Here is a 511,073-nt window from a genome sequence, read left to right on the forward strand (position 1 = left end):
TACAGCACACCTCTGACTGGTTGTTACTGATTCAGGCCAAAAAGACTCTTTTTTGAGAAAATGATGTTTTTATTAAAAATATTTTTATCAGGGCCAGGGATTTAGCTCAATGGCACCACACCTGCCTTGAAGTGCAAGGTCCTGAGTTTGATCCCCAGTACCAGAAAAAAAAAAATTTATCAGCTGGGTGCAGTGAAGCCTGTATTTCAGCACTCAGGAGGCTGGGGCAGGAGGATTGCAAATTGAAGGCCAGCCTGAACTACAAAGCTAGTTCAAGGCCAACCTGAGCTACATAATGAGCCTCTTGAGAAAAAAAAAAAAAAATGGAGAGGAGGAAGAAGAGGAATCAAGAAAAATATTTTTATCCAAAAAAATTGAAGAAAAGTTTTTAGCAAAAAATAAGTTTGGGCAATCTCTTTCAGAGCCACACATGCCAGTTTTAGGAAAATGAGCCTCTGAGACCCTCCTGGTTTATCGATGTAACAGCTGTTGTCCTCTTGATCATGGTCACTCACAACTGATGTTGCAGAACATGGTTTTTAAAGAAGTCATGTGAAAATATAACAATAAATTAGCTTATTTGTTCTTATTGTGACCTTTGTTCAGTGTTTCTCACTCAGTGTAACAAAACCATCAGCCCCCACAGGGGCCAGGGATTTAGCTCAGTAGTTTCATCGCCTGCTGCACAAGCACAAGGACCCAAGTTCGATCCCCGGTACCCTCCCCCCAAAAACCATCAACCCCTTCAGAAAAGGAGGAAAGAGATAAGTCAAGGTGTCATAGGGCAGCCGCCTGCTACTGTGGTCCCTCCTACCCCTTGCCTGTCCTGGACAGTTAGAAGATATATTATCTACTTACAGAAAGATGCCAAAGAACTTTTTATAAAACAAAAATGAGTTCTTTGGGAACCTTCTTTGAGTCGGAGAGAAATCATATTCCCTGGCACTCCACACTTCACCAGCTGGCTGTGGTGGTGCATACCTGTAGTCCTGGCACTTGGGAGGCTGAGGTAGGAGGATCACTGTGAGTTTGAGGCCAGTCTGGACTACATAGTGAGTTGAAGGACAGCCTGAACTATAGTGAAACCCTGTCTCAAAAAAAAGAAGAAAGAAAGCTTCACTCTATCCAATGAAGCCCCATGAAAGCATAGTACAAGAGAGCTAGGGGGCCCTGGCTGTGCCTGCTTTTCAGTGCAGGTGAACTGAGTGGAGGTAAGGAGAGAGCATGTCATATCCAATGACCATGGGACCCAAGTGTGATGTAGTGTTTTTTGTTTTTGTTTATTTACAGTACTGGGGATTGAACTCAGGGCCCTTGCACTGAACTACATCCCCAGTCCTTTAAAAAAAGTTTTTATTTTGGAACAAGTTCTCATTAAGATCCTCATTCCCACCCCACCCCCCAGAGTGATGGGATTACAGGCATGTACCATGGGATCTGGCTAGTGTAGTCTTAGTTTCAAATACGCACTGCCACTCTTACCAGGAGTAGCTCCTGGGTGGAGACTGTTGCTTTGGGAAATGTGGCCAATGGGTGATCTGCATTCCATGGAGAAATGAGAGCATTTGAGAACCGAGGGACTTTGCAGAAATCAGTCCCTCTTTGTCCTGACAGGGCAGAATCTGTTTCTGTTCTTAGGGTCACCTTGTGAACTTGAGCTCTGAGTGGGTGTTCTAGTTCTATGTGATCCTTCCAAGTCCCTGGGTCTTCACCTCTCACCTCAGGTGCCTGACTTGGCTCTTGTGACTCAAAGGTGAAGAACTTAATCTCTTCTAGATAGCTCTTATGTGCTCTATTACTGACATCCTATCCAGATGGGGACTGGAGATTGGATGATGCATTGACTTAGCCATTTGACCCTGGACATGTGTTTCCATGCAACATAAATAACATACCACTGGCTTTAGCCTATTGCATGGCCCAGGGCATTTTTATCCCACCTGGCAGTATCCTGGGTCTAGAATGGGGGAGGGGGGTCACAGTGGAGCCAGGCAGTTGATTTGTGCCCTATTTCTATCAGTTGCTGTCTCTGTGACCTTGGACAATGGATTCTACCTTCTAACCTTCAGCCAACACATCCTTCAGTGTTGGACCTACTTCACAAGTTTGTCATGAGAACAAATTAAATAATCCTCATAAAACCCTTAGCTCAATTCCTGGTGTATAAACATTCAGTGCTGGGCCAGGGATTTAGCTCAGTGGTTTTGCTGCCTGCTGCACAAGCGCAAGGACTGGAGTTCGATCCCCAGTACCAAAAAAAAATAAATAAATAAACATTCAGTGCTTATGTTCTTATCACCGTCAGTCTTGTGCCCCCTCATCAGCACCCCTCCTGTATTGCCCATCCTAGGTGTAATCATGACTGCGTTGAGGTCTTTGGTTTTCCTTGATAATGAAAACAGTGAGCCTACGTGAACAGCCCATTTGGATGCTAAAGGACTGGGAGACCTTGTCAAATTGAGTCATGGGGACTTGGCTCTGGTCCATCTCACCTTACGGGGAGCGTCATTTGCCCCAGATGATAAGCGTAGCTTATGCCTACTGCCTTAGCAAATAGACCACATGGCACTGAGACATCGCCAGTTCCCAACAGGCGCACAGACATCTTAAGCTGAATCTTTCTTGAGGTCTTGGCAACTAACTGGACAGGCTGCTTTCATCTCAGGCAAACCCTAGTCAGGAGCCCTCTGGGTCTTCCAAGATGCCCACAGTGAGCCTGTAAACAGCAATCAGGGAATAGTACCACTGAGGCCTCAGAAGGCCTGCTAACAGGAGAGTCCCTCGGGCATCACCTCCTCTGGGCCCTGGGGATAGAGTAGGTATGAAGGCTCCAAATTCACAAGGCCAAGAGCTTGCTGCCATTTTTAGCCTGACCTGTGAGTCACCTTGGGTGAGCCTGGCCACCCATCTGAGGGCTTTCTTCAAGGGTGCAGCCAGGCAGCCCTGAGGGCTGACACTTAATGAGGAGCCCGAGCTGCCTGGAGACAGTAAGAGGAGAAGAACTATCTTCCAGAGGAAGCTGCTCAGGCCGATAATCGAGGTGCCATGAACTCCTGGCCAGGTCCCAGCAGGGTCTCCATCTCCCAGGGGCTTCATCCCGTGCCAGGGAATGCAGCCCTCTCCTGGCAAAGGACAAGAATAGAATGTTCTGGAGGTAGCAGGTGTGTGCTCACTGATGTCAGAGGGTCAGGGCTGGCTGGGGACCAGATTCACAGAGGTGAAGGTTGAGTTTGTCAACCTCAACTTCTCTCCCTCCCCTTCATTTCCTGGGATGCTTTTTTTCTTTTCTTTTCTTGAGACAATCTTGTTGTGTTGCCCAGGCTGACCTCAGTCTCACCGTCCTCCTGCCTCAGCGTACTGAGTAGATGGGATTACATTTGCTCCTTCTGCTGTCCCTACTCATCTCGGCCTCTTTCTCTTCAAAACTTTTTCCTTAGGAAAAGGGGCATATTTAGACTATAGTATAAACAACTAACAGTGCTTCAGTGTCCACTTCCTCTGTATCCTCTTAACAATCCTGACATGGCCTTCATCTTGGGCTTCTGAAACTGGGATCACAAATCTCAGGGGTTACTTGGTGATGTGCCGGGGAGCAAACAAAGCCCTAGGATAACACAGTGTACCTCTAGAACATCAATTTTATTAGATGATGAGAAAGAAGTTTTTGTTAAATATAATGATGTCCTTGAGAAGAAATTGCATGAACCTTAAAGTTTTCTCTCTAAATACAACAGTTAAATCTGTTTTCTCACGGCTGGGAGGAGCACAGTTGCCACAGTCTCTCCAGATGACTACTGTAGAAGCATCCTTGAATCATGACAACCACAGAGGTCTTTTTTCCCCCACTACTGGGAATCGAACCCAGGGTCTCTCACAGGCCAAGCAAGTATTCTATCAGTGAGCTACCATCCTATACCCTAGGTAATTTATAATCTTTTTTTTTTGTTTTTTTTGTTTGTTTGTTTGTTTTGGTGCCAGGGATTGAACTCAGGACCTTGGGGTTGCAAAGCAGGTGGCAGAACCACTGAGCTAAATCCCCAGCCGGTAATTTATAATCTTAACTGACAGATAATGGGTTGTTAGTGATTACTGGTATATAAGATGTGCGTATTTTTCCAAGGTTAGGATTTCTATAAGTACTGACCCATATTACCCATTCTGAGCCCAGTGCAGAGCAAAGGGCATTCATAGAAATGCTCTGCATTTCTGAGCATTTGTTTATATAAGGCTTCAGAGTTTTAAGAAGTGCCAACAGGACTGAATGAAGCATAAAAACCTGAGAAATCCCAGGGAAGAAATATTAGGGAGTAGTGCATGCTACATGGAAAATCAAACCTTACAAGACAGACTGAGAATATTAAAGAAAAAGCAGAAATGCTTGGAAATTGGAGAGAGAGACATCAAGTGGGTCAGGCACAAGGGCTGCTGAGAAGTAGAAGCTGTTGTCGGTGCTGTTGGGACCCATGTGGTAACCTGGACACTGCTGATCCTGGCTCCAGTCCTCATCTATACCTCCATTTGCCCCAAACACACCACTTACATTTGAAAGGAGGAAGGTCAGTGATGTCTGACCATCTCAGAGCCAAAGCCACGATGATAAGCTTTAGACAGTCTGCCTAAAACTTACATTTGCTCTCACATGACTCTATATTGCTCTTACAATATCAAATATTATAGTGGGTGTATGTTAGAAGAATGAGATGAATTGCATTTCTAGTGAGATATGTGAAAAATAAAAGATGTGCATGGCTTTTGTTTTGTTTTGTTTTGTTTGGTACAGGGGATTGAACTTGGGACCTTGTGCTTGCAAGGCAGGCGCCAGAACCACTGAGCTAAATCCCCGGCCCAGATGTGCATGTTTTGTGAAGGATGTCTGCCTCTCTCATTGACCATGGGGTCTTCATTCCTGGAGGTGGAACAATGACTTAATCAGGTTCATAGAGTGACCCCCCATCATTCTTTGGAATTCCCCTTCCTCCTCCTCAAGCCTCTGGTGTCCCAGTGTGCCACCCAGAGTGTTCCATGCAGTGTTCTTGTGATGCCAGAAGAGCTTCCTGGATCACTGGCTGCCAGGAGCCTTTGATTTTGGCACGAAGCTTGGTGCCCTTCCTCTGTCCTTTGGCTGCCTCATGCTCTGTCAGTCGTGGTGGGTCACAGATGCCAGAACACAGCAGAGGACTGGAAGACACTAATGGACAAGATCCTCCTCCAACACACACTCCTCTGAAAGGAGCACCAGTATGACCCTCTGGGGTGCATAGTGGGCCAGAATTTGTCACCCTACTGGAGAGAAAAAAGCCAAGACCCAGGAAAGCAGAGAAAACAAAGAAGTAAACAGGAAACAAAAAACAAAAGAAAGACATGTCCACACTGGATTCTTTCTGCACCTATCTGTGCAAAGCATTTTCACCCATCATACCCAGCCCTATGGGGTAGAGCAGCCTCCTGCTTCATATGCATGAGGCTCAGTGAGATTGTGACTTACTACATGCCATTCATTCCTCACCAATCCTATTACATGGGCACAATTATTTCCATTTTATAGATGAGAAACCAAGACGAGGAGACACCCAGTAACTCACTGGTAGTCACAAGCTAATAAGCACTAAAAGCAGGTCTGGAATCTAGAAATTCTGATTCCAGAACCCATGTATTTATCATCCCTTCCTGACTCTCCAGGCTCCAGAGCAATCAGCCACGCTTCTCCACACTGATCTTAGCTAAAGCTGCCAAATGCCCAATGTCAAGGCTAAATGGCCCTTCCATGTAGATGCTCTAAACTGGCAAGGTTGAAAAAGAACCCAGAGATGTAGCTGGCAGCCAATGTGCAGCCCAGCCTCCCAGCCTGGCTCAGTAGCTTTGTACCCAGATAGCAGAGCAGGATGCTGGGGGCCAAACCTCCAGCAGAAAGCATGCACACCAGACAGTAGGCATTGTTAATGTTAGAGGAGATTCCTGAGAGGCCTGTGAGGTGGATGCTGTCTATTCTGGCTCAGGCCCAGAACACACTTCTGAGCCAGGAAAATTGACTGCAGGTTAGACCAAAATATGCTAGGACTACAAAAATAAATCCCTGTTAATTCTAAGCAGCTACAGTATACTACTACTGTAGCAGAATGTGCTGGTTGGTGCCCCAGGATGCATTCTCTCCCTTTTACATAGTACTAAAATTGCTAAGCTCTTAGCCTCACCTCAGCCAGCTGTGGACACATGATGAACTCTGGTTAATGGTGTGTGATAAAAGCAAGTTGTGTGTGAGGTCCAAGTCATATCTTTAAAAGGAAGTAGTGTCCCCTTGCCTTTTCCCTGTGCCCTCTTCCTCTTGGCTGGAAAGGAAACATGGAGCAGCTATGTTGGGTCACAAGATAAAGCATATTTTGAGGATGGCAGAGCAAATAGTTCAGAGGTCCTGGATCCCTGATGGTTATAGAGCTTCCATACTGGCTCTGTGTCCCATTTGGACTTTTATATGACAGAGATGTGAATTTCTGTTTTAAACTGATATTATTTGGGTTTCTCTTACTGTGGGCAAGATGATATCCCACAAATGCATCTCAAAGGTCAGGTGAGCTCCCCAAATACCTTCCCTTTGAGTATGATGGCTTGGCAATCCCCAGTGTGTTTGAAATGACATACCATAGGGGCTCTGCAATGCCAGACCTCATCATCCCAGGATCACAGGGAGTAAATTTTGGGGTGAATTTGTAGGAAAATAGTCATTCAGGGAAGCCTCCTTCCCTGCAAGCCTGTGCCCATTCCCAGACAGGATTTTTTGATCAGTGCTTCTAGAAAAATGAGACCTGATTCTTCCTCATTTAAACTGACGTTCTGTTGGGTAAAAAAAAAAAAATGGTAGGAAAGGAAAAGTCCCATGGGTAGGGAGAAAGATCATCCTGTGTTTCAGACATGGTGGTACTAAGGTGAGGAGAGGCAATTTCTATATAGGCAAAAACAAACAATAGCTGCCCTCCACAGGCCCCTGTCCTGTGATCTGCCACCACAGGAGATTGGGAAAACTCTTTTTTTATTCAAGTCTGTGGCAGATTATATTTTCCAAAGATGATTCGTATTTGATTTGATTTGTAGTTTGCTTTAGAGGTATAAAACAAGCAAGTGAACAAACAAAAAACCCAGACACCTTCCTGCTCCTGATGTAAGAACTTCCCAGCTGGTGTTCCTTCTGTCTCTCGAGTGACAGCTAGGCACAGCCCTAGAAGTGGCCTGCCCATGCTCAGTGTCATAGACAGCCAGGAGACCTCAGCAGTATTCCTTATTCCTCATTTTCCATGATGAGCTTGGCATTCTGGCATCCAGCTTCATCTGGGTTGTGCCATAGTGAGGACAAGTTGGTCTCTTGAGGCCTGACCTCTGCAGGCACAGAAGACCTTGTCCTACTGTCTTCAGGGGCAAGAACAGGGCCAAAGCAGGCCAGCTTCTCTCAGACACTCACCTGTACTTCTGCTGCTTTCCACAAAACTGATCCCCTTACCTTCCGTTTCCTCTGTTACCATCTTTGAGCAAGAGATTCCTTTCCCTAAAATAAATACCTTGTCTCTTCTCCTTTTGTAACTTGTATCTGTATCTCTCCTAGAGAAATTTTTCCTGATGAATTCCTTCTCCAATACTCTTTAGTTACAATGAAATACCAAGAGTGGCATCAGTACAAGGATGAGTAAAGGTCGCTGGGCAGATGTCCTGGTAGATGTACTTTATGTATAGGTTTGTGGTGACCTCATTGCACACTTTGTTTCTGGCAGTCTTTGGTGATTGTTACTATTAGGCAATTAGGCAATCATGTGTAAAAACCCTTCTTTTATAGCCTCCTGGCTTTATTTACTTTTTACTGTTTTTTATTTTAGAGTTTACATAAGTGACTCTATTTTAAATTTAACAACTTTGACATTTCTTTCACCATAACAGCAGGATCCAGCACAGAAACATATTGCATTTAATCATCACATTTCTTTAGCCTCCTTCAATCTAGGAGAATTCTCTGGTCTTTTACTGACTTGCAAAATCTTAATACTTAAGCATTGAAGATTCAGTTGTTTACAGAATGCCCCTCAGTTTGAGTTTTCTGATGTTCCATCACTTGGATGCAGGTTTTGACCTTTTGGGAGGAACATTATGGAAGTGATGCTGGATTCTTATGGCCTCCTATCATCTGGTGTGTGATTTCCAGCCATTCCGTCCCTGTTGTTCCTGCAATCACTTGATTAGGGTAGCATCTGCCAGCCTTCTCCACATGAAGTTATTTTTCCTTTATAATTATTAAGTATTTTGCAGGGAGCAGTTTGAAACTATGGAAATATCCCATTACTCATCAAATAAGTAATTACAGTTAATAATTATAAATATAATTATGACTATAACTATGACTATAATTAAAATATATTTGGCCTCATGTGATTTTCTATTGTACTTAATGTGTTGTAATGGGTTACAATCTATTTATTACCATTATATTGTTTAATTAATTAATTTAGTTATTTTTAGCAATAATTGGGCAGTGAACTCAGGGGCTTCATACTAGCTATATTCCCAGCCCTTTTAAAATTTTTTTATTTTGAGACAAGGTATAGCAAAATGGCTAAGTTTCCCAGGCTAGGCTTGAACTTTTGATCCTCCTGCCTCAGGCTCCCAGAGCGCTGGGATTGCAGGCCTCTGCTTTGAGACAAGGTATGGTTGTATAGCTCTAGGCTCACCTCAAACTTGCCAGTCTCCTGCTTCAGCCTCCTGCCTTCGCTGCTTTAGCTGGAATATAGGTATGTGCCATCCTGCCTGACCTATATTGTTTATTTTATGCTTAAATTATGCCAGCAGCTTTGTTCAATGGGAGCCCCTTCAAGCTGGCTTCTCTGTCCTTTTGACGAGTCTTTTTATAGAGAATGAATGGTATCCAGAAGTCAGTGTCTGGGTACTGTGTGTGCTCCATAGATCCTGGGGTGTTACTGCCCAGGCTCCCAGATGACTGAGCTACTGTACACATGCATCTGTACACATGTACTTGCAGATATACACATTCACATCTGTATTCCTATATCCACCTGTGCAGACTGAAAACCACCAGTTCACATATGAGCCTCTCTAATTCTAACCTGCACAGAAGGGTTCATTCTGGGTTCCTCCTTTCCATTCTTGTAACCCCTTCCAGAGAGAGAGAGAGAGAGAGAGAGAGAGAGAGAGAGAGAGAGAGTTGTCTTTAATACAAGAGATAATCAAAATATACACAGAATGTTTAAAAATATTTTTTTGGTTTTTTTGAGACAGGGTCTCATGTTAATTCAAGCTGGCCTCAAATTCATGGTGATCTTCCTGCCTCAGCCTCTGGTGTGCTGGGATCACAGGCATGTGCCACCACTCCCAGCTAGAATGTTTAAAATTTTTTTTTTTTTTTTTTTGTAACTGGGATCGAACTTGGGACCTTGCGCTTACAAGGCAGGCGGCGGAACCACTGAGCTAAATCCCTGGCCCCAGAATGTTTAAATTTTAAAAAATACATTACAGTAAAAGAGACATTGCCATTAACTCCCTTCAAAATACTCCCCCTGGCTTTGAACACATTTATCCCCTCATTCTTGCCACTTTCTGAAGCAATTTAGAAGTCCTCTTTTGTGAGTGTCTTTACAAGGTGTGATTAAAAGAAATGGTGAATGCTGCTGCTGCCTGCCATCCAATAGAAAGGCAGGCTGGTACAAAAAACATTACAATGTGTCATCATCCACTACATTCACTGCATCAGGCACCTTAAGACTTCCTGTTCTTCCTCAAAATCAAAACAACCATGAAAGGTAAATGTTTTGGGCTGGGGATTTAGCTCAGTGGTTTCGCTGCCTGCTGCGCAAGCACAAGGACCCGCGTTCCATCTCCAGTACCACAAAAAAAAAGGTAAATATTTTGAATTGATTCGGAACATTTAGGCAGCCACAACAGTGCAACTGAAGAGACTCCTAAAAGACGACTTCCACAGCTGCTTCAGAAAGTAGCAAGAATGCTGGGATAAGTGTGCTTGAAGCCACGGGGAGTATTTTGAGGGGGATTAATAGCCATGTGTCTTTTTCTGTAACAATTTTTTTTAATGTAGACAGTCCTCAAATTGTTGATCTCTTACTTGGTCATACTTGCTATGTGACTCTTCCTTCCTGCCCTTTCCTCCATGAGGATGCAGTCTTTGTCTGAGCCTAGGCTCTGAGACCCTGTACCAGGCTGCCTCCCTTACTTCAGGCCCTGGCACCTCCTCCTCACCCCACCCCTTGGGCAGATGGCTGCCTTGCCTGGCCCAGTCTCCTCCTGGCCTGTGGACCACCCTCTTTGGGAGGGAATGGAGACTGAGGAAAGGCCTGTGAGGACTTCCAAGGGCACAGAATGTTCTTGTCAGTGATGCTGGTGACTTTTGAAACTCAGAAACCTAAGATGCAGCCTATATAAATATAGTAACACCTCACTGAAATCATGCCCTCAGGACCCAGGCTTGCTGACTAGGGTCATCTATGACCCTATCTATGCCTCTTAGAGTCCCACACCCACTGACAGCACCCAAGAGAATACTTCTTTCCTCCTGTGACTCTACACTGGCTTCAGGCCACTTGCTGGAGCTGGGATGGGTTAAAATTTACTGTTTCCCCAGCTTTAGGGCTGGCCAGGAAATTTCCTGTACCTTCTCCTGGCTATTCATGCTTCCTGAAAGCAGGCGTGTGCCAGCGCCTTCCGGCCTGAGTCACCCCCAGGGCAGTGACAGCCTGCCCCTCAGGACTGCCCAGGGCGCCACAGCCCAGCATCAGCCTCAACCTCAGCAGGGCGTGACACAGAGGCTGGGCTACTTTTGGATTTCCCTTCAGACCCCCTGTATAGTTTGGCTTTCTGGGATACTGTTGCTCTTTCCCAGAGGGGAGAGAGAGAGAGAAGAAACAGGCTCAGGAAGCCTGGCATGGATAATAGAGTGTCAGCGACAGATAGCCCCAGAGGCCACCTGGGCCAGAGTCCATTTATCTGGAGACTAAAGAAACTCAAATTTCTGGGTTCCTCACTTGCATGGGCCACGTCCAAAGTCTGGGAATTTGGTAGCCACGGTTTTGTAGTCTTTGTCTCAAAGAAAGGTCTCCCAAATTGACTAAGCTGAAGATTCCATGACTTGGGTCTGTCCCTGGACCTAATGACATCTAGCAGGACTCTTGGGCTCAGTGTGTCCCAGAGTAGTGGGAAAGGACTGAGGACTAGAGGCTTGGTGCCATGGTAGACAGTGACTATCTCTGGGTTCAAATTTCAGCTCTGACACTCCCTGGCTTTGGGATTCTAGAGGTGGCCTAACTTCTCTGTGCTTCAGCTTCCTCCAGCTACTTCACAGGGTTGATGTGAGGATTAAATAGATTCATGGATAAATATAGATATTCAGTGAGTCCTCAAAGTGACACTTAGATGTATTCTCCCTCCATTTATGTTTATAAAGTACGAGCATCCTGGAAAGCTCTTGGTCATCTCCTCATTCTCTAAGGCCAAAGATGGTGCCTCTACTTCCTGGCCTTACTTATTTGATGTTTGAAATCCTCATGAAGGTTTCAGGACATTTGGATTTCAGGATCACTGTCCTGGGCTGCTTTGCCAAGCAGTGGTTGGCTGAGACCACCACACACGAGCATGTTTGCACGTCGGCAGCTGGAAGCAGTCTGGAGGCCTGGCCCTGTGCTGCCTCCTGGCCCTGTCCTCCAGGGAAGGAGCCAGCTGTGCTCTGCCCCCACGGAGGAGAAAAGGAGGCTGGGAGGAAGGATACATTTTGGGTGTTCAAGAGGGTTTCCAGGCAGGACAGAGAGTGATGTGAACTGGCCACAGACTGGTAACAGAGGAGAGTTTCACCTGGGAGGCTTCAGGCTGGAGTCCAAGGGATTCCAGGACTCCTAAGGGAGATGGTGAGGTGGGGAATTTTGACCCCTCTTGCCTGCTGGTCCTGCCTTTTCCTTCCCTGTGTCAGAAAGCTGGATGTCAAACACTTGCATTTCATATGATTTTACCCTTCTTTTCTAGCTAGCTTTGTGAAACCAAGAGTGAATAACGGACTCTGCCAGTTCACCAGGGAATACAGGGTCCCTTTGTCCTCCTGGAGAAGGCCTGTCTGCCCAGCCCAGCTCCTCTCTGCACAGTAACTCTCCCCTGGTACCAGCCCATCCTTCCCAGAGCCGTCCCTTCTTGTTCAGCTTCCCCGGATGTGCCGTCGCTTTTCCTTCCTCTTCCTCCACCTGTACCATTCCCTGCTGGCCTCTCTGCTCACCAGCCAACCTTTCCAAACCCACTCCCTCTTCAGCTGAGGTCCTGGACCCAGAAGGCCACAGATCTTCAGCTGTTATAGGGAAGCCATTTAATTTTCATCCCAAATGAGGTACTTCTGGAAATAAAGGGACAGTGGACAATGCCATAAACCAGGACTATCTTGTTCAAGATGGGCTATGTGGTTGAGCTAAGTGTATCCTGACAGCAGGTCATTTCATACGCCATTCACCAGCCAGGTTGCCTGTTGGCTCTACACTGACCTTCCAGTTCTCACCAGAGTAACAAAATATGGCATAGCCTTCATTCAGGCCCAGCAGACGCCTGACTTCCCTCACCTGCCCAGTGGTGGTTGGAGCCTGCTTGTCCTGGCTGGCCAGACTGGCTATGCATTTTCAGGAATTATGCAAGCCCGTTGTTAAATATAGCCTTCAGTTTCAAGTGACAGGATATGAACTTACCATTAAATACTTTTAAGACAAGGTAATAAATCTTCTAAACTCATCACTTCCTAATTACATTACTATTTTCTGTGATCTTGACATAATTTACATCTGTGGTGTCTGCAAAGCAGAAATACCATCATTGGTTTGCCACTGCATATCTCTTCCCAGCCCTGTGTTCAAAATCATCAGTTGGTTAACTGGAAATCGGCCCTCGTGGGAGTGTTTACACCATTGCATTTGTCAAACCCTGTAAATCAAGGGTTGATTTATTGTTTTGTTGAGTTTAGAAAGTGATATGAAAAAGAAAATGTTAGTAAACGCAGATTAAATTTAAAAGTGTGCTGTGAGTCAGGTACAGAAGTACATACCTGTAATCCCAGCACTCTGGACAGCTGAGCCAGGAGGACTGTGAGTTCAAGCTCAGCCTGGGCAACTTAACAATTTAGTGAGAACTTTTCTCAAAAGTAAAAAATAAAGGGCTGGGATTTAACTCAGTGTGAAGAACTTGAGTTCAATCCATAGTATAGTACTGTAAAAAAAAAAGGTATATTGTGCCTGCAGCCTTTACAGTATGAATCACACTGAAAGTTTTGTAGTATTTGAAAAGTATTACCTGAATCACCAAAGAAGTTGCTCATGTCAATGACAAATGACTGAAGTTCCAGTACATACCACTGATGTGAAAGAGATTTTGGCTTAATAATTTGTATCAAGGTGATAAGTGGTCTGCCAGTTGATCAATAAATTTAATAGGAAAAAGCCAATTAAGTTACAAGACCATTTGTCAAATCATGGTTGAATATAGGAGTTGACTAGCCAGGTGTGATGGTGTACACCTGTTATCCCAGCACTCTGTGAGGCAGGAGGCTCACAAGTTTGAGGCTAGCTTGGGCAACTTAGTAACTTAACAAGACCTAGTTTCAATTTTTATTTATTTGAGATATAATCTTGCTATGTAGGGCAGGCTGGCCTTGAACTTGAAGTGATCCTCCTGCCGGAGCCTCCTGAGTGCTGGGATTACAGGTATGTGCCACCATACCCAGCCCTCAAAAATTCTTTTAAAAGTTTGGGGGAGATTAGCTCAGGGTGAAGGATGTGGGTTCAATTCCCAGTACTGAAAAAAATAGTTTGACAAAAATCACTGAACAATTTCTGTGAAAATCAGGTAATTCAATTGGCTCTATGGAATTTATCATGTAGAGTATTGCATATTTAACATTACTTGACAACTGTGTGTTCCTTGCCTTTTATGTCAGTAGAATATAAGAAACACGTGTATGTTTGTATGCATATGTGTGTATATCTCCCATGAGACACACCAAATCCCTCTTCCTTCCCCGTTGCAGAGACACAGGCCCTGTGTCTTAGTCTGCTATTTGCTGCTATAACAAAATACCACTGACTAGGAAATTTATAATCAAGAGAAGTTTATCTGACTCACAATTCTGGAAGCTAGGAAGTCCAAGATCAAGGGGCTGCATCTGATGAGGGACTTCTTGCTGTGTCATAACATGATAGATGGTGTCACATGGCAAGAGAATGTGGAGAGAGGGAAAGAGAGGGCCAAACTTGTTTTTATAACAAACCACTGTCAGGATACTGACATTAATCTACTTATGAGAGCGAAGCCCTATGACCTCAACATTTCTCATTAGGCCCCACCACCCAGTGCTGTCTCATTAGGGATGAAGTTGCCAACACGTGAACCTTGGGGGACTCATTCAGACCGTAGGCTCTTGCTAGTGTAGCTGCCTGAGGGAGAAGGGAAGCCTGACCTACAAAGTGTCTGTAAGTAAATAAACATTTAAATTGTAAGCTACTGAGATGGCAGGGGTCAGTTGTTGTCACAGTGTGGCCCAATCTCTCCTGGCTGGTCCAGTGAAGCACCAAGAGATGGGAGGTGGTTTGGGCCAGCTGCTTGACAGTCAGTGGCAGGACCAGGCTTGGGCTCAACTTCCCTCGGGTGTTTCTCTCTTGGACACCCTTTTCAGAGATGCAGAATACAGTGCGAATACAGTGAGCTATGTTTAAGGCCCATCTCAAGATGATATCTGGCCAGGACTCTTGTCATGGTGACACCTGGTGAGAGGCACACCTACCAAATATCCTCAGTCACAGAGGACCAGCCGGTGTGGCAGGTGTCTGGGACTCAGTCTCCCATTAAGTGTTATTAGCCTGGCCCACAAGCAACCCTCCTGGCCCTGTCATTACCACTTCCCTCTGCTCCTGCTTGGACCAGATCCAGGACTCTCGGAGAACCAGCTTTGGGAATGACACTCTCAGGGCAAAGGCCTCTGGTCCCAAAGGCCAAGCCAGGCAAGCAGGGCTCCCTGTTCTCAGCTGAAGAAGCCTTAGCTCAGTTCCATAAACATTAGGTGTGGATTATGAGTCAGGCATAAGGCTATGTGGTAGTGTAATGTATGTAGTACAACATGTGTCGAGGGGTACACTGTGCATAGTAGAGGACCATACGGATAGTTTTGTACAATAGGTATAGCATAAGCCCGGCAGAGTGGCATACACCTATAATCCCAGCACTAGGTGGGGCTGAGGCAGGAACATCGGTTTGGGACTAGCCTGGACAACTTAGTAAGACCCTGTCTCAAAAAAATTTTTAAAAAGGGGAGGGGGACTAGGGATGTAGCTTAGTATAAAGGTCTTGGGTTCAACACCCCAGTACTGGGGGCGGGGCAAAGATAGTCAAGGTATAATATAATGATTGGTATAGTTTTTTTTTTTCCTTGTTTCTTCCTCTCTTGAAAGCTTGGCCATTTTCCCTTCCTTTGATTGCATGACGGGATATTGAAACATCAAATTGAAGCCACAGAGCCCTGAGTGAGGTGACTTGCAGAATAAGTTGACACATTCCTCACTCCTAATTACCTGGCGATGACACTGGCCTTCCACTTCCTCAGCCCCACCCATTCTGCTCTGGTTAGGAATTCCAACTGTGACTTCTGCTTAACCTCCCTGAAGCACCATTGTTTTCTGTCTTCACTACTAGAATATAAACTCAAGAATAGGGTTTTGCTTTATTTTGGTTTTATTTACTGTGTCCCCAGTTTGTAAAATGGCACCCAAGCATTTGTTGAATGACTGCTAGACTACAAGAAGGCCCATACCTCTTCCTCTGGTGCTCTCCCTACCTCAGTACAGTGTTTTATCCATGACTAGGGAGACTGACAGCCCTCATGCATGTGCCTCTTCCTCCCTGCTTCACCTCCTGACTTGCTCTGCAATCCCACAGGGCTGAGCCCTCATCCTGGACCGTACTCGCCTCTGAGTCCATGAGCTCCTGCTTGTCCCTCAGTTCTCACTGACCTCTGTCCTGTGGCCCCCAAATTTCCCCATATTCCATACCTTTTCAGACTCAGCTCATCTACCTATCTGTCTTGTCACCTAGGCTGCCAGCTTGGAGAGGATGGGACCTAAATGTCCTGCTCACCACTGTGTTCTCAGCTGCCAGGAAAGCACATAATAGGTGCTCCAATGCTGGGTGAACGCGTGAAGGCCAGACCACAGCCAGCACGGAATCGTTCGATCCACTCAAGGGAGACCAGAAGTCACCTACTGGAGATGCAGGAAGTGTGGCCTGGCCTCTGCTTATTGAGGGTCTCCACTGATCATCCCCTTGACAGCATTGCACTCAGGATCAAGAAAATGGCCCCAGTCTACTGTTTCTCTCCTCAACCCCCAAGTCAGACTATCTTGAGTAACAGATAGTAAGAGATCAGAATAATAGTGTTCACAGAACTATTCAATTTGAGAGCTATTTATTGAACATCTACCATGTTGCCAGATGCCATATTAGGTCCTAGAGATGAACATAACGAGGTCCCTACCTCAAGGCTATTGCAGTCCAGCACCCTTGCTGCATCTGAGGGTGCTTCACCTTGCACCTTGGAAGAGGGGTCTGCCTTCTGTCTGCTGGCCCCATGCGTCAGAGTCACACCTGGGTTTGTTAAAACCCAGATCCTGGGTCCCACCTCCAGAGTTTCTGACCCATTAGGTCTGAGGGAGTCTGGTAATTTCCATCACTAACAAATTCCCTGATGATGTTTATTCTGCCCATCAGGGGCTTACACTGTGAGAGCCACTGCCTAGACTCTACTAGTCTGGCAGTTTTCACAAGTGTTAATATCTATGCCGTCTTGTAGTTGTCCCAGTTTCTCCCCTGGCTAAGTGCTCACACCATGAACTCAGGCCTCCCTATTGAACACTGGCCTCTCTCAGAGGTGCCAGATGGCCTGCGAGCAGTTCCCAACACCACCAGAATTCTGGGAAAGCTGTCACAGGTCCAGCTGGAGGAAGCTGTGGAGAATTGAGGGAGATGTTCCTGGGAGGGAAGGTGGCAAGGTTTGTCTTTTGCTTCTAGAAACAAAACAGGCTTGGGGCAGGATGGGCTGAGAAAGTACAACATGGGGGCAGACAAGGAGCAAGTGACACTGTACTAAAAGGGAAGATGCTGCTGTCCCAGGAGGGCCTCTTGGTCTATGGTGGGTGGAATTGGGACTGTCTTGAAGGCTCTGGCTGAAGAGGTCATGCCTCCATGAGGTCAGAGTGGCCTTCATTTAGTCCCAGGCTGTCTCTTCCACCCAGAATGGGCTGTGTATGGTGGATGTCTAAGGGCCAGTGCCTGCTAGCCCAGCACCTCAGACAAGCACTTCCTCCCTGCCCGCCCTGAAGGCCCAGGGACTCTGTCTGGACAATCCCCCAGTGTCCAGGCTGGGCTGGCCTGGAGACAAGACTTGGGAGGGAGGTGCAGGGAGAGGCCACCTCCTGAAGGAGCTGTATCCTCCATGGGCAAGGAAAAGAGACATGGAAGTATGAGCTCACATGGACGGCCTCCTCCGATGCATGTTTCTGAGAAGGAAGCCAGCCCCAGAGAAGGAAAATAAACTCTGGACACATATTTTTAGAAAGTGGACAAACCCTGTTCCTCAGTATGCAGTGGACTTGAACTCTGAAACCAGCTTGTTGTGTCTCGAAGCAGAAGGTCAGTACCCACTGGCTGCATGCAGAAAGGGGACCTCTGTGAGCTGCCAGAGCTCTCTGTCTGGCTGCAGCTGGCCCTCTGCCTGCTTTCCCCAGAGCTGTGTGGGAACACTGGTGACAATGGTGACAATGGTGAAAACCGGGTACATGGTAGGCCCCAACACGTGTGATCTCATTTAGCTCTTAAGTGACCCTGTGAGGTAAACACATTGACCCTATTTTTTTCTTTTCTTTTTTTTTTTTGGTACTGGGATAGAATTCGAGACCTTGTGGTTGTGAGGCAGGTGGCAGAAACATTGAGCTAAATCCCCAGCCCTACATTCACCCTATATTTTCAGATGAAGAGAATGAGAGTGAGTCAGTTCCATAGCAAACAGTCACAGGATGGCAGATTCAAACTCAGGTGGGAGCTGGGTGTGGCGGCAAACATCTGTAATCCCAGTACTCAGGAGCCCCAGGCAGGATTGCCATGAGTTCAAGGCCAGCCTGAATTTCACAGTGAGAACCTGACTCAACACCTCCCCCCGCAAAAATCAACCAAATTGAGGCGGAGATGATGATAAAGCCTATTCTACACAAACTGTGGCAGATCTCAGTATTAGAAGGGTCACACTGGCCATAGGACAATTTCTCACCTATTTTCTCACCTCCATGGGGCAGGGTGCTCTTTCCATTCCAGCCAGTCTATATGCTATACAGTTTTCTGTACTGAGTTGAAATCTAACTTCTTCTTTTTTTTTTTTTTTCATTTCTGGTGATCGAACCCAGCCATGCTCTACCACTGAGCTAGCTACTCTCCTGGACCTTTAGTTTTTAATTTTTTTTTGGTACTGGGGATTGAACTCAGGACCTTGCTCTTGCAAGGCAGGAGGCAGCACCACTGAGCTAAATCCCCAGCCCTAATTTTTTATTTTTGAGACAGGATCTTGCTAAGTTGCCCAGGATAGCCTCAAATTTGTGATTATCTTGTCTCAGCCTCCAGAGTAGCTGGGATTACAGGCATGAGCCACCACATCTGGTTTAATGGTAACCTGGAGTTACCTAGCATGGTAACCCTTTGTGCCTTTCAGAGCCTTTCCATTCTTTTATTTCCAGGTTCAATGTGTCTAGTCATTTCTTTCATCCAGTTCTCTGCTCCTCATAAATAGTGGCAGACTTTCACGGGGAATCTAAAATCTTGTATAACACTAAAATATATCATTTTGAAATCCTGCAGATCTGATTTTTAGGAAGCGCAAATAGTCACTTGGAATCAAGATTGTATGAGGTGGGAGATTTGGACAGGTAACTTTCCTGCTAGCCCACCATGTGCTTTTATCTTTGCTCTCCCTCCTTCTCTCAAGCTCGTTCTGCAGAGCCAGCTTCTCTCCCACTCTTCATTTTTGCTTTCTTGAGTAAACTTGGCCCCTGCTTTTTGGTCATTTCATTCAATTCTTTGTTCCAGATGAAAGGAACCTGGGATTCAGCTCCAGAAGGAGAGGCTAGCAGCCCGGATCCTGGTAATGTTTAGTTGGGAGCCACTTTGAGAAGCAGCTGCCTGGTAACGGGGAGGGATCAGCCAGGAAAGACAGCCTCTTCCAGTCTTTCCCTCACTGTCCATTGCCACACTGTCCCTGCCAGCCTAAACAGAAAGAAACAGTGATTCTGGGCACGAATTCCAGGCCTAGGAATAAGCTAGAATTTCAAGACCCATCAGTCAGATGTGACAACTTTATTCCACACAGGTGTGGGTAAGGCTGAGGCAGGAGAATCTCTTGCTTGAGGCTGGTTGGGCTATGTAGTGAGTACAAGACCAGTCTGGATGACAGAGTGCGATCTTGTCTCAAAATGTGAAGACAGAGGATGCAGTGTGAGTTCTGGGAATCCCAAATGCAGCTTGAAACCTTTGAACCCTGCTGCAGCTGCATTGTTTCTAAATCTTCTGAGCTGCTGGGATGGGAATGAAACTGTTGACACTCCAGTATGCACAGGCAAGCTTGAAAAGAGAGAGATTAGTAACGTAGGAGCAGTTACAGGAAAGGAGCCAGAGGTCTGTGATGAGTGGCTGCAATTGTACTGGGCTGCAACCCTTTTTAATTTGATAAATCTAACTTGCCTGGGCTAGGCTCAAACTTGAAATCATCCTGCTTCAGCCTCCCAGAGTGCTGTATCACGGGCATGCGCCACAACACCCTGCTAAGGAATTGTTCAAGTGTTTCTCCTTGAAGGTGTGATGCTAGAAAGCGATTGCAGAAGCAGCCAGCTGTCCTGCCCACAGTGACACCCGGATAAAGGCCGATTCTGGACCAACACCTCTGGAAGACCGAGACTGCAGAGAGGAGGAGAAATCGTGCAGGAAATGGGGTGTGGGACTCGAGGTAAGCACTTGCCAGCATGCACAAGGCTGGAGCCCTAGCCTGTGCCGCAAAGCAAATGAATACAAGTGGTGGGAATTCAGACACCAGCAGGGGTTTGCAGAAATGTGCTGTCTTGAAAAGTGCCTGCAATTCCTTACCTCTGTACTCAGCACAGCGAGGCAGGCTGTTGGGTACAAAGGTCCAGACGGGACTTCAGCCTGAGCTGGGAGCCTGACGGAGCCTGACTTGGTCTCTCCGAGTGTGTTGTCCTTCCTGCATGATGTGTTTTGGATTAGATTTTTATTTCTGTGATGGTGGTAGTGCTACTTACAAAGTTACCCATTGAGCTACACACCCCTTCCTAGTTTTTGTTTGAGGCAGGGTTAGTCTCCTAGGTTCCATCCTCCTGCCTCAGCCTCCCAAGTGCTCGAACTACATTTTCAAAGTTGGCTTCAGCTCAGTGATTCTCTATCTCACTATGCACAAAACATGACAATGTCTTAATTCTGGTACAAGGTTTGCTTTCAAATGGAATTCACTGACTAATAAATTGAACCAATGACTTTTGTCCCTGATTACAGTGGACCCTCGAGTTACAACTGGCCTGACATACGAACAACTTGGGTTATGACGGATTTTAGTTTTAACTTAAGATCAAAGTCTCAAGTTACTACCTGAATGCCAGCTGCTTGTGCTTCCTGATGGTCTCAGATACAGATTTAGCCCTTAAAGAGTTCTGGAAGGAACATGACAACATCCTTTCCTGTGTGAGGTTAACTGACAAATCCTGGGCCAGTATCACTAAGGACCCTGAGATCTGCCTGTAAACAGGAGAGAGACTTTGAAGGCTGTGTAGAGGAGCCTGAGCTTCAACTCACCAACTTGAGTAACAACCAGCCTTTGGGAATAGATTGAGTTCTTAAGTCAAGGGTTCACTCTATTTTTTTTCTAAAGAAGATAAAGACTATTTTATTATGTTGGAAGTTAAAACCCTGCTTATCAGTGATTTCCAAATAAGACTGACCATCAGAATCAAGTTTTTTCCTATCTTGGCTCTCACACTCTGTCTCATTTATATATAGGCTGTTTTCATTGCCACTGTGGATTTCCTTACTTGCTAGGAATATTGCATTCAGTGGCTCAGTGTGCCTCAAAATCATCAAGAATTCCACGTTATCCATTTTTTTCTGAGTGCTCTTTAGCCCCAGTCATCAGTCCAGGCAGTGACCATGGACTCTGGACCTAAACTTGCTTCAAGAGGTGTGTGAGGAAGGGGTTCTCAGTCCCACGGGTGCTGTTCTGACCCCGTGGCCTCAGATCGAGGGGTCCCCCACAGACTGGAGATGAGAGCCGAGCAGGACGTGGTCCTGAGGCCTAGAAGAAATAAAAGAGGAGGAGCCGGGCGTGGTGGGCCATACCTGTAATCCCAGTCCTTGGGAGGCTGAGGCAGGAGGGTCATGAGTCCAAGGCCAGCCTGGGGTACATAGCCAGACCCTGTCCCAAAAAACCAAAGAAGGAGAATGAGGCAATGAAACAAAGGAAATACAGTTTTCAGTTTTTACACAGATGATGAAAATAAAAACTAAAAAGTAAAATATGTAAAGAAATAGAGATGAAAAGATAGGCCTTGGAATTAATGACTGACAAAATAAAGCATGCTCTATTCACAAAAAAGAAAGAAAGAAAGAAAGAAACTGAAAAAAAAATAGTTTTTTTCCCCCCCTTACTCTGGCCTAATCTGGCATAAAGGTAGATATTTCTAGAAGAAATTTACAAAAAATAATTTAGAAGATAGCATTATTAGATGAAGACAAGGCAAGAAGACACTATTCTTTGGGAGCAGCCATATCTCAACAGAATGAAGTAAAAAGTGTCAGTAATACCATCACAGGAATAGGCAGAATTATAATAATTTATGACAAGATAGGAGACTGACCACAAGGTCGCACTGGATTTCTGTCACAGTGGGGATGGGGCTGGAAACTCACCACGGTGAAATAACCTCCTCCCCTCAGCTTCCTCCTGGGGCCAGGCGGCCCTGTGTGGATGCCCAGGCTGAGGCAGGCTGCTGGTTGGATCCATGTCTCTGGACTTTCTGCTGACGCCTGGTTGCCTTTCCAGTAACAGCCAGGACTTCAAAGGCCTGCCAACGAATGGATGGGCAAGCCCTAAGAACCGAGCTAGCTGCGGTGCGCGGTGTGTTTAGGAGCCCTGACGTGGGGGTGGTGGAAACTGGCAATTCCAGGTTCCAAGACAGAACCAAGTCCTGAGGGGAGGGAGGGAAACAGGGAGCAAAGGACCTGCCTTGAACTAGATGGCCCCAGGCAGAGGTCGAAGGCTCCAGACTCCCCAGGATCTGGCCCCAGCTACTGGCCTGCTCAGGCCTGGCACACTCAGACCTCCCTCACTCAAAGTGGCCACCCCACCCTGCTCTCTGCAGGGCTCTTCACCAGGTCTGTCTTCCAGATGACACAATCTTCTTCTTTTTTCCTTCTTGTCCCTATAGACAAGTCCCTGGTTCCTAGCAGTGGAAAAATAACTACAAATCAGGGATAAGCCCTGGAGAGAACAGAAAGAGAGTCTGTGGGAGGCAAGAAAAGCTCTGTAGAAGAGAAACAAGATGGCAAAGCACGCTTCTCTGGACACCAGTTTAGAGTCCTACAAACTTGGGAGAGAAGGCTGGAAGGCAACAACTGTGGCACAGGTTGGGCAGTATCAGTGAAGGTACTCGAAGCAGAGTCCGTAGTCCAGGCCACTAGAATAGGGAAAATGGTGACCCCCACAAGACCCTGAGGAAGAGAAGCCTATCAGTGAGTGACCATGGTAGGTAGTCACAGGATAGAGAATATTTGGCACCACTCATTGTCTGCCATATAGAAAGGTCACAAGGGTTTGCTGAAAGAATGGACATTGTTGGATTGAGAAAAAAAAGTTTCAAAGCCTGTGATCCCAGCACACTAGGGTGGAAAAGTTTGAGCTCAACCTGGGGAAACTTAGCAATTTAGTCTCAAAATACAAAATGATGAAGACTGGGGTATAGCTCAGGGTGAAAGACCCTGGGTTCATTCCTAAGGAGGGAGAGACAGAGACAGACACACACACACACACAGAGAGAGAGAGAGAGAGAGAGAGAGAGAGAGAGAGAGAGAGAGAGAGAGAGAGAGAGAGAGAGAGATTGCCAGAGAAGATAGTTGAAAGCTGAAGAAATCCTTGTAACTTGCTGTCGAACTAACCTAGAAATGATGTTCATTGTATGAGGACTTATGTCATTTCACAAAGGCCAGAGAAGCCTAAAGCCATCTCTAACAACAAGCGTAGGCCTCTTAATTTGTGTCACGACACTCAAAAGGTAGTACACTCACGTAATAAACAATGGGACGGCCACACAGAATCAGAAGTGCCAAGGTCTGAAATCAGACCAGTCACCTGAAGAGAGTACATGCACGTGTACAAGTATGCACGGAAGCACATGCTTGCGTACACACAGGCGTGCACGCACACACACACACATGGGCACACAAGCCTGCCTGGCACAGGGATTCCTTGTTCATTCTGCCCCACCCCTGGAAGGCATTTCCAGAATTTAGGTTACTAGCCTTGGCAGCTTTGCTTCATACACAAATACTGTGAGGTTAAAGTTTATGAAGTGTGACCTGTTTGTCAGTGACTAAGTTCCATTAGCTTCAGCTCTAAATTTCAGTTTTTACTTCAGTTAGGGTGGGACAGTCACAGCCACTGCCTTGACTGCAGGCAGGGGAATGAAATGGAGGGAATGGAACCCAAGCCAAGAAGTGGCTGGCCCATGCTCAGAGCTCCAGCAACCAGAAGAGAGGCTTGAGGCCTTTCACGAATCCTCCCTGAACCTCACATGGCAAGTTCAGTCAGGAAGCAACTGGCTTCAAGAATGTTAAGGCAACTGTGCCTGCCTCGAAAGCACAAGGTCCTGAGTTCGATCCCCAGTACCATGCAAAAAAAAAAAAAAAAAAATCTTAAAATGGCCTTGGGGTTCAGGAAAACCTGCATTAAACTCAACCAGGGAGGTAGGTAAGGATCTCTCCTAACCTGCCTTGTTCTGTATGCTAGGAACCAAAGTGGAAGGTCCCGGGGCATAGGTACCCAGGGGACTGGGAAGATAGTCAAGCAGTAGCCAGCACCACTGGAGGTAAGGTGCTGCTCCCCCTCAGGGCTCCCCATGGCTCTGCTGCCCTTGGCTGGAGAACACAGACTGGGCAGGCCAGGCCACTGGGCTTCTCAGGCCTTTGCTGGAAATTACCATCTCTGCCCTTTCAGCTAGTTTAGAGGATGAGAAACCAGCCTAAAGGAAATCTTTCCGCTTCTGGCAGTATCATGGCTCCCCACCCCTTCCTGGGACAATAACTAGAGGGACAGTGGAACCTGCTGTGATCAGAGTGATCGACATTTCTGAAGTCTTACGAATTTGGAATGTGCAGGGCAGTTTTGCTGTGTTTTTGTGAAAAATGGGACCTTCTGGAAGGATTTCAGCTGTCACCTACAAAGGCTATTTCCAGGCTGTAAAGTGTGGGATGGCCTTAGACTTCTGCTGAGGCCCAGTTCCCACCCATGGGCTTTCATGCCTCTGAAAGCTGGTCATTCTGGAGGGTGAGTGGAGAGGACCTAGGGGTAGGTGGAAGGCCATGGGGTGAACAAGAGTTCCGGCCATGTCTCTATTTCAAATTCAATTACAAAGAGTTCCAATTTTCCCAGGATGTGGCAGCTTACAGTTCTGTCCTCTTTTCTCAGATATCTGAAAGCAGGGCTTGTCCAACTAGTAGATTAGAAAAGGATATGGGTACTTGTTCCCCATATTTTAAAGCAGAGAAAAAAGCCTTGTTGTGAAGAGAAGACACAAAACCTGTTTGGTAACTTGTCATTTCAGTGAGCACATCAACCTCTCACAGGTGCACATTCCCCTGAACTCCTCCCCTTCCTCCTTCCATCCAGCAGCCATGGCTGGGGACCATGGCACAGGACAAGAAGGAACACAGGAAAACAAGGTTCCTGCTCATCCAGAGAACACCATAACTGGACAGTAAGTTTAAGATCCCAGGAAGCAGTTTAGGGACAAAAAAAATTTATTGGTCTTGCTATGTCATAAGGACAGAATACACCCAAAGAGAAACAATGTTCCCATTATGCATATCATTTGGAAAACATCAGCACACAAGGTACACATTTCTTGATAAAACTGTTGTCATATTTATCTTATTTCTCTCTCTTCATTAATGAACTGATTTTTTCTTTTTGTAGTACTGGAGATTGAACCCAGGGCTTTCACTACAAACAACTACTTTTTATTTTTTGAGATAGGATTTAAGTAGCCCAGGTTGGGCTCAAACTTGCAATCTTCCTGCCTCAGCCTTTTGAGTGTTGCGATTACAGGTGCACACCACCATGCCTGGCTAAGAACTGATTTCTTAGATCACCTATACAAAAAAAAAAAATCACCACTGAATTCTCTGCAAGGTCAAATCCCCAGTTAGAGCTATAGGGGTTAAAAAGTATGAACTATTGATTTCCTCCCCTCCTGGCAAATGAAGCCAGGGACTCATGCATGATGGTTTAGAACTCTACCAGTGAAATACATTCCCAGCCCGATTTTTTTTTAATAAAAAGGTCAGTGCTAAGGGCTCCACAAGTGCTTCATGAAAGCCAGTTCTAAATGGGGGATCCTACTATGGGAGCTACTCACCAGATTTGAGCAAAGAATCCTTCATAATTAAAGTCAGCTTGCCCAGCCCAAGAGGGGGAGAGTACGAACGCAGCTCAGGCACTGAGCCCTGGCCACTGCCTCCTCAGTGGCTCTGCCTCAGGGCAAGATGCACAGAGCAGAGAGCCCTATGTTAAACACTGTGCACAGCAGTGCCCTCAGAATTCCTGCTGGGTGGCATCCTCAAATCTCTCTCTTCCTGTGCCTTCTCAAGCAGCATTATAGAAGAATGTGTACTTCAGGAGGAGGAAATAAAGAAAAGTCCAAAATTGCTGCCAAATTTGTGAAGAAAAGTATGCACACTGGGGACCAAATGTCAAAGGAAGGATGATGGTGGGAGAGAGACCTGGAGCAAATGGTCTCATCTTGGTTCTTGCAAAGTAGTGCTGTTTGCTTGTTAAGACTTGAGTCTGGACATTTGTACACTTCCTTAAAAGCAAAGGAGAATTTTTTCTGATTTTTAAATATTAAGAGTTTCATAAACATAAGAGAAAGATTTACAAGCATCGCTTGAAAAGAAACTGGCATTTCGGATTCATCTTTCCTTTTCATTACAATCTTTTTTTGAAATATAGTCCTTCAAATTACCTTGAACCAGACGGCCTTTACAAATGTAACACCACATAGTTGTGGCAAGGAAACTAATGCCTCTTGGCAAACTAGATTTTTTGTTAATATGTTATGTACACATACAGGTTAGGTCACTAGCAACTGTCCTTTGAAGCTCTTAGAAAACGTAGGGCTTTGATCACAAAGACTGTGGGCATAAGAAATGACTTGAGTAAAGTCAGTATAATTATGAATAAATAGAAGGAAAAGACATAACCACTTAAAAGAAAGTAACAGGATACTGTGCATAATGTCAAAATCAAAGTTGCTTATATGTAAGATAAAACTAAATTTATTTTTCAAAAATGTCATTATAAGAACAAACATACTAATATACAGTCAAGTTCACCTATTCACAATAAAATCATAGGGTAAGATAAAAACAATCCTCATATAAAAGGATATGTAAAATATTAGCTCTACCAAGACCCTCAAACACTGTATATGGCATCTCACTTTGTAAAAAGGAAACTCATGAATCCTTTAAACAAATCCAACATAAACTGGAATAAAAAAAAAATCAAAGCACCTATTTAAGTTAAGATCATCAAGAATCTTTGAGATTATTTCATGAGAACATGAACTGGATGAGACACTAAATACTGTGGTTCTAAGGAAAAAAAAACCATAATCATTTGTTTTATGTAACTTATAAAGCAAGTGGAATACTACAAAAAAAATGCCCTTCACAGTACATTTTAAAGTTTGAATTTCAGTAATACCCAGCAGGAAAGAAACGGGCCCTATTACGGTGCTGGTAGGGATACAGAAACAGAAGGGCATGACTGCCCAGCGCAGCCCCTCCTCATCTATTTTCAGAGGTTGAAGACTCCAGATTTAAAATAGTTTTGATAATAATGCTGTGGCCACAACTCAGCATGTAGGACATAGTCTGGGAGACAAACCAGCTCTTTTCATGCTGTGTAACCTAGTTCACTGTTTTCCCCCTTTTAAATTAATTCTGAGATGTTGCTCATGAAACATAACCAATGAGGGATTTTTTGAGAATCTTTTGTTTCCTAGCTACCTTGGAACACACAAAACTCAAGTGAGGTGATAAACTAAAAAAAGATCAGTTTTTAAAAATGTTTTTCACTGAAAAAGGAAAAATGTGGCTTATTTGGAATCAGGGAATATTATTTTAACTGGGAACAGAAGAATACACCATTGAGGAAAAACTATGTTTGCAAATGTACACATGGCCTAAAAAGACTTCCCTTTTAGGAAGCAATTTCTTATGTCATCCATCACAATGCTGAGGTGGCTGCATCTATCAAGAGAATAGGAAGTGCTCATATCCTGAAGTTATTTAATAGGATTTTCAGGAGTTTTTTATGTATGTAATAACATGCACACCAAACACACAATACCTATGTATATGTTAATACACATTATGTACATATATACACACAGCAAACTCATATACATGGTCTAGGAAAATAGGTTTTGCAGTCTGAGGAGACTTGCCTTCTCAAAATTACCACTTTTTCCCAATTCAACCTTTCTATTTTACTTTCATAACTCAAAATTATAGTAAATGATATTCTAAAGGTTTCATTTTAATTTATCAATTAAAATACTGGGCAAACCAAATTATATCAAGAAACAAAAGCACACCCAGGGGCAAAGTACCATCTTTCAGCCTTCAAAAACAAAAAACCAAAAAAGTATCATGACACTATAAAAACTTAATGGGCATTTCTTTTTTACGTTCATAGAAAACAAGGGGAAAATCCTGAGTAGAAGAGATCTAAAATGGCTTTCATGTTACATACTTGTGATAGAAGTCTAGAGCAAAGACTCAAGAATTGACGAATCAGGTCTCCTCCCTCTTCCTGAATCTAAAAACATATGGCATTAACAAATCATGGAAGCCAACAGGTGTTAAAGGTTATTCTTTCTCTGAGACCTCTGAAAAAAGATGACAAGACATAGCTTAGTTTCTCTTTCACAGAAGAGAATCTGCTCAGCTGTGGGATTCCTGATGCCAAGCACCGGGCTCTTTCCTGCACTGGCACAGCATCTGGGATGAAGGACTGTGCATTTTATACCAACCAGCTCCTGGAGTTACAGTACGAGATAACCATGTATCAACAATAGTGTTTCATTTCACCCTCTTTTTAGGGAGTGGAAAACCAGGTATATTTCAGCCATTCTGCCAGCCTCGGCCAGCCACATGCCTCCTGCAGCTTCCCAAGACACAGTCCTCATCACAAGTTTTCCTTCAGCAGCCCGAGCTTGCGGAGGGCCTCCCGCCGGGCTTCCTCTGTGGAGCCACGGCCGGAGAACTGCACAGTGATGCCCTGGGGTCTGAAGCCCACTGCTCTGGGGAGGGAGCACCCCCGCCTCCTGGTGTCCTGGCTAGAGTCCGGCTGCTGGGGCTCATAGGTGCTCCTGCTGGCATTCTGGCGCGCCAGTTTGCTGGCAAGAGTAGGGTCTGGGCGGAAGGTGATGGTCTTTCCAGTGGACACAAAGGGACTGGGCTCACTCCTGAGGGCCTCGTGGATGCTCTGGAAGCCGTTGGGCAGCAAGGAGGGCTGTTCTGTCTGCACGCCTCTGGACTGCTGACTGCTGGACTGCCCTGCTGCTCGGGGGCCTGTGGCCTCAGTGGCCAGGCCTGGGGTGTCCTGAGCATGTGCTGTCTGATCTAGAGAGACATTCCTTTGCTCTGGAAGGTCACTATTCTGTGACCGGTCTTCTGTGTCTCCTGGATTGTGGAAGGAGACACCATTGATGTTGGCCAGGACCTGGGCTTTCCGCTCCTGCACATTGACAGCCGCCTTTGAGATGGTCTTACTGAATTCCTTCCCTGAGCTGTTGGTCACACTGATATTACTGGGGAAGCGGTGAATCTTGGCTGGGGGCTGTGCCATGTGTCTGTGCCACAGGAGGTGGTCCCCATTCCAAGGGGCTAGAGAAGCCAGTGTCCTCCATTCTCCAGGCCTGTCTTCTTTGGAGGGAGATGTGGGGGAAAGAGCTTCATTTCCTGCCAACTTCTCAGAAATTTTCTGAGCAATCACAAGAGGAGTGGGGACGGAGCGTGGGAGCTTTGGGTGCTCTGCTGGAGGAGGAGGAGGGAGCAGCTCCTTCCTGGGATGGGCTGGAGTTTCAGATGGAGACAAGGGAGGCAGAGGAACAGCCTCTGGAACTGTGGAGCCTGACTGTGGGGACTTCTCAGCTTTGTGCTTCCTGCCTTCAAGGACAAGATCATCCTCTTTCCCAATAGGTCCGGCCCCTAAAGAGAGGAAGATCTCATAAGCTTCTATCTTATATAAAAATAAATGTGTTACATGCCTGTTCATGAAATTTAAGAGAATCTCCAAGAGACATATAACCAACTGTAAGCAAACTGTAAGCTTGTTCCTTGCTCCCTGGACTAGTAAGAGGAAAGGCAGTCTATGACTCTCAGGACCACACACTGAGAACAGAGAGATCCATGACTGTGAAAAACTGAGTTGGAATAGAAATGGCCAATGTGTGGGATGCGGCCCATCAAGGTGTGCTTCTGAGACTCCATCATCTCAAGACATGACAGGAAGCAAACAATTACTACCTTCTCAGGGGACTTTACACAGGGGACACTGAGTGAGAAAGGAAAGCTGTGCAGCACACACCAACAATCCCAACAGTTGTTCCTAGAGGACACAGGGTGGTTCCACTTTCCTCTGTGACACAGGACTGCTTTCTGAAAAGCCCATGTGGCATTCACCAGAGTGCCTTGGAGCCAGCCTTCATTGTCCTCACCCACCCAGCAGATTACTGACACTTCTCTGCACCCACCTCCTGCTATCAAGCTGTAAATACACCGTGTCTTTTTACCTTTGTATCTTGAGATTCTCATGCAATACCCACCACCGAGTAGGTTGCTATGAAAATGGCATATGAGAGAACCAAAGGGCACCTGCGACATATTTTTGAAAAGTGTTCTCTTTGGCACAATTATACGATCTGATATTTTAAAGGATTAGCTGGTTCAAACTACTTTTAAGAAAGACATTTCAGCACTCCCGTTCAATATAGCTCTGGGAACATTAGCCACAGCAATTAGAAAAGAGAAAGAAATAAAAGGCATATAAAGATAGGAAAGGAAGAACATAAACTGTCATTATTTGCTGACGATATGATACTTTACACAGAAGACCCAAAAAACTCTGCCAAAAGACTTCTAGACTTAATTAACAGATTCAGTAGAGTAGATGGATACAAGGTCAACACACAAAAATCAACAGCCTTCTTGTACACAAATAACAGACTCACTGAGAGCGAAATTAGGGAAACAATTCCTTTCACAATAGCATCCCCCAAAATGAAATATCTAGGAATCAATCTAACAAAGGAAGCAAAAGACTTCTACACTGAAAACTACAGTACTCTGAAAAAAGAGACTGAAGAGGATATATGAAAATGGAAAGACATCCTTTGCTCCTGGGTAGGAAGAACCAATATAGTGAAAATGGCCATACTTCCAAAACTGCTGTATAGATTTAATGCAATCCTGATTGAAATCCCAACATTATATTTCACAGAACTAGAGAAAACAATCCAAAAATTCATTCGCGACAAGAGACCTAGAATAGCAAAAGCAATTCTAGGCAACAGAGACATGACAGGGGTATCACAATCCTAGACTTGAAACTATGCTACAAAGCCACAGGATGGTACTGGCAAAGAAACAGACCCGAGGATCAGTGGAATAGATTAGAAGATGCAGAAACAACTCCAGACATACTCAGCTACCTCATCTGTGACAAAGGAGCCAAACACCCTCACTGGAGGAAAGATAGCCTCTTTAATAAATGGTGTTGGAAAAACTGGATTTCAACATGCCAAAGATTAAAACTAGACCAATACCTATCACCATGCACTAAACTAAGATCAAAGTGGATTAAAGATCTAAATATTAAAACACAAACACTAAACTTGCTGGGTAAGTTAGGTAGAACTCTTGAAGACCTTGGGATAGGAAAAGACTTTATGAACAAATCCTCAGTTGCCCATGAACTAGCACAAAGAATCAACAACTGAGCTCTCATCTTATTAAAAAGCTTCTGCACTGCAAGAGAAACCACCAACAGCGTGAAGAGACAACCGACAATGTGGGAAAAAATTTTTACCAGCTGTTCCTCAGAAAAAGGTCTACTATCTAAAATATATAAAGAACTAAAAAAAATCAGACCCCCCAAATATAAAGACCCAATCCAAAAATGGGCATCTGAAATGAACAGACATTTCTCAGATAAAGAAGTAGAAATAGCAAAGAAATACATGAAAAAATGTTCAACATCACTGGTCATTCAAGAGATGCAAATGAAAACAACACTGAGATTCCACCTCACCCCAGAAAGAATGGCTGCTATCAAGAAATCAACCAATAACAAATGCTGGCAGGAGTGTGGGGAGAAAGGAACCCTTCTCCATTGTTGGGTGGGAGTGCAGACTGGTGCAGCCACTGTGGAGATACCTTGAAGAACTACGATTAGAGGTCCCATTTGACCCAGCTATGCCCCTGCTGGGTATCTTCCCAAGAGAATTAAAAGAATCATACCACAGTGATATATGTGCACCCATGTTTAGGGCAGCACAGTTTGTAATAGCTAAAGCTTGGATACAGCCTAATTGCCCATCAACTGGAAACTGGATAAAGATGTGGGGTTTTTTATAAAATTGAGTACTACTCAGCCATAAAGAATGAGAAACTAGAGATATTTATAGCTAAATGGATGCACATTGAGGCCATACTCTTAAGTGAAATAAATAGGACAAACATGTAAATACCAAATATTTTCTCTACTGTGAAAAACTAAAAGTGTAAATAAGGGTCGAAATGTATAATCGATAAATCAAATAGGAAGAAAAGGTCTAAATGAGTAGGGGAAGAGGGAGGGGAAGGGGAAAGGAAAGAAGGGAAAAGAAAAAAACATGAGAAATGGAAACAAAGTCTTTGTGAATAGGGAAGGGTGGAGGGGGTGAAGGGAGGGCGGGGGAATGGGGAAAAAATAAGAACCAAGATGCATCATGTAAAGGTACAAGATCCCAATGATGAATGTAACTGTATTGTATACCTAAACTGTACCAATAAACCTAATTTTAAAAAGCAAAGATATTTCAAAGTAAAAGTGTAATTAAAAAACCAAATTTATACTGCCTCTCCTCTGACTACAAACCAAGCTCTATACTATATGGAACCTATAACTACTGGATGTGAAATTCTGAATACATAGTATTGCTTTAAAACACACACACACACACACACACACACACACACACACATTCTGGAGGTTTATGACAAAAGATGATATTTTACAGTACCGGAGCAGAAGTGTTTCCCTTGAGTTGGGCATGGTGGTACACACCCAAAATCCTATCACTCTGGTAGGCTAAGGCAGGAGAACTGCAAGTGTGAGCCTAGCTTGGAAAACTTAGTAACTTAGTGAGACCCTGTCTCAAAATAAAAAATGAAAAAAGGGATGTAGTTCAGTGCAAAGGTTCTGGGTTCAATCCCTAGTACAGTGGCACCTTGGTTCAGGAACTTATTTGCATGATTCTGGTTACAAAGCAAATCAGTTGCAAACCAAATTTAATTCAATGGTTAGGCTCAATGTTGGCCTTATGGGGAAATTTGATTTGGTTTATGATCAATTCAGTTTGTGACTAGAATTACGGTTTTTTTTTTGTTTGTCTTTTGGTACCAGGGATCGAACTTGGGACCTTGTGCTTTCGAGGCAGGTGCTGGAACCACTGAGCTAAATCCCCGGCCCTGTGACTAGAATTATGAAAAGAATCAAGTTTGCGAACCGAGGTACCACTGTATTGCAAAAAAAGAAGTGTTTACTTATCATTTTTCCTTATCCTTTCATTCCTATGCCCTTGCCCACATGTTTTTTCAGTATCCTTTCCAATCAGGAAAAAAAAAAAATTGGAAGGAATTTCTCTCTGTCCACTTCCCTGGATTGCTATCACAGGATTCGGTAGACAGAAGCTTTTCTATCCTTTGATGCCACTAAGAGCCAAATGAAATGTACAAAGTAGATGCTGACCTGAATTTCTGTTCTGTCTTTTGAACCAGCTGACTTTTAGTTCAAATGCCCCCATGCTGGAAAATAACTGGGGTATAATATTGCACTGAAGTAAAAAATGCCTTGTACGTTTTCTTTGAATAACAGAATTGTTACCTGGAAGTCACTTCTAGTTTTCTTTACACACACACACACACACACACACACACACCCTATTTAGATGGTCTCATTCTTTATCCTAGTCCTTAGAAATCCTCTTGCCAGACAATCAAATGACCAAGAGAATTGTTTTCTCTGTGGAAGCCTAGGAGCTGCTCAACTGGCACAAGAGGACACAGAAGAAAGGCACTCTGTGTCTTGGACACACCAGCAAACCAGGATACAGGTCCAGGACCTGTGCTTCACCCGCACCTGCTATCTGAGATGTGTCTGGAAGGCACTCCGCTTCCCCAGCAGCAGGTCCAGGCTGCACTAAATTGATGACATCTTCAGGCTCAGAGTGACTGGACGGGCTCTCTTCCAAAGACTGTGGAGATTGGCAATGAATGCCACTGTCACACAGGATTGGCTCCTCCAAGTCATCTTCCAGGGAATCCAGAGTCTCTTCAAAGAACAGGATGACGTCTTTTTCCTCATGTGTGAGGTACTTGAGGCTTTCATCATCCTGTAAGACAGGTTTGGGGTTGGGAACTGAGATAAACAGTGCTGTTTCTGAAAAGAAAACATCGTAACAAAGTAGGGGTCAGTACCTAGCCCAGAGCAGAAGTTACTGCACTCTGGGCATTCCCTGCCACCTGCATTACCCCACTGACAAGCTGCACGTATGGTCCTCAACATTTTACTTGTATGGACAAAAATACTGTCAAAAAAGTGTAAAAGATACAGGGTCTTAGGATCCTAATGTGGGCTCTAGCGTGTTCCAAGTGAGTCAACACAATAGAGCAACACTCCTTCAGTAGCTCTTTGGGAAAGCTGTTTTCAACTCACTGCTGTCAGACATACTTCTTTTTCCATATTAAAAAGGTGACACTTCTGAAGAGATCCGACTGAGACAGTAAAGGAAATTATTTATTTTTTTAACAGATATAAATCACAAAGACAAAAGTAAAAGGAAAACAGATGATACCAAAAAAAATAAGGGAAATTGAAGAGCAGAAGGACAGGTAGTAAAGTAAGAAGACCCCAGAAAGGGGAATTTTCAGTTATAGCTAGGAGAGCCAATGACCCACCTGCCGTGCACCGTGTGTCCTTGGAGCTCAGGCACTGATGTGCTGAGCACTTCCTGATCCAAGCCCTTCCAGAAATGTGGTAAAGGTGAGGCAGAAAAGACAAGAGCTGGTTGAAAGTCTCTTTCAGAAGCAGTTAGATTGCTCCAACAGAAAATGAGGTGCTCATTCTTAGAAAAAGTGAAAAAAACCAAACTTTCCAATGTGGGCCATGAGACAGAGTTGATGATGTCAGAAACCACACTGAAAATGGGAAGAGGAAATGAAGTCAAATTGACTCCAGATAGCAGAGGACAGTGAGCCTTTTTTAGGGAATCTGAATGAGCCAAGAGCCCAAAACAGCTGATTCCAGAGACTCCCCAAGGCGACAGCTCAACAATACCACTCTACTGGTGAGTGCCAGTCAAGTCCAGGGTAGAATTTTCATCAGTTTCTTAATGTCCTATTCTTCCATGCAAGATGTATCTAAATAATAAAGATATGTTAAAAAGGAACTTACAGGAAACAAGTGACCAGTAATGAAAATTTCAAAAAGGTTATCATCATCAATGTCCTCAGAGAGATGAGGAGATACTGAATCCATAAACATGATGCTATTTAAAAAAGTTGAAAAACAAAGGCTCTTTGAAATACATGTAACAGTAGAACAATGAAAAATTTAGAGATAATCTTGAGAAATTAGAACTCAACAAAAAAAAAGAAAAAAGAAAATTAGAGGTTAAGTCTGGGAGGGACAACATCTGAATAATGAAGTTCTAAAAAGAGTTCAAAGAAAGAGAGAAGAAATTATCAAAATAAAATAATTTAATAGACACCACTAAAAAAGAAGTTTATGAGTTTCCAAATTTTCTTTTCTTTTTATTAAATTCTTTTATTGGTACATTTTAGGTACACAACACAATTACATTTCTCTTTGGGAATTGTACCTTTACATGATGCATCTTGGTTCTTATTTTTTCCCCATTCCTAGCCCTCCCTTCACGCCCTCCACCCTTCCCTATTTACAAAGACTTTATTTCCATTTTTTCCATTTCTCATCATTTTTCCTTGCCCTTCTTTCCTTTCCCCTGCCCCTTTGGACCTTTTCTTCCTATTCTGCATTATCAATTATTCATTCTAATCATTGGTACATTTTAGATATACAATATAATGACATTCATCATTGGAAATTTGCACCTTTACATAGTCTCTCTTGGTTCTTATTTTTCACCCTTGCCCAGCCCTCCCTTCAACCCCTCCATTCCTCCCTATTTACAAAGATTTTGTTCCTATTTTTCCATTTTCTCATATTAATCCCATTCCCTTCTATCCTTTCCCCTAGCCCTCCCACTTCCTTCCCCTTTGCCCCTTTTCTTCCTATTTCATATTACCTATTATACATTTTAGTCCTTAGTTATACTTTCAGTTTCTCACACTAGAGAAAACTATTCGGTATTTATACATGTGTGTCCTATTTATTTCACTTAAGAGTATACTCTTAAGAGATTCCAAATTTTCTGAAAAAAGGCCAGCCTAATGAATAAGAATAAAATACATTCCTACCAAAGCACATCTTGAGAAATTTCAATATACTGAAAACCAAGAAAAGATCCTGAAAGTAATAAGGCAGGTCCCACACAAGAGACAAAGAGTCAAAATGTGATAACTGTATTGTGGTCATGTAAGAGAGTACCTTTTGTTCTTAGGACGTACAGATTTCAATACTGAGGGGGTCATGAGGTAGCAACTACCTTCAAATGGTTTAGAGAAAACTCATTTTGTGTGTGTGTGTGTGTGTGTGTGTGTGTGTGTGAGAGAGAGAGAGAGAGAGAGAGAGAAGGAACAAAGGAAAGGAACAAAAAGGAACAAAGCAAAGTTAAATATATATTCTAGAAAGATCACAGTGGCTATAATGTAGAAAATATAGATTATAGAAGACAATGTAGAGAAGAGTGAAAGGTTTTAGAGTAGTGGTGATGAGAGGGAAGATGGACTTGAGAGACATTTAAGAAGTAAAATCGATTCCTTAGGTAAAATTCTACTTTTTACTTTAGTTATTCATCATCCATCTTTTCTACCTGAACTGTACACGTGAAAGAGTTATGCCTGATAGATCTTTGAACTTCCACCTAGCTTAGAGGTTGTCTTGCATCCTGTAGGTAAACTACTGTAACCAACATGCCAGTTGCCTTGTCATCACATGTGTATGTCTTGATTCATTTTGTGAAATTTAAAAAATAATATACTGAAGATTGATGGAGTCATCAGAGACATAAAGCATTCCTGCTTCACCTTTTCTCCACACATCTTACTGCTAGACTAAACATCTCCTGCTCTTCAGTCACCCTAAGACATTCACATTTTTCTTCAACCCACACAGAGTGGTTTACCTCAGTAATTCAGCAAGAAATCCTTTAAATCTGAAATCATTAGGGTTTTTAGTATAGCAAAAATTCCCCTAGTGATCAGATATAACTACTATGGATGCTGTTAGGATGACACGACAGTGGTAACAACCATAAAATCTCAGAGGGCATGGTGGCAACAGGCCTGTATTTTCAGCACTCTGGGAGGCTGAGACAAGATGATTCCAAGTTTGAGCCCACCATGGGCAACTTAGTTAACTTAAAAATACCTACCTCAAAATTAAACAAACAAACAAACAAACAATAAATGGCTGAGCATGTAGCTTCAACAGTGGCTTTTTTATTGAAATAAAAAGCCTACGAAAATAAATTAATGTCCTTTCTCTTCTACTGTGGCCTTCCTCATGCAATGCTTCAATAGGGTTATTCATGACTTTTTTAGATAATCTATTTTGGTTAAGTATAATCATTTTCCTTTTGATGTATAGACAGTAGAATTGAATGGGTACTGGCCTGAGCTGAGGTGAAGTTCAGTGGTACTCTACTGTAAGCAAGGGGTGGATCCCCAGCATGGTAACAGGTGAAATACTGTACACGCCAATTCCCTACACTAAGGGAAGGACAAAATAACAACTGTGTAAAGTCCATGTCTTATCCAACCTCAGAACAAGTAGTCCCAACAAGAGGTTTCATCTGGAAAATAAGCTTAGAAGGGGGCCTCCTACCTGCCTATTTGTGCCCTGTGCACTGCTGAGCGGTGCATAGCACACATCAGTCCATCCACCTCCCTTACCTGGGGACGTGAAAACTAGTCTCAGAGATAAGCAATAACTTTCCAAGGGCCACACAACTACTTCACGGAGGGGCCAAAACTAGAAGCAAATTCTAAACTTGACTTTTGTTTTGTTCTTTTTATTTCTCTAACCATGTACTTACTACTAAGTAGCAACAGATCCTGCCTGGATGTCTGCAAAGTCTTATGCATTTTATCCTGGAGTTCCTCAGTGTACAGTTTTACCCCCAAGTTCCTTCCTACTTCTGCTCACTTCTTATTTGCACAATATGAGACACACATCAGTTTCAGGAAGACTGGTCAGAGAGCAGGACCCCAGGCTCCAGGATCCTAGGATTCTTGCCTTCTCAACCTTAGGGCTTTCTCTAGGGTGAGGGTCTGGGAGGGATGACTGGAATGTACATCCAGAGCTTTGTGATCAGCCTGGTCAGGAGCCCTGAACTTGGATGCAAGATCGAAAATGCTGTGGGTTCAGTCTGCTGCCCAATCCCTCAATGTGAACCTGCCTTCTCAATAAACCTGGATTCTGTGTGCACTTGGGAGATGAAAGAAAGCAGAAAGGGAACAAAACCCAAGCCAAGGCTTGGGGCACCAGGTGCTTCAGGGCCAGAAAAGGGGCACAAGGACCTTTATGATTTATATCTAGATGCCCCCCCCCCAATTCTCATGTGCTCCTAGGTGAGGCTTTTGGAAGGTGATTAGATCATGGGGGTATGATAATCATCAGTGGATTAGTCAACTGATGAGTTTATGGCTGACTTGCTGTTAGGAGGTGGGATCTGATCAGAAGAGGTGGGTCACTGGAGATGTGGCCTAGAGGGTTTACCATCCTCCCACACTTCCTGCTGCTATGTCATGAGCTGCTTCTCCTCTAAATGTTACCCTGCCTTGGAACCATCTGACTACAGACTGAAACTTCTACAGGCTGTGAGCCAAAATAAACCTTCCCTTCTTTTAAACTGTAGGTGCTGGGTATTGTGTCTCAGTGACAGGAAAGTGGTAAGACCTGGACCTAGGCCAGAGGAGTTCCTGTCTACTCATCCTGGTTGAGGAGATGGCAGCTGCTGGCTTGGACAGGAAGGGTGCAGAGAAAGACGTGTGGTGGGCAGAGGCTGGAGACGGAGGAGCAGGGAATGATGGCGAATGGGCATGGGAATTTGGGAGGCGGGGATGAAAATGTTCTAAAACCAACTGGTAATGGTTGCACAAATCTGTAAATAAAAAACCATTAAATGTGCACTATTTTATTAACTGATAAAGACAAGAAGAACTATGCATATTTATGGAGTAACATGTCTTCAACTATGTACACAGTGTGTAATGCCAATACATATATAGAGAGAGACAGAGTCTACCAAAAAATGTATACACACTTCAGGCAAATAAAAATAGTATGACGTTTTCTCAACTGATGGTGTTACCCTCATATGGGGGACCCTAGAGGATGTTGTATGTTGCAAAAATTCCACTATGCTGCTGGCCCTTAGAGAAGAAATTGAAAATGCATGTGCAGCAATCTCAATGACCAAGGTTACCCAAGCAGCAGTTCGCCATACTAAGAAGTGTCTAGAAGCTAATGGCCATCACTCTGAGCCCTTCTTGTAATTGTAGATTGTAATTGTAATAGCCATACTTCACCTATTCTATCCAACCATACTCAGTTAAGGTATTGTCTACAAGTCTCTGAGGAAAACACAAATTTAAGAATGTGAGAAACTTATCCCTTCCCTAACACATATATATTATATATATATTTTTAATTTAATTTAATTTTATTTTATTTTTTGTACCTGGGATTGAACTTGGGACCTTGTGCTTGCAGGGCAGCGGCGGAACCACTGTGCTAAATCCCTGGCCCCATATATTACATTTTAAAGAAATAATTTCTAGTGTATTTAAGCCAGAAAATGTAAAAGGCTAACTATGTTAAGGTAATTAGAATATACACTGAACAAGACTCCCATGAAGAGACAAATTCTTGTGGATCTCTATTCTTCCTGCACAAAAGTAACAGAAAAACATCTACATAGCCCAATTCAAGCTGTGAGAGGATGATCCAGATAAAAAGTCAGATGATAATTTTTTTAAAGGAATCCTAACAATACTTGCAAGTGTAAGCAATCCCAGACAGATCTATGCTGGAACAGATCTGAGACAGGAGGTATTTTTGGTGGGGAGGAAGGGTAGTATAGAGAAGAAAAAAACAAAAAACAAAAAACAAAAGCCTTTGGTTGAACAAGAAACTCGAGAAGATTTTAAATACATACACTGGAGTAACCCCTACTTCAAGAAAAACTCCTCACTCTTGCTCCCATCATTAAGTTCTTAGGATTTTTCTTTTTGATTTTCTTTTAAGCAAAGACAGTTAGTGTAACTACAGATTGAGACAAAAGTGGAAACTTGTAGTGAGGGATAAAAAAAGGAACCAGGAAAACTTACGTGAATTCTAGCGTCTCCTCAAAATTACGAAAATGAAGATGATTAAAAACATTTCTTGAGATGAACAAAGCCCCAACACTTTTTCTCCCTCCCCCACCTCATCCCTGAGTCCTAGGTCACTGGTCCAGGGTATCTGTTTTGCCAGAGTATGATCAAGATGTTTGTATGTTCTTACAGACACCAAAACGTCTCCCTGACATCTGAGCAATGCTTTACTGCTTTTATAATCTAAGTTGATGAGAGACACCCCCCCACCCCGCAGCAAAGCTGAAATGGAATAAAGCCAGAGAGAAGGAAATACAGCTAAGCCTCTTTTTTACATGGCTCTACAGCCTGGCTTATTTTGGCAACCTCAAAAGAAAGACCATATAAGTGTACATGGAATTTCCCAGTTTCTGAATAAAAACTTAATTATGGTTATTTCTAACTAGACACTTGAAATTTTTCACTATGGCTAACTTAAACCTATACTTCTGGCAGGAAAGGGACATAGACAAACTAGCAAGGAATGAGATATATGTACAGTCTTGATCACAGAACTAAAGAACAATGGCTTCAAAGGATCACACTTGGGCTCCCTGGGTGCCTTAAACTTCTTCAAACTGGCAACACAGATCACTTTTCTCATCTATTTCTTGATCTCTCCATTCCCCTTTCCTCCTTCTGTCCCTCCCCTCCATGGCAAGTGCTCTCCTGCTGAGCTACACCCACCCCTGATCTCTATCTCTTGTAAAGAGATACTGATTAGGACAGAAATACCTTACATGTGTGGCATTACCATCCTCTGAGTCTTCTTATAAGCTGTGTCACTGTCCTAGCTCTACAGGTCTATCTTGCTAAAGTCAAACTGTGAGTTACTAAAAAAGTTTAAACTAGGATTTATTCAGTTCTTGTACAGAGTAGGTATTACTAATGTTTACTGAATTAATGTCTCCCAGAAGCTATTTAGTCATGTCTTAAAATTGTATTTTAACCAGGATTGTTTCTGATTCCATGTGGGTATGAACCCAGCAGTGAATGGAGAGAGAGGTACTTACTGACAAGTTGGCTTCTCCTTTCTTACTCCCCTGTTTTCCTCCTCTTCAAATCACAGGGCCAAGGGCATATCAAATTCCTAGTACAACCCCTGGACTTCAGCCTAACCTAGCCACGAGGAAAGCATTTCCCACTGCCTGTTCTACCTCCTTATTCTAGAACCAGTGGGCTAGGCCAAAGGACACACAGTGTATTGGAGAAGGAGGGGCTGCTAGAGACATGTTACATACCTTCAGGTCTACCTGCATTCATCAGCTTAGGGACAACTAAGGCTGGGGCCTAAACCAACATTAAATCTCAAAAATTCACCCAATGAATTTGGATCGTAGCATTTGCCTAAATTAGAGATAAAAATGAATAGGAAGTATGGTCAGGATGTCCCCAACCTAAACTCAAAGAAGTAAACATAATATTTGAGTTAAGTTCCTTAGAAATTAACTGTAAGTATGAAGAGCTGCTCACTCATTCCAGCCAGCTAGATCTCGTTATTTTCTAGAGGCAGCTCCAGTAAGCCCTTGGGAGAACAGGCTTCAGGAACATAGACAGAGTACGAATCCAATATGCTGGCATAAGACAGTATTCTGCCCCTGGCAGCGGCACCAGGGTGGTTTTTGAAATGACACAGTAATGAGACTTAAGAGGTCAAGCATACTGTACAGGTGGCCTAACATCAAAGCTTCCTGCAGCAGCACTAAAAGGCCATTATCTGTGTTGTGGCTTGTGTCTAGATGTCCCCTACAGCCTCATGCACTCTTTTCTGAAGGTAGCTAAATCTGGAATATGTGACGCTAAGATTAAGGGTGTGTGATTACTAAACCACTATACCTGAGTTACTGGTTTGGCACTGCCCTAATCCTGGTAGTCTGAATAAAATAAAAGGAGCAGGACGACACTGTTAAGATTCCTTGTTACCTTTACTACGCCTGTTTGCTATCCCTGCCTTGGAGCCAGACAATTACAGACTGAAACCTCTATGAACTGTAAGCCAAAAAAGAAACCTTTTCCCCTTTAATTTTTGGTGGCTGGTATTTTGTCTCAGCAACTAGAGAAAAGTTAACTAACACAATCTATGAATTCCTCTAAATTCTTCTCAAACCTTTTGGATTTGCATCACCTCGTAAGGCAGTAACTTCTCGAATCATGCCACTAGTTTTGTAAAGAAATGCACCTTATATTCCTATTAAAGATGCCCTTTTTTGGGCCGGGGATTTAGCTAAGTGGTTCTGGCGCCTGCCCTGCAAGCACAAGGTCCCAAGTTCAATCCCCGGTACCAAAACAAAAACCAAACAAAGATGCCCTTTTCAAATTTCAAAGGTAAAGACATACTCAGATATTCTAAGATTTGGCCAGTTGGTTCCAGTTCCAGTAACTGCTTTTTACAAAATGTTTAGAAGAAGAAATCTTTAAAGAAAAACAAGAAAAATTAAAAACCCACAAATTACTGCCCCCCACACTTATTTTTTTGGTAGTACTTGGAACTGAAGGGCTTTTCACTGAGCTACATTTCAAGTCTTTAAAAAAAATTTTTTTTTTTTTTAATTTTGAGACAAGGTCTTCCTAAGTCACTAAACTTCAGTTCCCTGCCTCAGGCTCCCAGAATGCTGAGATTACAGGTGTACACCACCACACTTGGCTCATAATTACCCTCTTGAGAAATAAGGACCCTGACTTCTCAAAACTGTCTTCTTAAAAGATGGTTAATTGTCTTCTTAAAACAGCTTCAGTCATAATGGTGTCCATAGGAATTACTTCCCTTTTACCATGTTACCTTTAGTGGTCAAAGAAAACTAATGTAGAAGATGACTGATACAAGAAAGAGACTAGAGCGAAGCACATACAGTGGTGGCAGGATGAGGGAGAACTGTGCTCAACCTGGAAGCTCAGGGGACCCTGGGAAAAGGGAAGCTGGAATGAGGCACTGATTTGGGACCAGGTGTTCAGCTTTACAACAGCCCTGGAGGGAGGGTTATCACCCCACCGGCCCCCTTTCTCCCCTAACATGGAAAACAAAGCTGAAAGTGATGGGCTCTTGCAATGGTACACAGATCTGGATAAGAACCTGAGTATGTCATCAACATCTCTGTGATATTTACTACTCTGAACTCATTTCAGGACACTGACTAGTTATCATTTTGGGATACTTACTGGTCAGTAAAGAAGAATGCAACTTTAAAATGTACAAGGACTTGTTTTAGATCTGGTGGAAAGTCCCTCTGATTCCATTTAACTCAGCCCACAGTAAAATCCACGAAGCCTAACACCAAAAGCTCAGAGTAACTCTCCACAACCGGCTAAGAAGCAGATTACTGTTCTCACTTCTGATGGTTATTAATGTAAGACATCTTAAATGTAAGAGATCTTTCTCATCTTCAACCTAATGACATTTCTTATTAAAAAAAAAGTCATGATAAAAAGTCCTAGGCTAAACCATTTCTCTTTGTGACTTTGAAGCTGAAACTTTATGGACCTCCTTTCCAACCAGAATATTAGTCTCTGAAGAGGTATTCCTGCACGATATATCTTGACACTGGACCACATCAGACCTTAATGCTCATTTGCCTGTGCCTAATTCTCTATACACATTCACTTAGAGCCCAAGGCTGCCCGACAAACATTTTCAATTCTATTTCATCACGATATGTACAAAATAGTCTTTTATACTATACTGTGCCTGAATTAGTACCATCTAGTTTTGAAATACCCTTTTATGCCACAGCAGGTGAGCTTTTTAATTATGTTTTGGAGAATCTATGGCTCTAATGACTAGAATATTAATCTATATATTTTCTGCATAGTCTTATAATATGCCTTTTAAAGTTCTTTATATTATTTTTAAAAATTAAAAAGCTGGGTTTTTTTGTTTTTGTGTTTGAGATAGGGTCTTGTTATTTTGCCCCAGCTGGCCTCAAATATGTGATCCTCCTGCCTCAGCTTCCCAAGTAGCTGAGATTTATAGGTGTATGCCCCTGCACCCAGCATAAAAAATTAGTTTTAAACTCTCTATGCTTACGTATTTTTAGTCTGTAAGATATTCAGAGGGTAATGTTGTATTTTTTTATTTTGGTGAACTAATAAAATAACATTTATTACATACTACTATGATGGTTTTTAAAAAAGAAAATATCCAAGCAGGAGTTCCTAGAATTGTTGTTACTGGTGCTCCCACCGGAAGAGGATGGTCTGAGATGTGCCACGGACTGTTTCTAGCGGGGTCTGAGGGTCAGTTCTCTTCTGGACTTCCTTTTATGAATATGTCTCTCTTTCTCCCAAAGATGAGTATCCTAGAGGGAGGGGTTTGCAAAAGATCACCTCTTTACAACTAAAGACTGTAAAATTCCCAAGCTAGTTAATGTTATGTAAGGGTCTAGACCAGTGGTGAACCTATGGCACATGTATGTTTCTCTTTTAAGACAAAAGATGTTCGTGTACGAGTTATTTTTTCTAATCCAAAACCTCGGTATCCAGGTTTAATTGCAGTGTTGGCACTTTGCGATAAATAAGTGGGTTCTGAGTTGCAATTTGGGCACTTGTCTCTAAAAGGTTCGCCATCACTGGTCTAGACTCTGAGAGGGATTTGTAAGGTGGTTAAAAATCTGTTTTCAAGTGAATTGTTTTTATTCTCTGAGATATTTCTCTTCTTTCATCCATCTGAACTCAAAGGCAGCAGGGTTCTTGACTGGGTTTCTTACTGTCTTCAGGTTTGGCTCTTTCCGGCACTAAACTGCCCTATATTATTGTCTATGGCTAGAGATTCACTCCACTGCCATGAGTAATGTTTGTGTTTGTGCAAAATTTAGGATAATTAAAAGTCAAATGCCATTTCACAAGTATTCCAAAACATCAAGCTAGTTATTAACCCAAAAGGATTTTGTAAGATATTCCTTAAAAGAGAGAAGGATTGCAGCAAAATCAACTAACCAAATAATATAAAAGCATTAAAGAAAATCATCACTTACCAAAGTGAAACTTCTGGACCGAGAGCTGCTGCTCCAACTCTCCAAACTCCCTCCTCTGCTCAAGTCACTGAGTCTGCAGCTGGGTGACATGTCCGAGTCCATCTCCAAAGAGTCTGATTTGTGGTGGTTGACAGGCATCCCCACAGAAACCTCAGATGCTGGCTTGCTCACAGGAAGAGGGGCAGGAGCCAGTATCCCATCCTGAGGCAGAAGAGTACTTCTAGAGAAATCAAGCAAACACTGACAATAGTTAGTGAGTCTAGTCAGTACAATGCTGTATTGGTCAGCTTTCTGTCACTGGGACAAAATACCTGACACTCAAAATTTTTAAAAGAGGAGAGGTTGGCCAGGGATTTAGCTCAGTGGTTCTGGTGCTTGCCTCGCAAGCTCAAGGTCCCAAGTTCAATCCTTGGCATCAAAAAAATAAAAGGAGAGGTTTAATTTGGCTCATGGTTTCAGAGGTTTTAGTTCATAATCCACTAGCTCCAAGGCAGAAACACCATGGTAGAAGGGTAAAGCAGAGTAAAGCTGCTCACTTCATGACAGTGGGAAAGCAGAGCACAAGGGAAGAGCCAGAGAAGCAAGGGCTAGGGACTAAATCTAGTCCCCAGGGTCATGCCCTCACGACTTGCTTCCTCCAACATGGCCCCATCTCTTCATAGCCCATTCTGCTATTAACTTGCCAATGGGTTAACCCATGGATGAGGTTAGTGACCTCACAGTCTAATTACCTCCCCTGTAGTCTCTTAATCCAAGTTAACAATCAAGATTAAGCAGCACAGGGCCAGGGATTTAGCTCAGTGGTTTCACCGCCTGCTGCGTAAGCGCTAGGACCCGAGTTCGATCCCCAGCACCAAAAAAAAAAAAAAAAAAAAAGATTAAGCAGCACAAATGCCTTATCCACCAAAAACAGATGGTCAGCATGTGTGGTATTCATCCACATTCACAGACTCAACTATTACAGAAAAGGTAATCAGGACACTGAAAGACAACTTGTTTGGGGATGCTGGTTTGTTTCTCCTTCATACTGTTATCCACTCTGAAGATTTAAGAATAATTTTTAAGGAAAGACAGAGGTACTAAAACTTACTCTGGTGCTAAAATGACTCTTCTAAAATGATGCTTTGGGACCTTTTTTTTGCATGGAGGTTCTACATTCTCAGGCTTGGTCACACTCACACTCAGGCTTTTCCTGTCTTTTTTGCCTCAGGCACCACAAAACTGGCTCTTTTTCTAGCTCACTGAGGCTCAGAGTTAAGGTAAAGTGACAAAAACTAAGACGTTACCAATGGAAGTTTAGCTGACATCTTTAGGCTTGAGGACTCTTCGGAGACCTGATGCTATTGCAACTTCCACATAAAAAGTAAAGTACCCTAAGTTAACAGTTATCAGGAAGTTCATGTCTGTTTTACTTCCAGGATCAAAGACATCAAAAGTGTTCTCTCTAAGCTCCTTGGATTCATACTTTCCTTGGATCCCTTTATAGCAGGAAACACAGCTCATCTCCTGAACAACAACTGAGTTCAACAGAACATTCTAGAAGACCAAAAAAGAAATATTAATCAACAGGAGGTATTCAATAGACACATAGCCATCTGTGGCCTAATCAGTACTAAACACCTTTAGGGGGATCCTATCATTAACTCTTCAAAAATTATTGTGAAAACTTTCTTAAAAGAAATCCTGCAGACATCTAAAAACAGATTTTAAAAACTATTTTTCACTCCATTTCTCTTCACGTTTCAGGTGAATCACTACAGGTCAAATGGCAATTTAAGAGCAAGGTGATGGAACAAGAAGATTCTGAGAATGTACACTTTTTGTAAGTTATCATTATTCCAAATAGTTAAAAAAAAAAAAAAAAAGGAAGACTTAAAATGTTAAATAAATGCCTCAAATGGATCTCGTGTAAACACTCACTGTAGCCATACCAAGTATGCTGGCTGGAGCAATGCCTGGCAAAGGTAAATAGATGTAGTGCAGCTAAATCCTTGGGCCCCAGAAGAGCCAGACTAAGGTGGGACAGGCAATGTGGAGAAGACAGACTAATTCTTAAACTCTTCCAGATTTGCCAAATCCCACCCACTGACTCAGCTTGAACATTGAATCACTTCCCAGGAAAGGAGAGGGCTACTAGACAAAGAGTCTTCCCCTGCCCACATACACACCAGCGAGATGGAACATGGGAAGGGAAGTGCTGATTCACCACACAGCTCAGGAGCTGGGGCCCCAGCAGTTTGTGGGGACCTTCAGAGTTGTGCCAACGCTGAGCGGTGACAACAGCCCCTGGCAGCCCTCAGAGTGTGGCCAGATGGTGTCAACCTTTTGAAAGTACACCTTTTTCCTGTTTGTTATAACTTTAAAAGCTGTAAAACTATAATATTTAGACTGCTGAATGCAATTCTCTTGAAATAATATGAGGAAGCTAACCAGGATCTTCCCAAAGGTAGGGGTGGTCAGAATGTGAATCTTTGATCTCTCAAAGGATGGGGATTTTTGTGGTTTCCTAGAAACTGCAAATACGGAGTTGCATAGGAGGTCCACTGTCCAGCAGTTTTCTGAAGGGTAGGGCAAGAAAGCAAGCTTCTTCTCTTGTCTGTCCTGGAAAGGGACACCCTGGGACCAGGACACACGAGACACAGAGCAAACAGGCTTGGCGGTACTGACCACAGCTATGTCTATGAAGGTCATTACTACTTTAAAATATTCACTTTCCTCATCTAATCAAGGGTTCACTCTGGGTTTTCAAAAAGTGCACACTATGAAAAGTGAGACCAAGGTCAGGCCACATCAGCCTCATGGATCAAGAAGCTGACTGCTACCCAGGAGGAGAGTATGATTCACTAAGAAATCACAAGTTCACACGGGAAAAGCAGGAATATGAGGCTTGTGTGCTAATTTTCTTTTATTCTAATCCAGTTCCTGTGTTTATTTCACATTATTTCCTAGAAACAGCCTTCTTTTGGTAAAGTCTAGTTTACTGCTTGAACAAGAGAACAAAGTCACAGATGTCCCCATCTTAGTGAACCTGCATCTGCCCAGCATGTCTGGTCAGAAGGAAAGCAGCCACAGTAGAGGAAAGCCCCAGAAGACTTGCTAGGCTGTGGCAGTGAAGCAAATGGACCTTCTGAGGAAAGATGAACACCCAGGACCACTTACAAAATACTATGCTTTGTCCACCCTGGAGTGAGTGGATGGGACGCAGAAGAGAAAGGCAGCTCCTTTCACCTTCCCCTGGACATTCCAGAAAGAACCTAGAATGACCCACAAGGTATGCATAAAGCCCTCCTTCTGTCATCACTAACTCCATCCCAAACCACCACAGTCAGGTGTACAGCACAACCCAAGTAACTACTCTACGTATTCCCATTGTTTACCTGAGATCTCTGGGTTATTGAATCCCAGAGCCAATCTTCGCTAGTCCAAGGCCCTCAATAGGCCTAGGGACTTGTGGCCTCATCACACAAAGCTTTGGAGGCTGCTTTCAAGGACTCCTCCCTTCTTCTACCACTCATTCACACAGCTGCCCTTTACAAGGTCAGTTGTATCCACTTCCTTGCTGGCCCCACTCCCCAGGACAGGACCATGGCTCCCACCTGCACTGCTGCCACAACCATCGAACTATTCTCCCAGCTTCTTATTGTCTATACTCTCACTGTATTATTCTGCTGAGTTAACCTCAAAATACCACTTTCCTAAAAGCAATCATCTTTAATCCACTCACAGCAAGCTGCAGAATTGAAGTTTTATCATGCTTGCTCAATCTGAACTTTCCTCTTCCTTTCTAGCCTAAGCACGGTGTTTACCATTTTCCTACTTCACACTGAGCAGAGTCTCCTACTAGAGACAGACACCAATCCACTGGAGCACTCTATGCACTGCTTCTTCATCCAGGTGCTCTGTCAGAAGCTCTTTGGGACACAGACCCACACCTACTGAATACATTTATGGGTCAAAGCCTGCGTGTATGTATTTAGAAAGCTGATGCCGTATCTCATTGACTCTAATGGAAAACAGACATGTAACTAAGTTCAGTGCCACTGCAGGAAAAATGGAAGAGCAGAGGAGGGAGAGCTAACACTTTCACAGCAAATGAGGAAACCTAAGGCACGCCCTGAGAGAGAGTTACGATTTAAGGAGACTGCTGGTTAAATTCTGCTGCAAATTCCAAACAGAGAAAAGCAAATAAGCAAAGATATATACATGGCCTATTTGAACAATGGTGAATGAGAGGGTAAAGCACTGGCATTAGCTAAGGCACAAGGTACAAAATGAGTGGAAACAGATAGAGAGAAGTTCCAATGGAGGGATGTGGTAAACTGGACCAGAAGACTGAATCTTGAACTTCACCAATAGGTGACAGGGAGCCAAGGAGGGTTTATACCCAAGGAATGACACGATCATACATATAGTTTAGAAATCTGAAAATATTTAGGACAAGTGATAATAGAAATGCTACATATGAAAACGTATGGGATGCAACTAATGCATATAAATGCTGATATTTAGTGAACGAAGCATCTAACTTAAGTTATAAAAAAAATTAAGTGGAATAGACATAACAAGAAAACAAAGAACCTAAATTAAGTAAACAGAATAACATCTGCAGAGTGGGGCAGGGTCAAGGTGCGAACCTATAGATGAGGGCAGAACTGATGCTCCACTTAGGTGCTACTCTTGATCATCATTCCTCCAGCTTCCACTCCCAGAAATTTTGTGAAGATCGGTTCCAAAATCTAGAAAAAATGATCTTAGCAAAGAAATTACCTTTAAAGCTACACCCTGAAAAATTACAATATAATAATCTAACAGCCAAACATATTTAAGAAAATATGTTTTTCTTGACCTTCAAGAACATCAAAAATGAAAGAGCCCTGCCGTGGAAACTGTTTCTGAATCACCACAGCTCATTATCCTGAGTGGGCTTTTTCATATGGTTAAATAGTGGGTGAAAATAAAGATCAGTGAACACAAAACAGCCATTGTGGGTCTGCCTGCTGGTGGCTCTTGACAACAATTTGTTCATATGAACATGCAATGAGTGTTTTCTAAGTGACTTTTTCTAAGCACTTTGCTCTGGTTTGCTCAAAGGTAGGAGTCCTACTTTTACAGTTTCAAACTATTCTGTGGTGATTCCTGTTTGTATCTAAATACGTGTGTTAACAAAATTGAAAAAAAGTATTTTTCAGTGCTGAGTCTTGAACCCAGAGCCTTGCAAGTGGTCTACCACTTACCCCCTGCCCCCCAAAATGAGTTTTATAATAAGAAGTTTATTAGGAAATAAAGCTATGAAAAATGCCAAGACGTACAGTTTTGTCAATTCATAAGTTAAAAGAAAACTGAGTACCAATATTCTTTTCTCTTAATTTAATTATGGTTTTAAAAACATTCCGAGACTAAATTAACCATTTCCTCTTCTGAAAGGAACTTACAGACTACTTCCATAAAAAACAGGATTTTATGCTAGTTATCACAATGCATCTGGACAGCACTGGGCACAACTTTCTGCTTGTCTTGTTTCACACCTGAAACATTCCAATGTCTGTACCCTTCTGTCCCACACTGCACGCACTAAAGTTGTACATGCAGACAAGGAGCCTATAAAAAGCTGACCTAACAGAAAGGTAAAAGAAGTTGGGGGTCCTATAATTTTCTTTCTTCTAAGTATTCTCCCAAAACTTTTAAAAAAATAAAACAAATACTAGTACAACATTTAAGTAGTAAACTGCCAGACATTTAAATTGCCTTCCTAAAATCCTAGACTGCTTTTGGTAACATAGTTGGCAGTTTTTCTCTTGTCTTTATTGCCAAGGAACTTGCCCGTAGGAACACAGGCTTTAACCTGTCTCTCTAGAGTATGGCCTCATCTCACCTCTTCCACTTCACTTTCCATAAAACGAACCCTTTTACCCAGCCCAAGCCTCCTTAATGTGCCCCTCAACTGTGAGTGCCCATCTCTGCCTCGCCTCTGCCCACCTCCCAGCCGTCCCAGCCTAGCTCAGGGAGACACCGAACCTGCCAAGCCTTTCCTCTAGGGTTCCACCCAGCACTCGGCTCTGTAACTGACTGCTTCTGGACCTGCTGTTTACATCCCACCACTTGGTAACTACAGGATGACATTTTTGTCACCGTGATACAATTGATCACATCAGGTTTCTGCATGTTTTTTCTTCAATTAGATTATAAACTTTTCATAGGCAGAGTTCTTTCTTTAAATAAAGGTACAACATTTTGGATACCATTTGTCACAAAATATAGACTTAATCAATATCCATTACTTAACCAAAATCCCTATTTTAAATTCTAAAGCCACCTTCTTTAAAAAATATTAGAGCATCAAAAAAAAATTGGAGCATCATAAAAACATTTTTGATCTAAAATAAAAGTTTAAAAATACTCTGGAGTACTTTCAAACATGTCAATGTTGTGATAATCGTTCTTTGTTCCTCTATTATTTTGCAGGTCAAATCCTTCAACTGTAGGGGAAATTAATTAATTATAAATTTCAATCAAGGGCAAATGGGACGCATAAAGGAAGTAACTTAACAGAGCATTACAGAATATACTTAGCTTAATAACAATATATTAAAAAGATGGGCCAGGTGCAGTGGTGCATCCCTATAATCCCTGTTACCTGGGAGGCAGAAGCAGGAAGATTGTGAGGTTGAGGGCAGCCCAGGAAACTTAGCAAGACTCTGTCTCAAAATGAAAAATAAACCCAGGGATTTAGCTCAGTGGTTCTGCTGCCTGCCTTGCAAGCGCAAGGTCCCAAGTTCGATCCCTTGATCCCTGGTACCAAAAAAAAAAAAAGGGGCTGGCTATGTAGCTCAGTGGTAGAGTGCCCTGGATTTGATACTTTGTATCATACGCAAAAAAATATGCCATCAATAAATACACTAAACACATTTAACACAATATTAACATGTAATAAATGTCAATATGAATGTGCTGTGTATCAACACATTTGTGACCAAAATTAACCTCAAAAATGGGCCTCCACACAAATGAACAGGTCAATAAGTATGTAGCAACTCTTTAATTTGGGCTGATTCTCAATTTTAAAGAGTCTTGCAAAAAAAAAGAATGTGTCCAAACACATTCACTAAGCAAACCAGAGTACATGCCAGCACTGCAGATCAAAGAATACTCTCCTCAGGTAGAAGCTGGTGGTTGCTAGGAGTGCTCCAGGTGTAGAGTTTTGTACTGGAGTTTGAAAATGCTGATGCAGCCAAGGGTTTAGCATCCTTTCCATGGGGTTTTGCTTTTCCTTGGTTCTGTTTATTTTTGGTATTGGGCATTGAAGCCAGGGCCATGATGGATTCGCTCCACCCTCAGCTCCTTCCTTTTTCTTTGAAGTAGGTATTCCCTTACTTCTGAAATGTAAGAAATTAGGGCCTTAAATTCTAACTGGCACTCAAGGATTTTAAAAATTTAACAGGCTAATAATTTTACCTCTTTGGAAGCACAGACATGTTTTCATTTAGTTTTAAAAGCCCTTTCTGAGTAACCTAGAAAAATAAAGAAGATTTTAAGTGTATGTGAATAGTTTCAACTATTACTAGGAGGCAACAATTTACTTAATGCAGAATTACTGAAGGGAAGTAACTGATTAGCCCACACTTAAGTAAACAAGCTCACCAAGGAGCCTCACCTAGGTAGGCAGGCTTAACAGTCCCTGAGGGACTGAATTAAGACATGAAAATCAGATTTTCCTAAAATAAAATCTCACCTGCAGACACTTTGATTGGATGTCTGATTAGCTCTGAGTAACAATAAAGTACGGAATAGTTCACAAGGAAGCAAGCAGGAAATTATCAGCAAGAGTGAAAACCTACTGAGAAAAGTTCTATCGAATGAAACTTTTGCAATGACAGATATACTGTAAATTTTTTACTTTTAGTTTGTTTTTTAAACACTGATATTTAAATTGAGTGTGGTGGCACATGCCTGTAATTCCAGCACTCTGCAGGCTGACGCAGGAGGATCACTACGTAGCCCTGGCCAGTCCGAACTACACAGCGAGACCCTGTCTCTTAAAAAATAAATTAATTTAAAATACATATATATATTTAATATGGACATTCTATTTCTAGATTCTTGGGTAAATTTTTTAAAAATAGAAGAAAATTCCAGTTTAATTTACTCTCCCTTTGTGAAACAACTCTGTGTACTTTCTCTATTCAGCAAATATTACTAAGTACTCACTACATGCTACACTGGTGCAATCATACATATTTCTTACTTGGAAGTAGTAATTACACCTTATAGTTTTACAGTGCCTCTTTGTCCTGGGAAGCTTAAAATTCTTAGCTGAATTTTTCACCCATCCTCACAATGAAAATAAAGGGGACTTGGTTCATGTTCATTTAGCATTTGGTATTTGTAACACCTGGTTAGACGGAAGCAGTGATCTAATTTACATATCTTATCTCAAGTCCAACAGGTTTAAATGAAAACCAGAGGAAAACAAAGCTCATATAAGACCTCCTGCTGGGTCAATCCATGCACCCAACTTCTTACTAAAAGTTTCACAACCTCTCTGCTGGCTCTACTCAGGTGCTGGGAATGAGGACATTTCACTTGGGGATGTTACATGCTTTTTTGCTTTTCAGGATCTTCCTACACCTTTCTTAGTAACTCAGCAACAAATTTGTCAAGAAACTTCAAATCCAGACCCAGGGGCAGAAATACTGTACATCCCTCAATTTTAATGGGAGGAGGGAGCAGAGGGTTCTTAGTTTTTTCAGACAGGGTCTCACTATTGTAGTTCAGGCTGGCCTTGAACTCATGATGTAGCCCAGGCTGGCATGGAACTCACAGCGATCCTCCTGTTTCAGCCTCCTGAGTGCTGGAATTTATAGTGGACCACAATACCCATCTCTTCTTAGGACTTAAAAAAAAACAAACAGGGTCAACCAAATGTTTGCTTGAAAGAAACTGGATGACTCCAAACAATAGTTCAGATGTTAATATTTTTCAAGTTCAAAAACTGCCTACCAATTTCTCTGGGAAAAAACAGAGCACCTTTAAGTACAAAAGTAGAATTTGATAATTATTCAAATAATAAAAAAGGTCAGTTGGCAGCTTAACATCAGACTTGTAAGCCGACCACATTGGAAAACAAAATAAAAACTAACCTCACCATGAAATGAGACTTAGCTAAGAAATACAAGGTTTAAATATACAGCATTTTTCTGTGAATTTTCAAAGTCACTGATTAAATTCTTAATGTAGTAGTTGAAAAAGGAAGGTCTAACAACCGGCAGCACAACTGGATGGATTCAGACAAACAGTGGAGTGTCAGTTTTCTATGGTTACTCTAGTATTTGTAGAATAGAATTGATAATTTGCATTGTAAAAAGGTGAAGTGTTCCTTGTGATTTTATTTATGTTGACACTAACAAGTTTTTCCACAGAAAATATCTCTAAAGTCAAAATAGTAGTCAACAGGAAAAAAACCATGAACACACAGGATATTTATGTCATAAACACTGAAAGAATCTGATGCAGAAAAGCTGCCTGCATTGCAGGAGCTCAATCAAATAGAGTCACTGGTCACCTACTGTATACACAGGCCAATTTATTTTTATCACACAAGGAAACAGGTACATAGCATCCAAGACTCACAGAGCTGCTTCTGGTCCTTTACCTGAGCAAACACTTTTGAAAACTATTTTTGCACCAAGAACTCTATTTGACATTTGATATTTTCAGGTTGTCTTCCCCTTGTGTTTTTGCTATCTCACTTTTATACCTTCACATCTCCAACCTCCCCTCCTCACTCCTGAACATTCTGCTCAAGTTACTCCCTCATGGTGCAGAAGTCTACTCCACAGCAAAGGCAGAAACCAAGATCTGCTATTACTACTGTACTCCTAAGCCTTCCATGGTTAATGCCCCCAAATTAAGGGCTAAGCTCTTTCAGCATGACAATCAAAGACACAGTCTCAGTGTCATTTTCTTCTTTCCTCCCATAGGCCCAGCTCCAACATTACACTCTGCAGTAGCTACTCGGACATCCCAGAAGGAAGAACCTGTGTCCTCTGACCCCAAAAGACACGTACCTTACCTCCTTTATTAGATCAGAACATCTTAAAGGCAGGCACTACTCCTTATTTACCTCAGTCTTTTCAACTGTGCATAGCATGATAGCAACGTGAATATGCTCTAAACCCTTTAAGCCTTCTGTATACAGGAAATACCAAATGCTCCATTTGGTGAGGCAGCAATGTGCCGTCTATACTTGTTTATAGTCTAGTATAAAAGAGGACTTTTTCCCACACAAAATAATTCCTTCAAATATCACTATATTTATACTTCGGTTCACAAACTTAATTCATTCCACAATTCTGGAAAAGACAGCCACGCATGTGTTTGTGCAGGAAAGACACTGCAGTCTCGCTCATCACCTGATGCAGAGTTTGCAAACAAAAATGAAATTTTGCCAAACGCTTCTGTTCGCAAACCAAATTGTTTATAAACAAAAGTGTTCGTGAACCAAGGTACCACTGTAATTGTGCAAAATAAGCTACTTTCAATACTCTCCGAGAACTGGGTTTTTACGGGAAAGCTGTGCTGAATCAGTAATTTTCAAGGTCTGAGAAAGGCCTGAGGTCATTCACCCCTCAAATTTTACAGCCCAGGAAACCAAGTCCCAGAGGGTAACATAGTCAACCCCAGGGTCACAGCTGTCCAGTCATGAAACCTGAGGCAAATCCCCTCAGTTCCAGTGTAATATGGTTCTTTTCCTCTATGACCCATTACCCCGTCAGTTTAAAAAATAAAATGTAATCTATGCACATCTGTTTCTAGGCCCAATGATTACCTAGGGCTTGGCACTTGGTGGGTGGTCAGACAGTCTACAGATACTGGTGAATGAACCACTGAACACCCCAGGCTTTTGGATCACTAAAACAGGCCTAATATTAAATATTTCAAAGCACCAGACAATTGGCCTCGTAGGAGAAGCAGCCTAAAAGAGAAAGCAGAAAAAACACCACAAGAGAACAAAGAATTGAAAAGGAACATAAAATATATACCAAATCCTATAAAAATAACTACACTATGCAATGCAACATTTTGGTGATAGGAAATCTAGTACAAAAGAGAATCAAGTTCCTAAGAGATAGTTTCCTAAAGAAGATGTATACAGTGATTGCCCACCCACCTACCTGCAGGGGATACTTTGCAAGATTTCCCAGAGGATGCATGGAACTGTACAGTGTTTTCTTCCTAGAGATACATACCATGTTAGTTTAATTTATAAATTGGAAGCAGTAAGAAATCAGCAGCAACTAGTAACAATATATTGTAACAAAGCTGCGTGAAGGTGCTTCTCTCACTTTCACCTTTGATTGCTCATGGCACTCCAGTATTATTCTCAGACCATGCAGGTAAGTGAAACTGAGGAACGCAAAACCGTAGGCAGATGGGGGAAGCCAACTATTCGAGTAAATGGCCAGCAAGCACATGCATGGCGCTAAACAGTATTAGTCATTAGGGAAATACAAGTCAAAACCACAATGAGATACTGCTTTACACTTATTAAGATGGCTACAATTAAAATAAAAACAACAACAAGAAGTGAAAAATAACCAGTGTTGGCAGGGATGTGGGGAAACTAGAACCCTCAGACATTGCTAGTGAGAAGGGAAAATGATTCAGCTGCTGAAGAAAGCACTTTGGCAATTCTTCAACAAGTTAAACAGTTCCCATGTGACCCAGGATTCTACTCAGCTGATAATAGGTGTTCAAACAAAAAATTCAGCATGATTGTTTGGCACTACTATTCTCAACAGCCAAAGGTAGAAACAACTCGCTATCCATCAACAGATGAACGTATAAATACGTAACATATACATACAAAGGAATATTATGCAACCATAAAAGGAATAAAGAACCAATACATGCTACAACATGGATGAGGCTTGAAAACAGTACACTAAATGAAAGAAACCGGAGACAAAAGGCCACATATTCTAAGATTCCATTTATATCAGTGTCCAGAATAAGCCAATGGACAGAGACAGAAAGCTGATTAGTGGTTGCCAGGGTAAAGGGGGAATGCGCAGTGAGTGATTAATGGGTACAGGTTTCCTTCTGGGATGATAAGCTCTGGAACTAGACAAGTATGATAGTTGGGGAACACTGTGAATATACTGTCATTGCTTTGCACACTTTAAAACGGTCAATTTTATGTTATTTTGCTCCAAGAGAAAGTGAAAATCAAGTCCTTATAGTGCTAGGTCTTTAGAAATATCTTTTATGAAGACATACACTGATAGCCTGGCACAAGGTGCATGTCTGCAATACTAGATATTCAGGAGGCTGAGCAGGAGAATCACAAGTTCAAGGCCAGGTTGGGCAAATTAGTGAGACCCTGTCTCAAAATATGGGTATGTAGCTCAGTGGTAGAGCACCTGCCTAGTATGCACAGGGCCCTGGGTGTCAATCCCCAGGACTGCAAAACAAAACAAGCAAACAAAAAACCCCCAAAGATGTGCGTTCCTAAAGAGCTAGCAGATCCCTCCGCAATAAGGCAAGATGGTACGCTTTACGCACTCTATGCACCCTTCCTCACCGCACAATGAAATTAACGTCGCTGGCCTAGAAAGGGATAAGGACATTATGCAGGGATGCAGCTTCACCAGGGTCCTTCCCAGATGTGCGGTTACCAGTGATACCTCTATGGTGACACTACTAGTGCAGAGTGCAGTGCCTGTGTGGCCAGAGGCTGTCCGAGAGTGGCCAGCAGGCTCGCTGCTCCTCGAGAGGGGACTGTCGCAGGCTGTCAGGGCAGAGCTGCCATGCCCGGCCTTCATGGAGAGCACGAGCCACCAGAAAGTACAGTGGAAACTGAAAAAGAACACTGCCCTTCACCAGCAAAGGAAGAGCTCAAGTTCTGGGATGCTCCTAGGATTCCCCTGGCACATCCCAAATGACCTCGATGCCACTGGCAGCTGTCCCACAACACTGCTAAGATGGACTTGAACTTTTTGTTCTGCAGGACTCCCTGTGCTTAGCTTTCTTCCACCCAAGCCTTTCCCTTCTCTCCCTTCAGGTTTCCAGGCTCCACTCTACCTCTGTAGTTATCTGAGCTGATCTTCAGAATCAACACAGGGTGCCAACTACAGGCTCCTTAGGTGCTGAGAACTTTTGAGTCGTTTCAGGAGCTGATAAAGGAAGGCTTACTTGATCTGCTTTTAATCAGTTTGGGCCATATGGCTGTTATCTGGAAGTGTCTGTATGTCCAATAATGAGTCAGGACTCAGCACATTTTAAGTGGTCAGTCTATAAATATTGCTGAACGAATTAATGAACACGCCAGGGCTGCAGGCAAATATCCTCTGCACCGAAGGGAAAGTCAAACATGCTCAACTGTTCTTAAAAGCATCATTACTCCTTTCAAGTTGATTCTCAATTATCACTCTAATTCTGAATTTCTGACGTTTAGTAATGGAGAAAATGCGTTACTTTTAAATGATCCGTATCCAAAATTTTCAAAAAGAAGCTCATTTGAAGTGCTGTTTACCAAGGAATATATCCAATCACTTATAAATGAGTATTACTAGTCTGGCCAAGAAAATATACAAGATTCCTCCACACATACGCTGTCAAGTCTGGCAAGAAAGATTTTAGACAACTTCGTCCTTCCCAACCAATCCCAAGTAAATAGGGCATTTGTTTGTATTTCCACACTGGCTGCATGAACGAAAATACCTCCTCCACCTAAGAAAACAATCTGTAACATTCAGACATGAAACTCTGAGGACTAAATTTTAGTGCATACTAGAGCCCTAAGCATATAGTGCTTAAAAAAATTAAGCAAAAAAATATTTTTAATACAGATTCTCCTGTGAGCATTTTCCTCAAGTTTACACTTACACCTGGTTTGGTGTTTTATACCTTTCAGAAATAAAGTTTTTAAAAAGTTGTTCATTAAAATTGGAAGCAGACAGAATCTCCTTCCTACAGTCTCCAGCAAAAGACATGACCATTTTATCCTTTTTAGGAGTAAAAAGATGCACAAAATCATTTTTCTTTACTCTTCAGGTTTTCTGCTTTGCACCAACTAGGTTCGGGCAAACAATTCGAAGTTTTCTCAGGTTAGTTCTCGCGGTTAAGAAGACAAAAAACCCCAAAAGCTAGATCCTGAATTTGGACTCCGTAAAATAATACTGGGAAATTCCAAAGCTTTGGAGGAATACTGGAGTTTACTTTATTGCCTTTTGTTAAACCGTATCACCTCTGCCACGTTTTCTTCTCATTTTTTTAGTCCCTCGCCCGGGTTCCCTGGACAGGCCGTACACGTTCCTGCGTGATCCAAGTATCTGGCGGGCCGCGGCTGACATACACCTACTGATCCTGTCGCGCAGGACCGCGGCCCCGCAGGTGCCTGGGCCAATCCAGGACCCACGCCCCTCTCCGCAGCGCCGGGGACCGCGGTCCCGGGTGGGAAGTCGGGGGCCGGCGCCCTCGCGGGGAACCGGGGCAAGGCGCTGGGGACAGCTCGGCGCCCGAAGTTCAAAACACGCCACAAGCCCCTACGCCCCACTCCCACAGGAAACCCGAGTCGGAAACAGCGCGCCGTTCCCAGTGCCCGACTCTGAGATCCCGAAGAGGCTGGCGCTTCCCGGCGCGCTCTCGGCGACCTTGGGGCCGCAGGGGCCGCAGGGGCGCAGGGGCGCGGGATCTCCCGACCCGGGACGGGGGCACGTCCGGGCGCCGCCGCACCTCCCTGCCCAGTCCCCTGGACTCGGTGCGACCGGATTGGGGACACCGCGGCGCGCAACCTGCCCGGGGCCCGAGGAGCGCACTCACCTGGCCGGAGCCCCTTCCAGGGACAGCAGGTGCCCACGCGGACCACGACCCGGAGCCCAGCGCCGGAGCCTCCCCGAGTCCGCGCGCCTCGCCAACTGCCGGACCGCCCCGCGTGCTCCCAGCTCCCGGACGCGGGTTCCCGGACGCACGCTGCGCGCGCGCCCGCCCTCCGCACTTAAAGGGCTAGGCCCCGGCGCCCCAGGTGTCCCGGAGGCCGCCTCTCGGAGGTCCTCATACGGTGGTGTGAGGTTTAAATTGGGGGACAATCAGTCCCAATTCCGATCTCGAGTTTCCCTCTCCGATTTGCGTTTGGAGCTCTGAATGAGACAGGACTCCTCCCCCTATCCCATCATTAGCTTTGAGAGGCTATATATTTTACGTAATGATAACAGTAACTACCATTCGTTGAATATTTATGTACAGACATCATTTCATTTAAGTTTTAAAACAATTCTTGGTTTCTTTCCTTTCTTTTTTAACCATACACTTAGTTTTTTAACACACATACAAATTGTACGCATCTGTGGGGTACCATGTGATGTTTAGATATATGCATACATTTATCGTGTCCAAATAAGGATACGCATATCTAGCTCTTCAAACACTTATATCTTGGTGATGAAAACATTCAAAACCTTTTTTCTAGCTTTTAAAAATTCTCTGGTTTAAAGAAAAAAAAAAAAAAAATCCTCATGTTCCCTGGGGAATAAACTGGGGTTCGGAGAGCTGAAGAAGCTTGTCCAAGAGTTTTTGACCCCCTCCTTGTTATTTTCATCTTTATCACTGTGGAAATATCTACTAAGGTTACTAGCTAGCTGTGGGAGGCTTTTGTAAGTGAATGGAAGTTAATGTTACCCATGTTTCAGAAAGGTGGAACAACTTGCCAGGGAAGGAGAAAGCAAGGCATATAGGATTTTATTAGTTGTAGGGTTTGCAATACACTGGAATGGCAAACATTATAACAATCTTTATTCCAAAAATATTTGTGTTGATTTCATTTCACAGAAAACTAAGGAAGCGGCTGGCTGCAGAGAATGATTGAGTCACACACCTTCCAGGGCTAAACCTAATTCCTTAGTCCTTAGATCATTTCTTTGCCCTCCCCAGGAACAGATACCTGATTAAAGGGAAGAAAACATTTTCTCTAATAACACATTGGCCTCACCTAACTCTCTGCATCTTTAATTAATGTTTACAAAGCGCTTTAATCTACTCAACATGCTGGTTAATTAGCCAAGCATTATTATCCCCCTCTTTCTGAACCAAATCCAAGAGAGAATCAATTCTGACAGTTCCTAATCCTTGGTGAATACTAGACCTAAGCTTTCCGATTATGATTTTTCTCTCTTAAACTTTTGTCCCATGGTGTGTTAATTATGGTTGCTTTCATTATGAAGTCCATTAGTAAAAAGTAATAATAGGTAACAGTTGTTTTAAGGAATTCAGATGATAGAGAATGAAAGACGCTTTGATAAGTGTTTTCCAGAATTGTTTTTTCTGTTTTATTACTGTTCTTTTTGCTTGATTAAGCTTTTATGGTGAAGAAACAGTAAGAAGGAAGAAATATTGAAGAACGATGTTATTATAAAGGAAGAAAGGGAAAAGAAAAAGGAAAAAAGGGGGAGAGTGAATAGGGACAAAAATGAGGCTCAGAGGAAAGTTTCAACCCAGAGATATTAGAGGAAATAACACCAAATCTTTGTGGGAATTATAATCAGGTGGTTTTTCCTGTGAGCTGGTGCAAACCTAGCCAGGGATTCATCTTAACTACTGAGCACAGACTGACAAATAATTTTGATGCACACCATGTCAAGGAACTTTTGTAAACACACAACACATAAAAAGGGATTATGTGGGCTGGGGATGTAGCTCAGTGGTGCCACCCAACAAGGTCCCGAGTTCAATACCTGGTACCCCCCCCCCCCCAAAAAGGGATTATGTGGTGAGATAGGACACACAAAATGAGGTAAAAAAAAAAAAAAGAAATGAGTTAAAGGGTGAAGTTAAAAACAGTTATTCACAAAAGTACTCAATGTCTTGGGAGGAAAAATGAAGTCTGTAAGTCTTTGTATATAGTACTGTATTGTTACTGCTTTAAAACTCATGAAATTCACAATATTTCAGTTTAAATTTACCTAGCTTGCTTTTTTTTTTGGCATTGGGAATTTCTGAACCCAGGCCTGACACGTGCTAGATGAGTGCTCTGCCACTGAGCTACACCCCTAGACTCCACTTGATGTTTTACTAAATGCCTTCTGACGGTCGTTTTTGCTAGGAAAATGACGATGATATGTGCTGTAAGTTGACACCTGTAATGTCCCCCAAAAGGCCCATGTATGAAAGGCTTAGTCCCTAGCCTGTGGTGTTATTGGGGGGTGGAACCATTAAGAGGTGGGACCTAGTTGAAGGAGGTTGGGGCGTGTCCTGAGGGGATATTGGGACCCCACCTCTTCCTATCTCTCTGTACTTCCTGGTATCCCTGAGGTGAGCAGATGGTTCTGTCCTGTGCTGTCACCATGACGCCCTGCCCGCCAGGAGACTAGAAGCAACATGGCCGATGTACTACGGCCCAAAACCTCCAAAACAGCCAAAATAAACATTTCCCCTTTAGCGCGTTTATCTCAGTGATAGAAAGGTAACTAACCTACTATGTGAGTCCCAAAGAGTTACTTGCATGAATTTTGACTAAGTTAAAATTTTAGAAGAAAGCTTTAAAAATTAAGCTCAATTAAGCTCAGTGGCTCCGGAGCCTGCCTCGCAAGCGAAAGATCTGAGTTCAATCCCCGGTACCAAAAAAAAAAAAAAAAAAAAATTAAGCTAAATATGTTTTTACTTTATAAGGCAGTGGTCACATGCCACATAACCACATTTCAGTCAACAACAGGACATGTATGACAGTGGTCGCATAAGATTGTATTGCCCCATAAAATTGTAGCTGCCCTAGTTTGTGTAAGTACACGCTATGATGTTCACACAATGACAAAATCACCTAATGACCAACTCTCAGGATATATCTGGTAGTTAATTGGCACTTGTCATTAAATGGCACTTGATTATTACTGAGTACAATTGACTTTGGAAACCGTAATATCTGTGATGGCCGTTAGAGGAGCGCATACTGGAAAGGGAAAGTCATTAGTAAGCAAATTTTATGGTTTTTTTAACTAAAAAATTATAGCACTTTAGGGCTGAAAGAGCAGATATAAAGATAGGATTTTGATGTACGCTTCTTCTGCTTAAATCTGTTGCCTTAAGCTGCTTATCCTTTGTAAGCCTCAGTTCCCCATCTGTATAAGGCTATTATCAGTCTGTGAGGGTAAAACAAAATTATTGTCAGGTTTTTTAGAGCAAGCCGGGCGTGGTGGCACATGCCTATAATCCCAGCACTCTTGGAGGCTGAGGCAGGAGGATCACAAGCCCAGCATGGGCAGCTTAGCCACTGAGCAAGGCCCTGTCTCAAAATAGAAAAAAGGGCTGGGGGTGTAGCTCAATGTGAAGGCCCTGGGTTCAATTCCTGTACTAAAAAAAAAAGTTTGTCAGAACAAATAATACATAAGAAGATTTTTTTTTAATTATGAAAATGAAGATAAATATGGGAAATTGCCCTAGTTATTATTAAAACATACCACATGTTGTAATGATGAAAAAAATAAAAATAGAACAGTATAACCCAGGAAACAGCAGCGTACACAGTAATGTGTGATAATAAAATCATTTCAGGTAAATGAAAAGGGGATTTTCAATAAATGAAGTTGAGAGAACTAGTAAATTGAAAGAATAATTAGGTTAAGCCCTTACTTTTCATCACTTGCTGAAAGAAATTTCAGCTACATTAAACAATTTTAAAACTAGGAGAAAAGTTTAGGCAAATATTTATATGATCTCAAGATGAAGGACGATAAGAATTGGTAAAATCAGGAAGGAAACGACCATTAGACTGTTACATGCCAAGTGTTACTATGGGAAAGGTCTCAGAGAGCCAACCATGACCAGCAGGGGTATATTCTTTTTTTTTCTTCTGGTACTGGAGTTTGAACTCAGGACCTTGTGCTTTTGAGGCAGGTGTGGTGCCACTGAGCTAAATCCCCAGCCCAGCAGAAGTATATTCTTAAGATGAGTATATACAAATTGATAAGAAAACTCTAAGAACGCAATGGGAAATTTTTCTTAATGACAAAATAAGAATGTTCAGTAATTATCTCCCCGTGTGTGTGTGTGTGTGTGTGTGTGTGTGTGTGTGTGTGTGTGTGATTCTAAAATGTTTGGACTACTTAGTAATTTGAAAAATAAAACATTTTAAATGATATACATTATTTTCACCTACAAAGATATTTTGGGCTACAAAAGATATTTTAAAATTCTAATATTCAATACTGACAGAAGTGTAATCAAATGGGCAATGTTATATACTGCTAGTGACAACATAAGTTGATATAACTATGAGAAAGCAATTGTATGAAATATTTCAAGAGCTTAAAATGTTTATATCCATTGAGTGTAAAATTGTCTATCTCCTGTGGAAATAATCATAAAGATTCATGCATAAAAATGTACAGTATCTCCTTTTTTATACTATGTATCAGAAAATTAGAAATAATCAAAGTATCCAAAATGAAGGAAAAGTTTAAATTATTATGCAGCTATTAAGAATAAGGACTTTTGGGCTGGGGATTTAGCTCAGTGGTTTCACAGCCTGCTGTGCAAATGCAAGGACCCAAGTTCCATACCCGGTACCAAAAAAAAGACAGAGAAGAATAAGGACTTTTGGGGCCGGGGATTTAGCTCAGTGGTTTCGCCAACTTTTTGTGCTGGAGATTTAGCTCAGCAGCACTGCACCTGCCTCACAAGCACAAGGTCCTGAGTTTGATCTCCAGTACAAAAAAAAGGGAAAGAATAAGAAATTTTTAATGAAAACAAGAAAACACCTAATGTAAACTTTGCATTCATTTTTCTTGCAAAAAATTATTTGTGATCTGTGTGTTGAGTATTTCTCTAGGTAAGTTCTCAGAGACACAACCATGCACAGCAGAGGTAAGTTCCTGCATGTAGCTCAGTAAGGGTTGGGGGAATATTGACAAGAATCAGTGAGAGTATGCAGTGTTTATCTTTTTGTGCCTGGTTTATTTCATTTAACATGACATCCTTCAGGGCCATTTATATTGCTAAAAATGATATAATTTCATTCTTCTTTATGAATGAATAATACTCCATTTTGTATATTTACCACATTTTCTTTATCCATTCATCTGTTGGTGGACACCTAGGCTATTTCCGTATGTCGGCTATTGTGAATTGTGCTGCAATAAACATGGGTATGCAGGTAGCACTCTAATATGCTGACTTTAATTCTTTTGGATATATACTGTAAGACCCAGGTGAGACTTAGCACAAGTAGCGCCATCTTGTTACAGGCCCTCCATCTTGTCCCTATGGGTTTCGGGGTCACTAAAGGACACAGAGTTCCCAGAATGTACTTGTTTATCTGTTAAAACACCATGGAATGTACCATTGTTTCTGGGTAAAGAACATCCTGTAGATAAGTAAAGAACATCTGCAAACTCCCCTAACCGTCCCCTAACTGCAAAAATTCTGCTTCTGTAGTTCTGCTTGCTAAGCTCCCCTCAGACCCTATAAAACCTTCCAACCCCCTGAGCTTGGGGCCTCTCTAAGCTTGTTGCTTGGAGGGTGCTGTCTGGCCAGACTAATAAAGGTCTGTTTTTTCCATCTCAATCTGTCCGGTGTGTTTCCTCCCGGGTGATCCTCACTGCAGTCAGCTCCTTGGAGCATTTGGTAAGGCCCCCGGTCTTACATTACCAAGGAGTAGTATAGCTGGATCAACTCGTAGCTCTATTTTTAATTTTTTGAAGAAACTCCCTACTGATTTCCATAGTTGCTATACTAATTTAGATTCCCTCCAGCAATGTAGAAAGGTTCCATTTTTCATATATTTATTAGCCATTTGTACCTCTTTTGAGAAGTGTCTATTCATGTGTCCATTTTTAAATTGGGCTTTTTGATTTTTTGGTGTTAAATTTTTTGAGTTCTTTATATATTTTAGATATTAATCCTATGCTGGAAGGGTAGCTAGCAAAGATTTTTACCATTCTGTAGGCTGTCTTTCACTCAGTTGTTTCCCTTGGTGTGCTGAAACCTTTTAATTTATTGCAGTTCCATTTCCTACATTTTGGGTAAGCTCCTGGGCTGGTGTTGTAGAGTCAGGATAGTTGCCTACTATGGTGGGATGAGGCCAACAACTCTGCTACCCCCACACGGCCCCATACACATGACCTGGCTCTCAGGCATTAGGTCTGAATTGTATTTCCAAGAGGCAATATCCCTGGAGGGAGCATATGGGACCTTTATGGACAGTTCCTTGAGATACTTAAACTATTTTATTTCATCCTTTAAATTGAGTAGTATGGTTTAAACAAACATACTTTTCCTACAAAACACAACAGGAAAAGAAAGGGGAAATCACACCAAATGCTTCCATTCACTGTGAACAATAAAACATTAAGGGCAGTTTTCCTGTTATCTTAAAATTGCAACAGAAAACCAAACCTGAGGGCCAATACCTAGTATTTAAGTCTCTTAACATTGCAAGTTAAGAAGTCACCAGGATGGTTGTGGGTGTGGTGAGGCCCTGGGTTTTATCCCTAACATCACAAAAAAGAAAAAGAAAAAAAGGAGGAGGAGGAGAGGAAGGGAAACAGGAAAAGGGAGAAAAGGAGAGGAAGGAGAGGAAGAAGAAAGAGGAGAAGGGAAAAGGGGAGAAGAAGAGGAAGGAGAAGAAAGAAGAGGGGGAGGAGAAGAAGGAAAAAAAACAACAAAAAAAAGAAAGCGAAGTCACCAGGAGCTAGTTAACCAAATCTCCTCAGGGCTTGCTGACAGTCAGCAAACAGTAGTAGCTAGCCCTCCTACACCCTAACCTCACCCTCATTCATGTAGCTTTTTAAGGCTGAGTAATACTCCATTGAATATATAGACCATATTTTGTTTATCCATTCATCTGCTAATGGACATTTGGGTTGGTTCTACTTTATGGCTACTGTGAATAATACTGTTGTAAACATGAGTATCAACTATCTGTTCAAGTCTCGGCTTTCAGTGGCTTTGGGTATTTTCCAGAAGTGGAATTGCTGAATCATATGGTAATTCTATGTTTACCTTTCTGAGGAACCACCATACTGTTTCCTACCATGGTTGCACTACTATACATTGCTACAAACCCTGTAGCAAGGTATGAATGTTCCAACTTCTACACATCCTTGCCAACATTTGTTATTTTCCTTTAAAAAATAATAATTAGGAACCTGGCATGGTAGCACACGCCTGTAATCCCAGCTACTAGAAAGGCAAGTTAGTGAGATTCTGTCTCAAAATAAAAAAATTAAAAGGGCTAGGAGTGTAGCTCAGCATTCCTTGGCTTTAATCCTTAGTAATGCACCCCACCCCCCAAAAGGAAAATTGTGAAATCAGGCCAACCTGATCACTGATGTACCTGTGGGAAATGGGAATTCACAGAAAACAGTTGGGGACAGGTATTGATAGCAATGAAACCATTTTATGTTTATAGCCCCAGTGAGTTGAGTGTTCTGAATAAACAAGTTATAGGAAAAGAATAATAAGTAAAAGGGATTTTACCTTTTCCTTGACTTTTTCTTAAAATACTCACTTTGAAAATGATTCACAAAAGACTGTAGCAGCCCAAATAAATGTCTTCACTATTTCATCTCCCATGTAGTTCCTAAACCTGTTGTCTAGGTTACATTCTGACAACTATTTCTAAAGCTATACTGTATTTTCTTAGTTCTCATCCTAGTTTGCATTTATCTAGCAATGTGGACCATCCATGAAATTGAGTTTTCCCCAAAGTTGGATCTCTAGCACAGAGCTCAGACAGCTCTCCTTGGGCAAAAGCATTCCTCACCCTTGCCTCAGATATTACCTCTGTGATGATGACCTGAGAAATCTCCACTGCTGGGCATTATTTATTTCAGGTAACAAGCTGAGTGCCTATTCCAGTTCTGCTTGGGAAGCTTGTTTTAACTGTCTGCTGAGCATCATATTCATTAAATTCATTCATCTGTCCGTCAACCCTTTTGGATTGTGAAAGGAAAGGTCCTCTCTTTGGAACCCTCAAGACAGGAGAAGTTTAGACAAGGACAAAAACAAAAAACTCAAAGCAAACAAATACAATAACAGATTAAATCATTCTTCATGAGACAGAAGTAGAAAAATCCGCTGGCATCTCAAAAGGGTTATTGAGACCCTGAAGAAGAGGCTGGAAAGGAACAGAAAGGGGAAGGCTGGCTAGAAATGTGACAGGAACCCAGGGTTTATGGAAAGCCATGGATATAGTGTATTCTACATGTGGGAAATGCCCCAGATTTTAAGAGATCAGTGGTGGCTGACATTCATTTTTAAGTGTTGGTAATCATGTATTCATTCCCTCTGCCACTCCCAGGGCTTCAGTTACATTGGCCTGGTGTTAGCAGTTCCTGGGGTGAATGAAGAGGGCCACATCCCCTTATTTCCAGGAAGGCGAGCAGAGGCTAATTTAGAGCTGGAAGTAATGGTCTGGAAGACAGCCAAGAAGCCAGTGTTAGTGTGGATAAGAAAGCAAACCCTTACTCTTGAATATGTTAAAGAAATAGGGGAGAGTGTTTTAGACTATGCTTATTATGACTGCTTAAGTCTTTGTGCGTGTGCACACATGTGCTGACAATCAAACTCAGAGTCTTGTGCATGGTAGGCAAGTATCCTACTATTGAGCTACATCCTCAGCAAGCTATTTTATTTTGCTTTTAAATATAACAGTGACTTAAGAAGTTGGAGGCCATGGAAGTGTTGGAGTCATATAATATACACACAGAGGATGCTGACCTGTGGAATTAGGTGCCTATTTTTCATATACGTTAGAGTATTCCAGGGGAACAGCTTGTATTTAGCGCTACTAAAGGCTTAGCACCCACCTTCTTTTGACCTCATAATCTTCTCAGACTCTCAACTTTCTTTCTTAAACTCTTTAAAAATCCCAGGGGTAGGGGCCGGGGATTTAGCTCAGTGGTTCCGGCGTCTGCCTTGCAAGTGCTAGGTCCCAATTTCGATCCCTGGTACCAAAAAAAAAAGAAAAGAAAGAAAAAAATCCCATGGGTATAAATAATGTAACATTTTACGTCATTTTATAGTCTACAAAAACTCATTCATATGTGTTTAATTTTCATAGAAGTCTAGAAAGGTGTTATGATCCCCATTTTACAGATGAGAAAACTGAAGCTCAAAGAGGTTCAATAACTTGCTCAAACTCACTGGTGTAGCAAGTGGCAGACTGGTCACTCTAAAGCCACCAATGCTCTTTTCATTTTGCTAGAGCTGCCCTTCATGATTCTGTGGTTATCTGTTATAACGGTACCTTTTTCATGCATTTTCTCTCTATAAAGCCAGTTAAGGTATTTGTGCTTATATTGTGAACTATTCTCAGTTATTAAATTAGTACTGACAAAAACAACTTTTATGAGAGTTACAGGAATAGTAATAAACAGTAGAAGTGTGGAAATCTCATTAGAAATGTGGAAACTCACCTTATTAAATATTCATCTGAATAGTCAGCTGATGAGATACCAAGAGGGAGGGCTATGGGGATAATAAAAAATAGAAGCTAAAGGTTGAAAGTTACATAAAAACCTATTCAAATTTTTGAAGAAAGCATCAAAACATTTTTCTCAAGTGTTCAGGAACTAAATGCCAAATATAAACTACTGTTATATACTTACGAAAAGATTTTGTGCTTCTATATATCAAATAAATCTAAAGCAGAGTTCTGCCATGAGTAAAGCTAACGTAGGCAAAGCCTCATCTTTTCCAGGCAGATGAAAGCTCTTCATTCAAGCAAAACCACAGAAGCAGCAAAGAGCTTGGCTCCAGAATTCCTGCTACACAGACGCTGTCCTTTTGCAGCTTAGGGGCAGAGCTGGCCCCAGAGCACAGGCTGCTTCCCTCTCTAACTCTCCTGGCCAGAACCCATGGGCCATCCTTATAAACTGTGTTATGGTTTATAATTATTCTCAGTGGGGTGTTTACATGTTTTCCTATCCTATTTGAGGATAACAATAATACTTTATAATCAAATACAATTCCATAATTGTTTGACTTTTTTTTAATCCTACTTCCCAAGTTTACTAAAAATAGCAAAATTAATTCATTTAATTTTCACTGACTTCCCCTTCTCCCTGTCCTAGAAGTATTTATGAGCTCCAAAGAGGAACATGTCTGGCTAGGTTCATAAGTCAAAGGAATTAAGCAATTAATATCAGACTCTAATTTTAGTATATGTGCTGCCGAAGCAAGCACAATATCAGACTCTAGAGTTCAATAAAATACACTAACAAGGAGTCATCTAATTTAATGAGTGGATGACAGAATAAAGAATAGGTCATTTCTAGCTTATGTTGTGTTAAAATTTTGTTTTAAGAAAATCCAAATGTTTGAGACATCTCTAAGAGAGCAAAAAACTTTTTTATTTCATGAATGCATTCACTAAAAGGTACCTATAAAGCGTGAGATCCTTTGGTTTATTGAGAAAATTCAGATGCTGGGGATGTCACTCAGTAGTGGAGTGATCGTCTAGCATCTACAAGGCCCTGGGTTCCATCCCTAACACACAACTTTGAAAAGATGCATCTTTATGTTTAGATTAGTTACATCTGGCTCTGGACCTAGCAATTTTCATACCTGGGTCTCAAAATATTTTTCAGACTTATTTCATTCACTACACGATGATATATTCAGATGGACCCAAGACAGCCAAGAGAAAGCTGTGGTTCGTGATCCCAGTCTGTGGCTTCCTTCAATAAAAGCCCTTTCCATTCTAGGGACCCTAACTGGCAAGTGGGGTTGGTGGGAAAAGTGTCTTATTAAAACAATACAGGGCCGGGGATTTAGCTCAGTGGTTCCAACACCTGCCTCACAAGCGCCAAGGACCCGAGTTCGATCCCTGATACCAAACCCCCGCTCAAAAAAACCCCCAAAATAAATAAAAATAAACCAACACAGTAATAGAATAATATACTATCATTTTTGTTGTTGTTGTTGTTGTTGTTTGGAACCGGAGATCGAACTCGGGTCCTTGCGCTTGCGCAGCAGGCGGCGAAACCACTGAGCCAAATCCCCGGCCATACTATAATTTTTTTTGCAAAATAATTTTCAGATAATTAAAAAATAAGCCATCCCATTGTATTTGGGGACAAAAAGGATATACAAGCATATTTTAAATACGTAGGTTTTGTCCTCTTGCCCAGTGAAGAGATGCGTAGAGGCTAGCAATAGCTGAATATAAATAAGTGAAAAAGTATCTCCTAACTGAAACAGGAGGATTGGAATGTGCTGAGGCAGTGTGACATTTAAGCGCTCACCTGAGGCTGACCACCCTTTCTGGGGACAGCTATCCCCTGACAGCACTGTTTGCTATCTCGAAGGCCTTCCGTTTCACTTGAGGGTTGCCTTCCAGGATCAGCAAGTACCTGCGTGCTCTAGGGAAGAAACCTTCCTGGCATCCATGTCTAGATTGTTACATGATGACCCAGTTCTCTTACAAGTCACACTAGGATAGAATTGGTGACAGGGATGTAATGGGTGGCCCCAAGCTCCTTCAATACTGCTGGAGCAACTCTTAAATTTTTAGGAGATGGGAGAGAGCCAGAGAAATGACCCACCCCTCACCTCAAGGTTTGTTTCATTTCAGAGAAAAGTAGGCTGTGTCTCATACTTCAAAGAATTTGGGAGATATGTTGCAGTTATACTAATGCCTATCTTTATTAATAAGTAGAAACATTGGAGATAAGGCCAAATTTGTAAGTGTTTCTGCTCTCTGATGAATTCTCATAGCCAAGTCCCATCAAAAATGTTCACTGAGGCCAGAGATTTAGGTCAGTGGTTCCGCAGCCTGCCTCCCAAGCACAAAGTCCCAAGTTCGATGCCTGGTATGTGGGGAACAGGGAAAGGGAATGTTACTAGAACCTCTACAGTAAGTCCTAGTCGCCTTTGAGCCACAGCAGCACAAGACAAATTACAGGAAAGGTAAAAAAATGAGACTTTGAGAAGAAGCTGAGGTTTGGATCTGATCAGTGCTGCTCTGGGAAGCAAAGACGACAGCCCCCAGCTTACCGCACCTTTTACTCAGTACTCAGTACATGGGGAGAAACAAATGTAACAAATGACTTGCACAGAGTTCAGTACATCCTCGTAAACAAGATGTAACAATCCAAGAACAATGAGGAACTGAGTAGATGTTTGTTCCTCCCAAGATGTTTTCAGCTCCCAGGATGTTTCTTGTCCTGGAGAATCACAGCATCACCGGATCATTGAGGTCTCAGTTGTGACCGGAGGCCAAAATGGAATTGTGTCTCGGAATTCCATAGCTGGGCTGTAGGCAGGAGGACTAGGCTAACCAAATGATTTTTCCCTAAAATTATGTAGCATTGTTCCCGACACCGGTACGGAAAAAAAAAAAAAAGTGTTCACTGGTTTACACATATTGGCCCAGCTTCTCCAGGTTTGTGGTCCCTGGCTTTCCTCCAAATTTCTGCTTTACCCTAATCCCTTGCTTCGCCCTTTGCTCAGATGTTTGTGACTATTGTTTTCAGAATTCTTCCTGTTTTTTGGCTGCAGGCTTTTGCTCAAGCTGTTCTCATCCTGCCCTGGTAAAAATTTTGCTGGTCTTTGAAGTTCAGCCTAAACACCACCCCATGTGTGCACATGAAATGCTCTGGTTGGTTGTGTGGTTGTTTCTGTAACTGTCCTAGTCTGGACTCCAAGGAGCCAGAAGCTCTTGAAATGAAACCAGGTCATGCACTCAGTCCCCTCAGGACCTCACTCATAGAATGGACTCACTGGATAACAAACAAAATCGCTATAGATGGAAACCAGATGGAAGGGGGTATAGAAGTGACTAAGGGGTTTAAAACATGTTACCCCAAAATATGGCAAATAGGCATTTTGGAAAACAGCAGAAGGGACGAAGGTCACTCTCTTCTCTTTCTTCTCTGAAGAGGTCATGTAAGCTATCTCTCTCCTTTCGTCCCTAAAGTGACAGGTACCCCCCACCTTGCCAAAAAGGAAAAAATGTCACATAGGAGTGAAAAGATTCTTAATAACTAGGTCTTTATTAAGCTAACAGTTAATTACTGTTCAGTCAGACCTTTTGTCCTCCAATTATAGTTCTGCCTGACTATCCATAAAAACACATAGATTTGGGGCTGGGGGCATAGCTAAGTTAGAACACTTGCTTAACATGCACAAGGACCTGAGTTTGATCCCAAGCAGAGGAAAAAAGAAAAAAGCACAGATTTCCCAGTTTCTTTGAGCCTTCATTTCTGAAGATTCCTGTGTCACATAAAACTTTTATTAAATAAATCAATTATACATTTCTCTTGTTAATCTGTCTTTAGTTATAGGTATCTCAGCCATAAACCTTGCAATGGCTGAAGAAAGAAGTCTTTTCACCCCTCAGGGATCAAGAAAGGAAGGCAGAAAGTTGGTGGTGAATACTCTTAAGTGAAATAAATCAGACACACATGTTTAAATACCACATTGTTTCTCTGGTGTGAGAAACCAAAAGTGGAAATAAGGACTGAGATATATAATGGATGTTGGGAAATGGGAAGAAAGTGTTCAAATGGGAAGAGGAACAAGGGAGGCAGGAAGGAGAAAGGAAGGAAGGGACAAGATGAAACGTGAAAATGGAAGGAAAAACTGGAAACAGCTTTTTTTGTTTGTTTGTTTTTTGGTACCAGGGATCGAACTCGGGTCCTTGCGCTTGTGCAGCAAGCAGCGAAACCACTGAGCTAAATCCCTGGCCTGAAACAAAGCTTTTATACATAGGGAGGGGAGAGAGTTTCAGGGGGAATGGGGTAAAATAAAATAAAATTTATTTTAAAAAAGAAAGCTGGTGGTGAAAGGAAGAAAAAAGAATGATAAGGTGATTGTTAAAGGGATTTCAGAGTTGAGTAAAAATTGTTTTTGGCAAGTATTATAGTTGGGAAAGGAACTCCTCAGGGCAAGGTCACAATGGGAGATTTTGAATAGAGAAATGTTCAATTTTGAGGTATTGATGTATAACAATGCTGCTTCTTAAGAGGGCCCACAAGACTTTGAGGAACACTCCAAATGGACCCAGAGCACTGGTGTCTCAGAAACCTAGCATATGTCTAACTGAAAAAAAAAGCACATGGTCCATGTCTTAGTCTGTTTTCTGTTGCTATAACTGAATACCATAGGCTGGATAATTTATAAAGAGAAGAGGTTTATTTAGTGATTCTGGAGGCTGGGAAGTCCCAAAGCGTGGCACTGGAATTTGCTTAGCATTTGGCGAGGTCTTCCTGCTGCATCATAGCATGGTGGAGGGCATCACATGTCGATATAAAACAAAGATGCTAACTTTGTTCTTTCTTCCCTTTTTTATAGAGATACCAAAGCCATCATGGAAGCCCCACCCTCATGACATCATGCAGTCCTAATTACCTCCCAAAGCCCTACCTCCGGATACCAGTAACGTATTAATTTGAGGATTAAGCTCCCCTGAATGTTTAGAGACACATTCAAATCATAGCAGTCTGTATTCCCAGAACAGCTCAGTCATAATTTTAGTTAGATGCTGAGGAGAGAAAAAGGTTAAGCCGTTCAGCCAGTCATGCCTAGTGTACGTGGTTTGTGGTCAGTTCAGGGGGTCCTTGTTGTGATGACCGTTGCTGCCCACCCCACTCTGCAGGAGAACGATGGGCCAGAGGAGACCTTTCCCTGTAGAGTCTCATATTATTCTGCTCAAATAGATGAATCCCTCACCTATTTTTAAGGATTTTCAGAAATAGAGACCTTTTTTCTTTCTTTCATGGAGAATGAGAGAATACCTAGGTGTATTTCTTTGTTGTAGTTAAGGATGTGTCATGAAATAGGGTAGATGACCAGAACTAGGGCATGGCCCTGATTCTCTGATTCAAGGAGGACATATTGGATGGCTGTCCAGTCCTGGTTCTGCAGGCAGTGAAGGGACACTCCAGTTTGCTGCCATCACCGAGTGGAGGAAATGAAGATGAGTAGAATATACCTTGTACTTTTTGAACTCTAAGAAGAGCCTAGTGTGGAGCAAGGGTAGTAGGTGAAGAAAGGGGAGGGGTGTGATGGGACAAGAAGCCTCCCTTTCCAGCACCCAGTGCTGAACTCTGTGTTTGTCACATAGGTGGGAAAGGAAGGTCTGAAAGGCCTTGTGTTGCTCCTCAGAGTGGGCCCCACGGTGACGCAACTCCATGAATACCTGCACTATGTGGGAGAAAAGAGCCGTAAATAACTCAGCACAGCCCTGACTAAAGGGCATTCTTCATACAGGTAGGCACCCCAGGTGTTGACACCTGACGTGGACCCTGAAGGATTGCCTCAATCAGGGATCCAGCCAGCAGCTGCCAGCTTTGGGTTTCTATAATCCCTAGTATTCAGCCAGGAGGGGAAACAAGGACTTTTGTTTGTATTTTTGTAGTAGTGCCAGTTTTCCCCTTTAATTCTGAGTTACTTTCACGTATAGTCGGTTGTTGGCAACTGCTGATGGAAGGCAGTTCTTCACCAGGCTCTCCAGCTTCTCAGAAAGTCGCAGCATGCCTGTCACTAAAGAGGCCCAATGCAGCCTAAGTTTCTCTGTTCAATGGGCAGTTCAAGGTACCGCATAAGGAACTCAATTCTTTTTTTTCGCCCCTGGTACTAGGGATCAAACTCAGGACCTTGCACTTGCCAGGCAGGCATGGTGCCACTGAGCTACATCCCCGGCAGGAACTCAGCTCTAATGCTGAGGAAACAAATTCATGACTAGCCCAAGAGATTAGCCTCCTAATTTAGTTTCCTGTGTCCTGCCTGATGTTTTCCAGGAGGTCTTCCTTTTGGAGATCCTGCCTCAAGAAACCCTTCTCTGAAAAAGACAAATGAGAAATGGATTTAGGGGCAGGGGTTAGGAAAGGAATAAGGCCCTTAGAGGGGGCTCCTTTAAAGTCAGGTATGTTATCGGCTGAATTGTGTACCCCTAATTCATATGTTGGCATCTTGACCCCCTCAATCTGAGACAGTGATTGTATTTGGAGAGAGGGTCTTTAAAGAGGTACTAAGGTTAAAATGAAGTCATTGGAATGGGTCCTAATCCAGTAGGACTGGAGTCCTTATAAGAAAAGAAAATCAGGGCACAGAGGAAAGCCCACGTGATGACAGAGAGAAGGCGGCCTCTGCACCCCAAAGTGAGAGGCCTTGGAAGAACCAACTAGCTGATACCTTGATCTTGGACTTCCAGCTTTCAGAACTCTGGGAAAATTAACTGGAGTTGTTTAAGCCTCCTAGTCTGTGACACATCGTTATTATGGCAGCCTGAGCAGACTAAGGCAGGTATGGTGTGCTACTTCTGTCAGGGGAGCCGTGGACAGGGAGGAAAGATGTGAGCCTGAAAGAATGTTCTGATACGGCAAGGGTGTAATGGGCTATTCTCCCTTGGGGAAAGGGGGTAGAGAATTAAAAATAATTGGGTGCTGGGCACGGTGGTATATACCTGTAATCCCAGCACTCTGTAGGGTGAAGCAGGAGAAGCTTGAGAATTCAAAACCAGCCTGAGGTACATAATGAGACTCTGTCTCAACAAAATCAGAAAAATAATTGTAAGTAAGGATGGATTAAAGTGCAAGTACTAAGCCAGTCTAACTCCCCTCTCTCCATTTCACTTCTCCTATCCTGTACCCTTGTCTCCTTCTCTTCACGGCTTCCCCGCTTGTTTCTTGCCAATTACACCCTTGATATAGCTCTTGGCAATGTAGAGAACTTACTAGTGTACCCTTGGCAGTGGAGATATACTTTTGTTCTCCCCCAATAATCTCTATTGGTGGAACCTCATGATGGTGGTATAGAAAAAAATCAGGGTAAAGGCCTTTCCTAAGTGGCCTTTGGATTATATCACTTGGGGACTGTCTGTTATTCCTACTCTTAAACTGCCTTGATTGAAGAAGTGAAAGATTTAAAAGTCTGAAAAAAGCAAAACTTGATTTAGAAATTCAACGAAACCTCTCAATATGTACTTAAATGCCAAATGAGTTCCATGTTTGATTTGCTCTTGGGTCCTGATTCCTCTCCTTTTTGTTTTTCAAATCTTACAACAATTAACAGCCCAACGTAATTTAAAAGTGGGATAGTGTTGGAAGTTCTATTGAGTAGAACTAAATGCCCCCTAAGTTATAGCTTAGTTTGTATCTTGATTTCTCCTTGTGCAAAATGGGGAGTTGCGCTACCCACTGCTTCCTGTCTTAAAGTGTTATCAGGAACAATCAAGCTAAAAATGTTCAGGTTCTAAGTAAGTATTGAATAGGTAGCTGGTTCTAACATAAGTGGGAAGTACAATACCCTGAGATTTAAGTCCTCTTAACTTTTGAAGTTAGAAGGAACTACTTCTTGCTTTTTTACGAAAAAATGAACCTCTCATTTTGCTCATTTTAAATTGTTATAATTTTCTTTTAATAGTAGGTCTGTAATAGGTAGAAATTCCCTGAAAACTTGAAAGAATAGCTTCTCATTTCACTATAATTTTGATAATTATAGCAGACAGCAGCTCATTTAGTTGGTATCATTAGACAGAACTGAAACTTTTCTTTTTGATAATGTGGTTGACAACTGCTGTCATGGTTGTAATATTTAATGTTTTGATAGCACTCTCTTCAAAGTCCATTAAATATCTTTTTCTTCCTTTGTAAACATTGTACACTGGATACAGTTTGAAGGATTTAGTCATCAGGTTAATCATAACATGATTCAGTGATGTCATCAATTTTGGTCTTTTTGTCCTTGTGGCTAAATGATCATAGTTTTGGAATCTTGTTTCTGCTTTGTGCCATTGCATTTTTTTTTTTTTTTTTTTTTTTTTTGGTCTGCTCCAAGTGTTGCCCCACTTACTGTGGGCTGGGAGACCAGACATCAAGCTGAATGTGTCTACAACTAGATAAAATAGGCTCTGAATTACAGGGGTCAGGAGCTTTTTGGTAAATAAGGATAGAGTGGATGTTACAAATGAATGTTTGTGTCCCTCTGAAAATCATATGTTGACATTTTAATTCCCATTGTGATGGTTTTGGGAGGTGGGGCCTTTAGGAAGTAGGTCACAAGGGTGGAGCCCTCTGGAATGAGATTGATGCCCTTGTAAGAAGAGATTATGAGAACTTTCTTCCTTTCCTCGCTTTCCATCCTGTGAGGACTCAGCAGGAAGACAGCTGTGTGCAAAGCAGGAAGAGAGATCTCACTAGACACTGGATCTGCTGGTGACCTCATCTTGGACTTGTAGCTTCTGGAAGTTGGAGAAATAAGTGTCTATTGTTTATGCTATGCAGCCTATGATATTCTGTTATAGCAGTGTAAAGTAAGACCATAGACAAACATCTGTGAATGCCTTCCCAGCATTCCTACTCCCCTCTTTGTCCCTGATTTCTATTTGGAGATCGATGTTTTTCTTCTTAGGCTCCAAGGATGGAGCACTGGAGTTCAGCTAATCCAGTACACATTTCCCTAGGTATATGATTGGTCCAGAGGTGAGTAACAGACCCAAGCAGGTCCAGTCTGGGTGCTCTCAGCATTTCTAGCTCAGAATGTTTTGTTAAAGACACATGCTCTTTCTCTGGAAATGGATGATGATGCAAATAGCCCAGATCTATTGGCAATCATCTTTCCACCTTTAGAGAGGCAGCTTTAGGAGAGGCTGATACCAAGGAAGACAGAGTAGGAACTAAGCAGTACCTTGGTGCCATTACCTAACCAATGGATCAACCATTCTCTAAAGGTCCCCTACCTTTTTGTTTTTTGTTGTTTTTCTGAAAAGAGAAAACTTACTAATGATCACACATAGTCTTTGTAGTTAATAGCTCAGAATGCCCTACCCTACCTTTTAAAAGCTCATTTAATTACATATTTGGCCTCCTTTTTTTCATATAATGAAATACTTTCTCATAATGGGGAGTAGGAAAGTAATTTATAAGTGTTATAGTCTGTTTCATGTTGGCTTATTTTATTTCGAACAATGAAAAACACTCACTGAGTTGTGATAAGCCCTGTAGATGGTAATGTGTCTTCTTCAGGATATTTAGAAAGTATTAGTTGTACAGAAAACAATCTTCAACTAATAAAACATTGCAAGTACAAAATAAGCCATCTAAATGTATGTGCCAAATATTTTCCTAGAAAATATTAATACTTCATGGGTGATATGATTGTCTATGGAAAATACAAAAATAAACTATAGGAAATTAGAATATATACGATAGTTAGCAAGTTTTCTGGGTATATGATCAGTGTACAATATCAATTGCATTTCCTTATACAAGCAACAACAGAAAATTCAGCTTTAAAAAGATAAGATTTAAAAAGCAATGACATCTGTAAGTATATATGTATAAGACTTTTATAGAGAAAATTATAAAGCTTCTCTAAAGACATTAGTGAAATCTTGAATAAATAGGAATGGAGCGATTATAAAAAGCACAACAATGTCAAAAAGAGGTTGGTTCTTATCAAACTGAACTATAGATTTAATGTAATTTCTTCTGAAGGTTTAATATGATTTTTTTCCTGTAATTGGACAAGATGAATCTCAAATTTAAATTAGAAGGGAAAGGTGCCAAGAATGATGTAGACCTTTCCTTTCCCAAAAGAGAAGAATCAGGCATGTGGATATGCTTCAGAGAACAAAACTTGTTTAGAGCTGCAGTCAATTAAGACTGTGGAATTGGCACAAAAGTAAATAAAAACACTAGTGCAACAAAATAAAGGGTGCCAGAGCAGACCTACATTTATTTTTTAAAAAGCTGATATATGAAAATGCTGACATATGGAGAAATAAGAAAAAGATAAAATGTTGTCCTCAGGCAATTGATTTTCCATATGGAAAAAATGGATCCCGACTTCACACTAATTCAACCAAAGAATCAATTCCAGATAGATCAATAACATTTTTTAAAGGCAAAACATTACAAATCTTAGAAAAATAAAGTATTTTTATATTTTTAGAGTAAGAAAAGATTTCTTCATGTGTGAGGCCCTGGCTTTGGCTTGATTCTTTATCACTACCACAGAGAGAGACACACACACAGAGAGAGAGAGAGAGAGAGAGAGAGAGAGAGAGAGAGAGAGAGAGAGAGAGAAATGAATTTCATAAACAAGATAAAAAAAACCAAGGAGAAAAAGATTGATCAATTTGACTCAGAGTTAAGAAATTCTGTGTATCAAAACACACTGTAAGATACTAGTATTGAACTTGAAGAAGGTATTTGTGATACATATATATGAAGAACTCCTAAAAACCATACAGAAGTTACAAACAACCCAATAGAAAAAAACCCACAAAAGACATGAACAGTCATTTCACAAAAGAAGAAATATGAATGAAAAATGGGTATGTGATCAGCCTCATCAATAACCAAGGAAATAAATGCAACTTGAAATACAGTGAGATACATTTTCATACTGACTCAATTAGCAAAAATCAAAGAGTCACTTGGTTTGAGATTTAGAGATTCAAATTCTCATATAGTGCTGGAGGGAGATGTGTTAGTGTAGTTGCGCTGCTATAAGAAAGCACCTCAGGGCTGGGGATTTAGCTCAGTGGTTTCACCACCTGCTGCGCAAGCACAAGGACCCAAGTTCGATCCCCGGTACCCGCCCCCTGGAAAAAAAGAAAGAAAGGACCTCAAACTAGATGTCTTTAACAGCAGAAATTTATTGTCCCAGAATCCAGAAGCTAGAAATCAGGGTGGCTTGTAAGTGGCCACCTTCTCCCTTGTCCTCACATGATCTTCCTCCTGCTTGTATACTTTATAAGGACAATGGTCCTATTAGGGCCCACTCTAGCAACTTCATTTTATCCTTCTTTAAAGACCATTTTTCCAAATATAGTCATGCTGAGACTGGAATAGTGTCATGAAGAACAAGAGAATCACAGGGAACATAAAGATGTGCTGTTATTTTTGGATGACTGGGAATGTGTAGGAAGGAACTGGGTATGGAGAGAAGAGAATGTGCAAAGTTCTTGAAGTGACAGCAAGCCTGTGTGCTCGAGTAATAGCATGGAGGCTGGAAGTCAGGGAGTGAAGGAGATGTCAGAGAGGCAGCCATGTACAGGGTCTTAATATGATGTCAAGCACTGTGGATGAAATTGGTAGCCAGAGAATGTTGGGAGGATGTTGAATGGGAGTGTTAGGATCATAGTGTGTACAGAGAATAAGAGTGCAAGGAAAGTCAGCTAGGAGGCTCTTGAGTGATTCCAGGGCAGAGAAAAGGTGGCCTGGGATAGGATATGGCAGTAGAACAGTGAGACATGGGCAGATCCTGAATTTGCTGAAGGTCATGGATCAGACATGGTCTCAGTCAATCATTGAGAAGAATCAAGGATGCTTCCAAGTTTTTCCTTTGGGAACTCTGGATGGAGAAACAAGTTTTAGCTAGGAAATCAAGTTCTGCTTTGGACATCTTAACTGCAGGATGCTTCATTAAACCTTTGTGGAGCTCTAATAGTCAGTTAGCTGCACAAATGTAGAATTTGTGGGAACACAAGACAATGTTTATAGCAGCTTTAGTCAGCCTTACCATGGAGTATCCTATCAGTGACTGTGGAAAAGAAAAACCAAATGAAGAAAATGGATGAAACTTGTATGAATACAAGTGGTGTTTTCTACAATATCCAAAACGTGGTAGCTCTAAAACTTCAGAAGGAGCTGCTTACAGATGACTAAACCCCTGTATTTGATCAGAAATCCATGCCACTGAGGGACAGAAAATAGATGTAATGGAAACTTGGAGAATCTGCCCTTATGTAGCTTATCAAGCCAAGTTTCCAACTGCTGGCTTCTGTACCCTCATCAGCCACACAAAGCACACATCTAAATGAGAACACACTATTTTCTCTCTCTTTCCCAGTGTCCTTCAGCAGAGTAGATTCTGCCCTTTTGCATCCAATGTCAGGCTCCTGCTATGTGACTTGAGAGCCCATAAACACAGGAGTCGTATTGGGAGCAGATAATGACAGTCTTGCCTGTGACTGTGGAATAGAGTCGCTGCCCTGGTTGCTTAGTAATCTTTCCCTTCTGTCCTCCAGCTCTGGGCAGCATAAGCAGCAGTGAGCACAGAACCAAAGGCCACATTGGTCACTAGGCTCTGCTTTGTCTGTTTGTAGCACAAGTGTCTGTCAGACACATATACCTTGGCCCTTGGGCTGCTTCTCTGAAGCTGGTTTAATCTAATTTCAAAATAAACACAAATGTCCTAAGAACTCAAATAAAAGCAGTCACTTATCATAGTTGAATTTCTCCTCCACTTTCAAAAGGCAGAGGGTCAAAGGAAAGGCCATGAAGAGAACCAGTTACCTCCCCAGATGGTCCCTGAAAACTCTTTCTAATGAGGGATTAAGGTTCCATGGAGGCCTTCAGGGAAATGTCCTCCTGTAGTTTTGCATTTACATTAACTAATAAGATAAACCTCCTGGCTCAGTTTCCTGTCTTGGGTTATAATTGCTGTTGCAGCCTTACTAATCATTTCCTGCAATTTTTCCTTCTTTAAGTATGATAAATGTTAATACCTTTAATTTTCCATTCCTCCTTTGGGCCTGGGCTTCTATTAAGAGTGACGTTTACTCATTCTCTTGTCTGCCTTTGTTGATGATAAACAATATTCATTTTCTGTAATGGAGATTCCTAGGTCTGATCGTTATTCAAACCTTCATTTTTCTTTGTGTTGATTGTTCGAAAGCCAGGTGTGGTGGCACATATCCATAATCTCAGCACTTGGGAGGCTGAGGAAGGAGGATTGCCGGGAATTTGAGGCCAGCCTGGGCTACATAGTGAGCTCAAGTCCAGCCTGCACTTCAAAGTGAGACCCTGTCTCCAAAAAAAAAAAAAAAGAATTAGAGATTGTTCTAAGGAAAAGAGACACAAACAATCAGAGCCGAATCGTAGAATTTGGAGCTCCTTGTTTTTCCATTGTTTTTCTCTTGAAAGTCCTCATCCTGAGCGTCACAGGGTTATGTCAGTTCCCTGAGATTATATGTACCATTTTCTTTGGATGGAAGTATATGCCTTTATTTCCTCAGATAAAGTGTCGTAACTTTCTTCGGGTTTTGAAAACATGCTAAAATAAAATTCAAACATTAAGGAACAGTGTTGTCTTTGTAGCTGAGACACAATACCCCACACCCACAACGTGATGAGAAGTTTATTTGGGCCCATGGTTACAGCCCATGGTTGGTTAGCACCAAAGCAGGATGGTATGGCAGAAGGGCATGGCAGAGGAAAAACTGGTCACCTCATGGTGGCCAGGAAGCAGAGAGCAAAGTGAGTAACCACGGAAGGAAATACACCCTTTTAGGTCATGTCCTCAGTGATCAGCCTTTGTCAACCAAGCCTCACCTCTTAGCATCACATTTATCTGTAGCACCCCCATGATTCAGACACCTTTCAAAAGCATGAGCACATGAGGCTTTGGGAAGACATCTAGATTCAAACTATAACAACTGCTTTGCCATTCTGAGGATTAGTTGCTCATACTTTTCACCACGGCTCACTATTTATGATAACATCAAAGCTCATCATATCTTCTAGAGACTTCATGTAGGAAAAAGTTTACTTCTTTCTCTCTATGAACCACAGAGCATTTGAACTAAAAAATATTTTCCACTTTCCTGCCTCTTCCTCATTCTACACATGGAAAAGCTAATTTCTCAAAATGGTAGATGGTTTGCCAAAGCCACCTGGCTGGATAGGTATAGAGCTAGGACTGGAATCTGAGTCTTTTGATTCTTGATTCTGTGTTTTTTGTCAGTATTCAACTTTGACCAACAGCAAGATGATATATAATGCTCCATAACATCCAACACCCCAAATTCCTTTTTTAGGATGCACTAGTTTATTCTAACTGAGCCAATTTTAACTATTTAAGTAAAAGTTCCTAACTAATAGTAGTTGAAAAGAAATCTAAACCATTTAAAGAGCTTGTATGTCATTCACTGGAGAAAGTAATTCTTGTCTTTCCCAGCTCATAGAGAACAGCTTTATGCCTCCACACCAACAGTGCATTGTGAGTTAGTACTTTGTGTTCCTGCTCCTCAATTTTGCCTAGGATTTTAGAGTCCTTGAAGACAAAGACCTTGTCCTCAATGCTTTTCTCATTCAGATTATAGCACAAAGGTCTTTGAATCAGGTAGAGGTTTGTGAAAGAATGAGCACTATTTACAAATTCCATTATACTTTTAAAACAAGTTCTGGGGACTAACCTTGGAGACCAGGGTTCATAAGCTCCAAAACTTTTCAGGTCAAGCAGGTAATTAAATTAGTAAAGCAAGACAGTATAGGACCACAGGGGTGGTGGAAGCTGTGGAAAATGGGAAAATCTATACTTCACATTTAAAAATTCAAGAAACTGGGCTGGGGATTTAGCTCAGTGGTGCTGCACCTGCCTCAAAAGTGCAAGGTCCTGAGTTTGATCCCTGGTACTGAAAAAAAAAAAATTCAAGAAACTCTATATGCCAGACTTCCAGCTATGGTGGCATGAACACATCAAGTCATATCTCCCCAAAACGATTAGAAACCTGAGTTAAAACTATCAAAAACAACCATTTCAGGGCCCTGAAAACCAACCACATGCAGACAACAAACTGAGAAGCATTTAGATGTGAGAAATAGCCAGAATGTTCCTGCAAAAGCAATGGAAATCTGAAGCCTTTTTGTCTGGTCTGGTTCCCTCTCCACCTTCTTTCCCAGTTTTGACCACAGTTTTATTAGCAAGGGGCTCACCAGAAACAAATATCAGTTTTGCTGCCAAAGTGGGTAAATCAGTTATGGGCAGAAGGCAAAATCCCACAGTGTTGACAGTAAACTAAAGAACTCAGAAACAAAAGGGGGAACCCACAATCTGAAAATCTGAATATGTGATCCTTTGGGTGAGCAGAGGGCTAGCCATAAATCTTATGGAAACTCCTGGGATTAGAAAGCCGTAGAAAAGCTGCAATGAGCTCTCCACACAACCCATATGGAGGTAATGTCCAAGATTCCCTGTTTAAAGAAATATATGGAAATTTTCCTCCTTTCCCTTCCCCGCCCCTCCCCTCCTCTTCTGTTTCCCCAGTCTTGGGGATGGAACCTGGGGCCTCACACAGGCTAAGTAAGTGCTCTACCACTGAGCCACACCCTGGGCCTTATCATTTTTTTTTTTTTTTTTTTTTTTTTTGTGCCGGAGACAACTCAGGACCTTGCACCTGCAAGGGAGGTGCGGTGCCACTGAGCTAAATCCCTGGCCCTCTTATCATCTTTTAAAAATAGTGCTGTCATGTTTTTCTCTTTGTTTTCAAAATTGTATTCTGATGGTGGTGGTTGAGTCTGTTAAATAACTTAAATTCCAAATGATCAAACTTGTTCTGAAGTTCAGCTCTTCTGAGTTCACAGACCAATGATAGAAATGTATGTGACCACATCAGCTGAGAACCAAGCTATTTCCCTGAAATGCAACCAAATACCCCCAGTCTCTTTAAATCATGGCCAGATCCCACCTACCTGTTACCATGGAACTTCAGTTTGGTGTGGTCAGTAGTGTAGGGATGCCTGGGTATGTACAGTATGTGTGTGAATGTGGAGGTAGATTGAGTGGGGGCAGAGGAGTTCTCTGCTGAGTTTTATCTGACTAACGAGCAGATGTCTACCTTGTAAGTTCCCTGGTAAGACTGAGCGTTTTATTATCTTCCTAACCTTTGGTCCTGCAGAAACACTTGTAATATACCTGTAGGATGAGCTACATAATCTGTAGGACCCAGTGCAAAAAATAAAATGCAGGACCTCTTTTTTTTAAAAAAAAAAAAAAAGATTAAGCTGAAAGTAGCACAGCAGAGCATTAAACAACCATGAGGCTCTTCTGACTACATAGATCACACTCCATGAAAATGTCTCTCGGAAGTGTCTCTCCCGAGACAAGACTGCAGAGGACCTACGTGAGTTATCACCTTTCTTAGATGACTCCTTTGTCCTCACTTACAAACCTCCTATCATTCATCTCTCCTTATCATGAAGCCTCTTCTCAGCTAGCTTTCTCAGGACACTTTCTCCATGCTATCAGGAAGATCTGCCTCTTGTTAGTTTGCCTGGAGTTAGGGAGGTGCAGGTGAGGTTTGATTAAGTTAACATAATAAACACCCTTCCTGTTAAAGCCTGTCTTGCCTGGCTTCACCTCTTTGAGGCTGACCAACCTGTGACACCCCGCTAGTTATCATAGAACAGTGGTGCATTGACCTCCAGGAAAACACCATGACTGCCAAGAATTCCTGGCATGTGTGCTTTTGATCAGAGTCCCCTTTTGTTTCCTCTCTTGTCAGTCCTTGGTTTAGTGGGCTCTGAAGGGTATGTGGAAGTAACTCAGCTGCTGAGTGGTACTAGGTAACAGCCATTCACTCTTCCTGTTATCTCTGGTTTCTCTTCAGGCAGACCCACTGTCACCATCATCTTAGCTTCTCTCTTCTCCTTTTCATCCTGATTCCTTTGCTTGCTGGTGTTTTGGGGGTTTTTTTTGCTGGTTTTTGATCAACATGAGCAATGGGCATTTGTACCAGTCCTTGGGTGGCTCCCAGGGCCTCTTAGATATTACAGTGTTTCATTTCACCAGACTCAGGTTCCCAGGGGTTGCACCAAAAGGTAAGATAAAGAGTCTAACCTTAACCCTTTTCAGTAACCATCAAGCTATATCCTGATCCTACAGGGTAGCCCTCTTCTTTCTGAGGAATTAGGTAATATAGGAACTGTGAAGTATCAAGGATACATGGGATGAGCACATTGGTAAGTGGCTGCTTCAGTAGGAAATCTTCCATTGCTGTCTCTGAGACTCAGAGATGACCTCGAATTCTGAGAGCCCAAGAGTGTGGTTTAGGCACTGAAGACCCGAGAGCTATAGGGATACCTGAGTTCTGGTCCTGTGTGTTAGGCAGAATAATAATCCCCCCCGCCCAAATGTCTGCATCCTAATTGCTGAAACCTGTGAATATTTAATTGAAGTGGCAAAAGGAACTTTGCCCTCCTGATTAAGTTAAGGGTCATGAGATAGGGAGGCTTTCCTGGATTATTCAAGTGGATCTAATGTAATCCAGTGTAATCACAAAGGTCTTTATTAAGAGGGAGGAGAGGGAGTTAGAATCAGGGAGCAAAAGTTGGAGTGATGCAATTGCTGGCTGGAGTTACAGGTCAAAGAACGTAGGCAGTTTCTAGAACCTAGAAGAGGGAAGGAAATAAGATTTTCCCTAGAGCTTCCAGAAGGAATGCAGTCCTGCTCACATCCTGATTTTAGCACAGTGAAACCCATTTTGGACCAGAACTGTAGGGTAATAAACTTGAGTTGTTAAGCCACTAAGTTTGTGATAATTCTTCATAACAGCAATAGGAGACTGATTTGCTATGGATAGACTATTTGATCCTTGGGAAGGTCATTCCTCTTTCTCCTTCTAAAATACTATACTTTGCTTTAGCAAGCATTATACCCAATGGCTTTCAGACATTTCAAAGAAAATATAAAGTGGCTGGGTACTTTTATTTACTGAAGTCATACGTGTAAGCCCAATGTAAGGTAGATAAAGTGGACCTTCTTTGGTGAGGTTGGGGACCCCAGTGCAGTAGAGAAGGCAGAGGTGGCACAGGCAGTATCAGAGCTGCAGCCTCAAGCTATTGCTACAATTTTCCTTTCTTGGGGAAGGCAGGCACTGTGTGTATTTGATCAGTTGACACGTTGAGTCATGAAAAACTCAATGAAACTGAATAGATTTAAAGGTAAACTATTATATGAAGGTGGGATTCTAGTTATTTTGCTTTGGGCTGTGCAACTCATAAGAATAGTCGTCATCTTCAAGACATTTCTGTTTTTCTTTTTCCTTTTTTTTTTTGTTTTTTTGTACTAGGGATTAAACCCAGGGGAACTCTACCACTGAGCTACATCTCCAAGCCTTTTTTAAATTTTGAGACAAGATCTCTGTAAATTGCCCAGGCTGGCTTCAAATTTGCTATCCTCCTGCTTCGTCCTTCCAAATAGCCAAGATTACAGGAGAAGCCCATGCATCTGGCTTCTATTTCCTCCAAGATTCTTATTTCAGATTCCTTTTTTTCTAGGAGTTTATGAAAGGAGATACATAGTGTCTTTCCCTCTCACATGAGTAGCCATTTCATTGTTATTGAATTGACTTTTGCAACCTTCTAGAGTCCTTGGGAAAAGCTCCCTTCCCAGAAGTTTTCCTTTTGATGTTCTTTAGTTGTTGCCCTTGAAGCCTAGCTCTGCAGATTCCAAACTCAGGGGTCTCTATGCAGCTCTGAGTTGTACATGTCTGAAGTTGAGGACATCCTGAGGCATCAGGATCAAATAACCCAAGGGTAAAGCAAGGTGAGCAGCAGTTGCCCAAATTCTCATGTTGACCCTAACATTCTCTGGGAGGAGGGCAAGGGGAAGATAAACACAGCCTGTGAAAGCAAAGCATCATTTAGAAATAAATAAGTCCAAAGGGCTAGGGTTATTATTCCCTTGTTAAAGCAATGTTAGGTCTAGACAAAACAAACACAAAAGTGTGGGGGAGGATTCTTCAGTGTGAATTTGTGCTGTGAAGAAAGTTTTTTTCTGGTCCCACTTCATCAAAGAATATGTAGAATAAAATAAATTTATATTAATGTATATATTTATTTATATAAGTCTATCTTCCCTTGGTGCTGATACAATAGGAATCCACTGGTGAATATGTTAAGGATGCAAGTTGCTGCATTCCTTTAAATCCAGAGTTTCTGCTTTCTCTAGCATGAGATATTCCAGGTGATTCTAGTATAAATAGCCCTGGGATAGGATAGAAGAAATAAAGACAAGTTAAAAAAAAAAAGAGATAAGGAAAATTATAATTTTTAAATGGTACTTAAAAAACCCCTACAATTTTAGGACACAAAAGTTACCCAAGGTTACAATGCTTTTCTTCACTTCTAGAAAATTCACCCCAAATAAAACTTATAAGGGTCATAAAGACACAGTAAATCATGTAAATAGTTTGCAGTCTAACATAGCCTACGAGATGGGTAAACCTGACAGACCATAGGAATGTTCCTTGTCAATCACTTTCAAAACCATATAAGTTCCCAGTTCCAGGCCACAATGCTCCTCTCTTGGTGGTCTGCACTCTATTTGAGTATGTACAATTTAAATTATGTCTAATAAGCCTCATTATGCCTCTCATTAACGAGTCTTGAAAATTCTTTTCTGTGATGAAAGTTAGTGATATTACAACTTATTCCATGGGTGATTGAGGTTCCCCATCTCCTCTTTGGGGCGCCTCATCAGACCTTGTCCCATGACAGCCCTAGAGGGAAATTTTGGCAAGCACTGAACAGGGTACCTGACTAAACAAAGTAAAGATAGCACCTAGTCCAGCGAGTTAAATTCACTCTTGGAAACTCTTCAACTAGGACATAGAGAACAAGCACACTTGTTTTTGTTTCCTGCAGTGCCTTGCCTGTACTCAGTTTTATTGAGTGAACATATAGTAGTTCTTTAATCAAAACAAAAGCAGGTTGTTAGAGTGTTAGAGTATTAGCCCTAAACATATTTTAATGCAGTTCTATCATCTGACTTTTTTCTGAAATTAATGAGTTTTCAGTTCTTTCTGGCCATTTAAAATTGCTTGAGATATCTCAAGACTACACATCTGTCTGATTGCTTTACCGGATAGTTCCTTCTAAAAGTGGCTCACCAAACAAATGTTACCAGATTTTATGGTAATTGGGTATCCTGGAGTTGAATTCCAGGTTCTTTTGGTCTCAAACGAAAAATCAAACAAGCAAAATACAGTGACAAAGTTTATTTGAAAAAGTAAAAGTGAAGAGTGAGGGAGAAACTGGCCTGGTGAGTGAGTTTGGGCTAGCTAAAAGAGGAAAAACAAGATAAAAGTACACCCTGGAGGACACAGAGTGGGCTATTATGAGGAAAGCCATGATAGCAAGCTCTACTTGGCATCTGTGTCTTTTTATGTCATCTATATTTTGAGGAAACCTGTGAAAACTTATACATATGGGTCCTGAGAGATGGTGCTGGGATCCCATACCTCAGGCTGATGTTAGGTCTGGACCATCCTATTGAAAACCTGCTTGAGTTCTCATAAGAAGTCTACTTGCAGAGCTTTGGGAACTGTTCTTCTGCACATGTGTTGTGGGATTTTGTAATTAATGGGTCATGCCTGCTTCCCCAGCCAGGTTTGCTACACCCTAATCTCCTGGCTCATTTCTCCCTGAGTGACACACATTCCCATAATTCTTTATGGGGTGCTGAGGGAGTGGAGGTCTCTGTCTTCTATAGCTTCTTCAAGCTGGAAGGAGCTGTAGACACTATCTACTGGGGACTAGGTGCTCACTAACTACCTTGGAGTACTGTGGCTCACTGGCTGGGTTGAAGAAAGAAAAAAAACCTGTCAGAAAACAATGAGAAAAGAATTAATGGGACTGGGGATTTAGCTCAGTGGTTCCAGTGCCTGCTTTGCAAGCAAAAGGTCCTGAGTTCTATCCTTGGTACGGAAAAAAACCAAAAAACAAAAAAATAATAAAAGACCATTGAGCTGCCTGTTTGACAGGAGAAAGAAACTTCACTATTGGTCCAAATATGAGGAACAGGTCAGATTTCTAATCTTTTTGTAGAAGCACTAGAGTTTTGCTTTTTGATGAGAAATCTCAAGTCTTCCAGAGGCTCACAGTAGTATTCTCCTTTTGGGCGATCTTGTTCTTCAGTCAGTTCAGGTGGGACTGGCTTTATTCTGGAAAGATGAATCCAATTATCCTTGCCACCTTCAGTAAAGTGGGTGTGGCAGGGATCACTAAAAAGAGCCCCTTCCATTTTGGCCTTAATTGGTTGATGGTTGTCTCCTCTCTCCAAGTTTTTATGAGCACTTTGGTCTCCAAGACAGAGAGTAGGTAGTGCCACAAGCCAGGAGCTGGCAGGATTCTGTTCCCTTACATTTGGATAGCCCATTGTACCTGGCCCAGATTAATGAGATATTATAAAAGCCTCATGGTCTCTGGGTCTGTTATCATATCAGAGAATAGAAATGGCTTCCTGTATTGCTGAATGGGCACGTAGTATCAGAAGGCATTTTTGGAGTCTATATAGATATTTAACCATCTGCCTTTTCTTAATATCAGTGCCCAAGTAAGAGCTATTAGCTCTGCCTTTTGAGCAGAGGTTCTTGGAAGCAGAGGTTAGCTTCAGTGACCTGTTGTGTACTGACAACTATATAACCTGCCTTTCAAAGTCCTTGTTGGACAAAGTTGCTTACATCAATGAACCATACCTCCTCAGGGTCTTGGAGGGACAGGTCACTGATATCTTGCCTACTTGAGTAGTATGGGAAATCACTTGTTCACAAGAGTGGCTAACTTCTGAGCCCGTAGAGCTCAAAGAAGCAGGGTTAATAGCAGTGCAAATTTTTACAATAACCTCAGGGATACCTAAGAGCATGGCATGATACTTAATGAGCCATTCCCCTGTTAACCACAAGGACCCTTTGGTCTCCAGAATAGCTCTGACCTGAAAGGGAGTCAGGACTTCTAGTTTTTGTCCCAAAGTTAATGTTGCACCCTCTTCTGTTAGTCTAGCTGCAAAGAATCTCTGATTACGGGTTCCTTCAGTCCCAACTATGGCTATAGATCCAGAGGAGGATTTTCTAGAGAAGTAAGTCAAAACAGAATGAAGTAATTGAATTGCCTCATCCATGATGTCTAAGATTACCCAGGTTTCCTCAGAGGAAATGGTGATGTCTGTAGACAGTGGCATTTCAGGTTTCCCTGGACCTCTTCAGTCTTCTTACATGTGAAACAGGAATCTTCTCCCCACTTGTCCCTGAGGTTTTCCCTAGATGAGTTTAAAGCATTGCCAATTATGAGAGGTATAATCTTACCCTTTTTCTTTTGTCCCTCCTCTGGGTTCCAGTTGTTGAACACAGAACAAGTTGTGTCCAGCAATTAGACCATAGGTGTTTGTGGCCCCCGTTTGAAATATTTTTGTAGTCTATGCCAAATATCTGGGGCTAACTGACAGTTGAAATCATGTCCCACTAGTTCTTCTCCCTCCCTGGAATATATTAGTATATTTACAAAAGACTCAACATACCTCTGTATCTCCCTAATAAGAGAAGCTAGCATATGAGACATCATTCTTAGTCTATGACTAGTAGTGTAGTCCCAATTTGGTTCTGCTGAAGGGCAAATAACCTCTCCAGAGTGTTTTCCTTCCCTTTTCAAAGGATATTGCTCATCTGTATAGTTTCTAGCCTCTTGTAGAATCTTTGTCTTTCATCTAGGGTACAGCAAGTGGTCAAGATAAATTGGACACCTCACCATGATAAATCAAAAACAAGGGTTAAAGTTTGAAACCCATCTGCAAACTTACTAGGGTCCTCTGACAGTTGGCCTAGTTGTTTCATACACTGCTGGATATCTGCTACTTAAAAAGGAACCTTCCCTCAAGTATTCCCTTCCAATCTGGGTCCTCTCTTAGGAGCAGGATAACTTGTAAATAAGAATAGTAAGAAGCACCACTTCAGCTTCAACTTGTGAGAGTAGGGGACTAAGCCACCTGCTGGCTTTACCTTTGAACTCCTGTAAGAAGTTCAAAGGTGGAACTTTTCCCCAAGCAAATTTCCCTTGGCCATTTAGTTGAACCCCTTGATGGGCCAACTTGCATTTTAAGTCCCTTGATGACTCTACTTGTATTCTGGGCCCCCTGATGGCACAGCTGGTATTTTTTTTTTAACTTTATTGGTACATTTTAGGTATGAAATACAGTTACATTCATCATTGAGATCTTGTACCATTACATGAGTCTCTTGGTTCTTATTTTTTTTCCCCTTCCCTTGCTCTTCCTTCACCCCCTCCACCCTTCCCTATTTGCAAAGACCTTGTTTCCATTTTTTTCCTCTTCTCATATTTTTTTCTTTCCTTTTTTTCCCTTCCCCTACCCCTCCCAATTCCCCTGCTCTTTTAGACCTTTTCTTCCTGTTACACAATATCAGTTATACATTTTTTATATTACAATATTAAGATCTAGGAGACATTACCACAGATTTTTAAGAATTTAAAAGGATATAGAAAGCATATCACAAAAATCTTTTTTGAAATAAATTGGACAACTTCTAAGAAGTAACTTAGAAGACAAATTAATGAAACTAATTCTGGAGGAAATATAAAATTTGAATAGTACCTATTAAAGAAAGTATATTCCTAGCTTGAAAACCTACCTATATGACAACAGCAGGCTCATATATATTTTAACTGATAAATTATATCAAAGAATCAAAGCAGAAAAAAGAAGGAACACTTCTCCCCTCATTTTAGGAACTCAACATTGTGCTAATCCTAAAACTGGATAAAGATAATAGAAGAAAAAAGTATGAACATAGATAGAAATTTATTTAACAAAACAAACTCTTAGAAGTCAGATCTAGCAGGATGTAGAAAGTGGTTTTGTTATAGGGATGGCTGTGTTGGTTCAGCATTGGAAGATCCACCCCTAAAAGTCATCATTTTAACAGAGGAAAGGAAAAAGCCATATGATCCTGTCACTAGTTGGAGAAAAAGTATTGGACTAAATTCCACAGCTGTTCATGGTAAAAGCTATCAGGAGACTAGAAGTAGAAGAGAACCTTCTCAACAGATTAAAGACATGTACTCCATACTTCCAGCGAGAACACCTTATATGAATGGAGAAGATACAATGCTTTCTCCTTAAGGTGGGGAACAAGGGCAGATATGCTTACTCTTTATCTGTCCATTAAACTTTGAAACCTAGGCCCAACTAAAATAGTCTGGCAATAAAATGACACAACTAGGATAGGATTGGCACAGCAGAAGCAAAATCTTTATACGTAGATGAAATGATCATCTACAGAGAAAATACTAAGAAATCTCTAGGAGGCCCTAGAACTTATACTTGAATTTAACAGGATAGGAAAACACAAGGTATATATAAAAATTCAGGTCTGTGTATACTTGCTATAAATGAAGAACTGGATATTGAAATAGTACAAAGGACCCAGAAAAGCCTAAAACAAAAACAAAAACAAAAACAGAAACAGTGTTGGAAGACGTTTAGCACCCAATTTTAAGACTTCTTCTAAAGCTACAGTAATCAAGGCAGTGTTGGTGTAAGGAAAGACACATAGATCACTGGAATAAAACAGAGAATCTAGAAATAGAACCACACATATATGGTCCACTGAGTTTTGAAAGATTATTTAACATTAGCATTTTATAGAATATAAACTCAATTCAAGAGCTGAGGAAGAGACAGTGTCTTCAGCAAATGGCACTAGAATACCTGGTATCCATATATAAAAAATTAACGTCAACCCTTTTTTTCCATACATGAAAATAACTTGAAGGGATCTATGAAGCTAAATAAGAAAGCCTAAAAGTATAAAACTTTAAGAAGAAATTATAAGGGAAAATGTTTATGAATTTAGGGTAGGCAAGAACTACCTAGGACACAAATGATGTATAAAAGAAAAAAACTGATAAATGAGATTCCATCAAAATTTAGAACTTTAAATGACATCATTAAAATGAAAAGTAGTCCTTAAACAGACCATATTTACAATGCATATAACCTATGACCAGAATATATAAAGAATTCTTAGAGCTCATTAATAGACAACCCAATTAAAAAGTAGACATAAGAAGATGATAAATAGCTAGTACAGTACAAGGAAAGGTGTGCAACACTAGAATCAGAAAAATACAAATCAGTACAATAATAAGATTGAATTATACACTCATTAGGGAGATGAAGTTAAAAGTTTTAAAAGCCTTGTCATGACTTTTTCTTTTTGTTGGATTCTCCCCCTTTGCGTTTAATTTGTCACACCCAGTGGATTCATTCTGCTGGGTTTCCTGGGGTTGTGATCCTCATTGTCTTTTCCTAGGGTATTGTCTAAAATTTTTTGGAGTGCTGGTTTGGTATTCATGAAGTTCCTGAGGTGCTCTTTATCATCAAAGTATCTTATTTCTCCATCAGTCTTGAGAGATAGTTTTGCAGGGTACATCAATCTGGGTTGGAGGCTGTTTTCCTTTAGGCCTTGAAATACATCACTCCAAGCTCTTCTTGCCTTGAGGGTTTGCATTGAGAAGTCTGCTGTGATTCTGATGGGCTTTCCTTTGTATGTGATTTGTTTCTTTTCTCTCACTGTTTGTAGAATTTTGTTCTGTTAGATTTCTGGAATCCTAACTATAATATGAGTATGTGTAGATTTTTTTTGATCAAGGCTAGCTGAAGTCCTATATGCCTCACTTATCTGTATGTCAAGTTCTTTTCCCCTCCTTGGGAAGTTTTCTGCCATCACTTCTGTGAACAGTTTTCTTATGTCATCTGCACTCTCTCGTCTTTCTTCATTGACTCCAATGAGTCTTATGTTATTCTTCTTTGCTTCGTCTAGCAGCTGCTGGATTGATTTCTTGTGTTCCCTTACAATTTTAAAGCAATTTTTCTTTTCCTGGTCACTAATTGCAATCTTTGCTTCTATATCTGAAATTCTATCCTCACATTGGTTCATTCTGCTGCCCAGACTTTCGATGGAGTTTTTAATCTCCTGGAAATCTGTTTGCCTCTGTTTTATGGATTCCATTTGTTTCCTATGTTGGGATTCCATCATATTCCTCAGATCCTCTATTTTTTTTATCTGTGTCCTCTCTAGATTTATTAATCATGTCTTGCACCATGAGCAAAATCTTTGCTGTTATCTGAGTAATTATTTCTGATTTCATTTTTCCCAGATCCTCTTTTGTTGCCAGTTCAGAGAGTCCAGGTGGTTGAGTATCAGAGTGTTCCATCTCGTTTCCCTTAGGGGTTGCTGTAGGTGATCCAGAAGTCTGTTTTTGAGGTTTGTTTATGTGTCTTCTCATTTCCACTTGGGGGGATGGGGTGGTGCACTTCTGGTGCCCACGCAGCTCACCTTCTCTGCCCTAGGAGCCTGGGATGGAGGTGGGGAGCTTCCTTCCGGGTGCTGGGACCAGCTGAGCTTCACTGCCCTAGGAGCCTGGGATGGAGACAGCTGGTATTTTGAGACCCTTGATGACTCTACTTTTTTTTTCCCATTATGTTTATTGGTACATTTTAGGTATGAAATACAGTTACATTCATCATTGGGATCTTGTACCATTACATGAGTATCTTAGTTCTTATTTTTTCCCCCTTCCCCTGCCCCCCCTTCACCCCCTCCACCCTTCCCTATTTGCAAAGATCTTGTTTCCATTTTTTTCCTTTTCTCATATTTTTTCTTTTCCCTTTTTTTCTTTCCCTTACCCCTCCCACTTCCCCTGCTCCTTTAGATCTTTCTTCCTATTACACAATATCAATTATACATTTTCAAAATTACAATATCAATATCTAGGAGACATTATGACAGATTTTTAAGAATTTAAAAGGATATAGAAAGCATATCACAAAAATCTTTTTTGAAATAAATTTGACAACTTCTAAGAAGTACCTTGGAAGACAAATTAATGATCTAACTCTGGAGGAAATACAAAATTTGAATAGCACCTATTAAAGAAAGTATATTCCTAGCTTGAAAACCTACCTATATGACAATAGCAGGCTCATATATATTTTAACTGATAAATTATATCAAAGAATCGAAGTAGAAAAAAGAAGGAACACTTCTCCCCTCATTTTAGGAACTCAACATTGTGCTAATCCTAAAACTGGATAAAGATAATAGAAGAAAAAAGTATGAACATAGATAGAAATTTATTTAACAAAACAAACTCTTAGAAGTCAGATCTAGCAGAATGTAGAAAGTGGTTTTGTTATAGGGATGGCTGTGTTGGTTCAGCATTGGAAGATCCACCCCCAAAAGTCATCATTTTAACAGAGGAAAGGAAAAAGCCATATGATCCTGTCACTAGTTGGAGAAAAAGTATTGGACTAAATTCCACAGCTGTTCATGGTAAAAGCTATCAGGAGACTAGAAGTAGAAGAGAACCTTCTCAACAGATTAAAGACATGTACTCCATACTTCCAGTGAGAATGCCTTATATGAATGGAGAAGATACAATGCTTTCTCCTTAAGGTGGGGAACAAGGGCAGATATGCTTACTCTTTATCTGTCCATTAAACTTTGAAACCTAGGCCCAACCAGAATAGTCTGGCAATAAAATGACACAATTAGGATAGGATTGGCAAGGTAGAAGCAAAGTCTTTATATGTAGTTGAAATGATCATCTACAGAGAAAATACTAAGAAATCTCTAGAAGCCCCTAGAACTTGTATTTGAATTTAGCAGGATTAGAAAACACAAGGTGTATATAAAAATTCAGGTCTGTGTATACTTACTATAAATGAAGAATTGGATATTGAAATTTAAAAGTTATGTAGGAGTACAAAGGACCTAGAAAAGTTAAGAAAAAAAAGACAAAAAACAGTGTTGGAAGACATTTAGTACCTAATTTTAAGACTTCTTCTAAAGCTACAGTAATCAAGGCAGTGTTGGTGTAAGGAAAGACATATGGATCATTGGAATAAAACAGAGAATCTAGAAATAGAACCACACATATATGGTCCACTGAGTTTTGAAAGATTATTTAACATTAGCATTTTATAGAATATAAACTCAATTCAAGAGCTGAGGAAGAGACAGTGTTTTCAGCAAATGGCACTAGAACACCTGGTATCCGTGTATAAAAAAATTAATCTCAACCCTTTATTTCCCTACATGAAAAACTTGAAGGGTTCTATGAACCTAAATATGAAAGCCTAAAAGTATAAAACTTTAAGAAGAAATTATAAGGGAAAATGTTTATGAATTCAGGGTAGGCAAGAACTACCTAGGATACAAAAACCATGATGTATAAAAGAAAAAATTGATAAATGAGATTCCATCAACATTTAGAACTTTATTTTATTTTTTTTGCACTTTATTAAATTCTTTTATTGGTACATTGTAGGTATACAACACAATTATACTTCTCATTGGGAATTGTACCTTTACATAATGCATCTTGGTTCTTATTTTTTCCCCATTCCTAGCCCTCCCTTCACCTCCTCCATCCTGATTTCATTTTTCCCAGATCCTCTTTTGTTGCCAGTTCAGAGAGTCCAGGTGGTTGAGTATCAGATTGTTCCATTTTATTTCCCTTTTGGGTTGCTGTAGGTGATCCAGAAGTCTGCTTTTGAGGCTTGTTTACGTGTCTTCTCATTTCCATGGGGTGGGGGTGGGGGTGGGGGGTGCTTCTGGTGCCTGTGCAGCTCAGCTTCTCTGCCCTAGGAGTGTGGTCTGGTGGTGGGGGAGCTTCCTTATGGGTGCTGGAACTGGCCTACCTTCTCTGCCCTAGGAGCATCTTGATGACTCTACTTAACCAGAATGGAGCCAGTTGGGAAAATTGTGTCTTGCATTTACTCCGATAGTAAAAAGGCTAAGAATGGGAATGGGTCTGCTTTTTGTACAGTCAGTCTCTTTAATTAAATTTTAAATTCTGTTTCTTTGTTCTGCTCAGGCTGTCAGGGATAGGTTTTTAAATTTCCTGGAATTAAGAAAGAAATCCAGCCATGAGGCTATAGCCCTAGGTGAGATTTAAGACAGGGAGGAAGCAAGTCAGCTAAAGCTGTCTTGAACAGGCCCTAGCAGCCATTGTCCAACCCTGGCAAAGGCCTTGGGTGTTTTCTTTTAAAATGGACAAATATTTTTCTTCTGTGCAGAAAAGAGCCACTGTACTGGTTAAAATAATTAAAAAAGAAAAGAGGTTCCTCCCTCTTATTCTCCAAAATCAGAGACTTAGCTTGTAAGGCCAGTTAGTAAAGAAAGAAAAAGAAAAAGAAAAAAATGGCAGCAGTTGGTGTAAGCCCACATATAGCTGCATGATTCCATGAAGGTTCTAAACCCACTTACTGGTGCTACCCACATGCAGTGGTGGGGCATCCCTAATCCTAGCATCACCCTTAATCCCAGCATCACATCAAGACACAAACTGAGAAGCCATTTACTAAACTAGGATGAGCAGAGACCAGGTTAATTAAAAAGAAAAAAAGATAACAAACAAATGCATGGATGGCACAGCACACCACAAGAAAGAGAGAAAAAACTCTGTGGTGGCTGGAAGAAACACAGGAGCCATCTCATTTTTCCCTGCATCTCTTTTGGCCAGGAAAGCAGCAAATAGTTCTGTGTGCCATGAGAAGAGTTCCTTGAATTCCTGGCCTAGCGGGGAGAGTGAGGGAAAAAAGAAAAGCCTTAAACCTTTGTGACATTTTAGGAAAAAACAAAAAGCACACCCATCAGGCTACACCAAATAATGTTACTTATTAGCTCCTTCTGAAAGTTGCTCACCAAATAAACTACTGCATTTTGTGGTGCTCACATCTGCTTCTGAAGTTGAATTCCAGTTTCTTTTTGTCTCAAACAAAGAATTGAACAAAATGAGCAAAGAAGTGAAGACAAAGCTTATTTGAGAAAGTAAAAGTGAAGAGTAAGATTTTCTCTCACACTTGGTCTTCCACACTTTTGTTTGTCCTCTGAGCTGGCTGACTGAGAAGAGGCAAGCTTTTAGGTGATGATATGGGAATGTAGCATTTTCCATCAAAACTGGAGAGAACTAGGAAGACATTATCTCCACCCACTTTGAACTTCCTCAGCAGCCTGACTATCCATCATTAGAATACAAGGACAAAAATAGAAGGTTATGGCTAAAAACTTTTGAAGGAGGACCTATAGACACACCCACTGGTGACCAGCTTAGCTCGGGCTGAGAGGTCCCTGGCCTTCTGGAGCCCCACTTGTCCGGCTCACCACACCCACCTGCGACCAGTGAGACAGTGAGGACAGCTAGGTGTGCCTGCAACCCTGCCCCCCCTCTGGCCTCTTGGCTGTGTGGCTACCTGGTTCCACACTACAGAGGCACAGGGGGATGTAAGGGCCATTGTCCTGAGCTGCAGAAGTGAACAACAGGTAGTGGGCCTCTCTCAGGCTCCTTAATGAAAACTGAAGCCCACTGGAAAAATGAAGAGAATCTCTGTAATAAAGGCACACCAGACCACAGTGCTTGGAAAGTTGGAGGGATCATCACCTCAATCAGAACCTGGACTATCTTCAGGGGAAAAGGCAGCTGGAACCTGCAGTACAGCCTTGCAGAGTTCAACCCTGCATGAGGACAGGGAGCACAACTTGGGACTTGCAGCCAGAAATCTGCCTAAATTTCATGGGCCTGAGACTGGCTTGGTGAGACTCATTGACTTATATCTGCACACTGCAGTCCAGATTGTCTATTGTGACAGCAGAGACATACCCGGAAGCAGGCCCCTCATTTTTATTTTTTATTTGTTATTTTCAAAATTATTATTATTTGCTCTTATTTTTAATTTTTATTTTTTTCTTTTTCTACTCTTTTCAAATTTTAATTTTTTGCTTTTTTTCTTCCTTTTTCTTTTTTCTTTTTCTCTCTCCCTCCCTCCCTCACTGTCTCACATTGTTCTTCATCTCCCCTTGGGTTCCTGTTCTGGCACTAATTCATATTTCTTCTTTATTTTTCTTTTCTTCTCTTTTTCCTTCTCTCACCTGTGTCCTCTGGCCTCACTGCCAACCTTCCCCTATCCTTCTACCTACCTATCCCACCCTCCCCAATTCCTTTTAACTCTGCATCCCAAAGGGTACAGTTGCTATATTGAAGAGTTTATTTGCTATAAACGTATGTTGGGTTGGTCCTTGATTTTGATTTAATTCACTCAGTTAAAGGTGACAGATTAATAATTACAACAAATTGTCATTTTCTAAGACGTACTTGATGCTATGGTGTTGCTGATTATATCACTTGGGCTAAGGTGTTGTGATTGATCTAATCAGTTGTCCTTCCTGGTATAATGAAAATGAGATATCCTCAGAGCCATTAGAGACTCAAAACGTAAAGACCAGCTGTCCCAGCCCGCGGGTAAGTCAACGGAGACCCTAGAGGGGGAGTGAGAATGACAAAGGACAGGGGACACGAGAGATGGAGACAAGACAGGTTTCTGATCAAGTCTCATTTATTGCGGAAGCTGCTACAGCATATATACCGCAGGGCTAGAGGGAGGGAGCAAGGGGAGGGTACTGGGGCTACTTCCTTGTTGCAGGGTAGACCTGCAGCAGGCTTAGACATGCCCGTAAAAGGCACTCAAGAGTACTAGCAGGGGGGGGGACAAGGCCCCCCCACAACCAGCTATATCTGGAAGACACCTCTGAGAAACAGTCATTCCATAAGGGTTCTAAATACAAGCAACAAAAATACTTACAATAAGCAACTTTGAAGTATCAACCCAGGAATTAAACCAAGTACCAAAAACAAAAATGGGAAGACATTTAAGCAAGGCACAAACCCAGACTTCTACCCCACAAAAGGCAAATTCTGGGGGAAACAAGGTGGAAAAGTCTGATAATCAACCACCCGGACACCCTGAACTGATAGCACAGAAAGTAACAAAACAGATGAATGAGGCTTTAGAAAAATTTAAAGCAGAAATAATCTCCCAGATAACTACAGAGATGGTTAGCAGAGTGAAAGACATGATTAGAGGCTCTAGAACAGAAACAGATAAAAAAAAGATGAGCTGAGAAACATGCTAGAAGCCATGAATGCCCAGCATAAGAAAGAAATGGAATCCATGAAACAGATTCAAACGGATATCCAGGAGATTAAAAACTCCTTTGAAAGTATGCACAGCAGATTAAGGGAATGTGAAGATAGAATATCAGATATTGAAGGCAGGATTGCGGTTAATGACCATGAAAACAGAGATTTCTTAAAAATAGTAAGGGACCATGAGAAATCAATCAAGCAGCTGCTAGATGATGCAAAGAAGAATAACATAAGACTGATAAGAGTCCAAGAAAAAACAGGAGAAAGTACAATTGACATAAAAAACTGTTCACAGAAGTAATAGTAGAAAACTTCCCAAACAGAGGTAGAGAATTGGACATACAGATAAGTGAGGCATATAGAACTCCAGCTAGCCATGATCAAAAAAAAATCTACACCCAGACATATAAGTCAATATCCCAGAAACCAAACAGAAATAAAAAATCCTACAAGCAATCAGAGAAAAGAAACAAATCACCTACAAAGGAAAGCCCATCAGAATCACAGCAGACTTCTCAACACCAACGCTCAAGTCAAAGAGTGCCTGGAGTGAAGTATTTCAAGCCCTAAAAGAAAATGACTTCCAACCTAGACTGTTGTATCCTGCAAAATTATCTTTCAAAATCGATGGAGAAATTAGATACTTCCACAACAAAGAACACCTAAGAAATTTCATGAACACTAAACCAGCACTCCAAACAATTCTAAACAATATCTTAGAAAAAGACAATGAAGTTCACAACTCTATGAGGCCCAACAGAGGGAGGCCACCAGGCAAGGAGAGAAACTAAAGGGAAATGGGGAAAAATAAGATAAAAGGGCCAACAACAGTAAAACATCATGACAAGGTTGAGTCAATATCTATCAATTATAACCATCAATGTTAATGGCCTCAATTCACCAATCAAAAGAAATAGACTGGCAGAATGGATTAAGAAGCAAAATCCAACAATACACTGTATACAAGAAACACACCTAACTCAAAAATAAATTCATAAACTGAAAGTAAAAGGATGGAAAACAGTTCTCCACATGATAGGAACCCAGAAAAAAGCAGGCGTTGCAATCTTATTTGCAGACAAAGTAGATTTCAAACCAAAAGTAATTAAGAGAGACAAAGATGGTCACTACATCCTTCTGAAGGGAACAATCGAAGAGGAAGAGATGACAACATAAATATATATGCAACAAATACAAATGCCCCCAAATATACAAAACAAATATTAATGGACATGAGAAACCAAGTAAGCTCTAATACAGTTGTAGTGGGGGACTTCAATACTCCGCTATCACAAATAGGCAGATCATCTAGAGAAAAATTAACAACAAAATTCTAGAACTGAACCAGGCGATTGAGCAAATGGACTTAATAGATGTTTACAGAGTGTTCCACCCCACAAAATCAGAATACACATTCTTTTTGGCTGTCATTCTCCAAAATAGACCACATGCTAGCTTGTAGGACATGTCTAAGTAAATGTAAAAGAATTGAAGTTACTCCCTGTATATTATCAGACCATAGTGCAATGAAATTGGAGATCAATAACATAAGAAGTTGCAAAACACCCACAAACACATGGAAATTGAATAACACCCTCCTGAACAACCAATGGGCCACAGAGGAAATTAAAGAAGAAATTAGACAGTTTCTACAAGTAAATGATAATGCCAACACAACATACAGGAATCTATGGGACACAATGAAAGCAGTTCTATGTGGGAAATTCATAGTAGTGAATGCCCATATTGGGAAAACAGAGAGAACTCATATAAATAACCTAACGCAGAACCTCAAGCTACTAGAAAAAGAAGAGCATAACAAACTCAAAGCTCATAAAAGAGAGAAAATATAAAGATCAGAGCAGAAATCAATGCAATGGAGACTAAGAGAATGATACAAAAAATCAATGAATCGAAGAGTTGGTCTTTCAAAAGAATAAATAAAATTGATAAACCTTCAGCCAACGTTTTCAAAAAAAGGCAAGAAGGTAGATGTGCTACGGCTTCCAGCCTGGAGGAAGCTTCCTGGTAGGCATGCCACAGCTTCCAGCCCGGAGGAGACTTCCAGGTCAGCGTGCCACAGCTCCCAGCCAGGAGGCAGCTTCTGGGTAGATGTGCTGCAGCTCCCAGCCCGGAGGAAGCTTCTGGGTAGTCATGCCACAGCTCCCAGCACAGAGGAGGCCTCTGGGTCAGCATGCCATGGCTCCCAGCCCAGAGAAGACTTCCAGGTCAGCGTGCCACAGCTCCCAGCCAAGAGGAGGCTTCCAGGTAGGTGTGCCATGGCTCCCAGCATGCAGGAGGCTTCCGTGTAGATGTGCTGCAGCTCCCAGCCTGGAGGAAGCTTCTTGGTAGGCGTGCCACAGCTCCCAGCACAGAGGAGGCCTCTGGGTCAGCGTGCCACGGCTCCCAGCCCAGAGGAGACTTCCAGGTCAGCATGCCACAGCTCCCAGAGAGGAGGAGGATTCCGGGTAGATATGCCATAGCTCCCAGCCTGGAGGAAGCTTCCAGGTAGGTGTGCCACAGCTCTCAGCACAGAGGAGGCCTCCAGGTTGGTGTGCCACTGCTCCCAGACTGGAGGAGACTTCCAGGTCAGCGTGCCACAGCTCCCAGCCAGGAGGAGGCTTCCGGGTAGGCATGCCACAGCTCCTAGCACAGAGAAGGTGAGCTGTGCAGGTGCCAGGAACACCCCTCCACCCCCCACCCCCAGTCGAAATAAGAAGATGTGTAAACAAGCCTCAGAACCAGACTTCCAGATCACCTACAGAAACCCCAAAGGGAAATGAGATGGAACATTCTGATACTCAACAACTTGGACTCCCTAAACTAGCAACAAAAGAGAATCTGGAAAAAATGAAATCAGAAATAATTTCTCACATAACAGCAAAGATTGTGCCCATGGTGCAAGACATGATTAATAAATCTAGAGAGGATACAGATAGAAAAATAGAGGAGCTGAGGAACATGATGGAATGCCAACATAGGAAGCAAATTGAATCCATAAAACAGATGCAAACAGATTTCCAGATTAAAAACTCCACTGAAAGTCTATGCAGCAGAATGAGCCAATGTGAAGACAGAATTTCAGATATAGAAGATAAGATTGCAATTAGTGACCAGGAAAAGAAAAAATTCTTTAAAATTGTAAGGGAACATGAGAAATCAATCCAGCAGCTGCTACATGATGCAAAGAAAAATAATATAAGACTGATTGGAGTCAATGAAGAAAGAGGAGAGAGTGCGGATGACATAAAAAACTGATCACAGAAGTGATGGCAGAAAACTTCCCAAGCAAGGGAAAAGAATTTGACATACAGATAAGTGAGGCATATAGGACTCCAACTAGTCTTGATCAAAAAAAATCTACACATAGGCATATAATTGTTAAGATTCCAGAAACACAACAGAAGAACAAAATTCTCCAAGCAGTGAGAGAAAAGAAACAAATCACATACAAAGGAAAGCCCATCAGAATCACAGCAGACTTCTCTACAAACCATCAAGGCAAGAAGAGATTGGAATGAAGTATTCCAAGCCCAAAAGGAAAACAGTCTCTAACCCAGATTGATGTACCCTGCAAAACTGTCTTTCAAAATGGATGGTGAAATAAGATACTTTCATGACAAAGAGCACCTTAGGAACTTCATGAACACCAAATCAGCTCTCCAAAAAATTTTAGACAAAATCCTAGGAAAAGATAATGAGGATCACAACCCCATGAAGCCCAGCAGAATGAATCCACCGGGCATGATAAGAAATTAAAAGCAAAGGGGGAGGATCAAACAAAAAGAAAAAGTCATGACAATGATAAGTCAATATGTTTCAGTTATAATCATCAATGTTAATGGTCTCAATTCACCAATCAAAAGAAATGGACTGGCAGAATGGGTCAAGAAGCAAGATCCAACAATATGCTGGATACAAGAAACACACTTAATTCAAAAAGAAACTCATAGAATGAAAGTTAAAGGGTGGAAAACAATACTACATGCAACCGGAACCCGAAAAAGAACTGGAGTAGCTACCCTCTTTGCAGACCAAGTGGATTTCAAATCCACACTGATTAAGAGAGACAAAGAAGGACACTACATCCTTGTAAAGGGAAGAATCCAAGAGGAAGAGATGACAATCATAAATACCTATGCACCAAACACTAGTGCACCCAACTATATAAAGCAAATACTAATGGACAGGAAAAACCATATAAGCACTAATACAATAGTAGTAGGGGACCTCAATACCCCACTGTCACAAATAGATAGATGAACTAAACAAAAAATAAGTAGTGAAATACTAGAACTCAATCAAACTCTGGAACAAATGAACTTAACAGATGTTTACAGAATGTTCAACCCCACAAACTGAGAATACACATTCTTTTCAGCTGCACATGGGTACTTCTCCAAAATAGACCACATACTCACTCATAGAACATATTTAGGTAAGTGCAAAAGAATTGAAGTTATCCCCTGTATATTATCAGACCATAGTGCGATGAAATTGGAGATCAATAGCAAAAGAAACCACAAAAATTTCATAAACACATGGAAATTGAACAACACACTTCTGAATAACCAATGGGTTACAGAGGAAATTAAAGAAGAAATCAGACCATTCCTTCAAATAAGTGACAATGACAACACAACATATTGGAATGTATGGGACACAATGAGAGCAGTCTTACGAGGGAAATTCATAGCAGTGAATCCTCATATTAGGAAAACAGAGTGAGCTCAATTAAATAACCTGATGCTGACCCTCAAGCTTCTAGAAAGAGAAGAGCAGGACAAAACCTAAAGCTCATATAAGGGTGGAAATTATAAAGATCAGGGCAGAAATCGATGCAACAGAGAATAAGAAAACAATACAAAGAATCCATGAAGCCAAGAGTTGGTTCTTTGAAAGAATCAACAAAATTGACAAACCCCTAGCCAATCTTATCAGAAAAAGGAAAGAAAAGGCCCAAATCCATGCAATTAGGAATGAAAAGGGTAAAATTACAGCAGACCCAGCAGAAATGCAGAGGATCATTAATACCTACTTTGAGAACCTATACGCCAATAAGATGGACAACACAGAAGAAATGGACAGATTTCTAAATATGTATGAATTATCAAAGTTGAATGAAGAAGACCTAAAAATTCTAAACAACCCAATATCAATCAATGAAATTGGAAACATAATTAAAAATTTACCAACCAAGAAAAGCCCGGGTTCTGATGGCTTCACTGCTGAATTCCACAAGACATTTAGAGAGGAACTACTGCCACTACTGTTTAAACTCTTCAATGAAATTGAAAGTGAAGCAATATTCCCGAATTCATTCTTGGAAGCAAGCATCACCTTGATCCCCAAAGCAGAGAAAGACCCAACCCAAAAAGAGAACTATAGGCCAATCTCACTAATGAACATAGATGCAAAAATCCTTACTAAGATACTGGCAAATAGAATGCAGAAGATCATCAAGAAGATCATTCACCCTGACCAAGTGGGATTCATCCCAGCGATGCAGGGATGATTCAACATACGCAAATCACTCAATGTAATACACTATATCAACAGAGTCAGGGACAGAAACCATATGATCATCTCAATAGATGCAGAAAAAGCATTTGACAAAATCCAACACACATTTATGATAAAAACCCTGCAAAAAATCAGAATAGACGGTCTCTATCTCAATCTGATAAAAGCCATCTATGAAATACCAACAGCCAATATCATACTAAGTGGTCAAAAACTGAAATCCTTCACACTAAAATGAGGAACAAGACAAGGATATCCATTATCACCACTCTTGTTCAATATAGTTTTGGAAACATTAGTTTTGGGAATTAGACAAGAGAAAGAAATAAAAGGAATAAAGATAGGAAATGAAGAAGTCAAATTGTTATTATTTGCAGATGACATGATACTCTATATCAAAGACCCCAAGAACTCCACCAAAAGTCTTCTAGACTTAATAACCAAATTCAGTAGAGTAGCTGGATACAAGGTCAACACACAAAAATCAATAGCTTTCCTCTACACGAACAACAGACTCACTGAGAGAGAAGTAGGGCAAACAATTCTTTCACAATAGCATCTAAAAAATTGAAATACCTAGGAATCATCCTAACAAAAGAAATCAAAGACCTCTTCTCTGAAAACTGTAGCACTTTGAAAAAAGAGATTGAAGGGGATATCAGAAAATGGAAACACATCCCTTGCTCCTGGGTAGGAAGGCCCAACATAGTGAAAATGGCCATACTTCTAAAGCTGCTATATAGATTCAATGCAATCCCAATTGAAATCCCAGCAGCATACTTCACAGACTGTGAGAAAACAATCCAAAAATTCATTTGGAACAAGAGACCCAGAATAGCAAAAGCAATTCTAGGTAACAGAGACATGGCAGGGGATATTACAACATCGAACTTGAAACTATACTACAAAAGCTACTGTGATAAAAACAGAATATTACTGGCAAAGAAACAGACCTGAGGACCAGTGCAACAAATTAGAAGATGCTGAAACAACTCTAGACACACTCAGCCACCTCATCTTTGACAAAGGAGCCAAACACCCTCCTTGGAGGAAAGATAGCCTCTTTAATAAATGGTGCTGGAAAAATTGGGTTTCAACTTGCCAAAGACTAAAACTAGACCTATATCTCTCACCATGCACTAAACTAAAATCAAAATGGATTAAAGATCTAAGTATGAAAACAAATGCTGAACCAGCTGGAACAGAGGTTAGGTCAAAATCTTGAAGACATTGGGGTAGGAAAAAACTTTATGAACAAAACCTCAGTTGCCCCTGAGCTAGCACAAACAATCAACAAGTGGGATCTCTTCTTATTAAAAAGCTTTTGCACAGCAAGAGAAACAATCCGCAGTGTGAAGAGACAACCGACAATGTGGGAAAAAATTTTCACCAGCGGTCCCTCAGACAAAGGTTTACTATCTCGAATCTATAAAGAACTTAAAAAGATCAGACCTCCCAAATTTAAAGACCCAATCCAAAAATGGACATCTGAAATGAACAGACATTTCTCAGACAAAGAAGTAGAAATGGCAAGTTAACGTATGAAATAATGTTCAACATCACTGGTCATTGGAGAGATGCAAATGAAAATGACACTGAGATTCCACCTCTCTCCAGAAAGAATGGCTGCTATCATGAAATCCACCAATAACAAATGCTGGCAGGGCTGTGGGGAAAGAGGAACCCTGCTCCACTGTTGGTGGGAGTGTAGATTGGTGCAACCACTGTGGAAATCAGTATGGAGCTACCTCAAAGAACTAGGCCTCGAAGTTCCATTTGACCCAGCTATTCCTCTGCTGGGTATCTTCCCCAAAGAATTAAAAGAATCATACCACAGTGATATATGTTCACCCATGTTCATAGAAGCACAGTTTGTAATAGCTAAAACTTGGAAACAGCCCAAATGCCCATCAACTGGAGACTGGATCAATAAAATGTGGTTTTTTAATAAAACAGAGTACTACTCAGCCATAAAAAATGAGAAATTAGAGACATTTATTGCTAAATGGATGCACATTGAGGCGATACTCAAGTGAAATAAATAGGACACATGTAAATACCGAACAGTTTCTCTAGTGTGAGAAACTGAAAGTGTAAATAAGGACTAAAAGGTATAATAGATAATGTGAAATAGGAAGAAAAGGGGCAAAGGGGAAGGGTAAGTGGGAGGGGTAGGGGAAAGGAAAGAAGCGAATGGAATTAATATGAGAAAATGAAAAAATGGAAACAAAGTCTTTGTAAATAGGGAAGGATGGAGGGGTTGAAGGGAGGGCAGGGGAACAGGGAAAAAATAAGAACCAAGAGAATATGTAAAGGTGCATATATCCAATGATGAATGTCATTATATTGTACACCTAAAATGTACCAATAAAAGGATATACAAAAAAAAAAAAAAAAAGGAGGGCCAGGGATTTAGCTCAGTGGTTCTGGTGCCTGCCTTGCAAGTGCAAGGTCCTGAGTTCGATCCCATGTAACAAAAAAAAAAAAAAAAAAAAAAAAAGGAAAGAAAAGGCTTATATCCATGCAATTAAGAACGAAAAAGGTGAAGTCACAACAGACCCAGCAGAAATCCAGAGGATCGTCAGTACCTACTTTGAGAACTTGTACTATAATAAAATGGAAAACACCGAAGAAATGGACAGAGTCCTAGATACATATGAACTGCCAAAGTTAAGTGAAGATATAGAAGTTCTAAACACCCCAATTACAATGAGTGAAATTGAAAATGTAATAAAAAATTTACCAACAAAGAGAAGCCCAGGTCCTAATGGCTTCACTGCTGAATTCTACAAGACATTTAAAGAAGAGCTATCACCATTACTCTTTAAACTCTTCAAGGAAATTGAAGGGGAAGCAATACTTCCAAATTCATTCCTGGAAGCAAGTGTTACTTTGATTCCAAAACCAGGGAAAGACCCAACCCCAAAAGAGAACTATGGGCCAATCTCCCTAATGAACATAGATGCAAAAATCCTCAACAAGATACTGGCAAACAGAATACAGAGGATCATCAAGAAGATCATACACCCTGACCAAGTCAGATTTATCCCAGGGATGCAAGGATGGTTCAACATATGTAAATCAATAAATGTAATACACTATATTAACAGAGTCAAGGACAAAAACCATATGATCATCTCAGTAGATGCAGAAAAAAGCATTTGACAAAATCCAACACCCATTCTTGATAAAAACCCTACAGAAAATTGGAATAGAAGGTCTTTATTTCAACCTGATTAAGGCTATCTATGAAAAACCAACAGCCAACATCATGCTAAATGGTCAAAACTGAAAAATTTCATGCTAAAATCAGAAACAAGACAAGGATGCCCACTATCACCACTCCTTTTCAATATAGTTCTGGAAACATTAGCCACAGCAATTAGAAAAGAGAAAGAAATAGGCCGGGGATTTAGCTCAGTGGTTCTGCTGCCTGCCTTGCAAGTGCAAGGACCCGAGTTCGATCCCTGGTACCAAAAAAAAAAAAAAAAGAGAGAGAGAGAGAGAAAGAAATAAAACGAATAAAGATAGGAAAGGAAGAAGTTAAACTGTCATTATTTGCTGACAATATGATACTTTACATAGAAGACCCAAAAAACTCTGCCAAAAGACTTCTGGACTTAATTGACAGATTCAGTAGAGTAGCTAGATACAAGGTCAACACACAAAAATCAACAACTTTCTTGTACACAAATAACAGAGTCACTGTGAGAGAAATTAGGGAAACAATTCATTTCACAATAGCATCCAAAAAAAATGAAATATCTAGGAATCAATCTAACAAAGGAAGCAAAAGACCTCTACATTGAAAACTACAGCACTCTAAAAAAAGAGACTGAAGAGGATATAAGAAAATGGAAAGACATCCCTTGCTCCTGGGTAGGAAGAACCAATATAGTGAAAATGGCCATACTTCCAAAACTGCTATACAGATTCAATGCAATCCCAATTGAAATCCCATTATATTTCACAGGACTAGAGAAAGCAATCCAAAAATTCATTCAGGACAAGAAGAGACCTAGAATAGCAAAAGCAATTCTAGGCAACAGAGACATGACAGGGAGTATCACAATCCTCAAATTGAAACTATGCTACAAAGCCACAGCACGGTACTGGCAAAGAAACAGGCCCAAGGATCAGTGGAATAGATTCGAAGATGCAGAAACAACTAACATACTCAGCCACCTCATCTTTGACAAAGGAGCCAACCACCCTCATTGGAGGAAAGATAGCCTATTTAATAAATGGTGTCTGAAAAACTTGATTTCAACCTGCCAAAGATTAAAACTAGACCCATATCTATCACCATGCACTAAATTAAGATCGAAGTGGATTAAAGATCTGGAAGATAAGTTAGGTAGAACTCTTGAAGACCTTGGCATAGGAAAAGACTTTATGAACAAATCCTCAGTAGCACGGCAACTAGCACAAAGAATCAACAACTGGGATCTCATCTTATTAAAAAGCTTCTGCACTGCAAGAGAAACCACCATCAGAGCTAAAAGACAACCTACAATGTGGGGAAAGAATTTTAGCAGCTGTACCTCTTCAAAGGACTACTATCTAGAATATATAAAGAACTGAAACAAATCAGACCCCCCAAATTCAAAGACCCAATTCAAAAATGGGCATCTGAAATGAACAGACATTTCTCAGACAAAGAAGTAAAAGCAGAAAATAAATACATGAAAAAATGTTCAACATCACTGGTCATTCAAGAGGTGCAGATGAAAACAATGCTGAGATTCCACTTCACTCCAAAAAGAATGGCTGCTATCAAGAAATCCACCAATAACAAATGCTGGCAGGGCTGTGGGGAAAGAGGAACCCTGCTCCACTGCTGGTGGGAGTGTAGATTGGTGCAACCACTGTGGAAATCAGTATGGAGCTACCTCAAAGAACTAGGGCTAGAGGTCCCATTTGACCCAGCTTTTTCCCCTGCTGGGTGTCTTCCCCAAAGAATTAAAAGAATCATACCACAGTGATATATGTGCACCCATGTGTATAGCGGCATAGTTTGTAATAGCTAAAGCTTGGAAACAGCCCAAGTGCCCATCAACTGGAAACTGGATAAAGAAGATGTGGGTTTTTTTTTTAATGGAGTACTACTCAGCCATAAAGAATGAGAAATTAGAGACATTTATAGCTAAATGGATGCATATTGAGGCCATACTCTTAAGTGATATAAATAGGACACAAGAGTAAATACTGAATAGTTTCTCTAGTGTGAGAAACCGAAAGTGTAAATAAGGATTAAAATGAATGATTAATAATTTGAAATAGGAAGAAAAGGTCCAAAGGGGTAGAGAAAGTGGGAGGGGACAGGGAAAGGAAAGAAGGGAAAGGAAAAATTATGAGAAAAGAAAAAAATGGAAACAAAGTCTATATAAATAGGGAAGAGTACACAGGGAATGGGGGAAAAATAAGAACCAAGATACATCATGTACAGGTACAAGCACCCAATGATAAATGTAAATGTATTGTATACCTAAAATGTACCAATAAAAGAATTTAAGCAAAAAACCCCTGAAGAGTAAGGGAGAAATTGGCTCTGCAGTGCGAATTTAGGCTCAGTAAATAGGAAAAAGCAAGATAAAGGTATATCCTGGAGAACACAGGGCAGGATATCCTGAGGAAAGCCATGATAGTAAATGAGCTCTTCTTGGCATCTGTGTCCTTTTATGTTATCCACATCCCACGGAAACCCACAAGAACTTCTACATACAAGTCCTGAGAGCAGTGCTGGGATCCCACACCTCAGGCTGATGTCAGGTCTAGGCTATTCGATTAAAAACTTGCTCAAATTCCTGCAAGAAGTCTATGTGAAGGCTTTGGATACTGTTCTGCACATGTTCTGGGATCAGTTCACACCTGCTTCCCCAGTCAGCTTTACCACATCCTAATCTCCTGTCTCAGCATGGCAGACAAAAAGAAGAGAACAAGGGAGGAAGGAGGGAAATGTACCTTTCCAGGCCACAACTCAATGAGCATCCTCTCCCAACCAGGCTTCATCTCCTAACAGCAACACAGCTGTAAACTTCCATGATCCAATCACCTTTCATAAGCCCCACAAATAAGTGCATGAAGCTTTGGAAGACATTTTAATCCAAACCATAGTACCGTGCATCCTCATTGCTTCTCTGATTCTTCATTCTCCTTTCCATTCTTCATTAAGAATTCTTTCTCAGGCCGGGGATTTAGCCCAGTGGTTCTGCCACCTGTCTTGCAAGCACAAGGACCCGAGTTTGATCGCTGGTACCAAAAAAAGAAAAAAAGAATTCTTTCTCTTTGGCTTTGACCTTTTTATAGTCCTCTTACTATGAAGAGCTCTCCATGTAAAGAATGAAACTGCTAAACCAAAATAAAAGCCTTCTCCTACTTATAGAGACTATAACTTCACTATTACTTCCTTCCTTCCTTTTTTCCTTCCTTCCTTTCCTCCCACAAATAATTGTTGAGCACCTTCTTTATGCCAGACATGTCCTTGTACATACAGATGAAAAAAACAGATAGGCTCAAGGGTGCAAGGCTGAAAACTTTTGCTTTGAGAAGAGAGCCCCAGGGTGTGAGAGAGTAGACCAGGCAGAGAGGGAGGGAGGAAGTGAAAAGGAAAGGAAAAAAAGAAAAAAAAGAAAAGGAGAAAAGGAAGAAAGCCACAGTTGTACGTGCTATGAAGAGAATTCAAATAGAATGAGTGACCAGATGACTAGATTTGATGACTAGGGGAGGCCTATCTGCAATTAAGTATTTGGGCTCTGAAATAAAAAATTCTAATATCAGAAGTGGGGAGCATTCAGGCAAGAGAAATATGTGCTCGGGAGTATAAATTAGAAATAAAACCAGCCCCAGTTGCGCGGAACACGCCAAATCAGCCCGCTGCAGACAGGCAGGTGTGTGCACGCCCTACCGAGGTCCCAAGTCACGCGGAAGACGCCGAATCACCCCGCTGCAGACAGGCAGCCACCTGGTTCCACACCACAAAGACACGGAGGACACCAGATCACCAGACCACAGTACTGAGTTCCGCTGCTCCTGGCCCAGAGGTAGGGGCTTCTGAGCCACTGTCCCACTGCTCCTGGTCCAGAGGAAGGGGCTTCCCGACCACCATCCCTCCCACTGCTCCCAGCCCACAGGAAAGGGCTTTTGGGCCACCTTCTGTCCCACTGCTCCTGGTCCAGAGGAAGGGGCTTCCGGGCCACCATCCCTCCCACCACTCCCAGCCCAGAGGTAGGGGCTTCTGAGCTGCCATCTCACTGCTCCTGGTCAAGAGGAAGGGGCTTCCCGGCCACCATCCCTCCCGCTTCTCCCAGCCCACAGGAAAGGGCTTTTGGGCCACCATCCTTACTGCTGCTCCCGGCCCCTGTCCCACCTCTCCCAGTTCAGAGGAGGTAATTTGTGCAGGCGCTAACAGACCCCCACCCCAGTCAAAATGAGAAAACATGCAAATAAGTCTCAAAACCAGACTTCCAGAGCACCTACAGCAACCCCAAAGGGAAATGAGATGGAACACACTGATAGTCAACCACCTGGACCCACTGAAATGGCAACAAAAGGGGATCTGGAAAAAATGAAATCAGAAATAATTTCTCAGATAACAGGAGAAATTGTGCCCCTAGTGCAAGACATGATTAATAAATCTAGAGAGGAGCTCAGGAACATGATGGAATCCCAACATAGGAAACAAATGGAATCCATAAAACAGATGCAAATAGATTTCCAGGACATGAAAAACTCCATTGAAAGTCTACACAGCAGAATGAACCAATGTGAGGACAGAATTTCAGATATAGAAGATAAGATTGTAATTAGTGACCAGGAAAAGAAAAATTGCTTCAAAATTATAAGGGAACATGAGAAATCAATCCAGCAGCTGCTAGATGATGCAAAGAAGAATAACATAAGACTGATTGGGCTCAATGAAGAAACAGGAGAGAGTGCAGATGACTTAAAACCTCTTCACAGAAGTAATGGTAGAAAACTTCCCAAGCAGGGGAAAAGAACTTGACATACAGATAAGTGAGGCATATAGGACTCCAACTAGCCTTCATCAAAAAAAAATCTACACATAGGCATATAATTGTTAAGATTCCAGAAACACAACAGAAGAACAAAGTTCTCCAAGCAGTCAGAGAAAAGAAACAGATCACATACAAAGGAAAGCCCATCAGAATCACAGCAGACTTCTCAACACAAACCATCAAGGCAAGAAGAGCTTGGAGTGACATATTCCAAGCCCTAAAAGAAAACAGCCTCCAACCCAGATTGAGGTACCTTGCAAAACTATCTTTCAAAATGGATGGAGAACTAAGATACTTTCATGACAAACAGCACCTTAGGAACTTCGTGAATAGCAAACCAGCACTCCAAAGAATTTTGCACAATATCCTAGGAACAGACATTGAGGATCACAACCCCAGGAAGCAAAGCAGAATGAACCCATCTGGCATGACAAGAAATTAAATGTAAAGGGGAAGAACCCAACAAAAAGAAAAAGTCATGGCAATGACAAGTCAATACGTTTCAGTTATAACCATCAATGTTAATGGTCTCCATCCACCAGTCAAAAGAAATAGACTGGCAGAATGGGTCAAGAAGCAAAATCCAACAATATGCTGCATACAAGAAACACACTTAATTCAAAAGGAAACTCATAGACTGAAAGTTAAAGGGTGGAAAACAATACTCCATGCGAAGGGAACCTGAAAAATAGCAGGAGTAGCTATCCTCTTTGCAGATCAAGTAGATTTCAAACCAACACTGATTAAGAGAGATGAAGAAGGACACTACACCCTTGTAAAGGGAACAATCCAAGAGGAAGAGATGACAATCATAAATATCTATGCACCAAACACTAGTGCACCCAACTCTATAAAACAAATACTAACAGACATGAAAAGTCATATATGCACTAAGACAATTGTAGTGGGGGACCTCAACACCCCACTGTCACAAATAGATAGATCAGCTAGACTAAAAATAAGTAATGAAATACTAGAACTCAATCGAACTCTTGAACAAATGAACTTAACAGATGTTTACAGAGTCTTCCACCCCACAAAATCAGAATACACATTTTTCTCAGCTGCATATGGGTCATTCTCCAAAATAGACCACATACTCACACATAGAACATGTTTAAGTAAGTGCAAAGGAATTGAAGTTATCCCCTGTATATTATCAGACCATAGTGTGATGAAATTGGAGATCCATAGCAAAAGAAACTCGAAAAATTTCATAAACACATAGAAATTGAACAACACACTTCTGAATAACCAATGGGTCACAGAGGAAATTAAAAAAGAAATCAGACAGTTCCTTCAATTAAATGACAATGACAATACAACATATCCGAATCTATGGGACACAATGAAAGCAGTCTTACGAGGGAAATTCACAGCAGTGAATATGCATATTAGGAAAACAGAATGAGCCCAATTAAACAACCTGATGCTGAACCTCAAGCTTCTAGAAAAAGGAGAGCAGGACAACCCCAAAGCTCATACAAGGGAGGAAATTATAAATATCAGAGGAGAAATCAATGGAATGGAGACTAAGAGAATGATACAAAAAATCAATGAAGCCAAGAGTTGGTTCTTTGAAAGAATCAACAAAATTGACAAACCCTTAGCAAACCTTGTCAGAAAAAGGAAAGAAAAGGCCCAAATCCATGCAATGAGGAATGAAAAGGGTGAAATGACAACAGACCCAGCAGAAATCCAGAGGATCATCAATACCTACTTCCAGAACCTATATGCCAATAAGATGGACAACACAGAAGAAATGGACAGATTCCTAGATACATATGAATTACCAAAGTTGAACGAAGAAGACCTAAAAATTCTGAACAACCCAATATCAACCAATGAAGTTGAAAATGTAATTAAAAACTTATCAACTAAGAAAAGCCCGGGCCCTGATGGCTTCAGGGCTGAATTCTACACGACATTTAGAGAGGAACTGCTGCCACTACTGTTTAAACTCTTCAATGAAATTGAAAGGGGAGCAATACTCCCAAATTCATTCCTGGAAGCAAGCATCACCTTGATCCCCAAAGCAGAGAAAGACCCAGTCGAAAAGGAGAACTATAGGCCAATCTCACTAATGAACATAGATGCAAAAATCCTTAATAAGATAATGGCAAACAGAATGCAGAAGATCATCAAGAAGATCATACACCCTGACCAAGTGGGATTCATCCCAGGGATGCAGGGATGGTTCAATATATGAAAATCAACCAATGTAATACACTATATCAATAGAGCCAAGGACAAAAACCATATGATTATCTCCATAGATGCAGAAAAAATCATTTGACAAAATCCAACATGCATTTATGATAAAAGCCCTACAAAAAGTTGGAATAGATGGTCTCTACCTCAAACTGATAGAATCCATCTATGAAAAACCAATAGCCAATATCATACTAAATGGTCAAAAACTGAAATCCTTCACACTCAAATCAGGAACAAGACAAGGATGTCCACTATCACCACTCCTGTTCAATATAGTTCTGGAAACATTAGCCATGCCAATTTCACAAGAGAAAGAAATAAAAGGAATAAAGATAGGAAATGAAGAAGTCAAATTGTCATTATTTTCAGATGACATGATACTCTATATAGAAGACCCCAAGAACTCCACCAAAAGCCTTCTAGACCTAATAACCAAATTCAGTCAAGTAGCTGGTTACAAGGTCAACACACAAAAATCAATAGCTTTCCTCTACACCAATGACAGACTCACTGAGAGAGAAATAGGGCAAATAATTCCTTTCACAATAGCATCCAAAAAACTGAAATACCTAGGAATCACCCTAATGAAAGAAATCAAAGACCTCTTCTCTGAAAACTATAGCACTCTGAAAAGAGAGATTGAAGATGATATCAGAAAATGGACAGACATCCCCTGCTCCTGGGTAGGAAAGATTAATATAGTGAAAATGGCCATACTTCTAAAACTGCTATATAGATTTAATGCAATTCCAATTGAGATCCCAGCAGCATACTTCATAGACCTCGAGAATACAATCAAAAAATTCATTTGGAACCAGAAGAGACCCAGAATAGCAAAAGCAATTAATTCTAGGTAACAGAGACATGGCAGGGGGTATCACAAGCCCCAACCTGCAACTCTACTGCAAAGCTACTGTGATAAAAACAGCATGGTACTGGCAAAGAAACAGACCTGAGGACCAGTGGAACAGATTAGAAACGCAGAAACAACGCCAGACACACTCAGCCATCTCATCTTCGATAAAGGAGCCAAACACCCTCACTGGAGGAAAGATAGGCTCTTTAATAAATCGTGCTAGAAAAATTGGGCTTCAACTTGCCAAAGATTAAAACTAGACCTATATCTCTCACCATACACTCAACTAAAATCGAAATGGATTAAAGATCTAAATATTAAAATAGAAACTCTGAACCAGTTGGAACAGAGGTTAGGTAGAACCCTTGAAAACATCAGTGTAGGAAAAGATTTTATGAACAAAACCTCAGTTGCCCGTGAACTAGCACAAACATCAACAAGTGGGATCTCTTCTTATGAAAAGGCTTCTGCACAGCAAGAGAAACCACCAGCAGTGTGAAGAGACAACCCACAATGTGGGAAAAAAATCTTCACCTGCTCTTCCTCAGACAAAGGTCTACTATCTCGAATCTATAAAGAACTTTAAAAAATCAGACCTCCCAAATTTAAAGACCCAATCCAAAAATGGACATCTGAAATGAACAGACATTTCTCAAAGAAGTAGAAATAGCAAATAAATACATGAAAAAATGTTCAACATCACTGGTCATTCAAGAGATGCAAATGAAAACAACGCTGAGATTCCACTTCACTCCAGAAAGAATGGCTGCTATCATGAAATCAACCAATAACAAATGCTGGTGGGGCTGTGGGGAAAGAGGAAAACTGCTCCACTGCTGGTGGGAGTGTAGACTGGTGCAAGCACTGTGGAAATCAGTATGGAGATACCTCAACGAGCTAGGACTGGAAGTCCCATTTGACCGCATTATTCCACTGCTGGGGATCTTCCCCAAAGAATTAAAAGAATCATACCACAGTGATATATGTGCACCCATGTTCATAGCAGCACAATTTGTAATAGCTAAAACTTGGAAACAGCCCAAATGCCCATCAACTGGAGACTGGATAAAGAAAATGTGGTGTTTTTTTTTTATAAAATGGAGTACTACTCAGCCATCAAAAATGAGAAATTAGAGACATTTATAGCTAAATGGATGCCCATTGAGGCGATACTCTTAAGTGAAATAAATAGGACACACATGTATAAATATCGAATAGTTTCTCTGGTGTGAGAAACTGAAAGTGTAAATAAGGACTAAATGTATAATAGGTCATGTGAAATAGGAAGAAAAGGGGCAAAGGGGAAGGAAGTGGGAGGGCTAGGGGAAAGGATAGAAGGGAATGGGATTAATATGAGAAAATGGAAAAATAGGAGCAAAATCTTTGTAAATAGGGAGGAATGCAGGTGTTCAAGTGAGGACTGGGCAAGGGTGAAAAATAAGAGCCAAGAGAGACTATGTAAAGGTGCAAATTTCCAATGATGAATGTCATTATATTGTATACCTAAAATGTAGCAATGATTAGAATGAATAATAGATAATGCAAAATAGGAAGAAAAGGTCCAAAGGGGTAGGGGTAGTGGGAGGGGCAGGGGAAAGGAAAGAAGGGCAAGGAAAAATGCTGAGAAATGGAAAAACTGGAAATAAAGTCTTTGTAAATAGGGAAGGGTGGAGGGCGTGAAGGGAGGGCTAGGAATGGGGAAAAAATAAGAACCAAGATGCATCATGTAAAGGTACAGTTCCCAATGAGAAATGTAATTGTGTTGTGTGCCTAAAATGTACCAATGAAAGAATTTAATTAAAAAAAACCAAAAGTAAAAGTAGGACAACAAATTTAAAAAAAAGAAATAAAACCAAACAAAATATAATGGCAAATAATTTTGTGCCCCAGCCTAATGTTAAAAAAAACCCCTATTTCTATTCATATTTCCATTAAAATGGACTATTCAAAGTCTGAGTCAGTGGTGGAAAAATACAGCTTAGTGGCAGAGACATCTAAGAAATGTTAAGCTGCTTAATGGAATAGTCACTGCTGATTGAATTTCTTCCCTACACAATTAGTTTGCTGCCCTTGCTACACAGGAGTCTTCCTATTCTCAGGGTGGGAAAGAAGAAGGAAAAAAACCTAGTTCAAACTCCAACCAAGAAACAGAACCAAACTCAAGATATCCACCAACCTCCAACAAAAATAACCTCTATTACTCACCAGTTCCAATAATGAGAGAAGAGACTGTGAATAGGGTAAGGCGTCATTATATTCTGCATTGATTGGAGCCAAAGGGCAGAGAAGAGGTAAGGCTTTAGAAAGAATACACAAAGAACTCCAACTTTCTTCCTTTATTAGTTTTTCAATTAAATACTAAAAATATACCAGCTGTAAATTATTTGACCAATTCACCTGCTATGGATTGAATTCTGTGCCCACACTCCACACTCAAATTCATAAGTTGAATTTCCAACTCACTGTGACTGTATTTGGAAATGAGTCCTTTATGAGGGTGATTAATATTATATGATGTTGTAAGAATAGAGCCCTGATCTGACAGAACTGGTGTTCTTATAGGAAGAAGAAGAGAAATCAGAGATGTAAGGATACAAGGAGAAGGTGGCCATCTGCAAGCCAGGAGCACAGCTGTCACAGAATTCAACCATGCTGGCAACTTAAATGCCTGTTTAAGCCACCCAGTCTGTGGTATTTTGTTAGTCCTTGTTGACTAAGACACTGTCTTACTCTAGCTGGCACAGAGAGTGTGCATTAAAATGAGTGAAGGTGATTGGCTTCCCCACTGTCCCCACCATCAAATGTTGGAAAAGTAGCTAATGAATGGATTGTGGTGACCCAAGAATTTTAGAAAAAGAAACTCCTCTTTTCAGAGGACTGGGGGTGTAGTTCAATGGTAGGGCACTTACCTAGCATGTTGAAGGACCTGGTTTCAACCCACAGACCATCAAAAAAAAGCCTTTTCCATTTGTCATGATTTGGAATTAATGTATTTTTAAACCAAAAAGTTGGCAATATCTTAAATTTTAAAAATCATATCAAGGCCTTTGTAATGTTTATTAAGTGAATCTATGAAAATGAAACCACTGACCCCATAATACATAACGTTGTACTTTAATACTTTTCTTTTATTGAGGTAGCTAACCTGAGATTGAACCCATATCAAGTGGATATCAGACATACTTCTACCAAAAAATGACAGCACAGCACAATCATTAGGCCTGAGGATGACTATAGTGGGCCCTAGGAAACTTTGCTTTAGGGATTCCTTCTTCCATAAAAAATTAAAAGTTATGGTTTTTTTACTATTCATCCATAAAAAGAATGAAATTTTGTCATTTTCTACAACATAGATGGAGCTAGATATCACTACATTAATCATTATGTTGAGCCAAGCACAAAAAGACAAATACCCAATGATCTCATTCATGTAGAATCTAGAAAAGTTGATCTCAGAAGGTGAGAGCAGAATCGTGGTTACCACAGGCAAAGAGGAATGGGGAAAATTGATTGGTGGGAACTAAGTAGCAGACAGGAGCAAGAAGTTCTGGTGGGCTATTATACAGTAGGATGACTATAATAGTGATGTCTGTACATTTCACAAAGCCAGAAGAAAGAATTTTTATTTATTTATTTTTAAATAAATATCCGTTTCATTGGATTTTTTCCAATTACAAATGAAATTTCATTTTCCATCTATAATTAGAAACAACACTTACACTGGGACTGTACAAATTTAGGTCAAAATAAAAATATGTGTATTTTGAGGTTTTGTAAAACATTTACTGACTCTTGAAGAAAGACAAAGTAACAGCAATATATACAAAAGTGATGATTTGATGACTACAAGCAAGACAAAGCAATAGAATTGTGCTTCTTTTGCAGACTGGGTCAATGAAATGTTTAGCTACAATTTGCCATACAAACATGAAACAATATTCATACAGAATACAATCCTTCACAAATAACTGATGAGTGATGAACATACACAAGTTCAACCAAAGCAAAACACAAACTGGACATTGTTGGGGTTATTCATATTTAAAGCTAACATACTTGGTGTATTTAAAAATTCCTGTAGAAGCTCATGATAAATTGCTTTTCTTTCTAGACATTACAGAGAAGGTATATTCCATTATTAACTGCTAAAACAACTCTTACATTTAAAATTATTACACCACATATTAAAATAACTTTAGACAAAATGCCTTCTCCCAGCAATTAGCCGCGTTACCTAGAAATTTTAGAATTACGTGAGAAATAGGGATTTAAGAGCACATTAATCCATTATAACCAATGAAAAATTAAGACATTATTTCCATATTCCTTATAAAGTCTTTCTTTACTGAAACAATTAATTTTAAAAATAAACATGTATTACTAGAGAAAAGTCAGTATGATGATTATTTGCCAATTGCTTCCAATGAAGCAGAATTTAGAACAAGATTATCCATATTAAAAATATTTTATGCTAGCAGCACAGTTTGTAATAGCTAGAACTTGGAAACAGCTCAGTTGCCCATCAATTGGAGACTGGATAAAGAAAATGTGTGTTTTTTTAATAAAATGGAGTACTACTCAACCATAAAGAATGATAAAGTAGAGACATTTATAGCTAAGTAGATGCACATTAAGATGATGCTTTTTTATTTTGTTTTGTTTTGTTTTTTGAGGCAGAGTCTCCCTTTGTAGTTCAGGTTGGTTCTGAACTCACCATGTAGCCCAGGGTGGCCTTTGAACTCGAAGTGATCCTGCTGCCTCAGCCTCCTGAGTCCTGGGATTACAAGCATGTGCCACCACACCCGGTGAGGTGATACTCTTAAGTGAAATAAACAGGACACACATGTGTAAATACTGAATAGTTTCTCTAGTGTGAGAAACTGAAAGTGTAAATAAGGATCAAAAGGTATAATAGATAATGTAAAATAGGAAGAAAAGGGGGGAAAGGGAAATGAGAGGGGTAGAGGAAAGGAAAGAAGGGAATGGAATTAATATGAAAAAATGGAAACAAGTCTTTGTAAATAGGAAAGGGTAGAGGGGTTGAAGGGAGGGCAGGGGAATGGGGGAAAAAATAAGAACCAAGATATGTAAAGGTACAAATTCCCAATGATGAATGTCATTATATTGTATACCTAAAATGTACCAATAAAATTTTTTAAAAATATTCTATGCTGATAACCCACCCTCAATATAGGGTATGGGTATTTGCAAAGGTCAAACCAGTTGGAAGAATTTTTTGGGGGTACTGGGGATCAAACTCTGGACCTTGCACTTGAGAGGCAGGCGGCGGCACCACTGAGGTAAATCCCCAGCCCTAGTTGTGAGAATTTTAACAACCATTTTTGAGTGCATGAAACACAATATTGTCTTTATAGTATTTATAAATATATCATACATTACTGTTTCCTGTTGTGTCATATACCAATATGACATTGAACAACAAGCTTAATGCCTTCAGATTCTTACAAAAGCCAATCATTTAAACAAGTCAGGAAAATAAACAGTAGTACCCACTCTTACGCATACAGATTGTAAAACTGAAGTTTACTTGCCTTTGATTGGTTTTGTGTAGCAACAAAGAAATAAAAAACAGGAATCAAAATGGCTAAATATGCAGAAATCGTTATTCACAGTGACATGGCTACATGGAATTCATTATTCTATGTTTATTCTTTCCATCTGTTGAATTTCAAGATGAAAAGCACTTGTTTTCTATAGGTTCACAAAACAGCATGAAAACAAGAACAATCCAGAAGAATGTACCATAGGCATTAGTTGAGATTAACAAACTATGGCCTAATTCTTCTGTCCATTGCAAAGTATTTCCAAATCCAAACAATGGTTACAGAAACCATTTCACATCAGAAAGGATTTTTAATGTTTTCACCATAAAGACAAGGTAAAGCTTTGAGAAGATAGGTATGTTTAACTTGATTTAAAGTGTATACATGTATTGAAACATCACATAGTACCTTATTGATATATATATATAATTTTGTTATATATCAGTTAAAATTTTAATTTAAACAAAATTTTATTTTTTATGGTGAGGTTCTTCTGGTTTAAAAGAAATGGACATTAAAGCATTTTTGTGAGCCCATAAAAGTATCTTGAGTCCTCAGGACTGTATCTCAGGGCCTAGTGGTAAGTCCTCCTGATAAGGGTCAGCTCTGTTTTCAGAGTCTAGGTCCTATGTCCATCACTTGTCAGTTAGTCGTGAGGATCATTTAGTATCTTCATCTATAAGTGAGATGAATACAACCAAACAAAGTAGAGAAAAATCTTCCATGTTTGATTGGGGGATACTTTGATCAGCTTCTTTTGCTAGAATGTGTTGGAAGAATTAGTTGTCCTGAGCAGTGCGATGTGAGCTGGAACTAAAAATAAGAGATTGCCCTCCACCCTTCCCGAGGCTGGAGACCCCATAAAGGAGTGTGGGGATCAGGAACATAGATGCCCAAAGTGTTAGTGTGGCTTTCCTTTACTGTAACAAATACCTGAGATAATCTGGTCATAAAGAGGAAAGGTTTATTTTTTTGTTTGTTTGTTTTGGTACTGGGGATTGAACTTGGGTCCTTCCGCTTGCGAGGCAGGCGGCGGAACCACTGAGCTAGATCCCCGGCCCGGAAAGGTTTATGTTGATTCATGGTTCTGGAGGCTTCAGTCCATAGCTGGTTGCTTTTGGTTCTGTAGTGAGGCAGTACACCCTTGGGTGGAGCATGCGTTGAGGAAGCTGCTGACTTCATGGCAACCAGGAAGCAAAGAGAGAGAAAGACGGAGCTGGGGATCCCAATATCCCCTGCAAGGGCACATTGCCAGTGACTCGCCTTCCTTCCATTAGGCCCCACCTCTTAAATCTTCCACTGCTTCCTAGTAGCACCACAGACTGGAAGCAAGCCTTATAAACAAGCCTTATTTTAGCATTATAACCATTTTTCTCTAAGGCACTCTGGGCATGGGATTTCCTGTGGGTGAAGCTTCAAGGTACTGAGTTCTGCTCTGAGATGGCCTTTAGTTTACAGTGATATGAGCAGTGATCAGCTCAGTACTTGGAAGGTCTCAATAAGCATTGCTTTTGAATACTGACAGCCCCAGGCAGGATAAAAGCACATTTCTGGTGTCATTTGTACCACTTGTAGAATATTTGCCAAACTTACCAGCGCAGATGATTATGTAGGTCCATAATTCTCTATTGTGGGTGATTTTGCCTCTCTCTCTGAGGGGAGATTTTGATTATCACAGCTTGGGACACAGCATGACTGGCTTAGGTGGGTAGAGTCAGGGATGTTGTTCCACTTCCTATAATGCACAGGACAGCCCCTCCCAACAGAGGATTTCCCTTAATATTCCTAGGGCCAAGGGAGAGAAACCTCACCCTCTCACCTTCCCTCTACTCCTGTCCACCCCAGGAGTGAAAATCAGAGACCAGCATTACAGTATACTGCAAGGTCCGCTGGCTCTATTGTTTAAAATAAAATAAGCAAGCAATTGTGTTTATGAGATTATTCCTCTCCATAGCCTTAGCTGAACTATGTCTAACATTACCATATAAGATGCTAAATTAGTTACTTTTTTTATTCTCAAGATTGAAAAGCAAGTGTGATTTTATCAAAATAGCCAGAGGCGAATTGCACAACTAAGATTTCTATCTAGAAATAAACAACTATTGTCCTCTGCTGGAGAATTTTATGACTGTTTCATTAAGTGTTTTGAGAAGGTAGAAGTGACGCAGGTCAATCTATTTTAACAAATGTCTGGGGCCACTATTTCCTTTGTGGTTTGGGGCCAGACCAGCATCCCCACACTTCACCAGCCATGGATGTGAACTGTACACCTACCTCCAAGTAGCCCCATGCCTGAACCTGAGGGTTGGCAGCTAAAGCAGGGGTGGGCCACATCCTTTCCTGGAAAAGACCTCTGTGGGCCCCTTATTGTAACCAAACACATTCATAATAAAGTGGAGAGGTGTTTAGGATGTGTTTAGAGAAAAGGAAAAAACCCCAAGTCATTATAATCTATTGTATGATAACAGCTAGGCAACACAATTAAAAACTTTTTGTATGTGTGCTAGGAATTGAACCCACCTGGTCCCAAGCATGCACTATACCACTGAGCTACAGCCCCAACCCCAAAGCAATTTAAAAAACATTTTAAAATTGTATTTTCACCAAAAATTAAAGTATTCCAAGATGTTCACATTTTTTTTTCTGAAAATAAGACTGAACATAGTTTTTCTTCTCTTTTCCTTTTCTGTTTTCCAAAATTTGATATAATTTTTAAATAATAAAACCCCTAGTATCTGCTTCTGTTGCTTTTATCATTAAGCTTTTTTTTTTTGCTTAAATTTTTTTATTGGTACATTTTAGGTATACAATACATTTACATTTATCACTGAGTGCTTGTACCTGTACATGATGTATCTTGGTTCTTATTTTTTCCCCATTCCCTGTGCACCCTTCCCTATTTACATAGACTTTGTTTCCATTTTTTTCTTTTCTTATAATTTTTCCTTTCCCTTCTTTCCTTTCCCCTTCCCCTCCCACTTCTCCTACCCCTTTGGGCCTTTTATTCCTATTTCAAATGATCAGTTATTCATTTTAATCATTTTAATCCTTATTTCCACTTTCAGTTTCTCACATCAGAGAAACTATTCGGTATTTATGCATGTGTGTCCTATTTATTTCACTTAAGAGTATGGCCTCAATATGCATCCATTTAGCTATAAATGACTCTAGTTTCTCATTCTTTATGGCTGAGTAGTACTCCATTTTATAAAATCATTAAGCTTTAATATCATTCATAAGTAAATTCTGCATGGATAGAGAAAAGAACAGAAACATTTATTATCAAATAGCATCTAAACTTTTAGGGTACTATGTAAGAAAGAAATTGGTTATGTAAAATCACGTTTTCCACCTTATTATGAGTATTTTTGGATATACTGAGGGACCCACAGATCCCTTTCCAGGGAAGGACTTGGCTAGGTGTTGCCTTTAGCTGTTGCCTCTCAGTGGTCACATTCATGACGAGTAAAGTCAGGAGATGCTGGCCTGGTCACTTCTGCCCAGTGTCGAAGAGCTCTGATTGGTAATTTTGTCCTCACAGCTGGACTTTCTCTTTTCTCCCACAGGTGCTCATTCGGGAGTGCTTGCTGTCTGTATCCTGCACCCTTCTAGCAGTCTGCCTCCTGGAGAACGTGTCTCGTGTGCCCCGACCATGACTTGGAATTCTCTGGAGGTGATACTACGTGTACATGTCATAAAACAAGTGAAAAGTAAGTTTCCTCTCACACTGCACCAGATGCAAGCACCAGTATACATTTTGTGTGTATTGGTCCAGGACTAGGCTGCACATAGATAAACATAGACTGCAATAGTGAACTTCATGTGTCAACTGGACTGGGCCACAGGATGCCCCAGTAGCTGGTTAAACATTACTTCTGAGTGTCATTGTGAGGGTGTTTCTGGAAGAGATTAGCATTTAATCAGCACTCTGAATACACTGAATCACCCTTTGCAATGGGGTGGATATTGTCTAATCTGTTGAGAATTCAAACAGAGCAAAAAGGTAGAAGAAAGGATCTTTCTCTCTCTCCCTCTCCCTCCTTTTCCCTCTTCCTCCCTTACTCTTACCCTCTCCTTTACTACTTGAGTTGGAATATCCATCTTCTCTTGCCTGCATGCTCCTGGTTCTCAGACCTTCAGACCTGAACTAGAATCTACACCATCAGCTCTGGTCCTCAGGATTTTAAACTACACTACTGATGTTCCCAGGTCTTCAGTTCGTAGATGGTGGATCATGAGACTTCTTAGCATCCAAAATCCCACGAGCCAATACCTTATGATAAATCTCCTTATATATACATTTGTCTCTCAGTATGTGTGGGGGATTTGTCCCAGGACCCCCTGTGGATACTGAAATCTATGGATGCTCAACTCTTTTTTTTTTTTTTTGTACCGGCGATCGAACTCAGGTCCTTAGCTTGCAAGGCAGGCGGTGGAACCACTGAGCTAAATCCCCGGCCCGCTCAACTCTTCTATAATGGTGGTGTATTTGCATTTAACCTGTACATGTCCTCTTGTATATTTTAAATTGTCTCTAGATTACACAGAATACCTAATACACTATAAATGTTATATGAACAGTTATTATACTTTATTATTTAGGGAATAATGACAAGAAAATTTCTGTTCATGTTTAGTACAGACAATTTTTTCCTGAGTACATTTGCTCAATGGCTGGTTGAATCCATGGTCGCAGAAGCCATAGATAGAGGGCTGACCATATACAATCCCATTTGTTCTGTTACTCTGCAGAACCCTGAATAACACAGATACATATTGCTTTTTTAAAAAAAGCATTACATTGAAATAATTCTGGATTAACAGGAGAGTTGTACAGATAGTAGAGAGTTCCTCTCTCTCCTTCATCTGACCTCTGGTAATGTCAACATCTTATATCTCCATCTATTGAAACTAAGAAATTAGCAGTAATACAGTACTATGAACAAAACTACTGCAGGTTTAATTCAGATCACACCAGTTTTCCTCTAATGCCCTTTTTTCAGGACAATGCAGGATTGCACTTTGCATTGAGCATGTACCTTTCCATGACTTTGTAACATACATTCCAGTAGATGTGCTAAAATCATCATACTTATGTTGGAATCAAAGCACTTCTGGTTCTTTTTAAATGCAAATATAAATATCACACTGATTCACAGTGTTTATAAAGATTGTTCTCAATTTCTGATTCTTTTTTTTTTTTTGGTACCGAGGATCAAACTCGGGTCCTTCCGCTTGTGAGGCAGGTGGCAAAACCACTGAGCTAAATCCCTGGCCCCGATTTCTGATTCTTTATGCACAGCATAGGGGTGTTTTTAAGAGTGCATATTTATGACTCTAATCTCTCTCCTCCAGAGCTGTGCCTTCACACCAGGAACAATCACTGTGACCTTTTTGCAGCAAGGATGACCTTTGTTTCAACCTAAGTAGGTGTGTGCTGTTCTAGTTCCTTTACTCCAGCCTCTCAGACCACTTTCCATAAGATAAGGTCAGATATGAGTTTCAGTTTATTTCTGGGAGACGTCTCCATCCCCCTGAAGCTTCTATCAGCCTGCTGTTGGAGCTGGAGACTCTCTAGTCTCTTGCTTCATTGCTGCCCTAGGTCTTCCCTTTGTAATTGCTCGTGGAACTCTCTCCTTTCTGGGTTGCTATCTTAGTCTGGGTTCTATCCAGAAAGCAGAGTCTGAGAGCCAGGTTTGCATGCAGGTAGTTTATTCTAGAATGTGAACCCATGGGACCAGAGTAGGGGTGAAACAGGAGGAAAGGTGACCCATGGGTGTGATATTGAGTTGGTCACTGCTCTGTATAGCTGAGGCTCCATCACTTGGTACTAAGAAGCTTCATAAAATGATAAAGCAAGCTCTTATTCATCCACCCCATTCCTTGATGGCTGAAGCTTAACTCGTGGGGTTGTTAGCCCCTGCACTTCTGTGATAAGCATGCATGGGTGGGGTTTCATAGACATCACTCTCCAGGGCCAGCACCTGTGGGGGCTTGATACTGTGATGCTACACATGTGCAAAGTGATGGGGTTGAGTCAAAGGTGGCCTGAGAGGAGAGGTGGTGTGGCAGAAAGAAGTTATCTAGGTTATATGATTTCTGGCTTCTGTGCCTCTTTCTTAGCTTATACCTTTGTATTGGTGGAGCTGGTGGTACAATGGCAAAGGACACAGTGGTGGCAGCCTTTCAAGCTGCCCCACTGCCAGTAGACAGGTTGCTCTTTGTGCCTATTTCATAGTTGTCTTCCTGCTTCTCCCCTCATACCTGTCCTGGATTCCCTTTGTCTCCTGGCTGGGTTGGATACCTTGTTTTCTGACATGCTTTCCCTTTTGGGATTTATTCTGGGGGAACACCCTCCACTAGCTTCCTGAAAAAGACACCTGGGAGATCACTGTCCTTAGAATATGCAAAGCTGGAAATGTTATTTTATTCTCACATCTAATGAGAGGGTTGGAAATCACATCCTTTGCAGTTTTGAAGGCATTACTCCACTATCTTCTTAATTCTAGTGTTGTGAAATCAAAAGTCAAAATTGTGATTTCCAAGCTTTTGATATGAACTAGGTTTATACCTGCTCCCCCCATTTGTCTCTGTGCTCTCTCTATATATATTCTTCCCTCCCTCCCTCTCTTCCTCCCTTCTTCCATTCCTCCCTTCCTCCCTCCACTCTCCTCCCTCTCCAGAAGCTTGAAGTATCTTCTTTTTCCGTTGGTGTTCTGAAATTTTACAATAATGTGACTTTCTGTGGGTCAGTTATTACCCAAGATCTGAGTATTTATAAGCCTTTTAAATCTGGGAATTATTTTTCAGTTCTGGGAAAGTTGCTTGAATTGAAGGCTTCTTCCTCCTTCTTTTTTTCTATTCTTTCTTCTGGGAATTACTATTACTCAATTGTAGGTTCTCTTGATCTGTTCCTTTAAAATATCTTTTTTGTTGTTGTTGTTCTATTTTCTAGGAGATTTTCCTTAATTTTAATTCAGTCTCTGTAGGTAATTTATGCTATAAATAACTCATGCTTGTTCTTTTAGATTTGTTTCATATACATATGAAATTCTTTAAAATACATAATATATTAAACACAGATATTTCTCAAAATATAATGGGGTTACATCCCAATAAATTCTTCATAAGTTTAAAATATCATGAGTCAAAAATGCATATAATATCTGGGGATGTAGCTCAGTGGTAGAGTACTTGCCAGTTTAAAAACACAACTTACTGTTATGGTTTTGTTCCAAAATGTCCCATAAAAGGTTCATATATTCAGAGTGAGGTTTTGGAAAGTGATTAGATCAGAGGGGCCTTACCCTCATCAATGCCATTGATGAATTCATAGCTGACTCTGTTGTTAGGAGACGGGGCCTAGTTAGAGAAGGAAGGTCACTGGGCATGTGGCTTTGAAGGGTGTTTCTTTCCTTTGGCTCTTCATTGCTCTATCTCCTGGCTGCCATGAGGTAAGTGGTTTTGTTTCACCATACCTGCTATGATGTTTCTGTCTTGAAGCCACTTGACCATGACCTCCGAAACTGAGGCAAGATAAATTTTTTCTCCTTTAAGTTGTATGTGTCAGGTATTTTGTACTAGCAACAGAAAGGTGACTAAAACCCATACTGAACATCTTAGCTCAGCAACATGGTATACTGGAGGGCATGGGCTGTTTCCCCTTGTAATTGCAGGGCTGAATGGGAGATGCAGCTGTTTGCTGCTGTTCAACATCCCAGGATAGCATCTTACTGCATATCACTAGCTCAGGGAAAGAAGATCAAAATTCAAAGTATAACTCCTACTGAATTCTTATTGCTTTCACACTATTGTAAAATAAAAAATTGTAAGTCTAACCAATATTAAGTTGAGGACCATCTGCCTATATGACACATATATGTATGTATATACACAGTACTGTGTGTATATTTCAACTTGTTTTTGTTTCATAGATCCAATTTCTTGCCTTACATCTTTGAGAATATTACAGTGATAATTATTTTTTAAATGTTTTCTTTGTGTAGTTTCTGTTTCTTACAAATTAGATTATTTGTTTTGATACCTATATTCTGCATCAAACGCTCCCCAAATGTCTGACCATCTTTGGTTGACTGCTTGTGGTTAAGACTATGCTTTGAATCCTTGGGTTGACTTGACTGATTCTGCGTGCCACCATGGTGATATGGTTGAGCTATTTGTAGGGAATTGGATGATAGTATCTTTATGTCTTTCCTCATGTAGGATTGAGAGTCCTCAAGAGAGTACTTTTGCAGAGCTAGGTGTGGTAATCCCGGGACTCAGGAAGTTGAGGCAGGAGGATATCTGAGAGTTTGAGCCCAGTGGGGGCTACATAGTGAGTTCAAGACCAGCCTAAACTACATAATGAGACCCTGACTCAAACAAAACAAAGCAAAATAAAACAAAACAATAGAGTACTCTTCCAAACTGCATACCATAAGTTATTTATTGGTTTTTGTTGTGTCAAGTGAGCCGGTAAATCACCAAACACTGGGACCAATGACAAAGTTAAACTGAAAGGAGTTTATTTACATGTGTGGACTCTACTCCCTAAGCAAAGTGAAGCCCTGAGTCCAGGAACAGCACAATTTATATAGGGTGTTACAGCAGCATAGCTTTTATAGGTGTTATTTTAAGAAGAGAAGTTCAAGGGGAGGTTAACATGTTTTTGACTAGTTGCAAAAGTAATTTTTTCCAACTCAGCTATCTTGTTGTGTCAGGTTAAGGCATTTTACAGTAAAGGGAGGCACCAGGCACTATCCCCGAGAAGCGATGAAGCAAGTTTACAAAAGCAGAACAAGCAGTTACAAAAATCATCTACTTTATAAGGGGAGGGGTATGAGGGGAGTTTATCTCCAGGCCAAGATGGCATTTCTTGGATTTATCCTGGTCTCACAGTTTTTGGGGTTTTTTTGGTACCAGGGATTGAACTCGGGCCCTTGCACTTGTGGGGCAGAAGGCAGAACCACTGAGCTAAATCCCCGGCTCAGTTATATATTGTTTTATTGTGATTTTTGTAGAGTTTTGGGAGGGAGCAAAAGTAGATGTATATTTCCAATTCACCGCTTAGCTAGACCCATTTCTTTTTCTTTTCTTTTTTTTTTGGTACCGGGAATTGAACTTGAGTTCTTGTGCCTGTGCAGCAGGCGGCAAAACCACTGAGCTAAATCCCTGGCCCCAGACCCATTTCTTTTTCAAGCTTAACTACCCACTTCCAGAATTTCTCTCCTCCTGATGTTAATCTCCTAATCTCTCTCACCCTCTAAGTGGTACTGGGGGTTGAACTCAGGGCCTTGCACATGTTGGGCAAGTACTCCACCCTAGCCTTTTTTATTTTGAGACAACCGTTACTAAGTTGTCCAGCATGGCCTTAAACTTGAAATCCTCTTGCCTCAGTGTTCTGAGTAGCTGGGATTACAGGTGTGAGCCACCATAGCTGGCTTCTGTGTCTCTAGTGTTAAGAAAAATTATCTTTAAGGGTTTTGGTTAAAATAGTAAATGATGTGGAAAATAACAACCATGGGCAAGTAACCAAACTAAATAACTCTTAGTGTTAATTCCCATGAAATAAATTAATACATGAATATGGAATGGTCTTGGTCCATGAATATTTTTAAATTATGTCATAGGAAATTTGCATACTTGCTATTTTGTAATAAGTGATCTCCAATGCTATGAGATTAAATGACCCATCTAAAATTACGAATATTAGGGAGTCCTAAATGGTGGAGCAGTGAGTGCCAAAACTCAGCTTCTCCAGGACAAAGTGTCTAGGGTCTGGGAAACAATAGGTTGGAGAGGAACTGAATAAGTGAAGTTATGCGGGAACTCTGAGGGAACTGACAGAGGAGAAGAAAATAGGATTAAGTGATACAGAAGAAATAGATCACTGCACGGAGGACAGACTGTGCAGTGCTGCCACACCGGCTGGCTAGCCACCATCAGGGACGCAAAGTCAAGCTAACAACTTTTTTGCTCACAGAGAACTGGAGAACTACATTGGTACCAAAAAAATCATTGGCAGTTCGAACCAGCAAGGAAAATGTGGGAAACTGCTTCCAGAGCGGCCTTCCACAGTCAACATTGGTGAGTAACCCGGGTACGAGTGCCCGCAGCCACAGCCGTGGAGCAAGAGCTTGCGGAGACGCCATTGCAGGGAAGGGCTGAGCGTCTGAACCCGGGTTCCAGAGAAGCCACTTGACTGCTTCACACGGCCAAGTTCTCAGAGTGGATGAGGGAAGGGCAGTCAGCGGACACTGCCGGCAGCTGGAGAGCAGACTTGGGGGAGTCCTGCTGAGAGGCAGGGGCTGTTGAACACAGGCTCGGCCTGAGCTACACAGGATCGGAAGCTCACATTGGCTCTGTGTCCTCACTGTGAGCAGATCTCCACTCCCAGCACTGTTCTGGGGGCAGACTGCCACCTTAGACTTCCGGCGTGAACAGAGATATCATGGCCTGAGCTCTGCTCCTTAACCCTAGGCTGAGGAAAGAGTGTGTGTCCAGAACAATAGAAAACTTCCACTTAATTCTTTGATTGTATTATTTTTTCATTTTCTATTTTTGTTTTACTCATTTAAATTTAAAATTTTTTTTAAGTCTTTGCTGTTTTCTTCCTTCTGTACGTTTCTCCCCTACTTTTATTCTGGTACTGGGGATCGAATCCCTTACTTTTATTCTATTATTTTACCTTTTTTCTTCTAGAGTGTGTCCATGTGTGTGTCTCTTCCTTTTGCCCCTTTTCTCCCAATACAGTTCATAGACGGTGAAGGAATTCTCCCTTGTGCCTTTACTTTTTTCCATATCTCTTCACCTGACTTCTTTCTCCTGTGTCTTATTCATTCTCAATTTTTCTTTTCTTTCCTCTCCCCATTTTCATTTGTCTCCCTTTAACTTTTTCTCTAATATTTATGTCAGTCACAGAATCTTTTCCCATCCCCATTTCTCATTACCAATTTTGTACCATTTTCCCTGTTAACCCCTTCTAAATATATAACATATCTTTACCATCATTAGGATCCTTTGTCCCCCTCCCATTTCCTTCTTCCCATCCCACAGAAGAGAGGACTTAAAAATTTTGGGGGGGGGCCGGGGAGTTAGCTCAGTGGTTCTGGCGCCTGCCTCACAAGCGCAAGGTCCCAAGTTCGATCCCTGGTAACAAAATATATATATATTCCTTTTTCTCTTCTCTTTTTTGCTCTGGCATACCCAGTCCCCAATGCTCTGGGCATTAAATAAATGATTCAATAAAATTACTGTTCAATGCTGTTTTTCATGAGAGGAGAAACAGCCATTGGATTTAGTCCACATTAACTGTGGGTCGAGACTTGGGCTGTTGTGATATCTACACTATAACTATAGATTTCTTCTCTAAGCCAACAGGAGACCCAAAACAGAGTCTCATGGTGTGTTATTTTTCAACTAGCCCTGATATATACCACTGTAATGGATTAGCCTATTACTGCTGTAGCTGATTTGATTGCATAGGAATAATCCTGACTCAGTGGATAATTTTGTGCTGGGAACCTGCCAAATCCACCATCATACCCAGGGAGAGGGACAGCAAGAGTTCCTAACCCAATGAACTTAGACTGGACCAGACCGCAAGAATGCCTGCAACCTGGCAGAAAGAAGTCTTGAGTCTGAGTTAGCTTCAGTATTGAGATGGAGGGGTCAGAGGAGTTATTGGGTGCGAACACTCAGACTCTCTGGCAAAGAAGCTACTTGGGAATCATGTATGTGGTGTCTCATTGGAATTATTTAATCTGTGTTCCCATCAAACATCTTGTAGGTTTATGTTTTTGTATGTTTCTTCATTTATTTAGTAATGTGGGGTTATGTTATGTTCCTTTATGGTTTTCTGTGTTTATTAAGTTGTTGCATTTGTGTATTTGCTCTTTAATTGGCTGTGATTTAATAGGTGTCTAGATTTTCTCCCTCATCTTAGCTCCCTATGTAGTTTCTTCACCTCAGAGCACATTCAGCTATTTGATCTTTGACAAAGCAGCCAAAAGCATATGGCGGAGAAAAGACAGCCAACTCAACAAGTGGTGCTGGGAAAGCTGGTTATCTGTGTGCAGAAAATTGAAACTGGGCCCTTATCTCTCACCATATACTAAATTAAAATAAAAATGGATCAAAGATCTAAGCATTAAAACAAACATTAAACCTACTGGAAGATAAAGTGGGGAAAACACTTGAATAAACAGGTGTGGGAAAGGACTTTCTAAACAGAATCTCTGTTACACAAGAAATAACAGAATCAACAAATCAGAATCAACATATGAGATTATATCAGACTAAAAAGCTTCTGTAGAGCAAAAAAAAAAAAATCAATCAATAGAGTGAAGAGACAACCTATGGAATGGGAAAAAATTTGCCAGCTACTCCTCAGACAAAGTACTAATATGTAGAATATACAAAGAATTAAAAAAAATTAAACCACCTAAAATTAAAGATCCAGTCAAAAAATGGACAAGAGAAATGAACAGACACTTCATAGAGGAAGAAATACAAATGGTCAACAAATATATGAAAAAATGTTCAACGTCTCTGGCCATAGAAAAATGCAAATTAAAACAACGCTGAGATTCAGTCTTACTCCAGAAAGAATGGCAATCATTAAGAAATCAAAAATAAAAAATGCTAGTGAGACTGTGGTGAAAAAGGAACACCTCTTCATTGATGGTGGGAATGCAATCTAGTAAAACCATTATGGAAATCATGTAGATTTCTCAAAGAACAGAAATTAGAAATTCATATGACCCAGCAGTCCTCCTGCTGGGTATCTTCCCCACAGACCTTAAGACATCATATTACAGTGATACATGCATACCAATTTTTATAGCAGCACAACTCATAATAGCTAAATCCTGGAAACAGCCCATATACCCATCAACACGTAATTGCATAAAGAAAATGTATTTATATGTAGTGGAATACTACTCTGCTATAAAGAATGACAGATTTGAGATGTTTTTAGGAAAATCGATGCATCTAGAAAATATAATGTTGAGTGAAATCAACCAGACAGACAAGCTTAAATACTAAATTATATCTCTCATTTGAGTGAGGCAAAGTACAAAGAGAATAATAAAGGATGGCTAGAAGGGAACAAGGAGATGGATCTCTTGAAATAGGGAAATAGTCCAAGGGAAAAAGCATGAGGGAGGCGGGTTCCATTGTGTAATGGTTAGCACTCTGGACTCTGAAAAGCATGAGGCGTGAGGAGGAGGGGAAGGGGAAATAACTAAAATAAAGATGTCCCATGTACAGGAACCTAATAACCTCAATTAATGTAAACATTATATGCCATAATGTGAGCTAAGATTAATAATATCAACAAGAATGAAAAATGAGATTGGGGAATTGGAAGAGGAGGGAGGAAGGGGGAGGTAAAGGAAAGGAATGAAAAAAAAGCTGTTGTATGTAACCACTCCCCAAGACGACGGTAAACTGAATGAATTGCAAACATGTACTAATAAAATTAAAAATTTTAAAAATAAAATCACAAATGTTTTGTGCTATCCCTTTAATACTGAAATGAAATTCAGATATAATTATAACTTGTCCTCACACACGCTTTCAAAAACTCAATATAATAATCCAAGCACTAGATGCCATGGTGTTATGCCCAGACCCTCCGATAGTACCAAGATATCCATTTCCCTAACTTCCGGAATATTGTTGTCCAGTGGCTCCCAAACTACTTTCTCTGAGAATAGCCCCCAGCTGAAGGGAATGGCCTTTGTTTAAGGTTGTGCATCACCTCTCCGGGGACAGTCCACATCCAGGTGGGGTGACACAAACAGCTCCAGAGGACCATCTGAGCTCCAGATGCACTGCAGAATTGGCTGGGGCTGTGGTCATGACAGCATCGCAGCTCAACATCTTCCTCGACCCAGTTCTGCTTCCCACAGCCCCTTCATGGTGCTAACCCAAGAGTATCTCTCATTAAAGCTTCAGCACACAAATCTGCAACCTCAAGAGTCTGCTTTCCTGGGAATCTGGCCTCAGAATTCTCTAAAGATACTACAAAAAAGAAATAAAGGAAAGTACCATATAATATGGTATAATGCATAATAAATTTAGAATAAAATAATACATGTTTTATGCATAAATGATTGCACGTGACCTCAGTAGAAGATAAATAAATATTAGCACCTCTGCAGAATCTCTGTGACAACTACAAATGCAAACTGGTTAGATGTTTTAGGTAACTCAGATACTATAAGCAGGATTGTTTTTTTCAGGAGTGTCATTTTCTAAATGCTGAACAACTCTTGGTACCATTCTGAACAGTGACAACCAGAAAAATAATTTTTTAATTTACACAGTTGAATTCCTGGGACATTCTGTGTACAATGCAGGTGTGCAAATATACATTGTATTTATTTCCAAAGTACAGATATTTTTTAGGCTCAGGTTATTTTAAGCAGGTTTCCCTCCTGTCTAAATGTGCAATGCTCTAGCATATGGGACATTTCTTTGCTTTGCAGAACCACCTTATGCTCTGTAGTTATCTTACATTCTTGGCTAAATGTGTGTAGTGCCTCCTATTCTTCTTTTTTACTATTAATTTTATTGGTACATTTTAGGTATACAGTATGATGCCATTCATCATTGGGAATTTGTACCTTTACATAATATATCTTGGTTCTTATTTTTTCCCCCTTCCCCTGCCCTCCCTTCAACCTTTCTACTCTTCCCTCTTTACAAAGACTTTGTTTCCATTTTTCCTTTTTCTCATATTAATGCCATTCCCTTCTTTCCTTTCCCCAACCCCTCCCCTTTGGACCTTTTCTTCCTATTTCACATTATCTATTATGTCTTTTGATTCTTATTTACACTTTCAGTTTCTCACACCAGAGGAACCATTTGGTATTTACACATCTGTCCTATTTATTTCACTTAAGAGTATTGCCCCAGTGTGCATCCATTTAGCTATCAATGTCTCTAATTTCTCATTCCACCTCCTATTTTTTTTTGAACTCAGGACCTTGTGCTTATTAGGCAGGCACAGTGCTACTGAACTAAATCCCCGGCCCATTCTATTCTTTTTGTCCATGAAAAATGTTCCCACAGATGTCCAAAATACTAATGCTTTATTAGTATTTCCCCAGTGAGAACTCCTGGTAGATAATAAGGAAGCCTATATGTCAATACCTTGGATGGCATGTGCAAAGTTCTAATTGTATATTATTGATGTGAATTTTCTTATATATAAAGAGACTTTTGTCTTATATCCTTATGTCTTTTAAGGGCAGGAAACCATGGTTAGATTAGGTCCATAGATAAAGTTCATCACATAGGGCTGAGAAACCAATGTGGATAATTTATGACTATTACTTAACGTTTCTTGAGAAAATACAGTGTCTTTTCCAAAACCTTTCTTTTATCTTAAGGGTCCTGAATCTTTCATCTCTGACTTATAAAATGAAATTTATTTGAGTTACTCTAGTGGGAGTCCTCCAGATCCTTGTCCAAAATTGCTCTCAAAATAATATTAGCCGGGCATGGTGGTACACACCTATAACCCCAGCACTTGGGAGAATGAGGCAGGAAGGCTGCTGTGACTACACAGTGAATTTAAGGCCAGCCTAAACTACATAGTGAGACCCTGTCTCAAAAACAAACAAAAAAACCCCCCAAAACCAGTGGTACTTCGGTTCACAAACTTAATTTGTTCCATACTGCTGAGGAAGATAGTAGTGTTTGTCGCCTGATGCAGAGTTTGAGAATGGAAGGAAATTTTTGCTTAATATTTCTGTTAGCAAAACAAATTGTTTTTGGACAGAAGCATTCTTGAACTGAGGTATTACTGTAATGACATAAATGGACAGTCTCAATGGTCTAAAAAGGTGACCCTTTTAGAGATATTTTACTTATTCTTATTACTTTAGGGATAGGCTCAGACTTATTCTTTTTTTTCTTTAGATTTACTTATTCTTGAGATTTACTTGAGGAATGGCCATGTATGAGTACCATCTTATAAAAGTAATATAGAAGGTCCAGGGATTTAGCTCAGTGGTTCCACTGCCTGCCTCGAAAGCACAGGGTCCTGAGTTTAATCCCTGGTACCAGAAAAAAAAAAGTAAAATAGGATAGAAATGAGGCCTGGGATTTACTTCAAAATACTCTAGGGTGTGAGGTGGAATGGGTGGATTGGGTTGATGAACCAAGACTGGTCATGAATTGTTAAACCAGGATAATGAGTATGTGGTAGTTCATTACACTTTCTCTCAACTTTTCCATATGTTTAAAATTGTTTATAATAAACACTTTTTTGAAAATGTGCCTTCTAGTTTAGGTTCATGAGTCTGCTAGTAGGGAAGGGGGAAGAGGGCATATTAAAGATGATATTGATGCTCAAGAATGACAGAAACTTCAGGAATGGCTTCCAAATGTTTTCCTGTGCCATAATTGTTCAAAGACAGTGTATTTGAGAACTGAAATAAACACCCCATTAAGGAAACTGAACACCTTCTTCCAATACCTGCTAGCTAGACCTTTCCAATGCAGACCACTCACTTGTTTTAAGAATCTACTATCTCTAAGAGTAAGTCCTAGAAATTATTTCACCAGTAAGTTCCCCATAATTTATTTTAAAAAGAAACAGAATCCAACCTGAAATAGGTCTTTAAGGGAATGGAGAGGCCTGATGCTGGCAGATGCACACCTCATTACAGCCAGCTGTTTGTCTAAATTCTCTGTGTGCGACTCTGGCAGCTGTCAGCACAGGGGGAGTGGTGAGGTGGATTAGCTGAGCCTTTGCTGCTGCAAAGATGGATGGCTTCTAAGGGGAGCCTCTTCTCACAGTGACCAGGTATGATATTACGGAAAATAATGGTCAGAACGAACATCACCAGGCCCCTAATGAGAAACTGTTGACGGAAAAATTGTTCTAGCATTCATCAAAAAGCCAATAAATGCCAAGGTAGGGACTGGAAATGAAGCAACTCATAAATTCCTTCTCAAGGGGACTCTAGAGGGGAACTTGGGGATAATACACCTGCTCTGGCTTTTTCTTGAGCATTGCTGAATAGGCTTCCAGAAAGCCTACAACATTTATGGGTGACTTGCCTTGATAGTTTGGGGGCAGTGTTAACATGGGGACTACTCCAGATTTTGCTTAGAGGCTTTTCTTCTGGGGGCCAGTACTGGCTAGGTCTCTATCTTTTTAGTCATTTATACTTCCTCCGTGATGTCACAGTTTGTAAGTTAACAGAACTAAGAGGGGCCGGGGATTTAGCTCAGTGGCACCGTGCCTGCCTTGCAAGTGCAAGGTCCTGAGTTCGATCCTTGGTACTAAAAAAAAAAAAAAAAAAAGAACTAAGATTCTGTCCTGCTTGAAAAGCTAAAGCTTTCATGTATGATGCTATTTTTCTCACTAATGAGTCAAAATGTATTTCTTGATTCTTATAATAATTATTCCTTCTATTATTCATTTAGCAGCCATCCTTTTGCTTCATGAGCACTTCCTGTTGCCAAAGCTAGTTTCTGTGTTTTTTGCTGAGGGAGGGAGATGTCTACTGAGTGTCTAATACAAATCAGCCTCTTGACTTACTTTGATCTTGTCCAGTGACCACACTGGATTGAAGACTTGTGTGAAGGCGATTTCTTTGAAAGTGATCCCTGCAGTACATGTTGAGAGCCTGGGATGAGGACAGAGAAGTCAAGTTCACATTGATGAAGGGGTCTCATGACTAGGCTTAGGTCTGGGGGGCTTGAGAAGAAGTGGGAAGTGACTGACAGTAGGTGCAAGGTTCTTTTGAGGATGATGAAAATTTCTAAAATTGATTAGGGTATCTGATACAACTGTGAATGAAAAATGAACTAAAACTACTGAATTGTCTACCTTCAGTGAGTGCACTGTATGGTAGGCGAATTATATCTCACTAAAGCTATTTTTTAAAAGCAGTAATTCTATCACTCTTGAGTAATCCTATCACCTAAAGTACATATGATAAAAAGTGAAAATCCTGGGGCCGGGGATTTAGCTCAGTGGTTCCATCACCTGCGTCACAAGTGCAAGGTCCCGAGTTCGATCCCCAGAACCAAAAACAAGTGAAAATCCTTTCTCTTACCCACCCCTCTTCTCCAGAAATAATGTCAACACAATGCAATAAATCTTAGCTCACAAAAAACCCAAAACAAATAAATTTATCTGTGGGCTGGGCAATTAATAAAGGAAATTATTTTGAATTTTCTTAGTTGTGATAGGAGTACAACAGCTATGTAAGAGGCTGTCATAAATTTAAGGAAATGCATATTGAAGCACTTAGGATTAAATATGATGCCTGCAACTTATTTGTGAATAGTTTGGCAAAAAAATCACACAAATAAATGCAAATACATGAATGTATTAATTGACTCTAGATTGCGATTGTGGTACATGTTGCACTATTTTAATTTTTTAAGTGTCTTAATTATTTACAGTACTTATTATTTGCAGTACTGTTGATTAAACCCAGGGCCTTAGCACTTAGCTACAATCCCCAGCCTCTTTTATTTTTAGAACAGGTCTCACTAAGTGGCTGAGTTGCTCAGGCTGGGCTTGAACTTGTAATTCTCCTGCCTTAGCCTTCCTGAGTGCTAGGGTTATAGGCATATTCTAATGTCTAATGTTTTTCATAATAAAAATCTGGAAAGAAATAGATTGGCTGGATTAGGGCCAGCTTCTGCTGGAGTACATGGCCACCCAGCCCCAGAACAAACTTGGGATTATTTGTGAGAAAGAATGCGTGAAGTCAGTGTGCATGTTCATGTGGACGTGTGAGGTGGGAATGGCCCCTGGGTAGACAAACCAACAGTGTCTGCCAAAAGGAACCAAGAGTCATTGCAGGAACAAACCCTTTATTATTTCCTAGTCCTCAGCTCAAAGGCCAGCAGTACAAACTGTGTGATACAAGTTACAGTACTTCTTCAGTTTCCTTTTCTGTAAAAGGAGAATGGTATTGATTAAATAAAAACAATGTATGAAAGCTCTAGGTGAGTCTTAGTCATTATGATGGCAGGGTCTGAATCTTACAGAACTTGTCATTGGCAGCGTTTGCCTGCAGTAGGTGCTAATCAGTGTTGTGCAAATGACTGAGAGGAAGGGTCCAAGGAATGCTAAGAGACAGACTGCAAGTATAGGAAAGAGTGCAAGGGATGAGGAGTGGTTGCTGATGTGAGCATTAAAGGGCCTTCAGGAAAACTTCACAGGTAAAAACTGGACAGATTGACTAATTTTCTTAAAAGACAATTATCAAATAATGAGAGCGATAACTCTAACAGTAACAACTGAGATAGTTTTAAGGTTCACATAAGCAATTAATGACTTCAATAGAGCCTACCCAGAGCAAATCTATTAGATGTCTTGATCATTTTCCAGCTAATCATACACTTCATATATCTATCTGAAGAATGTCTTATCACTAGAAGCCTAAGCCTCTGGAGACCAAAGAAATGCTTCAAATCAAGTGCAAAACCCACCTAAGTCTGATTTCAACCAGGGGGAGCAATGCAACCCCCGAATGTCAACCTACATTTACAAAGAGATACTTGCCAACTTTCCTGGATCTAAAAGGAAAATGTCAATTTAATTCATGTTCTGTTGAACTGTTTAACTTTCTAAAAGTGATTTAGCAAATGTAGTCTGAGCCAGGAGTGGTAACTCATGTCTTTAATCCCAGCTACTCAAGGGGCTGAGGAAGGAGAATCACAAGTTCCAGGCCACCTAGTAAACAAGACCTTGTCTCAAAAAAGTAAAAGGGGCTGGGATGTAGTACAGTGGTAGAGTGCTTGCCTAGCATACACAAGGCCCTAGGTTCAAAAACTTGACTCTGCTGTGTGGTTTACAGGGTCTGAGGGGAGAAACTGTTATGGCTTGTATCTAGATGTCCCCCTAAAGCCTCATGTAGTCACAGGTGTAGCTTTTTGGAAGTGGATGGATCTAGAGTGTGTCATGCTGGGATTAAGAATGTGATGCTGGGATTGATTCACAGTTTGATACTAGGATTAAGGGTGCCCCACCCCGGCTGTGAGTGCTAAGGGCAGGTACCCTAGATAGAATATAAGGGACAGAAAGATGGCTGCTGTTGTTGCTGCTCATCACGTGCTACTTCTTTACTACTTTACTGCTTTGCTGCCTTCTGCCCACCATGAATTGTTTCTCTTCTGCAATGCCCCTCTGCCATCCCACCCTCCCTTGGAGCCAGCTGACTATAAATTGAAACCTCTACAAACTGTGGGCTGAAATAAACCTTTCCTAATTTAACTTTGGGTGTTAGGTATTTTGTCTCAGCAATGAAAAAAGTAGCTAAGACAAACTGCATGCTGGCAACCTTGGCTAGATATGGTAAGTATTACTGAAAGTCTGCTCTGTGCTGTCTAGGTTCTGTAACAGGAATAATGCTCACTGTAGGAACATTCATTCTGTTGGGGAGCAGGCAGGATGATAGACTAGACATGACTTTGGTTAAAAATGATAATTTAGTGTGCTTCCTGCATAATAGCAGTATCTATAAAGTGATGCAATGTAGTGGTTACCCAAAAACTAGTAAAAGTGGGAGTAATTATAAGCCAACACTTATAAAACTGATGGCCTGGTTTCAAAAGTCAGTCCTACCTCTTCCTAGCTATGTGATGATGGGCAAGTCATTTAACATCTTTGTACTTTAGTTTCTTAGCTGCAAAATGGGGTTAATAAAGCCTATACCATAGAGCATTTGTGAAGATTGATGTATGAATATCTGTAAAATGCTTAAATAATGTCAAGAACAGAGCAATTACTATATACACTAAAGACCTGCTAAGATCTAAGTCACACTGTACTTTTTCTAAATTTCTAGAACTAGGAATTACCACATCAATACAGATTTTGGTAAGGTAAATATTGAAAGCATGCAACATAAAAAAGAAAGGTTTTTTCAGGGGATTTAGCTCAGTGGCACTTCGCCTGCCTCGCAAGCACAAAGTCCTGAGTTCCATCCCCCATATGGAAAAAAAAAAAAAGAAAATTTTCTTAAATCTGTAAAAGAATATTTGGAAATTGTGTGTTAAAGTCTGTGCTTAAATATTCTCGGGCAGGACAGGGAGGTTTGAAGGAAAAATAACATTATCGTAAAGTTGATGAGGATATCTGAAGACTCCCACGTTGGCAATATAGACTGCTTAACAGTGGATTCACCCGATCCAGTTTCCCTGCCCACCCCTCCCCCACTTCCTGGGGAATAGCCACCTCTCTTGTACCCAGTAGCTAGAGACTTTCCATCAAAAAGATACAGCAGGGCTGGGGATTTAGCTCAGTGGTGCCGCCTGAGAACCACAAGGTCCCAAATTTCATCCCCGGTACCAAACAAACAAACAAACAAACAAAAAAGACTGCAGACATGGCAGAAATGGCCTGCCAGACATGACACAGCTTATAATGGTCTCTGTTTGGGACCTGAAAAAACATATTTTGAGCCCCCAAATATGAAAGGAAAATTTTCTTGAAGATTGAAATTTACTATTTTCTTAAATATTTACAGAATGCAACATGTCAACTTCAATAACATCATATATAAGAATTTTTTTTAAATTTTATTTTATTGGTACATTTTAGGTATACAATATAATGACATTCATCATTGGAAATTTGCACCTTTACATAATCTCTCTTGGTTCTTATTTTTCCCCGTTCCCCTGCCCTCCCTTCAATCCATCCATCCTTCCCTATTTACAAAGAATTTGTTTCCATTTTTCCATTTTCTCATATTAATTCCATTCCCTTCTTTCATTTCCCCTACCCCTCCCACTTACCCTTCCCCTTTGCCCCTTTTCTTCCTATTTCACATTATCTATTATACCTTTTAGTCCTTATTTACACTTTCAGTTTCTCACACTAGAGAAACTATTCAGTATTTACACATATGTGTCCTATTTATTTCACTTAAGAGTATTGCCTCAATGTGCATCCATTTAGCAATAAATGTCTCTAATTTCTCATTTTTGATGGCTGAGTAGTACTCCATTTTATTTAAAAACCCCACATTTTCATGATCCAGTCTCCAGTTGATGGGCATTTGGGCTGTTTCCAAGTTTTAGCCATCACAAACTGTGCTGCTATGAACATGGGTACACATATATCACTGTGGTATGATTCTTTCACTTCTTTGGGGAAGATCCCCAGCAGTGGAATAGCAGGGTCAAATGGGACTTCCAGTCCTAGTTCTTTGAGGTATCTCCATACTGATTTCCACAGTGCTTGCACCAGTCTACACTCCCACCAGCAGTGGAGCAGTTTTCCTCTTTCCCCACAGCCCCACCAGCATTTGTTATAGGTTGATTTCATGATAGCAGCCATTCTTACTGGGGTGAAGTAGAATCTCAGCGTTGTTTTCATTTGGGTCTCTCTAATGACCAGTGATGTTGAACATTTTTTCATGTATTTATTTGCTATTTTTACTTCTTTGTCTGAGAAATGTCTGCTCGTTTCAGATGCCTATTTTTGGATTGGGTCTTTAAATTTGGGAGGTCTGATCTTTTTAAGTTCTTTATAGATTCGAGATAGTAGACCTTTGTCTGAGAGACCGCTGGTGAAAATTTTTTCCCACATTGTGGGTTGTCTCTTCACACTGCTGGTGGTTTCTCTTGCTGTGCAGAAGCTCTTTAGTAAGAAGAGATCCCACTTGTTGATTGTTTGTGCTAGTTCACGGGCAACTGAGGTTTTGTTCATAAAATCTTTTCCTACACCAATATCTTCAAGAGTTCTACCTAACCTCTGTTCCAGGCGATTCAGCATTTCTGTTTTAATATTTAGATCTTTAAACCATTTTGGTTTTAGTTGAGTGCATGGTGAGAGATATAGGTCTAGTTTTAGTCTTTGGCAAGTTGAAACCCAATTTTACCAGCACCATTTATTAAAGAGGCTATCTTTCCTCCAGTGAGGGTGTTTGGCTCCTTTGTCAAAGATGAGGTGGCTGAGTGTGTCTGGAGTTGTTTTGGCATCTTCTAATCTGTTCCACTGGTCCTCAGGTCTGTTTCTTTGCCAGTACCATGCTGTTTTTATCACATTAGCTTTGTAGTATAGTTTCAAGTTCAGGGTTGTAATACCCACTGCCATGTCTCTGTTACCTAGAATTGCTTTTGCTATTCTGGGTCTCCTCTTGTTCCAAATGAATTTTTGGATTGTTTTCTCAAGGTCCATGAAGTATGCTGCTGGGATTTCAATTGGTATTGCATTGAATATATATAGCAATTTTGGAAGTATGGCTCACTATGTTGAGCCTTCCTACCCAGGAGCAAGGGATGTCTTTCCACTTTCTGATACTGTCTTCAATCTCTTTTTTCAAAGTGTTATAGTTTTCAGAGAAGAAGTCTTTGATTTCTTTCCTTAGATTGATTCCTAGGTATTTCAGTTTTTTGGGATGCTATTGTGAAAGGAATTGTTTGCCCTATTTCTCTCTCAGTGAGTCTGTTGTTCTTATAGAGGAAAATTATTGATTTTTGTGTGTTGACCTTGTATCCAGCTACTTTATGGAATTTGGTTATTAAGTCTAGAAGACTTTTGGTGGAGTACTTGGGGTCTTCCATATAGAGTATCATGTCATCTGCAAATAATGACAATTTGACTTCTTCATCCTATCTTTATTCCTTTCTCTTGTCTAATTGCTGTGGCTAATGTTTCCAAAACTATGTTGAACAGGAGTGGTGGTAGTGGACATCCTTGTCTTGTTCCTGATTTGAGTGTGAAGGATTTCAGTTTTTGACCATTTAGTATGATATTGGCTGTTGGTTTTTCATAGATGGCTTTTATCAGATTGAGGTACAATTTTTTGTAGGGTTTTTTTCGTAAATGCATGTTGGATTTTGTCAAGTACTTTTTCTGTATCTATTGAGATAATCATATGGTTTTTGTCCTTGTCTCTATTGATATAGTGTATTACATTGATTGACTTGCATATGTTGAACCATCCCTGCATCCCTGGGATGAATCTCACTTGGTCAGGGTGTATGATCTTCTTGATGATCTTCTGCATTCTATTTGCCAGTATCTTAGTAAGGATTTTTGCATCTATGTTCATTAGTGAGATTGGCCTATAGTTCTCTTTTTGGATTGGGTCTTTCTCTGCTTTGGGGATCAAGGTGATGCTTGCTTCCAGGAATGAATTCGGGAATATTGTTTCCCTTTCAGTTTCATTGAAGAGTTTAAACAGTAGTGGCAGTAGTTCCTCTCTAAATGTCTTGTAGAATTCAGCAGTGAAGCCATCAGGACCTGGGCTTTTCTTTGTTGTTAAGTTTTAATTATGTTTTCAATTTCTTTGATTGATATTGGGTTGTTTAGAATTTTTAGGTCTTCATTCAACTTTGGTAATTCATACTTGTCTAGAAATCTGTCCATTTCTTCTGTGTTTTCCATTTTATTGGCGTATAGGTTCTTGAAGTAAGTATTGATGATCCTCTGGATTTCTGCTGGGTCTGTTGTAATTTCACCCTTTTCATTCCTAATCGCATGGATTTGGGCCTTTTCTTTCCTTTTTCTGATAAGATTGGCTAAGGTTTTGTCAATTTTGTTTATTCTTTCCAAGAACCAACTCTTGGCTTCATTGATTTTTGGTATCATTCTCTTGGTCTCCATTGCATCGATTTCTGCCTTGATCTTTATAATTTCCTCCCTTGTATGAGGTTTGGGTTTGTCCTGCTCTTCTTTTTCTAGAATCTTGAGGTTCAGCATCAGGTTGTTTAATTGGGCTCATTCTGTTTTCCTAATATGTGTATTCACTGCTATGAATTTTCTCCATAAGACTGCTTTCATTGTGTCCCATAGATTCCGATATGTTGTATTGTCATTGTCATTTAATCGAAGGAACTATCTGATTTCTTCTTTAATTTCATCTGTGACCCATTGGTTATTCAGAAGTGTGTTGTTCAACTTCCATTTGTTTATGAAAGTTTTGCAGTTTTTTTTGCTATTAATCTCCAACTTCATCGCACTATGGTCTCATAATATACAGGGGATAACTTCAATTCCTTTGCACTTACTTAAACATGTTCTATGAGCGAGTATGTGGTCTATTTGGGGGAAGTACCCATGTGCAGTTGCAAAGAATGTGTATTCTGATTTTGTGGGGTGGAACACTCTGTATGCATCTGTTAAGTTCATTTGTTCTAGAGTTTGATTGAGTTCTAGTATTTCATTGCTTGTTTTTTGTCTAGTTGATCTATTTGTGAAAATTGGGTATTGAGGTCTCCCACTACTATTATATTAGTGCTTATATGGTTTTTCCTGTCTGTTAGTATTTGCTTTATATAGTTGGGGACACTAGTGTTTGGTGGATAGATATTTATAATTGTCATCTCTTCCTCTTGGATTGTTCCCTTTACAAGGATGTAGTGCCCTTCTTTGTCTCTCTTAATCAGTGTGGGTTTGAAATCCACTTGATCTGCAAAGAGGATAGGTACTCCTGCTTTTTTTCAGGTTCCTGTTGCATGGAGTATTGTTTTCCACCTTTTAAATTTCAGTCTATGAGTCTCTTTTTGAATTGTGTTTCTTGTATGCAGTATATTGTTGGATCTTGCTTCTTGACCCATTCTGCCAGTCTATTTCTTTTGATTGGTGAGTTGAGACCATTAACATTGATGGTTATAACTCATACATATTGCTTTATCATTGTCATGACTTTTTCTTTTTGTTGGATTCTCCCCCTTTGCTTTTTATTGCTTGTTGTGCCCAGTGGATTCATTCTGCTGGGCCTCCTGGGTTGTGATTCTTGTTGTCTTTTCCTAGGATTTTGTCTAAAAGTTTTTGGAGTGCTGGTTTGGTATTCATGAAATTCCTAAGGTGTTCTTTGTCATGAAAATATCTTATTTCTCCATCAATTTTGAAAGATAGTTTTGCAGGGTACATCAATCTGGGTTGGAGGCTGTTTTCCTTTAGGGCTTGGAATACTTCATTCCAAGCTCTTCTTGCCTTGAGGGTTTGCGTTGAGAAGTCTGCTGTGATTCTGATGGGCTTTCCTTTGTATGTGATTTGTTTCTTTTCTCTCACTGCTTGTAGAACTTTGTTCTTCTGTTGGGTTTCTGGAATCTTAACTATTATATGCCTATGTGTAGATTTTTTTTTTTTTGATGAAGGCTAGTTGGAGTCCTATATGCCTCACTTATCTGTATGTCAAGTTCTTTTCCCCTGCCTGGGAAGTTTTCTGCCATCACTTCTGTGAACAGTTTTTTTTATGTCGCCTGCACTCTCTCCTGTTTCTTTGTTGACTCCAATCAGTCTTATGTTATTCTTCTTTGCATCATCTAGCAGCTGCTAGATTGATTTCTCGTGGTCCCTCACAATTCTGAAGCAATTTTTCTTTTCCTGGTCACTAATTGCAATCTTGTCTTCTATATCTAAAATTCTGTCTTCACATTGGCTCATTCTGCTGCATAAACTTTCAATGGAGTGTTTAATCTCCTGGAAATCTGTTTGCATCTTTTTTATGGATTCCATTTGTTTCCTATGTTGAGATTCCATCATGTTCTTCAGCTCCTGTATTTTTTTATCTGTGTCTTCTCTAGATTCATTAATCATGTCTTGCACTATGGGCACAATCTCTGCTGTTATGTGAGAAATTATTTCTGATTCCATTTTTTCCAGATCCTCTTTTGTTGCTAGTTCAGGGAGTCCAGGTGGTTAAGTATCAGAGTGTTCCATTTTGTTTCCCTTTGGGGTTGCTGTGGGTGATCTGGAAGTCTGGTTCTGAGGCTTGTTTTTCTGTGTTCTCATTTCGATGGGGCGGGGCTGTGGGTGTGGGGGGGGTGCTGCTGCCTCCCATGTGTCTCACCTCCTCTGTCTTGGGAGCGGTGGTAGTTTGGCCTGGAAGCCTCCTACTCTGCACTGGGAGCTGCAGCATGCTGATCTGGAAGCTCCTCTGAGCTGGGAGCAGTGGTAGGTTGGCCTGGAACCCACCTACTCTGCACTGGGAGCCATGGCACGCTGACCTGGAAGCCTCCTTTGAGGTGAGAGCTGCAGCACATTGACCCAAAAGCCTTCTCTGTGCTGGGAGCAGGGGTAGGTTGGTCCAGAACCCTCCCGCTCTGCACTGGGAGCTGGAGTACATTGATCTGGACCCTCCTCTGCACTGGGAGTGGTGGTAGGCTGGCCCAGAAGCCTCTTACTCTGCACTGGGAGCCGAGGCATACCAATCCAGAAGGCTCCTCTGGGCTGGGAGCTGCAGCACCTTGAGCAGGAAGCCTCCTTTGTGCTGGGAGCCCATATATAACAATTTAACTCTTACATACTTAATTGCCAAAAAGTAATTAACCAAATATATGAAAGATAATTTAAAAATCAAATTACTAAATTTTTGTCCTAAATATAAGTATTAAGTGTGGAATGGGGTGTATTGTGATGTTTAATATGATAGGGATGATGCCTCCAAAGGCATGAATACACTGGGCTAGTGAGGGTGGTTCAACTTGCCTACGTGGTAAGATTTTAAAAGGATCCTGGTTACCTGCAAGTCTCTTCACATTTCTCTCCAAGCCAATTGCAACTGCCCATTATTTCACCATAAAAGCTGTATTGCTTCTGTCACTGGATGGGACAAGGAGGTTCTGGAAGAGAGAAGATGGAAACCTCAATTTTCCCCACCCTGGAGTAGGTAGGAGGTTCACTGACTTCTAACACAGAAAAAGAATTTCAAGATGTGTCAGTGTGAGGCATAAGGAGATTTATTAGGTACAGATTCAGGAGTATGGGTGCTCAGAGGTTGAGAACCATTATGGTCCCGGGCTGGCGGTATTTATGTGTTCCTGAGGGTGGTGACCTAGAATGTGTATTCCTGTGTCTGTCAGGTCACCTGTCAGTGGGTGAGGTTAGAATGCAAATCATCTGCATGTGTTTAAAGTTTGCATTTTCCTCGGCAGTGGAAGTCTGTGGAACTTGTGAATCTATCACATGGGAGGAAAAGTGCAGGCTCAGTTTACAGGTGAAAAGCATAGACCCAATTTATGACTTATGATATCTTTAAGATTCTTTATGATTTTTTTGGAGTGAGTTTCCTAGAAGGGAAAAAGGCACTATGACCTTGAGTAACTTTGATTATGTCCTGAAGTAGAATTTTAAAATTACAATTTCCTTATCTTCTTTCTACCTGTCTTTATATCTTTTATCCAATCTCAGAGGGACTTCTATAGGAAAGGAAACCAAGTGCTAACAGAAGCAACCTCACTTGCATATCTGCACAGCTGGGACCAGCACTTAGCACTAGCAGGTCAAATCGGTGCTTTTCTCTAACCCTTTTGAGCCTCATACGTAATGTGAATAAGACAACCTTCTGCACAGGACTACCTGGCATGGTTTTAGGCTCCCTCTACGTTTCTGGTGAAAAAAATCCCTCAGAGAGCTGATATTCTGTCATTCACACCAGTTTGTTTATATTCTCCAGGGGCCAAGTTAGCCTTTGAATGATCTCTTGCCCAGGCAGGCAGAAGTGAATACTCATTGCACTTATTTTATAGCCCCTGAACCTGCTGGGGTATGGCTCAGATCAGCTCCCCACAAGTAAATGGTACAGAGGGAAAGATGAATACATTAGGCTTTCCAAAAAAAAAAATCATCATGTGTATTTATAAAAAAACTTTCATTCAACATCTTGGTGAAAGGAAGCAGAGAAACAAATAAACCCAGAATTTATTTTTGCCATGGGAAAAATTATATGACAATCGGGGGGTCGGTGGGAGGTTTTGTTTCTGGATTATTTTCTGCACAGGTGTCTACTAAAATTTATTGCTAGTCCCCAAGTGCACATCAGCTCACAGGCTGGGAAGCCAGCCTAGAAGCTTGAGGATTTCATGATTTGCAGGAGTGATGCATGCTCATACAGAAACAGGGACATTAACTTTGATTTTCATTTGTCAAATGTGTGAGGCAGCTTTACTTCTTTCTGCAAAACCCAGAGAGTTTCCATCCCCCTTTCCTCTGCATTGTGTCCCAGCAGCTGTAAGACATTGATTTCTACAGTGAGGGCACCTGAAGAGGAGCAGAGAGCAGGAACTGACTTGCATTCCTTTTCAGTCAACCATAGCAGCCAGTCCTTCACAACCTAGTTTAGAAACCTCAGCCAGCTGTTTATTAGCTTAGTGGTAAAAACTCCACTAATGATCTACCAATAATCAGGTCCAGCAAAGCCCTGAAGCTAGGAGGACTTATCCAGTCCCTTGCTTGGGAACACTGCTGTGCAGCAGGACAGCCATTTCTCTGGGCTTGCTGACCCCAGGCTAGCCTCCCAGCAGCCTGGGGGAGTGGTGGGAGGAAGACAGAACACACATCCTACACATTAGGAGTCACCTTTTCCAGACACACTTTCGGAATTCTGCTCAGCATCAAGCATTTGAGTTTTCCAATTAAGAAAGTATATGGATTAGGAAAGACATATTACTAATTCTGGCTTCTGGTCTATTAGCATGGAACACTTCCCATGGGACAGCATGGCAAGGGGAACAAATATCCAGGCTTTATTAGATTAGACAGATATGTCTAGAATCCTCACACTCCAGTCCCAGCTGTTTGACCTTGGTCAAAGTGTGTAATCTGGGTCTCAACTACTTATATGAGAGATGAGGGTCATTACAATACTTACTCCACTGGGTTCTTGTGAGGACTAAATGAAAATGTGCAGAGGCACCAGGCACATTATAGGAGTCCAGAGATGGCACATTCTTTTCTCCTTTCTAAAATCTGAGGAAGAACAGTTACCATCTCAAAAGAACCTGTGACCATACCCAGAAATAGCTGTACCATGGAACCACAGGTTAGATCTATCTGGTTATCTCCAGCAATGGCATTAATCAAAGTTATGGTCTCACTCTACTCTTAGGAAAATAAATTAACCTTTAAAAAAAAGTAGAGTGGTGGTGCACTACTGTAATCCCAGTGCTGTGGGAGGCTAAGGGAGGAGGATCACAAGTTTGAGCCCAGCCTGGGACATTTGGCAACTGAGTGAGACACTAACTCAGGATAAACAATTTAAAAACATCTGTAGCTCAGTGTGACAGCCCTGGGTTCAATCTCCAGTACTGCAGGAAAAAAAAAGATACATTCTGGAGGGACAGCTCAGTGGTAGAGTGCTTGTTCAGAATGCATGAGATTCTGGGTTTGATCTCCAACACTTTCAAAAAAGAAAAAAGTGGGCCAGGGATTTAGCTCAGTGGCATAGTGCCTGCCTGGCAGGCACGAGGTCCTGAGTTCTATCCTCGGTACCAAAAAAAAAAAAAAAAAGAAAAAGAAAAAGTAATCTTTGTAGGTAAGCTTGAAGAAAGAGTTCAGAATATTTTGGGGACCCTATTAGACTAAAAGCCAAAAAGCAGTATGTTTATTACCTATCCAAACTCTTGTTCAGCTGGGGAATTCAAATGTCTGATGCTATTTGGGAGTCTTTACCAGAAGCTGAACAGAGTTCAGAAACGCATGTGGAAGAGATGACCCTTAATGAACAGGATGTGTGTTCTGCCCCCACCCACCTCTCACTGTTATCCTTGGGTTTAGCCTACAGTCCTGGTTTCACAGTAACTTGGAGGGCAAGGACATGCATTAAAGAATATGAGGCACCCACCCTATGCCCATCAGAGTGGACATACAAAGAGTTAATTGATTTTTTTCTTAGCTTGCAGTCTGGTTGGCATGATAAAGTGACTAGTCTCTATAAATATTTAATTTATTTAAATCATGTAAGATTATTCCAAAGCCACAGGCCTGATTATTTCCAGGTAGAATCAAGATTTTTCAGCATGAACATCTCATGGAGATTTGAAATATTTCACCTGTCATGAACTACAAGAAGTGACTGTCTTAGAGGACATTGCTGATGAGGGTCAGGCTGACATCCTTCCTTCGTGCCCCACCTGATCATCAACTTGTACGTAGGGGTGGTCCCTCACTTGAGGCGCTATGAAGGAGTCAGTCAGATGCCAGGCTTTCTGCCACAGCTGGCCCATCATGGGTGCTCCCTAACTTGCCACTGATCATCCTTTCCCATGGAATCATGGCTGTTAATTCAAACCGCATGCTGTGAAACCACTCCAGCATTCTAAAAGCATGCTGTCTTCTGTTACAAGCAGGAAGCAGTAGAGGTGGTTGGGAGTCAGAGGTGAGGCCTGAGGGTGCTTCCTGAGTGCTTCTCCCTCCCCTACTAGACTCAGTCCTCCATTCCTCTGTTACTGCTGGCTCAATGTGACCAGGTGGGTTTTCTCTTCTGCATGAAGGCCTTGATTCCCTCCTGCCCCTCCTGCATTGCCAGGTTGTCCACCATGACCTTGGAGGTGAGGCTGTAGGCTGTTCTAAGGTCCTGGGACAGCTGCTTGTAGAAGGTGGCCTTGCCCAAAGACACCACAGGGCGGCTTACAGAGGCAATCTTCTTTGCTATTTTCATGGTCTCCTCTTCCAGCTGCTCCTCTGGCACTACTTTGGTAAGCAGCCCATGGAGCATGGCCTCCTGGGCCGAAATGGGCTCCCCAGTGAAAAGCATCTCCAGGGCAACCTGAGGGTGGAAGCATGCAAGGTCATTAAGATACTCGAATCCACTGCACCTGGGCCTCTCTGTTCACTCTGCTGAGATGCTCACTCTCTCAATTGACTACGCTTAGGCCCACTTATCTGCTTCTCAAATGACATGTCATCCCTCACCCTGATGGTGTCAACACTCCAGCTCCTGCCAGGGATAAGATCAGATCTTTCCAAGAGTGAAGAAAATACAGGTAGCCCAGGAGGGAAGTGATGCTCTCCATGTTCTCTTGCTCCTTCACGGATCTGATCACTCTTCTCTGCTGACACAGGAGATTCCATCTACCTCTTTCCAAGGCCAAGCCCAGGACAGCAGCCCATCTGATAGGAGGCCACTGCAAATGTGGACACAGTGAGGCCCCTTACTTCCCACAAACCAATGCAAGGGCTACTTTGCATAAGGAGACACAGCCACAGCCAACCTCACCTCAGTCTGACCTGAAAGAGCAGCCTGCAGTCTTGTGGAGAAAGAAGAAATTGCCTTCCAGGGATCAGATATAGAGCGTAGTATGACTTCACCTTACAAGTAGGTAAGATGTGGCAGGGAGATTAAGCCTCTACCCTCCCACACGGCCTCCCGAAAGATGTCAAGGCTGCAGCAAGAGGGAGTGCCACCTCTTCACTCTCCACAGGGTCCTCCCTTCTATAGTCTGACCACACTGTGTACCTCATTCTGTAATTCTACAAATCTAGCTTCTCAGATTCACATTTATAGCTGGCAAAGATGGGTCCCTGGGTGTGCATGAGCACAGTGCAGGGGAACCTTCCTCTCCTGCCACCCCTTGCTTACTCTCTTGCAGCCCTGGTGCCATCCTTATTCCTCAGACACACCAAGCATACTGTCCCTCAGGGTCTTCATGCTACTTGCTGTTCCCTCTGCCTGAAAAGCTCTTTCCCCAGGTGTCTTCATGGCTTGCATCTTCATCTCCTTCATGACTCAGCTCATATGTCACCTTATCAGTGAAGTCCTTTGTGACTGAACTATGGAGAAACCCCAAAACTCGCCTCCTTTTCTGGCTATATTTTTATCTTTTGTATTTCTCACCATTTAGCATACCATATATTTCACATGTTTATGCATTGGCTGTATACCTGCCTTGTTTGCATGTAAACTCACAACAGGGCAGGAATGTTATTTTTAAGTGTTCTGTTCATTTTTGCTTCCCCAGCACCAGAAGACAATTTGCACAAAGTAAGCAATCTACCAAATGTTTATGAATAAGTGAGTGAATGAATAATGGCAAATAGGGCATAGCACAGGTCATAAGGTGATACAGTTTCAACCTGGGTCTCTCTTGGAATGCTCAGTCTTGGAACCTGGGCACCATGTAGTGAGGAAGCCCAGGCCATGCTGAGAGGCCAGGCTAATGAGCCAGCTGACAGTTCTGCTGAGGGCCCAGCTGAGGAATAGTTTTAACAGCCAGACATGTGGATGAGCACCTCCAAATGAGTACCCTAGCTGGCACTTCCCAGTCTTCAAGTCCTCCCAGGGAGGCCACAGACACTGGAGCAGAAATAGCCCTTCCTTGCTGACCCTGTCCAAACTGCAAATTCATGAGTTAAGCAAATTCTTATTGCCTTGAGCTACTAAATTTTCAATGGCTCATTATTTGGCAGTAGATAACTAGAAAGCTTGATACATACATTTAGGAGTCATCAGCCTTTAGGAAAACCTTGATGATACTGATATTTTGTTTGTTTCGTTGCTTGCTTTTTCTTTGTTTTTGAGACATAGTGTCACTATGTAGACCAGGCTGGCCTCAAATTCACAGTGATCCTCTTGCCTCAGCCCCCCAAGTGCTGGGATTACAGGCATATGTCACCATGCCTGGCAATACTGACATTTTGGACTACATAATTTTTTGTTGTGGGGGCTGTTCTGGGCATTGTAGGATATTCAGCAACATCCCTGATCTCTACACATTAGTTGTGACAATCAAAAATGTCTCCAGACATTAAATGTCCCTGGGGCATGTTTTGCTCCAAGTTTAGAATCACTGATCTAGATAGTTTGTTTTAAATCCATGAGACCAGGGATCAAGCTTTGAAAGGAGAGGCCAGGAGCCTGGCTGGAGGTTGGCTCTCTCCCCACCCTGGGTGTAGAGGGAACCATATACACTGGACTGGCAGTCGGGGATGGGTGATATCAGGCCTTGTTTTATCTTCTGTAAAGTTGATGGTGAGGACTGAATCTCAGCTTCTATGTTGGAAATGTAATTACTCTCTTGGAGGTAGCAGGACCTTGACATCATGAGTTGCTTCAAGGCACACCAGTTTTTAGTTGGCACACCATCATGTCAAAGCATGTCTGGAGATCCTGGTTGAATGTGGAGCTGAAAACCCAGTCCTACTGTTAACAGCTACTGAATAAGACTTTGTTGAAGACACCCAGTGAGTCACAGCAAAGTGAGCAGGACAACATCCCTCCATCTTTGCCCTACAGCCACCTGCCACTGTTGCCAAGGTGGAAACAGTGTCACTGCATCTCCAAGTAGCTCTTTTTTCCTCCATTAACACAGGTGGCTTAGGGAATTTACACGGATCACATTTCAGGAAGTGGCCATGCCTGGAAAATGGAGGCAACATGAAAAAATCGACAACCAACTCAAGCCTATGGATTCTTTTATCACTTGGCGTGACCAAGACCTCAAATTACTTCAAAGAGTAGTTAAGAATGGGATCAGAACTGCTTCGCAGAAGGCGGCGAAGCCAGCATTCTGAAGAACTGTGTGATTCATTGATTCCTGGGGGTGTCATACCATGGCTGAAACAGACACTGACAGAAACCAGATTGAGAAACTTCTAAAAAGAGTACAAGAACTGGAGCAGGAAGTACAAAGACTTCAAAAAGAACAATCCAACAATATCAAAGGCCCAAGTGTTAAAAAAAATTCTTCGGGATCTGGAAAAGCTCAGCGTGCATTTGATTTCAGTGCCCACAGCCAAAGACATGTAGCTCTAAGAATAGCCTATTTGGGCTGGGATACCAGGGCTTTGCTAGTCAGGAAAACACAGACAATACCATTGAAGAGAAACAGTTTGAGGCTCTGACCAAGGCTTGACTGACAGAAAGCAGACAGACATCCAACTATCACCGGTGTGGGCCAATGGACAAAGGAGTTAGTGCCTTTGGACAGATGATTTCTCTTGACCTGCAGTCTCAGTTTCCAAGGGGCAAAGATTCAAAAGATCTTAATTTAAAAGATGAAGTCAGTGATGATGCCAAAGCGATTCGTTATACCCACATTCTCAACCGGGTACTCTCGCCAGACATCTGTGTACTGGCCTGGGCCCCTATAGAGCCTAGCTTCAGTGCTAGGTTCAGCTGTCTTGAGTGCACTTACCACTATTTTTCCCCTTGTGCTGATTTAGATATTGTAAGGATGAATTATGCAGCTCAGAGGTATGTTGGCACTCATGATTTCAGGAACTTGTGTAAAATGGATGTAGCGAATGGAGTGATCAATTTTCAGAGGACTATTCTGTCTGCTCAAGTACAGCTAGTGGGACAGAGCCTGGGTGAAGAGAGATGGCAAGAACCTTTCCAGTTACGTCAATTTGAAGTGACTGGGCAGGCATTCCTTTATCATCAAGTCCGATGTATGATGGCTATCCTCTTTCTGACTGGCCAAGGAATGGAGAAGCCAGAAATTATTGATGAGTTGCTGAATATAGAGAAAAATCCCCAGAAACGTCAATATAGTATGGCTGTAGAATTTTCTCTAGTCTTGTATGACTGTAAGTTTGAAAATATCAAGTGGATCTATGATCAGGAGGTTCAGGAGTTCAATGTTACTCACCTACAGCAACTATGGGCTAATCATGCTGTCAAAAGTCACATGTTGTATAATATGCTGCAAGGACTGGACTGTGTTGCGTTACCCTGTAAACAGGACCAAACATGGATGGGACAATAGAATGGAGAAACATTAAGCCCTCTGTCATAAAGCAGACCAGTGCCTTTGTAGAAGGAGTGAAAATGAGCAAATATAGGCCCCTCAGTGATAGGCCTAAATGCCAAGGATTGAAATCCCGGATCCAGCATTCTATTCGTAGAGGATGCATCCTCCCACATTTATTCCATTAGGAAGAAACAAAAGCTAAAAGGGATTCTTATGACACACAGGAAGAAGAGAATACTGTTTTGGAGAAACCAAAAAAGAAGGTCTGTGTAGATGCGGAAATTAAAAGCATCATTTAATCATAGCAAACTTACTAGGATCTAGGAGACAACAACTTACTAGTGTAGGTAGGTAGAAAAGAAATACAAAAAAATTTTTACTGCAAGAAGTTCTAGAAATTCTGATTATCAGCTCTTTTTCAAAAAAGGCCCGATTGGCCAGGGATTTAGCTCAGTGGTTCTACCGCCTGCTGCACAAGTGTAAGGACCTTATTTCGATCCCTGATACCAAAAAAAAAAAAAGGCCCGATTAAGGAAGTTCTTCCTTAAATAAGAGACCCAAGCTAGGTGTGGTGGTGCATGCCTACAATCTCAGCACTCAGGAGGCTGAAGCAGGAGGACTGATGTGAGTTCGGGTACAGCCTGGGCTATATAATGAGTTCAAGGCCAGTCTGAACTGTATAGTGAGACCCTGTCTCACAAAAACCAAAAAAACCAAAAAAAAAAAAAAAAAAAAAAAAAAAAAATGAGAGAGACCAAACATTTTCTCATTCCTGTCCAAAGGATTAAGAGATGAAAAAAGGCAAAAAGCAATTGTAATTTATGTACATCTGGGGACATGTGCCTTATGTTTAAATTCATTAAAGCCTGATCCCACAAAAAAAAAAAAAAAAGAAAGAATGGGATCAGAGGGCCCAGGATTTAGCTCAGTGGTTCTGTCGCCTGCCTCACAAGCACAAGGTCCTGAGTTCAATTCCCAGTAGCAACACAAAAGAATGGGATCAGAGTTGGAAAAAGGAAGTAATAAAATTCAAAGTATAGTAATTTTTCTCTCTGGCTTAGCAGATGGGCATTTATTCATACCCATGCAGTGGGACTTGCAGTTGGGCTGATGATTTGTTTGTGGGCATTTCCCCTTATCAGGTGTCTTCTGACAGATGTCTTCTTCAGATCCCCCTTTTCCTTCATGTCCCTGTTTGCCCTGAGACCCTCTCTCTCTGTTCACCTTTTCTCAGACCCCACTAAACATTTTTAAGCACCTGTCAGACTCAGATATGATAGCTACACAGAATCACAAATGTCCCAAGACATTTTCAATGGGAGTCCTTTGGAGTCCAAGCAGCCATAGGGTGGAGCACAGGGCAAGGCTTAGGGCTGGGGCCTAGTCCCGAGTGGTGATGCGCTGAAGGACCCCTGAGCAAAGTGCTTCATCTCCCATTTCCTCATCAGGAACACATGGGTACAGATGACTGTCTTCCTGGGATATAGTGAAGAACTAACTACTGTCTCCAGGGCACATTGTCACAACAAGCACAACGGAAATGCTAGGGAAAAATGGTTCACTGAGCAAGATATAAACCAGAGAAAACAACTGTAAGGGTTAACTTGCAGGAGACTAGTTCAATGGACTCAGTATGAGTTTGTGTTTGTGAAGGAAGGGAGGTTGATGTCCATGCAGGGGAATTGAAATTATAGCATCATGTTATCTGGTTCATTCATTCAACAATATTTATACGAAGAATCTGCTACGCATTGAGTGCAGTACTATGGACAGAGTAAAGGCCCTGCCAAGTTCATCTTTTGAAGCTCTAATCCTCAATGTGATAGTATTTGAAGATCAACCCTAGAAGGAGGTAATGAAAGTTCAGTGAGGTCATGACAGTGAGGCCCCAACATGATAGGACTGGCGTCTTTATTAAAGATCCTTATAAGGAGAGCTCATTCTCTCTACCATCTGAGGACAGTGAGAAGGTGGCTGTCTGTAAGCCAGGAAGAAGGTCCTCACCAGGAACTGAGTCAGTGGGGACCCTGATTTTGGAAGGCAGCTATGCTCACCACTGTACCACCAATGCCGCACAGGCACCTTGATCTTGAACTTCGGGTCTCCAGAACTCTGAGGAATAAATGTCACTCACCCAAAGTGGTATTTGTTACGGCAGCCTGAGCAAAGACACACTGGAGCCCTATGGATTTATGTATATACTTAATGCTACAGCAACTCCAAAAACTTGTTAAAAAGAAAAAAAGAGCTTATGAATCTCTGAGCTACAGTGGAATTCTGAGCCCCCAAGACACATGGATAGGGAAGACCCCCAGCTCAAAGACAGGAACAAAAATTCAGGAATCTCTTCAATACCAGTAAAACCTTTAAGAGTGGGCTGGGGATTTAGCTCAGTGGTTCTGTCACCTGCCTCAAAAGTGCAAGGTCCCAAGTTCGATCCCCAGTACCAAAGAAACAAAAAAACAAAAACAAAAAACCTCTAAGAGTAAACAAAAAGGAAATGAACTTGAGCTAGAACATGAAGGATTTTAATTGGATGGTAAAGACACTTTCCTCTCAGTCCATCAATTTGGCAACCAGAGAAAGAAAGACTGCCAGGCATCCAGACAGAAACTTAGTGGTACTCAAATTGAGAGAAAAAGAGAGACTGAGAACAAGTCAGACCACAATTGCCAGAAAGCCCCTCTAGAATCTGGGAACTGTGCTGAGCATGATCAGAACTAAAATGTGGACAGACACCATCCCTGCCTCTCCCACTGCTTGTGCGGCCTAGTGCTATAAGGACTGCTTAATTCAGAAGTTACACAGAATTATTTTAAAATATGAAAGACATCTTCCTGGAACATTCTATAAGTAGTCTTGCTGAAGGCAAGTTGGAAGCCACATCCTCTGGCCAGGTCCCTTCTGTTCTTGGATTCATTCTCACTCACTTTTGGTGTAAACTTCCCTTATTATTACTATTATTACAAAGATTTATTCACAATAAAACATAAGCCCGATCATTAAATAGTAGGTTATATTTATGTCTCCCTCCCATCCTCCTTTCCCACCTCACATAACGTGACAGAATCTACTGTGAAGGGAGACAGTGAGGAACCAAGAAGCCTTGAGGCCTGCTGTGCACCAGGTGCAGGTGAGGGGAGATAGCCCTCCTCTGCCGCCTCTGCAGTCTGACGCTGGGGCGTCTGCTGGCTCTCTGGCCTGAGTCGGGCTCTGACTTCTGCAGTCTGTCCTCAAACCTATGCTGGACAAAAAAGACCTGGGCATCCTGGGTTGAGTCCCAGGAATGTCAGCTGTTAAGAACAAAGTCAAGAGAAAGGGGGAGGAGCTCAGGCAGATGGCCAGCTGGCCAGCGGATGGATGCCCTGGATGGATGCAAAGGGCAGAGAAAATGGCTAGAGGCTTTTAGTAATTAAGGCACAATGCTGAACTAAGTCACCCTAGAGGGCTCTGACAAAAGTTGTACTGGCACAAGGACGCAGCACAAATAAGTGCCTGTTTTTATAATCCTTGATCCTGCCCCTTCAGCCTGGAAGGCCAAGAAGGTTTTAATGAGATTAACACTGCTCACCCAAGAAAGACCTGCAAGGGGTAAGAGGCCTGGACTGAGTTCTGGCCCTACTTCAGCTTCCTGAGTTCCTGCCAAGTTCTTCTGGGCTTCAGTTTCCTTATCTGCCCAGTGGGGTCATACTGTTTACCAGCATATTAGTTCTATATGGATTTTGCCCAGAAAATTGGAAAAAAAGCCTGGTGATTTTGTAGCTAATCAGCACAATCTTTCCTCAGTTCTTAAGCTTCTGTATGGTATTCCCCCCCCCACACACACACCCTAAACTTCAGAGGAAGGAGTATAAAGCGTGCCCTCATCCTTTCCCTTAAAAAACTCCTACTGGGGCCGGGGATTTAGCTCAGTGGTTCTGGTGCCTGCCTCAAAAGCGCAAGGTCCTGAGTTTGATCCTTGGTACCAAAAAACCCCCAAAAAACCCACAAAACACAAAAAAACCTCCTATTGCCTTTTAGGGTGGTACCTCTTTAGTCATCCTAAGAAGTTGGTAATCTAATACATCTTTTTCCTAGGGGTATTTGCATTAAAAAGGACTTGAGACAGCAGCTTAACCTGGAGATTGGGTGACCTGGTAGGCAGAATGAAGGGTCTGGAGTTGGATACACCCAAGCTCAAAGCCCAGGTCTACCAGTTATTAACAGTAAGACCTTTAACACATCATTAAACACTTCAGAGTCTGTTTCTTCATCTGCAAACAGAAGTACCTCCATCCCCTTGTAGTACTGTGATTGGAGAAAACAGGTGTAATGCTTATGATACCGTGCTGGGTACTCAGGTACCTAATAAATGCAGTTGCTAATAGTAACATACCTATTCCAAATGAAAATTTCTGACCCTCTAATGTTGGCTTCTACATATCAAAGCACTTGAAAATGGTGATAATTTAAAACAGGGGGTCAGTGAGACCCCTTTAAGTCACACATATGACAAGAACCATGTGCTGTGGCACTGCAGGGGTTCTTTTGGTTGGGCACGCTGCCTTAGTCCATTCAGGATGCTGTAACAATATACCATAAAGTGCAGGGTTTATAGGCAACAAAAATTTATTTCTCACCATTTTGGAGGCTGGAAAGTCCAAGGTCAAAGCAACAGCAGATTTGGTATCTGGTGAGAACTTGCTTTTGGGTTCACAGAATTACATTTTCTCATTGTGACCTCACATGGGGAGAAATGAGCACGACAGCTGTCTGGGGCCCATTTATAAGGGCACTAATCCTATTCATGAAGGCTCCAGCTCTGACCTGATCACCTCCTTAAGGCCCTACTGCCTAATGCCATCACTTTGGCCATTAGATTTCAACATCGGAATTTGGGAGGAACACAAGGTGTGCACAGGTGCTCACACTCACCTAGGGCACAGGTAGGCTGCAGAGATGAGGCATGCTGCATGGAGGATCACAGGCCTAACTGTCCGGGAGCATGAGAAAAGTTCCACCCGAGGGCTCTTGCTCTGCATGCTCTCTAGGGCTGCTGTTCCCAAACCCAGATGCCACTCCTGTCGCTGCTCGGCAAACTCTCTGCTGTCACCAGTCTGAGCAGCAAGGATCTGCCACACTTTCCAGCTCTGTTCGAGTTAGACTTATGAAATCAGACTCTACAGACACACAAAGTCAAAATGGGTACACAGGTGGAAATAAGAATTCTTACTGTGGTGAGAGAGGTCTGGTTTGGGAGGAAGCGATTCTGATTTTTCAGGTTGCTCTACGGGGATACCAGCTCCCTGAGGGCTGGCTCCGTTTCTCCCTTGGCCACCTTTGTCTGAGAATGGAAGAAGCTGGATCAGGCTGAGTATTTGTACAGTACCATGAAGATGCATTATTTTTTTTTTGATTTTTTAAAAAGTATTTTATTAGAAGATTTTATCAAGGGAAACAAGAATCTTGGTTGAATACTTTGATGTCAAAGATGTTTCATTAATCAGTTTGGACATACCATAGTTTAACTTGTTTAGGGAACATTGCCCATCCTGAAATAATGAGTTATCTCTTTGCTGAGTATACTCTTCTTTATTATTAAGTAACAGAAAACAAGACATTTATTTTGGAAGGAGTTCTCCATAATAAAGAGGACATTTTCAGAATGAAGAAAAAAAGGGTATTGGCTGTTTTTAGTACGAAAGTACTGTTAGCTATGTAAAGTCTTTTAAGTGCAAATTATTGCATCAGCCAGTGGTTCCCAAAACAGATACAATCATACTTTAATACACTCAAAACACAGAACATTTCCTCTTCAAAGTAAAAAAATATGTATAGTTAAATTTCTAAGAACTGTTTCTTCAGTAATCTCTTTTAAAAAATAATACAAACCCCTTCAGGAATAGTTTATTCAGTTTTCCCATACTTTCTCTCTCATCAGTCTTAAGATGCATTATTTAACTCACACTTTACAAACAGGGAAAATCATTCATGCCCAGGCTCAGTCTGCTTGAACATAGCCTAACTGTCACTTCTGCCCCCAGTGGACAAACTGCAATTGCTGGTCTCAGATTTTAGGTAGGCTCTCAGGGTGACCAGCAGAGGGCGCTGGTGACCGACACATGTTGTTTTAGGCGCTGTGAAAAGGGCTGCAACTTCCCGCACAGGCCAGTTTGTGAAAGCCCCTCTCGCTTGCTTCCTTGTGGATGGACAGGGGACACGTGCCCGTCACGCTCATGCTCAGTGAAGCTGTACAGGACATAGACTGGCTCTGCAGACCCAAAAGCCTGACAAAGGTCTTAAGTTCTGACACGTGTTCCTCCTACAAAATTCCTTTATGTTGCAGTAATGACCAATGAGCCATGTGTGCTCATTGTCTTAACCCCAACCATATTCCTGATTCATGCCCCCACCCCATACCAGTAGCTCAGCACTAATGTGTCCAATGTATAAACACACCTGTTGGCAGAACTTTGAACCATTTTCAGCTGGCTGACTGGAAAATCTTGCAGTCTTTTTTTTTTCAGACTGTGTAGTTCAGGCTGGCCTTGAGTTCACTATGTAGCCCAGGCTGGCCTCGAACTTTCGGCAATTCCCCTGCCTCCGCCTCCCAAGTGCTGGGATTGCAGGTATGTGCCAACTTGCCCAGCTCTGCAGTCTTGATGAGTTACTCAGAAGCCTTCTGGGGATCAGAACATGAGGAAGAGAGAGGAGGAGGACAATCCAGGGGATTCTTCTGAGAAGGCCCAGTTCTTCACAAAGTTGTCTTTGGCAGGGAAAAGCTACCTAGGTCGTTACAATGTCCCTGCCCTTTAATCTGTCACACTGGGCAATTACTCAATATAGTTCTGAGAGCTGGGCTTCCTTGGAATTTAAGGCCTATTTATGTCACATGTCCCCTTTTATCTTCTCAAAAACAAATTTAAAACTTGATAAATATGATAGGGCATTAAGTTTCTAGGAAGCAATTCTGATAAGCCTTGATTTCAAAAGTTTGTTTATTTTAATCAAGAATAGATTCTAATCTTAACAGTAAGACTGATTTAAAGGTTTCAAAAGCTATACTGCGGAACCTTCAAGGGATTGAAGAGGATAAACAACTACCAGGCAGACTAACTAGTACAACCACTTTTTGCTATGCAAAAGTCTCAAGATCTGATTTGCAATTACAGTTTATATTAAGTTTATAAATAAGCACCGAAAATAAATATGTAATACATTTCCATTTATAGTTTGTAAGTAAGCTCTGAAAATAGATTTGTAATACATTTACATTTAATGTACTGGCACAAAGTAGTAATTGAAGAAATATTTATTTCATGAATATCTATACATTTAAAGTAAATATCTATTTTGACAGAAACAAAAACTCCCCTGTTGGAAGACATTTTAATGAGCTGTCACTTTTTGCACTATGGAGCCCACCTCCAGCTTACTCTCAGAGATAGGTGTGCCTGCACATTAACTGTCTTCCGAATCTCCTTACAGACACACATTTCTGCAAAACTTACAAGGGAGGTGTTATAAAAGAAAGGAACCCTTTCATAAACATCCTGGTCCTACTGCTTGATTCCCCTTGGGTCTCATTTCTTTTGTGCCTTAGGCATGTGAGCAAATGCTAATTTCTGTAGTCATTACTAAAATAGATAATATATTCTAGAAAGCACTTTAGTGCTGTATATATGGTCCCCCTTTTTACAGATTTCCAACTGAGAATGAGGATGTCCTTATACTAGAACAAGGACACTATCGCTTCTCGGCCTTTTGGCTAAGATCAAGCGTACCAGAACAAGGACACTGTTGGATTCCACTTCAGGGATGTTCAGTAAATATTTTATGAGCTATAGGAAGGAAGAAAACTATGTGATGAAAATGGACTTCACTATAGTTAGCAACAAAGAGACAACTTTGTAACATGATTCCTTCTTAGACTAAAAGTACTGTTCATGGGATATTCATGTACCTGAAATGCAACTATCATAAACCCAACACACTCAATCAGCTACTATGTCCTTTCTGGAACAGGAGACTGGGTAGTGATGCCATTCCAGACTCTTAGTACTGGTATTCCGTCAGCACACTATTATATCTCACAGGCAACCATTCAGTGCAACAAAACCAAGCCTCAATTGCATTTCAGCTAAGATTTACAGAAACATTATGACTTTATAAAAACAAGCCAATCAAAAAACCTAACTAGGGGCCGGGGATTTAGCTCAGTGGTTCCGCCGCCTGCCTTGCAAGTGGAAGGATCCGAGTTCGATCCCCAGTACCAAAAAAAAAAACAAAGAAAACCTAACTAGCTGCACTGAGAGGCATGCAAGATTGAAATGTGGTGATGTTACAATCTGACATCCAGTGTAAGAGCTTAGAGAGCAACAGGTACATCCAGCCAGAAAGCCTTTGGACAGAATGTCCTGGTACATATGGCGATTCTAATAAGCTAATTCTAGCTGGCCGTGGTGGTGCACTCCCATGATCCCAGCTACTCAAGAAGCTCTTGGGTCTCATTTCTTTTGCTTTTAGAATTATAAGTTTGAGGCCAGCCTGAATTACATAATGAGACCCTGACTAAAAAAAAAAAGCACAAACAACCCCAGACAGACCTGGCAGCACACACCAGTCATCTCAGTACTAAGGAGGCCAAGGCAGAGGGATCATGAGTTTGAGGCCAGCCTGGGCTACACAGTGAGTTCAAAGCCAGCCTCAGCTACATAGTGAGACCCTGTCTCAAAACAACAACAACGACCATAAAAACCAAGCTAATTCTAAACTTCATGAGTCCTGGAGGATGAAATTGGGAGGAGGATTGGAAGAAAGTTAAATTACCTTTCTGGGCACCGCTCTCCCCAGGGCTACCCCGGGGGTGGAGCAGAAGAGCCCAACGTTCACTCCAGGAGTGGCAAAAGAGGACTTGTCACTTGCCACGGCGATGTCACAGCTGGCAACCAGCTGACAACCAGCAGCTGTGGCCAAGCCATTGACCATGGCAATGATGGGAACTGGGTGGTTCCGGATCAGCATCATGACCTGCAGGAACACATACAACCACTTCACGTCCTTGCCGAAGGAGGAGCCATCCTAATACCTGTTATTTTGTCTTTTCTGTTTCCAGAGCTTTTCCTATGCAGTCGTTAATCAGATTCTATGAAAAAAAGAATAAAAGAAAACACAAAAAGCACTAACTTGTATTAAATATCTACTGTGGACCAGACCATATCATTTGGGCTTTCAGAGAACCCTGTAAGGAAGGAAACCTATTTGGCACAAGGACAGGAATCTCAAAGAGAGGGAGTTACCTGCCTAAGGCCACCTGCCAGGCTGACTAGTGGAGGCAGAGGTGACAGGTGGCGTCCCCTTGGCTCGCTTCCCCAGCAGCACCCCCACTGAAGAACACTGAGGAGTTTTGTCTCTGGAGAGCAAACAAAACCTTCACAAATAGTTCTTTTCTCCCCGTGCCTGTGTGAAGCCCTTGTGTTAAAACTCTGAAATTGGTATTTGGTGCTTTCTTGAAAAATTAAGATGGAAAAGGGACTTGAAGGCAATTTCCTCAGTAATTACTTCTCAAATTACCACCACAAATACTCTCTCAATTCTATTAAGTTAAAATGGGGAGGGGGGCACCCTGCTGTCATGAAAATAAACAAAATTCCTAAAATGGAGCCATTGGCACCTAGAAGAGAGATGAAAATGCGCTCATGTGACCCCCACTGCCATAAACTGCCAGAACTTTCACTTATTTTTGCAGCTTGGGTTTCTCATGACAGTCTAAACAGATTGCGTTGCTATGGCAACTTCAATTTCTAAATTATTGCTCTTTGAACCTTGGCAGGGAGGGAAGTAAAGATAGAAACTACATCTGGATTTTTCCCCAAGGCAGCAATTCAGAGAAAAATGACCTTCATTGATTTGAAGATTTTGCCTAGGAAACTTACCTTATATTCAAAAACATTTGAAATTTATCAGCTTCTTTTCTAAAATAACCAGTTAGGCACTGTGTGATGACATTTCATTCTAGTACAAACTGTATATATGATGGTAGCTACATAAGACTATCATGGAGCTGAAAAATTCCTATCATCTAATGGCCCTGTAGCCACCAGAGTGTCACACTGCCAGGTGCTGCTCATGTGGTTGTGGTGATTCAGGTGTAAACACATCTATAGCACTTGAGTCCTACAAAGGTGTACGGTTGTGTACAATACATAATACTTGACAATGAAAATAAATGACCGTGTTACCAGTTGACATATTCATTATACTTTAGTTTGTGTGTGTGTGTGTGTGTGTGTGTGTGTGTTTGTGTGTGCGCGTGCGCGCGAGTGCTGGTGATTGAATTCAGGGCCTTGTGCATGCTAAGCATGTGCACTCACTGAGATACACCATGGCCCCTATATTGTTTTTTTAAGACAGGTCTCACTATGCAGTGCAGGCTTAGCCTTGAGCTCCCTGTGTACTCTAGGCTGGCCTTGAACTCTTGGCAATCATGTTGCCTCAGCCTCCATAGTGCTGCAATCACAGGCATGCACTACCACATCCAGCCTGACTCCTATACTATTTATCATTATTTTAGAGTGTATCTCCACTTATTAAAGAATGTTTACTATAAACTTTATGCTTTCCGCCGCCTGCCTCACAAGCACAAGGTCCTGGAGTTCAATCCCCTGTACCAAAAAACAAACAAACAAACAAAAAACTGTATGCTGCACTGCACTGGCAACAGCCTCCCCACCTAGGGGTTACTCTCTCTCTCTTTCTCTTTAATTAGTGCATCCTAGGGTGTACAGATTAATGAGTTTTGTTTTGTCAGATCTGTCCATGCAGACAGCATGACTGGATCATTTGCAACCGCCTGTCACCTTCCTTGTCCTTCCTTGTTCTCTCCCTCTTCTCTTTCTACTTTCATGTTCTCTCTCTCTCCTCTCTGTCTCTCTCTCTCTCTCTGTTGATTTACACATATGAGAGAAAACATGGTATTTATTTCTCTGGTTTATTTCATTTAACATAATAATCTCTGTTTTTTGTGATTGATTTAATCTCATTTTATTTTGTTCATCATGGCCCTAGGCTATGTCGATACATACATGTATATGTACATATACATATATTGGAAATATATATTAGATATAGATATACATACATATATATTTATACACTCATACCATATAGCAAAGGGAGGCTACCCCATCTAGGTTTGTCTAGGTATGTTTTATGTTTGCCTAATGATGAAATCACCTAACAACACATTTTTCAGAACCTAGCCTCAGTGTGAAGGACACATGACTGTATATTCAAGTGTACTGTATTGTATTCTATTCTACTCTTTTTTTACTTTTCTGGAAGGTAGGGTCATCTTTTTTCTTCTGAGAATCTGGTAAATGTTAATGAACCTCTCCCCAGAAAAATGCGCGCGCGCGCACACACACACACACACCCCCTCTCCACAAAACCACTCATGGCTTTGTGAAGTTCAAGTAGCCTAGGGAGAGGCCAGGTGGTTAACAATGGAGCTCATTCCCAGTGAATTGGAAAAACAAGGGAACAACTAATAAGACCTTCAAAAGTCTTGCAGCAAAGAAAGGAAAGATTTGGTTCTGAGTGTTACTCCGTCACCCAGGAACTGGAGTTACATACGAAAAGCCCACCAACTGGGACTGGAGCTGAATGGTTCATGTGTTCTGCCTGCCATCTATGAAGGCTTAGGATTTCAAAAGATCTGGTAGAGGCATACTTACGTCATACAGTATATATTCAATAACATTACAAATGCTTATACCTTAGATTTAGGAATTCTGCTTCTAAAAAATAATCTGAAATAGGTAAAAGCTCTGTGGTCAAAGGGACTCACCAAATCATTATTTTACAGTAGTAAAACAAAAAACAAAAAAACTATAGGGCCAGGGATTTAGCTCAGTGGCACCACACCTGCCTTGCAAACGCAAGATCCTGAGTTTGATCTCCGGTACCGGGGTCGGGGGGCGGGGGGGCACGACTGTAAATGATACAAGTTCATGGAAATAAGTAGATGGCTGCTACAGTGTGGGTGAGTGTCTCCCAGGGTCCTCAGGTGGTGCTATTGGTGCTGTGGAGCCCATGGGAGGTGGGGCCTGCTGGGAGGGCCTTGAGCCATTGGTAGTGTGTCCTCAAAAGCAACTTTGGGAGCTCAGTCTCTTCCTGTCTCTCTGCTTCTTGACTCATGACGTGCACAGTTTGCTTGGACATGCACTTCCTCCTGTTGCCATCCAGCACCTTCACCCAGGGCCCAAAGCAACGGGGCTGCCCAATCTTGGACTTGAATCTTCAGAACCATGAGTTAAACAAACTTTCCTCTGTCTAAGTTAATTGCCTCAGGTATTTTGTTCAAGTGATGCAAAACTAACTAAACTATATTTATGCAACCTAAACTATATCTACTTAATTGAATGCAACACTTTAAATAAAATGAAGTTTTCTGAGGGACATACCAGCATGGTGGTTAGTACAGGGCTTATGTAGTGTTCTGGAGTCAGGCTGCTGGGGTCTGGTGCCCAGTCTGTGCTCTCTTTTTTTTTTTTTTTTTCTGGTACCAGGGATCAAACTCAGGTACTTGCGCTTGCGCAGTAGGCAGTGAAACCACTGAGCTAAATCCCTGGCCCTTAGTCTGTGCTCTCTTATTGCCTAACTCTTCAGTTTTCACATCTGTAAAATGGGTATAATATTAACACTAACTTTATAGAACATGACAGTTATATAAGTTAATACATCCAGAGTATTAGAAATATTACTGGGCACATAATAAGCATTCAGTGCTATCATCACATTGCTATACAAATCGTACAATAGAATTGTACCTATATATAATTATTCAAATAGGCATATAGAAAAATTATTTTAAAATCGGTTCTACATTCTATTTGACCTTCCTGAATTAAGTACTGTTTTTTGGTTCTACCTACTCCAAAATGTGACATAAATTGAACTCTTCCCTAGCCTCACTTGATGGAATTACTGAGGATTCCAAGTTATTTCTAAAAAGAAGCCACTTTATTGGTGAGGTGTAAGAAGAAAGAGAAGAGTCTCCTCATGAACTAGAGTTTCTTCCTTCAAACTTCAACAGAGTATAAGGAGATAGAAAGGGATAAACAAGTTTCTAGTGTACGTACCATATCAACGCCCCAGAAGGTCACTTTAGCCCTTTCCTAACCAAGTGCTTTTCATTCTTAATTCGCCCTAGTCCTGATTTGTAAATTATTAGCTATCGTGCAGTACTTGTAGTCTGTAACAAATTTGCTACAGGTTTTTAGATGTTGAGCTAATTTACATACCTCTATCTTCCTTTCTAAAATCAAATTTTCTTGCGTGCGAACTGAATAATGAAATATCCAGCTCATTCTGTTCTAAACCTGCTTGTTGAATACACGTGGAAATTGAAATCTTGCACAAGTTCCTGGTGCTCATATTAACCCAAGACAATTTGAATGTCTTAGAAACAGTGTTGAGGAAATCAACACTCTTGCACTTCTACTGTATTTCTAGGGCTAGGTTCTATTTATTCACTGAATCTTTCCAGTGATTCAGAGGCATCCATGGACTGGGAGTGTCCGAGAAATCTGTCCTCTGTCCTCTGAAGAAACCTTGGCTCCTATGCAGCCTTTGCCAACCTATTCAGATGTCAGTTCATCAAGCTACCAAAGAAAAAAGATAGCCGGGGATTTAGGTCAGTAGTGCCTGCCTTGCAAGCACAAGGTCCTGAGTTCGATCCCCAATACAAAAAAAAAAAAAAAGATAAAAGCAGATGCATTATTATTAGGGAGGCTAGAGGGGCTTTATCTGTTTTCTTAATGCTTTTCTATTTTAACCAAGTGTGCTATGTATTAGTAAAAACATAACTTTTAAAGCATCAAGCCTTGGTAAACCTAAAAGCAGAATATTATATAAACATCATTAATGTAGGAAACAAAAGTTTTAGCTCTAGCTTGCTTCTACCACCCCATGAAACTTCAAATTAATCACTTTTCCTCTTTGTCCCTCCATAAAATGAGAAAAATACAATCTGATCTGCTTATAAGTTTCTGGAAGGGCAAGGGAAACAAATGGTGGTCAAGAATGTGTCTCCATCACCTTCCAACTCACCCCCCTGCTGCTCACCTGCCTTGTCTGCATAACAGGTTCATTAAATATTTGTTGAATCATTAACAACCAAATCAATGAATGAATAACTAGGTTAAAGAATCTTAGGGTCAGTTTACAAAACTGTCTTATATGGCTTGTTTCTCAGGTAGATTTCTAGTTTCAGTTTGGCAAGAAACATTTTCCCCCTTGTATTTCCCTCAATATCTTGTAAGTATTATGTTTAAAGTAGGTACTCAATAAATACTCATTAAATGAACAATGTATTACTTAAAGTTAGATTCTATTCTCAATTTTTTATTACCCATGGGTTGATTTATAAATCATCCAAAACTTTTTGTACTTTTTTAGGCAATCTTTCTCCTTATTATAGTAAAAAGGCCAGAAAGGTGAAATTGAAGAGGTTAGTTTACCTTCTTGGAGGTGGTGTTTATAAAAGTTTGTTAAAAAATAATTTTAGAGCCAGCCGTGGTGGTGCACACCTATAATCTCAGCACTCAGGAAATGGAGGCAGGAGGATCATGAGTTTGAGGCCAGCCTGAGCTACACAGCAAGTTCAAGGCCAGCCTGGACAACATAGTGAGATCCTCTCTCAGAAAACAAAAAAATTAAAAAACAAAACAAAACCTTTAAAAAAAACCCCTTTAAAAACCATTGCTATTTTTATTTATAAATGGTCTTTCTTTCCCATTAACAGGATTGTTTTAGTTTAAAAATTTTAAAGATTATCACAATCATAGATTTTTTTTCTTTCTAAAGATATACATTCCCACCTTTTACTTCTTACTTAAAATGTTTATACCAAGACACACCCCCTCAATGGAGATGACAACTGTGAGTGCCATTGTATATTTTACTTTCTTTGGTACATAAAATCAGTAGCAAATTGTGATCACTTCTCAAGAGTCAAACCAAATTATTGTTTGGATGAAGGATCCACTGATGATCACAGAATTTTCAGTAGCTCCGTGGTGGTTACCTCTCGTGGATGAAATCTTATCTGTGAACTAAAAGGCTAACTCAATATTTATGATAATGATCATTTTTGGTTTGCAATGTTGACTGTCATCCTGGCTTACCTTGGAACAGGTCTGAAATATTTCAGTGTGATAATCACGACCTTGCTCTTCTGTTAGTTCCTTTAAATCATGTCCAGAAGAAAACACAGGTCCCTCAGCTACAAATGTTGCCAATTGAGAAAAGAAAAGAAAAAGATATAAAACTTCAGAGGTGGAGAGTTCATTTATTTATCTACTGAATAACTTTGGTAACCAATCACAAAGCCATCTATGCTGTGGACACTTAGAAAGTTAATGGCTCAGTTTTGATTAGAACAATTCCAGTTTGCCTGAAAAGGTACAAACAGAATATCACCATGAAATGCCAAAGCCCTTGTCTCCTAAAAGCCCATGGTGGAAACCAATGAAAACTAGCAATTACATAAGAAAGCATCTCTGTGACCAAGGTGAAGTTTTTTGTTTTTTTTTTTTAATTTTGGACTCCATCTGGCTTGAGTGTGTGAACCCATGCAGGTCTCTTGCAATCCACCATGCCTTTGGCATTGTCTCTGTCATTTAGTGTACTGGTGAGGACCACCCATAGGGGTGGAATCTGGAAAATCAGAGTGTGAAGAGAACTTGGGAGCCATCTGGCTCAAGTTCTTTATTTCACAAGGGAGGGAGCTGAAAATGTGGCTCCTGCCACTGTCAGCAACAACAAATGTCATTCCACAGATAAGCTGCTAATCCTTCCTCATATTTCTCCTTCTTTGTGGTCATTTTGATAGGTAACAGTATCTTCTTTTTCGCAAGTGAAAAATGGTACAGCTAAGAACTTAAAGGCCTTTACTGCATCCACATTACATCTCTCATGGCTGCTGAATTGTACTCTTTCTAATTTCTTTTCCCTCTGCCTTATAAAACAGTTGAAACTTTCTGTTTGCTGAAAAGGTAACATTCTAAGGATCTGCCTCCAGATCTTTAATTTGCAAAACAAATAGACCATCCTGGAGCATTACTTGTTATATTTTTCTGAGGGTTCTTGAAAATGCTGACATTACTATTATTTATGCCCTCACCAGCATCACATGAAGATAATTCTTGAATAATTCTTATTGGAAAAAGAGCAAGGGAAGAGATGGGCAAAACGTGGCACACTTTTTTGGCATCATTAAAGACAATGCTGTGGAAATCAAGTGTAAGGCATGGTAAGAACAGAAAAAGACAAACCAATCAAATGGCCAAACAGCCATGTCCTTGCTGGCTATGACTTACCAAAGGATTATTTATAAGGTCCATGAAGAAATTCTACTTTTTTTTCCCATTTCTAGAGAACAAACCCAGGGTCTCATGCATGCTAGCCAAGCACTCTCCTAATTTAGATAGACTCCAAACCCTGATGTTCTGATGTTAATGGGAAGACCAGCCTAGCAAAGTGTGGCGATTTCTAGTATCTAACAAAAGAGAAAAGACACATTTTCACCATATAGTATTTTTCTACAATTTCCATGGTTAATAGGGATAGTACAAAAATCTCCAACTATTTGAGTTTTCCATAATGAATGCCCTTCAAAGGAGCTTCAAAACAGCTCTCCAGTTAAGGGAAGGAATTCTCCTAGTTATAAAGACTTTTTTTTTGGTACCGGGGATCAAACTCAGGACCTTGCGCTTGCAGGGCAGGCAACGGAACCACTGAGCTAAATCCCCAACCCCCAGGTATAAAATCTTTTGAGAAACCCTTCTGTGTAATGCAAAGCTGTAAGGAAAAATATCAGATAAATACCTGAAATGATAATGACTTTCAGATCTTTGCTTTCAGCTTCATGAAGAATATCATTTTGGAGAGATTTCAGCATTGCGAGTGACAGTGCATTCCTCTTCTTCGGATTGCTCAAGACAATGCGCCTTTGAAAAACATTTTACAATCCCTGGGTCATGTACCCATCAAAACAAGTGAGGACCCCTGCAATTCCTTTCTAATTTGGGAGCTATTTAAAAACCCCAGAGAATTGCTGGTGCTCAGTGCCAATTTAAAAGGTCCATCAGCTCTCTGGTGTTACAACTAAGTCAAAACAAGAAAAAGACGACTTGAAATGCAGGCTGGCTTTTCTCCCTTGTCCCTTGATTTGTTTCTCCTTTCTTCTACATTTGCTGTCAGAAACATGACTGCCACCTCCACAGAAAGGGCAACTCACAGCAATTCCAAAATCATCTCTGCCTGTAGAGAATGTGAGTTTTCTATGACAGTGGAAGAAGCTGGAGGAATCTGACAGACAGTACCTACAGTACCTACCTTCAACTTATTTCCTGGTGTTATTTGTCAGAATAAGGTTAGGAAAGAAGCCAAGAATGAAAATACTTCCCTAAACCTCCTCCCACCCACCCAAAGAAAAGGCAGCCAAGGTACAGCTCCCAATACACATATATGACAGCATTTTAAAAATCTGTCTTAGAACGGCATCCTGTTATTCTGCAAAATAATTCTGAGAACGGGATGATGCATGAAGAGAAAAAGGACAAAACCATATAACAAAAAGGCTCTTCTGGACATTTCATCTCTCAAAAAGCTGGCACTGAAAGGGCTGTTCACTATTTTAAAGCATCCCACATGCTGAATAAAACATCCTGTATTGTCATTTTACTACCTTAAACAGAAATGTCTTACTTTTGCTATTATAAGGGGCAATGAACCAAACACCAGATTATTGCTATATATTTTATATATTTCCTACCAGTTTCCACCTACACATGGTTTTTGCCTTTCTCGTTCCTTTTTGAATTGGATATTCCTATTGCTATGTAGTCAACTTGGCTCCTCTGTGAACAGTGTTCTGTGCCACAGGTTTTTGGAAAACAACTTTGATGGCTGAATTTATTTCAGTGCAATAAGAATAACCATTTTCTTTAGAATACCATTTCAATTTTGCTGCAGTTTTTGGGTGGCTGTGATATTGTTTTGTTTCTCATAAACATGTTTTCTCATAAGTACAAAAATTACTTGTACCTGATCTGCTGATAGACTTTGAACTTCTATTTGGGAGCATGATGGTAGTGGTGAGAGACCTGCTCATAACCTTTCAACAGAATAATGAGTGTGCTTGCTGTAGGAAGTATAAAAAGCTTCCGTACCATTGGTGATATATGTCTCAATGAAATTCTAAGGCCTTGAGTAAAATTGTGCAAAAGTTCCAGCTGGACCCAGGTGAGGCAGCACACGCCTGTAATCTCAGAATTGGAAAGTCGATGCAGGAAGATTGCAAGTTTGAATCCCACCTGGGCAACTTAGTGTGGCCCCATTTCAAAATACCATCTATCCAAAAAGGAAATCTCTTTCAGTATGAGGTCACCACCAAGGTTTATGATGTAAATTAGAGGTCCCTATAAATGTCCCTGATGAGCTATGTGGAGATTATCACTGTAAACCATGAGAAGGTCCATGAAGAGAGGGACAGTCATGCCCACACACACAATAAATATCTGTGACTGGGTAAAGGACAAAAATAGCATTTGTATTTTTTACAACTGATTCCACCAGCCACAGTGGCTTGATATCACATCTACTGTGTGGTAACTCTTTTAGACCCAGTGGTGAGTACACTGAAATAGGATCACAGGTAGAAACCCTGGGCACAGGGACCTTTCTAACTCCTGGTAATCCTACTTACTGGCTCTGTGGCCTTGGCCAAGCTGCCACCTCTCTGAACTTGACTCTCCCATATAGTGTTATCTACCTTTCAGGTGGTTTAAAGAATTAGCGATAATGAATGCAGAGTGCCAGGCCTAGCCCTCAGTCCACAGCCGGTTCTCACTACATGACAGCATTACTGCTGCTTTGAACAGCTCTGTGCAACGACTCTTAAACTGACCAAGTTGCTCAAGCCCACCTGCTTAGTACCTAACATAGTACTACTGCTTTACTGCTTGATTTGGGGGTTTCCTCCTACTATATGATTCCTAGCATTATCATTGTTCCAATCGCTTTCCTTTCTGATTCATGTTTAATTATGAAGAATTCAGTCTTCCATCTCTTGTCATCTGGCTGTCATGACAGATGTCAAGCTTCCAATCAGATGTGACCACGTTTACAGAAGTATGACTGCTCTTAAAAAGCAGCAAGTAGAGGGGCCCAGGATTTAGCTCAGTGGTGCCACCGCTTGCCTTGCAAGCGCAAGGACCCGAGTTAGATCCCTGGTACCAAACCCCCCGCCCAAAACCAAAAAAAAACAGCAAGTAGAGGCCCTCTGTGGGCCTTGCGCTGCAGAGCCCTGCTCTGGCTTTCTTCCTGTAGTGTCCCTAAGGATGGGAAAGGGGTCCACAAGGAACAGAATCAGCCCCATTCTAAGCCCTGCTGCAGTTACTGAGACCCTGGGATTCCCTCATCCTCCAGTGGGCACCCTAGAACCAGGGGTTTGGTCGGGTGGGCCTGGTGGGACGTCTGCTGACCTGTGTGCTAAGCCCCTTACAGGACAGAGGAAGGAGGGATGGAGAGGTGGAGGCAGTGAGAGGAGGCTGGGAAGAAACAGAAAAAGCTGCAGGCTGGGCTAGGGAACACCTAGAAGTCTGAGGATTGTAAATTCAAACATGGCCTTCCAGGTCTTAGGAAGGGACACCTGTCAGAATGGGAGAATAAAACAGCCTGATCCATAACTCTTAAATATGAAACATGCCTCCATGTGTATTTTGTACACTTACCCTGACCAGGCAAAGATCAGGGTCAGATCTTACCAGCTAGGAGCCCTCCAAACTTTATTGCTCCCACCACGCGGCTTCGTCTGTGCGTTGGTGTGTCTTTAAGGTTTTTAGACTTGTGCAAAAGGGCAGAGTTTAGGGAGGCCCGCCTTTAATTCTATTTGTTGACCTACGGCCACCTCCCGCACTTCTGGTTACACCCCCACCCCCCCACCCCCGCTTCTGGCCAAGGGCCCCGGGCAGGTCAGCTAAAGTCACTGCTCCTGCAGCCAGGCATGGCTGTGAGGGACACGAATCACTTTTTGGGAAAGCCTTTCTTGAAGGCCCTGGCAGACTGAGGGGGCACCTGCCGAGCCACCCACGCCAGCCTCAAGGTCCAAATAGCGACAGGACTCGGTTGTCCTGAGGATTCAGGGAGTGCTGGGTTCTTTTGGGGCAGTTCCACGTAAGTCCTCGCGTGTCATGTGCTTACATGCATGCCAAGCTATGGGACATATGCAAACACACTATGCAGAGATTCCTCTGCCAAGAGCTAAGTCAGCCAGATAGGGTCAAAGGCGGTGAGGACGTAACCCACCACCAGCCCTTCTGGTCTCGTCCCCGGAACCCCCGGGAGCCCTCGCCGGCCACAGGCTGACCTGATGCCGTCCTGCTGCCGCGTACTGGTGAGATGCGACTCCGACTCGCGCCGCCCGGACGCCCCTGGACCCCCGCTGCAAAAGCCAGCGGGGAGCAGGGCCCAGGGGCTGCGCGGGAGCCAGCCGGGCCCCTTCGCCGCCAAGGCCCGCAGGCCCGCGAAGGTGGCCATGGCAGCCAGACACCCGACGGGTCGACCCGGACACCGCCTGCTCGCGCCCGGTCGCACTCTGGGCACTGCGAAGGCGCTGGTGCAGAGCGAGCCAAGTGGTGAGCGAGACCCACACAGGCTGAGCCCTGGCCCCGCAGAGTCCACTCCCAGGCCAGACTCAGCGCCACCCCAGGCCCTGTCCCTGGCCCCACCCCCAGGTCGCCTCCCACACCTCCATCCGGCCCCGCCCCTCTCAGCTCCGCTCCCTTGAACGCCCCTCCCCTCCCCATGGAGCCCCACCCCAGCCACCTCCACCCACTAAGCCACGTGCTCCTGTGCCACTGGCACTGTACCCCTGACCCCATGCACCCTGGGGTGAGGGACTCAAAACCCATGGGCCAGCTCTGCGATTCATTTGGTTTAGCCAGGCTGTGAGAGAGTTTGAGGAGGCAAGCACTGGGTTATCTTGTTTCTTTTTGCACCAACACCAGAAATGTGCTGGATGCCCTTGTTAGAAAAATTAGTGTTAAAAAAAAAAGAAAAGGAAAATTAATGTCATCAGGTTGTGAGTGGCATGAGCTGTTACAAATTGCTTTGCACACACCACCCACAGGAAACACTGTCAGGCCCTGCGGGCTGAGGTGTAGCCTAGGCAGACTTGGACTTTTGAATGCTTTGCATCTTTTTATGGAGGCCTATGGGGTCCACTTTTACAGTGTGAGTTTTTGAAATGCACCGAGGATGGGCTGGAGCCCTTCGTGGGAATCTCAGGGGCTGACAGGAGGCCATGCACTTCCTGAAGTGGGAAAGTTAGAGGGTGAGAATATCTTCATTGCTATTTGATAGTCACTTCCCTCAAGTATTTAATTTCCAAAGTGTGGAGATTTGTAGGGGCATAGAATAAATGGTCTCAAGGGTCAGGATCTTACTGTCTCTAGGGGAGATGCCATCCCTAGGTCCCTGCACCCTTTCCCACAGTGAAGTTTTGCAAAGATAACAGTTATACAAAGGACATACTCAAATGGGGCCATTGCAGTTCCATAATGGTTTAAAGAGGTCACACTGGATTCCTCAGCTTCATAACTGGACAAAATAGTATGTAAAAGACAGTATTTAAAATATCAGTTGCGATCACTACCACTCCACCACCCCTCTGCTCCATTTCCTTTGTCCTATTCTGTGATAGGAGGTAGAGCAAGGACAAGAAAACAACAAAAAGCATGAACAGGGCAGGGGATTTAGCTCAGTGGTTCTGGCTTCTACCTCAAAAGAGCAAGGTCTGGAGTTCGATCCCTGGTACAAAAAAAAAGCATGAACAAAGATCACTATGTCAAAATAACAGAAAATAGAAATGAAGTTCGCACATAAAGTTAAATTTTAACAATTTAATTTTGTGTGTGTTTGTGTATTCTTTTTGCTGTTTTGAGGATCAAACCCAGGGCCTTGAGCATGCTATGCAAGCACTATGTCACTGAGCTACATCTCCAGCCCAAGTTAAGTATCTAGAACACTTGAGCTTGTGCTGGGATTTGTATCTGTCCTCTTAGACCTGCCAAGTGCCCCAAATAATGCAGAGCATACATGATCCAAAACCCTGATCAAAATGATCACAATTATGGGCCCAAGTCTATTGTTGGAGGATACCTGTAACTTTGCTTAGTTTCACTGGGAGGACTGAAGGTTTGGGTGGGAAAATATAAAGAGATTGCTTCACCTCAATTTAGGAGTTGGAATAAAAGAGAAAACTGGTGTACAGTTGTCCCTTGATATCTGCGTAGGATTGGTTCTAGGACTCCCCATACATACCCAAATCTGTGCCTGCTCAAGTCCCTTGTATGAAATGGTGTAGTATTGGCATATAACCTACATACATTCTCATATATTGAACCCAAGGGTGCTCTACCACTGAGATAAATCTCCACATCCCCAGGGTCTCGCTAAATCACCCACACTGGTCTCCAACTTGTGATTCTTCTGGCTAGGCTTCCTGAGTAGCTGGGATTAACAAGCATGAGCCACCACATTTTTAATAATCTGTAGATTACTTATAACACCACATACCTACACATCACTTTATACACATAGATTCAGCATAATACTCAAGGTAGCAAATTTTTTACTTTTTCAAACTTCCTGCAAATTTTTTTCTCCAAACATTTTTAAACCATGGTTGGTTGAATTCATGGTGTGGAACTTATGGATATAGAGGGCAGAGTGTACAAGATTTTGAGAAAAGGAAGAAACTGGCAGGATACTCAGAGCTGGAAAGTCGTGGATTAAATGAAGTTTCGGAAATAACTTCACTTGCTTCTAAATTTTACTTAATAATAATGACAATTGCTCTTAATGGAGCCCCCACTCTATGCCAGTGCCTTTACTTGGTACTTTAATTTATGTCATCTCTATTAACATCATATAGGTAAGTTTTATGAGTCTAGTTCATAGAGGTTTGGCCAGCTGTGTTTGTACTAAGTTGAGTCCCTGGAGTTGATGCTGAGGGTCAGTTGAAAGATGGCACTGTGGACAGAGACTTTTATCCTCATCTAAATTCCTATGCTCATTCTCCCATTTCCCTAGTTTCTTTCAGACCCTGTAGTCCTGTTTTGAGAGTGGCAAACACACAAGGAAGTGGAGATGGATGGCCATCTCATTATCCAGCCATGAGTCGATATAATTTGCTGAAATGCTGGTCCATCCTCCAGCAATGTGAGGCTCTTTCAAATTCAGGCTGCTTCTACAGGCCTCCTCAGCCTCTCATTAATTTTTGTAGGGGCTGCTTGTCTTTCTCTCTCTCTTGTTCAGTGCCCTTCTAATCTGTTTTCCACATGACCCTTCTCCCTGACTCAATTTGATTTCTAGGTTGCTAGCAGGCTTCTCTCTGGCTCTGATTTATGTGTGCCTCCCCTGTGCCACATGTCTTTGCTGGACAGATGTGTCTCTGCTACCTTTTCACATTTCCTTTAAGGACCCACCAATGCTTGGCAGAATGTTGCAGAAATAAAGCAGAATAAAAAGATAGTTCTAGGAAGCCTAGTGTCTCAGGTTTGATGTAGGAGTGAAGGAAGATTTAGACCTCCTCAGGGTGCAGAGAAAGAAAAGGGCAGATTTTTAGCTTCTTATGGAGTCGTTCTTGAACTTTTAAAAACATTTTATTTCAGGCCTGTCTGAGACAGACGTGTGATGGCATGGGTCAGAGGTGTGATGGGGATGATGTGGGAACTTAGCTTCACTGGGGATCCCTCTGGCCTCTGGCTGATTCTCTAATTCTGGCTTTCCAGTCTCATTTTCTTCCCCAAGTCTGTCTCCCTATCCTCAAAAGCCTGATGAGGCTCAAGCTCCTATTAACCAGAAAGTTTTCAGAATTTTGTGGATGCATAAAGCTGTGCATGCTTTTCACTGTTCCAGTTTCATTATTTTATATTTTATGTATAGCAATAGTCATTACCCAAATGTTTTTTGGGGGGGTTGGTACCGGGGATTGAACTCGGGTCCTTGTGCTTGCAAGGCAGGCAGCAGAACCACTGAGCTAAATCCCTGGCCCACCCAAATGTTTTTGTGGGTTTTTTTTTTGTACCGGGCATCGAACTCAGGTCCTTGTGCTTGCACAGCAGGCGGCGAAACCACTGAGCTAAATCCCCGGCCACCCCAGATGTTTTTTGCAAACTTAAATTTCTTTTTTAGTGAAATTGTTTTTTTTATTTTGGAAAAACATTTGTTGGTACATTTTAGATATACATAATGATAACACTCATCATAGGGAATTTGTACCAGTACATAATATATCTTGCTTCTTTTTTTCCCCATTCCCTCCCTTATGTACAAAAGCATTGTTTCCATTTTTTTCCTTTGATTTTCTCTCTTTTTTTTCTTGTCCTTTCTTACCTTTCCCCCTCTCCCCTCCCTGGTTCCCGTTCTCATTTGAACATTTAAGATCCATACCTCAAATTGGGTGAAAATTAGTTTAGAGACTAAATGAGGAGAAGTGTACATGAATGAAATTAACTTCCTTTTATTCCCACTTAGTACGGGTTCTTGAGTTTGCTCATAAGCCTGAAACAAAACAGTAACTTCAAGTGAGGGATATGGAAGAGTGATATACACTAATGATGTGTGCATGCTTCACAGCATTGTGATTATAGGTAACAGGGCCCCAATTCCCTCTGCATTGTTCCCAGATGATGTTTCTAAATTGTGGATCAAGTTGTCGGCAGCTCCTCATGTCGCTTAAAACCCAGACTCACTGCCATGCCTTGGAAGGCCAGCAGGGACCAGTGCCAGTTTCTCTCTTTAGAACCTTGCCACTTTCTCTCTTTGTTCCTTTCTCCACTCATAACCAGTCCTCTTTTCCACTTTTATTGAGATATAGTTGACAAATCAAAATTGTATATATTCAAGATGTATGATGTGATTTTTTGATAAATGCATGCATTATGAAGTGATCACTACAATCAAGCTCACGTGTCCATCACCTCACATAACTACCATTTGTGTGTGTGTTATGAGAACATTTAAGATCTATTCTCTCTGTAAATTTCAAGTAACAATACAGTATTATTAACTATGCTCATCTTACCTTACATTAGGTCTCCAGAACTTATTCTTCTAGTGTAGATAGAACTTTATATCCTAATTCCCCACCCCAAGTCCCTGACAACCACCCTCTATTCTGTGCATGTAGGAGTTGATATCCAGTCTCTGGAGCTCCAACATCTTCCTGCTTCAGAGCCTTTTCATGAATGTGGAAGATTCAGCTCTCAAATCTTCACTTGGCTACATGTACTCCCAAGTTCAGGTCCCATTTCCAAAAATGCCACTTTCTGACCCCCAATCTTGATGAAGTTCCTAGCCCCTCTATGTTCTAATAGATTTTTGTTCCTTTTCCTTGCCTATCTAATCCTTTAAAATCAGGTGTTTATATCTGTTTCTCAATCATTTCTCTTCTGGCTCCACTATAAGTTCTGACGGCAGAGCCAGCGCATGCTTTTCTCACCACCAGGCACCTGACACCTTGCACCTGGCACAGACAGGCATACTATTACTTGTAGGATGAGACTGCTGAATACACGAACATCGTATCTGCTCAAACATCTTCTCTGGCTCCTGTTATATCACCTAGAGAAGTACAAGTTTTTTAGTTTGATGTACAAACCCCTTACTCTTCAAATCTTATTCTACATTAATACTCTGTATAGATCCATGACTCAAACACACAAAACTTCTTGCTATTCCTTCTACAGGCTCTGTGTTTTTCTACCTTGATGTCTTGACTTTACTACTGCTTAAATAGCCCAGAAATGGATGATTTTAAATCATGACCCATCTTCAGCCTACATCAAATGTCACATGCCTGAAACCTTTCAGATGCCCCCAAGCTGGAATTAATTTTGCCTTCTTTCAGTCTTCAGAGCACACTGGCTGTGACAATCAAAGGAATGTATTGCTTTCTCTTTTTTAGAATTTTTTTCTACATATCTGCTCTCCTCTATGAAACTGCAAGTGTCTTGGGCACAAGGTCTATGCCTTAATCACTTCTGTGTCTGCTACCCTGATGCTTTAGATGTATCAAGCGCTCAATGTCAGTAGGCAAAAAATTAGTATGGATTATTGATTCAAAGTGATGAGGTTTCAAAGATCTTGAGTGGTAGTTCCCTCTAGAGACACACGGGGGTGGCCTAACCAAGCTGAGCTGCACAGACTATGCTAGGTGAATCAATGGCTAAGGAAATTTCAAGATAATGCAGCCTCTTTTGAATTCTGTCTCATTGGTCATATTGACCAGCTGTGGATGACAGGAAAGAAATGTAAAGGACAATTTAATGAGCAAAATAAGAGAGTTAGAAAATCAAAATCCAAAGACAGCATCTGTGCAGAGAGGCAAGACAAAGCAGAACTTCCACTCTCTCTGATCAAGGATCCCTGTGATCTCAGCCAAGGATCTGGAGATCTGGAGCCTCTGGGTGGCACAGGGCTGGGGGCTGGAGGTGAGGGAGCGGGGTAAGCTGAAACTAATGTCAGGAACAATGGGATTTCAGCTCTCTCATCAGAGCCTCTGATTTTTGTTTTTAAAAAGTGTATCTGATGGGGGCCAGGGATTTAGCTCAGTGGTTCTGGTGCTTGCCTCCCAAGCGAAAAGTCCTGCATTTGATCCCTGGTACCAAAAAAAAAAAAAGAGTATCTGATGTTTTGAGGCCCTATCTTATATATAATAAAAGCACCACTATTTTCGTCGTTCAATAACAGGTATGTTGGTGGCAAATTTCATTCATTTGTTTGGACTAGAGTTTTCTTTTTCTTTTTTCAGTGTATTCCTTTCATTCTTAGTGATGAGATGTTATGGGGGAAATTGGCTGTGCCACCTCGGTCACTAGGCTGAATTGATTATTTTTTCTACTGTCAGGCTAAATGTGCAATGCATTAACATAATTAATACAGGGTGGGGGAGCTGGACAACAGTGACCATGTGTACTAGACGGGGATGTTTTGGCCTTTGTCACACTTGCTTTAATGACAACACTTTGTTTCCACATGATACTGTAAGGATGTTACTTTTTACATTTCAGCATTTACTTTTATTTATTTATTTATTTTAAATGTTTATTTTATTGGTATATTTTAGCTGTACAATATAATGACATTCATCATTGGAAATTTGCACCTTTACATAATTTCTCTTGGTTCTTATTTTTCCCCCTTCCCCTGCCCTCCCTTCAACCCCTCCATCCCTCCCTATTTACAAAGACTTTGTTTCCATTTTTTCAGTTTCTCACATTAATTCCATTCCCTTCTTTCCTTTCCCATACCCCTCCCACTTACCCTTCCCCTTTGCCCCTTTTCTTCCTATTTCACATTGTCTATTATACCTTTTAGTCCTTATTTACACTTTCAGTTTCTCACACTAGAGAAACTATTCGGTATTTATACATGTGTGTCCTATTTATTTCACTTAAGAGTATCGCCTCAATGTGCATCCATTTAGATATAAATGTCTCTAATTTCTCGTTTTTTATGACTGAGCAGTACTCCATTTTATTCAAAAGCCACATTTTCTTTATCCAGTCTCCAGTTGATGGACAATTGGGCTGTTTCCAAGTTTTAGCTATTACAAATTGTGCTGCTATGAACATGGGTGCACATATATCACTGTGGTATGATTCTTTTAATTCTTTGGGGAAGATACCCAGCAGGGGAATAGCTGGGTTGAATGGGACTTCCGTTTCTAGTTCTGTGAGGTATCTCCATACTGATTTCCACAGTGCTTGCACCAGTCTACACCCCCACCAGCAGTGGAGCAGGGTTCCTCTTTCCCAACAGCCCTGCCAGCATTTGTTATTGGTTGATTTCATGAGAGCAGCCATTCTTTCTGGAGTGAGGTGGAATCTCAGCATTGCTTTCATTTGCATCTCTCAAATGACCAGTGATGTTGAACATTTTTTCATATGTTTATTTGCTATTTCTACTTCTTTGTCTGAGAAATGTCTGCTCATTTCAGATGCTCATTTTTGGATTGGGTCTTTAAATTTGGGAGGTCTGATGTTTTTAAGTTCTTTATAGATTCTAGATAGTAGACCTTTGTCTGAGGAAGAGCAGGTGAAGATTTTTTCCCACATTGTGGGTTGTCTCTTCACACTGTTGGTGGTTTCTCTTGCTGTGCAGAAGCTTTTTAGTAAGAAGAGATCCCACTTGTTGATTGTTTGTGCTAGTCCATGGGCAACTGAGGTTTTGTTCATAAAATCTTTTCCTGCACCAATGTCTTCAAGGGTTCTATCTGACCTCTGTTCCAGCAGATTCAGTGTTTCTATTTTAATATTTAGGTCTTTAAGCCATTTTGATTTTAGTTGAGTGCATGGTGAGAGATATAAGTCTAGTTTTAATCTTTGACAAGTTGAAACGCAGTTTTTCCAGCACCATTTATTTAAGAGGCTATCTTTCCTCCAGTGAGGGTGCTTGGCTCCTTTATCGAAGATGAGATGGCTGAGTGTGCCTGGAGTTATTTCTGCATCTTCCAATCTGTTCCACTGGTCCTCAGATCTGTTTCTTTGCCATTACCATGCTGTTTTTATCACTGTAGCTTTGTAGTATAGTTTCAAGTTGGGGGTTGTGATACCACCTGTCATGTCTCTGTTACCTAGAGTTGCTTTTGTTATTCTGGGTCTCTTCTTGTTCCAAATGAATTTTTGGATTGTTTTCTCAAGGCCCGTGAAGTGTGGTGCTGGGATTTCAATTGGGATTGCATTGAATCTCTATAGCAGTTTTGGAAGTATGGCCATTTTCACTATGTTGATCTTTCCTACCTAGGAGCAGGGGATGTCTTTCCATTTTCTGATATCATCTTCAGTCTCTCTTTTTAGAGTACTATAGTTTTCAGAGAAGAAATCTTGATTTCTTTCCTTAGATTGATTCCTAGGTATTTCAGTTTTTGGATGCTATTGTGAAAGTAATTGTTTGCCCTATTTCTCTCTCAGTGAGTCTGTTGTTCATGTAGAGAAAAGTTATTGATGTTTGTGTGTTGACCTTGTATCAAGCTACTTTACTGAATTTGGTTATTAAGTCTAGAAGAATTTTGGTGAAGTTCTTGGGGTCTTCCATATAGAGTATCATGTCATCTGCAAACAATGACAATTTGACCTCTTCATTTCCTATCTATTTTCCTTTTATTTCTTTCTTTTGTCTAATTGCCATGGTTAATGCTTCCAAAACTATATTGAACAGGAGTGGTGATAGTGGACATCCTTGTCTTGTTTCTGATCTTAGTGTGAAGGATTTCAGTTTTTGACCATTTAGTATGATATTGACTGTTGATTTTTCATAGATGGCTTTTATCAGATTGAGGTACAATTTTTTGTAGGGTTTTTAACATAAATGAGTGTTGGATTTTGTCAAATGATTTTTCTGAATCTATTGAGATGATCATAAGGTTTTTGTCCTTGGCTCTATTGATATAGTGTATTACATTGATTGATTTGCATTATGTTGAACCATCCCTGCATTCCCTGGGATGAATCCCACTTGGTCACGGTGTATGATCTTCTTGATGATCTTCTGCATTCTATTTGCCAGTATCTTATTAAGGATTTTTGCATCTATGTTCATTAGTGAGATTGGCCTATAGTTCTCTTTTTGGGTTGGGTCTTTCTCTGCTTTGGGGATCAAGGTGATGCTTGCTTCCAGGAATGAATTTGGGAGTATTGCTTCCCTTCCAGTTTCATTGAAGAGTTTAAACAGTAGTGGCAGTAGTTCCTCTCTAAATGTCTTATAGAATTCAGTAGTGAAGCCATCAGGACCTGGGCTTGTTTTAGTTGGTAAGTTTTTAATTATATTTTCAATTTCATTGATTGATATTAGGTTGTTTAGAAGTTTAAGTCTTCTTCATTCAACTTTGGTAATTCATATGTATCTAGGAATCTGTCCATTTCTTCTGTGTTTTCCATCTTCTTGGCATATAGTTTCTTCAATTTTTTTTTTTTTTTTTTTCCGTGCCGGGGATCAAACTTGGGACCTTGCACTTGTGAGGCAGGCACCGGAACCACTGAGCTAAATCCCCGGGCCACTGATAATTAATGTTCACTTTTTTTTTTCTTTCGGGCATACAGTTTCTTGAAGTAGGTATTGATGATCCTCTGGATTCTGGTGGGTCTGTTGTAATTTCACCCTTTTCATTACTAATTGCTTGGATTTGGGCCTTTTCTTTCCTTTTTCTAATAAGGTTGGCTAAGGGTTTGTCAATTTTGTTTATTCTTTTGAAGAACCAACTCTTGGCTTCATTGACTATTTGTATGGTTCTCTTAGTCTCCATTGCATTGATTTCTGCCTTGATCTTTATAATTTCCTCCCTTGTATGAGGTTTGGGTTTGTCCTGCTCTTCTTTTTCTAGAATCTTGAGGTTCAGCATCAGGTTGTTTAATTGGGCTCATTCTGTTTTCCTAATATGTGTATTCACTGCTATGAATTTCCCCCATAAGACTGTTTTCATTGTGTCCCATAGATTCCAATACGTTGTATTGTCATTGTCATTTAATTGAAGGAACTGTCTAATTTCTTCTTTAATTTCTTCTGTGACCCATTGGTTATTCAGAAGTGCGTTGTTCAATTTCCACGTGTTTATGAAAGTTTTGCAGTTTGTTTTGCTATTGAGCTCCAATTTCATTGCACTATGGTCTCATAATATACAGAGGATAACTTCAATTCCTTTGCACTTACTTAAACATGTTCTATGAGCGAGTATGTGGTCCATTTTGGAGAATGATCCATGTGCAGCTGAAAAGAATGTGTATTCTGATTTTGTGGGGTGGAACAGTCTGTAAATATCTGTTAAGTTCATTTGTTCAAGAGTTTGATTGAGTTCCAGTATTTCATTACTTATTTTTAGTCTAGTTGATCTATCTATATGTGACAGTGGGGTATTGAGGTCCCCCACTACTATTGTATTAGTGCATATATGACTTTTCATGTCCATTAGTATTTGTTTTATATAGTTGGGTGCACTAGTGTTTGGTGCATAGATATTTATGATTGTCATCTCTTCCTCTTGGATTGGTCCCTTTACAAGGATGTAGTGTTCTTCTTTGTCTCTCTTAATCAGTGTGGGTTTGAAATCCACTTGATCTGCAAAGAGGATAGCTACTCCTGCTTTTTTTTGGGTTTCTGTTGCATGGAGTATTGTTTTCTACCCTTTATCTTTCAGTCTATGAGTTTCTTTTTGAATTAAGTGTTTCTTGTATCCAGCATATTGTTGGATCTTGCTTCTTGACCCATTCTGCCAGTCTATTTCTTTTGATTGGTGAATTGAGATCATTAACATTGATGGTTATAACTGATATGTATTGACTTATCATTGTCATGACTTTTTCCTTTTGATGGATTCTCCCCCTTTGCTTTTAATTGCTTGTCGTGCCCAGTGGATTCATTCTGCTGGGCTTCCTGGGGATGTGATCCTTATTGTCTTTTCCTAGGATTTTGTCTAAAAGTTTTTGGAGTGCTGGTTTGGTATGCATGAAGTTCCTAAGGTGCTCTTTGTCATGAAAGTATGTTATTTCTCCATCAATTTTGAAAGATAGTCTTGCAGGGTACCTCAGTCTGCGTTGGAGGGTGTTTTCCTTTAGGGCTTGGGATACTTCATTCCAACCTCTTCTTGCCTTGAGGGTTTGCATTGAGAAGTCTGCTGTGATTCTGATGGGCTTTCCTTTGTATGTGATTTATTTCTTTTCTCTAACTGCCTGTAGAACTTTGTTCTTCTGTTGGGTTTCTGGAATCTTAACAATTATATGTGTATGTGTAGATTTTTTTGATGAAGGCTGGTTAGAGTCCTATATGCCTCACTTATGTCAAGTTCTGTATGTCAAGTTCTTTTCCCCTGCTTGGGAAGTTTTCTGCCATTACTTCTGTGAACAGTTTTTTTTTATGTCCTCTCCACTCTCTCCTGTTTCTTCATTGACTCCAATCAGTCTTATGTTATTCTTCTTTCCATTTTCTAGCAGCTGCTGGATTAATTTCTCATGGTCCCTTAGAATGTTGAAGCAATTTTTCTTTTCCTGGTCACTAATTGCAATCTTATCTTGTATATCTGAAATTCTTTCCTCACATTGGCTCATTTTGCTGCATAGACTTTCAGTGGAATTTTTAATTGCCTGGAAATCTGTTTGCATCTGTTTTATGAATTTCATTTGTTTCCTATGTTGGGATTCCATCATGTCCCTCAGCTCCTCTCTAGATTTATTAATCATGTTTTGCACTATGAGCACCATCTCTGCTGTTATCTGAGAAATTATTTCTGCTTTCAATTTTTCCAGATCCTTTTTTGTTGCTGGTTCAGGGAGAACAGGTTGTTGAGTGTCAGAGTGTTCCATCCCATTTCCCTTTGGGGTTGCTGTAGGTGATCTGGAAGTCTGGTTTTGAGACTTGTTTATGTATCTTCCTGTTTTGACGTGGGTGGGGTGGGGGGTGGGGAGTGTGTGTGTGTGCTCCTTGGTGCCCACACATCTCACCTCCTCTGCACTGGGAGCAGTGGTATGGCATCCTGGAAGTCCCTTCCTCTGTGCTGGGAGTGGTGGTACGGCAGTCTGGAAGCCCCTTCCTCTTCGCTGAGAGCAGTGCTACGTCTGCATTTACTTTTAAAATTACATTTTACTCTTTACATGGACTGCAAATTGGATAAACTGAACTTTAATGAATTGAGGAAATTGGCAGATTACAAAGGCATTTAATGAACTATAGTCTAATGTACAATTAAAAGTGATTTAAGGGTTAACATATGAACTCCTCTGTCTCTTTCTCTACCCTTCTACCTACTCAAATGATTTGTGCATTTTGTATATTTGTGTATATGTCTCTGCCTGTCTGTCTGTGTATAATTGTATAAATTTAAAATGAGCCTGAATTTCATATCTGGGTCAACTTGGCATAGGCATAATAACAAAAATGTTTTCTTCCTCATCCCCATACATAAGAATCAGAAGAATCTTGGTAATAGCCTTAACCTTTTATAGTCCCATAGAATCGATGATCGTATTAATTGCTGGTGATCAAAATCAAATTGGTGATCAAATCAATTATAAATAGATCTTGAGAGAGGTCCCAGTTTATACTCATTACCCATGTTTTCTAAATATATATACTTTAAATACATAATGTAAACCTAGACTAATATACTGTATTATGCTATTTTGTAATCTGCCCTTTCCCCAAGTAATTATCAATACTTTCATGACAGTAAATATTTTCTTACAAGTGAACTTAATACCATCGTGCTATTTTATCACATAGCTTAGTCATAATTTATTCAACCAATCTCTTGCAATAGTCATTAAAATTATTCCTAATTTTAATTTTTATCTGTCTATTTATTTATTTTTGGTACTTTGGATCGAACTCAGGACCTTGTGGTTGTGCGGCAGGTGCAGTGGCACTGAGCTAAATCCCTGGCCCTATTCCTAATTTTTAGCCAGGTGTGGTGTGCACACTTTTAATCCCAGCACTATGGAGGCTGAGGCAGGAGTATTGCCATGAGTTCAGAGCCAACCTGGGCTACATGGTGAGTTCAAGGCCAGGCCGAGCTACACAGAGAGACCTTGTCTCAAAAAAAAATTATTCCTAATTTTTAATATTTCAGATACCACAACAAACATAAATTTCTCTGTACATCTCCAACATTTCTCTTGGATAAATTACTAGAGGTGGAAGCTCCAAATCAAAGGCTAGAAATATCTTTTTCTTTTTGTTGTACTGGGGATCGAACCCAGGGCCTTTGCACTGAGCTACAACTCTAGCCCTTTTTTATTTTGAGACAAGGTCTTGCTAAATTGCTCAGGCTGGGCTGGAACTTGCAACCCTCCTGTCTCAACCTTTGAGTGCTGAGATTACAGGATGTATCACCGTGGCTGACTCCTAGGAATGTTTTTGATAGCCTTGTGTTACTTATAGTCATATTGTCTCCAGAAATATTGCCTCTCTAGCTCTTGGGAATTTTTAACACAAAGGGTGAGACTTTGGGTCAGACTTAGAAATCATCTCTTAGTGTAGCTGACTTGGCTCCACAAAGATTAAAGTACCAACTGGATATCTTCCATTGTACATGTACCTATAGCCTTGTAGTGGAGAATTTTCTAGGTACTGTGTCTTGAAAACTTCCTCTATAGTCACAGTAACTAGGGAAAATGTCACAGTATTAGGATTCTACAGAGAAACAGAAACAATAGGAAACATATGTGTAAACATACATTGAAATATATAATGAGATGTACTATGAGAATTAGTTCATGTGCTTACAGAGAACAAAAAATCCCACTATCTGTTTTCTGTAACCCAGCCACATAGGAAAGCTGGTTGTGTGATTTTATCCCAGTCCGAAGGGCCGAGAGCCAAGGTAGCTAGAGATGTCAATCCCAGGCTGAGAGTAGGAGAAGATGAGAGGTCTCAGCTCTAGCAAAGAGGCAGGAAGGAAAAGAGCCAAATACCTCCTTCCTCTGTCTTTTGCTCTGTTCAGGCCCTGAACAGATTGGATGGTGCCACCCACATTGAGAAGGGCAATCTACTTTACTGATCCACTGATTCAAATGCTAATTTCTTCCCCAGCAACCTCACAGACATACCCAGAAATAATGTTTCATCTGGGCACCCTATGGCCCAGTCAAGTCCTGTAAAATTAACCATCACAATGGCAGAGTTGGGAATGGGGGGATGGGCATAGGGTACAGGGATGTCTCAGATCACAGTAACTTTATTATGTTGATTAACCATTCCAGACATTACATAGATTGATCAGCAAAACCTCCAGAGGAAGACCCAGACGCAGAAATGTTGAGGCTAGGTCAGCACTGAGGTAAGCAAGAGCATTTTACAAAGCGCCTATTTCAGTATTAGGTGACCTCAGTAATTTAAGCCCCTTTCTAACATTGGAAATGTGGTGTTCTTCCCCAAAGGACCAAAAAAGGACAGAACATTATTCCCTCTTCTTCCCAACTCATAGGACAAGGGTCTCTTTCCTTTTGTTTGCACTGTCTTTTATACTTGAGAAAATTGCTTCTGACCTCCTTTAGTCAAACATGCTTGATTTTTTTCTCCTATCCATCTTTGGCATTCTCTCTGTAAGGTCCACACTTGCCCTCTGTGACTTCTCTCATCACCACAGCCATAACACCATTATCACATATTCTTGGTGTGATGTAAAGGGAAAAGAACAGAGCCTGATCCAAGACATCTGGGCTGAGAATCTATCTCTCTAGATGGGGCTCCTCACTTATCAAAGGTGAGAGTCAGCTAATGGTGATGTGTTCTCTGTGGAGGGCTTCAGAGGAGAAGGCTTGGGACCACGAATTGTAAGGGAATAGTGCTGAGTCCCAGGTAGACAGGTCCTTACCTTAGCTAACCCTAAGCAGTTCCACTCTTATCCGTCGTAGGTATTGGGTTCTGTGCAAAATTTGATTGGATTCTACTGATTTAATACATACCAACCTTGAAGACGACTAAGCCAGAAGATGTTCGAGGGCTCTTTAAGATGGAACATTTTGGGATTTTTAGTTAACCTAAAGAAAGGACTCTATTTTTGTCCCTTACTGACTCCCTGGGGTGTCCCTAGGGAACTTTGCATGAGAAGTAGAGAGGCTTTCTATGAATGACAGAAACTTACTACTCAGTCTGCCTCTTCCTTTTCTCAGAGCGCATCCTTCTAGGATGCACTTAAGAGCATTTCCAAATCCACTGCTAAAATATGCAGTGCTCTGCTGCATCTGTCCCACTTCCCAGTGATAAGTGCTCAGCCCCACTCCTGACTCTGCATTTTAGGGCATTCGCCCTCAGTGGGACACACTGATTATTCATTCATTTCCACCACACATGTGGTAATGTGATTAGTGCCTGTGCTGCAGAAGAGGAAACTGGGGCAGAAAGGATGAGCCACTGAGGTCAGAGGACACATGTTGTCTGTCAGAGGGAGTGAATCAGGTGGAGAGCTTCCCAGACAGTTCCCTTCCTGCCAAATGCTTCCCTGCCACAAAGAATCCTCCTTCTCTTTTCTTATTTCTTTACAGCACTCAGACTTTTCTCTCTCTCTCTCTTTTTGTATATCCTTTTATTGGTACATTTTAGGTGTACAATATAATGACATTCATCATTGGAGATATGCACCTTTACATACTCTCTTGGTTCTTATTTTTTCCCCCTTCCTCTGCCCTCCCTTCAACCCCTTCATCCCTCCCTATCTTTTTGTTTTCTTCTTCTGGGAAACCAGCCCATCGCCATTTGGCTGCTATGTCAGAGGAGCCAGCCTCCTTGGTGTTGGAAAGAAGGGGCCTCCGAGTCAAAAGACACACCTGCTCAATGCAGGAGGGCGATGATGTCCTTCCTGTGCTGCAGAACACGAGCAGGATGTCTTGCAGATGCCCTTGCTGCTCACCCCTGCCTCAGTGACAATGCTGCCTCTGTTGTCTTGGGGACATCCATATGCCACAGCAGAAGGAACATCATAGGGTGACCCAGACAGAGCAAAGCAGTTGCTGAGTTTCAAAATAACACTTAAATAGCAGAATTCATGATTTAAGAGCTCGGGCCCATTTCATTTGTAAGAGTTGAGCTTTTTTCAAAGGGAAAGGATTTTAGAGTTCTAAAAGTTTAACTTTGAATGCTAAGAGGCAAAGGCCAAAGGACTCAGCAAACAGCATTTATGCCATAGGCCAATCTTCTCCACTTTCTCCATTTTGCAGCACACATAAAATGTGATGGTAGTATATTTGCAGAGCCACTAGCCCCAGCTCAGGGGACCATCCACCTCAGCAGGCCCTGCATGGTCTTCTACTCACTTTTTGCTTCCCAGCATGGATACTCTGCCAAATGAACAATAGAAGTAGAAGAATCAGTGATGGGGGCTGGGGATTTAGCTCAGTGGTTCTGCCACCTGCATCGAAAAATGCAAGGTCCCGAGTTCTATCCCTGGTACCCCCCCAAAAATCAATGATGGGAAAGCTATGTTTTCCATGAAAAAGACATAAAAATCATATCCAGATAGCAGACAATAGACTGAGATTCTGATGTGGGTACCCTAAGAGGAGTTTTTATTAGAACAGTTATCATCAAAAGCAAAAACCAAACACCAGGCAGGGTGGTGGTACATGTCTGTGATATCAGAACTCAAGAAGCTGGGGCAGGAGGACTGTGTGAGTTTAAGGCCAGTCTTGACTCCATTGGTAGACTCTGTCATGCAAAGTACAAAACAAAACAAAAGGGTGAGTGGAGCAAAAACAAAACAAAATAACAAGTGTTGGTGAGAAAACGGAGAAATTGGAATCCTTGGCACTGTTCATACGGATGTAAAATGGTGCAGCACTGTGAAAAACAATTTAACTCTTCCCCCCCACCCCCAAATTAAACTACATGATCTAGCAATTCCACTTCTGGATACATATGCAAAATAATTGAAAACAAGAACTTGAGCCAGATGTGATAGCGGATGCTTGTAATCCCAGCACCCTGGGAGGCTGAAGCAGGAAGATGATAACTTTGAGCCCAGTTGGGCAACTTAGCAACTTAATGAGACCCTATCCTTGTCTTAAAAAAAAAAAAAGAAGTAAAAACTTGCTTGATGAGATATGTGCACACCAATATTCATAGCAGCACTATTTGCAATAGCTCAAAGCAAATGTCCATCAACAGATAAATGGAAAAGAAAATATGGTATAACCCCATACTGGAATATTTTTCAGTCTTAAAGAGGCAATTGTGTCTGGTGCTGCAACATAGATGGAACTTGGGGACATTACACTAAGTGAAATAAGCCAGACGTGAAAGGACAAATAATGTATGATTTCACTTATTGATGACCATTCTTGATGCTGTACCTAGAGTTGTCAAGGTAGAATGATGATTGCCAGGGAGGAGGAGAGAGGGAGATGTTTAATGAGTACAGAGCTTCAGTTTTGTAAGATAAAAACATTCTGGAGGTGGGTAGTGCTGATGGCTGCACACAGCATGTAAGGCCTCTGAACTGGTAGATTTTATGTCATGAGTATTTTACCACAATTAAAAAAAAAACTTGACATAGATTCAAGATAGATTTTAGAGGATCTGAGACAGGAAGGACTTGTACCTTGATTTCTGGAAAAAGCCCAGGAGGGAGCAAGCCTGGGAGAAGTCACTTCTACTAGAGCAACTGGAGCCTTTCCAGAGGCTGGGAGGACAGAAGATGGCCCTGTGTTCACCCAGGGCTGTCCAGTCCCGGAGGGAAGCAGGGGAAGGCAACCCTGACCTGACTGACTTGACGTGTCTGAGTCGTCACTAATGTGACTTGGGATGCCTGGGAGTGATGATGTTAATCTCTGCTTTCCAGGCAGAAAGCAAGTTATGGTGCGCACTTGAGATTTGTATGGGGCTGTGGGCTGAGAGCATAGTGAAGAATTTCCGGGCTTTCACCCCAGTGTAGGCACGGCTTCTTGTCTTGCTCCTCTCCCCCGAAGTGACAGCTCAGGTCAGATGGTAACTTTCTGAAAGACTTTATGTTTAAGAGGGTGTGATGCAGTGAATGACTTTAGCACAAGAAGTGACACAGAGCCGTGTTACATAAATATTTGTTGAATAAATAAATGAGCTATGCTCCCAGCCCACAGGCCAAGACTGAATGGCTTGTGGCCTATCAGGGTTCGGTGAGGCAAGAAGCGGCTTATCCTTGAACTGTGCCGACCTCCCAGTCTAGGCCCAGCCTTCTCACCTGGTAGGACCCAGGCACAGAAAGCGAGCTTGGCCCCGCTGGCTCCCTCCCACTCCTGCCTCTTTACCAACTTTCCTGGGAATTTTCCTTCTGTCTTGACAGAGAGGCAGCTGTCCAGACATACTGTTGAGAGGAGCCGCACCCCATTGTGGGTCCCTGGGAATGGGACTTGTCATGCTTTGTTTTGGGCTGGCTGCTTCCTATCCCAAGCCCAGGGAGCTCAGCTCAGGGCTGAGAATTAGTTTTGACCATGACCCTCCCTTCACCCTTTCCCACTGGCTTCTTCTGACCTTCTCTGCGCTCTGACTGGACCTGCAGATGGTCTCCTCCACATCTGACCACAGCTGTTGCTTTCACCAGGTCCTTTCCTGGCTCTGTGTCAACAGTTTCCCCTTTCTCTGGCTACATCCATTACTATTAGTTTTTCTCTAGCCACCACTTTTTTGGTTCCAGCCAGTCCCCACTAAACAAGTTACAGAGGAAGACAAAAGGTATTCTTAGCAATCTTTTCCTTTTTAATCTATTTCTTCTTGTCTGTCTCTCTGTCTGTCTGTCTCTCTTTCTCTCTTAGATGGAAGACTCTGTTTCAGGCAGACTTGATTGGTTTTTTGGATAGAAAGGGAGACATCGCATTTCCGCTGTGGATTTGGACGGGTCAAGGACCTCTGCAGACCTTCCCTTCTGGCTCCTGCTGGTCTCCGGGCACTTGGTTGGTTTGTTCTGACCTGGGGAGGGAGTAGAGCCCAGGGGGAGGCCTGACACAAAGACAGCCCCTCTGTTTTGGCCGACACTCCCCGCCTGTTTGCTGGGTGGTGCTGGAGCACAGACAGCCCTCCTTGTTCCTCGGTGCCAGCTGGACCTTCCTTTCTCTCCTGCTGTGCCAGCTCTGGATATGAAAGAACATTTCTTCATTCGGGGCCAATTCCACCCCACCCATCCCCAGAGGTGCTTCCATGTCTATGGTGCAAAGTCATCACCTCTGTGGTTGGGGTGAATTTTAAAGCAAGTTTATATGAGGGACCAAAAATAGAGCCTGATTTCTGCTTGGCTTTTGTCTTTTGATGGACACTTCCTACTTGAAGACTGGAGCGTGGTGTTGGGTGAGGTCCAGCCTTACCAACCCCCCTGCTCAGGGTTCCTGGGTAGGCTTCTCAGTCTTCTAAGGCCATCATTGTTGAAGGAGAAGATCTGTCCCTCCCTATTCAGACACTGGGGTCTAGGCACCTGGTTGTATTGGCATTTTTGTTTTTCCCAAACTCCTCTCTACTAAACTGCCCCCCACTGAGACCTAGAAGGGCTTTCCCCCCCAACCAAGATCTTAAAATCTTTCAGCGATATCCACACATTCTTTTTCTACCATATCCAGTAGTAGATGTGTAACATATTTGTGACTTTATTTTGGGTGCTGGGGTTTGATCCCAGAGCCTCAGGCATACTAGGCAAATGCTCTGTCACTAAGCCACATCCTTGGGCTTTTTAAATTTAAATTTAAATTTTTTTTGGTAGGGGATCGAACTCAGGTCCTTGCACTTGCATGGCAGGCAGCAGAACCAGGGGCTTTTTTGTTTTTAAATTTTGTGACAGAGTCTTGCTAAGTTGCCCTGACTAACCTTGAACTTACAATCTTCCCAGCTCAACTCCTGAGTGGCTGGAATTATAGGTGTGTGGCACAACCATAATAAGGTAATTCTGTAACCTTTACAAAAGTTCCTAATGAGGCTCAGGAAAGTCCAGAAGGTTAAGGACAGGCTTGGGGTGCCCAAACCTTATTCCAGGATGATGTCCAGGTGGTGTCTGGATCATATTTGCTGAAGTCTAGAGATCTCCTAAGATGCTCTGCAGGGTCTCTCCAGAATGCACAAGCAGCCTTCTCTGCTCAGTACAGTACCTGCCTTTCTTTCTTGGGGACTCAGAACCTCTTCCTCCTGCTATCCCTCACCCCTGCAGAAAAGATAGTGGATAGAGATAGTGCCCACAAGACTTCGAAGGGCCTTTGCTCAGACATTGCAGGGCTCAGCTGTGCTCCCAAGACATCATCACACTGTGAACAACTTTTCTCCTATCTGGAACAGCTTTGGGTGGTCCAGTCTCATGGGGCGGGGGCGTGTGTGTCACAGCAGCCCTTTACTTGTCCTCTGTCCCCAGGAGAAGGCTCTGCTGCTAATTTCTTCTCTCTCATGTCCCTTTGTCTCCCACTGTGAATAACAAGAATGATAACAAATATGACTGACTGGATCAGTGAACATTTACTGAGTATCTACTGTGTACCAGGCCCTGTTCTGTGCCTGGGGGTATGGTAGGCAGAAAACCTGGTGTGTGCTCAGTGCTTTGAATATTTACAAAGCGCTTACCAATCACCTAATCCTTTTTTCTTTTTACATTTTCTATTGTGGTTAAAAAAAATAACATAAAAATTCCAGCTTCACTATTTTTAAGTGTACCATTCAGTAGTGTCAAATATATTCACAGTGTTGAATAACCAATCTCTAACTCTTTTGTCTTGCAAAACTGAAGCTTTATATTCATTAAACAATAACTGTCCATTATACTCCCTTCTTCCTCCATCCCCTAGTAACCACCGTTCTTTAAATTTGACTACTTCAAATATCTCATATATGTGGAATCCTGAGGTACTTGTCGTTTTGTGACTACATTCTTTGACTTGTCACAAGAATCCTGGTTTATTTTGGTAATGGGCATTGAACTCGGGACCTGGCGCTTGTGAGGCAGGCAGCGGCAGCACTGAGCTAAATCCCCTGCGTGACTTGTCACAAGAGCCTAATCAGTGTGTGTGTGTGTGTTTGTGTGCGTGCGCGCTGGGGTCTGAACTGAACACTACATTCTCAGCCCTTTCTATTTTCATATTTGAGACAGGTTTTGCTAAGTTGCCAGACTAGGCTCAACCTTGTGATCTTCTTGCCTCAGCTTCCCAAAAAATTGGCATTACAGGTGTGCATCACAAGCCCAGCTGAGCCTAATTTTCTTTTCATCTCCACAGCAACCTTGCAAGTTATGTTTCCATTTTTCAGGTAAGAAAATTGAGGCTCCAAAAGATGAAGTAATTGCCCGAGGCCAGTGTAGTGGGTTGAATTGTGTCCCCCAAAAGATAATATGTTCAAGTCCTAACTCCCAGTGCCTGTGAATGGGACGTTATTTGGAAATAGTCTTTGCAGGTATAATTAAGTTACAGATCTCAAGATGGGATCATCCTGTGTGTGGGATGGGCTCTAAGTGCAATGGCTGATGTTGTCCCTAGCTTCTCCATTTGGGTGAGATAGCAGGACCCACCAGAAAATGCTAGGTCCGTAATCATCTGGCTGGAGAACATTGAGTTCTCCTTAATATTAAAACAATCTGAACTTGAACTGCTATAAGTCTGGCTTCTACATTTTCTTCCTCTCCCTGCCAGACTCATATAGGGAATGGTTGACCTCAACTTCACTTGTCTTCTCTCTGCCCTTCCCTCTTGTGCCTGCCAATGTCCCTCCTGTCCCCACACTCTGCAACAGCTTGGCCTCTGTTTCCACAGGTCATGGATGGCATTTTTATTTATAGAGCCAGAGGTCTTTCTTCATCCCCTCCTCACTGCGCTGGGTGTTGCCCTGGACCTACTTCCCATTCCTGCTTGGACTGCTCTCCTTTCTATCTGTGCAGTGGCCCTTCTGGTTTCCTGCCGTGTCTGCTCTTTCTCCAGCTGCTGCTCCTACTGCTGGTAAAGTCACTACCCTGTAGGCTAGGATCCATCTGGCTCTTTCCTGGCATGTCTGTGATCCTTTTGCTGGCTCTGATCTCCACAGAGACACTTGGGAGATGTCTATTCCCTGTGGTTCTTCTCCATCTGCATGGTTCCTGCCTTGTTTCCCCTGATTTCTGGGTGCTGCGGTCTGGCCTGATTCTGAACCCTGCTTGCTCTGTTTTGTTTGGCTCCTGTGCATGAGTGAGAATATTCCTGGGCAGTGTCTGGTGTCCTTGATATTGACTCTTCATGAGCACTTGTTTTCTCAAGCTGTCATTATTGCTTGAAATATGTGTCTTTCTCCTCCATATTGTCTGAGAAGAAGGCTTTCCTCTGACCTTGACAAACTTGTGGTTGATGCCAATTTTCCTGGTTATGCAAAAAAATTCTGCCCTCTTTGAAAGAGCAGTAGATCAAGAGGCTCTTAAAAGCCCTTTCATTGCCATAGAGGCTCAGTGATAGTACTTCTGATTTTAAGAGTCCTGGATTCTGCAGATCTACGTGATTGGAGGGTAGAGATTAGGGGATGACTGCCATGTACTTTATTTTCTTGGGTGGCCATGGGACTGTGGTTTGAACTTGTTTCTATCTCTAATACAGAATTCACTTGCAGCTCTCCCTGGGACATAAGGACAAGGAGCACCAGTGTTTTTTTTATCTTTGCTTTCTTGTTTTTTCTTTTCTTTAGCAGTCTATGGACAGTCCAGTACAGCATTTCCCCAAGTGTGTCCTTATATGGATAGATCTAGTTCTTCAGATTGTCGCTGTTTCTCCAAAAAAGTGTTCCATGGTTCAGTAAGTCTGGGAAATGCTATATTAAAACAATATTGCATAAGTTTCTTTACTGCACAACATTTTGAAGTCCTCATGCACTAATTGAGCCATGAAGTCAGCACATATTCAGTGACAGCCACCTGTGTATTTGGCCCTGCAAGATGCTGGGAACAGAAGCCTGAGAAAGACATGGCTCCTGTCTCCAGGTGTGTTATGAGCCAGCAGCAGACAGACATCAAACAACAAACTACCCACTAATTATGCAGTTATAATGCTACAAAAGAGAAAAGCAGAGTGTTGAAAAAGCATTTGTTATTAGGTCTTAATCAAGTCTGGGTAATCAAAAATGGTTTTTCAAGGAAAGTGATGTTCCAAAAAGCTGTTTCCTAGGTGAAAGGGGAGTGGGCATGTTAGGCAGGGGGCTAGTTTATACAAAGACTTTGAATGAATGGGAAAGGGACTAGAGACTCTTCTGTTTTGAAAATAAATCTGACCAGGGAACCCCTTCTTTGCTTCTCTTCCCAGTCTCCAGTGTGGTGTCTGACTATAGTTTGGCTTTGAGGTCAGAGAAGCATTCTGGGTAGGGACTCTGGAGACTGGGGCTGTGGTTGCCACAGTCATTAATTGTCTGAGAGACAATGGAGCTAACTTTGTTTAGTCTTGTTTTTGTTATCAATGAAATTAGAGGTAGGAGTCCTTCCAGCTGTGGCACTGTTACGGTTAGAAGGTGTGGAAGAGACAGCATGCCTGTTCTCTGTCTCTCGCCACATGAGTCCTGTACCAATCACCTTGGTACTCTCCAGCAAGAAGATCATCACCGAAATTAGCCCTTGACCCTGGAGCAGAACTATGATCCAAAATAAACCTCTCTTCAAGTTTCCCAGCCTCAAGCAATCCATTATAGTAATGGAAAATTAACAAATATAGTGACCCAGGTAAGAAGCAATGTACTCTCAGAGCTTCACATGAACACACATGTATTGATCATTTGCTATGTGCTAAATGTTGAGAAGGAGGTAGGCCCCGCCCCAAGTCAGGAGGGAAACCTGAAGACAGCACCACACACTTCCATCACTCTCTGCTTTCAAAGGAGGATTTCGGGGCATGAAGGTTCAGGGACTTTGCAGTGAGGGCAAAGGCTGTCACAGTCACTGGGGAGGCCAGACGGCTGCTCATGAATCAGCTGGCAGTATTTCCTGCCACCACTGCCCATCCTGGGGAGACCCTGGAACAGGGCCAGCAGTCACACTGAACAGTCCTAAATCTCAGAGAACTCAGCAGATGCTTGCCGAAATACTTTAGAGAGTTTTAGAGGAGCATTTCTTTTATAAAATAACATGCTCATGCAGAATGTCAATAGCCCTATTTTTCAAATTCCTACAGGTAGGGAAAAGAAGAGCCCCTACAACATCTGCCAGTAGGTTGGAACCAAATGGAGAATGAAAACTATTATCTCTCAGGATCTTGCTTTCTCCTTTTCCCCTCTTTTCTCTTTTTTCTTTCTTTCTTTTCTGATATTTAATCTCTCTTTCCAACTTTTTTCAACTCCCGGGACAGATCCTTTTGTTACCTTTCTCCCTCTCCACCCCAGAAAGCAGACACTGTGTTATCCTTGCTGGTTTTTCTGCTGTGCTCAGGTTACTTGACTCAAGAACTTAACTTGAGCCGCTACTTTCTCTTCCTTTTGGAAAGTGGGACATTATTCCTATCTTTGAGTGGTGGCTCAGAAAATTGAGTATCTGTCCACCCCAGTCCCATGGGACATATATGCTGGAAGCAGCCTTCTCTCTGTAGGGCCAGTGTATCAGTCAGCACAGGTGGCTGTAACAAAAGTGCCACAAAAAGAGCTACTTAAGCAACAGAAATTTATTGTCTCAGTTCTGGGGCCAGAAGTTCAAGATCAAGGGCAGCAGGGCTGTGGAGGAAGGATCTGTTTCAGGCCTCTGTCTTTGGCTTGTAAATGGTCATCTCCCTCCATCTCTCCACATGGTCTTCTCTCCATGTGTGTCTCTGTGTCCAGATTTTCCCTTTTCATAAGGACACCAGCCCTATGGATCAAGATCCACTCTAATCACCTCATCTTAACTCAATTTCTTTTTTCCAAATAAGAGCACATTCTGAGGTATCAGAGGATAGAACTTCATCATATGTATTTTAGAGAGGGCATAACATAACAGACAGTAAATCCTATACTTCAGTGTTCCCACAGCTTCCCTGAAGGCTTGTTAAAAATGCTGGCACCAGAGACACTCCTTCACGCTAATTGAACAGGTCTGAGTTGGAGTCCAGGACTTTGTCTTCAAAGAACCCTGTGATAAATTCCCCTCCAGAATTTGACACTCTGAGCCTAACTCTTGGTTTACCAAAGGCTCACTAGAATGTCATGCTAACCCTCTTGCTGCAAAGAAGTAGAATTCTTTCGTGTCTCACCTTTGTTAGTCCCTGCTGTGGAGCCTGGCCTGATGCACACATCTCCACACACCTGGCTGCATCTCCAGGTGAACTTCCCTGCCTGCTCTCCTTCTCTGTCATCCTCTCTCCAGCTGGCAGGTAGATGGTGTCATGTGTCAGGCTTTGGAGTTTGAGGCCCAGCTCTGCTGCTTCACAGCAGTTAGCCTTGAACAGATCTCTTGGCCTCTCTAAGGCTGGGTTTTCTTACCACTGCAAGAAGCTTCCCTGTCTAAGTCAGAGGGCTATGGGAAGGATCAAATGAAGCAATGTTTGTAAATGGCACAAGGCACAAAGTCTGGTAGGCAGAAAGGACATACAGATATTAGTTACTGTTACCCTCCACTTTCATCCAATTGCAAAACCAGGTTTAATTCATTTCTGCCACCTACACATGCTAAAGGAAAACAAGGAGAAGTTTATCATAAAGGTCCCAGAGGCTGTCTGACTGTCCCAAACATGAAAGAGAGAACCCTCGTCTTTGAACTTGGTACTCACAGCATTGGCAAGTGAGATCTGTGAGGCATGCTGTGAAAGCCTGGGTTAGATTTCCACTAATGACTCCTTGCTTCAAAGAAATCTGCTCACTCTGTCTGCACACTTAGAAAATGGGTGTGTTGCTGAATCAACAGCCCCCTCCCCAACCAGGATGGTGTCATTGGTTACAAGTAAAGGTCTGGTGCCAGACTGCCTGGCTCCAAGAGCTCACACTGTCACCTCTGCTCTGCCTCCTCTTGCAAGTCACTTTGTTTCTGTGTGCCTTAGTTATGTTCTTGGGAAAAGAGGAATATAATAGTATCTGCCTACAGAGAAAAAGTAAGTGATGTTATATATAAAAGTACTAAGAGGGCGCCTGCTGTTAAGTGTTAGCTTTTATTATTGCCTATCATTATAACATATATATATAAATTTTTTTTTTTTTGGTACTGGGGATCAAACTTGGGTCCTTGTGCTTGCGGGGCAGGCGGTGGAACCACTGAGCTAAATCCCCAGCCTATAACATATTTCATTTTAATTCCCCTTTATTCTTCCTCTTCCATTTCATTTCTCTCCTTCTCCATACTTCCTATTTTTGTGCCTTTAATTCATGTTCATAATTTTTTTTCCTGGTACCAGGGATTGAACTCATGCATAATTTTTTTAAAAATGTAAATATACATAGGCCCTAATTTGTTCTGGTTCAACTTGTTATTTTTTTTCCATTAAGTTTATCGGTACATTTTAGGTATACAACACAGTTGCATTCATCATTGGGATCTTGTACCTTTTCATGATGCATCTTGGTTCTTATTTTTTCCCCATCCTCCTGCCTTCCCTTCACCCCCTCCACCCTTCCCTATTTACAAAGACTTTGTTTCCATTTTTTCCTTTTCTCATGTTTTTTCTTTTCCCTTCTTTCCTTTCCCTTACTCCTCCCACTTCCCCTACTCCTTTAGAGCTTTTCTCCCTATTTCACAGTATCAATTATACATTTTGATCCTGATTTACACTTTTAGGTTTTCACATCAGAGAAACTATTTGGTATTTACACATGTGTGTCCTATTTATTTCACTTAAGAATATGGCCTCAATGTGTATCCACTTAGCTATAAATGTCTCTAGTTTCTCGTTCTTTATGGCTGAGTAGTACTCCATTTTATTTTAAAAACCCCACATCTTTATCCAGTCTCCAGTTGATGGGCAATTGGACTCTTCCCAAGTTTTAGTTATTACAAACTGTGCTGCTATAAATGTGGGTGAGCATTTATCACTGTGGTATGATTCTTTTAATTCTTTTGGGAAGATACTCAGCAGAGGAATACCTAGGTCAAATGGGACCTCTAATCCTAGTTGTTTGAGGTTTCTCCATATTGATTTCCACAGTGGTTGCACCAGTCTGCCCTCCCACCAACAGTGAAGAAGGGTTCCTTTCTCTCCACAAACCTGCCAGCATTTGTTATTGGTTGATTTCTTGATAGCAGCCATTCTTTCTGGGGTGAGATGGAATCTCAGCATTGATTTCATCTGCATCTCTTGAATGACCAGTGATGTTGAACATTTTTTCATGTGTTTATTTGTGGCTTTTACTTCTTTGTCTGAGAAATGTCTGTTCATTTCAGATGCCCATTTTTGAACTGGGTCTTTATATTTGGGGGGTCTGATTTTTTTTTAGTTCTTTATATATTTTAGATAGTAGACCTTTGTCTGAGGAACAGCTGGTAAAAGTTTTTCCCACATTGTAGGTTGTCTCTTAGCTCTGTTGGTGGTTTCTCTTGCAGTGCAGAAGCTTTTTAATAAGATGAGAGCCCAGTTGTTGATTCTTTGTGCTAGTTCCTGTGCCACTGAGGATTTGTTCATAAAATCTTTTCCTATGCCAATGTCTTCAAGAGTTCTACCTAACTTATCTTCCAGCAAGTTTAGTGTTTCTGTCGTAATATTTAGATCTTTAATCCACTTCAATCTTAGTTTACTGCATGGTGAAGGGTAGGGGTCTAGTTTTAATCTTTGGCAAGTTGAAATCCAGTTTTTCCAACACCACTTATTAAAGAGGCTATCCTTCCTCCAGTGAGCATGGTTGGCTCCTTTTTTTTTTTTCTGTCAAAGATTAGGTAGCTGAGTATGCCTGGAGTTGTATCTGCATCTTCTAATCTATTCCACTGATCCTCAGGTTTGTTTCTTTACCAGTACCATGCTGTTTTTATCACAGTGGCTTTGTAGTATAGTTTCAAGTCAGGGACTGTGATACCCCCTGCCATGTCTCTGTTGCCTAGAATTACTTTTGCTATTCTAGGTCTCCTTTGGTTCCAAATGAATTTTTGGATTGTTTTCTCTAGTTCTGTGAAATATACTGCTGGGATTTCAATCAGGATTGCATTGAATCTGTATAGGAGTTTTGGAAGTATGGGCATTTTCACTATATTGGTTCTTCCTACCCAGGAACAAGGGGTGTCTGTAGGGGACAGGGGAAGGGGACGTTACCAGAACCTCTGCAGTTAGTCCTGGTCTCCTGCGAGCCACGGCAGCACACGGCGAATTACAGGAAAGGTAGAAAAATGAGACCGAGAAGAAGCTGAGCTTTGGGTCTGATCAGTGCTGCTCTGGGCAGCAAAGACAAAAGCCCCCAGCTTACCACACCTTTTATTCAGTACATCGGGAGAAACAAATGTAACAAATGACTTGCAGAGAGTTCAATAGTTCACATTGGGATAAACAAGGTGTAACGGAAGGCTTGCAGAGAGTTCAGTACATCTCCGGCAAACAAGATGTTAATCAGTCCAAGAACAATGAGGAACTGAGCAGATGTTTGTTCTCCCAGGATGTTTCTTGTCCTGGAGAATCACAGCATCACTGGATCACTGAAGTCTCAGTTGTGACCGGAGGCCAAACTGGAGTTATTCTGTAGCTGGGCTGTAGGCAAGAGAACTAGGCTAACCAAATGATTTTTCCCTAGAATTATGTAGCATTGCTCCCAACAGTGTCTTTCCATTTTCTTTTTGTTTGTTTTTTGAGACAGGGTCTCACTATGTAGCCCAGGTTGGCCTTGATCTCTCAGGGGTCCCCCTCCCTCAGCCTCCCAAGTGCTGGGATTATAGGTGTGCACCACCATGCTGGCCTTCAATTTGTGATTTTTCAGTTTTACAATTCCAGTTTTCATTTTTAGTACAGCAATCAATAAATTATATAAGATATTCAACACTTTATTACAAAATTGGCTGCGTTAGATGATCCCCCCCCCCCCATTACGCTAATACGAGTGTTCTGAGTATGTTGTGGTGAGATAGGCTGAGCTGTGATGTTTATTAGGCTAGGTATATCAAATGCAGGGTTTTTTTTCTTTTTTTTTTTGGTCCCGGGGATCAAACTTGAGACCTTGTGCTTTCGAGACAGGTGGAAGAAACACTGAGCTAAATCCCCAGCCTTCAAATGTACTTTTGACTTACAATATTTTTAATTTATAATGAGCTTATTGGGATATAACTCCATCATAAGCAAAGAAGCATTTATATATGGTATTTGCAAAAGTTTTACAAAAATACATTGTTACAAATTGTGTTTTGTTTCTATTTTTGATGCCATTAGGTTTTTTTTTCTATTAAGCCTTCTGCTATATATTAATTGGTGCATTCCTTTTGTTAATGACATAATATTCGTTGTCTTTATACCACATTTTACTTATCCTTTTCCCTACCGATGGACACTTAGGTTACTCCTAACTCTGCTACCACAGACAGCCCTGCAATATGCATCCTTCCACAAGCCACCAGGCACCTGTGCAAAGCTTCTCTGGGGACAGATTTTTACTGTCTTTGTGTTCAGTCATCAGCCATTTCTTTTCATTTATCCTTCTAAAATATTTAGTGACTAAGTCAGTGTTGTCCCAGAAAATAGATATGGAGGTCAGATCTAAAGCCAGTGCTCTCTATAGTCTTTATTACTGGCTTTATCTTGAGACCTGTGACTTCACCTCGTGGCATGTGACTTCAGTTGTTAAAAGCTGATGAAATGAGAGTAGCTCTGTAAAATATGGGGCCTATCTCTCCATTCACAGATGTGCAAATTAGAAAGAACCTTGTAAACTGCCTCTTACCCTGACAGCATTAACTACCCCAGCAAGTCATCCTTCTCAATAAAGCAGAGATCATAGCAATCTGCAGTTGTAAATTGTTGCTAAAACTCAACAAGAGAACAGCAACCTCTTTCCCCCCCTGCAGACACTGCTAGTGAAAAGTCCTTAAATCCACAACAATTTGGAGCTAGGTAGTAGGCTGGCTAGAGAGATTGAAATGCAATGGAGGTGTAAATGTGCTGTTGTTCAGCCCAAATATTGTTTAACACAAGTAGTGACATGGAGCAGATGGTCTGGACATGCAGAGAGAGGGATGTGTGGCAGCCCCAGCAGGGAGGCTAGGAGTTTAGACCACTCCGCTGACTTGTGTTTAGAGGTCAGAGGGTAAGAATTTCCTGTGGTGCAGGAGAATAGGCATCTCTAAGGAGCCAAAAGGTGTCAAATCAAGGCTGGAAACCTGACTCAGGATGCTGAGCAAGGTGTTGTTTGCTCATAACAACCTAGGAACCATGGAGGGGAAGAACCAGATACTTAAGAAAATAGTTTAAATGAGAAGCTATGAGAAGTAACAGTTATTGCTCAGACCAAATAGGGCCTTATTCTTTCAGTAACTGAGGAATGAATGAAAGGAAACAGGACTGTCTCACACTGGAAGATAGACTAGTTGAACTAAGAAGATGAGGAGTTATTCCTGGACCAGGTCTAGGGGTGGGAACAACAAATAAAAGGGAATAAAAATGGTAGTGGGGAGGAAATCTATGCAAGGGCTTGTTTCTAGGCTATAACACTGTCCAGTTCACAGGGGCCAGGATGGGACCAACACCATCTTCTCAGAATGCAATACATTGTCTCTGAACTTGTCCTCACTGAGAACTGGGACTGTGAGCCTGTAAGGCCTCTTAGCTGGATACATTAGCCCTGTGGTGTTTGCACTTTGACCTACTGGGCTATGTCTGCACTTGGTAAGAAAGAAGTCAGAAACTCCAGATCCAGGGCCACGGCCTTGGGAAGGGGACCCTTACCTTTTATTGTTGTGATGCCAGCAGAAAGCAGTTCCCAGAAAGCACCACAAGGGCCCAGTCTGGAACTTTCCTTTTCTTCAAGACTTTTCCACCTAACTTGGGCCTTTCGAGCTGGTGGGCCTACCTGTATATCAGGTAGCTGTGTTGGAAGAAACAGGCTCAGATACCGCCAGCTGGTTGTCAGCCATTATCTCAGCCTTTGCATTAGTCAGCTCAGCTTCCATGACAAGATAGGTGACTTAGACAACAGGTATTTGTTTTCTCATGGTCCTGGAGTCTGGGATATCAGGGTGATAGCAGGGTTGGTTTTTTGGGGGGATTTCTTTTTTTTTTTTTTTTGGTACAGGGAATCGAACTCGTGTCCTTGCGCTTGAGAGGCAGGTGGCAGAACCACTGAGCTAAATCTCGGCTGTGGGTTGGTTTTTGAGGTCTCCTTTCTTGGCGTGCAGATGACTGCCTTCTTACTGTGCCTCATGTGGTCTTTCCTCTGCCTACACATCCCCTCCTGCTCTTATAAAAGCACCAGTCAGGGGCTGGGGATTTAGCTCAGTGGTTTCGCCGCCTGCTGCGAAAGCATAAGGACCCGAGTTTGATCCCCGGTACCAAAAAAAAAAAAAAAAGCACTGGTCATATTGGGTTAGGTCACATTTTAATGGGCCTCATTTTAACTTTATTACCTCTTGAAAGATCTTATCTCCAAATATGGTCATATTCTGAAGATTTCAATGTATTCATTTGAGGGAAACACATTCAGCTCATAACAGCTTCTCACTCTTTGATCTTTTTCCTTCATTCCCAGTTTGTGTCCACATGGCTTCTGGCCATTTGGGATTGTTTCTTATTCTTGCAACTTAGAGTAGAAGGTGAAATTCTGCATCTGCTGTGTTGGCTGTGTGTCCTCTCTGGGATACAGCTTGTACTTGTTTACAACCAGAGACTTCTAGAAGGTGGAGATTAAGCCACGTGGTTCATCCTGCTCTCAGCCTCTAGGTTTTGCTCCACTCAGTTTTGGCTCCTGGGCCCACAGTCCCACATTTAAAGATTTAAATATAACAACCTCTGCAGTTCAACAGACTGAGTTAGCATGTCTGGCCTCAGCACTTCTTAGTTGTATGACCATGGTGAATTTAGCTTTGTATTAATCAGCTTTCTAAGACTGGCACAAAATAACTGACAGAAACGACTTTAAGGAGAAAGGATTTATTTTTGCTCATGGTTTCCGAAGTTTCAGTCCATGGCAGAAACATCATGATAGAGGAAATCTGCTTGCCTCCTGGCATCTGGGAGGCAGAGAGTAGGGGAAGAGCCAGAGAGGAAAGGCCAGGGACCAGATATAATCCCAAAAGCTAACACACCCACTTCTTCCAACTAGGCCCACCCCTGAAGAGCCCATTCAACCCTAAGCTCACCAGTTGGTTATCCCATTGATGAGGTTAGGGTCCTCACAATCCCATCACCTCTCCAGCAGTCTACTAATCCAATCACGTGGATGATCAAGATTAACCCAACCTCTCTGAGCCTTTTTTTGCCCATCCCCAAAGTGGAATGCTCTGACTTTTGTGCTAATTGTATACTTATGAAGAAATGTCTTGCTGTATTTAATCCAGTACCCATTAGGCTGTCCTTTGTTTTTAGCAGGATTGACATGACTGTGGGGAGAAGAGGAAAGTTTTGGCTCAAAAAGCTAATAACATGAAATCCTATTCCATTTTGAGAGGAAATTTTACAAAGTATGGGTGCAAATAAGAAAATGTCACTTTTCCTCATTGTAGGTTTAGAATATATTATTTCTGAGAATTAATGTTTATTCTTGAAAGTTGTATTTATATAAAATATTGTTTTTTAAAACCCTCCCTGTACAGTAGGATAACCTAAGAAGTTTTTAGTGTTTTTTTTTTTTTGATACCAGGGATTGAGCTTGGGACCTTGCACTTTCAAGGCAGGTGGTGGAACCACTGAGTTAAATCCCTGGCTGAACCTAAGAAGTTTAAAGAAAAAGCATACTGATATTTTACTGGATGTATTCATGTCATTGTTCTAAAGAGTGACATGGAAATCAGTGTTTAAAAAAATTCCTCAGGTGGCTACACTGTGCAGGTAGGTTTGAGAGCCACTGAAACCTACAGGGTACACCATGGGATTTCATATGGGGTATCTAGAGGAAGCTTCAATGAGGTGATGCGCAAGCAGACTTTAGGAGGTGAGGTTTATGTCATGTAGCTAACTAGAGGAACAGTGTTCCAGGCAAAGGGTGCAGCCAGTGCAAAGGCCCCAACGTGAGCATGTGTCTACATGTTTGATCATTGTAGATGGAGCAGAGACAGCCAGGGAAGCAGAGGAGCAGACAACATCAGGATGTAAGAGGGATGCTGACTATGTACGGAAAGACTACTCTGAATGCATTGAGAGGCCATTGGAGGATGTAAGGAGGAAAGGAAGAAGATCTGCCCTACATTTCACAGTTGCAGACAGATGGTTCTCTGGTGCTAGCAGGCTGCCAAAGAGTGGGTCCCCTTCTTGCCAGCCTCCTGCTCCTGCTCCAAGAGTTCATTAGCACTTGGCACCATTTGGCAAATTCTTCCTGGGCCTTCCATGCTGTGCTTCCATGCCCAACTAGGAATACAAGGTAATGCTCCACGAGGGGGAGCCTGGGGCCTGAGAGGCTGGAACTATGCCAGTGGCATCTGGTGAACTAGGAATCTTCCTTGGAAAGCTTGAAACCAGCAATTGGAACAGGAGGGGATCATGCTTTGCCACAGAATGCCACATTTTAGAGGGCGCAGAATTTTGGAGTGACTTTAAAGGGCTGGGCAAAGCTGCAAGCTGGGAACGCCTAGGAAAATACTTTAACATGCTCCTCCCCTCTCCCGTCCATACCCCAACTGGAGTTTCTGGCTGGAGTAACAAGGGGACCCCTGATGCCATGCCAGTTACCCTGGAGGTCAGAGTGCATGGAGGGGGCTGTTCTTATGGAGGGGCTCATGCTCCCCTTACCATGCTGGACATGTTCTTCCATGGACTCAGCAGCACTTTTCACATTCCTAGCTCCAAAGTCCTACAATGGTAGTTACCGCTTGGGGAAAGGATTCCCTTTTCAGGGACACAGATCCCTGAGCATGTGCAGAATGGAACAGCACAGGTGTCAGGGGATGTGGGCCCTTTACAAAGCTGTGCTGAGTGGCAGCCAGGGAAATCATCGCTGTGGGCTGAGTGTGCATGGAGTTTAGTGTTGATGGTGGAGGCTTCTACAAGATCTGGAGGGACTAATTTTTCCCTGATGTCTGTTCCATTGAAAGAAAGCATGTTCCTTATTTTCTGGCTCTGGTTGATGGCTAAGATCAAGTCCATCTCAGGGTGGGGAAGGCAAGGTTGGCCAAGAAGCCATGTTGGTGACACTGGGCCACAATACAACACCACCCTGTCACCCTGGGCTTTTCTCTGCTCTCCGTGCCCTGCCTGTGGACAACTGGCCTCTAATTTTATGAGCCTACATTTTCTCCAGAACAAATAAAACCAAACTACAACTCTCTCCTCTCTCTCTCTCTTTCTCTCTCTCAAAAGCCTAATGAAATCAACAAAATGTGGTCATGTCTAGCAAAACATCCTTCCAGTCAGTGATCAAATATGGACAAGAGTATATCTGCACAATGTCAATGGGGAAATGTAATCTCCAAGGAAAGAGAAGGATCCTGGCAGAACCCAGAAGGGCTCTTAACTCTACTTTCACTCCCTCCTGAAAATCAGACTATACAAAGGAATGAAATCTTAACTAATCAGATCTTGAGAACTCTCATGAACACTTGGGTTTGGAAAGAACATTGACAGGAAACACCATGTGGGTCAAACTCCTACACACCTTGCTCCTGCTCCCAGGGTCTTAGCACTTTTACAGAGCTCCACAAAACTTGGAGGAATGACTGGAAGACTTGAGATATCCATAAAATAATAAAAATATCCTTAATGAAATAGATACCAAGACTAAGATATCTCACAAAACATCAGCACAGAAGGCAAGATGCAGGCCTCCCAGCAAAGACCACATAAACCACTGGCAGAAACTCTCTCAGCATCTTCTCTGCCAAGTTGTAGGGACATAAAAAGTTTAACTGCAACATCCCTGTCTGAAAACTATTGCTCAAGATGGGAGCCATCGGCTGGGTGTGGTGGCTCAGGCCTGTAATCTCAAAACTCGGGAGGCTGAGACAGAAGGATTGCTGTGAGTTTGAGCCCTGCCTGCACTACATAGTGAGTTCAAGTTCAGGCTAAACTACACAGTGAGACTCCATCTCAAAAAATGAAATGAAAATGAAACAAAACAAAACAAAACAAAAACAAAAATAAAAACAAAGCAAAAAAAAAAAAAGATGGGAGACATAGAAGTGATCAGATAAAGAATGAATGGTGTCAGGAAGGATTCAACATCCTGTAAGAAACAAGTTTGGACAGCAGAGCAAACATGCAAAAATAATAAAGGGGAAAAAAAGAAATGAAGGAAGGAAGGAAGGAAGGAAGGAAGGAATATGTGTGTGAAATGACAGATAAGAAACCTGTCTAGAAAAAATGTAATAGAAGGACCAGAAGTAAATTCTAATTCTTTTTAACATCCATGCTGTAAATAGTTGCAGGTGGTTTCCCCAGATCTCCTTGTCATACAGGGACCACCATGTGAGATAGAAGACTGGGAAGACAAAATAAACCCCTGGGTGCAGCAGATGGTACCCTTTGTACCCTTTGAAGTTTCAACAGACCTATTATGGGACCCTGATAAAGCTACAGAAACAGAATGTTCACATGAAATTAGAAACTGTTACCAAGGAAATGTCTAAATAAGCCCTTTCGGTTCATTTACTTTTAGTCAACTCAAAATTATAAATTTTGAAGGTCACACAGCTGGGCAATACATTTTTAGTTCTCCACCAGCAAAGCTGTCTATAACACCTCTGACGTGTGGGTTATTATAGCTGTTGCCTGGTTATTTCCCTGGGATCTGAAGGCCACTTTTGCTGAAATCACTTGAGCCTACAGATTTGATTGGTGACTAAAATGGGATAAAATGTTTGGCATCTTTGTCTTCATATTTATCTGTCCCCTTTGCTGTCTTAACCCTTGGGTCAAATTCTACTCAGCTCTGCATGGAGACATGATCATTTAAAAATGTTTTATATAAGACTGTAATATAAGGTTCACTTGGCCCATTGCCCACTGGAGCTGTATGTATGGTTTCCTTTCTCTCTCCCCTCTTTTTTGTCCCTAACCTCACATTTCTTCAGAAGCCACAAAAGCCCAAGCACCTGAAGTCCTTTGGTCCTAATGTAGGGCCCAGAACCACAAGGCTGGGGTGTTTTGCCCAGGATGCCAGATACACAAAAATTCTACAGCCTCTAGGACAAGTTGACCATGACCACTTGGTGGTCCAAGTCCTTCACAAGAAGAAAAATCTTTTGGAGCTCTGTTTCTAGCCAGTGACAATTACCCTACTTCAGCCTAAATTAATAAATGTCTGTTGTCTTTGTTCTAGGAACAGTAGCTTGGTCACTCTCTCCATAAGCTGCTAATTCTCTTCAGCTAAAGTCCCAATTTAGCTTAAGCCTCTGTGGCCCCCTCCCCATAAAGCTTTGTCTGTGTAGGAATGTGTGTGTTGCAATATTTGGCTTAGTCTTGTTTCTACCATTTCTGGGTCAAAAGAATCCCAGTGTATGGTATTACCTGAGCAGGCGGTGCTAGCTTCTGGCATCCCTTAGCTTCCACCTTGCCCAGGAATCTATGTAGCTTCCCCACTGCCAGGGCTATCTGCAGCCAAGGATCTTCTGATGACAAAAGGCTGGCCCCTTGCCTGAAGGTGGGACCAACCCAGGCTCCAGCATATGGGCTGGTGGGCTCACACTTTAGGAATGATTTGTGAGCAATGCTGTGAAAACATTGAAGAGATTCTTCATACAATCACAATTCATCTATTTCTGGAAGAATACTGATCTTGTTATTATCCCTTTATTTCTTCACCCGACAGGAAATATTTGTAGAGCCTTCGTGTGGCAGAGAAGGGCAGCTTTTCTGCCCGGGAATTAGGTCTCACTGAGGCTTTTCCTGAGCCTGCCATCTGAGCCCAGCTCTAGGCAGCTGTGGGTGGTTAGCAGGTAGAACTGGTTCTCTGGGCTGGGATGGAAGTGAGTTCACCCTTGAGCCATCCCTCCTATGTGTGTAAATGGCATGAGCCCAGAATACCTGCATTTCTTAGAGGGCAATAAGGAAGAGGAACATCTGATGCCTGCCAATGTCATTTTCTGCCCCCAGATACTTTTCTCAAGCCTGGATCCTCTTTAGAAAGGAGGCCTTCTCTTTGGGAGTCAAACCCTCCTTGTCCCCAATCTAGATCATGACTGACGCTACACCAGAGGAGCCAGAATTGGTCAAAATCACTTTTGTCCCCTGGTTAAAGGGTTGATGAAGTTTCAAATCCATGATGTTGCGCAATGGTTTCTCCTGAATAACTGGTCTGTCCCAAAGTGCCTGGCCTGGTCTTGTGTGTGGCTCACGTTGGTGACACCTCCTTGTTGAGACTTCAGGGCTTCTCTGCAACATTCTTCCCCACCCCTCACTTTCCTAATACCTCTCCTTCCTTCTGATGTCTGAAGTTCCAGTTGGAGTACATTCCTTTCCTTGAAAGCTTTGCCAACTTATAAGAGCACAGGTACCACTCAGAGAGGTACCAGCCCAGCAGGTCACTGTCCTTCACTGGGATCTTGGTGAATGACAACCACATCCTTCCTCAGGGCTCAGCCTTAGGAGAGCACAGCCTGGGATGGGGCCTGTGGAGGAAGGAAAACAGAGCCAGAGCTCAGGGAGGGCACGCTGGAGAAGCTGAAGTCACTCTGCCTACAGTACAGCTTTGGCCAGTAATGGCAAAGAGGGTGACCAGGAACAGGGGTCTGTGAGGACTCTACAATCTCTTCCTGGATCCACGCCAAACTATGCTTTAAATATAAGATCAAAATAAGAACCCACCTAAATAGGAAGTTTAAAATAGTCACATTGAAGCAGAGAGTAGAATGGTGGTCCCCAGGGGCTGGGAGGCAAAGGAAATGGGAAGGTGATGGTTAAATGGTGCGAAGTTTTAGTTGGCAAGAGAAATATGATCTAAAGCTCAAGGTCCTGAGTTCGATGCTTGGTACCAAAAAAAAAAGAGAGAGAGTGAGAGAGAGAAATATGATCTAGACATTTACTACACAGCACAGTGCCTCAAGCTAATAATATAATAGTTCCCCCCGTCTGTGAGACATTCATTCCAAGACCCTTGTGGATGCCCGAACCCTGTATATATCATGTTTTTTCTTATACAGTACATACAAATCTCTGATAAAGTTTAATTTATAAACTGGTCACAGTAAGAGATTAACAACAATAACTAATAGTAAAATAGAACAATGACAATGCTGCACTGTAAAAATAGTTATTTAAAACTCTAAGAATTTTTTCCCCTGGAATTTCCCATTTTATATTTTCAGACTGTAATTGACCATGAATAACTGAGATCGAGGAAAGGAAAACTGCAGGTAAGGGAAGGGCTAAGTTCTGTATCATAAACTTAAAATTTGCTAAGAGGGTGGATTTTGTATTAAGGATTTTTTTGATAGTACCGGGGGATCAAACTCAGGGCCCCTCAAATGCTAGGAAAGCACCTAACTTCTAACCTTGTATATTCTTAACACATACATGAGTGGCACACATGCAAATTAACAATGAAGGAGCAGGAGGAAATTATGGAAGGTAACAGATAGACTTATGGTCTTGAGGGTGATGATGGCTTCATGGGTGTAAACTTCTCAAACTCATTGAGATATAGACAATAAGTACCCACAGTTTCATACATACCAATCATACCCAAATAAAGTGACTTTTTTAAAAAAAGAAGAGAAGACAATCCAGTGGTGAGCCATGGTGAACCCTAGCCCCACCTCCGCAGCTTGTTGCATTACAAAAGTGGAAGAAGCCAATAGCACAACCACGACTGGCTTTGTGCCCTGCAGAGGCTGCCCAGTAACTGGAGACTTCTATGAGTTAGGTTTGTTATCATGTTTGGCTCCTGGGCTACATTGTTTTCTTTCCTTTTAAGACATTTGAAGTTCTTTGATGAGCTGGTGTTTATATTTCATGTTCTTTCACGCCAGACGTGCCCTTATTATTATCTCAAATTACAAAAGCACTTGGTGTTTTCCACAGTTAGGTAGCTAGTTTCAGTATCCAAGAATAGCCTGCTTTCCAGCATATGGGAGTCTGAAAAAGTTGTATGTAAATCTGGTTTCTGACAATTTAGTCATATTTAAAAATTACTAGAGGAGAGACCAAGAGGAAACTTCTGATGAAACAGTTCACATTCTACAATGAGTAAATTGCCTCCATTCCAGATGATTCAAGTATTATGAGAAGAGATTTTGTGTTGGCGTTTTGTAGAGTAAGATGGCCCTGCAACATAAATGCTTGTATGTCTTGTATCCTTTACACAGTTTTCCTGTCTTTTCCCTCAATTCTTTTTGTTGGCAACTTGTTTTAATTGGACTGTGACTCATAACAAGTCAAGCGCATTAAAAGCTGGTCAAAGGTTTCAGGGACAGTCACAAGAACCTTGGGCCTGGCATTCCTCCCAGGTATGGAGGAAGCCATCCGTTTCCCAACCAGTTCAGCTGGCACAGGTAATGATAGTTTGAGGATCTGGTTAATGTCATGAGTGCAACAAGAACAGGTTGAGCCACCCCTTTGTTTTGAGCCTAGAACAAATGAAACAACTTCTGTTCACAGCCCATCCTATCAGGGTGCTCAGAACCCACTTCCCCAGAGAATTTTAAAAGTAAACCTGGTAAACAGGTCCCCACTGCCTTGGGGCTTTGTGGTGGGTACTGCCCAGAAGCAGAGATACAGAGCATGGGGCTTCTCCTTATTTGGCCCAAGTCCTAGAATTTTTGTGAAGATTCTATCAGGACCTGAGGGCACAGGAGCCTCGGAAATCCTAAACCACTTGGAGGGGAAGAAGCAGTGACTCACAGGTTTGTTTAGGACTTTAAAGAGTGAGGCAGCTGGCTCCTTTAGATGAGATGTGACCTTCTCCTCTCACTTCCAAGAGGGAGCAATCAGATTCTGGGTTTAACATGGGCCTCAGATGCCCCCAAACAATGGAATGTTGGCCTGCAGATCCCACTTAGAAGCTGCTTGTGCTAGTGGCAGGGCAAGCCACCCTGGGGTCTCGGGGACTAACACCTCTCCTGCAGCCTGAGATGGCCAAAGAGTGTTTGTCTTGATGATCAAATACCTGGAATCTAAAATGCAGATTCTTTACCTTCCTCCAAACATGCTGTGGGACAAGGCAAGCTGCATTTATTCCCCATGGCGAGATGACTCTGGGAGGCACAAGGTGGTGGTCTTTCAGCAGAGAGCTCCAGAAGTCGAGGTACCTTTTGGATTTCCACACAGGGCATGGAATGGAGGAGGACTTAGCAGGAAATCTGTATTCTGGAACACAGGGACATGTGGGGTCCTGGGTTTCAACATTGCCTGCCTCATTGGACCACTAAGCTCAGCCCCTGGTCTTCTGACTTTCAAGTTCTTGTCTCAGTGTTTGCGGTGATCCTCTGGGGAAGGGAGGGACATTTCAGGCAGCAGAAAATTCAAAAAGAAAAAGGGAAAACTGAATCTCACATTTCCTGTTCTGGAGGTGGATGTCATTTCTGCTTTTCTGTACATTGCCATCTGCTTATTCATTTACCAAACAAACACCTACTGAAACACCTACTGTGTACAACACAAACTGTGCCTGGGAGGTGTGACATCCACATTCCTGCTGGAGAGAGAGAGAGAGAGAGAGAGAGAGAGAGAGAGAGAGAGAGAGAGAGAGAGAAACAAATGAACCATTTTAATATATTTTAGAGGCACAGTTCTACACTTCTGCCTACAAATGATGGGCTCAGGGGAGTCCCACTAGGTCTCCCTCCCTCCACTGGACAGTTTGGTAAAGTTGAAGGTCAGTATAAACACCGAGGCCTCTTTGAGGGGACAAAGCTTCCAAAGGACCCTGTGCAATTAGAATTTGTATGTGGAACATGGTGGGGTTATTGTGGTTCTTTTCAGATTCATTGTAGAAATTAACCAACATAGATCCATGTACAAGTATATATACCTCTCTCTGTAGGAGTCTTTGGTCTTCCTTAGCAGCAATGATTGTACCACCTCCCCGATTAGTCCCTTGACCCCCAGGGTCCTCTAGGATGGGGGTCAGAGCAGACCTACTGTTTTCTCTGCCTTGGGAACTGTGCTTGTTCCATCTGGGTTGTGACTTACATATTAATAACTCCATTTCCTACTGTCCTCAATCCTGGCAGGTTAGACTTTCCCCGTGGGCTGCCTGTCCTACATGTAAGTGCATTCCTCCTCGGTATATGCAGTATTTCAGGCTTAAATATTACTCTCTGCAAAGAATGTAAATGCAGTGTGAGATAGCAGAGTTAGACAGATTGTGGATTATAAGTAGTGATTATACCACTTTCTCAGTAATGCCCGCATAACGATTAGTCCGACATACATATTATGTAGGAGTTGCTTAAATCTCCTTGGAAGAGAGATACTTCAAATGTAGCTGCACTGGTTTTAGAACAAGACCAAATTTAATATCTGAGGGCCTGTTCTGTTACCAGGAGTCAAAGTTACTGCAACATAGATTGAACCGTTTAACCCTGAAGTCATGGGCAGTATGTCTGACAGATGTTTTTTCTGTTTTTAGAACATTTAAAAAAGAAAAGACACCCAAAGCCTATAACTTTATTGTGAGGAGGATAGGCTTTCCCTGTTTCTTCTTCTTTTTTTTCCTTTTTCTTTTTCTGCTGTACCAGAGATAAAACCCAGTGGCTAGCTACCATTGAGCTATACCTCCAGTCATTTTTATTTTTTATTTTGATACAAGGTCTTGCTAAGTTATTCAGGCTGGCCTGGAATTTGAGATCATCCTGCCTTAGCTCTCCAGATAGATGGCATTATAGGTGTGTGCCATCATACTGGCTCTACCCTAGTTGAGGCTGGAGAGAGACAGAGGTCTCTGGAATTCAGACTTCCAGATGGAACTCTATGTCCTTCTAGGGAACTCTGTGCTAGATGACATGTTTTTGAAAGTCCCACTGTAACTGGGATTTTGTTGCTAGTGTGTGTTGTCCCTTAATCTGCGGAATGTGGTGATAAAACACCTCAAAGTCATACACAATGACTGTTTACACACCTCTTCCCTCCACTCTTAACTCTATCTGTGGTCTTCCCTTAAGAGGTTTACAGACTAGTGGGAAGACAGGCACATAAATAATTATAGCAGCCAGTGAATGGTGGGAAGTTGAAGATACACAGCACCTCCTGTGACTCAGAAGCTAAGTAAGTCTCTTTGAATCTGGAGTTACTATTAGGAAGGCATTTGTTTGCAGGTAACATATGCCACATTCTCCAGGATCAATTTTGTCAGTAATAAAGGTGATGTTTTAGTTTTCATCTACTTGCTCCTTTGCCTTCTCAATGGGCTTAGAAGTTAGACAAAGGAGAAAAGTGTTGATCTGGGGCCATGTTTGACTCCAATATGGACAGTTAGCCAGCCTCAACCCCTGATAATTAAAATAAAAGGAAGGGTTGGAATATTCCATGTATCCAAAATGGCAGGCTGTGAATTTGGGGAATGGTAGGTGAACTTTACTGGGAACTGAAAACACAGACTCAGAAGAGTGAACAAGAGAAAAGACAGATGCTGCTGGAAAACAGAGTGGGGAAAAGGGAGACTGAGAAGGAGCTAGAGCAGTGAAGGCAAATCTTTTCGAGCTTTCAATGATAACAAATAGCCCACTGCAGCATGTGTGCCATAGGTTAGCCACCTCTGAGCTAGAGTAATAGCCAGATCAGCTCATGTAGGATTTATAGGCCTGGATTTCATTTTAAATGCCATGGGATGTCACTGAAGAGTCTTAAGCAGAGCATTGATGTGGTCTTACTTATTCTTCAAGAGTCATTATTTTTAACTGCATGGAGAATGGTCTGAGGGGTGGGCCATGAGAATAGAAGAAGGGAAATCACATAAGAGATATTTGCTTTAGTCCAGATCAGAAATGATCGCCACCTAAACTACAATAGCAGCAATGATTATTAAGGGAAATTTTCAGATGGAAGACATCACTAAGTAATCCAACCCCCAGAATTTACTGGCAAAATTAGATGTAGGTGTTAGGGGAAAGGGAAGAATTTGGGGTGGATCCTAAATTCTGACTTGATGAGAAGAGGGATGTTGGTACCTTTTATAGAGATGGTGAAGCATGGGAGTAGAGTGGGGGAAAATAGTGAAATTTCAGGTGTTGTGAAACTTTTTGGTGGGAATATCAGACAATCAGTTGGACATGGGATCCAGTCCTCAGAGGATCTTGGGGAACCCCAACAATGAGATGTGTGTGGGAAGACACCTATCAAAGGCAACAAACGCAGCACTTGTCTATTTCATCCTGCCTGGACAGTCATTTGGCTCGAGAACACAAATGAGACTTTTTTTATTATTCAGCAGAGTTGAATGATATCGACAGTGTCATTACTCAGGGGGCTGGATGATACAGACAACTTCCATAGGAAAATTCTGCATGGAAAGCCTAGCATTATAAAGAATTAATGCTTGATTTTAAGAAGATTTTCATCATTTCTAGGATATTTTTTCTCTTCTATACAATAACTAGTTGTAAATCGTTTTCTCATTGAAGGCAAAGAATGCAGAAGATGTTTTATTTATTACAACAAATGTCCTTACTTAATGTTTTTGTGGAGCACATAGCTTTTCAAAGCCCCTTGTCCCTTCTTAACACACCCAGCTGTGCTTCAAAGCCTGGCTTTTCACACAGCCAAGGGGCCCACAGGGGTCCACTCTTCATGCCAGCCTCTGCCTCTCACATTTTCCATAATGGAGCCACTTCCTTGCAGTGCTCCTCCCGTCTGCTGAATCTCATTCATCACAACAGGGGCCATGATATTTAAAGTTCATTTCAGGAAGGTTTCATAACAAGAACTGGGGAAAATAATATAATCTCATTTAAAAATATTTCCTTCCGCTGTTCTGCTGAGAGAATCAAACAATTCAGTCCCATCTGTCCTATGTCAGGTCCAGATTGCATGATATGGTTTTGAAGTTATTTGTTTCCTTTGTTTCAAGGCCCCTCTGGTGGGATTCCCTTCCCTCCTTGATGTATGCAGACTGTGCCATTTAGTCCTTGGATTTGCAATTCCAGGAGCAAAATAATGACCAGCACTGTAGGAAAATGTCACTTTGCCTCAATAATCAGAACCTAGGACTAGGGAGGGAAGTCGAGCTCTGAGTGGCAGAGTGGATTTATTTTATCCTTAATAGGAAAACACACAGACATAAAACAACAATGAAAAAAATCAAAACATCCATCTACATGTAACATGCCATCCACTCCATAGCTTTGTCTCCTTGGGGGCTCTGAATAGCATGCACCATGCATCTCGTGCTTCCTGCTTGCAGACTGGTTCCCAGGTGTGTGATCTTGGTCTCAGATGAAGGCAGGAAGGGGTGGGATTCTACAGCTCACCCTGGTTGTGCCTTCTTGAGTTTCTAACATACCCACCTGATTTCCTCCACATGCAGGTTCAGCAAACATTTTCTTTTTTTCTTTCTTAGTACCGGGGATCGAACTTAGGACTTTGTGCTTTCGAGGCAGGTGGTGGCACCACTGTGCTGAATCTCCAGCCCTCAGCAAACATTTTCTAAAAAGGGTTAGAGAGTAAATATTTTAGATTGTAGGGCTAGGGGTGTAGCTGGCCTCTAGAGCACTTGCCTAGAGGCCAGCATTGAAAAGAATAAAAAAATTTAGATGTTGTAGACCATGCAATATCTTTTGCAACTACTTGACTCTGTCATGTAACACAAAAGCCACCACAGATAATATGTAAATGACCAATAGTGATTGTAATCCAGCCAAACTACTATTTATAGACATTGAGATTTGAATTTCAAATAGTTTTCACATATCATGAAATAGTGTTCTTTTGAATTAAAAAAAAAAATCTAAAAATGTAAAAACTGCTGTTAGCTCATGTGTAGTACCAAGTCAGGCAGTGGGCGGGACAGATGTGGCTCACTGTCATTTGCTGATTCCTTTTCTGGTTTGTGGCTTTTTTGTGAGTCTTTTCCCTAGTGCTGACAGTCATGTGGCTTCCTCTTTGCCACCCTGATCAAAACCTCTTCTCTACCACAGCAAGGACATGAGGAAGAGTTTCTATCAGATTGTAGCAGAAAGGTAGAAGGATTCTTCTTCCTGGTTCTGATTTTTCCCTTACTGTTTCTGCCTCTCAGCCTATCCTTTCTGCTAAGTGCTGACTTCCTAATGCTTCATTTTCTTCTCTTTTCCTTTATGACCTCTAGATACTTTTCCAAGGATCTTATCAGATCCCACTGATAAGACTGATCACTTGTCAGTAAGATAAGAGATTTTGTACACCCCCCAAGTCTCCAACCCAGGGTAGCCAAATGCAAATCAGACAGTCTGCGGGACACAAGTTTTCCAGGTTTGTAGCAAAATGAAGAAAATGGGGATAGAGGGAGTTTTTCATAAAGCTAAATTTATTCAATTTCAATTTTTATTCTGGGATGATAGTCTTTATGCTTTTTTCAGAATTACAATGTTCCTTTGTGTAATGAAGGTGACTGACAGTAGATAAGGGTATTTAACAAACAGAAAAATTAGTCCATGTTAACTTTAAAAAAAAATTTCTTTCCAAATTTTAAAATGAGCAAGACTGAAACATCATAATTGTAATTGTGACTATATTTCCAACTCCATCTTTAATCCTGGATTGCAGGCCCAAAGTGCTAACTACCTGCTAGATGTCTTACCTGAACATGCTATAAGTGCCTCCCATTCAATGTGTCTAACTTAACATTTTTAATCTTCCCTCTCTTCCTTCTTCCCTTCCTTCCGCCTCCCTGAAACAAACCCAGATCTTCCTCTTCTTCCTGTATCCCCTGTCTAGTCAAAGTTGTTGCTCTGCACTTAATTATTCAGGCTAGAAATGCAGAGTTATATTTTATTCATTCCCCTTCCTCACTCTCCAGGTCTGATCAGTTGCTAAGCTCTGTTGATTTGATCACAGGTTAGTCTCATTAAATCTGTCTCCTCCTTTGTATCTCCATTACCTCTTGTCTTTCAGTCTGTAATTGTTTCTTCCCAGGTGCTGTATGCTCTGTCAGCATTGTCTCCAGCTGCCAATCCTCTGTCATCAATAGCCATCCTCCCAAAACATACCTGATGTGTCAAAGAAACCATCAATTCCCCTCATTAGCTATCAAACCAGGGATTTCTTATCCTGTTACTCAAGGCACTCTGTGACTTGTCCCCCAAGCCACCTTGCTATGCTCATTTTATACCCCTTTTCCCCCATTCAATTTCCCATTTTCAAGTTGGAACAGCTTAGTCATTGAATACCTTCAAGTTCCATATTTATTCACTTGCTGTGGCATTCATTTTATTTGAAATGCCCATTATTCCTCTCCAAATAATTAAAATCCTACCCATTCTTCAAGGCTTAACTTAAAAGTCACTTCTATGAAGCTTCCCTTGAAATTGCTCCTTTCTTATACACTAACCAAAGCAATCTTTCTCCAATACTCATTAGAGTTAGTCCTTTTTCTTGAAGTGCTTCAGTGGCTATCCATTGCTCGTAGAAAAAAAGTCAGGGCTGGGGATTTAGCTCAGTGGTGCTGCTGCCTGCCTCGCAAGCACAAGGTTCCAAGTTCGACCCCTGGTACCAAAGAAAAAAAAAAGTCAGATTTTTCAGCATTGCTTAAAGCCTTCTGTACATAACCCCCACATCTAAATTTCTCACCATCCTAGTAATGGTGAATTTCACATGTAAATTTGATCAGGATATGGGATGACCAGACATTTGGTCAAACATCCTAGGTACTTCCATGAGGCAGACCTGTTCTCTCTATAAATTTTCTTTGGCCCTGTTTCTCTGGAGAAACCTAATACTGTTCCGTGCAACTCTGATTTTCCCAGTAGTCCTAGCCCTTTAGCCCCTTGTAGTTACTAAAGCCCTTTTGGGGACATTGCCCCTCCTCCATGTCCAACTAAATCTCACCACTCCACCATCAGGGCTTAGCTGGACCATCATTTTTTTAAGAAAACCTGACCCCACTGCACCCCCATGACCATGCCTCGGCCAAGTCCCTCTGAACTTCTTTCCTACGCTTTCCAAAATTGGCACTTAAATGCTTATTGGTGAAATTACTCATTTAATCCCTATGTTCTTCCCCAAACTATGCGCTTCCTGAGCACAGGGACCTCTCTTGCCTTGTTCATGGATGTACGAGCAGCACATGGCACAGGGCCATGGATGGACAGATGCCTGTGCTGTGGCTGGTTACACACCTGATAAAAAACAGTGATGTTGTCACCTGCCTGCCTCCTTCTCTGTCAAGAACTGTAAAGCCGGAAGGAAAAAAAAAAAATAAAGCAGAGTTTTTTTGCCCCTCTACTTCCAGTTAGAAAAATCACTATTTCTCTTCCATGGCCAAGATAAAATTCAATCTAATTAAGGTGACAAGGTGTTTCTGGTTGGGGAATTTTGCTTGTTATGGTTTTTAAAGTGTGTGTATGGCTGGATGATAAGAAATGACTAAGAAGTAGGGCAGATGAAATCCTAGTTTTTATTTCTTCACTTTTGTCTCGTACTTTCCATAACGACTTCCATAAGGCGATAAACATGATTTATGGCAGGTGTTTTTAAATTAAAAATGTACAAATTGTAGCTCTCTTCTGTGCTTCATTATTTTCACTTTGGAGAGACTCCATGTTACACAGATCCGTCCTTGAACATTCAGAGCCCCCTGAACACTGGGCATGACAAAGCGCACCTCTGTGGCTGGATTTCCCATGGGCCCACTTAAGCATTGCGTGTGAGGGCCTTGCAGTGACCCCCTTTCTTCTCTCCTGCCTCTTGCCGTCTCCCCCTTGCCCCACTTGGCCAGTTTCCCTCAGAGGTTTAAATGTGAATTTCTTTCTTTCCCCTCTAGTGCATTAAGTTCTGGTTTACAATTCTCCAGAGGACACATTATGAAGAAAAGACTTTGCTCACATAGACCACCAATTGGGTAACAAATGTGTCTTTTTGTTCATTTGTTTGCAGTGCTGGGATGGCACCTAGGGTCTTACCCATGCTAAGCATGTGTTCTAACACCAAGCTACACCCCCAGCCCCAACAAATATCTGGAGTCACCCTTGAGACCCTCAGTGTAGTAGTTGCTGGACAACTATAAAAGTACACATTGCCGATTTGTTCCCTAGTTACTGGATACTTATCATGTGTAATGCAGGAGAGTTTTTCTTAGCTGGAAAGCCAGGTCCATGAAAATGAGGAATATCATGGGGGCCAGGGATTTAGCTCAGTGGTTTCGCTGCCTGCTGCGCAAGTGCAAGGACCCGGGTTCGATCCCCGGTACCAAAGAAAAAAAAAGAGGAATATCAGGAAGAAATGATGGAGGAAGCCAGTTAGGAAACTTGCTCTTTTTTGCTGGGAGGCAGGAAGGGTCCACACTGAGCTATGTGTACAAGAACATGAAAGACTCCTGAGGCTCATTCCTGTGTAGTGTCCCTCTTGTGTGGCTGCCTGGAATGCCGCTCCCCCACTTATCTTCATGGCCAACTCTCTTACCTTCTTCAGGGCTTTCCAGATGTCACCCATACAATAGAGCCTGCCTGACTGCACAGCCGGGGATTTAGCTCAATGGCTCTGCTGCCTGCCTCGGAAGCGCAAGGTCCTGAGTTCGATCCCTGGTACCAAAAAAACCCAAAACAAATAAAATTGCAATCACCACTATATGGAGCAGTCCCACCTTGCATTCTTGAATTTTTAAATTTTTGTTTCTTCTTTTTGTAGATCTGTTATCTTCCAATATGCAATATGTGCATGAGTTGTTTGCCATCTTTCTACCTCAAACACTAGAATGTGAATTCTATAACAGTGCCTGGCAAATAGTAGATACTCAATAAATACGGGTTGAATAAATGTATAATGTGGTCACATATCTGTGGTGAATTTACCTTTGTATACCTTCAGAAACATTATTTGAATGAAATTGATAAATAACTTACCAACATCTGTCAGTTGATGCTTGTTCCTTCTTTTTTCTTTTGTCTTGGTTTTCTTTCTTTCTCTCAGTACTGGGGATTGAATTCAAGGACTTTGCACTGAGATACATCCTCAGCCTTTTTTTAGCCTGGATACAGTAAGTTTAATGTCTCTGTTGTACTCAGAATAAACACCCATTCCTCCTTCCTCATCCTTATCCTCAGCCCTTTTTTAAACAAAAAAAAATGTGTTTTGAGGCAGGACGTTTTTAGTTCCTGAGTTGCCCAGGCTGGACTAGAAAGTATGATCCTTCTGTCTCAGCCTCCCAGAGTGCTGGGATCATAGATGTGTGTCATTATGCCTGGCTTTGCCTGGTTCTTAAGTAGCTGAGAGAGAATCATTGAGGAGTGTTTGTTATTGTTTTGTTGTTATTGTTGTTGCTGGTTACTAATGTAGATATTCTGTTTGTGTCTAAGTGGCAGGAGGTTTGATGATTGTGGTTCAAACTTCAGATGTTGAGGACAGAGAATGAATGAAAGAAGCAAGATTTAGGGTGTGCCTTGAATAGGTCCAATTTAAACAAGTAAAGGCCACAGGGAAGAACACTCCTGGTAGGGATTCCCAGAGCAGAGATGCAGAGGAGAAAACAAAGTGTTGAGAAGGCGAGCCCACCAGTCAGGGAGGACCAAGATGAAACCGGAGGGAGGGGCTGGATACTGAGAACCAGGGAAGCTGAACCGAGAGGTTTGGCTTTTTGTGGCGAAACCTGGGAAGACATGGCGGGGGAGGAGCATGATTGGCTGTAGAAGAGACAAATGGCTGCTCTATATAGCTTGAGCCTCCCAGGGAGTCAGGGAAGCCTGCTGGGAATTGTCAGCCACAGCTAGTGAAGTCTGAGGAAGAAGACAGTAAAGATTAATCTGAAAGACATTTTAAAGGAAGCAATAGTTTTTCTCCACTTTTTTACTGCGAAAAGTTTCAAGCATATAGAAACATACAATTAAATATGTATACATGTGCGTGTGCACCCATGTATGTGTGAGAGAGAGAGACCTGGATTCAACAACTGAAACAACAGAATTTTAATTGTGTCTTATTTAATCTACCAAGAACCTACAAATGATAGGTCACAGTAGTCACATTACATATACAGAAAAAATTATCCAATTGTTGTGATGAGATCTGGGACTCAATATCTGATCATATTTTCTCATTATAATTTTCCAAGAGCCAAGACAATAATGCCATTTTCAGTACACTTGGTCCTTGCATACGATCCTCTGTATGAAGTCTCCACTCATCAAGTTAATGATGAAGGGAATGCGATGCCTGGCCCAGTGCATCTGCGATTGTAATCTTTGCCAGCAAAATATTTTTTAAACGCTCATGTTAGCTGGATTGAGATGAAAAATATTGTTTCAGAAGAAAATAAAAGTTTCTGTGGTTAATATTTTAAGCCAGACATTCTCTGAGGATGAAGGGCTCATTCATACTTCCCCCATTTAACCCCTCATCTGGAAAAACAAAAAGATAAACGATGAAGCGAAGTGAATCTACTGAGGTAATGACACTTAGCCTGATGTGTAGACATTTCTTATTTCCAGATTGCTTCCTATCCCCAGTTGCCTGCTTTGTTTTTGTTTGTTTGTTCAGCCTGACTCAGTGTTACTGTCTCTCAATTCTTAAGCCTGAGTGATGCTATATTCTCACTATCCTTGTCACTCACAAATTCTCTTTGGTTGATTTGTTAAAAATGCTAATTTAGTATGTTCAAACTATTCCAGAGTCTCTATTTTAAAACTGTAGATGCCGTAGACTCATAAATGTTAAGCTGTATAAAAATGAAGTGCTTTATATTCTCTGTATAATGAACCCCCCCTAGAGCAAAGCCAAGATAAATGATCTGACATTGAGTTGTTGACTATAGATGATCATGTTCCACTGAGGTTCCCGGGTGCTTAGCACCCAGAATAATTGTCCCCAGGCTTGTACATCCCACATTCTGAGCGAGTAGGCATAGAGCTAGTGAGCTGCCACACTCCTTTGGGACAGGTCTGGAGCTGCACAGCCAATGGAAATATGTGGGACCTAAGTACCAAGGAGTTAGCTGATTTTGCACATAGAGGCATAAGGGAGAGTACTGTGCTCATTTCTTCAGGGAAAAATTCCATCCCTCCCAACACACAATTCCTCAGTCAGTTCTATCGATTTATTTGTCCGTCTCAGGAAGACAAATAGTCTTGTTCCCCTTTCCCATTCTTTTAAAAATCATTTTTAGTTGTGTAAGTACACATGAATACATTCTTATTATAAAAAATTCTATACAGATAAAGACAAAAATCCCTTTGATTCTTGTTATAGGCTGAATGTTTCTCCCCAAAATTGTAAGTTAAAACTCAGTTGGGCTGGAGATTTAGCTCAGTGGCACCTCACCTGATTCACAAGCGCAAAGTCCTGAGTTGGATCCCTGGTACCAGGGGAAAAAAAACAAAAGAAAAAACTTAGTCACCCCTGGGATAGTATTAAGAGATGGGCCCTGCAGGAGATTGGTAAGTCATCAAGACAGGTCCCTCATGGATGGGATTGGGACTCTTGTAAAAGCGCTTGAGGGAATGGGTTTATTCCCTTCTCCAAGTCTTCTGCCATATGATGAAGGGAATGCAGTATGACACAAGACTTGTACCTTTTGGAGGACACAGCATTCAAGGTGCCATCTTAGAAGCAGGGAACAGCCCCACCCCAGACACTGTACCTGCTGACCTGCTCGATCTTGGACTTCCTAGCCTCCAAAAGTATGAGAAATCATTTTCTATTGTTTCTAAATTACCCAGTCTGTGATATTTTTCTTTAGCAGTACAAATGGATTAAGACAATCCTCTCATCATCAACTTACTTCCTTTTCCTCAGGTATTGCTATTACCAGTTGGGTATAAATCTGTTCCGATTTTCTTTAATTTTTTTTTTTTTTGGATATTCTTATATGCATTTGCATGACCTCACTTACATAGAGAAATGTGTAGTCCTGTGTGTTCATTTATGATGCTTTTTTGTAGTGTTTTATAGTATTCTGCAACTTGCAACTTTCAATAACAATATGTCTTTGAGGTCTTTTTTTTTTGGTACCGGAGATTGAACTCAGGACCTTGCACTTGCTTGCGAGGCAGGTGGCAGAACCACTGAGCTAAATCCCTCGCCCTTTGAGGTCTTTTCATAAGTCCATTCATATGGTCTTTTCCCTATAAATCTTCATTATTTTTCACTGCTACATTGTATTCCACAGACGTCGTAGAATTTAGCCAGTGTCCTTAGTGATGGCCATTTAAGTTGTTTCCATTTTTTTCTATTTTAAATTTTGTTGTAATAAATATTCTTTGCTGCTTTGTGCGCACACCTGAATAAATTGACTAAGACAAATGAAACAAGGTCAAAATGCTGGTCAAAAGGCATGGACTTTTGGTGCTGTCAAATTGCGGTCCAAACAACATCTAAAAAAGTGATATCTATGTGTCACTAGTATATCACCTTGGATAAGGACAATCTGTTTTGCAAAAACATGGTATCTCACTATTATAATTTGTATTCCATGAGAATTTGTGGAGTTGAGCAAACTCTAGCCATTAATGTTTCCTCTTCTGTGAATTGTCTGTCATCTTAAAAATCTATGTCAATTTTCAAAATCATACCCCTTCCTTTTATTTATTACTAGGATTACCTTAGATGTTTTAAAAAATAAATACATATCGAACTGTACCCTATCCGCTAATGAGCCCTTCAAAGTCATTCATCATTTTTTATAATGTTTTTGATTTCTATCAGTTCTTTTGGATTCTTTCTTAGAATGTCCATCTCACATTCTACTTGCTTACATGTGTCCTTGCATGTTGCTTACTTTTCCATTAGCGCCCTTAGCATATTAATCACAGTTGTTTTAAATTCTCAGTCAGATAATTCCTACATTCTTGTCATATCTGACTCTAGTTCTGATGCTTGTTTGGTCTTTTCAAGCTGTGTGTGTGTGTGTGTGTGTGTGTGTGTGTGTGTGTGTGTGTGTGTGTTGAGAGAGAGAGAGAGAGAGGCAGAGAACTTTTAGTATACCATACAATTTGTCATTGAAAAATGGACATTAATTACAAGGAATTTTGGTAAATGGGCCTTTAGTACAGTAAAATGTGTGGGGAGGGCAAGCATTCTATAGTTCTATAGTTAGGTCTCTGTCTTTTGATGAGCCTGTTCCCCTGAATTTAGAGAGAGGACAGGGTAGCTACAGGGCCTGGTGTTGACTATTTCCCTTTCCCTGGGTAGATTTGGCTGGACAAAACCTGAGAGGGAGAAAGCAAAACAAAAAACAAAATGGAACAAAACCAACCCCCTAGAGGGGTAGGCTGTGGTTGCATAGTTTTCCTGAGGGCATACCTTCTTAAGAACAGGATGCTCTGGTGCATTTTAAAATGGTTGCTTTAGCTGTCCTCCTGCCAGAACACAAGCACAAGGGATTTTTCTCTGACATTTATCTTGAAAACCTGGTCAAGCATCAGGAAGTAAAAGATACAAGAGTCTAGGGTATTCTATGATTGGGTTCCCTGGAGATTTTAACTCTTAGCCTTGTCCACATTGAGCCCTTAGAATGGATCAATCACAGTTTAGGTTTCCCAACTTCTGTAAGTGGGTTTCCACATGAGTAAACTACGACTCTCTCTCTCTCTATGTGCCTGTCTCTCCCAACTTTGGAACAATGCTTAGCTCTGTGACCTGACTTCTCTTACCAATCTAAGAAGGGTGGCTGCTTTTTTGATCCTTTCCTGTGACAGAATTCTTTGACTATGGAGGCTGGATGACATTGAGTCAGGTTTAAGAACTTGTCAAATCCCTTTATGAGGCCAGATTCTAAACGAAAGGCAGCAGACAGTTCAGAGCCCATGGATGCCCTCCTGTAAGATTTCCATCCGTCAGCAGAGCACCATGTGCTCTATTGCGGGTTCTCCTCCTCAAGTGCAGATCTAAGCACATATTCGCCAGTGTAGCTGTGATCCTCTTGCTGTCAGGCCTCACCACTTACCTTCTCCTTTCCCCGCTCCCACCAACCACTCGCCTACCAGGTCTTCTAGGGCTCTGAGCACTGCAGAACACTTGAGAAAGCCCTTGGGGCTGGAGATGTGGGTGGGGCGGCCAGCCACAGCTGCTCTCTGTCCTGTTCCTCTGGTCTGTTCTCCTCTCTGAAGAGCCACCTCTGTTTTCTGTTGGGCACACCTTGGCCACTTGCTCCTGCCTCCTCCCACTCCAGCCCAGCTATTTACCCCCAAACCTCCACCCTTCTGCCTGCCGCCCAGGCAGTCTTCCCTGGTCACCAGGAGATTGGTTTGGTATCTTCTGAGAGGGCAGGGAGTCTCTGCAATGAAGCCCGAGTGTGCCTGGGAAACCCAGCAGCTACTCATGCCAGGTATGCTCTCCCTGGCCCCCCACCCCACGGACAGTGACCTGTGAATGCTTCAGTGTCTAGTCACTGGGACATTTAAAGTTCCCATCTGCTCTTGTGTCCTGAACCTGTTTGTCCAGGTGAGTGATGTCTACCTTACATGGTAAGGCCTTGAAAGCCAGAGAGGGAGGCTGAGACCAGTTCTATGCAATTCTTTGTACAGTGATTAGCCAAGACCCATAAGCAATTAGATCCCTAATAAGTGCTCTCTGATGGTATGATGCTGCAGGAAATGATTCCCTTAATTATGTATTTCTTAGACTTATCTCTTGAACTTGGTGGACAGCAAGTGGATAGGAGTCAGGTGATGGTAATTGTTTTTTAAAACATTTTTTAGGGATTGAATTTCTAATTTCTGTGTGCCCAGTTCCTTAGAGGGTCTGACTTGATGCACAGTTCTGAAAATGCAAATTGTATTTACAGAGCCAGGTCACTGCTATTGTCCAAATGGGTTGCCACACACATATCTGAACAAACATGAGTGAGGGCACCCCGTTCTTGCATTGAGTCATTACAGTATACTTGGGCAGCTTGCCATCCTACACCAAAGAAATACTAAGAGACTCTTTCTCCCTCTCTGGGTCCTCTCAGGCAAAGGCTTTGATTTTTTTCTTTTTAAGCAGTAAATTTACATGATTTAAAGCACACACACCCCCACCCTGTACTGGGGATTGAACCCAGAGCCTTTGAACTGAGCTACATCCCCAGCCTTTAAAAAATATATATATACAGGGGTCTGGGATGTAGCTCAGTGGTTCTGGCACCTGCCTTGTAAGCACAAGGTCCTGAGTTCGATCACTAGTATCAAAAACAAACAAACAAACAAACAAACATACATATGTATGTACCACTAAGTTGCCCAGGCTGTTTTCAAACTTATGATCCATCTGCTTCAGCCTCCCAAAGTGCTGGGATTAAAGGCATGTGCCATTAAAGTTCTTTAAAAAAAAAAAAAGGTTGGGCTAGGGGCTGGGGATTTAGCTCAATGGTTCCCGCCCCTGCTTCGAAAGCACAAGGTCTCGAGTTTGATCCCACTACCAAAAAAAAGTCTGAGTAGACAAATATATTACCTCTTGTACCTTTATGTTTTTCCTCATAGCCTTTTATAAGGCACTATCAGTGTCACCTGGATAATTACCCTATGTCTATTTGACATGGAGGCGGGCAGAGACATAGGCCCTAATCCTGGGCTGATTCTGTGGTGCACTTTGTGTTTTAGAGACTTTGGAGAGAAGGACATGTTTTGTGGTTTCTCTGATTTCAGAGTTTTAGAATGGAAATCACAATAGTGTCAATGACCCTAGGCAACCCAGAAGAAAAAGTTGCTTCATGAATGCAGAATGGGAAGTAGATTTAAAGATTTGCCCCAGGCCACATGTTATAGCTAAAAAATAGCACTCTGGACTTCCTGCCTCATGGTCTAGGGCCCTGGCCACATGGGTGGCAAGGAGGAAGTCAAAGGAGCCAGCTCCGGCACACTGCCTGCTCTACATGCTGCTGAGCGGCCTGCATCAAGTGGCTTTCCCCAGCTGCTTTGTAAAGGTGGTTTCTTCCTGGCTGCATCCTGGCCTTCTATAGAGGACATGTACAGGCAGAGGCTCCTAGGAGCTGGTTGCTGGTGGAAGCTCCCAGGGCCACTGCTCATCCTCTGTGTGTGTCCTGAGGCCGAACACTCAGAGCCAGTCCATGGGTGCTGTGCAGGCTCACCAGGAAGAGCAACTTGCGGGAGGAAGGACCCTACTGAGTTTGTAAACAGGGTTAGAATAGGGACTGGGGGGAGGGGTAGAAAGAAAATAGGTAGAGGGGAAGGAATGGGTAAAGGGGGTGTGTATGGTAGGGGACAAAAGAGAGAAGAGGCCAGAAGAAAGTGGGCTCCCTTGTCCCATTTAATTTTTATTTTAAAATTATTTTCCTGTGGCTTTGTCCCTGCAGGCGGCTTCCGCTTCGCTTCCTGGTGTTCTGTTCACTTTGGTGTGTTTGATTCGGTTGTTGGCTTTGCCCTTTGTCTGTTTTCCACTTCTGCAGCATTGATCCAGCCTTTTTTTTCACCCCTCCTGCTGGTTCCTGCTATTTCCAGAACATATTTTAGAGACTGCACTCTTCTTAGGAATTGGGTAAAAAGCTCTATTTTTACAAGAACATTTCCCCCCTTTTCTTAAAAAAGTCTCTCTCTGATTTCTCTGCATTTTACTATTTCCTCTTATCACCAACTTCTTCTTTTTTCCCTTTCCCCCGACCCAGGGTTGGTGTGTGTGTGTGTGCATGTGTGTATGTGTGTGTGAGAAAGAGCACTTTATTGAGATATAAATAACACCACACAACTCACCCAATTAAAGTGTACAAATCAATGTTTTTTAGAACCTACAATGTTGCATAACTATCACCACACTCAGTTTTAGAACATTTTCATCATCCTCCAAAACATCCTGTACTCATTAGCCATAGCCATCCCTTTCCAATCCAGTCCTCCCCACCAGCCCCTGGAAATGACTTATCTGTTTTCTTTTTTTATGGATCTGCTTATTCTGGACATTTCAAACAAATGGAATCTATAAAATTTAGTCTTTTGTCTCTGGCTTCTTTCACTTAGCCTGTTTTCAAGGTTCACCCTTGCTGTATCATGTATCAGTAATTTATTCCTTTTTTATTACTGACACCAGAGATTTTGTCTGTTTAGTGACACAGGGAAAGCGTTAGATGGAACACACATCATGTGGAAAAAAGAATGCAAAGTTATAGATTATTGAAATACAACATGGAACCTTTGATGAAATAGGGCTGAAATCATGTTGAAGACTATTAGATACACTTTGGAGAGCATATGCCAAACTCTTAAGAATTCAGAAGGACCCTGGTCTAGAAAATTCTTTCCATGCAAATCTCAATGCTCCCAATGCCCTCTCCCACCTCCCTTTCTCCCTACTTCACTCTAGTATTTTTCTAATGGAGAGAACAGCCTTCCCTTGCATGCAGTGCTGAGCTTGGACACAGTCCCCATTAAGTCATTCCCAAGCTGCGGTATTTCACTTTCAGTCTTGGGCAAGAACAAGGTAAGAAAGATGGAAGTGATTTCATTATTGAAACTTGAATGAACCCAAATGAGAAAATAAGAGGCAAAAGCTAGACTGACTTGGCTTTTAAAAATAAAAATGTTATCAAGTCAATAGATTAAAAAAAAAGACCCAAGACATTGATAGGAGAGATATTTTGAGACTAACTGATGTTGAATCCTGATGCCTTAACAAGAAAAAGGGCAAAGAAATTGAGAGTCAATTTATTAGAGTTTTGTGGTGAGAGAATCAATGGTATTATGGATTGCTTTCATTATCCAGACAGTGGTCAGAAAACTTCCTCAGCACCGACTGTACCATGTTCATTTGTAAACCACATTATGATCTTACAGTACAAAGAGCTGGCCACATTTAAAGTCAAGAACTGTAAGCCACTGGCATTAATATGAAGCATGAGCTAAGAACCGAATATGTGAACAGAATAGGAAAGCTTTTCTCTTGCAAAAATATCTCAGGAAATATATTAATAGTTGCAAAACCCATTAAAGTTAAATATAGCTAATTTGATTAATGTAGCTCTAAAACATTAGCATAGAAAAGGAGAGAAAGGCCATCTTGAAGTAGGGGATGGCTGACTTAGAATTATTGAAGGGGGTTGGAAGGATGAAAGAAAAGTGAGAATATGGTTTACTCTGCTCCTCAACCGAGGAACTGCTGGTGTGAATTCTGAAATTCTGAGATTCCAAAGCTCATCCTGAATAGCTCATATGCCCCTGTTCCACTCTTTACATGTTGTAAAGTGGTGTTGCTTACATCCCTGGAGTTTTAAGGAGTTCACACCAACAATTATTTTATTTAGAATGTTCTGTAACCCTAAGGCCCAGGCATGCTTCCATGGGGCTAGACAAAAACAGATTAAGCTGCCAACTACCATGCTGTACTCAGAATTTGTTTATTCATTCAAATATTGAGTGAGCAGCTATGACTGCCAGGGTGACTGAGCTAGGACAAAGTGATAAATCCAATAGTCATGGTCTTGGTCACGGTGAAAACAAGAATGTATTTACTGAAATTGCAGAAGTGCTGTGCCAATGTCAAAGGTGTTTGGAAGTGTGTTACTGGAGACCCTGTGTGAATGGAAGATAGTTCCTAGGTCAGGTTTATAGTGCCTGGATCTTTCTTTACAATGAGTTCTCAGCCTCTTTCTCATTTACTTCCTCTAGGCTGCTCCACCTTTTCCCCAGACCTGCCTGGCTGTTTCCCATCACAGGATCTAATCATACTCTCTACTCAAGCTGAGATCCTGTGATCGTGTGACAGAAATTGCAAAGGTTTTTCCTGTTTTCTATTTTCTTTCATTCACTAAGTTTATTGGTACATTTTAGGTATACGATATGATGACATTCATCATTGGGATTTGTACCTTTACATGATATATCTTGGTTCTTATTTTTTCCCCATACCCCTGCTCTCCCTTCAACCCCTCCACTCCTCCCTATTTACAAAGACTGTTTCTGTTTTTTCCTTTCACATATTTATTTCTTTTCCTTCTTTCCTTTCCTCTACCCCTCCACTTCCCCATCTCTTTTGGACCTTTTCCTCCTATTTCACATTATCTATTATATATTTTGATCCTTATTTACACTTTCAGTTTCTCACACCAGAGAAACTGTTTGGTATTTACACACGTGTGTACTATTTATTTCACTTAAGAGCATGGCCTCAATGTGCATCCATTTAGCTATAAATATCTCTAGTTTCTCATTCTTTATGACTGACTACTACTCCATTTTATATGTGTGTGTGTGTGTGTGTGTGTGTATATATATAAACTTCTTTATCCAGTCTCCAGTTGATGGGCAATTGGGCTTTAAAATATACATAACATAAAATTTACCACCTTACCTCTTTTTAAGTGTATAGTTCAATGATACTAAGCACATACATATTGTTGTGCAACCATCACAACCATTCATTTCCCATGCTTTTTCATCTTCACAAACTGAAACTCTGCATCCATTAAACTAAACTCCACATCCACCTCCCATCCACTTCCATCACTGGTAACTGCTATTCTTCTGTCTTGATGAATTTGCTCTAGGTGTCTCCCATAAGTGGAATCATGTAGTATTTGTATTTTTATGACTGCTTTATCACTTAGCATGATGTCCTCAAGGTTCATCCTTGTTGAACCATATGCCAGAAGTTTTTAAACAATTTAAGTGTTTCCAAGGTTCCGGCCTCATACTGTTGTCAGAGGCCCTATAGGAAAGGTGTGGTCCATTCAACGTGGACACTGAGCAGAATTTGATGGACTATTTACAAGAGTGTGGGCAAAGTTTAAGGAAATCATTGTGTCTCAGAGTGGTAAAGCTCCAAGAACTAGCAATAGTGGGGAGATGTTACCCTTTAAGATCTCAGGGGCCAAAGAGGATGTGATGATTACTAGCACCTAAAGATAGGCCACCAGACAGAGATAAGGATTTTGAGAAGGCAACACGGGCCAGCACAGGTAGGGAGAGTAGACCTTACCCTCCTCTTCTCCAGTCCCCAGTCTTCTCCCTAGCTTTGCACTATTCAACCCAGGCAGGCACAGAGGGCAGGGCTCACCTTCCTCAGCATGGTGCAGGTGGCAAAGGCTGGAGATTAGATGTGGAGGAGCAAACAGTGCATCCCACCTGCACACACGCCTTCTACAGGGAGTTAAGTGTGAGGTGAATATGGATGCAAAGCTGAAGCTGAGAACAAGGGATGGAGGAGTTCCTCTAAATGAGAAAGGGGAGGCAAGATAGTTCTGGAAAGAGGTGATATGTCAGAGAAAGAGAATGTGAGACAGGAGGGAGACTTGACAGTTCCTATGAGGAAGGCTGGGAAGACCCCTAGGTAGATGTCTAAAAGGGATCCACTGCATGAAGAAATAATGTTCCTTTCTCAATGTCCCCAAGGACCTTCAGTAAAGATATACTGTAGTGCTGAGTATGGTGCCATACCCCTGTAATGGTAGAGCTGCGGTAGGCCAAAGCAAGAGGATCACAAGTTTGAGTCAAGCCTGGGCAACTTAGTGACTTAGACCCTGTCTCAAAAAAATTTTTTTATGTATATATAGAGATAAATAGAGAAACAGAGAGAGAGAGAGAGAGAGAGAGAGAGAGAGAGAGAGAGAGAGATTGAGAGAGAGGGAGAGGGAGAGGGAGAGGGAGAGAGAAAGAAAGATCTGGGCATATAGTTCAGTGGAAAGGCCTTGGGTTCAAACTCCAGTACCAGGTGGTAAGGGAAAATTCACTTTATTTTTCAGGCTTCCAAGTGTATTTTTGTTTTTTTGGGTTTTTTTTTTGTACCAGGGATCAAACTTGGGACCTTGCGCTTGTGAGGCAGGCAGCAGCACCACTGAGCTAAATCCCTGGCTCAGGTGTACTTTTGAATGTAACACTGTGTTGAAAATGGTTAGGAGTAATAAAGTCCAGAATTGCTTGATGTGACAGGCAGAGTAGTAGCTCCCCAAAGATGCCCATATTGTAAATGTAGAATCTGTGATGTTATGTGGGAGTGGGAACCAAGTTTACAGATAGAATTGGAGTTGATAATCATCTTGTTGAAATAAGATTATCCTGGGTTATCCAGATCTTCCCAGTGTCGTCACAAGGTTCTTAGGTGAGAAAGTGAGAGACAGTAGAGTTAGAGTCCGAGAGCTGTGGCATGGAATTTGGCCTTGACTGACTTTGAAGTTGGAAGGAAGGGAAGGAAGGGAAGGAAGGGGAAGGAAGCAGTTTCTGGAAGCTGGGCCAGGAAGAGTGCAGTCCTTCCGCCATCTTTAGTCCATGGAGACTTGTGATAAATTGGTTGTGTTTTAAGCCATTGCACTGTGGTGAACTGTTATAGCAGCCATTGGAAATGAATACACATGGGTTTTATGAGCTATGGGCAAAGTTAGCTAAATTTGGAATTAAATACTGTATTTAGATTAAACCTGCGAGCTTCTCTGACAAGAGCTTTGATTAAACTACTCAATTCCTCAAAGTAGCTGAATGGCACATGGGGTAAAGTAGGGACTGGGCCTTGGTACTTGTCAGTACTTGTCAGTACTGTAGTATTTATATGATTCTTTTTAGCTTCCTTCTCATGTGATTGCTCTAGTCCTGATTTTTGGATCAATGAGACACCTGTAATTTTTATTTTGAATATCATCTTCTACCATCTTTTTTGAGAAACTCATGCCTGCAGTCCACTTTAAGCATGGTCTTTTTTAGGTCTCTCTGTACAGGTGATTTAATGTTCAAATCCATCAAATGGTTTCTTGCTCCCATGGAACTTCACAGGCTCTAGCATTAGGATGTGTATATCTTTGGTGAGGGGCCTTTACTTTGCCAGTGACACTCAGTAATACTGGACCTTCCTGCTCCTAAACATGTTCCACCATAGTGGTTCATTAAAAAATACACAAAATCCTGGAAAATAAAGTGTCCTTTACTAAAGGTCTTTGGGAGAAGTTAGAAGGATCTTTATATTTTCATGTGGTGATCCCTTTTAGACCTACAGGAACAAACCCTCCCACCTGGCAGGTGTTTCTGTGTGGGAGTGTTTCCATACCTGTAAGAGATACCTCTTAGAGACACAGCTGACAAGTGCATAATGCTACAAACTCCATGGAAGAAAATTTGTTATGAATGAAACAATAGCAAATGGGTCTCATTGGCAGGAGAGTTTTTGTTACACAGTCAATTCGTGGGGATTAAAATGATTATTTTCTCTTTTTTTTTTGGCACTGGGGATCGAACTTGGGTCCCTGTGCTTGCACAGCAGGCAGTGAAACCACTGAGTTAAATCCCCGGCCCTATTTCCTCTATTTTTGAGGATTCTAGTAATTTTGTCCTTTTTCCCTTTCAACAGTCTAAAAGAACTAATTTCTTTCTTTCTTTCTTTCTTTCTGGGGATCGAACTTGGGAACTTGTGCTTGGGAGGCAGGCAGTGGCACCACTGAGCTAAATCCCCAGCCCCCTAAAAGGACTAATTTCTATTCTGTTGTTGTTGTTGTTGCTGCTGTTGTTATTGTTAGTCTGCCGAATTCTGCCCTAACCATGTCATGGTTAGGATCAGATGCTAAGTTTAGACAGATCTGGCTTCTGACCTGGGTCTGCCTCTTAACTATTACTTGTTTTTTCTTAGCATTAGTTTCCTCACCTAGAAAACAAAGAATAATTTTGTCTACCCTCACCAGTTTGTTATGGGGATTAAATAAGATAGTGACTATAAAATAGCCCTGAGACCACCATTATTAGGACAAGTTGAGTGCTTCTTGTTCTAAATGCTTAGAAATAAAAGTGTTTCAGATTTTTTTTCTTACTTTGGGATATTTGCATGTATATAATGAAATATCTTGGGAATGGGTCCAAGTCTAAGCTTGAAATTCCTGTTTCATACATACTTTATACATGTGGCCTAAAGGTAATTTTATGCATGTTTTAAAAAATTTTATACAGGAAACCAAAATCTCATGATGTGGAATCACTTGCAATATTATGTCAGCATTTAGGATTTGGGAGCATTTTCGATTTTGGATTTTTGTATTAAGGATACCCAAACTGTACCACCAAAGTTATTACCACTTTTAACATCTTCCCAACTCCTCCCACCTCATATTAAACAGCTTTTTCTGAGATCAGCAGATCTTGGGCATACAAGAAATTAAATAATTAATTATGTCTAATGTTTGGAAAATATTAAAAGCTTTAGCACTAGGCTGAGTCTTAAATATATTGGAGAAAATTGGAGAGGAATTTTATTTTTTAAATTAATGTTATTGGTACATTTTAGGCATACAATATAATGACATTCATCATTGGAAATTTGCACCTTTACATAATCTCTCTTGGTACTTATTTTTTCCCCATTCCCCTGCCCTGCCTTCAACTCCTCCACCCTTCCCTATTTACAAAGGCTTTGTTTCCATTTTTTCATTTTCTCATATTAATTCCATGGAGAGGAATTTTAAATTGTAAGCTTACTTTATCCTCTATGAGAAAATACTGAAATTCTTAGGCATGGAGAAAAAAAAATCTACTGTTAACTTAAATAAAGAAGTATTGTTGTCACTTCTTTTTTCCTAAAGAGCACAGATAAAGCACAAATGACTTTCCAAGTTTGTCACTAATACATTCACAGGAGGCAGTATGACATAGGAGTGCTGCTGTTAGCAAGAGGTTAGACCTAAGCCCCTTATGCACTTTCCATTTCCTTGTTCTGACTCAGTGGTTCTTACTTGAGGAGAGAAGCTCATTGGAAGGATGTGTGGGGTATTGTGGTAGTCACAATGGTTATGGGTGGATGGGAGCCAGCTTCCAAGGTGGCCCCAAGTGAGCCTCATCTGCTGATAGTCACACTCATGCAGCCCTTCCCAAGTATCTATGTGACCAACAAAATGCAGCCAAAGCAAAGGTATACCACTTCTGAGATGAGGTTCTAAAAGGTGTCTCAGTCTAAAAGGCATCCTGATCTCTCGGTCATTGTCTTGGCTCACTTGCTCTGTAGAAAGCCTTGTCGTGAGCAATCATGAGAGGCCCATGTGGTGGGGAACTGCAGCTTCCCATAAAGCAATATACCAAGCAAGTGAGCTGGGAAGCAGATTCTCTGGGCCCAGTCAAATCTCAGATGCCTGCAGGCCCTGTGGACACTTGGGATGCATTGCTTGTGAGTGACCCTGAGCCTCACCCACCCACCTAAGCTGCTCCCAGCTTCCCGATCCTCAGAGATTAAGAGATAATAAATATTTCTTGTTTAAGATGTTGAGTTTGGAATGGTTTGTTATGCAGCAATAGATGACTAATAAAGGGTGTGTTTGGCTTTTCAAAAGCAGAGTCAAGGATGTCAAATGCCCCCGCAGCTCAGCGAAGATTTTGTTCCTTCTTCAAGGACAAAGGGCTCTCCAAACATTGTCATAAACTTTCCTAGTTTGAAATGTTTATGACTTTCTTTTGTGGCTTAAAAGCAAAAGACCAAAAAGAAAAGGCAATCATTAATTGCAATATGTTTCTACTCAAATTTAAATGAGATATCTAATGATTCTTCCTTGAATCTTTCCTGCAGATATTTTGGCAAATACTCTAAAAGTTATGTACAAGAATGCCACTTGGTCTTTTGTTTACAGTATCAATGTATTGCAAACAACTTAAATATTCACTAATAAAGGAACAGTGAAATAAAATGTGGTATATCTAGAAAATTTTGCAGCTCTTTAAAAAATGAGGTTAAGCTGTATGTAACAATACAAAATGAGCTCTAAAGTATACTTTAAAATGAAAATCTAAAAAATGGAATAATATAAATGGTGTTATGGTTTGAATCAAAATGTCCCACAAAAGGCTCATGTATGCAGGAGGGGGGAGCTTTTGGAAGATGACTAGATCATGGGGCACTAACCTCATCAATGGATTAATTCATTGGTTATGATATTAGGAGATAAGGCCTGGTTGGAAGAAGTAGGTCACTCAGAATGGAATCTGAAAGAGTATATTCTTCTCCCTGGCCCCTTGTACTTACTCTGGATCTTCTTCCCTTCTCTACTTCTTAATTGCCATGAGATGAGCGGCTTTTCTCCACCATGCAATTCTGTGATGATGTTTCTTATTTTTGTTTTTGTTTTTTGAGATAGGGTCTCACTATGGTAGCCCAGGCTGGTCTTGAATTCACTATGTAACCCAGGCTGTCCTCAAACTTGTGGCAGTCCTCCTACCTCAACCTCCCCAGTGCTGGGATTACAGGCATGTGCCACCACGCCCAACTTGCCATGATGTTTCTGTCTTGTAGCCAACTGACCGTGGACTGAAACCTCTGGAACTGGGAGCCAAAATAAACTCTCCTCCTTTAAGTTGGGGTTTGTTAGGTATTTTAGTCATAGTAATGAAAGTTGCCTAATCCAAATGGCACACCAGATGAGTTTTTAAAAACAATATATTTTGTGTGTATATATAAATGTACAGAAATAGATATGGAATGATTCACCTCAAAATTTTTTTTCACCTTGAACTCTTAACAAAGGATTCTTATATGGAAAGAAGCTGTACATGATAGAATTTTGGCTGTACCATTGTCTGAATTTTATTTTTGCAATAAGTGTTACTTTCATGATTACAAAGGGTTCTAAGTGGTTATACTCCAAGACATTGATAATGTCCTATGTCTTATTGGTACATTGAACTTTCTTTGATCTTATTTAATATGGAAAGGTGGGAATAAATGGCACATAATTTCTATCTGTGGTTTGAGTAAGATAGGATTAATTGAAGCCAGGACACTGTGTTGGCAAAGGGCACTGTGGCAGAAATGGGAAAATTAGCATGAATTTACTCTCACCCCTTCAGGTATAAATACGCCTGAATTTCAGCTCCTTAGCCCAGTAAGCTCAGGTGTCAAAAAAGGACCCATTGGCAACTGAACTGGAGAGTCTGGAATCTGTTCTGACTTCAGACATGGAATTGGGGCACTTGAACCCACAAGGTCCTGAAGACCCTCAATTTCACTTTGGTTCCCTTAAAACTGGATTTGTGCACCTGCACCCTGCATCATCACTCTCATCTTAAAAGTACAGCCCAAGATTTCAAGTATGAAATTGGTTCAACTGGAATACATCTATTTCCTATTCAGGACACAGCTTCCCTTATTCATTTGTTGCATTTTTACCTGAGGTCTTATCAGATAAAACAAAAGAAGAAGCTTCATTCATTATCGACCAACAAAAGCTTGGAGTTAAGTGCTCAAACTCTAAAAACATACCGACAGTGGAGATGAAAATGAGAATAATAAATGTAACTCAGGAAAATTAGAGTTTTGATTTATGTGTGAAGACATACATTAAATATATAGACCTCTCAGCAAATAAATAAGATCCAAAGGCTGGCGGGGTGGGGCATATTTTAAAGGCTTTGTTGATCACTTGCTTGTCATATTTGTAAAAAATAAGATTTTATGTATTTTGGATTATATAAGAACTCAAACTACTCCCAAGATGCCCCTTTACTTTGCATTTGTACAAACAATACTTGTTCAAGATTTGTAGAACTTACACTGCTTTCTCCCCACAACCCATAAACATCTGACTTAGGACAGGAAATGTACATTCAGTGAGTATGTTGAAAATACAATGCATAAAAGAATGGGAAAACCATATTATTTTTCTTTTGTGCAGAATTAAATCAGTGGAAGGAAGCCAAGGAAGTTACACACCTAAATTTGTTTCTGGCTGAACAATCCTTAAATTATTGGTGGTTATTGATCAGGAGATTTTGGTTCTTAAATTCTATGGATTTACTTATTTCTCAGCCAGTTAACTTTTAAGGTTTTCATATTTCAATAAAGAAATGAGAGATAGTGCCTTTATATATATTTTAAATCTACCCTACTCTTTATTAAAATCAGTGAAAAATATACTTTATATCATTTACCTGACCCTTAGTTTGGCTCCACAGGCTTGTGTTAATTTTTGTTTAGGAAATTTCTACCCAACCAAGTCAAGGCAGAGAATCAATCTCCCCCCCACTACCACCAGGTGCTGGGGATTGAACTCAGGACCGTGTGCTTTTGAGGCTGGCATGGCACCGTGGCCCTGTTTCCCATATATTTTTGACATGTCAATGAACTTTTACTTTACCTCAATGAGCCTTACTTAGCTTCCTCAGCTGGAAGATGAAAGCATTTACTACAGGAGTCACATATGTATTACGTATACTTAATCCTGTACACACAGGTATGCCACTCTGTATATGAAGTCATACAAAAGTCCTAGCCACTTTGTTCCTAATTCAGATTGATTTTTTTTTTATAAATATGAGTTAGGATAAATTTGTACATATATCAACCCTAATCACAAAAGCGAAGATGTTGAACAACCCATTGGATATATGCTTCTCAGACACTGGGTAGAGATGAGATACAAGTTATTGCCTGTCTATGAGAGATGAAGCCAAAAATGTGGACTAAGTCACATAAGGACAATGTAGAAAACTACACAGAAGAACATAACTTGGGACTGAACCCAAACTAATTCTACCTAAGTAGAATAAAGGGAGGTAAAGTGCTCTGAGAGGTGCCTGAAGACTCTCCACAGGATACGTAAGTAAGCATGGATGTTTTAAGAGAATTCATTTTTAGATCCTCTGCTTCTGCTTCAATCTTCCCTTCAATTGCTCTCCTGGAGTACATGCCTGTGATGGGCTGGGGAAAGGAGAAAGTGTCTCTTTTCTTATCCTGTCTCAATTGCTTCTACACTTTCTGAAAGAAAGGCATTTCCTTCACAGCACCATGTTGCATTATCTCAGAGGGAGAAAATCCTCTGGTGTTTCAAAGGGACAGTTGTGAATATGGTCTATTCTGAGACAGCTACTGACTCCAGGGACTAAGTAACAGACCCTCTGCCAGCCAAGTGGCCTTCAACCCTGTGGTCAATAAAACCATCATAGGACCTCACTGGACCATCAGCTGTTAAATCGTACAAGAAGTTTGTGGTTATACAGCACTTTGTGATTTTGGGGGGCATAATTCAAAAAGGGTTAAAATAATTGAGAGACATTGCCATAAAAATAAAACAAGACAAAATAAACCAAAACAACCTCTTTTCCCATTCACCTATTTATATAAGGTTATAAAGTTTCTCAGAATTTATATGTGTAAAAATAAAAAAAGGATAGGACTAATGTTGAACCCTATCACATTCCAGCAACAAGAAATACTTATCAACAGATAACTAAACTATCGAGAAAGGGTAGATACAGATATAGACCCACTTACATCTCTCTATATCTCTAGCTACATAGTTAAGAGATGAATTTCCAAAATGAGAGTCTTGGTATGTAGCTCAGGCTGGCCTTTAACTCACTATGTAGCTCAGGCTGACCTTGAACTCGAAGTGACCCTCTTGCTTCAGGCTCCTGAGTGCTGTAATCATAGGTGTGTACCACCATATCTGGAAAAATTTTATTTTTTAATGGAACAACTATAGTAACAGAAAGCAGTTCAGTGCTTGACTGAGACTAGGGCTAGGGATTGCCTGCAAAGAGCCAAGAGGAAACTTTTGGGGTTGAGGCAATGTTTTCTGTGCTGATCTTGATTATGGTGTTGGTTACATAACTGAACACAGTTACCCAAACTCATCAAAATGTACACTTAAAATGGATAAATTGTTTCAAATATAAATTATAATAAAGTTGATGTGAAGCTTTGCTGTTCTATTTAATAATTATGTATCAAATTTTGAATATTTAAAAATATGATATATTATCCATTGTGTACTAATAATCATTAAAATAAAAATACAAACCTTGGGGCTGGGGATTTAGCTCAGTGGTTTCACCGCCTGCTACGCAAGCACAAGGACTCGAGTTCGATCCCTGGTACCAAAAAAACCAAAAATACAAGCCTGAAGAAATCTTTAACATCTAGAGGCTTATAGCAATGGGAAACCAAGCAAACTTTATTAATTTTTCCCAGAGAAATAAGATAGTGATCAATAAAAAATTGAAAAGTACATAATAGATAACATTATAGTTAAATTCTGTGGGAAAGAAAATATGATATCAAAGGGGAAAATAAGCCAGATGAGATGACAACTGTTCAAAAAAAGAGCTTGTTCAAGTAGTTTTAAATACAGATGATAGTAGGACAGTAGCGTGAATTTTTTTAAAGATTCCATTAAATCTATTTAAAAGGATGATATAATGATAGCATTTCAAAATGCTGATACTTGAAATATACCAGAAAATTCATTTTTTGGAACTACTTAGGATAAAAATATCTGGGTATCGCCTTAAACATATACAAGGAGACTACTAGGTTTTTCAAAAATGCTTCTAGGAATTAAAAGGAAAAGAATACCATTGATTTAGGGATGGGCAGAGCAAAAAGAACCGAGTAACAATGACCCAGAAAAATGAAAGAAAACTAACACAGAATGTTCATAAAATTCAAAGGAGGAGAGACTTGCAAGCAGGGGAAATTGTAAGCCTCAGACAAATACAGAAAGATTTTTTTTTTAAAGGGCTACATGCATCCTGTTGAGGCTTTTATTTATGAATGAATAGATTGGTGAGAGATGTTATAACCTTTCCCCTTTCCCCAGTCCAGGCACAGATTTTGAAGATCAAGGATTTTTTTTTTTTTTTGCTCCCCAGGGACTGAAGAAGAACTGAGTTTTTTGAGAGCAGAGGAAGAGCTTCAAGGAGACTACAAATCTGGGAGTGCAGTAGTTAGCAAGAAGAGATTTGTAGAGGATAGAGAAATACATTGAGGCTGGTGGATTCTCCCCTTTACCCCCATGGCTAGATGGCAAGCATGGTGCCTATCCAGCCCAGCAAATCTAGCACAGCAGTGCTTAAAATGGAATCAGGGAAAATTCTTGCCCCCAAAGGAAGGTTATAGATGGACAAGAAGCATGCCACTGCAGACTTTCATAGTCCCCACCGTAGTGTTCTGTACCTTGACCTTTGTGTGACAAAGGACATGGGAAATGAACCCCAATAATGGCTAAGTTTGGGCTTCCCCTAATCCTGCTAGGAAAGAGAATACAGAAACAGATGGATTTGGGGAAGGGGAAATAAAAATGTAGCATTTCTTAAAATGTATATTATTTCATATTAAAAGCCACTCCATAAGTATTAAAAAGTGTTTGATTGGATTTGACAGCTGCGAGGTCATAGGCAGTTCTGGCTGGGTGTGGGGGGTGTTCACAATTGTACAGAAGGAAGACTGCGTGAGAAATGAGGAAGTGGAGAAAATACACATAGTCTGCTATTCCAAGACACTTGACTATGAATAGAAAATGAGCTAGAAGGTGGATAGAGAGGGGAGCATTCAGATGGGGCAACATACAGCAGCCTTGCAATACATACCCTTGATGATGATTGTTTTCTGGTCTTGCTTTTCTGAGCATCTCTGTACTGTCCCTATAATTTATAAAAGTAATTGTAGGGTAAGACAAGCTGCTATCATAAATGAACCCCTAAATTTTTGTTGCTTAACACCACATGAGAAAGCATTTTTCTCAGCTGTAAAGTGCCAGTGGTGATTCCTATTCCCTGGTCATATTCACCAGCAGAGATCCAGGGACCCAAGCTCGTTCTATCCATGCCATCTTCCAGACTCAGCTTGCAAAGTTGTTCTGGACAGGCAAAGATAAGTTCCTGTGGGAAGTTTGTATGAGCAAGAACTGGAAATGGTACACATCACTTCTGCTCATTTTGAGTCAACTGAGTCACATGGGCACATGTAACTACAGAGGCTAGAAATGTAATGCAGCCGTGTGCCCAAGGGAGACAGGAAATGGGCTTGATGAATGCATAGCTAGTCTCTAATAGTAGTCTACCTACTCATTACTGTGACCCAATATGTATCCTATATCCTAGTTCCTCAGGACCACCCCCCAACCCCCCAGTTTGGACTGGTATCTTGATTGTGTTACTACTCAGCTTCCTGTTCTGACTTGTCTCCTGCCTAATGCATTCAAGTCTGCATCTCTTGTAGTCTGCAGAGAATCATTCCTTATTATGAAACAAGTCACAAGCCCCCTAAATTCTTAGCTTGGTAGCAGCAGAGTGGAGGAGTTAGAGGCGTGGCAGGCAGCATGAGCAGTGCACCATGAAACATTTTCCCTTTTTGGTTTTCCCTTGGGATTCTCCACTGTGATGACCATTGTCATCACCATAGCTCCCAGGGCTTTCTCTGTTAGTAATCTACACTCAATTAAACAAAACTCCTTTTCAAAAGGGTGAAATTTCCAAAAGGGCTTACTTAAACTCCAAGGAAAGACAAATGGAAATTAACAGAGGTACTTTCTGTAAACCAGATGCTACAGGATTAGTCCCTGCTCACTGTCTCCTTTTCAATTGTTGTTCTTTGGGACCAGCATGTGGACTATTGGGTTTGGCCTGACTTGAGACAGTCTCTGGACTTTGATATCTGATTCTTGGTCTCAGTGTTGAATCAGCTTGACTTACTGCTGAACCATCCTGTGGCTTTGGTGCCCTGGGTTTTGGAATGTACTTGTTGACTCTGGGCCTTGGCTTGTGTTTCTGGGTGCATGTCTGAGTATAATGGTTTCAATTTGGACCACGGAGTCTGCACCGCAGCTGGACTTCACAGGTGTTTCAGTCCTCCTTGTCCTACTTCAGGTCACTTTTCTGACAGGTAACTATACATGCCACAGCAAAAACTGAGCCCCAGTGCATTTTTCTGTACTTTCAGTTCCTTACAGACCTAGTTCTTCTTTGGGTAATTAGTAGACCAGTGAATGACCCCAGCCTTTAAATGAGCTTAATCTCTCCACAACAAGAGTGTGGAATTATGCAACCTTTATACAGCATGCAAAATTTTTAAACCCTAGGATTTAGTAACATTGCAAAGAGACTCAGAAATGTCCAAGGAAAGATATCTTAAAGGAAAAGAGAATCAAATAATACATGGGGTTCAAGAACAACAGTAATTATGGATGAAATATTTGTGTTTCTCCTCAGATTCATTTGTCGAGGCCCTAACCCCCAAGGTGATGGTATTAGAAGGCAAAGACTTTGGGAGTTCATTAGATCAGGGGTAGCCCTCATGAGTGGAATTAGTGTCCTAATGAAAAGGACCCTAGAGAATTCTGCTTTTTTTGCCTTGTGAAGACACATCAAGAGAAGGTGGGTGTCTACAATCTGGAAGAGGGCCTTCCCCAGAACCCAAGATGACACCTTGATCTTGCTTCTACTCTCCAGATTGTGAGAAATAAATTCCTAGTGTTTATGTCACCCAGTCTATGGTGGTTTGGTACAGCAGCCCAAACTGACTAAAGAGGAGGGTGATTCTGAACGTAGATGAACAGCTGTTGGTCAAACTGCCTCTGGTTCAGTTCTCATGGACTCTTTCTTTCTTTCTTTCTTTCCTTCTTTCTTTTTGATACTGGGAATTGAACTCAGGAGTTATGGATTCTTAATTGGGCCCTAGGGAAAGAGACTCTAATTTTTAAAACATCAATAAAAGAAAGATTTTTACAAAATTTCCATGGCCATTGAGAGTCCAGGTGACATTCCAGGGGCAGACATGACTACAGGGAGTTGGTTTAGGGCATGGGACCTCAGAAGAAAGATGGTGGCTGCCATGCTATAGTTTAAAGATGGGAGGGGAGTATGCAATCTGGGGAGGGAAGGAATTTCTGCAATTCTGAGTGATGTGATTTGTGGAAATAAAGTTTGCACAAGTACTAGCATTCACATGTACACTTCCCATATATACATGCAATAATTCTGTTTTTGAGAAATGAGGCAACAGAATTCTATTCTAGAAGATTTTTTTTCTCAGCATTACCCAAACCATAGCAGAATTCTGATGCATCATCAGAAGGCTTTATCTTAGTTTAAGCAAGATAAGAGTATTAAAAATAAATAGACAAGGGGCTGGGGATTTAGCTCAGTGGTTTCGCCACCTGCTATGCAAGCAGAAGGACCCGAGTTCGATCCCCGGTACCAAAAAAATAAATAAAAAATAAAAAAATAAATAGATATCCAGAAATTTGAATTAGAATGTGATCAAGATGTGGTGTTTTCTTGTAGAAAATACTTTTCTCTTGTATAAAAACATTTAATAAGTAACCTAAATGGATATAGGCCTTAACTTGTGAATGGGAGATAGAGAGAAAGAGAGAGAGAGAGAGAGAGAGGGGAGAGAGAGAGGAGAGAGATTTTCATTAGAGTCTCCCAAGGTTGAGTGCTTGGTTAATATGTACAAGACCCTTGATTCAATCTCCAGCACCATAAAAAAGAAAATCTCCCAAGCTATATGAAAAAAATCAGATAATGCTAGTATATATTTTTAAAAAATCATCTTCTACATAAGAACTCATAATGCAAAACAAGTTCTCTGATCCTTTTCTCTTCTCCTGGCTTTTGTTCTCTGAAGACAAGCATCTTTGACTGTTTCTGGTGTTTTTCCCCTATATCTCTAAATGGCTATTTCTTGATTGATCAACTTGGAACACTGGGCATTAATTTCCTTATAAAATAACCAAGTATTTAACTTAAGAGTAACATCTGCCTTCATTCATCTTTCTAATGTAGTTAGAGAAAAGTTCACAGTTTTTCCTTTTATTTACATTTCCAGCTGAAAAAATGCACTAAAATCTTTTTGTTGTTGTTTCATAGAAATCTTTCAGTTCCTCACGGTGACAGATGAAAATATGGCCTCTTGTTCTTTTTGTTTTCTACTCACTAACCTTATCTTCTTCCAGTCTATATCAGTTGCATCTTCTTTTCTCATTGTGAATGCTAATTTTAAATTCTGATAAAATTAACTTTTCTTTTTTTGGGTACCGGGGATCAAACTTGGGACCTTATGCTTGCAAGACAGGAGGCGGAATCACTGAGCTAAATCCCCAGCCCTAAAATTAACTTTTTAATGATTTGTCTATAGATTGTAAAAATTGATAATCAATATGCAGTACATTTTTTGCTGCACAGAATTTGAAACTTTTTCCTATATTATAACATTTTCCACCTAAATTAGAGCTTTTCTATTATTACTAAAAATGGAAAATGCAAATCCTTAGTCTCCTAGTTTCCCTTTGCTGATGTTGGGTAGGTATTTAACTTAGGACCAAACTTATGAATCACTAGTATGTTTTAAACCAGGGACAACAAATGCAAAAATTAAGGGATATTGAGAATTTCTGGGGCAGTCATGGTAGTGATAACAACATCCAGTTTAGGAATGGAGGCTCAGTGGTGCCAGTAGCAGCAGCCAGTGTCTAAAGCCTGTGATTGGATAATACAAATGATGTCATTCACTGCATAAAAAGTGTAGCCACTATAGTGTCCTCCCTGGACACCCTCACTATGGTTGTAATCCTCACTGGGTAAATTCTGAACCTCCAGCAGTTCTGTGAGTTACCAATATTTTTCTAAATGCATTTTCTGCTCAAACCAGTCAGGATTGACTTTTGTTATTTACAGTTAAGAGTCTTAATTAATACATAATTGAAGAACTTTATTATTGTGTAAATGTTCACTGTCAAGTCCTATTCATATCTTTGTGCATTTAATGTCACATAACTATGTGATTTTGTAAAGGAAGTTCCAAACATCAAGTTTATTTTCTTATACTCTAGAAATTACCTTTAAGATATCTTCAAGTATATTCAAGCCCAAAATCTATCTGTCCTACCATATCCTCTCTATTGTCAAGGACTCTTCCTCTGGGAACTCAGTCTTCCTGCTGGATTGTGGGCTAATGGCTTCCTGGGCCTGCTAAACGTCTCTCATCCTACAAGTCCCTTTCATTGCTCTCTTGACTTGGATTCAGTATTTCTAGTACTTGCATATTTCTTTTTCTTCATTTCTCTCTTCATATTATTGAATTTTATCTTCAATTAACTTCCTAGGAGAGGGTATATGGAAAAAAGTCTTTATTTTGAACCTATATTTGATTGATAGTTTATGAATAGAAGTCTGGAATATGATAGCTATTCACAAACTCGTCTTCTTCTCTTTCTGGGCTTATAGTTAAAGTATATTTCCCAGCCTCCCGGACAGTGAAGAATAGATCTCTAACTAAATTTTTGCCAATGAAATATAGTAAGATCCACTTCCAGGTCTGGTCTGCAGAAACTTCCCAGAGTCAACTCTCCACCTTCCTTTCTTTTTTACTGTCAGGCTTGATTCAAAAGAGTGTGATAACCTCAAACTCTAAAGAGATCAGAGGAGCCACACACTGATGGTCGTATGTATTTTTCCAGCAGTCATTCAGTTTTCACTCCTAGATATTGTTCAAACAAGAAACAAATCCCAACATTTCAAAGCATGCAATATTGTACATTCAAATGTCATTTCAAACCATAGAATAAAGTAGCAATCTTCCTAAAGAATTTAAAAGTTGTTAGGCCACAAAACAAGGGCTAATAAACTTCCTAATCATGATGGAATGGAACTAGAAATTAGTAACAAAGGAAAGCTGGAAAATCCACAAATATGTGAAAATTAAATCATACAATTCTGAACAACCAATGGGTAAAAGAAGAAATAATGAGAAATGAAAAAATATATTGAGACAAATGAAAAAGAAAAGAACACAATAAAACTTATGAGACACTGCACAGAGTATTGAGGGAAAATTTATATCTGTAAATGGTTACATTAAAAAATAGATCTCAGGGCGGGGGATTTAGTTCAGTGGTTTCGCTGCCTACTGTGCAAGCGCAAGGACCTGAGTTCGATCCCCAGTACCAAAAAAAGAAAAAAAAAAAATCTCAAATCAACAACTTGACTATACTTTAAGAAACTAGAAAAGAGCAGACTGAACTCAAAGCTAGTAGAAGGAAGGAAATAATAAAGATTAAAGCAGAGGTAAACAGAATAAAAATAATAGAGAATATCAACAAAACCGAGAGTTAGTCCTTTGAAAAGGTCAACTTGTGACAAACTATTAGCTGTTCTGTTCCATCCTGCCCAGGACATGAGTCATTCCTTTGTCCGCTGCACCCTCAGGCTACCGGCCTATTAATCACTTAGTAGCCAGCCATTTTGTTATCAGATCAACTGTTAAGGTATTGTAGTACTTGTACTCAAGTAAACCTGAGAAGTAGGCTAAAGCTATGCCAGGGTTCATATCATCCATCTCACTTCATCTCATCACACAGGCATTGTATCATCTCACATCATCATAAGGATAGCACTGTAAAATATTTCAAGGGAGACCACATTCACCTATCTCATATTACTGTCTATTGTTGTAATTTTTCTACTTTATTACCAGTTAATATTGTGTTCTGTATCTAATTTATAAATTAAATATTTTTATATGTGTGTATGTATGTATATGAAAAAACATAGTATGTGTTTGGTTTGATACTATTTGTGGTTTCAAGCATCCACTGGGGTTTTAGGAATACATCCCCTTTGAAGAAGAGGAGAACAACTGTACATAATAAAGAGACTGAATTAGTAAGCAAAACCCTCCCAACAAAGAAAAGCTTAGGATCAAATTGCTTTACTTGTGGATTCAACCAAACAATTAAAAAAGAATGAACACCAATCTTCAAACTCTTTGAAAAAAAAATTGAAGAGGAGGGAAACATTCCAGAATCATTCAATGAAGGCAGATTTACCCTGATAACAAAGGCAGACAAAGGCATTATTTTACAAATATATAGAAACTAATATAATTGATAAATATCGATGCAAGATGCCTAAGCAAAATTCTAGCAAACAGAATTCAACATATACTAAAAGAATATTATCACTATCAAATGCACTTTTTTTCTTAGAATGCAAGGATAGTTCAACATATGAAAATTAGTCAGTGTGATAATATTAACAGAATGAAGAGGAAAAATATATAATTATCCCAATTGATACAGAAAAAGCATGTGACCAAATTCAAAACTATGTCATGAAAAACACTTTAGCAAACTAGGAACATAAGGAAGGTACCTCAACATAATAAAAACTGTGTGTGAAAAGCCCACAGAAAATATCATACTCAGTGGTGAAAAACTGAAATCTTTTTCTCTAAACTCAAAACAAGGAAATAATGCCTACTGTTATGGATGAGATTGTGACCTTGCAAATTCATATATTAAAACCCTAATCCTCAATGTGACTATATTTGGAGATAAGGCCTTTATGGAGGCATTTAAGGCTAAATGAGATCAAAATGGTGGGCCCTAATCTGATAGAACTAGTGTCCATATAAAATGAGACACCAGAGTATGCTCTCTTTCCACTCATGCAAGAAGAGGTGCTTGTGAGGACATAACAAGAAGATTGGATGTATGCCAGCCAAAAAGAGAGTCCTCAACAGATACCAACCCTGCTGGCACCTTGATCTTGGACTAACAGCTTTCATAACAATTTAGAAAAGGGTCTGTTGTTTTAGCCACCCAGCTTATGGTATCATGTTATGGCAACTTGAACAAATTAATTCACCTGCTTTTGCCACTTCTGGTCATACACACACACACTCACAAACTATTAGGTCTAACAAATTCAGCGAAGTACTGGATACAAAATCTATACACAATTTTAGTATATGTACTGCCAAAGCAAGCACAAAATCTATACACAAAATTCAGTTATATTCTATGCACTAACAATGAACAATCTGAAAAGGAAATTAACAAAACAATTTCACTTATAATTGCATCAAAAGGAACAAAGTTGTTGGGAATGAACTTATTCTAGGAGGTAAAAGACATGTACAGTGAAAACTACAAAATATTGCTGAAAGAAATTAAAGAGGACCCAGATAAAAAGAAAGACATCTTGTATTCAGGATTAGAAGAGCTAATAGCATTAAGATGTCAATACTACCCAAAGTAATCCACAGGTTCAGTGCAACCCCTATCAAAGTCTCAACAACTTCTTTTGTAAAACTAGAAATATCCAACCTAAAATTCAAATAGAATATTAAGAGACTCTGAATAGCCAAAATAAGTTTGAAAATAGTTGGAGGTCTTTTGCTTTCTGCTTCCAAAATTTTTTACAATCACAGTAATTAAAACTGTGTAGTACTAGGATAAGGACAGACATATAAACCAGTAGAATTGAATAAAGAGCTCAGGAATAAACCCTTACATTTATGGTAAATTAACTTTTGAAAAAGGTGCCAAGACCATTCATAGGGAAAAGACAATCTTTTTAACAAGTAATGCTGGGAAAACTTGATATCCATGTGCAGAAAAGTGAAATTGCATCCTTATCTTGTACTACAATAAAAAATTAACTCAAAAAGGATCAAAGACCTAAATGTAGTAACTAACATTATAAAACTCACAGGAGAAAACATCAGCAGAAACTTTTATAACATTAGGTTTAAAAATGATTTCTTAGGTGTGACAACAATATCAGAGGCAACAAAATAAAAAGTAGTTAGATTACAGCAAAATGAAAAACACCTTCTGAGCATCAAAGCACAATCAACAATGAAAAGGTAACCTATAGAATAGAATAAAATATTTACAAATCATGTATCTCTTAAGAAGTTAAAATTTGGATTAGATAGAGCTCTAAACTCAACAACTAAAGAACAAATAACATGATTTTGGAATGGGCAAAGACTTGAACAGACATTTCTCCAAAGAAGATATGCAAATAGTCATCAATATATGAGAAGATACTTAATACAACAATTATTACAGAAATGCACATCATAACCACAATGAAGTATGACCTCAAATCCACCAACAAAGAAAATAATAAGTTGGTTGTGGAGAAATTGTGTACTGTTGGTGAAAATGTAAAATGGCACAGCTGCTATGGAAAATAGTATGGCAGTTCCTCTCAAAATTAAAAATAGAATTGCCATTAGATCTAGCAATACTATTTCTATTATATATTAAAAGCATTTTAAAATCAGGGTGTAAAACAGAACAGCTGTTTATACAATTGTGTCAATAGCACCATTATTTACAGTATCCTAAAGGTAGATGCAAACCAAATGACCACTGGCAAATGAATAGATAAGGCATATACATACAATGGAATATTATTCAGTGTTCAAAGGGAAGGAAATTCTGATGCATGCTGCAATGGTGGATAAATCTGAAGACATTATGTGAAGTGAAATAATCAAGAAAAGCATATACTGTGAGTTTATTTACATGAGGTTATCAAGAAAAGTCAAATTCATAGAAACAGAAAGTAGAATGGTGGTTGCCAATAGCTGGGTGAGGAGAAATGAAGAGTTATAGTTTAATGGGTAAGTTCTGGTTTTACAAAATAAGAACGATAAAAAAAAAGATAAGAAAGATCTGGAGATTAATTGCACAATAATGTGAGTATACTTAACACTCCTGAATTTTTAAAATTAATTTTATTGGTACATTTTAGGTATACAATATAATGACATTCATCATTGGAAATTTGCACCTTTACATAATCTCTCTTGGTTCTTACTTTTTCCCGTTCCCCTGCCCTCCCTTCAACCCCTCCATTCCTCCCTATTTACAAAGACTTTGTTTCCATTTTTCCATTTTCTCATATTAATTCCATTCCCTTCTTTCCTTTCCCCTACCCCTCCCACTTACCCTTCCCCTTTGCCCCTTTTCTTCCTATTTCACATTATCTATTATACCTTTTAGTCCTTATTTACACTTTCAGTTTCTCACACTAGAGAAACTATTCGGTATTTACATATGTGTGTACGATTTATTTCACTTACAGTATCACCTCAATGTGCATCCATTTAGATATAAATGTCTCTAATTTCTCATTTTTTATGGCTGAGAAGTACTCCATTTTATTAAAATACCACATTCTCTTTATCCAGTCTCCAGTTGATGGGCAATTGGGCTGCTTCCAAGTTTTAGCTATTACAAATTGTGCTGCTATGAACATGGGTGCACATATATCTCTGTGGTATGATTCTTTTAATTCTTTGGGGAAGATACCCAGCAGGGAAATACCTGGGTCAAATGGGACTTCCAGTCCTAGTTCTTTGAGGTATCTCCATACTGATTTCCACAGTGGTTGCACCAGTCTACACTCCTACCAGAAGTGGAGCAGGGTTTCTCTTTCCCCACAGCCCTGCCAGCATTTGTTATTGGTTGATTTCATGATAGTAGCGATTCTTTCTGGGGTGAGGTGAAATCTTAGCATTGTTTTCATTTGCATTTCTTGAAGGACCAACACTCTTGAATTGTATACTTAAAAAATGGTTATGATGATAAATTATGTTACATGTATTTTATTACAATTAAGAATCAGAGAAAAGAAAATAGACATAATTCTGTTAAAAACATAAGCTAAAAAAAAAATAAGCTAAATGTATTTTACTGCCTAAATTGAAGACTTCATCTCTTAAAAGGCAAAAATTGTGCAGTTTTTAAATGGCTTGAAAAAGTCAAAGGGCTCATCCTCAACTCGCATGTACTATCACACAGACATTTTGCAAAGATAGTGAATAATTTATATACTGTTTTGAGCCCTTATTAGTAGGTCTTAATTGTTACTAAAATGCTAATAATACATTAAAATTAAAAGCCTATGTCAAAATGCTAACAAATTAAGTTTAAATAACTTTATATGAATAGAGGAATAAATTCTGGAAATATTTTTAAGCAAAAAGACTGCATGTACATAGTAATGGAATTATGGAGCTGGTTAATCACTATCAGTTACCATCTACCTCTAGGCTTATTATTTAAGAAAAATACGATCTTTAAATCAATGTTAATGAGATATTTAAAAGCTTTAGAAAAGTCAAAACCTCTCAATTGATACAGAGCCAACTCATCTGATTAAATTCATCTTGGGTATTGAATCTGGCTTATAAACAACTTTTAAAATTGACATATGAGTGACTGAGGGCTGATGAGTAGAAAACTGATCAAGGGAATATTTATCAATGACAATGTAATTTTATTAATTTAAAATGCAAATATTAAAATTTCAATGGTTTAAACTTTTGCCTTCCATTCAGAGCACTATATTTGGTAAGAATTTACCTCAGAATCCTAAAAGCAATCAGAAATTGTTTCAAGAGAATTGTTTAGAGAAGAGAGTAAAGAGAGTTTAAGAGTTTCCAGGGATGGTTTGTGCAGGCTGAAGTAGAATTTGGAATATTATCTCTATAGGACTATGTAATATACCTCTTTCTTTCAGAAATGTTCATGTCTCCCAGGTACAAGATGAACTTTTTAGGTTCATCTACATTGTGGCATGTATTCATATATCATTTTCTTTTATGGCTGAATAATATTCCATTGTATGGATATACTTCATTTTATTGATTCATCAGTTGAGAGACATGTGGATTGTTTCTAACTTTTAGCTATAATGAATAAAACTGTTATAAATATTCATGCACAAATTCCTTTCCCCCTGCATTTAGACTATAGTTTCTGGCTTTTTATCATATCTTACAATATTTTAAAAACTGGATATTTTAAATAATATGATGCGGCACTTTTGAAAAATATACCTCTTTCTTAACCTGGGTTTATTTGTGCTGTTTGTTGTTGTTTATTTGTTGCTGAGATTTCTGAACTAATTCTGTAATGCCTGTATTTTTTCTTGTGTGTGGTCACTGAGGCCACCACTCAGTTAGCTTAGCCATTAGCTAATAATTAGAAATTTTCTTCAATGCTTGGGAAAAAGCATGGTAATCTCCCACTCTTTGCCAAGAGATGCTGTTTGCTTATTGAGGGAGATGGTCAGGCGGTTGACCAATCTCTATGGTATTTACTTTCTTCCTGTGATAAGCCTCCAGGTCAGCTAGAGGTGATTGCTTAGGGCCTTCTCAAGTCTTTCCTGTGCACACATGCAGCTGAATGTGTGCATGTGAACTTCTAAGAGTTTCCCAGGAAGATGTTGGAGCTTTTTGAAGCCCCTATGGACGTCATTCCCCAGCTTTTCCTTTTAAGATTTCTGGTTATCCTTTTGTTTCCCTCCAACTGTTATCCTCAACCACAAACAGTTGTGAAATTTAATAATTTCCTCTAAATTTTTTTGACAAATAGCTTTCAGAGAAAAGGCTTTACTCACTACGTAAGCTGGAATCAGGTCAAATAAAGACAGTTTTGCAAGAGAGGTCTTCCAGGGAAACACCAGACAGGTCAAACAAATAATGACAATGCTTTGATGAGACTTTGAAGGAGTTTTAGTCCATCCCCTCCAGTGACTTTCAGGCTGCTGGTTTTCACTGTGGTTGGAAATTACTGATTTTTTTTTTTGTACAGGGGATCAACTCGGGTCCTTGTGCTTGTGGGGCAGGTGTCAGAATCACTGAGCTAAATCCCTGGTCCAAGGCCCTTGAATTTTTAGGATGACCATGGAGCTTGATAGGGCAGGGTCACTATAGAAAAAATTAAAACACTGCAAGTTTATCTTTTCTTGTCACAATTCACCAATTTTTCCTTAACAAATACTCCTCAGACCACTATAAACCTTTTTGTTTGGTTAGTTGGTTGGTTTTGAGGGACAGGCTCTTGCTTTGTAGTGCAGGCTGGCCTTGAACTCACTGTGTAGCCCAGTCTGGACTTGAACTTGCAGCAATCTTCCTGATTCAGCCTCTTCAGTACTGGGATTACAGGTGTGCCCCTCTGTGCCCTGCTTCATATAAACCTTTGACTTCCAGAGTTCCCAAAATTTTGATTCTGCCAGATTGTTCTTCTTGGGCTTTTTAGAAGGGGAAAGTTTTCACTGGTCTTTGTTCTATCACTTTTGTTGTTAACCTGTATTTATTTTTATTCGATCCATTATCCTTAAAATAGCCTCTAACATTACTTGGAAACCACTTACATAACACATCTAGGATATCAACTTTCCCATGTATTTAGTCATCACTTAACAAAAAGTTGTCGGGGTCCTGACATTGGTCCGAACTTTATTTTCAGGGTTGTACCAGTGAACAAGGCAGCCACTATCCCTTCTCAAAGGAGCTTACATTCCAATAGAGGCAAAAAATGGGTATGGGTGTGATGGGGATGGGGTGAGAAATATATAATAGAAAATAAGAATTAATAGAAATAAGAAATAATAATAGAATAGAATAGAAAGTAATTCAGTGTGTTATAACAAGGAAGTACACATGGTTCCTGAGTTATGCTGATTTGACTTATGATTTTTTTCCACTTTATGATAGTCCCAAAGTGACATACATTCAGTAGAACCTGTACTTTGAATTTAGATCTTTTCCTAGCTAGGAATATGTGGTACTAACCTGTCTCTTGATGCTGGGCAATGATAGCTGTAGCTTGCAGTCAGCCAGGCAGTCATGAGAGTAAATAAGGATACTGTATCCTACTGTTAGTGTATTCAATAAATGATATATGATATGTGATACTTTATTGTCAAGTAGGCTTTGTTTTGGATGATTTTGCCCAATTTTAGGCTAATGTAAGTGTCTATGTATGTTTAAGGCTAAGCTGTGATTTGTAGTAGGTTAGGTATATTAAATGCACTTTGGGTTTTTAATTTCAGCTTGTGATGGGTCTATCAGGACATAACTGCATCGTAAGTTGAGGAGTAACTGTATTGGGTTCTGTGGGACACATAGGAAGGGCACCCAGTTTGAATTTGTCAGGGGAATCTGAGAAAGTGGAAGAAAGTCTTCATTAAAAAATTATATCTAACTTCAAGAATAAGCTCAGTTTAATCATGTGAAGTGGGTAGAGGTAAGGTAAGAATGTGAGGAGTATGGGAACTGAACTCTTAACAGTAGCTTGATGTGGTTAAGATACTGAGTAGGTGGGATGTGATTAGAGTCTGGAGATGTAACCAGATGCCAATCACAGTTGGCCCTCACAACATATTCTGAGGACAGTGGAAGTATCTCCTGGGAATATCTCTGTGCTTTTAGTCTACTGTCCCTCTCTTTTTCAAATAATAGCACCCTTCCTTTTTGGGGAACTGCTCTATCCTGCACTCTAACCTTATGGTCTAGGGAGGCTTGAAACTACAGAACCTAAAATCTGACCACAGATGTGAGAATGGTAATGATGACCACATCTGACCACAGATGGAGAATGATTGGAATTCTTTTTTTTTTTTTCTTCTGGTACTGGGGATCAAACTTGGGTCCTTGCGGTTGTGGGGCAGGTGGCAGAACCACTGAGCTAAATCCTCGGCCCTGGAATTCTTTCAGAGTTTTTTTTTTTTTTTTTAATGGAACTATAGGAAAAAAAAAAAGGTCTTTTTGGGGTTATGTATTTGGGAGGAAAGGACCTGGACTTCAGGATATGGTTCAATAGAAAAAGCTGGTCTGAAAGAATTGTCAACATATCAGGAAATGGAAAGAGAAAAAGAGAAAGAGGAAGGCAAAAGAAAGGAGAACTAAAGAGGGCAGAGTAGAGGGGATGGAAAAGGTTAGATAGGGAAGAATGAAGTTGGGGAGAAGAAAGAGAAAGAAGGAAGAGGACCTAGAGGACCACAAATGAGAGTCCTGCCACATTCAGGTCCCTGGATCTGTCATTCTTAGTACCTAGGACACAACCTCGAGAAACACAGCATTTTAAAATGTGGGTGGAGGACCAAAAGCTTACAACAAAGATGGAGAGGAGTTTAAAGGGGTATAAAAATCAAAAGAGTGAGGTATATTTTAATAAACTAATTTAAAAACTTTTTAATCTTGAAAAACAATGCAAAAATTTGCATCTATTTTCCTGAAAATTTCTTGAGTTTATTCACAATAGTAGTACTCTATTGTGTGTAAATACCACATTTTCTTTATCCATTCATCTGTTGTTAGGTATATAAGCCATTTACAAGATTTAGCTATTATGAATGGTGCTGCTATAAACATGGGTATGCATGTATCACTGTAATGTGATGTCTTTAACTTTTCAGGGAAGATGCTTAGAGAGAGAATGCTGGGTTAAGTGGACTTTCTAGTTTTAGTTTTCTGAGGAATCTACATACTGCTTTCCAGAGTGGTTGTATTCTTTTACATTCTCAGCAACCATGTAGAAGGGTTTCGTTTTCTCAGTAGCCTCACCAGCATTTGTTGTTATCTGATTGCTTGATAGCCATTCTTTCTGAAGTAAGATGGAATCTCAGTGTTGTTTTAATTTGCATTTCTCTAATGGACAGAAATGTTAAACACCTTTTTCATGCGTTTATTTGTACTTCTTCTGAGAAATGTTTATTCATTTCACTTGCCCATGTTTTGGTTGAGTGTTTTTATTTTGAGATGTCTAATTGTTTTGAGTTCTTTACATATTCTAGATGTTAATAAATGGTGTCAGGAAAAAGTAGCTCTCCACATGCAGAAGATTGAATCTAGACCTATGAATCTCATAATGGACTAAACTGAAATCAAAATGAATCTGGGGCCGGGGACTTAGCTCAGTGGCACTGTGCTTGCCTTGCAAGCGCAAGGTCCTGAGTTTGATCCCTGGTACCAAAAAAAAAGGATCAAAGATCTAAACGTTAAACAATCTGCTAGTAGATAAATATTTAAAACAATTGAAGACATACACATAGACAAGGACTTTCTGAATAGAACCTCAATGGCACAAGAAATAGCATTGAGAATCAACAAATGGAATCATGTCAAATTAAAAAGTTTCTGCACAGCAAAGGAAACAACCAACAGAGTGAACAGAAAACTACAGCATGGGAAAAAAATTTTGCCAGCTACTCCTCAGACAAAACACTAACATCTAGAATGTATGTTTTTGGTCCCACTGTCAAAGATCAGAAAGCTGAATGTGCCTAGAGTTGTTTCTTCATCCTGTAGTCTGTTCCATTGATCCACATGTCTGTCTGTTTTTGTGCCAGTGCCATGCTGTTTTTTGTATTCTGCTATGCTGCTGAATTTGGTCATGAATTCAAGGAGTCTTTTGGTGAGATTGGCTAGTAATTCTCTTCTATGATTGGATCACTGTCTGGTTTTGGAATTCAGGTAATGCTAGCTTTTGGGAATGACTTTGGGAGTATTCCTTTCCTTTCAATTTCATTGAAGGATTTAAATATATTCATATTTTGTGCAACCAATCTTCAGAACTTTTTCATCTTGCAAATTGCAACTCTGTACCCATTAAATAAACTTTTCCTATTCCTGCCCACCCCAACTCCCTGGAAACCAGAATCCTACTTTCTCTCAATTTGAGTAATGTAGATACCTCATATAAGTCGAATCACCTAGTGCTTCTCTTCTAACTGGCTTACCGCCCTTATATTTCATCCATGATATAGGATGTATATTGTTTACATAAGCAGGAAAATCAACAGATATTTTTAGGAGTAAAAAATCTTTTTTAAAAAAATTGTGGAAGTCTGTGGAAAAATTAGAATCATTGAGAAAAATATTGTGATTATACAATAAATCAACCAGAGAATGAACATTACTCTTAACATATGCAGAGAAGGAACATTACTCTTAAAGACATATTTTGATGACCTTAATTTCTCCCACATTTGTTTAGTTGCAAAATATGTTATTCCCTATGATGGTAAATATGACATAAACATTCAAGTTTATGAGAAATGTGCATCAGAGATCTATACTCAACTATTCTATCAACTAATCTTAGGTTTAGGAATCCAATAATACTGGCTTAAGCAAGGCAAAATGTTATTTTCTCTGAAGTCTCACAGAGACAGAAGGTAAACAGTCCAGGTAAAGTGTGGTGCTGAATCATTTTAAATGTTCTACCTTCTGCTTTTATATCCTGTGTGTTCCTTGTGGACACAAAATGTTTTCTTCAGAGGTTATTAATATATTTCCACTACTGGTTTAAAGAAAGAGACAAAAGGGACAGCATAAACCAGAAGCCTATACTAGTGCTTTCTGTTTTTTAATGCCATTGGCTACATTGGCAAGGAAGGTTGGAGAATATACTGTTTTAACAGGGCGTGATGTTACCCACTATAGAAAGGAAGAAAGGGAAAATGAACAGGATGCAGACAACTCAGTGTTTGATCCACATCAATAAGCTCTCAGCTAATATCCAGTGAAAGCTTAATATGCTTTTACCTATTAATGAACAGCTGTTTGATATTTCTCAAGTTAATGTGAAAAGAGACTTCACTAATCAGTTTGGTGAAGTGGTATTCATGGTACCTGGGAGCACATATGCACATTCACACAGTTTTAAACTTCTTATGTTTTGATCATCCTAGCCTCTACAAAAAAAAGTGGTTGATATCTTCCTTTGCAAACTAATTAGGTGCTTCATTAAGGGTCTCTTTTTCTTTTGGAATTAGAGGTTGTCATAGGGTTCTCGCTTCTCCATCCCTGGATGAGCTGCATGAGTGCAAGTGTACAGCCACATATGGTCCTTCTGGGACAGGATAGTCCAGGGGAAGAACTCATCCTTGTGTGACAATTTCTGGGTCTTATCTCAAGAAGGAGAATGTCTCCTGGGCCTGCAAGCATTACAACCCTTAGTGAGCTGTAGAGGGGGAATTTAGTTCTCAATTTTGCCATAGGAGTTGAAATTGCCTAAACAGGAGCTTCTGGACAATGAGGACTAATAAATGTGGCCTTTTTTGTGGAGCTAGATCAGGAGATAGGAAGGAAGGAACTTGGTGCTGCCAGGAAGTCCCTTGGAGTGAGAATTCAGGCACTATAAGAAAAGTTGTGGAATAGAGTCTGTGAGTCCTGGGAGTAGCTACTTACAAAATGATAAGAGCACTGCACTTAGGAAACCACCTTATTTGATGACAAGATTTTGTTCATGTATTCTTTGTCATTTGAATATAATCATGACAGGACATCAAACAAATTTAAACGGAGGGACTTTCTACAAAATACCAAGTCTGCAATCTTCCAAAAATCTCAGTCATAAAAGATAAGGAAAGGCAAAGGAAATATTCCAGGCTAAAAAGACTGAAGAGGCATAACCAATTAATGCATTGTGTGATTATGGATTGAATCCCAAGTTAGGGAAAATTTTGCTGTAAAAGGGATTATTGGGACAATTGACAACATTCAAATGTGGACAGCATGTTCAACTACATGTTAAATTTTTTGATTTAATAATTGTGCCAAGGTTATGTTCAATCATGCGAAAATGTTTATGTATCTGAAAGTGAAGAGAGCATAATGTTCACAGATTACTCTCAAAGTGGTTTAGAAGAGATGGAGATAGGGAAAGCTGATGTAGTAAAACGTTAACAATAGTGAATTTGGCTAAAGTATCTCTAGTTCTTTGTACTTTTTTTCCTTTCAATTTTCTTTAAGTTTGAAATTATATCAAATAAAATGTTAAAAACCATCTTTAGAGAGGATTGACTTACTCTGTGCCAGACATTGCTGTAAGTACTGGAGATAACACTATAACGTCCCAAAACTCCTTGCTTTTGTGGGGTTTACAGAATAAACTAAGTAAAATATATTGCATATTGGCTGGTGATAAATGGAATGGAAGGAAACAAGCATGGTAGGAGAACGAGAAATTTGAAGATTGAGGCACTTGCAGTTTTAACAGGTGGTGTACCTGGGGGTTTTTTGTTGTTTTTTTTGGTACCAGGGATCCAACTCTGGACCTTGCGCTTGCGAGGCAGGCGGAGGAACCACTGAGCTAAAACCCCGGCCCTTGTTCTTTGTTTTAAAGATACCTCTTCTTTTTTTACCACTTCAGACCTCCACAGCTTCACTGGTCTGTTATTCTAGACTTGGGTAAGGTGAACGGTTTTGTGAGATTCTTATCAACGTGGTGTAGGAGATATATCACCAGCCTCGAGATTCTTATCAACGTGGTGTAGGAGATATATCACCAGCCTCTTACCTCCTACCTCAGCGTTCTCCGTAGGTAACAGGGTGCCAGGCACACCCCTCTGTGCCCAGGCATGCATGGAACCAGAAGTGCAGGTCACTGACCTTTAACCAGTGTGGGCAGGAGCTGATGGCTATGTGCTTCCTCTTTTTTCCTTCCATCCCCCTATAAATGGAGAAATAGTTTTGAATGACTTCTCAGTTGGTCCTGTAGGCCTGTGTGACCAGTGGTCCCACTTCTTCGTATTTCATCCTTCATGCTTGTGTTGGTTCTCTGTCTTCTCCACTTGCCTCCTTGTCCTCCTCTCGCAATTACGAGTCTCAATAAAATTCTCACATATCAGCATTTGTATTAGATTCTGTTCTCTGGGGAAGTGAAGCTAAGAGAGTGGGCAAATAAGGACTCATGGAAAATATACCTTTTATCCAATGAAACAGAGTCCATTCTTATCATCTCTCTTTTCATTTTTGAGGAAACTGAGTCATGGGGAGATGATGACACTGTCTACCATCTCCCTGAAGTAGCTAAGTAGTCTGACTCCTGCTCATTTTCTGAGCCTTTTTCCTGCTCTCTGCCTTGTCTCTCTGCTTACATTTATTAATGCCATTTTTTTAAAGTTTCAGTGTCTATCAACTATCTCAAAAGGAACCTAACAGAGCCTTTGGTTGGTGTTGAGATCTTGGTGTTAGCAAAGATTAATAATGAGGATCATGATGCTAGTGATAGTAAGAAGCTTACTGTATCAGTCAGGATAGGCTAGATTTTGCTGAACCCACAACCTCATGATCTCAATGACTGAAGGAAGATTTAATCCTTGCTTATATTACACTTCAGGACATGTCATGTAGAGCAATGGGGAATTTCAGTTCTGCAATGTTCTATAATCAGAGCTGTTGGAGCAGCCACCATCTGGTGCATGGCTGGCTACGGCAAAGAAAAAGAGTGCTCTGGAGAGTCTCACATCAGTGAGTCAGTGCTCTGCACACAAGTTACAAATGCCACATTCTGTTCACAACAGAACAGCCAGGTTAGCCCCACCCAACCCAGGACAGCTGTCAAGCGATCGCACCATAAATCTAGAAAGCAGAATGTCAGAGATGTTTGTTGAACAGCACTGATGACTGTCACAAACGAGAAAACCCAAAGGAGAAATGGAACTCAGATGGCAGATGTAACTTCTCCACGGCCAGTACCTTGTACTCTCTTAGAACATCTTCCCTTAGAAATGGAGACTGTTCACATATAGATGCAACTTTAATTTAATATCTGCTTATTTAAAAAATTGTGGTTCAAGTGTTTTGATTAAAATACCTTTTCAGATTTTTTTAGGAAGGGTAGGAATAACTCAAATTTTAAAAACACAGGCTTCAACACTGCTGAAATAAATGTTGACATTATTTTTAACCTCAACATAGTTGCCTTATTAATAACTTTATTTGTATAAAATAAAAAGACACAATCTATAAATTATCTAAATAAGAACATAATTTACAGAGGTATCATTAGCCTTTATAATATTGTTTTAAATATGTAGACCAGGGCAAATTTTGTTGCATTTTAGGCCTTTGACGTAGCAGAATTGAAAAGAAGGTTTCTGTACTGATTTGCTTCTTTGTTCTAGATTTTACAGAATTGGAAAAGGTGGATTTTAAACTTTTCTTTGTGTAAAAGAGTATTGCAGTTCTTTGAGCAATGGATTGATGCTGATGTCACACATATATCTGAAATTAGCTGCTTTTCAACTAGATGGCATCTTTCTGGCTTGTTGACGATAATGTCAATTGGGATCTTTGTTGAAGAGAGCTGATTACTTTGATTGCTATTAATTCTTCCTTATCAGAATAGCCTGTCACTTTCTCATAGTGGAAAATTAAATTGCTCTTGGTACATCTTGCCCAAAACTTTATTAGTTGACCATTGGTACTTTGTTTTTCTCCTTTTGTTATTTGGAAATAAATTATTTCATAGTTTATCTTAATATCTCCCAAATAGCAAAGTTAAATAGATGACATGTTATTACCACAGCTGTCTTTTTTTTGGTTGTTGGTACCAGGGATCAAACTCAGGACCTTGAACTTCCACAGCTGTCTTTTTATTTTTTTCTAATTAAAAAAAATTGGGCTGGGGATTTAACTTAGTGGTGCTGTGTCTGCCTCACAAGTGCAAGGTCCTGAGTTCGATTCCTGGTACCAAAAAAAAAAAGTTCCTTCCCACTCTTAAGCACTATGGGTCTTCCATACATTCTACAAAATATTATCAGTAAGCATAGAATACATACTGGTGGTTCTCTTGGGCCTGGTCTTGGCAAACAGTGAAAATATGAACATGAAATGTGTCACAAAGTTCCAAGAAGTGTGCTAGTGGGCAAGAGATACCTGTTTTGAATCTTTGGTGGGGATCAACAGGGATTAAGTTATTATAATTAAGGATTATTAGCCCCAAATGATTCTGGATTGGGAAAGGGTTGGCAGTCTTGATCTGTTTAACTGTTCATTTATTTAGTCAGTCAATCATTTATTGAGTGCGTAACATGGAGTTTATTTTGAAGCCCCAAATGGGCAGGTAAATGACATGATCTGATTTGAATGTTGGGAAAATCACAAACTCTTTGCAAGGGGAAGCTCAGCAGTGCATGCCAGAATGAGGAACAGGCTGGGGAGAGAGGAAAGATTTGTAATAGTTCAAAAGCAAAGCAATGAGAGATGAAATAAAAAATGGTGTTGGGAAGGATGAAGAAGGGTAGATTCAAGAGCTAACTGGAGATGGAACAATGTGTGCTGACTTGTTAGATATGGGCAGAGATGAAAGGCAGGCACTGAAGAAGTTGCCTCGGCAGTTAACTTGGGCAACCAGGGGGCTGGTGGTGACATTCATTGACAAGAGTTAATACCTAAGAAAGTGTGTGTGTGCGTGTGTGTGTGTGTGTTATTAAGTTTGTATTGGAGATACTACTGAGTTAATGATTTGAATCTGGGGATCAGTCAAAGGTTTCATTTATTTAACACACTTATTGCTTCTGGGCTCTAGTTTTAAGTATGGCATTTGATGGGTTCTATACAAGTAGTAATCAAAGGGGGAGATCAAATCAGGACTGTGGGTGGCGTGAGGAGCTCCCTACATCTTTAGCCTCTCTCTGGCTATGGAATGCTTCTATCAGCAGGGAAGCCTGTCTTCCCACTCTGACTGGCCTTGCACACCCCCTGATGCCTTTCCCTCTTCAGCCCTCTGCAACCTGGCTTGGCCTTTGCACTGCGATTGCTCTTACTAATGCTCCAGAGGGTTCTATGTTGATGTGTGGCAGGGACCCTTCTGTTCTCTACCTTGAGAGGCCAGGATGGGTGGAATTCTCTTAGCACCTCAGGACTCCTTCCTGCTCTGAGTTGAGCACTTCTTTCCCCCTACTGTGTCACAGGCAAAGCCCTGTCTAGGCTCTGAGATGATGTTGCTTATGTCCCCCTCTGAGTCCATGGTGTCCCCTGGAAAAATGTTTCTAGATGTTTGCTTGCAGCCTGCCTTGCCATTAGGTTCACAGCCTCCAACCCCCATGAGGTATACAAACTGCTTTATACACTGTTCCTCCAGCACAAAGTCTCATGCAAATCAGCATCATAGGTTGCCATGTTTATTGCTAAGAAGAGTTGTAACAGGAAGTAGCATTTAAAATGCAATCATACTTAGCTTAGTGTGGTGCTGCCTACCTATAATCCTAATACTCTGGGAGGCTGAGGCAGGAGGATCTCAAGCTCAAGCCCAGCCTGGGCAACTTAGAGAGATCCTGTCCCAAAAAAATTTAAAAGAGCTAGGGGTATAGCACAATACAAAGGCCCGGGGTTCAATACCCAGTACTGCAAAAAAAAAAAAAAAAAAAAGGAAAAAGTAATGCATACTTACTATAGGAACTGTACAAATCATTCAGAAAATGTAAAAATGTATAAAGACAATAAAACTTCCAGCAATAATTATTCAGAAATTCTCACTGTTAAAATTGTTAATTAGGGCCAGGGATTTAGCTCAGTAGTTTCGCCGCCTGCTGTGCAAGCACAAGGACCCTATTTCGATCCCCGGTACCAAAATAAATAAATAAATAAAATTGGTAATTATTTCATTCCCACTTTAATCTGTGAATCACACATATTTTATTTCAAAAAATAAGATTATACATAGACATTACATAGACATACAGTTTTTTAAAGTATGTTAAAAGAATATTTCCATTTTAATAAATATATAGCCTTTTTGTTTTGGAGCTAGGAATTAAATGTAGGACTTCATGTGGGCTAAGGATGTGCTCTCCCACTGAGCTACACTTCGAGCCCCAACGTGGACAAAATTTTTAATGGAAAAACATCTTATTAGACAGATTTCTCTAACCAATTCTTTTTAAGTTAGGTTGCTTCCAATTGTTTATATTGCAAACAAAGCTATGGCAAACAGGCTTATACATAGATCATTGTGCTTTTTTCATATTAAATCTTTCAACAAATACTCCTAGATATTAAACTAGATTGATTGAATCAAATCACTTCCATTATAAAATCTAATACATAGTGCCAAAATGCCCTTCAGTTTAATTCTACCAATCTACACTCCTGCCCACACGACACATGGGAGTATCTGTATCATCATATTATCTACATATTCTGTTAACTAACTTTTTTTTTTGGTACCGGGGATTGAACTCGGGTCCTTGAGCTTTCGAGGCAGGCACCGAAACCATTGAGCTAAATCCCCAATCCTAACTAACTTCTTTTTTTTCTAATTTTTTTTTTCTAACTAACTTTTTGTTAAAAATAAATAATGGCCTTTGTTTTATTTTAATTATTTATTTTTGTAATTTTATTGAGGTAAGAATTTTTTTTTGGTACTGGGGATCACAATCAGGACCTTGCGCTTGCAAGGCAGGTGGTAGAATCACTGAGCTAAATCCCCAGCCCTGTGGTAAGAACTTTTGACAGCAGATCTACCTTCTTAACAGATTTTTCAGTGCACCATATGTTGTTATCTACAGGCACAATGGTTACCTGACTTTAGAAACCTTTGACAATAGGTTAGGTGAGTAAGTACATATTAGCAGACTTATTTCATGACTTACGAATCTGAACAGATGTTTGTGGATAATTTTTATTTCTTTTTGTGTGTGTATGTGTGAACTTCCTCGTGGATTTGGGGAGTTGCCTGGTCTGCTTTTGGAGCATTGGTAGCCAGACTTAATATATTCAGACAGGATAACAATAATTGCTACTGTCATTATTTGGAGTGAAATTGATTACTGAATGACTGGTTATCATACCTCCTGCTTTAGTACCATCAGGATGCTCAACAAAATGTGGCAGGAGGGACTGCCCTAGATCTGTTGAACTGGAGTGTACACATTAACACAAGTAATGTATTCTGTCAAGGCAGGAACCATGTACTTGCTAATGACTGATACTACAGTGTGTAGCACAGTTTTGGCACCTCTGGGGCCTTGATAAACTTTGGTTGAAATAAATAAGCCACCCCCCCCCATTGGTTTCTAGAAATCCTGCCTAAACTAACTCCTTCCTTTTCATTGCCACCTTAAATTCGGAGGTTTATTAATTTTCAACCAATTCAAAGCTACATTTTCTGGGTTGGGGGAGAGAACTGTTTTAATTTAAAATTCTTCTGAACTCAGGTTACATAGGAAAGAAGAAAGTGACAGCTAAAAAGAGCTGTCTGTAGATGTTCCACTGAAGTCCTGTCACTTGTGTACCTGAGAGAAGCTTGGTTAGCATCACAGAGAAAAGATGGGAGAAAGAAGGAAACCTTAAAGTAAGAATTAAGTCTAAACTCCTTAGTCAGGCATGATATGCTCTCAAATCACCATCATAGAATTACTAATTTTTCATCTGATACCTGTGGTCTAGCTGACATAGGTGATTACTCCCTATTTTTATAAAATAGACCTTTGCATTCTTCTGCTATTTGATTCCCTCTGACTAGGACCAGTGATAGGGAATCTTTTAGAGCTTTCAATGATAAAAAACAGCCGGCTGCAGCATGTGTGCCATAGGTTTGTTCCTACTGGGCTACGTCATCCCTTCGGCTCTGTTAAGATTTCTCTGCGATTACCTTGGTGAACATTATCTTGGCTCTCGCTTTGTTTTGTCACTTCCCCAGTTTTCCCTTTGAGAACCACTGCTCTCGATGGAGGGAAGAAGGTCAACAGCATTAGGGGCTCTAAAGGAGGAATAGAACAATTAACATAAACCTACCTCCAGGCCATAGATGTTGATTCAGGGATAGGTATGTGACTCGATTCATACCACAAATGGAGACAGAAACAAACATTTGCTGGAGGTCTGGAAGAGACTGGAAGCCTGTACCCCCAGAAACTGTTGGCAGCCATCATGGTTGGAGGGAGCCAACACTGTGGGAAGCAGAGAAAGAAGCTGGTGTTCAACAATATCAGAGTCTCACACAGACCATCCTCTGTCCACCAACACATTTTCTATTATTCAGGCCAGTTTGAGGGTATTTTATTATTATTTGCAAAGATCCTGCCCCTCTTCTCATAAACTGGCAGTTCATTTTCTGTCCTCAGCATCTTCTCATAGCACTGTCTATATACTTCCTTTTAGTACCTAGAAATATACATGATGTGAATAAATACAAATATATTTATGTATTGCTGTAGGATCTAGTATAATGATTTGTCAATAGTTTTGGTTAAACCCATTCCTTAAAGAATAACATTAGTCTTTCAGGGATAGGTAGATTGCAGTGGTAAGAATTAATCTGGGTCAGAGGGTTTATGTTATTTCTGTGGCAATTTTATAGTATAGTTTAAAAATCTTATATAAATATAAGAGCTAAAATATAAAACTCTTAAAAGAAAACATAGAGATAGGACTGAGGATTTAACTCAGTGGTTCTGTCACCTGCCTCGAAAGTGCAAGGTCCTGAGTTTGATCCCTGGTTTCAAAAAAAAAGAAAACATAAGGATAAATATTCATAACCTCGGATTTGGCAATATACAGACATGACAGTAACAGCACAAGAACAAAAGGAAAAAAAATGATAAATTAGACTTTATCAAGTTGAATATTTTTGTATATTAAAGGACATTATTAATAAGGTATTTCTCCACAGAATGGGTGAAAATATTTACAAATAATGTATATGATAAGAGTCAGAATCTATAAAGAACTTTTACAACTCAAAAAAGAATTTAATAAAGAAAAAGAATTTAAACAACCCAATTAAAAAATGAGCAAAGAAAAGACTTGAGCGACATATTTTCAAAGAAATTTTACAAATGGACAAAATGCACATAGAAAGATGATCAACATTATTAGTTATTAGGGAAATGCAAATCAAAACCCCAAGGTACTACTTTGTATTTGTAAGGATGGCCATAATCATAAAAACAGAAAGGAACAAATGTTTACCAGAGATGTGGAGAAATTGGAATCTTTGTGCACCATTGTTGGGAATATAAAATGATTCTGCCACTGTGAGAACAGGTTGGAGCTTTCTTAGAAAGTTAAACATAAAGTTATCATATGACCCAGCAATTCCACTCCTAAGTATATATCTGAAATAACTTAAAAACAGGTAAGCACATGTACATACATGTTCACAGTAGTACTTTCTATGCACTATAGCCCAAAGGTAGAGACACACAAATGCTCATCAACACACAAATGGATAAGTTGTGCTATATAAATACAATAGAATATTATTTAGCCAGAAAAAGGAATGACACACAGATATATTCTATAATGTATATATACCTTAGAAACATTATGCTTGGTGAAAGATGACAAGTGCAAAAGATTGCATATTATGTGACTCCATTTATATGCAATATTCAGGGTAAATCCATACAGACAGATTAGTGGTTGCCAGGGGCTGAGTTGGGAATGGGAAATAAGTAACTGCTTAATCAGTATGAAGTTTCCCTTCAAGGTGATGAAAATGATTTGCAATGAGATAGAGGAGTTGTTTGTACTAAATGATTCTGAGTTGTTACTTGAAAATAGTCAATTTTGTGTTATGTGAATTTCACCTCAATGACAGCAATGAAACCTTATATGCATGAATCAGAAGGAGCAAAACATATTGACATATATTTAATGCTTATCTACTAAGTGGTTTTCCAAATCCACTTAATAAATACTCTAGTTCTTAGCTAAGCTTTCAAAATTTAAAAGGCAGAAAGCAGGGTTACCTAAATATTGCATGTGTTTTGCTGATGGTGGGAACATGGGCAAGGCTTTATTCATATTGTCTCAAAGAGTGATAAGTTTGATTTTCCAGAGATTATAGTTTCTTTTCAGTCCTGGGGTCTATATCAGTGAGAGGGTCTCAGTTTAGTGTTTGAATATTTGCAGTTGGTATAACCAACATCTCTAACACATGATAATCTCCCTTCTCAGTAAAAAGAGAGTAGGCTTTAGGCTCAAAGCCTTTGTTAACTGGTTTTAATATCGTTTTGTTTTCAATGTGTTCATTTTTATTTTTATCCTCCCTTTATGTTACAGGACACCTGTGTTCTGCTTTTGCGATTTGCATTATGCTTTGGGTAGCAAAATAAAATTTCCCCTTTAAATTTATTTACATAGGAATGTAAGTCAACATAAAGAAAAAACATAAATAAATGATAATATAAAAAGAATAAGGATGTGGTGGAATAGTGGAACTCGGAATAGAACACAATGGCATAGAAACACAGTCCAGGTGTGGAAGATAAAGCCCTGAGCCTCTTGTTACCCATGCAACTCTGGACACATTACCAAGTTTCTGTGAACTGCAGGCCCTGCCTACCTCACCAACATTTTATGCAGGGTTTGTACTAATGTGCATTATTATTCAATGATTATTTGTGTTGGCAACTGTATCACAGAGGCTTGGTGCCCCAGAGCAACACGATTCTAATAAAATATAGGTGGTACCAGGGAGGTACACTCATGGATCTGGAAGGTGCAAGAAATATGCCATTTTTCCTGCAGCAGCAGTGGATGACAAGTGGAGTTGGACAGACACAGATTTTTGCAGTAAAGCTAGAGTGGTCCTGGCAGTCACCAGCTGCTGAGCTGCAGGACAGCTGTGACAAGGGTAGTGATCAGCATCCCTTATTGCAACTTCTGATCTCTGGGTGTGGCACCTTCCTGACACTGGATCCACAGCTGAAAGTGGAGGTGGTCCCCTTTCAACCTTCATGCATCCACACCTTCTAGAGACTTTATACACACCTGATTCCCTGTATTTAACATCCTTCTGCCGGTAATACCTTCAGCAATTTCTTTTTTCCTGACTGAATCCTTGCTGAAATATTATTGGCTTCCTCAAACTTAGAGAAAACTGATATTTTAATAATACTAATACTAATACTAATACTATTATATTGTTAAGGTTTGTTGTTTACTAATTACTAGCCATTGGGCTAAGCATTGTACATGCATAATCTGTTTTAGTTCCCCCTCCTACTTGTCCCTGTACTGGGGATCAAACCCAGGGGCATTCTACTATCGAGCTACCTCTCCAGCCCCTTTAATTTTTTACTTGTAGACAGAGTCTCATTAAATTGCTTTGGCTGGCCTGCAACTTATGATTCTCTTCCCTCAGCCTCCTGAGTAGCTGGGATCACAAGTATGTGCCACTATGACTGGCTCTATGTTGGCTTTTATAAGAAACTTATGAGGTAGTTTCTATTCCTCATTTTGTAGAGGAATAAACAGAGGCAGAGGGTTATAAATAACTTAAGTCTCTGAGTGGGCAAGTAGCAAAGTCAGAATTTGAACTCAGATGTTCTGACTCCAGAGCTAGATACTCTCCATTCTAAAGCCCCCCCCCCATAAAGTTTATGTCAAGTTTGTGATAAATCTGCTTTTGTTCTGAAATCAAAAGTTGCTGAGAATTCAAGAAGTGTTGTTTTTAGGACAAGAAAGCATGTTTACTGTGTATCACTTACGAGGCCACATGTGTGTGATGTGGGACAATACATGGCAATTAAACTAAAAGTTCTGGAGCAAAATTGAGTAGTCATATTAAATAAGATAAAGACCATAAATAGCTAAAAGGAAGTACAGTTGCCACTAAAGGAGTTTAGGTGCCACACTTACTTTAAAAATCTTTTAGTTTTCAGAGTTTTATGGATTTTTTTTTTTTGTACAGGTGATCGAACTGGGGTTCTTGTGCTTGCGCAGCAGGCAGCAAAACCACTGAGCTAAATCCCCGGCCTTGTTTTATGGATTTTTAAAAATGCATATTAGGACCTGTAAACCTGTCATTTTCATGAAGTTTAAAGTTTATTAAGAAGTTGAATAGATTAAAATGTACAGGACTGGGGGATTTAGCTCAGTGGTTCCAGCGCCTGCCTCAAGAGCGCAAGGTCCCAAGTTCCATCCCCAGTACCAAAAAAAAAAAAAGAAGAGTGTATTTTATTCATCTACTGTCTCATTCTCATTGAGTCTTCAGTCTGGCTGCCAGAGACCCCTACTTCTTTCCCTTTTTAGTCAAAGCATGTAGAAAAGGACTTATGTCAATATCTAGGTCAAATGTAATTACAAGCACTGTATCTTTGATTGAGGTCATTATGTCTTTTCACAAATCCTTATTTATCACCCCACCTCAAAGGAAAGAACCAGACAAAATTAGAAACTTATAAGTAAAATAAAAATGCTCTTGAATACCTTAAGATCTGCTACAGTTTACCTTGAGCTTTGGACACAACATTTCTGTTAATTTTGTTGACATTATTTATTACAGTCTTGGCTAAAATATAGGTATATATAGCTTTAGCAGTTTATTTTTAATCAGTTTATCCAGTTATCTACAGGTGGGCTAACAAACCACACTAAACTCAGTGGCTTAAGACAACAATTTATTATTGCTGTCATGGTCCCTTGCGTCGACTGGGCTCACCTGAGGTGTTCTCATTAGCTCAGATATTTGGGCCAGACTGCTGGCCCTTCTGGATGCCTTGCCCACATGCCTAGGAGTTGCCGGTGGGGGTTCAGCTGGGTTCTCCATCTATATACGGCCTCGGCATGTAGCTTGGGCTTCTTTCAGGATAGTGCTTAAATTCTGAAGGGAGTGCACTAACAATTTCAGAGATCCAGGTGAAAACTGCAAAGCTTATGTTCTAGCCTTAGAAAACATTTAACAACACTTTCGCGGTAGTCTTTTTTGGATAACAAATGAGTCACGGGGCCAGCCCAGATTTAAGAGGAGGATGATGTAAAAGGGTATGAATAGTGGAAGGCACAATTCACTGGGAGGCCATCTGTGAAAAGGAGCCACCACAAAACTTCTGTAGGTTTATGGGCAAAGGAAGTTATAAGTTATTCATAAAATCATATACATGGGGGTGGGGATTTAGCTCAGTGGCCCTGTGCCTGCCTTGCAAGCACAACGTCTTGAGTTTGATCCCCGGTACCAAAAAAAAAAATCATATACATGGAAGCAAATATTTATCACTCTAGTATGGAGTTAAAAGTGGCACTTCAAGTTTTCGATATCTTATAATACTTTTTAAATACAACTCTGCTTAATGAGACCAAAAAAAGGCATTTATCTCAGAGGTGGCCAAAGTATAGTTGAAGTATGGCAACTATAAGTTGAACAGGAAGAAGAAACTCTCTGAAGTTGTAAAGACATAATGAGACATTTCTCAAATGATACATGGGATCATTACAGATTTCTGGCAAACCAGGATAACCATTTTGGTATGTAATTGGGAACAGGGTGGCTTGTGAGCAAAGAGCAGAGGAGGTAATGAGAGATAGTATTTGTAGTTGAAAACCAGTCATTCTTGATTGTTTTTTAGTCATAGACCTCTTTGAGCTATAAAAAAGTTAGAAACTTATTTCCAGAAAAAAATGGATATTTGCATATCTCTGTTTCTTCTTTCTTTCAATCATTTTTTCCACCCTCTCTTTCTTCCTCCCTCCTTTCCTCTTCATTCTTTCAATAATTACTTATTTGGAGTAGATTTTGTCTGTCCAGATGCCCATTTGGAGTCAAGAATACAGTAAAAAAAGACAACAGACAAGTTCCCCAATCTTATAGCATGTATAGTCTTAAGACAGGTAGACAGAAAAAAAACTGAGAATACCAATAAATAAGACAACCTCACATCATTATAAGCAACAAACTGTTCACATAAAATCCTGGATGCAATTATGTGGAGTTCATTGGCCTCCCACAGATTTTTCAATTCTTCTTTCCTGTTCTGCAATCAATAACTTCTCTTTGAAGTCAAAGAATTACTTCAAAAAAAAAAAAAAAAAAAAAAGAGCCGTATAGATGTGACTCTTTTTTTTTTCTTTTTGGTACCAGGGATCAAACTCAGGACCTTGTGCTTGCAAGGCAGGCACGATGCCACTGAGCTAAATCCCTGACCCTTGTGGCTCTTGATTATTCATTGCCTTTTCACCTATGCTGAACACACAGATGTTGAATGATCTGGATTTATTTTTTTTCCTTCACTCATGAAGAAAAATTATAGAAGTGCTACTGGAACTGAGTTTTCTTTCTTTTTTTTTTTTTGGTACCTGGGATTGAACTTGGGACCTTGTGCTTGTGAAGCAGGTGGCCCTGGAACTGAGTTTTCTAATCAATAGAAACACTGGTTTCTTAGGAAATGTCAGAAATTATTGTGGCTGGTGAGTATGAATGTATGCACTGCAAGGCTTTCCACAGACTTCTTTTTTTTAAAAAAATTCCCCTTTTAGGGGGATCTGGTTATCCCTGTCAAAAAATTAAATCAATCATATAGCCATGGATTTATATTTCAAAGTCTCAATTTACAGAAATCTTTTAAGAACTGACCCTTTCATCCATATTTTGAACATGATAGTGATGGATAGATAATTTGCTTTGGAAACTTTTTTCTCTGTCTTTGTTTTTGTATTCTTACCACAAATTGTACTTCTGGCCTTAGTTATTATGGTATCTTGTGGGGGGAGATATAAATACATACTTTTACTACTGGCAACATTTTAAGTATTGCCATTAACATAACATACTATAACTTTTGCAAAAATGAAGTGCAAGTATCTCTCTTATTCCATTATGATATATGATAGTCCTAAACTTCTAGTACTTGTGAATTAACAAACTGTTAATTTATATCTCTCTTTTTTTGGTATTTTACTAAGTTTCTATCCTTTTTTCAACTGGAGGGCATTTTAGCATCTGGCATGTCATTTTGGAGTGAATATAATCATGGATTAAATTTAATCTAAATATTATTATTTAGAGCAGGAGTTGATAAAATGCTACTCCAAGGCTAAAATCCACCTATTTCTGTACATTTTCAGTGAAACCTAGTGTATTGGTCACCTTTCCATATTTTCTGGTACAAAATATCTGGGTTAAGACCTGCAAATTAAAGGAGAGGAGGTTAATTTTGGCTCATGGTTTCAGAGGTTTTAGTCCAAGGCTGGCTGCTTCTGAGGCAGAAACAACATGGCAGAAGAGCATTGTAGAGGAAAGCTTTTCAGCTTATGGCAGCAAGAAAGCAGTGAGCAGAGAAAGAGCCAGAGAAGATAGGGCCAGGGACTGATATAGTCCCCAAGATCACATCCTTATGTTCCACCCAGACACACTTTAGAAGCATGCCTTACTAATCTCCTAGGCTTCTCTCAAGCCAATCAAGTTGACAATCAAAATTGCTCATTAGATCCAGTCACCCTCATCATTGTATATATTGTCTATATCTGCTTTTACTATCTTTCCCCTTTAAGAAAAGGTTTGTTCAATCCTAATTTAGAAGAAAAAGGGTTTTATTTTTTGATAATTATTGACATGAATTCTATATTTCCTATATTCTACAGAAAACACATTAAATCAATATATTGCCAATTTTAAGCATATGGCCTAGGCATATTGTATGCCAACCATGTGTCAAGTACTATGCTGGGGATATAGTAGTAAACAAGAATGAAAAAAAATGCATGCTTACTGTTCAACAGTATCTTTAAGACACTTAATAATAAAAATTGTGTCAAGCCCCAGAAGTTATAATTTAAAACTACAAATTTTATATTGAGGTGTCTGGCTGTTGACACTCTGACTTGTGGGAAAAATGTTGGGATATCTGAACTTTAAAGACCATAGAGTTAGAGTACTAGGATAAAATTGAGCCAACGATGGTCATAATTAAGTCCAAAATAAAGAATTACTCATATAATTTATGGAAAAATATCTGAAATTTCTATTTCATCTTGCCAAATAAGCCTGTGGCCAGGGTTGTCTTCCAAAATCCCATTAACTCATTAACTAGTAACTTGGGGTTCTGGTTTATAGTGATGTCCCTTGAGTGCCATCTCATAAGCATCTCTGTCATTCCCAAGGTGTCAAGTGATGGAATCTCAAACACACAGAAGCAATTTAATTCAGTAAATGTCTATTTAGAGCTTTCAGAGTACAAAGCAATGTGCTGGGTCCAGTGGGGACCACAGTCAGAAATTGAGACTATCTCAGTCTGGGTAATTGCTAATATGAGAATTCTATAACTTCTGAAGAAGTATTGGATGTTGAAAAAAAATGTCCTTATCTTTGCAATTTCTGACCTGCTTTTTCACCAAATCAAGTATCACTAACACTAGTTGTGCCATTTTAAAAAATCAGGGTGGTAAAAAATCATAACTAGTCTTTGCAAATTTGGTTTAAATGAAGACCCAAAGGGAAGAGTGAACTTATGTTTTCTTATAAAGTGTGTAAGGTGGGGATGTAGCTCAGTAGATGAATGCTTGAGTGCTCAGCATGCTCAAGGACCTAGGTTTGATCTCTACCTTCTAATTTTAAGACCTAATCATTTGCAGTTCTGAAAGCTTGTGAGCTAGGGAAGAGACTGACCCTGTGTCCTCCTTCCATCGTCACTGTGCATAACACCCAGTTCTTAGTGTCAGTTTTCACCCTGGGCAAGAGAGAATGACAACAGCACAGAATTGCCAGTTTTAGTAATTCTAGTTTCTTGAAACAAGGATATGAAGTCTTTTAGTTACTTGCACACCCTAATTTTTGTAGCTTCTCCTGAACAAGTCATTTAACTGTCAGCTAATCACAGTGTTGAAAAGTTTACATCATTCACCTTTTTATGGCAGCCCTTAATGGAAGACTGTGGAGGTTAAAACTCTTGACAATTTCCATGATATAAAAAAGGAAAGCTGACCTAGAGAAAGATGGGACAAAGATGAACACCTGATAAGTTTTAAGCAGCGATAGGATTGTACACAGTAGCCTACTTAAAGTAGTGCTGATTTGAACTCTCGGTGTAAGTTTCCGAATAATGACAAAAGCGTGACTCATGTCAAAAGCAGTGCCATTCTGTTGAACAGATGATCATTTTGCACTAACAGTCGCTTGTTCTGAGTAACAACCCTGTGAAGCAAGTACTATTATCAACCCAATTTACAGATGAAATGTGGAAGGAGAGGCAAAGAGTAAATTAATGCCCAAGGTCTGACGCCTAAGCAGCCGGGCCGGGTAAGAACAATAAGCCAGTGTGGCTCTCTGGGCCATGATGTGCCCCCTACTCCATGGACTACCTCCCAGGTCTCAACCATTCTCTTGACCAGTCAATCGGACACGTGAATGTCTGTCGTTTTCGAGCAATGCCTCGGAAGCCTCGCTCTAGATTCCCCACCCACTCACCCCCAGTCAGGGGAGCTGGCTTCCTGTCAAGGGGCCTGGTGGGCTCCAGCTTCCACCTGCAGCTTTGGGTGCGCGGCCCCGTTAGCAGGAGCGCGCGGCGCGCACGTGCCGCCGGGAATGGGCTGCCCGCGCCGCGCCAAGATGGCGGCAGCCGCGGCCGCAACGGCGACGGTTGGCGGCGGCCGGTGAGGCGGGCGGGGCCGACGGCGCGGAGGCGGGGTCCCGGGCAAGCCGCCCTGGGAGGCGGGGGCCGTTTCCATAGCGGCGGCAGGAGGTGTCGCGCCGGGGAACTTCCTGGTTCCCGGGATCGGCTTCGCCGGGATCCTCTTGGAAGGGAAACAATGGGGCGGAGAGCACTGCAGTAGCCGCCGCCGCGCGGGACCTGCTCGGCCGCCCGGGACTGCCAGCCCTGCCTGTTGCCCGCAGCCTCCGCCGACGGGACCGTCCTGAGGTAACTTCTTTTCCTTCTCCGTCGCCGCAAGAGACCGGCGGCGGCGAGCTCCCGGGGTGCGCTCCTGGAGCCTGGACTCAGAGTTGGCCCCGGGGAGCCGGACGCCGCCATTCCCGGACCCGGGAGGAGGGGACGCAGCGGCGGCTCCGGGCTCAGCCCTGGAGGGGCCGGCGCGGGGGTGCGCGCGGGTGCCCGCTCGAGGGTGGGGGTCTGCAGAGTGATTGGCAGGTTGGCGGGCGCGGGCGGGGGGCATGCGGGTAGGGGCCCCAGGAAAGGGCCCAGGGCTTCGCAGCTCCCGGGGAGGCGGAACCCGCTGCCCGCCTCCCCTTCGTGCGAGTTTCGGTCCCGGGGGAGACGTCTCCCTAGCGAGTTTCAGTTGAGTGCTCCAGAGTCCAAGTGGGCAGGACCAAGGAAAACTTAGTTCTTTTTAAATTATTGCCTTGATGCGGCGGAACTTTGTTTCTACCAGGGACGGGAGGATGGGCTGAGCGAGGGATTCGAAAAGCCTGGAAATGTGTGCGCTTTTGCAAAGTTTGCAAAATAGTTTGGAGCTTGCAGCTGTAGAGTAGTGCAGCATTTCTGATGCGTGAGAACGGGTTACTCGCAGGTGTTTTAATGCCTGAAAATGAGAAAAGTCTGTGAATCGATGAGTGGATGTTTCTGTAACTTGAAGGTCGAGTCTTCCCCCTCGTCCTACCCTTCTTCCCTTTAATCTGCGGATGCTCTTCAGATGGAAGGCTTTAGCACGATTGGGACGGCTCGGTGAATTGGGGCAATACCCCGTCTTTGGAAATGAGACATGAATGGAAAAAAAAAGTGGGGACGCTGTCCTATTTTACTAGGTGGAGGAAAATGATTTCAGTTCTGTGTCAGTCCTTTTATAAAAATAATACAGTCTTTGGGATATTTGATACTTCAAAGATCAGAAAAGTTGCACAGAATTTTCAAGATGGACCCTCCCTGGCCAACTCTCTGCTATACATGTTGAATCTCGGATATTCTGTCAGGGGAAGTTAGGGTACTTTTTTACTTTCTTGACGTCATCATAATGTAAGAATTAGTACATTAGGCAGGATAAAATGAACACTAGTTAATTTGCTTTTATTTCTTTCTGACCCTAAAATTAACAAAAGTATTTTCGAGTTTGCCATTCATTTGTAATAAATATTGTAAATACGGTGTAGTTCATTATTTAAGATGAATGTTAGGACCAGGGTTAGAGCCAAAAGAGAGAAAAAAAATTGTACTAATACGAGTATAAATTAACTTGTAAAGGAAAAAGAACCTGATTGCAAGTACAGGTATTCTGAGTTAACAGAGATTCCTTTGCTGATTATGTATTTAAAGGATTAATGAGTTGTCACAAAGGCATTCAAAGACCCGTCATTTGCCAAGCATTAAGAATTTGGGCCCTGAGCCTTACTGTCAAGCCTACTCAACTTTTTAGCTAGAGACTGTCAAACCCAGTTGTACCTGTTTCTGGTAAGGATAGCTCATTACCAGTTTTAACTACGTTTTGTGATGTAGATAGGTCCCTACTGAGGACAGCTGACTTGGTTGAACGAGCCTGTGAGTAGAAAGGTCAAATTTGGCACTATGTATTAATTGACTGATCGTCGTTAAGCATTACTGGGAACCGATAGCGCTTCCAGCCACAGCAGATCCCATCTGGGTCTTCAGTGCTAAGCAAAACTTCCCTTGTTCTGCGTTTGCCGTCTGTGTTAAATAACTGTTACATTTTGTGGCAAGTAAAGATGGGTGAAAAAAAGGCCAGTAGGTTCAAATTGAGAACAAACACAAGTACTTTGTTTAAAAACTGTGAGGAATGTTCGGGCCCTTTGAAGCTGGCAAAAGAGAATAATAAAGTTCTGAGAATTGCTACTTCTGGTAGAGACAGGTGATTGCACTTTTTTGGTTTATGTTTGCAGTTTCACTTGAACCATTTTTGTTTTGTAATTGCAATTCAGACCACTGAAAGTTAGTTACAGTTTGTCCCTTCATTGTGATTTTCTTTTGGTACTGGGTATTGAACTCAAACTCGGGAACTTGTGCTTGCGAGGCAGGCGGCAGAACCACTGAGCTAAATCCCTGGCCCTCATTGTGATTTTTGAAAAGCAGATTCCAATTTTAGATGTAATTTAATTAAACACATTTTCTCCCTTTAAAAAGGTGTCGCCCATTTTTGCAGTGGAAGTCAATACAAAAATAGTAAGAAATCTGAATTTTAACACATTTCCGTATAGTGTGCTAGTGTGGGAGATTAGGATTTGGGAATTAGAGTTATAGACATATTTCCAGGTTATATCATCTCATGTAAATTACTGTACTTAATTTTTGGAAGCCTGTTTCTTTGTAAAATTGGAATTATAAATTCAAATTGGTTTATTCAGTGAATATTTGAGTGCCTTCTGTGTAACCCCAGAATTCGTGTTAGTTACCTTGTTTTCAACAAGTGAGATGAGTCTTTTCAAGTAAAGCACAGTGAACTACGTAAAACCCAGGACCCTTAACTTGATTTTGGAGGAGTCAGGGCAAGTTTTCCTGAAGGATGAGGTGGGATAGGAGGTGAAAAGGGGTATAGGGGAGTGAGAAGTCTTGAAGGTGAGAAAAGACCATACATTCAGTAGAACTAAGGAGATTATTGTGGGAGTTGCATAAGAATGTTTATGTATTAGTTCCCTATGTTGCCTGTAAACAGTTGGGGGGAGGTGCATTGGGGATTAAACCCAGGGCCTGCACACTGAGCTATATCCCCAGCTCTTTTTATTTTGATCCTAAGTTGCTGTGTTGCCGTGTTGCTCTGGCTAGGCTTGAACTTGTTATCCTCCTACCCTAGCCTCTCATAGTGTAGGAATTACAGAATTGGACTCCATGGATAGCTATTGTCTGATTTTCAAGAGAAGGCTGCCAGCACCATTTTCTAGTCACTCGAATGAAGTGGTTTGCTTTTGTTACATAGTCATCACAGAAAGGGAGTCAGCCTGCTGGACCCTGACCATATTTGACCTGCAAATGACTCTCTGGACACTTTGGTGTCTACTTTTATACAGGTTAGTTTACTTGTTAATTTTTATGGCTCTAAAACTGGGATTAAATATTATGTATTTAATAGAGACTTTTAATTCTTTGATTTCTTTACAATATATCTGGGTAGTATTTTGATTGCATTCTCCCTTTGAGGAGTTTGGACTGGCTTATTTAAGATGCATACTCCTGGCAAAATTGTAAAACAAAAATATTTAATAAATATTCAGCTTTCAATTGCTATAGAAAGATCAAGATTGGCTCTAGGGTTTATGTTTTGATTGTTGTTTTTGCTTTAAAGAGATAATTTAGTTATTTTGTGATAGAGGTACTACACATTGCACCTGTATCTTGCTGACATTGATCGGAATGTAGAAAAAGTTAAAATTTTATCCTGGAATTTCCTTTGACCGAATCAGCAAGTGAACTAAAAATATGAGAGTACTGTTTTTCATGAAATAAGTGAAAGAATATAATTTTAAAGCTTCTTAATATGTTAATTTTGCTGTTAGTAATGTTATATAGAGCAGTGATGGCAAATTAATATTTTATTGTAGAATTAATGCAGTATTTATAAGTCAGTTGGCTCTCTAAGCTTTTTGCTCTTGTTTAATCTTGTTTGAATTTTGGACATGTTAATGCTTAGTAGTATATCTGTAGTAAGATAATAAAATTTTGGAAAGTCAATCACAATAGGGAAAAATTGAATAGCAGGGAAGACTAAAATTTATAAAGATATTTGTGGATAGCTGAAATTGGCTATCCAATTATATATTGGCTATGTAATTATATTGGCACAAATGATTAAAAATTAGAAATCTGTCTCACCTATTACTTTTTTTTAGCTTTGGATTGATTTTTAAAAAATAACTTATTTCCTCCTCTTTTTTTTTTTTCCTTAAGACAAGTTCAGGTTCAGGCTGGCTTTTAACTTGTTTAGTCCTTGCTGGCCACAATTTTGTGATTCTCCTGCCTCAGCCTCTAAGAACTGGGATTACAGGGATTTATCACCAAGTCTGGCTTCTTCCTTTTTTTTTTTAAATTAGTTTGGGGCTATATATTCTCTTACTATTCTGTAGTATTTACTTAAGAAATTTTAATATACACGATCCCCGGTACCAAAAAAAGAGAAATTTTAATATACAATATATTCTTGACTTATCAAAGTATAATATTAATTGAGACTTTTCCCTTTTCCTAGACAATGGAAGACCTTTACGAACATTTAGTTCAGCCAGATGTGGTGGTGCACATATGTAAGGCCAGCACTTGAGAGGCTGAAGCAGGAGGGTTCCCGTGAGTTCAAGGTCAGCCTGAGCTACATAGTGAAACCCGGTCTCAGAAACAACAATGATACACATTTAGTTCAATTTTCATCCTTCCTTAATGATTACCGTGTTTTAAAATGCATATATAGGAAAAAGTTTACAGATATACAGTATTTCTGTTGTTTTTACTGTTATTATCCTGTTACACCTACTGCCTTTTCTTTTCCTCATTCCTTCCTGTGTTACTAACCTTCCTTCTGAAATAATTTCTTTCTGCCTGAAGAACACTCTTTAGTATTTTCTTTAGAGTGGAGCTAATATTGACAAATGTTCTTTTTGTTTGAGAATATCTGTTTCACCTACATTCTTGAGAGATTGGAGATTCATCTGTATATATCTAATTGCTATGTATCTTCTCCGGAGAGCTTTTATTTTGATGTCTGTGTTTGTATTTAGAAGTCATCTGCAGTTTATTACTTCTTTGTTGGTGATTTGTTTCTTTTTCCAGTTATTTTAAGATTTTCCTTTTGGCTTTGGATTTTAGATGATCCTCTTCCTGTTCTCTTTTTTTTTTCCTTTCTTCTCTACCATTTCCCCCCTCTTTTCCCTTCCTTCTCTCCTTTCTTCTTCCTCCTTTTCCTCTTACTCTGTTATTTCTTGAGTTCTACATTTTTTTTTTTTTTTTTTTTTGGTACCAGGGATCGAACTGTGGACCTTGTGCTTGCCAGGCAGGCGGCAGAACCACTGAGCTAAATATTACTCCGGCCCGAGTTCTACATTTTGACACCATAACTTGATGTCTTTCATCAGTTTTGGAAAGTTCTCAGCCATCATCACTTGGGTTTCCCTATTTTCTTGCTCTTAATTTTTCTGGGAGCCAGTTATACAATGTTAGATCTTCCCACTGTAATTCACCTCTTATTTTTTTCATCCTTATGTTTCTTTTTTGTTCTGAATATTTTCATCTGGGCTGTCTTCTAGTTTACTAACTTAGTATACAGCTGTATTGAATCTGCTTTTAAATATATTTCCGGGGTTTTAAATTTTAGTCATTATGCTTTTCACTTTTAGAATATTATTTTTGTTCTTTTTCAGCTAGACTATGCTGCTTTTTATGGTTTCTACTTATATATTAAAAATTTCTAGCGTTGCACATTTCTCTTTGGACTTAATAAACATGGTAACTGTACCTTTGACTAATGTTTTTTTCTTATTTATCAAAAAGTTTCATGGTGTTTGAAAAAGCAGTTTTAGAAGTAATTACTTAGAATTATTTAATAATTACTTAGAAGGTTTAGGTAAGGCAATAAGGAGTTTTCCACTGCTTTGCCAGGCACTTGGGATCACTTTTATCCAAATTGAGATTTTTTTTCTTTTGAGAGTCTATGTAAGATGCAAGGGGTGGTTTTGTTTACTTTCAAGTTTCCCCTTACCCTTCATCCTCCTTTTGGGATTCATTTTTTTTTTGAGGTGTTCTTCCAAAGTAGAGGATGGCTCATTTGGTGGATTCTTGTATTCTGACATTTTGCCCTCATAGCCTTCAAGGCTATCCACGTGCAATTTAGTCTCAGACACCTGTTTGATTAAGGAGGCATTTGCAGGAATAAAGAAGCCCCAGGGTGCTATGCTTTCCACTATAGATTCTTGTTCTCTCTTGGACTTGGTGTGGTTGGTTACTCCTCATTGTTAGGTTAGTTCTTTGATACTATTTCCTCTTTCCCTTTTTAAAAAATTAAAGAATAATATGCACTAATCTTAAATACATGCTGAAGAATTTTTATAAATGTAGTTAACTATGTAATCATACTCAGTTCAACACACAGAACAGTTTGGGGACCCCAGAAGGCTCTATCACATTCTTTCCCAGTCATTAGCATCTTCCTTTCTTGTCTAAAGTCACAATGACTTTTCTGTCACTATAGAATAGTTTTGCATTTTTTAGTTTTTCATAAAAAATAGTATATTATATACACCTTTTTGCACCTGGCATCTTTCAACATTGTATCTCGTTGAATTTCAGGTATGCTGCCCATGTTTCTTTTATTGCCCAGTACTTGCCCTAGTCACTGTGGCTGCACAAAAATTGCCTCAAAACTCAGTGGCTTAAAACTGACTTACTTCACAAATCTGCAGTTTGAGCAATGCTTGTCTCTGCTTCATTTAGTTTCGGGTAGGGCTGATGGAAGTTTGGGCCTAGTACTCTCTGTCTGAAGGCTTTCTTACATGTCTGGTGTTTGATGATAGAATCTGAATGTGGCCTTGTAGAGTAAGTACGGCCTGAGCTTGCACAACATAAGTAATATGGCTGATTCCAAGGAGAAGGCAGACGAGTAGTAGAGGGGTTAGGGGGAGAGTGTGAGCCAGACAGAAGCTGTGTTGGTTTTTATTACTTAGCTTCTGAGTTTATGTGGTATTATTTCCCTTGCATATTGTTCTTTGAGGCAGTAGTGTAAGCCTACTCTTTAAAAGAGGAAATGGATTCTGCTTCTTATGGGGAGAGACAAGATTCCTTTGGAAGAGCATGTAGGACAAGAAATATTGTAGTGTCCATTATTGGAAAATACTGTCAGCTTAGTGGGAGCCAAATACATGAATATATCGCAATTTATTTATCCATTCTACTTTTTTTTTTTGTATCGGGGATCAAACTTGGGTCCTTGGGCTTGTGGAGCAGGCAGCAGAACCACTGAGCTAAATCCCGGCCCTATCCATTCTACTTTTAATAGATTTTTGAGTTGTTCTCAGTTTTTTGGCTACTGTAATAAAGTTGCTGTGAACCTCGTTACATATCTTTAGGAATAAAACTGTTGACTAATGGACATATTTAGACATTTTTTCAAAGTGTTGGTACCAGTTTAGATCCCTGATGTTTTTTATTTCTGGGGATTTAGCTCAGTGGTTCCGCCACTTGCCTCGCAAGCGCAAGGACCTGAGTTTGATCCCCGGTACCAAAAAAAAAAAAATTTAAAACTATACTTATTATGTATCTTTTGCTCAGCTCTTTGTCTTCAAGCAAGAGTGTTGATCTGTAACGGGTTTACCTTTGTTGAAAATGCAGGTCAGGTATTTTGCCTTTTATGTAACTTTCATTTTTTTTTTTACTTGATACTTAGTTATTGGAAAATAGAACTTGATTTTTAAAGCAGCATTTTAAGATACGTGTTCAAATTAGTATTCAAACTATATACTAATTGATGAGAAGAAATTTGTTTTACAAATTGTCTTTTAGAAATACTAAGCCCTATTCCTTATCAATTTATATCACATTCTGTTTTGACTCCATGATTTATTATCAGCTTGAGTTCTAAGCTTGTTTACCAGACCTGCTTGGGAATTATTTTTCAACTATAACAAAAATTTTCCTCTAAGAATGGTGATTTGTACTCACCGAGGATTGACTAAAGAATGCCATCTCGATTCTCCCCTCAAACATCTGATTACCTTTGACTACTTCTTTGTTGGCAGTCACTATGACTTTATGTTGTGTTCAATCTAACCTCCCCCTTTAAAAAATATTTTAGATCAGTTTTAGCTCACACTTGGTTTACTGTAGTAATTTATTGGTTGATCTAGTTATGCCCATTTAATTAAGTTAAACTCAAAAATAATATAGTGGAGAAGAGAACTATAAAATTGTGTTTCAGTTCCCTTAGTTATCAGTACTAATATATGTATCAACTATTTGAAACACTTAATAAAGCATTTTTTATGGATAATCCCATGAAAATTCCAGTGGTAGGCGGGTTGGGAATTTTAACTGACTTTAAAGTAAAAATTGAGTGTCAGAGAAATGAAATGATTTGATGTAAATTCCTTGAACTGATTAATGGCTATAACATGTTTGCATCTAGGACTTTTCATATGTTGAGTGATTTCCTTGCAAGGCTTACAGTCTACCACTACCTCTCTAAAAGGTTTGCCATCACTGGTCTACCACCATCTTATCCTTCCAATTTTACTGCCATTCTCTCTTCAAATCTGTGTATTTGTACACCTTGGTTTATCACTCTCTTTATTTCCATTAAGTATAGGGCCTTTGAATGAGCTGAGTGAGCCTGTATTGGCTCGACTCCAACTTCGGTCCAGTTTCCTTTAGTATGTTTGTTCTAAATGGTTGAAGGATACCTGGGACCAAGTTTGTCCTGATTGTTTTATTGTAAGCCACTGGAGTAGTTTTTGCATATTGTAGAGCTGAATTAATATTTAATAAATTGACAAATACATTCTTTGTTTAGAATCTAACTAGATATACATTCCTTGAAGATGGGCCTTGGAATTGTCTACCTTTTAAATAGATTCCCTCCTGGTGTCTTCTATAGCATTCATTATTATAGTTGGCAGTCTTCAGTTTTTAACTGACTCTTTAAATGAAGTTAGGGTCTTGAAAACCAGAGATATTTACCATTTTAACTGTTATCTGCAGAGCTTAGGCATTATGTACAGTTCTGATATGGTTTATACAGTGCATAAGGCAAATATTATAAGCCACTTTTTTGGGGTAGTACTGAGCCCAAGGCTTTCACACTGAGCTACTTCCCCGTTCATTCTTTCATTCATATATTTAAGACAGGGTCTTGCATTATAATCCACTTTTTTTTTTTTTTTTAGTTACTGGGGATCAAACTCAGGACTTTGAGCTTGCCAGGCAGGCACGACACCACTGAGCTACATCCCTGACCCTATAAGCCACTTTTGAAAGGCACTCTGTATAACTGATACAAGCAAGGAAGACTTGGAAAGAATATTTGCTTTTCTAAATACAGTACCTGCAAGTTGGGATGCTGACCAGGTTGTAAAGCTACTAGAACTTGATAAGTCCTTCTGGAAACCTAACTTAAATTCTCCCCATGGAAGGAGAAATTGGACCTCATTCTTATCTCATGCTTCGTTAACATACATGTGTAAACAAAATGATGAAACCAAAGGATTCTCTTTTTGCTCCTTGGTCCATCTCATTCTTTGATCTTATGAGCAGGAAGCATTTTGTTGATCTAGTGAATAGGATAACCTTTCACTCTAGCAGTGATAGATTTGCTGTACTTCTATTGTGCTTGGAAAATTATTCAAACTGGGAATTTAGTGTTGTGTTTTAGGGAGTATAAATTGCAGAAAGAGCGTTGTTCAATGAAAGCCTGAGAATTGTGAAACTATAGTGGTGTGTCTTTTTATTATAGCAAAACATTTATTGGTACATTTTAGACACACATAACACTCATCTTAGGGAATTTGCACCTGTATAGGATACCTCCTGCCTCTTTTTTTTTCCTAAGCCCTTCCCATGTGCCCCTCCTCCCTGCCCAATGTACAAAAGCTTTGTTTCCATTTAAGACCTCTGTGTCAATGAATAATGAGTTTTATACTGGCTGTAGTTGTTTCTTTATTTAGAATGAGAAGACATTGGGGAATCTGCCCTGACATACATAGGTGAATCTGAAGAAAGAAAGGTACTAGAATTAGTACAAAGTAAATTCCAAGAGGATACTGTCTTTGTTCATGGCTATGTCTGCTGTGCCTAGAATTCCTGAGAGCCTCTCAGTAAATGTTTGTTGATTTCATAGTAAGTTTGTATATTATTTTTCTGGCTTTTTTTTTGTACTGGAGATCAAACTCGGGACTTTTCGCCTGCGAGGCAGAAAGCAGAACCACTGAGCTAAATCCCTGGCCCTATTATTTGTCTGTTTTAAATTTAAAATCTTAGCTATAATCATTTAAGTATTGGTTTATAAGCCTTAAAAGAAATAAATTTAACTTGGATGAAGCACTACTTCTGACACTTCTTGTTGACTATAACATTATGTAAAGTGCATTGCAGAGTGATCCTTATTAAATTTCTTTGTGACATTTTAAATTGACTCAGAAGAGTCTGTTACATGTAAATGAACAGTTCAGTCGGTCTGTTATTATCGAACATTTAATTTTCTTTTTCTATTGCTGGGGATTGAACCCAGGGTCTTTGTACTGAGTTATATCTCCAGCCCCCCCCCCCCTTCAGTACATAATGATCCCATTCCCTTTGGGGAGTTGGCACAGGTAGATATTTCTCTAATATCTAGCCCTTTATTTATTTATTTTTTTTAAGTCAGGGTCTCACTGAGTCACTCAGTTGCCTAGGCTGAGTTTAAACTTGCGATCCTCTTGCCTCAGCCTCCCAGAGTGCTGGGATTATAGCCATCCATCACCGTACCCAACTCTATAATTTTTCTTTTTCTTTTTCTTTTTTTTTTTCGGTACTGGGGATCGAACTTGGGTCCTTGCGCTTGCACAGCAGGTGGCAAAACCACTGAGCTAAATTCCCGGGCCCCAACTCTATAATTTTTTGCTATTACAACTCTCCCCCCACCACTCTCCTTCCATGTCCCCCTCCTTCCCTTCCTTCCTCTCTCCCTCCTTCCCTCTTCCTCCCTCTCTTTTTTTGGAAATGGGGTGGGGGGAGGGGAATGGCAGTTAAATAGTTGGGGAAAACTGGCTGTGGGACTTTATACTAGAAAATGAGCTAGGATTATAGAGCTGTGAAGGTGAGATCAGAATCTTCAGTGGTCAGACAGCTGAGATCAGACAGTATAAATGATATGATTCTTAGAGTAGCCAGCTGCTTCTATACATGGGTAATGTTTAATCATAAATCATTTCGCATAAAAAGTGCCTTCCACTTTGTGGTAGAACTGGCTATCACTTGTATTTGTCTTTTACTTTTAAGAAATAAATGAGTTGCTACAACTGTTTCCTTTCTGAATTTTGTGGGAAAATGTTTGCCTTTCACATTAGAATACTGTAAAATATAACATTTATACAAAAAGCTGTGTAATATATTTGCATAAAGACTAACATAATGATGTCCATCCCATCTTCTCCATCAGCTTAAGTAATAGAACATTATCATTCCTCTCCTGGATGACCTCTCCCTACCCCATCCTAATGCTGGTTTGAGGAAACCATCAGCCTTAAGGTGTGGTCTTCCATTCCCTTGGTTCTTATAGAGTAACTTACATATGTAGATATCCCTAAGCAATACATTGGTATTGTGTTATTGTATATATGTATATGTATAAATATAGTAAATATAGCCATCAATGTTTGTGAGATTTATTTGTTTATATGCGTACTTTTGGTTCATTTCACTGCTTCATAATATTTGATTCTATAAAGATGACATAATATTCACTCTTTTGATGAAAATTCCAGTGTTTTTACTATTACATACAGCATTGCTATGAGCATTTTGAGTATATACTCTAGCACATGTGAATTTCTATAGTTGCATGTCTTCCTTTTGGTGGTTGCATAATAAACATTTTTAATGCTTTTATTTCCAGTTTCTGTGTGTTTTCCTGTTTAGATATGTTTGTGAATAATATATGGCTAGATTTTTAAATACAGTCATTTTTAACTTGACAATTTATTTTTAAAGTTAAAATCTTTACTCTCTGTATTAGTCATATTTGGTTGTAATCTTGTAACAAACACAAAACTTCAGTGGCGTACCACAGAAATTTGTTTATAGCTCATAGATCTGCAATCTGCTGAGTTTGATGTGATTTGGTTATGTGAATTGGTGTGTTTGTTTTATCTTTTTGTCATAATGACAAAATACCTGACATAAACAATTTGAGGAAGGAAAGATTTATTTTGGCTCCGAGTTTCAGAAATTTCAGGCCATAGCTGGCTAGCTCCATTACTTTTAGGTCCATGGCAAGGCAGAAACATGGTGGAGGAAAACTGACTGCTTCCTGGCCAGGGATAAGATATATCTTTTTTTTTTGGTACCGAGGATTGAACTCAGGACCTTGCACTTGGCAAGGCAGGTAGTGGAACCACTGAGCTAAATTCCTGGGCCAGATACATATTTTTTTTTTTTTTTGGTACTGGGGATCAACCAGATATACCTTTTAAAGGCATACTCCCAGAGACCCATTAGGTCTCACCTCTGAATAGCTCATCTGTGTATGAACTATCAGTGGATTAATTTATTGGTGGGATAGTGCCTTCACAATCCAGGTACCTCTTAGTCCAAGTAAGTTGAGAATCAGGATTAACCCTTGAAGTTGGCTTAGCAGCTACCTGGGCAATACATTTGCCTTGGTGCAGTGCAGGAGGATGCAGGCAAACTTTGTGGTCTTAATGACCTCCTGTTGGAACTGAAGCAATCAGCCTACATTCCAGCAAGGCATATGGCCACACCCCCAGTGCCAAAATGTTTGAAAATGAGGTTATATGCCAGTTTTTGCAGAAATATCCCAGTACTGTATACCTTTTCTGTGAAATTGTGGATTTAACACGCATTATGTTTTCTCTCTTGAATGGGGTGCAAAACAGTAAGAATGTTTTTCTTTCTTTGTCCAGTGGGAAAGGGTAGTGTTTAGGGGAGGAGACAGGAAATTTGAACACACTTTTTTTTTTTTACTACTGAAATGCCTTTTTGCTTAAATGAATTGGTAGACTAATTTGAAAGTATGCAGTGGGAATTTGTATTTTGAAGCTGTGATTAGCATAAAGAATCTTGAACAAGTGAGTTCACTTCTAAGTCATTTATAAATGTTTCTAAGAACTTCTCCAGACATTTTACATTAATTCTAACACGTGTTGCATATTTGTAAACTATAAGACATCTGTGAAGGTAGGATTATAAATCTAGTGTGTATAAGTTTTATTATTCTAGTATTTTTGAGTGAAGTATTTTAGTGTTGAGAAAGCCCTTATGTTTTGTAGTACTAGGACTCAAACTCAAGGGGGCTGTACCACTGAGCTATATCCCCACCTCTGTTGCCCCCCTTTTTTTTTGGTACTGGGGATCGAACTTGAGACCTTGTGCTTTCAAGTCAGGCAGAGGAACCGCTGAGCTAGATCCTCGCCCCCCATTCCCCTTTTTAGACAAGGTCTCCCTAAGTTGCCTAGGCTGGCCCTGAACTTGTGATCTTCCTACCTCAGCTTCCCAAATTGCTAGGATTACAGGTGTGCACCACCTCACCCACTACAGTGCTGAGAAAACTCTTGATGTCTTAAAAGCTTAAATCCTTTAATGAGTATTTATTCTGCTCCTTATGGTTATGGGGAGGAAGGGAGCATTACATAGTACTTTGATGTTACCATTTGGGAATTTTAAAATTAAGATAAAAATGTTGATATGAATACAAACAAGGAGGGGAAAGTCCCATAGCAGAGAAACTAGACTGTACAAGTATAAATGTAAGTGGGTTCCTGGGTCATTTGTAAACATTTAATCTACTTTGTATACTTGTAACACAGGACTGGCATTCTTACTCAGTGTGCTCCATGTCAGAATGTTCCACCTCAGAGATCCCCAGGAGGGAAAGCAAATCTAATGGTCTCAAGTCAAGCTTCACCAAAAAAGTTTTATCATAAGAAACTTCCATTGTGTATTCTAAAACTAACATGTGGATTATATATTGTTTTAGATTTTCCATACAACTTCTGATTTCTTTGGAATAGCTGGGTTATCTGGAAATGGAAATCATTTACCAACATACAGATAAAGACGAAAGTATGTGGGTTGGGTGTTGGGTGATTCTGTGGCAGAAATGTGATTATATGCCACTGCTAATTACAGCGTATGCGCCATGCTGTGCATACAAGTGCTGATGCAAGCTTTTGTAAATGTGTACTTCTTACGTATATTATGTGACATGAGTAAAGTCTGTAGAGGAGGCTAGCATTATTTCTTCAAGAATTGTTACCCTGTGATTCAAAAGCAGAAAGCCTTATTATGTTATTTTCTTAATTGATTTAGAAAATAACTGTTATCTTTTGTGATTGGAAGAAATAGTTTTTTAAAACTTCCTCTTGAGAAGTAACTTACTGACTCATTTATGTAGGATGCTTTACATAAAGTAGCACAGTGTGAATTTTGTATCAAGTCTGATCTTTTTAGTGGAATTTTATATATTAGATTTTGGCAAGCATTCATACATCCATTGTTATGTTTAAATATAGCATTAGTAGAACTGAAATGCCTCATTTAAAAACACAGTAATCGAAAGACATAATGTAAATCTTAGCAATAAGATTAATAGTAGGATTAAGTTTGTAGCAGTACTGGTACAAGATGATGCTTTGTACTCAAATGAAAGGAACTAAACACAAAAATTTTAATGTATTGAGTGTATTTTAGAAGTATTTAGGAAAAATGTCTTGAAAGGAAACATGCTTCACATGATTGGGTAAATGTAGGACTGTTGTATTACAGAGAATTTTTTCTTTGTACTTTGCTATTTATCTTGGTTTTCTTGTTTATTTTACAGTGGAACCATATTACATTTGTAATGAAGAAAATGTCCATTATTGGAGAAAGTCTATAGTAATTACTTTTATGATCTTTATGTGGTAACTTATATAAGTCATTTAGATTTAGCAAGTGTGATGTGCTGTATTACCTTAGATGGAGTGCTTTCTTTCTTTGACTTAGTTGGGAGTGGGGAAGGAATAAGTTTTTAGTACTGAAGACAAAGAACACTTCTTAATATGTTTCTGTATTACTTTATAATACTATTTACTTTTGAAGTAACTTGTTTGAGAAAAAAGGAAATGTGAGTTGAATCATCACTTTCTAGAGATTAATCTTTTATATTTAATGGATGATGACAGGGTTTCTTCTGAAAATAAAAAATAAGTTTTGAAATGAAATTTCTTCCTTTTAAAAAACTTTATTTTCAAGATTGACCTTTGGAAAATACTATGTCTTTCTCTTTTGTTTCCAGAAATAGGACATGTATTCCTCTGAGAAACCTTGGACAGCAGATTTTGGTTTAATATCTGATTGGGACAACATACAGAGACATTTCCAGTCATGAGTAAGTGTGTGTCTTTTGTTTCAGTTATCGCAAGAGCATTTGCAGTGTTGTACTTAAAGAGAAAATGTACTATTGGACAAATCGGAATTATGTCATTTTTTAAGAGAGTGAATAATCTGATTCTTTCCAACACTGCATGTTTGTTTCTATTTAAACAAAGAGATACTTTTTAGTTGATTTATTCTAAGAAGTTAGATGTGATGTAGAAATCTGAATTATTAGTTTCTTGGCTGATTTAATTCTGTCACTTAAAGGTTTTTTAATTGACTAGCCATTGGAGAATGACCTACAAAATATAAATGGGGAATATTGAAGTTGACCATAATTGGGAGAGATTTTATTGTATGAAATGTAATCATTGGGTAACATGGATTAATATATTTAAGCAAAACAAAAATCTTCCTGGCAATGCCTTTGGTGGAACAGGGAACCAAGGCTATCTTGGATTTAACCAAATTTGAAACAGATTTTGTCTTTTTACTTGTAAGCAGATAGTATATGTAATATCTTCTGTCCATTTCTGTCCACTTCAACTTGTGAACAGAACTGGATTTTAAGTTGATTACTTTTAAAAGGAGGAAAAAAATAAAATTTTACTCTAACTGGGATCCTATGGAAGTTTTAAAATACAGATTTTTTGATTATGGAAACTTTGGGTTGGAATATTTTCTTATTGGAATATAATAGGGAATTTAAAATTTTAGCAATTATTTATATTGGTTATATTTATCTTAATATGAATTTGGGCAACTTTTCTCATCAATTTACTTGGGTATTTGATAAATGAAAATGAGACTCGCTATTGTGAGATCTGAGTCTTAGTTACTAAGAAGAATATTGCAAGACATGGTATTTGATTTTGGAGACTTTCTAGTAGTGTACTTTTTCAGTTGGTATATGTTTAATAAACAAGTATAGTTGCAGTTTAGGAAAGAAGCAGAGAGATGCTCTTCTAATATAAAGTGCCAACTCAGGTGAAGATGGTGATGCGTTCATGAAAATGATAACAGGAAAGGGAAGCTTTTTAACTTTAAAAATACATTTTTAGAAAGTTAAAATTTTCTAACATTTTTTATTTTTTAAATTAAAAGATTGTGTTTCATTTGCTATATTTTTAATTGGTTCTTTTGTATGTGTACTAGTTCTTTTTCATTTGTGCTTATTTTGCGATTGTTTTGTTCTGTTGTTATTCCAGTATCTCTTTGTGGATTTTTTATGTGTTTAGAGTCCTTTTCAGATCATGGGATTATTTTGAAGTTTTGTCTGGAGGGAATTTATGTTGTGATTTTTGATATTGATGTTTTTATCATGTTGTGTAATTTTTGAAGCACATTCTGTTTGAAGATTTAATTTTTTCCCTTTGTCTTGTGTCTCCTCTTTTTTTGTGATTTCCCCTGCCGGTCTAGAAGGTTTGTAGTTGTCTGTGCATGGCTTTGGGGTTTCCAGATCAGAATCCTATCTGTGTTAGTAAATCAGTCAAGCCCCTGTGGTGATGTTGGGGACATCACAGATTTAGTCGGTCAGCTGGCATTAGGTCAGCAACTTCCCTATAAGCTGTAGCCTTAGGACTGTTAGCAGAAGCCTTTTTCACTGTTTCATCCTAGAGAAAGTCTCCTTTCCCAGTTTCTGGTTTTTAGCAAAGAGGCTGGCTGTTGATCCTGCTTAATATGGAACAGGTTTATTTACAGTTACTCAAAGTGATGCAGGGGGAATCAGTGTAACTCCCAACCTGCTAGATGTCAGATATATTGAGTTTGTGTTCCCCAAAATTGAAGAATGAATTCTAAGGAACAATGGAGGTTAGGAGTAGGAAAACTTTCTTGAGAAAGATAGCTCTTGAGAGATAGGTGGGGACCCAAAAATGGTTTGCCACGGACCCCACTTCACAGAGGAAGTTTTATAGAACAAAATCATGAGGTGAGTACAATGTGGGTCAGAACTGATCAGCCAATAAGATTACAAGTATAGCTGCCTAGGTAGTATTGATCCAGTGGGGAAGCAGGTCATGTAGCAAGTGTATATGGAAAGAACAAGGACTTTTTAAGGAAGAGATGAATCAGCAGGTCCTGGTCACCCAGTGGGGTGACTGATGTCTATCTAGACTTTATTGGACCAGGTGATACCAGTTATAGTATGTTGCTTATCCCTTGGGGAGGCGTGCAGGCCTGGTCATTTTGTCTATCTGGAGGCCTGGCCTTCAACAGATGTGCCTCCAGCCACAGTTGTAATGTGTTCTCATCTTCTGTACTGACTCCCTTGAGGGGCTAGCCCTGTCTGACTGCCTATAATATTTCTACCTAACTGTCTATAATACAAGGGTCAAACTTCCTGCTGCTTTTACCTGCTTTGGGGCTCAAAGTAGCTTAGCTTGTCTCATACTTTGTGTTCTTGTTACATTTCTGATCCATAGAGACGTGTAACATGTTTAGGGACATAGGTATGTCATTTTAGTGATTTGTTTTTGTATTTTATCTGTTAAAATATCTGTTTGATCTGTGTGTTTGTTGTGAAGAAGGAGGAGCCACAGAACGAACAGTGCCATTGGAATTTAACTACTGGTATTAGAATAAAGCCCAGACTCCTCACTTAATATTTAAAATTCTTCTTTACAAGTCTGTTTCTGCTTAGCTTCCTAGTTCTTTGACCCCCTTCCCCCGATCCTGCACGCCTGTACCACTTCCCTTGGTAGGTGAGGTCTTTGCACTTCCCTGTAGCACCCTGCTCACATTGTTCTAGTACCTGCCATACGGTATTAACATCATCTGTTGTTTGCACTTGCTTTCTCTAATCTGTGTGCTTCTTGAGGGCAAAAGTTATTTTATTCCTAGTGTCAAACATCTATTCTGGGCACTTAAATGCTAAGTAAATATTGTACATTTTTGGGTGTTCTGCGTAATGTGCCTGGTATGGGGCAGCTATCTGTGCATTAATATTTTTAGATGAAATTTGAGCTGTTTCCATGAGAAGGGTATGTGTACAGAGTAGCACAGAATAAAGTAAAGCATTCTAGGTAGAGGAGCCATGCCAGAGAGTGTTACTAAGTAGTTGATAATTCTCAATTATAGATTGAGAAGGGAGATTGTGAGACAGAAAGCTGGAGAGGAAGTTAGACTCCTAGTCATTTACAGTCTGGGAAGTTGGGATTTTATCTTAAAATAAAATGACATGGCTTGTGACACTGGTAAAAGATTTCAGTTACATAAATAATTTAAGATTTCATTTTGGAAAAAACTATTCTGAGAAGTAGATGTTTTTGTGAGCTATAAATTAAAAAGTCTGGGTTACATAGGCAGTATTTACTTTCCTAGTTTTGTTCTTAGATTTTAGTTTTTAAAAACTCCCTTTGAGTCATACTGAGTTACATTTCTTTTTCTTGGCAATTTGATGTTTTTCTCTAGCAAAAGACACTGTACTTGAGTAGACCACTGTAATGACAGGTTAGGGAGTGTTACAGAGTTCTACTTTATGCTGCATTTTCTAGGGGGTTGTAAGTCTTCCAGAGAGTGGGAACTGATCATACTAGAAATCTTGATTTTGGAAAAAAGATTAATGGGAGATTGATAAAGATTTAAAAAAAAAAAGAAGAAGAGGAATATATACTATTAAATTTAGGTAGAATTTCCAAACCTAGATTTGGGTAAGAATGACGGATTAAGTAACTTTTTTCTTCAGTGTTTTTCTAGAGATAATTGTGTGTGTGGGTAAATTTATCTATGCAGGATCTTGCAACCCTTTTCCTGCCATGAAACACATAGACGATAGTCATTGTTGTACAGATCATGGAATAAACAGATGAAGCATGGAGGCGACTGGTTATGACATCTCAGGCCAGGCTGCCATGTATACTCAACCAACTTGAGAGCGTGGGGGGGATCACTTTCTTGACCTACATGACATAGTCTTGGGACAGGAGGTGGGTGCCCGAACTGTGAAGTCTAGAGAATTTATTAAATACTTTTTGATGTTTTTCCGCTTTTATGCTGGTTAACATGTATTCTGCCAAATTTTGAGGCTAAATACATAAGTATTATATTATACTATTAGGATGTTGAATTTCATTGTGGATTGTTAACTTTATTATAACCCACAAAATGCCTTTTGATTTTCAGTACTTAATATTGTTATTTGTTTTGTATTTGCATATTTTGCAGTGTTTAACATTTATTTGATTTAACCATTTTGTTTTGTCAAATGATGCCAAAGATGAAACAAAGTTGTTATACTCAAAGTATGGCTGTAATTTGAAATGGATATCTTAGATCTTTAGTAGATGTTATAACAAGGACAATTCTGTAAAAGGCAGTGTTGTACAAAATGATTATTTTGGTGGAAAATGCACACACCTACTCAAAGTGATTAGCTGTACAAAACCTTATTTGCTCTATTGTTTGATTTTAATCTCCATTTCGGTATTTTATTTCACTTTTTTCAGGAAAGTTTTACTCTGTAATTAGTGACATATGTCCAAAGAGTCTTTGGATGTCAGCTTTCTTCTCCTGACTCGCAATCCAGGAGTGAATCTGTCATACTGGAGTGTTTGATTCTGCCCTTTGGCCTATATATTGGAATATGTTTTTTTGGAGATCACTTCTATATAGGAAGCATCTCTCATTCAATTGAGGAAGAAGAATGACTGAATAATTTTTGTGTAGTGTATTTATGGTTTTCTAATAGGAGTAAAGATCTTCCTGTACTGGGGCAGTAGACTAAATTCATGCTGAAATGTGAAGAACAATTTATATTTTAATATTTATTAGAACAACTAATATTATAAATAATTGAATAGACCACTAAATCTCTCCTTGATGGCATAAGGATTCTTCTAGTCTTGGTCAATAGAAAAGTTATGCTGCAAGTAACAGAAGACTTTCCTAAGTAGCCTGTTAGGATACTGTATATATTTTGTTTTATGGAATAGCTATATACTTCAGAAATTGGGTGGAAATTAAAAGAAAATTTAAGTTGAATTGTCTTTTAAATGCTGATGTGATTGTTGTTTAATAAAAGTTTGAAAGAAATCCCCTTGTAGGGTATAACAAGTATCCTTTTTGTATTAAGACACACTTATGTTTGAGAAATTTAGAATTTGGAAGATGAAATTTTAGATGTTAAACATTCTTAAACTGAATAACGAATTTTAATATAGGAGAAGACTTTGGAAATGTTTGGACACTTTGTGGTTGACAGTTACCAGGGGGACCTACAGGCAAGGGATAGATAGAGTATATAGCACTACCTGTAGAGAAACTGTATATAACCTATCTCAATATGTATGTGATCAGTTTCTTCATTAATATAGTTCATTATGTTAATAGTGACCATATAAAATGGACTGTACTTTGCTTTTAGTTAACTTATCTACTTTTTTACTGCTGCAGGAAAGTAATTCTTAGTTTGATACTGTTTAGGAATTGGATATGAATTTAACAGTATTTATAGAGCCTTCAGTCATAGTATTTTAAAATATTTTAGGAGATGGTTTCCATTTTTGTAGTTTCTTCTTTTGATATTTTTTTTCAAACTTACAAGAAAATAGTATAAATAGTGCCCCAAATTTCTATATCTCTTTTGCCCAAATTTCCTAATTGTTTACATTTTCTCTCTCCTTCCCTCCATCCCTCTGTCACACACAAGAGAATTGATTTGTAATGAATATGTTTTCTGTGAAAATTTCATCTTTTGTTAAAAGTAGAGGGTCAGGGACACTAGCTCAGTGGTGCTGCTCCTGCCTGGCTAGCACAAGGTTCTGAGTTCGATACCCAGTCGGAGGGGGAGGGGATAAGAGGGCTGGGCATTTAGCTCAGTGGCACTGCACCTGCCTTGCAAGCTCAAGGTCCTGAGTTCGATCCCCCGTACCAAAAAAAAAGTAACTTAGATTTTAGCATAAATATAAATTATTGCAGTATTATAAGCTTAGTGAACTTCTATTTCATGTCATTTACATATTTCAGGTTATAATATATTGCTTAAAAGCTATATTATATACCTAATTAAAATTTTTTTTTAGATCTACTCTATATGTATACATAGCACAAACCACTGTGTACCAAATAACCTCTTGCTAAATGGATGCACATTGAGGCGATACTTTTTTTTGGTACCAGGGATCGAACTTGGGCCCTTGCGCTTTCGAGGCAGGAGGCAGAACCACTGCGCTAAATCTCCAGGCCCAAATAACTTCTTTATAACAATTTTAAGACATTCCATTCTTAAGGAAACTTTTTTTTTTTTTACTGGGGATCGAACTCAGGACCTTACACTTGCGAGGCAGGTGTGGCTCCATTGAGCTAAATCCTCGGCCCTTAAGGGAACTTTTAAAATTCTGAGAAAAGTGAATTTTCCAGTGTAGTCCTCTTGAGGTTTCCAGAGTCCCAAAGACTGGGTTGGAGTCCTGGGTTTGCTGCAAGCTAGCCATGTTGTGCAGGGCAGAGGCGTCGGCTTCTTCGCACAGCCCCTCTCACCCCTGGCCTCTGGCTTTACCCATGTACTGATGTCAGAACTGGACTGAGAGCGTTTGGAGCCTTTTAGCTCTAAAATTTATGGTCAGTGAGAAAACTTTCAGTTGATTTTGCCTTAGAGGAGTACATCTGTTGGATAAAAACAAAGTGTATCCCTAAAGCTAAAGAAAACAGTTTTCAGGGTTCTGAGGACTACTTGTGTTGCTCTGAGTCTGAATTTTTGCCCTTGGTCACTTTCAGTACCATTGTTTGAAATGCTGGTACATATTCGCTGCTTGTTCTCTTGGCAACCAGAGTTCAGAGGAGAGTATGTATTTCAAAATAATACTCTTAAATAGTCATCTCATTTTGTCTGTTTCAATTTTATAAAATATCATATTTTACAGCTCTTTACTTGAATCTTAGAACTGACATGCTGTTATCTCTGTTATCTCTTTATATTAACTTCTCTACAACTGGATTTCTATGTGAAAATATTAGGTATATGGCTTTTATTCTCATCTATCAAAAGAGTCAAAAGCACAGCTTAGTAAGTGGTAATTGTCATATGGTCCGTAGTGAATAAATTTATACTTGAAATCTAGGGTTTTTAAAAACAGTATGGATGGTTTTATCTTACCACTTTTTTGTTAAACACAAATAGACATTTTCTAAGGGAATTTGAGCCAGTCAGTATATAATGAATAGATGCCTCCTTGTTTCTCAGAAGAATGAAGTTGATATTAAAAGTTTCCAGATTTCTTTCTTCCTTAAAATTGATCTAAAATGGGTATTTTGGTATATTTTTGGCAGTAGACAAGGTGATTAGGAAAGTAATTCTAAAGTTTAGGTTAGAAAGTGTCAGCAATAGAGAAAACATCTTCCCAGTCCCCTCACCCTAGTCTCTCACTTCCACATTAAGCTATACATTTTTTATTTAATGGAAGTGCAGTATCTGGATCATGATGGTGGCACAGAAGTTAGGAGTTCATATGAAAATGAAAACTTTTGGTGTAGGTTATCTCTTATTCATGTTCAAAGATCGTGGTAGTGGAGGGTTTTTTCCCCTGAATTTGGAAACTGACTTCAACTGACATTACTTAGGTACCCTGGAGTTGCATCAAGTTAATTTCCTTTTCACGTTTGAAGCATTGGGGTATTAAAATTTAAACAGTAGATGTAAAAGATACTCAGACACTAATACTCATTAATTATATTAAACTGGGACATATGGAGCCAAAATATCTTTAAAAAATATCACCTATTTGAGGTTTTAGAATGGAATTTAAATGGAATTTATAGGATGCATTAATGCCGGTTTTTTTTTTGGTACTGGGTATCGAACTCGGGACCTTGTGCTTGCAAGGCAGGCAGCAGAAACACTGAGCTAAATCCCTGGCCCTCATTAATACAGTTTTGACACTACAGTGAAGCAGGAGTTGGAGTTCTTCAATGATCGATCTTGTTATAGCCTAGTAAATGCAAGAGGAAAGAGTATTTGCTTAATTACAACTTGAAAAACACTTGTAAATCAAATATGTGAACATGTATTAAGTTTTTGTGTAAACTTAAAAGTAGTTGGTTTTGTCTATTTTCCTTAGGTAATATTTTTTCTTGTCTTTCTGTGATGTGAAGATGTATGTAGGTGATATGTGGAATGTTCGGCATTAGGAGAGGAAGAACTAGGTGTTGCTAGTATTGGAAGAACATTGCAAACTTGAGTTTAATTGTCAAACCTGCTTGAATTTGTGGTCTTTGACATGCTTTCTTATGAAAAATGTTATTTTTGGTGGTAGAGGTGACCCAGAAGCTATGTAAAAGAGGATTTCTTTACTTAGTAAGGGGATGCCTTCTTTTCTTGTTGTTAGGAGTCTTTTCTTAGGATAAGGAAAGGTGCTTCTTTATTGCTGGGCTGTAGGGCCAATGTGATTTTTAAAAAAAATATCAACTTTAGACTTTTAATGGGAGCTTTGTGCTCATGTGTACTGTACTTATATGTGTGGGGAATTTTGCACAAACTGACTTTGTTAATAGGAATTTGGTTCCCAAATGATTTGATAGTAGAAATATCTTTGCACTTAAAACAGCAAAAGCTACTTAAAAATGTGTGATGTAGTAAGCCATGCTAAGGGCCTGGGATTTGGCTCAGTGGCACCGCGCCTGCCTTGCAAGCTCAAGTTCCCAAGTTTGATCCCTGGTACCAAAAAAAAAAAAAAAGTATGATGTGTATTACAAAATGGAGTTACTCTGTTTTCCCCTAAAATGTGATGTAAAAGTTGTTTAGCCATTAGAAAGTCTTACTCTAACTGAAAAGTTGTACTTTTTCAGCCCAGTGCTGAGACACGTTCTGGAAAGTAACAATTTCTAGAGCCACAAAGTTTGCTGCCTTATTTTTTCTTTCATTAATGCGGACTTGTTGTCAGCAAGTGAAATTTTAGTATCATAATACCTTCTTGCCAACTGGTCCAGTTTTATTTTTTTGGTAGGCTTGAATTTGTTTAAAATGTTTATTTTAAAATTTTATTTCTTAAGAATATATATACTTTTGAGCCATTTGAGAGTAGGTTGCATATATCATGCTTCTTTATCCATTTTGTACTTCAGTATGTAGTTCTGAAGAAGGACATTATCTTGTATAATCACAGTAAAGTAATCACATAGGTTAAATTTACTGGATATATATTCTTATTTCAGTGTTGACAGTTTTCCCAATAATGGTCTTTACAGCATTTTCCTCCTCAAGTACAGGATCTGCCCCAGTATTATTTATAGTTGTCAAGTCTCTTCTAATTTGGAACATTTTCTCAGATCTTTATCTTTCATAATATTGAACAGTAGAGACTGGTTCTTTCCTCAGATGAGTGTTGCCTAACAGTTCCTCTGTGACTGGTTTGGAGACATTCTGTCAGGACACTTGCCTTCAAGAGGAAGGAAGAATGCTTGGTGATCTCTAGATTTCCTTCTTGTTTAGCTCTTCAAAAGAAAAAAAATTCCTATTTCCTCTTTAATTTAAATAAGATTTAAATCTCTTGCATAGGAAATAAGATTTAAATTTCTTGCATGTCACTTACAGAATTTATTGTTTTGCTTTACTACTTTTTATTGTTATTTATTTATTTTTTTGGTTCCGGGGATTGAACTCAGGACCTTGTGTTTGTGAGGCAGGAGGCAGAACCACTGAGTTAAATCCCTGGCCCATTTACTACTTTTTAAAAATTTATTTATTTATTTATTTATTTATCTCAACAGAGGTTAAGAGTAGGAAGAATTTATTAAGAGAAAGATGGCTTCTAAGAGAGACAGAAGGGGAACCAGAAAATGGGGTTGCCCCTTTATTTTGTTTTTATTAACAAAGACTTGAGAAGAATGGCAACAAAATATTTCTAGAACATGAGATACCTTGAAAGGAGACATTTGGCTTTTATTGAGAAATTATTTTTAGCAAAATTTCTATTTTGAATTATGTTGTAAAAAATCTCAGGATGCTGTTGAACAAATAATATGAAAGTAAAAAATATGGCAGTGTTTAATGTAATTGGTTTATAACAATAAAACAGTTGCAACTATTAATACATAAATGGAGATTGCATCACTAAAGATTACCTTTTCCATAACCTACTGCGTCTTTGTCTTGGTAAGTTTTCTTTAGCCAAAAGTAGAACAAATGAAGACATCAAGACTCTGATTCTCACTAGGTTTTAGAGATTTATAGGTTGTATTTTTATATATACATAAATTTATTTATGTATATATAAATATACATAAATTTATTTATATATAAATTTTATATAAATACAATTTATAAAATTTATAATATAAAATTTATAAAATAATTTATATATATAAAATTTTCATATTTTATTTATATATAATTTATATATATATATATATTTGTATCAGGGATCGAACTTGGGACCTTGCACTTGCGAGGCAGGTGTGATGCCACTGAGCTAAATCCCCAGCCCAATATTATATTTTAATGTAAGGTGTCAGAATACTCACCATCTGTAGTTATGACCTAAAAATTTAATAATTGCAAGGTATAATAAAAGCTAGAAAATTTACTTGGAAAATTGCAAAGGATAAGAAATTTAAATTCAGTTAAGAGAACTTTGAGATGTGTAATACTATACTATAATTTATTATATCTTGAGGCATGATGTTTGAATCTTTGATTTTAGAATATTTTAAAGAAAATTATAATTTTGAATAAAAAATGATACTGGTTATATGTTACTATAAATAGATATTTAATGAGCCCCCGATGGGTATACTACTGCTCTGTTGGTCTTTGTGGATTTAGAGGAGCACAAGACAGACATAGCCCATAGCCTTGTAGAGCACCAAGCTAGTGGAGATGACATACTTGGTAAGTAGCATGATATTATTGATGCAAAAAGGAAATTTCATGAGTCTCCAGGAGTGAGGAAACCTACCTGCTGGGAGGTCAGGAAGACAACTTCATGAAACCTTACTCTACCTGAGAACTGACCAAATGTAGATAAGGAGGGACAGTGCTCTAAACAGAAGAAACCTTGAAGAACTGGCATTTGGAGGTTGAGATTAAGATTAGGAGTTAAAGGAAAAATTATAATATTGGTAGAAGCAAGTGGATTGGAGGAGACTATATTTGTAAATTTAGATAAACGAGTACTCCACTTATGCCTCCATTTGTACTTTGTATATTCTATTTTCCTCATCTCCCTCAATACCTTTTTGTTGTCATTATTTTTAAAAGCATAACCATAACATTAAATACATTTTGAAAATGGAGTAAAAGTTCATTGGTAACTCCACTACATTAAAGAAGCCATTTTATTATTTTCAGTTTCATCATGACTAGCCTGCTAGGCTCAAAATGGCATTACAAAACTGCTTTCAGTTGCATTATTTGATTTTTAGGCAGGATAAGTTTAAAAAATTATGATAAAATGTACATAGCATGAAATTTATTGTCTTAAATATTTTTAAGTATATAGTTTGGTAGTGTTGAATACAATTACATTGTTGTTGTGCAACCAATTTTTAATTCTTTTTATGTTGCAAACTGTATCCATTGAATGCTTTTTATTTTTTCTCCCTCTATCCTTTCTCTTAGTTTCTTTTTATCTTGCAAACTGTGATTTGAATCCATTAAGTGCTTCCCATTTCTCCTCCCTCTATCCTTAGTTACTTTCAGTACTCCATATTAAGTGCAGTAATAAAATGTTTGTCTTTTTATGACTAGCTTCTTTCAGTTACTGTACTGTCTCGAAGGTCTATCATGTAGCATGTGTCAAAATCTTTTAAAGGCTAAGTAGTGTAGTGTTCCATTGTATGTATGCATTACTGTTTTTCTATGTTCATCTATCACTGGACACTTGGATTGCTTCCACCTTTTACCTATTGTGAAAAATGTCGCCATAAACATAGGTGATATCTTAGTTACTTTCCTCTTGCTGAAACAAAATACCTGACACAAGTATAAAGGAGGAGAGGTTTATTTTGGCTTACAGTTTCTAGAGGTTTAGTCTATAGTTGGCTAGTTCTAAGGTAGGATGGCATGACTGAGGGGAAATAGTTCATGACGAGGCAGGAGGGAGCAGAGAGGGATCAAGGGAATAGGAAGAATATATACTTCTAGGTCATGCCTCTAGTGACCCACCTCTTTTCAACAGGCTATTAATACCTACCGATCACACTCAGCTTTTATAAACCCATCAGTGGGTTAATTCACTGATGAGTGTCACACACCCATGATTCAGTCACCTCCTAAAAGTCCTACCTATGAGTGCATGAGGCTTTGAGGGACATCTAGATATAAACCATAACAAGTGGACAAATATGTTGTTGAGACTTTGTTTTCAATTCTTTTTGTCTATTCCCAGAAGTAGAATCTTTGGATCGTCTGGTAGTTCAGTTTTTAATTTTGTGAAGAATTGCCACAATTTTTTATAGTGGCAGCAACAGTTTACATTGTACAAGGGTTCCATTTTCTCCATATCCTAGCCGACACTTTTTTATTGTTGTTGTTAATAGCCATTCTAGTGAGGTGGCATCTCTTTGTTAAGATAACTTTTTCTGGGCCGGGGATTTAGCTCAGTGGTTCCACCGCCTGCCTTGCAGGCGAAGGTCCCAAGTTCGATCCCCGGTTCCAAAAAAAAGATAACTTTTTCCATATGCTATTTACATTTTCTTTTGTAACACATCCTTATACAATAGTGTTTCCTTCTAAAATGATTATTGAAAAGTCATAAAATTAACTTTGGATGGTGTTTTTGTATCCAAAAATTTATTATGATGTATGTATTTTATATATTTATTGGGACTTTATGTTTCTTTTGAGAAATGGATATTTTGTAATGGTCAGATGAAAGGTAATGCAGTTCATAGAAAAGGCTGAGGTAGTAAAAGATTACCAAAAGCAGGGGGAAGAGTGGAGACTTAAGTACCAGAGAAGAGTACCAGAGTACCAGAGATTGCCTAGTGTACTATTTTGTATATGACACTGTTGGAGGTCTTCCTTAATGTGTTAAGGTGATTATAGGTTTCATATTGGGCAAACTGCGAAGATCTCTTTGAATGTTACAGAGATTTCTGTGTTTATACACACAAGCACTTTTATTGAAGTTTATGGAAATACCCTTGTCTTTATAGTTACATGTTAATATGTATGTGCATATGTGAACACTTGATCTTAAGCTGTGTTTTATATTGAATTATTATTTATTCCAATGCTATAAGCATAGACTTAAATGTTTTTTAATATTTTTATAGTAATGAACTTTAAAAAGAATACTAATATTGATAGCTTTGTTTGACTCGAGTATGGGCCCAGATTGCCATGAATACTGTTTTAAGTTCTTAATTTTTAAATGAATTGTTATATTGGCAGTAAAAGCATAATTGGTGGTAAAAATACCTAAACACTATTTGGACTTAAAATATTCTAGAAAAAAAGTCCACAAATTTTATGTTTTACAAGCAACTTGATATATTTTATATTGTTAAGTTTGTAGAAGTTTATTTCTGAAATTCTAAAACAAAATGATTATATCTTGTTTCTGAAATCTAAGTAGAATGGCAAAGAAATGAAATATATTAAATTGATTTATTAACTTGAAAGGAGAGACAGTTAGAAATTGATTTATTAACCTGAAAGGAGAGACAGTTAGGGTTTATAATGTAATATTCACTAATCTTTTTCTCTTTGCTGGCCATTTGTCATCTTGAATATTTACAGATTATTTTTGTCTCAAGAAAAGTGGCCTCTCACATTTTTTCCTTCTCATTTATCTACATTTTCTAAAAAAAAAAAAAAAAAAGTGACTAGTTTAATTCTAAAATGTATTTCCAGGAAAGCTAAAAAAGTTTTCTGAAAAGTAAAGTTAAAAAATCTGAATTATTGCCAAGAATGAGAAGATTCTGGGTTGTTTCTCATGTGATCAAAAGAATTTATAGACAGAGCACAGTGCAAATATCCTTGTCTGTGTTCATTGCATATAAAGATATTGGTAAAATTTTTGGATTTATCTTTGCAATATTTCTGATAAAGTCTGAAGTTACAGATTTTGATAAATAGACAATGACATTTATCTACCATTGTAGTATCATACAGAATAGTTTCACTGCCCCCCAAAATCTCCATATTCATCCCCCATTCCCCGTTCTCAACCCATTGGCAATCTCTGATTGTTTTACTGTCCCTAAAGTTTGACTTTTGTAAAGTGTTATATAGTTGCAATCAAATAACATGTAGACTTTTCTGACTTCTTTCATTGAACAGTAAACATTTAAGGTTCCTCCATGTCTTTTTGTGACTTGATAGCTAGCCCATTTCTTTTTTATTGCTGAATAATATTCCAATGACTGATACCTTTCGTTGCTTCTACTGTAGCTTTTGGCAATGTTAAATCTGAATATTCATGTGCAAGTATTTTTGTGGATTAAGTTTTCAGTTAAAATGGGTAAATAATAAGGCAATTGGTGGATCTATAGCAAGAATATGATTAGTTTTGTAAGAAACTGTCAAACCATCTTCCATAGTTGCCATACCATTTTGAATTCTCATTAGCAAGAAATAAGAGTTTCTGGAGTTCTATATCCTTACTAGCATTTGGTATTATCATGATTTTTTTTTTTTTTTTTAGAAATTTGCACCTTTACATAATCTCTCTTGGTTCTTATTTTTCCCCCTTCCCCTGCCCTCCCTTCAACCCCTCCATTCCTCCCTATTTACAAAGACTTTGTTTCCATTTTTCCATTTTCTCATATTAATTCCGTTCCCTTCTTTCCTTTCCCCTACCCCTCCCACTTCCCCTTCCCCTTCCCCTTTTCCCCTTTTCTTCGTATTTCACATTATCTATTATACTTTTTAGTCCTTATTTACACTTTCAGTTTCTCACACTAGAGAAACTATTTGGTATTTATACATGGGTGTCCTATTTATTTTGCTTAACAGTATCCCCTCAGTGTGCATCCATTTAGCTATAAATGTGTAATTTCTCACTTTTTATGGCTGAATAGTACTCCGTTAAAAAAACCCCACATTTTCTTTATCCAGTCTCCAGTTGATGGTCATTTGGACTACTTCCAAGTTTTAGCTATTATGAACTGTGCCGCAATAAACATGGGTACACATGTATCTCTGTGGTATGATTCTTTTAATTCTTTGGGGAAGATACCGAGCAGGGGAAGAGCTAGGTCAAATGGGATTTCTAGTCCTAGTTCTTTGAGGTATCTCCATACTGATTTCCACAGTGGTTGCACCAGTCTACACTCCCACCAGGAGTGGAGCAGTGTTCCTCTTTCCTCACAGCCCCGCCAGCATTTTTTGTTGGTTGATTTCATGATAGCAGCCATTCTTTCTGGGGTGCGGTGGAATCTCAGCGTTGTTTTCATTTGCATCTCTTGAATGACCAGTGATGTTGAACATTTTTTCATGTATTTATTTGCTATTTCTACTTCTTTGAGAAATGTCTGTTCATTTCAGATGCCCATTTTTGGATTGGGTCTTTATATTTGGGAGGTCTCATCTTTCTAAATCTATCTTTATAGATTCGAGATAGTAGACCTTTGTCTGAGGAACAACAGGTGAAGATTTTTTTCCCCACATTGTGGGCTGTCTCTTTACACTGTTGGTGGTTTCTCTCGCTGTGCAGAAGCTTTTTAATAAGAAGAGATCCCATTTGTTGATTGTTTGTGCTAGTTCACGGGCAACTGAGGTTTTGTTCATAAAATCTTTTCCTACCACCAGTGTCTTCAAGACTTCTATCTAACCTCTGTTCCAGCCGGTTCAGTGTTTCTATTTTAATATTTAGATCTTTAATCCATTTTCATTTTAGTTTAGTGCATGGTGAGAGATATAAGTCTAGTTTTAATCTTTGACAAGTTGAAACCCAATTTTTCCAGCACCATTTATTAAAGAGGCTATCTTTCCTCCAGTGAGGGTGTTTGACTGCTTTATCGAAGATGAGCTGGCTGAGTGTGTCTGGCATTGTTTCTGCATCTTCTAATCTGTTCCACTGGTCCTCAGGTCTGTTTCTTTGCCAGTACCATGCTGTTTTTATCACAGTAGCTTTGTAATAGAGTTGCAGGTTGGGGATTGTGATACCCCCTGCCATGTCTCTGTTACCTAGAATTGCTTTTGCTATTCTGGGCCTTTCCTTGTTCCAAATGAACTTTTGGATTGTTTTCTCAAGGTCCATGAAGTATGCTGCTTGGATCTCAATTGGAATTACATTGAATCTGTATAGCAGTTTTGGAAGTATGGCCATTTTCACTATATTAATCCTTCCTACCCAGAAGCAGGGGATGTCTGTCCATTTTCTGATAGCATCTTCAGTCTCTCTTTTCAGAGTGCTATAGTTTTCAGAGAAGAGGTCTTTGATTTCTTTCATTAGGTTGATTCCTAGGTATTTCAGTTTTTTGGATGCTATTGTGAAAGGAATTATTTGCCCTATTTCTCTCTCAGTGAGTCTGTCATTGGTGTAGAGGAAAGTTATTGATTTTTTGTGTGTTGACCTTGTAACCAGCTACTTGAGTGAATTTGGTTATTAAGTCTAGAAGACTTTTGGTGGAGTTCTTGGGGTCTTCTATATAGAGTATCATGTCATCTGCAAATAATGACAATTTGACTTCATTTCCTATCTTTATTCCTTTTATTTCTTTCTCTTGTCTAATTGCCATGGCTAATATTTCAAAAACTATATTGAACAGGAGTGATGATAGTGGACATCCTTGTCTTGTTCCTGATTTGAGTGTGAAAGATTTCAGTTTTTGACCATTTAGTATGATGTTGGCTGTTGGTTTTTCATAGACGGCTTTTATCAGTTTGAGTTAGAGACCATCTATTCCAGTTTTTTGTAGGGTTTTTATCATAAAAGCATGTTGGATTTTGTCAAATGCTTTTTTTTGCATCCATGGAGATAATCATATGGTTTTTGTCCTTGTCTTTATTGATATAGTGTATTACATTGATTGATTTGCATATGTTGAACCATCCCTGCATCCCTGGGATGAATCCCACTTGATCAGGGTGTATGATCTTCTTGATGATATTCTGCATTCTGTTTGCCATTATCTTCTTAAGGATTTTTGCATCTATGTTCATTAGTGAGATTGTCCTATAGTTCTCTTTTTGGGTTGGGTCTTTCTCTGCTTTGGGGATCAAGGTGATGCTTGCTTCCAGGAATGAATTTAGGAGTATTGCTTCCCTTTCATTTTCATTGAAGAGTTTAAACAGGAGTGCCAGCAGTTCCTCTCTAAATGTCTTGAAGCCATCAGGACCTGGGCTTTTCTCAATTGGTAAGTTTTTAATTATGTTTTCCATTTCATTGGTTGATACTGGATTGTTTAGAATTTTTAGGTCTTTTTTGTTCAACTTTGGTAATTCATATGTGTCTAGGAATCTGTCCATTTCTTCTGTGTTTTCCCTCTTATTGGCATATAGGTTCTGGAAGTAGGTATTGATGATCCTCTGGATTCTGGTGGGTCTGTGGTCATTTCACCCTTTTCATTCCTAATTGCATGAATTTGGGCCATTTCTTTCCTTTTTCTGATAAGGTTGGCTAAGGATTTGTCAATTTTGTTGATTCTTTTGAAGAACCAACTCTTGGCTTCACTGATTTTTTTGTATTGATCTCTTAGTCTCCATTGCATTGATTTCTGCTCTGATCTTTATAATTTCCTCCCTTGTATGAACTTTGGGTTTGTCCTGCTCTTCTTTTTCTAGAAGCTTGAGGTTTAGCATCAGGTTGTTTAATTGGGCTCATTCTGTTTTCCTAATATTTGTATTCACTGCTTTGAATTTCCCTCATAAGATTGCTTTCATTGTGTCCCATAGATTCTGATATGTTGTATTGTCATTGTCATTTAATTGAAGAAATTGTCTGATTTCTTCTTTAATTTCCTCTGTGACCCATTGGTTATTCAGAAGTGTGTTGTTCAATTTCCATGTGTTTATGAAATTTTTCCATTTTCTTTTGCTATGGGTCTCCAATTTCATCGCACTATTGTCTGATAATATACAGGGGATAACTTCAATTCCCTTTGCACTTACTTAAACATGTTCTGTGAGCTAGTATGTGGTCTCTTTTGGAGAACAACCCATGTGCAGCTGAGAAGAATGTGTATTCTGATTTTGTGGGGTGGAACACTCTGTAAACATCTGTTAAGTTCATTTGTTCAAGAGTTCGATTGAGTTCTAGTATTTCATTACTGATTTTTTTGTCTAGTTGATCTATTTGTGACAGTGGGGTATTGAGGTCCCCCAGTAGAATTGTATTAGTGCATATATGACTTTTCCTGTCAATATTTGTTTTATATAGTTGGACCCACTAGTGTTTGATGCATAGATATTTATGATTGTCATCTCTTCCTGTTGGATTGTTCCCTTTACAGGGATGTAGTGTCCTTCTTCTTCTCTCTTAATCAGTGTTGGTTTGAAATCTACTTGATCTGCCAAGAGGATAGCTACTCCTGCTTTTTTTGGGGTTCCCATTGCATGTAGTATTGTTTTCCACCCTTTAACTTTCAGTCTGAGTTTCCTTTTGAATTAAGTGTGTTTCTTGTATGCAGCATATTGTTGGATTTTGCTTCTTGACCCATTCTGCCAGTCTATTTCTTTTGATTGGTGAATTGAGACCATTAACATTGATGGTTATAAGTGATATGTATTGACTTATCATTGTCATGACTTTTTCTTTTTGTTGGGTTCTCCCCCTTTACATTTAATTTCTTATCATGCCCAATGGCTTCATTCTGCTGGGCTTCCTGGGGTTGTGATCCTCATTGTCTGTTCTTAGGCTATTACCTAAAATTTTTTGGCGTGCTGGTTTGGTATTCATGAAGTTCTTAAGGTGCTCTTTGTCATGAAAGTATCTTATTTCTCCTTCAATTCTGAAAGATAGTTTTGCAGGGTACATCCTTCTGGATTGGAGGCTGTTTTCTTTTAGTGCTTGGAATATGTCACTCCAAGCTCTTCTTGCCTTGAGGGTTTGTGTTGAGAAGTCTGCTGTGATTCTGATGTGCTTTCCTTTGTATGTGATTTGTTTATTTTCTCTAACTGCTTGTAGAACTTTGTTCTTCTGTTGAGTTTCTGGAATCTTAAAAATTATATGCCTGTGTGTAGATTTTTTTGATCAAGGCTCTTTGGAGTCCTATATGCCTCACTTATCTGTATGTCAATTTCTTTTCCCCTGCTTGGGAAAAGCATTTTATGCCATTAGTTTTGTGAACAGTTTTTTTTATGTCATCTGCATTCTCTCCTCTTTCTTCTTTGACTCCAGTCAGGCTTATATTATTCTTCTTTGCATTGTTTAGCAGGTGCTGGATTGATTTCTCGTGTTCCCTTATAATTTTGAAGCAATTTTTCTTTTCCTGGTCACTAATTACAATCTTATCTTTTCTATCTGAAATTCTGTCCTCACATCGGCTCATTCTGCTGTGTAGACTTTCTTTCTTTTTTTTTTTGGCACTGGGGATTGAACTCGGGACCTTGCGCTTGCGAGGCAGACGGTGGAACCACTGAGCTAAATCCCTGGCCCTGCTGTGTAGACTTTCAATGGAGTTTTTGATCTCCTGGAAATCTCTTTGCATCTGTTTTATGGATTCTATTTTTTTTTTCCTATGTTGGGATTCTATCATGTTCCTCAGCTCCTCTCTAGATTAATTAATCATGTTTTGCACTAGGAGCACAATCTCTGCTGTTATCTGAGAAATTATTTCTGATTTCATTTTTTCCAGATCCTCTTTTGTTGACAGTTCAGGGGGACCAGGTTGTTGGGTATCAGAGTGTTCCATCTCATTTGCCTTTGGGGTTGCTGTAGGTGATCTGGAAGTCTGGTTTTGAGACTTGTTTATGTGTCTTCTCATTTCAACCCGATGGTAGGTGGGCGGGGGAGTGCTGTTGACACCCCCGAGGCTCACTTCCTCTGAGCTTGGAATGGTGGGACAGGGGCTCAGAATCTCCTTCCTCTGGTCTGGGAGTGGCAGGATGGACAGTAAGCCAGAAGCCCCTTCCTCTGGGCGGCGAACTGTGGGACAGACAGCGTGGCCCGGAAGCCCCTTCCTCTAAGCTGGGAGTGGTGGGACAGTGGCTCAGAAGCCCCTTCCTCTGGGCTGTGTGCGGTGGGATGGACGGTGGCGTGGAAGCCCCTTCCTCTGGGCAGGGAGTGGCGGGATCTCATGATTTTTGTTCTGGTCATTTTAATAGTTGTACAGAAGCATCTCATTGTTGTTTTAATTTGCATCTTCCTGTTGGCATATGATATGGAATATCTTTTCATAATCTTATTTGCCATCTATATATGCATTTTAGTGAGATTCGGATTTTAAAACAAGATAATTTGCTATTTTTAAGGAATAATAGTAAAACTAAATTATGTTTACTATAGAAAAGATAGCAAAAATAATATTGTAAATGTGCCTATATAAGTCTATTTGAAGGAAAAAATCACTGCCAACATTTTAGTATTTTTCCTTTATGTGCCTCCCCCCACCTCCATATAACCCCAACCGTGTGTGTGTGTGTGTGTGTGTGCATGTGTGCACATGCACGAGTGCGGGGGTGTGTGTGTGTGTGATTGTAGAGTCATAATATTTGGCACTTTTCCAGTTTACTTACCCATAGGTAGTTGGCTATTCCTATGTAATTTTTCTTGAACATTGATTCTTAACATTGGTCGGAGGTTAGGATCAGTTGGGGGGTGCTTTTCGGATGTCCAGACTATACCCTAGGACAATGAAAGAATTACTGTGGGCGGACCCAAGCATTAGTACTTTTTGAAACTTCCCAGGTGATTTCAATATGCATTGATGGTTGAGAATCAATGGTCTAGAATAGAATGCTTTTAGTGGCATCTAGTATTCCATTATATTTGTTCACTGAAATTGTCTTAATTAAACTTGTATTATTAGATATTTAGATTATTTCTGCTGAAGTGGAGGTATTTCTCATTTGTCCTGTTAGCAAGTTTTGAAAATTGTTTAACTACTGATACACTAAATTATTTATTAAATAACAGCTAATGATCTAAGAGCCGCAAATGTCACTCAGGATAAGGTCATTGTCTGAGAAGGACATGTCCTATGGCAGAATTTCTTAGCTCAGCACTGTTGACCTTTTGGGCTGATAATGTTTTGTTGAGGGTAGGAGGGCTGCCTTGTGAGTTGTAGGATGTTTAGCACTCTTCTTGACTCTTACTAGGTGCTAGTAGTTCTCCTACCCCAGATGTAACAACCAAATCGGTATCCAAACTTTTCTAAATGTCATGGAATTTTGTAACCCTTCCCCACATTAGTATAGAATAATGATCTGCAAGCTACAATTTGTAAGCCATATTTGGACACACATTGGGTATTGTCTATGGTCAGTACAATAACAGAATTGAGTAGTGAAAGCAAAGGGTATATGGCTCACAAAATAGGAAACATTCGGGCCAGGGATTTAGCTCAGTGGTTTCACCGCTTGCTGTGCAAGCGCAAGGACCCGAGTTCGATCCCCGGTAACCCCCCCCAAAGGAAACATTTTACCTAGCTCTTTACAGTAAGTTTACCGACTCCATCCAGACCTAGTGCATGGTAAGTGACTTGTAAAGTTAAAATTCACTGAGGTAAGTGTTCTGAAAGACTCAGGTATATATATACATATACATATATATATACACGTGTATATATACTATATATGTGTGTATATATACATATATAGTATATATACGTGTATATATACTGTATATATATACACGTATATAGTATATATACGTGTATATATACGTATGTATATATTTAATGTTGTACATATGAGAAAAAAGGGAACAATTAATGAATGCCTTGAGAAAATTGAAAAGACTTCTAAGGAGATGACAGAAAGTAGATCTTAAAAGTCTGTGTAGAGAAACTGGGAAGGTTCCTGAAGGCAGAGGGTTTGATATATATGAAGCCAATGGTATATTCAGGAGATGAGGAATATGTCCTGTCTTTATTTGATGTAACTGAAGTAGTACTTATTGGCAAGGAACTTAAGGAAATATGTCTAATAGATTGGGACTAAATTATAAATGAGGGTTAAGGACTTTAGACTTACCTCTGTGCAAATAGGAAGATGGGGGGTAATGATCAGTTTATGGTTTAAAAGATTTTTTTCCAAATGGTACTCTTACATTGCTTTCTTTCTCTTGCAGTTTCCCTTATTCTCTGTTGGAAACTGGGTTTACCATTATTGGGCTATGTAGTATGTTTGTTGTGGTTATGAACTTCTTAAGTCTCTCCAATTATCCCTGCCTGCTTATCAAGCATGTAGCAGTAGTGTTCAGTGTTTGCTTGTTGAATGAATGTAAACATCACTCACATGATCTTAAGTAAACCTTTTTTTCCTCTGCATCCACTGTGCTAGTGAATGTTTTAACAACTACTATAGCTCCTGCAGGATGTGGAGAGGGGAACGCCCTGATATGTAGAGTTTGCTAATTCCTTGTAGAAAAACACCCACTGTGGCCATTTCAAGCTGCCAGTGGCTGAAAAACAACTGCCAATTTCTTAATATTAGAAAAAATTGGCTCTTGTAGACTGGTACATGCCAGTTGTAGCACATCACTGTGCGTACTGATCAAACAATTTTGTAAGATGAGAAAACCTGATTCCTCATGATTTTAGACTGACTCGTAAGGTTTTCTTTCTAAGTTTAAATTCTGTAGTTACAGATGTTGATATATTGATTTTAAAGTGAAATTTACATATATCACTCTTGTAAATTAGAAATAGGAAATTTCCCTAGAGTATCTATAAAAGACTTAGCAAGCATAATCTTTTTTTTTTTTTTGGTACCGGGGATTGAACCTGGGACCTTGAGCTTGCGAGGCAGGCGGCGGAACCACTGAGCTAAATCCCTGGTCCCCTAGCAAGCGTAATCTTAAATTGGATGAGGATGAAAGCAGCTATTAAAAAATTAGAAAATTATTCCTCTTACAACAACTTATATTTAAACTTGGGTTGATGGTCCTAGTCTATAATGAAACAGTTAAACATAGAGGCATAAGAATTAGAAGGAAGAAATTAATTGTTCCTTAATTACAGATCATATCTTATGCAGAGGAAACAAAAATAATTTAATATATCATTAGAAATAAAGTTAACAATGTAGTTACATATAAAACAAATATATGTAGTCATTTGCATATTTACATAGCTATAAGAAATCAGTTGAGACTTCATTTTAAATTTTTTCAGAAAAAATAAAATAAGTAGAAATCTTACGAAAGATATTTAGGAATTCTGAAGGAAAATTATAAAACTTTGAAGAGAAATATTAAGAAAACCTAAAAGTGGAGAAATACGCTGTGGCTCTAGAAAGGAAGACTTTGTATCCTAAAAATATTTCTCCATGGTTGACCCGTATAGACCAGTGAAGTTCAAATCATATCAGCAAGGCTTACCTTGGAATTTATTGGATAATTCTAAATTTTATCAGAAGGGATGGAAGGATAAAGGGTCAAAAATAACTAAGATACTTCTGAATAATATCAGAAAGGGAGAATTTTCTGTATTTGAGAATTTTCTGTAATTGAGTTATTAGGACTCAATTATAGTCAAATTGATCATAGGAATGTAATGTATATAGTATTTCAGAATACAAATGGAATGGAACTTGTCTTATATTATTTATCTCATTCTTTAAGATTACCATTTTGTATGATATATACCTAAATATTTCTACATATATATCTTTTAAAAAATGAAGGGAAAAAAAGGGAAGGAAGGGAAAGGAAAGAAAGGGCTGGGAATGTAGCTTAGTGTGAAGGCCCTGCGTTCAATCCCTCCTGGATGTGTGTGTGTATGTGTATGCGCATATGTGCAGCTCAGTCACATGCATCAGAGTATGTGGTAAAATATTTTTACCAATGCAGTGTATGATAGAAAAATGAGAAGAGATTTCTCTCAATTGGTTGCTTAGTAGAAACTAAGGTTTGATAGCAGTGAAGTAGTATGTTCAGAGTGATTGCTATGTGATTTTCCTTTGCAAAGCCAATATTAATACCAGTGAGACAGGGATGATACAGTATAACTGAAGCTTACAGACACATGAATTTAGTTGTTCCTTCATTGACCAAATGTAGAGGATAAAGTGGATTGAAATTTTCTGTCCTGCATATTCTCTTCTTTGCATGGAAAGAGAACAAAGAATACTGGTAGAGAGCAAAGCTAACGGAAGGTTACCTTTCAGGGTTGGGGTGTAGGACAGAGGTGGAGCTCTTGCTTGGGAAGCCTGTGCCCTGGATTTGATCCTCACTCCCCCAAGTCCCCCAAAAGAAAGTTATCTTTCCAAAACAGTACCTTTTAGAAATCTTTTCCAAAAGAGAGAAGTAATTTCCCAGAAGCTGGAAAAATGACCAGAAGATAAAGGCAGTAGGTATTTCAACACCTATTACAAGTTCTGGAGCTGGGTGTGGTGGCACACACCTGTAATCCCAGGACTCAGAAGGCTGAGGCAGAAGGATCTTTTTAGTGAGAGGCCAGCCTGGGCTACAAAATGAGTTCAAGGCCAGCCTGAACTACAAAGTAAGACCCTGTCTCAAAAACACTCAGAAAGCAAACAAATTTTGAACTGTGTTAGGAAATGGGGTGAGGGCTAGAAAGAATTGGGGAAACTTGAATTGAGGTGTGTGATTTGTTCATACCCAGTCTTCAGAGGCATTTGTTAAAGATCACAATTTTGATTTGAGGTTTAAAACTTAGTCTTTGACCTATCTGAACTCTTATCCTAATTTGTAAGTACAAACATGTTCACTAAAGATAATAAGTAATTGGGCTCTTGGCCTGATTTGTCCTTCATTTACAGGTATTTTCTTGACATCATGGGTTTGTTTGTAGCACTCATCTCTTAAATTAACACCCATATGGTGAATGCATTATGAGTTGATATATATGCACATGTAACACCTCTTCCTCTGAAGAGCTGAAAACTTCACCCTGAATTTTAAAACTATATATTTTTATAGAGGCATCTTGGTGAGAAAGAAACCAGGTCTTTATTTTACTTCTAACTTTGGCTGATTTACAGTACCTCAGTTGTCCAGTTGAGAAATGTGAAAACAATTAAGACTTGTCTGAAGACAAAGGAACTGCCTTTAATTTGCTCTGGTATCCACTATGTTATGATATTTTAAAAATAAAAAATAATTGGGAATGAAAGAAAAATAAGAAAGTTGGTGACACTGTAAAAGGGTAATAAATTATTGATGGAGAATAACTTTAATAAACATGACATTTAACCTTGTTAACCTGAATGTCACTTTTCTCTAGCTAACTGTAGGTTTTCTTTGAGAAGGGCTACTATGTAATATATAGAACAAATAACAGAGGTATTAAATGTTTATTGAGCATTCGTTGTAACTACTGTAAAAATTGTATGTAAAGCAGTGGATATATTTGTTTGAAAATTTGCTGGTCCATGCCTTTGGCATTAAAACCAATAGTTTTACAAACTCTTTTTGAAATTTCTAGTGTGCCTGTGAACTTAGCACCTGTTCATGTCCTGAGATGTCAAGGGGAGTGTGTGAGAAGGACTAGGAATTTATAGGTTGTTTTTGAGGTACCATATCTTTATGCAAATTTGGGAGCTTTGAGTTAGCAAGATAGATTTTTATTTTTACCCATATTTTCTGTTTCAAATATGAGGCTTTTGAAAAACTGGAAAAAAGTATTAAGGCTTTTGACAGTGCAGGGTATTTTGGTTTCTACTTAAAAATTTGCACATAGCATCTGTGATCCCGTATATGAGAATTTATAGCATAGCACTTTATTTTTTTCTGTTCTGTCGGAGCTTTTATGAGGTAGTGTTTTTACAGTGCTTGATAATTTACAGAAGATTACTCATGTTTTGTTTTGTTTATCAGCAATTAATGTTTTGTAAAGTAATATGTTTTGGATTTTGAGGATGGGGTTTTCAAATGTGCTGAAATCACTTTGACTCCATCATTTCAAGAGGATAGAGCCTGTCGTTTTGTTGCTTCTTTTTAACTGCTTCTGAGCCTTCATGGATAGCTAAGCAAAGCATTTATGTCTCTGAAGTTGAACTGTGTTCGTGCTTGAGCTTTTAGAAAGCTGAAATGCAATAAGCTCTTGATGATGAAACCTGTTGGATGTCTGGTGAAAGCAGCTGGAATCTTTGGCTTGTTAACTAGCAATGATTCAAGTCTTGCAGATTGTAAAGGAGCTGGTGACACCATCAAGGCATAAAGCAGCCACAGTGAAGGAAGGTAGGGACATTTGCAGAATGAACAATTGGAACACTGGAAGGCACCAGAGATTTTGATAATTATTGACCTAAGAACAGCTATAAAAAAGGAATTTTTGAGTTTTCATGTATGCTTTTGCACTTCTGATATATTATTGCTATCTGAAAAGAATCAGGTAATAGCATAATTATTATCATGGCTCATTATTCTTGTTTTTAAACCAAAAATTAGAAGTATATTATTTTATTAAAAGGTACAAAGAGAGTAAGGGGAGGTTGTGACATTGCTGCTGCAACAATATTTTTTATATTGTAAAAATCCTTCTTGCATTATGTATTTTGGTGGTAGCGGAATAATTTCTATAATGCTCTTTTAATTTTAAAATATAAATAATCATGGCAGAAATAAGAACGGAACAAGCCAGGATTCTTGCAGCAAGGCAGAAAAACTAAATGGTCCTTATTTGTGTGCCTAACTGTTAAAATAATAGCAGTAGATAAGAATTTAGGCAATGAATAGTATACTTTTTGTCTTTTTTAGTGAATAATTACTTCTGCTTATGATTTGTATACCTAATCAATGCTGCTTATATTAAAACAGTTCTATATTGATAGCATGTGTCTAGGATATGCTAAAATACATTAAAAATTTTTTTAAAATTACATGTGTAACCTACAGATTGCAAAATGAGCCAAGATAGATATGTTTTTGGAAGAATGCTGGTATATTTTGTTTTTTAAACATTTGAAATAGTAAATCTCTAAAATGATAGGAATTGTTATTGAAGAAATACAGGCCATCAGCTGAAGTGATAATACTGGCAGTTTCACTAATTTAATCTATGGTTTAAAATCAGTCTGTTGATAAAATCATATATCAGCCTTTTTATATGTAAACAAGTAATCCTTCATATGTAAACGTTCTGCATTAAAACATTCTGTCTTTATAGGATATGAATAGTAGAATTATATCTCAGATGATATAAAATGTAGTTTAAGTTTTTAATATGACATGATTGGTGTTTTAAAGTGAGGCTTATGAAAGTCCTTACATCATATGTAAAGTGATTTAGGGTGATGGTCTGAAATGATTGTGATATACACTGTAGTTAACCATAAATGGAATATTAGAATGGAAAGAAACCTTAGAAACCCTGCTTATTTTCATTTTGTGGAAGAACATGGTATTTCTCAAAAAGCAGAGAAACATTGTTTACCTTTGAAAATGTGATATTTAGGATTCTTTACAGTTATTTACCTCCTGTTTTCTACTTTATTTCTCCCCCTCTTTTTTCTGAAGTATACTACATTCCTAACTCTGAATAGTAAAATTGTAATAATTAGATTACATAATTTTTGAAAAGCTTTATTATTTCAGGAGAATAGAAATTAGTTATTCTATCTCAAACTGACAATGTCAGATTCAGACAGTTTGTTTGACCTTTACAGTCTGAATTTTTTTATTGGAATGTTTTAGTTTTTATATTTTCAGTCACAATCAGCTTATCTGGAATGTGCTCAGGGAAAAGGATAATATTTTTATTGTCTTAAAGTGTGTGTGTGTGTGTGTGTGTGTGTGTATGTGTGTGTGTGTCTGTCTGTCTGTCTCTGTCTGAGTGTATGTGTCTCATGTGATGGGAAACACCATATGAATATGGGAAAAATACAGCCAAAATAAGGTATATATTAAAGTAGTAGAATGGCTTTTTTTTCTCAGAATTTTTTTTCTTATTGTTCAGTTCTTTAACATATAGTGTAGACTTGGATATAAGTGGAGAGACTATGGCATTTTCAAATATTGTATTTATATTAGTATATACTGTGGTGGCAAACCTATGGCATGCATGCTGCAGTGAATTGTTTATTATTGAAAGCTCTGAAAGTTCACCATCACTGAAAAAATTGATTTGTGAAGGAGAATACCAAAGTTGAGAATGAAATAATTCTGATAAATGGTTTGAGGGTTTTTTTTTTTTGTCAGTTAATATTCTTTGTTAAAAGATGCTGAACAAACTTATTTTAGGACCCAAAGGTATTGTTTAGAATTATCTTGAAGAAGAGGAAGTTGTGGAATTCATGAATGAATGAATATGCATGCATTTAAAGTAGTCTTTTCTGACATGTTTGTGTAGGCAGAAAAGAATAGTCTGATGGATTTGTGTGTTTTAACATGAGGCTATCATGGCAGAGTAAACACAGTTTAGTATTATGAACCAGGAAAAGATATGAGATGAGTGATATTCCAAATGGAAAACAAACTATCACAGTTTTCCTCTCTAGTGTTTTTGTTAGTCTGAGTCTCTAGAGCCAAGCTAGACTACGTTGGGAAGGTAGAGTACTTACAGAAGAGCAGCCTGAAAAGTAAAACCACATAACCTGTTCAAATGTACATAAGGCATAAATGTGGGCACAATAACTGTGTGTTTCTAAGGAGCCTCATGTTTACTTGGATAAAAATATTTTGAAAATAGTACATATTTCTCTAGCTTGTCAAACGGAAGTATGCTAAATATGATTGAATCTTAATGATTTCAGGTTCTTCATTTTGTAATTTTGGTAAGTTGGAAAAACCTGATGACCAGATTTACTAAAGTTCTTCCTTGATAAGAGCTGATTTTATAGCAGGCTCTGAAGGTCTCTCCTGTTGGTAGAACATGTGACCTTTGGTGTGTGTCCTGACTTTTTCATTTCTGCTTTTCTTCCTTATCACTTTTATTCCTTTTAATTATTACAATAACCTCCTCTTTCATTTTATCCAATAAACGTGTATTGGATATGTAACACATCTTAGATGCAAGGGTTCAGAGGAATGTCTTTAAGGAATTCAGATGCAAGTGCTCAGAGACAAAAGTCAGTAGTTAGAATAGAGTAATAGCTGTTTTATTAGACAAGGTATCCTGGATATCTTAAGGGCTGTAGCTCTTAAATGACCTTAGTTTGATAATAGGGGCATGAAGGAATCAAACTCTCAGTTGAGCTGAATCTGAAAGGATGCATACAGTTTAGCTGGCACAGGAAACGAAATGGAGAGGGAGAGGGGAATTGGTGAGAATGAGATGGGGAAGGAGGAGGGAGAGAAGCAGAAGGGAATGGAGGAGATGATGATGATCAGCTGATCGGCATCCCAAGCAAAACAGGTAGCATATGTTTAAAAAGTCATAGAGTTAAAAAGGGCAAAATGACCTGGGAAAGTTGTTGAGGATGGCAAGATAGTAGGTGAAAGCTGGGGAAATGGTGGAGGTGGGATTGGAGGAGAATTCAGGTGCACACATGTGAAGAGACCATGTAAAGAAGTTTGGAAATACTCCTAAGGTAGGAAGAGATAGCACAAGACACATCATTTGACCCAGTGCCCGATCCTTTCATTGCTGTCTGAAATACTTTCTGAATCAATTTGCCATAAAATCTAGAATTTGGATGTAACTTGTATTTCTAGCTGTAACTCTAGAGATCTCCCTGTACCCTCTTTGCCAGCTACCTCAGAATGCTTGCTGTTCCCAGACATGCTGCCCCATCTGTATGGCAGTTCTCTTTCCCCTTCTCTGATTACTTATCAGATCAACCATCAGGGCTTCAGTACCTCCCCACCAAAAAGCTTATTGCCTGTCTTTTTTTCCCCTTGTGGTTCTGGGACAGAATTAATCATTCTTTTTGTTGTATATACATGATGAACATACTTACTAAATTGACCGATAAATATTAAATACATGCTAAATCTGTGTTTTGTTGACTGAACATTTTTACTTCTATTTTGTTTTTTTTTAGCTGTGCTTTAGATAGTTAAAGTTGTTATGACAGGATGAAAGTGACATCTTATAAGATGAAAGTGAAATCTTATATATAAGTGAAATCTTATAGCTAATAACATGAACAGAGAGATAGAAAATGGCCCCTTTGACAATTTTGCAACAGGTAGGTAGAAAATAATTTTTAGCTTGTTTAAAATGTATTTTTATTTTGCTTCATATGTTGATTATTGAAACTTGAGAAACTGAAGTAATATTAGATATTAATCCAATATATTTTATGTAGGTATAGATTTGTAGTTCTTTTATGATTATAAAGAATTTTTTGTTTTTGCTCAAACAAGAAGATACCATGTTTTTTTTTTTTTTGGTACTGGGGATTGAACTCAGGGCCTTGCACTTGCGAGGCAGGCACCGGAACCACTGAGCTAAATCCCCAGCCCTACCATGTAAGAATTATTTAATGAAAATTTGAGAAATGGCTGGATGTAGCAGAAACTATTTATTGTGGATGCAATATCCATTCTCTTCTAAATATTTACTAATAACAGAACTTAGATTTTACGTGAAGTGATTTTGTGCTCAATTAAAAAACAAACCAACAAACTACATTTGAAATGTCAGGAAAAGCTTGCTGGGGACTTTTGGGAAAGTTTTGCCTTCTGAGTTGGTTTTCACCTTTGCTTCCTTGTTACAGCCTTCTTTCTACCTTGATGTGAATGCAATTCCTGGAGTATAGCAGCAATAATGTGACTGAGAACAAAAGCAACACAGTGGAGGAGAAATATAGGAAATCTAGTCTTTTGTGACACCAATACCACTAAGGAACATGTGTACAAACTCTGACTTCTAGACTTTTTGGGTTATTCGCAGTCAAAGCAATCCTCAGTAATATGGTAATAAGACTAGAAATAAAAGTGTCATTTTAGTATAAAGTCTTTTGTGTACAACATAAACATAGTTACAAAGTACTTTGTACCATGCTGTGATTGGGCAGCTTTTTAGATTTCCTTCAATACTGTGTGGTCAGCCACTGAGTTACATCTCCAAGCCTTTTTAAATTTTGAGACAAGTCTTGCTAAATTGCCCAGTGTAGCCTAGAATTTGGCAATCCTCCTGCGTCAGCCTCCCAAGTAGCTGGGTTACAGGTGAGCGCTGCCACACCTGATTTGGGCAGTTTTAATGAGGAATAGCACGTATCCTAAGGTGATACACAAATAGGAAGGACCATTACAATATGGTGGTAGGTTTATTGATGATTTGAAAGGCAGAAAATGTTTTATCTGCTTTTACCACCATGTGTTTTCTATGTCAGAATATTTTCCACCTATTATATGATTAGTTCTCTAATCTCATAGCCCATTCACATGCATACTCTACTTTGTTCCTTAAAGTCGTGTTTGCTTTTTTTTATGGTAACCTCTTGGGTTACAATATCAGTTTATAATGCTTATCTGACTGTTTACATTTTCATATACACATTCACACAATGATAGTTTTTTTATAGTTTTAGAAAGTTGTGTATTTGGCTTAATTATCAGTAGCTTTTAGAGACTCACAGTTTACTGCTAAGTTGATACACAGTTATGTGACTGACTCTAGGAAGAGGAAATGCAGCACAGAGGAGGGTGATTAAGAGCATGGGCTCTAATTAGACAAATAGGAGGCACCATCCTGGATTTGTTCGCCCATTGGCTGTGTGACTTTTGGCAAATTATGTACCTTCCCTGCACATCTTGCTCCACAAGAATGTCAATGCAGACTGAATGGGCTAATACAATATGAAGGACTTAGGCAGTGCTTGCCACACTGTAAAGATGATGTGTAAGTTCCTATTAATATTTTTGTTGTGTTTGTTATTGTCACTGTTGTTGTATTCTGAAATTTTTTACTGGTCTCTTAGATGGCTAATAAGTAGGAATTTATGTCTAGGAGAGAATACAGTGCTGTATGGATAATGATTCAATTCAGTATAATGATATTCTTTATAACTTTATTTGTACTTGAAAAACTAAGCAGTACATTTGTTCTTTAAATTTAAAATGTGATATTTGAATTCACAATTGTGTGTGTATTTTAGGTGGAGTTAATTGATAAAATTTTACTAAGACTTTGTTTTAGGAAAGTACATTTAGTACAGATCATAATAATGTATTTTAAAAATAGTATTTCCCAGAAAAATGAGACCATTTTATTTAGCTTGTTGGCCCAGCATATCATCGTCTTAACTACAGTAGAAAGTTATTGCAGTAAGGCAGCAAGTTTTTACTATCAGTAATTGCCTCAAATTCTAAATTATTTAAAAGCTTTTCTTTGAATTGTTTAATCAAGGCATGTCCAATCCATGGCCTGTGGGCCATATATAGCCCTGAACAGTGAGTAATGTATCCCCACAGATCATAAACTATCAGCATTATTATGCGATTTTTTAAGGATGTTTCTGATGAGTGGATTGTGCAGTGCTGGAGTACAGACTGAGCAGGCAACAATGAAACACCATGTAGGGGAGGGCACCGCGCAGTGGTGACTCTGCCTCCCTCACCCACAGTGGAATAGAAGAGAAACTTGAGTGTGTCAGGTGGCATGTGCGCTTGTGCAACTTGGCAAGTAAAAGGCACTGATTACTGTACTAGTATTTCAGTCTGCTGACAAGTGAAGATGAGTTTATTGTTACTAAGCAGACACGTTTTCTTATCAGTTATTAATCTTGGGCTTGTACTATTTCCTCAAATAATGAGTTAAAATACAGTACAAAAAAGGAAAGTTTTGATTTAGATACATTAACTTATCTTATGTATAGTCCATGATAATTCTTGTTTTCCCAGTGTGGCTCAAACAAGCCAAAAAGTTGGACATCCGTGGTTTAAACATTTAAAATTGACTGTAATGGATTACCTGAGCAACATTCCTCTCTCATTTGTCATTGAAGCTATCAGTAAGGCAGTATGTGTGGTAATTAAGAGTATATCTGAATTTTTCAATGTAGCCACTAGCTACATGTGGTTAAACTTAATTAAAATTAAATAAAATATGGGGCTCGGCATTTAGCTCAGTGGTTCCGCTGCCTGCCTCGCAAGTGCAAAGTCCAGAGTTCGATCCCTGGTACCAAAAATAAAGAAAATAAAGAAACTCAGTTTCTTGGTCATAATTAGTATATTTTAAGTGCTCAATAGCCATATTGGGTAAAGTTGTATTGGATGGCATTGAATAGCTAGGCTACATCTATTTGGATCTTGAGTCCACTACTTACAAAGTCATGGGCCCTTTGGCAAGTTACTAAGTCTCTCTTTGCATCAGTTTTCTAATATGTAAAACTGGATTAATAGCAGGAGACAGGGCAGGGGGTTTAGCTCAGTGGTTCCTCCACCTGCCTTGTAAGCACAAGGTCCCGAGTTCGATCTCCGGTACCAAAAAAAATAAATAAATAGCAGAAGATAGAAATTCATATAAGGTTGTTAATTGTGGACTGAGTGGACATCTGTAAATGCTTAGAACAGTACCTAGCACACAATTAATATGTGATTGTTAATATGTGATTGTTGATAAACAAATGCACATAGTGTTCAGATTTATTGTATTTTATAATTTATTGTGTATGATTATCTTGTTTTTTGTATCATTTTTGCCCTTTTGAGAAAAAATTTGCATATATACTAACCTGCTTAAATGAATTTTTTATATTTACATTTTACCACAATTTAGAGTAATGTTTTCTGTCACACATTCTAGCTTTTTAAAATTTTTATTTATTTATTTATTTATTTATTTTGTACGCATTCTAGCTTAAAAATGTATTGTGAGTGCTCACTGCTTTCAGGGTCAAGTAGTTTCCCTGGTCAGGCATTAGGGGAGCTCCAGCCTGTGACTGCCAACTCATTTCTTGCTACCATCCACTTTCAGCCCATTGCTCCATTTAGCAGTTAATCACTGCCTTTGTTGTTAAAAATACTTAGTGGTGATTGGTTCATATCTTCAAATGTTATGTAAGCTCCTCTGGAATCTGTAGCATTTTTTGTGCATACAATAAATGTTCAGCATGTGTTGGAGAGAAGAACCTTCATGTTTTGAAATGCAGTCAGATTTCTATTAATATCAAAACTACATTTGTTCAAGTAATCTCTGAAGTAACAGGAGTCCAAAACTTATTCTGCCATCTGTGATGTCAGTTCCAGAAATGTGCTCCTTCTCAGAAGCTCTACTATCTGTATGTGTCCGAGTGATGAAGAGGGCTAGTAATAATAGTTCTGGTCACTACTGTTCGCTGCCCTGCCACATGGTGAATGCAAATCACCTTTGTGAATACTTTTTGGATCACACATTCTTAAAGGATGCTGATTTTGTCTTAGTTTCCCACTTCTTTAAATGATATCCTATGTTTTTTGGTCTGCTGCTTCTTTGGTCTATGTTGCTTCTATGTTCTTCCTGATACTCAAATGCTGATCACATGAATGTAACAAAGGAAATATGGTATTAAAAAGAAAAAAAAGTGCTTACTATAACAAGCCAAACAGTTTTTGTGTTTCTATAATAATGATGTTTAGGTGTGATGTAGGTTGTTTTTCACTTTAAACAGGTTTGAACATCCGTATGAGAAAAAAAGATAAAATTTTAGCTTCTTCTATAGAAGGTGTCTGTGGTATAGTAAGATTGTACCAAATACTCATTTATTGGTATAAATGACTATAATAAAATTAGAGGCAAGTTCACAATTTATTGATATGTTGTTGCAAATATATATTGTATATATTACCTTGTATTATTGTTGATGAAGAAAAGAGTGGATGTTATAAACACTATTATGAATCAAATTTATATATGCTCTTCCCAGTGGGATTAAAGACGGACATCTTCTGAGATGTTGATTCAATATCTTGTGCTTTCTTGGGTTTTATAAAGTTGACTAAAGGAAATAGCTGGTACCACTTAGAAATGATTTAAAATAGCTCTTTAAATATATCCCCCCTAATTTACTATCATAACTATTTATAGTTGTTTTTAAAAGTGTTGTGCCCTTTATTGAGCTTCTTGAGGGCAGGCACTGCAATTTATTCATTGTTTCAGTTAATTCTGAAGAGTTCAGTGATCCATGAGCTTGCCTGATGTTTGTTTTTCTATAGCTTATCATCAAAGTGATGAATGCACATATGAATAATAGATAATTGATACATTTAATCAGTTGTCTAATTACTGAGAAGATTCAGTACTTTATATTATTTTATTACTGAAACAGACGGCCCAGTAAACATTATGAATGTTCTCTAGAGAACAATTAGTTTCACAATGAGTTATTTTACTTAGATTGCTACTTGGAATTAAATGTTTGTTGGTACCACTATACTAATAGAATTTAAATGCCACTTAAATGTGCCAAAGTATCTTCATTCAGATAACTTCTTACCCTTTAAAAATAAGCTGCTTGAGTATTATTTCTCTCCCATTTGGCAGACACCAGATGCAGTGATTAATAAAGGTCATTATGCTACATAGTGAGAGAGCCTTTAATGATGATTACCTGAACATCTGTTAGTTTCATCACTTCAGTTACTGGGAACAGCTAACAAAATCTAGATACTGTTCTTTGAAAATCTGGCTTAGGCTAATATAAATTATTACTTAAGAACATTTGAATAGTCCCTCAAGTTTTAAATAATTGTGAGAAGGCTCTTATCTTTCTATAAAGTGAACAATCCAAAATGTCAATAAAACAGTGCTTTGGAATGGCTGTTCCTGGTAATCCTGGCTTCCTGCAGCTGAATTCTCAGTAGCTGGGAATTGTCTGTGTGCAGAACTGGTGCAGGAAGTAGTGTTTTTCGCATGCATTCTGATTATCATTGAAGCCTTGATTTGGAAATGTAGTTTGGAGTTGAGCTGAAAAGAAGAGAAAACTACCCAGACTCTGCTAGCAGAAAGCTAAAAACCAGAGTGGGTATATTAATTATGGAGCTTTGAAAGCAGCACCAAAAATGTTAATTTAAAAACAACTTTTTATTTTGAAATAACTATAGATTCATAAGAAGTTGCACAGTATAATACAGAGAAATCTTATGTACCTTTTATACATTTTCCCCCAATGGCAACACTTTTATGTAACTTTAAATATCAAAACCAGAATATTGATGTTGGTGTAAGCCACAAACATTATTCAGATTTCATGTTTGTGTGTGTACTTCTGTGCTGTTTTTTTTGTGTGGGGGGGTTACCAGGGATCGAACTCGGAACCTTGCACTTGCGAGGCAGGCAGCGGCACCACTGAGCTAAATCCCTGGCCCATGTACAGTTTTATCATATGTGGATTTGTGTAACCACCATCAAGATCAAAGTCACAGAACCATCCATGACCACAGATTGCATAGTGCTCTTTATAATCACACCAGTTCCCCTCACTCTCGCTGGCCTTTTCTAACCTGTTGCAATCTCTGATTTGTTCTCCATCTCTATAATTTTGTCATTTTGAGACTCTCATATAAATAGAATTATATGTTATCTTTGGGGATTGGCTTTGTTTACTCAATACCTGTAGCAAGTTGATTCATGTTTCAGTAGTATTTATCCATTTTTCTGTTGATGGACATGTAGGCTGCTGCCAAGATTTAGCTATTATGAATTGTGCTGCTATGAAACATAGGTATGCATGTATCATTGTGATATGATATCTCTAATTCTTTTGGGATAATACCTAGAAGAAAATATGATATTTACACACAGTGGAGTACTACTCTATCATAAAGAAAGATAACCCTAGGTCAGTTTTAGGAAAATGAATGTATCTTGAGACCATAATGTTAAGTGAAATAAATCAGACATGCAAGCTTAAATTTCACATGGTTTTTCTTAGGAAATAGGGTGATCTTTTGCAAATGGAGAGAGGATAAAGAGATGGAGGGTGCAGGGAAGGGGGGAACAGAAAGAGAATCATTAAAAAAAAGGAATTCAGATGTGTTACATATGTGCACCAATTCCACAGAAGGATATTTGGATTTTTTTCAAGTTTTTGACTATTGTGAATAAAGATGATAATTAACATTCACTTCTAGATTTTTGTGAGGATGTGCATTTTTTATTTCTATAAAGTAATCAGGAATGCAATCGGTGGATCATACTATAAATAGTTTTTAAAGAAACTGCCAAAAGACCAACACTTACTTTTCCAAAACTTATTTACTAATGTCTAGTAAAACTGGGGCATTGTGAAATTACAGTGAGTTCACATATTATTGTGTTAGAATTACATTTAGATGCAAGAAATTTAAAATCTGGTCGGTGACTGAAACAGTTCAGGTAGGTTGACTCATAGGACAGTTACAGTGGCTAAATAATGCCTTGAGTGAGCTGGCTCTTTTTACTTGCCTGCAATGTCATACTCAATCTTTGTCTTCATAATCCTAAGGTAGCTTCTACATCTGCATCCTTAGGTGCAAGAGCCAGTCCAGAAGAAAAAGAAAAAAAGGAAATCCAGAATAGGTGTCACCTGTATAAGGAAAGCAAAAGCTTTTCCTTAAAGCTTTAGCTAGAACTGTGTAACATGGCTCCCACTAACTGTAAGGGTACTGGAGAAACAAGTATTTTTAAACTTGGAACATTCTTGCTAAAAAGATTTGGGGATTATAAGGAAAATGTGGGAATATAGAATAGGAGCTAGCATTGTCTGTCTGAGAAAGCATATAGAAACTAATTTAAAAAACCAAGTAGTGTCTAATGTAATGAAAGAGGTGCTTGCACATTGTTAGAACAAATCAGTAAACTTTTTTTTTTGGTGAGCAATTTGTTATTTTTTATCATAATTAAAAATGATCTATCCCATCAATTCTAGTCTGTGACTCAGAATTCTATTGAACGCTATTCCTTTCTGTGGAATAGTAAGATAAATTGTATGCAGAAAGATCTTTACTGTAGCATTGTTTATATAATATCAAGCCACTTGATCTGAGTCATCTGAACAGACCTGGAAAAATAACTATGAAATACATATTTGAGAAATACAAAAAATTGTACAATATGTGTAGTGTGGGTCTTTCCCTGCCTTCTCATACACATGTTCACATGTAATTCTGTTTGTATACATATATGTGTGTATGGTATGATTATATATGTTTTAGAGTATGTAAAGAAGAAAAGTTTTGGAAGCACAACAATAGTTAACAATAGGGAGTGAATTTGAAAGAAGTTTGTGGGGGAGAAAGGAGATTTCATGTTACATTTCTGTGTTGCTTGAATATTTTACAAGCATGTATTAATTGTTCAGTTAGGAAGTGGATTATTTTGGGATGTTCAAAGCACACATTTATAGTTTAACTCTTATGGATGAAATTAGTTAAAATTTCATTTTGCTATCTATGACATAAAGTTAGTAAATATTTTTTCTTAGTAACTCAGCCTAATGAGATACTCAGGGCTGTTTGTGTTTAGTCAAAATAGATTTAAGTTAAATAAGTTTTAATTCTTCCTTACACTTTTTTTTTTAAACTTTCTGATTCACTTAGGCAGACACTTGCTTCTTATACATTATTGGTGTATCTGCCTTTAATAGTTATTTCCTATTTCTAATTTTCTGCTTTAAGTCTTTTTGAGAATGAAGCACCATCAACTTGCTTTTAATTGTGTCTAAAAATTGTTTTGAATAAAAACAAGAGAAATTAGTTTTGAGGGAAGGCTTTGAGAGGCCCTTGTGTGGATACAGTAATGAATACCCATGTTTATACTGTTTGGAGGCCTGTTTTCTTCTTTGTTTAGCTTTGAGTCTCAGCTGTGTTTTAGTTATTTGATAAGTCAATGTTGATTGACCTAGGAATCTTTAAAAAAAAAAACCAGATAACTCAACGATGTTGTGATGTTGCTTCCTCTTTTAGAAAGTGTTGTTTGGTCCTAAGGAAAGGTGATAGAGTGTTTTAGGGCAGCATTATATAAGAAAGAAAAGCTCCTAAGCCTTAAAATATTTGCATTTTCTTTCTGTTCCTTAATAGTAAGATAATTCTGGTGAGGTAGCACTTAAGCCTGTGTAATGTCATGTCTAGACATACAAGTTAGACTAAAGTTGGATTTTGAAGTTGTTTTACTGTAACCCAAAAATGACCAGGTAGGCTATATACATTTTATGATATTTTTGAAATTTTAATTCTCTTGCTTCAGAATGAAAAGTAAAAATTACTTGGGTGAGTAAATACTACCTTTAATTTAAATATCCTAAGACATTTACATATTCTTTTATAATCTTCAGAATTAAATATTGTATATACTGTGCTTACACAGTAATGTTTTCTTAGAGTTACCTTTATTACTTGGACTTTTACCTTAGAGAATTTGGCAGACACTTGCTTATTATACATTTTATTTCATTTTCCAATAGTTTGAAAATTGTACTGTTATGATTATAAGATTATGTAACCAAATTTAAAGGCTTATATTTTATATTGCTTTTCTAGATTTTTTTCTAAAGCTTTTTTTTTAAAAGAAGCATTTTAACAGTTGATCTAAATGTATCAGCCAGGCAGTTAGAAAACAAATACTAATGTTAAGCAAAATAAGTTATGCTTAGTTTAGAAATATATTTTGAATTTGGTTATTGTCCAAAAACTAAGAAAAGTCCTTATGTTTGCTCCATATTTGTAGCATAGGTCTTTAGATGTTTGGGGTCTTAAAATATATATGTATAACTTCAGTATGATATGACTTTCAGTTTGATTAGGATTAAGTGATATAGCTAATATCACGTTAATGAGGTAAATAGATATGATTATCTATAGAGGCATAGAGTTGTTGGAGGTAGAAGTACAGTGTGGCTTGATTATGAGATCCATGGATGGGAAGAAGTAGGTATGTATTTGGAATTTAGTAACCACAGACTGAGATCAGACTGTTACCAGACTCTCCTGGCTATGCCAAAATGTTATCTGGTAGCACCTTCTAAAAGTAGCTCATCATTTAAATGTTATTGGGTCCTGGGTTGCTCACCTCTCTTTCTGGAGTTAGAGTCCAGATTTTTCTCATCTTGAATGAAGAATTGAATGAAATGAGCAAAAGGCAATGGCAAAGTTTATTTGAAAAAGTAAAAGTGAAGAAAGAGAGAGAAACTGGCTCTGCAGAGAGAGCTTGGGCTGAGGAAAAAGCAAGACAAAAGAATACCCTGGAAAAAGCAGGGTGGGCTATCCTGAGGAAAGCCAGGACAGCAAGCTCTTCTTAGCATCTGCGTCCTTTTATACTGTTCAAATCTCAAAGAAACCCTGGAGAACTTCTACATAGGAGTCCTGAGAGATGGTGCTGGGATCCCACACCTCAGGCTAATGTCAAATCTAAGCCTCTATTGAAAACCTGCTCAAGTTCTCCTGAGAAGTCCACAAGCAGGGGTTTGGGAGCTGTTCTATGGATATGTTCTGGGATCTTGTAATCAACAGGTCACACCTACTTCCCTAGCCAGCTTTGCCACGTCCTAATCTGTGTGAAGACTGTTCAGTGTTTTTTACACACTGGGATATATCCTATAGGTATCTAGATACAAACAGCCAGAAAACTGCAAAATATAAGTTCAGCTTTCAGGGAATACCTTTACATTTTTGTTTATCCAAAAATACTTTTACTTTTGCATTCAGTTTTAAAGGATGTTTTCAAAAGTTCTTGAAATCCTAAGTTGCTGGTTTCTTTTTCAGAATTTGAAGGATATTATTTTGTTGTCTTCTGACTTTCATTGTTTCTGTTTAGAAATTTGCCATTAGTCTTATTGCTGCTTATTGGAAGGTTATCTGTCTTTTTCTCTGATTGCTTTTTAAGATTTCTTTGTCTTTAATTTTTGGAAGTCTTACTCTTATGTGTCCAGGTGTTTTTCTTAGTGTTGAGCCTGCTTGGGGTTTATTGTGCTTTTTGAACCTGTGAGCTACCATTCTTGCTTATTAGCTCTTCAAAAACTGGTTCTATTCCATTTGTCTTCCTTTTCTGGGACTCCAGTCATATCTGTGCTACACTCTTTCCTTGTGTCTTAAATATCTCTTGTCTTCTTTCATGTATTTTCCATCGGTTTTTCTTGTTTCAGTCTATGTATTTTTGGTTTGTCTTCTAGATTATTAATCCTCTCTTCAGATACATTAATCTGTTAAGCCTAACTATTGAGTTTTTAATTTCATTGATTATATTTTTCTGTTCTAGAATTTTTTTAAAAAAAATTCTCTTGTGGGTGTTTCCCCTCCTTCCCTTGATTTGTTAGATTGAATGGCAGATAGTACATGTGAAAAATTTATGAAAGTTTTGGATAGGCTTTTAGCTTCTGTAGGCAGTAGAACAACTTAGTCCAATCCTGTTTAAGCTGTTGGAAGACTGAATTTATGTATTTATAAGGCCTCATTTATTCTTAGGTCTCCATTAATCCTAGGATATAGTCATTGGAAGTGTAACTGGAGACACCCCCACCCTCCCACCCCAAACACACGGGATTGAACTCAGGACCTTGCACTTGAGAGGCAGGTGCGCTGCCACCGAGCTAAATCCCGTGCCCGGCCCTTGGAACTGTGACTGGAAATCGGAAGTGCCTTGCAGGTTCCTATCTTCTTGGTGGATCCAGAACTCTAATATTTTTTTTTTAAGTACTAGGGATCGAACTCGGTACCTTGCGCTTGTGAGGCAGGCAGAGGAACCACTGAGCTAAATCCCTGGCCCTCAGAACTCTAATTTTTATCTTCTCAGTATTGTGAGACTGCTAATAACTATGTTTAGCTTTTTAACTTTTTGTTACTACTCTGTGCCTAGCTTCACTTACTCTGTTTTGTTTGTGACTCAACAAATGCATTGATGAGTTAAGGGGTCTCAGATTTTGGGCTTCTTTTTGCTTTTTTTCTCTGGGATTTTGGTTTTTCATGGCCTGCCTAATGCTTCTTGCCCCAAGTTCCAGTTTTTGTCTCCCTGCCATGCAAAGCTGTGAAAACTGTTTTGAGTTTTCTGCCTTATAGCAGTTTTTTTTTTTATATAGCAGGTTTTATTTGGCAGGCTCTGTTAGTCCTTTTTATCCCCCGTGCACTTTGCTCTTTTGTCATCTACCTTTTACCTGCAATACAAATGTGATGGTTGGAGATCTAATAGCTGTGGTTGGAGCATGAGTTGAATTTTAAGGGTGGAAGCCTTGAAGAAAGTTTGAAGGAGCCCAGCTAGATTCCTGTTGACTTCAGAGTGCCCATGGGTGATATATATCTAGATGTCCAGTTCCCTACCCGTTATGACAAGAAGCCACCTGGGTGATGTTCATTTTGATTTCTTAGACAACAAGAAAGAAATCAACAGCTAGTCTTGTTTTAGCCTTGTTGTTTTAAGTTTTGTGTTATTCCAAGGCAAATCTAGTACTATTTATTAATAGAGTGAAAATTTAATGAATGGATATAAGTGTGTATTCTTTTTTTTTTTTGGTACCAGGAATTGAACTCAGGACCTTACGCTTGTGAGGCAGGCAGTGGAACCACTGAGCTAAATCCCTGACCCTAAGTGTATATTCTTGTAATAAGAATCATTACTTTTTAGCATTTTATTTAGTTGTGATATACATTCACTTGAATGAATAGTCTTGTGAGTGAATTATCTATTTCTCACTTGCTTGCCCAAATGACATCTAATTCACAAAGAAATTCAAAAATTCAAGTTAATGAGAGAAATGTTATTATAAAGACTTGAATTCAAGTATTATTATTGTCAAGTTTTCTGAATGATCCAAACAGACTATGTTTGGTAAACTGGATACAACTTTTTCATTGTGTTCAACAAATATTGCAATTCTTTGTGGCCAAAATGTGGTTGTAGGTTGATGTCTGAATGGGGCAGATAGTAAAAGAGAGATGATTGAAAAGAATATTAAGAAATTAGAAATTATATGTAGACAAGTGAAGGAAAAAGAAAATGTTAAAAATGACACTAAACTTTTGAATTTAAGGCTTTAACAACAGACATTCTTTTTAGTAATATGACTGTATAAATATTACATTATTTACTTTAATGAAATGCTGTTGATATAAATAGGCAAATTAGGAAGGATTGTCTTGCAAGGAAATAAATATTTTATGACAATGTTAAGAATACAATGTTTAATTGACATGTTTCTTATTGGTGTGTGTATTTTCTATGTAATGTAAATTTTGTTAAATCAGTATAAAAGTTATTTTTCTTATTTCCATTCTAAAAGATATTGTATCTGGGGTTAACAGTTAGTTGTGTTCTTATATACTCCATAGCAACCCCTATCCATACACAGTATTTCAAGGACTGGCTTGAAACCACTTAGTTGTTATGCCTGTGGCAAAACTATGACCATATTGAAAACAGGAATTCAGCATAAAGCAGCATTATTTCCTGACTCTGAAAAGGAATAACATTAATGTCTTAGGATTTATGGTAGTATCTGTTCACATTTTTAAGCCATACACTTAAGGATGACTCATTATTCTGACTCACTTGTTTAAGTTCACTGTCTGTCAAAAGCTCTTTCATTCTGCTTTGCTGCTTCTGTTTTAAAAATTTTTCTCCAATGAATAGAATTACTGTAGAAAATCTCACATTACTGAATATAACCTCTGTTTTTTCTTCATTGGAGTGTATGTGCTACGCCTCTAGGCACATTCAAAGCTAATGATAGCTAGTCCTTTGTTGTTTGGTATTGGCAGGAAGTATACTTTAGTGAGAGTTAGTAGTAGGTAAGAATAGTGAGACTACAGACTTGTTAATGAATGTATAGATACTAAAGTATTTATTTTAGTGAAAACATTCATCTGTTACATAGGAATGTACTATAAATTAAGTTATGGCCAATTAAAGCCTATTCCAGGAAGTACCATCAGGCCTTGTAAATGTCTCTGTTTCACAAACAATTGAGGGGGCCCAGTTATCTAAAAAAATTTTTTTTGACCAACAGAATTTGAGGGAAATAATTTAAATAGCCCTTAGAATTTATCATAGGATCTAAAATGGCAGATGAGTAAACTTAACTGATTACAGAAACTCAGTTCCACACTTGGTATAGAGATTGACAGATACTTAAATGAGTAGAATGAGGAGTTGATTTGTGGGACTACAACTTAATAGCTGTGTAATTTTTGACTCTTAACCTTTCTAGCTCAGTTTTCTCATCTTTTCAGTAGTACCTGTGTCACCAGGATTGTGATTAGGATTAAATCCGACAGTTCTTAATTTAGTCATTTAATCAGTAAGTTTAATAGTCAGGTACTGGTTGCAGTAGTAAATAAAATGATATAAACCTGTGAGTCCAGGGAAGACTAAAAACAAGCATGTAAACAAAGTAATTACAAAAGTTGGTATTTTCTGTGAAGAAAGCTGTCAGGGTGCTGTAAAACATGACTCCCTAAAGAGATGGCTCTTCAGTTGAAATGGGAAGAGTGTGGGAGTCAGCCATACAAAGGGTAGAAAGGGTTACAGACAGAAGGAACAGAATGTGGTATGGTGCATAGAAACTAAGGTGATGTCACTTTATAGGCTAACATTTAAGATCTTGAAGCAAAGAGCTTCCAAAAGGGTACCATAGTGAGTGCACTAAAAGTCATGTATGCTCTTTGAAAAGACCCTTAGGCCCTAACTCAGAGCTTGGGGATGATTGATTTTTTTTTTACTCTTCACTTAAGTTTAGTTTTTTAAAATTTTTGTGACAGCCTGGAAGTGGCCAGTTAGGACACGAATTCCCCAAAACAGGACGTTTTGGTGTAATAAAATAAAATTTAAAGTTACCGGTGATTGTTAAAAATATGAAATGATGAAAATCTTGTTTTTTTCAGATTTATTGAGGTATTTATATGTGATAAAATTCATTTATCTGAAACAGACTCTTTGGTTAATTTTGGTAATTACAGTACATATAGTCATGTAACTGCCACATACATTGAAAAATTCCATCAAGAATCCTAAAAATTCTTATTTTCTGTGTCAGTTTATCCTGGCTTCCAACTTTAGGCAACCACTGATCTGTTTTCTGTTACTATAATTTTGTGGTTTTAAAAATTTTATTAAAATGCAACCACACAATATGAGGTCTTTTGTGTTGTTGCCTGTTATTGGCAGTTTTAACCCTTTTGTATATTTATTGGCTGTTATGGCTTGCATCTAGATGTCCTCCAAGAGCTTCATGTACTCAGAGGCAGGAATTTTGGAAAGCAGTTGAATCATGGGGGTGTTGTAGCTGACTGTCCGTTAGAAGGTGGGGGTCTAGTTGGAAGAGGTGGGTCACTGGGGGTCATGCCCTGCAGAGCATATTACCCTCTCTGGCTCTTCTCTGCTTACTCTGCTTCCTGGCTGATGTGAGATGAGCCTGACATGAGATGTCCTCTGCTAGACCCTTCCACCATGCTGCTTCTGCTTGGAGCCAGCTGACCATGCAGAGACTGAAACTTCTAAAACATGAGGCAGAATAAACTTCACCTTTAAGTTGCAAGTGTCTGGCAATGAGAGACTAAGACATTGGGCATTTGTATATTTTCTTTTTAGATGTGTCTGTTCATTTTTTTTTTTTCTTTTTGGTACCGGGGATAGAACTCAGGATCTTGTGCTTGTGTGGCAGGCATGGTGCCACTGAGCTAAATCCCCGGTCCTGTTTATATATTTTTTTGCCCATTTTTAATCCATTGTACCGTTAAACCACAATTTGCTTATTTATTCCCCAGTTGATGGACATTTGAGTTACTTCTAGTTTTGAGCTATATAAACATTCACATAAAAACTGTTAAAAATATATTTTCATTTCTTTTGGGTAGATACCTGGGAGTGAGATTGATGGGTAATGTGGTAAAGTTTATGTTTAACTTTATAAGATGCATCCTTTCTTTTCTAATGTGGCTGTGCCATTTTTTTCCCTCACTATAATATCTGAGAGCTCTTCCATGTGCTCCACATCCATATCAATACGTGGTGTTGTCAGTCTTTTTTAATTTCATTCATAGTGATATCTCAAGAAAATTCTGTGTCCCATTAGTGATACATGATTATCTTTAGGAAAGTGAGTTAGAAATACATTAGAGTAACTATGAGCTTAATTATAGTCATAGACTAGAAGGAAAATTGGAACAACAAGAAAAATCTACAATTTCTACCTTTTTTTTTTTAATGGGAGAGAGAAGGTAAAGTAATATACACAAAATAAAATAGGTGCTTTGGGTGCTCTGAGTTTACATCTGAAAAATGTTTGAAAGGTGGGAGAGAAGGCTTACACCCAATGAGGAATAAAAAATTGTAGGTGCCCTAACAAGTAGTGTCAGGAAAGCTCAGACACAAATGAACTGACATCTGTGAACTGTGTGGAATATAATTAAAATTCCTTAAAAAGTGTGTTTTCGAGCCTGAAGACTGGATAGCTGCTATTCATAGATCATATCATATAAACATTATAGAGAAAGCATGTAAATCCCAAATTCTTTGTTTCCATCTGCTATGATGGTTGTTCTTTTTAAAGATAGAATTATATATATATATATATATATATATTTTTTTTTTTTTGGTACCAGGGATCAAACTCAGGACCTTGTGCTTGCCAAGCAGGCGCGGTGCCACTGAGCTAAATCCCCGGCCCAAGATAGAATTATCTTTAAACAGAAAACAGAATGGAAATAATATCACTTTTAAGTTTAGGTCTTTAGAATTAGGTGAGTTATAGTCTTAAACAATTTTGGAATAAGTTTGAATAGTTTTTAAAATTTTAAGATTATGGTGGACATTTAGTAAATGTTAGCTAATCTAACAATTTTTCTTTTGTAGGTGAGGAGACTGAAATTTGTAAATTATTGTGACTTGCGCACATTTATATCAGTAGTGGTTGAGAAGTTATTAAGAATTTTGTAGAATTGGACAAAAGTAAAATAAAAAATGAAGTAAAATTACTGGTGTATAGACTAATTTTGTGGAATAGTGTTGATTTATTAAATGAATCAGACTGTAGTGAAACTCTTTACTATAGATTCTAAGAAAACTAAGTTTGCATGTGTTTGTAGATATACACACATTCCAGACATAATTCAATAGGAAAGCTCTTTCTAAAGCATATTATAAATGAAGATAGCCACATTTCCCAAAAGATTTATAGTGCTGGATAGCATTTAAAAGGAAGTAAGCAGTTCACTTTAGTTTCTCTTAGCATGCCAGTGTACTTGCTAAGCGTCTTTAACTTTTGATTCTAGATGTGCTTAAAATTCTGGAAGAATGTAAGCCAAACTGGAGGCATCTCATAGAAGAAAAATCCAAATTGGCTCTTATTTTTTATAATACTGAAAAATAATCTTACTGAGATTCTAATTAAGTCATTAACTGTTCTATAGTTTTCTCTCCATATTAGAAACAATTTGCATTGTACAATAACATGTCTGGCCCTTGTAATTTTTCTATATCTTTGAGATAAAGAATTGTAATTGTTCTTGTAATTGTTCTATATCTTTGTCTCTTTTGCCTTCTGCTTATTGCTAGTAAGGTCCTGTAGTGAGCACTTCTTATGAGGATTCCTTTATTCATCTGCAAGGTTGTAAGCATCTTGAGGCCAAATATTTTGATTATCTGTTTCTTAGTGCGTACTTGCAAAGAGCTTTCCACATAAGGAGTTTGTGGAATTGTCAAGCATTAATGATTTTATTGAAAACTAAAGGACCTACCAAATTGGCTGTATTTTATTTTATTTTTATTTTTATTTATTTTTTGGTACCGGGAATCAAACTTGGGTCCTTGCGCTTGCGCAGCGGGGAAACCACTGAGCTAAATCCCCGGCCCCTTGGCTGTATTTTAAAAAATGGTCAGTTAAAGTAACTTGCCATTAAGAGTGATAGTCATATAATCCGTTTATCAGCAAATGTATAAAAAAGCCTTTTGTTTATATGAATCCCTTGCCAACCTTGAAGGAAGGTTGTGTTCTTGAAAAAGACTGTTGTTGACAGAACTATTGTTAACAATACTGTGGTTGACAAGATGACCACTATATGGAAACTAGAAGTTTAAAGGAAAAAATTTCTTAGAAGTTTCTAAGGGCTTTTAGTAAACATAATAAATGAAAGTCCTAAAGAGAGCCATTTCAAAACAACTCAGATTTTTTTTTTTAAATCTCTGGTAGGTGAATTGATCAGGAAAGTTGTGTGATCTGCTGAGGCAGATTGTCTAAATTTTGTTACTTGGCTTGTACTTATTTTTAAAATATTTGAACCAGCCCTTAATAACATTAAATGTAATGCCTTTAGCAATTGTATTATCCTTTGCTTAAGTTTTATGGTTTTAGCAAAGTGCTGACCCATTTACAAACGATTGTGGTGATTCAGGATATGAGTTTCTGGGCTTTGCCTTCTGTTTTATATATTGAGAAGGTGGAACATAGTTGTTTAATCTATTTCTGCTCATCACATCTCCACTTCTGCCTTCATGGTCCGCTGCAGAACAATTGATTGGTTTTCTTTTGGTAATAACAGAGTAGTTATGCACTTGGCCAGTTTCTCTTTTAATTTACAGTTTTTCTTCTTTTAGACAGCTAAGAAAGCTAGTGTGTAGAGGAAGACATTAAATCCCCAAAAGTTTAGCTCCCGCTTTAACTGATTCTCTTCCACAGTTCTCATCACTAGGGCTAAGAGAGAAGGTGATACAGAGGAAATAAATGTAACATCTAACCTGCTAGATGTCAGGTATGCTGAGTTCTGTTCCTCAAAAATCAAAGAATGAATTCTAAGGAACAAAAAGAGTAGACAGAGAAAGAGCTCCCAAGAGACAGGAGTGGACCTGAAAGTGGGTTGCCAACAAGCCCACATCTCAAAGGAAGTTTTATAGAACAAAATCACACGGTGGGCACCAAGTATGATCAACCAATAAGATTACAAATATAGCCACTTAAGTAATATTGATTCAGTGGGGAAGCAGGTCACATAGCAAGTGTACATGGAAAAAACAAGGACCATTTTAGAAAGAGATGAATCAGGAAGCCCTGGTCACCCACTGGGGTTACTGATGTTTATCTAGACTTTATTGGAGCAGGTGATAGCAATTATCTTATCCCCTGGGGAGGTATGTGGGCCTGGTCATTCCTTCTTTATCTTCAACAGATAAGCCACAAAAATTGTAATGTGGTCCCATCTTCTGCACTGATTCCCTCAAGGGCCTACCCCGGCTGACTGCTTGTAATATTTCTACCTAACTTAGCTGTCTATAATAAAGGAAAGGCCCTTTGTGTGCTAGGAGCTGTGTTGGAGTGGTGTTAAATCTTCAGTATTTTCCCTAGGAGGGATTTTTCTGATAGCATTAACTTTACAGTTCTTACAGTTTTTATTTTTGTGTTTTGATTAGGTGGTACATGTATATGATAAATAATTCAAGGGCTACTGAGGGATGATCATATGAAAATAAGTTTTCTTTCCCTGCAACCATCTAGGAGATTTCCCTACCCATCTAGGGGCTGTCCTCCCCGAGGCCAGTCATTGTTTAACTTCATGTTTCTGTATCTCTGTAAGCCCTGCTGTTCAGAACACTGTTTAGACCCTGCCTTGAGCCCCTCCCCCCACTTACATTATACCTTGGGAATAAATCCCTACCAGTACTTACAAGTTTGCTTCATGACTTTTATAGCTGAATTGATAGACATTTATTTGTTTCCAATCTTTTGCTGTACTGTGAAGTTGGTCATGCTTATTTACTTATAAAAGAAGACCTTAGATTACTGTTAGAAATGCATTCTGTTATTTTAGGAAGTTTACTCAATGAGTTGGAGACAATACTTTCTTAGAAATGTTTCCACAGTGAGAAGCATGGCAGATCACTTATTTAAAATGTTTTACAGTCAGTATCTTTAAAGTATGGTGGTATTTTATGTGGAAATTGGCATAATTCATCAAGTATAGCATTCTGAAGAGGTTTTTTTTTCCCCCTACTGTGACTTAAAATAGTTTTACTTTTTTCCTGCTGTGTAAAAATTTCATTTTGGATCTGATTGAACTTTGCATATAAGGTTTTGGCCATGTAAATTGAGGGTTGGGCAATGGGTTAGGAAAGGAATGTACAGGCTACTCTAAGGAAATCCAAATAGGTATTCTTAGAATCCCAGAATAAGGTATTACCTGGAATCCAATGGCAACCTTTTCCCCTTCTCTCATGGGTCAGTTATATTAAAGATTATTCTTTATTTAAAATCCTGACTGTGAGAGTGCAAATTTCTTTGGGAATTACATTCTATTGCTGTTTTTCCTTTTTTCAAATGCATTCACTATTGGGAGGGTAGCATCTATGGTAGACTATATAGATGTTTCTTAATATTGAAAGGAAAAGTATTTGGTTTTGATTAGATTTGTTTTTTTTTTTTTTTTTTTTTTTTTTTTGGTACCAGGGATCGAACTCAGGACCGTGTGCTTGCAAGTCAAGCAACGGAACCACTGAGCCTAAATCCCTGGCCCTAGATTTGTTTTTAACATTTTCTTTTTGAAAAGAATTTGAATAATTTAAAAAAGACTTACAATTACCATTATTTATTCAGTTCTTAACAATGAGTGAATACCTAGGTAATACGTTAATACTATCAAAACACAAGTTAAATTTTTACTGTTTATTTTAATTTTTAAATTAGTTTTATTGGTATACTTTTGACATACATCATAGGGAAATTGTACCTTTCTGTAATACATTTTAATTCTTTTGTTCCCGCATTCACCTCCCTTTCCTTCAATCCTTCTTCCCTTCTTCCTCTATAAAATTTTGTTTCTATTATTTTCCTTCCATTCTTTTCTTTTTATCCCTTTACTAAGTTTATTTAGCTTTCTTTATGGCATCACACTAATTGCTAATCCTTATATCTTGTCTTTTTTTTCTCCTTTCTTTTGGTACTAGGGATGGAGCTCAGGACCTCCTTCACGCTAGGCAAGCACTATTACCGAGGGCTTCTTATTCTTGTATTAGCCTTGTTTTCTTATGTGTGTACACTCCTGCTCTAGAGCTGGATGAGTATCCAGTTGTGGTGGGTGGAATATTGTGATAAAAGAAGATGGAGAAATGGTAAAAGTTTGAAGATGTGTCCTTCTTACTCAGCATTCCTGTTGAGAAAGCTGTTGAAGTAGATATACCAGTTGGGATGGACTGTAGCTATTTTGTTTTGTTGTGGAATTTTTATACAGGGATAGTTTATTGCAATATTGTGGCTTTCTTTCCTTGTCCTGGGGGAGTTTCTACATTCTTAAAAGAATGTCTTAAAAGGCTTTTTTTGTCTGACATTTCTTTGTAGAAAAAATCCTTTTTCTATTTATTGTCAGCTTTCCTGAAGCATATTAAAAAACATGTGCTAAAGGTCATTATTTTATAATGACATTCATCATTGGAAATTTGCACCTTTACATAGTCTCTCTTGGTTCTTATTTTTCACCCTTGCCCAGCCCTCCCTTCAACCCCTCCAGTCCTCCCTATTTACAAAGATTTTGTTCCTATTTTTCCATTTTCTCATATTAATCCCATTCCCTTCTATCCTTTCCCCTAGCCCTCCCACTTCCTTCCTCTTTGCCCCTTTTCTTCCTATATATTGTATACCTAAAATGTACCAATGATTAGAATGAATAATTGATAATGCAAAATAGGAAGAAAAGGTCCAAAGGGGTAGGAATAGGGGGAGGGGCAGGGGAAAGGAAAGAAGGGAAAGGAAAAATTATGAGAAATGGAAGAAATGGAAATAAAGTCTTTGTAAATAGGGAAGGGTGGAGGGGGTGAAGGGAGTGCTAGGAATGGGGAAAAATGGGGAAAAAATAAGAACCAAGATGCATTATATAAAGGTACAATTCCCAATGAGAAATGTAATTGTGTTGTATACCTACAATATACCAATAAAAGAATTTAATTTAAAAAAAAAAGACTAAATGGCCTTATAATCTTAAAAAAAAAGTCATTATTTTCATAGATTCTTTGTGTGTCTCTTTTAGGAGAATGTAAACTTTTTGAGGGAATATGCTTTGTTCATGTTTGTATTTATAGTAGCTACACAGTAGCAATAAATGGTGCTCAATAATTTTTAAATTAACACTGTATTGGAAAGCCTCCATCTTGTTTTCCACAGGAGGCAGAATTATTTTGATTACTGTAGGTGACTTTCTTTAAATTTTGTTTCATAGGGCCAGGGATTTAGCTCAGTGGTTTCACCACCGTCTGTGCAAGCGCAAGGACCCGAGTTCAATCCCCAGTACCCCCCCCCAAAAATTTTTGTTTTATAATTTTCTATGTAAAAATTCCATAAGAAAATCAGGGGGGCAGCTTTAGTTTTCTAGTCAGCACAGTATTTATCTTTTTTTGGTTATTTAATCAAACCCATGTAGATAAGACCTTACATATTTAATACAGTGTGTTACCTCTGTACAAATGGAAAAAAATTGTTTAATGTTTTTAGACCAATATGGCTGTTAATTTCTGTACAATTCCAACTCAGCACGGTAAAAGCACAGTGTTTATTAAAAAGCATAAAATGTGTTTGGAAAATGAAAAAAATTCTAAATTATAGCATATGACTTGTCTTTATATATCTGAAAACACTTTATAATAAAACAATTTATGCCTATTATGGGTAATTGAGAAAAAATTACATGTTTCTTTCTCTCAAAAGCATCGTTTGTTAACATTTGGCATTTAACATGTTAACATTTTGGTGAATTTCATTTTAGCTTTTTTTGTTTTTTTCTTATTGTTTTCTTTTTTTTCACAGTAGGGTGATGATTTATTGTTAGGTGTTGGAATAATTTTAGGCTTCAGATGGTATAGTTCTGGTGAGATCCAACATTTAAGGCACCTATAGGTCAATCCTATCTAGAGAGGTGATGTGTTATTTTAGCAAATCCCTCAATTCAAGAATACTTTTAAGATACTACTATATTGGTGTTTTTGGAGGCTGTTACATTCTTTGTTTTGCTCCTTTTTGGTCTCAGGCCCCCATAGACTTTTGTGTTTTGTGATAGTGTGAGTTGAGAGAAAACATAGCTATTCTATCAAGAACTAGTTGGAGAGCTAGGTTCACTCACTAGTTCATTGATTCTTTCCATACACACAATGTAAGATTCACATTTATATTTTGAGAAAATAACTACTGTTACATATTATGGGCTCAGAGGACCTCATATTCAAAGTGTATACAGAGGAAAAGAATTACCACAGAATATTGAAGAAAAAAGCGACAGAGGTAAAAGAAGACATGAAGGAAAGCTGTATTAGGCAGTGAGTTTCAAGACTAAGGAAAAAGTTTACATTGCCAAATAGAGCTGAGATGTTAAAGAAAAGGTCTCCATGGGCTGGGGATTCAGCTCAGTGGCGGCACGCCTGCCTTCCAAGCTCAAGGTCCTGAGTTTGATCCTTGGTACGAGAAAAAAAAGAAAGAACAGGTCTCCTCCTATGAAGTCTTTTCCAAACATCCCCGGCTAGTGTGAATTTCTTCCTCTTATGTTCTCATGGAATGTTGCATATATTTTTCTTAAAGCATCTGTCGTTTCTCCTTCCCTTGTTGGTCTGGAGCTAAGATAAGCAGGCTTCCTAGTCTCAGTTGTTTCATTCCACTGCATGGCTATAGTACCTGGCTGGCCCTCTGTAAGTCCTGCTGAATAAACATGTGGCAGATCAGTTACAGCTACTTTTAGAAATATCTTTCAAATTTTGTCTCAGTGTGAAGCTAAGGAGATTTTATTACCTACCTTTCTGGTAATCGGCAGAAATGAAGATTTGTTTCTTGGTCCTAGACAGTTACGTATAGATGTAGTAATAGTAATGCACTATTAGTACATTGGTGGCTTTTCACTAATTCAGCTTGAAAATTCTTTTACTTATATTCTCATAGTTGAATAAGCCAACAGTTAAGAATTTGTGAAGTATCTACTCTTCCTTTAAATTATGCATAATAATATTTAAAATGATATTAAAATTGAACTAGCACAATAATTTTAGTAAGTGGATGTTGTCTGAAGCAGCTGTGCCTCCATTGAAGCAGTGATGTAATAAATTCTTTCCCCACCCATTAGCTTTGTGAACAGTATCTCTTTTGCTTTATGAAGATGTGTTTGTCAGGGAAATAATAAAGTATTTGTGCAGTATTTATATAATGCAAATTTACAGTAGTAGATGTGTTGGAAACTTTTTTAAAGTTTGGTCTACTTTAGAATTAACAAATATTTGCTCTGAAGAATGTATTATATATTTTAAAAGATATTGAAAAGTGGGGCCGGGGATTTAGCTCAGTGGTTTTGCTGCCTGCTGTGCAAGCGAAAGGACCTGAGTTCGATCCCCAGTACCTAAAAAAAAGAAAAGAAAAGAAAAGAAAAGTGAAAGACTGGAATTTACAAATAGAGTATAAATCAGAGACAAAACAACACTGTAGGAGGGCCCTTTTTGGAGAGCTCATGATTCCTTGTTTCTTGCCCAGTGTCTTGCATTTGGTAAGTAGTAAAACATTTTTTTAAAAACCCTTTATTGTATCTAGTGGCATTAAAAACAATATTGTGCTGCCCACGTTTAACACTGGGAACTTTTGCTTACTTGTTTTACTAGGAAAATGTGTTTATGTCCTGGAAACTCAATAGCAATGATATACTACCAGTGGAGTAAAGTCTTAGGTATCTCAAAAAGTCTTGGGTATCTGAAAGTGTAGAGGAATAAATAATTTTGAGAAGTCATTGCTTTCAGATCTAGGAAGATTTTTCTTTTTATTGAAGTAGGATATTCACTTGCAAAAACACAACCAGAATGTGTTGGGTTGCACACCCTAAAATCATCTAACCTCCTTCCTGGTTACTGTGTGGTGGTTTCATGGGGTTTCTTGGTGGCTTATAATTTATTAATTTGGAAATAAACACATTCTCATCAGCCACCCCACCTCCAAATTTTGTGGCATTGTGTGCAAGAGCATAGATTTTGGAGCCTTCTAGGTGTGTGTTTGAATTGAGACTCTCTCACTAATGTTGACTTAGGTTGCTTTACTACTAAGGTCCATTTCTTTGTCATCTGTGAAATGCACAATAGGTGATACATGTATTATAAACAGCTAAATTAGATAGAAATACAATAGGCAGACAGACAGGGCTGAGCCTCCAAGAAAGTCAGGACAAAAGGTGAAAACACACTACAACTGCGGCCAGAGATACATCAGTTGGGGGCCAAGCCTTAATACAACCGCTAAAGGACCAGGCCTACTTACTTCCCAAGGGATGAGATAAGTGCTAACAGCTGTTCTAGTAAAGTCTAGATGGGCATCAGTCACCTCAGTGTGACCAAGACCCCCAGGTTCATCATCTACCTGAGAAGTAGATGATCTCCCTGAGAAGTTTGTTTTTTCCATGTACTCTTGCTGTGGGACTTGCTTCTCTGTTGGATTACTATTATCTAAGGATTATATTTTGTAACCTTGTTGGTTGATCATAGTTTTAATCCACATGGCTTTTGCTGTATAAAAACTTCCCTGTAAAGTGGGGTCTTTGGCCACCCAGTTGGGACCCCTCCTGCCTCTCAGTAGCTATCCTTTCAATAAGTATTTCCTACACTTAACCTCCATTGTTCCTAGAATTCATTCTTCAGTTTTAGAGAACACAAACTCAGAGTATCAGGCATCTGACAGGTTGGGAGATACAATATTTTCATATTTCATCTCATGTTTCATATGTAAAATATAAAAGGTAATAGGGTTGTTTGAATATTAGATAATATAGCAGATAATATAATATTGAATATTAGATAATATTAGATAATATATTATTAGATAATAATTAGATAATATAGATAATATAATAATATAATAGTAATAGATAATGTAGATAATTAGATAATATTAGATAATATATAATATTAAGCAAGATAAGGTAATAGGGTTGTTTGAATATTAAGCAAGATAATACTACTAGCATAGTAACCACTGGATAGTAAAAGCTAAACAAATGTGAACTGTTACTAGGCAGCTGTTATTCCTGTGTAGCCTTCCTTTTCCTTGTAGCTTTTCTGGCTGTCTATGCAAACACCTCCGTTGGTGTCCTATTGACTTGAGGGTATTTCCTCGTCTCTTGCCCTTATTTAATTAATACTACTTTGAGGATCTTTGTTGACAGATTTTCTTGGCGAACCTTGGTACATTTGCTTGTCATTTTGTTTATTCAGAGATCATGCAGAGTAATTAACAACACCCTTGAGTCTTTTTGCCTTTGTTGGAATGCTACTTCTAAAACGTAAAAGTTATGTGATCTTTGCAGGTTAATTAACCTAATAATTTTCTTGTCTTTTTAGTGAATAATAATGATACCTACCTCATACTTTCAATGTGAATTAAATAAGATACTATACATAAAGAGTTTATATCATACAGAATAAATGCTAGCTCTTATGAGCCAGGCTCTTAGTTGCTGCTTAATTTATTTGGTCTCCTGATAAATGACTAGCTTATTTGTTTAGTACTTTTGATATTTGTTATGTAAAACAAATCTTTCTTGTTGTACAAACCAGCCAAACACAACAATATTAGCACATTAGTAACAATGTAAAGAATACGTATATTCAGCACATGTACATATATGAGATGCTTATTTATAAAATGTTCCCTAGGATTTATTAGGTGAGGTGTGTTGAAAGCAGCTGTAAGTTATGAGAATTTTGTGGTATTGTGCTTGGAGCTAATGGAACTTTAAAAAAGTGATGAATGACAGTTTCAGTGTGATATGAACACTTTATTATATCCCATTCAGTGTTATCAGATGAGTACAAGAGATATTAAAAGACCAAGTAATACTTGTATAACTCAAAGCATGATAATACCTTTTTCTTATGTGCTTCTCAGTTGTACTGGGTAATATTTATTCTTATTTTTGTGTGTCATTTTGGGCACAGTTTGACTTTTATGTGTAATAATTTTATTTAAGAGTAGAAAAGTTAACCTTGGGTTGGAAAATAGGGTTTGCCAAATTGTCTGTGGAATTAGTCATTTACTTCTGAGGGGTTGGTCTATGAATTCTCTTCTATTCCCGTTGTCTTATATTTAGCTGACAATTTATTATAATTGCATTTCTTGTTAACATCTACTGGGCCAAATTCAACATGAACTTTTATTGTAATGAATATAACTGTACATGATTATAGTTCTGAATGACCTGGGAAGAGAGTTGTGAAAAGTAAGTAAATAAAAGTAGGTTCAGCAGAATTCTTTCTGTAATCATGGAAATTGAGAAGACAGTTGATTTAGTATCAACTAGTAGCATGAAATATTTTAGTAATGTTAGCTTTGGTATCCATTTGGTGAGCATTGTGTCAAATTTTTGCCAGTTTTCGTTGTTGCTTATGATTATCCTAAAACACAATTTAAAACATGGTAGAGGGGTATACTTGCCTATGATCATGAAGAATATTGCATATAAATTGTTCTTAGATTCTTTAAAACATCATTTATCTCCAATTTGCACAAATAATTGATAATTTCATGAGATTAGAAGGCTACAGGAATCCAGAAAATACAAGTGTGAAGAATTCATAGATTTGTTGCTAAGGAAAGAAATGTAAAGACCAGTGGCAGTAAGAGGAACTACAGTAAAGTCAATTAATTACACTTGAAGCTGGATAGCCTGGATTTAAATCCTGCTCTGCAGGTTACTTTCCATATGGCTGAAATTACTGTACTTAACCTCTCCATATCTCCATCCTCCCCTTGTAAATTAGGGGGTAGTCATAAAAACTAACATAGCAGGTTGTTGTTAGGATTAAGTGAAATTATGCATGTTAAATACCTGGCTCCTATCTGGCAAATAGTAAACTCAGTGAACAGTTTTTAAAATATCCAGTATAAGGAGTTGTTATAGACCAGTCCTGTGCCATCGATTAAAATAATCATTTTACTGGAAATGCAGCTAAAGTGCAGTCTTTGTTTGGTTTTTGTTTTTTTTGGTACTGGTGATCGAACTCGGGTCCTTGCACTTGCGGAGCACGCAGCAAAACCACTGAGCTAAATCCCCGGTCTAAAGTTCAATCTTAAGTTTGTCAGTAACTGTAGATGAGTTAAAGTGAGTAAAATGACTCATGTGTTTGTCTTGGTTCTAAGTATGTGTTGTTGATAATGTGTTATTCCACTCTGCCCTCAAATGTGGGAATTGCATTCATTCAAGTTAGTAATTATGTTTCACGTCAGTAGCAATGGCATTTTATTGTTACATCACTTCATATCCTTTTTTTCTGTGATTCATTTTATACTCACACTTCTATTAAATGTAGGAGTTACTAGTCTGATTTGGGGGATTCCTGAAAGTCAGTAGAGATACTATTTCTTCATTTAGAAGTGAGGCACAGGAGATAAACGTCTCCTCTGTTGCCTGATTGGAGGTGAAAGGGACTGTCATCTTGCTTGACTTATCACTGGATGACTATCACAGCCAGACTACTACCCCAATGTCCCACTAAGGACAGGCGCTCTCCTGTGTGGAGAGCATGTGCCCAAAGACAGGCAAAGAGAAAGCAAGAGAAGCACCTTCTTTCAGAGCCTTGACCCCCTGGCCTTGATACTTGGGATTGAACTCAGAGCCTTGGCACTAAGCTACATCTCCAGCCTCTCTTCTATGTTTTGTTTTGAGACAGTTAAGTTGCCCTGGCTAGGCTTGAACTTGGATTCCCATGCCTCATCCTCCCTCCCAGAGTGCTGGGATTTCAGGTATGCTTCACTACACCCAGCTACAGACCCTTGACTTGTGGAGTCTTTCTGCCCCCTTGGAGGAAGGGATGTGGGAGAGAGCTCTGCGTGTTGCTGTGGCTGAATGCTGCACACGTGGACTTGACACATGGTGGAAGCACACAGCCAAGAGAAGAGAATCTTTTGGTAAAGAAAGTGAGACTAGAGTTCTGTGATAGACTATGAATGAGCAAGGTAAAGGAGAGGAGCCCGCAGAAGGGTGTGTTGGAACACAAAGTCTGGTGTCCTTTGTCTTTAAGGCCCTCTACTTTATGGCTAACTTCACAATAATCAGAAGTGCTAATGTAAAAAATAAATATGAGAAAACTAAGAATTTTTGGCAAAGTATACTTGTTCAGTGGCATTATGCCCCATGAGTCTAATTTTAAACATACATGAATATATTAAATAGTTTACTTTCTGTAACTCTTTATCTTGTTAAGAAATATTTAGTGAGCATTTACCATGTGCTAGGCATTGTGATCAGCACAGTACTAGAGAATGGATGAGTAAGAAGTACTGTTCTTTGTGGAGATTATAGTTTAATAGAAAAGACTTGTAAATATACTCAATAAAATGTTCTACAAGGGAGGAGGGGGCAAGAAAGGAAGGGACAAGAAAAAAAGTGAAAATAGAAAAAAATAGAAACAAAGCTTTTGTACATAGGGAGGGGAGGGGCTTGAGGGGGGGAAATGGGATGAAATAAAATAAAATTTAATAAAAAACAAAACAAAAAATAACATATTCTAGGTACCAGTGTGGAAATACAGTAGATCAAAAGATACACTGACTAGTTCTACCTTTCTTTATGGCAACAGGTAGTGGTGAGATGGAGCAGCCTACAATTCAAGTTTTGATTAAATTTGAGAAATAGCAATGCTTTTCTGTATTATAATGAGTCTTTGTGATAAAACTGAGTTTGCAGCTGGAATCTGACTGGAAGGGAAATTATTTGAGCAGTAGCATTGCAAATGCACTTAGAAAAAAAAGTGCAAATACAGTGTGCTTGCTGCTCTTTCGGCCCTGGCAGTGCTGCACAGGGCCTTAGGGTCACTATGACTGGAGAAGGAGGCCAGGCAAGAACGTTGCTATGTCCCTTTCCGAACTCAGTCACTACTTGCTTAGCAATTGGGCTTCTAATTGGAATTTATCTGAAGAAATGTATTCTGCATATTTAAGGAAAAATTTAAAACTATTAATTTAAAACATCCAAAACATCATTCCATGATGTAATGGAAATACTGATAATAATGCTGATAGATGATTTGTATGCTAATAATTAAAAGTTAATATTAAAAAGGCTGAAGTTTGTTTCTTTTGAATGATTTTGTTGTATCAGATACTATATATTAAAACTAGAAAATATGAAAATGTGTATGAAAAACTTGTTTTGGAGAGGAAATCTGGTTATCTCTGAAGACTTTTGAGTTTATGGCACTTGTTCTTTCTATGTCCAGTATTCATTGGCTCTTCTTTTGTTACCACAATTATTTGTTACCACAACTATTTTTATAATTGTAGCTATGATTAGGATCTTTTGTTGATTACCGAGAAAGAAGGAAAAAAGCCAAATGATTTTCAAAGATTAATACACTAGTTGGGAGAGGATAGAGCAATTAAATGGTTTTTTGAGGTTTTGCATATTTGAAGAGTTACTTGTATACCATGAAGTTGATGCAGATGTGACAGATGGAAGTAGGACTGGGCTGGAGTCCATTGGGTTATGGATGTATTCCTGGTAACGGGAGTAAAGTGGCAGGAGGAGGTCCTACCTAGATCAGTTCTTTTGAGAGGACCACAAGGCTTGAGATAGCCCAGAATCCTATTTCAGAACAAGTTATCTCAGAGGAGGGTAGGTGTATATGCCCTTTAGGTGTCCATATTTTATTTCATCTTGCACAGAACTACCAATCAGAATAAGTGGTACTTCAGGTTCTCCTGTTGCTGATGTGCCTTCTTACTTGGTTTGCCTGCTTTCAGTTGTATTTTGATGTTGATTTACTGTAACTCTACTTGTTCAACTTTTGACCATTCGGCCTTGGATCTGTAATATAGCCAGAGATCTTAACATTTAAAAGAATCTTTATTCCTTTTTTTTTTTTTTTTTTGGTACCGGGGATCAAACTCGGGACCTTGCACTTCCAAGGCAGGCGGTGGAACCACTGAGCTAAAACCTCAGCCCTCTTTATTCTTGTTAAATCTTGGTTTATGATAGGGTAAGAAAGCTGTCACAAGTAGCTAAAACCATTAATGAATTAAAGGTATCATTGATTTGGGTATAAAGATGAGATGGAATTCAGGAACTCAAGGTATAAACACAAATAACTTACTTAAGTTATTTCAGGAAAAATAAAGATCATTTGCTATATGAATCCATTGAACTAGAAATGGAAGCCATCAGGAGCAGAAGCACAAAGTATCTTCAGGGACCAGCGAGTCTCTCTCTTTTTCTTAGGCTAAATGGTCTCTCTGATGGTGACTGCTTTGCTTTGGATATTAGGTACTGTTTTCCTCTCTGCAGCAGCTACTTTATTGGTAGTTTCTGCCTCCTCATTTCTCAGTTTGCTTTTAATCGTTGTGGCCTATTAAGCTCTTTACCTCATAATGCTTCATCTTTAATTTCCATTGCAAAAAAAAAATGTGTATATGAAAGCATAAGGATTTTTAAATAGTGCAGAGTATTTTTGGTAAATAACACTGGTTCTAGGAAGGAGGCTTACATTTGGAATGAGTTGTGTGTGTGCGAATCAGGGTTCATTTTGGACACTACTTGATTCTGAATATTAATACCCAATAAAATTCTTACATAAACACAATAATGCCAATATGTTTTACTTTAGTCTGAAATATGTAGAGAAGGAAATTAATCCTAATGTTGAATATTTCAAAGTCTAATGCATCCACTTTTCTTTTCTACCTTCAAGGTCACTGCCGAACAACTTTGTACTTTACTCCATACTTGGACTGTGGCCTTTCTCATTGTGTTCTCTGCTTGTCATTAGATTTCTAGTAGTTTCTTTATCCTTTGTGTGTGTGTGTGTGTGTGTGTGTGTGTGTGTGTGTGTGTCTTTGAGTAAGCTTTTACTGTATTGCTATTAGTGCCTGTGATATGTATGTTGCTTTGGATTCATTTGCTTCATGAAAATACTTTGTATTTTGTATTCTAGTGTAGACTGGTTGCTTTCTAAGCACTTATACATTTGGCACCTGGAAATGTCTAAGTATGGTGTATTAGTCAGTTTTCTATCACTGGGACTAAATCCTGACATACACAATTTAAAAGAAGAAAGGTTTATTTTGGCTTATAGTTTTAGAGGTTTCAGTCTGAGGTTGGCTGGCTCCAAATCAGAAACAGGATGATGGAGAAAAGCTACTCATCTCATGGGAGCTTGGAAGCAGAAAGTAAGGGAACATTCGTAAGGGAATGCAGAAAGTAAGGGAACCAGGGACAGAATGTACCCTTCAAAGGGTAACTTAACTAACTGCCTTCCTTCAATTGGGCTCCACTTCCTGGTAAATCCATTCCACCATGAACTCATCAGTGAGTCCACTAATGAGATTAGTGCTCTCACAGTGCAGTTGCTTTTCTGGGTCCCACCTCTGCACATTGCTGCATTGGGGGTCAAGCCCTCAGTATTAAGTGCTGGGGAGCACTTAATATTTAGACCCTAACATATGGCCTCTTGTGACTTAATGGAGTATATGTCTGCCTCTTTGGTTTTATTCGAGAAAATTATTCTGACCCTTATTAAAAGAGTGAGAAGCACAAGGACCCGAGTTCGATCCCCGGTACCAAAACAAAGAACAACAAAAAGAGTGAGAAAGATTTTATTTAGGACTATCTAAATAAGTGTCAAGACTGTCACAGTAGAGAAGAGAGATTGGGCTCAATTGACACACAAGGACAAGGATTTGTGAGTAGAAGTAAGAGGGTGGTGAGTGGATGAAAAATTACTGAAAGAAGAACAATATAACAGGATTCCTGCTGAAGGCAGACCAGGGAAATCAGATACCCCAGTGGGAGATGGGGACTCTGACCAACTATTAGGGAGATCAGATGTTATGAGTGGGGGGATTTTCATCAAGATGACTTAGGAGGCAGATTCTAACAACTGGCTTAGGTAGGCTGAAGACAGGATAGAGCCAAAGTTAAGGCCTCAAGGAAGACAGGGCTCAAAGGAGGCTGACTGCATTTGGTCAAGCAGAGTGTCAGTTCTGTTTGTTGTTATTTTTCCTTGTATGTTCCTATTTTTTTTTCCCCAAAGAAACAGTACATAGGGGGCAAACTTTGAATCTTTATGTCTACACACTGTGGAACAAATTACAATAAACTTAGTAGCTTAAACAACATAGATTTATTCATTCTTCTGTAATTCTAGAGGTCAGATAGGCGAAAGCCAAGATGTTGGCAGGGCTAGTTCCTTCCAGAGCTGCAAAGGGAGAGTCTGTTTTCTTGAGGATGGCTTTTCCATAGGTTCCAAGGATTAGGATGTAGACATTTTTTTTTTCCCCTTAGAGGGGAGGATAAGTATTCAGCTGACTATACTTTTTAATAGCTAAAAATATTTTTATTTTTCCTCATATATGTTCATAATTTTTTCTCAGAAATTTGCAAATAGAGCTTTACAGTATTCTAGCCAGTAAGTTTAATGCCATTTGGATTCTCATTCCTTGGTATATGACTTGACATTTTTTCCTTTCTCTATGCTTCTGAGATCTTTTCTTTTTGTTAAATATTACAACTAGCTTAAACTGAGCATAAACTTTAATTTATTTAATTTAATTTATTTTATTTAATAAACTAATTTATTAATATACAGTTGAGTGTAATTAATGTTCACAGGCATGCCTCAAACAAAACTATTACTTTTGTAAAATGGCTTTTAAATTTATAGATCCTTGCCCACTTAAGGACTATAGTAACTGGAAGAAGGAAAGGAAAAATAGAACAGAAAATTTAACAGTGCCATCCTATAGTACTTATACATATTGTTTCATGAAATATTTGTTTTGCTTTTAGGTGTGCAGTATGTTAAAAATGTTCAAAACCACTACTGTAGTATATATTTGCTTACTGTCTGAATCAGTGGCTGAAATTTTTACAGTAAAAATTATCATTAGCTGGGAATTGTGGCATATACCTATAATCTCAGCATTGAGGGAGGCTGAGGCAGGAAGATGATAAGTTCAAGTCCCATCTGGGCAATTTAGTGAGACCCTGTCTCAAAAAACAAAAATCTGGGATGTAGCTCAGTGGTATAGCACCCCTGGGTTCAGTCCATAGTATAAAAAAATTTTGACATTAAAATTGTGGCAAGATATAAAATGTATTTGAGAAGAACATTTCTGCTTACTTTTAATTTAACTGTCAAAATAAAATTTTCTTCTAAGTTTTATTAAAAGTACTAAGGATATGGCTAATTTTGAAGCACAAGATTAGGGCATAATATGAAGTTGCCTGGTTAAAGCCCCTGTTTGTTATTAAATGGAATGCTGGGTGTGGGCTGGTGTGGCTCATAGTTGAGATCTACCCTGAAAGAAATGTTTTCACCCTAAACAAATATCATCTTTGTTCTGATATCTGCAGTGCCTGTAACCACAGCAAGGTCCTTTTTCACCCTTGGAAAAAGACAAAATACACACCTCAGACTTTTTAAAGATTTCTTGTGCTTGTTCACAAAGAATTTAAAGTAGAGCTAGCTGGTGTCCACTTTTTTGGTTATAATTAGTTGGAGAATCTGTGAGGTACCACCTAAAGAGTCTTGGTGTGCTTAGAATTACAACATAATAATGAAATCTTGGAATAGATAGGTTACTCTATGGGGACTGAAGCAGCTCTCAGTTCCCAAGGCCAGACTGATTATCCAACAAAAGGTAAAGTACTTTTAAAAATTGATATTATTTTGGGAGCTGGGGGATTTAGCTCAGTGGTTCTGCTGCCTGACTCGCAGGTGCGAGGTCCTGGGTTCGATCCCCAGTACCAAAAAAGAAATACTGATATTATTTTATATATTTAGTACTTATCTATCAAAATCTATACTAGGGAAAATGATCTGTCAGTTTTATTTTGTTGGTTTGAATTCGATATTCAGTAACTATTAATTTGGGGTTAATTTAACAGCATTAAAAAAGCTTTAGATAAAAAATTATTATTTTCTTCCATAAATTTTTGTCCAAAGATATTTTTCTGTATACTTGAGCATTAAACTAACATCTTGGTGAAGTAAGAAGGCTGATATTTAAAATAGTTGTGCCACGTACTTCCATATGGTTATATTTTTAAGGATAGGAACTTTTTCTTCAGCTACAACCACGTTGAATTATACTTTAATCACCATAATACTTTGGCAGTGTATAGTATTGTACTTTAAACCACATTTTTACAGATAAACTTTTAAATTATGGATTTTTCACACAAGAGTATGAAGATACAATGTGAATTTATGCGATAAAGCTCTCATTAAATTTTTATTTGATAAAAATTTGTGGCATCTGATGAAAGTATCCAACAACACAGCTGTTATTGCCTAGTAGGTGCCTAGAACTTTGTGCATACTTGCATACAGACACAAGATAGCTGCTGGTGTCATTGTTTTAGGGTAAAATCTTTGTTCTTTCAATGGAATTTCTAAATAAGCAATTAGTATGCATCTAAAGAAACTATGAGGTACAGTTCTTAATATATTTCTCAGCTACTGTTCAGATAATAAGAACCCTGCATAAAGATACTACTTTGACATCCATAGATAATTACCACACAATGTGGATTGATAAATTTCATATTGGGGGCCGGGATGTAGCTGAGCAGCACCACGCCTGCCTGATAAGTGCAAAGTCCTGAGTTCAATCCCTGGTGCTGGAAAAAATAATAAATTTCATATTGGGAAAGATTGGCATTTCTGTTTTGTCTCTTAAAAGAAGATTTGGATATATTTCACAAAACTAGTTTGGCTTTAAATCCAGTCTCTTTTTAGAATACATTCATTAATATAAAATTTCCTCATGGAGAAATACAAGGATAAAAAATTTCTAAGGGAATTTAGAGATCAAGAGTTTATTATTGATTAGAATCAGCTCTTCTACTGAGGTTAATATACATGATCTTTCTCTCAGAAATCAGGAAACAATTTTATCTAATTCCAGTAGGCCCTCTGTTACATGGTTGGGTTTTTCTTCCTGGAACTTTCTAGCCTGACAATGATCTGGGTAAAGCTCTTGCAATTTGCCATAATTTTCTTGGGATGCTCAGCATCTTCAGTTCCTAATTCCATTGTTTCCACTTCTTGCTTTTATTCTTTTAAATTTCTCATTGTTATGTTTGAAATATGGATGAGACTCAGGACTGATGGGGAGAATAAGGGACTGGTATTTTAAAAAAATTCCAAGAAAACATCCATCTATATAGTATTTCACCTAATCACAAAGAAATTTATGTTTGACAGCTCTAATAGTAGACATGGATTTTAATAAGTAGTCAAGTTCCCTAGTTTGAATTAAATTTTTATGCATTTGCTTTTCTTACCCTTCAATAGAAGCATGAGTGTAGTGCTTTAGAGTAGCCAAAGCGGAAAAAGGAATTGACTCATAAGTCTAAAACAGAGTAATGAAAAAACAAATATATTTATGTATTTCAGATTTATGTTTGCGGAGTTCATTGTGAAAATCTGAGCAGCTAGTTTGTAATTTTGTTTTTAACGCATTCTATTTACTTATTATTCACATTTCCTCCAGAGGACAGCATATTAACATTTTATACTCTGAGAAAAGCAGTGACATTAATATTTATTCCCCCAAAACTAAAAATTCACTGATTCCTATTTTGCTATTTTTACTATTATAAGCAATCTTGTGCTTGTTTTTTTGAGGGGGCCAGTTAAGACAGGGTCATGCTATGTAGTTCAGGTGGGCCTTGAACCCTGGGTGATCTTCCTGCCTCAGCCTCCCTTAGGGGTGAGATTACACGGGTCACCACGCCTGGCTTATCTTGTGCTTATTTGATTATCTCATTGACATAAATCTCTAGAGGTGGAATTCTTGGGTAAAGGATATGCCTGCTATTTTTGAAAGATTTCTGATAACATTATTGTACTTTCCAAGAAGAACTTGTGCATTTGTGTGTTTATTTTCAGTGCAAGGAACTGTAAATTCCCCCATGCTATGATCAGTGAGTATTATCAGTACATTTTTTTGGTTAATCTGAGATAAATGCAAAGTGATATTTTAAAACTTATGTTTTTTAGTTACTAATGAGGTTGAATTTTTCCATGTCTTGGTTTTTTAAAATTTAGATTTTATTTTTTATCAGAGCTATAATTAGTGTAAAAATTCAGCAGGCTATAACAGACTGTTGTAAACAGTCACGCATCCCCACCACCCTGGCTGTTTGGTTTTGTGTTTACTCTAGAGCTAACATACCTGTATTGCCACTTCCTGTCTCTTCAGTTTTAGATGTTATCACTGGTTTCCTACTTTGGAGAAAGATGGTTTGATTCTCCACCCTGCCCCCACCTCTGTCACACATATTCCTTCAACTCTTGGGGAATTATGAAAGAGACTCCTGTTAATCAATTCTCTCTTTTTTTAAACTCCACCATTACCTCTCCTTGAGAACCACCATTTCTTGGACCTTTAGGGTCCTCTCATGAACCCCTAAATTGTTATTTTAGAAGAATTTTGGAAGAAATGGATCTAAAAGTATGTAATCCATCTGCTGTCTTTAACTGAAAGTCTTTCTGAAAAGTAGTGGTTAAAGCTATGGGATATGGAGTAAAGATGAGGATTCAAATCCTACCTTTGCTTTTTACTAGCTTTATGACCTTGAACAAGTTGCTTAAAATCTCTAAACTATCACTGGTGTGGGATTACTTGTTGTAAAAATTAAATATGTGAAGGCATGATACAGTGCTAGGCTCAGTATCTGCTGCCTGTTAGTATTTTAGCGTCTGCCAAGCAACTTAATAAGAACACAGATATAGTTGTTGCTGCTGTTGTTAGTCTTGTGAATTTCTTTCTTTTTTTGGTGGAGGGGTACCGGGGATTGAACTTGGGACCTTGCATTTGCGAGTCAGGCGGTGGAACCACTGAGCTAAATCCCCGGCCCAGTCTTGTGAATTTCTTGCTTGTGATCTTTGTCCAGATTTTCACTGGAATGCTGTATTTTCCTGATCAGTGATATGATTTATACAATCTGTCCTTGGTTTTTTTATTTATGGGTCTTGGGATATGTAATCATATCCATACCATTTCATGTTATGCTCTCTGCTTTTGTTGTCAGTTTTGTTTTTGAAAGATATCCCTCTCAAAGGAGAAAGGTATGTGCATGCATGTGTGCATGTGCTAAAACTAGTCATAGAGACCAGCTAGTAGGTTATCGTAGTTGTTGAGGCATTGACAAAAGGACCTGAAAGCCAAAATGGACAGTATTTTCATCATGTCATACAAAATTTTTTATAGGTTCTGATGTGTATCTTATCCTAGTTTATTTTGCCAAAAAAAAAAAATTATAATTTTTAAAAGCCTTTTTCAATGATCTTATTTTCTGCCCAACTGGATATCATCTGAAAACTTAGAGCTCTCCACTTCCAGTTTTTATTTCAATTCTCATTTCTATAAAATTTTAGATCCAAAAATAATTCTTGAGGGCTATTTATTATGTCCTGAGCGTATGCTGTGTTAATAAATGTACTTTCTTTTAAATGTCGTATCGTTAAAGTGGCAGATATGTTGAGATTCTAAAGTTGTAGTTACAGATTTTTTTTTTTTGTTACTGGGCCTTGAACTTGGGTCCTTGCGCTTGTGGGGCAGGCGGCAGCACCACTGAGCTAAATCCCCAGCCTTGTAGTTACAGATTTTTAGCTCATCTTTTAAAATTTATTGGATTTTGCTGATTTTTCATTTTAAGCAACATGTCTTTTAAAAATTTTGTCCTAGTTCTTAATTACTTTATGGTTCTTTTAATAACAGTTCACCTAAATTTGATCTTTCCACAGATTCGGACCAGGATGTAGCCCTCAAACTTGCCCAAGAACGAGCTGAAATTGTTGCTAAATATGACAGAGTAAGTATCCATATTTACTCTTTGAGTTTTAGTAGGAAAAACCCATATAAATAGAAAGGAATTTATGTTTGGAGAGCTGAAATTACAGAAGCACCTTGTTTACTTCATGGGAACATTAAGCTCATCCTTTTTCCTCTTCATCTCCAAATTTTCTCCTTTTTGCCACTCTAGTCTCTTGCTGTTAAACCCCTAGGCTTACTCCTTCCGCAGAACCTTTGCCCAGGCTGTTTGCTCTGCTCTGTATTCTGTGTATCCTGATGCCTCATTGCCTCGTCCCATCAGATCTTTACTTAGACACTACCTTCTCAGCGAGCTCTTCTCTGACCTCCATTTGGTTACTCACCTTTCTATACCCTGGCACTCTGTATCCCTTTTATTTTTCACCATAACACTTATTACATCACCATTCTATATATTTTACTTTTTTTTTTTTTTTTTTTTGTGGTCTGCTGTCCTAGATGTAACCCTTTCATGACATGGATTTCTTTTGTTTGGTTTACTCTTGTATCCTAAATACTAGAACAGTTTCTGACTTATCCTAGGTGTATGTAAGTACTTGAGTGAGTGAGGAGAATAAAGTGTGCATGTTACGCATATTTTATATGTGGTGTTATAAATTTACTACAGATCTTAGAAACTGTATTAATGCATTTATATGTAATTTCCTTTAGCATTTTGTCCTTAGTATGGAATATGTTTCTTGATGTCCTAGATAATCACAATTGTTGATTTACATGTCTCCTTACATATGACCTTACCTCCTGAGATTTATAATGAGTCATAGCAGGTATTTATAAATGTCATGTTTTATATTTGTGTCACTTGTTTTTATATATATATGTATATATGTATGTGTGTGTGTGTATATATATGTGTATATATGTGTGTGTATATATATATATATATACACACACACACACACACACACACACATATAATTATTTGAGAATAGCAGGTACATGAAATTACAAGAAGTCACCATGTCTTCGCTCTGCTTCCAGGGAGTCATGCAGACAGTATTCAACTTAACAGTTGTATTTTCAGAGTTTATTTATATTTTTATTTAAAAATTTTTTTTTGGTACCGGGGATTGAACTCAGGACCTTGCGCTTGCGAGGCAGACAGCAGCACCACTGAGCTAAATCCCCAGCCCTCCAGAGTTTATTTTTAAGTTTGTTGTTTGAAACATCAGATATAGTTCTCATTATTATTTTTAGGTTTTACTGTGGTCCATGAAAAGCCTAGTTAGGTTATTTTACAGCTTAATAGAAAACTGATAGAACTATCATTCATTCATGCTTGTATGCATCTCCCTCACCCTCTCATGCAGTTAGCATGGGCCAAGACCTGGGCATTCTTTTGTTTTATAATGCCTAAATGAGTTGAGCACTTCTTGCGAACAGGGTGCTTAGCATCTACTCAGAGAACACATGGGCAGACATTATAAAATATACTGAGTTGGAGGCCTCTGCTAGATGGGTGTTTGAGTCTAAAATTTGAAGGATTGGTGTACTTTCATTGTAGGCTCCTACACTTATCAGTATCAAAGTCAAGACAAAGTCACAGACTAGTCAGACATGAGACCTGCGAGAGGCAGTGTCATGGAAGTGGAAGAGAGAATGAGCAACACTGCCAAGTATGCCTCATGGTTTCTCTATGTAAGGACTGTAGAGTGACACAGGGTATGACAATGGATGGCCAATTTTTATTGGAAAGAGTTTCAGGGCCAATATATCTGTGCAGCAAAGCAGTAGAGCGATGAGGTATATGGTCTATTCCTCTGAGAAATTGGAATGAAAGGCAAGAAACATTTTTTTCCCTCTAAGAAATACTCACTTTGGAACTTTTAAAGTTTGGCAGTTCTTTCTTGAGCTGCTTTCTTATCCTGGTTGCTTCTCCTTGCTCACAAGCTTCCCTCAGGATCCCTGGTCTTATGAAGGCTCAGCTACACGTCAGCTGTTACTGACATAGAGTATCTTACATCATTTGTAATTAGAAATAGTGATTGTGTTTCCAGAACTAGTTGGATTTTTTTTAAAAAAGTTCTTGATTTTTGGTCTTTTTATTTAAAAGATCACTCAATTTTATAAACTCCAAATAACATCTTTTTCTTTGTCCATGATTTTAGGGACGAGAAGGTGCAGAGATTGAACCTTGGGAGGATGCTGATTATCTTGTTTACAAAGTCACGGATAGATTTGGCTTTTTGCAGTAAGTTGCATAGACTGAAAGCTAACATTTTTTATTACAATGTTAATGGGGCCACCTATTATCTTTATTTTCTTTATTTTTCATAAAGATTCTGTAAGATTCTAGGAATGGCCGTAGGTACTAGATTCCCAGCATTCTTAACCTCTATGATAAAAGTGAACTATAGTTAATACAGTCTCTAATATTTTTTGAGTTTTGCTAAGAACACTAAGTGCAATAAATGAGTTGTATTAATGTAGCAGAATTAAATGCACATGCATAATAATTTGTACTTTAAAAATAATTATAAAATATTTAATTTTCTGTGTGCATTTAAAATATAATTAGCAATTAAATCCTTAGTGTTATGTAGTCTAAAAATGAGCATTGTAAAGAAACGCCATTGATCTTTCTTATAGCTATAAATGTAGTCATGATATTGCCTCTCAAAATTAGTTCCATTTATTCCGAGTATGTTATATGAAGAGTTGAGAGAGGGATACACCACTAGAAAATAAAGCAGTTAAAGTGATTTTGACTCTTAAAAGCACCCCTGTAAAATGAGGTGAGCCCACTTATCTTTGGTTCTGGCATTGTTAAATCAGATTCCTGTGGGCCAGAGACTTCTGTTTATCTCAGTACTTTATTTGCTTCCCATACAATTTAAGATTAACTGAATTTTTATTCAAATTTATTATTTTCTAGCTTTGTTTATTGTAAGTATTTCAAAGCTAGGAATTTAAATTTTATAACAAATTTGAAGAAAAAACATTTTATAGTTCATAGCAAGAATTTATAATTCTCAGACCTTGTATTCTCCAATTTAGCTTTTTTGTGTGTTTGGAAATTATTTTGTTGCATAGTTTCTGAGGGTAAAGTAAGCAAGCAAACAGTTCTCGGAGATAGAGGTTGTGTGCCCTTCTTGTGGTTTTGCTGGTCTCTATTCAGTTAACCATTTTATGCTTCATCTGAAAACGAATTAGTAACTGCTTCACATAACTTGAAGGGTATTGAAGGTTTGAGAAAATAACTGTAAGAATACTTTATAAAGTTGACAAATTTAAGATATTATGTCTAATGACATTAGCATGTCTGAAACTTTCTCTTAACTAGTAATACTGAGAAGACTGAACTTCATTGAACTAACAAAGTATTTAATTATAATATAAATACTGTTAAAATTAAAATCCCACCTTAAAAAAAAAAGTCAGCTTTAGCCACAAATGTGACAAAAAATGATTGCACATTTGTGTAGGTTAATATGCAGAACTGGAATGTAAGTGAAGTTTTGAAGGACAATTTGTGCATTAAGACTGTTTAAGGTCAGTAAGTCCCCAGTTTTTCTGTATATTAGAGTCAGCTGGGAAATTAAAAAGATTTCTGGGTTCTAGGCTAGATTTTGATTCAGAAGTTATAGCCCTGTTTATTTTGACCTTCCCAAGTATTTCTGGTGAGATTGAACCACTGGAATGTGTATTTAATCGTAAAATAATCCAATGGAGTATTAAGTACATTTGAAAACTTGAACTGTCTGAAAGGGTCTATTAATAACCTATTTTCTTTTCTTTTTGCTTGAAATAGTATAAGGTGAGCCTTTGAAACGAGATTTTTACAAATCCAAGATCCTACCCTGTATTTGGGAATCCAAAAGTTGTGGTCAATTATTTTTTTTATTTTTTTAAATTCTTTGTGCTAAGTTCCATTTGGCTCTAGTGTGAAAAAGTCAGTCAATACCTTACCTTAATAATGTTAGGTAATGTCCATTGAACCCTTACAGTGTGCCAACCATTTCTAAGCCCTTTATATGGATAAACTCATTTATTTCTGTTAAAAACTATGGAGTAGGCTCTCTTTTTACCTCCTTTATTGTAGATGATGAAACTGAAGCACAAAGAGCTCAAATAAGTTGCCCAAAGTATACTGACAGTGAATGTCAGTTCTAGGGTATGGACTGTGACAGTCACTGCAAGACTCTAACTGCTATAGTGTTACTGCCTCTAGTATTTAAATAGGAGAAATACAGAATAAGTGCTTGGAAATGCCTAGAAAGAAAATGAGAAGGAATATGGGAAGAGTGTCCAAAGAGGATGCTTCTATTGCAATATATGGCTTCTATTGCCAGTATATTCTATTTGATGGTCACTTAGTGAGACAATCATTTCTATTACAATATATTCTAAGGTAGCTAAGCTCACTATTTTGAAATTGAAGCAGATTGGTACCATTTATACTGTTCACACTCATTTTTTATGTTTACTTTGTGATGCAGTCCTAAAGCAGACAGCACAAATGAAAATAGTGAACCACAGAAATAAATTTTAATGTAATATTATACTTTATTAAATTTCACCCACCCCATTTTTTTTTTGTTACAATCCATAGTTGTAGTAAAACACTTTCTCTATAGAGATTGCTTGTAGTAGCTTTTATTACATGTCACTGTAGGCTGGAGTTGTTTGTACTATTGAATAAAGTCACTTAACATAGGCGTCAAAAGAGCATTTCTTTCTATTCTCTTAATTACTTTAAATTTTTGATTGGTTCTGTAATGAAATTGGGTTTTAAGTTCAAAGTCAGTACGTTAAAATGGCAAAAAAATGACCTTGTAACCTTCTCTGAAGGCTTCTGAGTTGATATCTAATTACAATTTTAGAAACTCAAATTATTTGTTATGATATATGAAAGAGGGACAGTAATTAACAAGTGCAGTATAGTACCAACTTGGTTTTACAATATATTTCACAATAAATATTAAAGCTGTTGCCAAACCAGGTTGTCTTGATGTTGGAATAGCAACATTTTTGTTTAGTTCTCAGTGGTGGGGTATTATCCCCAGATCTGTGCCTGCGATGGAGTTACGGCTGGACAATAGAGAAATCATGCTTGCTTAAGAAATTGGGAGAACTTTAAACATTTTAATCAAAAATAGCTATTGCTAGTCTGCTCAACAAGAATGCTTGGTATTTGGATAATGTTAAATATTTCTTTTAGGTTATGAGTTATTAATAGCAAAATTGAAAGGAAATGGTACCAAAAATAGAGAAGATAAAATTAATATTAAGCATTAGATGTTCAGCTGCTTCTCAGAATTTGTATATTTATAAAATTGAGCAGACTGTTTCAGTTTACCATGACTATAAAAATATATGAGAGCCAAAATAAAGGTGTTTTTGTCTTTACAGATTATTTGTTTTTATTACAAGGGCTTGAGAACTCTTTCCACCAATCCTATAAAATTTGGGTAGACCATATCTGAACTTTGATAAAAATTACTTTGAAAACAAAAATGAAATTTAATCAATATATTCAACATACTGATTTTAACAAATTAAGATTTAAGTTTCTAAATGAAAGTTAATCTCACATTTACAGAATAGTCTACCTGAGCTGTTGAGAATAGAGGCATATATACTCTAGCTAGTAATACATTTAAAGTTTAATAGTAGATAACAGATATATCCAGCTATTCTCTCTCTTTCCCTGGATGATTCTGTTGTTGTTTTACTTACTATATTTCTATGAGATGTAATTGTTTGCCAGCTTAGTGTTTTCTTTATACAGCCTTTAAGTGCCTAAAGGCCCTTTATTCTCTAAAGCAGGGGTTAGCAAACACTTTGTGTAAAGAGCTAGATACTGAATGGATTTGGTTTGTGGACCATGTGATCTTTATCACAAGTATATCACTGTGCTGCTGTAGCACGAAAACCGTAGACAGGGCCTAATGGGATGACATTGTTCCATTATACCTTTATTCACAAAAATAGGCAGTGAGACAGATTTGATACATGGGCCATAATTTACTTACCTAAAGAAATACTCTGTATTCACCCATACTGTAGTCCTTCGTCTACTCTGCTTGAAGAATATGTGTAGGAGGAAGGTAAAGATGCATCCATGCATGTTTGCAGGTGTGCACTTGACATTCAGTCTGTACTTCAGCATTTACTGAGCTTTTTCAGTGTGCCAGTGTGTATTCTGGAAATCTCATGGAGCCCTTGATAAGATGGCATTCTTCTGTGTTCTCCTTAGGAGGCTGGTAACATTAACGTTTACCAACACAGACTTAAAGAGGAAAAGTTCTATGGAGATCTGTGTGTGCCCACAGCAGATTTCGTATAAAAAGTTTCATGTATAAGAAATAATGAAGGAAGGGCTGGGGACTTAGCGCAGTGGTTCCTCTGCCTGTCTCACAAGCGCAAGGTCCCGAATTTGATCCCTGGTACGCCCCCCCCCCCAAAAAAAGAAAGAAAGAAATAATGAAGGAAAATCTTTGTAGGAAAACTGGACCACATTCTTATACTATCCTCCCATCTGTGAGGTTCAAAGTCTTTTTGTATTTAATCCTCAAAGTTGCTTTTCTTTTTGAGAATTGGTTTCACAACCTCTGTTCCTTTACTCTATATGCTCTGGCTCTAGCTGAATATCCTAGTTTGGATCCACTGGGTTAGATAGTGTTGAAACATTTCTATATTGGGCTAAGTGACTAAGTTATTAAAGTGTTAGTTTTCTTATCTATGAAATGATGGATTTAGACTCTGTATTAAGATCTCTTTTGCTGATTTCACTTTGTTAGTTCCATTGCTATGGCTCCATGGTTCATCTAAGGACTTTTCCAAGTAGCAAAAGAGTTCCTTTGAAAATGCTGAACTCTTGAGTGCTAATGTATCATGCTTTTCAAAGTGGTACTGTTTGATTGCAAAAAGCTAAAGCAAGAATATGTACATATTGGTGACAAAACAGTATTACTGAGAAAGCTACTAACTGAAAGCATTTTACTTTACAGATAGCATGTTTTTTATATTACTGATAGTTAATGAATCTCCAAATATTTTATATTAGATATGATATTATATACATGTACCAGAGAGATGAAGTTGATCTTTCTTGTATATTTAAAAAAAATCATCTGTTGAAATTTTGCCAATGTTTCCTTTATTGTACAAAATAGAAATGGATGTTTTCTTTTTAATTCATAAATCCCCTGGAGGCTTTTTTTCCCCTTTATGCTAATTTTTTAACAGTATTTATTATAGACCATAGTTGGAGCCAAAAGTGGAGATGGTGATCTAGGGTAAAGTTTGGCAGACTAGCCAAGGGGGCCAAATTGAGCTCACTACTCATTTTTGTATAAGTTTTGTGAGCACAGTGCCACATTCAGTTTACATATTATATGTGTCTGCTTCTTCACTAGAACATCAGAATTGAGTATTTTTTTTTTTGGTACTGGGGATCCAACTGAGGACCTTGTGCTTGCAAGGCAGGTGGCAGAACCACTGAGCTAAATCCCCAGCCCAGAATCGAGTATTTATGAAAAAGACTGTATGGTACATGAAGCCTAAAATACTCACTGTTTAAATATTTGCCATGACGAAAGAAGTGTGCTGAATCCAGCTCTTGATCAGTGTTCTAGGACCTCCTGTAATGATGGAAATGTTCAGTATGGCAGCCTTTACCTACATGACTCAAGCACTTAAACTGTGGCTAATGATATTGAATAATGCAATATTAAATTTCATTTAATTTCAGTTTACACTGAAATAGCCACGTGTGGTTAATGGTTGCTGTATAGGACAGTGCTGGCGTGGAGATTTGAAGATTCAGCATTGTCACAGAATAGCTATTGTTTTCTATTGAATTCAGTGGGATGGAAACTTATGTAAATCTTGTGATGACCAGTAAGTCTTGCACATCATGTGTACCTACAGTTGTATAAGTTTTAAAAGTTTGTTTAGGTTTCAGCCATTTTAAATATATTATTACTCTCTGCAGTGAGGAGGAGCTCCCCTATCATAATGCAGCTATGGAACGGGTAAGTCCAGTTCTTCATTTATTTGTAGTTACTGGTAAATTGCCTTTGTTAGAGGAATAAAATTTACTTCCATTGTGAATTATAAGTGCTATTTTATATATAATATGCAGTCATTTTAAGGATTTGACCCTAATTATATCATTCTAAGAAAGTAATTAGTGGTAAAATTGTTTCAGGAGGATTTATAAGATTCTGATGGATACTTGAAAGCAAGGAATCATAGCAGTTACTAGAAAAGATTTGCATTGTAGAATGGTGGTTCCTGATCTTGCTCAGGCCCCACCTCGGTCTATGAACCAGCCTCTCTGGGTTTAGAACCTGGGCAACCAAATTTTCAAGTGTCACAAGTAATTCTCATGCTCTCAGCTAATAAGTTACCATTGTAGACCACTAACTGTTCTATGAGATTTTAATGAATTTCCCACAAATAACAAAAAGAAAACATTTTGACATCTTGTCCAGTAATTATCTGAGCATTTTAAGGATTTAAACAAGTGTTATATAGCAAACCTGTCTGCCTGTTTTTAACTTTTCCTCTACTTGGCAAGGAGCTATTTTCATATCCAGGTGTGCATGAAAAGTGGGGGTTGGATATTTTAAGTTGTTCAGAACTTCCCTCTCCTTCCTATTTTTCTGTCCCCAAAATTATAGAATGAAAGTGAGGGTGTCAATTTGTATTGTCTTCTGTTTGTGTATGTATATCTGATGTGGGGGTGGGAGGAGGAGCTGAGCTTCAGACAATGGAGGTCAACTTGGAATTCAAAAAATATTTTAGAAAATTAAAAAAAGGAAAAGAAAATCTAAGATCAAAATGCTCAAAGTCAAGACTATAGTGAAACCTTAATGTAGACAAAATTGCCATTTTATGTATATAGAGATCCCTATGGGTACTTCCTGTAGTTGAAAGACTGTTTCTCCCTCATTATCATAACCTAAATAGATGCTTTGGCCAAAGAGTTTCTTTTAATAGCTACATTATTGAGTAGCAGCCTTGTGTTTAGCACTAGACTAGCTCATGTGAAGAATTCTAGAATGGAATAACTGTGATTTCTGCCTTTGAAAACTCACCACCACTAGAGGAAGATCAAGTGAGGCAATAGGAGATTTTTGGTGGCTTTTGGGACATAGAGTTAGTGAAATAAAATGGTATCCTGGAGGTGAGGAAGGCAAGATTCCATGTAGCTGAGGAATGCATGAGAAGGTGATCGTTTCATTGTCTTCCTCTGGTGAACTTTTTATCAGTCTACTTTAAATGGTAACAAAAGGATTTGCTCTGGCCCTATAACCACCACCTCTTGTCTAGTCCTTCAGCTTAACCTTCTGACACACTGTTGGTACACATATCTTAATTCCTTCTTTCCCATCTTAGATTCTCTTGTAGCCCTTACACATGGTCTCCATCTTACATGATTCCACCCACAGTGGCACAATAGTGATAACCAATTCAGTAGAAAATATATTTCACATTTTTAATTTTTATCTTTTCTCAGAGGTCAGTACTCAAATCTACCAGTTTCCTCATTCCAGTAACTCCACTCTTCTAGTTGTTTAGTCTAAAATCTTCTGAATTATCTTTGACTTTCTTTCATATCTCTCATCTCCTCTGTCAACAAGTATTGTGAGTTCTCCCTTCAAAATGTAATCAGAATTTGTTAGCTTTTACCATCTCAACTTCTACTACCCTGTCCACTCTAATCTTTCTTCTGAAGCTTCCTATCTTTCTGTTCTTGCCATTGTCCCTTTTCCCTCACAATCTTATATGTTCACTAAGAAAATCAGAATGATTCTGTGAAAATAAGTAAGATAATGTCACTTTCTGATTAAAAAACCTTACGATGGCTCCCCATCTCATCTACTTTTAAAGGGAAGTCCTGAGAATGACCTTCAAAGGCTGGTATAAACGTGTTTCTAGTGGTTCCTTGATCTCACCGCTATTACCTCCTCTTTCTCACTTGCTGACTTCTTAGTGTCTCTTGAACATGCTGGCCAGATTCCCGCTTTCAGGTCTATTCCACTGTCTGCTTCCTCTTTTGGGGTGCCTTCCCCCCTTAGCTCCAGGCTCAGTTCTTCTTTTCCTTTAGGTATCTCCTTAAATGTCACCTGCAGACCAACACTGTCCCTAACCATCGTATTTAAATTTGGACAGTCCCTCCCCCAGTAGTAAATATCCTCTTCCTTTAGTTTTTTTCTTTAGCATTTAACACTGTTTCACACAGTATATATTTTACTTATTTTGTCTTACTTTGCCTCAAGATGTAATCCATATGAGTGAGGTTTCTCCCTCCTCTTCTTTTTCTGTGTTCATTCCTGTATCACCAGAACCTAGAACAGAACTTAGCATATGGCATATGCTTAGTAAGTGGATTGAATGAGTAGATGGATGGAGATAATGATTTATTTAAAATAGTAAATGTATTGATTTAAAGACTGGCAGAGATTGTCCTTTCAAGTGTTACAGTGTCCTTTACATTGAGAAAATAGGAAGATTTGGAAGGTTTTTTTTTTTTTAAACAAAAGACATTCATATTTAATACAATAAAAATTCAGCAACCCAATATTGACTTTTTTCTGCAACTGTCTTTCCCTCTTTTTGTAATTTCCTGGACCAGACAGTCTCCAGTCTTCAAACCAGTGATTTATGTGACTCAAGAAATGTGACAAGAACAAAAGATGAAGTACTATATATAAGGCAGAGCTAGTAGAGGATGCATGCTTAAAAGAGGCTGTTTTCTTACACTTTTATTAATTTTTTAAGAGACTTACCTGTACAGTAAGACTTCTTACGTAATGTAATTTAGGCTGATAATTGGTTTTTTATTCAGGAGAGTTTAATATAATGGGGAATCACTAAAAGGTGACATATGTAATTTAAACTATTTAATCATTTAAATAAAAATATTTGTCAGTCTTTTACTGGGGCATGGTTAGGATTCTGAGTTCTTATGGAACCTCAGTTCCATAAGGCTTTTCAAACATCAGCTGGATTCATTGCATTACCTGCTGTTAACAATTTTGACTTCTTTAAAGTAGAATGAGAATTTAGTCCTATGCAAAGCAGTCGAAGGCTGGAAACTGTTCGTTTAGCAAATTTCCCTCTACTGTTTCTGCTTTAAGTTCATGGAATCTCTGGTGACTGCCTCATCCCAGTGTCCAAGCTCTGACATTTCTAGGAAACCAATAAATTTACATATATTTTGTAATTGAATGAAATCAGTGCAGATCATAGTCTTGTTGAATTCTGCAGTCTTTACAAAGCATACATTTGAAGCATGTAATTCTTGATGTTTGGGGAGAACTAATGTACTAATGTATAATCAAGTAATTGTGGCTTGAGTTCTAGCTTCACCGAGGTACTATTTTACATAAGGCACTTCTCCATTTAAAAGAGGGATAGTAATCCTCTCATAAGAGGATTAATATTGGTATTTACAGAGTACTTTAGGTTCCCCCAAACAAGCACTTAAGCAAATAAACACACTTGTTATATTTACTCTGTAGAGAACAATATTAATAATGGATTATACTGTTTCTCTGCGCTTATTGATGTTTTTAATAAGGGGAAAAAATTATATAAAACTATGAATTTTCATAGATTCAGCTATTTCTTTATGTAGTACAATATTTTAGGTGATGTATGCAATGTTAGAACCTATCATTTCTTTAAATACTATACCTTAATTTTAGGTGCTTTGAAATCTTGCTCAAAATACAGGACAGATAGACCCCACAAGGTCAAGGTGTTTCGTAAAACAGACCCATTCTGTCTTGTACTTCTTGTCCTCTCCTGACCTCTGCTGGTGGGTGCTAGGCCACAGTTTTATCTCCATTCATGGATCTAATTGTTTAAGATAAAAACAAACTGTAAGAGAAAACTCAGCAGTTTTTTATATTCTCACACTTTACATAGCACAGAACACTTCTGATCACCAAGAAGTATTTGGATTTTCCCCATATACCAAGCAGTTCCCCAGTGCACACTGACTGGATGATGTACAATTTAACTCAATTAGCACACTAACCAGAATTAATACAGATCCCATAGTTTAAGGGTATAGTCTCACAAGATGTCAAAAACATCGAAAGCCCCAGGTTGTCACCATGGTTTTGGACTGACTGTAAATCAGGGTACCCCTCACCTCCACCTTAGGTTTGATCATTAGAGTGGCTCACAGAACTCAAGTGTTTTACTTAGTAATACTCATTTATTATAAAAAGGAAGCAGTTGAAGAACAGCCAAATGGAAGATGCGTACGGCATGGAGGTAGCTTCATGCCCTCTTGGAGTATGCCATGCCCCACAACCACATAGTTTAGTGACTTTTATGGAAGCTTTATGATGTAGGTAGTATTGATTATTAACTCAGTCTCCCTTTTCCAGAAAATTAGAATGTGGAGCAGATCCAGGAGCCTGGAAAGAGTTACCTAGTAGAACAATAGACACTCCTATAATTCCAAGGGGAATCCTAGGGGTCTTAGCCAGAAGCCAGGGCAGAGACTAAATATATATTAATAATATCAAATATCATCCTAATATTCAAATAGAGGAGCCCATAGTAGCATCTGAAGACTTAAATTTGAACAAGTTTAAAATTTCTTGTTATAGAAGAGAAGGCTGTTTAATAATCCATCCATGCGTTGTCACATGTAAACATGTAAATACATCCATGTATGTGTTTAACTTTTACTGTCTGAATTCTTAGTCATGTGACTAGTGACGGGTTTGAGACAATATAAAAGCCATGTGGCCAACTCAACAAATAGTTGTTTAATAATTAGTCTTCAGGGCTGGGGATTTAGCTCAGTGGAACGTTGCCTGCTTCGCAAGCGCAAGGATCTGAGTTCTACCCCTGATACCAAAAAAAAATTACTCTTCATTTGGTCTTCCACAGAGTTCAAAATATTGTCTCAGATTTCTGGAGTAATCTGCGGTAACAAATGATAGTGATTTCAGTTTTAATCCTGATGCTCTCCTTGCCCTAATAGGAGAGGTGTATTGACTTGGAGGCAACATCAATTTAAAACAATAGCTTTTTTTGTCACAAATTTAAAGTAAAAGTTTAGTCCTTTCCTGAAAACAGCTTCTGGAACATGATAGTGTGCTGTTTTCTTAACCAGTGAAGGTAGTAGAAGCAAAGGGAACACGTGTGGAGATTAAGACCACTGTAATATTCTGATATTTTGAGAGAAAGAGAATTTCCTCATGCTGAGTTCTATAAACAGTTTATAAAAGTACAATAATGAGTACTGATACCCAGACCTTAGTTTTTAAACAGCACTTCCATTAAAAAGAACCATGGTTTCTTAACGTAGTGGCTGATTCCAGGTCTGGCATAGAAGATCATAAGGTAGACCAGGATCAACTTGTGCCAGAAAATGAAGAAGTGGTGGAAGACTAATAAGGCATTGGAAAGGACTCATTTGAAGGAGAGAAATTTATCAGAGAAGCCATCTGGCCAAAGTTGGGAATATTAAAGCTTCAAAAAGTGTGATGTTGTAATGGATTATACTACATTGAAAAAAATCCTTCTATTTTGATATTGAAAAGGAAAAGGAGCTAAAAGGGATAGACTTTTTTTTTGTACCGGGGCTCGAACTCAAAGGGATAGACTTTTAATGTCTCTTAGTAGTAGAGAAAGAATGATAGAAGTAGGGAAAAAACACCATTTACTACTATCAGTGTCAAAATTGTCTCAAGCAGGGATTATCAGTGGATGAGAAAGTCAGTCAGTAGTGTTGATAAAGAACAGGATAAGGCCAGGGATTTAGCTCAGTGGTTCCGGCATCTGCCTCGCAAGCGCAAGGTCCTGAGTTCGATCCCTGGTACCAAAAAAAAAAGAACAGGATGATATACACAATATCTCAAAGTATATTACACAGATTACTCATTATTTATAAAATGAAATGTCTTAGTTAATGGAGAATTTGGGCAAATATTACCTCTATTGAGTGATCAATCTATAGCATCATTGATGATCATACAAATTGGCATCATGCCCCTCTGATGTAATGCAGCAGGAAAAATACGATAACAATGAGTAGTAATCCTGCCCAAATCTAGAGGAGCCAGTCAAAGGCAGGTAATGTGACCTGTACTCTTCAAAAATGTCATTGTCATTGTGGCACATGTCTATAATCCCAGCATCCTGGGAGGCTGAGGCAGGAAGATTGTAAGTTCAAGCCCAGTCTGGGTAATTTAGCAACTTGGTGAAACTCTGTCAAAATTTAAAAAATTTAAATGGGGCTAGGGATGTAGTTCAGTCTGGGTTCAATCCTCAGAGTGTGTGTCTCTGTGTATCTGTATCTGTCTGTCTGTCTGTCTATCTCTGTCTCTCTCTTGCTCTCGCACACACATATACACACGTGTCAACAAAGAGAAAAAGCTAAAGGCGTTGTTTTAGATCAAAGGAAATTAAGACACATCTCAATAAATGTGATGAGTGACCCATAATAGGATCCTGAGCTCCTCTTCCACATAAAAGACTAGCTATAAAAAACATTTTGGGGGCTGGAGAGATAGCTCAGTGGTAGAATGCTTGCTTGCACATGTGACACTAAAGTCAATCCCCAGTATTGCCAAAATTAAAAAAGCAAGGGGACAATTAAGGAATTTGGCATATGGACCGTTGTTAATAATGAGTTAATTTTAAACTTCTTAGGTATAATAATGATGCAGTCATTAGGATAATATGTTTTTGTTCTTAGGTGCTACATACTTGGGAATGTGTAGAGATGAAGTGTTTGTGCTATGATTTTCTAATGAGTTAGTCACATACAAACTCCCAAACAATACAGAAAAATGAAATATTGCAGATTAATAATTGATGGATCTTGGTAAAGCACATTTGAATATATGGTGCGCTACTCTTTCAGCTGTGCTATAGGCTTAAAATATTTCAAAGTGAAAATAGCAGCCAGTCATGGTGGCAAATACCTGTAACTCTGGAAATCTCGTAGGCTGAGGCAGGAGCATTCCAAGTTTGAGCCCAGCTTGGGGTCCTGGGGAACTTAGCAAGTTAATGAGACCCTGCCTTAAAAAAAAAAAAAAAAAAGGTGGTGATATAGCTCAGTGTGTAGACCCTGGATTTAATCCCCATTAACACCCCTTCCCCAAAGTAAGAATGGAAAAGAATCAGTTTTGTACACGCTTCTAAACTCTGTAGTTCTGCTTGTGGTAGTACTTTGAAAAATGTTGGTGGAATGATACCATTTCTATTATGTCATGTAAGAGACACTATTATAATTCACCTTTCATATGTATATTCTGATGATTAAACTGCCATCAAAAGTAATATTCTGATTGTAGTCTATTCCTATTCATTTTCCTTCACAACCCTCTACCTCGAGACTACAGAAGACTGTTGATTATTTCATAGTGCTGTTTAGTTGACAAAATGTAAACTCTAATTTTAGAATGTTTAAATTTTCTTAGGTAACAACCACTGTTTTAGATGATGAAATTCAAAGGTGAACATATGGTATAGTTCTTGTGGCCAAAGAGTTCATAATTTAATAATAATGTGATTTGTGCATTTAGGCAGCTAGAAACAAGAGTTGAGTGCTATGACAGTAATCGTGCTAATTCTCGTTTTTAGCTGAGACAACAAAGGCACAGAAGAGTTAAGTAATTTGTCTGAAGTGAAACAAATAGGAAGGGGCAGAACTCAGATTTGGGTCCAGCTTAGCTGGGTCCTTAGTCCATGCCATTGAAACCTGAGGAATAGTTAATTCTGCTGGGAGCCTGGAGCTATTTGGGAGAGGTTTTAGACCTTGAACATTTGTCCTGGGATCTGGAGCACGCATAGGATTTTGCCAAATGATGGTGAAGAAGAGCATCACAGGCAGACAAATAACGAACATTGGTAAAAGAGGCATGAAAATACATTGTATGTTTGGAATGATAAGTAGTTCCGGATAGCCAGATTGTAAAAGTAGCAATAAGTAAAACTGGAAAGTGAGTCAGGGCCAATTGTGAAGGACCATCATGTATGCTATGTTAAGTGGTTTGATCTCTATTTGTAGAGAATGAATAGCCATTGAAGGAATTTAAAATGGGACGTATTTAAAAAGTGTGGTAACAATGTTAAAGCTAAATTGAAACAAGGATGTCAGTAAGAAGCCATTGTTTTCATCCCAGGAACTGTGATTTCTTGAGTGAGGGCAGAGGACAGGATGGAAATGAGATGCAAAGTGAGAGCAGCAGCATGTAGTCTGAGTGTGGGAAGTGAGATAAAAGGGAGACTCAAAACAGTGCCATGGTTCCAATTTGATTGATTGAATGCATAGAGATGTTGTTTATTCATGTCAGGGAACAAACAGAAGGGTAATAGCAGCATGTTTGGGGAAATTGTTTTGAATATGTTGAGTTTAATGTATCCTTTAATCATTTAGGTAAAAATTGTTAATACGCTGTTGTATTCTAGTTTCATCTTGGTGTTGTTGCGTCTACAAGTTGATGTTCCTGAGCCTATTTATCTAGAGCATTTAACTTTGCATTTGTCAAATATGTTTTTGCTTATTTCTTCAAGATAATTTTTGGAATAATTAGCTTCAGCATATTTGGTGAGAAAGTATTTTAACCATAAATTAGAGATTTAGAAGTAGGAGAAAAAGACATTCATGTTCAATTCAAGTTGGGTATTGTTGAACTGACAGCATTATGGAGTTAACATTCAAATTTGATTGATCTAATGATAATTTTAAAATCCTATAGCCTGGGAGCTTTTGCACGTATAACTTTTTTTTTTAATGTCAGGGAAAGAAAACCACACTCAGTGGTTTTTAAAAAATTGTATCTGTGTGTTTTGCTTTGCAGTGTGAAAATGTATAGTATTTAAAACAATCTATGTATATAAGCACTAGAATACAAAAGTGTGTCTTTAAAAAAAAAAAAGAATGACTGCTTCCTAAAGTGATTCGTTGATAATTCATAGTCATAAAAATGAAAGATAGCAAGAGACCTGCTAGATCTCAGCAGGGCTGTTCCTGGCAAACTGTGTGTTATTATACTCTTGGGCTGGCTTGAATTATTTGGTGTTTTTCTGTTAGTGGGAAAAGAGATTATGCTTTGAAAAAGTTAGGGAGAGTAAAAACAGAAAAAATATGAAATGGCAGTTTAGATCAATCTTAATTTTTCAGTGTGGCCTTCTTAAAGTCATATTTAGCAGAAACATTAATTAGATTTCAGTGTCCCACTGAGTTTTAAAATTAAACATATTTCTGGAACCATCTGCAACATTTTATCACTAATAATATAATGAAGACTACGCTTAGCCTTTTGAAAAATGGGAATTATAACAGAATGTCTTTTGCTCATGAGTAATCACCTTTTATTATGAAAAAAATCAAAACTTTTTAAATGGCGTGAAAAAAAGTTTTAAGAATATAACTAAAATAAAAATTCTATAAAAATATTCTCATCGATGAGAATCTTTTCCTAAATTCTGTATTGGGGGATCAGATTTTATGTTTCTTTTAGATCTAAAAATATTGGTGGTGGGTGTATGCCATCTGCCACTGTAATGCCTGTCTATCTGAGGCTGGATTGAAGCCAGTCAGCAAGGAGCCATTGTTTTCATCCAGGAACTATGATTGCCTATACTAGGGATAGAGGCCAGAGACAGAAGATGCTGTGGCTAAGAATGCAAATCCTGGAGTCAAACTGCCTTGCTTTGAGCCCCTCTTTTACCCTTTTATGTGTCCCTTACACATGTTATGCCTGTCTCCTCGTGTTAAAGTGGAGATGGCCATACATCCTCATGAAGCTGTAGGGTACTCTATATGTTTCTTGAGCATAAGATATGTCTTCAGAATTATTTTCCTTCTTTGTGTTCTTCTGTTTCCATCGCTTTTTATTCATACATTTACTATACTCACAGGCCCAAGTACTTAGCAGAAAACTCTCTCTCCTTCTGAAAAGCAAAGAAATCAGGAGCTGGCATTTGTTATGTCTCAGCTTCACTGCTCCCCTGCTCAGCCCAGCTCGGCCCAGCTCTTCATTTCATGTCACATTCAAAACCCTTGCCTACTTTTTCAGCTTCATTTCCTGATATTTCCTTTTTCAAAGCCCTTTGGAACTACCATTACAATGGTCATTTCCACTTTGGACTTCATAAAAACCCTAATAATCTTTCATTCTTCATTTGTAGCTCTTGTTCATGGACACCCTGGGTGGATTTGACTGCTCCTTCCAATGTGTCCTTGCTGTTACCCGACCTGTTTCTATGTCAGAGCACCTGCTGTAGTGTTGTGTCTTTCCATGTTGGTTACCCTGAGTGCCTAGTGCATCTCCTTAGGGCAACAACTATGCCTTACTCACTTCTGTATAATTTTTCTCTAGTATAGGGCTAGTTATGTATTGACCATATTGTAAATAAATAAATACTCAATTCTCCGTTAAAAAGCTGACTTTCATTGAAAACTTGATAGAACGCATAATGTGGAAGAGTTGAATTTTGAAAGTGTTTCTGTTCCTTCATAAGAGATATTTCCGAGTATTTAAAATTTCCTTTTATAAAATATGTAGAATACTCAAGATTTTCAGCAATTAGCTTCAAAGTGTTAGAAAATAGAAGCCATACCTTTCTGTATCTTTTTACCTAAATAGAGCATTCCCTAGGACTCCTAACTTTAGCTGTGGAATACTGTTGACACCACTTCAATATTGTCCAACTTACAAAAGTAAGGATATTTCTTATCTAATATAGAATGGCTTTTTTTTAGTAGTCCTTTTAAAGCAACAATATTCAAAATTCTCTTTGAGTATTTTTGTAATTTATAGAGAAGCCTCAAACAATAACAGTGAATTTCAATTTTATTTTAGCAAAAGCACTTGGAAATTGAAAGAACTACCAAATGGCTGAAAATGCTAAAAGGATGGGAAAAATACAAGAACACTGAAAAGGTAATTTAAAATAATGGTATTTCTTTTTTTTTTTTTTTTTGTTACTGGGGGTCAAACTCAGGACCCTGAGGTTGCAAGGCAGGTGGCAGAACCACTGAGCTAAATTGCCAGCCCAAAATAATGCCATTTCTATATGAAACTATGTAAATTCAATGTGGATTTTCACAATAAAATTTTTCTTGAATTATAAAAATATTGCATTCATACTCATTTTGAAAAATTAATTTAGTAAAATGCCTTGAGAGTAACAAATACCTAACCCAAATTGATCTCAGCAATTAAGAGGTTCTTTCAAATGGTCCAGCAGTAGGATGAGTTTAGGAGTAATTTAATTCAGCTTCTCAGTTATGTTCCCTATGACTTACTTTCTTACATCTGTTCTGTGTCTTCTGCACAGTCAGTGTCATGATGAGGTTGGCTACCCTTTGGGGTCAGAATCATTGCAGCAATTTCAGACTTCATATCCACACAACACATTGGTCAGAAAAAAAGACAGCATTGAACGCTTTTCTTAAAGCAGAGCAATCTCCTTTTCAAGTTTGGTTCTAGCAAACTTCCCTTTAAATTTTTTTGCCCTGCATTGAATCTGCTAAATTTTAACACATTCCCACTGGTGACACATGTATGACTGTCCCATGTATGGCTTATTACCTCTCTGTGCCACCCGATGAGACACCTGATGAGGCAGTCGTGAACCTCTGTTGGTTCAAGCTGACAGGAACATGTTAAAGCAATTAAAGAAAACTACACACATCCATTAATAGTGGTATCAGTCTCATCAGAAAAGTCTTTAAATAGTGGAAAATTGTCAAGTTCCTGGTGGTGTCAGTTTTTGAAAGCTCTGATTTTTGGTTGAAAGGTCAAATGTTATCAGTGGCAACAAATACAGTGTCAGTTATTTTCCTTCAAGTGAGTTTCACTTCATTTATTTGGAGAAAATGTCTGCCAAATGCTAACCCAAATCTATACAATCATCTGGATGTAGTTAGCCACTTGTTTCTTTAAGTGATAATGGTATTCTATGAAAAGCAGTTGGTTCAACTTGTAATTCAGTTTCCTACGTGCCTAATCCCTGAAGTGACCATCCTACTTCAGTATGCAGCATGAGTCCCATATGTATTCCCCATTTCACTACTCAGCACAGTAATAAGCTGTGTGCTCAGGAGTTGAGATTTAATAAAATTAATTTTTTCACTGCTTCATCCAAGGGATTCTTAAGTGAAACTGACCTTTTTAAAAAACTAAATGAAGAACAGAGTGATTTCTTGTTCAGCACTGCCTTGATCTGTGTCAGAGTGCAGTATTTTATCATCATTGCTTTTCTGCCACCAGGGCAGATGTCAGGATAGTGAAAATAGAAAATGACATTTTAGTCATATTATGAAAATAGTTTTGACCTCATAGACCATAGTTTGTGAACCACTGACTTTTTTTTGTCTGTAAAATGGAGATAATAGTACTCATTTCAAAGGCATGAAGATTTAATGAGTTAATGCATGGAATGTACTTAGCATTGTACCTTGCATTATAGTAAATATTAACTATCAAGGTTAATTTTTTGAAGGAAGGCTGGATAGTAAAAAAAAAAAAAGGTTAAAGAAAAAAAGAAATCATCCATTGTCCTATAGCAAAATACAACTGAGATAACTGTTAATGATTTTTTTTTACTGTTGTTTCCTCACACTTTTTTTTCTGTATAATCTTTTTTCATTCCTTTTTTGTATAGATATAAAGTATACATGTCAGCATTTGCCAACAAGAATTCCAGAGAACATCAATTCCTTTGGTTCTAATAGGTGTAACAGAAGCATTGTAGCCTTGAGGTTAAAAGAAGTCAGAGCCAGACTATCCTGGGTTCAAACCCCAGCCCTGCCACTTACTAGCTGTATGACTTTGGGGAAGATATTTTACTTTTTACTGCTCTAGTGTGCTCATGTGTAATATGAGAATAATTTAAAAAAACAGATTAGTACTTGACAGTGTATAGTCAATAAGTGTTGCTTATTATTAGGTGAGGAAAGGACTCTGATTAAATAGGGTTGGGAAAATCAGAGCTAAACAAAGTTAAGCAAGAGTTGTTTTCTGTAATCCTCAGTTTTTAATGTTATAACATCCAATATGAATTTTTAAGTGGGACCATAATGTGAAAGTTAACTCAGTGATGGAAATCTTCAAGTTACAGGGTTACAAAGTCTTTTTTGGTTGCAGGGTATCTCACAGGGCAAAGGCCATTTTCCTTTTTTGAGAAACCTAAATATTCTTATTTTAAAGTCAGATTCTTTTATTTTACTCATTGTGTATTGTTGATTTTAACTGTCTTGTTTGAACATTGAGTTTAGAACTCAAGGTGTTTTTTGTTTTGTTTTGTTTTTGGTACTGGTCATTGAACTCAGGATCTTGTGATTGTGAGGCAGCACCACTGAGCTAAATCCCCAGCCCAACTCAAGGTGTTTTTAAGAGAGATCAGTTCAAAGTAGAAGATTAGGTACAACACCCATGCTCTTGTTTAATAGTATACTGCCTCTCAGATTAGCCTGCAGTTGACAGCTGCTTTACCTTAAGTCTTTGTGGGAAGATTGCTCAAGTGGTAATTACAGGATAAATTTCCATGCATTTTACCTACACTTTAATCTCACATTGAGTCTAATCAAATATTTGTAGAATTATATGGCTTTATATTCTTCTCAAGTATATATATATATATATATATATATATATATGAAATCATGTAAGTCTCTGTAAAAATGAGCAATTCGGCTAGGCTATTCTGTCAGCAACTCTGGCTAATGCAGTTCTCATTAAGAGAGATTTTAACAGAACTATTTCTTTGATGTGTAATTTTAAAGCACTCTCCCATAACTGTAATACTAGAATCATTTGATGATATATATATAGTGCAATTTGGTGTTAAAGAATGAACCTTCTAAAAAGAATTACTACTTTCAACCCATACCTTGTTTTAAATTGCTTTGAAGTAAAAAGTAGCATGGAAGTCTTGTTTGTTTTCCAACGGGAAGTAGGTTTTCTCACCACAGATTCCTTGTTTATATAGTAATAAAACAAATTTTAAGAATATCTTGAAATAAAAATATATAGCTCTTATAGTATTTGGATTTTTAGAACCTAAACTTTAATGGGAAAAAAATTGCATTTAGGTTGTGTTGCCTGTGTGTTCTCACAGTGACTGCCTCCCTATGGACAGAACTATGGTATTTTAAAAGTGTACTTTATTATTATTTTGTTGTTGAAAAACTGAAATTTCTTTTATTGAACATTATATATTCATAATGAATAAGGTACGCACTCATTGGTACATTTTAAGTATACAATATAATGACATTCATCATTGGAAATTTGCACCTTTACATAATCTCTCTTGGTTCTTATTTTTTTCCCCCTTCCCCTGCCCTCCCTTCAACCCCTCCACTCCTCCCTATTTATAAAGACTTTGTTTCCATTTTTTCATTTTCTCATATTAATTCCGTTCCCTTCTTTCCTTTCCCCTACCCCTCCCACTTTCCCCTCCCCTTTGCCCCTTTTCTTCCTATTTCACATTATTATACCTTTTAGTCCTTATTTACTCTTTCAGTTTCTCACACTAGAGAAACTATTTGGTATTTACACAAAGTGTAGTTTATTAAATGAAGTTATTTCTGTTAAGTCGACACCATTATAATTTAGTCATGATATCATTGTGTCTGAGATCTGTCACAGCCTGGTACCCACTATAGATACGTATATTTCTGTGTTGATTAAATGACTGAGTGGGTCTTGAGACCATATTAGCCAATATTTTATTTTACTCATTGGAAAATGGAGACCTGTCATTTAAAAATAGAATTTTCAAGGTCACATAGCTTGTTAGCAACAAGCAAAAGATTACAAATCTGGACTCTGGATTTCATTTAAGTGTTTCATCTTTTATCAAGCCTTTCTTTTTTGTGTTTGTCATAAAGAGCCAGAAAGGAATAGAATATAGTTATGAAATGCAGTAGGACCTTGTGGGTGGTTTAAAACATATTAAGGCCCAGATTTGGGAGACTTGGTGCTATTTGAAGGCAGAGACAAAGGAGCCAATGGGGCAGGTATAGTTAAAGACAGTGGAGAGGTGATTGTTTCATGGTATTATGGTTGCAATTTTAACAGTGCTACAAAACTGAGCCAGACTTGTTGAGCTGAAAAGTTTACTTGTTGGCAGGCAAAATATTGCAAATTTACCACTGTTTTGAGGTCACATAAGATGGAAAAAAGTATTGAGAGCAGTCACTCAATGGGATTTTTTTTTAATTGGTAGATTTTAAATGTATTAGGACTGAAGTAGACTAATTTTATTGGAAAATGAACGAAAATAATGACAATGAAAGATAGAGGTCAGCAACATTTTTTCTTTAAGATTTTATGTATCAAAGCCATAAAATAAATTTGTAAAAGATTTTAGAAGTTGGGCCGGGGATTTAGCTCAGTGGTTTCGCTGTCTGCTGCACAAGTGCAAGGACCTGAGTTTGATCCCCAGTACCAAAAAAAAAAAAGAAAGAAAAAGATTTTAGAAGTGATACTTTGCAAATTAGAATATTAAATTGTTGTTAAAATCCAATATATAGGATTCTATATCAAAGCTATTAAGACTGAGTCAGTCAGCCAGCTGTTGCTTTCTGCTGATAAATTCTGCTAACGAAGCAGGATGAAGCTGTAACTTGTAAGAGGCAATGTAGTTTGGCAGAGAGACCCTGAATTTGGAGTAAGAAGATAGAACTCTGACCTAGGCCAGCCACTTTGTATACCTTGGTTCTCTTCCATGTAAAGCGGAACATTCTGCTGTGCCCACATTTACAAGGACATTGCAGGAAATACAAAGTACTACTTTGTTAATTGATGATGACCAATGTAAGCTAGACTGCTGTTCCTGGGGAATAAGCAAATTCATCACGACTGTTGTGCTTTGATATAATTCTTCTTTTAATACAAAATTTCCTAAACTTCTATGATAGTTGGACATTTATGACAAAAAATGTATAACCATAGTAAGTCAATCATGTAATTGTACAAGTACAGTTGTCTGTCAGTGTCTGGGGGATTGGTTCAAGGATCCCAGATTCTGCCGATGCTCAAGTCCCTTACGTAAAATGGCATAGTGTTTACATATAGGCTAGAAGTATCCTGCCATATACTTTTCATTTCTAGACTACTTACAATACCTAGCACAATGTAAATTCTGTGTGAATAATTTTTATACTGTGTTGTTTAGAGAGTAATGACAAAGAAGAAGAAGTCCATACATTTGTAGAAAGACATAGCCCCTTTTCAGATAGTTTTGACTAGTGTTTGGTTGAATCCACAAATATAGAATCCATGGACATGAAGGGCTAACTGTATTTGAAAACCAATAAGCTTAAATTTAAGATTCATATTTAGAATCTTATAATTTAATTCTTTGAATGTGTTTTGTTTCATTACCTCCTACAGCTTGAATTCTAGAGACATCCCTTTTACATTTCTTTTTCAGTCCTTTGCATGTTTGCCTCATTTTAAAATTTTAGCCCTGTGATAGCATGGGACCATTATTTAATTAATTGTCATGAATACTCTGAAAATAAATGACTAACGATTATTAATCACATCAATTGAAGGGACCCCTCTAAACTTTTGTTGGTTTGTAATCTCCAGTTTCCTTTTCTTTTGGTAAGTTTCACAGAAGAATTTACAAAGGAATCCCCCTCCAGCTCCGGGGTGAGGTCTGGGCTCTCCTTCTTGAGATCCCTAAAATGAAAGAAGAAACACGAGACCTTTATAGTGTGAGTAGCTTAACTATTACTTTGAAATTTAAAAAAATGATTTATTTTAGCTTTCAAGGTGATGTAAGATATTTTTATCATTTGAAATTATACCAAAAGTCTGTTGGATTGGGTTTTAGAGGTGTATTATTTGTTTTATCTATTGTAGTCTCAAATTTCAAATAAATACTTCAATGAAAGTGTTGACTATATTAATCAGTGAATATTAAATATTTTTCAAATATATAAATGATTAATCACAGTACTTAAAATGATCCGTCAATATTATTTGGGCATATTTGAAGGAAAAATTGACTAAAACCTGATTGTAGTATCAATAAAGATTTGTAATGTCCTTTTTAGAGTCTATGGGGAAATAACAATTCAATTTATCCTATATCTATCTGTATATGATTCTGTTTCTTCTAGGACTATAAAAAAAGAATTTGCCTCCAAGATTATTACAGTATCTCTAAGGTTTATTATGTATCAGTAAATTGTTAAACTTTTGACTGAGTTTATTGGTAATGCTTTTCTTAAATTAAGCAATGCATTAAATTTACCTCCTTGTGCCAGGGATTTAGCTCAGAGGTGCCGCCACCTGCCTCAAAAGTGCAAGGTCCCGAGTTTGATCTCCAGTACCAAAAAAAAAAAAAATTTATGTCCTTGTCATCTCAGCTCTACCTGTTCTGAATCTGTATTATATTAACTTTGGAAGGAGTAAAAAATTTACATCTAAGAATCTTAGATCTGTAGATTTTGAAATATTCTCTTTAGAAAGTGTATATAGAGTAAGTTAAGTTAGAATATATTGAAAAATATGTATAGTTTAAACCAGTTACAAAAGGCACTTTGGTATTCCCACTAAAGGGAATAAACTACAGTTTTCAGTTGTACTGTGAACAATAACATGAAAATAATGTTATCCAGTTATTGGTTAATATAAGAACATCATTTAATAAAAACTGATAACAAAAATAACTTGATCACTGGTACTTTCAAGCTCATAATTTTCAACACAATCATAAACATTTTTACTGCATCATTATTTGAGTCTTCTTTTCCTGACCACTCTTTCTTACTTGTTCTGTGAAAGTTGTGTATAGTTGTATATAGTTGTATACATCCTCCATGAACTAGAACCTTCAGTAGGAGGAAAGCTAACTTCTCTTGATCTACCAAGATTTTTCTCAGATGGGTGGAATTATTTGAAGCCTGGCATATTAGCATTCAGTCCTTGAAGTTTGTCTAATGGTGCGTGCTCATCATTAGACTGCAGCTTTGTACGAGTTACTGAAGAGCACACAAAATGAGTGGGTGTGGTCAAGAAGCTGTTCTTTGTCTGAGGAAACAATAGTATATAAATGTATAATATTGTAGTCATTAGTATGGGACAAATACTCCAAAAGTAGCAACAAAACAAAACAAAACAAAAACTTGGCTGACGTGAAAGGAGAAAAAGAAATCACCTTTATGGTTCAGGAAGTCTTCATGAGGGGTTGTTTCCAGAAAGGAAAAAAGGAGGATGAATTTTCAAGGCAAACACCTTTTTCTGATTTGGATCTGATTGGTTTTAATTTGAAGCTTCATATTGCTGTATTTTAAAAATATTGTACCTACTTTGAGAAAATTTGACCTTATTTGAGTATTTAGATGTGTGGATATGTGAACTACTTCATTTAATTATAGCCATAATACCAAGAGGCGGAACCACTGAACTAAATCCCCAGCCCTTGCTTATTATTTTTTTACCTACCTAACAGGTCTTTACTTCTGTCATGAGACCTTTTGTATGATGCACTTTTTTGTCTTAAGAGAAGCTGATATTATAGGTGTGTTGGGTTTTTTTTTGTTTGCTTTGCAGAACTGGGGAAGGGACCCTGGGGCCTCACAAATGCTAGGGAAGTGTCCTACCACTGAACCAGCCACACCCCCAGCCTAATCTTCATGTTTTAAAAAGCTATAGAAGCTACTATTCTCTGAGTTCCTACCTCAAAATATAAAAATGCACATACTCACAAAATACTTAGTGCGTACACACCTATGTACCAGGATCACATACATTTCAGACATACCCAAATAGCCTTTATTCCACTTTTAGTTTATGTCAGGGATTAGCAGTTGTGTTTTTATATGTATTTACTGGAATAGATTTTAGCAGGAATCTGTTTTACCAGTACATGGTAAATGGATCAATATAATGTGTATATAGATGCTTATACTTAAACATGATTATGTATAGATTAATATATATTTTAATCTGTCATCTGCTAAACATGGGGCATTAAACATACTCATAATTTAACTTCTTTCTCCCTGAAATGCTACTAAATTGACAGCAGAGTTATTTTTTTTTTTAAGGCAAACTCACAAAGTATAAGAAAACATGAAGAGATAACAGCTACAAATTTTTTAAAACCAGAGTGCAGACAGACATTTAGTATACTTAAGCCCAAGAAAGCTAAATTCTAGGCTGGCACTGGGAAATTGGAGAAGGAACATGGTTTGTATCTCAAATCTCCAGAAGTTTGGTAATTGCCAGCTGTAGGTACTGCTGTAAGTGGAGGTGATGGTGAACACAGAAGTGGCTGAAGGTCTGTTTCAGAAGCAGTTAGAGCCCTCAAGTCTCCTCCTAGCCCTGGCCCATGACTGGATGTTCATTGGTGGGAGGAGGGCCTTTGGATTGGGACAGCACAGACACTGCTGAGGTGAGCTGCTGTCGGGAAAGCAGAGGAATAGGATATCTCAAATTTTGGACTACCTAGCCTCTGAACTCTGCTCCCAGAACACTGGCAGTGAGGTGTTGATCTTCCTGGCAGGAGATGGGGAACATGCCCATCTTCTAGGGAACATGCCAACTTCTAGAAAATAAACTGATTTCCAGGGACCCCAGCTTCAACTGCCCAGCCAGCTCAGTCCGCACCGAAGACCACTGTTGCGAAGTTTCCTGACTCTGCTGCCTTCCCCCAGACGCACAGCCTTTTTAGTGTCTACTGTGTTTTGTTTTGTTTTGGTTTGGTTTGTTTTGATACAGGGTCTTGCTTTGTAGTGCAGGCTTGCCTTGAACTTACTATGTAGCCCAGGCTGTCCTCGAACTCATGACAGTCCTCCTGCCTCAGCCTCCTGAGTACTGGGATTACAGGTGTGTGCCACTATGTGTCTTACTGTTAAAAGCAGACAGACACCAAAGGAATTTGAGGAAAGGGCTAACATGAAAGACAAATGAAAACAAATAGAAAAGAAACTTGTAAGAAACAGACTATAGAACAAGAAGAAGATTTAAAAGGTTATTGTTAATATCTTCAGAAAAATAAAATAGATATTACATCCATAAAACAGATGTAAGATGCTATAAAAAGGAACATTTGAGAACAACAGAGCTTATGACTATAAAAATAATAGAAATGGAAAATTTAAGAAAAATGAAAAACAATTGAAAGTAATGATTGAAGAAATTTCCCAGAAAATAAAATTTAAAGGCAAGTAGGAAATAGAGACAATACAAGAAAAATTGATAACAGCCTAGGAGATTACACATTATCAGACAGACAAAAATGGGAATTAGGGGAGGGGAAAAAGGAAATTGACAAAAGAATTATTAAAGACAATTTCTCAGAGCTGAGAGTTTTTACAATTGAAAGGGTCTACCAGTTCCCATATCTGTGGATAAAAATAGATCCAAATCAAGTAGAGAAATGGAAATCTTCAGAACGTGGAGAACCTATAAACTTCCAGAGAGGGAAAAGAGGCTCTGTACAGGAATTCACATGGCAATATGGAAGGCCAGAAGACAAAGAAGGCAGTACCTTTTGAGCAAAGACATTTTCCAACTTACAATTCTAAAGCAATGAAACAGTTCATTGAGAGGGTGTAATCATCAGGCATTAGAGGTTTCAGAAACTTTATCTTTCACACACCCTTTGACAGGAGCCTTTGACTAGAGAATGTGTATTCCTCCAAAGCAAGGAAAGAAACCAAGAATGTGAAGATGTGAGGCCCAGGAGTCAAGGGACCCAAGCCAAGAGCAGAGCAAAGAGAAGCCCAGATATGACAAAGAGCCGAACTGGGCAGCAGCCTGGAAGCCAAGCAGTCTAGGCAGGAGCAGGGCAGACTGCTGTGGGAGAGAGGTCTTCAAGAAGTTGAACTCAGGCTGGGGATTTAGCTCAGTGGCACCGTGCCTGCCTCGCAAGCGCAAGGTCCTGAGTTCTAGCCCTGGTACCAAAAATAAAAGAAGATGAACTTATTGGGATATAATATTCTATCAGAACATCAAAGGAGATTTATAGTTTACAGTGAGTTTGGGATTGATTTAGTTACAAGCATGTAGAAAATGAAGCAAATCAAGAAGCAAGGCAGGGCCAGGGATTTAGCTCAGTGGTTCCGCTGCCTGCCTCGCAAGCGCAAGGTCCCAAGTTCCATCCCCAGTACAAAAAAAAAAAAAAGAGGCAAGGCAGTGATTAGCTCCAAGGAAAACAAAAATATGGTGCTGGAAAGACAAAAGTCTTAATAGATCACATGACTCAGGAAGAGCTTTCACACAATCTTACTAATTGAAATCCCAAAAAGTTTCCTGTCCTAAATTAAAATCTAACTATATTGACATGATGGGAAGGAAAGGAGGTAAGGGAAGAGGCACAGGGGAAGGAAAGTTTCTTTGTATACTTTTTTATATGGCTTTGAGTTTTTTAAAACTGTGGGACTGATTTTCCTGAACAAAAAGAACAAGTTTTAAATGAAAAACAGTTTATAATTTATCATAGATTGTCAACAAGTCATCTCATAAAAATGTGCTTTTCTTCCCTTCTTTTTCTTTAGAAATTAAAACACAGAGCACGGGGCTGTTCACCTGATATCAGACAGATAGACCTTGATGTCAACCGTACATTTAGGGACCATATTATGTTTAGAGACAGATACGGTGTTAAGTAAGTAAAGTTTGATATTATGCAATGTAAAGGGCAGTTATAAAGTCTATTAGGTTAAAATGTGAGTGCTTAGAATATCTTGTGTAGTCTGTGATTTTAAAATATTTTTATTAATATGTATTTGCAATACATAGTGAATATATTCACTTGGTTTTGGTACATATACATAACGCATCATGATCCTTTTGATTTACAACCTATAAGTTTAAGCTTTTTCAGATCAGTTGAGTCCTTGGTGTGTGAAACTTAGCAGCTAATTTAACTTAAATTTTTAAAACTTTTACATAAGTGGTATAAAATTAGTAATCATTTTATGATTTGAAAATTTAATAAAAGTATAATAGATTCTTTTATTCAAAGCTGTAGAAAAGAAATGAGATTGTGTTTGAAAATTGTCACTGATAAGTGCATCTCTATAACTTTGACCTTATGTATAAAGGAAACTAAAAGAAATGAAATGAGAAATTAATGAACTGAGTATATGGTCAGGGCATTAGTACTGCACATTGGCATATCATCACTGTGATGTTTGTGAATGAAATGTACAGTTTTGCTGACTTATAATCAGTCAGGTTCAGCCAGTGAAGCAGAAGCCAGTAGCAGGTGTACACCAAGAGACTGCCTTATCCAATTATGGAGATGATAGGCAAATCCAGAATCCACAGAGCAGATCACCAGGAAGGATAAGCTAGAATTCCCAGGCATGAACCAAAGCTGCTGTCCCTAGGTGGAATTTCTTATGCAGAGAAGCCAAATTGGATCAAGCCTATCCAGATCACCCAGGCTAATCTCCCCTACTTAAATCGAATGGATGATATATTTTTATTACATCTACAAAATACCTTTACAGCAACACCTGAATCAGTGTTTAAAAATGGGGGAGAGCAGCCTAGTCAAATTGACCCAAAGCCAACATCATAATCCGCTCTTGTCAATTTAGTACTCACATGCATCTCCTCAAACCATTCTTAAGTCATACTTCTAACATGATACAACTGTTCTAGTTAAAACTGAAAACATGCCAACCCTTTCCCAAGTAGATGTGAAGTCCATGGGTGATGATCACAATTCTGTTTTGATATCCTGTAACTTAAATACTGTGATATAAAGTTAACTATTAATATATCTTATAATACATTAGAGAAAGAAGAAAAATTACATACAAGATGTACACAGAATATTCATACCATAAAAAGGAAGAAGTACTTGCAACAATTATATTCATTTCTACAAGTAGTTATATAGTTATAAATGGTATCTGTGGCTACCCTTTTCTACTCCCCACTTCATATACCATTTGTCTTCAGAAAGTGCCTCAGCTCAGTGACTCGAACTTCCTAAACAGTCTGGACCATTAGCAGTCCTGCCTGAATTGGGTTGTTGTAGTTTTTGATTGACTTTAATGACAAGGCTTGGTAATACTAAGAGATTCCCCAGATATTCCTCCTTTTGTCCTTTGGATAGTAGTGCCTCATTCCCTTAATAATCAGGATTGATCACCTCCCTTTTGAGGTATAAGGAGCCTAAAGTGGCATTAGGAGCCCAGAGTAGTTAGGTAGCAGTTTCAGCTTCCAGTTCAATTCATTGTTACATGTGCTAATGAAAACATTCCTCCTTCTGGAACTAAGATCTCCAGATCAGCAGACCCTAAGGTTGTAGGCACAGGAAGCAGAAACTTACTAGTGAATCCTTAAAGTTAAGAGTGAATGGAGCCACTCCACCCTTTGAATCTTGTATTCCTGTTTCCTGATTGTGGAAAAAACAGCATCTTTTATTTGAGGGTAATGTAGAACATAACCAACTTCTCTTATAGGATATTGCCCGAGACCTACCAGGTATTGATCTTAGCTAGTACTATAACAGAATCTTCAAAAGGTCATGCACTATCCTGTTAAATGAGTAGCTAGTTCTATTGGGATTATTTCAGAGTAAGTTCAGTGAAAGAAGGCAACAAATTTAAGAAATTTTGAAGCCTTTTATCCTCAAATTTAGACTGCTTAAAGTATTGTTTCACTTTCAGCTTGGGAGAATTTCTTTATTACAGTAGCAATTTTATCTGGATTATCTATTTGTTTTCAGTCAGCTTTTTTATGTTTATAATTTGAAAAGTATGTGAAATAACTAAATTGTGTTTAATATAAATTTTTATTTTTCTAGGCAACAGTCTTTATTCCATGTTCTTGCTGCATATTCTATATATAATACGGTAAGTTTGAGCATGCCTGCCCAGTTGTGTGAGCTGTATTCTGAGGTTCCTTTTGGCACTCCTTCTCTAACAGGGTCCCTCTAGGTAGAGTTCTTCATCTCAGGACCAAATGGTTTCCACAGACTCTTTTAGCTCCTCTGGTAATCCTGGGGTCCTAGAGCAGAGCTGATTTGCAAGTGGAAAAACCTAGATATGACCATACTTTTTCACTCCACTTTATTTTGTTGTGTTTTGTGAATAGAGTTTCTTTGTTGTTTTGTTTTTATTTAAGCAAGAAAGACTAGGAATGAGCCTAGCAGGACAGGAAGTTGATGGCTAGATTAATTTTAACTTGACTCTTGATAACTCTTCGTTATTCCTCGGAGTTTGCCTTTCAGTATCACATTTCTCTATTAAGTGAGGCCTAGTAGAGATACACTAAAACTAAACTCTTTGGTACTAGGCATACTGCCCTTAAGGCATTTACCATTCTTGGGGGAGAAGATAATTTAGGGAAAGACCTAACATAGATATTAAATAAATATTTGTTGGCTAGGTTCTAGGGAGGACAGTCTTTGAACCTTGAGATATATAAGTTCTGTTGTATCTTCAACCTTTATGTTATAAGAGCAGAAATTTGCTCCCACCAGAGAAAGTAAAAAAGGGATTTACTAAAGGGATTTCTCATAGAAATTAGGCAGTAGCAGAGCCTCATGGGGGTTGGAGCTGGAAAGTGATATGCGTTCCATGAGAAAGACAGCTATACTTTTTCTCTATTCCAGTGGAAGGCCATAAAAAAATCTGATTATCTCTGTGGACTATTCATCCCAGTGTTTACCTCTCCAGATTATTTCCTTTGGCTACTTGCTAGTTATCCTATGGCTAAAATTTCACCACCAGACTCACTGTGACCATACTGTTCAACTACAAAATCCCAGTGATTACAGTCTCTCTTGCTTTGTTTAGATTTCCTAGACAGAGTGTCTGATTAATCAGTGCAACCAATTAATTGTTCTCTTGGGGCCAGGCATCCTCATCTGTCAATCAGCTGTGGTTCCTATGACACAAAACACGAGTCTCTAAGGCCACATCATAAGCAGAGACTGTGAAGAGAGGGGACATAGCCTAGATGGGCACCCCCAAAAGTATCTAAGAGTCTAGAAATACAAGGGGGTAAGCAAACTAGAAGGATGGGACATTTCCGGCATCGGAGCAAAAAAGGAGGAATGGTGAGGTAAGAATCATACATAAAATGAAATAAATATTAGCAATCTTCAAAGAAAGTATAACAGTATCAAACAGAAGATAGCTTTAAAAAAGTGTAGATTAGACTTTTCTACACCTGTACATTTATTCTTCAGCAGTTTTCTTTTGTAATATATGGCAGAGTGCTGTAAAGACTGTTTATCTCTGGAATTGCCCACTACATAATGTATCAGGTGTTTCTTGATATTTAGTAGTTCAGCTTTTTCTGTGTGCATTCACATGGCATTTGATTTTAAACTCCCCAGTGCTTTTGTTCTCATTTGCTCTTTAGGAAGTTGGGTACTGTCAGGGAATGAGCCAAATCACAGCTTTGCTTCTCATGTACATGAACGAGGAAGACGCTTTTTGGGCCCTCGTCAAACTCTTCTCAGGCCCCAAACATGCCATGCATGGTAAGAAAACCCCATATTTATCATAAATAATAAATAACAAAGAAAAAAGATGAATTAAAACAAAGATGCTGAATAGAATTAAGTACAATGAACTGTTTCTCCGAGCTTGTTCAGTTAATTAGTATTTATTACTGCTTTTATTTTTCTCTTATGAACTTTTCTAACTTTTCTGTTCACATTGATTTTTCTTCGTGTTTTCCTTAAAGTGTGTTGACATTTTAAAATTCTTTCTTGTTCTTGGTCAAAAGAAAGTAATTTAGGTTTGGAAGAATTTAGGAAAAGCTATACATTATTGGGAAAAATAAAAGGTATCTTTTGATCAAAACTTGATTGTCATGCAGTTATCACTTGAGCAAAATATTACCTTTGACTTGATATTGTGATGTATAACTCCTTGTCAAAGAATATTAGTTGAGAAATGACACTTAGCTATTTAAAGGAAAAGTATTTAAGTAGTTTTTTATATTTTAAATGTGGCTTTCAGTTCTTCCCACTATAACTTTTGTTCCATCTTAAATAAAAAGCTGATAAAATGTTTTGAGCATTTAAAATATTTCAAAACATGCAAAACTTTTGGTTTTAAAATTAGGAGATTATTTTTAATAACCTTTTCCTTATTTGGCTAAGTATATATATTAAACTTTATTTTAGTGAGTTTGGATTGCAACTTGGAAATAAAAGTGACATCTGTCTGTTTAATGTAAAATTATTTTTCTAGTGCATCTATGTGATAATATCAAATTTAGAACAGTTTTAACATTAGTTACTCTTAGAATGAACCATCTAAATTCACCTTGTGAATATTTATGCTTTATGTGGTGGGAAAGTTGACAGTGAAAATGTTCTTTAATATTTTCAAAATTATGGCATTCCATAGTCCATTATTTGTTAAGCCTGACAGTCTTACCATGTGACTTTTGTGGAGTATTGTGTGTAGGGGGTGTGTGTGTATGTGTTTGTTTTTGTATATCTCTCTTAGTGTTCCTTCCCAACTATTTTTAAAAATACTGCCTGCATGATAAGTATGGCACTTTGCATTCCATAAATGGACTGCAAAAGACAGACATATTATTATATTGAGTTGCCATCCTATAAACAGTATCATTTAAAAAGACATCTTGAAGAAAAAGAACTCTTCCTCATTAGTCTTTATTTTGCTTTCCGATGCAGTGATGCTGCCAGTGTCTTGAGGTACAATGGAAGGTTAAATTTTAAGTGATGTATAATTATGTAGAAAATTCTCATTTTAGAAAACACTCATTTCTTTTAAACCTTTTTGCTAGCTTAGTTACAGCAATTATTGTCATGATTCTTATCTAGAAAGCAGTTTTCTACTGTTCTAACATTGCACTTATAGTACAGGATAGGTCATTATTATAGATGCATTTGTATATGTGCAGATACTTGTTTCTATGTCTGCTAAATATAGCTAAAGGTTACCTCTGATCTGCATTTTCTTTGTAAAAGTAATATCACTTCAGAATGTTTGTAATGAGAGCTAGGACTGGAAAAGATGAAATTTAAAATATAAAGTCTATGATATCCCTGAGAAGTGAACAAAGGTATCTTAGCATCCTTAAGCTAGTTATTACTAAAGTCCATTGACTTTTTCAAAAATTAAACTTCTCTTAAATTTTTTTTCCATCTCCCATTCTGATGGAACTGACCATGAAAGTGGCACTGTAGATTTTTTATGAAATCGCTTCAATGGAAAATATTACTAAAGGAGGAATAGAATCTGTATCTGTGGAAATTTTTACACCTTCAAAAACTGAGGACTAGTTAAGAAAGTTTTGCCTGGTAGACTGTAAAGCAGTGTTTCCCAGTATTGTATTCCTTGGGTTCTTGAAGGAACAGACCTTAATTTTTTGAAACAGATACTTTATTGTGGAAGAAATAGACTCAGATAATAAAAGTCTGGAAGACTGAGTTAAGAAAAGCAAAATAAGTTTCATTAAATCTAAAAGACAGCTTTGGAATATGAATAAGCAGTATGCATCATGAATATACAAGAAGAGTGTATGTAATGCACCCCCCCCATTCCTTTTTTTTTTTTTTTAAAGAGAACATCTATTAACATCTTTAAAAGTTAAATAGGAACTAGATTGGAAAATACTAATGTGGTAGAGTTTCTTTTCTTTTTTTTTTTTTTTGGTACCAGGAATCAAACTTGGGTCCTTGTGCTTGTGCAGCAGGTGGCAAAACCACTGAGCTAAATCCCTGGCCCCATGGTAGAGTTTCTTGAGAGTGTTTTGTTTTGTTTTGTTTTGTTGTTTGATTTTTTTGGTACTGGGGATCGAACTTAGGACCTTGCGCTTGCGAGATAGGTGGTGGCACCACTGAGCTATATCCCCAGCCCCAAGAGTATGTTCTTTTAAACAGATTGTATAAATATCTGAAAGGAAACTTTAGAATAAAAATAGATATAAAGTTTAATAAGTTAAATATACAAATTAATACTTAGCATTTACAATTCATTACCTCCTAGAAATCTTACCAGTTATATAATCAGTTGAGATAAAATACAATTTTTGATGCAGCATTGATCCAATATGCCTACATGTTTTAAGTGACATTCAATATAGTTTTCATAGACAGCATTAAGAATTGATACAAACTTTGGAAACATGATACTAGTAAAATTGTAAGAATGAGCATAAAAAGTAATAAATCCTTATGTAATTTATAGTAATGCAATCAAGATTAGAACACCTTAAAAAATTCAGTCTTTCTAGATACAGCTAAGTGTCTTAAAAGAACAGATAGTCTGATAAGTTTCCATTTTTTTCTTAATATCTTAATTTTCTTTTAAACTCAGAAATAACGGGTTTTTAAAATAATATTACAAAGATAAAGACCACCTTTAGGAAACAAGTCATAGTTAAAAGTTTCATTCCCGAAAGTTTAAATACAGTTTTTTTTTTTTGGTAGGAAGGAAAAACTATTTTGGTAGCCATTGGATGTTTCTTTTTATTGTTGACAATTACAAATGAAATATGTTCCATTTTATAATTAGGGGTTTTATTGGTATTGTTTTTGAAGTATTGTTTTTATGTTTGTATTCTAGGCTTTTTTGTCCAAGGTTTTCCTAAACTCTTGCGGTTTCAAGAACATCATGAAAAAATACTGAATAAATTTCTGTCTAAACTTAAGCAACACTTGGTAGGTAGATGTGTCACTAATTTATACCCTCCTACATCAAGAATGAAGCTACAATAATTCTGTCTTTAGTCAGTTATCTTTTACTTTATAGTGTCATCCATTCCATTTATTATGCTGTTATAATTCCCATTATTTGAAGGACAATAGATTTGTAAATTTCAATATTGAGGCTCTATTATGGTCCTAATTCATAGATTCAAACTTTTTCTCTAACACTGATAAATACAAACACCAAAGTTTTTAAAAATAAGTGATTTATCAGTGAATTTTGAGGTTTTTTTTAGACATACAAACTAATTCACTGTGAGCTATACATATACTTTCCTATAAAATATATTAACAGATATCTAAATGTATTACAGTGCTATCCAGGGGAACTTATTCTTAGCATAATTTTGAGAAGTAAAATTTTGGAAGAAAAAGAATAGAAAATAGCATGAAAGGGATTTATAACAAGATGGTTTTATATTTAGCTTTAATACCTACCTCCAACAGCTTTCTAACTTTTATATTGTCATATTTTGTTTGCTACCATCCAGAAATTGTGAGGTCTTTGTTTTTTCAGGATTCTCAAGAAATCTATACAAGCTTCTATACAATGAAGTGGTTTTTTCAATGTTTCCTTGATCGTGTAAGTATTTATTTATAAAACTTAATTACAAGATTATAAATACAAGGTGAGGGGAAACTTTTAACCTTTCTTCTGTTTTGTTTTGCTTTTAATTATAGACTCCCTTTACACTAAACCTCAGAATATGGGATATCTACATCTTTGAAGGAGAACGAGTTCTTACTGCTATGTCTTACACAATTTTAAAATTACACAAAAGTAAGAAAATATTTATAAAGATTTTATAAAATATCAAGGCTTATTTCAATTCTAATGAACCCCCAGTCTATGTCAGATTCATTGTTTTTTAATAGTAGTTTAAAAAAATTCTTGAAAATCAATGGAAAAATTATCTTTAGTTGGTAATTTAATTTCATTGGCTCTTTCCCATGACTAGAAGAAGCTGAATGACATTGCAAAGGTCTTTCTTTTCTTCTTATATCATTTTCACACTTAAGCATGAGAATATAATTTGTTAATTTTACTAATAATATTTTGTTAAGCTTTGGTCTCCACTGGACTCCCTCATTCTTTTCATTAGTCTGAATTTCAGAAATTTGTAATAGGAGAACAGAGAAAGCAAAGAACCTAAGGGAGTGGGAGAAGACATTTCTCCTACTGTTTGCTTCATCTAGGAGAAGAAGCATCCAGCTCCAAGCTGTTGGTGAGGAACTTGCAGATCCATCTCTCTCTCAACAGTGTCATGGTCTGTGGGCCAAGTACAAACTGCATCTATAGTGACACAAATATTTACCTTGGAAGGAAAAAACAAGAGTTGCAATATTTCAAGGGCTCTGTAAATTTGATTTACTGTGACTTACTTTAAAATTTAAAAATGAGTTTTTCTCTATGAATATGAAGACCCATATTCATTTTTAAAGTTTTAATTCAACTTGAAGCATTCTGTGACTCCTCTTGTAGGAGAAGCTATATAGAGAAGTGAATCATTGAAAGCTTTTAAACTTCATGAAGGACTTGTAATCTAGGCCACACTACAGTTTCACGTTCATTTTATATTCTCTTATATTATTCCTGAATGATCTGTTCAGCAAAGCAACTAAATTATAAGCTAGTTGAGTGCATGGGACCATGTTTATAATTTTTCTGTTTACTGTGCCTGGCATTATTCCAAGTACATGTTAAGTACTTTGATGTAGGATTGTGGGGTTGCTTACTAGAGCAGAATGAACTTCAAGAGGGCCAGATTAACCATACTTTACATAGGAATTAGAATTCCCATTACAAGATAATCTCTGTATTGTTCATACTTTTCAAGAAAAGGATTCAAAAGAGTTTTATTTCCCTTACGCCCAATCCTCAACAAATAGACTAAAGCAGGGAAACAGAACAATTGACAACAAATTGTCTTCTAAGACTCAAGGTTTTAATAACCCAGGTGAAATCCCTTCCTCTTTCTTCTTTTCCTTCACCCTTGCCTCACTTTCTTTATCTCCTGTCTCTCTTTCTGGATCATAAGTAGACCAAATTATAGAACAAAACTATACTTTTTACTGAGAAATACTAATTTTTTTAAAAAACAGAAAGTAAAAACATAATGTTATATTTCCTTGCACTCTTTTCCTTAAATTATTTTACTTATAAGGCCCTTGATCAGTTTTAACAAGTGAAAAGTTTCCTCCCCCTTTGTAAATAAACTTTAATCACAGAAATTACTTTATCTGGCAGAATATCATTAGACTAAGCTGTGGAAAAACCTATCTCCTGCTGTGTTTTTTTCTTAGGGAACCAAAACTCAAGGACTTAAATGTATTTCCTTCGCTCCCACCAAGTGTTAAAAACTGAATAATAATTGAGCAAGAGGAATGGAGAGATGTTTCTCATGGGATACAAAGTTCTTCAGCAGGAGGAATCCTTTTTGCGGATCTGTTGCACAGCATAGTTACTATGACTAATACAAATGTGTAGTATACTTGAAAATTGCCCCAAAAGCAGATGTTCTTATCACAGAAATAAGTATGTTTAGTGATGAGTATATCAGTTAGGTTGATTTAATCATTCCACAATGGTATAGATATATCAAAACATCACATTGTACATCATAAATATATATAGTTTTTCATTTGCCAGTACAAAAATAAAAGTTGGTCATTTGCCAATTCAAAAAACCCAGAAAAACCTCTTTCTAGGTACTTTAATCAATAGTTAGGTGAAGCTTAGATTTTTTTCTCTTTCTTCCTTTCTTCCTGATCGCCTTAAAAATAGACATTATTACTGGAGGACTATCAAACAGTGGCTTTAAATACAGTACTTGAAAAAATGAGGAACAGTCTAAATGCCCATTACTAAATGACTAAGAAAAGTATAATGCATTCATTGCACTATGATGTCATTATTAATGATGGTATAAAATCATATTTGTTGAAGGGAGAGATAACAGTGGTATGTTATTGTATGAGAACAAAAGCAGGAAGATGAATGACTTGGTATAATTTGGTTTTGTAAATTCATATACACACAGGAATATACACATCTATTTGTAGGGTATTGAGCAGTGTGGTCTTACCAGATGTTTACTTTCTGCTTTGTGTCTGTAGTTTAAAGTTTTTTCCAATAAAATTTATAAGTAAAAATAAAACTCACAAATGAAATTAATAATCCATTCCTGGGAAAATACTAAAACACTAATAAATATGGACTTAAAAGTGGATTTGCCTATGGCTATTGGAACTTGGAATCAAGAAGAGAAAGGCCTTGTGTCTTCCTGCGTGGCTATATCTGTTGTCTCTGTGAAGCTCTTGCTCCGGGTTATATCAGTGCCTAGATATGGTTACCCTTAAGCCAATAAGAAAATACTTGGCTATATTTTCCCCTCCCCCTTTGCCTCCAGTAAAAGTAACCTGTTTTTATGTGACTATTTTACTATCAGACAATGTCTGTATCACTGAGTTTCAGTGATATTTACAATGCCATGTTTAAGTGATGTATGTTCTTTTTAAAGCCACTTTTTAAAAGTATTCAAAATATATTTTCACCCTAAAGTAATTTTTGACTCAACATTTGTATTTCTCTGATACTTTCTTAGAACATCTAATGAAATTGTCTATGGAAGAACTTGTAGAATTTCTTCAGGAGACTCTAGCAAAGGACTTTTTCTTTGAAGATGATTTTGTAATAGAGCAACTTCAGATTTCTATGGCAGAACTAAAGCGGGCAAAGTTAGACCTCCCAGAACCTGGTAAGAAATATCCCCCTATATTTTGAATTATAACTTAGATTGAAACACATGGTATCATTAGCGTGGGTCTTTTTCAAAGCATAAGCATTATACTTGTGATGATGTAATAGAAATCCATATATTACCAGTACTTAAGGCTTTTTTTTTTCCTAAGAAAAAGCCCGTAAACATATCAACTAAAACTACTTCTCCTATACCTCAAAGAACTAGGACTAGAGGTTCCATTTGACCCAGCTATTCCCCTGCTGGGTGTCTTCCCCAAAAGAATTAAAAGAATCATACCACAGTGATATATGTGTACCTATGTTTATAGCAGCACAGTTTGTAATAGCTAAAGCTTGGAAACCGCCCAAGTGCCCATCAACTGGAAACTGGATAAAGAAGATGTGGATTTTTTGTAAAATGGAGTATTACTCAGCCATAAAGAACAAGAAACTAGAGACATTTATAGCTAAATTGATGCATATTGAGGCCATACTCTTAAGTGAAATAAATAGGACACACATGTGTAAATACCTATAGTTTCTCTAGTGTGAGAAACTGAAAGTGTAAATAAGGATTAAAATGATTAAAATGAATAATTGATAATTTGAAATAGGAAGAAAAGGTCCAAAGGGGTAGGGGAAGTGAGAGGGGAAAGGGAAAGAAAAGAAGGGAAAGGAAAAATTATGAGAAAAGGAAAAAATGGAAACAAAGTCTTTGTAAATAGGGAAGGGTGGAGGGAGTGAAAGGCGCACAGGGAATGGGGAAAAAATTAGAACCAAGATACATCATGTACAGGTACAAGCACCCAATGATAAATGTAAACGTATTGTATACCTAAAATGTACCAATAAAAGAATTTAAGCAAAAAACCCAAAAAAACCAAAAAACTACTTCTCCTAATGGAAAACTGTGGTATTCCTACTCAAATTTTGAAATTTGGTTGGTAATTAATACTGTTTCAGTATTTAGAAGTAACTATGGTGTTACTTACTAGCATAACAGTAAGGACTCTACTTTCACCATCTCATTTTCTGAAACCATATCCAGTGGTAGAGCAAGTGAAGCCCATTTTATAGATGAGGAAACTGATACTTAAATGTGAAGCTACAGAACCACCAAATAGCATTACCAAGAGTAGAATTCAGGGCTTTTTGTTTGTTTTGTTTTGTTATGTGTTTTGAAACAGGGTCTCGCTGTGTAGTTCAGGCTGGATTTAAACTCACCGTGTAGCCCAGGCTGGCCTAGAACTCACAGTGACCCCTCTGTCTCAGCCTCCTAAGTGCTTGGATTACAGGTGTGCACCACCACACCCAGCAAGTTCAGTTTTTCTAATAACCGGACTACAGCCCTGCAGTAGATTGCAGTGTAGACAATATATTTTATTCACATTACTTCAAAGCATTTTTCAATACCTACTAGTAGGCTTTCTGATAAGTGCTCTGAATAAGAAACGGAAGAGAAGAGTGTGTTTCTTGCTCCCAGGATGGACACAGGGAAAATGGAATGTGCACAGATGATAACAAACATAAAGTGAATGGGTGAGTAATAGAGCTAGACAGAAGAAATGGGGAGAGAAAGGAGGTAGTGAAGAAAGGGAGAAAAAAGAAAATATAGAAAGATCACAGTAGGAATAACTTTTAAGAGTTTTGACCAGATGTTATTTGACAGAGTATGATATCTTGAGAAGTTATTTTTTCCTTTTCACTTGTGTAGCAGTGGATGGGATGATAAGAGGCAAGAAAAGTGAACAGATTGCAGATGAGAAAAGTAAAGAAAGTCAGTTATTTATGCCCTGAGGTAGAGGTGGATTTGACACTTCCTGATCCATGTGTCATCTTGGATGTTCCTGTACAGAAGGAAGACAGAATTATACTTAAGAAAAATACTTATTTCCCTTCAGTAAAAACTAAAATGCTCTGCTTTACTTTTTTTTGGGGGGGGGTACCGTGGTTCGAACTCGGGTCCTTGCCCTTGCGATACAGGCGGCATAACTACTGAGCTAAATCCCCGGCTCTGCTTTACTTACTTTATTGAGAGGGGTTTAATCAGCACTTCACTGAGCTTTGGGGTCATAAGGATTGACTAGAAAACAACCCCTCCTGGCAGTAATTGAGTTTGAGCCTTGTGAAACTATTGCCTCTGCTAAGTGAGGTCAGCCCCTCCTTGCTCAGTGTAATAATGTCCATTTTCTACTACTTCTTTCCTGTAGCAGGAAATGCATTTGGAACAGCAATTACTAAATTCTTGCTATTTTAACATTTATTTAAAAATGTCCTACCTACTTTTTAAAGGCGTTTAAAGCAATTTAGTAAAAGACACTTGTAAAAAAAAATACATATATTGTAGAACTGTTTGAACTGGAGATTAAAGTTTGAAACCTATTCAGTGGAATGGGATGATAATAATGATTTATCATCTAATTAGCAGTTGATATTTTTTTAAATGCCATGTACTACAGGCACTCTTTCATTTAATTCTTAAAAATAATTCTAAGAAAAATTATTGATCCTCAGTATGATCTTTTCAGTAGAAAGTGATAGAATGAGCATGGAGAGCAGGGCAGATGATAAAGGGAGAGGGATAGGTAAATAAATACCAGAAACTTACCACTGTAACATTACCTACTTACCTACTACTGTAACCTTTATTTTGGGGTGCTTTTTTGTTTTTTTTGGTCCTTGGCCTGCCCAAAATATGAGCTATATTTGAAACATTAAGACAAGTAAACTGTATACCAAAAATTTTAATGTCATATCTATCCTAAAAATATATATGAGCTGGGCACTGTGGTACACACCTATGGATGGGAGAATACCTTGAGCCTAGGAACTAGAGGGCTGTAGTGAGACTGTCTTAAAAAAAAACCAGAAAACCATGGATGAATGTTTCTTCGTTTGGTTCTGTGCATACTGCATCAGTTTGTTCTCTCACCAGTGATTTATGACAGACCCACACAGATAAATGGTGTTGTTAAATTTTTAATTTTTTGGCAGGTTGGATAGAGTATTCCATTGTTGTTTTGATTTGCTTTTCTTTAAGTGTAGCATCACATATTTATTGGACATTTTATTTCTTTTTCTTTTAATTTCTGTGTTCATCATCTGCCATTTTCTATTGGTCTGTTCATATAAGTTCTTGGTAAATTAAGGAGATTGGCTAGTTTATTATATGTGTTGTAGATACTTTCTATACAATGTTCTTATTGTGGCTTTATGTTGTTGTTGTTGTTTTTAATGCTGGACATCAAACTCAGGACCCTCATATGCTAGGCAAGTGTTCTATTTTAAAAATAAAAGTTTTTTTAAAATATAAAAAACCTTTTTAATTAGCAAGGAATCTGTGGCACGATGTCATGACACTGTACAGATGCAGTTTCCTTTAAACCTTTCCCTTGGTGGCTTTGCATTCTAATGATAAGACACCTAAATCAAATATTTGTGTAGTATCTGCAAAATAGTAATTTTTCAAATTCAGTGATTTCTTTTACATTTTTTGTCATACTTTCTTTTGTAACAGAGCTTTCCCTGTCTTGTCAGCCATGGCTTTTTGGTTACCTTAAAATGTAGTTCCTACTGAAAAGGCAGAATAAATGCTTACTTTTTTTCTCTTTACAAGTCTTTTCTTTTTCCATATTCTATTCAGATGAAGATGTTTGGTAGAGCTTTTGTAAGTTAGAGAAAGTCATTCTGGTTAGAAACTCACTGCCAGTATATTTAGCTAAATATACAGAAGAATTAAGACAAGATTTTTCTTAGAATAATTGAGAAAGCCACTTTAATCCTTTTAAGTATCACGAAATATCAAACTGAAGGAATCTTTTAAAGAAAGAGGCCGCTTTGACTGTGGTACCTGTGCTTTTTTTCTTATAGAAATTTGAATTGATATTTTTTTAATAGAGAACAAACTTTACCAGCTTCCATATTACATTTTATCTTTTATATGGCCTTTCGTACTGGTAGTAAAAATTTTTGACTGGAAAATAGTAAAAAAAGTTCCATTTGTGCTTGTTTACAGAAACACTGTGGTTTTTTTTTGTACCAGAGATCAAACTTGGGACCTTGTGCTTTCGAGGCAGGTGGTGGAACCACTGAGCTAAATCCCCGGTCCCATAGGTTTTTAAAATTAGAATTTATTTATTAAAGTAACAAACTGAGAAACATAGTTCTTTGTATTTAATTCAATTTACAGAAGTTAGCATACTATTTTTTATATATATTATTTTATTGGTACATTTTAGGTATACAATATAATGACGTTCATCATTGGGGATTTGCATCTTTACACACTGTATCTTGGTTCTTATTTTTTTCCCCATTCCCCTGCCCTCCAACCCCTCGATCCCCCCATATTTACAAAGATTTTGTTTCCATTTTTTTCATTTTCTCATATTAATTCCATTCCCTTCTTTCCTTTCCCCTATCCCTCCAACTTTCCCTTTGCCCCCCACCCCCCATTTTTAAACTTTTTTCCTTTTTTTGGTACTGGGGATTGAACTTGGGGCGGGGCGGGGGGGGGGGCTTGGGCCTATGAGGCAGGCGACGGAACCACTGAGCTAAATCCCCAGCCCTGCCCTTTTTCTTACTATTTCACATTATCTATTATACCTTTTAGTCCTTATTTACACTTTCAGTTTCTCACACTAGAGAAACTGATTGGTATTCACACATGTGTGTCCTATTAATTTCACTTAAGAGTATTAGCTCAATCTGCATCCATTTAGCTATAAATGCCTCTAATTTCTCATTCTTTATGGCTGAGTAATACTCCATTTTATTAAAAAACCACATTTTCTTTATCCAGTCTCCAGTTGATGGGCAGTTGGGCTATTTCCAAGTTTTAGCTATTACAAATTGTGCTGCTATGAACATGGGTGCACATATATTGCTGTGGTATGATTCTTTTAATTCTTTGGGGAAGATACCCAGCAGGGGAATAGCTGGGTCAAATGAGACTTCCAATCCTAGTTCTTTGACGTATCTCCATAGTGATTTCCACAGTGGTTTCACTAGTCTACACTCCCACCAGCAGTGGAGCAGGGTTCCTCTTTCCCCACAGCCCCGCCAGCATTTGTTATTGGTTGATTTCATGATAGCAGCCATTCTTTCTGGGGTGAGGTGGAATCTCAGCATTGTTTTCATTTGCATCTTTCGAATGACCAGTGATGTTGAACATTTTTTCATATGTTTATTTGCTATTTCTACTTCTTTGTCTGGCAAATGTCTGTTCATTTCACATGCCCATTTTTGGATTGGATCTTTAAATTTGGGGGTCTGATTTTTTAAAGTTCTTTATATATTCTAGATAGTAAACTCTTGTCTGTGGAACTGCTGGTGAAAATTTTTTCCCACATTGTGGGTTGTCTCTTCACACTGTTGGTGGTTTCTCTTGCTGTGCAGAAGCTTTTTAGTAAAAAGAGATCCCACTTGTTGATTGTGCTAGTTCATGGGCAACTGAGGTTTTGTTCATAAAATCTTTTCCTACTCCATTGTCTTCAAGAGTTCTACCTAACCTCTCTTCCAGCCAGTTTAGTGTTTATGTTTTAATATTTAGAACTTTAATCCATTTTCATTTTAGTTTAGTGCATGGTGAGAGATAGAGGTCTAGTTTTAATCTTTGGCAAGTTGAAACCCAATTTTTCCAGCACCGTTTATTAAAGAGACTATCTTTCCTCTGGTGAGGGTGTTTGGGTTCTTTGTCGAAGATAAAGTGGCTGAGTATTCTGGAGTTATTTCTGCATCTTCTAATCTGTTCCACTGGTCTTTGGGTCCGTTTCTTTGCCAGTATCATGCTGTTTTTATCAGGTAGCTTTGTAGTATAGTTTCAAGTTGGGGATTGTGATACCCCCTACCTTGTCTTTATTGCCTAGAATTGCTTTTGCTATCCTAGGTCTCTTCTTGTTCCAAATGAATTTTTGGATTGTTTTCTGAAGGTCCGTGAAATATGATGTTGGGATTTCAATTGGGATTGCATCGAATCTATATAGCAGTTTTGCAAGTATGATCATTTTCACTATATTTGTTCTTCCTACCCAGGAGCAATGAATGTCTTCATTTTCTGATATCATCTTCAATCTCTTTTTTTCAGAGTGCTATAGTTTTCAGAGTACAGGTCTTTGATTTCTTTTGTTAGCTTGATTCCTAAGTATTTCAATTTTTTGGGTGCTATTGTGAAAGGAATTGTTTGCCCCATTTCTCTCTCAGAGAGTCTGTTATTCATGTACAGGAAAACTACTGATATGTGTGTGTTGACCTTGTATCCAGCTACTTTACTGAATTTGGTTATTAAGTGTAGGAAGACTTTGGTGGAGTTCTTGGAGTCTTCTATATTACAGTATCATGTCATCTGCAAATAATGGCAATTTGACTTCCTCATTTCCTATCCTTATTCCTTTTATTTCTTTCTCTTGACTAATTGCTATGGCTAATGTTTCCAAAACGATATTGAACAGGAGTGGTGATAGTGGCCATCCTTGTCTTGTTCCTGATTTTAGTGTGAAGGATTTCAGTTTTTGACCATTTAGTATGATACTGGCTGTTGGTTTTTTCAAGGATGGCTTTTATCAGATTGAGGTAGAGAGCGTCTATTCCAGTTTTGGTTTTTATCATGAATGCATGTTGGATTTTGTTGAATGCTTTTTCTGCATCTATTGAGGTGGTCATATGGTTTTTGTTCTTGGGACTGTTAATATAATATATTATATTTATTGATTTGTGTATGTTGAACCATCCCTGCATCCCTGGGATGAATCCTTCTTGGTCAAGGTGTATGATCTTCTTGATGATCTTCTGCATTCTATTTGCCAGTATCTTATTAAAGATTTTTGCATCTATGTTCATTGGTGAGATTGGCCTATAGTTCTCTTTTTTGGTTGGGTCTTTCTCTGTTTTGGAGATCAAGGTGATGATTGCTTCCAGGGATGATTTTGGGAGTATTGCCTCCCTTTCAATTACATTAAAGAGTTTAAACAGTAGTGGCAGCAGTTCCTCTCTAAATGTCTTGTAGAATTCAGCAGTGAAGCCATCAGAGCCCGGGGTTTTCTTAGTTGGTAATTTTTAAATTACATTTTCAGTTTCCTTGATACTAAGTTGTTTAGAAGTTTTAGGTCTTCTTGGTTCAACTTTGGTAATTCATATGTATCTAGGAATCTGTCCATTTTCTTTTGTATTTTCCATCTTATTGGTGTGTAGATTCTCGAAGTAGGTATTGATGATCCTCTGGATTTCTTGTTGGGTCCATTGTAATTTCATTCTTTTCATTCCTAGTTGCATATATTTTGGCCTTTTTTTTTTTTTGATAAGGTTGGCTAAGGGTTTGTGAATTTTGTTTATTCTTTCGAAGAACCAACCCTTGGCTTCATTGATTTTTTTTGTATCATCCTCTTAGTCTGCATTGATTTCTGCCTTGATCTTTATAATTTCCTCCCTTGTATGAGCTTTGGATTTGTCCTACTCTTCTTTTTCTAGAAGCTTGAGGTGCAGTATCAGGTTTTTTAATTGAGCTTGCTGTGTTTTCCTAGTATGAGTATTCACTGCTATGAATTTCCCTCATAAGACTGCTTTCATTGTGTCCCATAGATTGTGATATGTTGTATTGTTATTGTCATTTAATTGAAGGAACTGTCTGATTTCTTCTTTAATTTCCTCTGTGACCCATTGGTTATTCAGAAGTGTGTTGTTCAATTTGCACGTGTTTATGAAATTTTTGTGGTTTCTTTTGGTATTGATCTCCAGTTTCATCACACTATGGTCTGTTAATATACAGGGGATAACTTCAGTTCCTTTGCACTTACTTAAACATGTTTTATGAGCGAGTATATGGTCTTTCTTGGAGAATGAAACATGTGCAGCTGAAAAGAATGTGTATTCTGACTTTGTGGGGTGGAACACTCTGTAAACATCTGTTAAGTTCATTTGTTCAAGAGTTTGAGTTCTAGTATTTTGTTATTTTTTTGTCTAGTTGATCTATCTATCTCTGAGAGTGGGGTGTTGAGGTCCCCCAATACCATTGTATTAGTGCTTATTTCATTTTCCTTGTCTTTTAGTATTTGTTTCATATAGTTGGGTACACTAGTGTTTGTTGCATATATATTTATGATTGTCATCTCTTCGTCTTGGATTGTTCCCTTTACAAGGATATAGTGTCCTTCTTTGTCGTTCTTTATCAGTGTTGCTTTGAAATTCATTTGATCTGTGAAGAGGATAGCTACTCCTACTTTTTGGGGGGTTTCTATCACATGAAGTATTGTTTTCCACCCTTTAACTTTCAGTCTTTGAGTTTCTTTTTGAATTAGGTGTGTTTCTTGTATGCAGCATATTGTTGGATCTTGCTTCTTGACCCATTGTGCCAGTTTATTTCTTTTGATTATTAAATTGAGACCATTAACATTGATGGTTATAACTGATACATATTGACTTATCCTTATCGTGGCTTTTTCTTTTTGTTGGATTCTCCCCTTTTGGGTTTAATTTCTTGTCATGCCTGATAGATTCATTCTGTTGGGCTTTGTGGGGTTTTAATCCTAATTGTCTTTTCCTAGGATTTTGTCTAACAGTTTTTGGAGTGCTGGTTTGGTATTCATGAAGTTCCTAAGGTGTTCTTTGTCATGAAAGTATTTTATTTCTCCATCTATTTATTGATTGATTGATTGATTGATTCCAGTGATTGAGCTCAGGACCTTGTGCTTGCCAGGCAGGTGGCGGAACCACTGAGCTAAATCTCTGGCCCCTCTCCATCAATTTTAATGATAGTCTTACAGGGTACATCAATCTGGGTTTTAGGTTGTTTTCTCTTAGGGCTTGAAATACGTCACTCCAAGCCCAGCTTGCCTTGAGGGTTTGTGCTCAGAAGTCTGCTGTGATTCTGATGGGCTTTCCTTTGTATGTGATTTGTTTCTTTTCTCTAACTGCTTGTAGAATTTTGTCCTTTTGTTGGATTTCTGGAATCTTAACTATTATATGCTTTTGTGTAGATTTTTTTTTGATCATGGCTAGTTGGAGTCCTGTATGCCTTACTTTTCTGTATGTCAAGTTCTTTTCCCATACTTGGGACATTTTTTGCCAGTACTTCTGTGAATAGTTTTTTTTATGTCATCTGCACTCTCCTGTTTCTCATTGACTCTGACCTGTCTTATGTTATTCTTCTTTGCATCATCTAGTAGCTGCTGGATTGATTTGTCATGGTCCCTTAGTAGATTGGAGAAATTTTTCTTTTCCTGGTCACTAATTGCAATCCTATCTTCTATATCTGAAATTCTATCCTCATGCTCAGCCATTCTGCTGCATAAACTTTCAATGGGTTTTTAATCTCCTGGAAATCTGTTTGCATCTGTTTTATGGATTCCGTTTGTTTCCTATGTTAAAATTCCATCATGTTCCTCAGCTCCTCTATTTTTTTTTATCTGTGTCTGCGCTAGATTTATTAATCATGTTTTGCACTATGGGCACAATCTTTTTTGTTATCTTAGAAATTATTTCTGATTTCATTTTTTCCAGGTCCTCTTTCATTGCCAATTCAGGGAGTCCAGGTGGTTGAGTATCAGATTGTTCCATCTCCTTTCCCTTTGGGGTTGCCTTAGGCGATCTGGAAAGCTGGTTTTGAGACTTATTTATGTGTCTTTTCATTTCAAGAGATGCAACCTGCTATGCCTTTGTTGAAGTAACTTTTTGTTCACCCAGTGGTCTTCAATTCTCAGCAAGCCATGGAGCAACCTCTTTTCTGCTGCCCACCAGTGGACCAATTCAGAATGATTGCCTTCTGGATCCCTGAGCTGACCTATTTTCTGGGTGGGGCCTGTGCACAGTTAGGATGGTATCTAGGTGTGCCTCTGGCTAGGGCCTGCTCCCCTATGTAGCTGTTGTCTGGGAGGGCCTTTGGCTAGGAGCTGTGCACCCCAGACCCTGGTGTCTGAGCAGGGTCCCCATGCACTTTCTGATGGTATGGGGTAGGCCTCTAGCTGATGCTTGTAGGCCTGTGCAACTCTTTTCTGGGCTGCCCTTCGGCTTGGCCTTGTGTACCCAAGCCACTGGTGTCTAAGCGGGGCCCTGGTTGGGACCTGCCTGCAGCCGCCGCTCTGGTCCACACTGTTACTCACATAATATATCTCCATAGTATTTTTAAGTCTAGAAGATTTTAACATTTTTCTCTTGTAAGGGAACTTTAGATAGCATTTTGATTCCACTTATAAACATTTCTATAAATATTTAAAGTTGTATTTATAAATATATCCACTTTTCTTTAAATACAACTTTCCAGTTTAATAACAAAACCTTTCTTCTAAAATAACTTATAAATCTAATTCTGAAACTTAAGAGTATGTTGAACCTTAGTGAAGCTCAGCCAGTCCCAGCACTGGGAAGGAAGCTCCCTGCCTCCATCCCAGGCTCCTAGGGAGAGAGGGTGAGCTGGTCCCAGCACTCGGAAGGAAGCTCCCCAACCGCCATCCCAGGCTCCTAGGGCAGTGAAGCTCAGCCGGTCCCAGCACCTGGAGGGAAGCTCTCCGCCTCCATCCCAGGCTCCTAGGGCAGAGAGGGTGAGCCGGTCCCAGCACCCGGAAGGAAGCTCCCCCACTGCCATCCCAGGCTCCTAGGGCAGTGAAGCTCAGCCAGTCCCAGTACCTGAAAGGAAGCTCCCCGCCTCCATCCCAGGCTCCTAGGACAGTGAAGCTGAGCCGGTCCCAGCACCCAGAAGGAAGCTCCCCCACTGCAATCTCAAGCTCCTAGGGCAGAGAAGCTGAGCTGCGTGGGCACCAGAAGCCCCCCCCACCCCCCCGTGGAAATGAGAAGACACATAAACAAGCCTCAAAAACAGACTTCTGGATCACCTACAGCAACTCTAAAGGGAAATGAGATGGGACACTCTGATACTCAACCATCTGGACTCTCTGAACTGGCAACAAAAGAGGATCTGGGAAAAATGAAATCAGAAATAATTACTCAGATAACAGGAAAGATTTTGCTCATGGTGCAAGACATGATTAATAAATCTAGAGAGGACACAGATAAAAAATAGAGGATCTGAGGAACATGATGGAATCCCAACATAGGAAACAAATGGAATCCATAAAAGAGATACAAACAGTTTTCCAAGAGATTAAAATCTCCATCAAAAGTCTGTGCAGCAGAATGAACCAGTGTGAGGATAGAATTTCACATATAGAAGATAAGATTGCAATTAGTGACCAGGAAAAGAAAAATTGCTTTAAAATTGTAAGGGGACACGAGAAATCAATCCAGCAGCTGCTGGACGATGCAAAGAAGAATAACATAAGACTGATTGGAGTCAATGAAGAAAGGGGAGAGAGTGCAGATGACATAAAAAAACTCTTCACAGAAGTGATGGCAGAAAACTTCCCAAGGAGGGGAAAAGAACTTGACATACAGATAAGTGAGGCATATAAGACTCCAGCTGGCCTTGATCAAGAAAAATCTACACATAGGCATATAATAGTTAGGGTTAGGGTATAAATACACATATATTCACCATTGGGATCTTGTACCATTACATGAGTCTCTTGTTTCTTATTTTTTTTCCCCTTTCCCTTGCCCTCCCTTCACCCCCTCCACCCTTCCCTATTTGCAAAGACCTCGTTTCCATTTTTTGCCTCTTCTCATATTTTTCCTTTCCCTTTTTCCCTTCCCCTACCCCTCCCAATTCCCCTGCTCTTTTAGACCTTTTCTTCCTGTTACACAATATCAGTTATACATTTCTGAAATTACAATATTGAGATCTAGGAGACATTACCACAGATTTTACAGAATTTAAAAGGATATAGAAAGCATATTACAACAATCTTTTTTGAAATAAATTTGACAACTGCTAAGAAGGACCTTGGAAGACAAATTAATGAAACTAACTCTGGAGGAAATATAAAATATGAATAGCACCTATTAAAGAAAGTATATTCCTAGCTTGAAAACCTACCTGTATGACAGCAGCAGTCTCATAAATATTTTAACTGATAAATTATATCAAACAATTAAAGCAGAAAAAAGAAGGAACACTTCTCCCCTCATTTTAGGAACTCAACATTGTGCTAATCCTAAAACTGGATAAAGATAATAGAAGAAAAAACTATGAACATAGATAGAAATTTGTTTAACAAAACAAACTATTGGAAGTCAGATCTGGCAGGATGTAGAAAGTGGTTTTGTTATAGGGATGGCAGAGTTGGTTCAGCATTGGAAGATCCACCCCAAAAGTCATCTTTTTAACAGAGGAAAGGAAAAAGCCATATGATCCTGTCAGTAGTTGGAGAAAAAGTATTGGACTAAATTCTACAGCTGTTCATGGTAAAAGCTATCAGGAGACTTGAAGTAGAACAGAACCTTCTCAACAGATCAAAGACATGTACTCCATACTTCCAGTGAGAACGCCTTATATGAATGGAGAAGATACAATGCTTTCTCCTTAAGTTGGGGAACAAGGGCAGATATGCTTACTCTTTATCTGTCCATTAAACTTTGAAATCTAGTCCCCACCAAAATAGTCTGTCAAGAAAATGACACAACTAGGATGGGATTGGCATGGCAGAAGCAAAATCTTTATATGTAGATGAAATGATCATCTACAGAGAAAATACTAAGAAATCTCTAGGAGCCTCTAGAACTTGAATTTAGTAGGATTAGAAAACACAAAGTATATATAAAAATTCAGGTCTGTGTATACTTGTTATAAATGAAGAACTGGATATTGAAATTTAAAAGTTATGTAGGAGTACAAAGGACCTAGAAAAGTTAAAAACAAAAACAGTGTTGGAATATGTTTAGTACCTAATTTTAAGACTTCTAAAGCTACAGTAATCAAGGCAGTGTTGGTATAAGGAAAGACATATAGATCATTGGAAAAAAACAGAGAATCTAGAAAGAGAACCATACATATATGGTCCACTGAGTTTTGAAAGATTATTTAACATTAGCATTTTATAGAATATAAACTCGATTCAAGAGCCAAGGAAGAGATAGTGCCTTCAGCAAACGACACTAGAACACCTGGTATCCGTATATAAAAAATTAACCTCAGCCTTTTCTTTCCACACATGAAAATAACTTGAAGGGATCTATGAACCTAAATAAGAAAGCCTAAAAGTATAAAACTTTAAGAAGACATTATAAGGGAAAATATTTATGAATTCAGGGTAGGCAAGAACTACCTAGGATACAAAAAACATGATGTATAAAAGAAAAAAATTGATAAATGAGATTCCATCAAAATTTAGAACTGTAAATGACATCATTAAAATGAAAAGTAGTCCTTAAAACAGACCATATTTACAATGCATATAACCTATGAGCAGAACATATAAAGAATTCTTAAGAGCTCATTAGTAGACAACCCAATTAAAATGTAGACATAAGAAGATAATAAATAACCAGTATAGCACAAGGAATGGTGTGCAACTCTGGAATCAGAAAAATACTAATCAGTACAATAATAAGATTGAATTATACACTTATTAGGGAGATGAAGTCAAAGGTTTTAAAAGCCTTGTCATGACTTTTTCTTTTTGTTGGATTCTCTCCCATTGCATTTAACTTGTCACGCCCAGTGGATTCATTGTGCTGGGTTTCCTGGGGTTGTGATCCTCATTGTCTTTTCCTAGGGTATTGTCTAAAATTGTTTGGAGTGCCGGTTTGGTATTCATGAAGTTCCTGAGGTGCTCTTTCTCATCAAAGTATCTTATTTCTCCATCCATTTTGAAAGATAGTTTTGCAGGGTACATCAATCTGCATTGGAGGCTGTTTTCCTTTAGGGCTTGAAATACATCACTCCAAGCTCTTCTTGCCTTGAGGGTTTGCATTGAGAAGTCTGCTGTGATTCTGATGGGCTTTTCTTTGTATGTGATTTGTTTCTTTTCTCTCACTGCTTGTAGAATTTTGTTCTCCTGTTGGGTTTCTGGAAGCCTAACTATTACATGCCTATGTGTAGATTTTTTTTGATGAAGGCTAGCTGGAGTCCTGTATGCCTCACTTATCTGTATGTCAAGTTCTTTTCCCCTCCTTGGGAAGTTTTCTGCTGTCATTTCTGTGAACAGTTTTTTTATGTCATCTGCCCTCTCTCCTCTTTCTTCATTGACTCCAGTCAGTCTTATGTTATTCTTTTTTGCATCATCTAGCAGCTGCTGGATTGATTTCTCATGTTCCTTTACATTTTTAAAGCAATTTTTCTTTTCCTGGTCACTAATTGCAATCTTATCTTCTATATGTAAAATTCTATCCTCACACTGGTTCATTCTGCTGCACAGACTTTTGATGGAGTTTTTAATCTCTTGGAAATCTGATTGTATCTCTTTTATGGATTCCATTTGTTTCCTATGTTGGGATTCCATCATGTTCCTCAGATCCTCTATTTTTTATCTGTGTCCTGTCTAGATTTATTAATCATGTCTTGCACCACGAGCAAAATCTTTCCTGTTATTCTGAGTAATTATTTCTGATTTCATTTTTCCCAGATCCTCTTTTGTTGCCAGTTCAGAGAGTCCAGATGTTTGAGTATCAGAGTGTCCCACGTGGTTTCCCTTTGGGGTTGCTGTAGGTGATCTGGAACTCTGCTTTTGAGGCTTGTTCATGTGTGTTTTCATTTCTACGGGGCGGGGGGTGCTTCTGGCGCCCACGCGGCTCAGCTTCTCTGCCCTAGGAGCTTGGGATGGCAGTGGGGGAGCTTCTTTCCGGGTGCTGGGACAGGCTCACCTTCTCTGCCCTAGGAGCCTGGGATGGAGGTGGGGAGCTTCCTTCCGTGTGCTCGGACAGGCTCACCTTCTCTGCCGTAGGAGCCTGGGATGGAGGCGGGAAGCTTCCTTCCTGGTGCTGGGACTGGCTGAGCTTCTCTGCCCTAGGAGCCTGGGATGGAGGCATGGAGCGTCCTTCCGGATGCTGGGACCGGCTGAGCTTCTGTGCCCTAGGAACCTGGGATGGAAGCGGGGAGTTTTCATTCCGGGTGCTGGGACTGGCTCACATTCAGTCTTTTATGGTCGTTGTCTTGTTTCTTTTGCAGTGCTGGGACCAAACCTAGGATCTTGTACATGGTAGGCAAGTGTTCTACCATTGAGCTGCATCCCCAGCTCTACTAATTAGTAATTTTTAAAAAAGAATGAAGTTATATCTTTTTAAATAATAAAATGTACCATCTACAAAAGGTTAGCACAACATATTTTTGGGGGTGATGAACCATACTATGTCATGTTTGCATATACAAACCTCAGTTGTGTGTTCAAAAAATCCCACTTTTTGAAAGTTTGAATGAGTTTTCACTTTTGTTTGTATGATATAAATTGGTGTTCCACATGCTCAATAATTTTTATGTGTGTGAATTGAAACTAAAAAGGGAGGAACATGAAAAAGTTTTTTAAAATTCTTTCCCAAAGATGTATTGAACACATACTTTTAGTGAGAGATGTTTAAATAATCATCTCCTTTGTACTCCTTTATCTTTCAAGTTTAATCTGCTCATAGTCAAATCTATGATGCTAACTACAATAATTTTTTAAAACTATAGCTATAATTTCGAAAGCAAACTTCTAATCAGGGTTGTAGTAAGGTTTGGATTTTATGTTCTCTGGCTAATGGTATATTTAAGAGAAATAAAAATCTTTATTTTTCAGATACGTATTTGATATCCATTTTGTAAAAATATTTAAAAACTTACTTGGAGTTAATATTTGATCTGAAAGGGGATAGGATAACACTTTCCCAGAATAATAGAATAATTTTCCCAGCAGTGGCCCCTCACCATGTCTTACTGAAAATTGTTGGAACAGTGAGAGTACATATGTTCTGTTGTTGTAATTTAAAAGTACAGTGTCACTCATAAGGGAGAGCACTCAGCACTTTGTGTAATTAGATGTCTTTTGTTGGGTGCGAATAGCTACTGATGCCTCCAAGGCAATTCCACTGTGAATCTTGTAGTTGAGTGTGCTGTCCACTGGGTGGTGACAAAGACCTGAATAAGACCAAGGATGGGCAGGCCAGAAGGGATTTCAGAGGGTCCCTTTCCTTTATCTTTTGAGGGGAGTTAGAGTATTCATCTTTTGGCCTTTAAAGAAAAAAAATGGATAGAAATTGTTGCTATTACTCGAAATTGTTAAAACTGGCATAAAAACACAGTATTTGCCACTTACGTGACTGAACATTGGTGAAAAATATCATTAATGTGTTATCTTCACAAAAGCCTCCCCTGGTAAATCTGATAGGAAGGTGGGGCTGCCTTAATTGGAGCACTAATTCTTTAACTCTTGCTTATTCAAGAGAAGGAAAGAGGATGAAATTTTAGACCTGAAGCTGAGCAAAAGTATTAGTGGAATAACGTAATGTTTGTTGAATAGAAGTCCAGGCTGAAGCCTGGATAATAAATATTAAAATACTGATGGCTTACATATAGCTATCTGTTCTGACATTCTTTATGCTTAAAGCTTTCAGTTGCAGTTAGTTGCTTACAGGTCAGAGAAGATAGTTAAACCAAAGTCTGATTGTAGCAGTATTTGTGTATGCCTCTGGGTGTGTGTATATAGTCCCAATAGGTTGAGATAGCTGTAAAAAGATATTATACCAAAATGGTTAATGCTTAATTTGGATCTACTTTTAAAGGAAAAAAGCAGAGAATATTCATTAGCATAGAAACTATTACTGATGTGGCATTTCTTCGTACAGTATCTACACAATATTTCTTTAGTAAAAGTTGAGTAACTAATTATCCAAGAAAACACCTTTATATAGGAGTCAAGTAGACCGTTCCTCTTAATTTCATGATTACTAAGGTTAGTTTGTGCCTGCCAGTGTCCTTGAGTTTTGGTACTGCAGTTGGCACTGAGAGGCCCTTGCCTTGTTCAGCTGTTGTGAACCGGAGCAAATCCCCACTCAGACACGACAGGAGAAAGATGCCCTGCTTTTAGCTTCCCTGTGGCCACCTCCATCTTTGCCTTTACAATTCTTACTGCCCTGTGCTGTCCTCTCTTCTCTTTCTGGTCCTCTCTTGTATTTGCCCACCATGACACTCCTCCCCAACACACACTCATTCCCCTTCATTCTTTCCTCACCTCTTACTCTTCTCTCTGCTCTTCTCTTTCCATTCCTTTTCACTCCTCTTTCAGTGTTACCAGAGGTCCCTTAGGACTTTCTCTGAGATAGAAACAACATACGTACATTGATCACTGTGGAGTTGCTGAGAATATTACACTCCAGATGTATTGGATCATTTGTGGTATATTCCAACAGTGTAAATAGTCAACAAGTATTTCAGGAAGATGGAGGTTGATGCTGGCATCATGGACCATGTGTTTTTTGCACAGGTCAGTATTTTACATGCTAGTCACTGTGGAAAGTAGGAGGGAGCTGACACTGAAACTAAGCAAACCTCAGCACTACATCTGGCCCTGGCACCTGTAAGGGCCCTTTGCTACTATGTAACACCACCGGGGCTGGCTTGTTTACTATCTGAAACATTTGGTTCTTTAAAGCACTTTTTATTTTGGGAGGCTCTTTCTTAATCTTTGTTCATTACAGTCTTCTGTCCTTATTAAAAATTTTCATGGGGCAAAGAGGCCGTAGCCTGTTTCTGACCTGTCAGTGTGAACAGTATGTCATTACTCTTTAACTCGTTGAATTAAATGTGAACAGATACTTTGTCAGAACCTTCATTATAATTCTTATTTTATATAGTGGGAAGGAATACAAAAGAAATAGAAGTCACTGTTAGGTAGGGTATAGTCTGCTAGGGGGAAAGGAAAATATAATTGGAAAGAAATAAGATACTACTTTGGGGATATTTTGCTTTTACTTTTCAGTGGAAAAAAACCCCTGGTTTTAGAGTGGGAAAATAGGAGTATTTGAGTAAATGCTGTTAAGAAATGTGAAGCTATATGAAGCCAAGGTGTGACTAAGAGGTTGGCTACTTGATTGGAGTGAGCATGTTAGGTGGTCTGAAACATCCCATTTTACTAGGTAGCATCCCATTTGAAGAGACATCACTGTGATGGTCAGTCATCTTTGAAAAACTACACAAACAAGTGTTTAAAGGATGTAGGTGAAAAGAATGTAGTTCCACTTTTAAAAAGGAACAAAGGTTTGATTATATAAACCGCAGACAAGTAGGTGTGATGTCTAAGGCAAAAAAAAATCAATAAATGGATTAATTGAAAAATGGATTTTTGAGCACTTAGAAAACAAAGAGAGTGATCACTAATTATGGCCCCACTAAGAATGCCATGCCTGATTAATCTGATTTTGGTTTTGTTACAATTGTTCATTTAAGGGCTGGGGATTAGCTCGGTGGCAGAATGCCTTCCTTTCATGCTCAAGGCTCTGGGTTCAATCCGCATTACCACCAAAAAATTAAAAATTAAAAAAATATGGCTCATTTAGTGAGTCAGATAAAAGCTATCAGACTAGCACATTTAGGTAAAAGTAGATCATATGACATAGTCATATTGGAAAATATTGCTTACAATTTATACACCAAACCACAGGTTAATATCATCTATTAAAACATATTCCATACTTTAAAACTTCATTATGCAAATAATGCATGTTTATAGTAGAAAAACTATGTAGTAGTTAAGCAAAAATAATAAACTGATAGGTTTTTAACCACTACTAGTATTTATTCCTTACAGTCATTTGTGTAAACATATATAGGCTTATGCCCTGTATAATACTCATAATAAATGGGATTATACTGCACATACTGTTCCTAACTTGCTTTTTTACTTGTTAAAATATATTAGTATAACAAATGACTGCTATAGACTTATTTTCCATATTTTATTTCACCATATTTTTGTTTCATAATTGTTATTTAATTTCATAAAACATACACCAAGCATATAATTTTTCTAAAACAATGCAATTTTGAATATCCTTTTTATTTTTAAATTTTTTAGTGGTACATTTATAGTACATAATTAGTACTTTCATTATGGAGACTTGGTGAATGTACATAACACATCTTAATTCTTCTTTTCATCCCCTTCCCTTTTGCAAAAGATCTAATTCCCTGTTTCCTATTACCTTTTAGTTCGCTCTTTATGTTTTGAGTTTCTCCTGTAAATTATGCAGTATTTAAGTTTCTATGTCTTATTTATTTTACTTAACATTATCGTCTCAGAGCACATCCACTATCCTACAAATTACTCAAATTTACCCTTCTTTATGGCAGAGTAGTACTCCATTGTGTATAAATACCACATTGCAGTTTTGAATATCCTAATAGCAGTTATTTTGCATATGCCTTAATTATTAGAGTAAATTCCCAAGGGTGAAATTACCAATATGCACTGTCAAATTGGAGAATTTGTTTCTCTAAATCCCCAGTAGTGAAATATATCAATTTTTGAAGTATTTTAGTTGCACTTCCCTGATAACTTTTATATTTGCTTGCTTTCTCTCCTTTTTTGTTCACATCCTTTATTTAACTTTCTATGTAGGGTACTTCGTTTTGTTACTGATTTTTAAAAGTTTAATATATTTTAGGAAATGAAGGTGATCTATTTTTGATCCTATTCCATTTAATATTTGTTATGACTCACTTAGATGAAAGATTGCTTAGCATGGTGTTTATATTTATGGATGGCATTACATGGGGGAGGTATAGTTAATACTAAATTCCAGGGAGATCTGTGATTGAAATGATGAGTCAAAATAAGGAAAACCAGGGTAAGGATTAATAAGCACTTGGAACTTGTCTGAAAGCAACTATATAGTTTAGGATGATAACTACTAGATACTAGACTTTTTTTTTAATATGTTAACTGCAATCATCACAGCAAATCTATAAAACAGATATTACTGTTTTCATTTATAAATGAGAAATCTGCGACAGAGAGAGGTTATATTAACTTGTCCAAGTTCCAAATAGTAGAGCCTGGATTCCAGGCACAGGTCCTTTGATCCTGTTGGCCCTTAGTCTCTGTATGCCTTGGAGATACAGCTTAACAACATTTCAGAAATAATGTCTGAAAAGGTCAACTAGACAACATAAGAAAGGGCCAGAACAGCCAATCCATTTTCCTCTACAGTGTTTCAGATAAGGGAAATAATTACCCATTCTATTCTGTTTTAGATAGTTCAAATCTAGAATATTACTTAAATTCTGATAAATTCTGAATTACTGCTTAGATGAAGCTCAGTAGTAAAGCATTCACCTAGCATGTGTTACGCTCTCAGTTCAATCCTCAACACTTCAAAAAAGGAGAAAGTCACCATTTCATTTTTATCATTGTTCCTAGATCTGAGTGTCTGTAGAAAGCACTTAGGAAGTCAACATTAGATTGACCATTCCCAGCAATAAGTTGGTGACCACAAGACACAGAAAATGACATACAGGAATCTGGGAAATAGGAACTCTAGATGCCCCTATGGAGGGACCTACTGCCTAGGTCCACCCTCCACATTTTCTTTGTTTAGTTGTCTTTTTGATGTGATTATATAAAATAAATTTGAATTATTATAGTTGGTTTCATTTACATCGTTGGCATTAAAAGTGTGCTAGAACCATAAAAGCAAATGATCATAACTAATAAACCATGACTTTTTGCTAACAGAAAATGCTCTTGATATGATTTGTTTTTTATTAAAATAAACCAATATTGAGATTTAGGATGTAGACCTAAGGATAACTACTACCCTTACCCACTTTCAAGTGAACTGAGTTGACATACATGGAAGCATTGGAAACAGACTTGAGTGAGTGAGCTTGTTCAGCATCCACTGGAGTATGACATTCCAGGGAGCGCACACTCAATACTAGTTCAGTTTCAGATATGTTCTGCTTTTGTTTTGTTTGAATACTGCTGTGGAGGATTTTTTAAAACATTTAACATAATTTCATATGAATTGCAAATTGGTGGCTCTCTCTGCAGGCTGCCAAAATCAGTGAGTGGAGAAGGGGAATTTTGTCCCTGTGACAGCTCATCTTGCAGACATGAATTGGCCATTCCTTAGCCCCACAGTTTCCCTTTGCTTTTTTTTTTGTACCAGGAATCGAACTCCGGTCCTTGGGCTTTTGAGGCAGGTGGTGGAACCACTGAGCTAAATCCCCAGCCCAAAAGGTTTTTTTTTTTTTTTTTTTTTTACCAGGGATTGAACTTGGGTCTTTGTGCTTGTGCAGCAGGTGGTGAAACAACTGAGCTAAATCCCCAGCCTCCCTTTGCTTTTTAAATGGTGTATTTTTATCAGATTCCTACTTGCCAACCTGAGAAGGATATTTTGATGATTAGCTGTTACTAATATCTGATAGAAATCAACCAGCCATTGAGTGAGCCAGTTAGATTACTGTGTTCTGCCATTACAAAGTTGTAAAAGAGAGAGAACTAAAGGAAGGTTCATAAATTCATTTTTTTCTTTTTCATAGGTTCTTTTGTTGTAGTGTGGAGGGTTAAACTCAGGGCCTCACACATGCTAGACAAGACCTCTACCCACTGAGCCACACTTCTAACCCCTCTATTACATTGTTTTTAAATCTTGATAATTTGTGTTTGTTGGGATTATTTGTCGATAGGGAAGAACGGATTTATGTATTTATCTGGAACTAAATTGATAATTATTTGTAGGGCTGATTACAAAAATCTTTTGGGAAATACTAGGTGAGCTTTATTTTTACTGCTTATTGGTTTTTAACCCAATGAGTGAAATAACTACTTGAGAATATTGACATAGGCCACATGCAAGTCAGCTTTCTTCACTCCATGTATTTCGTGTGATGACTAATCAGAAACTAAACTGGTAATACTTAAGTCATTTCATATGTAATGTTCTAAAAACCAAAGAAAATTTTCACAATGAGAAGCATTTTAGAGTTTGAATTAGTGCTTAAATTAACTTTTCAACATATCATACATTTTATATAGAAAGATACAAGAACATTGTTGTCCATTTCCTCATGTTCACACATTAATAATGTGTCTCTTATGTTGTGTATTTTACTTATTAGTATATGTATATGTACATTTTACTTATTAATTTATCTTTCCCTTTAGGTAAAGAGGATGAATATCCAAAGAAACCATTGGGGCAGCTTCCACCTGAATGTCTTTCTGGTGGAATTAACCACATTAGCAATGGGCAAAGAAGTGTTGGCAGGCCCAGTCCCTATATAAACAGCAGAAGAGAAAGTGGCTCATCACCTCACAGAAAGCATGAGCACTCCCCCCACCATCAGAATAAAACTGGTACACCAGAACGAGTGAGGCAGCTCAGACAGAAATCAGTGGATGAAGATAGTAAAAATCTTAAAGATGAGAATTTTCAAAGAAAACTTTCTTCAGGTCCACAAGACAATTCCAGGCACTATAACCATGCAGCTGCTAACCAAAATAGCAATGCTACTTCAAATATCAAGAAGGAATTTATGCCCAAATGGAATAAACCATCAGATAGTTCAGCTGTTGAAAGAACTGCCAAATATGTCATCGAAGGCAAAAGCAGATCGGTCCACCCCACACTTACAGTCACCACTCCAAGTTCTGCTGATGCTCGGATAGCAAATGCAAGGCAGAAGATGAAGGTCTTGGATGGTGATGATGGGAAGCGGGGCTCTAATGCATCACAGTATGATAATGTTCCTGGGAGTGAAAATGAAAACGGAGCTTCTGTTGAAGAGGCACTAGAGAGGGCTTACTCTCAAAGTCCAAGGAATGTCATTTACTCCAACAGTCCAAGAAAGCACGCTGAGCCAGGTTGTAGTCCACCAAAAGTACTCAACAAGTTTACCTTTAAAGTACAGCCTCCAAGCTATGGAAAATATCCATCTCAGTTAGAAGAAGATCAAGGGACCATGTATCCTCCATCCTACAGCAATCCCCCTGTTTACCATGGAAATTCTCCGAAACACATCCCCACTGCTAACAGCTTTGTGTCTCCGCAGATTAGTCCTGGAACTCAAATGAATCCTTCCAGGAGACCTTATGTTTCTACTCTTTCAGTTGATACTTCTCCAGAGAAACCTTATAGCGGTCTAGCCCCTCTTGTACTACCATCTAGTCGAATAGAAGTCCTTCCTGTTGATATTGGTGCTGGGGGATACTCGGGCCATTCAGGGTCACCAAAGAATGGTAAATTTATCATTCCTCCAGTAGATTATTTGCCAGATAACAGAAAATGGTCAGAAGTTGGTTATACATGCAGACCAGAGATGCATGGACAATCATGGACTCGAGATACTAACCGTAGCCACTTAAGCAATTTACCAAAATATTCAGCCTTTCAACATGTGCCCTTTCAGGACCATAACCTCCCAGCAGTTTCAGTTGATAGCCCAGTGCGGTATAAAACTTCACCAGCTATAGATGATGCCAGTCCAGCTGGGTATCAATATGCAGGGCCCTTGCCTCCAGCATATCACTATAGAAATCGGGAGGGGCTTTCTGTTCAAGAGTCAGTATTGCTGTGAGAGTTTATCCTTACTAAAGGCAAGAGAATAGAAACTATGAAACCTGCATTGCTATGTTTTAATTGCCAAAGCAGTATTTGATATTATTGTAAACAACTCGCACAATTCTCATGTATATTAGTAATAAGAATATTTAGAAATGTTTTCATCCCCATGTAGATGCTGCTTAAGATGAGCATTTTAAATTGCATCATCACTGAACCTCTTAAAAATTTAACCTGGAAACATAGCAATAGCACTTAGGGATGCACGCAGTGATGATTCTTTACTCAGTTTCATTTATATCGTTCTCAAAACCTGGACATTTTCATTCTGTTGGCCCATTCTATTTTGGCAAATATTACAAAGCCCTGAAAAACTGTTGAGCAGATATTTTTGAGGCTCTATGTGGTGTATGTGTCTTTTAATAGATATTATAGTCATCTATGCATACACATTTGAGCACAGAATTGAAGAAATATTTTTTAAAACTATTTTCAGTCTCCATGAAATAATGTTACTCTTCTTTTCCTTATCTTTTAGTCCAGTTTTTCCCCTTCATATTTTTTAACTTAAAACCTAACCTGAATAAAAGTTTACCTGACTTTGTTAATACATCTCAGCAAATGCTCATCATTCTCCTTCAGCTGCTGCCATTTTCTTTCAGTCTGAAAATTAAAGACATTGGAGAGAAAAGCTAACCACTCAATGGTGCTTAAAAACTGGAGCAGTTAAGCCAAAGGTGCAGCACTTATTGTATCTGGACCCCAGATCAGTCTTAGTGCTTCCGTGCTCTTTGCTCTGGTCTGACTTTCACAGCTCAGAGCAGACTATTCCTTGGCAGAAGCCGGGGAAATGCTGCAGCACAGCTCTCTAGGGATTCTGCAAGAGAAGCTACACTGCTTGTGCAGCACTTGCAGAAGAAGTCCATGTCAGGGCAGGGTTTGTAGTATGGTCACTTCTCACTCTGCCCCTTCATTCTTTCAGGGCCTCCTCCCCAAGGGCCCAGGGTAGTTGTTAACATGAGCTATTTCTGACACTCTTTCTTTAAAAATGTAGTCAACCTGATATTGCTGCTCGTACCAGTCCTCCACATTAGCTTTTACATTATTTATCCATATTAAAATTGTAAAAAAAAAAATTTACCTTAATTGTTATTAGAAGTCTAGAATTTTAATTCTTTTTAAAAATACAGTGTGACTTTTATACTTTCAAAAGTCTTCTTTTTCTTTTTTCACTGGTGAAAAAAAATTTAGGTTCATGGTTAAAAAAAAAATCAGTGATGTCTTTTTTTTTGGTACCAGGAGTCAAACTCGGGACCTTACGCTTGCTAGGCAGGCGGTGGAACCACTGAGCTAAATCCCTGGCCCAGTGATGTCTTTAAAAATATCCTATTACACTACAGTTACCAAACACTGAACACTGACAAAATTTTGGGCACTGCACAAAAGTAAGACATTGTATTTAAGTGGAGTGCTTGTTTTCAACATTACTTTGCTCATATTTGCATAACAGAAAATAGATAATCTAACATTGATGGTTCTTCCTGTTGCAAGTTAGGGCTGTAAGCTTTTGAGGTACAAGAATATGTCTTAAAATGAAAGTAACATTTGTTTAGCTAGTGAATGTAACAATGTATATAGAATATAATTTTAATCAACTTTGGAATGATGTTATTGGCAAAACAAATGCAGTGTGTTAAAGTTAAACTACACTGAAACTCAAAATTCTGGTAAAATAACTGGGCTTTTGATTTAGATCATGTGGAAGCTGAGAAATAAATGTATATAAAGATGTAGCAGATGATATTAAGTCCAATTTTTAAACTATGATTCTGTGACTTGTAATGAACCAAGCTGTATAATTTAGTTTATTATAGCAGCATCTGAGCTGCTCCAAAATATATATCAACAGTGGGAAATACTGTAGATTTATATATATGCACAAAATAGTATATATATATATATATATATATACACACACACACACACACACACACACACATACTATTTTCTTATGTCATCTATGACAGTTTTTACCTGTATGCTTTTTTATGTAATTTTATTAACATGCTGAAAGTAATATTTTATTTTGTCTTTTGTGTGCATTTGTTTTTAATATGGCAAAAGTGCTGTATCTCTGATGCCTTTAAGGCTAATTCTTTTTTAATTGAGTAGATGTTGCCTGGTGTTCATCCATAATGCTTTATATGTGTTACAATTCTATGTTGTATGTTGTATTAGTTTGTAGTAAGACTGTATTTAGAACTACATTACCTTTTCTTTATTTAATGAAATTACTAATAGCAATAAGGTTTTATTTTCATTTTAAAATGTACCTGTTAGTTTTTTAAGTGGGAAAATTTAATTTGAAATTTTGCCACCATACAGTTTTCCTCTTTCAAATTTATTTTTTAATAAAAGATAATGAAGTAATGGTAAAAAGTGAAATAATATTGGCAAAGTAGGTCAAAATGTATTTATATAAAACATATTTTGTAAGGGTAATTTTACTCTATAACTGCATACACATAATGTGTTTTTCCATTGATTCTTTTCTTCCTGACAGTTTTTCCCAACATAATAAGCATTTTGGAATGTTTTTTTATCTTTATGATTCTTTTTTAAATTCTTATCTTGAGAAGTTAAACTAGACCCAAGTTCTCAAAAGCTTTTAAAACTTTGACTCTTTCAGGTGTTTATTTTTAAAGGATTTAAAAAAAATAAATAACTTCTTAAATCTGAGATATATATATATATAAAGTCAGGTCAGAGTATCAATGATAGGTTTCTTGAAAGAATGAAAAAAGTAGGACATTTCTGGAGAAGAAAAACATTTTTTATAGGATGTAATTTTTTTCCATTTTAAGACATTTCTAACTTGTGTCATACTCAGCATCACTTTTGTAGTTGTAGTCATCTAAAACTTTGGTTTCCAGTGTAATACAGTCCCCATTCAGTACTTAGCAGTCAGCAGTTTTCATTTTCATGATTAGAGAAAAACATGCTGTGTCTCCAAATGTGGTTTTACTCGGAGGACCTACAGCTTCCTCTTCTGAAAATAGTATTTTTCTCAGCTCTTAGAATCACGCCTCTATTTTAGTGTGCACCTCATGGTGTGTATGCACCGTAATCTTACTATGATTAAGATTTTGGGATTTTTTTTGTTTTAAATTTTCCTTAAGGGGATTTTAAATGTCTAAATCTACTGTGGATAATAGTGTGGATAAGATGACCCAAGGTATTGAGAATGGAAAAAAAAGAATACATTTAACATTTTTATACATTTTACATTTAGAAAGATTTTCACTTTTATCTATAAATCAACATATAATTGCCACCAATTTATAGATAAAAAGGCTAAGAAATAAAGGAACTTTTTAGATTTCTTAAGAGTGAATCTTTAGTTTGTTGCTCTTTTTCTGGTAAACTTCAAAGTTTTTTTCTGCTTGGGTCCCACACCTCACCATGCTTAAGTCATAGTATCTGGTATGGAACTTAAGCATCAGATAATTGTATTTTTTCCCATAACTTAAAGTTTAATCATTAAGTCCTTTGTTAGCACCCCACCTCCCATCTTATTTTCTTATTATGGGCAAGCTCAAAAATCCCTAACAGATCAAATTGCAGAGTTTAGAAACTCTGATGTCAGCAAAGCTAGGAAGTTTTTCATTGGAAAGATTTAACATTACTAGCCATCTATGCACATTTCAATGAACTACTGCCAGTCATAGTGTGAATGGCTTCAGATAGGTAGCATGGTCCTGTAACTTTCTCTATTTGCTGCTTCCAGTAGTCCTTGAAAACAGGTGAGGCCTTACTAAGTTTTCCATTTTCTACACAACTATCTCATTTTCTTTCTCGTGTTTAGAAACTCCTCAGCTATTTGGAAGAGTAAGACCTGAGAAGATGCTGAGTACTCTGGTTCTTCATTTGACCAGTCATTTTATTGGGCATCTACAGTGTACTAGGTCCACACTTAGGTTGTGAGACAAGCTTTGTAATCTGTATGTCTCCATTCGGTGTTGGAAGTGCATAGCGGCTGTTACTATAGGCAGAGAAAGACCAAAAGTGAACCTAGCTCCAGGTTCTGGGAAGGCTTGTGAGTTGCCTCTACTGAGCTAAAGAGTATTAGCGTAGTCATAGACAAAAGGCAGGGAAAAAGTGGCATTCTGTGGAGAGGTGAATGGCGAGAACTATTGCGTGGTTTGGGGAAATTTGCCCCCTTGATAGGTCTGTAATTGTGGGGGATGTGGGGTGAATTCCATAGAGACCAGATTATGGACGGCCTTAGGGCCTGATCCTGAAGGTGAATTTTGCCACAGTTCATGTTTCCATTTCTTCCGTGGTCCCTTGAGGCTGTGGAGAATAGGTTCGAAGAAACAAGCCAGAGGTGGTTAGGCAGACCTGAGGCCATGGTGAGTGTAGAGCTTAAGGCCAGGGAAGAAGTTGTGAAGAAAAGGTGATTCAGAACTAATTACTAAATGAAATTGGCCAGAGTTGACAAAGTAATCTGAATAATCCTAATAGGAAAAGGAGCTAACACCCAATGCTTATGTTTGTTGCTGTGCTAAGCATTTTACTTGTATTACCTTTAATCCTCACAATAACTGTGGAATATATACTATTGTAATTCCCAGTTTACCATTGAGAAAACTAAGGCTCAAAGTTTAACTGGCAGCTAGTTAAGTAATAGCACCAGGACTAGAATCTAATTTGAATCCCCAGCCTGTGTTTCTTGCCCTACCCCTGAAGTAATTTAAGGGAATAAAATTTACCTATCATAAAACTCAACCGTTTTAAGTTTCTGCTTTTTTTTTTTTTGTAATAGTGCAGTCATCTCAGCTAATACGAGAACATTTTCATTACTGCAAAAAAGATCTTATTCCCATTTGCAATCACACCCATACCCATTTTAAGCCTCAGGCAGCCACTGATCCACTTTCTGTCCTGATTTGCCCTTTGTGGACACTTTATATAAATCTTTATATAAATGGAACCAAATAATGCATCTTTTGTATTTGGCTTCTTTCTTAGCATTGCTTTTGCATATATCAGTAATTACTTTCCTTTTTATTACTGTCTAGTGTTCTGTTGTATGGCTAAGCCACATTGTGTTACCCATTCACTCGTTGATAGATTCATGAGTTGTTTGCACATGCTGTTGTGCCATTTGTGTACACATGTTTAAGTGGATACATGTTTAACTTTTAAGAAACTTCCCAACTTTTCTAAAGCAGCTGTAGCCTTCCCCCTTCCTACCCACAGTGGAAGAGGGCTCTGGTTTTCCACATCTGTGCTAACACTTGCGATTATCTGATTTTTAAAAAATTATAGCCGTCCTAGTGGATGTGAAGTATTTCATTATGGCTTCAGTTTGCATTTCCCTAATAGCTAATGATGTTTTCATATGCTTGTGAGCCAATTGTATTTCCTCTTTGGTGAAATGTCTATTTACATTTTTGTTCTTTTTAATCCAGTTTTATTTTTATTGAATAGGAAGAGTTAATGTATTCTGGATACAAGTTCTTTATAAGAAATGATTTGCAAATAATTTCTCCCACCCTGTGACTTGTGTATAATTTCTTAATGGTGTCTTTTGAAATGCAAATATTTTTAATTTTAATGAAGTCTAATTTATTAGTTTTTCTTGTATAGATTGTCTTTTAGTACTGTATTTCCTGCGTAACTTGAGGTCACAAAGATTTTTTCTCCTGTTTCATTCTGAAAGTTTTATAGTTTTTGCTGTTAAATTTGGGGATATGAGCCATTTTGATATATAGGGTGAGGTAAGGATATAAATTCCAGCAGATGGCCAATGACCTCGACACCATGTGCTAAAAAAAAGACTTCCCTCATTGCACCTCTGTCAAAAGTCAATTGAGCATATGTGTAGGAGTTTAAGTTTTGAAATTGTTAAGTGTAAATTCTCCAACTCCATAATTTTCCATATGTGCAGAGGTAGAAACATTAATTTTTCATACTTGGTATTCTGAGGCCTTTGGATTTATTTCTATGTAGATTTTAGGATCTGCTTATCAGTTTCTGCCAAACAGACTGCTAGGGTTTTTATAGGGATTATTTTGAATCTATGTATGAGTTCAGGAAGATTATCATGTTAACATCGAATCTTCCAGTCTATAAGCATAGAATATCTCTCCATTTAGTCTCACCTTTAATTTCTCTCAGCAATGTTTTATATGGTACATGGCTTCCACTTCTTTTGATAAAGTTAGTCATAAAGTTAGTCATATTTATTCTTTTTTTTGTGGGGGTGGGTGGGTCAGGGCTTTAGCTCAGTGGTTCCACCACCTACCTCCCAAGCGCAAGGTCCCAAGTTCAATCCCCGGTACAAAAAACAAAAAAAAAGGGACATATTTATTCTTTTTTGAGTGGGGCTATTTTCTTCTGAATTTGTGCTCTGACATTCTGCTGAAGGAGGATTGATTCCCAAGCTGAGTGGAAGGGTGGATGATGGGGCCACCATATGATAAAAAGACTTCAGGAGAAGGGGCCAGTTTAGCTTTGGTGGGAAAACTTCTGTTTTGACATGAAGAATTTTAGGATTCGGGATTGACAGTTGGTATTGTCTGACAGGCAGTTGGCTGCTCCAGAGAGCTCGGGCTGGCCAGCATGAAAGATGTATAGTCATGAGAGAGTGCCCACCCTGGGAGGAGGTGCCAACAGAGGATGGAGAGTCAGTGCTGACAAAAACAACTGGAGTTCGTTTTAAATTATAAGCCATGAGTAATAACATTTAGCAGAGTCCACTTTGACAAAGAACAATGTTCCTTTGCATTTATCAGTTCAGTAAAGTGGACTAAAGGCTGTCAAGTCTGTAGGGTAGTCTGAGTTGAGTTGCTACTGAGTGTGACCTTAAAACAAGTTATATTCTCTTACTGGGTCCACTTTGCTCAGCTACAAAGTATGAGCATTTAAGAGGTGCCAGAGAGAGGAACAGTCATGAACTGACTCCACCATATTTGAGTGCCCAGTGACTGGAGTCTGCCTTGGATATGGACTTTGCATGTGTGACTGGCCATTCTTTTAGGTCCTAATAGAATTGGGATGGGACAGGACAAGTCCTTGTCCTTGTGGAGCTTATATTCCACTTCCTCCTCATCTATAAAATGGATATTGTAGTTTTTATTTCATAGTTCTGAGGACTAAATGAGTTAAAGTGCTTGAAAGTGTCCTCCCACTAATAGTTTGTAATATTATTTATAATCATGGCACACAGTGCTACGTTCTAGTGACCAAGAGGGAGATGGCCTTGTTTTTATGGACCCAAGAGCCTAGAGGAGAACAGAGGAAAAGCAATAAACTTGCAGATGATACATGAGAGAGAAAGCATGCTTGGTACAGTTTAAGATGATGCCAGGGCTGATGAAGTAGATTTTCCAAGGAGGAAATGATCAGTGGTATAAAATGCAGCAGAAAGGTCAAGTGATGGGAGACTGAAAAGTCAATTTGAATTTACAATTAGGAGCTCTTTGCTGTAGTGCTGTCCCTTCTAGAGCCCCAGTCAGATTGCAGTGATCACAGGTGAAAGTGGAAAGTGATGGGCCTCTCAAAAGATGTGGATGAAGAGTAGCTGGAATGAAAGATGCAGTTAAGTCAGAGATGGGGAGGAGGGATGAATATATATGGAAAACTGGTAATTGGAAATCAGTTTGACTTCAAAATTCTCAAGTACCTCTACAATAAGACCCTTTGGTTTTATTCCACTGTTGTATTACATATTCTTAAGTATTAAAACAATTATTAAACTTTCTGTAATTCAGATTTGGGTTTATTTGGAGGAAAATCAACATAATCTGAATATAAAAGACAGCCTGGAGAAAACAGCTATTTGTGAGCATCATTGACTTTGTAATTATTTAAACATTACTGCCATGTAGGAGATGTGACTTAGAAATAGCAATGTTCAAAGATGAAAAGATTACCTTCTCCATAAGCTAGATATCAGTCAGTATTTGTCTTTGTTACTTTCTCATCGACAGGACACAATACTCAACACATAGCTTAAAGGAGAGATTTATTTTGGATCATGTTTTTAGTCCACAGATGGCTGGCTCCAAGGTGGGAAGGGCAATGTGGAAGAGTCTGGTGGAGGAAAACTGCTCACTTGATGGCAACCAGGAATTAGAAAAGGAGCCAGAAAGGGAGATGTACCCTTCCAGGTCACACCTCCAGTGACCCACTTTTTTTGACCAGGCCCCACCTCCAACATTCTAGATCTAAACCATAACAGTATTGAACAGAACAGCCAAGTCCATCTTGAGTTAATAAGCTCTGTCACAAATTCATGGTGAGTCTGGGCAGATAGATCACTGAGCCTCTCTGCTTAGTTTTCTGATGTGCACACTCTGGATGTAGAAATGGAAAGCCAGAGTTTGAGCAGGGTTCTGCTCTAAGACAGGCCTATTTGTCTCCTCTATGCTGGATAAATGTCAAGTGTTAGCAAAGCAATGGCAAAGATCAAGCAGTCCCTCCCCTTGTAAAACGGTGGGGAAGGCAGACATGGGTCATGTGACTATCCACTTCTATGGCAGGGACCACGAAGGAAGGGCACCCGGAGCCATGAGTGCCTTTAGTAATCATCTTAAGCCTTGAAGTGGACATTGGGGGGATGTAGTCTTGATAATGGGCAGAGGAGACTGGCTGGAAGCCAAGAAAGATGAGGCAGCTTTTCACAACCTGGGAACAAGGAGAGCAGAGTAGCCCATGTTGACAAACAGCTGGAGTCACAGACATGAAACCTATCAGCCCTGTCTGTGCCATGAATAATCCCATTATCAGTTATCTTTGAAAAGGAACAATGACAATGACCCTAAGAATTTGTCAGTTTGGTAGAATGGAGTAGGAGCCATCAAATTTGCATAATCTGAATTTGCTTCTCAGTGTGACCTTGGGCAAGTCACATTCCCTTTCTGGGCCTCACTTTCCTCAGCTATAAAATGTCAGAAGAGAATGTAAGACAATGGACCTCTGCCATGTCTGCAAATAAGAATCACTTGGAGAGCTTCTAAAAGTACTGCTGTCTGGGCCTGTCCCAGACCAGTTAAATCAGGGCTGTTCGGAGTCAAGCCCAGGAATTAGGTTAGTTTTTGTTTTTTAAGTTAAACACTGATACAGTCCAACATTTCATGATTCGGTAATCTAATCCCTAGAACCTAAATTGTTCTTTGTAATGCAATTGTACAGAAATATGCTGCAAGAAATTGGAGCCTTGGGCATTAAACTCTTGCTGAGAAACCATGAATGACCTGCCTCTTAACAAGCAAAGTGCATTGGCCCTTAGAGAAAGAAGGGAGATGGCTCTCTGCACATTTTTCTTTTTTCTTGTAGCTCACATGTCTTCTATCATTATCAGGAAACCACCTTAAATCACATTAGAGGATTTTTTACTTGGAGGTCTTCAGTGGTACAATGGAAAGAACATGGGCTTGAAAACAAACTCGGAGGCAAGTCTGCTTTTCCACAAATGTGGCTGGACTTAATCTCATGAATGCAATGGGGAAGCCAGGCCTTGCCTGCCACTGTTCTGATCATTCCTGGAGCAGGGATGCTAAGTGCAGCTAGGGAAGAGGTGCAAATGTTTGTACTGGGGAAGGGTCATATTCTTATTTAAAGACTTTTCCTCTGTAGACTTTTACCCCCAAATGAAATATAGGCCAAGAAAAGAAAGTGTACAAATAAACATGTTCTATATTCCTGTTAATTAGAGAAATGAAACTGAAACAATGATTGGAAAAGACAGTTGTCCAAAAGGATAGTGTTCATACTCTGCTAGGAAGAGGAAAATTGCACTCCAAAAATGTACCACTTTTCCATTGTCAGAATTTATATATTCTTTGATCTAGCAGTACTACTTGTATGAGCAGAAACAAGTGAGAAAAGGTATATGTAAAGGGATGTTTGTGGTACCATTTTTTTATAATAGAGAAAAAATGCCCATCAGTAGATGATAGGTTAAATTATAGTATATCCTTACAAAACATTTAGGAAGCTTTGTATGTACTGATATGGAAAGATACTTGTGAGTTATTGCTAAGTGAAAAAAGCTACAAAGCTATGTTCCTATGGGCCTTAGCTGGCTTTTGGCTTCTGGCTTTGCCTCAGACCAGCCTGGACGTGTGATTGTGTCAAAGGTCATGAGTGGGTGGGGAGGGAAGTTGCTAACTGTGAGTGTGAGAACCATGGACCCTTGGGAGGGTCATGTGAAATTGTTTGCCCGAGACTTGGAGGGTTTTGACGGTAAATTGTGAAAAAAAATTGGAACTGATGGCCTTGCATCTGGGACATAAGGATGAGCCGTATGGAAATGAGACAGGGCAGTGAGTAGGGGGGCAAAGGTGCCTAACAAGGGCTGGAGACAGGAGAGGAGAGGGGAAGCAGAACATAACCACCCCCATTCACCATGAACAAATGCTATGCTTTGGGAATCCAGTGAAGGCTGGTCCTCTCTGGAGGGGTTCTCAGACTGCTCTTCCTCAGTCTGTACACTCGTTTTCTCCTTTACTGTTCATCAGTCTGGAGAGGGCCAGCCCTGAAAGATAGCAGGTGGCCTTTAGGGGACAAAGACCAAGAAAAGCCATGTCTTGATTTTTCTAAGGCTAACATGGCCCGAGGATGAAAGCATGCTGCATTTTACTATTGAAGCTGAGGTCAGGATGATGCCCAATGATGGAAAGTTTGAAAAGCAGTTATAATATTTTAAAGGCAGATGTCTCAGAAATATGAAGACCTCGAAATATGGAGAGAGTCTCAGATCAGACACCTCACATTCTCTTCATGCTGAATAAATCGATGTCAGACTTAAAGCTTCTTTTTAAAAGGATACCTAGGAAGCCAGTCTTTTCATCCCTGACCAACCCTGATCAGAAATCACGGGAAAGTATTTATTGATTTCAGGAAGACGGTAGAGGCAGTTTTAAACCTGGATTGTTCTGTCTCTTAAAAATCACTGGATGATCCATTAGTGCAGAGTAGCCTACTTTGAATTTTATGGATCACCAAAATATTCTCTAAGATTTAGGCACTGTCACAGTTTTCTGTTTGTATTTTGTCAATATTATGTTCATAAAAATATGCACAAAAAGGAAATAAAATATAAATCAAAAGTGAACAATCCTTTTAAATTAAACATATATAACTTTAAAAAATACTTCATATTGATTTTTATTTTTAAATCTCTGCATCGCTTCTTGGCCTTTTGGCTAAGATCAAGTGTAAATCTCTGCAGACCAGGAGAAAACTGTTTGGGTCAGCCCTGGTCCACACACTGCACTTAGGTGCTCCTGAATATTGTGTGTTTCAATACAAGATGATATGAGTGGAACAGGTGGTTAATAGAAAATTAGATTCTTTAGCCAAACCAGATGATAATCTGCCCTGAATCAATATACTATTAGTCCTGGAGACCAATAAACATACCGTAACTATTAATTTATGGATAGGTTCTTGGAAATAACTTCAGAAAAGGAATCCAAGCTTGAACCAGTCTTTGTTACACCAGGTGGAGTGTGTTTAGTCAGAGTCCTAAAAAGGGAACTATATAATGTATTTTTTAAAATCCACTGTAATCTACAAATTAAGTTTGAGATAAGCCAAGAGAAGGGAAGGAAATGAGAACTTAATTGAAGCTGATATAAGAAATTATGAACTGGGTCGGGGATTTAGCTCAGTGTTTCTGCTGCCTGCCTTGAAATCAGAAGGTCCAGAGTTCAATCCCCGGTACCAAAAAAGAAATTATGAACCATGTAAAGAAACCCCAAAGTTCTTTGTGATAACGTATTGGTAGACATTAGGGACAACATACCCAGAAGTCAGTCCCCAGACAACTTCACATGAGGACCAAGAGGCCAAAAAGAAGCTGCCTAACCCAGCAAATGTCCAACAGCCGGAAAACTATGTTGGGGGTCTTCAGGACATCTCAGATCACACCCAATGTCAAATTTCTGTCTTTCGGTGGTCTAGTTTGTGGTTGGCATTTTACAGATGAAGAAGCAAGCCTAGAACCTCAAGGGACTTACTCAAGGTCTTGCGACTAGGCAGGGACTAGACTTTACCTTTCCAAGCCTGTGCTTCATCCTGAGGCTGAGTGACAGTAGCAAGTCAGAAGCAGGAAAGTGGGCACTATAACTTTGCACTCTTCCTGAAGCCAGCACCCCCCCAGCCTGACAACAGAGAAGAGAGGAAGGCAGATAAATGTAAAACCAACAAACCCAGTCACAAATAGAAGATGATATTTTGGTTCAATTAATAGAAGTAAAAGCTTGACAAAAATAAGACTTAATGGAATTACTGTGTAGGTTGGTACATGTAATACAGTTCGTGAGTCACATTCACTCAACATAGTGTTATTGACTATGTTCCAGTAAGGGTCCATCAGAACAAAGTCAAATTTTGTTCACTATACTCCTTAAAAAACAACCCCAGAGCCAGGTGTGGTGGCACACACTTGTAATCCCAGCACTTGGAAGGCTGAGGCAGGAGGATCACCGAGAGTTTGAGGGTAGCCTGACCTACACAGCGAGACCCTGTCTCAAAAAACAAAACAATTCAAAACAACCCAAACCACCCTCCTTGAAGTCCTCAGTAATACTTTCTTGGATTATTACAAAATTGAAAGAGTTATTTGAACTGGAAGTTAGACTATGCTCTCAGTTATCCAGGTCACTTATTCTAAAACTTTAATGTACATACAAATGACCTGAGGGTCTTGCTCAAACGCAGATTGTGATTTCAAAGGTCTGCCATTTGCTCTGAGATTCTGTATGGTTTATAAGCTCACAGGTGTGGTTGGTGCTGTTACCCTAGGGACCACACTGAGTAACAAGGTTCAAGGCCAGGGGTCCTGAAGAACAGTCAGTAGGAAGTTCAAGTTCGTTGGGCTCCTCCCCACCTACCACACCCTTGACAGACTGAGGCAGCCACCCTACATAACAGCTTCCTGTACAGAGCTATGGAGATGAATGGTCATTTGCCTTCTTCCTCCATGTCTCCACAGACTTCATTCACTTCCTAGGCTCAGTATCTCTGAAGGGTTTGTTCTGGCTGCTGGAGATGCTGCTTTTCCTTCTCAGAAGGCAACTCTGCAAGCCCTTAAGGGAAAAGGGTGAATAGTTGCCTCTGGGGCTTTCTTGGAGCAGCTCCCAGCAAGTGAAGAAAGTGCCAGTTGACATTTTCTCCATTAACACACCATTTCTCTTCCTATCTTGCCTGCAGGTGGACCAAACTTTTTAGCAACAGTTCTTGGGTAGACAGCCTCCAGTCCTTGTTTGCTTCCGTATGTGTGTTTCTATGGGCAAGGGAGATAATGAAATTTAGCTTAACCGAGCTATGGGTTGGAAGTTATAACCTACCTAATTCCTTAATTAAGCTATCAATTAAGGCTGTATCTATGCCACCTGCTATGCCTGGGCCTTGTGCCATGTGGAAGTGCCAGCACTGACAAGCTTGTCCCCGCAGAACCCAGAACTCTAGTCAATCTTCAGTCATTGCTCTCTTGCCTTCCCCCTGGCTTTCTAAATGATTTTTTTAAGTCCTCTTATACACAGGTTGCCCAACTCATCTGTCATATGTACGGGGCTACAGAATGTTCAAGTCAACCAGCAGACCAGCTGGGCCTTCCAAGGGGTCTGACTTCCTCAAGGAGAATTTGTCTTGACCATATGTGTATGGGGGCAGCCACCTTCATTCCAAAAATGGTTAGAGAAGGGAGGAAGGTAAGATTCGTTACAAATTTTATCTTTATGACCTAGTTGAGTGGTGAGTATCACTTGTTGAACGAATACATGACTGAAAACAAAAGCAAGAAGGAAAAGGCTTTGTATATGAAGTATGTATGTCACCCCAATGCATTAGTGGCACAAGCCTCTTGTCTTATGCGTGCTGGGAGCCTGCTGACACATCTTTCTTGTTCCCTCCTAAGAGGGGAAGACTGACTCACTTCATGTGGTCATAGCTAGCTCCTCAGCTGTAGAGTGGGGTTCTCAGGCTGTAGAACTCCTGGTTCTGCTATCAGCCAGATCCTGGACTAAAACTTCTGTCCTGATCTTATCTCCACATGTGTCTAAACTGTTGAGCTGTTGGAATGTCCATGACATGTGCATAGCCCTTACCTTACCCTGCTATGAGTGAGGGAGTGGTGAGTTATGTGGGAGGCCTGGCATTGCCCATGCTAAAGCACTTCCCAAAGAACTGGCATTCTGGAAGCGAGACTTGGGCTTCCAGCCACACTGTGCTCTTCACCTTGGGCACCTTGAGACTTTACCCCAAGATGTTAACTGTATCTCTATTTATGAAGGAGGATCACACCTAAGGTCACAAGGAGTGTGAACCACACACTGATGGTGAGTCTGCTGTTCACTCACTAAATGTAAGGCGAAGGGCACTCAGGGAGCCAGCATACCTCACTTTCCCTGCCGAGGAAGTGCCAAAGGTATCTCTGGCTTAGTTACCAACTGAGCAAGGATCCATACCTGATCAGTTTGGATGTTTTCCTAGGTGGCTTGAAGCAAAGAATAACTGTCTTTTTTTTATGGTACCGGGGATCGAACTTGGGACCTTGTGCTTACAAGGTGGGCTGCGGAACCACTGAGCTAAATCCTCGGTCCCAAGAATAACTGTCTTGTATTCCCTTTTCCCTCCCTCCCTTTAGGGAATGTGCATTGAGCATTTTCTCTGTATTAGGCAGTTTCTGGGCCCTGGGAACACAGCAGTGATGAAACAGATAAGGCCCATACTCTCAGAGCCTCTGTCCCAGCAAGGAAAGCAGACACAGCAAGGCCAGGCATGGTATGTCAGAGGTGGTGAGGGCTACAGAACAGTTAAAGCTGAGAGGAGGAAGGATGGAGGGCAAGTGCTATGATCAGAGCAAGGACCTCTCTGAGAAGTTGCCTTTGGGAATATACTGGAAGTAGCTGAGAAAGCCATCCAGGTACTGGGAGGAGACTCACATGCACAGCAGGAATGGCACATGTACCTGCTGTGAGGCAGGAGTTCCCTGGTGTACAGGAGGGGGCAGGAAGTGGAGGAGAGCAGGAGATTCTAAAACAGAGGCCAGACCACCAGACCATGAAGTCACCAGGAGGACTTGGCTTTAATCTGAGAAAGATGGGAGGATTTTGAGCAAAACACAGGTGTGACTTCTGTCACAATCCCCCTGGCTGCTGGTTGAAAAGTTCCCTGGCTGGTGGGGAGGTGGGTAGCAGCAGGCAGGGGTGAGAGCGAGTCCTGGCTGTCAACGAGGAGAACCAATAATGGCTCAGACAAGGTCTGAGTAGTGAAGAGGTGACAAGTGGCCAAATCTGAATGTGATTTGAAGATAAACCTTTGCCATTGGGTTGGATGTGAAGTATGAGAAGAGATGTGACAGGTGATACCATGGGGTTTTGCGGGCTGGGGAGAGTGGTTGAATTATTTGAAAGGTAATGTGACATTAACTGGGAAGGGCAGACAGAGGTGCCAAGGAGTGATGGGAGCTCAGCATGGGCCATGATAAACCAGAAAGAATCAGAACAACCTACCAATGAAGCTCTTCCTCCATGAGAGGCTCAGTATGAAGCATTTAATGGGCACAACAGCACTAATATCTTCTCCATTTGAGATATAAAGACATTGGGAGTTTGCCCACTCATAGCCTTAGCAGACCTCTGTGACAAAATAGATCCAGTTTCATTATCTCTCTCAACTGCACAATTTCCAGGTTGGCACTGGCTCCTTACAGTGTTAATGAAGACATGAGTTTTCTCCTTTTTCCTTTTCAGCAGTGGGAGACTCACAGCTTTGTTCTACTACTGGGGCTCTTAGATGCTCCAAGGGAACCTGGTAAGTTGGTGAGCAGGAACAGGAGCCTGTGGGTGCTTTCAGGGCCTGGACTGACAGTGCCTCTGGCCTGTGTGTAGAAGCCAAGGAATAGGTCTCAGGAGCCCGGGGATGGCCAAGAAAAATGAGGTATTTGAGGTTAGCAACCAAGTAACCAATGGGACATCATCACTAAAGTAGGAAGACTGGAAGCCAGCTGCTGGGAGGTGAGCTATGTGAAGCCAGGAATGAGTGACAGCCACCTTAGGATGAAGCCTGTGAGACAAGGTGGCCTCTGGTTCCTTCTTGTCTGAGCCTTCCTAACTGGGAAAGTCTTAGAGGCCATAGTGTATACTGAGAAGAGAAACTCAGAGGAGCTCCCATCCTACCCCATTTAAGGAGCGTATAGTTACCTGCTGCCAAATAACAAATCATCCCCAAAAATGTAATGACTTAGCCATCATGCAGCATAGGCCCAGTTTAATTGTGTGCTCCTATGGCCAGAGACATCTCTGAGTCTTCCTCACTCACAAGTAAGACACTGGGGATGGGGTGGGACCCTTGGACTCCTCAACCTCAGGGAGTGTGTGTGTGTGTGTGTGTGTGTTCTCTACTCATGGTCTTTCCAGCATGGTGTCTTCAGAATAGTGACACTTCTTATCTAGTGATCAGAATTCCAAGCTATGTATCCCTAGAGGGAGAGACAACGGGCAAGCCATATCCCCTTTTATAATCTGGCCTTGGTTTTCTCTTCTGCTGCTGCCTGCTTGTTAGAAGCAAGTTCCTGGAACTTTCCCTTATTTGCAGGTGGGAGACTCAGATTCTGCCTTTTGCTGGGAGCACGTCAAAGATTGCTGCACATTTTACACCCCATAGAAGCCTGTGACAGTCTGGGGACCTTTTAATTAATTATGTCCTGTGTCAATGGAAATTCTTTTGATGCCTGCCATGGCTGGCGATGCATGTGGATGTGTAGAGGGATGGTGTGACATGCACACAAGTGGCTACATTTTCTGGGACTAACCAGTATGCCTATCTGGTCATCAGGGAAACCTCCATATTTTTTTTTCTGTGACTCAGGATGACATACATCAGCAGAGTGAGTAGTAAACAAGAAAATGACTTTGACTTTGGTTTGAATTTGGTTTGGAATAATAACTGCAGAAAATATGTGCTTGGGAAACAGTGGTTTTCTGGCCGTTGCCAGTTTCTTCCATTACTGTTGGAACAGTGACTTGAGCCCTCACATATACAGCTCTTTCATTCCACTGACATCAGTGTAAATGGCATTTAACTTGGGGTTCCTTGTGCAGAAATTGGACTACAAATAATTAATTGTTCTGTTAGGGGGAGTTGAGGCTTACTGAATTCAAATGAACTTCCAGGCAGTATCTGAAAGCCTGTAAGGAGCTTGACTGCACCATGGGATGTTTGTCCAACACCTACTAATTGGGAGACCCATCCTGGGGCCTAGCTTGAATGTGTTGGGAAGCACCAGCAGTGTCACTCTAGCCAGTGTACTGGAGCACCCTCATAAGTCTCCTTCTACTCAATGAGGGTTTATTTAGCACTTACTCTTTTGCTAAAGACCCCGATAGCCCAAAGAGCTGGGCAAGTGACAAAATGCAGAGCACTATCAGCAAGAGTTCATATTCACTGCAGCTACACCCTGAAAGGGGAACCCTTATCCTCCTGGATGCAATTCCCTGCACTGTCCAGCGTTGTCTAAACACAGTCCAGGTTCACCATTTTGGGGAGACCCACAACTGACAAAGCACTGACACTGGGGGTTTTTCATGTTGAATCCCAGCATTTTTGACCTGCCAGGCTGGGCAGATTCCCATGACACCAAACCCAGGCAAGCATTTCTGTGCATGAGCCTGATAATATATAATTAGGCAAATATTGCAGGAGTTATGTAAAAATAAACGAGGGTTGGAGATGTAGCTCAGTGGTAGAGCACTTGCCTAGCAGATGTGAGGCCTTGGGTTCAATCCTCAGCACTAAAAAATAAATAAAATAAAAAGGGAGAGAAAAGGAAGTAACAGATAATCATATAAATTTGGGAAATTGAGCTCAATAAAGATAAGCAAGTTGTTTTCTTTTTTTAAACAGGATTTATCGGGACATGTAATATGCCACCAGGCATTGTGAATGTCCAAAAATCTATACAGTATTTTTTCACACATTATTTGACTATAAGACTCATTTTCTCATGATCCTGTTGGGTGAAGAGTATTCTATTAGCAACTTTGTGACATACTGCTACTCAAAGCTTGACCATCAGAACAGGGTCATTCAAAGGATGACTGGTTACTCATGGGCAATGAGCTAAGAACAGAAATAACACAAAGCTTTTAGAAACTTTTATAGCTTTCATAACTTGACAGAATAACTTCTATATCTTTTGGATCTAATCACAAAGTAGTAGGGCTTACATTTCTTTGTTTTATTAACTTCATTTTCTTAGAAATTAATTTTTAAGGTACTTTATTTTTTTAAAATCCATCTGCAGCACACTGAAAGTTTTAAAAACTGGTCTTTCCCCTCATAATTTGAGAATGTCTTCATTAACATGAAACCCCCAACCAGACCTTGCTGGCATCAAGAATGGAGCGCAAAGGTTATCCCAAAGTCCAGACTACCTGCCCTTGCATGGAAGCCATCCTGGCCTTTGATTGCTTCTTCATCCATTATAACCTTGTCATTTTTACACAGATTCTCAGACTCAAGTTCCTTGCAGTGGATCATTTGCTCCTGCATCCATAAGAGGACGGTAGTATCAGGAGCCCTTGCCTGGAGAGAGGGTCCCGAGAAAGAAGGTAACAGTGGAAAAAAAAAAAAGGAAACAAAGCTTCTATAAATGAGGAGGGGAAGAAGGGTTGAAGGGAGGGGAGGAGAATTGGAAAAAAAGAATTAAGATATATTATAGACAGGTATAAATTCACTTTGACGAATGTGACCACTATGGATGGCAAATATGTACTAATAAATTTTTTTTAAAAAGAAAGAAGGTAACAGCTACCACGTGCTCTACACCACCTTTGACTCTGTTTCAGTGTCACCTCTTCTGGCCTGGGCACGTGGCAGCTCTGAAAACTTCAGAAAGTGTGGCACGCTCTCAGGAATGGGCACTGCCCACAAAGAGCATAGGCCTGGGAGAATTTAAGTAGGTGCTTTCCACAGTGCTTGGCTTTTGTTCTCCCTAATTGTGCTGGTCATGTGGCTTTCTTTTTCTCTCCTCTTTTCTCAAGTGTTCTCCAATAGAGGACTCATCTTTTAAAAACAGTAATTTCTGTAACAATGGTAATTATTTTAATTGGAATTCTTTTCAGGTAGATCCCTTTTGCCCACCTCCTCTTGAAAAGTGAATCAGGTCTGATATATTGTGTTTCCCTAAATCAATTTGGTATTATTTCCTTCTTAGAGCCATTAATAGGTAATGTGGGAGGGAAGTCAAAAACTTCTCAAACTTGCTATTTTTCAGGTTAGAATAATTACAAGTAATTTTCTTTGTTTCCAGGTAATAGTAGATAATCAGGTTTATGTAAGAAAGAAATGCACATTTTGTAGGGGGGTTGGTCCCCATTAAGGTTCTTCACACAAGATTAGAATTCTCAGAGTGCCACTTGGCTCCATTTTGTCACAGAAACCTTCTCAGCAGAATCATTTGATACTCATGCTTCTGGAGGATTTGCACAGCTAGGTCCTCAGGGTGAGGTGGACATGGTGTCCTTCTTCCCTCTTGATGGATTTTTCTAGCCTGGGCCTGACTTCCTGCAAAAGCGCAGGGGGCAGCAGCATATGCATTCCTGTGAGTCTTTTTGAAATTGGAGCAAAGAGTTTCATAGTCTATTCAGACAGAGCTATGTCCCCTAAATTCATATATTGAAGCCCTGATCCTCAATGTGATTGAATTCAAACCTTTAAAGAGATAGCTAATATTAAATGAGGTCATGAGGGTGGGGCCCTGTGTTAGAAAGCTTTCCTGTCTCTGGGACAAAATATCTGACACCTGCAATTTAAAGGAAGAGAGGTTTATTTTGGCTCATGGTTTCAGTGGGTTTAGTCCATGGTCAGATGGCCCAAGGTAGAAATGGCATGGTGGAAGAGCCTAGTGGAAGAAAACTGCTCATATTAGGACAGCCAGGAAACAGAGAGAAGGAAGGAGCTAGGGACAAGAATATGCTCTTTCAGATCGTGCCCCAGTGACCTACCTCCTAACAACACATTTAGCTACTGAACTCATGAGTGGATCAATCCACTGATGAATGTAGCACTTCCAGAAACCAATCATCTTTCAAAAGCTCTACTCTGAAGACATGGAACTTTGGGGGATGTTTTATGTGTAAACCATAACAGGTCCCAATCTGATAGGAGTTGTGTTTCTGTAAGAAGAAGAACAGGACACCAGAGATCTCAGTCTACCCTGTGAGCACAGAGAAGGCCCATGTGAGGGCACAGTGAGAAGTTGGCTGCCTACAACTCAAAAATACACCTCACCCAGAAACCAACCCAGTGGCTCCCTGACTAGTACTGTGGCCTCCAGAACAATGAGAAAATAAATTTCTCGTGAAGATTGCCCAGTTTGTGGTATTTGTCAAAGCAGCTGTAGCAGAATAAGACATGGTCACTCTCTAAGATTTACCTTTTACCAAATTTTCCTGACAGTGCCCTGGTGACACTGGATGGCTGCTTGGTTTTTCCTGGGAGCTCCTTAATTTTAGAATCATTTACCATCTGGATAATTTTCAAAACCAAGAAGTGCTGGCTGTCTTCCACTGAACAGTACTTCCTTGAGTGTATATCTTCTCACATTTCACTAGAAGCAGCAAGAAGCCAAATGGCTCCTTCAGTACTCTACCTGGATGTCTCCTTAGCCCTGTCACCATCAATGACAATTTCAGGTGCAATTTCTGCTTCTCACATTACCTCAGGCAATACTGTTGGTAAACTGTCTGCCACTACTACACAACTGTTCCTAATAAACCTTTTTCTCCATCCTTTATGCCCTTTCTTGAGGCCTCCTTAAAGAAAGTCATGCTTCTATGAAGTTTTCTACAGCTCTCAAAGTCAGCACAACACTTTGCCAAAATCTTCTTCCATCCCTGCTCACCACAGGGTCCCAAAACCATACCTATCTTTTTAGGTTTTCATTCTAGCAGCACCCCAAATAAATCACCCCAACATATTTCCTCAAAATGTGGCTGCTTTAAGTAACAGTAAACATTCATTATCTTGCATGGTTTGACTGCTGAGCTGGTACCTCTGGCTCAGGTTCTGTTGAAAGGAAGGCTCCAGGCTGGAATCTATCTCCACCGCCACTCACTCCCATGGCTGGCAAAGTGATCACTCTTGGGAGGAAGCCTCTATTTCACACCTGTGGGTCTCAGCTTAGATGTCCTCACAATGTGGCAGCTAACTGAACCCAGGGCAAGTGATGTAAGAGAGAACAAGGAGAAACCATGGTATGTGCTGAGACCTAGTCTCAGAAGTCATATTATGATTTCTGCAGTGTCTTCTTGCTACACAAGTGAGCCCTCCTTGTTATGGGAGTGGACAACAGGACTAGGAGTCATTGTGGGGTCTTCAGGATCATTCACAGCAGCAGTGCTTCACCCTGTCATCTGAGTGTCATCATGCCACTGTCATTCAAGTTGTAGTACTGTGGGATTCATTCCTTCAGAGCCTTCCAAAGTAGATGTACTAATGAGAAGACACTATGGCCATATAATTCTCTCAAGGTCACATGGCTTGTGGCAGAGCCAAGATTTGAGAACAAGCCTTTCTCTGCAGCCCGGACACTCCTACCACCGAAGCCACTGATTGATCAAATGGGTCCCTCACCACTGGCCCTGTGCATCTCCAGGTTCTCTGTGAAAACGTGTTGATCACCTCTGCGATACTTATTAGGACAGGCAGTTCACATAGGTACTGATTAGAGCCACTGGATTGCCCAGGAGTTCCTGGAAAGGACAAAGGGATCCACTGGCTGCTCTCACTCTGTGCCTGTCTGAATGTGCATCCAAGTATTCATGTGTGGCCTGTGATGCCCCCAGAATCTGGCTGCCAGCCCTCCACTCCATCACCACAGCCCCTTGGGTCCCACAGTCTGGACTGCCTTTCTTCATGGCAGTTACGGAGGTCCGGTCATGGCCCCTTCTGCAAACCAGCTTCCTGTCTGCAGGAAGGAGCTGCTCCTGCTACCTAGCTCTGTCTCTGGGAGCAGCTTTGGCCAGAGAAGGGCCAGCAGAGTGGGTTGTTCAGCTAGCTGCTCTGTCTGTTTATGCTGTTGTGGATGGAACATGACAGGCCGCCTGTGCACAGCCAGTAAACCTGTGAGAATTTAGGTAATAATATAAGCAGCATGCATAGGCTCTGGAGTTGACCAGATCATAACTAGCTGTGTGGCTTTTGGCAGGTGGTTTAATCTCTCTGAGCCTCCTTGTTTTCATCCATAAAATGGGCATAAGGATGCCAACCTTACAGCAGCACTATGAGCGTTAAATATAAAGCATTTGTTGCCACATGGGCAAATGGACATGATAAAAAATGTAAGTTTCCTCACTTAGGAAGAAAGAAAGTCTTTATTTGGGGAAGGGGAAGTTTACCTTTAAGTTTATAAAAAAAAAATTAGTTTGTCTCTATTAGATCAATATGGGAAAAATCACTACATTAGGATCCCCAAACTCCCCCATCCAGTCTGTCCCAGGCAGACTTCAGGACATGCACCTTGCTTGGTCCACATGGTAAATTTGAACCCAGTTAAAATCAGAGGTTTCTTAACACAATAATCCTGTGATTTCAGAGTAGTCTTCTTTATTATGATTTTTTGAAAGGCCATGCTTAATATATTGCCTCTATACCTTGGTTTCCTTATCCCAGAGGGTAAAGAGTAGACCTGTGTCCTTAAATTGGCCCCTTCTGGGGACAGTTATCTGTAATTCCAAGGTCTCCTCAGTCTTTTATCCCTTTGCCCCTGAATTGCTGGCATCTCCCTAACACAGCCTAGCACTGGCACATAATAAGTGCTCAAGAAACCTAGAATGACTCCCAAGCTTCATTTCTCACCTTAGTTTATCTTTATTACGTCCCTCCCCAGCCACCCACTGCTGCAAGTGGAGCAGAAATTCCCATCTGCTGAGCTCTGCCTCTCTCGAGCAGCTTTGATGGTGCCCCTCCCTGCCTGGCCTCCCCCGAGCCCTGCTGTGTGCACATTTTCTCAGCTCTAATAGATTGTGTGTGCGGACACTTGATTAGAAAGGTGTGCTTACAGATAAAAGCAAGACAGGAACAGTAAAACTGCCTCCACTGTACAAACTCGGCTCTAATTCTACCGCAAATGATCCCCAAAGCTTAAAGAGGCTCACAACCTTGGCTCCCAGGCCTGGGAAGGATTAAGCGGGAGTCCACCTGGCTTTCCAGTGTCCCCTCAGGGTTCAGAAGGCTGAGTCCTATTAATACTGTCCCACATCAAGTGCCCTGTTGCAATTCTTCCCAGCCCCTACCTAGAGGTCTGCAGGGAAAAGAATGTTTTTAAATCAAGGACAAAACTTTGGCCTGAGCAGCTTGCAGGGACTCTGGGCTCTCAATAGAGAAATCTACCGTTCAGTGCAGACTTTGCCCACGAGAAGAATTCTCTGCAAACATCACCAAAGGCTGACCCCTGGCGAGTGCTTCTCTTCATCCAAAGCACTTTGTTTGGTGGCTGAATATAAACTTAGTACTTGGACATGGTGTGTCTGCAGTCCCAGACACAGCCGCCTTCACCTCTTCAAAGGACTGTCTGCAGCCCTACAAGTCCTCTAGTGAGCGCTATTCAGTTTACTAATAAATGGCCTTGACTTGGGTCTGCCTTCCCCACCCAGCCACCTGGCTGCTGCCAACTCTATCCAGGGCCTCTGGGGCTCCAGTGAGATGCTGTGGGGCCCAGTACTCTTTCTTCTAAGAAGCTGTTGCTCTCTGTCTTTCCAGATACCATGAGAAATCGGGGTCAGCCTTTGATTTTTATTTATTCATGCATGTTCTCAGAGGCAGTGTTGTTGCCAAAGGGTTTATGGACTTTTAAAGTTTTGGAGCCTGTGCTTTTATCACCACTGTTTGTTGACTAGAAGTACCATTTGGGGAAAGGTTCTGGTTGCCCTGTGCTGGGTGATGGATAAAGGATTTGCAATTCCCTTTTCTTTAAAACGTCCTGCACCCTAAGCATCTGCTTCCCAGCACCACCAGCTGCCCAGACAGGTATGGATCCCTGGGTTCAGGTACTGTGTCCACAGGTCCCACTTTTTATCCATTTCATTGCTGTCATGTGATTCATCGTACTGAGTCCAAGGGCTGAGAAGCTCCGAGTACACTACAGCAGTGATGCCATTCGGGTGCTGACAGATGTGTTCTCCGGGTTCTGACACAAGCACCTCTGAGCTGGCCTCATCCCACAGTAGCAGATCCAAGTTGGCTGTGTTGCCAGCAGGGCCACAGCATGCCCCGGGCTCAGAATTGAGTCTTAGTCAGCTGGGGTGCTGGGATAGCAAAGCATCTAGGCTGGGTGGCTTAGACATGGCTGACATCTGCTTCCCACAGTTCTGGAGGTAAAAAGTCCAGCTCAGGATTCTAAGGAGCGCCCACTTCCTCACTGATGGCAGCTTCTCCCTCTGTCCTCACAGTTAAAGGGGAGGATTCTGGTCTCTTCAGCTCCTTGTAACAGCATTAATCCCATTCCTGAGGTTCCCATCCTCAGAACCAAATCACCTCCTAAAGGCCCCACCTTCTAATACCATCTTTCATCTTGAGGATTAGGTTTCAGCATTTGAATATGGAGGACATGAGCATTCAGTCCACATACAGGTGGCAGTGGTCCTGTCATTAGCTGGAGGGAGCTCAGGAATGTGCTGTTCCTAACATGGCTCAGTCCTCTGTCAAGATCACAGGGGCTGCAGACCTAAGGAGCAAGAACATAGGGGAAGGCAGGCATCAGCAGAGGGTGAGCCTCAGAATAACCATTTACCCACTGTGACTTCAGGGTCATTCATCACTGCTTTGTTTCAGCTGCTGTGGCTCCTGACTGGGGACAATAGGATAACAAATGCCATGCAAATGAAGTAATGTATGAGAAGTGCTGAGCATAGTGTGGCAGGTGGAATTCACCCCCTTCCTAATTCCTGGAGCCTGTCTAGATGTTGTGGTTCATGGCAAAAGAGGTTCAAATTAAGGGACGAGTCTTACAATAGGAAGATTCTCCTGCATTATCTGGGTGACCTAGGCCTAATGTAATCACATGGGCCCTGTTATAGGCTGAATTATGTCCCTTAACCCCAATTCATATGTTGAAGCTCTAACCCGGTACCTCAGAATATAACATTTGGAGATTAGGTCTTTTAAAAAATTGGTTATACCAATTAATGGGTTTCATTTTGGCAGATTCATATGTGCATATAACTTACTTTGATCATTTTCCCCTCTTGCCCTATCTTCCTCCCAGTTCCACATTTTTTGGGGAGAGTTCAATGTGTATAGTATATTTTGCTCATATCCACCCCCAACTATCCACCCTTATACCCTTTCCCCTCCCTCTATTCCCTTCCCTTGACTGATAATAGCCTCCCTTCTACTTTCTTTGCATCTTTTTAGGGAGATTTTAGGGAGAATATGCAATATTTGTCTTTCTGACTCTGGGCTTATTTCACTCTACATAATATTCTCCAGATCCATCCATTTTCCTGAAGATGACAGAATTTTATTCTTCCTTATGGCCCCATTGTATATTTATATCACATTTTCTTTATCGGTTCATCTGGTGATGGGTATCTAGGCTGGTTCCATATCTTGGCTATTATGTGGAGATGGGGTCTTTAAAGAGGTGATGAAACTAGCAGTGAAGCTGCTGGGAGGGTCCTAATCCAATATTTCTGATGTCTTTGTAAGAAGAGGAGATGAGGACAGAGACACACACAGAGGCTTGAGCACAGGGGAATACAGGGAGAAGGGAGACATCTGCACTCCAAGGAGAAAGGCTCTCAGGAGGAACCAGCCCCAATCTTAGACTTCCAGCCTCTGTAACTGAGAAAATGAATTTTCATCCTTTAAGCCACCCAGTCTGTGGCACTTTGTTATGGTACCCATTGTTGACTTTTCCATCTTGGTTTCAAATTTAACAATAAGGAAACAAGCAAGAGAGGAGGATCCACAGTGCCAGTGTGGAGGTGCACTGTGCTTTCTGTGCCCTGGACCATGGTATAGGAGGGAGAGTTTGGCTGTGGCACCTCCTGCAGCAATGAGAAGCAGGTAGAGCTTGGCCTCCTGAGCCCTGGGCAGGGCACAGCATTCTTCTCCTATTACTTCATCCACCAGAACAAAAATCTCCTTCACCAGGGACCTTGACTACTCTGGGAGAAGTCCTTCCCTGTACCCAGGACAGATTCGTGACAGCTCAGTTTGACTTCACCACCTCTGTGGCTTCCCACCACTGTCTGTGGCTGCACCCAAATGCTGGCGCCTGAGGACACCCCGTCTGCCTGCTGAGGGGCCTCGGCATCTTACCAGAGAGCACCTGTGTTTGTCAGGGTTTCCAGAAAAGCAGAGCTGAGGGGGTAAGTGCACATATATACACATCCCCATACACACAGAGGAAATGCACACATACACACGCACATGCACAAACCCAGACACACTCAGGAGACATACACAGAGGAGGTACACACACATATTCACACACATGAAGAGGCTACATATACACATGGGATATATACACATACACAGGATATACACACACGTATATATACATGCACAGGGTACACACACATATATACATGGCATGTGTATATACATATGTATGTATACACACATACAAGCTGAGATTTATATTGGGATCAGCTCATGTGATTCTGGAGTCTGGGAAGCCCCACCATCTTCCATCTGTGAGCAGATAACCCAGGAAAGCCAGTTGTGTCATTCAGTCCCCGTCTACAGGCCTGAGAGCCAGGGGCTTATGGTGTAAGCCCCACTGCAAGGGCAGGAAGTGAGATGAGGTCCCAGCTCATGCAGTGAGGCAGGAAGAAAGGGGACCAATTCTTCCTTCCTCTGCCTTTTGTTCTATCAGGCCCATATGGTGGGGATGAGTGCACCACCTCTCTTCAGTCCATGGGTTTGAATGTTGACTCATCTACCAGAATCCTCACAGGTGTACTTGGAAATAGTGTTTAACCAAAACTGACCACTTAGGAGCCAGTCAGGATGAGGTACAGAATGAACTATCACACCTGCCCCACTGTCACCACACCTCTGATCTTGTCACATCACCCAGTTGAAGTAGAAGTGACCAAGTTGCCTATGGTGGCTTATGGGAAGAGAATGGTAGGGCGAACTGACTGGGTCCTGGGCTCAGCTTGCCCCTAGACACTGGCAGAGGCAAGGATGTCACACTGTTTAAAGCAGCAATCCTACTCCTAGAGTCCAGCCCAGTTAGTATCCTGGAGTGTACCATGGATATGTCCCCTGGTCCCTAGTGGAAAGGGGCCTGAAAGGATGTTCTGGGAGTAACAGAGGAGAGACTTGGCAATGGTACCTACTGGGACAAGACACACCATTAGCCTTGGTTTAAATAATTTAGTTATGTAGTTTTAACAATCGTGCAAGCCTACCTCTGTCAGAGGTTACTATCATCAAAACCCTTGATATCTCTGCATGGTTGTGCCATCAGAATTCCAGTTCATTTCCCCTCTTTTTCCTTAAAGCTCTAAAATTGGTGCTGAGAAAGCCACTTGGAACAGATGGTATTGAAGATTCCTTTGAAATGGCCCACTGAGGCCCCATGAAAACATGTTCTCCTCACATGCAGTGCCTCTGTCCCGTGGCACTGTCAGGCGGTGAGGACAAGTGGGTGGGCTGCATTTCTGGCTGCTAGGAGTATGACAGCCTCCCAGAATGTGATGGCCTGGGGCTGCAATGGTCTGGCGCTTCAACATCTTCTACGTGACATCCAATGGCTTTCTTTGGATATTAGCTGTCACCTTCGGATATTAAGCTATCACACTTTAACCTGTTGATGACAACAATCTCTGGGCCGAGAAATCTCTGGGAAAGTTTTATAATCTCATCTCCCCAGCTTGGGGGTGTCTGTGAATTTGCCCTGCCCAAGAGAAAGTGGAGGTGTGTAGAATTTCTCCTTTCCTATTCCCTTCTGATACGGCAGGGTTAATGGAAAGTGTATCACAAAGGACATTACACTCCGAGTTATGTTAAACTGTTAACAAAAGAAAGCTTATGTGAATGGCTGGAACATGAATGGGTTAATTTTTCTCACATAACCAGATGTTTGGAGGTAGGCGTTTGCTACCTCCTACAGGTTGCTTTAACTGTGATGGTCAATCTATAGACTCTATCTTTATGCCCCCCCAAATTCATATACTGAAATCAACTTCCAGTGTGATATTGTTAGAAGGTAGAGCCTTTGAGAGGTGGTTAGGTCATGGTGTGGAGCCCTTACGAGTGAGATTAATACCCTTATAAAAAGACCATAGAGTTTCCACTCCCCTTTTGCCACATAGAGACACAACTAGAAGACAGCTGCCTATGAACCAGGAAGTAGGCTCTCACCAGACACAAAATCTACTGACACCTTGTAATGGTTTAGATGTAAAATATCCTCCAAAAGTCTCATGTGTTTAGAGATGGGGGCTTTAGGAAGATGATTGGATCATGAGGGTGTTGTACTCATCAGTGGATTGATCCATGGTGAGTTCACAGATGAATGTGCTGTTTGGAAATGGGGCTCAGTTGCAAGGGTGTCACTTAGGGGCAGGACCTGAAAGGGTATATTCTTGTTCCTGGCCTCTCCTTTCTCTCTCTGCTTCCTAGCTGCCAGGGGGTGAGCTATTGGAGGCTGATCAATCCTCTGATCTGCCTAGAAAGAGGGACAATGAAGTCGAAAGAAAGAAAGAAAGAAAGAGAAAGAAAAGAAAGAAAGACAACAGAGACTTGTTTAATTTCGTAGTATATGGGACGGCTGGAATTTAGCTCAGTGGCACTGTGCCTACCTCCAAAGTGCAAAGTCCTGAATTTGATCCCTGGTACTGAAACAAAAAATAAACAAACAAGCAAAAAACATAGCACATGGGGGACTGGGAGGTCAGTGCCTCAGAGTAGGCAAAGACAAAAGACTCCTGAGCCAGCCAGTATTTATTGGGTGTGCACAATAATAGGAGGGAGTATCTAGTGACTTAAGGGGCGGTGGTAATCCTATGTTGGTGAGGATCTTATGTTGATAAGGGCAGTAAGGACAGCATTCCTACAATAGTAGGTGAGATGAAATAGGCTAATAAAGAATGTGTCCTTGGGCCGGGGATTTAGCTCAGTGGTTCTGCCGCCTGCCTAGCAAGCGCAAGCATCTGAGTTCGATCCCTGGTACCAAAAAAAACAACAACAAAAAAACCCAAAAAAGAATATGTCCTTCTCCCAGGTGAAACCTTTCTTTTTTAATTATTACTGCTCAGTTCTCAAAGAACCAGGATGTCTTCAGCTGATGTACTTTTGGCCTTGACTGTCACAGTATCACAGGACCATTGAGGCCTCAACTTGTGACTGGAGGTAAAATAGAGTTATGTTTCTGCATGCCATAGCCCACTCTCAGGCAAGGTGACATTGGGCCTTAGACAGTCCGAATCATAATTTAATTATGAAATGATTTTTCCCCAAAATTATGTAGGATGGCTCCTGACAGTGAGCAGCTTTCTTCCACCATGCCATCTGCCATTGCATTTCTGCCTTGGAGCCCGCTGACTGTGCATGGACTGAACCTTCTAAAACCATGAGCCAAAATAAACCTATCCTCCTTCTAAGTTGCAGGTGTTGAGTGTTTTGTCCAAGTGATGGGAAAGTGACTAATATGCACCTTGATTTTAGACTTTCCAGTCTCCAATATCATGAGAAATAAATTTCTGTTGTTTATAAGCCAGCACTCTACAGCATTCTGTTTAGCAGGCCACACACACTAATATGGTATTTTCCAAGCTCTTTGCCTCATGGATACAGAAGAGATTCTGTAGCTCCAGACATCATTTCTGTACTCAAGTAGAAAGAAGTTAGGTGGGGAGTAGAATGAGCAACATCTATCTCTTTAATAAGAAAAGCAGTGCCTTCACAGAAGTATTCTCAACCAACTTTCCTTGGTCTCATTTGCCAGAAGTGGGTTCTATGGTCACCTTTTTCCAAGAGAAGTTGGGAAAGTAAGGAAGAGGACTGTCATGATTCATTATCTGTTGCTGGGCACATGGCCAAAGTATAAGAAAAAAACAAAAATGGGAAATGGATGCCGTGTAGGCCACTAACAGGTGGCTTGTCAGAACTTATTTTTGAGAATCGCATCTCCATGTAAAATATTTTAGATTGAGATTCATTTATGATAACCATCTTTGGAGCAAACAGGATTTTTTCACTGGCTGCCTTATGTAAACAAAACTGCTTCTGCAAGTGACTTATTAACATCCCAGCTAAGCCACCCTGTGGTTTGACCTTGGCTTGCTACCTTAGAGGGAACTGCTGAGTCCCGCATGTTTACCAGCTGTTCTGTGCTGAATGCTTGAGTATCTGGAAAGCAAATAAAGCCTAGTAGGCCTATGCTTCCAGGGGAAGTTGGGGGCCTGGGGAGGGGAGCCTTCCTTTAACAAAGACAGTCCTTTCAATGTCAGTGACAAATGTGTTTGTACGAAGGCCTCAGAGAGTAGAGGGACAAGTGGTGGTTGCCCCTGGTAACCAAGGTGAACTCTATTCCTGATTGGATGGGTTCACAAGGAGGGTAGTGGGGCCCTGGCTGCTGGGCTTTAGGTAGATTTAAAAAATCATGCAAAGGAAGAGAAAACAAAGAGTAAGGATCAAGAACCCATGCATGGGGGTGGGGGTGGGAGTGGTTTTTTGTTTCCTCTGCTAATTAACAGCCAAGGAGGCCCTTTTCAGGTCAGGTCAGTGCATAGGAGCCCTGGTACGGGGTGGACGCCACTCCCAATGTTCCTAACACTAAAACAATCAATTTTCACCCCAAAGTAAAGTTAGGTAGTTGGTTATAAGGGGTAGAGTGTTGATAGTTGCCACCACATTGTTCTTATAAATAAAATGCATGGTAACTTTAAAATAATAAATGTGTGTGTAGCTGCTGACCAGTTCATAGCTTTTCCAGCCTCTCGGTGTCCCAGTCTGGTGGGTAGCTGTCCTCAGGCTCCAGGCCAAGCAGTGGCCAGGGCACACTGTGCAGTGTCCAGAGGAACCGGACTTTCCTCTGGGGCTTGGTGACACACAGCTCCTCATTAGCAACAGAAAAGACAGGGAGCTGGCTTGAGGCTGAGCCTGGCCTGCCCCAGATTCTGGGTTTTGTTTTTCTGATTCTGTCCTCGAACTGATTCACTCCTCCTGCTCATTCAGCTGGGAGAGGCTGAGCAGCTCTCTGACAGCCGAGGACATGTCACTGCAGCAGAGAGCTGGCAATTTGCAGTACCTGAAGCACCACTCCTATCTCTGCTAAGAGCTGGTGGAAAATGGAGCTGCAGAAGATAAAGCAAATTCCGAAAGTGAGGACTGTGGGTCTCAAGGAGTGTGAAAAGTCCAGAAGCTGACGCTGGCAGTTTGTACAAACAGCCGAGAGGCAAATGTATCAGTGCAGTGGACGCTGGCCTCCTCTCCCAGGAGGGGCCGGGCCACACATATTTAGGTGTTGTAAAGGAGGGGCAGAGGGTGGTTCTGCCAGCATATCCCTCAAGGTTCTGGAATGTTCTTTCAGGAACCTGAATTGGGTCTGTTTCTCTTATGTTGCAATGCCCTTTATCTTGGTCCATCAACAAGACTACATTTTCTGTTGGTTAATATGAATTCAGTCCAATTTTTCTCCTCCAGTGACAGGAAACTCTTTTACCTGGGTTTGATTTTCTCACTGTTGAGTTTCTGTTGGCTGCTGGCTCCATTCCACATTTTATCAGCCCTCATGAGGTTAGTGACAGTGTTTCCTGTCTCCTCCTTCCCCTTCTAAGCCACAGCATATGTAATCTACATATAAGTAGATGTAGTGCAAGTGCTTGCCCAAATGGCCCCACGGCCAATTCTAGGGCCTGTGCAGGCCTCATCACTAGGCATTTCCTTCCGAGGGTGAAAGGAACCATAAGTTTGCACAGTTTAGACCCAAGGGCTCCCTGGGGGGTCTGCATATATGTGTGCAAGGCCCCCTTGTGGTGGGGGAAGGTATGAGGAATGGGAAAAAAAGGGCAGGCCTTCCTTCCCCTGGCCACCACGTTTTCCTGTGGAACTTTTAAGGAGTCAAGAATTCTAAATTGAAAATTGGCCTTCTCTTTCAACATGAAGTCTAAGTAGTAGAACATACCAAGTGTGATACAAAAATAAGATGTGTTTAAATTTTTAAAAACGTGTTACACTAAAAGGCATATTGCCATTAATCCTTCTCAAGATACCCCTATCACTTTAACAAACTTATCTCATCTCCCCTGCCACTGTCTGAAGCAGTTCTGGAAGTAAACTGTCTTGTTTCCTTAGTTTTGCTGCTGTGGCTGTCATGGTGTCCCAAATCAATTAAAAATGTTCACCTTTCATGGCCATTTTGATTTGGGGAAAGAGCCAGAAGTCACATGGTGCCAGATCCTGTGAATAAAGTGAATCCATTACACACCATTCATGTTTTTACAAACTTACTTTTTGATTGGCTGACATTTGACAGTAGCATTCACTGAATTAATCACACCCATAAAGTCACTCACAAGAGAGGGCTTCTGGAACTGCTTCAGACAGAGGCGAGAATGATGGAATTGTGTTCAAAGGAAGGAGTATTTTGAGGGAGATTATTGTCTTTTATTGTAATAAATTTTTTTTAATGTAAGCATTCACTTTTTTTTGATCACTCCATGTATTTTTACCTAAGAATTTGTTGGCTTGATTTATAACTTTTAAATCACATACATGTAGCATATGGTCCTCTGTAACTATCCCATGAAAGACTATCTTTTAGAGACACAAATTAAAACATTTACAGATGAAATGAGATTTGTATACCAAAATAATTGTGGGGTAGGGGTGAGAGAGTTTATACTGACAAGATTGACTGAGTTGATATGATCAAAATTAGGTATAGGAACTGTCATTGTGCTTTTGAATGTGTTTGAAGCCTTCAAAAAGAAAAAGTTCCCCCAAAATCTACCTTTTTTAAAAAGCTTCATTTAAAAAATAATACTTGCTTTTTAAAGAGCAGTTTTAGTTTCACAGCAAAATGGAGAGGTATAGAGAGATCCCAGATACTTGCCTCCATTCAAACATGCACAATCTCTCCATTATCAACATTTCCCACCAGAGTGGTACATTGTTACAATCCATGAACCTATATTGATACTTCATTGTCACTCGGAGTCCATAACTTACATTAGGGTTCAGTTTTGGTGTTGTACATTCTGTGGGTTCACACAAATTTATTATATGTTTATATCATCACGTATCATACAGAAGAGTTTCACTGCCCTAAAAATTTCCCTCTAAGTACAGCTTTCACTACATCCTACAAATTTTGATGAGTTTTATTTTATTATCATGTAGCTCAAAAGATAATTTCATTTCTCTTGAGATTTCTCCTTTGATCCATTGGCTGCTTAGAAATGTGTTTTTTAATCTCCATGTTATTGGTAATTCTTCAGCTACTGGTATTCATTTTTTATTTTAAGTCCATGGTGTTCTAGAGCAGATATTGCAGGATTTCTATTATTTCAAATTCATTAAGGTATATTTTACAACCCAGAAAATGATCTATCTTGGTGAATGTTCCATGTGAACTTGAGTGAGTTCTTTTTTTTTTTTTTGTACCAGGGATCAAACTCAGGACCTTGTACTTATGAGGCAGGTGCAGTGCCACTAAGCTAAATCCCTGGCCCTCCATGTGAACTTGAGAAGAATGTTTATTCTGCTGTTTCTGGATGAAGTAGTCTATAGATGTTCATTATACCCAGCTGCCAGATGGTGTGGTTGAGTTCAGTTTTGTCCTTCCTGATTTTAAGCCTCCTGAATCTGTACATTTCTGAAAGAATGTGGAAGTCTCCAGCTGCAGTCTTGAATTCATGTGTTTTCTATTGCAGTTTTATTCATTTTGTATCAAGTATTTTGACATTCTGTTGTTAGGTATAGACATACTAAGAACTGGTACATCTCAGAGAATGATCCTCCATCCATCCATCTATTTATTTATTTATTTATTTATTTATTTATTTATTTATTTATTTTTGGTACCAAGTATTGAACTTGGGACCTTGTGCTTGTAAGGCAGGAGGCAGCACCACTGAGCTAAATCCCTGGACCCTATCCATTTATTTTTAATCACATGTGTCTTTATATTTAAAGTGGATTTCTTATAGATAACTTACAGCTGGGTCCAGTTTTTGTTTTTTACTCTGACAATCTGTGCCTCTTAATTGGTGCCTTTAGACTATAGCCATTCAAAGTGATTGCAGATATGACTGGATTAATATCTACCATATTTGTTACTATATTTGTTGCTCTAGTTCTTTGCTCCTATTTTTTCTTCCACTCTTTTTCTGCCTCATGATTTTAATTAATCATTCCATGATTTCATTTTCTCTCTTAGCATGTCAGTTGCTCTTCTTTTTCTTTCCCTCTTTCAATGACTGTCCTAGAATTTGCAACATGCATGTACAACTAATCCATGTTCACTTTAAAATAATACCATACTACTCCATGGGTACTGTGAGTACCTTATAATAACAAAATAATCCTGGGCCGGGGATTTAGCTCAGTGGTGCCACTGCCTGCCTCTCAAGCACAAGGTCCCAAGTTCAATCTCTGTTACCAAAAAAAAAAATCCTAATTCCCCCCTCTCTCATTCTTTTTTTTTTTTAACTTTATTAAAATACTGAGTTTATTTCACATGTATACTTTTGTCTCCCCACCATCTCCATCTCTGACCACCACTACTACTATATCCTATCATAACATTCCATACATACTTAAAACCAAGCAAAGGGTGAAGTTCCATCTTTAAAAACTAAACAGGCATTTTGGACAACACATTCTTGACAATGGAACCTGGACAACATTTATTAAGCACAGTAGGGAAAGTTCTCACTTTGCATTATAAAAAGGATAGCCAGATAGCAACTGTTACAGAAATGAAATAAGATGGAAAATTTTAACAAACTGTTTGAATTGTTTTCTTAAAGAGATTTCCTCCACTGCCAGAGATCTTGAATAGCCTCCTGATCAGTCATCCAGAAGCAATTCTTCGCATAATTAATGAACTTGGCTTCCACTTTGGGAAGAGAACCACCCTTTTCTATACTTGCTTGCATTTTTGCTTTAATATCTTCTACAGAACTAGGGCCTTTGGGTGTTTTAGGAGTCTTTTCTTGTTTTTTTGAAGGATTCTTGACCTTTTGATCTTGGTGTTGATGGTTTTGAGTCTTTTCCATTCTGGTTTGATTTTTATGGATTTTTGGCTGGAGTATCTCATATCGATTTCTTCACTGGTGCTTTCTCTCAGATTCCTCATCATCAAAATCATCGTCTTCATCATCATCATCATCATCGTCATTGTTGTCATCATCATCATCATCTTCATCAGCCACTAGTTTTACTTTTTTCTGTGGAACCTTGCTACCGCTTCCAGGGGCAGATCGCTTTCCAGATATACTTAAGAGTTTTATATCCTCTTCCTCCTCCTCATCTGATTCTGCATTTTCCTCCACAGCCACTAAGTGCTGTCCACTAATATGCACAGGCCCTGAACCCCACTTCAATCTTAAGACCACGGGTGGTGTAATTTCGAAGCCCCCAAGGGAAACCGTTGGCTATATAGACATTTTTAAAGTTGCTAGTGTTACTTTAATTGGACTGCCTTCGTAATTCATTGCCTCTGGTTCCACAATGTGCAATTCATCCTTTGCACCAGCCCCTAAACTGACTGTTCTTAATGACAACTGGTGCTCATTTTCATCATTATCCACCTTAAAGTGGTAATCTTTGTCTGCCTTTAGTTCACAACCGAAAAGATAGTTCTGGGGCCTCAGGGGGCTCATGTCCTTATCTATCGAATCTTTCATGGAGTGGTGGCACGCACTTAGGTGGGAGAGAACGCGGACGGAAATAAACAGCTACTGCCCAGAGACCAGATGCGCAGGATGGAATCATGCCAGGGAAAGCCCCTCTCTCATTCTTTATAATATTGCTGCATCTATCTATCTATCTATCTATCTATCTATCTATCTATCTATCTATCTCACATGTATCATTGAATATATTGTTGTTCTTTTGCACACACTATTAATGTTAGATCAATTAAGAATAAGAAAAATAAGTTATTACTTTACCTTCATTATCCCTTCTCTGACATTCTTTTTCTCTTTCCGTAGATTTCAGTTTCTGACCTATCTTATTTTCCTTTTTTCTAAAGAGCTTCTTTCAACATTTCTTGAAAAGCAGGTCTAGTGGCAGCAAATCTCTTTAATTTGTGTTTTGCTGATAAATTATTTCTCCTGCATGTTTGAAGGACAGTTCTGCAGGCTACAATGCTGCTTCTCAGTTCTCACTTTGAATTTCCTTCTTCCTGTTTGCACTGCCTGTTTGTCCTTGCCTGTCTCCCACTTTATCCACAAGAGTTCTTCACATAATTACGGGGTTTTGAAGTTCCCTGGTCTGATAATACCACCATTCCTGCCATAGCTGTGTGTTCCTGATACTTCGGTTTTTTCAAACAACTCTGTGTGTGTGTGTGTGTGTGTGTGTGTGTATGTGTGCGCATTTGTGTGTTTGGTACTGGAGACTGGATTGAGCCCAGGGCCTTTGCACTGAGCTACATCTCTAGGCCTTTTATATTTTTTTCTATTTTGAGACAGAGTCTTAATAAGTCACTAAGTTGCTCAGGCTGTGCTCGAACTTGGAATTCTCCTGCTAATACAGGAAATAATACTGGAGATGAAATAGCTAATATATCTCCCAATCTGTTTGCTGTCTGATACACTGAGTTCTTGTTCTCTAAAAATGGGAGAATGGGGCTGGGGATTTAGCTCAGTGGTTCTGGGCCTGCCTCGCAAGCGCAAGGTCCCAAGTTCGATCCTAGGTAATAAATAAATAAATAAATGGAAGAATGAATTTTAGGAACAACAGAGATTAAGAGTAGGAAGGTATTTATTGATAAGGGCAGGAACGGTCCCAAGTAGGTACCCAAGACCCCACTCTATAGGGGAGTTTTGTAGAGTGAAATTCACATTAGTACAACTTGTGGGCCACAGCCATGATCAACCAATAAGGTTACAAGTACAGCCACTTAGATAATAGTGGCCCAATTGGGAAACAAGTCACATAACAAGCATGGATGGAATGAACAAAGTCTTCTCCTAGGAAATGGTGGGTCCAGAGGTCTCTGGTCACCCACTGAGGTGGCTGATGTCTATCTAGACTTCATTAGGCCCAGTGTTTGGTCTTTGAGGAAGTGTGTAGGTCTGGTCATCTTGTCTTTATATTGAGGCCTGGTCTCTAGCTGGTATGCCTCTGGCTGCAGCTGTGGTGTGTTTCATCTTTGACCTGACTTTTGCCAGGACGTGGGCCTATCTGACTGCCTGTTTAACTCAGCTGTCTACAATACTGCCTCAGCCTCCCACACTGCTGGGATTACAGGCATGTACTACTGCGCCTGGCTTCTTTTTTGTTTTTGCCTTTCAGATATCAGAAGTTTTTCTTGGTGGCTGGATATGAGGTAAGGGTACCTACTGTGAATTATTCTTTGGTGATATAGTGTGTGGTGTGGTGGGAGGGAAGAAAGTCATGGTATTATGATTAGGTCTCAGACTCTTAAGGCCCATGTCTCTGAGATGTGAACTCCACATGTTTCTCAGTGTTGTTCCATTTAAGTGGGACAGGATGGCTCCAGTGGGCTGGAGTTGGGTGTGCCTTCCTCCCAGGTGCCTTGGGCTCTGACAAACCCCCAGCAGGTGGGGCTCTGGGTAACCACTTCCCCATGAGGGCCACTCTTGTTAAGAAAATCAAATGCTCTTCAAGGTTTCAAAATGGTTCCTTTCTCCCTCATCTGTGGAAACACAAGCACAAAGGAATTTTCTTTGCTGTTCACTGTGAGAAGCTGGCTGAGTTTCTGGAGGTAAAGCTCACGAAAGTATGGGGTCCTCTACACTGGGGGCCCCTGAATCTTTTCTCTGTCAGACCTGAGCCTCCAGTGATGTGTCCATGAGTTCCTCCTCCCTGCCTGGCCCTGGTATCCACAGAGTTTTCTGCTCCAGGGCTTTTGCCCGTGTAAATTTTGATTCTTGCGCCTACTGTGTGTCACACACTGTGCTGGTGCTTTACTTAGATCGACTGGGTTCTGTATGGCAGGGAACAAGTGCCCTCCTTTTACAATGGAGGAAATTAAGGCTCCATAAAGATACAGGATCCTCCTATGGCCCTGAGCCGGGCGGTGGGGGGCTTTCAACCAGGACAGAGTGACAGAAAATCTTGTGTTTGTGCCACATCCACAGAAAAAGTGACTCACAGTGGCTCCCTGGCCAGCAGTGGCTTCATGAATGATGTAACCAGGGTGTACTTACCTGAGCATTTCCAAAATTCTCTAGTCCATGCTGTTTTGTGGAAGAAATAGGGAATTAAAATCCCATGACCCAGCATGATTTCACCTCCCATGGGACTGAGGGAGAGCCAGCACGCATCACCTGTGGGTTTGCATGGCCTGCAGTTTTTGTTGTTGTTGTTGTTGTTGTTTTGTTTTGTTTTGACTTTTAGTCAGCACTTTCCCATTGGTTAAAAAATAAGGAAGATGGGCCCGGGATTTAGCTCAATGGTTTCGCCGCCTGTTGCACAGGTGCAAGGACCCGAGTTTGATCCCTGGTACCAAAATAAATAAATAAATAAAAATAAGGAAGATGGAGTTCCATGTCAAAGAGCAAAGATGTCCTGGAAATCCACCCTGTGATTTTGATGAGCTAAGTTCATGGTATAAACCTTGCCTTTTTTTTTTTTTAACATTTCTGAATTTTACAGCAAGCCTTGTTTCACTTGAGGCTTGTGAGCACTCTGTGAGTTAGGGCAACTGTTATTGTTCCCATTTTCAGAAGAGAAAACTGAGGTTGGGAGGGTTAGTGACGCCTCCAAAGTTACAGGTGTTAGCAATAAAGGTAAGAATTTAAGTGTCTTCATTTGGTGCTTGCTTCATGGCAAATGCTGGCCTGCTGCACTGATTAATCTTGATCGTCTACTTTATCAGCTTGAGAGCCACCTGGGAGATTAGTACAGCAGGCTTCTGGGTGTGTCTGAGGGGTAAGCAGGGCATGGCCTTGGGGATTATTTCTGATCCCTGACCCCTTCTTCCTTGGTTCTTCCCCAGCGTCCTGCTTCCTACATGCCATATCTGAGTATCTTTCCTCTTCCACGCCATTCTGCCATGCTGTTTCTGCTTTGGAGCTGGCTGACCGTGGATTGAAACCTCTGGAACCATGAGGCAAATTAAACCTTTTCTCCTTTAAGTTATGTGCATCAGATATTTTGTCTCAGCAACAAGAAAGTTGACACCAATCCCCCAGCAGTTCTGGGAATTCCTCTTTCTCCCAAAACACAGCAGCCCAAATGAGATAGGTCTTCTTTTGTTCCTTGTGTAACAATCTAGGGTGGAGCAGGAGCTCAGGCTCCTTCTCTCCTGTTGGTCTGCTCTTCTCTGAGTTGTGGTTGTTGCCTAGTTAGAAGATGGCTGGTGCAATTGCGTTTGTGTTCTCCTCCCCAGGAAGGAGAGGGAAAGGGTGGGCAGTGTTTATTAAACAAAGAAAAACATGCTCTGGAAGGGCCACCGTCTCCTCTGCTCACATCTCAGGCTGGTACCTATCCCAGTCACGTGAATTGCAAGGGTGTCTAGACTTGAGCCCGGCTGACACCTGGCAGAGGGAGTCTTATCCAAAAGGGAGACCAGGGGAGAACAAGGAACAGATCCTGTGTGATAGTTCACAGTCTCTGGGCCAGTTGGTCCCCCTGGCCGCCAACTCTCGAGGTGTGTGTGTCTTCCCACACAGAGCTCACACTTGCCTCTGTCATGGGTACAAATCCAGGTTCCACCAGTTGCTCCACCAGCCCTGTGACTGGCATTTCTGAATGTGCCATCTTCCCCAGCCAGCCCTTTGGAGGATCCCCACGACCTGGTGTCCTTTTTACTGAGAGACTAGTTCACTGCCACTTACCCGAGACTCAACTATCAGTAGTGGGGCAGGTGCTGGGTAGGGATGTCCACAGGAGATCCAGGGACAAGGAAGCTGTCCCCCACAAGGCTGTCAGAACCCTAGGTCCATATCCATTACTGCTTTCTCATCCCTGAATGTTTTCTGTGCCTGCAGCACGGGGTTTGGGTCCTTGCATCACACCTGCATTCCAGTCAATGTGAAGACAGAATAGGAGACATTAAGAGTAAGGAATTTCCTTATAAAAACAACTGTGACTTTTACAAGTCACTTCTGCTCGCAGCCCATGGGTCAAAATTTAGTTTAATGATTGCTCATAACTGCAAGGGCACCTGGGAAGTATAGTTTCTAATGGGGATGCCATATGGCCAGCTAAGCCTCAAGGGGTCCCACTGTAAAAGGAGGAAGGGAAAAATGGACAATGGGGTGAAATTCTCTGCCTCTATCACATCTTTCCTATCCTTGGGATTAGAAGCACATTCTAAGACACCTTTTCCTGAAATCTCTGCTGTCTGGAAAGTTAGACATTTTCTGTACCTCAGAATCCCATCACATACCTTATGATTCAAGTCAGGGCAGGTGAAAGGATGTTAATTAGTGAAATGTCCCCTTTTCAGGTTGGCCTTTCTAAATAATCCCAGCTGCACCAGTCTAGTAATGGTAGCTATAATAATAGATAACCTTCCATTCATTGAACATCTATTTTGCACTAGTTATTATAAGAGATTTACATGTATTATCTCAATCTTCACAAAACTAATGAGGCTGACATTAAAATGGTTCTTTTTTGTATTAGGAGAGACTCCCCAAGACTGATTTAGAGAGTTCTCACCAACCTTCTAATCCCAGGAGCCTCCAGCATAGGGCCAAGGTAAAAAGGTGAAAACCTGGCCCACTGTGGCCCCATAAGAACCCCTGTGACATACTAAGTAATTTAGTTAATTTGGAGTTTGCCTTGGGACCAGTCTGTCTTGGAAACTAGCGGTCTCCAAAGTGGGGAGCTTGTGCACCGGAGGACAGGACTGTCTAGAATGCAGGAAGGCAATATTAGACCATTTGTCTATATTTATTTTCATCTTATCCACTAAACATTACTGTTGGGTGTATTTTATTATGTGCACACTATAGTCTGCCGAGTAGTAAATATATTTAATTTATAAACAAATATGCACATATGGAAGGGCTTACTGGACAATTTTACATAATGGAATGCACAATCCCAAAAGCTTGGAAATAGATTCCTGCTCTCCACTGCTGCTTCCTCACCTGCACACGAAAGGCAGAGGGAGGAAGGAGGGTTGAGAAGTCTGTGGCAGCAGCATTTTGCACCCAGGCTGGGGTGTGTAATTCTGCCTGACACCCTGCAGCAGCTGGGAAGGCGGATGGCTCAGCCCATCACAAGCAGGACAAGATTTCTCACAGCCAATTACAAATCCTTGTAGAGCTCAGAGAAGGTGCAAACCTTTCTCAAGGCTCCCCCAAGGTCTCCTTTCCAGTGTGCAAAATGCATCTCCCCAAGGCTGCCACCTACAAATTTCCAGTCCCATCCTGCTGCTGTTCTTTATAGTTAAGTCTGCAAGTCTCATTTATCAGAATCCCAGATTATTCTACTAGAGATCCAGCAAATCTGGCAGCCCCTTTTCTTAGTATTTGTCCCTTCTTGATTAGTGTGCTCAGACTGCCATAGCAAAATGCTGCAGAATGGGTGACTTATATAGCAAGCATTTATTCCTCATAATCACGGAGGCTGGAAGTCTAGTCAAGGTAATGGTCAGTTCAGTGCCTACTGAGGATCTTTTTTCTGGCCTGAAAACTGCTGCCTTCTCCATGGCACACAGTGCAATCTCTTCCTCCTCTTACAAGTATCCGATTAGGATCCTATATGGGATCCTAACTTAACCTCCTATGAGCCCTATCTCTAAACACAGTAGCACTGAGGATGACTTAGGGGCTCCACAATATTCAGCCCAGAGCCCCCTCGTTGCATAAGTCACTGGGTCTGTGAACACTGAAGCCACTGCTGTCTCCCCTGTAATGTGGTGAATTGTGTTATCACCACATTCATGTGCTGAAGCCCCAAACTTTGTATCTCAGAATGTGACTGTTTTGGAGAGAGGGTTTTACAGAGCTAATCAAGTTAAAATGAGGTTGTTAGGAGAGACTTTTGGGCATGACTGGCATCTTTATTAATAAGAATTTAGGTGCAGAAGCATGCACACAGGAAGGTACCATGTGAACAGGAAGACAAAGGCCTACAAGCCACAGACTGCCAGAGTGCAGGTTAGTTCCCAGGAGGGCAGGGCATGAAACCAGGTCTTTGACCTTGGACTTCCAGCCTAAAGAGCCCCTCCCTGTTGGTTCCACATTGGAAAGGGAGCAAGGGCTTCTTATACTTCAGTAGGGGGAATCCATGTCCCCCACCTCTGCTTGGGGGGTGTGGCTGGCAGCTGTCCAGGATCATGAGACAGCCAGAGGTGACGGAGAGGGTCATGGGGGCTCTCTGTCCTCAGGAATGCTCTCAGCTCTCCGGCACTCCTGTTCCTGTTTAACTGCACCAGGAGTCTCTCTCTCTTTCCTCAGGCTTAGCCTTACTCCAAACAGAACAAGCAGCTCTTGTCTGCTCCCAGCTGGCCTTTCGAAGGGAAAGTCACCTTGCTCCTGGACTATGGTGTCGCCCCAATTCAGTCAGGCCCTCATTGCTCCTCATCTGTGAAAGTACTTACACAGAGTCACACAAAAGTAGCAGAGCTAAATTAAATTGGGTGATCCATTTTACAATCTATAAGGAAAAGAATGGGATAATACAGAATCGCCACTGCCCTTAGTAACTTAGGAGAGAGAACGTCTGACCTTCCCAGACTTGGCCTATCCTGTCTGTCTCTTTGCATTGCTTCAGGGAGGGCCCCTTCCTGTGGGTGGAATCAGCAAACCTGCCACACAGTATGTTCCCTACTCAACAAATCTCCACTCCTCAAACTCTTCTTCGTGAGTCCTATTCCTAAATTCTGTGAGGCCTTCATCTTCTCTACTCTGAATCCTATTTTTCTTCTATATCTATTACAACATGAAATTCCAACAATAACTAATGGAAAAGTCCTGGTAATCATATTTGGAAATGACTTGGAGAATAGATAAAATATTTGACCCACCTTAGTGAGGATGTAGGAAGAGATTCGAGGCCTAGGTGTGAATTCGGCCTGAAGCCATCGCTTACTTGCTGAGGGACCTTGAGCATTTATGTGCCCTCTTTGAACCTCAGTCACTCATCTTGCAGATGGGACCCAGAGGAGGACCTGCTCCTGGGGCTGTGGAAATGTCTGAGTGAGCTATTCTCATAATACATGTTTAATAGAGATAACTGTGACCTCATCACCTCACTAGAGCTGCTCAGTAAGTATGTGCCACTTCAATGAGCACATACAGTGGACCCTTGAGTTATGACCAGTCTGGCATACAAACAACTTGGGCTATGACCGGAATTTTAGTTTTAACTTTTGAACAAAGTCTTGAGTTACGACCTGAATGCTGGGCATTTGTGCTTCCAGATGGTCTCAGATACAGATTTAACCCTTAAAGAGATCTGGAAGGAACATTATAGCATCCTTTCCTGTGTGGGGTAAATTGAGAAATCCTGAGCCAATGTCTCTCTAAGGACACTGAGATCTGCCTGTATACAGGAGAGAGACTTTGAAGGCTGTGTAGAGGAGCCTGAGCCTTCAAGTGACCAACTTGAGTTATAACTTGCCCTGGTGACTTGAATTCATAAGTTGAGGGTCCAATGTACTTGCTTCTGTCTGGCTGCACACTGAAACTCTTAAGAGACACACCCAAAACATTATTTGTGCTGGGTCCAATCAGGAGACAAAATCTGCACATGATTTGAATGATAAAGAACTATCAGGCAGTGATAGGACAGCAGCTATACAGATGGAAAGAAACCCTGGTGAGCACCCTAGCGCTGAGGAAGTTTCCAAGGAAAGACAAACTTGAAGGGGAGAGGGGGTCACTTCTCATTGATGAAAGTGTGGTTGGAAGTTTCTAGATGGCACGGAAGTCCCTGGGTGGCCTTGGTGCATGTCACTGGGCATCAGAATAAGTCCTCTAGGACACAGAGCCTTATGGGTGAATGAATGCAGAGGTTATGGTGCTGCTGCGGGCCTGAGTTGTCTGCCTTGGGGGACTTGCAGCAAGGTAGGTGGTCACTGGGCAGGCCCAAGTGTGCTAGGGTAGTGTGCCTGGACATCCTCCCTCTATCTCCCAACCACACGGGCACCACCAGCCGGCAACACAACAGGAGGGGAACATAGCAGAACCCAGCGCAGTGAAACAAGGGCTATAAACCCACCACCTCCTGCAGTGTCCCTCTCTCGCCCTCTGCTGACAAAATTTAGCATTGCATTCTTTGCAAAAAGGATACCGGAAGAGACCATCCCAACACCACGGCAGGTTTTGTCGTGTGAGTCTGGGACTGATAGGCAATAAATTGATAAATGGAACTCTGAGTAAAAACAAAAACAAAAACAAAAACAATGGCATTTATCTACAAGATAAAATGACAAGAAGTAAAAAAATACCCCATGTTTTACAATTTGCATCTCAAAGAATAGCTATTCTGAGCAACATTTCATGTACCTAGAGGCCGTCTGTATGCCTTCTTTGGAGAAAAGTTTATTTAAGTCCTTTGCCCATTTTTCAGTTGGGCTATTTGTTTTGCTATTGAATTAAAGGTGTCTTTTGTATGTTTTGAAAATTAACTCATCAGATAAGTGGTTTGCAAATATTTTCTCCCCTTCCATGGACTGCATTTTCACTGCCAATTGTTTTCTTTGCTGTACAAAAGATTTATAGTTTGATGTGGTCTCACTTTCCTATTTTTGCTTTTGTTGTCTATAATTTTGTTGTTGTATTTAAGAAATCATTGTCAAGATCAATGTCAAGGAGTTTTCCCCCTATATTTTCTTTTAAGTGTTTTGTAGTTTCAGGCCTTACATTTAAATCCTTAATCTATTGTTGATTATGTGCATAGTGTAAAATAGAGGTTTTATTTTATTCTTTTACATGAAAACATTCAATTTTCTCTGGACAATTTGTTAAAGAGACTGTCCTCTTTCCGTTGTGTATTAGCACCCTGTAGGAGATTAGTTGACTAATATGTGTGTGTTTATTCCAAGGCTCTCTTCTACTGGATTGGTTTATTTGTCTGTTTTTATGCTATTTTGATTACTGTAGCTTTGTAACATTTTGAAATTAGGAAGTACAATGCCTCCAGCTTTGTTTATCTTTTCTCAAGATAATGTTGGTTATTCTGTGCCTTTCATGGCTCCATATGAATTTTAGGATTGTTTTTACTATTTCTGTTACCAATACTATTGGGTTGCACTGAATCTGTGGATAGTCTTGGTAGAATGGTCATTTAAACAATACTTAGTCTTGTGTGTCTTACTCTTCTTTGATGCTATTACAAATGGAATTGTTTTCTTAACTTTTTGGAAAGTTTATTATTACTGTGTAGAAATGCAATTTATTTTGAATGTTGATTTTGTATCCTGCAACTTTACTGAATTTGTTTATTGGTTCCAACCATGTTTAGGTGGAGTCTTTAGGGTTTTCTAGATATAAGATCATACCATCTGCAAAGAGATACAACTTTAGTTTTTCTGTATAATTTGAATGGCTTTTATTTCTTTTTCTTTGTAATTGCTCTGTGTAAGACTTCAGAACCATACCATGTCAGGATATGTGTGTGTGTGTATATATATATATATATATATATATATATATATATATATATCCCCCCCCCCAGAGGAGTTGGAACTCTATACTATCAGTGGGAATGTGAAATGACACAGCCACTATGGAAAATAGTATGGAGCTACCTAAAAAATTAAAAATAGAACTACCATATGATCCAGAAATCTCACTGCTGGGTATATATCTAAAGGAAATAAAAATCACTATCATAAAGAGAAACCTGCCCTCCCACATTCACTGTAGCATTATTGACAATAGCTAATGTATGAAATCATCTCAAATGTCCATCAGCAGATGAATTGTGTTATGGTTCAGATCTAAAATGTTCCCCAAATTCTTACATACTCATATGTGGGACCATTGGAGGTGACTGGATTACGGGGGCGGATAGCTGACTGTTGTTAGGAGGTGGGGCCTGGTTGGAAGAGGTGGCTCACTGTCAGCATGACCAGGAAGATTATATCTCCTTTCCTGGCTCCACCCTTGAGGCACTCTGTGTTTCATGGCACCATGCCATGAACAGCTCTTTTCTGTCATGCATCTCTGTCATGCTGTCCTGCGATGGAGCCAACTGACTAGAGTTTGAAACAGGAGCCAAAATAAACCTTTCCTTCCTTAAGTTGTGGGTGTCTGGTATTGTGTGTCAGTTACAAGAAAGTGACTAAGAAAATTTTATATAGAAAATATAGTATAGGGCCGGGGATTTAGCCTAATGGTGCTGATGCTTGCCTCACAAGCACAAGGCCCTGAGTTGGATCCCCAGTACCAAAAAAAAAGACAATATAGTATATACATACAATGGAATACTATTCAACCTTTAAAAAGAAGGGACTCTACTTTTGACAACATGAGTGAACGTGGAGGACAATATGTTTAGTGAAATAAGCTAGTCACAGAATGACACATACTGCATGATTCTTCTTATATGAAATATTAAACTCACAGAAGCAGAGAGGGGAGTAGTTGTTTCCAGGGAATGAGGGCAGGGAAAAATGAGGAGCTAGTCCTCCACTGGTATGCTATAAACTTTGAGTTATGCAAGATGAAAAATTTCTAGAGATTTGCTATACAGCAATGTACATATGTTTAACAATATGGTAGTGTGCACTTAAAAGTGTAAGACGGCAGATCTCACATTAAGTTTTCTTAACGATAGATAAATAAGTAAAACAAACCAAGAAACCCACAAAGGGGCACAAGATAACTTTTGGAGACAATGCCTATGCCTTTTACCTTGGTTTTGGTGATGGTATCACTGGTGTGTGTATATCCAAATTCATCAAATTGCGTGCATTAAATATGTATAGGATTTTAAAAAATTATACCTCAATAAAGTGTTTTTTTAAAAAAAATTTACTACTTTGAACAAAACTTCATCTATTAAGTGAAAAAAGCAAATTACAAAAGGAACGAGTACAGTATAATTTTATAAAAACAACAAAGCCCTACATTTTAAAAAGATGCATGGAAGTAGTCTCCTCCCCCACTGCCTTTCTCCCACACCCATCCTTCCCTTCTTTGGTGAGAGTGAGAGAAGGTGGAAGGACCAGTCACCTTACGGTTTTAGAGAACTGGGGATTTTCATTCCTTTCCTCTCATCTCCCTCCCCCCATACCCAGCATGAGTCGGACAGAACCTGTTTCGTTACCTAGAATCACAACCAATCCTAATTGAGCCCTTTTATCTCCCTTGGTCTCAGAATTTCCCAGTGGCATTGTCTTCTCCTCAGGCTGGGGAGAACTAGAAAGATGTTTAAGGAAACATGGCGGCCTGATGGCCTGGGTCACATCAGCACCCATTTGGGTGGTTGTGAAGAGGCCAGGTCCCTGCTTGCGGGGTAAACAGTGTTGACCAGTTTCTTTGCAGCTGAATTTCACACAGAATGGCTAGATGGGCAGCAGCATTTCCCAGCTTTTCCTGAAATTTGTTTTGTGGAACAGAGTTTGGAAAATGCTGCTAAGGATATGAAAGATGTCTAAAAGTAAAGATTCGAATATTAAAATGTCCAAGATTTTGTAGCATCTCTTCTTCTAGTGATGATTAACTTCCATTATAAATGTGTTTTCTCATAACTACATCACTATATACATGCATACATATGGATACATAGATTCCACACATGTGTACATGTGCTGACCAAGACTGGAGGATTCTATACTGTCATGAGAGTGGCTCTCGAGATGAAATTACAGATGGTTTATTTCATTTGTATGCTTTGCTATAAAATCCCAAATTTCTGTGGTTATTTGTTCCTTTTCTATTAAGATAAAGGTAACTGTGAATTGCTGATTATTATTATTATATTATTTTGGCATTTAAAACCATCTTCCGAGCACCACACTGAAAGAGAGTTGGGCACATCACACCCTCCTGCCCCCCATCAAGGTGACTGCAGAGAGAGGTGTCACCCACGTCAGATTTCTTGATGAGGCAGAAACGACGCAAATGTCAACTGGGGAAAGTTCCCTGACCTGCTAATGGGCAGGACCTACTTTTCTCTTATGGGGCGCTCTCGTGTTTGCTCAGCTGGCGGAGCCCTGACCCTCTTGTGACAATTATTACTCCATGTCAAAAGGCAGCCGCGCTGAGCCATTCAGATCTGACAGCAGAAGATGGAGCAGCCCCCATCAAACTCGGGGCCACAAGGCTCCAGCAGGGGGTGAAAGGGTCCAGAGCCTTCTGTGAAAAGACTTAAGTGCCTCCTTCCTGCACTGCCCTGCACTGGCCTGCTGCACGGGCCCCTCAAGGGCAGTGCTTCTCCTCTCCATACTAGGACAGAGGCCACAGCCACCAGTGCCATCTCAGGCTAGGCTCTGTGCCATGAATGTGTGACAAGGGGAAAGAAAAGAAGGGAAAGGAATAAACATGAGAAAAGGAAAAAATGGAAACAAATAGGGTGGGGTGGAGGGGGTGAAGTGAGGGCAGGGGAATGGGGAAAAAATAAAAACCAAGATATATAATGTAAAGGTACAAATTTCCAATGATGAATGTCATCCCATTGTATACTTAAAATGTACCAATAAACTTAATGAAAAAAAATGAGGATATGACCTTTAAAACAAAAAACCTCCCAAACAAACAAACAAACAAACAAACAAAAGACAAGCTACCACTGACACCCTTCAGGATGGAGAAGCTTCATCTACTGGAGCTTGTGCAAAGAGGAATTAGAAATGGCATCTTGCTCCTTGTAATGACAAATGGCCCATTTAAAACCCTGGGCTTTATGCAGGGATGGAAAGGGAGGCATAAGGGTCATGGCTGGAAGCTCCCACCATTTCCTTTGTTGTCATTTATGACAGGCTGATGCTGTGCTCTACCAGTACACTTAGCATTCTTGGTTAGGATAAATCATGTGAGAAGAGCAGGGATCCCCAAGGAAGACCCAGAATAACTGAGAGCAGCAGGTCTCCAGAAAAAGTCACCAGGATGAGAGGGACCAGCCTGGCTCCGGGAGCAAGTGGCTCCTGAAGCAGAAGCAGGTAGGACTTCTGGGTACAAGCTCTACAGCACCAGAGATGTTGCGTTCTAACTGGTGGCCTCTGTCCTGCTCTGTGTGTGTGCTGGAGTAGCCAGGAGAACATGCAAAAGCCTCCTGGCAACACTGCAACCTGCTCTGCATGTGCGAAGCCATCGCTATGAATGAGCTTAGAATGAGGATGGCTGGTCATGCAATAGCTAATGCTTCTAGAAACCTTCCTGTGTGCTGAAAGTGGTGCTTCAAATTGTTCATTTCCTTGAAATCATTCTTTTAGCACATGCTTAAATGCATCCTGGGTGCCAGCACAGTTCTAGGAGACAAAGAGAGAAAGTCTCATGGATAAGCACTGTGTGGTCTGCCACACGAGGGGCTATTTGACATTGGCTACAACGTGAATGAAAGTGAATGAACCTTGAGGACACTGTGCTAAGTGAAATAAGCCAGTCACAAAAAGACTAATATATGATCCCAGTTATAGGTGGGCCCTAGAATAGTCAAATCCATAGAGACAGAATGTAGATGGTGGCAGCCAGGGCTGGGGAGAGGGACATGGGAAGTTGCAATTTCATGGGGACAGAGTTCTAGTTGTACAGAATGAGAAGAGCACTGGAGAGGGATGGTGGTGACAGTTGTACACCAGTGTGAATACATTTAATGACCCTGAATTACACACTTTAAATTGGTCAGGATGGCACATTGTATTTGTATTCCCGCATGGTTAAAGGACAGAGACAGGAAGCATCTCTGTTTTTAAGGCCTGTGTTCCAGTGGAGACATTCATATTCTACTGAGTTATATTTTAAATGTGTTACTGCATATTAATTTTACAAAATATTGTACTGAGTTACAATGTGGTAGTTTTCTACATGCATATAACATTTTTCATATTCATCCTCTTCCCCTTGTTCCCCTTCTTTTGTCTAATAATAGTATCTCTTCTACTTTTATGTTACTTTATTTTTTAAGACTCCATATATTGGGAAACTGTGATATTTGTCTTTCTGGGCCTGGCTTATTTCTCAACATTGATGAGCTCCAGTTGTAAGACCATGGGCCTTACCAAATGCTCCGAGGAGCTGACTACAGTGAAGATCACCCGGGAGGGAACACACCGGACAAGTTGTAAAACAGACCTTTATTAGTCTGGCCAGACGGCACTCTCCAAGCACCAAGCTTAGAGAGGCACCCGGCTCAGAGCCTGAAGTCCTTTTATAGGAGATGCTAGAGGGAAGTTGGCAAGCAGAAATACAGAAGCGAAACGCAGAAGGAACTTTTACAGATTGTTCTTAAGATAACATATTCAGATATGGAGTTGGGCAAGCATGACGGAACACTACACACACAACACACCTTCCTGGCACAACAACAAGCACATCCCTGGAACTCAATGTCTACCTGGTGATCTGTAATAGAAGCAGACAAGTTGGGGCCCTATTACAAAATGGAGTACAAAATGGAGTAACTGTTGTTCAGTCTCACACAGTTCCATTAATTTTCCTGAAAATGACACAATTTCATTCTTCTGTATGGCTGAATATTACTCTATTGTGTATATACACCACATTTTCTTTATTCATTATCTCTTGATGACACCTAAGCTGGTTCTATATCTTGACCATTGTGAATTGTGCCACAATAAACATGGGAATGCAGGCATCCCTACAGTATGCTGCCTTATTTCTTTCAGGTATATAGCATGGAGTTGTATAGCTAGGTCATATGGTAGCTATATTTTTGCTTTTCTGAGGATCCTCCATACCGATTTCCATAATGACTGTACTAATTTAGATTCCTCCAGTGGATTACATAATTTAGAATGTAAGTGTAATTTAATGTTCAAAATAACTCAATGATTTTGAGGATCCTGGCACAGAGAGGAAAAATATGCCCAATTTAACAGGCGGGATTTTGAACCAGCACTCCTCATTCTTTCTGGCATAACCTGAGACCCTGCCACTAACCTCCTAGTGGGTCTGTAAGACAAGAGGCGCATCTGCCTTTGATCATCTCCTCTTGCTCATCTGGTCCTTGCTGCCTCTCCATTCTCAGCTTGTTCCTGTGTTTTGGTGTCAGTCAAAATCCCCATGCTCTCCTCCTGGCCCCTATCCAGAAAGCCAGAACCTGGAGCTCCATGGATGCCCACCTGGGCAGGGGGTTGGTTCAGCTGAGGTCAGTAGGACCAAAGGGATCTTAACCTGAAGCATCAAGTGGGCAGGTCTCCAGGGTCCTTGCCATCTCCCCCTTCCAGCCACCCATTTTCACAAGAGGCCTTATGACCACTCTCTGATGCAGCTTTCCATGTTTCCTGTGTCTTCTGTGTGTATGTTGTTGTACTCTGGGCCCTGCCCACAGTCAGGAGGACAGTCTTGGTGGGACAGAGATACAGAAAGCCATGTCTTTTTGGAGCTTGCCTGTTTTAGGGTATTACTATCATAATTACTAACTCTTCCTTTCACCCCCTCCCACCCATTCTGTCTTCTTCAACCTTCTGCATTCTGAGGGATGGCTCCAGAGAGAGGGTGGCAGTGGAGGCCTCAGAGACAGGTCATGCCTGACCATGACTCTCACACTGACCTTGGGATCACCAAAGTCTTTCAAAATATTGATTCATAGCTCCTGCCTCCCCAAGTCTTTTAAAAAATTCCCCTAGCATAATTCTGTTGGGCAGGTAGAAGGGGGAACTACAGATTCTCAACTTTGACCACACACTTGAATCACCTGGGTGGCTCTTAAAAATGACTACTGCCTGAGCTTCTGTAGGCAGTGTTAATGCCCCTTGGTGATAGGGTTTCTAGAAGCTCCCTGGGTGCCCTCATGTTCTGAGCTCCTGACCTCTGGATGGGGCCATACTGTCAGCTCACTGAGGCCAGCATTGCTTGCCAGGGCTGAGAACCCCAATAACACAGGGCCACAATACTCTGAGGGACTCTTGGAAATCAGAAGGAACCCCCCCGCCCCCAACTTTTAGGTTGAAGGAAATGTTGTCATAGATAACACATTTGTCTTTGTATCAACACAGTCATAAAATATATTTTTTGGAGGATAAAGGGCCCATGAAGGTCCCTAAGTGGCTGCCCTGTACTTAGCTGCCAGTTGTGCCCAGTGTCCACAGAACGAATAGGGGAAGAACTTGGAGGATTAAAAAGGTGTAAAGAAAAAATACCTGGCAGTAGAGAGGATGCTGATGGGGGCAGTGGTCTCATGGAGCTAGAGCCCCTAACGAAGATTAAAAGTTATAGCGAGACGGGCTGGAAAGAACAAACAGTGAATGTGAGCTAAGGGAAGGCTATCTAAGTATAACCGAGAGGGCGTGGAGCCGGTCCTGTGAAAATCTGTTCGTCAGCCTCGGATTCTGCCTATGTTTCTCTCAACAAGGCCTATAAGCTTTATCCAACTTGAAGCAGAAGAATTTAGTGTGATGTTAGAACCAACAAAATATCCAACACAAGCAAGGATTACTCCTAACCAGGGTTGGGTCGAGGGTGAGTCAGGTGAAGTGCTGGGGTCCAAGACCAAAGGAGACAGTCTCACCCAAGAGTCAGGCCCCTCTAGCCTGCACACAGGACCCCTCGCTGACCTGCCCCTGCTTGCTGACCTGTTTCCGTGGGTCAGTGGGCTGCACTGGGCTGGTGATGCTTGAGATGGGGAGGCGGGGGTGGGGTGTGGGGTGGGGTGGGCGGCAGCGGTGCCTTCCTGGGCCTCTCCCACTCGCCCTAGTGTGGAAGCAGGGAATGGATGTGCTGTGTGAGTGTCCCGTGGATAAGGGCAGCCTTCCTGAAAAAGGAGAGGTCTCTGGCCTTTGGCTCATTTTAAAATAATTGAAATAAGAAAGCAAGTCGAGTATAAAGAGTTTCCTGGGGCCCCCAGGGAACAATCTAACCCACCATTCTGAGCTTGGATTTCCAAGTTTCCCAGCAGGGAGAAAAACTCTTAAGAATTCTGCCCTCAGAGCCTTCCAGAAGGCCTGACCTGGTGGCATGTGGCTCTTTTCCACGGCCTGGTTGAGAAGCCTGAGTAGGGTGAGCCATGGAGGACAGACTTCGTGCGTGACCTGCTCCAGATAAAACACACGTCACCTTCCCTTTATCTGTTAGGAATAAAGAAGGGCTCACATGTTTTTCAAGCACATCAGCATCTTTCACTGTCAGGCCTGCTCCTTACAGGGAGCCTTCGGACATATCTCCCTGGGGCCACGCAGGACTGAGAGCAGCCCCTGTGGGTGGCGGAGTACCGCTGGAGGAGTGATGGCACTTTTGCATGCCTAGACCTTTGTGCCCGTGAAGGAGGTGGGGGCTGGCATTTTCAAGCCACCCTTAGAATGTGACCTGGGGATTTGTGCTCTGTTGTTAAGTGTTTCATGTGAGGGCATGTGATGCATCTGTTGCCAGGAACCTTCTCCTCCTCTCAGCCTCCACCACCCCTGGAAGTTGTTGACCCAGAATTCGAGATCAGTGCCAAGCTGGACATGAATGGGTCCCAAAGGGTCTCTACACAGTAAACACCCGAGATGTAATCATCTGCCCCTGGGACGTCCCCAAGTGCACCACCCATCTAGGGGGAAGGGTGACACCATTCCTTTAACAACCCACAAGCAACTTGAGCTCCCATTTTCCCTTGGTTGTAGAAAGAACACCCATCTCCACCTATGCCAAGGTCCAAGGTCTCTAGAATAATTGGGGGTGGTCTCAGTGCTGCTTGCTCAACAGGCCAGATTGGAGCCTGCTTTTCTGATGGCCCTGGGTGCAGAACAGCCCTTTGTTCTCCAGCCTTGGTTCTTGGGTTGCCAGAGCCCTGGGACATAGCCCGCTTCTTGGTCCTCTTCCTCTATTCACTGAAGCCCATCAGCCAGGACTGCTTTCTGACAGCCAGGGCCAGCAGATGGACAATAATTTAAAATGTAGCCATTGCTATCTTAAGGGGCCCCTGACACATTGCCTCCCTCAGTGTGACTCCCCTGCTGGCCATCTGCATGGGTTTGGAGGATGCTGTGGACTCCTTCATTTTAGGGCTCCCCTGGCCCATTCCTTCAGTCCTGAAGGCAAAAATTCAGGTTGTTTTCTTTGGTTTTATTGCTTGATTGTTATCTTTATTATGCTGAGCATTTAATGCAGTTTCACCTAACACCCTATTAACTAGGTCAGTGGTGGTGAACCTATGGCATGTGTGCCACAGCAGGCTGTTTGTATCATTGAAAGTTCTAAAAGGTTTGCCATCACTAAACTAGGTAATGCCTTTTTGGGGAGTAGTCATGTCTTTTTTTTTTTTTTTTTTTGGTGGTGCCAGAGATCGAACTCAGGACCTTGCACTTACAAGGCAGGGGAGGTACCACTGAGCTAAGTCCCCAGCCCAGTAGTCATGTCTTTTAAACTCAGATGACCCAGGGAAACACAGCAAGGGTTTTGTTTCAAAACAAATGATCATCTACATTGAAGCTCAATTTTGTTACCCACTAAGAAGGCAGAAAAGGCTGCAGTGGTACTTTGAAGTAGTAATTCTTCATACAATTGAGACAAGGTCTAGCTACATAGTTGAGGCTGACCTTGAACTCACTATGTAGCCCAGACTGGCTTCAAACTTACAGTGATCCTCCTGCCTCAGCCTTCTAAGTTCTGGGATTATAAGTGCGTGCCACCATGCTAGCAAAGAGATCCATCTACCCATCTTTTCCTTCTTTCTTTTTTCTTTTTGCAGTACAATACTAGAAATTGAACCTAAGGGTTTCCACATGCTAGGTAAGTGTTCTACCACTGAGGCATATCCCCAGCCCTTTCTCTCCTCTTACACAGCAGTCACCGAGATCTGCCTGTGGGCTTGACTTTGAGAGAGACCCTGGGAATCCAGGGAGGGCTGTGGGTGGGCAGCCCACATCCTGGGGCCTCTCTGAGTGTTGGGCTCCTCAGAGCAGGAAATCAAATCACTGAGCAGGATCATCCTTTCTTAGGGACCAGTGGCTGTCCCTGCTGAGTGCTCTTCCTTGTTGTTGCTCCATGGGAAATTATTCCATGGAAAGTGTGCACTGAGTTCATCTTTGGTTTCAGACCTGGCCACTATAACATGGAGAAGCTTTCGCTAGTCATTGGTGGCTCCTGTCTTTGTTCTAGCCAGGGGTCACATATGGTGTAGAAAACTGAGACCTCTAAGGAGACCGCCATTGGATTTCTGTCCTCCCACATCCTGGCTAAGTCTCAGGGAAGGCAGAGCCTTGGGACTGAGTGATTCTGAGGACAGTTCAGGTGACTGGTCACATGTGTGATAACACATATGTACACACACATAGACATGCCTATGTGCATGCACACCCACATACTCATATATACATACACAAGGACACATGTACATGGGCATACCTGCATATGTGCACCTAGATATGCCTGCATACACACAGACACACATGTCAGAGATAGACACTGATGCATGTGTAGAGCCACATAGCACACACAACTGTATGCTGGAGCTCTCTCTGTGTAGTCACTGTGTCTGTACAGTCACAGTCCTGGAGCATAGCTGGGGGACCAGGCTTCAGAAAGCAATTTCTAAAGTGTGCTCTTCCTGGGTGTATCAGTCAGTCCTTACTAGAGAAAAGGATTTAATGCAAGATATGTAAATACATAAGGATTTGCAAGATAGGCTAACAATGGCCACCTGCAGTCAGGTGTGGAAAAGTGCAAAAGGGCTGTCTGCACACTGGGGACCTAAAGGATCCAGCCAGAGGCCTGGAGCTCACTGTAGTGTCCCAGGTGATTCCATATCAGGAGGCCAAAGAGTCTGCTCTGGGAGGCTGAAGGGTCTGTGCTGGAAGCCAGGAGATGATGCTCAAGGTGAGAGTGAAGCCTAGAGCTTCTCCAAAGAAACAGAAGTGAGCCTTCTTTCTTGCTTTCCCTTTTATTTCATTCACATTGCAAGCCTTTCGATTGGTGCCACTCACACCCAGGGTGGATCTTCTGTCTTCAATAAATCCCTTTGGCCGCCTCCAGAACTATGTTGATCCAATACTCAAGTTGACACAATCAGTTAACTATAACACTGGGTTACTGAGTCTTAGAGAAAATGGCTTTAACAAAGTCTGGGAACCTCAGGCAGGCTTTTATGGGATGGGAAGAAAATGAAGAGACACGGAGGGATGTGAACTCAGACTTGACAGGCAGGCATAAAGACTGTTGCAGCCAGTTTTCAAACTCAGCCCCAATTTCAAAACTGAAGACTGTTATCCTGCTTCACACTGCCAATGAGAGAAACAGAGCTAAAATTAAAGAGAGATTAATCTAGCTGCATTAAAGACACAAGCCAGATTGGAGGCTGGGGTCAAGGGACTTGCCATTGAAATAAACAAGAGTGAGATGAATGTACAAGATGAACCTGGAACATCTTGTCACACCAGAAAGCAAGGAAACTATCAAAGTGAACACAGGAGCCAAGCAGTTCCTACTGGCCAAGGACAAGGCAATTCAGGCATCATTTAGGACAGTAACTGTCAGGGACTGACTGTAAGGGATTAAGAGGCATCGAATATGGTGAAGTCCATGCCTTGATAATGATGCTAAAAAATTATACTCCCAATCGACCACTTTTGGAGGATGTTAGAGAAACAACTCACTCTTTGGGAAACTGGTGTAACAAAAGAATTGAAGATTCGTTTTATTTTTTTTCACATGAAGTGTTACATTTTGGAAGCATTGCAGCTAATAACAGAAAAAAATTACGGGGTGAGATCATCACAGTTGGGCAGCCTCTAATGAATGAACAGATCTGAGCGGTGATCACTGATGCCTCACAAAAAGAGCCTACCAGGTACCATGTGCCTCCTGATTGGAAAGAACATAGCATCTTTGAAGTTCCTTGGGGGAAAAAAAATCAGACCCAAATCAGATTAAGTCTCTAAGCCTACATGTCAATATATAGGAAGTTAAAGGACAGAGAAGCATATTAGGTGGCATTTGGGGATACAGTCAGCAAACCCATAGTGTAGGATCATTTGATAATATTCAGAGCTTAATGACATTTTAAAAGGACATCGTTGATAAGTATTAAGAAAACTGATCTTTTGTAGATATATTTGGGAGCATTTATGGATAAAATGATGTTTGGAGTAAAGGTTAGAGAAATGGGAGGAGGATATGGGTGAAGCAAGACTGTCCAGGAGTCAAAAATTGTGGAATTTAGGTAACAGAGTTTCATTAAATTGTTCTCTCTACTCCTGGATATGTTTAAAACTGCATCAAGTGGAGTGACGCTGTTGATGCAGAGAAAATGGGAAAGCAGTGCCCAAAAGAGGTGTTTTCTTAGAAGGGAAAGGTTAATGAATCAGAGCTGGATCCAGGGCACAAAGTAGAGGGAGGGGCATGTGGCATCTGAGCCTTAAATTCCCCCACCGTGGGTAACTCCAGGAGTGTGGCCTGACATGACCCAGGTTCCAGCAGAGCTAGGCCCTGACTGCAGAAAGCTTCATTTCCCCAGGGGAGCTGAGAAATGTTCTCAGCCCAACTGGGAAAATTGTCTGCCAGTTCTTAATGATCTGCTCAGTATTTCCAGCTGCAGTGTCACCTATTCTGTGAATCCTTCCAGATCCCCCCAGGCAGAAGCTGGGTGCCCCGGGCACCTCTGCAGACTTCCTTTCCTGATTGCAGCCCTTCCCCACTGCCACATGTGCCCCTGGGGCAGACCCCTGCAGGATCTGGTGTCCCTGCATGGAGGCTGACTACTGATGATGAAACTCGTTCCCCTAGAAGGTAGGACAGTCAGGTGTTGGTCTTAAACTGAATCAGGGAAAAGGGATGGATGTGCCATTAGAAGGCCTTGACCATAGTGGGAGCTGCTGCTTGCCTTCTTCATCCATGGCTGGAAAGGGCTCAGCCAGAATGGAGACCCTCAGCTGTTTCCACAGCCCCCTGAGCTGCTTGCTTTGAAATCCCTCTCTAAGTCAAGTGCTTTGAGGATCTAGGACAAATACAATGCCACTGCGGCATTCCTGGCTTGTTACACCTTGCTCTGGGGCTTCAGAAGGTTAGCATCTGTCTCTGTGTTGGGCCACTGGCTGGGGGCAGGCTACCATCAGAGAACTGGTGGCTGAGCCCAGCTTGCCTTGGGAACCTTTCCAGCAAGTGCTGCATGGAGAGATCTCAGGCAAACCCACCACACCCTGGGGGAAGCAGGAAGTGGGAAGCCCCAGTATGAGACACATGATCACAGGTCACTTTCTCAATCCCCTCTGTACGCAGATTTTGGAAAGCCAGGATACCTCCGAAGCTGTGTGCTACTGCTCCTGAGACCAAGTAGACTCCCTGGGAGCGCCAGTGTCTTGGACACATTCCAACCTGTGTAATTACATTCTGCCTGTTAAACTCCCTCTGCAGCCTCAATTGGATACTGTTTTCATTGAATTTGCTTTTTCAAATCAGCTTTCTGAGTGACATCTGCAGACAGTGTTCCCCTTGAAGCTATCTTTTATGGTGGAGACACAGAGCAGAGCACCAGAATTTTCTGACTCTGGTCTTGTGAGCCCCTGGCCATGTCCTCACCTGGAGAGGGCAGGGATCCACGGGGAAGTGATGCTGGTGGATGGGGCAAGGAGGTATTTGAGGCCTCCCCTTCCACATGTCATCCAGCTCAGGGAAAGTAACATAGGAAGGCATCAGCAACCAAGCCATGGACTCATGGTGTGAGCTGGGCTCTGGCCTGGCCATGTGACTTTGGGGAGGGTGTACCGTCAGAATTAGATACTGCTGAGGTCACTTCTAATTTTAACATGATACTTTTTCAAGTCTTAGAATTATCTCAGTATTATGAAATCCAGCAACTACCTTTACGGCAATGAAGAAGAGGTGGCCCGCTAAGGCTCCTTGGCTTCATGGCAGCCAAGGGGGATGGGATGAACACAGCTGGAGCCTTCTGCTGGCAAGACATCTCCTGGCCAAAAGGACCCATGAGGCATCCAGCCCAATAATGGTTGAAACTTGCAGAGCCTCAGACCCTTCTTGAAATTGTATATATGATACAGAAGTGGGGCTGCTGGGTGGAATCTGCCACCTCATCCCCCTGTTGCCTCTGCCACTCTCATGGGCACTGAGTCAAAGCCTTGGGTGGTGCTTTCTGTGGACACAGTCTAGGAAGGCTCTGAGCATTAGTGAAACGAGGACAACTCTCCCACCCCCAAGTCCATAGGCCCATCTTGGAATCCTGGGGCTCCTTAGAGCACAGCTTGAATCCACTGACTTAGTCCAATCTCCTTCATTCTTCAAGTGGAAAACTGAGGCTTAAGGTCAGACAGGTTGTATGGGGGCAGCCTAGGACCACAACTTAGCTCCTAATGACCTGTCCCAAATTCTATCCACAACTCAGCCAGCCCACTCCAGTGATTCTGAACTCTGAGTTGGAGGTTGGGCAAATTCTGATTATCTTCTTCAATGCCTGTGGTCATAGAAGACTATGCAGATTTGCTGAGTGAAACAACACCAACCTTGTGGCCATGACATCATGGACACATGGTTGAGTGAGCACTGCCCAAGGCCCTGGAGACCAGGAGGGGTTAGTTGCCACATCTGTGCCACTGGATGGTGTGCCCACTAAGAGAAAGATGGTGCCCAAATCCAGATACTCCAGTAAATAAGCCAAGGAATCTGGCTCCACCAAAAGTTCTGAATGTCCCAGATCCCCAAAGGAAGCTGAGACAGGAAGCTGACACCCAGGATATCTGCCTCTTGGGGCCCCCAGGAAGCAGGTGAGAGGCCCGTGTGTCCATTCTCTTAAAGGGCAGCCTAATTCTCCCCATGGATATGTCCCTATGTAGCAAAAAGACTAGGTAACTCTTCACCAAAATGGTAACAGCAACCAGTTCACAGTGCCTGGGGGTGAGTTCCCCAAAATGCCTTTATGTGAGTGTCCCGTGAAAAATCACCGTTAGTGACTAAGGTTTGAGGTTAAGAATTGCTCATCTGCTAAGTGTTTAAATTTAGCTCTCAAGTGCTCTGGGGTTTTAAGGAAGACAAAGAGTGAAAAACTTGGAGGTCAAAGGGCCTGGGTTTAAATCCTGGGGTCAGAACTAGGTGCAGTGATGTTCACCTGTAATGCTACTTGAGAGGCTGAGGCAGGAGGATTGCAAGTTTCAAATCAGCCTGGGTAACTTAGCAAGACCTTGTCACTCTAACCCCCCACAAAAAAGATTTAAATCATTCAATTCTGAGATTAGCTACATACTTCCAGTGATCTTGGACAAGCTACTAATGTCTCCAGGCCTCAGTTTCCCCATCTGTAAAGTAGGCCTCATAGCACTCTTCTGAGTATGGGATGAAGTCCTCTATGTAGGATAGCACTGTCCCTCACACAGGAGTGGGGGTCAGCAGATGTCAGCTTTGTCCTACTGTCTTAAACATGGCCAATCCACCAGGAACTCTTCTCTGTGAAGAGGGGTGGGGCTCCGGAGGTCCTTAGTGCTAGGGTGGTGGTGGTGGTGAGCGGAGGGGGACAGATGCGACCTGGAAAGTGTGAGTATGTGGCTGGGGTGGGCAGGGTGGAGGAAGAAGGGTGTTGGTGAGTTCCTTGTTGACCACAGGCTCTATTTCCCCACTCGGTGGCTTTAGGGCGGTGTCTTCCCTGGTAGCACTGTAGGAGAGATTTCTGAGTCACAGGGGTCTCCTGAACAGCTCTAGCTGTGTCTCATTTGATTGTCATGGTGATGGCCCCTCCTTGTTGCCCTGTCATGTGACATAACTAGGCCAGCTGAGGCCATTTGTTGTGTGAAATGTTTACGTCCCACTTGCAACCGTGCACCCCGCATGTTCCTTTGGGGCACTGAAAAGGAAGGCTTTCCAGGTGCTTGAGAATCCCTTTGCAGGGTTTGTGATGGGTGGGAAGGTAGGGGGAGGGGATCTAATGGGTCCCTGAATTGCTCACGGTCCTCAGCTGGCTCCAAAGAACCTCTCCCACAGAAGCATGACCAACATTAGCCAGGGACTGGGATGGAGTTGGGTTGAGTGGTCCCAGCTCTTTCCCTGATGTCACCTGCCCATGGGGAAATGACCCAGGCCAGGTGAGGTAGAAAGGTCAGGAGCTGAGTCCCTGTCTGTCTCCAGGCAGTTCAGCTTGAGTGCTTTTAACAGGTCCAGTTAGAAACAGTTCACCTTTCTCTGACAGGCACTTGGCAACATTTCTCATTGTAGCAGTAAAGCCTTTGCTATTCTTTAGTGAAAGACTTGCCAGTCTACGCAGAGTTGGGGCTGCTCTTAACTTTCTGCTTATGGCTAGAGTTGCCAGATCTAATTCCTTCTTTTGGTTAGTTCTCACTTTCTTAAGCTGACCTCATTTCTAAACAAGTAAACATGATCAGAGGCAGACAGGTGGGCAGCAGAGGCACTCCCTTTTCTCCATGGCCCCTGGAGTGGTCCCTGGAGGACCCTAATGGAGTTTGAGCTTAACAAGTGCTCTGAGTCAAAACTTCTCCATTTCCCAGTAGCTGTAGACACAGGGGCCTGACACTGCACCCAGAGCTAAATGCCAGGAGCATCTCGGTAAACGTCCCTATTTCCAGTTATCCAGTTACTGTCAGAGCTTTTCACACCCCAGAGAGGGGACCCCGGTTTAGAGCCCGTGGTTTATGCAGTCTAAGTCAACCCAAACCAGGCTGCTTCAGCAAGCAGCCCCCACAAGCTTCTCAAAAGCCTTCAAAGATGCTGCAGCTCCCTGCCTGTGGTTGGGAAGATTATCGATGGGACTTCTGGGATGTATATTCTAGAACTCTGGACTTCCATCCCTGGGATGCATGAAGGTATGTCTGTTCTGTTTATAAGCACATCCTGGTGAGTCCATTCTTCATGCTCCAGATCTCCCATAGTCAAGAGAAAGTTCTTCCAAAACATTAAAAACTTTGGGACTTTAGTCAGTGACCTTTTCTTCCTTGTTTCTTCTTTGTGAAATAGTAGAGGGGCCAGTTTCCTTCCTTCACTTGCTCATGGCCTATTAGCAGAGTGAGCTGTTCCATTATCTGAACCCTAATGAGCCCACTAACTGGAAAGTGAAGGGCCTGTGGGGGCGATTTAATTTGAAATTCAATGGCCCAGTTATTCTAGTGGGCTTTTATCTGGACTCCAGAGTCCACAGAGGCAGGTGTACCATGGCAGGCAGAGACTGTACCTGTCATGGTGTTGGGGAGGACCAGAGGCAGGAAGGGAGCAGGAAGGGGAGGAAGGAGGAAGGATGGAGAAGTCTGGCTCCAAGGCAGCACTGCCTGTTGTTTCTGCTTGTAATAATACCCTTCAGATGACACAGTCCTGGGCAGTAGCTCCTGCATGCTCTGTGGTTTGCGGCTTTAGAGGCTTTAATCACACTAGTCCAGCTTTCAGATTTAATTTGCAATGTTCTAGAGAAAAGCTCTGACTTGCCTGTGGGTAGTTCAGCGGCCTACTTCTGTGTGGTAGTAGGTGGTTCGGTCCTGCTACTCTCATCACCAAGTAGCCAAAGAGTAGAAATGATTATCTTAGGACAAATCTTATAAAAATGAACAAGCCAGAGTTGTGTCTATTGCCAGATATGCTGGGTATTTATTCATTTGTATATTCCTTTGTTAATTTGTCCATCTAACCTACATTCATGATCTACAGTCCTAATATTCCCCCTGCATATAACCCTTAACTGGAGTTCATTGCTGTGATTATAGCTTTTGAGTAGAGTTGTTGAAATGGAATAATTGACCCTTCTCTTTCCTAAGGTGAAAGCTAACTCTTGTATCCTCAGAATCTGTGGCTTTTCTACTGGCACTTTCCCAGCATGGTCTAAGTGTGCTCAAATCTTTTTCATTGTAAAAAGTTCCTTTGGGATCCCTAACCTCTCCAGTTCTGACAGCTCTTCTCTCCTCCCATTCCCAGGCAAGTATCACTGTACCTCTTTTTCTCAGGAAAATTTGGCTTTCAGCCCTAGACACCTCAGAAACTGCTTCAACACAGGCTGCCAATGACCTCTAGATGGATCCATCCAGCACCCTCTCCATCCCTAGGCATGGCCATGCTGCCAACTGGCCTCTCCTTTCTAGGAACACACTGATCCCTTGGCTCCTGAAGTGCCACATTTTCTTGATTTCGTTTTGCATTTCCTTATTGTCTTCTCTTTTTAGACCTTGACTATCTGAACTTCCCAGGGCTCTGCTCTGGCTCTGGCTCTCTCCTCACTCCTATGGTTTCAGTCTACATTCACATCTCAACAAATACCCAAACTAGATCCTCTACCTAGGTCTCTGTCTTCTCTCCAGCTGTTTATTCCCTTATCTCCATTTGGACATCCCAAAGGCAAGCCAACCTTTACATTTCTGTTGCCATCTTAAAAAACCAGCTTGTCCTACACAGTTTCCCACTTACTTCCCTTATTGTTCCTCATAGTTTTCCTTCCTGCATCCCCTACTTTTCGTATCCACTCATAACCCAGTGTAGAAGATTCTAATTCTGAGCATCTGTCCAACCCATCTCCCAGTGTTCAAATCCAAGTCACCTTTCCCTGCCCCCTGCACTGGCAGTCCTATTGGTCTTCTTGAATCCACTCTTGTTCTTTCCAATTCATTTCCCTCAATGTCACCCAAGTGATCTTTCTAAACTGCAGGGATGGTCATGTTACTCTTCTGCTTAAAGTACTTCAACTATTTTGGGATTACCTTTAAAATAAAGTATTTCTTACTTAACCTGATTTAATATACACTTCATAATCATAGTATGCTCTTCTCCATCTACTTTTTTCTTTGTAGAACATTCTTTTTGTGTGTGTGGTACCAGGGATCGAACTCAGGACCTCAAGCTTACAAGGCAGGCATGGTGCCACTGAGCTAAATCCCCAGCCCTGTAGAACATTCTTTCAAAGACCAGCCTCCTGATTTGTGCCCAATAGGCCTTTATGGGATGAATTGTGTTCCCCCCAAATTCATATGCTGAAGCCCTAATCTCTACCTCAGATGTGACTGTATTTGGAGGTAGGGCCTTCAAAGAAGTGATTAAGTTAAAGTGGGGTCTTTAGGGTAAGTGCCAGCTCTGTCTTATATGGACTAGTATCCTTATAAAAAGAGGAGATTACAGGGAAGACTATGTGAGGACAACAGAAAACAAAACAGTATGTATTCATGAGCAATGGAATAAACATGTGAACAAATCTAAACATATTAATAGGAAAATCCTCTGGTCTGGAAGACTATTCGCTTCATGTAAACTCCTGGCCACAGAACTGGAACCTGTTATGGTTTGGGTCTAGATGTCGCCCCAAAGCCTCATGCAGTCATAGGTGGGTGAATCTAAAGTGTGTGATGCTAGGATTAAGGGTTTGTGATTACTAAACTACTATCCATGAGTGAGTGATTGGTTTGACACTGCCCTAATCCCAATAGTCTGAGTGTGATAAAAGGAGCAGAAAGACGCTGTTAAGGTCCTCTTGCTACTGTGTGGGTGCCATTAACTGTTTCTCCTCTTCGATGCCCCTCTGCCATAAGGTCCTTTGTTGTTTTTGGTGTCTTCCACTGCCATGAACTGTTGCCCCTCTGCCCCTCTGCCTTGGAGCCAGCCGATTATGGAGAGAAACCTCTACAAACTGTAAGCCAAATAAGCCCCTTCCCCTCTAACTTTGGGTGTTGAGCATTTTGTCTCAGCAATGAAAGAAAAGTAACAAACACAGAACCCAATTGCTGGCTGTGAGGGAGGCGATGATACCCTGGTTCCTCTGTCTTGTCTATACTCTTTGCCTACTTATTATTTGGGAGTAAACTGAAATCAAAGCAACAGTTTAAAATATTAAAGGGATGGTAGTGTGGATTCCATCACCAGATCCTATGTGATCTCTAGTGAGGAGTCTACCTGTTAAAGAACAGACAAGGTATTAATAGAGTTTGGGATGAGACTTCAAGGTAGGAAGATTGTGGCAAGTACAATTGTCTTCATCCATGGCTCATTTTCCCACAGGGTTTCCATGGAATTAGCAGGGTCTAACAGAATGCTCTGCTGTGGTAGCTATAGAATGATGCATGTTTGTTACTGAGGACAAGGGCAACACCTAGTGTCCTCAGAAGAGGAAGATGAAGAGGTCTCTCAAGTCTTCCTTTACTGCTGTCCTTTCTCCCCCCATTCCCAAACGTTCCTTTACCTCATCTATTTTTATTTCTCTGTAGCCTAAGAGTCTCCTCCAGGGATGGAATGTGGCCTGTGCTCACAAGATGTGATCCCCTTCCTGCCAGTGGGGGGCTAATGTGGGCATGTGGACCAACCCAATTCTCCCTCTTAGAAAGTTGGACTTGGGATTCATAAATGGCTAGTTGGCTTCAGCAGGCAGCCGGATGTGGGGGAATATAGGTATATAGTCTTATGAACCATGGGGTCTTCTTATGGAGAATACTGAGCTATAGGGAGGGGAATGAAACAGATAAAGTGTGGGTGAGGAAGACTAGGGCAGACCAGCAGGAAGAGTCTGGGAATGGATTTCTGAAACTCTTTAGTTCCTGTTCCAGAACTTTCTTTTTTTTTCCCCATTAAACATATTGGTACATTTAGGTATAAAATACAGTTACATTCATCATTGGGATCTTGTACCATTACATGAGTATCTTGGTTCTTATTTTTTTCCCCTTCCCCTGCCCTCCCTTCACCCCCTCCAACCTTCCTTATTTGCAAAGACTTTGTTTCCATTTTTTTCCTTTTCTCATATTTTTTCTTTCCCCTTCTTTCCTTTCCCCTACCCTTCCCACTTCCCCTGCTCCTTTAGGCCTTTTCTTCCTATTTCACAATATCAATTATACATTTTTAAAATTACAATATCAAGATCTACAAAACATTACCAAAGATTTTACGGAATTTAAAAGGATATAGAAAGCATATTACAAAAATCTTTTTTGAAATAAATTTGACAACTTCTAAGAAGTACCTTGGAAGACAAATTAATGAAACTAACTGTGGAGGAAATATAAAATTTGAATAGCACCTATTAAAGAAAGTATATTCCTAGCTTGAAAACCTACCTATATGAAAACAGCAGGCTCATGTACATTTTAACTGATAAATTATATCAAATATTTAAAGCAGAAAAAAGAAGGAACACTTCTCCCCTCATTTTAGGAAATCAACATTGTGCTAATCCTAAAACTGGATAAAGATAATAGAAGAAAAAAGTATGAACATAGATAGAAATTTGTTTAACAAAACCAGCTATTAGAAATCAGGTCTGGCAGTATGTAGAAAGTGGTTTTATTATAGGGATGGCAGTGTTGGTTTAGCACTGGAAGATCCACCCCCAAAAGTCATCATTTTAACAGAGGAAAGGAAAAAGCCATATGATCCTGTCACTAGTTGGAGAAAAAGTATTGGACTAAATTCTACAGCTGTTCATGGTAAAAGCTATCAGGAGACTTGAAGTAGAACAGAACCTTCTCAACAGATCAAAGACATGTACTCCATACTTCCAGTGAGAACACCTTATATAAATGGAGAAGGTACAATGCTTTCTCCCTAAGGTGGGGAACAAGGGCAGATATGCCTACTCTTCATCTGTCCATTAAACTTTGAAACCTAGGCCCCACCAAAATAGTCTGGCAATAAAATGGCACAATTAGGATAGGATTGGCAAGGTAGAAACAAAATCTTTATATGTAGATGAAATGATCATCTACAGAGAAAATACTAAGAAATCTCTAGAAGCCCCTAGAACTTGTATTTGAATTTAGCAGGCTTAGAAAACACAAGGTATATATAAAACTTCAGGCCCATGTATACTTGCTATAAATGAAGAATTGGATATTGAAATTTAAAAGTTATGTAGGAGTACAAAGGACATAGTAAAGTAAAAAAGAAAAAAAAATTGTTGGAAGACATTCAGTACCTAATTTTAAGACTTCCTCTAAAGCTACAGTAATCAAGACAGTGTTGGTATGAGGAAAGACATATAGATCATTTGAATAAAACAGAGAATCTAGAAATAGAACCACACATATATGGTCCACTGAGTTTTGAAAAATTATTTAACAGTAACATTTTATAGAACATAAACTCAATAAGAGAGCAGAGGAAAAGATAGTGTTTTCAGCAAATGGCGCTAGAACACCAGGTATCTGTATATAAAAAATTAACCTCAACCCTTTATTTCCATACATAATAATAACTTGAAAGGATCTATGAACCTAAATATGAAAGTCTAAAAGTATAAAACTTTAAGAAGAAATTATAAGGGAAAATGTTTATGAATTTAGGATAGGCAATAATTTCCTAGGATATAAAAAACATGATGTATAGAAGAAAAAGTTGATAAATGAGATTCCATCAAAATTTAGAACTTTAAATGACATTGTTAAGAAAATGAAAAGTAGTCCTTAATCAGACCATATTTACAATGCATATAACCTATGACCAGAATATATAAAGAACTCTTACACCTCATTAATAGACTACCTAATTAAAAAGTAGACACAAGAAGATGATAAAGAGCCAGTACAGCACAAGGAAAGGTGTGCAACACTAGAATCAGAAAAATACTAATCAGTACAATAACAAGATTGAATTATACACTCACTGGGGAGATGAAGTTAAAAGTTTTAAAAGAACAAATGTCAGCTTAGGTGTGAAGCAGTTAGAACTTTCTAATACTGCTAATGTGAATGTAAAATGACAAAACCATTTTGGAAAACAATATAGAAATTTCTTGTATTACTGTTAAGAACCAACAGTCCTGTTCTTAAGTTTTAACTTGAGAGGAATGGAAACACATGTTCACAATAGATTTGTACATACAAATTGACTATACCTTATCTGAAATTCTTGGGACCAGAGTGTTTCAAATTTTCATTTGAAATCTACTTGATCTGCAAAGAGTACATCTACTCCTTCTTTTTTTGGGGGGTTCCTATCACATGGAGTATTGTTTTCCACCCTTTAACTTTCAGACCAAGAGTTTCTTTTTGAATTAAATGTGTTTCTTTTATGCAGCATATTGTTGGATCTTGCTTCTTGACCCATTCTGCCAGTCTATTTCTTTTGATTGGTGAGTTGAGACCATTAACATTGATGGTTATAACTCATCATATTGATTTATCATTGTCATGACTTTTTCTGTTTGTTGGATTCTCCCCCTTTGCTTTTAATTTCTTGTCGCACCCGATAGATTCATTCTGTTGGGCTTCCTGGGGTTGTGATCCTTGTTGTCTTTTCCTAGGATTTTGTCTAAAATTTTTTGGAGTGCTGGTTTGGTATTCATGAAGTTGCTAAGGTGCTCTTTATCATGAAAGTGTCTTATTTCTCCATCCATTTTGAAAGATAATTTTGCAGGGTACATCAATCTGGGTTGGAGGCTGTTTTCTTTTAGGGCTTGAAATACATCACTCCAAGCTCTTCTTGCCTTGAGGGTTTGCATTGAGAAGTCTGCTGTGATTCTGATGGGTTTTCCTTTGTATGTGGTTTGTTTCTTTTCTCTCACTGCTTGTAGAATTTTGTTCTTCTGTTGGGTTTCTGGAATCTTAACTATTATATGCCTATGTGTAGATTTTTTTTGATCACAGCTACTTGGAGTCCTATATGCCTCACTTATATGTATGTGAAGTTCTTCCACTGCTTGGGAAGATTTCTGCCATCACTTCTGTGAATAGTTTTTTTATGTCATCTGCACTCTCTCCTCTTTCTTCATTGACTCCAATCAGTCTTATGTTATTCTTCTTTGCATCATCTAGCAGCTGCTGGATTGATTTCTCATGGTCCCTTACAATTTTAAAGCAATATTTCTTCTCCTGGTCACTAATTGCAGTCTTATCTTCTGTATCTGAAATTCTGGCCTCACATTGGCTCATTCTGCTGCGTAGATTTTCAATGGAGTTTTTAATCTCTTGGAAATTTGTTTGCATCTATTTCATGGATTCCATTTGTTTCTTATTTGGGATTCCATCATGTTCCTCAGCTCCTCTATTTTTTATCTGTGCCCTCTCTGGATTTATTAATCATGTCTTGCACTATGGGCACAATCTCTGTTGTTATCTGAGAAATTATTTCTGATTCAATTTTTTCCAGATCCTCTTTTGCTGCCAGTTCAGGGAGTCCAGGTGGTTGAGTATCACAATGTTCCATCTCATTTCCCTTTGGGGTTGTTTTAGGTGACCTGGAAGTCTGGTTTTGAAACTTGTTTATGTGTCTTCTCATTTTAATGGAGGGGGCGTTGCTCCTGTCTCCTGCGGGGCTCACCTCCTCTGTGCTCGTGGTAGGGTGCACGGTGGCCTGGAAGCCTCCTCTTGTGCACTGGGAGCGGCTCACCTCCTCTCTGCTCACAGGGGTGGTATGGCTGCCTGGAAGCCTCCTCTTGTGTGCAGGGAGTGGCTCACCTCCTCTGTGCTCATGGGGCTCCAGAACTTTCTTCAGGGCCATCTTTGAAGACTTTTGTGGTTCACCCACTTCCTCTGTCTTTATTATGCATGCCCTTTTTTCTTAAGCTGGTTTGGGTTCATTTCTCTTCTGTATGACTAAAGGCATCTGGTAGCCTCCCTTCCTGTCCTTTCACCATTCCCTTTTCCCTCTCCTGCCATCTGCTCTTTTCCTTTCCTCTCCCTTCTCCCTCAGTCCTAGGAATAGAAAGCTCCTTGGGCCTGGTTTTCTCCCCAACTTCAGTCTGGTTTTCTTCTCTGTCTTCCCATAAGTTTTATCTTGAAACCTAGTTTACTTTCTTGAGCTGCTGAGTATTTTTTTCTTGTGTTCCCAAGTTCAAAACCACTACCTTGGCCATGGAAACAAGTACTTGTTTTTATGTATTTGTATCCAGAGCCTTTATCATATATATTTTTATATGTATGGCTTTCCCCCAACAGATTCTAAAAGAGAGATCCAACCCTACAATTGAGGTCCTATTATCCAGATTGGGTAGAAGTGGCACAGCATGTGTGTATATATCTGTACATGTAGATTATTGAGTCACAGTAGTACAGTTTTAATGAAAGAGGGGAAGAATAACATGCTCTAAAATACTTTCCTTGATCAAAGTTCCTGGGCCCTATACTTCACATTTTTTAATCCTTCTGGAAGAAAAGTGCTATAGTAATGACTAAAGCATGCTGAGTTTAGCCTCTCTTTATTGAAAATGTTTTTTTTTAAAGGAGTTTAATTTGAACAGCAGCATCAGCCAGTCTCACTTTAATTACAGTCTTCCATTTCTATTGCTAGTTGTTTCAAGCTCAGGAGAGTCATAGGGTGAAGCCAGGTTTGAGAACAGGCAGGGAAGCCTCCTTTCTGGGAGGATTTCAATTGCTTTTATATATTTTTTTTGTATTTTTCTTTTTTAGTGAGCCTATACTTCACATACAGGGGGAACAGTTGGATTTCTGGAGCAGGGCTTGATTCGAAAGCCTATCATAATTTTTTTTTCCTGTGACAAACTTCCCTCGAATTTTTTGTTGTTGTGTTGATCTCCTGTCCTGCCCCCACCCCTGCCATCCTGCTGAGTTAGGAGAATCAAAGCTCATCATACAAATGGAGAAAACAGAGATGCACTCGGGAGCTGGCTTCAACTGGTCACACATTAACATGCTGTTGGATTCAACCAACTGTCCCCAGGATGCTGCTAACCTGGGGGTCACCCTTCCTCTCCCTGCAGCTCTGTCTACAGGATACTTCAGGCCACACTCAGCACTCAGTGATTCTGTGATACATCTGCTGGGGCTGGACATCAACTGTCCCTCATGCTCTGGCCCCAGCACTGTGGGAACATCTATTTTTATCCTATATCAACTTGGGAACAGAACTCAACAACATTCCCTCACACTATAACAGTATTGAGCAACATATTCATAGGTCTCTTGGGGGAGACAGGGATGGGACCCTGTCACAGAAAACTACTTAAAGATCCACTTTAGATGTTTTGTTTCCCTACAATCTTTCCTCAGTGCATTTTCCCATCTCCTTGTCCCCAGGAAGTCCCTAACCCAGGTGGCCGTCCTTCTTTCATGCTGACAAAAATGCTTTGCCCAGCATTTGCTCCAAAACTCTTACAAAGCCCCATAAAACCACAGCAAAACAAGAGGTTATTAACTAGGCCCACTGTTCAAAAAGGCAATTTTATGATCATCTTAAATACGTAATTGCTGTATGTCTCTCATCCTGTGATATAATACAATAGTTCAAAGAGGGCTTTCTGTCTAACAGCAGTAACTGAATGATGATTTCTTCATTATCAAGTTTTTGATTGGTGGTAGTAAATGTCATGTCATATTTAACATCCATCCAACATCTTTTGGGTCCCCAGGACATTCAATCTGTTAATTAGTTCAGATAATTCTTCCCATTCCCCATTCTGTGCTGGGCACTGATCTGGTGGGCTGGGTCGGTATAAAGAATGGAACGGAGGGCATTAGGAGGAAATGAGAGGTGCTAACAGGACTCATCTGGGCCATAATCTACCTGCCTTCTGCATAGCTTCAAAGTCATGCCACGGCTTACCAGAAAAACTCCACACCACTTGGCCTGGTATGCAGATATCTCCACAGCCTGCCATACACTGAACATTCAAACCTCATTTCCTACCATTTCTCTGCCCTTTAGCCAAGCAGGGCATTCACTCACCCCAAAAAGGATTCCCACATAATGCCATTAGTAGAGTGCTCTTTAGTATAGTTCCCTAAATTGTTGGCTTCTAGTGTCCTTTAGGGTCTTGTAACTCTCCCAAACTACTCTGCTCTCCCAGCCCACATCTTGTCATGGAGGGTAGGCTGCTCTATTGCTAATAATACAATACCAAAAGCTGGGAAACTTATAAAGAAAGCAGTTTATTTTGGTTCATGGTTCTGGTTGGAGGCCAAAGGGCCTCATCTGGTAATAGCTTTCTTGCTGGTATAGTCCCAAGGGTATCACAGTGAAGATAGGAACTGTGAGTGCGTGTGTGTGTGTGTGTGTGTGTGTGTGTGTGTGCGAGAGAGAGAGAGAGAGAGAGAGAGAGAGAGAGAGAGAGAGAGTATTGTCTCTCTCCTTTTTTTAGTTTTAAAATTTTATTGAAATTCAGGTTTAGAACATAACAATTTAATACAATATTATTTTGAATATTTTCTAGTCAGTATTTTCACTTGCTTTACATGATTTCTTGGTATAAGCTTAAAGAACTGATACTAATTGTTTAATTTTCCACAAGTTGCCAATTACATATTTGTTAAAATCTTGGGTACTTCTCCAATTGTTCTTATTCCAATGTTAAAAGTTTAAAAAGTCAGTTCAAATATTGAAAATTTAAGATGTTAATTCTGTGGCAACCATAACATAGAAAAAAATCTGCATAATTTTAACTGTTTAAAACTCTTGCTAGCATTTATGGTAGTAATGTAATATAAATTTTTAATGTAAGCATATGAACAACTTTTTTTTTTTTTCCAGTACCAGAAATCAAACTCAGGACATCGTGCTTGTGAGGCGTGGTGGCACTGAGCTAAATCCCTGGTCCTGTAACCATATGAACTTCTCATTAAAATGGTCAAGCATTTCTTTCTGAAACATCCTTGAAGTTATAAAAAATCTCTTGTAAATTAACCTATACTGACTGAATTCAAAAATAATAGTGGCACTTTAGATAAGACATTTATTCTGTTGCATATTTTAAGTACCTAAGGAAACCAATAGGTTACTGAAAAGAGTAAAAAGCACAGCTTTAAGGAGCGAGTTGTTTTGGGTCATGAGGGAACATTGAGGTCTGACACACATTATGCAATCCCAAAAACAGTATAGTCACTCGTTCCAACCCAATGCCTCCACCAGCATGCGGAGGGGCTCCAAAGTGGAAGGAATAGATACAAGCCTTAATTTTCTCCAAATCAATTCCATGATGTAAGGCTCTTTCTGTTAGCAACTGAAGATCATGTATTCTTTGAGCTCCTGATAATATTTCTTCTCCTCTCCTAAACATATCGTAAGAATTAGACTGTTTAGGATTTCTTGGGTCAGGCATAGTATAGAAAGGTCTTACAGCCAACGGCTATTTATCAAGAATATAAAAATCTGTATCATACTTTTCCTTTACCAAATGACCCAACAGTTCTTCATTTGGTGTACTGAAGAAAAAAAAAAAAGCTGTCTCTCTCCTTCTTATAAAGCCAGGATTCAGTCATGGGGGTTCTACTTTGATGACATTATCCAATCCTCATTACCTCCCAAAGCTCTCTCCTCTAGACACTACAGTAAGATTAAGTCCCCATCTTCTTAATATATCACAATGACTATTACATTCCAACAGAGATATTAAACCATGGCAGAGAGCAGACCCTTCGAGGCTGTCAGTCTGACTTCCTGGGCTCTGCTCCCTGAGGTCTTCCCCATTGGCTGGGTTCAGTGGGAAATGGTATAGCCCCACTTCTCTGGCTTTCTGGAGCTATGCATAAGCAGTCAAAGTAGAAGCTATAGTCAATAGATATTGACTTAACCATAGTGCCAGAAATGAGTTGACATTCTAGAATGGGTGGGGACTTTTCCAGGTTCTAAGAGTGGGACACAGCTTCTCTTACTCCTATCCCTCCCCAGGACCTCCTGGCTCATCACAGTATACATCACAGAAGATTTTGCCCTTCTCCCCTGTCTGACACCTAACCCTGTGGATACTTATAATGGGACCGGAGTAACATGCTGCTTGGGAGGTACCAGAAAAAAGTATTAACTTGAAATCTGACATCTGGCTTATTAGTTAGCTTTTCCATCACAGTAACCTAACCTACAGACACAAAAGACAAAACCCACAACTTAAAGGAGGGAGGTTTAATTTGGCTTGTGGTTTCAGGGAATCCAATCCATGCTTGGCTGTCTCCAAGGCAGAAACATCATGGTGGAAGGGCATGGTGAAGCAAAGCTGCTTAGTTTATGGCTGCTGAGAAGCAAAGCAGGGAAACAGTGCCAGAGAGGAAAAGGCAAGGGCCTGGATACAGAGGCCCAAGGCCATGGCTCCATAACACACTAGACTCACCTAGACACACCCAGAAGTATGTTCCACCAATCCCTTTTGGTAGATCCCTAGCCAATCAAGTTGACAATCCACTCCAAGTGCTATATGTAGCCTCTTCAGGGAGGCCTTCCCCTCTTGAATTTGTTCCTGTCTCAGCTCTCATCCCACATGGGGCAACTTTGAGTTATTGGAGGCTGGTCCAACTACTCTGACTCGTGACCCTAACCTATTTTCTGACTGACATGCATTTTCCTCAATACCAATGAGTACTTCACAGGATATATGCATTTCACTTTAATACCATCCTATCCATATTATAGCAACTGGAAATGAGAGGGTAGAGCCATGAGTTGGACCTTTGGCTCTGTCCTAGGAGGAATTTGGAACTTCTCCATCCCCACTCTGTTTGGGGCAGGTCCTAACATCTCTATGACTCTGTTTCTATGTCTGAGGCCTGAGTTTGCAGTGGTGTTTTTTTTTTCTTTAAAATTTCTATGGCTTTTACCTCCTCCACCTAGATTAATCATGAAGGTTCTGGAAGGCCCTCAGGCAGTTCAGGGAACCTGAGGTTGTTTGCTAACATGTCAGTTTTTCCAAGCACACTTGGCTGGATCGTGTTGAAGTTCTGAAAGAGCCTCCCAGAGTCTCACCTACTTTCCACTGTCTGGCCACAAATCTCCAACTTCATCACCCACTCATTGGTCTCTCCACCCCCATTTGCCCAGCAGTAAAAAAGTTAACTTGCATTTCCCCAGGAATGTTTTAATAGATCTGGCTTTTCTCTCTGGATGCCACCTAATATGGGCTGGATGTTTGTGTTCTCCCCAAATGTATATGTGGAAGCCCAAATGCTCAATGTGGTGGTATTTGTGTTTTTTTCCCCATTAAGTTTATTGGTACATTTTAGGTATAAAATAGTTACATTCATCATTAGGATCTTGTACCTTTACATGATGTATCTTGGTTCTTATTTTTTTCCCCTTCCCCTGCCCTCCCTTCACCCCCTCCAACCTTCCCTATTTGCAAAGACTTTGTTTCCATTTTTTTCCTTTTTCTCATATTTTTTCTTTTCCCTTCTTTCCTTTCCCCTACCCCTTCCACTTCCCCTGCTCCTTTAGACCTTTTCTTCCTATTAATATCAATTATACATTTTAAAAATTACAATATCAAGATCTACAAAACATTACCAAAGACTTTACAGAATTTAAAAGGATATAGAAAGCATATTACAAAAATCTTTTTTGAAATAAATTTGACAACTTCTAAGAAGTACCTTGGAAGACAAATTAATGAAACTAACTGTGGAGGAAATATAAAATTTGAATAGCACCTATTAAAGAAAGTATATTCCTAGGTTGAAGACCTACCTATATGAAAACAGCAGGCTCATGTACATTTTAACTGATAAATTATATCAAATATTTAAAGCAGAAGAGAGAAGGAACACTTCTCCCCTCATTTTAGGAAATCAACATTGTGCTAATCCTAAAACTGGATAAAGATAATAGAAGAAAAAAGTATGAACATAGATAGAAATTTGTTTAACAAAACCAGCTATTAGAAGTCAGATCTGGCAGGATGTAGAAAGTGGTTTTGTTATAGGGATGGCAGTATTGGTTCAGCACTGGAAGATCCACCCCCAAAAGTCATCATTTTAACAGAGGAAAGGAAAAAGCCATATGATCCTGTCAGTACTTGGAGAAAAAGTATTGGACTAAATTCTACAGCTGTTCATGGTAAAAGCTATCAGGAGACTTGAAGTAGAACAGAACCTTCTCAACAGATCAAAGACATGTACTCCATACTTCCAGCGAGAATGCCTTATATGAATGGAGAAGGTACAATGTTTTCTCCCTAAGGTGGAGAACAAGGGCAGATATGCCCACTCTTCATCTATCCATTAAACTTTGAAACCTAGGCCCCACCAAAATAGTCTGGCAATAAAATGGCACAATTAGGATAGGATTGGCAAGGTAGAAACAAAATCTTTATATGTAGATGAAATGACCATCTACAGAGAAAATACTAAGAAATCTCTAGAAGCCCCTAGAACTTGTATTTGAATTTAGCAGGATTAGAAAAAGGTATAATAAAAATTCAGGTCTATGTATACTTGCTATAAATGAAGAATTGGATATTGAAATTTCAAAGTTATGTAGGAATACAAAGGACCTAGAAAAGTAAAAAGAAAAAGAAAAAAAAACCTTGCTGGAGACGTTTAGTACCTAATTGTAAGACTTCCTCTAAAGCTACAGTAATCAAAGCAGTGTTGGCGTAAGGAAAGACATATAGATCATTTGAATAAAACAGAGAATCTAGATATAGAACCACTCATATATGGTCCACTGAGTTTTGAAAGATTATTTAACATTAACATTTTGTAGAATATAAACTCAATAAAAGAGCAGAGGAAAAGATAGTGTTTTCAGCAAATGGCACTAGAACACCTGGTATCCATATATAAAAAATTAACCTCAAACCTTTATTTCCATACATAAAAATAACTTGAAAGGCTCTATGAACCTAAATAAGAAAGCCTAAAAGTATAAAACTTTAAGAAGAAATTACAAGGGAAAATGTTTATGAATTTAGGGAAGGCAAGAACTTCGTAGGATATAAAAAACATGATGTATAAAAGAAAAAAATTCATAAATGAGATTCCATCAAAATTTAGAACTTTAAATTACATCATTAAAATGAAAAGTAGTCCTTAAACAGACCATATTTACAATGCATATAACCTATGAGCAGAATATATAAAGAACTCTTACAGCTCATTAATAGACAAGCCAGTTAAAAAGTAGACACAAGAAGATGATAGCCAATATAGCACAAGGAAAGGTGTGCGACACTAGAATCAGAAAAATACTCATCAGTACAATAACAAGACTGAATTATACACTCATTAGGGAGATGAAGTTAAAAGCATTAAAAGCCTTTTCATGACTTTTTCTTTTTGATGGATTCTCCCCCTTTGTGTTTAATTTGTCACGCCCAATGGATTCATTCTGTTGGGCTTCCTGGGGTTGTGATCCTCATTGTCTTTTCCTAGGGTATTGTGTAAAATTTTTGGAGTGCTGGTTTGGTATTCATGAAGTTTCTAAGATTCTCTTTATCATGAAAGTATCTTATTTCTCCATCCATTTTGAAAGATAGTTTTGTAGGGTACATCAATCTGGGTTGGAGGCTGTTTTCCTTTAGGGCTTGAAATACATCACTCCAAGCTCTTCTTGCCTTGAGGGTTTGCATTGAGAAGTCTGCTGTGATTCTGATGGGCTTTCCTTTGTATGTGATTTGTTTCTTTTCTCTCACTGCTTGTAGAATTTTGTTCTCCTGTTGGGTTTCTGGAATCCTAACTATTATATGCCTATGTGTAGATTTTTTTTGACCAAGACTAGTTGGAGTCCTGTATGCCTCACTCATCTATGTGTCATGTTCTTTCCCCCTGCTTGGGAAGTTTTCTGCCATCACTTCTGTGAACAGTTTTTTTTATGTCATCTGCACTCTCTCCTGTTTCTTCATTGACTCCAATCAGTTTTATGTTATTCTTTGCATTGTCTAGCAGCTGCTGGATTGATTTCTCATGGTCCCTTATAATTTTAAAGCAATTTTTCTTTTCCTGGTCACTAATTGCAATCTTATCTTCTATATCTGAAATTCTGGCCTCACATTATTTCATTCTGCTGCATAGATGGTCAGTGGAGTTTTTAATCTCCTGGAAATCTGTTTGCATCTGTTTTATGGATTCCATTTGTTTCTTATGTTGGAATTCCATCATGTTCCTCAGCTCCTCTATTTTTTTTTTTTTATCTTTGTCCTCTCTAGATTTATTAATCATGTCTTGCACTATGGGTACAATCTCTGCTGTTTTCTGAGAAATTATTTCTGATTTAATTTTTTTCCAGATCCCCTTTTGTTGCCAGTTCACAGCGTCCAGGTGGTTGAGTATCAGATTGTTCCATCTCATTTCCCTTTGGGGTTGCTGTAGATGATTCGGAAGTCTGGTTTTGAAACTTGTTTACATGTCTTCTCATTTTAATGGGGGAGGGTTGCTCTTGGCGTCTGTGCGGCTCACCTCCTCTGTCCTGGGAGCAGTGGAATGGTGGCCGGTGAGCCTCCTCCTGGGTGCTGGGATTGGCTCACCTCCTCTGCCTTGGGAACAGTGGAATGGTGGCCTGGAAACCTCCTCCTGGGTGCTGGCATTGGCTCACCTCTGCTCTTGGAGCAGTGGAATCTCAATGTGGGGGTATTTGATGGAAGGGGTCTTTTGAAAATAATTGGGTAATAAGGATGGATCCCTCAGCGATGAGTTTAGTGCCCTAATAAGAAGAGACAGAGATGATCTCCCTCTACCATGTGAGGACACAGCAAGAAGGCATCATCTGCAAACCAGGAAGAGCCCCTCACCAGGAATTGAACCAACTGGCACCTTGACCTTGAATTTCCCATCCTCCAGAACCATCAGACAGATTTAAAGTAGTTGAAGCCTCCTGGTTTATAGTAGTCCATTATAGCATCCTCAGCTGCCTAAGATACGATCTTTGCTTTTCAATTTTGTGCCAGGAAAGGAACACTCATACCTGCCTCCCAGGCAGATGCCAGAAATAAGGTTCTAGCTGCCCATACCAAGTCCATACCAATAGCTCAGATAAGCTATTCCAATCAGTAACCACATCCCTGGTCATCACTAGAGCTCTGCAGAGTATTCTCAATGTCAGTTAGCCCATTTTCTTGTCTAACTTTGCAACAGACTCTTTATCATTTTGCCAGAGCTGTGAAGGCAAGAATGGGAAGAGAGAGCCCAATGGATGCTACCTTATTTTTCAGCCATTGAAGATGGCTCAGGGCCTGTGCTAAAGGTGACTGTCTTGTCTGAGCTTACTGGAATTGGGACTCCTTCTACAACTGTGACTGTCGACCAATTTGGACACTATCCCCCTAAAGTGAACAAGGCCTTGAGCACAGGGGAGACTGAAGAAGTTCAGAGAGATTTTGAGGTTTCTGGGAGTAAGGATAGAAGAGAAACCATTTTTAAAAATTTTGAAAACCAAGTTTTAAACCCTCCACTCCCGAACTTGGTCTAGCAACCTTGTGTTTGGCCTCCATCCCAGAGAATGCCC

At 39.7% G+C, this 511,073-nt stretch overlaps 4 protein-coding genes, 1 long non-coding RNA gene and 2 pseudogenes across 28 annotated transcripts; 2 read left to right on the top strand and 5 right to left on the bottom strand.

The window, feature by feature from the left end:
* Positions 1-23,122: 23,122 nt before the first annotated feature.
* Positions 23,123-60,160, bottom strand: Proser2 (proline and serine rich 2). Its single transcript, XM_004854566.3, has 4 exons — positions 60,003-60,160; positions 45,183-45,402; positions 33,800-34,052; positions 23,123-29,607 (listed from the first exon to the last, which is right to left on the bottom strand). Exons 2-4 carry the CDS (start codon positions 45,318-45,320, stop codon positions 28,583-28,585), a joined length of 1,416 nt encoding a protein of 471 aa, XP_004854623.1. The 5' UTR covers positions 45,321-45,402; positions 60,003-60,160; the 3' UTR covers positions 23,123-28,582.
* Positions 60,161-152,466: 92,306 nt separating this feature from the next.
* Positions 152,467-180,038, bottom strand: Echdc3 (enoyl-CoA hydratase domain containing 3). The gene is made up of 5 exons (XM_004854565.4): positions 179,684-180,038; positions 176,140-176,261; positions 174,438-174,535; positions 168,079-168,279; positions 152,467-155,345 (listed from the first exon to the last, which is right to left on the bottom strand). Exons 1-5 carry the CDS (start codon positions 179,851-179,853, stop codon positions 155,034-155,036), a joined length of 903 nt encoding a protein of 300 aa, XP_004854622.1. The 5' UTR covers positions 179,854-180,038; the 3' UTR covers positions 152,467-155,033.
* On the top strand, positions 158,128-159,569 carry LOC101706511 (tRNA pseudouridine(38/39) synthase pseudogene; annotated as a pseudogene).
* Usp6nl (USP6 N-terminal like) lies at positions 179,317-482,738 on the top strand. 9 transcript variants are annotated; one of them, XR_015439470.1, is made up of 17 exons: positions 284,284-284,416; positions 288,642-288,747; positions 299,421-299,513; positions 368,009-368,076; positions 370,205-370,287; positions 376,036-376,075; positions 386,894-386,974; positions 392,659-392,766; positions 397,561-397,670; positions 399,828-399,876; positions 401,393-401,513; positions 404,581-404,675; positions 405,241-405,306; positions 405,405-405,504; positions 408,329-408,481; positions 430,428-461,211; positions 461,330-482,738. XR_015439470.1 is itself a non-coding variant. In XM_087181952.1 (14 exons), the coding sequence occupies exons 1-14, from the start codon at positions 325,611-325,613 to the stop codon at positions 431,837-431,839; spliced, it is 2,559 nt and encodes an 852-aa protein (XP_087038078.1). In that variant the 5' UTR covers positions 322,612-325,610; the 3' UTR covers positions 431,840-482,738. The 9 variants fall into 9 exon arrangements, 1 of the variants encoding a protein (XP_087038078.1); XR_015439473.1 differs by lacking the exons at positions 284,284-284,416; positions 288,642-288,747 and adding an exon at positions 179,317-179,490; XR_015439471.1 differs by lacking the exons at positions 284,284-284,416; positions 288,642-288,747 and adding an exon at positions 234,025-234,126.
* LOC110351141 (uncharacterized) lies at positions 222,320-233,990 on the bottom strand. 4 transcript variants are annotated; one of them, XR_015439477.1, is made up of 6 exons: positions 233,103-233,990; positions 228,713-228,837; positions 228,273-228,391; positions 226,204-226,358; positions 225,754-225,862; positions 222,320-224,324 (listed from the first exon to the last, which is right to left on the bottom strand). It is a non-coding gene; the product is annotated as an uncharacterized LOC110351141 (long non-coding RNA). The 4 variants fall into 4 exon arrangements; XR_015439476.1 differs by having other exon boundaries at positions 231,123-233,990; XR_015439478.1 differs by having other exon boundaries at positions 228,713-231,156; positions 233,783-233,920.
* On the bottom strand, positions 236,035-284,542 carry LOC147826323 (uncharacterized). Of its 13 annotated transcripts, none has more exons than XM_087181955.1 (6): positions 283,966-284,542; positions 274,575-274,729; positions 268,443-268,503; positions 250,046-250,099; positions 248,479-248,548; positions 236,035-236,226 (listed from the first exon to the last, which is right to left on the bottom strand). In XM_087181955.1, exons 1-2 carry the CDS (start codon positions 284,525-284,527, stop codon positions 274,620-274,622), a joined length of 672 nt encoding a protein of 223 aa, XP_087038081.1. In that variant the 5' UTR covers positions 284,528-284,542; the 3' UTR covers positions 236,035-236,226; positions 248,479-248,548; positions 250,046-250,099; positions 268,443-268,503; positions 274,575-274,619. The 13 variants fall into 13 exon arrangements, with proteins under 13 accessions (XP_087038081.1, XP_087038080.1, XP_087038083.1 ...); XM_087181954.1 differs by having other exon boundaries at positions 236,035-236,229; XM_087181957.1 differs by having other exon boundaries at positions 236,035-236,229; positions 268,351-268,503.
* Positions 466,830-467,714, bottom strand: LOC147826324 (nucleophosmin pseudogene; annotated as a pseudogene).
* Positions 482,739-511,073: the final 28,335 nt, after the last annotated feature.

Source organism: Heterocephalus glaber, unplaced genomic scaffold (assembly GCF_053883595.1).
Source record: "Heterocephalus glaber isolate CG9 unplaced genomic scaffold, H.glaber_assembly_v1.0 deba00001472, whole genome shotgun sequence".
NCBI classification, from domain to species: Eukaryota; Metazoa; Chordata; class Mammalia; order Rodentia; family Bathyergidae; genus Heterocephalus; species Heterocephalus glaber.

Bases quoted from the DNA above. Each gene is read 5' to 3' on its own strand.
- Proser2 (XM_004854566.3), bottom strand. From the start codon at position 45,320: ATGCCTGTCAACCACCACAAATCAGACTCTTTGGAGATGGACTCGGAC. The intron at 34,053-45,182 runs GTAAGTGATGAT...CCTGTCTTACAG, and splicing joins GGTCCAGAAGTTTCACTTTG to GATGATGAAAGCCTCAAGTA. The intron at 29,608-33,799 runs GTGCGGGTGAAG...TCCTCTCTTTAG, and splicing joins AGACACATCTCAGATAGCAG to GGGCCGGACCTATTGGGAAA.
- Echdc3 (XM_004854565.4), bottom strand. From the start codon at position 179,853: ATGGCCACCTTCGCGGGCCTGCGGGCCTTGGCGGCGAAGGGGCCCGGC. The intron at 168,280-174,437 runs GTAAGCCAGGAT...GTGTTCCTGCAG, and splicing joins TATTTCAGACCTGTTCCAAG to GTCATGATGCTGATCCGGAA. The intron at 155,346-168,078 runs GTAATTTAACTT...TTCCACCCTCAG, and splicing joins GGAGAGCGGTGCCCAGAAAG to GTTGCCCTGGAGATGCTTTT.
- LOC147826323 (XM_087181962.1), bottom strand. From the start codon at position 284,527: ATGGCGGCGTCCGGCTCCCCGGGGCCAACTCTGAGTCCAGGCTCCAGG. The intron at 274,730-283,965 runs GTGAGTGGGTGG...TGCTTCCCACAG, and splicing joins GCCAGCTCCCCTGACTGGGG to TGTTGGCTCCCTCCAACCAT.
- Usp6nl (XM_087181952.1), top strand. From the start codon at position 325,611: ATGATTCAAGTCTTGCAGATTGTAAAGGAGCTGGTGACACCATCAAGG. The intron at 404,676-405,240 runs GTAGGTAGATGT...TTGTTTTTTCAG, and splicing joins CTAAACTTAAGCAACACTTG to GATTCTCAAGAAATCTATAC. The intron at 405,505-408,328 runs GTAAGAAAATAT...ATACTTTCTTAG, and splicing joins AATTTTAAAATTACACAAAA to AACATCTAATGAAATTGTCT.